General features: G+C 38.3%; 6 protein-coding genes across 6 annotated transcripts; 3 read left to right on the top strand and 3 right to left on the bottom strand.

The window, feature by feature from the left end:
- Positions 1 to 45702: 45702 nt before the first annotated feature.
- Positions 45703 to 47600, top strand: MAP1LC3C (microtubule associated protein 1 light chain 3 gamma). Its single transcript, XM_035562437.2, has 4 exons — positions 45703 to 45846; positions 45927 to 45982; positions 46100 to 46206; positions 47061 to 47600. The coding sequence occupies exons 1-4, from the start codon at positions 45789 to 45791 to the stop codon at positions 47266 to 47268; spliced, it is 429 nt and encodes a 142-aa protein (XP_035418330.1). The 5' UTR covers positions 45703 to 45788; the 3' UTR covers positions 47269 to 47600.
- A 32753-nt stretch (positions 47601 to 80353) lies between these two features.
- Positions 80354 to 98738, bottom strand: EXO1 (exonuclease 1). The gene is given in 14 exon segments (XM_035558823.2): positions 80354 to 80691; positions 81821 to 82014; positions 85975 to 86079; positions 86511 to 86846; positions 86848 to 86986; positions 88296 to 88551; positions 89518 to 89734; positions 91467 to 91563; positions 92340 to 92527; positions 94111 to 94323; positions 94555 to 94692; positions 95365 to 95488; positions 96341 to 96460; positions 98354 to 98738. Coding segments are annotated over 14 exon segments (2430 nt in total). The 5' UTR covers positions 98515 to 98738; the 3' UTR covers positions 80354 to 80549.
- Positions 98739 to 109136: 10398 nt separating this feature from the next.
- Positions 109137 to 181540, bottom strand: WDR64 (WD repeat domain 64). The gene is given in 27 exon segments (XM_050709826.1): positions 109137 to 109231; positions 110159 to 110337; positions 114201 to 114389; positions 115188 to 115297; positions 115701 to 115760; positions 117175 to 117262; positions 119289 to 119381; positions 122342 to 122472; positions 124465 to 124641; positions 127023 to 127192; positions 128324 to 128447; positions 129841 to 129989; positions 131864 to 131990; positions 139887 to 140026; positions 146308 to 146387; positions 149099 to 149194; positions 149196 to 149228; positions 149755 to 149969; positions 151329 to 151436; positions 160193 to 160222; positions 163774 to 163877; positions 164433 to 164535; positions 170423 to 170522; positions 170524 to 170545; positions 171253 to 171401; positions 171704 to 171846; positions 181415 to 181540. Coding segments are annotated over 27 exon segments (3141 nt in total).
- Positions 181541 to 181783: 243 nt separating this feature from the next.
- Positions 181784 to 201107, top strand: OPN3 (opsin 3). Its single transcript, XM_035560208.1, has 4 exons — positions 181784 to 182135; positions 194968 to 195287; positions 196319 to 196570; positions 200628 to 201107. Exons 1-4 carry the CDS (start codon positions 181784 to 181786, stop codon positions 200889 to 200891), a joined length of 1188 nt encoding a protein of 395 aa, XP_035416101.1. The 3' UTR covers positions 200892 to 201107.
- A 45397-nt stretch (positions 201108 to 246504) lies between these two features.
- PIGM (phosphatidylinositol glycan anchor biosynthesis class M) lies at positions 246505 to 248509 on the bottom strand. The gene has a single exon (XM_035558522.2). It carries the CDS (start codon positions 248412 to 248414, stop codon positions 247143 to 247145), a length of 1272 nt encoding a protein of 423 aa, XP_035414415.1. The 5' UTR covers positions 248415 to 248509; the 3' UTR covers positions 246505 to 247142.
- A 58-nt stretch (positions 248510 to 248567) lies between these two features.
- On the top strand, positions 248568 to 557492 carry RGS7 (regulator of G protein signaling 7). Its single transcript, XM_035558119.2, has 20 exons — positions 248568 to 248754; positions 249142 to 249225; positions 249632 to 249766; positions 272864 to 273115; positions 291218 to 291325; positions 399331 to 399427; positions 444588 to 444638; positions 470934 to 471040; positions 481625 to 481676; positions 495604 to 495668; positions 497523 to 497599; positions 497743 to 497824; positions 513613 to 513687; positions 514611 to 514709; positions 515503 to 515564; positions 517087 to 517197; positions 517685 to 517810; positions 525944 to 526130; positions 529487 to 529576; positions 557202 to 557492. The coding sequence occupies exons 4-20, from the start codon at positions 273080 to 273082 to the stop codon at positions 557361 to 557363; spliced, it is 1587 nt and encodes a 528-aa protein (XP_035414012.1). The 5' UTR covers positions 248568 to 248754; positions 249142 to 249225; positions 249632 to 249766; positions 272864 to 273079; the 3' UTR covers positions 557364 to 557492.
- The last annotated feature ends 19224 nt before the right edge of the window (positions 557493 to 576716 follow it).

Genomic DNA, 576716 nt, shown 5'->3' with positions numbered 1-576716 from the left:
ATTCACTGCTGCATTGCTGAGCGTTAACACCAGACTTGGTTCCCTGTTTCTGCTTTCATGTGGCTGGTGAACAATGCCACTCATTCAGTCAGGCCTAACCAGTCAAGACAGCTGCTTGTAACTGGATATGTCTGCAGATCACCTCACCAAGAGAAACATCCTCCTTGCTCAAAAAATATTCAGTATTGGAGATTATCCGTCTACACGTACTACATCAACAGAAAAAAAAAAAGTGTATTTACAATACAATAAAAGATGAAGTAAACACTTAAATTTTTAATAAGGATGAAACACTTCATAGATACTTTTTAAATGGTGAAATGTAAGGATCAGAATAGTCACAAAGAAACATGCTTTACAGGAAAATCTTTTAAAATGGACTGTTGCTCTTCTGAACTAAACGCAAAAAGATGTTAGAACAATCTAAAAATAAAACATAACGAGGAATAAAATAGCAAAATTATGATCTTTAGTATTAAAGTCCATGTTGTCAGGAATGAGTGTTGCTGCCTTTGGCATACTGCAGCCAGACAAATGACATTAATAAACGCCAGAACTAGCAGTTCAAGCAAGATGGAACTTGTTCTGCTGCCATTTTCATAAGGAAGAAAGAGAAAAGCCAGCTCTCACAAGCTTTATTTATGTACCCTGTAATACTGCTTATATGCAATTCCACCAACTTTCATTACCCTGTTTTGAATTTGTTTACATGAGTAATGTGCAAGAGAGGTTTACTATCATTATGGCTTCTGGAACATGTACAGGAATTGAGCAGGAATTAATAGTTAAGAAATTAATGGGGTAATCAGGAGGTCCCATCTGGAAGTGAGAAGCCTTAAAAAGATACTGTCCAAGTGATCCCTCTGGGTTTTCTCCCCAGCTGATACTGTACGCCTGCTATGTACATAAGTGTCTCCTTAAAAACAAAGGTAGATTTTCTAACAAACACAACACCTGAGAAGTGTTCAGAGTACGCCCCCAACACTGACTGGTGTTTCCACAGGACCCATAAATGCTTACAAGCTACAAGGACCACAAAGGTTTCACTTGCCAGAGGCAGATGGTACAGTACAGTTCTGGATGGGTGCTTAACCCCTCAGGGCTAAGTATGGTAACAAAGAGAAAAAATCTTCATAAATCCTCCTGCAAAGTTTTCACACCAGGGAGCTCTCAAGAGAAGTAGTAGTAGCAATATGGTAATGAAGACCTGTTCTGACTCAAGACATTTTCTGATCACATTTACCGTATTATGGAAGGCTTCCAAGCTGATTTGACTACATATATACACACTACAAAAGAAAAAAATAAGGATGAAAAGTAGTGCACATGCCATCAGTCCTTGGGCTTTTCCTGCTTCCATGAAAGGGCTTAATCATCTCACTTGATTCCAACTCACCAAAAAAAATCTAGATGAGGAGCCAATCTCACAAAATGATCATGGAATCGTGTCCCTGTAAAACAAAGACCAATATCTAGGTCTCAGTTTCTCAACAAATTCTCTGAACATTGTGCAAAACATGGCAACTTTTAATTTGCATTGCAGCCTCCCCTCGTACAGCTTACTTAAGGTTCTCCCCTATTTTCTAATGTACAACAATCAACAAGGGCAGCAGAGAAGTAACCCGGAATCAGAGGTAGCACAATACTCTACTACAAAAGTAAAGCAACATAGGCAACTGAGAAAAATGAGATTTTCAATTTCCCACCACAGAGCAGCATCTCCACTGCGTGGGAGCCACATTCCTACCACATCATGAGCTTCCAGGAAGGTGATCTGTGCTATTAAAAAAGCAACCACATTTCTACCTTTGCAGAAAATTCACCTCACATCCGCAATTACTTACTCACTTTATATTCACAGAGACACTTGATTCTCCTACTTAACTTAAATTGCTAAACACTACGTAGAAACATGGCTAAGGGCAGGATAATTGTTCTGTTCTAGTTTCATACATAAATGTACTGCTTTCTGGACATCAGCAATACATTCTAAATCCTCTGTTATCAACCACAAGGGCAAAAGGACAGGTGATGTTGCTCTAAGGCAATGACAAAAGAATACAAAATAACTTGCAATACTAATAAACTAAGACCAAGATATTCATTTAGCCACTGACGAGATCATGACCACTGGATCCTAGTGCTGCCTGTGAAGAGAGCAGCACAAGTACTTACCCCTGGAAAGTCACATGGGTTTCAACATTGCTGCTCTGCTGAGTCCGTAACCACCATAAATACAGCAAAATAATCACAAGCACCACATTGAAGCTTGGCAACGGACACTTCGGCTTGTTGTTTTGCAAAGACCAGTTACTGGCTCAAAGACAAAGACTGATCCAGTTTTTTGCTTCTAAAATGGAAGTGTTAAGTTGGTTCAATGTCTGCAAAACCACCACATTGACAAAATGGAGGAAGCAAAACCAGTTAAACTGGAAGTCAACTCAGTTACGGGACATCAGGAGCCTGCAGGGCCTAATTTAATGGATCCAGTATTTTTTAGTTAAAGCAATCTTCGTTTCTAGCACAAGTTAGGCCAATAAAAATCTAAAATACCCCTGAAATTATTTTCTGCACTGAATGATCTCCCACTGTATCACCTCTACTACAACAAGGACACTAAGAATATTAAACCCACTGCTTTAGGAAGCAAACATCTCTCCCCTAAGGTTTTGCCTGATTACCAACAGCTGTACAAAACAAACACAAATCATCCACGCCCCAAGCAAACAAAAGCCCCAAGCCCGCCACCTCACCTGTACCTGCTGGCAGACAGCCAAAAGCTCCCCCTCAGATGTCTGCTGCCTCTACCACGCAGCCTGGACAATGAACTGCCACCAGCAACCGGAGCAGAGGCGGCACGCACCGCCTGGCCAAAGCCGTCCCGTCGGCACTCTCGAAGCTTCTGCGGCCGCGCCACTATGGGGTGGGAGCGGCTCCACCTCCCCTCACGGTCAGCAGCGCGGCCAGCCGCCATTTTGTGTGGCCTGCCCTAGCATTGCCCAGCAGGTGGGCTCTGAAATGGCGGCCAGCGCGTCTGGCTGTGTCTTCATCGCATTCTGGAACTGTTCAGTCACAGCTATAGAGTCCTGGGAGGGAGAGCGAGGAATGCTTTGTTTTGGCTTTTTTTATCAATGTCCAAAAATGAAAGTCCTCAGTGCAGTGCTGCTGAAGCTAGAATAAAAAATGGGCTGATCTCACCTTCTTCTGGCTGTTGCTTCCTCTGTCAAGATACTGAAAAATGGCTTTTCTAGCAAAAACGTAGTGTAGAAAAAGAATAGCTTATCTTACAGTGTGGTTATTTGCCCTGCACAGGGCGGTACGTGTAATCTGCCAGACCAGGTACGCCTGTCTCTGTAATATATCCATGCAATGAAAAAGCTTGGGTTCTGAATTACAATGGTAAACAAAGCAGAAAAATAAACCTGACCTTCAAAGCTGCAGAAATGGCAGCAGTGCTTTCTGTTTGATTTCGTAGGGAAAATGGTAATGGTCATTTGCCTTTAACACCCCTTTTGTGCTTACCTAGGAAGCACAAAGCAAGGTACAGCCATGTTGCCTTTCATGCCAAGCTCTCCTGCAGTCTGAAGCAGCATTTGGGTCCTCTGCTGTCCCTTTCACAAGGCACAGCAGCAACAATTTCTCTACAGGACAGATTCCTTTGTTTCTGGCAAGGATACACTCGTATTTTGTTTCTCTGGAAAAGAACAAAGGTGGCTTCTCTGCAGGGATTTAATTTCAGATCTCTTTTCAGTCCCCAGACATGTTCAGGCTATAGCTCTGGGCAACAGATTAATCCATAGGAAATAAACTGTAATGAAAAGCTGATATTGGTGAGGGCTGTTGCAACAAGCAGGAGGCTCTGGAGGAGCACAGTGAAAGGTGAACAAAGCACAGGAAAAACACTTAAGGGAAAAATCCTTTCTTGGCTAAGATAATATCGTATATCATTTGCAACTAAACATCTGTGGCCTGCATTCAGCCCCATTGCTATTAGGAATAAAATCATATTAAGTCTGGAAGAATACTTAACAAGTTATCTAGAATATGCTTCTCCTACATATGATCAAAAGCAAGTCCCTGTAATTCACATATGCAGGGTCAAAACTCATTACCCCTTCTTTTACCACAACAGTAACCATGTTAATCTCAATTTATTCACATCCCTCAGAGCCTTGATTGAGGCAATCTGAAAAATTTGATAGAAACTGAAGTGTATTTGTTTCATTAAGCAATTGTGGAAAGTTCAGCCTGAGTTGGTAAACCCCTTTAATGACACGAATCACCTCCTTGTTCCTGCCTCTGTTGACTCAAGTGTCATGGCTCTACTTAAATGCACAGAGTGCTTTACTTCTAGGTGAAATTAAAGTCTGCACAGTGCATTCCTCAAGGCAGAGAACAAGGGCTGCCAAAAATTAGGAATCCTTACACATTGATACTGACTACTAGGTACAACCTTCTTATCATATTTATCCCAGCCATCTGAGTATAGTTGTGGGATGGGAGTCTCAATGGCAGGTCTGTACTATGAAAAAACCTATGCTGAGCTGAATGCCCTCTTTGCTGTCTTAAGAGGGAAGTCCAGAAGCCCCAAATGTTTTTTTTCTGGGTATATGCCTTGTTCTGCCTTCAAAATAACTACATGTTTTCATATTTGGAGAATTAAACTTGAGATTGTGCCATTTCTTTATTTTAGATCAAAATTATCTCAGACACCCAGTAGACACATATTTCATCCTCCTCAAGCAACTGAAATGGCCTTTCAGTTTGGGATGTATGCATATCCTGTAGAGGGCAAAACAAGACTTTCTACCATTATGCAATTTTGAGAGGGACTTAACACATTTAAAAGAAGAAAGCTGTTCAAAAGAATTAGGAGGTTTCACTTGGCAATGGATCTTTTCATTTAACCTTTTGGGTTTTATACAGCGCTTCTGTTCACACAGATGCAGGGAGATCCACAGATGGCCGCAGAGCTGCTGTGATGCAAGCCACCGCCAACAGAAAAATGAGTTTTCGGAGAGGGTTCACAGCAAACCTGTGCTATGTGAAACATTCAGCAAATGATCCTAATAGTCATGGAAATGAGTTCCACTTGGCATGAATCATAGGAGCTGCTAACTGAGGGCCTCTAAAATAGGCCTGTTAGGGAAGACAGAAATAATGAGCTGTTGTACTCTCTTTTTTAAAGCTCATTAAAGTGGGACAGCTGTTGTTTAACAGTTAACTGCAAGAAATGAACGCCAACAGTAACAGATACTGCAGTTAAAGCTGACTACCTGCCCTTTATCTGAGCAATCTGCATATCATACCTAAAGCATCATAAAATCAAAAGTTGATATTTTTCCATGCTGTCTCCTAAAGACAGGTATAACTGCTACTAAGAAGGTAGCAAACGCATCATACTATGGGCCCCCCAAAATTTCCAGAATTTGAGAAAATTTCCATTCCAGGCGGGCCCAGTACAAGTAAGGTAGCATGCCATGTGACATTTCAAACTCAATATAATCACCATGGCTGGAACCTCTAGAATAGCAGTCCCTAAATCACGTGCAATGTAATGCCCATAATCCCTTCTCAGATTGCCCAGGGCCACAGGAAGTTTCTGCTGCAGCAGGACAACCACTGTTGGCATTTTTCATTGTGCCTTCTTGCTTTTGAAAAGTTTTTTTTTTGTTGTTTTGTTTTTGTCAAGTCTGGGGGCTGTAGGGGTTGCCTCCTTCCCCACCTCAGTGAAGAATGAACACAAACCTGATGGTAACATATCAACTTGGAAATCCAGCTGTAGCTGGAAGTCAAGAACTCTGATTTGAATCTTCACAAGCAACGATTTAAAGGAACTAAGTCTAGATCTCCTCTATTGCTAGTGCTCTGGACAACAAGCTCTTAATTACTGTGTGAGGGAGGGAGGTAGCATTACCCTTCCAGCCCATCGTTAACAAAAGCAGCAAGAACTGTGTTCTACATGAAGCCATGTGTGCTTGGTGCAATCTGAGCACCCTTTTTAGGTCAAACTTCTAAGGAGGAGGAATACCTAGTTTGAGATGTGTATTAATGACTAAACTATGCCTCCCTAACAAAACCTGGGAGCTTGAGGCACAAGAAATCCAAGAAAACTTCCTAGGTGTTTTCAGAGTGGGTATGCGAGACACTTTGAGGATCTTATTCTTACAGCAAACTGTTTCTGCAATGAAAAAATTATATGGGTTGTAAAACCTTTGTGCGTTCAGCCTCAACAGTGCCCTAGTGACTATACATGAACTGTTTCAGGGCATATATTAAACAGCTCAGCTCAAACCCTGCTATTTTAATAGTTGACAAACAATAAGAAATAGCTCAGGGGTATGACTTATTTCTAAGCTTCTAGAATTACTTCTGACAACACGTAATTTGCACTCATATCCAACTTTTTCCCACCTGTGTCCTTTCATAGATCTTATCCCACTACTTCCCAGTACTGCCTAAATGAACTGAGAGCTAAAGACCTCAGAAAAACAATAATGTTCCCAAATACTGGAAAAAGGTGTTCTCTAGTTTAGAGGGAGACACCTGTATATTAGGACCTTTTTATGGCCACTCATGATACTTGACAGTAGGATTAAAACAACATTGTTTAAGGAAAAATCTCCAAGGTTCTTTGCTAGGACTTGGAAACCTTCACTAGTTTGGAAATTAACACTGATAAATGCAGTCTTGCACAGTGTCACATGTTAACACTGACTGTTAGCTGAAGATATGCCAAGTAAATGTCATCTATTAGTCACTTCGTCTCTGCACGGCCACAAACCAGAAGTGAGCAAGGTATAAGTTCATCATGTACTATGACCAAAAAAAAGGGGAGCATTCCAAATAAGTAATCCCCTCTATCAGTGTTTTAGCATACTCAAAACATTTCTATCTAGGCAGGAACAAGGTGTATAGCAGATACCAAAGATCTTGGGGTATAAATGTTTCAGAGCAAAAAAAAAAACTGTTTTATTCCCTTAAGTACGTTAAGTCTTCATTCATGAGCCACGTGTAGTCACGCCTCCAGTTATCTTACACTGAATACTGTTAAGGGTTAAACAGTATTTTGGATCAGTTCAACATCAGATCTCCAGAATTAATTTCAGCAGGTCTCTTAATTTAACGTTTGTGAGGATGGAAGGATTTAAAAGCACTTATAGGGACAACGTAACCATGTCACAGAAATGTAGATGGTCCAAACAAGTTGCCAAGGGAGTATTTTCTTTCTTGATCATTTCAACCTCAATAAGGTTATCATCAAGCTACCTATTAGACATCCTGAAACAACAAATCTAATCAACCTGAAGCATTCAGCATGACAAGACACTAAAGCATATTACTTCCCATGGGATTTGCAGGGTACAAAGATCTTTCAGAAGAAGAAAGAAGCACAGTCAACACAAGTTTCTTTTTAAAGAACTATCACCTTCACAGTCAATGGTAACACATCCATTACAAGTCTGAAACAATTTTTTCTTCCAGCACATACTTCATGTAAATGTTACGTACATTGTCAGTATGGTAGGCATCACATGTCAGGAACAGGATTCAAAGCACAGTCTTTGAAAGAGCCTGAAACCTCTACAAGGTGTATTAGACTATTCTCCTTCTGACTCCCAAGGGACACACTAATTTAAAGGAATAAATATTCCAAAATAGGAAAAATAACTTACCATAGAGGTGTTCAAAGAAAGACAATTCCATCCCCAAGGACCATTGTCAGAAAACACTTATCTCAGCATATCCATTACAGTTTCACACCAACTTTGTACACCTCACCACAGCAGGTAGTAAAAAGACAGGAGTAGGACCTGAATGCATGTTTTCAAAGGTACCTGCTACCACAATACATGCAACAAAACTTAAGTTGCCAGACAACACATGTTCATGTAAAAGCAGGAAAGAGACTAGTCAGACAGTTAAAGCTTGTCTTTCCAAACTGCTGTTCTCAAACAAGATGCAGCACAATGTACTCATTGCAGAGAGATTTCCAGCCTATACCTCCCTGTGTAAGTAGCACATACAAGGAATGGGGCACAAACCAAGCCTCAAAGGAAACAGAGACACAGTGGCATAAACCAGTCAGCCAACTTGGAACAGTTGGGCACTCAGAAAAATACCAGAAACCTGAACATCCAGGTTGCCTAATGCCATGCATCCCCATGGACAAAAAATAAAAATAAATAAAAATAATAATAAAAAAATAGAAAAATACCATAACACATGCATTTAAGGTTTTTCTTCCCAGCTTGCTATCATAAAACACAGTCTATGTGAACAAACCTCTATGAGGTTCCTCAGGACCTCAAAAAACAAACCTCAGGGAAATTCCCAGTTCTGCATATGTCCATATACTACTACATGGTCGTCACATGTTAGGATAGGATTTGAACCCAAACAAGACTGGCACAACCACCTCATTCTTCTGATCATGGAAGTGGTCTCAACTCAATCAGCAAACCCAGATCACAAACAAACATGCCCCCAAAATCATACCTGTGGGGAAATCCTACGTGCCAGTCAGAACATTGATTTCACAGCAAACCCATTATCTTCACCACTCTCTCCACGGCAGAAATGACACAGGAATGACAAATACACTGTTCAGGGTGTCCTTGGCTTACAAGTGACATACCAGTGAACCCAGCATCTGACCCAGACTTAACCTAAGGTTTTGGGAGCCTTGCAGTTCCCTGGCATTTCACACAATTTAATGCAGCCATACTTGCAGAATACATTGTAATCCCCTTCTTTGACTGTATTTGCTCAGGTGTAAGGTATAGGTATAAGAGGAGAGTTGGCAGCACTCACTATAAATGACTAGGTAAATGCCAATTCTAACCAATGAGACAAGGGTGGAGCTACACTTTTCTCCTAGGTATACTAATTTGTATGAGACAGCCCTGAGATTCATGAGTTAAGTCAAAATCTTACACTAATTCCTACTTTTAGCATGCAAGCTAACCTGAAGATGACTTGAGCTAGCTCTTGTACTTCCTAGCTTTTCCTGAGCATCTCAAGTGCTCTGACAAGGTAGACAGCCAACCCCAAAGAGCACATGCCACTCTCCACACATAGGAGTACAGAAGAATCACCACAATATGTCCATTGTCTTGTTCTGGGATGGCATCAGCAGCAGCAAAGCCACATGCCCGTTCATTTTCCTGTGTGACAAGCAGCCTTTGCATTCAAGAAACAATCCTGAATGCAGGTGATAGGGTCTCTTTCTATTTTTGACTCTGTTAGTCCTTGGGGAAGCAGGTTGTTAGGCAACCTGCAGCACTTGCAGAACTTGATGAACGATCACTCTGCAAGTTTCATTTGCCCTGTCATGACAAAACAGCTTCAGTTTTTTAACTCCAGAGGGAAAAGCTTACAGCAGTAATAGCCAGCGTGAACATAGTGTAGGATGTAGGCTGTCATACTCAATGACAATGTATTAGGCAGCAAGGAGTGAAAAATCTCTAAAAATTGCTTCTATTCCATACAAACATTGCTGCTAGCTGAAAATGTGATTGTATTCAGTCTGTGCTAACACGGCTGTGAGGCAGCATGTCTTCTAGCCCTGTGGACTCATTTATCCCAAATTTATTTTAACTACCTCATCTGTTAATAGCAAGTCCCAGCAGATGGCATTATGTTACAACAAAACATTACCCCACTGCCTGTTGCCTTCCCTGCAGCTCTACAAGTTCAGAGGTGACTTGAACCTCTTTGTGCTTGGGCATAACCTTACCTTCTTCTTGCTCCTGTGTTTTTTCCCTGCAATCATACAGTCATTGCATTTCAGCTGGGTGGAAGTACGGCGGAGCAAAGCCAGAAAGAGATAGCAAAGCTTTATGTGGCTTTTATCTTCATTTGTGTAGCTCCATTTTGGAATCGCTTACCTCCCTGTGCCCCTGAGGCCAGAATAATCTTGACGTCAGCACTGGCACTGTATACGACAGGCTGATAATAACTGCTCGTCTCTCCTGTTATGCTGTAGTCTGTCTTTTCTTGGAGCCAGATGCTCAGGCAAGAATAGATTCAGTGCTGAAATACCTCTAAATTCATTTACAAGTGATATATAAAAAGTTTAAGCACATGTATGTGAACGTAGTTGTCTGTAGCTCATTGAGAAATGATTTAGAGCAACAGAGCCAGACTTGTTTAATAATGAGAGCCAGGGGTCGCATGTACAGCAGCCCCACAGAACTGTAACCACTGCTAGCACTGGCCCATCCACAGCTGCCCTGCCCTCACTTTTCCCAATCGCCTCCCCGTCCAGCTCTTCTTTATCTTGAGGACTTGTGGATGGATGGCTCTGTTCATGAGATTGGAGACTGTGGAGGTGCAGATGGAGCAAAGCCCTGCTGTGTGACAGGCTACAGGGGAGCTTACAGCAGCAGTCCCTAGCTCAGTCAGTGCTCTCATATGCTGCTGCATCATGCCGTACTATTGTGCCCAAGTGTAAGAAGCTGCACTTTACTACAAAAATTTACTACAAAAATTTACTACAACAAGTGGGAAACAATGCCTGTGACCAGGTAGTTCAGGGCCATACACAGACCTGAAGATCTACCAATATGAGTGGTATTTGATCATCTTTAGTGCAGAGCTGCTGACCAGGAAATACCTAGCTCCCTAGAATGCCTGTAGCAGGTAAAATTGGTTAGGAACAGGCATCAGTGAAGAACTGGAATAAGAAGAACCACTTAAAAAGGGAGCTACTTGGATGTAATCAATCCAAAATTTGAATGTAATCAATCCTTTGAGCTGTGGAAAATGTATAGAATCAATGAGATTAAGTTAAATCTGCTTCACTAGACAGAACTACAGCCTCTGCTTTGCTTGGTACCGTTAGGTTGTATGCACAGCTGTGTTAATACACTTAGACATTTAAGAGCCCTTCTTTGATATGTCACTGTTTCCTGTTTAATTACCAGAAGGGTGCCTTTTTTGTGTATGTGATCCTGGATATTGATAATACCTCTCTCTGACACGAGAAAGAGTTCCTCTGTCACTCTACTGCTCCAAAGAGAGCTGGCATTTCAATACCATTTCCTTTGCATCTCCTATTACCCAGACACCACCTGATTCATATTTAGTCTTTTGTTGTTGTTGTTGTTTGTGTGTGTGTGTGTTTGTAAAGAAGCATTACTACAGTGACATAGGAAAGCTGGAATAGCTTTCTTCTCTGTGGAGTACACACTTTGTGACAATATTAAGCAGAAGCTAGCCAGACATTTTAAGAAAGAAGTCCATTTCATGCTAGTCGGCAGAGGCAGACCGTTAAGTATCTTGTGCCACCTGCTGGCACCACTGCAAATTACCGCTCCCCGAGAACGGCGACAAACTTCTGACCCCAGTGTGGAGCTCAGATGCCTAGGGTAATGGAAAAATCCTGATAGCACAGATACAGAAGAATGTGCTGAGACAGCTGGGCTGTGCAAGGCAGCTTAATTCCAGCAGCGCTGACATCCAACAGAGCTTACTCACCCCAGTGTCTGCCCTGTGCTCTGCAGCACTCTGGCAGGCCATAGTTGATGAAACACTACAAAAAACAGTTTACTGAGGCCTGTGCAGACTTTGGCTAATTCCTCACAGGCCCCTGATCATGTCTCTGCTGTGCTCCCCAGTGCTTTTTGTTTAGGGGCATCAGGGTGTGCTCTCTTGGGCTATACAGTTGGTAGAGCTGTGCTTGCCTGGTAGCATTCAGAGGGAGCACTGTGGTACTTTGGCTAACAAAACCTCCTTGGCTGTCAGCTGCGCCTGTCAGATGGTTAATCTGCTAACTGCACGTGCACTCACAGATTACTGGGAGCCAACTGTATCTACCTTAAGAACCTGGTGTCCTGGTTTCAGCTAGGACAGAGTTAATTTTCCTCCTAGTAGCTGGTACGGTACTCTGTTTTGGATTAGGATGAGAAGAGCGCTGATAACATGCTGATGTTTTAATTGTTGCAGAGCAGCGCTTACACCAAGCCAAGGACTTTTCAGCTTCTCGCTCTGTCCTGCCAGCGGGCAGGCTGGGGGTGCAGCAGGAGCTGGGAGGGGACAGACCCAGGACAGCTGACCCAAACTGGCCAAAGGGGTATTCCATACCATCTGACGTCATGCTGAACAATATATAGGGGTGGCTAGCCGGGGTGGGGGGCGGCTGCTCGGGGATAGGCTGGGCATCGGTCAGCGGGTGGTGAGCAATTGCATTGTGCATCACTTGTTTCGTACACATTATTATTAGTAATACTATTATCATTTTATTATTTTCTTGTCTTAATAAACTGTCTCTACCTCAATCCACAGGCTTCATTTTCCTATTTCTCTCCCCCATCCCAGAGAGGGAAGGAGGAGGGTGAGCAAATGGCTGTGTGGTGCTTAGCTGCCGGCCAGGTTAAACCACAACACCTGGGTTGATGCAAAATGCTCCTATTAATTTGCCAGGTCAAGAGCTGAAGGAGGATCATGCCACAGGAAGGAAACTTCACTACTGAATTGAGGAGTAGCCTGAAAAGGACTCTTCCTATGACAAAACTCCTATGTCCTCAAAAGCTGCTGCTTTCAGCCCCTCTTTGATTGTGTATATATATATATGTATGAGCTAGGAGGCCTATGTTCCTGTTTTTCCCATCTTTCAGTTTTCCCCTTTGAGGCTATGTGTCACTCCCAGACAGGACTTATCACAAGCTGTAACAAGCCACCTCTTTTCAAAATCTATGCAGTGTATCCTATTTATATGTCACAGATCAGCATCTGCAACAGATAAATAAATATGGGTTTATTATTAGCAAGTGCTTGATATGCTAGGACTTGGTCCAGAACCCACTGGAATTGGAATCTTTCCCTAGGCATTTAAACAAAACACTTGTGCAGACAAAAAAAAAATTATCAAGATTAAGTCTAACATCTACTCAGTGTCTGTGACATGCTCTATCACTGAACTATTTCCTAATGGATTAGCAAGTTCCCAACTCAGTGTGAAAAAGGCAGATAGAGGGTTGCTAATGAAACCTCCTCTCTCTCCAAGCTGTGAGCTGGTAAGGAGCACAGGCTTCTGGTTTGCAGCCTTCTTACAAGATGGACAGAGTTATGGGAACTCATCAGAGAAAACTTGGATGTTTGCTACCTTCCTCTTACAGTCATTTTCTGGCAAAAACATAAGGTCATGACTGATTACAAGGGGATAGGTACCAATTGCTGCAGGCAAGGAGGGTGGATCCATCAGGCAAGATTATACCAAGAAGCAATTTCTAAATGTTAGAGGCAACTCCCCAGCCAACCTCTTGCCATGTCTCCGTTTCTGATGTATGACTGACAGGACTGAGCTTTAAGTAGTACCAGAAGACAAAATTCACAGATGTAAGAAAAGGCAATGCCAGAGAAAGGGCACTGGGTTTCTACTAACACAAACTAAAGGAATGTGCACAATCTGAGAGGTAGGGGAAGTTCTGATATAGTGAAGAGCCAAGCTACTCTTTTTTAAAAAGGGATTATCTACTGAAAATTTTGTCTCACATTACTTCTTCCCTCCTATACACACACACACATGCATATACATAGTCTGAACACTCACTGCCCCTGATATCCCCAGTTAGATGTCACTAGCTGAGGTTACATCTTTGTATCCTTCTCTCCCTGCGTCAGGCTGCACCACATCTCCTATCTTCCCAAAATAATTCTTAGGCTTTGAAAACTGTAGGTGGGCACATCACAGTCAGCCAGAGTGCTCTTCTTCCTTTACTTTAATAGTCTTCCAGCTCACACAAAGAAGCAGGTAGAAAAGAGGAGGTGAGAGGGAAGAGCAAAATGGTCAGTGAATCCCTTTGCTCTTTACCTTGTCCTTCAGCTCATCTCTTGCCTTCCTTTCCATCTTCTCTCTCACCGCATCTGCTGATAGGCACAAAGTGGCTCAAATTGAATACCTTGTCACACTCAGAGACAATACTGAAGGTCAGGGTCATTCTTGGGCTTGCCTACATTAAAGCAGTTACGTGTGCTAGATCCAGTATGTCTCTTTATGCTCCTTACTCTTGCCTGTATCACAACAGGGCATCGTTTCAGAAAAACTCTGTAGGTCAGCAGGAACAGGGGAAAAGGTCCTTATTCTCTCTGAAGTTTCTGCTTCATAAGCTTACTGGGACAAGGACTATCTTTTTTCTTACCTGACTGGGAGTGGTGTTGATTTCTGAGGCATCCGTAAACACTAACACTAAAACTTACAGCTATGGGCAGCCAGAGGCAGATGGTGTTCACCTCACATGGCAGTCCTGAAACGTGTCCTCTGACTAAATGTGAAAATCCCCATCAGGTTGTGGCTGACAGTGAACCATCCCAGGAAATTCATGTATCAGGTTGATTTTAACCTAATGACTGCTGGAGAAATTCAGTGAAGGTGGACAGAGTTTCCAAGATGGAGTACCATGGTTATCTTCATGATGCATCTCACCAGATACTTTATATCTCTATTTGGTATCTCTCTAGCTTTATTTCACTGATTAGAGCAAAATAGAATGTCTTACTCTGCTCTGAGCAGAGATTTCTAAGAGGAGCTGCTAACCGGACAGGAACAATAAAGTGGCCACCACCAATGTCACCCACTAAACCATGTCCCTTAGCACTGAGTCCAACCTTTTCTTAAACACCCTCAGAGACAGTGACTCCACCACCTCCTTGGGCAACACATTCCAATGCCTGACTACTCTTTCTGAGAAGAAATTTCTCCACCAAAAAGAAATTTCCAACCTGAACCTCCCCTGGTGCAACTTGAGGCCATTCCCTCTAGTCCTGTCACTAGTTACCTGTGAGAAGAGGCTGACCCCCAGCCCCCATACCTTCCTTTCAGGCAGTTGTAGAGCGCAATAAGGTCTCCCCGATCCTTCTCTTCTCCAGACTAAACAACCCCAGTTCCCTCAGCTGCTCCTCACAGGACTTGTGTTCCAGACTTACATGGGTTGCGGGCATTAAGTCAATCAGAAATCTAGCTGTGTCTCTCATCCAGATTCATGCTGCAACATATCGCTCCCAGGTGATGTGCCATGTCCCGCTGTTGTCAGCCACGTGAAGCTGTTGGATCAAGGTTCAGGGTTATGGTCTACTTATTACTGTGAGGTTAGCATGAGGCCAGGGGAGCCACCCTCACACAGGCAGGATAGCGATGTGGTGTGCAAGGCCAGTGAGCCCCAGGGAACACCCTACGCACTGGGGCCCCCTGTGCTGTGGCCCTGTGGAGGCCAAATGCACCCTGGTACCAGGGTGCTGTGGTCACAAATATTTGTGTGGACCTACAAATCACATGGCACACGCTGTGGTGCAGCAGGGAGAGAAGGTGGGCACAGGAGGAGGGCCAGCTGGGCTGGTGGGGCAGGCACAGCGCCAAGGACCAATGTCCTGGGGCCGGGCCGGGTGGGATGGTACCTGCATGTCTCTGCCCCGTGCCCTGGATCTCACAGAGTGACCAGGGGGAGCAGCAGTTGGGGCTGAGGGCCCCCGGTGCTGAAGTGGCCATTAAAACTCCATGGCACCCAGCAGTGGTTGGTCTCCAGCACCGGTGCTCTGGAAGGTTCTCCACAGGCAGCAGGTTCCACAGCAGTCGACTGTTACTCCTCTGGCATTGTGCTGCTCCTATAAAGGTAACCACACCACACACCCTCACACCATCTCCGGCCTGGCCAGGCCTGGCCTGGCCCACTGCAGCTGCTGAGCTTGACTGGGAGGGCTAGAGTTTGTCCTAGGAATTCAGAGTTTGTCCTCAAAACTGTGGGCTTGAGGAAGTTTCATGGCTGCACGGGACCCAGCTGGGCACTGAGGTGAGGCAGAAGCTGCCGTGGATGTGGGAGGTGTTGGGCAGCAGGGCATGGTGCTAGGAGCAAATCCACAGAGAAATTGCCAGTGGCTCAGGAAGGCCCTGTCTGTTGGAGGTGAGGGATATTGAAGAAAGGATCACCATGTGCATGTCCTGCTCATTAATTCTGGCAGAGCATCCACTTCTGGCTACAGTCACGAACTGTGCTAGAAGGGCCCCTGACTCCCCCAGTGTGTAATTAGCCCTCTATGCCAGGACTGGTGCAAGGCAGTGAACTGCAGCAGGGTGGTGCGTTTGATGAGGTGATTATTTACCTCTTGTAAACACTCACAAGCACTGCTGAGCTGCAAGTAAATCATATTTGATGTTTTCACACCATACGTGCTCCTGCTATAAAGCTTAATACAACTTTCTGTGCCAGAGTTGTAGCCTTGCTTAAAGAGCCAGCAAGGGGAACCCCAGCTGCAAAAGCGTAAACAGTTGGGCAGCGGAGTTGTGGGAGACACATAAACCATGAAAGAGAGTCCTCACAGCCTTCTGAGGTAGGGCAGAAGGCCAGTTTAGGCTTTCACTCACTGGATGTTTTCCATTATGATTTACATACATCATTAAAGCTCAGTTCCTGGCAGAGGGATTGCTAGCAGCAAAATGTGCTCCCTTTATAGGTTGCTAACCTGAAAACTAACACTTGTTTCTCAGAAAACAGTACTCCGCCTAAACAGTTTGCCCATAATGTGAGAAACTGTCAGGGAACTGTTAAAACAGTGGCCTTACACCAAAACATTTTTCCATTTTAGTAACTCCTGAAACTGCTCTCTCCCTGAACATTACAGCATTTTTGATAGCCTAAGTGTGGGTCAGCTGTTGAGAAAGGGAAGGAATTATGTGTGTTGAACCATGTTGCAGATCTAGCGATCTGCATTGTACCTGTATTTTGTAACATACATCATGAAGTCCTGGAGACTTTATAGGCCTATGTGACCCTTCCATGTAGAACTGCTGTTCAAATAAGGGTACTTAACTAAGCAGATGCTATGTTTTAAGAGGCTTCAGATGTAGCATCTGAAATGCAGTTTGCATAGACTTTAGACTGAGTCCAGGCAAAAACAGGCCATGCTATGGCAGCAGCCGTCATGCCTATATTTCAGGAAATCCACATTTTCTCAGGGATAGCCTTGGAATCCTCCCTGAACTATGATAAGAAACTTTCATCAGACTTTGTAACTAAACTAAGATACCAAGCCAAAGTTTTGCAAATGAAAATCTAATTAGAACACAAGCATTTTCATAAATTCATAGTTGCAATATTCATATGAACATTTTAATCAAAAATAAGGACAAAATATTTGAGGGTTTTAATATTTTTGTAAACATAAACTCTTAAGACTCTTGCTGTCTTCATCTCTGATGAAGCCAGGGCAGTGGTGAACCACAGTCATAAAATTTACACTGTAAAATCATTTCAGATGGAAAAGATTTGTATACATAAGCTAGAAATAATAAGGGAATCTGTGCTGCTTGTTTCCTAAGTCTGAGGCTCTGCTTTGCAGTTAGCTGGTTTAAAGATGGAGAAAGAAAGGAAGTTTTTGTTTACATACTTCTTGTGTGTGTAAAGAAGGACATTTTAAGGTATGTGAATATAGTCATTCTTTTTTTTAAAAGGTGTTGAGGATCTAGGGTTTGTCAGTGCGAATGGTCATCTCTTGAACTAAAGGAATAACAAAATTATACAACTGTGGTCACTGTTGTACAATAAGGTGGACACTGACAAAACTGTAAGGTACAATACATTTTTCATCAGTGTGATTTACTACTATTTAAAGTCAATAAAATGCTGGAACTGAGACTCCTTTGTTCTTCCAGTACTGATAGATAAGGAGAGTCTACTGATTGCTGTGCATAGCAGAGAGTTAGGACTGAAGACATTATTCATTTGCATAATACTTATATTAACACAGTTTTCAGTCATGTGGGATTGCTAGATTGGGCTGGTTTTAGATTCATCATAGTCAAGTACCTATGCTTTTGCTTTTTAATTCTGAGGGACAGCATAGTGAATCAATGCCCACATTTTCTGGCCAAACAAGAGATACAGCATCTTCCAAGGGCAAAGGATGTGCCCCAAGATGACTTAAAAATTGGTGTGTACAGACATGCTTAGATAAGACATTCCTATGACTAGCAGGCTTACTTCACATTCAGTGCATACTGTATATATATTCACATACCTTGGAGTTCTCCTGAATTTTCCTGGGAAGATGGTGCCTAGGACTGTGCTGCTGTTAACAAACATTTTTACCTGACATGCCTCTCGCTCCTGCATGGTTCGCTGGAATGAACACACCAGGAGAAGGTTATAGCCCAAAATAATTGCTCTGGTGAGCCACGCTTAGCCCACAGTCCACACGTCATACCTTCAGTACAGAGGAGGTTCATCGGAGATCTAGATTACAACCCCTGCTCTTCCAGATGCAGTCTGTAAAGTGCTCTTGGCACTTCTTGCAGTGATGAACACTGCAAAACTATATATGCGCTGCACTGTTCAGTACTTGTCTGTGCCCGCTGGCAAGTAAAAGCTGAACCACTTTATCAGTGCTGATAGTCACAAAGCTTTTGGACACCTGCAAGAACAGGGCAGACCACACCTCTCTGAGCCTCCTTGACAGCCTGTGAGCTGAGAGGCTTTCCTGCAATGCTGACACAACAGGTGAGATTTATAAAGCAAACGTTGTTTACTTTTTTGTGCTTTTAGTGGGATTTGTTTGGCAATGACTGTTAGCTAGAAAGTCTTTAAATGGCACACAGGATGCCAGAGAGCAAAATCTAAGAGTGTGACAATGAGCCTTATCACTACATCAATCAGTAGAGTCATGGCTTTTGGGAATCGAGAAGTCTTTTTCTTCTGCAGCACTATCTTTTTTCTTTTCAGCTGGTTTCACAGCTAACCAGGATTTCTCTGTGTCAAAACCACGAGCCTTTCTTCTTTCCTTTTTGATACCAGTTGAATTGCTGTGTCTGAGTTTCCAAGGATGTTTACGCGTCAGCAATTCATGTTCTTAGGATTTTTGTTTGTTTGATTATTTTTGTTTAGGGATATTGGGGAAGATCTCCTATTGATGGAAAGTTAGTAATAAATTTCTTATTACTGAGGAATCAGTGAAGCTGTGTTTGCATGCCAGAAGATGAATATTTAATGGAACAGCATTAAGGGCCAGTGAAAAGAGTGAGAAGGCAAATGCAGAGGCCAATATCAGATTTCTGGGGCAGGAGACTTGTCATAACTCAATCACATCATAATTCTGAACATAGATAGAATCCCTAAATCCAGAAGTGAAAAAGGGGGAGGAAACAAAGGAAAAAATAGGACTTACATCCTGCTTTTACAGAGGGCCTCACTCATCTTTAAGTACTAGCTGAAGCTTATCTGACCTGTAGAATTTTTCTGCAGAAAAATCTGTCACCAGAAATAGAAATACACACTCTATGTTGTTCTAGGAAGACCACAGTGTCTCATTACATGTAGTGCTATTTTCACTCATGTGCAATCAATTATTCAAATAATTTGTTGACAATTAATATAATTATTTCTAATCATTCCTGATTAGACTTGTAGAATTATGTGATTACATCAAGATCTATGCATCACAAATGCAGGAGGCACAGCCTAGAAGAAGAGGAAACTTCATTTTATTTTTCAGTTTATTCAGTTTTACTAGTTAAAAGGACTCAGAAAAGTTAATTTATGCAATCCCTAAAAGGATTACAGAACACATAAGAGTGAAATTACTGCCTTTATTAGACTTCTTTTTGTCAGTTAGGTAGTAGGATTTCTTCAGTTATAGAGAGGAGAATTCAATGGCTTTTTTGATAATCAGGAAGGATAAGAAACATCTGGTTTGTGTGATTGACATGCAAATAATGTGAATGTTTATGTTTACTTTCTACAAAATCAAGTCTGTAGTGCTAAGATAAGTAGGTTATTCCTGAGAGAACATAACCACTGAAATACAATGAGCTAATTCAAAACTAATTTGTTTTTAATCCACCTGAGGATCTTTGCCTTTCTCATGATACAAATTTACATTTCTTGTTTCCTTCTACAGTAGACTCATTTAGGTACTTGTAGTTGTTTAGAATCTTACTCTTATACCTGTGGTTTGAAGGTGTTGAGATGTATTTGATAAGCATCTGAACATGGTTTCAAAATAGATCCTGTCAAACAGCAGTTTGCACTATGGGGTAAAATCTAACTCTTACTGAAGCCAGCAGAAACTCACTGCCGATTTAATTCAATATTGGAAGTATCTCACAAGGAGTGATTATTGCAGAAAAATCATACTGGCTAGATGAGCTTTAGTTAATACTTAAATCACAAATACATTTCTTTTTAAACTTTATTTTAGGATGACATTTCATATGACAACCGTCTAGAAAAAAAATCACTATTTCTGTACATTTACAAATATATAATCACATTTTAATTTATATTAACTTTTATTTTAAGTTCGTCAGACTGCATAGGTGTAGCCCTTCAGGAAAGAAATGAAGATATATGAGACCTACTGAAACTGCTTCTACTTTGTTTTTCCTTGGGAAGCCTTGCTAATGTGTACCACTACCTGCACATGGTAACTCATCTGTCTACGCAGAATACGTTTTCAAAACCATAATGCTTTTATGATGCCAGGAACCAGTAGTACGTCTGCTCTGGTGCTACAGTATCAGCAAATGAAGAGTGAGGAATATTTCTCTACCAGAAGTTTCAACACGCTAGAAAATGTTGGCATGACTTCTGCTGACAGAGGAAAGTTCTCCTCAAAGGTTTTTAATACTCAGAGTAATGAAACTTCAGCTAAAGAGCTCTCTCTGGGAAGATGCCCCTTACTAACTCATACTGACCGAGAGGACAAAGCACCAGTTTCAGGAATCTGTGAACATCTTAAGGTTACCGAAGAATCTGAAGCTGAGATTTTAAAGTATGATTTAGAGATACCACCTGAAGCCAAAGTCTTATCAGTACCACTTTCTTATTTCCCACCTGTGATGCAGCAACTGATGTCAGCCAGAACTAAAAATGACCCTGAAGTAAGGGAGGCTACAGAAATACCAACTGTTACTTATATTTGGCCAGTAATAAAGATGGAAGAGGCTTCCAAACCCTTTTGGGACAATTTTCCAAAGTCCTTAATTCCAACTAGCACAAATTTAGCAAGACCTTGTTCTAGTCCTGATACAGTAACTGAAGATGTGAAAAGTTCCCAGATAACCCCAGTGAAACAGTTTGCAGGAGAAAAGCTAGTCAGCAAGACAGCAAGATCATATCCTCTTATTGTAAAGTCATCTAACAGCGTTGTTTCAGGAATTTTAAGGTCATTGACCGATATCAAGTATAAGGATTATAAAAATGTTTTACCACTTTCATCTGTCAGCCCTGCTGAAGAGAAAATGAAAATTCCAATCCTTAGGGAAAATGCTGTGATGATTCATAATGGGAAAGTCTGCCTCCTGTATGTAAAGAGTCACGAAGTTTTGCCACTAAAAATAGAAATACAAAGACGAAATACGTTGCTTAGGAAGACCACAATTTGTTTCATTCCTTGCAGAGCTATCCATGACATAACTACCAAAGCTTCAGATACACTCCTGTCAAGACAGTGTGTTGCAAAACAGAACATAAAATGTCTTCCAACCCTTGCTACCCACCGAGATGAAATTTCAAAGGTAACACATTTCTTTTCACACAGGATGACTACCATGTCTCAGCCCAAGCAGTGCTGTCCTCTAAGTGGGAAAGGACAACAGGCAGTAAGTAACCTGTGATGATCAGTTGAATGTATATGTAAGGACAGTAAATTAGTCTCCTCTTAGATATAGTCAAATGCAATCAAAGTGCATTATTCAGCAGATTTATAACAGAAAAAATGCTGTGAAAGACAAATGTCCTGACTGTGATTTCAATTTTTTGGAGAAATCAAACACAACTCCAGTGGAGACAAATCACTGTAGAGTAAATCAAAGTAAGGTTTGCAGGTCTTTGAGACTTTGAGACAGTTCAAAAAAAAAGTATAATTAGGTAGTGCTGAGAAAAAAAATATCCATATGTTTCTAAAGACAGGTGATGAGTGCCATCAGGATCACATTTTAAAATAACACTGAAATTAAAGATTAGAGAGAAAGGGCTGGCTGGCAACAAATGAATTGAATTGACTGAATCCTGAATTTAATTAATCCCACCCCATGGCACTGAGGTAGGAAAGAATGTAGAAATGAGTCATGAAAGAAACGGGTGGGAGGAAGACTGCTACCCAACACTGAATTTCAGGTAGTAAACTTCTTCTCTCTTGTTTCAGTTACTCAACAAGACTGATTTCCCATCCGAAGAAGACTTGCAACCAAGAAATTGGAAAGAAGTACGTAAGGAAGAAGACAATGAACTAAGGAAGGAATTTGGTATTCTTAAAGATGTAAGAGTCCATCTCACAAGGATAAGTACCAGTGAACTTACAAAGGATTCTGACAAAGCTTCTACATTTAAATGGAAGGTAACCACCAGGACAGAGAAATAGAAAAAAGTGTCAAAGGACACTTTTGTCCATATACATAGGACACCTAATTGTCCATATACAAACATAAACCATTCATCACCTTGATGTGATCATTACACATCATTAGTACACTCTTCAAAACATTTGAGCCCTTGTCATAAAACATTTTCCATTTGGGAGCCTCACTCTCTCTTTGCAGATTACATTCTTTTGTTATATTCTGCCATTTTTGGCAAACTTTGACTAAACACTGTGGAAGGAATAGCAGATCAGGCCAAAGGTAACTTTTATCATAAGAGTTAAGATTTCAAGTGGGAAAGAACTTCTTCATACAGGGAATGGGAGGTCTCTGCTGTCTTAATCTGTAAATCACATCTCCAGTTGCACCATGCCCAAATGAAGTGTGTCTTTTTCATATGTACGTATAAAATTATTTCTGATAACTATTTAATAACATTTGTCATAAATTCTGCATAAATACTCCGAAATAACACACATTTACTTCATGACATCCTAAATATACCAGTACATCGGAATCTGTATATCTCTCTTAAATGCAGTTGTATCCCTTTCAACAGCACACGAGAGTAATCACAATAGAAACTAATATATGCATTTACATTTTCCCCAAATATGAAACTAGTCAAACCACAGGATGCCTGCCCAGATCTGTTTTTACTAACATTTAGTTAACCTATATGTTTAGCAAAGACACTGATTTTGGAATTTATCTTAAAAACTCAAACTCGGTTATGCTGTCCAGATTTGCCTAGATTAGATCATTTTATTCAGTTAATAAAAACTGTCATGTTAGGAGTCATCAGCATCAATTGAAGTAAAATCAATGTATGTATATTGGATCCTTTTTGTTCAGCATTACACTCTGCCACTTGAACCGGTTTTGGCAAAAAGAAGAAAAATAGCTAAAGCAATGGGAATAATCTCAACTCAGAAGAAGGAGAAAGTGCATTCAACCCAGAGATGCAGCACAACACAGAACAAGAAAAAGAGGGAAAAAAAATCTATGCAGTCAGTGTGTAAATCTAAAGAACACCACACATGCTGCCAGATCCTCTTTTGGGAAGGGCACTTGAAAAAACCCTGTGCGTTCAAGATGATGCAAATGAATTTTCCAAAAAGTAAAACTTGACTTTCTGGTTCGTGAAAGGATATTTTCTCTGCAGATGTACCAGTTGTAAAGGAAGCATCAAGAGAAAGAAGAAATGTAATCAATCTTTAAAAATCCTTAAAGAATAAGAAATAGCAGTAAACAGCAGTATAAGCAAAGTATAAGAAAAAGCAGCAGACATGAAAAATGGTTCTCCCTGCTCTTGAACTACAAAACTTCAAATTGGTGTTTGGAGAGGATTGCTTGTTGTGTTTTCTAGTCTGCTTCTATTCATTTCTTTCTTTCTTTTTTTTAAGATTATCTCAGCCTTTACTTTCATATATAATATCTTGAAAACACATTGATCATTCCTTCTCTCAGAATCTCTTCTGCTGAGCGGTTTCATTATTATAGCCTGAATGTGTTCTCTCTTCCCCTAGTGGAAAAGTGATGTAGTTAACAGGCTTCCAGAGCTGTGGGAGGACCATCACATACTTACAGAGAAACAGGCTTCCAGTACTCAGAGCTGTTGATGTCTACAGAAGACCACTAACCAGAATTCATTACACAGATTGCTCTAGATTACTTGTTGAATTAAATGCCATTATAGCTTGTTACGTGTGATCTTGTAATTTCAGAAAGTTGACTTTAAATGGCAGTCATTTTGACAAAGTTAACCTTTTTTTTTTTTTTACTGCAACTAATAAAATACCAATATTATGAAGAACTACACCTATTAATATATTTTTCAAGGGTTTCACCTCCAATATTCAAATCCTGTGGCACAGTGAAGAAATTGGCATATAATTAAAATCTGACCTCCTAAGAGGCTGTGCTGTCAATGGACAGAGGGACAGCCCAGGGCAGCTCACTCCTCCTTTGGTGGGAGTATGGAGACTGAGGACCACTCAATAGGAAAATTACAGCAGGGAGAGAAAACACAGAGTTAAGCTTGCCATTCCACTGGACAGCCTCAATCTGGAATTGAAATATATTCAACTAGCAACCCTTTGCGTACAAAAGACTGACGAGCACTAAATCAGTAGTACTCACTAGAGTATTTTGTCTGAATGCCTGGGCTGCAAAATAGGCAATTGCTAATCTGTTATTCTGAGTTTCTTTCCTACCTGGCTATGGCCCCAGATTGCTTACTGCTACTAATATGCTACATGTCCTTAGGGACAGACATGTCCTAAAGTTTGCTTTAACACTCAAATAGGCATTCTTATGTAACATAGTAAGGAAAAGACCCAGTCTTATTTCTCTTTAAACAATGGAGGAACCATAACTGCATCCAACACCAACTTAAACTGACAGAAAACCTTTAAGAGCAACAATAGCATATGGTAGTGTACAATGCATAAATCCAGACAGACCATTTCAGACTTTCTGTATATACTACTGGTACTGGTATTATAGCATCCCCTTGGCCTGCCTGTCTGTGCCATTATCTTGAAGCTGATGGTTTTGCTGCATTGAACCCTGGCAATTTAAGGTTATTACACACTCTCGCTTTGACAAAGTGGGAGCTGTCTGTTCTTTAACAAAATATACTCCTTCATTTCTACCTGAATTACTTCAAAAGGTACTGAACTTCATTATATTCACTGGTTTGAGTATTATTCCTGGGTAAGTAGCCTGCAGGAAGGCAGCCAAAGCTGCTTAACAAATGCCTTTTTCCTCAGTGAACAGTACATTGCCTGCAGACAGGCTGAGTAGCCATTAGAGGAGCCTGAAAAGAGGTTATTTCTCTGCTGACATCACCTGACAAAATGCAGCAAGGCACGATGTGGTATTCATAAGAACTGTGTGGATCTTTTACTCAGTAATCCAATAACACTACCCGAATGACTGGGAGCTCAGGCTTTAATTTTACTAAACAGCCTAACACTGTAAACGTCAATATAACCGTGTTGGCCTACGACCCAAGCATCTTAGGGCTTATACCTTTTGCACTTAACCTGATATGCTGTTTGCAATGTTTTCTGGTTTTCTTATGAAACTACAGTACAAGAAAAGCACATGCTCTCTATTCTGAATGTGTCTACTAAAAGCCAAGCACTACACAGCCGCTAGCTGTGCACAGATGTAGATACATCTCATTGCCATGTTCTCATTTCCTGAAAGCAAAATAAGATTGGAAGTGACATGAACTCAACTGAGTAGAGTGCTAGGGTACTTTATCCAGCAAGTATAAATTGCTCCACTGTTTGGTGTTTATTTCTTACTCTATTTAGTGTCTCTTTTACACAGTGTAATAAATTTGACAAGATGTTCTATTTGTATTAGCTAATGTAGGAGTGTATTTTAGAAAAGGTCTTGAAGGTTTTGGGTGGCTCTTCTCTATTAACAGGCAAAAAGGGAATATTTTATTAGAATGACAGAAAACCAGATACCATTTACCAACTTACAGGTTCCTCTACCCATCAGGTGATTTAGATCTTTACTGACAGCAAATACCTTGTAATAAAGAAGTGGCTTCCTGCTCACACACACACACACAAATGCCTTTTTAAAGTACAGTGCGAAACAAAGAAATGTGTAAAGTGTGAGCCTTATCCCACTAACCTTCCAACCGTGTATTTTCTTCTGTCCTGGGTAGCCCTCATTGCAGCCTTGCTCCAAGCAAGAAATCTGCACATATGGGCCCCACAGACCCAGTTCATCTTTGTGAAGCTGAGTTCCCATCTATAACTATCCCACAAACACACCACTTCTGGCAAATACAAGCTATATAATACAAACAAAATAGGCATTTCTCTCCCATTATTCAAGTCTAGAAATATCCCTCAAACGTCAGGTTTCCAGCACTGTGCCAAAACCAACACAACATAAATAATCAGATCTTCTAAAAAGTGAGGCCTAACTCTGTTTTCATTCTTCCTTCTAGTTACCAACATTTTTATAATTTTGTTTGGAGTCTTGATCAAACCCATCTGAAATTGCCAAACCAGCCACAAATAACAGCGTACTATCTAGGAAGAATGACAAGGTTTTCATATTTGACAATTTTTGTTAAATAGTCCTTTTTTTAGTATTTTTCTTTTTTTTTTTTCCATTTTATTGCTGTAATCAATGATACAAACACTTTCCCCAAACAATTTTTGAGGTAGAAATCCTTATCTTTAGTTTTAAGCCCCAGAAGAAACAGGAATAACTCTGAATTATCCATCAGTGTTCATGTTTCAGATGATTCTTGAAATTAGGTTCTATACAGTTAGAATTACTCAAGAGATAAAATGACTCTATCTTCTTTAAATTTAAAGAATTTATTTCTGTCTTATTTATGTATCTGTCTTTATCTCATCTCATGAAAATTAAGCTTATGTAGAGGTTACAACAGCATGATTAAGCCCCAGTCTTTCTGGAAAAACTTTTGACATGCAAGTGTGGCTTGACAAAGAGGACACCTGTGCAAAATATTTCTTTTCATATGCAAGACATGATTTATAAGCAGGGATAATACCAGTCACCAGTGTAACTAGAATATTTAGAAAAATTCCTTCATGCACTGAAGTAGGGAAGAATGTAGAAACAAGCCGTGAAATAAACTGGGGGGGGAGGAAAACTGCTATCCAACACTCACTTTCTACTCTTTCTTGTTTCAGTTCCTCAGCAAGGCTGCCTTCCCATCCAAAGAAGACTTGCAAAAAACAAGAGGGAAAGAAGCATGTCAGGAAGAAGACAATGAACTAAAAAAACTATTTGGCATTATTGAAGATGGCAAGAGTCTATTTCAAGAGGACAGCAATTTAATATAACTCCCTTGTTCAAGTTCTTAATCTGCAGCGAAGTCAGTTATCAATAACAAATCAGTATTTCTTTTAGATCTATTATCTCTTGTTCAATCTGTACCATTAAACTTACATTTTGTCAGCTGGATTTTAAACCAACAACTCCTGCTCCTTCCAAGATCTCTGAGAATGATCTGCTCTTAGTGTCTCACATAATATCAAAATGTGCCCCAGAAATCAATCTGCCATTTCTTTGAAGATTATATTCAATTTGTTACATTTTGTCATTTTCTGCTGACTTTATAGTCAGTAGTTCTTTGTAGTTCGTTACTGAAGTAATAAAAAGATGCTTTACCTCCTTTAAACTGTTCCTTCTTTCTTTCTGTTTTGTGTTCCTTTCATGAAAATTAATTTTATGTAGAGGTTGCAATACTGGATTAACCCACTTTTTTTTTTTTTTTTGAGTCTTTTTGAAGCATGTTTCACATGCAAGTACCCCTTTCTAAAGGGGACAGGGTAACTAGAATATTCAGGAAAATAGACAAGCACCATATTTTAGCATTAAATGCGAAGTGAGAACAATTTCTAAGCATATAATTAGGTATGTGTTACCTAGACAATCCAACAATCCAAAATAAAAAAAATAGTTGGTTTACATACAGTGAAGGGGTTGCTCATGCAAGGAAAGCATGGTAAGTAGGTTATTTACAGACAGAGTGACAGATATTGGAAGACTGTGAAAGGTAGAGATTGCGGAGTGGGGATTATGATGCATCACAAATGGCACATACAAATGAAGATCCAGAAATTATAATGCAACACAAAAGCAATGCCTACATTTTTCACCTGATTTTTGGTATCAAGTATGATTATTAATTTTAGCTACTGGTAGTGTATTTCATCAAATCTGTAGGCGTAGGTGCAGTTTTAGAATACATAGGAGCTGATGGCAAATGCAGTCATGTAGCTTTCTTGGGAGCTCCAGCAAGCATCCTGGGGACACAAGTCCTTAATTTTCACTCACATGATGGTAAAGCTGAAAATACTGTCAGAAAAAGTAATTAGGGGAAAAAAAAAAAAAAAAAGGATGTTTTAAGACTGTGAAGTTTTTTTTTCTTATTTTTTTATTTTTATTTTGGAGAGGCTTGAAATGTTATGCAAATTATCCTGACACCACAACTTTGAAATAATTTGTAGTAAAGAAAAAGTGCTTGGAGTTTGTCAGTTTGGGAGAAGAAGAGCGTTCAAAACATTATGAGTAATATAGAAAAAAAATAGCATGGAAAAAAAATCACATACATGACAGAGGAAGGTCATGAGATCACTGACTTCTCATGTACTATGTGTACTATGCTCAGTATTTGACCTTTCACATAAGGTAGAGCAGTGGCAGAGGGACCACCATCAGGGATTTCTTTGCTTCCATTCGACAAAGACCAACACTCACCCTTCTGTACTCTCTTCTGCCTCTCAGAGGCTTCCAGTTAAAGAGCCTTTTCTACTACACTATGTCTTGTTGGCTTTCAAATAAGATGTTGTATACATCAGTGGAAGGCTTTATAATTAAAAGACAGAATTACAAGAGAGAGAAGCAAAAATAAGGAGTTAGGGATAGTAATTTGCTATCTTTGAACAGGCAAGAACCAAGGGAATAATTTTGCCAAGTATATTGATAATGCAGAGCCTCTGCTTCTGAAAGGGAACTAACAGGATAGAAAAAAAAAGTTAAAGGAAGCTTTCTAAAATTTTATGTTGACAACTTATGTTTCCCAGAAAGTACATAATAAATGAAGCATTTACACTGCATAAAATCAAGATTAACTCTGGGATTTTCTTAAATCAAGTTGGTGTTAATTTGTAATATACCACAGTAAGGTCTCATATATCTGCTTTAATATATTGGCTTGTGTTTGTGAATACAGTCACAAGTAACCCCAAGGCTAAAAGCATGTGAATCACTCCCAAGACCTCCACATTCAGGGAGTTACCAATGGTTCCAAATGAGACATGAAGTAAGTTCTTCCATGTAGACAGTCACCTCTGATTAGGCGCCCAGTTATTGCTGCTGATGTTGACCACTTCTGAGTGCCAACTTGCTCACATTTTGCTGCTTTATGACACGACAGCTCGCTTCTCTACAGCCTGCCTCCAGCACAACAGCATGCCATGGATCAGCAGAAGTGCTGAGACATGTCAATTGTATTACTTGATGAGGACAAAATGGCCAATAATTTGTGAGAACATAAACAGGGATAGGATTTGAAGGGACAACACAGTCAAAAACTTACAATATCAGTAATGGTTGAATAGAAATATGTTGGTAATGGGGAAGATTCAATACAACCAGCAAGATGCCGTTTGTCTTATGGATCAAAAGTTCCATCTGGGGTTTAAAACATGGAAAACCTAACCACCATGATCTAACTAGTAAGGCAAGCGCAATGTCTGCCAGCCTGGACAATGCTACCTGTAGCTAACTGCCCCACCTTTTCCTCACAGCCTGACCTGGGTATAGCAGTCATCACAGCTTCTGAAGCTCCCCTCCTGGCTTGGGGCCAAGCTGCTTCCTCCTGCAACTGCTCCAGCCTTGCTGCGTGGAAATCCTCTGTCCTCTCCCACAGGAGCTACCATCCTCACCATTTTCCAAGATCCTCCTGCTCTGAGAACTGCTGATGTGACATCAAGGAGAATTAAGATCTGCTATCTGAGCTGCTGAGCATCTTGAAAGAGCCAAGGAACATCTTAGGACCACAGTTTTGGTCATGGGCTTGTGTGCATTGAAAGGGGGATGGAGAAGACAGTTTCTGATGCAGACAGATATTCTGAGGAAGATTTCTTGACTCATAGCCCAAAGGGAGTTCACTTTAAAGCCATGCTCTCCCTTGTGGTCAGACTTTTGATATAAGAAATCCTAATTCCACCAGAAGGCTCACTCACCCCTCCTACATCCCACCCCAAAGCCATACATGAAACAGCAGCACCCTTACCTGAGCTGGGGATCAGGATTGCTGGCACAGAAAGCTGTTGACACTGGCCGTGGTAGACACCAAGCTAGAAAGAAGGATATAACTCTGTCTGGGGTCTTCTGCACAGTGCGGAGTGGGTATTGGGGGAATAAGTCTCCTCTGGATTTTCCTATATGGGATCCAAACACTTTGGGTACAAAAGCCCAGCGTGAAAATTAGTAGCATCCAGACAGTAAAAAGCTTTATACCAAATATTATTGATACCAATTTATCATTTTTTGTTCTCAAATTTGTGCTAATGTGGTAAACGTTGATGAGAAACTATGCTAAAGATACCACTTCATCATTCATTTAACAGACCCAACAGAACAGAGTTGTAAGCTAGTTACAAACCTTGGGATCAATTACTATTGCAAACTCAGCCATGTGCAGAACAGCAGCTGACAGCCAGACTGAAGTTCAGAGGTGGAAGAGAAAACCCTTTAATATCCTTATTAGCAGTGCTTGAAAGAATGAAGGAGTTTCCTTTGAAACTTGCACTGTCTGATTTTCCACTGTATTCTCAATGTTGACGACATTTGAAACCTGCACATTGTATAATAAACAAGAAGACCTGAATGGTGTGGTGAGGGAGAAGACAGACCTGAGAAGCTACCTGATAATATGATAGAATTTGCTGTCACTTAAAATGAGGCTAAACACAGGAAGAAATCAAGTGAAAATCTATGGCTTATATTACACCTAATGTTAGACTGAAAGATCTAACCTTTCCTTCTGGCCCACACATTGTATAAATCTATGCCACTGCCACATACATTTTACTGGCCTAAAACGTATCTAGGCTTTGATAGTGTAAATTCCCTTCCAACCACAGTAGCCAGATTGTTTGTTTCTGGAACTACATAACACCACCTATTAAAATCTAGTCTGACTTTCCCAGTGATTTAGAGAGAAAGAGTGTTAGGAGACACATTAATAGCTTGAATGCAAATAATTCCCTTCTGCACTTCCCGTTAACATTAATCATTATAATCAACTGTCTTTACATATCTGGTAGTTTCAGTACACAAGGAAGTCAAGAAGCACAGACATCCTGGGTTTAGATGAGAAGGTCCAAGTTAGAATGGAGGACAGCCAGGAAAGAGGGTTTCTGCTAACAGGAATCATCACCTTTTTTCCAAATTGAGTTTCAGTTTGAATTAGATGAAGTCTTTTTTCTTCCCAACCCTCCACTCAGCAGGAAGCTGCCCACTAAGCTGCCTCTACCCGAATACTAGCAGCAAAGCCAGGTGTCAGTGTCACCAAGGGCTGGAGGCTCCCAGACTGCCTGGCTCAGTGGCCAGTCTCCCAGGGACCGCTGTGGGCTGACGTCTGTGGGAGATGGGGTGACCTCAGGACTCCACTTTGGAGGTGCTGCAGAAGTTCATCGAGTGCAAGAAATTTCAGTCTCTAAATCCTGGAATCTGCCAAATAAAATTTGTCACATCAGCAAACTTTAAACCTAATCTCTTTGTCTGGAAGCTCTGCCTAAGGCACCAGTTTTCACACCAGAAAGGAGAAAGACAGTGGATGCAGGACCACAAGTCATGCAGTGAATCACACTGACAACAATGGGAATTAAGATTTGCTTTCAATTTACAGAAACTCCCCTAGCATAAATGAGTATCGAGAACCTCTTTCTGGCCTCTCTTCAGGTGCAGTGCCTATAGAGTGGCTGAGCTTTGGCTGGCTGCACTCCTCTCTCCTACTGCCCAAAGACATCTCTTTTGCCCCCTTACCCACCCAAATCCTTGCCCAGGATTCCCCTGCTCAGGCTGGGGACTCATAGCAAGATCCTCCTATTGAACAGTGTGTGTACAGCACCCAGCACAAGAGGGCTCTCCAGAGCTCAGCCACCACAAGCAAGAAGAAAATACCAATAATAAACCTCCCATTAAAACCATTATCAAATTATATAATTCTCTGACAGTGGATATTCAGCTATATTATTTTTGGAGCTGTAAAGGACTCTTTGTTTAATTAGCAGTCCAGCTGCTAATATATAATAGTAATAATATTATCCTAAGAATATCCTAGATTATTGCTAAGAATATCATCCTTCAACAAAAGAATCAAGTCCTATAGATTGCTGACTTCCCTTTTAAAAAGAAATGAAGCCAGGGAAAGCCAAAGGTTTTCATTACCTTGCTACAGGTGCTCAGAAATGGTGCAGGAAGATGCTCACGTTGCTAGTGCTGTTGGACCTTCTAGCATGCTCTGCAAAGGGACAGCAACCCCACTGGGCAATTATCCTAAAGAAACCCCGCCTGAACATTAGGCTGTAGCACACTCATCTTGGATTGTTTCAGCTTGCAGCTGACATGCTTATTGAGCAAAAATTGCTTGGAGCTATGTCTCTCAGAGTTTCATATAATCCTCTGCTAGGCAGACCTTTTACAGCCCTAATTTCTACTGTCAGCTAGAGTAAAAAAAATATGACTTGTTGCATGCTTGGAGCCCAGATCAGTCTGGAGCACATTCGCATTTTTTCCTATCTTTTTGGAGGTGCAATGACCACAGTGAATTAACTCCCAGTCTCTACATGGTCTTCTGCCTTTGAGCCAAACAATCAAATGTTCCCTGGAGGTTTGACAGTGCAAGACTTTCTGCACAGAGCCAGAGGCTGACTGAAGTTTTTGGAGCTTTCATTCCAGTCTGTCACAGTGTGGTTATAGTGAGAAAACAGTTTATATGAAAAACTACACCTTCTCCTTCTGCAGATGTGCTCCTTGTATGTCTGAGTCAGAGCTGCTAATGTTATGGTCACATCCACACCACCCACCACCCTTTTTTAAGAAAAAAACCCACAACCCTGAAGTCTAATCAAAGAGTGGATATAAATCTTTTTCTTTTTTTTTTTTTTTCCCACTCAATTTAGAAAACACCTGATACCTAAATCAACTGTCTTACCTGAAAGCTGCAGAGGGCATGCTGTGAAAAGGCAGCCAGCCTCCTTCTTGCTGTTTAATTTGCTCATCCGAGATAGGTAATAATAGTTTTAATTTGCATTGCTTAAAGCTAGAATCAGTGTTTTGTTTTCACATTGAAGGAACATTTATAAAGATGAGTGCTATGTCAGACTGGATGATGTGAGGATGATTGTTCTTTCCGTCAGTGGAGGACTGAAGGATCATCACTGAGGATCATTCCTCAGAGGAGGAATGGAGGATCATCATGAAACTACCAACAGCCAGAAGGTTCAGAACAAACAAATGGAGGTGGTTCCTCACACCACGTGTAGCTAAGCTGTAGAAATCCTTGCTAGCATGTTGTTGCAGATGTTTAGGTTGATATCAACATCAATTCAAAAGGCTACTGAACAGACTCATGGAAGAAAGTGGATCTGTCCCTAGCTCAGGAAAACGCTGCACTTCAAATGGCAGGCATGCTGGCCACCACCGTACACAGAGTATGGGCGGTGGACTGACCCTCCAGCCTAGCTGCACAAACACTGTGGCTGCTGCCAGCAGCAACGCCTCGGCAGGAGAAGGGGGAGAGGGACATGAGCCTGCCATCTGCGTGGAGCTGACCCCAGGCAGCCAGCAGCACTGCCAGGGTTTGCAGTTCACACATTGGTTCTCATATCAGGGTGAAAGACCCTCTGACCTACAGGGATGTAAGTGAAACATCGGGTGGAAACACGAAAAGCACCACACTGTAAGCCTGTAACTTGGTGAATTTGGCTCTTGCATCTTTACTGGGCATCTGAACAGATTTCAGTCTCCTTGAATTTATTAATTAATGAAAACAATCTGACAAAAACTATCCGTGTTTGTGAATTGAAAGTACAAGTCACCATGTACAATTCTGTTTTTTAATGCAGAAACAGCCTTATCAAAATCAGTTTGCTATACAGGATATTCATAGGATATCCCCAATTTTAGGAACAGTATGTGATAGTATCTACTTCTTTGCTCTCTGAATTTCAAGATATCCAATGTATTCCAAATGAGAAGAAAGTTGTACTTTGTGCAGGGATTAGAAAAATACTAACACAGAATTTGGCATCTCTTTCCCAAAGTTAGGTTGAAATCCCCACCAGGAGAGAAAGATGCTCTGAAGGCACCCTGAGTTCCATTGCTGAGCCTTGACACAAGGCAAACCCTTCCTGGAGTAGTTCTCCATTGGTAGAAGTATTTTATGGTAATCATTGCTGCGTGGTGCCAGCACGCTCTAGGCAGCTCACAGACAGGGGGCCGGGGGGGCATCCAGGCTGGTTAACAGTAATTTCAGTTCTGGGAAAAAATAATAATAAAAAAAAAGAGCCACACAAAAGTGGCAAGGTGCCAGTTCTACAGGGTTTAATGGCAAGAATATTTTCACCAGCAGTCACCAAAATGTACCACATTGGAGGCTGTGTTGGCATGAGAGAGGAGAGAAGGTTTCACCTATCTGTATCCTAATGAGTGGGACTTAGCTATGCACAGGGCACTGAAGCTCATGTCACCAAAAATAATAAAGGATGAAAGCCTTCTGCTTTCATTCAGCTGGGCTGAGGTTGGCTCCAGGACCTTGTACATCCCAGACCAAGGGCTCTACCACCGCTCCAATGCCCTGCCTCAGCTAGACCCACCCTGCCATTTGATTTTCCCAACCCACGGCTGTTTTCATTTAAGCTTTCAACAAGTTTTGATTATGCTCCCATTCAGGAAAAAAATCTCAAAAGTTGTTCTGCTTGATCAAGACCTTCTCGGAGAAGGGATTTAAAGCTTTATGGAAGAAGAGGATCCAGACCGGGCAGCTGGCTCACTAGCTCTTCTTCTGTGAGTTCAGCTCAAGTCATTTTTCATTAGTGACTCTCACCCCATTTCCTTTACTTTGTGACATTAACATGATGCTAGACACTAACTCACCACTCCGGAGACATATGTTAGAAAGGCAAAATATCTAGTCATCTTTAGGCGGCTTGCCACTATCCATCACCAAACCCGTTTCAGAGACAAATGCAGAGAGCTGGATCCGAAAGTAGATTGCAAACCACATTACACATGGGAAACAAATACTATCCAGGAAACCTTTTTACAGGTCTAAATTATAAATCACTCCTTGGAAGAATTTTTATTTTGGAGAAGCATTTGGTGAAATGCTGTATTTGACCACAGACAGCTGGGCTACTTAATCATTTTGTATCATTTACATCCATAGCAACTTATTTAATTATTCAATCCACAGTGCATATGACTACAAACCTTCAGAGAAAAAGAATAACATATATATATGCCTCGATGTATAAGTATATATTTGTATATACTAACATAAATATATGTATATTTGTGAGTACGCATACACACACTGCAGTATCTGATGTGATACTACATCTCATCTTACATTAAAGAAACTACAAGAACAGGATTTTTTTTTAACTCAGTTCACTGAGGACTCTGAAATTTCAAAGGCAAGAAAAGTTCTTATGTTAATAAACATTTCTTTTCAGCTGTAGCAGTTAACAGTTGCATGGAGCTAATGCTACATCAGGAACAAGTCTGACTAATTTGTCTGCACTAAAATGATCATACAAACAAATGCCTCAGCTGTTACAAAGCTAACTTAGTTTCCCAATGAGCTCTTAGTGAAATATGCAAATACACTTCTATATGTATTTCAGTAATTTAATATTCAACATAGCATGATACTGCTTACATAAATACAAGTAAGCCAGTACATGAAGAAGCAAAGGAAAAGGTAAAGGTATTTGCAGGAGTTAATGTTATAATTTAGAAAAGCACCCGATGAAATGTGTAAGGGTATATTGAACCAGAAGAAGAATAAGGAGAAAACTCTGGCTTTTTTTTTTTTTTTCTAATTGTTCAGTGTGTCCTTCTAGAGACTGATCACAGCCTTCTTGGAGCAGTTTGGTTTGAAGGAAAAAATCGTGACCTGCAAGCAGAGTCAGTTTTACAGATGAACATGAACACAACTCTGGCTAGTGAACTCCAGAGACTGCAAGTCTTCTGGGTAGCAGCACAAAACATCCATCACACTGGTGCAAAGAGCCAGGTGTGCACATCAGGGGAGAGGATTTACATTCACAAAAAGGCTCCATGGATATAATGTTAACTTTGTCCACAACCACTAACAGGAACCTCCAGTGATCCCCTTTTACAATTTAGGATAAGCTTGTCTCCTGTGAAGGACCACCACTTTTTAAGTGTGGTTCAACCTTATATTTGAGAAATCCTCTTTAAAACAGAGGAAAATTTACACTTGATAATTGCCCTCTTATCAAAAATTATGCTACTTAGGGAGAACTGCACAGTAGAAACCAAAGTGGCACTATCCTATATATTTATTCCAGTAGCCTTCATCAGAGAAAAATTGCCTAAAGTTATTGACAATAAGCAAGATCCATATCAAGAACCTAGTAGTGAGCAGCCCTCATGCCAATGCCATGCGTTATATGCTAATTATGTAGGTTACCAACAGGAGCCATTCAATACAGCACAGTTGCCATCTATCATATCTATTCCATTTATCTGTGTGTATATTTGGGTGGGATTTTCTCCAGTTCTCAGATCTGCTTTACTTCAGCTATTGTTTAAAACATAGAAAAATCCTCTTGATTTCCTGAGCAGGACGGTGATGGGAGTCTCACCTTACAACCACAGGGGCATCTGGGCAAAGACCATGCTCTCTCACTGGCATCCGCTGTATGGCTACAATCACTGACAGCAGCACCTGTAGATCTAGCCCTGCCTTCAGCTCTTGTCCGCTACAGTGTGAAACGAGCATTGTGGTGCTCTTCAAGAAACTGAAAGAAGATAGGCAACCTGAAAGCAAATAGGTGAAGAAAGCTTTCTGCTTTCCAAAGCAGCTAGGTCTGTTCAAGATGACAAAAGGCAAGACACTGGCACGTGTTTTACATAGTTAACAGCCCCCTCGTTTGCATCATATTCCATCTGCAGTTTAAGAACAATTCATCCCTTTGTAAAGATTGCCCACTGCAGACACACTACTGCAGAGGTCGGGAAGAACTGGCTTATCTACTACCTGTGTGTTAGTCACACAAACTAACGCCTACGGATTGAGCAACCAGCTGTTTTGCACTTTGGGGTTCACAAGTCTGCCCTCTATTAAGCATCCCCCATCCTGCCTATATCTTACCCATACTCTTCCTCAGTGCTTCAAGTCTGTTTCCCATAGACAGAAAGTGGTACAAGGCTGTCTTTTTTGTCTAAGCTACAGGCACACTCTGTATAACTGAGTTTTAAAAAATACTCAGTTCAAAGATGCAACATAAATAGGCTGGGTGACATTGGTATAAGCTATTTTGACAGTTTCATATCATAGCACTAAGGAAATGAGCAAGCCTGCATGTTATTAAGCAAAGAAAATTCTGCTGAAAATGATCACAGCAGAATTCAAGCCCGCTCCTAAGAGGCTGAGCTCTTTGGAGTATTCACAGTACCTGCTGCAGGTACTCAAATGCTCAGCATGGCCAGTGGAAAGGGAGGGACTCCTGCAGAAGACAGTTCAGAGCACATACACTGCATGGATCCTCTGCAAGAGCTTTTCTCTGTCTGGCCACTGACTGTATGCAGACCCTGGGAAGACTGGGCTCTGGATTTAATCATCTTCAGTTAGATTCCTCACATAGACAGGTCTGAATATCTGCTAACGCATACATTTGTGCTGTGATTCTCAGCAATCCCCTATCAGTCCAAACCACTGTCAGCATTTTCACATTCAATAAATTCTTGGCATTTCTGTTGAATTTTGTTCGTGGCACATGCACATTAGCTGAGCTCCACAACACATCTGTTGTGCAGCTAAGTAGATGATACAGCCCAGGGGCTTGGCCACACTTCCAGGACTTGTTTAAAATGACACAGTCCAGTAGAGACACTGGGAATAATAACCTAGGGGTCCCCTTTCTCAAATTGTAAAGCAACTTCCCTCTCTCTTCCAACCAGTATTTTGGGTATTTTTCCTAACATCTCACAAAACTTCCTTAAAAAGGACCTCTAGGACAACAAGACAGGGTTGAATTTGTAAAGCAGGAACTCATTGTTTCCTTTATAAAGTTTTTGTGTTTTTTTTTTTTTTTTCTTTTCCCTATAGTTTTGGGGTTTGGACCTAAACCTTAGATGTTTCAAATCCAGAGATCCACAATTTCTGAGTACCCCATGTGGTCATCTCAAAGAGTCCAGATTTTCGTTAAGTGCAGAGCACTTTCCTAGTAGGGATTTGACCTCGTTAACACACACCTGAAAAGGGAGGTGTACAAAGGTTGTGGCCACTCTTGGAGACGCTGTGCACTGCTCTCCCAGTGAGGCATGCTCTCCGCCACCCCAAAAGAGAGCTGGGCTCTCTTGACCCTCATGTCAGGCATTCCAGACGAGCAACAAGAAAGCTGCCAGCTTCACAGGGACATGCTAAAGATATTTTTAAAATCCTCTGCTCTCTGTCAGTTATAACACCCTTTCTGAAGGTTAAAATAGTAACCAGTTTCCAGCATCCACAAACCAAACCCCAATAGCTACTTTTGGCACCATCTGACACATTCTTGGCAGTCTCAGCGGGGAGGCCAGGCACAGGCTGGATGCAAAGCCACTGACATCCCGTCTAGAAACAACTCAGCCATACTGGAGAAAATGCTTTAAAACACTGTATGCAAGGAAAACATCTTCAAACAAGATTATCATCTTATATGGACAAAGCACAACTTTGAAATCCATTTTTGCAAAACATGGCAGGCTGTTCTCTCTCACCAAGGCACAAGTGCCGAGATCTGTACTCATAGTAGTAGCACTGCTAAAACCAGCATGACAGAATGCAAACGTGCTCCCAAGTCAAACAGAAGACACATCACTAGAAGAGGGAAATCATGTTCCCAGAATTCCAGCCTACAATAGATGTCCAAAAAATCAGATTAATTCAAACAGATGCTCAGTAAATTCTAACTGGAGCAAAATGTGGAGCGTTTCCCCTTTTATCACACTTTTCCATCAACTGTTGCTGTTATGCATGTGAAGTACCAGCAGTCCCTTGTGATGAGCAAATACGCACAACCTCCTAAAAAAGCCCATGCTTCAGCAACAGCACTCATTAAACAGGCCCTGGCCCACAGAAGGGCCTTGTTATCAAGAACCCCTGAGCAGCATTATTCAATGTGCTCCTTTGTCACAAGCTACAAAGCAGCAGTGACTACAGAAGGTTACGATGATCTCTTACAAAGGGAAATCCATTAACTGAAGTGCCTTACCTCAAAGGAAAGCTAGGGTCTTGTCCATGCAGAAGAGCACTTCTTCAGTTTTCCAAGGAGAGGGAGGACCAAGAAAATCAGTTAGCGAGAACATCATTTCTGTTTCTTCTGTACAAGGAAAACATAATTCATTCCTTCTCAGCAACGAAAATGAGAGGGCATGCAGTAGGAAAGGAGGATTCAATGATGTTTTTGCCTTGGTAGCATCATCCTAGAACTTTGAGCTCAGCCCCTGCAGGAGAACACGAGAAACAGAAAATCAGAGAGGTACTTGCAAGGGACCTTAACCAACAGCTTGCCAGCTTATGCCAGCTTTCCTTAAAATAAGTCACTGCTTTATTTTACATCTAGTTAAAAATCTTCGTTTTGAGCAATTCTTGACGAAAGTCACTGAGAAGGTCTCAAATTCAAAATGCTAAAACAGAAGGATTTGCCATGTGGAATTACTTAAAGATGGAGGATTCCTCACTGTAACTCAGCCTGCTCAATTCTCTTAACATGGTTGAGAATTTAACAAGTTAATGCTGAGAAAGGTCTCAAAAACTTTCAGTGGAGGATACAACATTTAAGAAAAGCAAGCTTAATGGTACCCTTGAAATCAAAAACTAGCATAAAGAAACTACTCCATCAAAATACTGCTTAAATTTTGCCATCTCTAGGGTGCTGCACATACATTACATGCAGCACAGACAACAGCATTTTAACCTTATGACAACAATAAACCAGGAGAGAAATGGACTCCAGCTCGGGACAGGTAAAGGTAAGAAAGAGAGAACAGATTAAATGAGTTTAGCTGAAGTTTCTTTCACAGAAGAGACATTTGAAGCTTTCAATCCCAAGCTCTGACACAAAACAGCTGTGTGGTCTCTCACTTGGAAGTAACAGAGCTCATTTCTGACCTTTGGGGCTATACCAAAAAGCCAGAGAGATCTGACCTAGGTTCACTATAAGGGTTAAAAAGATCAGGAGACAATGGAAAAGAACCCAAAGCACATATAACCACTAGCCAATCAACCCAGTAATACCACTTGTGACTTTTAAACTTATCTCAGCATTTTGAGAAGAGCTCAGTTCATGACCTGAGCCTCATTAACAGATGAGTTTGGACCATAAATCTGAGATACAGGACTAAGCATCTCTTAAGCCAGAAGAATACTCCAACTAACTTGGCATAAAGGCTCATGAATTTGGAGAGAAAGTTAGTTGCTGTCACACAACTACTTCAAGCTTATAAGAAGCAGAGTGTAGGTTTGCTTCTGTGTCACAGGAAGAGAAATAGGCAAGTTCAGAGCTGCAGAAGGGAAGAAGGAGGCAAAAGATTCCCTGTCTGTAACTAGTGATGCTGAGGGGCATGCAAATATTCAGGACAGCTCTTGTAAGAGCTGTTAAACTGGCTGGCTGTTCCCTAGCGCATGAGGGCTTTCCAAACCCCTCTCGACTTGAATATTTTATTGTCACTTATAGACAGCCCTCATGAAAGCACGTATTTAAGATAACTATGCATAATACTGTAAACCTTCAGACTTTCACAGTGCGACAAATAAGCCTTCCTTGTGCCAACTCACATTTTTTCCCTAGAACATCATGCTGCATTTTCTCTTCCCATTCAGTTAGGCTGCTTAAATAAATAAATCCTCGTCCCTCTAGTGCTGCATCACTCACATTTATATGGTTAGTCTACACATAACTGTTTTGTGCTTTCTGCACTTAGTCCCTCAGCCTCTTGCTTACATATCAGCTTGTGTTCAGGATTATTCAATACTGGATGGAATTTATAGCCAGAGCAATGCCCTGTTTGTCATCCAAGTTTTGCTACACTGGAATTAACTCACCAGCACCTGCACAGTGACTTATGAAGAAAAGCTAATCTCGGTTTATGGTGTGCTGGGATGCTTTTTGCATGTAACAGTGGAGTGAATAATTTCCACTGAAACACAAATCACTTCTAAGGCAGTCCACATTTTTCCATCTATCAAGTTTCTCTCTCGATTCTTGATTCTGGCCCTTGGGTTTGCCTTCATTAGGCATCGTACTGTTCAGCAAGCTTAGCAGAACAGGCTAGCAGGATGCAGTCTGACTTCAGGCTCAGAGCCATGACTCCTGAGCCTGGGTAGGGGTGGTCAGCTTTAAACCACAACTTAAATTCCCCGTGCTCAGCAGCTGGAGCTCTCCAATCACTCCCACTCCTTAAACCTCACAGGGCTTTCAGCCACAGTGATACCCAAGCACTAGAGAGCACTGTGGAGGCTTCCGAAGTGGGAAAGCCATGTGGTTAAAGAAGGGAATTTTAGCTGGATGCTCCCTACAGCTGGCGAAATCGTGGCTAGAGCCTCTCAGTACTTATGTGCTACTGGAGCATACTGAGTGGAGATTCGCAGTCCTCTGGTTAGCAGGGGCAGCTCTTGGTCTGCAGCTCCACAAAAGCTCACAGATCCACCTGGAAGCAGCACTGTTGTTGATGTGAATGCCTGACTCCCAACTTGTCCTTGTGCCTCTGCGACACATCTGGGGATTCAAAAGCACTTGCAGAGGGGAGGCAGAGGTTCCACTACAATGCTGCAAAAACCTCAGCATCTTTTATGTCTCTTCTGTTGTTGTTACAGAGCTTATTACAACCCACCTACAGCCATAGTGGATCACAGCTAGCATCGTTCAAACTTTCATACATGCTACAGAAATATAATTCAGAGCTTTTGCTTCAGAGCAGAAAAGAACAGAGGAGCATTCACAAAGCTCAGGGAGAATTCCTCACTCAGAGAAGTGGTTAGCATTTCCCTCTAGGGAAATACTAAGTTACAGACCCACTAGATAGCAACTGATTGTACACACAGACACGCTCAACAGGTTAACGTTATGGTGTTATCTAGTCTTTGTGATGTGTCAGGGCTAAACCCCTTCAGAAGCAGCCTGTCTCTCTCTGCTAAACCTGTCTGTACAATATATTTCTTTTTTCTTCTTACAGCTATTACTGGAAAGCTTAGGAAGTGTGATTTCACATGCAGCATTCAACTGTGTAAAGGCAGCTGGTCAGGGATTTGATAGTTTGTGATAGTTTGTAATGCAATCACATGTAAAATCTTGATGTTTGCCTTTTTTTGTTGTTGTTTTTTGTTTTTTGTGTGTGAATTCCCTAAGAGGCAGGGTGGTCCTATGATCAATTCGATGCATTTCTGCTCCAGCACTGTGGAAGCTGTTACCAGCTGTACCAGTCTTCCCCTTGAAATTGTGTTAAAACTATTGCACACATTCTTTGCGTCTTGGAATTTTGCAGCTGTTGTAATTATTTCTACCTCATTTTATCTTGTCTGGGAAATTCAGATTTCAAGTTCTTTGGGGCAGGCTTCTTTTTTTCGGAGCTGCTTATATTTGCTTTAGCACAGGGAGTCTTGCATATCCATAGGGACCTCTATGATTTGAATGACAAGTAACTACTGAACAAGAACAATTTGGAGAAATGTGCTTTCTCTAGTTCTTCAGGCCTTTCCTCTAACACAGATAAAGACCTTTCTCTGAGCAGCTTCAGCATGAATGGAGCAGCACAGTCTAAGAAAAAGGCCTTGCATTAGAGCCCGTTCATCACTCTCGCCCTGATTCCATGGGGAAAAAAAAAAAAAAAAAGAAAAAAAAAGCAGGAATTGGGGATGAAAAAGTTCAAGAAGCAAGGTAAGCAGTGCAAACTCCTGAAAATGTAAAATGAACTGGCAGGCAAAGCAGTCAAATTTTACAATAGAAAACTTGCATATGCTAGAAAGTCTATGACAGAAGCACCCTCACACCGGATCAGGAGGCGAAGCCCTCAAGCATTTGCTCAGTCATGAGCTGACTCACTTCCTCCCTCCGGCAGTATCATGTATTCAGACTTCAGCAACACTTCTAGGACAAACCAAATTTTATCCTTTCCCAGAAATCTCCTACTAGCTTATTTCAGGCTCTCTTCATGAACCACAATTTTGTCTGTCACAGGAGCTCCCTGGTTCCCACCGAAACAGAGTCCTCGCATTTCTGACACCCTGCACCCTCCCCTCACAGGGAAGGAAATTCACTAAAACCCCTTGCTGCTATGAGACAAGTATTTTAATGTCTTCAGTTGGAATGGGACAATGTGAAGGACATGATATTCCTTTGCTGCATTTAAGATAACTTCTCCTGAGCCAGACTCTGTGTATGATTAGACCTATGAAGCTGGGATCACTTTATTATAGGGATGATGGATAGACCAACATTCAGTTATACAGCTGCAAACCTGGGACTCTGGAAAAGGCTATAAACATGGCAATGAAACTGGACTAGATAAGATAGGCAACTCTAAGCTTTTGCTGTAATGTTTATGGACTTAGAGTACTCCTATGAGTGTAGTCTCTGGGCATTCAAACAGGATAAAATAGAATAACAATTTGCTTTGATCCTTCTCTTTCTGGTTCACTGTGGCCCTGAGTTCTCTGTTCTCTATACAAAATTGCTTTACCAGTTCAGTAATTATGTGCAAGTGAGAAAAACTTCCAACGCAAAGGGGAGAAGGAATAAATTCCATATTTAAGTCCAGAACTGGATAACCATGCAAGAGCGAGTGCAGATGCCGTGCAGACACACACAAGACCTCCCATTCTCTCTGCCTCCAGACAATGCAACTTAGGGCACATGCAAACTAGGCCTGAGTCCGTGCTTGCTCTTAGCTGCCATAGAAGTTGGAGCCCTAACTGTGAATTTCACTGGAAATTCTCTTCTTTGGCCCCCCCTTCTCATGAGGTGCTCAGTTCCCCCACAAGCAGCTGCTGTGGGAGCTCACATTTAAGGAAGGAAATTGCCCCTCTGGAGGCAAGGCCGCTGATGCCTGTGTGGAACCAGGCCCTTGTGCTTCCCCCACACGCGGTGAGAGGTGGCACAGGGAGCAGGGCGCCAATTTGAGACCCAGCTCTGCCGGCCGCCCCCAGAGCTCACCTGCAGTGCTGCAGAGGCCTGCCCGTCAGGAGGAGCTCCTTGAGGAGCGGCGTCTACACCACTCCAGCCTTGGCTCAGGTCCTCTGCAGGTTTGGAGCTCTCACTCAGGGACTCCTCACAGCAAAAGATCTCGCCCTCTCCATACAACTCCGCTCGTGGTGCCACACGGGGGAGCTTGTGCTGTGACTGAAGCCCTCCACTTCCAGCCGACTTCCACTCCTGACTTGAGGCACTGGACACGGAGCTCTGCGAGGGCTGGCTGAAAGTCACGGCCTACATGTACCCAGTGCGCACAGGCTTTGATAAAGATGTGCCTTTTCAAAATGATCTTCCAGTTGCTGAGTCTTCAGGGCATATTCAGTGCTACACAGCACTTTTAATGGAGACTATGAGGTTACAAACTTAATTTTATTTTTAAATGAGAGCTCATTCTCCTTTGATTGGAAAAGTTTAGGGGAAAAAAATAGCCTTGCTACACATATTGCAAGACTGACAATAAAAGCACAAGTGATATTGATTTTGTCTTGAAGACAGCAGCCAAGTCCATCACTCATAAACCTTCACTCAAAAACTAGCAGCTTCCAGTCATCTTTGGTCTGGTAGATTGAATAAAATGAAAACTACTGTATTTTAGAGGTTTAAACAAAGCAAGCTGAGTAATAGGGATCAATTCCAGCCATCCACTGAGATGACTTACATGGACAACAACCAGCCTCCAGTTAGCCTCACTCCTTGCTGAGCCATGCCTGGCTGTGAAGCCACTTTGACAGCTGAAGTAAAAGCAAGTAAACAGGCAACCCTGAGGGCTGGGAATCTGTCTCATCATATTCAGCAGACAGACGGACCTGAAGTCTGCTTGGAAACCACTGAAATCACAATCAGGCCTTAGAGATGAAACAGGGTTAAAAGTCACCACCCAGGTTGTTCAGTAAATAAACAGTGTGGTATCTCAGAATGGTTTGGGTTGGAAGGGACCTTACAGATCACCTGATTCCACCCCCCACCATGGGCAGGGACACCTCCCACCAGACCAGGTTGCCCAGGGCCTCATCCAGCCTGGCCTTGAGCACTTCCAGGGATGGGGCATCCACAGCTTCTCTGGGCAACCTCTGCCAGTGTCAGTGCCTTGACACCTGAGTGGTAGCCTGAGGATATAGCATGAATAGGATATAGCCGACCTAGCATGGCCCCAGCCGTCTGAAAAGGGAAGAGGGCTGCAGGCGGGCTGGACGCAGACGGGCTGCACCCTTTGCCCGCTCTGGGGGGGTCCCCAAAGACCCCCAGGCGGCACAGGAGCTGCGAGGCCGGCGGGCAGGCTGCCCGCAGCCGGCCTCGGCGCGGAGGCCGCCCCTCGGGGCGGGGCCCCCGGCAGCCCGCCAGGGGTCGGGGCCGGGCCCGGACCCGCGGCCCCATAAGAGGCTTAGGGGGGCAGTGGTAGCACCAGGAGGAGCAGCAGCAGCAGCGGAGGCAGGATGCAGGCGGCCCCCGGAGCGCAGGCGGCGCGGCCCTTCAAGCTGAGGAAGAGTTTCGGTAGGGGCGGCGGGGCCGCGGAGCGCAGCAGGGGCGGCGGGCTGCGCGCACGGGTAACGCTTGTCCTCTCTCCCGCGCAGCCACCAGGCTGGAAGAAGTAGCCGGCATCAGGGCCAAGTTCCCGACGAAAATCCCGGTAAGGCTCTGCTTTTGTCGCCGTGCTCGGGGGAGGCTCCCGGCGCCTTTTTCTTTGAAGTTCGGGAGTGGGGGACGGGATGCCTTTATGGCTTCTAAGCGGCTCTGATTAAAACAGGTGATTGTTGAGAGATACCAGAAGGAAAAATACCTTCCTCTCCTGGACAAAACCAAGTTTCTTGTTCCCGAGGAGCTGACCATGACCCAGTTCATAACCATCATCAGGTGGGCAGTGGGACCGGGGTGGGCTCTGGCCGCGGCCCCCTTCCCCCGCGGGGAGAGGCGTTTGCTCGGGTGCTTTGGGGAAAGGAGGTGCCTCCTGCTTTCTGGACCTGTGAAGCCTCCTCTCTTCCCTGCTAAGGGCAGTGTGCAAGGACTGCTCTAAACTCCGGCTCTGCTTTCCTCCTGCTTGCTGAAGCTGGTGCTGCGGCTCTGTTCTCCTAGCTCTTGCTGTGTCTTGCTCAAGTTTATAGCAACTCCTAGGTGTGAGCTGTGAGAAGCATGCTTCTAAGTTATTCCTTACAAAAGCGCTGTAGCAGAGAAGTCTCCCAAAGTACTTAGTGCATTCTCTGCCAAAGCATTGGGAAATAGCAAGGCTTTCAGACTCCTAGAAGTGCATTGAGGAGATCTTCCTGGCTATTCATTCCTGTAGGAGATGCTTTTGTGTCTTGCACAGCTGATGTGTATGTTATGTCTCTGAGAACTCTTCTTTTGAAGGTAGGCTTACTTACTAACTGACTATTCTGTAATCACTTACTGTAGCTGTACAGCAGGAGCTTTTGGTTTCTGCTTAGCACTTCTCCCCAGCAACTGAGAACTCAAAGCTCAGACTCAGTAGCCCTTGTGGTCTAGAAATTTAAGCCTTTTCTTGGAACACAAGCCTCCTGGCTTTCAAGCACACGGTTAGCTTCCTGCTGATGAAGACGTTAAACCGCATAATGACTTTACACGTTTCTTTTACATAGTTCCCTAATAAGCTACTGTTCTCCTTTGTGTATTTCATGGACTAATGTTGATGCCTTCTTAAATTTGCTAATGCTTAATCCTCTTATTACCTTTCCCCTCCCCTCTTCAATTAGAAGCAGGATGGCTCTAACAGCTACACAAGCTTTCTACCTGCTGGTGAACAACAAGAGCCTAGCCAGTATGTCCTTGACAATGGCAGAAGTGTACAGGGACTACAAAGATGAAGATGGCTTTGTGTACATGACATATGCTTCCCAGGAGATGTTTGGATGCTTCTTACTCACTCAAGGGAAAACTATGGAATGTCTTCAGAAAACCTAAGGCTGGGGTCTGCGTGCTGCAGTGACACAGTTGTGCTGTGAGTCATGCCTGTGACGTGAAGCTCGGAGATGCTCCTTCCAATATGAGTTCATGAGCTCTGTACTGGGGAGTCATGACCCAGAAGCTGGCAGGACCAGCTCAAGGCAGAAATGGTGGTACACTTTTCCTGGATAATAACTTAGATATCTATTTTTATACCTGAAGACACTATGGGTTTTTTTTGGAACTGCACTTCCACTTTTTTTTTTTGCAATACCAATCTTTGATGTAACTGCTTTTTAAGGTGTCCTTAAAGTCTAAATCTAAGAGTAAAATAAAGAAGCTTTTAAGTATTGGGTTGAACATTAGTTTTAATCTGGGGAAAGACTATCTTGGTGAAGGTCCTAGAACAATTCTGGGAATCTGAGCCTAATGTCTCTTAAATGAAGCATTGCTTGCATAGCCACTCCTTAACTTCTGAATGAGATAACAAAGTTCTGGGTCTGCTCCATCGTGAGTGACTTTACCTATAAACAACTTGTTAAGCTAGGTACCTGAGCTGCAAGACTGCAGTAGTGTTAGAACAGGATTCAGTGCAGTGTAGTTTTAGCACCTGAATAAACTCCTGTCAGCTGTTACAGAAAATGCTGTGAATGCCTATGATAGACAACAATTTGTTCAAATAAGCAATACTGACTACTAGCCAGCATAACATAAACGCAAATGATATGACTTGAACTGTAACTTGAGTGTTCAAGATCTGTCTAGTCCAGCCTCTCTAGGAAAGATGCTCACATCCTTCCCCTACAAGCACCTGCATGTCCCTTCTGCAGGAGGGCTTCAGTAAGTCTTCTCTCAAGGGTGGGTATCTGTGTTGTACCTTACAGTGAAGAGGTATGACAATGTCTAAAACTCCCTAAATATAAGTTATAGGACCTCCTGACAGGAGGCTCCGTCTGAAGCTAGCCTTCCTGGCTTCCTCACATCTGAGGAATGTATCAGGGAAGCTGTAAATGTTCTGAGAATGCATAATGAGCTTAAAACACCAAGTCATTTAAAAATCTGTTGCAGCATGCAGTTAATCAACCTTAGGCAGCCTCAGCTTAGGATGGTCAAATTGTTACATTATGATGCAATTGTTTTGTTCAGTACTGAACTGATTTGCAGGATGATTAATGTAGGAATTGCTAGACTGAAGGAAGAAGTGTTGACAGTATTTAAATTATGCATAAGGAAAGAATGTGTATGTATGAGCTTTTTGCAGTGGTTCTCTTGAATTTAAAGTTCTGAGGAGATTTGGGCTCAAGTCTCTAAACCTAAAGTCTGCTGTATTGCCTGTTAATGGGTACCTGCATCACTGAAGGTGTTATTTACCAGCTCATAAAACAAGGCAGGTTGGGAGGGTGCAGGCACAAAGAAATCATTGACCTGCCCAACTCGGTAGAAAGGGGCAGGCTGTGTCAGAGCATGGGTTATGAAAACAGGCAGGCTTTGGGATCCCAGAATCTGTTGCTTGGATCAAGTTCACTTTTCATGGAAACAGTTTCCATTCCACAAATCAAATGCAAATAGCCATTTGTTATGAGCCCTCAGGGAGGCAAAGACACCTGTTTGGCAGGCACAGGGCAGGGCAATGTTGGACAGCTGTGGGAACCCCAGGGTGGGGGTAGCAAGGGGAAGTCTTGCTGTGTTCTAGCACTTTTTGACAGCCCAAGAGCTCAGTTAATATTTTGCTTCGTTGGCTCCTCTGTTTGTCTTCCTGTCTTGTGTGATATTTGGTGCGTGAAGAGAAAAGCACTACAGATTCTTGGCTGGAGCAGTTCTGTCTGACGGCCAACTTTCTTTAGTTTGTAATGTAGTGGCTGAGGTGTAAGTGTTGATCCTTCCAGCTCATATTGACATTAGACTGTGTGCTGTCTAACAGGCTCAATTGCAGATCCAGCCAAAAAGTTACCGCAGAAGAAGGTCAGTTGCAGGTGAAGAACATCTTTATAAACCTATTCAAACTGCCCTGTTGAACCCAGAGAGAAGTCTCATGAGCTGGTGAAGCTCCATCATTGGGTAATAGTGATAGACATGCCCTTCTACCAGGTGTCAGAGCAAGTAAGATTAACCATCAAAGACAGTCTTCAAAGAGTCTTAAAGTAATAAGCTAGGAGTTAGATGCCCAAATAAGTCAGTTATCCTGCTAGTGTGACTGGATGAAACCTATTGTCCCTTCAACTGCAGGGAACAACTAAAAAAGAAGCAAACAGAAGAGCTTTGCTCTGATGACTGACATAAGCAACTGAGATAACCACAGCTGCCTCCAATGAGCTGCTGTTTGAAGAGCTAATATTTGCTTTAGCTATTACCCATTGATTACAGACATACATAGTTTTTGCAATGAAGGACACCACTGGAAGCCAGTGATAAGTAAACTCTATAGTGTTTTCCTATGTACTACCAATCTAAAAAGAGAAGATAGAGATGCTACCAATGTTTGTTAAAGTGTATTCATTTCTGAATTAAGATATGGACATGGTTCTTTAATATCCAAAACCTCCACCAGAGAAAAGAAAACATAAGGATACTTTTGTTTCTGCCATAGACTACCTGCTAAATCCTGGAAGGTGTTTGGTGCTCTGGCTACAAAGCTCTTGGGTATGTACGTGCTCTGCTGAAGTCACTTGTTAGGTTGGGTCCGCAGCCCTTGAACCCTAGCAAAATCAAGCATTACGTCTCATCTTCAAATCAATATAATTAAAAGGACACTGAATTTAGGTGTGGGATGAAGACTAAAATTGCCCTTGCTGCCTTGCTTTTTTTTTTTTTTTTTTTTTTAAGTGAGGACTGTGTAAAATAGAGTACTGGATGAGTTGTGACTTCAACATAGCTGAGTGGAATTACACAGAAATAACACCTGGGGGAGGAAAACGTAGTCTGCTTTCCTTACCTTCACTTAGAAAGCTCTAGTTTTAATAACCACAGATGCTGCTAGTGTCATTAAAAGGGAAAAACAAAAGCACCTAAAATTGCTGGTGCCATCTTTGCTGCACAAAATGATATTTTAATAAAACATGCCATTTGTGTAATGTATGCCTGCACAGTGACTGCTGTGGAAACAGGATTAAGTTTTCTTGTTCTCAAAAGACCTGAGCAAGCTGCATGTACTCTGAACACTCATCAGGACAATGGGAAGAGACCACAGCAGCAATTCAGGAAGAACAACCATCTCTGAGCTCTGGGTTTTGTTCAGAAATAGAAAAGGGGGGGGAAAAATGTACTTGAATTCCAAGTGGTAGAAGTCTTTTTTTTCTTTTCTGTGCCTGTTAAGACTAGAGATCCAGTTGTCTGTACTCTCCTTGCCACCACTGACATCCTACGGCCATCGGCAAACACAGCTTTAAAATGCATACAATGCTTTATGGAGTGTGAATTGTCACTTGCTGCAAGGCAAACATGATAATGTCAGTTAGGGCTTTCGTGCAATAAGCAACAATAGGACCTTTCCAAACTGTTAGAATTTTAAAATTATTTAAGATTGTAGGGGTAGAATAAATGAATTAATAGGGATACTAATCTTCTCTCTTAAGTAATGCAGACAAGTCTTGTGAATTTAGCAGGTAAAAGCAATAAAAAGCCCATCTAACTGTTTCCAGACAGTGTTAGCTTTGCAGTAAAAATAATAATAAAAACCTACAAAACCCACAACTGTTAAACATGCTAAGTGACAGACTTGATCTGTCTCCTCCCCTTCAAATTCTTTTTTTCACTTATGTATGAAAGTAAATTGGGAAAGTCAAATGAAATAACAGGACAGAACATAACCTTCAGCATCAAATTGTACTACTGCATTCCCATTAAGAAAGCCTCTATAGAAACTAGGGATAAAACCAAAGGGCCTGACCGGGAGAGGAAACTATTTTTAGAACACTGTGTTTTTAATGTATGGGCTGTGAGGTGGAGGGGGAGAGAAGGAAGGTTTCTTTGGAAAACTTCCACGGGGTCTCTGAAAGGTGATCGAGAAATAGTTCATATATTACAGTAAAACATATGTACAATTTTTTTAATGGCCTCCATATACCCCCCAAGATTTGTTGTTACAGAAAGACGTCTAGACGACTCTCCTGTACATAAACATATTTCATTCGTTTCATAGACTTTTGTATCACCCTATCATATTTTAGACTAGCAAAAATAATCAAATTCTACCTGTAGAAATATGCTTAGTTTCTTTTTTTTTTCTAAGATACTTCTTAATGGTTGCTGTACACAACTCTTTCCACTGATGTTTTTAGGTTGCTCTTTAAGAGCACAAGTTTCTTAGCTATCTGCTACTTGTTCTTACATGTGAAGGCAGATAGGTTCTATGATAAATAACAGTCTGGCCCTAGTTTAGAGGAACAGTTTAAATGAAGGTGGCTACCTTAGGACTCTCCTCTTACAGTCATAATTGTGTCACTCCCTGCCTCTTGTTTTCTAGCAGGTGTGTGTCTTGCACTTTGACTGTAACGTTCCTATGGCATGTAACTGTTTAGTAGCAGCATAGTGCAGATGGGTTTTGAAGAGCACATAGCAAGTATCAAAGCTAGAGTCCGCAAAGCAGCACTGCCCCTTCCCTGCAGGCAGACCCTCAGGAGGGAGGGAGTGTGCCCTGCCCTGTGCACAGTTTCCAGAGCAGGCAGGAGGGGGGCCAGGAGGGGCTGTTTGGGCCGCTCAACACTTACATCATGTCCGGCAGGGACTGTAAAGGACCTTTATGAGGCTGCTCGTGATTTGTTGCAGGGTGGGCTTGGCCAGCGGTGTTTATTTTTGCAAATACTCCATGATCCTGGGTTCACTTTCTGTGTAACAGCATGGTCTGGATCCTAATCAGGCCTTCAGCCTAAACCCTGCTATGTGTCAGAAAGGTGGGAAAGCTGTCAATTTCACAGTACTTGAGATGATGTAAAAGGGAAACAAAACAGAAACACAGGTTCATCTGCCGTTGATCGAGGTCCTTGGTAGACCTGGAGCTTATTTCCAGTTCTCAAGAACTGAGCCAAGACTTTACAGCCTGCCAGATGGATTTGCAGGGAAATCTTTAGGTCAGCCAAACAGTGGGTGAGGAGAGGGGACAGACTGGGGAGAGGGGCTAAGGATGTGTATCAGCGCTTCCATCCAGAGCAGCTGCAGCCTTGTATTCTTCCCAAGTCTGCCTGTGACTGAATGGAAAGGCTGAGTCTCAGCGTGACATCACTCAGGCAACCACTACAGCCATTAGCTCACAAAGAGAAGTTATGAGAAAAAACACACATGCTTTCAGATGGAGGGTGGATATAGCCTTTTCCTGAGTAAAGTGAACTCTGTCAATGGAAAAAAACACACAGGAGGGTGCTGAAAGGAAGACATGGTGTAAAAGAAATTCTCTTCTTAGTGCTGGCAGTACTTCACAAGGAGACTTGGCCTTTACTCTGGGAACTTAAAAACTTAATATCAGGTGATGGATACAAGTATGGTCTCTGTCTGACCTTCCTCCCCTAAAAAGCTGCATCTGTGGTCAAAAATTAAAAGTCAAATAGCGATATGAGCTGCATATTTGAATGCTGACTGGATGAGGAAGAGTAACTCATTTTCCAGCCTCTTGATGCATTAGTCATCAACAAAATAAAACAGCCATCAATAAGAAAAACAGCTGCTGTGCTACAGGTGAGGATCACCGACTTAGTGCAGACATCTGTGGTGTCTAGACCATCTGGGTAACCCAATCACTAAAGGGGTTAGGAAGATAATTTCACTATTCCAAGTTATATTGGCTCTGTTATCAATCTGTCAAAACTGTCGAGAGAGGCCTCAGGAGAAATACTGCATTTGCCTAGGAGGCAGCTGTATTTGGTTTAGCCCTCAGCTCTTCCCAGCCATCCTCATGCTCACTGACTTTCGTTCCCATTCTTTTTTTTGGAAAGGAACCAGGCCTTCTGTGTTTGCAGAACCTGGGTACAGATCCCAAGATTGCTGAAAACTATAAATAATATGCCCTCCGTTGCCATGTAACAAACTTGTATGAGAATTCACAGTTGTTCTGTTATTGTAATTCAGCCTGTGTTGGAGCCTCGGGTGGCGCCTGTGTTGATATGCCTTGGTCTCTCTCAGGCTCCTAAGCCTCTGTCAGATCTGGAGCAGGAGTTCAAATGGCCTGACTGAGGCTGTTACTGCCGTTTAGGTAGTTCCCCCACCTTCCAGCAAACTTGGTTGAGATAGAAAAAACATCCAATCCATTCTTGATCAGCTGAAGAACAGCTGTGTGTTTTAGTGTTGCTCATTTATGTGAACTGTTTTAGCTTCAGGCCCAAGGTAGGTTACCGCAGTAGGTTTACTTCATGTCCCAGCTTATCCAGCTGATTTTGCCACAAAAGGAGGATGCCTCACATGAGCTCTTCCAGCAGCAGACTGCTGGGAGGTGGCAATCTTCAGGAAGGGGCTGCTGCAGAGGGAGCATGTTACAAGAAACTGAGGGGGGGAGGGAAAGGCTGGTGTGGGGAACTGCTGCTGGTACAGGTGGCTTTTGAAGGGTTTGCACTCTGGGCTACGCCAGGACCCTAACAGAAGGTATCCTCTGGCTCTGTCATCCAAAGCAGCTAGCCCAGTAGGCAACTGTTGAGCATGATCACTGTGTCACTTGCCTCACATAGGAGCATGCTTTATAACTCAATGGAAAAATCATTTATCTAAAGTGGGGGATACTTCACTAGGATTGCCCCTTCTGCCTGAAGAGCCTGAGCCACACACGCCACACCGTGTACCCTGGTTAGTGCCTGGACCCAGCACAGAAAATGCTTGTGCTGCAGCAAGAAGGTAGGTCCCTTGCAGGTAGGGCTCAGGGTGACAGTGGAGGCGTGCAGCCCAGGGGATTGAACCCAGCTTCCACACTAGACCTCTAGTCTACCTTCTCTTTTTGAAAATTATCCAACAAAGATGTGTGAAAGGCTTTGGTTTTACTAGTGGAAAGTTTAGGCTGTTTTGAACGGCCTGATCCAAAACCCTATAAAGTAAATGAAGTGATTCCAGTAGAAGCTAGAGCATGCACTGAAAGTACTGCCTGGAGCCATAAGGGCTGCAGAGCTAGAGCTACCATGTTACAATACATGGGAGGAAGCACTTAAGCATGGGAGGTGGAGACGAGAAGGAAAGGTCAAACTCTGTAGCAGACATGAAAGGTTTTTATGTTTAATTTGCTGGAAAGTTTTTCTTCAAAATATGCTTTTGCCAAGTATCTTGTTTCCCCATTCAGACTGCTGTATTTTTCCCCCATCTGATTAATTTTATTTCTGCTCATTTGTCAGGAGGGAAAATCTAAATCTCAACCTATTTTTATATGAGGGGAAAAGATGAATGAAAGAAAATCCTAGTTGGCTGTACAGTTACACATGTGACTGCAGCAAAAAAAAATGCGGTATATATGGGAACAGGTACTTGGGTAACGCTGAAAAGCAAAAACAGGTTATTTTATTCTACATGTCTCCTCATTTAAAAATGAGGTGGGGTTTTCTGGTCATTCTCAACATAGTAAGGTATTATGGAGGCGTGTGGAAGAGTTTTTGTGTTTTAGTTACATATAACTGAGAACCACACACTTTTGGTCACACTATGTTTTACGGATGCTTTCTAGTAAATAATTTGTTACCTGCCGTACTGCAGAAAAAGCCACAGTGGAGTACTTGTGTCATGCTACAAAAAAACAAAGCATGAAAGTGCAGCAGAGAGCACAGTTTGCCAGCACATGGAGCAAGTAAGTCTGTAATAATTCATACTATTCTGCATGAATAAGATCCAGAGCTGGCCGAGTCATTTGCAAAGCGGACACCATACACGTATTTTCATCAAGCAGAACAAGAAGTGAGAAACTGAAGGTGAGCAGTTACAAAAGATGTACTTCATCAAAACCTCTCTCCAAAAGTGCTGTAAACTAGTCAGCAGAGCTCCTGCAGGTTGAGGTTGCAATGCCTTTTTCAGAGACTTCTCTACTTGGAGGCAAGATATATAAAGCATGTCTTGAAATAGTAGTGGCTTTAGCATTCCGGTTTAGTGCTCACAAAGAACTGAGAATGTATGCTTGGGTTCTCTTTTTGAGGAATAAGTTATTTTTAAAGTTAGTCTTGACTTCCTGCATTTCCTGGTTAAATCATCTATTGAGTGATTAGATGATTACCTCATTGATGATTCAAGAAAAACTCTGGAAGGAGATTGTAGCAATAAGCTGCACTTCTATGCCAGGCTCCTTCCACAACTGTTTCCAAAGCACTTTGTCTACAAAACATACAAATCCTACGTGTAGATGCACTATATAATGCTGAAACACAGCTTCAGTTGAGGAAGGCAAGATGGATAGCCAAAAGTACATGGTTTCAAAAACAAAGGGAGAAAGAGAGAAGAAAGTTATATATGGCCATGTAGCGAGGCTCTTGTTATCGAAAGTGTCATAAGTGCATTTCAAGGTATTCTTCAAAGCGTGGTATCATGAGGTGGGACTGAGGAGAATGAAACTGAATGGCTGATACACAGTTGCAAAAAATGTACCTGCAGCAGAAACCACGCAACTTGTCTGCTTGTTGACAATTATTTTCTTGATGCACCAAAGTCTACAATTTGGTAGCTAAATCAAAGACTTCTTTAACAACTCTTAGTCTCCTTGTACTTACGCAGATAGATGAACTATGCTCAACCCCATCTTTTCTATGTAAGTAGAACCAAAGTTTAAATTGCAGAATTAGGAAAGGGTTGAATCATTTCTCTGAAAGTACTTTGCGAAGTGCAAACTAGGGAAAGACAAGAAACCAGGCAATTAGCCAATTTTTTAGATTTATAAAAGTTTTCAGATTAATTTGATCATCAGTGCATTTATCTGTGAATCTCAGTAGAATTTCACTGAAGTATGAAAAACCGAAATCAATCTTACCTTCAGTATGTTTGTAAACAGAGCAGGAAGAATGCAACATAACTTGTCTATGCATGGACTGCAAAGCTTAGTAGGTTATTGTTTGTAAACTCTTTAGAGGATGTTAGAGGCAAGCTGAAGTTTAGAGAGACAGATATGCTGCAAACTGAGTCTTTTAGGCTGTGCGTGTATCTTTTCATTTTGATACAAGTCATACCCTTCTGGAAATCTGTGAAATGTTTGTGTCATTAATATTAGAAGGAGTACAGATAGCTGGGACAGCACCTGTCTTTGCGACGTTTGAGAATCAAATCCTTTGGACAGGCCAGGATGTTCCTCTATATTTGTATTGTCTGAGTCTTACTGACTAGGCCCACAAGTACTGTTTGTTTTACTTATGCAGTTATCAAAGTTAGTGTTATACTGAAGTCTGCAACACAACCTTAATCGATAACTGTCTGAGATTTTTTGAGCAATGCTGGATTATGCAAACAATAAAAATAGGTGCTTCAAAGTTATTCTTGGTCTAGTTCTGGGACATTAGAGGAAATAAATAAGATTAATAAAAAACCATATACAGCAGGCCAGCAATCAAGGCTCAGACAGATCTCAGTCCTCAAAAGAGTCTTTCCAGTTAAGGAATCTGGCCCATTCTCTGATTTACTAATTTTAAACAGAGACTTGCTGAACAGTGATTCAAAAATGTAGTACATGTAGAAGTAAAGTTAAAACAAGTCCTGGTACTTCAAGGGGATTTGAAGTGAACATGCTAAATCTAATTAATCTATCATCTTATATCGTAGTTACTGCTACAGCTGAATACTTCTTACATCTACCAGTAAAATAATTAGTGATATTAAAAAATGTGCGTAGAATCACACTTGATACTTCTATTTATACACATATTCTTATTTCTATCATACTCTTGGGAGCATTGAGCACCAGCTTTGGCTCCAAAGTAAATTGTTGAGGATCTGCTTATTTAATTTTGGTTAAGCGTGAGCTGAGCACTTTATAAACTTATTTTTATAAGATACTGGAAAGAGATGTTTTCTTCATAACTAACTCCTTGCACCAAAAGTTATGATTGCATTGGAAGAGAACACAGAGGAAATCTATATAAGATGGAAACCTTTTTTCTTGACTAAAATTTTATTCATCTGCTTGATGTCATGAAACTTTACAAAGGTTTAATCAATGTCAGCTTTTACCTTTTTCTTCTTAATCTTGTTAGCTTCACATCTGGGCTTAATCTCTGGTTAAACAAATCAGAATTTATGGAGTTTTCCACACAAATTGAGGAGTTTCTTCTCTCATGTCATTGTCTGCATACTAAGTATTTGCTAATAGAGTTGACGCTCATCTAACATCCTTATTCCCTGTGACCTCTAAAAAAAAGGAAAGACAAATCCAAAGAATAGCTAGTCCTGTGTGTATTGTGGATTTTGCAATAAGAAACACAAAAAATGTTGGCAAAGATTTTACAGGAAGGGTGAAGAAGGCTCCCATTCTAGCCTGGTCAAATGAATACAAAATACTTCATTTGGACAGGAATAATCAGCAGCACAAATACAGGATGAAAAACAACTGGCTGGTGGCATTTCTTCTAAAAAGGGTCCATGGGATAGACTGAATCACAAGCTAAGCATGAGTCAACACTATCGAGCTATTGTGAAAAAAGCAAACACCATATTGGGATTTCTGAACAGGAGTAGAGCCTGCAAGATGTGTGAAATAAGCCTTCTGCTGTACTCAACAATGATAGGGTTTTAGCTGAAATACTGTGCCTCATCTAGGCACTCAGTTGAAGAATAATATGAACTAGCAGAGAATTCAGAGAGTAATGACAATAAGCAGAGGTTTAGACAATGCCTATGACAAAGGATGGAAGAAGTGGGGTGGTTTAGCAGAAAAGGCTGGAAAAGGGACATGCTATTCCTCATGAACAGAAGGCTCTTGCTAAAGGAGAGGGAAGCATTTTTTTTCTTGTTTATGTCGGCTACTATGACAGGTATTGGGTCTTAAATTGCAGCAAGAAAAAAAAGCTAGGAAAGCTTTCTAATGAAAAAGGTGGTACAGAACTGGAATATTTGTCCGGGAAGTTGTGGAATGTCCACAATGGAGGATGAGTCTAAATTAATCCTACAAGGCAGTGGGAAGATTTCTGGATGTCCTGGTTTCCTCTGATTCTATGTTTTCCATTAAAACATCTTTATTTCTTAAGCATCAGGGTGTGTTTTTTTTTTTTAATGAGAGTTCTCAAATTACACTGCTGTACTGTGTACTGTAACCGCACACACTTGTGTAATCATAATAAAGGGATGAAGAACTATAGAGGGCATATGGGTCCTTACAGTGAGGAAAAAGGTTAAGTTCACCAGAATACCTTAGCACAAGAGAAAAATTTTTTCCAAAAGAGCTTCTCGAATACTGACAGGCATCGATCAACCCCCACCAAGCTGTGCCTTTGATGCTGGGGTTTAGCTGGTCTAGCTCCACTGCTTCTCTTCCTGTATCTTCATTTCACTGGCATAACCACGTGCAGCTGTACTATAGTTTTCACCTATAACAGTGCCCCAACCCAGTTTGCAACTCAAATACTTCTGCATGTGTGTATGAGTGGACGAAATGTTGAGGGGAGTATCCAAGAAAAAGTTAATGACACCATGGTCTAAACTCTTACTGTGATGTCCAGCCCCTCTATACCAAACTGAGGAAAGAACTTTTAAACACAATGCCAACATGCCAGAGATTACTTACACATTAGCAAGGGGCTTCCAATTCCCTTCCCACGTACCCTGTACTTCAACTGAAACATGGAACCCTGTTTATCTGGATTCTAAGAAGTATTTAGAAAGAAACACAACTACATTCAGAACAATGACTGAGATGTACCAGACAACAATTTACAGGACAATAGAGAGGCAGTGACTTCAAGAGCACCGAAGATATCTAAACTGTTTTCATAGCTTCCATCAAAAACTCAGCCTCCCAAGTTCCTCCCCTCCCCCAGACACTCGCGCCCCTTTCTCTGGTACCTGGTTTGGTTCCAGCCCCTTACCATGACCACATCATACATCATAACATTTTTTTCTGCTTTTCTATTACTAAGTGGATTTTCATCTTCTGTTACTTGTTATAAAGTGGAGACACTGTGAATCAAGTTTTACTGCCATGTGTGTTTGCCTATGTGTGCGTTTATATGATGTATAAAATCTCTTTACAATCACTAGGCTCAAAACATGCAGGTTAACCCAAAGCAGTTTTTCATGTCACCTACTTGCCACACACAAAAGATGTGCAGGCTACCTTACTTTCATGCAGTTACTTTCAGAAGTTTCCTTTCACAAAGTTTATACTGATGCAGGCATATGGGTGTGGATTCTAAACACCATGAGGTGATTTAAATTCATACTGCTGCTGAAAGTGTTAATGCTTGAAACTAACCTGACAAAATCCAGCTCCATGATCCAGATGGTCCCATGGGTTCAGCAGAGCCCCTACACCTTGGATCACTTAGCTACTTCTGCAAGCGAATCCTATGATTAAGGCAAGTATTATTTCCATTATTACAGAAGAAAAGATTAAGAATAATGGTACGCTATGACTTTCCTAGAATCAAATGGCAATTACCGTTGCTGAACCATAAAGAGTCATTGCTGATATCACTTCAGGCACTTGAAAATGCAGAGGATTAACAGAAAGCTAATACTGTGACAGTATTTTGAAAGACTAAACAAATTAGCAAAGGCAAACACAAACCTTCCAGCTTGACATCAATAATTGTAGGGCATATCAAGGACTTGATTAACTGAGAGTTTAAAGACAGATCAATATTGATGCTAATATGTGCTTACTGAAAATATAACTTGTCTAGCCAGATTTTTCAATAAGATTGTAGTTTATGATTAAACAAATATTGGTACTAACATGTTAAGACTTTCACTTTATCTGCCAGCTGTCTTCCTTGGTATCATACAACACTTTGACTAAAGGAGCTAGAAAAATAGAGTAGCCTATAAGCAGATCTCCAAAAACACTTGGAAATAGGGAAGTCATCACCAAATAATTGTACTTCTAATTCAGTCCTATAATAGCCATGTTTCTGTGCCTGTGCTGTTCTCAGTGCAGCATTTCAATCAATAATTTAGAAGAAAACCAAATCAACCATAAATTTATCACTGATAAAGCCTGCATATGCCTCAAAGTACAGGGATAAAAAATGAAAGGCAGGTCACTTGGACTGTGTAATGTGGAGTTGAGCACTTGCAGTAGTAACAGAAGAGCTACGTATGAAGTCAGACTAGAGCTAGAATCAGAGGAGATGATACAGGGCCTTGTCTTGCAGAAGAACATGATAATTATTATATTATGGTAGCTACCATGTGTCGCCACTGATCAGAAAAGGCTAATAGAATCATCGGACACATGGACAGGCAAGAGAATTTCAGTCTTAGTTCTGCACCTGGCACTGGAATGACTACTGCTACATTCAAGCTAATGTGTACAATCCAGGATTGATGTTGCAACTTGGAGAAAGTTCTGAGAATTGCCAAGAGAATGATTCAAATCCTGGGAAGAAAAATAACCTGTAATGAGAGAGATTCCAGGAGCTCAGCTTATTTACCTTACCTAGGGCATGGATAATGGATGACTAAAACAGTCTTAAAATTCTTAATAATGGCAGGAAGCATTGATAATTGGCCCTTCAGTCCACTAGATAAATGAATGACAAAGGTCCAGTAGGTTGGCATTGGAACTAAATAAAGCAAAACTAGACATACAGATTTTTTGTTTGGTGAAGTTAACAAACACAGGAACAATTTATTTTAATTAATACAATTTTTTCCCTCTCTTTAGCATTTTAAAAATCAAGATTGGATGTTTTTTGAAAAGTGATCTTTGGTTCAAACCCTCAGTGTTAACGAAATCTTGCAGCTGTAAGATGGTGAGCTAACATGACTGGAGAAGACCTTTTATAATGTTTACCTCTATGTGAAAACTAGCAAGAAGAAAATGGAAATAGGACAAGATAGAAAAAAAGGAAAGAATGAAAATGAGGACAGTGTTTCATTGCATTTATTTAGATTCTTGAATTGCTTGTTTTGATAAAGGACTTTCTGTCCCTTGCAATTTTAATGGTTTGTTTCATTCTCTTTCTTAAAAGAATGTGTGACGCTATTATACAATGTCAAAAAGCTGAAAGGGTTCACAGAGCTAGGTGCATGTGATGACTCCACCATTTGCGTCATGTTGGTATAATCTGAGGTAAGGCTTGGTATTCTCTTCCAGTCATGGCCCCAGAAGAAAACTATTTTCCTCCTACTGCCCAGATACACTCACATTTGAAAGCTGAGAGAGAAAACAAAGACCATTTTCTCCTCATGTTTGAAGATGACCCTTGGGGTCATCCAGAACTGGGGCATATGTGATTTGACATTTCTGTTTTCTCATCTCAGCTCGAGTCTGGGACTGACATGGCATAGAAAAATACCTATCAATATCACAGCCTTATGTGGTCCCTTTGATAAACCTAACAGACCTCTATTTACACAGTTGGACAGACATATTGAAGGAAGAAGTTGTGTTTTCCCTACTTACTAGCCAGTGTCTGCTCAAATGTAAAAGGTGGTACAGGTGTTGATTTCATACAAAAAGCAAACAAAACATTACTTTTGTGTAAAGTGAGTTCTCTTTTGGACAAAAATAGCAAATATAACCTGTCCAAGGGAAAATGTAGTCTTTCCCAATTCATGATACTCCTGGCTCTACAGTCTTCTCACTGCCATGCTCCTTAGAACCTTTTAGACATACAAGTCCAGAGTCATTGCCCTACGCTCAATTCTTTTTTCTCTGCCAGTCAGTTTCAGCATGGCTATCTTACAGTTGCTTTGTCTGAACTCCTCACAAGTTGCAGCACCATCAGCTAAAGCAAAGAAGCATTAAGCTCATCCTTTCACAGGACGAAAACTAACAAAAGGGATTAAAAGACAAGTACTGTGTTTTGATATTCGTTATGCAAGAGTGTCTCTTGCATCCCTAGACCATTCAAACTAATCTGGTTATCTCACAGGTAGTGTGGTATAGAAGTACAAGGTGGAGTACAGTAAGGAGAATTTTCAGCTTCAACAAGTAGAACCAGAAAACAATTTGTCTCTGAAACAGCTTCTCCCATGAAGTTCTGGTCCACCACTCTCATAGCTGTAAGTTCTTGTTAACTACAGTTGCAGTTCCTGACATGTTCACCTGAACATCTGTTCCATTCCCACCTACAAATTTCTCTCTATAATATTCTTGCTACTTTTAAACACATATCTTTCTCTCATAGCATCAGATTCCCCCACATGGACAAAACGCACGAAAGCTTAGACTTGTAGTGGAACAAACACTCTTCTCACCTGTTCTGACTTCCAACTTAAGCCCCAGAAATAAATCAGCAGAATAGATTGAAATAAATCAGCAGCTCCTCCCTGACATCTTTCCTCTTTTCTGAATCTTCCAGATAACTCCCAGCTGTCTCTGCCTACACACAGAAACTTTGTCCTACTTATAAAGCAAAATGTTTTAACAGAGCCATGGTAGAAAAGACAAGTCAATTTTAACCTAAATGTAGTAAATTGGGTTGTAGTCCTGTATTTTTAACTTGAGTCTGTAAGCTCGAAGATTCTTGGAGATTAAAGTTTGCTTTGGTTTGCCCTCTATCAAATCTCACTATACTGTATTAGCAACAGCTGCTATTCCTGGCTTTATTCCACTCTCAAAATGTTTTTGGTCTTGAACCGTATGTTTCACACACAGTTATTTAAAGAGTTTCACTAGATAAGCCTGTTGAGATGAATCATCCCTCCTACAAAGGTGCCATGGGATATACAACAGGGTAATAAGAACATTGACTTGGTTACATAGCATAAATAAAATCACACATGTCAGGAGTGCCTTGCTGTGATAGAAAAAGTGACTCAAATTTAAAAAATATATCCTAACTGATGTGGAATGAACTTTTCCAGACTAGGTTACAAAGAGAATTAGGATGATTTTGTGTGTAAATTACAGGGTTAGTATCAAACACATCCCGATTTAACTGCTGACCTTTCTTTGACCTACTTTTGTTTCTCTTCCTGCTTGAATACCAATTTTGCTGGTGTAGAGGGGAATAATCATTAAAACTTTATCTCAGTCCCTCCCCAAGGTAGCCATCTGGTTTTCCTTCAGACATCTTATGGAGTTTAAATGTTATCCAACTAGAATTTTAAAATGTCTCAGGTACAGTTTGCAGTAAGGAAACATTTATGCATGCTTGGCCTTTGCTAGTGTGAGCCTAAATAGGTTTCAGTTTTCTTCATATCTACTGTTCATTCTTGCTCTCTTTACATCCTATTTAATGTAAAACATGTAAACTTTATAATGGAGCAGAACTGCAGCCTCTCTTTCCAGGTAAGCACCCAAGCAAGCTGACAATAGCATCAGCATCATGCTCCTTCTCACACCCAGCTATCTGTACCAGGCTATCTGGAATTCCTTCCTTTACAGAGTTATTGCACCTTCAGCCACAATGGAAGGACTTGCCTACATCAGCTTCAGGATGGTGTGTGGTCTGGTGGCAAAAGAACTTCCAACAACAGTGGCAGATGTGTATCATGATCGATATCTTTTGTGGGTGCTCTGATTACTGATGTACCACGTATAGCAGGTATCCATTTCCATCTTTAACTGTGAAATTTTCAGAGATCACATGCAATCTTCCTGCAGAGCTTGGGATTTATGATAGTTCCTCCCATTCCCTGATTAGGTTGTCTCTCTTCATCTCTGCATGCTATATGCACTGAATCCCTAGAAGCTTGGTTACAGCATTACTTTAGTTCGGCATAAATCTGTAATGCTCTCTACAGGGGCAGACCTAGCCATCCTTGGGCAATCATTCCTGCTGCCTGTTATGAGCATTAACATTTTTTGTTTGTTTCCTTGATATTAGGTTTCAGACAGATGATGTTCTCTGGCCTGATTCAAAGGATTGCTGTATCTACACTAGAAAAGCAGCAGGAAAAAGGATTACTGGAAAAGAGAAAGGGGTAGAAGTTGTGGCAGTCTGAAGTTCCTAGTGACTGGAAGAAGGGAACCAGGGAACCATGACCCTCATTTTTTAAAAGGGAAAAAAGGAAGACCCAGTGAACTACAGGCCACTAGGTCTGACCTCTGTACCTGGTGATGATCAGAGAGCTGGAGCACCACTTCTGTGAAGACAGGCTGAGGGAGCTGGGGTTATTCAGCCTGAAGAAGAGAAGGCTCCGGGGAGACCTCATTGGAGCCTTCCAGTACATGATGGGAGCCTACAGGAAAGCTGGGGAGGGACTCTTTGTCAGGGGATGTAGTAATAGGACAAGGGATAATGGCTTTAAACTAAAAAGGGGAGGGGGGGCTAGATTAGATGTTAGGAGGAAATTCTTTACTCTGAGGATGGTGAGGCACTGGCACAGGTTGCCCAGAGAAACTGTGGATGCCCCATCCCTGGAGGTGTTCAAGGCCAGGCTGGATGGGGCTTTGGGCAACCTGGTCTGGTGGGAGGTGTTCTTGCCCATGGCAGGTGGGTGGAACCAGGTGATCTTCCAAAGTCTCTTCCAACTCAAACCACTCAGTGGTTCTGTGATTACTGAACAGGAAAAAAAAAAAAATCGATCTCTTCTGGCAGCAGTGCAGGCATCTCCTTGATTAAAGTGACCACATAAAAAAGACTAACCTAGAATTCTGAATTAACGAGGCCAGATATTACAAACTTCTTTATTCAAGAGTTGAATAAAGAAACTCTTTCCTAAACATTTTTGAAATGCCCAGCTTTAATATTATTTGTTCAAAGTTTCTTGTGAAGTTCAAGCATGGAACAATTAAAAATACAGTTTTGTTTGAAAAAAAATGTAATCACTAAGAAAAAAATGAAAATAAGATGTGTTTCTAACTGAAATTTCCCAGATTTAACTGTTTTCCAGTAAAAAGGATCCCCTTGTAAACCACATGAATACAAATAAGACAGACCAGCAAATAATCAAATATTCTTACTATGCTTTCCAGAGGTTATTTTACCTGACAATAGCAGTGAGAGACTTTCTGAGCCAGGTTCTCTGGTCCAGTCCAGCCTGGTTCAAGACAAGGCTGATAGGAAAAGCTAAGGTAGCTTTGAACAACATTAAAAGTCTCCAGTTCCTGCAGCTGCTCAGGATACAGGCCAGTCCTTGTATTAAAGGGGAACAGCTGGCCACTCTGATGCCTGGCTTCCCACAGTCCTGAAGTCCAAACATTTTGTCTGTACTAAAAAAAAAAAAAAAAGTATTTTTCAAAAGAAATCTATGGTAAGTAATGGATTCTCCTGCAGCACAACTGGCATAAACCTCTCAATGCACAATGTCACATTATTTTTGGAAAAGCAGCAAATGGAGCCAACTGAGTGATCTCACTGGCTAGTCATTTCTTTGAAATAGTTTATCATGTACATGAAAATACACTGCATTACATCCCTTCAGAAGTCATCTTTGTTTTCTTTATAATTATGTTATAGTGTTTTTCTTGATGCTTAAAATTCATTACGTATGACTTAGGTGGCATTATAGAATCCACTGAAAATCAACTCATCTTGTGCGTACATATCTATGTCATTGTCCAAGAATGGAATACAGGCAAAATTAATTATACATAAGCATATCTAGAGGTTGATCCACAGGTATTTATGAATTATAGTCTAAGGTTATTTCAACCTCTCCATCTCCAACACAGTGACAGACATACACATTCACAGCTGAAATCCATATCAAGTATGGGAGATGGAAATTTTCCACATTTCATTTGCTGGCATTTAGAAAAGACACCCACAAAACCAAATAAAGTATTAATGCTGATTGCTAGAGTGTGCCAGCATTTCACAACAGATATAAATGTAGAAGAATTAACATTTTTGTGTTCATTCTCCTGCAGGCACAGCTGAGGAATGTTGAGATATTTTCAACCACAGCCATATTAGGATAGTATTAGGTATGCATCTCATGTGTAGAAGCAGTTTTGTAAGTTATACTCTGGATGATGTAGGCTTAGACATATAACTCACAGGACTGATGCATTCTTGTGCATCGTCCATTCATTTAGTATTGTACAGAATAAAAGTGCATCTTTGCTTTCTTGCTGAAATGCATCTGTTTTCCAAGAATATTGTTTTATGACCCAGTTATATACAGGCAAAATTGTCAAGGCCAGGAGAGAAGGATAATGTGATGACTGTTTATTCCTGGACTTAGGAATGGGTGTGTGGTGAGTTATTCTAATTGGATGGACACCCTCTTTGCTTCCTTTTACACATACTATTATTTGATTCCCCTAATTTTAGCTTTTCTGGTGTACAACCTAAAATACATTAAGAGACAATGGCTTTCCTAGATCTCCTAAAAGGTGAGTAATGGTAAGTTTATAGTTATCCTTATGAAGAAAAGTTTTTGGACACTTATGTTTATACGATTCCTTTCTGACTCTGTGACCCATTGCAGAGTGACCCATAATTGTGCTGTAGCCAGGTTTCATTGTTTATATAATTGCCAAGGTGTCTAGGAGCACTGTGAAAAGGAAAGCTCAGCTTGTTCATCTTCTCTGAGAAGGATGTATTTGTGAATCACAGGTAAATAGTCTCTTCCTAGATAGTGGGTCTCTAAAAGCATAAATAAAATAAATGTGAGTAATATAAATACTCCTTTCCACATAGGAAGGAGAAAGTTCGACTGTTTCAGTTTAGAAGTCTAAAGCATCCTTTAATCTCTTCTTTCCTAGTATATACAGTTTATCAGATTTTGCTTATCTACACATATCTTAGATTGCTGATAGGTTAGCTTATAGCTACAACAGATATTTTGAATGGCTCGCGTTGGAAGGGACCTCAAAGATCATCTAGTTCCAACTCCCCACCATAGGCAGGGATGCCACCCACTAAATCAGGTTGCTTAGGGTATGATCTATTGCTCAGGCATGATCTATTGCAGAAGCTTGTTTAATATAAAATCAAGAGATCCTAGTGAGTTTATTGGTAAGTTTTTAGAATGGACTTAGAAGTTAGAATTTATGTACAGAGCTTACATGTGCTTCACAACTTTAAATATTAAATACAAATATCTGCCAAACTTAAAAACAAATTTAGCCAGAAAATTTTACTAAACCCTTAACTAATCTATCAAAGGATAGTTACTTTTAGTGATAACATTCAGTTTCCTCTGATGCCTTTTTTTTTTTTCCATTTTTTCTTTTTGCTATCTATGGTTTATGGTTTCTGCTTTGCAGTAACACACTTCACAGTTATAGACTGTCATCCCATCTTTCTTCAGTTTTCTCCTCTCTAGACTAAACAATGCCAATTCCTTCCATCCTCCCTCCTGCTCCCTCCAGACTGTTGCTCATTCTTCTTACTCCATTCTGGATTGTCTCCAGTAAGTCTACAATTTTCTTGAATTATGGTGCCCAAAACAGTACTCCAAGCCTTACCAGTGTCAAGGGCAGTGGAAGAATTACTTTACACATACTGTAGAGAACATTTGTGCTCCAGGATCACTTAGTTTTGTTTAAACATGGTAATACTCGGTAAGTAGTCACACGTTTTCCAGGGATGTATGGTGACATTTTGTTTTGTTAAAACAACAACACATTACCTAATCGGATTTCTAGACGCAGGTAATGAAATGGATTTGAGATTTTTGCCTACAAAGAACATGAGAGCTCTGATGCCTTCTAAGATATGCACACTGCTACAAAGTATAAAGTGTTCAGTTACCTTTATCCACCTTTAAGTTGAAACACTGGTTTTATTAAAGTACTTTAAGTTATCATTAACTTGGATTTCACCAACTCTACGATTATATGGGAAGCAAGTTTTTTTTTTTTTTTTTTAAACTATTGATAGGAGGTCTGGCAGAGCAATCTTACTGAATGCAGTGTAAATATTTATTTTAATAATTGATAGGCTTACTTCATTGTATTGCCTTACACTGTACTGTATTTTACCAAGAGGATTTTTGGAAAACTTCAATATTTTTTGCTACCAATTTTTTGTTTTGTTTCACTTTATAGAAGATCAGAAAGCACATAATTTTTTCCTGGTGTGAGAGAAGGTAGTGTCCTAATCTTCGATGACTTACTGCTTATTCTTCCACAGATTTCTCGCATGTCGTGAGCAAATGACTTAACTGTCTTGTATTCCCTTGTCTTTCAGCAGCTATTTCAGAAAAATGTTCTTGTTTTGCTTCCAAACCAAACTTATTTCTTCTTGTTTGTTGTTGGATGAATTTCTGCTTGACAATAGAGAAAGACCAAGAGTCAGTTAGCTTCATGTTAAAGTAGATTATACCACTGATTTTGAGACATTAGCTTCAGGGATGCAATAAAATTATCTTCCTCTGTTCTGATCAGCTTTCTCAAGTCAAGTTTCAATTGGTTTTAAGGAAAAAAATTAAATTTAGAAGCACACCTAGCGTCAGTGTTTAGCTGAATCAATAAAAATGCAGATAAACCCCACCATATTTATAACAGTTCGACCTTCACATACTCTCAGAAGAGCAATTTTTGTTAAACAACTGCATAACACACACAAAAGCTTTAGGTAACATAGATAAGTTGTGGTGGCCAAAGTTTTAAAACAAGTATAGATAAAATATTTTACAATTTGGCTGCCATCCAGTATTTCCTTAGCAGGAAAAACACAAAGCTGCTGTATAGGTTTCCCTTCTTTGCCCTAGCCCCATTTTAATTTATGTATAAATTAAAACATCAAATTTTCTTTTGCTTCTATCTACCTCTTAAACTAGCAGTGACAAGTGGTGAAAAACAATTCACAAAATTGTCTTGAAGAGTAACCCATGTCTGTAATCTTAATAGCAATATCTCTGAAGCGAATAGTTGTTTGGTATTCCTTTGATACAGTCCACAGAAGATTTCTGTAATTCCCCAGGGTACAGATTTTTATTCTAATCTTACTGACCCAGAATTGAAGTTAGTTTGCTGACTATATTATTTATTATCTATGCAAAAAAACACTACTATTGAACTTACATTAATTTCCATTTTCATCACTTCTCTTTCAAGATGTAGGCTTGTTTAGCATTATTAGTATAGAGTGAAACAATCATTTTAAGAATACTTATTCAAGCTTTCCTCTACTGTAGTGAAGAAGGATTTCACTTGCAGTCCCACTTTTCTTTTGTCATCTAAAGTTACGCACATTTAAAGTTATGTGTATGATAGTGGGCTTTCAATAATGGAACATCAGCTAATTAAGACCAAAATAGTAAATGAACCAGAGAAATTACACCAATTTAGCTAGTTACTCCTGGGTTTGGAGCCTGCCTCTCTAAGCCAAGCATTATTGCACTCTCCCCACACCAGAGCACAATTTTTATTTATTTTTAACAGCAGTTTACTTACATCATAAATTAAATACCTCTAGACATTGAATTACACAAGTTATGTGAAGCAGTAAATTCCATATAGTTTGAGTCTTCCTAGAAGACTGTTGGTTGTGGTAGAACATGTTAGCAGAAGACACACAGTAGAATCTTCAGTCTAGTCATGCAGCTCTGACCACATGATCCATAAGTTAAGATTCTTTATTAGAGCCACCACATTCATCTCCCCTGCAATTCCAGCAGCAGTACCTGCCTGGAATATACACATAATTCAGTCTCCTGGCTACAATCCTTCCCCCTGGGAAAAGTGGTCACAAGAGCCCTGTTCCATTCAAATTCTTTTCTCATTGTGATATGGCCCTAGTTGACTTTAGAGCGGTGAAAAATGCAGAGAATGTAGCTCATTTACCCTGTAATACAGAAAATAAAGAGAAAACTACTCAGCTATTACAATGGGTAAATCAAATAAGCAAACAAAATCCAACAATGCATTCTGAAACACAATTCAAGTGCTTTTAGAGATAGTACTGTATTTTGAATCAGAAACAGTTCTCCCCAAACCCAACCCCGTGCCAAAATGTCTCTCTCAGAAATAGAAATTATTGTTGTTCCATTTATGGCTTCATATTGTTTAAGCCTTACTGACATTGACAAGGGATGCTCCTTGGTTGTAACAGCAGATTTCCTAAAGAAAGAGGATTAGGGTTTAAGAAATAAATAGAAATCAGTCCACAAGGTAGTGTTACACTGCTGTGAAAAATAATGTAGTTTAAAGTGAACTGAGATTATGTGGCATTAAAGTATGCAAAAATTGAACTAAACCCCATGAAAATCAATTTAATAAATATTAGATAATAAGAGAAGGTTGGAGTGCTATTAAGGTCTGACACAATCTTTGTGAAGAATCCTGTTCATCTGGGGGGAAAATTAGCTTCATATCCACAGACATCTGGTTTTCTAAAACTGCAAAAAAATCTGCATTTTCTTCCACAGACTAGTCTCTCCTCAGTGGTGGTGTTTGGTGCTTTCTTTCACATCATATTTCCCACCTATCCAACTGGACCACTAGAGATAATCTGAATAGCAGTCCAAAAGGAAATGAGTTGTGCTGTCATTGTAGGGATTGTGTTCTCACCCACTGAAGTTATTCCTGTCTTGTTTTTCCTTCCTGCATCTTAACAATGCTTAAGAAGTCAGAAGACAGACATCTATTGAGTTGCTGGTAATGAAGTTGCCTGGATCAGAAAGACTGAAGATGACAGCTTAATGAAGGAGTCAGATCCACATTGTTATCTGCTATCCTGGAGGTTTAGAATACAAAATATTTTTTTAAAAAGCTCTTTTTCTTGAATGTAGTTACTGTGCAGTGAACTAGGTAGGGGAAAACAAGTCAGGCTGTACCTATCCTTTCAACAGTGTTGGGCTGCTCTGATAGTCCCTAAAAGGTAAAATACTCGATTGTAATTCTTCCTCCCCACCAACCATACCCTTGTTTATCTGTTACTTTCATGAAATTTACATTACTTAGTTCCAACGTACTAGATGTAAGCGTACCCAACTGCAATCCAAGAATCCGTGAATACAAACCACTTACTGGGACATTTCTGAAAAAGACTGAAAATGCCCTCTTTACATTTCAGTTTAATACAAACTTCCCTCTGTATTAAAGACTGAAGTTATAATCATTCCATCATGACCAAGTTCCACACTCAGATCTGTGAGTCTGTCAGAAAGTGGTAAAAGAGCAGACTTCAGCTTCACATGAGCACAGACCTTCCAATGGCAATTTACGGGTGATACCACTTCACAACTCTGGCATTGGCAAAATGTGCATGCCAGACACAGGAAACCAAGAGAAAATTAGGCCAACCACAGAAACCTCCAAAATTATATCATTTTTATAGTTTAGCAAGAAGATGGATGTTCTCACTGTAACTGACCTCCAAGAACTAGGTTTTTAAGCCAAAACAAATATTAGCTTATTTTTTGAAGTCCCTGAACATTCATATAATATTAGACAGGACAATCCAGCTTAGTTTTGATTAGCTTTTTAGACCAGTAACTAATCCCTGCTTTGCTTAGCAACTCTAGATCAGGAGACCAGTATTTGTTTTTTATTTTTAAACCAAACAAAAAGCACTACTAAACAAAAAATGTTTCTTGCAGATAGCAATCAATCTCAGAAGTTAGTGTTGTCTATATTAACTCTAGAAATAATTTAGAAATCAATGCTGATGTTTAATTCTAACTAGACAGTTTTAAAAGGTGTCCACTTCAATCCAAGTGAACATTGAAAATGATTGCATTTGCTAATAAAACTATTGATATACTAAAATTAGCATAAACTGATATAAAATGGTCTTGATTGGAGAAAAAAGGTGAGATGGGAACTAACCAAAGTTGTATTTGTTTCTCTCTCAGACAATGGCATTCATTTATTACAATGACTTCGTTTTTCTAAAAAAGGTTTGCTAAAAAATTATGTTCATGGTATAAACTTGGATGCTAATTGATCTCAATCTCTGCATTCATCTAAGACAGTGAATACAAGTGCACGATTATCAGCTGAGAGCTGATTTGCCAACTATACTACTTAAATCATATGTCATATGAATGGTTTCTGTGACAGGCCTTTTTCGCAACTGGTTCTTAAATTCTAAATGAGAAGAATAAACAAGACAGCTATGGTCTGGATTTTCACTAACCTTACCTTTTGTCTTAAAATTCAACGCTGTTTTTAGCTGCTATTTCTAGCCCATATATAACAACAACTTCATCATTTCCACATATGATAACAATAAATAAACTAACTAAACTTAACTAAATTAAGAGGTTTTTAGGGCGTTCTTGATTCCTAGAATCTTCCAAAATCAAAGCATTACAATTCTACCTGTAGCAAGTGTATTTATTCAGGTTCAGTGAAGTTCCGTCTACATCTGATGCATGGTAGAAGTATCACTATAAGAAAAAAAATAAATGCAATAATTAATTAATTACTACATAAGTGAATGTGTGATCTCCAACTGAATTAATTGCAAAAAAATTGATGTTAGAAGATGTTGAGCCTCCCTGAGATGTTGGTTCTTGGTTTTCTCTGAGCAGCACTATCGCAAATTACTTATGTTTGAGCACTTGCATGCAGAAGCAATTAGGAGAATTAACCATGTCAATCCAAATACAATAGCACAAGTCTATCACTTGAATTTACACCAATATAATACTGGTTATGTAGGAAATATCGTCATCGGCCAAAACAAGCATTTCAGCAATTCTTTAACAACTGTATAAATGCCATGCTAACAAAAGGTTCCATATTTCAGTTTTTATTAAAAATAAAAATCTGATTATTACTTTACTATAAGATTAATACTTCCTTTAATGAAAAAGTGGCAGCCCTAAACAAGAGGGTGCTCAACTCACGACCTGATGAGAAGGAAAAAGTAGCAGGAAAAAGTCATTCTTGTCCCAAGATTTCTGGTAAATAATAGGGCCTCTTGAAATATGGGCCTTCCCATTAAAGGATCACAATGAGCTGTCTTACATTCCACTGTATTGTAGATGATATATGTATTAGTTCTCTGTATACTATAAAAGAACTCATAGCAGCATATAATCATACAACCAAATGTATTACATTTTCCTTCGCATCAGTCTTGAACTCTCAGTTGCATGATTGAGCATTTTGTACATTTAATATTTATCCTAATCCTTGCAGCTTCTATTTGAGCTAGATTAATCAGGATAATCCTGTGTACAATGACAATTCCACTTCCATATTTGCATCCTTTCAACTCAATTACTTCTAGCAAAAACAAATGATAACCTTCCTACCAAGATAACTCTTCATTGCAGTTCAAATCCATCTCACTTTTGGGTAACACATTTGGGCTCCATATTATAAACAGTTGCAAACAAGTAACTGCCTAAGCAATCAGGTTAAGATTTGAAATATGCCTGAAATTCTTTTTCTCTAGATAAAGACCTTTCAAATCTCTGCAGACATCCTTAAGCAGCAGGATTGGAACATTTCTTTTTCTTGTTACAGTCCACAAACTAAAGTGTGGGAAATGAACTGGTTTGCCCAAGTCATTTATGTGACCGCAGCAAAGCGGGAAGTCAGATGCTTCCCACATTCTACAGACATATGAGCAAATTAAATATGCTGGTAGAAGAAAACATTCCAATTTATCCAGCTTAAAGAGGAGCAGTAAACATCTGCATAAATGCAGTTGAAAAATGGCCCAAATAATCCAGTAAATAACAACTTGGTTAACCAATTATGAAATACTGTTAAGAGGTATTTATTTACTGTTTTCTACCTGCAATTCGCTCAGTTTAGGATAAAAGAAAAATACTCTTAAACACCTTCTCTAACAACAGAATTAGAGAAAAGGCTTTCTAAGCACAAGAAAGATGCAGAGTAATTGATTATTGAAAAATTAAAAGTAAAAAACACTACCATAATGCTGTAACAGTTATCTGTAAGGACTAAAGGAAAGAAAAATATATCACCTGGATTTTTAGGTTTCTAGAAAACGTTCTGATTAGCTTTTTTTTTTAAACCAGAGATTTTTGATTTAACACATCACATATGTATTCATGTACAACCCAACTCTTTCCTTTCAGTTGAAAATATTTCAGAATTGTTTGGAGAGTGCTATAAGAACACGATAAGAATTAAGCTAAATCTTCCTTTTTTAAAAAAGAGGAAGTAAGAACTTTTTTGCTGATGACAGCTAAGAAGTTTAGTGGCCTATGTAAAATTGATTTATTAATCTCATGCTTACCCAGCTCTGAATTAGGATAAATATGTTTACAGTGGAGGCAGAATACACAAGTTTATTTTGTTACTACCAAGAACAGTAGTTGTCTGCTTTAAAGAAGCAAAAATCAACCAATTAAAATCACAAATTATTTTAAGATCCAAGCCTTGTTTCTTCTTGCTACTACTGACGTACTGACACCTTCTGGCAGTAACTGAGGTGGCCAAGCAAGAGTCTCTGATCCACTTACATCCACCTGTAAAGGACTGCCAAAACTAAAATTCATTTGGCTTCAGAGTGGTAAGTTCTGAGTGAGAGAGATTCCAGAAATACACTAGGGTAATATTGAGTTCTGCTGAGGAGTAACAGAAATTATTAATGAGGAAAAATAATCTTATTTCAGAAGAGTCAATTATATTAAATTCAATTATTGATTGCAGTAGAAGAAATGCATCTAGTCTTTTTTTCCTTTTAAATGAGATAAATGTTGCAGAATTGACCTCCTTTAATACAGCAGATAAGTATAACTCAAACCAACGGATGAAAGACAAGCTAGACTTAAAAACCTAAACAGCAAATTCATCATTTGAGCACTTCTGCTATTGCCAAGTGTTGCAATGATTTCTCCTTCACTGCAAGTACTTAAAGTAACATTTTCTAAAAGGGAAACTCTGGTTCTCCTTGAGATACTGCACTAGAAATAAACTAAAAGAAATCCTACAGTCTACATCAAACAGGAACGTAGAGTAGTGCAACTCAGATTTTTCTGTCTTATAGACACACACTGTATCTCAAACCATTTAGCGTGCCCTTGCTCCAGGACATAGGTGTATTTGTAACACTACACACAGTAAGGTAGAAGCTATTAAAGAAACCTCCCCAGAACAGAACCTCACACAGGTACGTACCATGTTCCACCTCCAAAGTTTTATATGTTAAAAGTAAAATCATGAATCAAAATCATGAATCATGGGAGCCTGGAGAGAACGAGTCCTGCTGGAATAGAAAATAATCCTTCACAAAAGGTATGTGTCCATGACAAGCATTTTTATTTGCTGACCTAGTATTTCCTCAAGCCTCCTACATGAAGTTTGTTTCTCACTTTCTACAGAGAAGGACAGGAGGTCACCAGTACTCTGAGATCATGCACTTTGGAACACATATGCCAAACCCAACAATGAAACAAGGGAGAAGTTACTATTCCAGGTAGTATAGTAACCTATGTTATTCACCACAGAAAATTATACTTCAGTCTCCAGTGAAGGTGACAAGTTAGTTTTAATGATCACAGATGATCAAGAGTCATAATAGAAATGAGACTCATACACAAAGCACCAGATTTTAGACTGACAGAATTGTCTATTTTACTGAACTACATATACTGCAGGGCACAGTAGAGATGTCCCAGTCTTGTTTTTTTTTTTTTTCCTTTTACTGGAGTTATTACATCAAATTTAACCAATATTCTTGTAAAATCTGATAAAATTCTCTCCATATCTAGAATATGGATTCTACAGACAGTAAAAAGATGTAAATTTTAAACATGTGCCTTAAGCATTGAACTCCTCTGTCTCTAGCAGAACATTCTTGGAGTAGGAAGGCTATTACACAAGGTTTGTAATATTAGGAAAAATACCTATTTACTACTTTTTTTTCAGTAGTACCAGAAGAATTCCATCTATATTCAATACCTTGTGTTTTTTTTTTTTCTCCAAAAGAGGCAACCCTTTCTCAATTATCCTTCATTCAAAGCAAATATTATCAGGCCGACCAGAAAGAATCAGAAGAATTAAGCCTCCAAATATTTCTGAAGTTAGTTTTTTGCCTGAGCTTGAAGGGATACAATTTTAAATATGCACATAAATGTGTACATTCCTCAAGCACAGGTAACTCTTGCTGCAAATACTCTACACCTCTTCTGATTTCAAATGCCACCTCAATCCCATTCCATAGAACAACTTTGCTTTGTTATTAACTCTCCCTGCTGCTTTTTCCTTTTCATGCCAACTTCTTCCTTGTCACCTTTAAGTTTTCATCCTCCAACACAACATCTGTGCAGAATTCATTCCATTTCTAGCACAGTACAAATGCATACTCTGCACAGTCATATTCCCTACCTGCTGTATTTTATGTATTTGAAAGACTGTGCTGTATATACTATCCCGAGATAAAGAATCTTGTATGATTTGACAAGAACGACCAAGAAAAATAGATGAAGTCCTCATCAGACTCAGTGCTTCATCATCTAGAGCCCTTTCTAATAGCTTTGGTAAGGATTATGGATGGCAAAAACAAATCTTAAGACTTGATATCAGTATTTTACAGAGACAACTGATGCCTTTAGTTCTGAAGGTTATTATTTAGCTGCAGCACATAGCTCTAAGTACCCTTAAAAACAGTAATTCAAGAGTAGTTCATCCTATAACTATATATCACTTTGGAGCCAACAAACTGAGGAATTGTTTTAAACCTTGCTGTCTGCCATCAACCCCACATCTGCTCTTGAAACTACATTACCTGGTTTCTGTATTACCTACACAGCTGGCACAACTGTTCCAACACCCTCTTATTTCACTGCCAAATTCAAAGGTACATAACAGAAGAGAGCCACAGGAGAGCAACAAATAGGCTCATTTATAGACAATTACAGTCAAGTCCTAGGTTACTGCAGCCAGATTCAGGTCTCTTACCAGTGTGAAGTGACCTCTACTGTTCAGAAAGGGATTTCCCTTCTTTTCTTTCCTATGTCAAGAATTTTAATTTGGTACTATATTATTCCCATTCCAAGGCATTGTTGGAACCATCATCATACACACACGAAAAGACAAATCCAGAGAAATAAAACCAGATAAAGCATACCAATTATGCCTCGTAATGAAGAAGGAGCTGGTAGGTATTCTTTAAAGCAAATAGTAAGAGCAAAGAAAAGTCTTTTAGCAACAACACCTAGGTAAAAAAAAAATCACAATTCTGAAAAAGTTAAACATTAATTGCTACTTAAAAACAGGAATACTGTGGACATCTAATACTTTATGCAGTATCAGTATCTGTTAATAATAAACAGAAAGTGCCACAATATTGTAAATTCCATTAGAATACTATAACAACTTAGTTTTTACAAATGTCGTAAAGACCTAGTCTTTAAATATTCCTCCATCCTGTAAAAATGATTCTATTACATCAATTCATGAAAGAGAATATTTTATTTTAAAATTCTTATTCATGAGAATAACAACTGCTGTAGCTAGAACAAAGATTTAAAACAGACTCAGTTTAATCTGGAAGAGTCACCTATACTTTAAAGAACATTACTTGACTTGATTTTGGATGCTGTCATATTAATTCACAATAGTACTGAATATTTGCACTTCATATCACCTTTCTGATGAAGGAACGGGTAGTCAGCACTTTCAGAAACGATGCTTGATTAGACTACCATCAGTTCATTTAGCCTTTATAGTCCAAATTCACTCTTTTCATAGGACATACAAATGTTATCCACTTCATAAGACTTCTTTGAAACCCTGCAGATAAAACTAGATAAATTATGTAGAACTAAATAAGTAAAAAGTATGTTAAAAGTAAGCAAACAAAAAACCCTACCAACACGCACATTTGATGGGTGCTATCTGCTCTCACTTCCTCCGCATCTGAATCATTTTCCAGCCACCCTCATATCCTCGAACTTTCCAATGCGTATCTTTTTCTATTTTTTAAAACCAAAATCTCCCTTTCTTTCCAAGTTTTTTTTTTCTTCTTCTCATGGGTACATTTTATTCCCCTCCCCCCCCCCCCCCCTCACCTGTAACAATTTCTCCCACTTTGAAACTGAATGTTATTTTACTATGGAATATTACCTTGAGTCAGTTTGAACTCATGAATAGTCATGCACAAATTACTTTACATGTATGTTATGTGCATCTTTCATAGAACAGACTGAGTACTCTGCATTTAACTATAAACCTTATACATTATTACATGTAGTATATGCTTACATATAACATAAGAGGCTTCTAACTCTATTGGAGAGATGTCTTCTGAAGAAGAACCCCCCTATAATGGGAAAAGAAGTCAGAACCCAAGACATCCAAAGCACAAAACACAAGAGTTAAACATAAACAATTTTAACATGTCTACTTTAAGAACATAAAATATACTCAAGAAGCACTCTTGCGTGAATAATTTCCTTAATACCTACCATTGAAATAACACTCCAGAAAGCTTTTACATGCCCCGTGGCTTTTAAGGCATCGGTTACATATATATTTTTTTTACTCTCCTGTCCAGATGAAAATACACTAGACAACAATGGGGCACCTGTTTATGACAAAGAAGTATCAACATACGTATACATATAACGCTTGTTATATTTCCTCTGATTTTCTCTTCAAAGAAGCTGGAGCAGAACAATTGGAGGCGCTTTCAATAAGTAAACTACAAGAACAGGTAGGGCTGTACTAGCAGATAAGTTTAAAACAGCAGTATTGTTCTCACATGTAGATTTCATAGCAGATGTCCTATATTCCCTTAGAAGTACCTGTCCTTGACACTGGTAGTTTGTTTCTTCTGATGATCCACTAACGCAGGAACATGCAGCTCTGAGTGAAGGCTATAGTCAACAGGCAAGAATAAACTGTACAAAGTAACCTTACTTTTCCCACACTGATAAATAAGCAATGGAGAACAATCAATTATTTTTACATTTTCCCTTCAAAAAAAATATTTACCATTGTGAACATATTTGTAGCTTGTAGCAACACAGAAAAATTAATTCTTGCCAACAGTTCTAATGGCTGGGAAGAGAAACATTTATCACTAGCCTTTATTCATCACATCATCCAAGAAATGAAAACTCAATGTTAAGAAACTGTCTTTCAGGAGCAGGGATTTTCTAGTGGTACATGTGAGAAGTTGCTTTACAGCATCATTGTTTCAATTCCTTGTAGACCATGACTTCTACACAAATGTAGAAATAAAAGGACCATTTGCACAAAGGTACACAAAACCTACTTATGTAAGCAGCTTCTTTAGTCCCCGTAATTTTATGGATGCAAGTTTTCTTAAACAGTAAAAAAGTAGACAGCATAAAAAACTTAACAACTGTCTTTCATAGGCCAATCTCAAACTATCTTTTTGAAAAAAGGCTCAAAGATGGAGAATAAAGTATTTATGTCAAGAATGGAAAGCATACATTTCAGAGGTTAAGATATTCTTTTGTACCTTCATCTGCTGCAGAGAAAGATATTACTATTTCCTAAAACGATAACAGAAACAAACAAGAAAACTTTTAGATATATCTTTGAACAGACTCAAATCCTGATTTTTAAAAGGTAAAAATTTGAAAAGCCATCACACGCTTTCATGAGCAGTTAGTCACCCAAAACAAGAACCCTCCTGGTTTCTTTCCCTTCAGCTACTCAGATGTTGAAGACTGAAGCTGAGTTTGTTTCGAGGACAATATTCATTTGTAAGCCTCAGCCCTGAGGACTGATATTTTGCCTGTGTTCTTGGACAAGAAAACAAACACGGAAAGAGCAGGTGAAACAGAGGAACACTAACTTTTTTCAGAAATCATTCTGTTGATAGTAATATTTGGGTACAAAAATATAAACATTTATGAAAATATTTGTGATGTCCCCTTTCTGCAGTTCAAGTTATTCCCACCCTAAACATGTATGTCTGCATCATATGGTAAGTACAGAAAGCTAACCATTAAGAGAACAAATCTTACCTTACAGCAAAGGAAACATTATCCGAGTACCGGAAGCATAGTGATGACAGTGAATACTGAACTGTAGTTTTACTCCTGTCTTGGAGACAAAGTAGGTTCAAGAGAGAAGGAAGGGGCAAGAAAATAATCATCCTAAAATGATCTTAAAAGTTAAGACAAACATTTTCTGCTGTTTTCTGCAGAGGCAAAGCCATAACTGTTGTAGGAAGTTGTATCATATCTATGTGATCTACATCAAACACTCAGAAGCAGCTGAAAATGATTTGGACAAAAGTTTAGTATTAAGCTTTGAACAAGATAACAGAGACAATGAAGGCTTTATTCCAGTCTGTATAAAACTGTACATTTCAACTTGCTTTTATAAAAAGAGATGACAAATCAAGTCAGACTAAAACATACAGTTGATTTTCAAACATCTTGTTGATATTGACAAGATCCAGAAGATAAATTTTGACAATGATTAAAAATGAATTCTACTATGCACAGCATACAATTCATTGGAATATAGCTCTCTGAACATGACTATGTTCAAGATGATTAAAGATTTCTTCTTCTGTTTCTGGAGTGAGCTGGATGTTATCTTTGATTGGAGACAACGGATCTGACTTTTTACAAGAAGGAAGTTTTTCATAATCTCTGTGCAAAAAAGAGACAAAACAAAACCCAGCAATGTTATGACATTATATGTTTCTAACGACACACCTGTAAGAACATTTGGGTTGATTCAAAACAAGACCCCTCACCCAACTACCCACTGATCCACAAGTATGACCAGAACAAAAGTCTATGATAGAAAGTTTTAGGTCCAATTTCACTACTGCTGAACAATTTCACTAAAGTTATTTAAATGGTTTCAGATAGCCTGTAAATAAAGTAATTACTAGCTTTGCATTTGAAGCACAGTATGTGTAACCCACAGTAGAATATGGCGCATGCTTCCTTAACATCTAGTCTTCTGAAGAACTGTAGTATCTTATCTATCCCGTGAATCTTGAGGTCAGGACAAAACATTTTAGTGTCCCACATGATATTTGCCATCAAAAAAATATATTTGTCCTAAGACATAAGACTAATTTCAAAACACTTAAAATCTGCAAAAGCAATAAATAAAACATTCAGATCCAAGTAAGTCCTGTCAGCAGTGAAAATATTTTGAGAAACAAGAAAAAACATCCCCTAAAAGCTAATAAACGGCTATTTTAACTACATAAAATTAAGTAGTAGGTAAAAAATATGTATATCTTCAGTTTATCCAGAAGAACACTCCATCAATTCTCTATCACTTTGAAAGCAGAACAGAACTGATGATCAGCCATCCCAAAATGTGAGAGGCATACAAAGTTAAATAATAACAACCTTGCTTTCAGTTAAGTCTGACAGTTTTTAACGCAGCTTTTGCATCTAGGCTAAGAAACGCCTTTCAGTATTTGATGTCAAACCTAATAGCAATATCTTTCATATAAATTATGTTATACTAAGTGCACTACCTCAATAATGGATTTTAGTCGAGAGCTCTTGCTGGTTAGAAAAAATTAATTAGAAGAGCATATTTACCAGAAATCATACTTCATGGTTATATTGAATAATGAATAAGTGAATTGGCTTAGGAAATTAAGAACTGTATGTAGAAGATATCTATCATAAGCTGTTATCTTTATTGAATTGTTTGGAGCAAACATGTATAGAGTCTGCTTTGAAATTTTTTCCTGTGGAAAAAATTCTAAAAACTTCACAGGCTGCTGACTAAAGGGTTAAAGCAACTTACCTTTTAAACTGGAAATTTTTCCATAGTTCACTAATGGTGGCTTGCAGTCCCAGCTTATTTTCAGCATCACAGTGATTTCTCTTCTGCACAGGTGACAGTTTCTTTCTTAATCCACTTACTTTAGCTGGTATCAATGGCTTGAGTTTTGTCACAATACGTGACCCTACTGAACTGGATTTGTGTAAGCCAGGAACCTGTGAGATTTTTAATATTAAATTATAAATGGTTAAAATGAAAACCTATAACGTTGTATCAGAAAAATAGATGCTTATAATCAGAAAAATAGAAGAGCTTTACATTGCGTTGAGATAATGCAATCTGATTAGCCCCAACAACATATATTTGCATAGCTTCTCTAATTGAAAATGATTTGTGCCACACAGAGATAATGCAGCTCTGAGAACTGGCAAAACAGCATTTGTAGGTCCTTGCATTTTAAGGAGTTGCAAAAGCACATTTCTTTGAAACGCAGTTTTTAAAGTCTACTGTATTTTCCCCCCCCCCCCACAAGAACACCACAAAAAATTTTCAAGTCCACCTTCAGAATTTTAAGAGAAGCCACCCTCTGGTATCACTCTGAAAAGTATCAGTACCCCAAGGATTACTATACCTCCAGCTGGACTTTTCTCTGTACCTGGAATTCAAAGCAGTTGTGCTTGGCTAGAACACACATCTCAAAGGAAACCAGTCAGAAGTTTGAAGACCTCAACTAAAGCAAAATGCTTCGCTTCAGCAGATAATTTATTCTAGCGATGAGATATCCTTTTTGTTAAAAAATGCATATCTTGTTTTCAATTCTCTTACCAGTTTTCAAGCACCGAATCTGTTCCTTGATATTTACAAGCACATAACTGATTTTGACAAGACCTAATTCCTGCAAATGTTAGTGTAATTTTTTACATTTTATGCTATCATCCCTAACCACAATTACTTATAGTCCTGTCAAATGCTACTTTCACCCTTTCGAATACTGATAGGTTATTGATTTTTTCTCCTCTTCTGCAGTTTCATTCACAAAGAGTAGTGAGTTTATTTTAACAATAAAAGAAATACCCTTCAGCCTGATCAGCTGGACTTTTTTTCCTACTTTTGTGTAGCTTACCACATTTCATAAGTTAAAGATTATACCGATGGTTATCTATTTCACCTCTTCTTATTTGTGCTATAAGTATATAACAATAATTCAATGAATGTAATGCACTCCTAGAAAAAGTTAGCTTCCTCTGCCAGAGAAGTTCACAAATGGCCCATTCACATTATCTAACATTTTTTGTCTTACATATTCTTGTAGTTTTCCTCAGTTTTTGGGGAAGTAGCTAATTTGAAGCACTAGAACAACATTTTACTGTCTGATCCATTCTACTACCTAACTGTAGAATACCTACTCCTCAAAATTACTAGCTTCAAAGTGATCATTCACTTCCAGTCTGTTATTTTGTGTTTGTAATGATGAAGATCAAAATAATTATTAAAATATAATACAACAGCTGCAGAGGAAACTGAATGTCCGTAGTTTTAAAAATTTCTTATTATACATAAAGTCTGCTACGTAAGATTAGCGTTTAGGACACATACATTTTAACTAATGCCAATAATTTTCCCATTTGGACATTAAGAATGAAACATTTTGCTCTAAATTAATCAACATCTGTTTTGCTGGACCATCTAAAGAAGGCAGGCACAGCTCTGCCTACCTCAGGTGCTTCAGAAAATGCGAATGGTTGTATGAGGGGGAGCTATTGACCGACTTTTATTTTATTTTTAATATATCATAGATGTTAAAAGTCTTCTTCAAAGACCTCATATGTCAGTTCTTTCCAAAATAACATTTCATTTTGTCCCATCCTCTCACCACATACTTGGTATATAGTTTTCTGTTAACTGAAGTGACATTATTTCTACCTGAATAAACTATGCAGATCTTGGAATTCCAAACAGATTTGAAATATATTTAAAATGCATACTAAGAAGTTAGGAGAGTACTGGGAGGAATAGAAATAAATCCTAAAAACCTTGCTTTACAATTTTTTGCTGCTTATCACCTCAGCCATTTTGCAAAATGTGTACACTTGCCCATAACACTTCGTTTCTTTTTGTGGTTCTGAAGCACATCAGACCTGTAAGCTAAATTAACCAATCCCAAAGGAGGCAGAGCTGCAGGTTCAGTACCCATTAAAAACTTTAAACCAGAGTAGATTGTTTTCTTTTCGTCAATATTAGCCTCTTTGTTGAGATCACAATTTATGGGGCAATAATGAGCAGTAAAAAACACAGCTGGAATGCTACCACAGAATTGACTACAAGGTCCTAGAGAACTCATTATTTTATAGGCACTGATTAGAGAAAAGCTTCTGTTAGCTTTAACATTAGAATTCAGAGGCTAGGCACTTTGCATTCTAGATTGGAACCAGAGCAAAAGCTGACAGCTTCCCCACACCACCTCCCTTGATTATTAGATTTCGCTAAAGATCAGCCATGTTATTTAGATCACCAAAATCAGAATAATTTATGTTTTAAGTGATCATCCGCTTCTTTGCTAAATCCAGAACTCACTATTCCCTTCATTATCTTCTTGGGTACTTAGTACCAGTAAAGATTTTCCTTGTTTTACACTTCTAGTTAGCAAGCCTAAGGGAAAATTGAGGCAGAAGGGGTGCTTCTCATATCCATTCCATGCCTTCAATTCTGGCTACTTGTTCCAGTGGTCTCAGTGGTACTACAACCCACAAGAGCTTGTGGGTATGGGCGAGCCAAAGTTCCACAACTAACCTTTTGGTTGTTGTTGTCAAGTGACATTTCAGTCAGGTAATTTTTCCAATCCAGCTGATTTTAAGTATTATTGCTAGCACATAAAGGTAGCAGAGAGAATGCACGGCCAAGAAGCCTGGTTTAAAATAACCTTACTGTCATGATGGATTTTCAGCTGATTTATATTGCCTGAACAGCTCCAAGCATCCTGAAAATATGATTAGATTATATTTACATTACCTCAGTACCTTAATACCATGTATTGCCCAATATTTAATATATTCCTTCTCTCAATATACCTTTAATGCAAGTAATGACTATTTAAGCAAAACAGATTAAACACGTTATTGAAAGCAAAGTCATACAACTTTCAGTCTCAGGATAATTTCATTTCATTGCTTAGTCTTGCTGAAGAGAAGCAGACAAAATGTTATTCTAATGAAAAAGCATCAGTTTTGTAAATAGGTGTTTCAGAATGGAGAAGATGCAAGTCCTAGCTTAACACAGAAATTAATAAAGTAACCACAAGGTGCCACTATTGCATAAAACAGTACTCTTTTGCAAAAAGATTGTGATTTTTAATCTATGAGAAAGAAGCTAGTAGGGGTATATTCAAAAGGATGGAAGTGTCTTTTGATTTAACAATCTTTTGGCCAATTCTAAAGACAACATCTAAGGAACTAGAACACTCTCAGATGTTAAGGTTTTAAAAGTTTTGTAATCTAGATAGATGGGTAAAGCTCTTACAAATGCCTTGAAGACAGGGAATGCAAATTCATTGTTAGGCATTTAAGAAACCCCAGAGAAAGAACATTAAGGGTGCCCAACAGGAAATGTAACTAATTAAGGGTGCCCAACAGGAAACTTAACTAAAGCATTGACTGTGAAGGAAAAAGTGTAGACTCAACGTGAAAGGAGAGTCAAATGTCAAACAATGGCTATAACTAAAGCAACTAAACAAGGATGCTTCATTAAAACCTTTCCAGGTTTTTAAATTTAAGCATGCTTTTTCTAGCCAAAGAACAGGAGACTGCTGAACCAGTAGATTCATAAGATAATCCTATTTGACTATTTGTATGGATGACTTTACCTGAACACAACTGCAATTTGCATCATAAAACTTAAATATTTAACATGCCAGAGGAAAACTAAGAAGAATTTTTCTATATCTTGACTACTTAATTTATGCTGAAGTATTTAAAACCCCCAAAGTTGCAGCCACATCAGTCATAGGGGGCCTGGTTATATTTCATCTCAGCTCTGATACAGATGAGTAAGAAAACAATTTTCTTTTGCTAACAGGCACATTGTTAAATATTCATTCTAGAACTTTTAGTGAAAGAACTAGCAAGAGACTACTTCTACTGAACATTGAAAATCAATGGTAAAATTAAAGGAATTCTCACCTTGATCTTTACTACCATATTCTTTCTGTCAGTTTGAACAGCAGAAGTTACTGGAGGCCTCTGAGTACATCGATTATCAGCCAGTTTTGAAGTAGAGCTAAATTCCTTCAAAGAAAAAGTCATTTGGCTTTAAAACACCTTTTTACATTGTGCATGTTTTTATATCCACACATCTATAAGTTATAATGCACGTTTTCAGTAATTCTAAGAACTTACACAAAATCCTGAGCATACTTTTAGTAAGAAACACTATGCTGACACACAAGGTGACAGGACTTCTTCAACAATTACAGAAACAGAATAAAAGCATGCCAACCACTGCAATGTCACACAATGGAGAGACTAAAAACAAATGTAAAGAACAGACTTGATTTAAGTTAGTAAGTCAATCTATACTACGCAAGTGTAATAAACACCAAAAAGTTGTGGGAGCAGGAGTTACATAATCTGCAGAGTATCAATTAAAGAGAATTCACAGCCTAATTTCTTCCTTAATGAAAAGTAAAAGCTAATGCTGAGAAGTCTTGTTTTCTTACTTCTGTTTCTGAATTGTTGTTACACACTGGGGGTGTCTTTGGAGACTCCAAATTACATTCTGATGGCTCACAAGACCCTTGAGACTGCGAGGAACAGTTCAGTTCTGTTAAGGGGGAGGATTCCTCATCCGATTCACACACCACCCCACTCTCTGCTTGTACTCCATTAATGTCATCTGCCTGGGATGCCACACAGTTGCTTCTCTGTTGGTCAAAGTGCTGTGAAGATACAATATGAGATAGACAAGGATTTCCTGAATTATTTCCAAGGCTGCTAAACCACCGGAAGCAACTTTTCTGTGTTTCTCCAGGAAGCGATGAGGTAGTCCTTGTTTTTTTCAGTTCCTGAAAACAGAGAAGCATCTTCTGCTACATGTTTTGCCTCCTGTTTCTTGCAATCCCCCTCAACATCTTGAATTTGATCACTGTCATCCTTTGCTCTACAATCAAGCTCATCTGCTTCATTGCAGAAAAACCTAAAGGGAAAAAAAAAGAAATTAAATACAATACTGGTGAAGGCAACAAAGAAGAAAGTCACTGCAAATGAGTATTTCATCTCCAAAATCCAACAGTTACCTCTACATATCCATTGGATTTTTGGATTGCACTTGCAGACAGATTATTTTGACCATGGGCAAGTCACTATGGTCTTAATCTTCTAGTCCTTCCTGACAGCATTTAAGAGACATGTAAAGTCATGTTGTCATTTTATGTTTCACTAGAAAAAGCATCTGTAAATGCAGTGTTCATTGACTAAAGATACTAGTAAGTTCTTCAGCTGAAAAAGAAAGGATCTAGGAATCCTACAAAATTTAAGGGTATATTCATTAATCGTTATAAAGCTAAGTAGTGATGAAATTCTTCAGTGCTTCTTCTTATTGAGGAATCTCGAATCTGTTCTCATTCTATGGCAGCAGCTCTGAAATGCAAGTACTAGTCGGGTTTGTTTGTTTTTGTTTTTTTTTTAAGCAAACTGGGCATTTATTTGGAGAAAAAGCTACCACCACTAGCAATTCTTAATCTTTGATGCAATGTAACAAATCTCTGAGCTCAGGAGGGTGCAAGTTAGAAAACGTCAGTATGAGATTATTTTACAAAGACATCTTTGAAGCATGCAAATCTTTAGATTATTTAAGGTAAAAATCACAGTAAGATAGTAAGACAGAATTGTGATAATCATTTGTAAAAAAAATTCAACAAATATACAACAAATAGTTGTAGTCAAACACAACCAACCAAAAACCAGAGAAACACAAAGTTCCTCTTCTCAAAGTGCTGGTGCAGAAATAAGGAGCATCATCTGAATGGGATTGGGTAAAAAGAGTTGTCAGACAGTGTGACCAGGTACAGCTTTGAAACAAAAAAACGTAAAGATGTCAATACACAAGTAGCTGCTTTTTTATGTGGCACAAAGAAGCTACATTTCTTATTATTAAAAAATATGGTTATCACGTGACCTGTAATAGCATGGCCAATTCCTAGCTAACTGATATCCAGAAACTAGACCGTATTGAATCTAGACTGTATTGAATTGCTTCACAGCCCTCATTACTACAGTAAAAAAAAGTTGATATTCTTTACTTATGTATCTATTTATGATATCTTTACTTATATATCTCACATACTTCATGTCTAGCACAAGGGGTTCTCCATCTCAGCTCAAGACTACAGGTGCAGAAAAAAAATGAAGTACTGTTTTTCTCTTTTTCAGTATTCAAGTTATTTCAGCAACCAGGATATCAAATCGTATCTTGCTACTTACTGAAACATGTGATGCAAGCATACCTGCTTCTTGTTCCTGGAACAACTACAGCATCCCTCTGCTTGTTTTTCCTTTGCAGAAAGGAAGCAAATGTATTTCTAACTCTGGGCAGGGAGTTAGAGTTTTCTTTAGTGGCAGAATTCCCTGAAGAATCACTGCTTCGTATTGCAGAGACGTTATTTTGTGGCTGAGCATTTTCATCACTTTCCTCCTTGAATTTTTTCGCTTTTGAAAATGAATACTGGTTCAACAGATCTCCATCCGAGAGTTCTTCCAAATCTAAAGACAATTTAAGAATCACTGTAGAAGCTTGTTCTAGAATTAAATGGTTATGAAAAGACTGAACATCACATTATTTAACCTCACAGGCTTAAAAGTATTCTTGACAATACAGTTCAGAAGTCTTTAAACACTGTTATTTTCTAGTACATAGGCTTAAAGTAACTTTGAAAAGGTAGGTGGAGCAAAGGCATAACAGCTGAGATTAAAAAGAGTGCACATTATAATTCAAATTTAAATTTCCTTTAAAAATACTAAGCTAAAAGCATGTGGCTATTGAACTAGTTAATTTTGATAAACCAAGGAATAGGAAAATACCAGGAGTAACAAAGGCAAAGAAGAAACCCTAGTAGCATCAACAGAAAGAAGGATGCAGATGAAGAGAAAATACTCAACCTATCAAGTGAAGTACAATGGGAGCAGAGAGCTCTTTTTATAAATAGACAGATTATTTCAGCCCATATAACTTAGGTGTCCATATAACTTGTCTTAGGTATATAAGACAAGGTAGCACAGATCTACAACTTCAGAAAACTGGAGCAAAGGGTACCAAGGCAACAGAACTAGGCAGCACAGTGTTAGAAGAGTACAGAAAACTAAGTTTTCTATGCAGCTAAATCTCATCTCTATGAAAGATAACCATTTTTATTTCTTTGCATACTATTAAAAGATAGAAATTAAACCCAAAATAGCTAAAAAATTGAGCAAATTGTATTAAAAAAATTGCAGTCGAGGACAAAAATTTTATAATAAATCACAGCAAAAATAAACTGCTGCAGAAAGTTTGCCGCCAAACTTGATTGTTACTAAGGCTTTTATATTATTTTTTCCAGTCTTGCAGATTGTTAAAAACAGCACACAAACAACAAAAGTTAGTTTTATACCTCCAAAATCTCATGCCATCATGTCAAAGATAGAATCCTTTCTTTTCTACTACCTTCTATTATTTATTAAATAAGAACATACCACTTCTTCGCCTTTTTGCTAAGAGCTCTTTGCCCGGAAGTTTTAACCCTTTGATACTGATTTTCTTCTCAGTGCCTTTGGTTGTTGATTTCTCAGGTAAATGAGTTATATGAGGAACAGTATCTGTACTAGGGCCAAGCTTGTAGTCTCTGCTCCAAATGCTATTTATATGATTAGCATGTCTGTCATTCCAGTCACGACTTCTCTGCTGCATAGGCTACAAAAAAAATTGTAAGTCAGACATAGGCTTATAAATTTGCCTTCTAAATAAGACTTCCTGATTTGGCATAAGGGCATTTTGACATTTGCACAACCATTGCTGACATGGCTACTCTACACAAACATTTTCTTTTTGTTCCCACATTTCTTACACTTTCTTTTTACTCTGTGCTGTCATGACTTCTTTATTCCTAAACGCCACAAGTGACTAACTGCTCTTCTCAAAGTTAGAGGTTTACTTCTACTCCAAAAGCCTAATTTGGGAAAATACTATCCTCATAATAATATATACTTGGAAGAAATATGCACCCCTAATCACCTTGAGAGTTTTCTTTTTAAATTAGTTACTTCTGTAAACAGGATTAAGGACTTACTAAAAATGTCTGAAAGTAAAACAAAGTCAAATGCCTTAAGGAATATCAATTTACTTGTACAGAGAATGAGATCTAAGGATTTTGTAAGCCACCGGTCACCTGATTTATGGTCATCTTCTCTGGATGCCCCAATACAAACATTTAGCTAATTTAATCGAGATCAAGTCTTCTACTGTAAATGCATACAGTCAAGACAGAAGAGGAAACAAAAATCCCAAGTCTCACATATCTCACAAAGTTCTCCATTAAAAGCTTTCCATGCCCTGGATTTTTATTTATTTTTTTATATATTTTTTTAAGGTAAGAATAGAAGAATGTAGGCAGTTATTCAAAGAAGATTTCAAAGTATTTTATTGTTCCTATTGTTGTCCATACTTTGCTTACTAACATGTCCATTAAGGAGGTTTAAAAAAGATTTAATTGTGCAAAGGTGCAGTCTAGGCTGCACAATTATTTACTTACATAAACTTTCTCATCTTAGATCAGAAGAAAGTATTACATGACAAGAATCCATTCAGGATTATTCTGCATGTAATCAAATCATTTCTCCTGACCACTTACTTTCCTAGATATTTAAGGTGCTCAAGGACCATTTAGATCAGAATATTTATCAGCCTACTTTTTTCAGAAACTTTAAAGCAAAATGAAAAACTACACAAAACTAGGAAAAGAACATGATGGCAAATACATTTTGCCACTGTCAAAATAAGCAGAGTGACCCAAGAACTAACAATTAAAACAAAGGAATAGTCAGAAAATTAAAAAGCAGGCGTTATCAGAACAGCAATCAGTCATAAAACAATGGCTCTTAAAGTCACGCCCTTGTATTTACATTTTCCAGCATCTTCTAGATGACATACTAAGATTTTACTGGTTATAACTATTAAAAATGTAAATTTCATTTTTCAAGTGGCATACAAACAGCTCATTTTGTGTGAGAGTTTGCAAAACTGCCAGAATGCATCAGCATCTGGCATTACCTTGTGGACTCTTTAGTGACTAGATGAGTTGTAAAGTCAACAGTAACTGCTGTTAGTGTTTTCAGTAATTACTATTAAGAGGTTTTTGAAGATGCTGAAAAGTTTCGTAGGCTAGGTGTCTCTTCAAAGAGACTTTTGTATCTGGAAATATGAATATGCTACTCATAATCTGAAATTAAAAAAGTGAAACTTTTATGTTGGATTGTTCTTTGAATCATACTTAGTATGCTTGTTGAAAAATACTATTTCATTAGTAACAGAACAGCTTTCACTGCCAAGTCAGTTGCGGATAACATTCAACTGTATTTTTCCATGAATGTTCATGTTCAAACCCATGTCATTATCTTAGTATATAGCTTTAGAACAAAGGTATTACCTGTGCAGTATCAGGGTTATAGTTGTCGATGCATTCCATTGTATCAATATCAATATTGCCAATGGCAATTTGAAAAGCAGTTGTATCACCAAAGTGTCTGTCCCCATTGCATTAAAGGAAAATATCTGAATATTACAACAAATTTCAAGAAATGTAGCATTAATGTCAGAACAGCTGCTTTCAGTTTTGTGTTAAAAAAGTATTGATAGAATATTATCCACAAGCGTTATTACTACTAGCCTATTTAATCTGATGCAACAGCAATCATAGTAGATCTGCAATGCTCAGCAAACCTGTAAAGTTGAAAGGAAAGCCTTCAATCATTAACAGAAAAGTTGCCATCCTTCTTCTTCCTAGCCTCTGGAAACACCAGAGATTAATCAGCTTGAAAAACATACACAACTAGTAATTACTTAACTGGTCTCCTCTTTCTTCTTTTTCCATGAGGAAATTTCTGACACAAGTGGTGAAATGCTACTTGTTTTGTAGGAAGGCTATCTGGTCAAACAGTGAACGCATAGATTAGGTGCTTACAGCAAGAATTAGAGTGGCAGAGGTAACGCACAACACAGGCACAAACTAAAAACAGTCACAAAGAACTTAAACCGCTGAAATATAACCTGTGTTTAAGAAATTGCAGTCTACATTTAGAAAAAGACATAGCTTCCACTTAAAGTGATAGGTCATTTCTTAATATTCAGTTAACCACTGTGCTTAAAAAAAAAAAGACCAGAGCAAAAGAGAAGGAAAAACAACCTTTATAAGACTGCATGCAGGCTTTAGCCAATAGCAGAGATGCAATGGAAAACAATGTAAGACACCATAACTGTTCCCACCTATTTTGCCCCCACTATTTCATTACAGAAAGGATACCGTCCTGCATAAATTAGTGTTTCTGGATCAATATCATCAGCATACACATTCAGAGGAACTAATTTTCTGTTGACAGGATCAAAAACTAACTGATAAAGGAATGTATTATTGGCACGTGTAAAACCCTGTATGTATTCTTCTGATACGGTTATATTCATCTTCAAGTAATGCCCCATTTTCTTAATAACCTGTCCAAAAAAAAAATCTGCTTAACCGCTGCATTTAAACAAATAAATTCCCATAGTTATCTTTAAAAATATTATTCCAAGACCTTCAGAGTTTTAAAGAGAATTTCAATTTTAGCACATAATAGAAGCATTATGTGAAGACAAATACAGTTCTCAAGAAACTCAACATCCACAAAAGCGTAATTACGCTTCAATTACTAGATAACTTTGCTTGCCGTTAAATGTATGTGTCCCATAGCAAAAAAACGACTTAAACTAGATAGGGGATGAGAAGAGGGGTAAGGAGGAAGTCTTGTTTTGCCACTTTAAGTGGTTTACCATCACAGAAATAACACAACCCAAGTAATAAAGTCTTCTTGTCCAAGAAATAAATATGAAATCTGAATAGGAATACAGAACGTCTCCTCAAGGTATATTTGTTAAGATTAATGGACATCAAATTTTATAATTCATATTACCAAAAAATGAAAGCAGTATATGGATGCTTTTATTGTAGGAAAAAGCTGAACTAATCACATTTTTCCCCCATTACTGGCCATAAAAATACAGATTTATTCAGTAGTTCCTCCTATACATTGTTACCGAACCACACTACAATAAGTTCCTAATAATTCACTGACCATTGCATTTTTCAGTTCCACTGAAGGCAAATTATATTGTTTTGAAGATCAATTCTGTCTTACTGCCAAAGACAAGAATCTTTCATCCTCCCCAGATAAAAAAACAGGTGTATTTGGTCACGTATCCTAAATACAGACCATTTACTAATCTTAGTAAGAGATACCAATTCTGATGGGCACTGTTGGACTACTTTGCATCTTTTGACTTTCCAAAAAACACTGTTGGAAAACAGTAGTGAGGAGTCACGTGACAATTTACTAGGTGAAAAGCTTTTCAAGTGAAATACTGCCATTGTGCTCACAAAAAAGCAGAAGTACATTAGCTTAAAGGAAATCATTATTGGAATGGGAAAAGCTCAGTTTCTTTTCTACTTCCACAATTAATTTGATGCATGCTTTACATGAAAAAACATTTTAAAACTGAAAACAGTTATTTGCGTACAGCATGCAAGAGAGAAAACACTGAAGCATACATGTAACTTAAGATGATAACGCAGAAAGTTAGACTGCATACGAAAGTACTTTTTTGGATTAGATTTACCTGCCTCCAGGACAGGCATGGAAAGTACTTTTCTTAATAGCTTTTAAACTCTTCTCCATTACTGTCTAGACAGAAGTTATTCCCACTCTTAGCATCTGTAATTCCTAATATTAGAATTGCTTTCATTACATAGGAAAAAAGTTACCTTATTTTGCACTATACCATTTTTTATATACTAGAGACATTATGGAAAAAAAAATGTCTATGTCTATATATATAATTAAACACAAAAATGGAATAAAATAAAATTCTCTGTCCTACCCCTCCTCCAAAGAAATAAGAGTGTACTTTAGGTACTGGAAGGTCATGTTCTTCTCAAAACAGAGAAAGCCAAGAACCACACATTTTCAATTCAGTGTTAACATCAGAAACGCAGATACAGACCCCCAAATACCCAACACAGAGTGCTAAAGCAAGATTACCTTTATAATATCTGGATTGTTAGCAAGTTTTAGCAACTTGCATGCTTTAACTAACCCAATTCCATGGATTGATGGGAGGTAGTCACAACCAGAAAGAATACACATGTAGCGGAATTTCTCTTCTGTGAAAAGATTTCCAAGCTGCTTGCAGTTTCCTAATCGAGCTTGATCTATTTCTAGTCCATTTCCAAACTTGTCAATTTTCAAAAACACCTGGAAATTAAGAGGAAGTGAAAACAATGATTTTCACCTGTACAAGCTCAGTGTTCCATTTGTACATACGCTAGTTTGTCGCACTTGATGGAAATAACAGAGGTGCTATTCTTATCTCTTCAGTTTCCATGAATTATTGTAATGGAGTAAAGTCAAACATATTTAGCAACTTTGAACTCTGTTTTTAACATAGCAGTGAGAGGTAAGGGCTCTTAATGTTTTCTTCCATACCTTTTTACATCCAAAAGCTAAAAGATCAGAATCTTCTGTAATTATAGCTTGAACCAAGCCAGCCTTATTAAGATAAGCCAACTGAGCATCAGCTTCATAAGGAGCCACAATACAATCAACTCCATGGGCTCGTGCAGCCTGTACATAAACAGGAAACATACAAGCATTTAACAGCAATTTTCAGCAATCATCTTAGACACCTAGAAACAAAAGAACTCCTACTTCAAAGAACTGAAATATTGATTTTTATTTTTTAATCACCCCTCACATCCTCTGCCAATTAAAGCCCTATTTTTCACATTTAAAATCCAAGTTTCAAGGAGTTCAGACCTATACAGACTGGTCTACAAAAACAGCCTTTCCTGCATTGGTCTGTAACATTGCACATACTGACCACAGCTGCAAGCTTCAAACTCATGCACGTTATAGTTTAATTTTATCTCAGGAACTATCCTAAGATGGGTGTTTAAGGAGTTTCGTATCTTTCATGGCAGAAAGAAAATTCTAGATGTTATCAAAGGCAGTTTATGGCTTTAAGAAGAGATGTATTTTAACTGACAAGTCACTACTATTTCGAAAACTGGGCATGATAAATCTGAAGCAAAGTTAAATTTAACTACACCTAGCATAACCTAGTATATGCAGTACAGTTACAGACTAAGAGACAGGAGGTGTGGGGAATATCTTTCCTGCCTATGGAGATGCAGTAGTGGTGCAACCATATAAGAGCAGAGTAAGACATCCTACTAATTGTATAGATTGTTTTTTTTTTTTTTTAAACTGTTGATCGCAACAGCACCAGCAACTTACTTTAATGACTTCATGAGCCATAGCATGGGTAACATTTACACTGCGTGCAAAACATTCCCTAGCTTCTGAAAGTTTCCCTTCCCGCAACAACTGCTTCCCCTTCAGAAGACCAGCTTGACGCTTCCTGAAAGACAAGTAAAAATATCCACCAACATCTGATTGTTTTTCACTTAGTCCTCCATAATAACTGTTCTTCTAAGAGATACTGATAGGAAAGGGGGAACAATTGTTTTGCAGCTGAGCACTTCCCCAGTCTATTCTACTGTGTAACATTTGAAGAGTAACTGCAAGTCATTGTATCACAAAGAATGCTTAGATTGGCATGTTGAAATACATAGTGAGAAAACGGTGACAACTGAAATCAGCAATGAAGAGTTGCACCCATCCTTAGGATGCAATAAAATAAATCTTGGGAGTATCTGATGTCAGATACTCACTGGTTTGGAGGAGGGAAGACATTATTTTGTTTCAAACACTGGAAATTGTTTGCTCCACGCTGAAGGAAACATATGCCCAGAAGAACTGATAAGTAAAATTCTCACAGCTTCAGTGAGATGTCCTGATAGATAGGGACAAACCTGAATCCAAACTAGAAACCAGTTTGTCTGATGATTTGTAGAGAACAAGGAAGATGGTATCTATTTTAGATAAAATTGTATCGGGAATAAATATTTTTGACCAGAGAGATCATAACAGTGGATTCAACTGAAAGCTTTTAACGCATTACAGGAAGTAATGCTCAGAGATTTGCTTCCTTCCTCTATAAAAGTGCTTTCATTTATAAAGTGCATTTCTATTTTTGGAATAAAACCTCTAAGAAGAGGCTTGTATGATTTTAAACGTAAATTAAGCGAAGTAACACTATATTGCAGAAAAGTTTACCAAAGATTACTACCTAACGAGTCTGAAGTTTTTCCAGCTATGAAAATGAACTGTAGTGTTAAACATGCTACTTTACTTGCAAATCAATACTTACTCTCGTCTGGCCTTTTCCACTTCCTTTTTAGAAGGTAGGGTGCATCCATCAAATACCAAAATTGGTTTAATTCCAAATGAGAGGAGCATATCAACAAGTTTCATACAGAAAGCTACATAACTGCATCAACAACAAGAGTAAGAGAAGAAAAATAAACTTTATTGTTCAGAGATTTTAATTGGAAACATATTTCCCTAGCACCACATAAAGAATAAGAACACACAAATGCCTTTTTAAGAAATTCATGCTTTATCTCCCAGCTCAAAACTGGACTGACTGCTGCTATTATGGAAAATACCATAAGAACTCAAGCAGCATTCAATTTGATTTTGCTACAGTAGGATGCACACTACCAAAGTTTGCAAGTTTCAACATGGGTCATTTCAGTTTTAGCAACTCAGTCCATAATGGGCAGGGAAACAGGCAGCAGATAAGCACAGAACGTTGTCTTTCCCTGAAGCCTTTTGAAAGGCACAGTAAATGAACTTTTGTGGAGTGGAGAAGTGATGAGGTACGAAACCTCTCTTCATGGAACTATCTGCTTCTTGCTCAGGTGGTGGATATGTGCTATGGACAGAAAAATCTGTACAAGATCGTTTCATCAGTAACTAAAGTCAACAGCAGCCGTAAGCAGTAAGTGCATTACAAACTACGATGATCAATGAAAAAGGTTTTTCACGTTTCTGTCTTTCAAAGACAGTTTAAAACAGCAACAGCAGCCTTTCTACCACTAAGGGGGCAGGGAGGGGAAGAAAGGGGACGCAGGAGCATTTATTCTGAGAATATGAGCATGGAAAAAGCTGGATTTAGAGCTACAAAACAAACCCAAAAATAATAATGATTTTTAAAAGACAAGGGTGAATAAGTTTGTAGCTATATAATAACCCAATTCAGATGAAATTTAAAGTGTGGAAGGGATTTCCACGCTACTGTTGAAGTGCCAGTCCAAGATCAGTGATTACAGGCACATGGAAAAATATATATTTTTAATTAAATACATTTAGTTATGTTCAATCACTTCACAGTTTTCTATGATTATACCTTTTTTTTTTTCTGCCTGTCAATTTCTTTTAACTGAAATATATTATTCTCAGAACTCCAAGGGATTTCCACTATCTTCAAAGGCAGGTAGCAGAGTTGTATGAAACTCTACCGTTCTTCTAATCAACAGACATAAGAATTAAAGATTTTAATCAATTTGTGAGCTATCAACTCTCTCATCTCCAACCAGACATTTAATAAAAATATCATAGATGAAGCCTAGTCCAGACTAACTACTGTTGTTTAATTTCTGAAGAGATAAAGATTCATCTTCTTTAAAAATAATTTTTCCATCTAAAACATCTAAAACCTAGTTTTCCAAAGAGATGGCAAGAACATATGCAAATCTGACCCAGGCTCCAAAGCTGGACTTGAATCATGGCCACGGTTTTTATTCATTTCCTTCCTTAAAGGTATGGTAATGTAAGTGAAAAATCCATGTTACAGTAGAAGAGCTACTGATACTAAAAATACAATGTTAAGCAAAAAGCTAAAAATCAGTGCAGGGTACTTTATATGGAGCACAACACACCTATCAGAACGCCTTGGTATTGTTACAAGGCTTCATCACACAGCAGTATTTATAGTCACTTTGTTCAAATAAGGTTCCTGGAAATAATACTGTATTTGAGACATGATTTATATCTACAGAACCTACGAGTGATTAGATTTTTGGGACATGCTGGGGGGCGGAGGGGGGGGGAAGATGACACGACCCAAAAGCTTAGCTTATCTGTGTTTGTATCTTAAAATATTTTAGCATATATTCTGCCACCCAGTATTTACTGGGATATTTGTTTTGCCCAGCTGAAGCTGAAAAGCTATTTACTTACAGCCAGCATTTCCACTTCCAAAAATCACTACTGGGAGCGAGCACTCAGAAGCCAGAGGAGATTTTATCTCAAAAAAAATCAAGTTAACAAGCCTTTAGCTTGTATAAAGGCCAAGGGTGAAGCGTTAACAGCGACTTACTGATCCGTCGGCTCCCCCTTGGCCAGCTTCTCGGCGCAGGCATAGGCGCCTTTGTGCATCCAGCAGTAGGTGTCCACAGCCACCGCCTGCCCCCGGTACTTCTTCACGTGCGCGGGCTCGGCGGCCTCCTTGAGAAACTGCAGCAAGCCCTGGATCCCCATGGCGCTGCCCACACCGGACCGGGGAAGCCCGAAGCGTTTGCTGGATCCCCAGCCCCACCGAGCCCGATGCCCCCCAAATACCCGGGCGGCGGTCCCGGCTCCCAGCCGCTGCCCGGGAGGGGACGAAACGGCCCCACAACCGCCGCCGGCCCCGCGCGCCGCTGCCTCGCTGCAGGGGAAAAAGCGAGGCCCAGGCGCTGCCCGCGCGGCGGCCGTCCGGGGCTTTCAAGCAGCGCGCGCTCAGCCCTTCGCCCCGCCCTCCCCGCGGCGGACTACAGCCCCCGGCATGCCCCGCGAGGCGTTAGGGCGGGAATGAGCCCCCCCCCCGCTTCGGAATGGGCGCCATTGCGGAGGTCGGGGGCGGTCCCTCTCAGGGGACTGTGGGGTGGGAGTGGGCGTTCCGTTCCGTTCCGGCAGCGCGCGGTAATGATGCTTGTCGGCGCCTGGAGGAGCGTATGGGCAACGTCCCGCAACCGTCGGGCCGTTGCAGTGCTCAGCATTTGTTCTCTGTTCTTTTTATCCCGGCTGTCTGGTCATGGGTGTACCCTGGGATGTAGAAATTTTTTTCTGATAGTGAGAAGTTAAAATAAAAAAAAATGCAGAAAAAACAAGTGTAATGTATTTGTGTCTGTTGCCTCCTTAAAATACCTACACGTAAAGAACCTAAACACTAAAAAAGCTAAAAACTTAAGGAGATCTAAACAGAGCTGAATAAGGCACTAAGGTACAGTAACGGTCAGGCCTATACTGTTGCTGTAAGTGGTTTTCCAAGGGAGCCATGAGATGCCAGTCATGCTGAACAAACCGCTTCTGCCAGTGTTCCTCACAGCGATTACTCCAGATCAGCTCAATTACAGCAGAGGATCCGTGACCTGCAGTTGAAGGCAGCGTATGCATAACAGCAAACATGAAAACTACAAACACCAAATATACTGGAGCCAAAAGGCAGCACAGAGTTTTGCAGGATGCGACGAGGACTTAGCCCCGCAACTAACCCAGTGAAGGGGGGGAGAGAGTGGAAGTAGGTCACTGACTACAAGGGGAGAGGCCAGGGACAGATGTTACTGCAGCGAAACCTTGGGGTTACTGTAAGGATTGGTGCTTAAAGTTAGAAATTTAAATCTGTATATGCATACTACTGTAACTGCTTTCATTAAAAACAAAGCCTGGAACATCCATATCCCATACTGAAATTTGAAGTGGTTCACAGAGGAATTTTACAAGGATAGTCAAACTACACAAATAAAAAAAGGCGTGAAAGAAACGTTTTTATTTCAGAGATCAAGTTAATGTTTTGGGACATCTCATGCATGGGATTGACTTCCTATTTAAACATCTGCTACAATTCAGCTGCAGTATCTCAGTCTGCCTATTTGACACATTAAACACAGTCAAATGTAGTTTGATAGCCAACATGTGGTCTGCACATGCCACAGACTAGGACAACAAGGCACTCTACAGTGCCAGCCTTAAATTCTCCCTACTGGCAACACTGCTGGAACCTAAAACAGTCTCAGATTGATTTTATTCATGATTTTTCCTATCTTCAGGAAATACGTCTTCATATCTTTGCTAATGAGAGCAAGTGCAGTCTAGAAACAGTAAAGAAGGGGGAGAAGATTAGAACCAAAGAAAGGCTATGCACACAATACTTAATTATGCAAATTTTCTCTGCACTCTTAAGAAAACCTTCATTTGTTGAGTTAGCTCTCATAAAATGGAAACAAATACAGGAGCTTGTGCATATTTCCAGCTGTGTGCAATGAGATAACTCGGCCGCAAGTCTTGCCAGCACTCTAGAAAGTAGCACTGCATTGGAATAGTCTTTTTTTTTTTTTTTAATTGATTTTCTGATTTTTTAATTTTTTTTAAGCATTATGTTTAATTACTTCATTAAGCTGCCCTTAGTAGAGGTCTCTGAGGTTGGTGATTAAATCCTGGCTAGAGGACATGTCTGCATGTGGAAAGGGTTTGAAAAATCATGATATCGTCTTGGTACAAAGGAAAATAGTGATAGGGATGAAGAGGAATTAAATGCAGTACTTTGCCTGAAATTTCACAGAATTTGACTGTCTGGTCCACTTGTAATTACAAACAGGAAATGAATTATTTCTATATTTCTATTCCCAGGCCTCATGGGACAGCATAAATACAATAAATAGCATAAATAAATAAATATTGCATAAATACAGTAAATAGTATAAACACAGTAGCATAAAGTTGCTTTAAAGTACCTGGAAGGGCATTCTTGTTTTAATCTGTTTCCCGTACAGGTGGGAACTATCAGATGGACTCACCTTTGTGTGATGTGTCTGATGTGTCCTGATGAGATCCTGCTCTCACTCCAGTGGGCTGGCCAGAGCTCGCCATTACATTTCCCACGTCAGGGCCAGAGCCAGTCACGTAAAGCAGACCACAAGCCATCCTGAGATGTTAGTGCTGCAGTTCCACTGCAATAATTTCAAGGTGGAAGAGAGAAATACAATGTCTGGAGTAAAGTGATCGACAACTGACCAGTTTTAAGTCTGAAATAGATAATAACAGTTCTTTTCCTATTCCTTTTCCTTTCCCTCTTTTTTTCTTGTTAGTTTAACCTAAAGGTATGCTTACTTAAATTAAAATAAAATTTGCAGTGAGAAATATGTCTAAACTGATACCTACCAGGTAAATTTGCTTTACTGCTTGCCATTTTGAAGTCTGTAGAGCTCTTTTGGAATATTGACTGTGACTTAGTCACCAGGGCGAAAAAGCAATGTTTCCAGACAGTGGACCGCAAGGCTTAAATTCAATACATCTGAATTAAAACTCAAGTATATTGTGCGTGCATTAAGAAATGCATAGAAATATGTTGGCCATAAGATGTTTTAAAGCTGAAAATACTGATTGAATTCCTCTTTACTTTTTTTTTTTTCTTTTTTCACCCCATGATTCTGTCTATATCTAGCGTGCTCCAGTACCTTTAAATTCAATTGCAATTTGGATTCTTGATTGCTTCTCTTAAAAATATGTTCTTATATCAGTTCTGACATGTTTTTTTTTTTTTTCCTTAAACTGTTCTGCTCATGAGAAGAACAATAATCAGGGTAGGCAATACAATATATCCACATCATTTAAAATGCTATGTGTAATTTGATTTAATCTACTTTTGTCTATTTTCTGTAGATTACATTAAAAATAGTCATAAGATGAGCCTTGGAGTCAGAAACACTGGAGCCAAGGAACTTTTGCTGAAGAAAGCCAGGAGCACAAAATTCCTGCCCAACTCATATTTTACTCTTTTTTTCCCCCAGGACTGATCACTCTCTTTCTGGAATTTCATTTACAATCCCTCTTTCCAAATTAATAATGGCCAAAGGGAGGGAGCGGGTAGGAGGCTCCTCTCTTGGCTCCCCCACCTGTGCTCCCTACCATAAAATACAAGGTCTCCAGCCATCCCGGTGACTCTACAATGGCTTCTAACATAGTGTGATGCAAAATGAAAAGTCACTGCACCCAAGGGGGCAGAGGCATTGAGGGGAACACACTCTTTTCTAATTTAGTCTCCACTTGTTTCTTAAAAGTTAATGCATTTGGGACTTGTTTTTTTTAGCCTGATCTTCTAAAGAAAGAAGACATACATGCTCATGCCACTTGCCTGAATGTGTATTTGCAATAAACGTTGAGCCCATGGATTTATTTTCATGTAATCTGACAAAGGGCTAGAAGTAGAAATACCCATTTCATGAAAATGTGTAGAGGAGGGAAATGTTAAGCATGCAGAAGTTAACAATTGGTCCACATAGCTTAACATTTGGTCCATGCCACAGAGTGCTCTAGGGTCTTGCTGCCCTGATAATGCAGACACGTATGGTTCATCATTTACAAATCCCAATCAGTACAGGGTTTCCTTTGCATGAAAGCTGCAGAAGGGGGGTGAGCTTGGGGCGCTCTCTGGTCTCCTCTATTCATGAGGTTGAATGCAGGCAGGGGATACACCTAGACCTGGAAAATCTTGTTTTTGGAAGTAGTTTTTTGTCTACCTTTCCCCCACTGAAGGAAAAGCTAATGGTCTCCCTCATTTGGAAATCAGGAAAATTGAGGGAGGGGGCCAGGAAGTGAGGCTTCATTAACTCTGTTGCTAACAGAACTACTTTCCTCCTGCCCCAACTTGCCTGTTACATCAGTGCATTTTTCCCTCCAGTGGTACTTTCTATCTGAAGCTGCAACCTGTGATTAAATCAAACTGTGCCCAGTAAAGAACAGCCTTGTAGACCTCTAATGGAAACTCAGGTGCTCTTAGATGCAGCATTCAGTAAGCAGCAGTCCTTTTGCCTGCTTACTAATCAACTGATACATAACCTGAATTAAGAGAGTGTCATTCTCATATCCAGATACCATTTTTTTTTTTATGGTGGAAGCATATTTTTTTTTATGGTGGAAGCATTGGCCTGAACAGATTCCAAGTGGAATAATGGCAGTGTGACTAGTTACGCTTTACCTTCTGGTCTCCTTTTAGGAGGAAGTAAAGATATAAGTGGTGGCAAGAAAAGAGTTTGTGAAAGAATCACATACTTCTATCTTTATTGATCACATTAATTGTTCTGAGATTACCTTTGGTGTGGCTGTGGTGCTTGTGGCAAGTTTTTGTTGATCTCTAAAAAGGCACGTCATTATAGAGAACAAAAAAATGCTAAGCTTGTAATATACTAGTGTGTGTGTATATATATATATATTTGCCTTTTGTAGTTCTGAGTTGTGAAATGATAAATACAGGTGCAGATGAAGTCTCTGTGCTACGTTGCTACATAACTCAGCCTGGCCTCTAGGGACCTGCTTGGACAGAGAGCCCCAAGTGAAACAAGTGCAATGCTCAGTTCAGTTTCGCTTTTGAAGGCACGGAGTCAGGAACAGCTCTCTCTCCCTTTCTTTGTAGGTAAATCTTCAAAGTAATCCTACAGTGATTACTGCCAGTTTAAAATATTGAGGATTTTTTAAACCTCACAATAATGTAAGTTTACCTACAATAAACAGGTATCTTGAAGCCTACTTCGGAGTTTAATTATTTCTTATTTACACGAACCTCCCCGTTATGGAGAAGATGACAAACAGGTAAATTTTCTAGCTTCCTCCTAAATTTTCTAACTTCCTCCTCACTCTCCAAGCTTGCCCAGAGCATGAACTGTGCCTGGGTGACTTTCTTCCCATTTGGGAACCAAACAAAGCTGTGTCTCCAGATATTTTTAAAATGGGATCTAATGGTGTTAACAGTCTGATTCAATCATTAACAAGAAAATGTAAAAAGACAAGTGAATTACTGCAAGTGACAACAAATTTCTGGGCCGGTAGTGGGAAATGAACAGCTGTGTCATCATCATTGTATTTAAGCTGAGAGCCTGAGGCAAAGGAAAGCTGAATCCTAAAGCAGGTGAGCGGCATCTGTGAGTTGTTGCTGTTGATTTATTTAACTCGTTGCTGGGGCCCACTGTACCTGAGGTAAGTTACTCCTAGACTTACATGGGTGACTTGTGCTGTATTTTATCTATAGTCTGTTTCTTGGATAAAAGGGATTTTGAGTAATGCTTGAAAATATTTTCTCTGCGTTTCTGATAATGCAAATGGTGAACTAACTGGTGAAGGTCTGTGTCTCAGGGAAACTTAGGTAACCATAAACAATGGAGGATAAAAGCTTGTTTTAAGCTGAAAGCTCAGGTAAAAGGGCTGAAGATCCTTTGTAAGAGGGGAAAAAAAAACAACAACAAGCAAAAAACCCACATAACTATGTGAGCTTTTGATTGTGCTCTGAAGGAAAGCTCAAGATTAACTTCCCAGGGATCAGATTCTAGCTCATGGACTGTTCATGGACTTTCATCCTAGAAAGAAGACAGTTGCTTTTCATGCACAGGCACCTCAATGTGTACCAGACCAGCAGGCAGAGGAGGTTGTTTCTAAAAAGCCAGCAAGGATACTGACAGCTGACTTCATAGTGGGGAAAGAACATTTTGCTGTGTCATCTGTGTGAAATTGCTCTCTGCTTCTCTTAAGTGTGAAAAGCTGGTGGGAGGGCACATCCATACCGATGGGAGCTGCATGGGTTGTAGGAGACTGTGCAGAAGTTACAGCAGGGAGTAGAGATACTCTGCTCTGTCTTTATGGCAGCATGAAAAGGGTAGGGTGTAGGATGCCTCCTTTGCTAGTTACTGCTCCTTCAGATGTGAAGACAAATGCATCACATCGTAGTGGAAGGAAGCCCTAGACCGGTCAGTGGGTGCAGACTGCTTGGGGAAATGAAAGTTATGGGAACCTTAGTGCTTCCCTTTTCAGTATTACTGGCTGTTGTAATACATGCGCTCCAGCCAGGCTTGGTGGACAGATTATTGCAGATCTTCAGCTCTCTTACTTAGCTGACCCTCTACGCCTCTGCATTTCTACAGTTGATGTAATGGTAAAGGCAATACAGACAACAGCACAGCCTGCCTCATCTGTTAGTGCACCCATTTAATACACACATATTCTTCACCTGGACTGTGTTACGTGAAGCTTATGTTTAATTAATGGAAGTAAAAGTATCCTTTCTTATTCTGCTCTTCACTGACTTCACTCATTCATTTCACAGCCGTCTAACAGTTACACTCAATTGATTTTCTTAGAGATGTAATACCTTCAAACCAGTAAGCACTGTTAGCATCTTGCTGAATTACAGCTTTCCAAAAAATGTCAATCAGTGAGGGCTTAAAAATATCTTAGCTGTGTTGAAGAGAAAGGAAACTTGAAAACCAAAGAGGAGAGAGTCACTCCATAATGCACTCACTGATATCTATCTATGATGCTATCAAATTAACTCAGCCTGAAGAGCAGCTAGAGATAGAGCTTGGTAGCACTCAATTTTTATCAGTCTGTTTATTTTAGATAAACCCAGTGATGGTCTGAGCTAAAATAATCTCTAATTTTTGTAAGTGTGTGGATAATGGAAAGACATGTCACTCAGGTCAATGAGATACAGATGTTCTATCAAATTTTGGTAGAATTTTCTTCAAACTTCAGAGATGAAAAACGAAAGGTTAGGTGGGAAAATGTCTACTTTAAATATTTTGCTGAGATCTGACAATTCACTGGGATCAGATAAGATGAACAAATAATCAATCCTCCTGCTTTCTTGGGGAATGAAGGCAGCCCAGTAACCTACCATTTCCTTTGTCCTGTTATTCTGTGAGAATCCTCTCAGTTATGTCTAGCCACACTAAGTGCTTTGTTCGTTGTTGTTTCTCTTGTAAGTGCTTTTCTTCTTTGCGCTACTTGGAATTAAATTAAAATAGGTTAACCAGTAACTAATTATTCCAGCAGCATTTGAACACTCATGTGCTTCCAGCTGTAAAAAAAAAAAAAAAAAATCTAAAATCTGTCTTTTGCTTTTATGTAGGTACTGCCATATTCCTTATTGCCAAGTCTTCCAGCAGCAAATAAAAATCATGCATCTGTTCCTCCTTTCCATTTTATCTTTGCTATTGAAACGCACTGGCAGCGGAGAAGTTATATTTGGTCATAATCATTTCACAGAATATCAAGTGGGCAACATGAACGTGATCCTCTCTGTCCCACATGGTGGGTCAATGGAACCTGAAGACATCCCTGATCGAGAGGCTGGCTGTTGGGATGCAGAGATATCTTCTTGTATTTTCTCTCATGACTGTCCTCCTGGAAGCATTCAAGACTATAAGAAGTGCAAAGTGTCTACCAACCAAGACAGGTATACCATAGAAGTGGCTCAGGTTCTTGCTGAAGAAATCAACAAGATTACTGATGGCTTCTTCCCACATATCGTTATAAACCACCTACAGAGGTTCAAGATGGATGCTAACAGGGAAAAGGAAGAAGCCTCCTTTGGAATTCCCCAAGCAGAACAGGCCTGGGAGGATTATATGGGATTTTTGACCACTGCAAAATCACAGATGGCAAGGGGCCTGATTCTAGATATCCATGGACAAGCACATCCTGAACAGTGGATAGAACTAGGCTATACACTTTCAAAAACTTCCCTTAACTCAGGTGTCTTTTCTGCGTCATGTTCCTTCATTAGGTATCTGGCCAATCAGCTAGTTAGTGTGTCTTTTGAGACTCTGCTTGCAGGGAACAGAAGTTTGGGTAAATATATTGAAGAACAAAATAACAGTTATGTTTGTGTGCCTTCTCCATCCAATCCTAGCCCCAATAATGGGAGCTATTATAGTGGTGGATACATAACAAAGACTTTTGGCTCCCGTGATTCTGGTGCTGTTGATGCCATTCAGATTGAGCTACCCCAGTGGGTTAGGGCACCTGAAGAGCGCCTCAGATTCTGTAAAGCATTAGCAAGAGCTGTAATGAAATTTTGGCAAACTAATTACTGAGCCAGTCCAACCATGAGTTTCTGCCATGCTGAAAGAGGCTCTCTTAAGATACCTTTCCATACTATAGTAATGATCTGGAACAACAAAACAACTCATACACCTGTAACTCTTAAACCTCCAATATAATTCTGGATGCTGGAGGAGAGACACTAACCTCCAAAGACAGACATTACCAGAGAAAATTCACAGATAATACCCAACAAATCAGTTAACAAACAGCTTTGTACTAGATCCAGCATTGAAAAGACTGCTTGAAGGGTATCTTTGGAAGTATCACTTGTCTGCTATGCTTTTCTGTTCTTAGCTTCTTCCCAGCAGTGTCCTCTCTCCTCTAAGATACAATAAACAACTATTCTTCTAAATAATTCCTTGTAGTACAGTGTCTTAGTAGATTATCTGTTCAAAGAAATGGAGTGTCTTTGCTTTTCTTGCAACACTTAAAACAACAACAACTGAATAATACCATTGTTTAAAATGTCTGGGGCCAGGACTAATTTCCGTTTGGTGTCTTTAAAGCATTAGGAGTTGGAACTCACGTAAACTAATGCTGCGCAGTGACATACAGTCTGAACTACTTCAGGTTTTATGTAATGAATTGAGAAAAAAGAGAGCATTAATATATAGTGCTGTAGTTTTGTCACGATTTAAATAGCACAGCAATAAGGTAGTAATTGGATGGAAGGCTGCTAAAGACAACATGTACACGTCATGCATTTTAGACAGTTTTCTTTACTGCATGGTTCCCTCCTGAGCGATGGTCTATTGACTTCATTCAGCATAGGATTAAATATTTAATTGTTACGGGAAATAATATTGCATTATGGAGGGACTGTTCTGCACAATGGAGAATATGGAGACATGACTAGACATAAGTAAAAATCATCTCTTGGATAACACAGGAAATTAAAAAGGAAACCAAAGGGAGCAGCTAGCAAGACTGAAAAAAATTCAAACATTAAGAGCCTAAGAAGAAATGTAGTAAGTAGTCAGTTCTGAGGAAGAACCAAGGAAGAATGGTGACCCTGCTTGAGCAGGGGGTTTGGACTAGATGATCTCTGGAGGTCCCTTCCAACCTCAACCATTCAGTGATTCTCTGAAGAAGTATTTAATAAGCTAGAAAGAAGAGGGATATCTGCATCTTACAACCAGAGTTAAATACTTAAGTTTCAACTAGAAATAGGGAAAATGCCAAAGGGAAAACCTTACATAATTATAAAATGATGCATTTTTAAGAGCATGTAAAGAAATGGGTATGCAGCTCTCTGAATCTGTTAATTTCTATTAATCTCTGAAGATGAAGTAATTTTCAATAGCTGGAAGAGAGCTGATGTGGCTGTCTTTCAAAGGCAAATAGGACTTGGAATTGTAGCGGTGTTAGCTTTCATACACTAATGGCTAAGTACTCACGATGTTGCTTGCTCATTTCCCCAAGTGGGATGGGGAAGAGAAGTGGAAGAGCAAAAGCAAGAAAATGTGTGGGTTGAGATAAAGACAGTCTAATAGGTGAAACAAAGCTGCATGTGCAAGCAAGCAAAATAAGAACTTAATTTACTACTTCCCATCAGCAGGCTGATGTTTATCCCATTCCTGGGAAGCAGAGCCTCAGCACACATCATGGTTACTTGGGCAGATGAACACTGTAACCATAACCATCTCATCTTCCTCCTCCTTTTCCCAACATTTTATCGCTGAGTAGGACGTTATATGGTATTGAATATCTCTGGTCAGCTTATGTCAGCTGTCCCAGCTGTGGTCATTCCCAGCTTCTTGTGCACCCACATCCTACTCACTGGGGGTGGGGAAAACACCTTGACACAGTGCAGGCAATGCTCAGCAATAGCTACACCCGTTGTTGAGCTGTTACCATGCTCTTATAGTCACAAATCTAAAACACAGTAATCATATGGGCTGCTATGAAGAAAATTAGTTCCATCCCAGATATTTTTTATTCTTCAGAGACATCTGTATGGGTAGCGACACAAGCATTTTTGCAGATATATGGCCCTTAATCTTTAAAGCAGTTAATCATAAGAAGTTGCTTTTCATTGTTATCAACCATCAAGAAGTAGAGTGAGATGGACTTTTCTGTATCTTGTTAATAGTCATACACTGGCATTATTAGAATTTTTTTCCCTGCATGAAGGACTGGGGCAGATTTGATTTCTATATGTTCTTTAATAATGAAATGGATATAAGTATAATAGAAAATAACTGAAAAAAAATAAGGAACCTGCTAATCCACTTGTCTTAAGATGGACATTATGTTTGTTTGTCTTGATCTTGTTCTCCACTGAGCTCTGTCTCCACCGTCCATCTAGATGGACTGGACATCTCAGCTTTGTTCCACTGAAGACCTTTAAAAATAAATTGCGTAATTTCAAGAGCTAATGAATATGTTCATGTAAATAGGTCACTTTATAGTGTTTTGTAGCAGCACAGGCAAAAAATAAAATTATATATCTATATACATATTTGTTGTACATGTAGCTCACAAAAAGTCTGATGTCATTTTACCGTAAATCTACTGCAGTGCCATTGGCTTCAGTTTAATTGCTCCTTAACTTGCCAAGACACGAGACCCTCTGAATTTTATCTTCTTCTTGAAGAAAATAAAACATAGATTTCCAAGGCACATTAATGGTCAGAAAAAAGTAGCACATGTGCAAGCTATTTGAACACTATGCATCAGCTCGAGTTCATTTTCATTGGGTTAGTATGGATGAGATACTATGTAAAGCTGCTTTTGCAAACATTGTCATATATATTTGAATACTCTATTCACCCCACCTAACCAGCCGTTTAAATGTTAGGAGTCTTAACCAAGCTAGTTCTCTAGGTTCCCTCTATAGAGAGAAATCAGCACCTCTGCACAAGGTGATTCTTTCCATCCTACAATAGGTGAGATGGATGGAGCTGTGGAAGTTCTGGGCTCTCTCCGTATAAGGAACAACCGAGGAAGCCTTGTTAGACAGCTTATAATAAATCTAATTAATATTACCCACAAAACAGTATTAAAGCAGCCAAAGCTTTGTGCAGATAAGAAACAGTAGTTTTTGGGCTGGCTAAAATAAAGATTCTGAAAGAAGTTAATGACATGAAGTTGAACAAGAAAAATAAATGTCTGGACTACTCACTGTGTTGCATGCTCTCTTCAATTGGCTTCCCAAGCTTCCTCAAATGGAGATTGGAGTTGAGTTGGTAGTAATGCAAACCATGTGAGAAAATTAAATTGAGAAGCATTTAAAAATAAAATGTCCAAGTATGTGATTGTAACCATTTACTAGTGCTAATGGCTTCTGCTGCATTAATGTCACTGCAAAAGGTGGAAAAGAAAACACTTGTGCTTACCTCATATATGGGAAGAGACCCAAATACTGCACCAGCTTCTCTGTTTCCTGACTCAAAAATTTCCAAAGGTTGTCTGTGGATCTGATCAAGGGAAACCAAAGTCAGTGCATTACTAGCTCAAGACAAAAGGTAATAAAGAAATGCTGTTGCATATTACTTTTGTTATTGAACAGCATAGTAACATTCATGTTATCTGAAGTAAGGAATGCAATTACTGTGTAGAGAGATTGTGTTTTATGCACAAGTTTTGAACATTTCTAAATTAGGAAGAGATCCTTCTGCTATGGAAAAGGCACAACTAGCAAGATTCCAGCTTCCCCTGGGACAACAAATCAAGACGGTTAATAGCAAAATGTTTTTTTATCACCTAAACTAAAGCTAGTTTTAAATACTTATGTAGTTACATCACCTATTAACATCTTGGATAAGTTCAATACAGGAATAATTTTCAGGTTACTTGTCAGGTTTGTTGGATGTATGCTATTAGAGGACAATGGAAGTCTAGCCAAAGGGTAATGCAGTAAGAACTCTCTCCCAGATGATAGCTTCATCTCAGGACTGTCACTCTGGCTGTCTCTGTTGGGCTGTACAAATCCCAAACACTTCAGCAACCGGTTAGGAAAGATGCAGGTGAACAAAAGGGCATTACTGCTGTAAACTGTAGGAAGCTCTGAATTACTGAAAATACATCAAGTACCTTTATAGTTCATCCACGCTCACCTGAATCCTGATACTTACCTAGGTATTATACTTAAAGACAGGGCAGGAAATTTAACTGTTCTTACACAATATAGCAGTGATTTCACCCTAGGAGAGCAACTTATGGTCCTCCAATGAGGAAAAAAAAAGTATAGCTAAACCTTGAAATAGTTGAAAACATGAGTTTAATTCAAACTGGTACAATGTACAGATATTTTCTACTTACGTTTTTTTCTAGTCTGAAGTAAAAACTGAAGTCCACCGTTTTGTTCATCTCTAAGGCTAATAAAAGGAAATCAAACCTTTTTTCTCATCAAAATCCCAGTCACAAGGGTACTCCAGTGCTAATGTTTTTGAACATGAAAGTATCTTACATGTTCTATCAGCCTTCTTTTCAGATGACTAAGTAAAAGCCAATGTGGAGCCCAGCTCTATTGACTTGTCCCACCATGTTCTCAGCCACTGACTCTGCTACATTAAAATTCATGTTTTATACCCAGCATCAACTTTTTTTTTTTTTTCTCCCTGCTAACACTGTTCTCTCTTATTATACATCGCTGTCTACAGCTGTTGAACAACAGTGTATGCTCCTACAGCACAAACAGCTCCAGCAGTTTCCCCGTGATTTAAACACAGGCCACTTCAGAGACTGTGCAGCGTCCATGACTGGTATAACTGTTACTTAAGGGAGCTTGTCAACTTGTTGCTTCTTTGGGGTGAAATGACAGAATGTCTCAAAACTGTGTGCTTGGCTACCTTTACCTAGCAGCAAGTAATCCACTAGCTCCAACTAGTCAAATCATCCGTATGAGATAAGAACTGATCCTTGGTGTCCCAGGAAACAAGAGAAAGGAGGTGGCAAGACAGGGCAATAAGCAACAGAGAAGTATCTTCCACTCACCTTGTCATCATTTCACCCAAGATACACCGAGAGAAATGGTCACATGGAGTAATGTCTTTTACTGACTACTGTTTGAATCTTAGCTGGCCACATTAGGATTACAGATTGTGGTACATAGGAGACCCACAGTACCACAGATTTTAGGAGAGGGTGTTAAGAGTTCATACCCCTCACTATTTGATGCTCCTATCTAAATGGCAATTTTGAATTTGACATTCTTAATTGCTTCAAAATAAAATTATTTTGACGTATAAATTATTCCATATCATCAAAATATGATTTATATTGGGAGCTTCAAAGGTGCCACGAAGTGCTTCATCTACACTTTGTCAATCCAGACACTGGTTTGTCATCTTTAGGAGGCTAGATAAATTGATATATAAAACACTAGTTAGCAAAACTGAGTGCAGACTCATTGTCTGGTAGTGGCTTTTCATCATTTCTCTCAGTTCTTACTACAATTCCTCTGTGCCACTGTAATAACAAAGAGGGTTTCCTCTGGTCATATATCTGGTTTCCAAAGTTAATCACAAGAAGAAATAATCTAGATTAGAATATCTATTAGTGCAGATTAACACAGTTTAACTTTATAATCAAAAAAATGTAATAACACACAAGCTAAGGAATCGTAAACTACAGAGAGAAACTGATACAATTTTTCTTTATGGGTCTGTCTTCCTGCTGACATTTTTCTGTATGTCACCTGAGACACTCATTTAAACTGTGAGCACCTATGCTATTCAGCTGGGTTTGTACCTTTTCATATATATGCACATTTAGGGAATATCTGTTAATACCATTTATAATGTGAATTATCATTTAAAATTCTAAAATATTATCTTGGTGAATTATATGACAGCTATCCAATAAGGTAATAGTATTAACATCAGGAAGATAAATGGACTTAACCCAAGAGAAGCTCCTATACCCTGTGAAGAGCAAAGCCTAGCATATGTAAGTAACACAGACTCTTGGGTAAGTATTAGCTAGCAAAAGTAGGCTACCTATCCGTTATACTATTTGGTACAATTAATCCAGAGAATCGAGCTACTCTTGAGGTGGCAGCATACAGATCATATAGAATGATAAGACTGAAACTTTCTGTTGCACAGTATGTGACTGCCTTTTTTTTTTTTTTTTTTTCCAGTTTTTGCACGGTTAAATAGGCTTCTCATTTTCTTCCAGCCTAATTATTGTGTTTTAAATGTATGCTACCTGTTCTCCTTTACTGAAATATTTGAAGGGTCCTTAAAAAAGTAGTCGTGTTTGACACAGGCATGTCATTTATGCAAAGTTTCTTTAAGGTTAGCTGACTTTAATTATAGTATCTTTGATTCCAGAGGTTTCAGACTGGTTGCTGCCTGTTCAAAAGGACTATAGGGAATAGTCCTTCAAACACAGCCAAGAACTTCTCTTCACTGATGAATTACTATTCTGACTTCAGTGGCACTACTCACATTAGTAAGAACTCTATGTAATAATAAGTGCTTCCAGGATACTGGCCTAGATGGGCTAACACTAAAGTATCTTTGAGCTTTCCCATTTTCCCAAAGTGCTTTGGTTAAAAGGCAGCCTAAAAAGTGCACACGATACACGAAACCTTAACATTAAAGCCTGCGTGATTTTCTTAAGCTGTGAAATGATTTTTCCTAGGCTTGGATTGCCTTGTCACTAAAGACCATGTGCATGTTGCTTCTGCATTTGCTTAACCCAATGATTAATAAAACAGGGATCTCCAGAACTAGAAATATGACTTCCTACAGCCTTAGCTAAAGGGCCAAGTATTACTGGCTTGACTTGTAGCCAATCCACATCCCTTGAGAACTCTACCTAGAATTAAAGAGGTCCAACACTGCTATTGAACATACAACATGCCTGTGTCAGACTGTTATGGTCTGAAGTATGTGAATATGTCTACAACATCCCAGCAAACTTAATAAGACCATTTTTTAAACTGAAAGATTGTTTCTGGGATGAAGCTATTCACATTAAGCTTTTTCAATAAAGGTTTGGGGATCCCAGAAGTATATCAGCTTGTGGAATTGGAAGAGAAACAGGCTGCTAACCTGAACATTGTACATAACAAACAGACTCTAAATAAGGCTAAAATCTGAAGCAATTATGTAGTCATCACTATTACTCAATTCAAATCCTGACCATCACCTAATCCTAACAGTCACCTAGTTATAACATTTAAGAGATTCATTCATGGTTTGTAAAACCACATTAATTAAAAAAAAAAAAAGGATTATACTGAATACCTCATAGGAATTATTTTTATTTTTATGACCTTCAGTCAAAAGATGCTTTGTAAGTATAATATTTTCAGAACTGTTCCCCAAGTCATACATGTATATAAATGTTTAAGATCCTACCTGTCCCTGTCCGGCATTAGAGGATATTCAAATTTCTTTTTATTTTCCATATGCTTGCTTTCCTCTTTAATTATAATAGGAAAGCTATTAACATCACAAGGCAAAATCAACCGACTGATATCTGATAATTCAAACTTCCCGGGCTGTCCGAAGTAACCAAGATAGCATCCATTCGTGGCATGCCAGAGTCTATAGACATAGAAGTGTTGCCAAAGGACAGAAAGGAAAAATGGATCATTTTAGAAGTGGAGCAAACATGAATAATGTTTGTATACATGATCAGGTTCTGCAGCATTGCACTAGAGTGCAGTGTGTAAGTCATTAAAAAAAAAAAAACACGATATTAAAGATCAGTTTATCATTTAAGTAACTTGAGAAAAAAAAATCTCAGAAGGATGTTGGAAAAATCAGAAAACAATCAAACAGTTCATTTTTATACGTAAGAAATAGAGGAGTAAAGGCACCAATATCCTGAACTGCTCTAACTGTAAGGTACTGCCACCACAGTAGGATCTACACAAAAATTCCTCAGCGATTCTCCCCCCAAAAATAAACATAAAATTAAAAAAAACCACCACCAACAAACAAACAAACAAACAAAAACTTCAAATGTACTTACTAGCCAAGAAAGAATTATGCAGTTGTCTGTAAAAAGGCTTGAGACTGAAATGGTTTAATTTGCTACGTTGTGATGTTAACAACCCATGTTAACTTAGAAAGTACTGAAAGTTAAAATGGAATGGGAACAGGAGGTCATATGGGGATGTTACCCATGCATTCAAGGTCACCTTGTTGGTAGAAAATGACAGTCTGTAAAAGGTATGACTTCATGGGAAAAGCAGAAGTGTTACATTAAAAAATTCGTTCTTGCAGGTGCAGAACAGAAAATGCACCTATTAGCCTATATGCAAGTCCAGCAAGAAGAAGACCTTTGGAGACTGTTCAACTGACTGGCCATAGAATTAAGAAGTGTTAGTCATTTTGTACCTGACTGAACCATCAACAGATGCTGTCACTACCACGTTTTTCTCCTCTTCATGAAATAAGCCAACCACTTCAGTAGAACGTGCCCTCCAGCAGAGCTCCTCCTTTATTTGCTGAGGGAAAAAAGCAACATAACCACATTTCAGGCAGTTCTGTATGCCACCATGGTTACTGGCTTACTGGGTTCATCAGTATGGCTGTCTGAAAATTAAGAGGTGAAATATTATTCCCTCCAACAAACAGGCTGCAAATGGCACATGGTAGAAACACTCAGGGGACAGGGATAAATGAATTCTTAACGTAACCTCTTTGAACACACTAGAATAATGCTGGCAGAATTTTACTTATGTTTTCTCTTGTTTTTCACAGCATCAAGTTATTATTGAAAGCAAAAGACGTGATCTTTATGTGCAGGAAACAGTTTTAGTCCCTGTAGAGGTCTGAATCCATTTTTCTCTATTTGTCTTACCCTCTTATACTGTTCAGGTTAAGAAACTATGCCAGATTTTTCCTTACTCTTTTACTATTTTGTGGATCTTCTAAGAATGACAGAATGCTCCAGCGCATAATACGTCCCTCTGTTTAAAAAAGAAAAAAGCAAAACATAAATACGTTTCATTATTGCCACACATTTGCTTGTTGCTACCATATGCTCTTGGTAAACCCTGGGCAGAATGATGAAAAGATTTCAGGTCATTGTCAAGCATACAAAGTAGAAAATAATATACCATTTATTAATATGCAAAGAAATACATAAACTATTTGTGAGTAATGTATCTTTGAATAGATTTGAAATGGAAAGAATGTAAAGTTGTTTTTTTCCTTGAACGACAAGAGTAAAAAATAAGATTCATCTTGTCCAGACAGTTATCTATTGCACAAGCTAGGTCTTAGAGTTTTCTAGGGATTGAACTATATTTCAATCCTGGTAAAATGGATAGTGTTTGCTGATATGCATACATAATGAAAGCTTAATGTTTTATAACCTCCCAGTGCACTCATGTGAAACTAGAATCAAAGAACCATTTTCCTTATGACCCATTACTGCTTAGTTTCCTGAGAAGGCTCCCTCTTTCCTGATGTGGTTGCTTCTTATCTCCTTCGTTTCTACTACTAGACAGGAGTCTTTTCTGTAATTCCAGCCTTCATACTGATCACATCTGGTTTCTAGGACTGTACATTTGCAAGCAAGCAAGGAGGCTGATAGAGTAGCTGACCTTCTAAAAAGGAAAATCTATAATGGGAACAAGAATTTAGTAGTAGCACTGCAGATAAAAGAGAAGGGTGCAGAAGTCATGAGAAGTATATCTGCTCAGTGGCACAACCACAAAAGGACAAAGGGAGAGTATCAGATGAATAGGTAATAGGGTGTTACTTTTCCATAAATAAACAAAATCTTGCTCAGTGCATGCTGCCTTCCTGAACTCACGTGCAGATTTGAATCAATGGGGAGTGGAAAATCCTCTTCATTTTCAACACCAGCTTCAAACTCTTGCTCAGTTTTGAAACAAATTAAAAAACAACAACAACAACAACAAAAACAAAAACCAAACCTTGATTCATCCAAATTCTGACAGCATAAGAGCAGCAAACTATAAGAAACTGTTCTAATAGGCATTTGAGAAGAAAAGTGACACATTAAAGGACAAAAATCTCATATGACAGATGCAGAAGAGGAAAATGGCCAGGGTGAGTATAGAGATTTGGAGGAGAGTCAGACAGCAGATAAACTCTGATTGCCTGACAGATGAAAGCCAGGTCTGGTGTGAAATTAAAAGTCTAACAATGAGCTGCTAGCACAGGTCACAATTGCTTTCTTTCCTTCTATAGCTGTGTACTGATGAGGCCATTGCTTTGCACTCCATATTAGTGTCTGAATCATGGTTCTTGGTACAGCCACAGCAGCATCTGTTTGTTGTCATTTTGTTTTAGTTGTGTTACTTCAGACATTAAATTCAGGGTACTGAATCCCTGAAGCCACTGTACCTACCTTATTTAGGTTCAATCTGTCTTTGTGCTCTGGAATGGCATTGATATCTGTACTCGCAGCAGTAGTAGAGGACAGAAAACAAACTTTCCTGTGTGAAAGAAAATAACTGGATAGAGATGGCTTAAAATATGAAATACATTATTAGAGATCACTGACAATCTTGAACATACTGTTTGTTATCTGGAAGTCAACACGATCCTGTGTAGTACAGTGTAATGAAATGGTGCCTGAAATGATTAGATTGATTAGACTAAGAATTGCTGGTGTTTTAGAAATGTACCCAAGTAAATCAGCAAGGTTTACATATTACACAGCCAAACTTTCTTGTCAAGACTTTTGAGCAAGTTAAATCCATATTAAGTCAAAATGAACACTGATGTTCATCCTCCAGCGAAGAGAAGAGGAAAAATTCAGTACATGCCAATGGCTTGTCTGCTTTCATTTTACACAGTGCTTTTCTCTACAAATAGTTTTCAATTAATTATAGAAACTAACCTTCAATTTATTAAGATAATGCTCAGAAATGGGATTGTGTGGAAGAAACTCAGGAAAAACATGGATGTATTCTTTAGTTTTTGTTTCTGAGCCAAGAAAAGTTCTGACTCTTAATGAAAGGTTCTTGCACCATAATTTACACTGATGTCGTGACTGCTGTGTTTTTGATAAGAGTATCTAAATATCTGGGACAAAGTAAAAGCCATACAGAAAGTGTGTAGCTGGGATAGCACACTAAAATTTTCACAGGTGACTGTGACTTTGTAATTTTTCAGACTTTGAATTTATAAACTTGCTTCCATTCTTTAACATCCTGTGTGTATATGTGGCCATAGCCAAATTCATCCAGGTACCTTCACAGTACATACAGTACATCCTAAGCCTGTATTATTCAAAGTCATAGTAGGGTCCTCCTGCTTAAACATAATCAGAAATTGTCTTGATTTACAAAAAATTCTACTTAAGAATTGTAATCACCACACTTTAGTTTAGTTAGGATTTTTTAGATTAAGTTATAACACCAAATAGAAAACTCAGGTTGAATTAAGTGGCAATTGCATATTCAAGGGTATAGTAAATGCATGAGCAGCTTGAAGGTTTTAAAGCAATGTAAGATCATAAAATATCTTCATGATTCAGGAGAGCACAAAAAGCTGCCTAATTGCATAAGACCTTAAAACTACGTAACCATTTAAACCATACTGAGTCCTTTTGCCAACCATTGCCTTTGTATGTCCACTGGAAGACAAAAACTTTTGAAGTTATGTATGTTTTGAAGTTATGCAAAGCCTTTCTCTCAAAATGGGCAAAAATTATGGTCTGCTTGCAACACTACCAACCTATGCCAGCTTCTAGTATGTTTTAAGAGGAGACCTGAAGCTGCAAACTTCAATGAGCTTGCCTCTCTGTTCGCTGAGAGTATCTAATGCCTTGAAGATTGTATTAGACTCAAAAAAAAAAAAAAAAAAGGCCCCTGTAGCAGGGGCCTCACACAATCATCTCACAGAAATAAGTTACAATACACAGGAGAACTGATTCTTGACAAAAACTGACTTCTGTTGAATTCTTCAACAGAACTGAAACTTAGAAAGTCATGTAGAGGACAACAGGATAGCTTAGTGGAGTGGTAAAAAAAATAAAAAAAACACATTATCACAGAATCACAGAAAGGTTGAGGTTGGAAGGGACCTCTGAAGGTCGTCTGTTTCAACATCCTGCTCAAGCAGGACCACCTAGAACAGGCTTTCGAGGACCATGTCCAGGTGGCTTCTGAAGATCTCCAGGGAGGGAGACCCCACAGCCTCTCTGGGCAACCTGTGCCAGTGCTTCATTACTCTCAGAGTAAAGAAGTGCTTCCTGATGTTCAGACAGAACATCCTGTGTTTCAGTTTGTGCCCATTGACTTTTGTTAGGCACCACTGAAAAGAGCCTGGAAGGACTAATATCAATATGGATTGATAAACATCATTAAATTTTGTTAACTGTTTGAACTTCATTAAATACAAAGAAAAATCCCAGTTTAAATATGCTGTCTTGGATAAAAAATTACATCAGTTTAATACAACAGAATTCCAAATGACCACACCTGTCATGGTGGAAGATACAAGGCACACAGTTACCTGGAAGAGGAAGCACTACGTATAAGGAATAACATGGCATTGACTCCAGATGCTTGAGGAATTGAAGCTTGGCTATTCTCATTAATTTTACACCTGAAAATGAAGATGTTTGTACCAGATAATATCAGATAAGTTGTGTATTGTTCCCAGAAAAGGTTGTAGACTTTATTCAAAATCTAAAAATTTAAACATTTTATTTCCCCAAATGTATGTCACCTAAAAGTTTTAGACATAGTTTTTCAAAATCAGTTCATCAGTTATGATGCATTAATGACAGTGAAGAGTAGGTAAAGAATGTGCCTGCGCAAGGAAAAACAGAAACCCAGTGCAATGATGTACATTTCATTCAGCCAAGTATTTTCTTGAGAATTAGTATTTAAGAGAAAAGTGAAGTAACTTATGTCAAAGTTAACCAGCTACATTAATGTTAGAAAAGTACATTGTTCCTGGCATTCAAGCCAGTCATGTGTATGAACTGTGGGTACTTACAAAGCAATGATTTTCCCCCCTCATACATGAGGAGGTAAAAAAAAAAAAAAAAAAGGAAGAGACAAAGCCAGAACAGAAGTTGTTGTTACTACCTGTGCTACAAAAAGACTTCAGCTCTGACCTGGGTGCACAGATCATTCTTATCATGTGGTTCCCTACACAGTTAAGAATACAATGCAAACTGGAATTGCCCTAAGAGAAACAAGAAAGATTCCCCTTTGCCTTTTGTGCTGCAGTATATCCTGTAGCATAATATTTGAAAAACCCTTGTGGGACCTGTAGGTTCAAAACCATCTAGACAGAAATAGGAATTGAGTCCATGTCTCCAATGTACTGAGGCATACCATGGGCTTATTGAGTGAAGAGGATTTTCAACAGAGGATTTTTTTTTTCTGTGAAACAAAGCTTTTCATTTCCACTTTCTTCCAAGTATCTGAGAGCTAAGCATTTCAAGTTGAAATGAGCATTTTCTCCAGATCAATCTTTGTACTCTGAACTGAAGAAAATGAAAGAAGTTTTCAACTCATGCCAATCCAAAACACACCTTCACCCCTCAGTTTAATGCCAAAAAAACCTACCACAAAATAAGCAACAAGTATTTTTGAATTATTACTACTGATCTGTTAAATTGTTTGCTAGAACAAACAACATTGATTAGTGACACTCAAAAATACTTGATACGGTATCTCGTCTGGGCAGCTAGGCAGCTGGAATCACAAAAGCATTTCAACAAAATGCTGCTACTCCCTAGTGAGTAGGAGAAGAGAAAGTATGGAAAACATTTCTTGGAGTTGTACAGCCTTAGGAATTTTTTTTTTTCATCTTTCACCTCAAATTGCCTAACTTTCTGTAAATATTCTATATGGAAGAATAGATATTTCAAAAGGAGAGTATCTTCATCAGACTTGAAGATAAGACTAAGATATTTAAAACCAAAAAGAACAAAGAGAGGCACTACCACAAACATAGGCGAAGAGGGGAAATACTGAATTAGAAATAGGTAGCTATTAGAACAGTACAAAGGTTAATAAAAGACCAGAGGATAATTGAAAAAAAAAAAAAGTGTAACAAAACCCCTAGCTGTTGCCAAAACAGTACTTTAATTCTCCTCTCCAAATGGATATATTTCACTTAAGCCAAAAACAGTTGTATAATTTTTTACTGGTTATGTCTCTTTTCTTGTTACTTATTGAATCACTCCTTTTTCTCCATTGAGACTTTATCCCTTTCCAAGCAAGCAGGGATGTCTGTCCTTCATCTTCACCTCTTGGAATGGAATATCTTTCCATTCTTCTACCTTTGTCATCAACATCACTGTTTAATCCCTCAATCTCAGGTCAACAGACTGTGACATGCTTGTTTCTGTCACTCATTTTTAATGATTAGTTTGGTAATGCTATATAACCACCCAAAAAAACAAGACTAAAGGATCTTTTAACTGAAGGACAGCCATATTCCCCTTCTGAAAGTACATCATAATGTAATTAAATCCCAATCTGAAGTACAGAAACATTGCCTACTGGGCATTTCTATTTCCCTTTTCAGTGAATGACTGGAACTCTGGTACACAGCTGTGAAAGGCATCTCCTTGCTAGTGAGAGAAAGATTTTGACTACTCTGTCCAACTAAACATGCCTATCTACTGCAACATTTGTTCTCAAGAAACACCTTAAGATAAAAAGGAAGCATGCAAAGCCTTTGAAAATGACATTTAAGAGCCTAGACTGAGGCTGCTTGCCCATTCCTACCTTGTGCCAGAAATTTTCATATGAATGTTGAAAAGCATCTCAAAAATTGCTTATGTCGAAGCAAGACAACATTTACACCTTTTTGAGGTGAATTCCTTTCCAAAAGAAATATGAAGAAATAAGATAAAAAAAGACCAGAACTACTATCACATCAATCAGCGATAATGTAGCACACCTGCCATAATCTGCTGAAATAGTATTATTTCCAGATGTTCTCTCAAACACAAAACTTCCAAAATAAGGATGGCTCTACAGCTCCGTACAGCTCAGTAACCAGGGACAAAGTGACATAAAGTTTCCTTCAGTGGCAGTTTAGTGACATGTTAAAACACTATTCTTGATTAGAATCATAGAATCACAGAATCATAAAGGTTGGAAAAGACCTCCAGGATCATCTGGTCCAACCATTCCCCTACCAGCAATGTCACCCACTAAACCATGTCCCTAAGCACCAGGTCCAACCTTTCCTTGAACACCCCAAGGGATGGTGACTCCAACACCTCCCTGGGCAACCCGTTCTAATGCCTGACTAGACTTTCTGAGAGGAAATGTCTCCTAATTTCCAACCTAAGCCTCCCCTGGCATGGTTATTTATTTTGAACACCTGATCAACATCATTCCTTCTACAAATGGCTCTCGTAATTACCTCTCCTGCAATGTGAGGACTAAATAGCACAGTAATTTGAAGTGGGAGGGAGGGGGCGCAGATAAATTTCTATTTTAAATCCTGCTTTGAACTTGTGTATCCACTATTCTCTTTGAATTGTTTGTATGAAGTACTGGAGATCAAAATGACTCCATGAAAGCAATACTTACATACATCTGACAGAAGCAGATTCAAAATCCCACAAAATTATTGCACCATTTGCACTTCCTGTAGTTATCAAACTGCATCCTTCTACTTTTAAAACATCGAAGCACTTCATTTCCACAGAAGGTACAAAACACTACAAAGAAAAACAAAAAAGAATGTTAGTAGGAGCAATGTGGACACTAGAAAGTGAACTGCTTTAACTGTTAATTTAAAAAGATGCCTAAATCAAATGTGTATACAACAACTGCATATTCAATGTTATTCTAATACTATTGTGTTTGAGTTACACAGAGGCAGGGAGTGATAGCAGGGGGAAACTCCCTGCTGCAGAAGATGGGGGTCTTCATCTACCTGTCCTGATATCTGGGGACGAAGGGAGAGCAAGAGGAGAGGGGCAGAGCAGGACAAGGGGACTGGTAAAGAGCAGGATGAGATCTTTGGAGGTGCCTCCCTGCAGAGAGAGGAATGACTTAGGCCTGGATGTAGCCTGAGGTGCTTATGTGAGCCAAAATAGCCCCTTCACAGGCCTGGATGTAGCCTGAGGTGCTACAATGGGCCAAAATAGGCCCTTCATAGGCCTGGATATAGCCTGGGGTGCTAACGTGGGCCAAAATAGCCCTTTCACAGGCCTGGATGTTGCCTGAGGTGCTAACGTGAGCCAAAATAGCCCCTTCATAGGCCTGGATGTTGCCTGGGGTGATAATGTGAGCCAAAATAGCCTTTTCATAGGCCTGGATGTAGCCTGAGGTACTAACATGTGCCAAAATAGCCCCTTCAAGTTCCTGCTCCTCAACAGCTCTGGGCTGAAGTCTTCCCTAGCATGAGACCAGTGCCTGCAGGGAGCAATTTGCCTCCTTTGGAGCTAGACAGCTGAAAGAAGAGAGCTAAATGCCCGTGAATGCCTGGCCTGCTGCAATCCTGTGGGAATCCTGGGCTTGGACTTCAACATCCCAGCACTGGGATGGTGGGGCCAAGGAGTGGGGCTGGTTGGAAGTGGTCTTAGGGGTCTCATGGTTTGGGGACAGCCTTCAACAGCACCACTAAAAGCTCTTCCAGAAACCACGGTCCCTGCTTGGAGGCTTGTTGGGTTTCATAGGCCTCTAGAAACAGCCCTCATGGAAATATTTGTCACCTTTCTGCTCACCATACAAATTCTTTTCTCCTCTATTTTACCTACTCACAGCAAAAAGCTGCATCTCTCTTGCCTCCTCCTGGCAGTCTGGGAGCTCCCAGCTCCTTACTGGGAGCTCAGACTTGGGATACTGTGAAGAGGCTGCTGGCCCTTGTCTGGCTCTCAGACTATTTAGTACACCCTGCTGCTCTGGATGGGAACCAGCGGTCTTGCCAGGGGAGATGTGGGGTGTAAAATACTGGCTGCATAGCCAATGCTGCATTTTCTCTGCACCCAGTCAAGGTAAAGAAGGGTTCAGTGCATCAACTTCAGTAACCTTCTTCATACTTATTGTGAAGCAGAAAGAAAAGAGCTCACAAAAGAATTAGGTTTGCAGATGATCTGCCGTTAACCAGAAGCAATTATTATCTGGAACTCACTGTGGAATTTTAAGCTGCAAAAATGACTAGAAGCACTTTTTAAATAAACTAAAAGAAAAGCAGGATTCTACAGCTGTCTGCAGCACTAGTAACAGTCACCATGGAAAAAAAAATTGTTCTAAGAAGAGAGACTTGACAAGGGTATATAAATATTATTTGAAATGGGGAAAACTTCTCACTAGTTACACACAGGGTTAGGAATCACACTAGGAATCACCCAGCCTGATCTTTATGTGCCACTATTACTGAAAGTCAGTCTATCTCTAATAATGAAGCACCTTTCATTTCTAGAAGATATCTCATACAAGGACCTCAACTTATATTTTGTACAGGAATGTGAAGCGTATGTTCTGAGTTGCTTAACCATGCTAACAACTGTGCATTGCATTATTAAGCAGGTCTATCTCATAAAAACAATTGCCCTTTTATGTGATTTATTTTAGACTTTCGGTGTACTGGAAAGTTTGGAATACTTATTTGGTTCTCATCCTCTTGTTAAAAATCCTCAAGGGCACAATAAACCTTTTACTTTCTAATCTTCCGTAAATGTTGCGGAACTTCAAATGTTTCTCACCTCTGTATCATTGCTCAGAGTACTGGTGTCAGACGGCAGCTGAATATTCAGAAAAAAATCATGTTTTTGTAAGGTGTCAGGCTTCAGTGACAGAAACTCAACTGGATTCCTTTGTAGAAACAACACTGCCTCAGGAAGCACCCATGTAACTTCTAGACACATTTTAATTTCATTACCCTGTTAAAAAAAATGACTTAATGAGAGAGGGAGGAAAATATTTCTCTATTCATAAGGAAATGGTCAGCAAGTGTGTTCCAAATCTTGTTTTCTGTGCCAAACTACAAAACAACAACAGAACAATAACAAACCAAACCAAACCAAACAAAAAAAACCAACACAACCAAACATTGCAAACTTCATCTGGCATACACAGTTTGATTTCCCACTTAAAAGTAAGTTGTTTCTTCAGTTATAGCTGCTCATTTTATTAACTTGGTAGTCTCCAGTCTCCATACCAGCAAAACTGACAGTTGCCGCAATTGTGTGAGAAAAACAGGCCATAGTTCCACCACTGCTCTGAGTCATCGATCCCTCCCCATTGTGCCTAGAGCTATTGCAAGTTACCTTCCCAGTCTTTCCAACTATAGCAAATTCACCTCAGTATCTTGTTTCTGTATTAACCTTGATATTTCTGTCTGTTTAGGAAACTGAAATCAGCTTCTTAGATTTTCTTGTGTTCTCATAGATGTCTTGAACTCCAGAATGAGGCAATGATTAAGATTTTAGTAAATCTTATGATTTTAATTGTATCAGACAGGAAACACCTTGGGGGAAGGTCTAAAATTTGAAAGAGAGTATGAGAGACTCTTTCAAAGAGTAAACTGGTTTTGGGGTGCTACTCAAGTTTACCTTCCTAACTACCGTATTAAGAGCCTCTTTAAAAGCTAATCATAATAACCTATAGTTCTCATTATTCAACTGAAACATTTGTATAAAAAAAGTAGTTCTGCAATTATATACAACAATATTAATGTATTTAAATACACACAGACTTGCAGGAGATTCAACTCTTTGCCAACCTGTTGTCAAGGGACACATTTACATTGCATGAATGATTTAACAATTCCAATACTAACACTGAAGGCCAATCGGTATGATATAGTGTTTCAGAAATAATATAAAAAGTAAAGCCTAAATAAAACAGCTATATATTAACAGGAGGATCAAAAGTAGTATATTGTTTACCAAGATAACTCTTGTATGTTGTTTTTTTTTTTTTTTTCTCTAAATATATAATCTGTATAACAAAACTTAATATTTCTGCCTACAAAACTTTGTTCCCTTGTACACAGTGGATTTAAAGTTTCATAAGGGGAATTTTGTCTCATAGAAAACATTCCAGTCTGAGGAAGAAAATTCTAGAGGAACATGGTTCGTCTAAAAGATGAGATCCCAATTATTAGCTCCAAATGCATGCTGTTAAGTTTTAGCTGAAGGGAACACAGAGTAGACTCTCAAAATAAAGCCAGGCAAGCCAATCTGATTTATTATTGTCTTGTCTCTTTGTATAAGTTCTTAATGCAGCCACTGTCTTAATCTAGTAATTTTAGGTGATAACTAACTAACTAACTAAATCCTTTAACAAAAATCTTCCCTGATACCAAGTTTTCTTGCAGGATAATACCATGGTCACCTATTCTCCACAGAGGGAAAATAAACCAAGAGGGATATTAGGGTACAGTTGGAGAGCTTCACAATGATATAAATGTATAGGCTTGAGGCCTTTGAGGCTTCTGAAACTGAAATCTGAGTCACGGGAGTTTCCTATTAATAAACTTTAAATGGTGCCTCTATGGCATACAAAAGACTGGGATGGGATGGCAATATCTGAGTCTCAGGGCTCAGTTGCTGAATTTGGACAGTTATCTCTACACATTTATTATTATTTAATCTACATTTATTCTAGATTCTCTTGTTTAAAAGCTAAAGGATATCAGGACTGAAAGTTATAGAATTTCAGCACATGATGAAGCCTCAGAGTTGCTCTGCAAATTTTGTGTCAATGATTCAGGTCATTGTAGTCCCCTTTACATCAATAAGTCAGAGGAGAGCATCTCAGCCTCAACTGTTAATTTGTGAAGGAGAGAAATTAAACAGTTTTCAGTTGCTGAACCAGATTCCACAACCATGCATAACTTCACTTATCTGAATATTTCCCTTTACATTAAGGAGTAATGTTATCTGCATACACAAGTGCATAAGATCTGGTTCTTCTCCAGCAAACACAGATTAATTTGATAACAGTGACAGTCTTATTAGGAAACTGAATCACAAAGCCTCAATCACAAACAGAAAAAACATTAATGTTCCATTGTAGTGAGTGCATGAAAAGAAATGATCAGAATGCTGAAAAACAGCAGTGGACTAATGAACATATTAACACTTAGAAAGGCAGAAAGCTAACTTGATGCAGGAAGTGGACTGTTTCTTGATAGTTTCTTAAAGTTTATCTACTGATTCATGAGAAAGTCTTGTTTTGCCTTGAAAATTAGAAGCTAATGAATGAAATAAATAACAGCAACAACAAAAATGTATGTATATAAGTATAGATTAAAAACCTGAATGATTTTCATCTTCCCACTCTGCTCTAAAACAAGAATTGCATGTTGACTCTCACTAGCCTTCAGATAAACTAGCTTCAGCAGACCATGCTCATCTTTGCTGTGCTGGGCCAAAGGCAAGGCTTTAACTTTCTGTCCACTTCCAATATCCCAGATTTTCACAGTTCCTAGACAAGAATGAGAAATGTACACAAAAGTGAATGGACTCTCTACAACAACCTGTGCTTCATACTCAGGAACTTGAACAGACAGGGAAAGGAGAAGAAAAGAAGAAAATCCAACTGCAGGTTCAGAGCTAAGTCACTCATCTTTAAGAAGTTGTAACTGTGTATGTGTTTCTTGGCTATGTGGTTCTGAGCTACATTAAGGAGCAGAGTGAGCTGGTTGCTGGACTTGTCTCACACAACTAGTGGGGAGAAGGAGCTAGAGTATTAGCTTAAGTGAAGCAGTTGTTACACGACACCAATTGTGTGGCACTTGATAGCGTTCACCTTTTGTCATGCTCTTAAAATCCATAATGGGTTTTAGTCCCTGTAGCCAAGTACAAATAATAAACATGGAAAAATGTCATTTCCTCTTTCATATTTTTCTTTGGAAAGAAAAGGAAGCTTTCATATTTTTCATGTTTTAATACTTCAGGTGTGCACTCATGAATATTTGAATGTGAGAAGAATTATTCTGCCATGTTAACAGATCACAAAATTATTAAAGTTTGTTGCAGAATTCAGTGTAGCACTTGTGAATATATTGGAGAGGTCTTGTCACATCATCTATAACTGATGTATGCTAAATAACACAAGGGAAAAAATCAGGAAACACAGAGAGATATATATTCTGGTGTTCACCACAAAATTGAGCTTAGACACTATAAAATAATAATTAAAAAAAAAAACAACAACACTACCATTCATTTGGAGCCATTTACTTACACCGCTATAAAGATCTAGGCCCTAAGACCTATGAGGAAACACCTTTTCAGACCAACAGCTTTGCAGATAGCCTTCCATAGACCAATAGGCAAGCAAAGTAACAGAGCCCCAGCAGCCAAATATCAGCTTTCTGTGAATCACCAATCAAATAAAATCCCACCAAGAACCTCCTTCCCCCAACTCCCCCCCCAAAAAAAGAAAAAAAAAAAAGTGTATTCCTTTCTTTGCATACTTCCTCCCACCCTGGAAGAAAGACAAAAATCATTGTCACTGAGACAGATGGTTCAAGGCAAAGAGTTCTGATCGCTCATGTCATTTGTCATTTTACATAAACATAATAAAAAGGTAATAATTATTTAATTGCTTTACCATCACATGCCCCAGTAGCAAGATAAAAACCATTTATTTCAGTGGCTGCACAGGTCACTTCAATATTCAGCCCATGTGCATCTTCAATCTGGTATATTTGATATCTTGTTTCTAGGTCCCAGACCTAAAAAAAAAATAAAAAAAAAATGTAAAATTAAATTAATTATTTGTAGTACATCCTTTAAAACTCCTCACACAATTTGTTCTTGGTGTTGTAGCCATCATGACCTAAAGAAGGTGGGGATTTACAATGAGAAATAACATCTTTATTGAGTGTACAATATAGACAAACCTTTACACAAACAAGCAAAGGAATGGCATGCATCACCAACTGGCCCAATAAGAGAAGCTACTTCACCCTATAAATCTTGCCACTTAACCCCATCAGCAATGAACGAAAACTGCAGATCCTCAGCACACCTGTAATGATTCATTATATTTGCCTATGGATTTTCTTACGCTTGCATGGTGACTATTTTTAGTGGTTCAAATATAAATGGTAAAATTAACAAACAAATGTAATCTTTTCATTACAGTTTCAACACATATAACGCTGTGATAAAAAGCAACAAATGAGAGACATCTCTTTCACTTTATTTTTCTTGTTAACTGGCTATTATATTCAATGCTTCTCCCTCACTGTATGACTTGAAATCCTTAAGGCTCAGAACAACATGTTCTAGGAAATTTGTTAAAAGAGAAAAGGATCTACGGAAGTCAGCAAATTGTCTCCAGAATTGCTAATCAAAAAGAATCAGATTCAGAAAAACAGAACAACAAGAACAGCAGGAGAATAAAAGGATAAAAAATGAGGTTCTGTAGTTTAGCCACATTGTATGTACCAGAGGAACTTTTCAGTTTTAGAATTCAAGAATCTTTTTATCCAAGAGTAGTATCTTTTACCCAGTACTGTTTTTACAAAGTGCCTTTCTTTATGTTTTATACCAATCCATAGAACATCTAAAGTACTTTTACATCCCACTAAGCTGTCTGGGACTTGAGCACTTCCTAAATTTGAGGAGATGCTCGTCAGATATGCCTTCTGAATAATGTGTAATTGTGTTTGCATGAATTATGAATTGGATGCACATTTTGACATAGTGGCATTTTAAATTTTCCTTTAGAGCTACTAAATGGCCAATGGACTTTCACTACTGTTGACACTCTGTCCATCACAGAACAGGTGAATCAAAATGTGGCCAAAGGAAATAAATCCTAACTAAATCCAGAGCCTCCGAAACCTTGCTCAATCTGCCTGGCACTTGCAGTGCGGTCAGTGAAGTAGTTTTCTGACAAAAGAATGCTGTTGAACTGAATATAGCCTGTTTATCATGGCTACTACTTCCAAGAAGAATCTGAGCATAAAAATAGTCACAAAACAAACACTTCGAATAATAAACACTAATCACTTAGATAAGTGCCCAATCACTTATTTGTAATAAACAAACAAGCAAACAACAACCTGAGACTATTTCAGTTGATAGCCGAGACTATTTCAGATGACAACTTACACTCACCTTCAGTATTGACTGAGAGCAGATAGTGATGATTTGGTGAAAAGCCCTGTTGTAAGCCAGAACATTGATGCTTTTCTCATGTGTCTGTGGAACCTGTTTCGTATCTTGTATCATGTGAGTTAGGGGACAAATATCAATGACAGTTGAACCTGCACATGGTGAGACAAGTGAGAATATATACATTTTATAGAAAGGTTTCATTTAAGACATGGTGTTCTTCTGAGTTTTCTGAAGGGCATAAGGAATCTTGTCTGTTTCTTGAGAATATCTGTTCCTGAAAAGAGAAAACATTCACCCATGCTCCCCACAAGACATCAGTTAAACAACAGCTAAGTATTTCCCTGCCTTAAACAACCACCTGCCTACCTTTTACAGGATTGATACCCTGAATCCAAGATCATTAGGAGTGGTAAATCCCCCTGGACCACAGTGGGTTGGAATGGAACCCAAATAAATGAAATATGAACTGGCAAGTATATCACTAAAATTCTGGTAACCACTTCCTTAGAGATAAGGCAATTCTAGCTGCAGCCAATAAGGTCTTCCCAGCACCTTCTTTTATACAGCACTGCAGGTCTGAATGGCATTGCACTTTCCAGTGCCCTCTGATCTGAAGGGCTGCATAAACAGAAAGGCAGATGGGGAAGACAAGACAAAGGAAAGGACAAGGTTTTTACAAGGCAGGCTCACAATCCAGCCTCTAATTTCAATTCCAGATTTGCTCCTCTACCAGCAGAGGAGCAGCAGTCAGCAGTGAGCATGCAGTAAAGAGCAGAATTGCCTAATACTTGGCATGAGCCCAAGCACACAGGCCGGCAGCTTGGAACGGGCACAGAAGGAAAGCTGTGGCAATATTCAAATGAAGCATGAAGGTGAGCCGTGATTTATGGATGTTAGTGAACCAATAACTGAAAATCTCCTCTGTAAAGTCAGGTAGATAGCAATAAGGATTAATTTGCTCACATATAACCTCAGTCTCTTGCCCTGTTCAGGGGCAAGGGGACATTCACTTAACCTTTTAATGGAATCATTAACAGAATCCAGGGCCAGATTTTTACAGATATTTAGGCACTGCTCCAATCATTGTTTATAAGGGCAAAGCCACCTCATTTTCACAAGGGCTTAGCTATGTAAAATCACTATATTACTAAACCTTGAAAATCTCACTAACTTAAATTTGAACTGAAGATCCCATCTGTACGTTTTAGTAATGAAATATCTTTAAAAAGTATTCTTATTAGTATTCGGATCATTTTTAAAATAAGACCTAGAATATAAAGTTTCTTAAGCTTTGCAATGCTTAGCCAATTCCAAAATACATGCAACCATTTGTGGACTCTCGTCCAATGTATATATTTAGGCTTCTAAAACAGGTTTATTGACACAAATATTCAGCAGAAACTGCCGGGTCACTGAAAATAAGAAATTTCATGTTCATCTCAGATTTGACAAGCTTTGTGCCTTGTTCTTGGTGCAAGGACAGAAAAAGCTGTCCCCAAAGACAATTATTTCCCTGATAATCCTCAGGTGTCTATAGCCCCAGGACAGGTTCAAAGCTGAGGACTCCAGGATTTCAGAGACCACGTCTCTGGGGCAGACAAAGCTGCTGGTTTCCAGGTTCTCTGCCCTAAATAAAGAAGGCTAAAATCCTTAGGGACACCTGCAAATCTCTGGGCCTTCAGAGGTTCCAGGCTCCTTGCTATGGAGTCAAGAAACTACATGTAGCTTAATTTTTCTAAAAAAGGTTCACCTTGCTTTCAGAGAAGTCTTCCTCATTTCCTCTGGTTCCTGCTGTTAATTCCAATGCTGCATATTTTCATACATATTTCCATATTGAAATTAGCACCACGTATAACAAGACATACTTCAAGATGGTCTTAATGTACAAATACCCTGAATGCACAGTATTCTATACATCTCATACAACTTATTCCTGCATTCAACTTCATTAGTATGCAATCATAAGGGAAACCACATTCTAGAAGGGGGATGATGCTCTCACACTTTAATTACAGTAACATACCTGTGATCAGCGTGCCACGATCATTGTCAAATACCATGGCAAGGGTCTCCAACTCTCCAGGAATCCCTTGATTATCATGAAAGACCTGAAGCATTGAAAGGATCTGTATATCCCACACTCGAACAATCTTGAGAGAAGAGTGGGGGAGAAAACCTAATACTGTATCATGATTGGATTTTCAACTACTCTTCATTTGCATGACAAAATACTATACCCTCTAATGCAAATCATGTTGTTAATAGTTACATCCCAAAATAAGCAACACAAACACTGAAGACATCTTTATTGTCATTTTACTAAAAGGCACAGAAAGGCTGAGTCTTGAAATATTGACCTGAGAAGTCCACGGGAGAACCAGATCTCCCGAGAATCAATTCTACTCCTTAATAACAAGATGACTCCATTGTGTCATGCTTTTCAGTCAAGTACAGACAAATGCCAATAGTTTAAAAGCTTGTATTCTGGACTGGACTATCAAATGGTGTCAAATAATACAAAGATAAATTTCAGAGGGTTCCACATCAGGAATTCCTGAAATCTTTTACTGACAGCAGATGTTGGAAGGAAATCGGGATCAGGACATCCTGTAGATGTATCATTTTTATGCACATACAATTCTTGTGCTCTGTATACGCAGCTGCTACTGACCACAGTCACATTACCAACCTCTAAGGAACAGTAGATATACCAGATACAGTATATAGTTCTTTCAGTTTCAACAGACAACACGGCATTTGCTTTAGGCTCTAGAATTACGAGTTAGTAATATGTTGGCAACATTCATTCATCCTGCCTTGATCAAACCCATGTTGTACTTGTTGCTATCCCATGCAAACTGCTATTAATTCTGCAAGAAATCATGATGTAGGTTCTCAGACCCTGTGGTTTTTAGTGTGGTGTATTTCCCAGCAAAATAGACTTACCGTGTTATCAAAAGTTATTTTGTCACCACCTCTGCATGTAATTCTCATTCAGCTGACAAATCTGTAGTTTTATGTAGGCATTTGTGCAAGGTATTTATATTCATGTGTTATTAAAAGGTAGTGCTGCATTTTAAATTGGGATTTTTAACACAAATGTTCCCATCAATACTTGGAGTGTTGCGGACTTTGACAAAGGGCTTTGAATCTTTGGATGAAATGCTCCATAGAATGTTAGCCTATAAAACACATAAGCACAAACCCATGAAATATTCACCTGAATTTGATAACTGAACTGCATCTCAGGCAGAAAGTAATATCACATGAATAATTCTGCTTCCTGGACTACAGTCCCTGGATGTTTTCTTCTCTCAGCTGTTCCTTATTCTTAGCCTTGAAACTCAATGGAGATCTCTATGGGTTTCCTCAGATGATCTTGATGCAATCACTCAACTTCTAATTTCATAGCTTTGGCCAGTAAACAAGAAGCAACCAGACAGCCATGACTGGGGCTGGAGTGCTATTTATCTACAAGAGCAATAATTTTGGAGATCTGGTAATCTTGAAAAAAAATCCTAGGAAAAATCTTACGGGATTGTAATGTACATCCATTTTTTGATTCTTCCCAGAATCTGCTATATGGTGAAAAACATTATGGTAAAGGTAGTTACAACTCCAAACATATCTGCATGTTGGGGGCGGATTCTTGCATTTTTATTCCTGAGAACCTACTTAATTTACCCACAGCTAAAAGCAGCCTTCTTGCTACCCTAGCTTGCCTACTGTGTAGACGGTCCAGTAAGCCTCATGAAACTGTCCTGATCAGATGCCATAACCCAACAAGAAAAGATGCAAGTGTAATTAGAGCACCAGTCACTGGACAGTGAGACGGGAAGTTTATTTAAAAATGACTTGTTTTATTTCTGATTGATATATTAGATAGTACAACAGCTGGCACCTTAGAAAAAAATGAAAGAGATTAGACAGAAAAAAGAATATAGAATTCTGTTCATCACTTCCATAAAATTTCATAAATGTTTTAATGACATAACGTACTTACTGAGGCCATTAAGAAGTTATGCCATTAACAGGAAATGTCTCATAAGGAACAGTCTCATAACAGAAATGCCAAGAAACACTATTTGATGTATAATTTAAATTGACCACTGTAAGGGTGCCACTGACCTAGAAATGTTGGTGACTTGTAGAAAAAATTGTATTAAATTATTGTTAAAGTCATATTGATTTACAAAGTAATTGCTTTTAGCTCATATTGCCTAATACCGACATAGAAATCTGACAGGAAGAACTCTGAGGAAGAAACAAGAACACGACATCTGTCAACCTTATAACAAAACCGGCTACAATCAAAATCAGCTTTCATTGCTGAAAATTAAAAAAAAAAAAACAGTTCCACAATGTAAATCCCTATGTAATACAAAGACATTTGAAAACAAAACAAAAAAATCCTTAAGAAATAAATACTTTCTCTGCAAATTTGGGATCAGATAAATTTTGAAAATATTAGGGATTTCGGCAGAATACCACTTATATTTGGTCTGTTTGATCACATAAAAACTTAAACATTTCTGTGATTTTTTTTGATATAATTAATTCATGAAAAAAAAATCATTTTACAACTATAAACAGAGAAAGTAAGTGTTTCCCAAAAGACATACAGCAAGTTACAATCTGAAACATAACCCACAAGTTTAGACTTTTTCAGCTTTCCTCATTATATCCTATTCCCTTCTTCATTTGGAATTCTGTTTATTTTTCTGTTGAACATAGTGTGTGTCTATTATAATCCACAGGCAGTATGCCCTGTCCTTAAATATGCTTTTGATAATTAAGAAGACTTCACGTGTGCTTACATTAATGGTATGAAAAGTTCAATGCAATTCCCAGGAATTATTTCTTCAGAAGACATACACTATACAATTAAGAATGGAAGTTCATTACTTTGTATGTTGTAAAATGTTGAAGTATCTCTCTTTTCACTTAAAATAGCCACTCAGCATAGAAAAAAAAAAAAAAAAAGAAAAAGCTGCTAAAGAAACAAAATGGAAGACTGTTCGCTGTTTGTAAAATAAAAATAAGGGAAAGAGTAATGGATGGAAATTATTCAGGGTTATGCAATGTCAAGAAAGGAGATAAATACAAAGCTTTAGAGATTATTGGAATTTCCATCCATAACCTAATTTTAAAGGAAGTTACAGAAGATCCGGCAAAACTTTGAAATAGAAGGGAAAAAAATAAACAGATACACCAGTGTTTAAATAAATCACTTCTGGCAACAGAGAGAAATTCATACATGAGTGTTTCTGAATTTTGAGTACAAAGAAAATTTCTCCTGATTATCTTGTTTGTTGCAGGGAAAATGCAAAAGGAAAAGGCTCTAAAGAGCTTCTGAGATTAATTTTTCTCTGAGACCATATTGCTTCAGAAAAACCATGCCCATCAAATTCTTCTACTAGATTTTTGACCACATTTCAGAAATTTATTCAGACATTCTCTGAAGCTTACAAAAGGAAAGAGCTTCATGGAAAAATAGGCAGTGAGAATGGCTCTGAAAAAGGAAATCCAGTTGAATAGAAAAATGAAGAAACTGTTTATCTGCCTAAAATAAGTAGACCAGCAGAAATAGAAATAGAAAAAATAAAAAGTTAAGAAAGTAAGGGTAGATCTCCAAGATCATTTCTGGCACAGTCACAATTAGAAGGTGTAAAAATAGCTTTAAGAACTGAAGATTTATCACAAGTACGTATCATAGAGATACTCTACTCAGGAGAAAAGAATAAGTCACTGAACAAAGACATAATAACCTTTCCAGAGACATCATCCAGACCCTTTACAAAGTAGAATTAGACAAAACAAAATTGAAGACACACAATTTTAACAATCTAATGGCTTTTTCAAGTAAACAACGATCAAGACATAAGCTTGACGTCTTATTTCATCAAAGCAATGAGAAAATTATTTTACAGCACAAGTGAATATCAGAGCCTCTTGTGCCCTTTCTTGCTCTTTGTTCAGTTACTAATGCCAATACTGCATTAAGAATACGTAGTCACTTGAAGTGACAGCAAAAACCTGGGTCCCTCACAGCATTCACAAATCTCTTCCCTTCCTTCAGGCCTTCTTCCTTTTCTAGCCGGGGGCACAGGATGGGGACATTATGTAAGCCACTGTTTCACATGAGTAACTTTAACACAAGGAATCGCCAGCACGGCCGTGAGATATAGTGTCACTGCTGTTCATCTGCATCAGCACACATAACTGCATGAATACATATGCAAAGAGTGGAAATGAAAGGCATGCTTAGTTTGACTGCGGGAGTTGCCTTAGGAATGTTTTGTTAAAACACTGCTGTTCTGTGTATTTATTAAAGAATTTCCACATCAGCCTGACAAATGCCAGGAATCACTGAAGCCCTGTGAAAACATACTCTTTATGGCAATACTCTTTATGGTATACTCTTTATGGCAAAATGCTTCTTGACTACATCTTCTGAAATCACACACAGACTTGCAAACAAAACACATTAGAGAGGAGGTGGAGCATCAAATGCTTTTGAAAATGACTTCTTTTCTTTTTCCTGCTGTTTCCACCTTACAGGAAAAGCTGAGCTGTGTCTACAACGCTGTCTTACATTAATGAAAAAAATTGTTGGTTCAGTTTGTGTACTAGGAGAATTGGCATTGACCCACAGACATACCTTTTGAATATGGATGTTGTGTCGTGTGGGATGCAGGGTTTCTTGCCTGTGTTCCCTCATTGTGGCCAGCTTCCATCACACAGTAGGTAGCAGGCACAGAGGGGCATTCCAGGAATGCACGTTGTCTTTCTCTCCTGTATTTGCTGCAACAGCTTTAACAAGCTAGTCTGCTATCCTTTCCAGGACTGCAGCCTGGATCACTCCCCTCTTTTCTCAGGTGCTCTTCTTGTATCATTCATCTTTCAACCCAATGGCAAAACCCTATAGTTACAGACGGATTTTTCACAGACACAGAGAAAAATTGGGAACCAAATCCCTCCAGAATTCAAAGTGAGTTCTTGCCAAAGCTTTCTGACACCCCTTAACATTTTTAAATGTGTATATTTACATACATAAACACTTTTCTCTCAAGTACCACTTTGTCAATCCCCAAATATCAGAACACGCTAAAAAGCCTGAACTATCTTTTCCATCTGGTCTAAAGTCTATGTTTTGAGAGCATATAAAGACCAGCAACACCTTTCTCTTCTATTTTTAACACACACACACACAAAGCACAAGACTCATCTTCTAAAGAGGAGAGATTTAGACTAGACATTAGGAGGAAATTCTTCACTCAGAGGGTGATGAGGCACTGGAACAGGTTGCCAAGAGAAGTTGTGGATGCCCCACCCCTGGAGGTGTTCAATGCCAGGCTGGATGGAGCCTTGGCCAACCCGATGTAGTTGGTGGCATCCCTGCCTATGGCGAGGGGGGGTTGGAATTGGATAATCTTTAAGGTTCCTTCCAACACAAGCCATTCTGTGATTCTATGATTCTATGATCTTACCAACTAAAATGGTAACAGAAGACGGAGTTAGAAAAAAGTTGGGAAATAAGACAAAATTGTTAAAAAAATATTTTACATGCTCTCCATATGATAAAGTTCAGGCTCAGGAACACTGTCTTGCTGGGTTATCATGAGGAGGCTGTTGTGGAAGGCTGAAGTGAAAAAGTTACAAATTCACACAGAAAGTCTGAGCCCTCAAAGACAAAAGTCACCAGGCATGAAGCAGAGGTCAAACTGCAGTTCTGTTGCCGTGTTATTTAATAGAGTGAGTTACCTGCAGAGAGTGCAGCTGTGTGTCCTATGATCCCTGAAGGTGATCCTGCAAAGTACTACAACTCCCTGTAGTTATTAGAAGACTTAGGAGCAAACTGATGTCAACGGGATTACATGTGAGGCTAAGGGAAGAAGGATGTAGCTCTGAGCATATTATTATAACCACAAACCTGTTAATATATAAGGTTACTTTCTTTTTCTCAGTTATGGTGCAATGATGGAAAGAAATTAAAGTGGGTAGTATGGAACAGTGAGTCTAATTGTAAACTAATGAGCCTGCAGGCGATTTACCGGGTGCTATACAATGGCTGAGACTGTGTAAAGGCTCTGCGTTTTTGTCTCTTTATTGTCTGCTCAGTGTGCTGACAAGAGAGCTACCTGAGCCCTAATGCAAAGATGAAATAACCATGTAAGTCATCTATATATTGTAATTTTTTTTTGTGACAGAGTGATCACAACTTTATCTGTAAAGTCCTTTAGACTCCTCTGTGAAAGATTCCTTCTTTTTTGATATAGCTTTCAACTATGACCACAAGGTTTATCTGGCTTTTAAAAGTCTAGGAATTTCTCTTTATTTCTTTTTACTTCTGAGGAGAAGTGTAACTTCTAATTCACAGCACAATTTAAAGACACATAGTTACTTTTTAATTAGAATATACTTTCACATATTCATGTACAAATGATTTTACTGATGTCATTGACACAACTCAAGTATGTTTAGTTAAGATCAGGTATAAAAGTCCACATACTTGGAGTCTTGTAAAATAGATTTTGTTTCTCTCCAAAGTTATTGTATTGAATCATAGAAAGGCCCAGAAAGTACCTTAAGAGATCTCCTAGTTATTTACTGCCTGAGGTACTTCACTCCCTTTTGTTTCCCCTATATATATCTTCATGTACATTCATTCCCCTTAAGTCTTGTTTTATGTCTTATTCTGTTTTTCCTACATGCATATCTTGCAGGCTATCCGTCAAAACCTTCCTTAGTTCAGCAGTGGTGCATGCCTGCAGCAAATGTACAGTTACCTACAGAAAAGACAAGTATAGATCTATAGAAGTGAGGAAGAAGGAATGGCTATGGTTCAAGGATTATTTGAAAATGACATATTTCTGATTACTTAATTTAAGCTAATAGCACATTCAGAAGAGTATAGGTTATTTTAAGAATAGGATTAAAGACGTGAAAACATAGTATTTACCCCACCTCAATGAGCAGTGGTAAGCAATTGTGGCAGAGGAGCAGCATGGACAGACGAAACAGAGAGATTTGTAATATTTCCTACATAACACATCAAAAAGCTGGATATCTCAGTTGACTACCTATATTTGGTCCTTATTACTTTATAGGACACAACCGACTTTTGCCACAGATCATACCTTCAATTTTAATGCCCATTCGGTACTCTAATATTTCTGCCCATGGCCTGCAACCCTTATTCAGCCTGAGGCAATTGGTTAATCTAGCATCCATACTTGCTATTCCATCTTTACAGATGTTAATGAAAATACTGATTACAGAATATTGAAAATATTGCATAGGACTATACTTGAAAGAGCTCCATAGCCTTTTATGGAGCAACTACCACTTCAGTAGCTTTTCATTTATTTTTGCACAGGTTTTTAGAAGTTTTTATTTTCTCCTGAACAGTCTTAACTTGACAAAATAAGATAAAGCACTGATGCCCTGATTCCACCAATAATTTAAATGAAACCCACCAATTTCCAGCCAAGTCTTACAGTATATGGCTAAAGAAGTTTTACTATTGATGCTATTTGTATTTCTGTCATGAACAATATTTTGGAGCAGTGTCTTGTAATTCAGACACCATTCAGAAAGAGGATGATATCTGAACACGGTGTATGGAGTGGCCAATGTAAGAAAACATCCACCTACAGATTTAGCAGGCTGACAGGCAGAGAGGGGTAAATGAAGCTGTAGGAAGTTGTTGCAGATGATCATGACTTAATGAAGCATTCAGATAGCAGTTATGTTATTATTCTGGCAGCTGCCAAAGTGATGCAGAATATATCAGAACATTAATATCTACTATCGTAAATACTATTTTTGCACATACAGAAAAGTCAAATACTTCTATTTTAGTCTTGCTCCTCAATATAAAATAATTTGGAAATATTAAGCTAAAACGCTACCTTTAAATTAAAATAAATTAACTGACAAGCAATGAAATTTGGACTAGATGCTACCAGAGATACTTACTCAAAAACACATTGCTACTTGCGTTTATAGCATTGATTTCCATGAAGTTAAGGAAACAATTTTACCTTTGCAGAAGAAAGGCTGATAACGTACTGATCTTTTTCATTTGTCACAATTTCCACAACACTATGTCGGTGTCCTGATAGCTTCCCTGTAGGCCTGCTATTAATACAAGGATGCCACAAACGAAGGAATTTGTCATGACCTGACAGAAAAGAATTCATATATTCAGAAAGACTGAATAGTCACAAACACTGTAAGTGAGTTTCTTAATGAAGGGATTAATATTCATAAGTCTCTGTTTTTACTGTGTAGGCAACTCCCACATAAGGGTGCTAACTTTTCCTTCTAAGAGCTGGATTCCAGCTTATGTTTTGATATGTTTTCAGTATTTGTCCCCATACTTGCATTAAAACCACATAACTGATTGGCATTTCAAAGGCTTTTTATTTTCTTAGAGGAATGTTAGACGCACTGGCTATGACCACGTGGTAGTGCCATGAAAGTAGAATACTAATTTAAAAATTGAATTGGGGCTCAGATTTTTTTCTTTCAAAGATCTGATTGAGGAAAAGAACAAAACAATAATTATTTCCATTTAGCCCAGTAGTGAAGGGATGACTACCTCTATGGAAAGGGATGATCCTGCATAACGGGAAGAGGAGCAGATATGAAAGTTGAGGGCGAATGGGAAATAATAACAGCTGATAAGTGATTTTTTTTCTTAATGTAAATGAGAATTAAGTTTTTTTTCCTTTTATTTGTATGTTCAAACATTAAAATTACCTGCAATTAGGTTATCATCATTGACTGCATTATAGATAAATCTTTTGGTACTGTTTTCATAATAGTTTCCATAAACATTTCAAAACACAAGGATGTTGTTAAAAACATATTAGTAAGCTCCTGGGTTTACATACTGATGCAAACACAACTGTAGCCATTTAAAAGAAATTGTATTTTTTACAGGAGTTTGAAGAGGACAGGAGCCCAGTTTAAATTTGATACTAATTTGTTTATATTTTTACTTTCAATTCCTGGCAAATATTGCAATTGTACGCACTGTATACAATTAGCTGAACAGCCTATTTTAATATACAATAAATGAACCAATCACATTTTATCTAGATTTCAATCTGAGTTTTAATTTTCTCTCAGCTTAGTGACGTGCAGAAAGCCAAAAAAGCATACACGAGCAAGTACATAGCCTGAAAGATTAACCCAACCTCCAGACTGTGAAACTTGGCTTAGTTCTGTTTACAAAGAGGACAGTTAAAGGTCATCTCTTTCAGTATGCTTTCCAAGTATCTTCCTGAAGCTCTTTCAACCTCTTGTCATTGGTCAGTCCCTCTACCTCTCTCCACAGAGATTTATTCATTTTCTTCTTATTACAGCAATATGTGATTCTTTTAGGAGCACCCCATCTCCTTTTTCTTGCATTAAGCTTTATGGCCCTCTCGGTTAAATTGATTCCACAGTTTAGGTAGCCTCTCTCTGAATGACACTGAAAAAATGATCTACTCCTAGAATAGCTACAACAAAAAATAATTTTGTTTTATGCAAGATCATTTCAAAGGTATGACTGAGAAAGAGACCATGCAAACAGCTGCAGTGGTGCAATGGGGGCATAACTTCTGCATAAGATAGGGGAGCTGTGCTCTGTTCTCTATGTTCCTGAGGTGATGGCAGATGAACAGAGAGCAGGCACTCCATTAAGTGACCCTTAATTATGGTACAGTTTCTTTTAACAATAGAATCACTAACACATGTTATTTATTCAAGATATTAACAGGAAGAAAAAGTCTCATTCAGAAAGAAAACCTTTCCCTACATTAAAAATATAGTTTTCTTCCTATGTGAAATAGTGGATTAGTTTTAGTTTGTTTTACTGATGTTGAGATAATGGTAGAAGTAGTTACAGTAGATGTGTTCTCTCCCCTATTTCTGGACTAATGCCAGACTGGCCCTGTTACTGCAAAGCTATATGCTCATCCTGCCCGAACAGCAGTTAGGGCAGACATTCACTGCTTCACTGGAACATTTGCTGGAACACTTATTCTCTTCTGTGATCCAAATATGCCTCCTGGATTCAGAATCCGGACACAGAAGGCATGGGTACAAAACACATTCAAGAAAAGCTTGAAGAGAATGAATTACCTGTCTAAATATCAGAAAAAAAGTTAAGATTCTTTGAAATCAATACTTTGAATCATAATGGGGTCACTTCTGTGTTTTCTCTTCCAAGAAAAATAAATACAAAAACGTGTTTATGTTTTTATTGTTGGTATATATTTTTTTTTAAGTCAGACTCTATGACCACAGATCTACTCTAGCTAGATGTTATGGATTTCAAGACCTTCTTTGAAAGTTTTATGCTTTATCAAACTGTCTCCCTTGCTTATACAAGTTTGCAGTTTATGTGGTATTCCAAGATGTCTGCTGAGTTGTCTGCATTTCAGTGGTGTTGAAACTCTATAGAGAACAATAGCATTTTTGAACAAACACTAGGCTTAGCTTGTTCTCCACTAAAAAAATAGAAATGTAAAATATAATTTCTGGTTTCTTTCCATATTACTCCTGTCCCACAGAAAGACCTCCTATTCTTTAAAGCAACTTCACTGTCATTTTCTCAAGCCAGCCTTTTAAAAGACTAAAATCCTAAATTATGATGTCTGCAAAATCTCTTCACAACACTGAGACATCAAGTAAATTAAGACAAGTTTATAGGTTGATCATATTAACCAATGTCTCTCTTTTCTCTTTGTGCTGCCTTGTCTGTCTTCATATGTTATTAAAAATAGACTGCATCACAGAAAATACTCTCTTATACTTGTGAGGGCCAGTATTTTTGGAGTTCTGGGATATCATTTCTATAACTATGATCCCAGGAATTCCTGAAAATGTCAATACCAATGCATAGTGCCTTTAGAAAAAAAAAACAAATCAAGATACAAGATGTTACCAGTTACTTCACTTCTGCCAGGAATGCAAAAAGGCTATTGAACAAGCACAGAAGACTTCCTTTTAAACAGTCTTATGCTGCTACTGCTAGATTTAGAAATAACCAATAGTTTTGATTCTACTTTATTGCTCACAAGAGAACAGTAGCTGGATTTGAAAAACTAATAAGGTTAGAAGTTGATGTATCATATAATTTAAAACTGATCATCTCCAGCTTTTATATGGATATATGATTTGCTTTTAAGTGTAGCTATTCCCTGAAGTTATGACTAAGACATAGTTAGAATTGAAATAGATCCTGAGTAAGAGGAAAACCATATCATTTTAACATTCAACATAATAATGCAAAATGTTACACAGAAAAGTTACTCTGAGCTACTGTGGGATCCATCTTTCAGGCCACTAATGGGCTTGTATCATTTTACTGGCTAAAGAAGTCTAGTTTTTAGCATGAAAAGTGAACTCTGTACCAGGTTTGCTTGTATCTTTCTTCTTATTATAAATGTCAAATGCCTGGAAGACAAAATTAGGTTGCATCACCATGCTAACAGAAACTCATGAGAGTATTCAAATGCAACTAAATATATAATAGAAGAGTAAGGGTGTTAAAACATATGTCTTTAAATAGACACTTCCCGGTGTAAAAATACATTGTAGGATCCAGTACTTTGCAAACCATTTGTGCTGAATAACAGTAGATCGAGGCTCAGTAAAGTCATTAACAAATTATCCTCACTAATTACTTCAAAAGCTATCTTACAATCAATGGCTGTTTTTTTTCTTTTTTTTTTTTTTTACATTTTTTTTCTCTTTTTATTGCTGAATATGATATAGAAACATTTTTTAGAAATGTTTACACATCACGAATAAATCTACATATGATGATTACTGAATTATTTACCTTCCCTGGTTATTGATCGTTAGGGTACATTACAGGTAAAATTATAGGCTTTCTAGTCAACAAGATTTTACTACCTCACGTGCCTATGTTCATTTGAATCTGTTCATTTCATTAACCATGTCTCATGTGTTTCTCAGCCAGATAAGAAAGAGTAATGTTTTTTAATATATAGAGACAAAATTAGTGTGCTCTAGTCCCGCTGACTGCTGAGCCACTGGAACAGTATATTTTATTAATTGAGAACTGAATTATAAAGCTCAACTTCCAAAGAACTTAGTAGATTGATCTCTCAAAGGCTGAAGGACTAGATTCTTAATTCTGGGTGCAGCTTCACAGTAGCCCCATCTGATCTAAAATTTACAGTAAATTTGAAAGGTACGATGCCATCTTGTCATGGATTTGGCCATGCATTCCCACTTTTCCTGTGACTATTAGTAATCCAGATCAGGAATAATTTCCTTCCAAGCAAAAGCAGCAGTTCAAGGAAAGCAGCAGGACTAAGCACTGGGAATGAAGGTGAGGCAGAAGAAAGCCTTCCAACATCAAGATGAAGGTCAATGGGTGAACAAGCTAGAAAGGATTCCAAATCAAGGATATGTAAATGTTATGAGCCAGGAATAAGCTTGAAGATTGTTACTGGCAAGCACAATTCTTACAGTTTTTCAAAGTCATCATTGCAGAATCATTCTTGAACACAATATTATTAATCTTTTGTCATGTAGTCCATACTCTCTGTACTTTTGTGCAGCGAAACTCAAGACAAATTAAAATGTATTGGTGAGAAAGCTCATCTCCTTATAATATTTTCTCATTACATAGCTGTTTAGAGAGCTGTTTAGAAGTCCTACAATCCAAGCCTAGTCTCCAACCCTCACAGTCATATATGTTATCTATACTTTTCAAAAATTTCAAGCTCCATTTTAAATGAAAGATGATATTTCTTTCTTCTACTGCCACTATACTGTGGTACACAAGTACCTAGGCAAGTATTGCTACAGGATTGCTCCATTTCTATACTCTGCCTGAGGTGTCTATTGCTGGTTATTGTCAGTGAGGGTAGAGTAGGCCAGGCAGACTTTTGGTCTGGAATTTTCTTAGGAATTTTATCCAGATTTTTCTCCTCCCTTGCTATTTCTATATGAAGAATTTTCAGTCTGTAACAGGAACTGTTATTAGTTCCTGTGTACATGATCTTCTGTCCTGGTCTTCACCCTGTTTTTATTACTACAGTAAAGTCCTCTAGTTCTACCTGCGGGAAATACTAATCATATTCCACTTTATAGTGCCTCCCTACTTTATGGCATCAAGAAATTTCTGCAGACTACTTTTTTTCTTTTTTTGTGTGTGTGTCAAAGTAATCAATGTAAATAAGATCTCTCAGAAGGCTGAATGCCAATTTTTTCACTAACAACTTTCCTATTGTACTATTGCTTTCCCTTTAAAATTTGTGTCTAGAAAATCAATAGAACTTCTGAAATACACATCTCATCTGATATTGTTTGCGATATCTGTCTCAGTTTTCCCTTTGGTAAACTTTTACACTTCAACTTGAATTGTATTATTTCCCATGTTTAGTTGTGTTTTTTTTTTTTTTTTTTTCACCATATTTATTTTACTCTCTTGCATGAGTTGTCAGGCATTGGGAAGGGTTGCCCAGGGAAGTGGTGGAGTCACTGTCCCTGTAGGTGTTCAAGTAAAGGTAGGACGTGGTGCTTAGGGACATGGTGTAGTGGGTGACATTGGTAGTAGGGTGATGGTTGGACCAGATGATCTTCAAGGTCTTTTCCAAACTTGATGATTCTGTGATTCTTGGCTATTTTTTTTATTTCCTTATTATTAAATGTAAACCCAAGAACTGTTATGTGATACGTGTATTCAGAACAATTTTTAACTAAGTTTTAAGCAGAACTGTGGTACTGAAGACTTTGAGATAGGAAGCATCAATGTAGTCACTTCAAGGCACCACCACATCAGACAGAATACACAAACAAGACTGCTGCCATGCTCCAGCCACATTTCTGCAGCATGAAATATGACCACTTCAATAGAAAAGCTCATAAAGATATTAGATTACAGGAAGAAATGGATATGAGAGTGCTATTTCTGCAGTCTGCACTGGGAGAAAGAAAGAACAGTAAAGCTTTTTAGAAACATGATCAGAGAGAAGAGCAATAAAATTATTAAGGTGAGCCAATGTGACTGCTTATGACAAGAAAGAAGGCCAAAGAGTAATAGGAAGGGATGGGGCCCATGCTGATACTGCAAGGAATAATCTCTAAAACCTCACCAAGACAGTTGCCACTGTGGGTTGGAAAGGTGTGTTAGAGTAGTTCATCCTACTCTTTCTCCTGTTCTATTAAATAAATGACAAGACTCTTGAATCAAACACAGACTGAGCCCTTCTTAGATTTCTATTGGAATATTTATCTCTTCAGAGCATTGCTCCCAGCAATTATAAGCAAGAGAATTTGTTTCCTGTCATTTAAGACAGAAGCCACTATTTAAATTCATAAGATACTAATACAGCTTTTATTTCATCTTATTTAATTGGGAAAAAAAATCACAACAAAATGATCTCTTGGATAACCTACTCTCTTCATACATTATGTAAGCCCAATACTAACCTCCAGTGACAATGACTTTTGCTTTTCCACAATATGTGAAGGCATTCACCCCTCTAGGGACTGAAAATTCCTTTACAGGTCTGTAATCATCAATAAAACAGTTAATCATGTACGAGTACAGGAAAATACAGTCTACAGTCATTCCACTTTACTCTTCTGTAATATATAGAATAGATGTTTGCATAATGTATACGATATCTTGTTAAAAGCAAATTGATTTATAAGTGACTTAGATAGTAACGTCAATAAAACTGGGACAAGGTGCACTTTCCAGTAAAATAATAGATCTCTGATTTGAACAGCTGAATTCTTTACCAGTCATACTCCAAACAGAATCCTAAAATGGTAACTGTTGCCAAAGGTAGCCCTTATACATCTGCATGCTTAAAGTTCTTCACTGAACAAAAGTATCAACCCTTCTGCCTTTGCCTGTTTCAGCAATAGAGGTCTATTGTGACTACTATTTTGCATAAACCAAGTGCAACTAGTTTTGTGCTGCTTCTGTATAATAATATTGTATAATAGTCACTATTTTACCTACTTTGTGTAAAAACATGAAGAGACTGCAAGTTTCTAAAACTCATTTTTACAGATTTATTCTGTTGTGTTCACTAAAAGAAACACAGGCATTCAAACAGCCAACACAGACTGATTGACTCTGTGACCCTTTTCCTACATCAAAAGCTAAGCCTATCCTTTGAACAACCTCTGCTTCTCTCAACATGTTTCATACTTTACTACTAATGAGTGAGTATTTTCTTGAATTTTGGATTCAGCAACAACACACCTAACATCCATTTCTGCCAGGAAATGATGACTGTCAGTGTAGTTGGGCTATACAGACTGAAATGAGTACTCATTCAAAGACACATTTTTTCTCTGAAATCCAGACAGGTAGGTAGTTCATTTATTCTGAGCTAGAGAGTAACCATGGCTCTTGCAAACCATAACTGTGGATGGTGTAAATTTGCCAAAAGACTCTGGACTCTGGAAACTTTTGGGATTAGTGAAGGAGCCTGTTCTTTCTTGGCAGGTCTAAGTAAAAGGTTCTTCACTCCCCATCACCTAATGGAAGAAAAGCTTTCTTTTCAGAGCCCTAACAGAGGAGTCTGAATTCTCTTAATAGTGTAAAAGAGCAAGTATTTGCTTTAAATGTGTGACTGGCAAATGACTTCACAATTTCTCATCTTTCCCCTTTAATTCTTAAATTTAATACTTCTGTATAACTCTCTATTGGCTCCTTAATGAACAGTTTTGATTCTCTTCCAATATTAGTGTGAATAAGGGGTTCCAGCAGTGTGAGGTCCTGTTCAAGTCATGGCCTTGTAACAGAAGCACTCTGTGATCCCAGCCACACGTCCCTTTTTAGATGCTTTACAAGAAAACGTTATAACTGTTCATCAGCCATTATCCACCAAAAAAACTTAACAGACATGTAGGAGACAAGATACATTGCATCCCTTTTCAAGAACAATAACAATTGCTTGCTGGAAACTTAATTACAGAAATTTATTTTGTTAGCACCGGTAAATCATATAATTGAACCACAATTACTTATGGAAAGGGCATTTCAATGTGATTTGATGCATAGACTATTTCAACAATGTAATTACTCAGTTGACTAAATATAATTTCATTTAGCTGCTGAATGAAACTGCTTAAAGAAAGATAATGATTGTGATTGCAAGCACAATTATAGTCAGTGTTAACTGAAAAAGACCTACCAACACATTTGCAGTTAACATTCTGTATAAAAAGGAGTGCATAGCTGTAGCATTTACTCTTTTGACTATACTTCTGATTCTCCAGCCTTTGTTTTCTTTCTCCTCAAATTAACTGTTTTTCCAAAACTCTAGCAAAACCAAATAGGAACTTCCCAGCTTTTCTGACGTTGTATATGACCTTAAACAAGCTATGATTATTTTATATTTCACATTCCTCAAACACAACAAATATACAATATTCATAAAACCTAAAGTTATTGGATTGATGCAAGAACTACTACGTAAAAATTTATGGCTTTTGTTATAGAAGATTATCATAATTGTTGCCACTAGCCTTAAAATCTATTAATCTCTGGATATACCTCACAGTAATTGTGAACCTTATCTAATGTTTACAACGCTTTGAGATATTTGAATAAAAAGTTCTATATAGATGTCATTTATAGTTCCTTTTTGCATCAAATTATGTTTACCTATATTATTTATTTTTAGCTGGACTATAAACTCTTCTACATTCACAAACTGGGACAGCTTGGAATAAGCAAGAGGACTGGTGGATCATATGAATGATATGGCACAAATAAGGAAGACACAGCTGTTTTCCTGCTGCAAAGCAAATCCACTTTGCAGCCTTCAGAATACATTGTTCTCTTGGTTTAAGCTAGTGTAACAGAACTTGTGAAACCGAAACTGTAAATGAAACACACTTGAATATATATATGTATATATAGTGGATATAAAGTTCAAATGAATAGATACATGATATACAAGTAACAAAGCAATCTATTTTATAACTAAAATTTGCCTGCTGAGAAGTTAAAGCAGATAATATTGCCAGTGTAACTTATTTTAAGGGTGGTAAATAATAAATACATAAGGACAGTCCTACATTAAAAGCCAGAAAACAAAAACATTCAAGTACTTAAATAGTTGTATTTTCATTTGTATTATCAATGCTTTGGATAAGGATACTTTCAATACAACATGACAGCATCTTGCATAGCACAGATCTCATGCAGAGTTCTAAGGCAAGAAGTCTATCTTTTTGGAAGATGTCATATACTTACAAGCTATCCTCTAGTCCCTTTATGTCATCCAAAACAAATGAATGAATACTGTCTGAGGAGCAGGATCCAAAACAATTTAGGTCAGAAATATACTTTCACAACCCAGTCATCATGTAGCTTGCGTTTAACACTAGGGATATAAATTGAGATGTTATTAGGATATAATAGCATCTACTGTAACATGCCCATTGCTGAATAGTTTTGTGAATGAGATTATATGCAGCAAATGCTAGTGTTTAATATCCAGGCCAGATCCAGAACCACTCTTCCAGCTGAAAAGCAAGCAGATCTTAAAGCAGAACTAAGGTTAGGGTTGAATCATGCACTTCTCTAGTAGCAATTATGCTTCTATCTAATCAGGACCAATAAGGCTGTCCCTATGTCTGGATAAAAGCAATTGTGAATTCTTCCCTGGACATTTGCTTGCTCTGTTGCCTTGCTGCTGTAAGATCTCCTGCTGAAAATTATAGTATTTCCTTCACACAATGAAAAGCAAATTACACTTATTACACTTCCTGCAGTTGTTTGTTTTTTTTTTTTTTTCTTTTCAGGTGGGGTTAATTTACACATAGAAGCTAATCCTCCATCCAGACCAGAGAACACCCAAATTCAACAAATATTGCCAAACTGATAATATTTTATCATAAGTAACTTACATGTTAAAAATTTTGGAATCCAAAATCTGAACCTGTGATTCCTTTTTGCCTTTACATTGCTTCAATCCGAAGTGATCACCGGTCACTTTAAGCAGGTGAACATAACCCTTATCATCTCCCATTATGATATTATCATCAGCCAGGTGATCTGACATAGTCACCGTGCAAACACAGAGCAGACCATTTTCCATTGGTTTGATGATAAAGCAATTATTCTGTGAAATTCAGTAAACAGTTAATTGGGATGGTGTATTTGCTACAATCATAAATTGTTTTCCTGTTGAAAAAGAAGGTGCCATCTAAAAGAAAATGTGAAATGGTCAGCTTACAGAATTATTCAAACCATAAAATGCAGCAGTAGCACTCACAGCCTAGGAGTTATTAATACAGCCTAAGAGTACCAAGTGTACTTACATGGGCAGGTTTCTGAATTTTTAGGAATTGAGACAGTAGCAATGAATACAGTGGCAAGCCATTGTGGTATTTTGCTAGACTGAGAAGACCCGGGAATGAGATTTTGGGTCATCTACATTATACTGTTTATTGGTTCTACTGTCTGACTCCATCTGTTATTTGATTAAAGCATCCTTGCCAACATAAACTGGCAACGGTTCATATGCCATAGGAATTAACCACTTTATGGTTCTCTGTGTAGCACAGGAGTTATGTCTCACTGAAGAGACATAACACAGATACAGACTGTCTGGATATTATTCCTGGGATCTCAGAAAAGAACTGTTCCTATTCATCCAAGACAGTTTCAAGTCTCACTGATGTAATGACTGGAGGAAAGCTCTATGAGAATATATGTTTGAGCATTCCTTCCCAGGAGTCCAACTGAATTGGCAGAATGACTTAGATTGACTTAGCTGAGCTTCAGAACAGACCTTTAAATATTAAGAGAACAAATGAAAAATCCTAAGGCTTGATCTTACTCTAAAAATATTTACTTTACTTCATCTCATCTTCTCAGCCAACTCAGAACTGCTGTGAAAAGACCCTGGAACTAAAGAAAAAACCTAAGAAATGGATTAGAAATCCTTGCAAAACTTATATTTTGTAATAAGGCATTCAAGAAGACTTTAACTGCTTGAACATACAGTATCAACATCAAGATGCTTTTGCTCTTGAAAAATCCTGAAAATGTAGTATTTGAAGAAAGGTTTTCTTTAAATCAGGAAGCTACCTCAAAGGACTCTATGCTGAATTCCTTTGGAAGACCTGTCCCTTTGTTCTTTAAATAGAGTTCAAGATAAACATGCATATACATCAGATATAAATGTGAACATATACACATTAGATATACACAGAAAACTAAACTGCTTTGGTGGTCTGTCTGCAACATAGGACAAGATTTTCCTCTTTCTTGCAAGTTTTTAAGACAGTCTAAAAAGCCTGTTTGGTGTGGAAAGGGTATTCCTTCTTTAGTATTCCACCATTTCACTGAGTTCCTACAAAGACAAAAGTTAATGCCTTCATCCTGTTAGACAAAAAGATATATGGATGTACATTGAAAACAAAGACTAATCTTTTTCAGACCTCCTTTTTAACATTTGCCTGATCCAGCATACTACCTGACTTCCTTTTGATTTATAGTCCCAGACGATGATTGTCCTTTCAGTTACAGCCCCAACATATTCCATCTGAGTTAGGAAATCACATCCAGTGATCCAAGCAGTATCCTGATGAAAAGGGTAGCTAAAGAAGGATTTCCTCTGTGAATTTATAACCTCGCCTGTTGTTTAAATACATATTTTAAACCATCTCTGCATAAATTCCATATACTCAGCACTAAATCCAACCCCAGGTAATGGGACTGAGTTCTCCAGAACAGCTCTTAAATGAAGTTGCCAGGTTCAACCTCTGTTATCGCTAACTCATATCAGATGCAGAGGAGCATTTCAGAAATCTTATTCCATGGTTTATTATAGAGACTTTTATATTTATGTTACTTCTGCATTAATTTAATGTGCTGAAATACAAAGTGTTTTCTGCTATGCCTGTGATGGCATATCTGAGTTACAGATTTGTCAATTTGTTTATTAAGCCTCATCAACACCTTAGGCTTAAAAAGAAAAAAAGATGGTCAACAGTCCATCAGAAGCCTGAATGAATAAGTACATCTTTGCTCAGCTTCAGTTTTGGCATAGGAACAGTTCAGAATACCTTAATGAGGTTACTGAGTTGAAAGCCAATGAATGACTGCTCACAAAGGATTCAAGCACTTCAGTTCTGAGGACTTAAGAGGTTTCCTTTCATTTCTGAATAACCATCTTACGAATCCCTTCTAGAAGATATTGTTGACTAACCCAACAAACTAACCAGTAGGAAAAAGAAAAAAGATTTTACGTAATGACATGAAAAGTTCTCACCAACTTTTCTGGCAACAATTCCAGCATTCATGGAAGCATGTCTTTTCATGAGAAAACGGTTTTCATTAACAAAGACAGATATGTGATTTTGTGCAAATAACAAAGTATACACGACAGGGAGACTGCAATTAGGAGAAGAATTTATGAAGGAGTTTTTCTGGTAAAAGCTTAAATCTAGCTATTGTTAGTTGATACATTTGTACTACTTACCCTTCTCTGAAGATGACAGAAAAAGATGGCATTAGGAGTGCATTTATTTTTGCTATGTCCCTGCTCACTCTATGCTGAAATTCCTAAATAAACTTTTTCTGTAATTCTTAAAAGGTAAGTATACTACTTAGAACAAAAGAGGAAACTGTTTTGTTCAGATTTAACTCAAAAGCATGAAGTAGAAACGTTTAATTTTCCAGCATCTCCCAATTTCAAACTTCATAAACGTGTGCAGGCACTGTTGACAAATGCTTTCTTTCAAACAACGTCATGAATATGACAACTGTTCTCTACTGTTTCCCCATGCCTCTTTACTAACTGGTAGAGACACTGAGTCATTTAGAGCTTTCTAAGAGGATCTTACTTATGTAGCAACAATTTATACCTGTATGAAGTTACAAATTCAGGCCAGCTTGCAGATAACTGACAACCTATTTTTCTTTAAAGAAGAGATACTGACATCACACAGCACTCTTAATTTTTATTGCCTTTACAGCAACATTTCTACTGTAAATGGTTCAGAAATAAAGGCCTGGTTTAAAGGAGCATTGATTTGAGTGGACCAGAAGTGCATTGAGAAGGGAAGTGCTTTCACAGCTGGAAATCAACAAATATTTACACTTGATTTGCTGCCTTGAATTTCAGCAACACCTGCTAATCTCTTCAAAAACATTTAAAATCTGATATAGAACAAATCTTTACATATTTCTCAGCAGGAAAAAAAAAACAAACACACACAAACACACACACACACAAAGGTAATCAATTCAGATTGTTATTGCCTGCCTGAAAATTTATCTCAGGCTGCAGTCTTTAGATAAACATTACAGAAAAAGATTGGATTGAACCTCTTCTGTTTTATCTACTGAAAGCAAGGGGAAAACTAACAGTAGCTGCATCTGGAAGGGAACTCAACTGACCTATAATGAAAGGAAAGTCCATAGTATGCTTTAATAAAATTCTTTCATGGAACTGGTCTGTGGAAACTGGAATAAAAGGATGAAAGAAATTACTGAAAAAACAATTTCTTTGCTCCTGCAAGCAATATTCAATCTGTACAAGGAATCTAGTGGAAGTGATTAAGTATAGTTGCAGGTGGCTACAGCTTTATAAAATACTTTGATCATTTGCAGATTTTTCAATAACATGCAACTGTCAAGGGCATAAAGACTTTGGAAAAATATAATAAAATAGCCCATTGTAACAGGCATAGATAAATTGGCAGAACTATAGAATTACTCGATATTCTTCTTCGTCGTAAACTATATTCAGAAAGGAAGACTGAATGTTGCAGGAAAATAAAATAATAATAACAATAAAATCATTAACTGGGATCCAACCTACACTGACTGAGGTTATCAGAGAAGTACTACAACCATACTTGTTCTCAGACACTAGCACAAAGTGCTACTAGGATATTCAGAAGTTCTGCATCATTAATTAAGAAGAATGAGAGGGTCAGGCTGGAAAATCCAGATTAATGGTGAATGTAATGGGATGGTATATGTAATTGCATGGCAGATATTATATGAGCTATAAGGATACCGTGCTGGTTCTAGTTATCAAGTGGTATTACAGTTATCATGTTAACTAGAGTTAGCATGATAATCTCATATCACTTAGCATTTATTATTTTTTTGATGAATTAGTCCTCATTTATTTTTGAAGGCACTAATGTTGACTGAGGTCTGGACAGTCTAGACTAGGTATGAATTCTGATTTTTGATAACTCCATGGCTTGAAAAATCAGCTGGTAGCCCAGTGAGGTGAAAAATGTTCTTTGTTCAGGAGGAGATAAAATATGGCGAAGTAGTGTCTAAGAAATAAGAAAAGTGAGAGATAAACCGTATTAGTCATTACAAAAAGAAGAAAATTACCTCTAGTGTTATTCTGTAAATGGAAAATAAGTGGGACCAAGCAAGAGGTACAGACTAGATTATACAGGAGCTCCGAGTAACTTGCAATAAACTCAAAATGTAGGCCATGCAAAAAGACATTTTGTGTCTTACTTCAAAGACTATTTTTCTCAGCTGACCGTTTATAGAGTGATCTCTCTTTTGTAGGAGAATTCTCAAACTGACATTTTAACACCAACACTACAGGTAGAGGCAGAAGTGACAGAGTCATATTCTTCTATGATTCTGTGTTTCAGTCTAAAAATGATGGCAGGCAGTTCGATACAGGCTTTATGAAAAGCCAACAGAGAAATGAAAATGGAAAATGATACTAACTAAATGATACTAACTAAATGATACTAACTCAGTTACAGTACTTTTCTTCCATCTTTCTAACTGGTTTGTGTTACAAGGGAAAACAAAGCAAACAAGCAAAAAAAAACACCAAACAAACAAAATGTAATTATCTCTGTATAAACATACCATTAACAGCTAAGCACCATGTTTGCAAAAACCTTAGGTGAACATAAATCCATAGCATCACTTAACTACTTATCTGTCTATCTATCTACCTACCCATTATTCAAATCCAGAAAGAACTGTTGCTAAGAAATTAAACTGAAAATGAAATTAATAAGACTTTTTTTTTTACAGCTAAAACATTTTTTTTACAAGTTTAACACTTAAAATTTTTCAGAAACAAGAATGCAAAATCTTGTCATAAGTGATTTATGAATGATTTTTTTCTCCAATTTCCCCTTTGAAAATTTGATATAGCCACTGGAGTCAAATAATTTATTTTAGATTTTCATATGCACAGGTAAATGAAATTCAGCCTTTCACTACATTTAACTTTCTACAGCTTTCTACAACTAAGCAATTAAACTTTGCAATAAGTTAGCCTTGTAATCACACTGGAACCCATATATTGACACTCTACAAGGCCTTAATAGTCTATTTTCCCCAGCAGTCTACAGAGTAACTTTGGTTCCAAATTTATCAGGCAATTCTGGATACCAGGTTCTCCTGCACAGTTCCCTTCTTGTAGCTAATGATGGTAAGCCACCAAACAGGCTCTGAGCATGAGTTTCACCCTCCCTCTCTTGCTGCAGCGTCTGTGACTAGAAAATCACACTATCAGATGGGAACTTGGCAGCAGTTGGTCTTTATGCAAATGAAACAAGGAATACACTTCCATTCATTGCTATGTGAAGGTACCTTAATGCTCAGATTGTTCTCAGTGAAAATCCTAGGGTCATTGAATATTACTCCCCTAAAGAATTAGAAGCTGAAAGGAAAGCTAACATTGGAATAGCATGTGCCTTCTGCTCTGCTTTTACTACAAATAGGAACAGTTGTATGCTCTAATTCATTGTGGGAAAGGACTGCTTGTAGCTAAGTAAACATCTAAAGAACAGTCAAGTAAAACTGAGCTTCTCTCTTCTTTTACAGTGTACCAGCATAGCTGCTGTATTGTAGCATTCACTGGCTTAGAGAAATGATTATCATTAAGACACTATTTCACTAAAAACTAGTGAAAACTGTCAGAAAAGACAACCTAAGAAGCATTTAAACCACTTCTGGTTTGAAGAGTAAATTAGAGTGTGTGTTCATACGAAGGTTTTATGCAAGATCTGTACAAAGGCTAGATACATCAATTTACATCTGATATGCATACATATAAAATCACGTGGTGTACACTTTCATATTTTCCTTACAGCATTTGCACTGTGAGGAACTTTGAGTGAAAGGAGGTAGACAAGGACAGAGGAGCAATGAACACTCCAACAGCAGAAAAATGTTAACCAATGACTTCAAGCAAAACAGAATTTCTCATATTGAATAGAATTTCTTCCCTCTACAGAAGATATATATTTCTAATTACTGACTGGCAGCCTAAAACAGTATCTAAAAAAAAAAATCAGGTTGCAACATATGGCGTGCTATCTCTATATCCAGGAAAAAGCAAGACGTAGTAAAATATATTCTGGATTTATTCTCTTCTTTGCTTTTGCATTATTTGTAGCCACAGTCTTATCTGATAATACAGTAGCAAAAGTAGGAAAGAAAGATGTTTATTGCACCAGTTTATTAGAAGTTGTGAGTCAGGAAAAGATCCAGCATAGCTAAATTGAAGTTTCCTGGAACAGGCAGCAACAGAAGTGTTTTCATGCATGTAAGATTCACATCTCAAGTTGCACTAAATTTGTCTTTAATAATTTCAGTGAAATTACTTAAATTACATCAAAGACCCTATAAAGGCTATAAAAGGCTGGAGAGACCACTATAATAACTGAGTTTGGCTTTCTGCATAGCATGCTCCAGAGAGTGTCAACTCAGAAGTTAGAGCCTGACAGAGATGGAGAGACTGTTCAAGTTGGACAGCACTGCCTGCCAGGCTAGTTCTGTGTTCAAGGACCTTAGCCTGAGGAATGAACAGGCTGTGCAAATAGCAGAGCATGGTGCTCTGTCCTAAAGATCCACAATGAAAGCGAAATGAGCTCCTAGTAGGACTTGAGACTGCTCAGAAATTAGTAGTACGAAGTCCTGAAGAGAGCAATGAGCAAACTAACAGATCAGCTTGATGCACTGAGAAGTGGCTGATAGAAGAGAAAGGTCCGCCAGAGACAAACAGCAAAACGTGCTGCCTAATTCCAGCTTTAGAGCTAAGACGTTAAGTGCTTCTCCTATTCTTAGCACTACAGTACTTGACAGACAAGCCAGGCAGCTGCACCAGGTTTCGCTATTTCTTTCTTCCATTCTGTCACTCCAGGGCTCTATCTTCATTCTTTCATATCCAATACAATTTCTCATTTTGGCTTGCCTGGCCCTAGCTTCCATCCACTGGGTCTGTGTATGCTTTTCTGTGTTATATTTAAAGGACATTTCATCTCTATTCTTCAAGAGAAGCAACTTGTTCACTACCAATATTCCCATTCAATGATATTTCCATGCTGAGTAATATTTTTGGCATCTGTCATTTGGACAGTCCTTAATCGATTTAACATGCACTTTAGTGTTTTTTTTGCAGTGGTCATATTTTAAAACAGAAAGTCATATGGTACTAAGTCAAATACAGTACAGCTCTAAGTGTGTTATCTTTATGCCTCTTCTCTTTTAACTCAGCTACATAACCTCATCAAGGAATGAAACCAGGTTTGGTTGAAGTGATCTGTTCTCCATAAAATATTTGGAACAAAATCGTAAATGATTTTGTACACATAGCTCACATTCTGTATATACAGTCATGATGTTTGGAAAGTTCTGATGGCTGCAATCTACTAGATTTTATTCCTAGAACTACTGTGTTTTGCAGCCTTTCTACTCAACATCCTCAAGGCCAAGATCTCTGTCAGTGACTAAATTTCTGTTCTGTTACACCTTTAGAATAAGAACACTAATGGAAGAAGGTAGAGGAACATAAGGATTGTTCTGCAAATTGTTAGCCACCATAGATGGAAGGTTTGGAGTCTAGTAATTTATCTCTGAATTCAGTGCCTTATTTCATTTGCATAAGGATGCATACAAATACACAGCTTGATCAATTAGCTAATGCCAGTACTGAAGATGGCATTAAATCAGATGAAAATGGCACAGCAATTACAGTTAGAAAAGAAAGGACTTATTTCTGCAGATCTGAAGATGAGAAATATAAGCCCTGCAAGGCAGAGGCAGCTTTCTCTCTCCAGCTATTGAGAAATTAAACATGAGGAATTGTTCATAGTTCTACATTATAACATTTATAAGACCATTACAGGTCTTCCACTAGTATAGTTCACTGTATCTTTAATAAGTCCACTGTGGGTGATGACTTACACTCATAAGACACTGGCATTTGATTTTTAATAATTGTTTAGATAAAAGTTATTGAAATGACAACATTCAATTTTAATAAGCTTATTTTGAAATAATTAAAATAATCATAACCGAATTCTAGAGATATATCTCTCAAAGAATATCCAAGTTAATACATTTAGTAGCATCATACATTTCAACTGCATTGGAAGTGGAATTTATTCTCTCAAAACAATCCAGAATTTTATTTCACTGCAATTTGGGGTAAGGATATAAAATTCCAAAGTTAAGAACAGAATAGATTAAAACATTATGTTCTGTAAACATCAAAATCTTTTAACAACCAACAAAAAGTTCAAGCCAGTAATAGCCATTTTAATTCTATTTTCACTGCTGTAGTTAGAAGAAGGATGAGAGGAAACTGTATAAGCTAAGGAGATGACTGTTCAGTGCAAACACTCAAATTAATATTGTTAATTTAAGATTGCCCTTTCCTTTAGACAAAGCAGAGAAGGAAGCAGAAGAGGGGCATTTTTAACTAGAGTACCTGAAATGTTCACAATTCTGATACCAAAAAAGTGAATATAACAACAGCTAATCTTTCAGACAGCGGGCCAGAAGGATTGCATAGTGTTTTGTGCAACAATGATACCCACTAATCCACTGACACCCAGCAGCAATGATTCTCCATCCCAAGGGGGAGGGATCCAAACCATTTCTATCCTCCTTTTTCCTTTCCCTAGGGAAGCATGCAGAAGTGGAAGCATCTCAGGTGGAAAAGCATGAGAGGGTGGCACATAACAAAAGAGACATCAAATTAGGCTAGGTCACACAGATCTGGTGCAGAGCTGAACAGATCTTTGCGCTTACAGATACTAAAAAAATGTACCAGTTTTGGAACTGTGTCCATTTGGAATTACAGTCCTAATAATTATGGTTATTCTCTAACACTGAGAGGTACCATTATATTAAACACATCCTTCTTTCACACTTTTTATGGCACAGATGTTCTTGAACAGTGCCTAATTCTGCCATGTCTTCCAAATATCTTCCTTCTGCCAAAGTAAAATGCCATGCACCTCTCCTGATGACACATTATAATATTAGTGTTTAGTGCCCAGATGAAGAAGAGGACCATGCAGCCACAGACTGCCCACCGTAGCACCAGGCTGATGTTCCAGCTTCTTCCCCTTGGCATCTCCAGGGACAAACACCAAATGCTGTTCTGATGTGATCCTACCTTTATATATTTGGACTGGGGAAATTGTTCTTATAAGCAAATCAGAAGCATGCTATTAAAATTCACTCCTGTAACACAGTGGTAGGAGAAGCTCTAAGCTGATCCTAGTCTAAGTTTCCAGAAGTCAACAGGTCCCAAGAATGTTTCTTATGGTTTAACTCTCCACATTAATTCCACAGGTCAGATTAGCCTTGCAACAAATTAAATGCAGTCCAAGCACTGAGGTTTTGTTTGTTTGTTTGTTTGCTTTTTGAAGTTGGAGTAGCTGTACCTGTACTCTGGAGTTGTTTTTTTTTTTTTTTCTTTTTTCCTTTTTGGAGCATTCACAATATGTGAGAGAATCAACAAAAAAGCACTGCCCAATAGCACAAAATACTTACAGAGACTTTTAAGGCAAGGGATCATGCCATTTTGTTAAGACAAATTGCAGCTCTCATCTGCAGGTTAACTGAAGGAAACTCATTATCTAAAATCTGCAGTGACACTCCCAGGGTAAAAATGAGCTTTAAAAATATATACCATGTAGCCAACCAATCTAATTAGTAAGATGTAGAACTGTTTTCCACTAACGAACTTATACTTTTTCTCATTTAAATTTTACACTGACAAATGAAGTGTTGGAGCTTAAAAGAAAAATTCCTGGAAAGCTAATGGCTATAAATTCAACTGATAGACAATTTGGTAGAAAATGCAGCATTTTTCTCAGGTTTCTTTTTATAAGAGGAAAGAAATCAAATTACCTAAATGTTTGTGTAATTGAAAGGAACAGATTGAACATTTGACCTGTGGTACACTATGCCAGATTATGAAGAAGTTTTGAGGTCAGAAGTTGCATCAGAAAAATGCACAGTTTCTATTTGTTTCACTTTAGTATCTATTGATTTTTAATTCAAATGATTTAAAAAGAAGGAGAAAAATGAACTTACTTCAACATTGGTGGTTGCCAGAACCCTCATCTGAAAAACAAAAATATGCTATCACAATAACTAGATAGCAATTAAATTAAAACTCTAAAAAGAGCTCTGCTGTATCACAGGCAAAACAGAAAAATAATAGCCAAGAGAAAGACTTTGCAGTTAAGGTCTTTCTGAGAAACATCTCTAGATTGTCTGTCTGTTCTCCTACATGTAAAGCGAGGAACTTACACCCTCTTTTTCTCTCACTGGTTCACTTTTTTTTTTTTTTTTAACTTTTTAACTTTCTTTTTTTAAATTGAGATGTTTGATTGAGCAAAATTAGTAAAAAAAAAAAAAATAAATTTACAACGGAGTACAGATCAGCTCTTCATCTGATGAAATTATGCTTCTAATGGTCCTTCACACCTAGAACAGCTTTGGATCCTACGAGAGGTAGGATGTGGGATACGGAAACAAGTTAATGCTGGCCCAGATGACATGTTAACTAGTGCCAGCAAAATACCAGGTAGAGATATCACCTTACATTGCAAATTGGATTATGCATATTGGTACAGCATCTTTCAACAAAATTAACTATTGGCCGACAGCATAGCATGTGCCTTGAAAACTAAAGTCACAGGGAGGTAGGCATATCCGGCACAATCATACAGCAAAGACAGAGTCACCTTCTTTGTCCTCTAACCAAACTAAAGTTCAGTTTTCAAAATCAGTTTTAATCATTCCCTCCTGAAACATCCATAGCTGCTTTTTCACCTCCTCTTGCCTGTGTCCATTACCAGTAATAAATCAGTAGTGCCTCATTCCCATCCCAGCAATTCCTCAGTTTGTAAATGGAGAAGCTGAGATCAAAGTCTTTCTTCCCATAAAGGCATGATGCCCAGAGTCATCATGGACAGTTTTTGAGCAGAATTTAACAGGACTGTTAAACAACTGTTTCATATCCACTCACTGTATCAGATTTGACTTTATGTACAATAACAAACTAGAGCCTACACAGAGATTTTTCCAGCTGCCTACCTATACAGCTCTTCTGTGCTGCCTGAGGCAGTGTCCAGGCCTGAGATTCATAGGAGGGTACCTATCTGGTTTATGTTCTAGAGGAAGCAGGAGATGGCTGATAATGCAGTGCTGCATACAGGTTTTGTAGTGTATTAGGTCCTTATCTGTTGCAGACAGCAATGCTTAGCCCTCAGATAAAGAACACGCTAGCCTACAAATAAGTAATTGTTTCTTTGCCTTCCCTTCAATTTCCAGTAGCTGCAGATATGTGAGAGAACATAGGATTTCTTATCACAGTAATCAGGGTTTAGAAAAGCCTCCAAGCCCTCTTTTAGACAATAATTAGATTAACTGGGAATTTATGTGGTGAATGGTGGAAGACTGTTACTGGTGAAACAGGAGATGATCTTGAAAGCTATCTTGATGTATACTGTCTAAATTAAGCACTCTTAATGCCATCTAACATGACTGGTACTAATTATTTGCTGGAAAAAAATCTGATCAATTCTTATTTAACTGAAGCTTAACACATTCACAAGCTGCGTGATGTTTTGCTACCTCTTTGTTATTCCTGTTCCTATTTGTTGATTTTCTTTTGGCAGTTTTAAACTATTCTCAGTTTTTACCCAGTATCAAATAAAAACTCTAGATTGTCAGCTGACATGACTCCAATGATATAAAGCAATCATTAAGGAAACTGTCAAGTTGTATTTGCTTTCCAAAGAGCAGAGAGAATAATACTAAATTGATCTTGTGGAAAGCTTGGTTACACATCAATTTACATCAGTGCGAATGAATAGAATATGGCCCTGTCTCTTTCTGCATATATATGTTTCTTAGCAGTCAAACATCTCAGAAGTGGCACAGTTAAAATATATATTATTTAGATTCACTGATTATATCAGACCAAATATTACTCATTCATGTACATGGAACACACTGACTTATGTGGGATATATGTTTATCCAAGAAGACCGCATGTGTAATCACCTCTACTTTAAAAATGCAGCAAATATACACAAAATAAGACTCCACGTTTGTCAATGCACTGCTCATGAACTCATATTTTTGCCCCTCTAGCCAGAGCACAAGTCCCACCAAGCAGCGACGTCAGGGCAAGAATCTTCGTAGTTCCTTATCAATAGGCTACAAAACCAGACTAGCCAAAACAAGTCACTAGCTGAGACTAAGGCCAGTTCTCTTTAAATTCTTGGCCTTTGGGTGAAGAAAAATGATGTAAAAGTTGTTAACTTTATATTTGGCTTTGTGATATGAAGTCATATTCTAATAACAGGATTCAGGTGACTGCATTGCTAAAGAGCAAGATTTTATTCTTGCTTGCATCAAGATGTATCAGAGCAATTTTAATGAAGTCAAAGGTCATTTGCTCAGATCAACTGAGATCAGAGATAATATCATGAGTGCTGACTGCTATCATAATGCCTTAGTCATTTTCAGAATGTACAGTCTTGTAAATGGGATTTGAGGTCCCCAATTCACTGCATTAAGCAGCTGCATGGAAAATTATTTACATGGCAGTCACTGATGTCAGTGACATCAGTCCAGACTATGAGGAAGCAGCAATTCTGAACTTCAAAACAGCATGTGAAGGTGGGGGTAGGGAAGAGATCTATTTTTAACATTATACTTTGTGAAATTATTTCTCCTAGGTACGTAAGAGGGATAATGCTCTGGAGGACAAAGAACTGGGCTTTCAAATAAATTAGTTTATAATTTACCAAAACTGCAGTATTGCTTTGTTATTTAATCATCCACAGGAGTATGTTCTTGCTTTACACACTTCTGTCATAAGCGGAAATTAGCTGAAACCTCTAGAAAATATTATTGATGCTTTAAAAATTTACTGCATTGTTTTAAACAGCTTTTAATAAATTGGTTGTATTAAAGTTGTACAATGTATAGTGTCAATGAGCATAGATGTGTGATGTACCTCACAACATTTAGAATTATATACGTTTAAATAGTAGTATTATCTGGGAGACTCATTTACTAAATACAATTTAACAGTATCTTGAGCCTGAACTTCTACTTAAAATGATACAGATCTCCTTATGGTTTGCTGACAAGGGGAATGAAGCAGTGTCATGCAGACTGCCAGAAAATTCAAGACTTTCGAGCTTCAAGACCTTGCTGTATTGAGTAACTGTTCTTTGCAGATTGAAAAATGTTTTTTCTGTTCTGAATATTCCCAGTAGCTGTAGCAAATTGTTAATACTCTGGTTTCCACTGTATATGCAAAAGTTAATTCCAATAGGATATTTTGTATTAAATAAAACTTTTTAGAAAAAGAAACACATATTATTTTATACTAAAATGACTTCTATTAGGATTTTGTTTTACAACCATCTCTACTTACTATCAACTTTTATGGACTCTTGAGTAGGTTTATAATTCGAAATAGCAATGTATATTTCCCGCTGTACTTAAAGGTATAGAAAACAGTTAACTTTATTAAAAAGAAAAAGATAACTAGCTTTTTTTTATGGGTAAGTTTGCACTTTAGATCACAGCTCACTCAGTTCATGCATACAGTGTCTAGTAGAAAAATGAAAAGTTTGAGTCAGAATTACCTGGTTCTTAAAAATAGTTAGCACTCCTTTCTGAGACGATGTCACTGTGAAATCCAGATGGGGCACCTTCACTATGCTTTTAATCACATCTCGTCTCTTGACAACTGTTAATGACACAATATCACTCTTCACCTCACAGGCACAGAAAAGTCTACATACATTTGAAAACATAATACTAAACAAATAAAACCATAAAACCAAGAACATTCTCTCTTCCTGAAATACATATCGGCACCAATTCCAAGGCAGTAATACATCATGTCATAGATTATCCTATACCTGATTTAAATAATCATGTTGCATTTTAAAATATTGTTAATGAATTATGGATATGCTAATTCTATTTTTTTTGAAAGATACAGAAAGGCAAAGAATAACTGCATAAATAAATAGTCTGACTTAGACAATGTTGTAATTTAAAAATAATTGAGGAAAATGGTGAGAGAACTGGGCAGGGCAGCAGTTTACTAAGAAACAAACATAACTTTGAGGCAGTTTACTAAGAAACATAAATTCTGGAACACACAAGAAGCATGAATAGTAAACAAAGGCAGCCATGAGATCTTACACCTGTAATTTCAATAATGTGCAACACAGAGCAATGAACTGTGATTTTGTTGTTGTTGCTGTTGTTTTGAACTCGAGATGAAATAGGTCACCTGGATGAGTAATCTGCTGTTTTTCAGATACAAGGAAAACTATGTTTTCTTCTTGAACCTGGGAAGACACGGCACCACTTTCTCCTATGAAATAGCCCAAAATCTAAATGAAACAAAATAAAAGAAAACAAACAATATGCATAAAAACTACTTCTGGAATACATGTTTATAAGCATAAAGTCTAATGTTTACCTGACATTTTTCTATCACTTCATATTTTTGAATAAGGTGTTGTTTCCCTTAATCATTAGCCATCAACGTGACTCTAGATTACAGAGATCTGCTGGTCAGGCATGATCTTTCTTCAGTGTTTGGAAAGAAGTCAGCATACCAGGGGTCCTGGTAATAAAAAACATATAGTTGATAAAGCTATTAGTACATCTTTGGTTTGTTATGATTTTTTGTAAACAATCACCTTCAATTTCCTTTTCCCAGTTTTACCTACTTGTCCTTCCTGAGCTAGACCTCAACTAGAATTAAAAACAGTAAGAGACCTATCAAGCAGATTTCACTATATTTGTAAACTGATTCAAAATAGCAAAGCTGTTAGACTACACAGAAGAGCTTTTCCATGAGGATACATAGATTCCTGTTTGGCTGAAAAAAACCCCAACAAATAAAGGCCATTTAAAAAAATTATTTTCAACCATTTCCCTCACCCTGCCAACATTTCATTTGTACTGATGATGATCAAGATCCCCAGACATCATATTCAGGTGGGTAGCTCATTTCTCCCAGGGTGGGAAATACTTCAGCTGAAATGCTCTCCAAACCTCAGTCTCTGTACCCAAGTGTAGGCCAGTCATTTCCTCAGGAAATGAGGCCAGCCTCTCTCAGCTGTGCAGATACTTTTTCTTCTCTTTTCACATATTATGGACATCATATATAGTCACTTTTTTCATGAGTTCTAAAACCAAAGCCCATTTGTATGCAAGACAAAATTTTGCACTCTTTTCTAGTTCAACATTTTTGATGTTATACAACAGAGATCCCTTTTTTCTTCTCTGAGCAATTCAGACGTACAACTTTCAACAAAAATATTGTGCATATTCTTACACAATGTTAGTCTTCATGTTTCAATCCGTAGCTTCCTCCTTACCATGTACACAATCATCCATCACAAATCACTATCTATTATGCCTCTAAAATTTCTCCTTTTAGTTTCTTGTGACATCACCTTACTTTTCCATCTTGTACCCAAACAAAAATCTGAATTTTAGATTCATGTCTGAATGCAACTCTGCAACAAGCACACAACTGGAACTCCCATCATCCATGTCATTTCTTAAGATATTAAATAGTATTGGCCCCAGTATTGACCCCTGGCATACACCACTACTGACTTGCCTTCAACTGGATTTTCTGCAGCTGAGGGGTTCAGCCAGTATTCTTTTTGCCTCACTACCCACTGAACTAACCCACATTTTGTCAGCGCGTCTAAGAATATGTTATAGGAGACAATGTCAAAACCCTTACTAAAGTCACGGTAAATGTCATCCACTGCTCTCCCCTTACAGATAGTCATGTCACTGTAGAAAGCCATCAGGTTGGTTAAGCATGATTTCCCCTTTGTAAACCAATGCTGACTACTCCCAGTCACCTTCTTGTCCTTTATGCGTTTGGAAATGTTTTCCAGAATTAGTTGCTCTGTCATCTTTACCAGAGATTAAGGTGAGGCTAAACATCCTGTAGTTCCCTTGAGCCTTCTTGAAAGATAGGAGTGCCCTTTTTCTTTTAAGCAGATATTCCTATTTTTTTTTTCAGGCAAGGGAGAACAAGCCCTCCACCTTTCCAGGGAATAAGTTTTTGGTGGGAGTAGTTTTTTTTTTTAATGATAACCTTTTTTAAAATGATAACCTTGTATCAGGTCACTGCTGAGTCCACTGTCACTGCCCAGCAGGCAGAACATTGCTTAAAAAAAGTACATCTTAGAAATCCCTTACAGCAGCAAAAATGGCTTCTGCTGACATGGAGAAAGGGATCCCAATAAACCCAATCCCATACCAGAGGTTGACAGAGAGAATAAAATATGATGCAAATTACAATTTACATATCTTTCATTATTGACACTAAAAATGGAGCTTTCAAAGTGTCAGCTACCTTTGGAGAAGGAATGCAGAGGTCAGTTTTTCAAGTCAGCTGACAACTGATAAATGACACACGTTAGGCCACCTAGGTCTTCGAAATTTTGGAGACAGTGAATGACTAAAAGTAGACTCTAATGTGATTAAAGAGAAGATTTAAAAATACACTTTTTTTTTTTTTGGTAATAAAAAAGTGTTGAGTATGGGCATGCTGTTGTGGAGTTCAGGGAACTTAGGACACCCTTGAAAATGGAAATACTCGAAAAAGAGAAACATCAAAAAGATAAAGGAGTAGAAATAGTCACACTCCATGATCTTTTAGGTCACAGAAACACATCCTGCAGATTTTGTCAAGCTAAAGAGAGGCCAGATATGGAGAAGCAAATTTGAAAAGTTTGTATATGTGAGAGCAGGAAAAGAGGAACAAAGGGTCAGGGACAGAGTTCTGGGAAGGAAGAGAGAGACAGAGATGATAAAAAGAGAAATATCAAAGGAACAAAGTGACATGTATGCCTCTTCCTTGACTTTCAAGATAAATGAAATGCTCAGCAGTGCCAAAAGCAGCAGGGGAATTCAGGAGAACAGGGATGAAATATAGTCCTTGTAGAAAAAATTTGAGAATTGGAGCATAGATGGCAGAAGACACGATGGCTATTTAGAATGTTACAGAAAGTAACCATTATTGATGATTCATTTGAAAAAATAAGTGATAAAAAGGAAGCTACTTCCATTTTTCACAGAGGGTAATTAATAGTATGTCTAAATTGCAGGTTATAAATGTGAGTTGTCTAACATAACTAGTAGGTTAATGAAGATTATAAGAATGAATATATCAATTAAGGGAGACATATCTATTTCACCATCTCTCTAAAACAGCAGCCGGTTTAAAGTAGAATACCCGGAATAGTTTCCAGTCTCTTAAAAGGCCAATTACTATTTCAATAGTTCTTTAATCATGCAAGACAGAAATTGTCTTCTTTTTTTCCTGAAAAAGTTTCACTTGAAAGAAAAGCCTAAGGAGGATGAGAAAAGCAAATGGGACTTAGGCTGTTCAAGTGTTAAATAGAGTAAACTTTAGAAAAGTAAAATAAAAAAGAGGAGGGACTACAAATATGGGTGGAAGAAAAAAAAAATCTATTGTCCTTACCACTATGTAATTATGCACATCTTTAAATGTTAAGAAGTGAAAAAGACTAGAGCTTGAAGGAGACCTTTTACTGAAGGAGATCAATTAACGTTGATCCTTTTGCTATCTTAAACATGGTTTGGCTGATGAAGAAACTTTGTATGACATTTCCAGGTTTCTTCGGTTCTTTAGTTCCTTCATTAATAAAGATGTTGAGTGCATCAGTTGTTATCAATTCTTGTGCTTAATGTGCTAAAAATTCTGTACCTCGAATCATATTTCCCTCCTTTTTCTGAATATCTTCACCAACATTATTTAAGCATATGATCAATTTAGCCAACGGCTCCAGGAATTGAAAGTAATTATGTAACCTAGGTAATTAGCCTGACTGTACTGGAAACTCAAGTAAGAATCTGCAGTAAAAGACACTACTCTATTAAAGGAGCAGATCTTTCTTCAGTTATCTTATTAGGTAAAGGGCCTGAACATAATTTGCTACTGCTCTGCTCTCCTAAACAAAGGGTTGGCTCAGCCTGACAGTCAGCATGAATTCAGAATTAGTTTTCTCAGCTGGTCTCCACTTCATGCCATAGAGCATATCATACTCTTTATAGTATATATGTCTAGCTTGTCACCTCTACACAAGAGATTGTCACCTCTCTCTTCTCTCCCACACAAGGAGAAGCAACGAGTTTGAAATGAAGTAGAGGATTTTGAATCATATGAGAATTTGACTAGGGCTGTAATGAAGCATTACCTCATGTCTGATGGCAGCTGGCTATTTCAAGAACTCAGCTTCTACAACATGTACCAGCAAATCTGCAAATTTCTTTCCTTTTTTTTCTTTTTTTTTCTTTCCCTATTCTTTTAGTGAGTTTCAAAGAAATGCTGAGCAAAGCCAGGACTTCATCTTTAAGTATCCTCTTGTGTTTAGAGAGGAAGTAAGGAAGAAGTAAGAAGAGTAAGTAAGGGTGACATGAAAGTACATGACATGCAAAGAAAAAGATTTCAAATTTACATCTCACAAGGTGAATTAGTAAAAGAGGAAATGGATGTGGCCCAAAGTTTTGTCTGATAAAGAGAGCTTACAGTCAAATTCACTAGAAGGCAGTTACATGATATCTGATGTCCTCTACAGATAATGATTCCATAAATTTTCCTCAGGCTCTCCTTGAAGAAAAATTTTAATGCCTGACATAAGCAAAGTTTGTGAGTTAGGTGACATTGCAAGTAAGAACAATGTTAAGAGAGGAATTAACCAGAAATCTTCTCATAAAGAAGCTTATTAAACAGAAAAGACCAAACACATTGTTTTTAGGACGGTGTTAGGAAACTATTTCATAGCAGTTGTTAATAAAATGCAAAGAACAGGTGTTGGGTATCTTCAACATTCACAAAAATAATGTGATGTTCCACTGTAATGTAAAACGGAAATATGCTCATGAATTAATCACTCAGTAATACCTTGCCTTCTGGCTTTAAGACCAGCAAGGACTTGTCACCTATGCTGTCACAGGATAGTTACTGTGTGCTAGAACTTATGTCCCAACTGCCCATCTTCAGGCAGAAAACAAAACAAAAAATCTTGTCTTAGCATTTGATCATGGATGCTCTTGATACAGATTGGCTCTAACAATGTCAAAATAATATATATATATATATTTCTTTGTACAACAGTTGCTTGGAACTCTATCCATGGTAAACATCTTATTAAGATACTTCACTAGAGCAAGCATTCATAATTTCTCAGAACTCTCTGAAAAATAGACCACCACGTTTAAAAGAAATGAGAAAAAGTATTTTTCATAAAATATATAAAAATGTGGATGCTATGAAGCATCCTTTTTTGATGGATTCAAAAGTAATTTACAGACAGATAGATGAAAAGTCCATCAAGGGATATTAAGCACAGACTGCATCTGCAAGTCTGCTGCAGAAAATGCTTAAGCTATATGCTGTCAGAAGCTGAGAGGGGTAAACCAGATCTACTTAACTAATTATTACACTCTTTTTGCCAGGATTTGCTGTTTACCACTATTAGGGACAGAAAAATGGATTATCTCACTCACAGACTTCAATAATTTTCCGGTTACAAAAATCTCTACTAAAATGGTGGCATAGCTCTAATGCTTCCCATCTAAAGTAAGGGGCAGATTTATCCCTGAGAAAAGAAGAAGGAGAGGAAGGAGAGGAAAGATTTGCGACACAAGCTAGAAAGAGCTAAATTAGTGTTATCTCCATCATCTCTCAAGTCATTGATAAAAGTGTATCGGGTTACAGAATAGGTATTACCACTCATATTTCACAAGAAAAATTCCTAAGGATAGATTTACCCTCCTATCTTCAAATGTCTTCCCTGGAATCTTGCATTTAATCAACAAATAAGTACAAGTTTCTAAACTGTTTACTAATAGAGTAAAAATAAACATGGAGCCTCTTTCTCAGCTTGTTGAAATTAAACATCACTTCTTGAACACGATAACGAAGCCACAAATGAGGTACACCAAGACAGTCCTTCAATTTTGTTTTTGCCTAGATCAACCCACACAATACATTTTATCTATTTTTTTAGCTTCAAAGGCACATCTATATTCCAAGTTATTTCTCTCTTTATTTTTTTTTAGCAACTGAACGATGGCCAGAATAAATAATAACGAGACTGCTCTTATTGTGACATAGACAAAAGACTCATGTATGACATGTAATCAACAGGTAAATATTGCTACCTTTTATGATTCCAGTTAGTTGCATATATTTAATAAAGTATTAAAAATCCTTACCTCACACCATTCTGTTCTTGCATCAAGGTTGTTGCTAATCTTCCTGAAAAAGGCTTTAACATTATGATCCTTAACTTCTGGGCTAAAAAGTGTCTGTGTGGAACTTATCATAGTCTATCTCATCTGGATAGGAAAAATAATATCCACAGAGTCAAAAATTGGCAAGTTACAGCTTCTGTCCTCTACCTCCTGTTTTATTTCTCCTTCAAAATCAAAAATGTGCAAATCTCATCTTCTCACACTGTATTCATTAAAGCATTTTGCAAAAAAAATAAAAAAAATAAAAAAAAATTTTCAGTCTTACATTTTAAAACCATGTGATTTGCAACACATGACAGGGAACAGATAAAAGAATATCTGAAAAATTCTCAGCTCTTCTTTTCTTCCCTTACTTCCATAACACAATTCTGGTTTGTTGAAATGAACCTGAAAGGTGCGCTGGGAAAAAGTTTATCCTTTCATGCAATAATAGCCACTAGAACTGAAAAAAACAAACCTTTGCCCTGATTATTTACCATCAAGAAATCGGATTTACGTAATTCATCATTTTTGTGCTTTTACAGATCACTAGAAACATCACAGAAATGATGACTTGTAGATGTGGCAACTCTGCCAATTATACTTTGTGAACAATTACCACAGCATTGTAATTTGTCCAAAAGTCCTACAAGGAAGTGAAAAGCACTCTCCCGCAGCAATCTACCTGTTTCCTGTAACAGTCAAGAAGTCATAGTTTGAACGTTAATTTGATGTCTTTCCTACAGTTTTGTTGCTGACAGATATTCTCAATAAGAAAAGTACACTTTTAAATCAGAAAGAGTATCTCTTACCATCATCTTTAATATACAAGCCTAATCTTTCCTCTGTCTTCTGTGTTACTGTTTTTTCAACTAGTTTCTGGAACTCCTTCAAAGCATTCTTGAAATCTGGCACATTAAGAGCAGAGCAACTCTCGTTATCACAATCCTTTTCAGACATCCTTTATTAAGAGAAGGCAACATGGTAGGAAGAAGGACTCTTCTTACAGCGTGGTTCACATGAGTTCATATGAGATGTAGCTGCATGACTGGCATATATAACAAGAAAGAGGTGACTGGTTTAGCATCTCAAGCTGGCAAACATGCTAGTGAACTGTTGGTGTCACAACCTCCCATTACATCACAGAACTCTACTCACTGAGCAACCCTATGCCACATACCATTATCAGTAATAATCTGGCAAGTGAGATTAGTTACTGGAGTCTGGTGCAATTGGTGACTGAACATGCGTGATCTTTCTCACCTCAAGAGCCAGGCAAGGATCTCATAAGGGTTCAGTTCTGCTACAGCTGGCAATGATTTAGCAATAGAAGATATCATTCTCTGGTAAGAATATACCTTTGAAACTAACTGTTGCAAGTTCATACTATCTTTCATAATTTTGTACTGAGTGAGGAGGAAGGAAGATTATACCACCTTTCTATGCTTTGGATTATCTTCAAGACTTTGCCAAAAGCTGCACACCAACTCTCGCAATTAGGAACAGCTGCTATTGTGGAGTTCCTTGGATCCACACATTATTTGGTGAAGAATGATGGAGCCAGCACTCTTTTTATATTTGCTTGGTGACAGGAGAACTGAGAGTAGACTGGTGATATTCTGGCATGTTCTACTCTTTGTAAGGCCTGGCCAGAGATCTCAATTAGGTGGGGGTGCCTGGTTTTCCAGTAATAAAAGCATTTTATCAGGGATGTTATGTTTTGAAATTATTCACGTAATACAAAGAGGACAACTCAAGTTGAAAAGAACTAGAAAAGCACTTTTTGACAGCCAGTACTTGGGAGTGACATTAAATATTTGCTTCATTAGTACATCTCTCTCCATTTCTTCAATATATGCTTTGTCATTGGTTTTATTATATTAAAAATCCCTACTCAGGAAAATAGAACTTCCAGTGGATCTACCCAGAAACCCAATTACTCTGCAGGAAACCTTTATTTATTTATTTATTGCATATGTCATTATGATTAAGACTGAAGAAATCACTTGATGGACTGGTGGAGTTTTAGTATTTTCAGCTCTCCAATTTCCTCTTCCTTAAGCTCTGACAGCCATTTACACTAACTTCCTTTGCTTGTTAGAAGCTACACGTACTTTTGTTTACTGTCTCCTATTAGTTTTGTTAGATTACTTTATACGCTGGAAAAGCTCCTGGAAAATGCAAGCCAGAACAATGTCTTCTATAAATATTTTCATCTGTTTTTATTTTTTCTGTGCAACACACAAGGGGGAAAAAACTACCCAGTCCAAGCCAATCCATCTACTAGTGTCACCATTTCAGATTTAGTGCAACATGTATTTACAAAGGGCAACGCACCCATTACTCTTGTGTCAGTTGAGAATCTTGTTACCTGTCAGCACCCTGCATCCATCAATGGGCCTTACCTGACCGAACAGCCTCACCTGGGACCTCTCACCGCCCTTTGGCCTATGAGCTTTATTTAAGCCCTTACATAGCTATGCTGCAAGTAGGTTTCTTCCAACTAAGCCTAGTTTGTTGATGGTGCTTGCTGACTTGATTTTGGCCCTGTCTTGTCACTGCATTGTTCTGGACTGTTGATTGTGGTTGCTACCAACAGAGCTGCTCTGCTTGCCTTGCTTAGGTGCCATGGTACTGCACCCATACCAGTGAAAACAACCCTGCTTCTAATCCTTGGCTTGTCTTCCTTTCCTATTCTCACTGCTCTTGGGCACTACATATCTTGAGTGTTTATTTCCTGATGATTTTCCTATATTGTAAAATTCTTTCAAGTCTTTGTTGAGCACTACCTAGATTTTTTATTTTTATTTTTTTCCAATCAACCCTCTTATCTCCTTCCTTAACTTCCAGTTAAGTTATTGTTTCTTTCTTTCTCCTAACACACAAATAATGATCACAGAGATTAAGTGCTGGCTATTAGCATGCGTCTCGCCAAAATTCAGCAATATGTATTAGATGGTTCCTGTTTTGAAAAGGGTCCACATTTAACTTGTGCCTAGGTTCAGTCAGGACCTTAAAGTCAGATATTCCTATACCGCAGTGACCCAAGAACTTCTGTCTGTTTGCAGTTGTCAAAGCAACTTAAAAGCAGGATGGGGCTGTTCAGAAAACAAAATTGCAGCTACCAATTTCTTTGAAAAGTGACAGCCCAGAGCACTCACTGACCAATCAAAATCATTGTGAAAGCACCAAAACCTGTGTTATATTTGCATTGTCTTTCCATCCCACCACATCTTAAATTCTTTACTGAATAGTGAAACCCTAGGGTATCCTACTGGAGTGCTGGAAAAGTTAATTTATTTTTCCTCTGGCTGAAAGAGAATCAAATCTAAATCTTGTCTCCTGAATGAGTATCACAGTGACTACTGAATAAAGGATGAGTACCACTTCTTGTGGGAATATTCTAAAGAATCAAGCTTCATTCATTCTTTGGAAAGTAATGATGTAAACAGCTGTCTTAAAAGAATGGTTCAGAATGAAGTAGAAAGAATGATGTTAAAAGCTTTCCTCAAAGAATAGTATCTATTGACTAGACAGTTTTAAAAAAAAATGGCTTTAGATACCAATAATTAGTATGTTAATTGCTTTGGATCTTGTTATAATTGTAGGTTCTGTGCATATGGAAGCTAGTTATCTTTCTCAGGGTTCTGCATTACAACTCAGATGATCAGCTTTCAGTCTCTGTGAACTTTTAGTGAATCTGACCCCTTATGCTCGATAACATTTTGTAAATTGTAGAGGCTTACCATTTCTAACACTGTCAAGTGAAGGCAGTATGTACTAATTCCAAGTCGGATGAACATTTCTGTCTTGTTAACTTTATCAGGTTGCTAAAATTTGCCTGTAAAACAGGAACAACATCCCAACCCAGAATTACTTGTTTTAAAGTATTACAAATCCTCATAATTAATGTCCACACTTTAAAACGTGTGCAATATCTGCAGCCCATTTTATAACACTACACTCTGCTGACATTAAATTCTGCCATGTCTCTGATTATCACACTACTCCCACATCCACTGTAGATTTACAGGAATGCCATTGGCATAACAAATGTAAATGAACTATAATTGAAGGTGAGCAAAATAGTTCATGGCATTTGCCATGCTTAAGCAAATTTCACATTTGTTCATTGATCTAATTCACATTCATTAATGCAATTACATATTTTCATGATCAACAGAACTCCAAGGTACTTCAGAGAAGCACATTAGTGATAATGAATAGAAACTGGTATCTTCTGTCATTCAAAAAAAAAAAAAATAGAACAAAGTTGTATGAAGCTGGAAAAGTTGTCCCTCTTTTTATTCCCCTCATCCAGGTAATTTACAAAATCCTAGATTTTTATTTTTTATTTTTTTCTTAATACCAGTGAAGATGTAACTGCTTTACTAAGCAGATGATTGATCTTTTGGATGAGAAAATCTGATTAGAATAGGCAGGCCAAAATATCCGTTGACCTTCATTAGCATTCTTGCTCCCGAATTTAAGGAAGGCACCATGAATTCATAACATTTAAATCCAGAAGGGAGGATTAGATCTTCTACTTTCACTCCCCCTGTATGTTTTGTATGTCCCCAACAATGTTTTTCTAGAGCGTAACTTGCAGAAAGGTATCCAGCTTTCAGATGTGGACACCAAGACATGGAGAATCCATCACGTTTGTTCCAAAGGTTAATTGCTCATACTGTTAAACTTTAAAACTCTCATTTGAATTTGTGTGGCTTCAGCTTCCACTAGACAGTTTTTGTAATGTCTTCAGTGATTTAGAGAAATAGTTGGTATATTCTCCTACCAGGAGCCCTTATACCTGAATTACTTCTCCATTTTTCTCTTGTTAATTAAAATACATTGAATTCTGTACCTCCTGCTCCAACATTTTCCTTCAGGTCTCAAAATAATGTTTGTGATTCTTTTCTGCATTTTTCAGCTTTTCAGTTTCTTAAAAAAAAAGCTGAAACCATGTTGCTATGCAATACAACATTAAGCAAATTGGCACTCTGTTCAAACAATAAACTTCAGTCTATTCATTAGATCCACTTTTTACTAGACTATATTGATCAATTTCTTTGTATTGTTCTTTGGCTATTTATCTCCACATCACCTTTTCTATTACTTCACCCAAGGTGGATGACAGGCTCATTGCTCAAGGCTTGCTTGAATTGCTGCACGTGGAATTTCTGCTCTGTGGATATTCTGTGGTTGAAAGGAAAGGAGGAATTATATTGTATATATTTTGTGTCTATCTAAAGGATCGACCGTGATCAGACATGTTTCAAGGATAACAAAACCACTTCTTCAAAAACAGAGAAAGACCATAGTCATCACACACAGCTGGAAAAAATCATGTGAACAGCAGTGAACAAAAGTAAATTTGATATTGGATGAAGTTACTGGAAATAATGCATGTAAGTCTCTGCATGAAATATATAGTTCTTTGGGGAAAGTGGTGTTTCAAGATATGCTGTCTAACTTATTACATGGATAACTCAACTGGTTGAAATTCTATCTTTTCCACTGGGAAGAGGACAAAAGTTGCTGGGTATTCCTGCTCGACCACAGTGAGTACATCTTTTGTTTATAATAAGGAAGAGAATTGTGCAGAGAAAAGCAGCACTGACTCCTGGTAAAAGGAGGGATAGCTTGAGGATGCATTTTTGCTAGTTCCTACAGCAATTCTCCAGCCATTATAAAGGAAAACGTTTCACTTGTATGTCAAGACACTTGGTGGTTGGTTGGATACTGTATCTTGGCTAGAGATATGGTGTATTCCTTATGGAGCTTCAAGTTGAACCCTTGTTATGCAGTGTGTCCTATTGACTAATTTCTCCATTCTGAGTCATCTAAGCTTGTATGACATGACATTATATTCTCATTTCTCAATTAACAGAATGGAAAGGTTAAGAACAGAAAACTGTATTTTGTTCTCTTGCAACCATGGGATTTCTTGTTATACAGCACAATCTAAATATGTGGAAATCCCAAATAAAGCACCATTGTTTTCAGTACCGGCTAATGCTGTTGTCTTCAATGCTTAAACTCCAAAAAATGTACAGCACAATTTTCAAATAAGATGTGATGACTGAATGGACTGACAAACAAAAGTAGAGAAGAGAGGAACTACATTAGAAGATAAGCTAAGTCTAAGAGGCAAATTCAATATTAAATTGATGAGTAACAGGAAGTCCTTGCATTAGTAAGTCTACAGTAGCATTAAATGAATAAAAAGCATTTTCTTTCCTGTCTCCCTTACTGATACTGTGAAAAGCATTGGATATGGAATATGGTAGAGTTAACATACATTCAGAAGTCAAACCTCCCAACTCTCCCGTTCTTACTATGCAGTCAGATTGCTCTCGATTGGTAAATTCTCAGATCAGTACAAAGTTAATGATAGTTTGTACAGCAGGCACAAAGAACAGCTACAGCCAACTCATTGCTGGATTGGCAGCTCATTAGAAAAATCAATCATTTTCAATCTGATCTCAAGAACTATCAGAATTCTATGAAAATGTAAGCTAGTTTTAAAATTCTGACCATGTACCTTGCCGGTTCAAAACAAATAACCCTAAGCTACTGAAGAAGACAAACCAGCAAAAAGTGACAGATCTCATTCCCTGCCTGCTACCAGGTTGCCAGTCATCTTTTCTGATAGTCTAACTTAAAGACAGATCGTCACCAAGTAAAATGACAGTCCAAAAGAAAACACAATAGCTCTAAAATGACCTGAGTTGTCCTTAAAGAGGCTCTGGGCTCTGGCATGTGGGGGACTTGGGTTCAGTCTCTGGTTGTGGTCTAGATCAACCCCAGCCACAAAAAAATAACAACAATTAAAAAAAAAAATCCCCACAAACCTGTCTGTGTTTGCAGGCAAGTCAGGGTTCAGTTGCTTGAGTTCAGAGCAACTGATCTCCTCCCTGACCAGTAGGGAGTTTGAAAAATCAACTCTTCATAGAGAAAAAATAAAAGTTCTCCCCTGAAACAGTGTTGAAGGGGTGCTATCAAGTTCATATTTACATTAGCTCACTCTCTTTTCTACTGACTTCACTTTTCACTTTGTCTTAGCCATATTATTGCCACAGAAGCAATATCACACTACTTGCTGCAAAATATGTTTGGTCTGCTGTGTCACTAACACCAGCTTGAGATGATAATTTAAAAAATCATATTTCTTATGCAATATTTATGATTTACATGTTGGATTCTGGTAAATGAAAACAGGACAGTGAGTTTGTAACCTCTTTCACTGCCTGTTTATCATATTAATGAGAAGCTGCAGCATAGAAATAAACTCCTCTGGAAAGTCATTCCTTTAAAATAAGCATTTTATATCACAGCTGAATTTCACAGGGTTATTGCTGCAAAATGTGATGCTACTGGTCTGATTCGGCTTTACAATGTTAGTGGTTAGGGTTCAAGCTGCCCTAGGAGCTGTGTTTATACATCCAGGGCAGGTATGTGAAGGTATATATCACCACTATATATCACCACTTATTTTAATCTACATAGCAAGAAACAGGCACAAAGGAGGCATCAGTACGCATCTGCCACCTGAGCACATACTGCAGTACCACACAGGTTTGTACTACCAAGATGAAGTTCATCTCACCTAACTTAGGCATCTAAAGTAACCCGATAAGCCAGTCATTAGTGAAAAAAATAAACACTCTAAGACAATGATTCATCTTACTGGCTTTAAGTGTTTAACTTTTAAATATGTAATTCAGGTGAGAGGAATTGCACCTGCAGCTAGTACAGCAATTTGTACACCTGCCAGGTATACTAGAGCTCAGAGGTCACTGTACATGCTGCAGTGAACTTCCAGATGCAGCACAGGTGCTCCAACAGCACCTCATCACCTTCCAGGATTACCCATTTGGGTCATGTCCCTGCTGCAAGCACTTGCACTTGCTTCAGTGAACTGTATTTGAGCCAACCTCTTTTCCCAGTTCAGAGTATTCTCAGTTTCTTGCAACTTTTCTGCCCAGCCTGTTCTATGATTTAAAGTTCATATCCCAATACAGACTAGATTGTATAGCTAAGATTACAAATTCTGTAGGATCAAGGCCTAATTTTGAACTTTAGCCATTAGGCTTGCACATTTTTTTTTCTCATATATTGCATTATCAGCAGATGTAGAGCTAAAATAAAGCCCTTATTAAATGCCAAGTGGTTGTGAACAGATAAAAGGTTTCTGTCCATAAACTCTTCCTTGTGCTATAGATACGTGTTGCAGCTATATGTAGATCCAGTGAATAATCATTTGATTTTTATCTGCCTTTAAAGCTAAAGAATGGCAAAGAGAATATATAAGAAATCAAATACCAGCAGAAGGCTGTAAAAATCCTAGTTAAAAAGCTGAAGACTGGTAGCCATTTATTTACTTAGTTTCTTTCAGAAACTGCAGTCTAGCTGTCTAACATACTCTTTGAAACAATAAGTTTTAGAGAGTTCAAAACAAGAAACAAAATCCCAGCACCATTTGATTCCTGAAACAAATGTATTGAGTATGGACAAAAGCCTCTCTTCTCACACTGCTTGTCACAAAAGATGGGAAACAGCCTGTGAATTGAAAGACATGCTAGCAGAAAATAAAGGAGAAATAATAAAGAAAATGAGTGAAAGCAAAATATAAGGTAATGAACAAATGGGAAATTAAAGATGTCTCAAGTTGCTTAAAACACTTGTCTTCCACCACCCAGTGTTCTCATTTTTTGAAAATATCTCATTGATATTTTTGAAGGTATAGTTAGGACTGGGAGTCATGGTCAGTACGACAGGGTTTGTATTTCTACTCCTACACAAGGTTAGAGAGCACTCTGCTTCATTCTTGACCTCTAATGTGACTGACGCTCAATGCTCTGATGTCCTGAAACATTTCAATGTCTAAATACAGCCAAGTCAGGGAACTTCTAAAGTCAGACCCAGATAACTATGAACTTTTTAATTTTGAAGCATTATTTCAATAGCTAGCTTTTATTTTTATTTTTTCTTATACATATGTAAGCATATATCTACACATATATATGCTGGTCATCTGAAAATCTACATCCAATGGATTCTACCATTCCATGTACATTGTACATAATGGACAACACATTAAAAGAACTAATGCAGAAGTGATCTAGGAGCACCTAGGGATTTGCAAGGACTTTTTTTTTTTTTTTTTTTAATAAGTCAGGACTCTTTTTTTCTTATTTTCTAGAAATCTCGAAGTCAAATAAGAGTGAGTACTTTTGTCAGGTGCTATAGTTGAAAAACTACTTAGAAACCCTGAGTATATGATGGAATCTGCTGATGAGCAGTACATTGTCTAAAATTCATTTATTTCCTCACTAAATTTCTACCCTGTGCCTCACCAGATTTTTTCTCTTTTCATTTTATGCAGCAAAAATAAGATACACACTCAATGTAAGACTTTCTTTTAAGGGCAGAAGATAGAGATTTCTTCTTAATAATGTGTATCATTAATTTGGCTCAGCCATGTCTTATTATTATTGTGAGACTTTTACCATGCAGCAGCTGGTTATAAAACAACCCATAATATGGTATTTTTGCACATGGTCTGTTTATGCACAGGTAATTCCCTTTTACTGATAAAGAAAGCTAAAGAGTTATGCCTCTCCTAAAGCACATGCTGAGGTACCACAGGTCAGTTACTGGAAGTTTTGGAAGGAAGTCATGTGTTCTATTAATCTATCTCTTGGGGGCGGGGAATGTGTGTATGGGGGAAATATAATTAATTTGAGAAAGGCAGCTGCTCCTACTGCTTTTGTAAACAGGAAAGACAGACGACCAGTGATCAAGAAATAGACAAATACGTTTTAAAAGTAGGGTTCAGTTATTGATTACGTCATATTTGATGAATTTGAAAATATTGTAAATAAAGTTTATATTGTTAAGAATGGTTACTTCAATGAGTGTTTTACTTTTCTGACCCATTGCATTACAGCACTAGTTTGTCATATAAAATTGCCACTGCAAGCCCATAATTTGTATTCAAGTAAGCATCTTGAAAGACATCAAAACTACCTCAACTACCAGTGTTTTCAGTCTCAGTCCACAAGGAATCGTATTCTCCTATCATCCCTCTTAACACCACTATTTGTGTTCAGAGGGAAAACACAAACAAACAAACAAACAAAAAAACACAAAACAAGCAGGTGTTATTTGTTTGCCAGGCCACATTTCTATGAAAATTCTATTGCTTTCATAGCTGACATACCTGATTTTTTTTTTTTTTAATAATCTGAACTAAGAAGCGATCAGCGATCTAAATCTAAAGTTTTGTCTGATCCCAGTGAAGGCTGGCCCCCATTGGTGTTCTCAATGCACCTACCTTCCAACAAGAATGTGTGTGGGTCAGCAAACAAACTGAAGGCCTTCCTGTGGGGAAGACTGATGTTTCATCTGGCAAGGTATGTTAGGCCTAAAGCGTGGCTGAGCAAAAATTACAGCCATACATATTCAGGGACAAAAGCTCAATTTGGAGACAGTACAGCTAACCTAGCACAGCTGGGGGTTACTTCAACTCTCTGACTGCTACCAGCTACAGTTGTAGGAAGGCAGGTCTTCTACACCATTTTCACACAACACACACTGGAAACAAAGATGCAAAAATAGGTGACTTCATAGTGTTAGCTTCAGTACCTGACATGACTTACTTGCCTCATGTCTGACAAAAAAAAAAAAAGTCTTCACTTACATAAGTTTACCTGTGGGCAAAAATAATGCTGCCAGTTGCTTTGTGAAGATGCAGCTGCTACAGCCACCTCAGAAGGCTGTGGGGAAGCACCTTCCTCCTCTGCTGCTCCTCCTAGACGCATAAGCAAAGACCGCTAACTCAGACTCGCTAGGGAAAAAAAAATAATAAAAAAGCCAGTCTTAATAGAAAATACGTCCACAAAGGGGAAGGAGAGGGTAGTGTCACTGGTGAAACATCTGGAGTCTAAATAGCGGCTCAGCAGTTTCTACCTCTTCCTGAAGCACGGCGTAAAGCCGGACTGCCCCACACAGAGCTACCTGGCTGGAAGCGCTCAGGAAAGCAGCTTCAGGGAGCCGAAACACACGGAACACTTCACGTTGGGGCAGGAGCCCCATCCCGGTCACGACCAGGCTGCTCACCGACAGGCAGGGCTGAGAAGCAGCCGCTGAGGGCCTCCCGTCGGCAGCACCTCAGGCCGGGCAACGGCTCCGCCGCCTGAGGACTCGCCCTCCGTGGGCGGGAAAGCGGAGAGGGCTCCTCCTCCTCCTCCTCCTGCCCTCGTTACCGGGCTGCCAGAGTGCTGGGGAGCTCAGAGGGGATGAACGCCGCTGCGGCTGGGCCCTGGCAGCCTGTGAGCCATGCCCTGGGGGAACGGCTCGGTCGCCACTAGCCGCCTGGAGCCCCCGGCGGCGGAGCAGGAGGCGCCGGGCGAGCGGCCCCCCTTCAGCGCCGGCACCTACGAGCTGCTGGCGCTGCTCATCGCCACCATCGGCGTGCTGGGCTTGTGCAACAACTTGCTGGTGCTGGTGCTCTACTACAAGTTCAAGCGGCTCCGCACGCCCACCAACCTCTTCCTCGTCAACATCAGCCTCAGCGACCTGCTGGTGTCCGTCTTCGGCGTGAGCCTCACCTTCATGTCCTGCCTGAGGAGCCGCTGGGTCTGGGACGCCGCCGGCTGCGTCTGGGACGGCTTCAGCAACAGCCTCTTCGGTGGGTGCCGCCTTTCCCTTCCCCTCCCCGCCTGCCACCAACCGCCCCCTTAGCCCCAACCGTCCCGTCCCTCAGCCCCAGCCCAGTCCGATGGATGGACTTGGTACGAACGGTTGTGTTTTCTGTTGGAAATACCTTAGCCTCTGAATAAGGAACGTGCGCAGCTTCAGCAGTGGGACTGATAGAAAACTGATGGCTTACTCTAAACGTGCCCTTTTACAGCAGGAGGGGTGCAGCTTCCCCAGTGTTTGGACTTCTCTGTCTCTAAAATTATCCCAAACATGGCAGCACCTTGATTTTTTTTTTTTAATCCCTCTGTGAAACTCAAGTATTATCTTTCAGTTGTAACAGCGTCAGAGTGCTATTTGCAGAATCACTGCTTCCTGTGAAAAAGGGATTTTTAGCACTGTAGGAGTACTTCCACTAGTTTCATCCAAACAAACCCACTGAAACAAACAAACAAACCAAACCACAAAAACCCCCACACGTAACATGTCTGTGTTCTTTTCTGAGATTCATACTTTACCTTTACAGAAGTAGGATGTAGTCCAGCGGTGTATTTAACAGACATGCAGCCTGTTCAAAGGAATATAGATATTCATTCATTTACTGATAGGGGATGATGTAAATAACAGGATTGTATTTATAATGGTGAAGGCAAGTGCTAGTCAGGAGCAAAAAGTTCGTTTTAAAGTTCTTTTTCTTTCTAGCAGAGGTGTACAAATGAGAGGTGGATTACTGCATGTGCTCACACAATGTGTGTTCACTGAAAATTGGATTTATTAAGATAAACTAATGTCTCTTGTAAGGATTGCAGCTTTCCTGCCTAATCTTTGTTTCATGGGACGCTCAAGTGTGCTTTTGTTCGGCTGCTCGAATGAAGGTGTGTGGTTCCTCGTGATTCATTTGACTGCTGCTGCATAGAGTAGCAAAAATCTTGGATCTTGGGAGTCAGGGTGGATTCAGGCTGTAGTTAGACCTTTGTGCAGGCTTTGGTGTTGCATAATGATTTTAATGGTGCACAGCTCTTAGACATTTGTTTCCTAGTGTTAGGAGGGGAAATACTAGAGGACCTAGCTAACATAAGGCTGTCCATATCAGTCAGACCATTCAAATACTTGAGAAACTTGGGCATTTGCCATTTGGTTCAGCGAGGCAGTTGAACATTAAGCTTACACAGGAGAATTTAAGTATCTTTCTGTTACTATCTTTATACCTTATGTGTTGTACTTACAATTTTTGATGAAGGCATTTTGTATATAGATCAAAAAATAAGAGGTATAGTAAGGGTAATGGAGAAAAAAAAAAAAAAAAAAACACCATAGTAATCATCTCTTATCTTCCAAAGATGGAATAAATAGAAATAATGAGATATAAATTGGGAAGCAAAATGCTTGATCATATGTGTCTTCTCGTTTTTGGTTTTTAGTGTCATATTTGGTCACTATAACTATATTTTATGTTGATGCTTTCCCGCATTGCTTTCTTATATAAAATTTATTTACAAAGAAAAGTAGGCAAACTCACGGGTCTTAATTACAGAATGATCCGAGTAGCATTTTGGTTTGCAAAACCACATCTGCCTGTACTTGGTCATGTTATTTTCCTCTCACACAGTGTGATTCAGTGAGAAGAATTTTTTATGATGTATTAGAAAAGCACATGTTTGTGTGTGGAGTCTTTCCCATGGAAGTGGAGAGTAAATGCACCACTTAAACTCAGGTGTCAGATATTCCTGAGTTGGTTCAGCTGCCATGTAAAGTAATAGAAAATATTTCACTCGAATATTATAATTCGTCAGTAGCACAATGAAGTTACTTCTAGTCTTAAGGTTTCCTTTTATACATACCAATGCTTCCATATTCTCAGCTGGAAATACAAAGATCTCTCTTTTCTGATAGTGAAGATACGTAGCTCCCCAGCTAACTGAGTTGGAGAGCAGAGGCATGTCAATACTGAAAAAACAATGATGCCCTGCGGGTAGCATCACATTTCTCTGTTTATCATCTAGACTACTGCCACCACAGCTTCTATTTTCAATATTTAATATGTCTATGAAGAGAGCAATGCCTTGAAGGTGTTTTCTTTTTTGGTGGTGGTGGTGAAGAGACCTATTGGGGATTTCATTCAGAGTAACCAGGTATTATAAATACACTTCTCTTGAATATAAAAGCACAAGTCAGCTATTTTCTTGGAGTAAGGGTTGACAGAGGGAAAGGTAAGGTAATGAACTCTTGTATGCATAGTAACTAGTAATGATTATTAAAGTGTAACTCTCTTTTGAGAACTTTTGGCAACAAAGAGTAAGCTCACTGATCGGAAAACATGAAATCAACAGTTTTAAATTGACATTTAAAAGTAATGGCTTCACTAACTAAGCAAGATAGTTGCAGCTTTGTAGCTTTCAACTTCAGTAAACCAGAGTGACCTAATAAAGACGTTTCTAGAACAAAGGCGGGGTAGTTCTGATACCATGGCTGTGAAGTCCATTAAATCATAATAACAAATACCGTGAGGTTACTTCACTGATGTGTCTGCTACTTCACTGATTTGTCTGCTGGGTTTGGACACAGTCCAGCTGCTTCACGTGGAATGACCAAAGCCTGTTTATTTACTGTAAAGTGATTACATTCTTGTGCATGAGCTTGTACTTTGTTGTATGAACTTTTCTGTACACTTCCAGTCCAAAGGCTGTTCAGTTTTGATTTTATTTTTCTTGGGAGAGCAGCCGATATTCTAAGCTGTCTTCCGTGGTTGATAGAATAGTTCAGTGGGAAGGGACCTATGAAGATTGAGTCCACTGCCTGACCTCTTTAGGGCTAACCAAAAGTTAAAGGGCATTGCTCAAATGCTTCTTGAACACTGATAAGCATGAGCCATCAACTGCCTCGCTGGAAAACCTCTTCTAGTGTTTGACCACCCTCACAGTGAAGAAATTTTTCCTGAAGTCCATTCTGAAGCTCCCCTGGTGCAGCTTTGTGCTGTTCCTGTGCATCCTGTCATTGCTGACCAGGGAGCAGAGATCAGCACCTCCCTCTGCGTATCCCCTCCTTTGGCGGCTGCAGTGAGACTGCCTCTTGGCCTTCTTTTTCCAAGCTAGACAAACCAAGTATCCTCAGCCTCTGCTCACAGGACATGCCTTCCAGAAATAGTTCTATAGTTTATAGATGATCTGTAAATGACAGCTTGAAGGAAAGCTTTTGAATTTGAGATGTATAAGGTTGAATAGCACCACCCCTTCTACTCGTATATTGCAGCTTATGCTAAGAACTTGATATCCTGACCCTGGCCTACCTCTGCGTTTGGCTACTTCTGGTGACAAAAGTATTTGTCATGAACTCAAACAGCCTCCATGTAGAAGATGAATGGAAACAATTTTAAATAGTGGCATTATATTCACCATTGAGTTTATAGCGCTTTGGTCTTGAGCAAGATAGGTTTGCAGTGATTTAAGCTACAATTTTCCCTAATAGTGAACAAGTTTACGACGCATGATTAAAACTACTTTAAAACAATTGTGACTTTCATTTTAAACTCAGGGATATTTCTCAACAAGTTTTGAAAATCACATTCTTTCCAATTACTGTAGCTAATAATACAGATTCAGAATTCACTTTGAAAATTGTGATCATGCAGCTGTATTTATAATTTTTACATGTATTCTTATAGGTGGAGGATGTGCTTAAAATGAACTGGTAACATCTGCGTTTTCAGAAGTCTTTGTTATGTCATGATGGCAACTTTTTTCCAAAAAAAAAAAAAATCACAGCAAAGAGAGCTCTCTCTACACTTCTAGGAATTTTGTGTCAGATAATCTGAATATTTCATTTGCAAAAGTGCTTCTCATTTTACCAGTCAGTCTAGCCGATTGGAGGCACTTGAGATCCAGAACTTATGCGCTGTAAGCAAATTTGCATGTTTCAAAGCTTTTCAGTTGAGAAGAAAGTAATATAACTTCAGGTTGATTGTCTGTCTAGGGATAAACAGCTATTTTTATGTTCCTTGCAATTGTCTACATTTGCATTACCATAACATTATAATTAGGCAAGCCCATGTAGCAATTTCTGCTTCTTGTGCAGATTGGGGCTTACCGTTGGTGTTACTGCTGGATGTTTTTTTTCTGGGACTTGAACTTCGATTTAGGCTTTACAGTGTACAGATGCTGGGGACAGAGTGGAGACAATCTGCTTGCCAGAGTGCAAAACTGTCATCATTTTGACTGCTGAACTTCTTTCCTTGTCACACAAATAACAGCCTCAATTTTTATTTTCTCATTAGATTCAGAAGTCAAGCTGTAGTGTAGGTGCTGATGTCCTCACAATAGAGGCCACAAAAAGAGCTTCCATGTGCCACTGCAGAGCCGTTCTCAGCACTCCGTGTACTAGTGTGGGGAAAATGGCAGAGATCAAATGAGTACTGACAAGTATAAGTTTGGATGGCATGGTTGTATGTCTTGGACAGTAATCCCATCTGAGTTCTGATTTTTAACAGTTGTGCTGTCCCGATGGAATGAAATAGTTACTTCAGTTAAATGATGTATTAAAGCTGTGAGGGTCACCTTTCCGTAGAGTTGTGCAGTCAACTCTGTGTTGGTCCCGCTGAGCCTGCCAACCCTTCTTTACATAAAACCTTATAACTCTTTTCCTGTCTGTAGTAGTCAACCAAGCTGCAAGTAGTAGAGATCTGGGTAATCCCTAAATCTGGTTTAGTTACACAACTCATACCTAGAAGGTTTTCTGTTATCATTCATTGAGAGTGTAGGTTTTGGGTATAAGAGCTAGAGAAGACGCTTGACAGTTAAATACACCCAAATGTCTCTCTTAACAGAGAAGTTTACCTGAAGTAACTATTTAGTTTACCTTTTCCTGAAGTAACTATTTGTTTAATTATAGAGTAACACACTAGGGGTGTAATAATCTTTATGTGCATTTGCTGTCCTTTCACAGACAAATAGGACATTAAAATGACAGTAACTGTTGCAGAACTTGATGTGTGCGTCCACAGGTTTATCTAAGGCTCCTTCTACATGCTGTGAAAGACTGATACCCTGTACCCCCATCTCACATTACCAATACACGTTATATGCACTGATTTAATATCACTAAAAGCATTTTCTATTACTCGGCAGGCGGTTTTAGGGTCTTGCGTTACAGACAGCTGGAGACTTGATCAGCATGCTTTCAGCTTTAGCAATTTGTTTGAAGTGAATTAATCACTTACAGTGTTGAACATGGAGGAGGTGATTAATTCTACGTTATTTTCATAGTAGAGGTGTATATAAAATATACTTGGAAATTTGTTCTGTTCAGGAGAAGTGATTTTTTTCACCTATCTAGATTAGACCGTGGATGCTAAAATTAGCTGAAAAATAAGCAATGATACATAGTTGTCACTGAAAATATACTCTAAAACTTAATTGCTGAATTCAGATAGATTTGGTTATGTATTAAGTAATACAAAACAGAGTGTAGTAATGCCTTGTCTTGCCATGGACAATACGTTGTTTCAACTGAATAGATAGTATTTAGCTGTTCAGTTGTGAAGGAGGTGAGGAGGGCTTGCAGAAGAGGGGCTTTCTCCTCTGATAAGATATGCAAAATAGTTATTCAGCACTTAGATGCAGGTCAAGTCTTAACTGATATGAAAAATAATATGCTCTTTGACAGAAGCCTTGGTCTGTCTCAAAAGTGAATCTTCTTTGCTGTACTATGGAGTCACAGAATGCTACCAATTCCACTCTCCCTCCCGTAGGCAGGGACACCTCCCACCAGACCAGGTTGCCCAAAGCCTCATCCAACATGGCCTTTAACACCTCCAGGGACGGGGCATCCACAGCTTCTCTAGTTAACCTATTCCAGGGCTTCACCACCATCTGAGTGAAGAATTTCTTCCTTGTATCTAATCTAAATCTACCCCTTTTTGGTTTAAAGACATTAATCCTTGTCCTATCACTATGCTCCCTGACAAAGAGTCCATTTCCTATAGAATCATAGAAAATATTGTAGTTGCTTTGCAGAGTTGCTCAGTCGTCAGGAATGTGTATCTGATACCCACTCTGTCTGCATCACAAGCCATGTTTTGGTGGGCAGCATGGCAAACAGAATCCAAGTAAGTTATATATTGCAGAGAGAAGGCAGGAGCAACTGTGGGTGTTGTTAGATGAAACTAACACATCTGTTTCTGAAGTGTTGCGATATTGCTTTCTAATTAAGGTTTATAAAGTCAGAATACACATGCACTGTATGGGATGATACACTGCAGCTGTGTTTTTCACTCTTCTCCACGATGACCTACACTGTGTAGCTTAAAGTATTTCATGATGTATCAAGAATAATATCACTTCAGGAAAAACCCAGGGTACAGAAGAAATAGAAAGTTACATGTGAGATGTGATGAAACCTACACCAAGTGCAGTATTTCAGCAGGAAAACAATAAAACTAGCAAAAAAAAAAAAAAGTTCTGTGGATTTTTTTTTTTAATACGAAATAGCATACCATCCATTTCTAATTCTCAGTGGCTTGCTACTGGAGAAGAGTACAAACTGCAACATAGAAATTGTATGCTACTGGCTTAAACAAGAATACGCTTCTGTTCTGCTATGTTTAACTTACACAGTTTAAATGAGAATGACCCTACTCATGTGGATGCGATTGCCCAGGCTTAAATCAGAGTTTAAATAGCATCTATAGTTCCTTAACACAGTGCTTATATTCAGTGCTTGAGGAAAGGAGTATTCTGAGATGAAAATCTGTGGATCAGACAAGCATTATCTATAAGTATTGGTCAGTCAAGTCTTTCAGAAAGAGTTTGAAAGTCTCTGACTTACTAATAAATCAATCTTCAGGGTCTTGGGCCTTAGTCTTGAATCGTACTACGTAGATCTCAAGAATAAATGGCTTCAGGTAAAAACATTTTGAAATGCGTATTTTTGTTACAGGAGTCAAAGTAATGAATTCTCACATATGGCTCCTTTGATTGAAAAAAAAAAAAGTGCAGGTTTGCATACCAGGGGCTAATATGCAAATAATAACCATAATGGCTTTCTGTAATACTTTGTTTTTTTAATCAGCACATAGTTCATCATATTAAAATGTGTAACTCATCCTGGATGAAATCTACATCATTTCCAGAAAAGCTGCTTAGAAAACAAAAAAATATGTAAAATTCAGTGTGTTCCTGTGTACTGGGCCACAAAATTTGATTTGTCTATGGAAAATGAATGGAGCCTTGCACGTATGTAGATCTTGCAAAAGGTGGCTGGAAGCAGTGCAAGAAAACAGATGATGTGTGTATATCCCAGGCTAAAAAAGGCAAGGCTCTTCTAGGTGAGAACTGCCACTGTTGATTCCAATCAAAGTATGGCATTACATAAAGCACTGTGTTTCTGTGGGGACAACACAAGAAGCCTTGCATCTCTGTGCTCTTGACAAATCCCTGCCAGGATTTGGCTTAACTTGAGGAACACCTTTAAATTCAGTGATTATGACAGACAATGTAGCCTGCTGTTTACCAGCCAACCAAAATTGATTGAAAGTTCACATATTTTGATTTTCTGATGGGGAAGAAAGGAAGATGGATGGAGTCCTCTAACTTAAATAGCTTGAAACCAAAGATTTGTGGGTGCTTCATAGGGGCTGTTTTAGACTAATTTATTGACAGGACTGACAGCAGAATGTGGCATGTAGAAGTAGTGACAGGTATCTCAATCAGAGTAACGAAACTTGAAGCAGCTAATACATATCTTTGGAGAAATGGGCTATTTTCTCACTTCTTTAATGGCAAATGTGACCTGAAATCCTTTGTGGTCATGGATTTGTCTTTCAGTTTGATTTTTGAGTATGCAAAGAAAAATCAGTAGGTGTTTTTGCTGCTGCCATGTATTTATACCCTTTCCCACTAAAATGTGTAATATGCAAGATATTAATTGGCAGCAAGACTGAAACAAAAATAACAAAGGTGGGAAATATAGAAGATGGACCAGGTATGTGTGTGTAACTGTGAGACATGAAAGGGGTATCTCTGAAAACAGATTTCAGAGAATCTTTGAGAAAATGAGAAGTGTTCTACTTGCACGAGATTTTTTTTTTTTTTTCCTGTGTGTGCCTATTCTAGGTAGAGCTGCATAGAGTTTCTTTCTTTCCTGCATTATCAGCTGAAAATTTTAGGAGTCAGCTGACAGCTCCTGCTGTTCCACTTGAGTATTGTTCCACTCAAACTGCCAGCTCAGCACTAGGGGGGCATTGTGGCATCTGGAGAGACACATTATATATCTGAAGAATATTCCATTTATTTGACATGTAAAATTCCCTGGATCTAGCCTTGCGAAGAAATCATCCATACTAGAGTGTTGCGTATGAAAGAGGATCTGCACAGACTTTCACTAGCCAATGTAAAGCCAAATACCAGATGCCTGCAGCCATTCACAAGATAATATTGAAGACAACATACAACGACTTCTCCCTGTCCCCCAAGCCCCAGGAAACCTCAACCTCACAGAATATAGAGTCTCATAAAATGCTTATGATACATTCAATACTAAGGATAATTTCCACAGTGTCACCAGGTACGTGCTTGCCAGCGTCTGTGGTTCAGCATATGGGTAGTTAAAGGACATTTACCTTCTACCTATTCTTTAGTGTTCAGCTCCTGGAATCTTTCTGAAACTTGACAGCTAGTTTCAAGAAAGAGAAGTCAATATTAAGAGTTAGTCAATGCTGGGGGGGGGGAGGAGGGACAAAACAAAACAAAACCCCTGTGTTTTGCTATGGGATCCACAACAAGGTTATTTTTTCACTCACGTTAGAAAAGTTGTTTTCAACCCTTTGCTTGTCTGTAGAGGGGAATTGTGGCTGGTAATACAAGTTTAAACCTTGATTTTACTCCTATTTTAATCTGAATTAGATGAGATTAGCATTCTGGATTTATTTATTTATTTACAGTAGAACCTAACTTTTAAGTCTCCTTTCAATTTTGGATCTGAATATAGAAGAAAAGAAATTATAGCAGAGAAATTAATGAGATACCACTACTGCTCCAATTTGCCTGAAAGTTTAATGAGTAGAAAGGTACAGAAATTAAGGCCATATTTTCTCAGATTTAGAAATGAATCTGTCATCCAAACTGTATTATGATTTTTATGGTGTCCTGCATATTGTTAGAAAATTAAGGTGGCTACAGGTATGTGTTACTCCTAATTGTTTTAAACTATCGGTTATGCAGAGAAGGCTTAATGACCACAGAAGAAGCAAAGAGTCTTTAATGCCCAGCATAGATATCCCATCAGATCCATTAAATCGACTGTTAATAGATGGTTCAACCAGTTCAGCATCATATTTAACATATATTTATTATCAGGACGAATTTAATAGTCTTCTCTGAACTGCAAATAACTGATGCTTTTTATTGCTTTGTATACAATCCTACATTTAAGTTCTTTAACTTTGATCTTCCACCCACTCCCTTCACCCTTCCTGACATGAGGTTATAGTGTTAATGCTGGGCAAAGACACAGAACTGTGAAGAGGCTGTAAAGAATGATCGCTTAGGATGTAAAATAAATGTTCTAGTATATCAATGTTTTAAAAGAAGAAATCTTTCACATTAGAAAGGCCATTAAAAGACAGTGAAGTGAAGCCTAATATAGAAAAAGATTCAGAAAGAAATAATTCTGAAAGATTTGAGTTAAGATCTAAAGAGGAGAATGGATGAAGTCCTTAGGTACAGAGGCCCCATTAATGTTTATTATTAATTTTGCTTGAGTGAAGGCTGCAGGATTCACTTATGAACTCTTTGCAGTCAAACATAATAAACTTCATTCGGCCTCTCTAGAGCTCATTTGACATTTGTTGGGAAAAACCTGGGTGTATAACAATGAAATAAACACTACATATAACAAAATATGAATGCAAAGGTGAAGTTTTATATATCTGTTTCTAGTTTTTAGCTTTGTATCTAAAACCACCAGATAGTAATCTTGCAGAACAAAAACCCATCAAATCTAGAGGATTAGCTTTTATAGAAGTTGTTTTGATATAACAGCTTTGGCTTCGAGGGCAAACAGATGTGTGTGTACGTGGCAAGCTTATTTGATAGTTATTATTGATTCCCAAACTGTTTTCTCTAAAGTTCTTTGATTAAAGACTGACTACTAGACTTCTGCAAATAAGTCTGTCAGGGATAGGAGTTTATTAGAAGCAGGTATGAAAACTTTAAGAAAATGAGCTCTTAAATCCATTTGGGGATGCTTTCAAAATGAATGTTTTCTTATTGAGCCCTTTGAACTATGTAACTAGATAGTTCTTGTGAAAAAGCTTTTTTACTTCATTAACACTATTACTTTGTGTGCATATATATACACACATATAACAATTATTCTTTAGCTGTATCTTAGATGTCATTTTTTTCTAATCTTGCTAGTGGCATTAATAGGCACATAGAATATATTTAATTGAATCTTGCACTACAACAGGAAAAAAAGTAACTAACTTAAAGTAAGTTCAAAAGGATGTGCATCTCCTTCATTTGTTAATTATAACTGTGAGCTGTAAAATTCCAGAAGTATTGCATAGGTTGCTGAATATATCACAACTGCTGCTTGAAATCATCCCTTGACATCAAAGCTAAAATCTCCAATTGAATTAAACTTCACCTACTGAAATGTATAAATTCTCCCTTCCCCACTTCAATTTAATTATAATTTGCTCATTTGAGAAGTTTCCCATCTGCAGGATAAGTGCAGCAGAGGTGCAGGCAGTTACCTAAGTAAGATAGAGGTAACTCACTGAAGATTTTTTGTGTTGTGTAGAAATTTGGTTGTAACTCAAAAGTGTTATTAGTATATGGAAAAAACTGTACACTGTCAAAGTGCGTGTTGCACATGGACCATGGCAGGTCAGGCTTGAACAGATATTTTTAAGATTTCTGCCACTGTATTTTGTTTGCATCACTAAGTGTGGAGGTGGCAAGCACATCCCAGCCCTTGGTACTTAGAGCTGTATGAGGCCCTTGGGCATTTTTCTGCTTTTACAGCTTTGCAGCTTCATAATGGAATTTGTTGCCACAAAGTGCATACCCAAATAGCTGGAATTCCCAATAGGTAAGAAACTGAAATAGCATACAAGGTTTCCAGTCTTTGCTCCAGATTATTCACAGATATAAAACCTGGTTCATTTCCCATTTTAATGGTTTATCCATGAGGCTATTTTAGAATTACTTGAGCTAATCAATGCTTCTTAATCAATGCTTCTTTCTCAAAGATGTTGCTGAAATTGTCAAACATGCTTTGGATACACATTGATGCAGAATGGAAAAGATGTATAATGAAATGACAAAAATGCATCACTTTCCTGTTAATCAAGAAAGCTTTCTGAACTCATGAACTTAAAAATAAATAAATTAAAAATCCTCTGATAGTTGCAGGACAAAGCAGCTTTCTTACAGATATCTTAAAGCATAACCTTCTGTGAGGTACTCAGTTAGTAGTGGTATGCTGATTTTGTGGATTAATATAGTGACACAGAGGTTAAGCGTTTCCCTAGATTTTGTTATTCTTAGTTGTCTTCCTAAAATTCATGTTGCTGGTGCTCAAATTGTTAATTTGTATTCCTTAATGCTTATGCTTTTTCAAAGTGAGATGAGACATTTGTGATATCCTTTGAAGGTTTCTGACTGCTAAAATGGTTCTTTTCTTTCCAGCAGCAAGATCTGCACATTTAACCTTCTCCCACCTGTATAAATGAATATTGTGATTAATATGTACGTACTTGAAAAAATGAAACACCGTGGGAATCTGTGATAAATACCCATGCTGCTTATTAGATAAAATGTATACAGACACAAGTATTCATACACAGAGTGCTGTAAAACCCTTTTGTGTTCAGGTTGTGTTGTTTAAAAGGCTGCATATATGAGCTTGAAGTCTGGATCTTAACAGAGATTTCAGTTGACTGGTATATGCATGATGGGCAGATATTGTTCTTGATTATTAAATTTCACAGACCATTGAAACTGAAATCCTTATGTCCTACTCAGGACAGAATTACCTTGACTTTGTTAAAGTGTCTGGATAGAATAAAGCTGAGAGCTGAAAATAACAGCATTTCTGTCTTGACACAGTAAGTGTGTAGTGTGGTTGAGGTGGACAGAAAAGGAAGAGAATGCAGAAATAATTGAAATGAGGACTATGGTATTTTTATGGTAGCAGGGAGATAGGAAAGGACACTCAAATGGATCTCTTCCAGAGAGGACTCCTTTAACTATGTAACACTTTGCTTTATCAGTTATTTTTTTTGCCCTCTTTTTTTTTTTTTTTTGAACAGGAAGACTTGCATGAAATCTTGATAAAAGTTAGAATTTTCTTGAAGGCTTTCCTTGACTTCAGTCTCAGCTCTGAATTCTCTAGATTCGTAATAGATTGTTATTGTTTATTATCACATTTTTATATGGCAGCTTTTTCTTAAAAGAAAGGAAGGAAAAAAAAAATCACCAGAACCAAACAAAAAACCTTGGAGCATGATCCGTCACTTACTGAAGTAACGTTTAGGAAAAAGTATTAGTTCAGTCGTCCTTTTTGTTTGTCCTACTTTCTGTCCACCATACACCACGTGGCAGATTGTAATACCCTATTCTGAGTAGTTCTGAAATTAGTAGTACTGTTTGAGTTAGATAATGATTACTGAGGTGTCACCTAAAAAGCTTATTGGTGTTACTCATAATACGAGCTAGCTAATTTTGAGTTAAATGTTTCCTTTGCCACCAGGTTATCAAGAGGACATCAGTCCATTTTACAATGTTTGTGAATGATTTAATTGCTTTTCTTTACTTTTCTTACAGGAATTGTTTCAATTATGACTCTCACTGTTCTCGCCTATGAACGCTACATTCGAGTAGTCCATGCAAAAGTGATTGACTTCTCCTGGTCTTGGCGGGCTATCACATACATCTGGCTCTATTCATTGGCCTGGACTGGAGCACCTCTTTTGGGCTGGAACAGATACACACTGGAAATTCATGGATTAGGTTGCTCAGTGGACTGGAAGTCAAAAGACCCCAATGACACCTCCTTTGTGCTCTTTTTTTTTCTTGGCTGTCTGGTTGTACCTGTTGTGATCATGGCCTATTGCTATGGACATATTCTATATGCAGTAAGAATGGTAAGTTGGTGGAAATAAGACTTCTTTTAATGAAGTATTTTCAGTTAGAAATGCTGGTACCACATATTAAACTTGGATCAGAGCCTAAATTTTCACTCTCACTTCCTGTTCAAACTTCAGGACCTTAATATTCAGCCATGTCAGGGACCACTAGAAAGGGTGTACGGTTGAAGGAGAACCAGCCTAGAGCTACCAAGATTTATTTGTTGAGTAGTTTGTGAGTTACAAATAAAAGGCAGATTAGGGAACTGTTCCCGCCCACTGATGGACAGTAGATCCTTCCTTAAAACAGAAGGGAAAAATCTTTGGTCGCAGTTCTTATTATTAAATAAATCTCTCTCTCCTCTTCATTGCTCTTGAGAGGATAACCCTGTAAAACTCTTCCAAGAGGAGACTAAGCTCTGTTAAACCAGTTTTCCATGTTCAGGCAACCCATTTTAATTTAGGCTGGATCTTCAGGGTCAGGAATTGATAATGTTTCATATTCTGTGGGTAATCAGTCTGACAGACCCATTCAAGTTTGTGGTCAACAGTATCAGCACAACTGACAGCTATTGCCAAGGACATTCACGTACATGTCCCATCATTTCTGCATTTTATCAGATTCACACAGATGACATTGGGAACCTGCCACCTAGTATTCTGATTAAAGTAGAAATTTTATAACTTCAGGGTAACAAACTAAGTGGCAGAGCAGTATAGAGAAATCTATTTATCAAATTGTCATCAACTATCTTCAGAGGGAAGAAACAAATTTACAGGGTTGTCTAAGTTTTCAGACTAAGGACTGCTAAATGTAATCTGAACTTGCTTATGTTAATGGATGAAGGTAAGTTAGTTTTCTAAAGTTTTTACATTATTTAATGTATACAGTAAGTCTGGGAAGCATGATGCAAACTTGCAGAAGAACTGTAGTTGATAAAATGAGTGTATAACATCTGTACCTAAAACTGTTAGTGAATTAGTTATTTGTAAATTAAAGTAGAAGTATTCAATGCTTTTACTTTACCATTTTCCTTTTTCTTCTATAGCTTCGCTGTGTGGAAGATTTTCAGACTGTTCAAGTGATCAGACTTCTAAAATACGAAAAGAAGGTGGCTAAGATGTGTTTCTTAATGATCTCTACCTTCCTTATTTGTTGGATGCCCTATGCAGTGGTCTCCCTTCTAGTAACATATGGCTATGGCAACCTTGTAACTCCAACAGTAGCTATCATCCCATCGTTCTTTGCCAAGTCAAGCACTGCTTATAATCCAGTCATCTATATTTTCATGAGTAGAAAGGTAGGTACATGAAAAATTTTCTTATTTGAATAATCAGTATCCTATGCCACAGTTGTGGAGTTTATATCTGATTTACTTTTGTCTGTAATGACCAGATTTTTTGATTCGAACAGCAAGGATAAATAGCCAAAAATCTAGTGAATTAAAAACACAGACTGTGCTTAAAGTAGTAGCTTATGAAAAATTGGATTTTATACGTCTGAATTATACAGGTGAGCATTCATATGAAACAGGGGAAGGAGCATTAAACTGTAAGCATCTGTTTTTGACAATTTACCCCCAAAATGGGCTAGACCTAGAAAATCCTATCTGAATCACTCCCTTACCACAGTAGAAGTCCATCAGACAAAATTCAGAACATCCAATGTCTGTTTTCAGGAAAAAAAGACCATTGCTTCTCTGACACTTCCATTATGGTAACACAAAGATTGAACAACTCAACATAGTGTTTCAAATATGTATGCTCACAAAAACATGAGAGACTGCCTGTTTACAATTTGACATCAGGGTTTTGCAAAGCGAGTATTAAATGGGGCGTTTCAATAATGTTAAAATACCAGGAAATGAGAACATTATCTGTATTCCAGTACTGCTTAAGCCTAGAAAACTTTTAGGAACACACATTCCTAATATATTACTTCTCAGGGGCTCAACCATGAAAAACATAAAACACTGAATGCAAAAGTAAGTATTCAGTTGGTACCTGGAAGAAAGATGGGGGAGGGGGTGGAAGACTCTGAAATTTTGTTTAACTTTTTTGTCACTATTTGAGATTATAACTTTTTATGAATTTAAAAGCTTTTAAGTTTACAGTATTAAAAAGGTAATTTTAAAGTAGAAAAATGAAACACTTTTCTTAAAATGTTTTTATTAATTCTTTAAATGAACATTTTATGAAATCTGACAGACTGTCTTGGATCATTTCAGTCTTGATGAATTTGCAATTTTGGTGAAAAAATATACTACACCAATAACATTTCTCAGAGCTTTATTTTACTCAAAGCCAGAATTTCCCATGGATGACAGTCAAGTGCATTTTGGAGATAAATTTTACATTGTTAAGAAGGTGTATTTATCTATGAGAAAAATAACTTTCCATCTACTTTTGTAGTCTTCATTATGAAAAGCAGACTGCCGATTTAATGGTGGAAACCAGCTTATTTCGCTGCTTTACAGAGCAGAGAAAGAGTGAAAGTGTTTGGACTTATCAGTAACTTGTAAAAGATGTGGAACTAGGTAATTTACTTCTTTCTGTAAATCATCAATACTATAAAGATAACCACTGAATGTAGCTGAGCAGAGCTGGTGAATTTGTTTAGACATTAAAATAGCTTCACTATAAACCAGAATGTTAACTGGAAATGTAACTTCACACTCTAAACCTCAGAAATCAAGGGTATATATTTAAAGATATCTGGAATTTAAGTATAGTAGAATCACTTGACAAAGGGTTAAAAAGAAACAAAACATATGATTGCTAGAAGGACTTCCCTGGGTTTTCATTACCTTTAGCTTATTATAGAGGTGGAATTTTCTGTGACTTCCTTCACTGGTGTAAAATTACCAGGGAACAGCCAGGGCCAGCCAGCAGTCCAGAGACAAGGCAGACAAGGCAGTGGGTCCAATCAGCCCGATGGATGGCCAGGCAAAGCCATAGCTGCAGTGCGGCTCAGGCCAGGACCAAGGGCAAAGCTGAGCATCAGTGCGGCTCCTGAGTGGAGGCAGGAGGCCCCCAGTGTTGCATCTCACAGCTCTTCCCACACTGCTCTTTTCACGGCAGGCTGATTCAGTGTTACACAGCTGCATGGTATCAGAGCCAGCCCTGGATATGGAGAGCTAAACCCTGGAGGTGAAGAGGGAGGAAAGGGGCTGCAGAACCTCAGAGCCTCGCTTAGGACCCCAGCAAGAGTCATGCTTCAAAAGAATATTTTCAACTGAGTCATTTTAATATGGTGGCTCTGACTTTGTACCTGGATGTCAGATTGATTAGTTTAATCTGAAAAAGATTTTGTAGGTTCTGATGCCAGGAAGCAAGTCAAACCAATACCAGGCACAATGCCAGTAAAGTCATAGGCACAAAGAGGGTGATTCAGCTAAACATATTGGAGATGCATCATGAAGTGCTTTTCACTCACCTCTAATTCCAGATTAAGACCAAAGTGGTAAGATTTTTGCTCATCTTCAGGGTTATTTTAGGAATAATAAACCAATTCTTCGCTATTATATTCTTCATATATCTGACCTATGCTAACATGCTTGTGCCTTCTCACATCCATGCTGCTCAGAGGTACCACATTACCTCTGAAAACTTCAGGGCTTCCACATGACCATTCTGTTGTGTTTTTACATAACACAGGAACACTTTTCTCCATCTTTCTAGGCTCCCTTCCCAACAGGACCTACTGACTCTCCTGTGTCAGAGTAGATTAATTTCCTATACCAAAACTTTGTTTCATACCGGCATGCCAGTGAGCTTCTTGTGTGATAGCTAGACAAAGTCAGGGACCATGCAGAATCATATAGAGTAATAGTTAAAACAGCTAAGTGGCAGACATTTGAGAAAGATGTCCTACTGTTTTTTTTTTTTTTTAAGTGCTTTCCAAGTATTCCAGGCATGTCTCATTATGGGTTATTTAATAACTTTTATACGCTTTTTGTAAAACCAGAGTGTTTCCCCAAATACTTGAGCTTTAGATGTGCACAGATGTGGACTACTGAATGAGTGCATCTTCTAGCCCTTGTAGTTGAATGCTTTGCTTTGTGAAGGGGAGGCCACCATTGGAGCATTTAGAACAATGCTACTACTGGAATTGTCCTCTTATTTACTGATGAGAGCTTTCACTGAATACCTTGTGTATTTAGTCTCAAGGTAGAATAGACTGACTGTATCATAAGTGGCTTCTAGTTAGCTGAAAGGCTTCCATTCCTTCCCTATTCAAAGGGAACATTTTAGTTTTGTGTTACCAACTTTTGAAATTTTATTTTACATCTGTATTATTAAATGCTTTGGTTAAAATTTCAGTCTCTGGAGTTGTATAAATGGAAAACTTCACTTTCATTGTACCTCCCCTGCCCCCCCTTGTTCCTTCCCTGTACATCCTCCTGCAAAGTGCTTTTGAGAACGTTCTTCCCCTGCTAGATCAAATTGCGATCTTTGAATACTCAGAGAACATACCTATGATGTGTTCTGGGGCTGATTCTTGTTCTTTGTTGGCTGAAGAGCTTGCTAGTTGTTGTTGTGGTTTAGCCCGGCCGGCAGCTAAACACCACACAGCCGTTTGCTCACCCTCCCCCCTTCCTCTCTGGGATGGGGGAGAGAAACGGGAAAGTGAAGCCTGTGAGTTGAGATGAAGACAGTTTATTAAGACAAGAAAATAATAATAACAATAATAATAATGATACTAGTATTACTAATAGTAATGTGTACGGAACAAGTGATGCACAATGCAATTGCTCACCACCTGCTGACCAATGCCCAGCCTGTCCCCGAGCAGCCGCCCCCCACCCCGGCTAGCCACCCCTATATATTGTTCAGCATGACGTCAGATGGTATGGAATACCCCTTTGGCCAGTTTGGGTCAGCTGTCCTGGGTCTGTCCCCTCCCAGCTCCTGCTGCACCCCCAGCCTGCCCGCTGGCAGGACAGAGCGAGAAGCTGAAAAGTCCTTGGCTTGGTGTAAGCACTGCTCTGCAACAATTAAAACATCAGCATGTTATCAGCGCTCTTCTCATCCTAATCCAAAACAGAGTACCCTACCAGCTACTAGGAGGAAAATTAACTCTGTCCTAACTGAAACCAGGACAGTGGTAAAATATTAAATTGAAGTTCAGTGCCCTCTACTGGCCACGTTATCCTATTGAGCTCTTTGGAGTGTGTATGGGAAAAAGTGCCCACTAAAAAGCCAGTTGGTTATGGCACTGGAACCAACTCAGAACAAGTTGGAGATGCAGAAATAGGTTATTTTGAGTTATTTACTGTATTGCTGTCTTCACTGGATCATACATGATAGTGAACTCTTAAGAAGTTGCAGTTTCATTCTGTTTATTTTCTCTTACAGTTTCGACAATGCCTTTTGCAACTCCTGTGCTTTCGCTTGATGAGATTCCAGAGGACTGCGAAAGAGACCCCAGGAGAAGGGAATGACAAACCAATACGACCAATAGTAATGTCTCAAAAAGGAGGGGACAGGCCAAAGAAGAAAGTGACGTTTAGCTCTTCCTCTATCATTTTTATTATCACCAGTGATGACACTCAGCAAATAGATGATAACAGTAAACACAATGGAACAAAAGTAAACGTCATCCAAGTAAAGCCACTATAGCTGAAGAGTCACTGGAAACTGATGGACTGTTTCAGCTGGAGACTGGCTTCAGTGATAGTGCCAGTGGGCTGCCAAGCAAGCCATATTCATCTGTGAAATACTGAGGTAATTCTGCATCTGAAGCTCTGCAGACAGTTGGGTTTTGGTCACAACACAGACATCTCTGCATCTGTGCTGAACTTGTGGATGGATGTTTTTACTCTGAATTTTCTTAAAGAGTATCATAGCGTTTAGTGGGTTTTACTCTACCTAGAGGCCAGTAACAAGTGGAGTCCTGCAGGGGTCTGTCTTGGGACCCATCCATCTTTATCAATGACCTGGAGGACGTGACAAGTGCACTCTTGTTGATTTTGAAGATAACTTCAAGCTGGGCAGGAGCAGTCTGTAGGCTCAAGGACAGGACTTCCATTCTGAAGATCTTGGTCAGGTTGGAGGAATGGTCTGACAGAAGTGTTAGAGAACTCAGAAAGATTAAATGCAGAGTCCTGCACCTGGTGAGGAAGAACCATGCGTAGCACAACAGGCCAGGCCCTGGCTGCCTGGGATGCAGCTCTGTGGAAAACGGCTGGTAGGCGGGCTGAAGTGATTATGCCTCTCGACTCAGCACTCATTAGACCATGTCTAGATACTGCATCCAATTTTGGAACCTCTGATAGAAGAAAGGCACCTGTAAACTGGAGTAAACTCAGTGGGGTACATCAAGATTGTCAGGGTTTGGAGCACTTGGCCTGTGAGAGAGACTGGTGGATCTGCATTTGATCAGGCTGGAGAAAAGAAATCTTCAGGGAACCCTAATAGCAACCTTCCAATAGCAATGAAGAGGTTTTCTAGAAGATGGAACCATGATGTTCAGGGTGATGCATGCTGAAAGGACGAGAGTTGAGCGTCAACTGAAATAAGAGATTCAAACAGGATATAAGGAAAAAGTTTTCAAATCTGTAGACAGCCAAGCAATGGAAGAGGTTAGACTAGAGACTTCCCAAGGCTTCTGCAGCCTGAGTTATCCTATAATTCCTTGAATTGCCAGCACTCCCACTGCACAGAGCTCTTAGGAAAGAGGGATTTTTGAGGTTGGCTGGGGTTTAGTTTGTCTGACTTGGTGGTTTGCAGGGAAGAAAAAAAAAAAGTGGTATCCACAGTGACTGGGGCTGTGGTTAAACCAACAGCCACCAGAAGGCTGCCCATGTGTACTCAGCAAGCCATTTTCTCCATGCTATCTGGTGGGATTCCTGAGCTGTGTGGTGAGAAAAATCATACAGATCAAAGCACCAGGCACTGATAAAGGAGAATGTTTGTGTTTTATTAACATATGTACTTTAGGCATCTTTATCCTGCATACAAGTTATACATGGAGCAGGAGCCTCAGCCTATATTAATGCTTAACCTGCTCTGGCACTTTGGCAAAAGTAACAGTTAAAGAAGAGCAGGGGAACCTCTGCCTAAGTTGCAGTGTGAGTAATGACTGCCCTACTTAGAGGTCAGCAAAGAGAGCAGATAGAGATTTTTCTCACCTTTGTAAATGTTGCTGGTACCAAATGATGACAGGATTCTGTTCTGGACATGGCTGCCTGTCACGTTGGATAAAGAAGATAGAGAAATAATTTTCTAGTAATGGTGCTGATTCTCTACCACATCCATTACATTGGTAAGCACTTGGTAAAAGCTGTGTGAAAAAAACATTAAGAAATGACTTGATTCCTCTGGGGGTAAGTCTTTGAGAGGTATATGGGCAACATGCAGAATGACTGCCAGCACCATCAGATATTGATCTCATGGTAAAGAACAAAACTTTAAATAAAACAAAATCAGACCCCAAATGCAGAAGCTATCAGCTAGTTTCTGGGGGTAGGGAGCAGTGACCTCAACTCGAAACAAGGGACGGCCATGTTTGTGCCCGTGCCTTTGAAGAGACAAATTCCTTATTCTTGTACCCTTCTGGAGTATCAGAACTAGTAATCTGGCTCCAAAAAGTACATCTAGAGTCCACTCTGTTCTCTAGATTAAACCATAATCCAAGAGAAAACAGATGATATATACTTGTCTTTGTTTTTGTTATTTTTGTTTTTATGTTATTTTTGTTTTGCTATAAATGCATAGATAAATTGTCTTATGATGTCAAAGGTCTGCCCTTACAAAAGCATGTTTGTTTCAATATTGAAAATTTCATTTTCAGCCAAGGATCACTACATCTATGCACTTTTATATTTACAAAAGGAGAAAGATGTACATTAGTTCCATAAAATGATTCCATCCTTTTAATAAAATGTTTGATATTTTAGTGTTTTCTGTATATCAAGCCTTCAATACACAATTAAATTTATTTTATTTATATTAATGTGTTCTCAGTGAAATATTTTTTTCCATTGAGAAGGAGTTGGTTTGACATCCCTGCCTCTTGGAGATAGCGTGAAGGGTATCATTAGGCACTGAGAAAACAATAACACTCCAAGATTGCAATTGATTTTTATTTATTTATTTATTTTTCTGGTAGAACAACTACAGGGTGAATTTAGTAAAGAGAAACTATCCATTGTTCAGACTTCTGAAGGTAATTCAAATAATTAAGAATAACAGTATATGCATTTTTTTTTTTAATAATTCATGTAAGACATGGTATTTACTGCTACAATACACAGAACAACTACAATTATATAACACTATAGGAAAACTAAACAGTAAGAACTATCATAAATTTGCTATTTTGGCTACTTTATGTAAATGGATGGCCTAAAATGATACAATTTGTAAACCATTTAGAGTGACTTGTTGCAGCTCTGTAAAGTGCCACTAGCTCTGGAAATGTGGCCACGTGCAGTTAACATGCTGCTGTCTCATTTGCTCATCTTTTAACTGCAACAATTTTCTGTGGCTAACTGCAACACTGATGCAAAATTCACACCCTGCTATAGAACTTAAGTATTGTAACATTCAGTCTTGAGAGTATCACCAGGTTATTTACAGATCTGTCATTGTTTTTTAATTTTAAGTCTGTCTGTCTTCTATTCTGGAGATGAACCATAACTGGCTAGTTTATTCCAATGGAGATGCAGAGATTTATATGGGTCCTTTCTCTCCCATTACAGGGAATGGAAGAGGAAGATGCTTAGCATTCACATTTGGACCATTTACTGTTCCTAAAGTAACAGAAATTCAGAAAGAGGAAAAAAGAGGAAAGAAAGAGGAAAAAAAGGAGAAAGCATGAAGGGCAAAAGAATGAGAAGAGATGACAAGGGTACACAATTAATGCAAGTTTTACATAAACTAGTTGAGAATTTTAATGATCCCATCATGCAAAGGGAAGCAGCAGGTGTGGTGAGTACCATGATAGCCTCAGAGTCAATCATTTCTTTTAACAAAGTTTCACTGAAACTATGGGATGTATGATGCAGATCTGCTCTGCAGCCTTATAACCATCCTTTTTCAGCTCCCAAAATAAGCTAGATTTATGCTGAATGTAACTGACTTCATGCAGAAAAGTTGGGTTTTACAGTACTAAGACATTATCTTTTATCACAGTGATTAAATCAGTCAGGAAATCAGTATTCACAAGCATTATATTTTGTGCTCCTATTCTTTGCATACCAGCAGTAGCAGAGGATGCCATTTTCTGCTAAAATACTGCAGCAATAGCTGAGTCAAATGGATATTCAAGTATAGTATTTTGCTAAACTATCCAGAAAAAACAACCTTTAACGATATATTTATCCTTAGCTTATATCAACAGCCTGCAGCTCAAGAACAAAATTCAACTATATAATATTCAGATGTAAAGGAGAAAAAAAATAATCTAGTGCTGGTGGCAAAAGATTTCACAAATTGATATTTGACCCACATATATATAAACAGCTCTGTATGAAAGTATCTGTTAGGTAATTAAGTATCTCTTTCAAGGAGTACAAGACCTGCAGAAGCTCAACGGGTGCTGCAACCTGCATTTCTAGACACAAAAGCAGTACCAAGGCAAGATGTAACAAAATGTGAAGTTTTTGGAGACAAAGAATTGGGAAATCCAGTTTGGGAAGATTGGGCAGAGAAGGGATAGGAATATAAAACTGGCTTTGCAGCTGGGGGGACTCAGCCAGCACTGGAAAGTGCTGATGCCTCTATCTTCTATGATACAAACATCCAATAATTTCATCAACAATAGTATCCATTGCTGCTGATGTGCTTTGGAAAGCCACTTCTATAAAATCTAAAGACAGTAAATCCAGGTATTAGATGAAAATAATTTGAAAAATCAAGAATCGAAGATCTGTGAAGTTATTTTGGGAAGCTACTACAGGCTGGAAGCCTGGAAAACAATCAGCAAGTCTTTGTCTTTTCAGACCTCAGTGAATAAAAGTGGCAATGGATGAGGCAATAAATACTATAGAGCTTTTTATATGACTTTTTTTGGGCAAATTTTGAAAACAAAAGTGTTTGTACTAGAAAAGCAAAACATCTTAATGGAAAAGGTTTGAGAACAAAAGCATAGAAGAGCAACAGATTTGGAGGCCTAGAAGATGTGCATGGAAGAACACCAAAGGATGCAGATGTGTTTCTGAGCAGCAAAAATGTATGTAGCAGCTTCAAACCAGAAAACAAGGGAGAGGGAGGGCTTGGGCAAAACAATTTGCGTTACTGGCATTATATGGCATTTAATGTGAACTATACTGAGAAGTAATGTCTGTTTTACCACAGTTATTTCTTGACTCTTGTAAAGGAATTGGGAGGAGGGTGTGAGGTTGGAACAGTCCCAGAGGGTGGGGATGAACGTTCTTGCCGCTATTAAGGTTGCTGGTAGCTTCTGAGTTGGACTGGTACTTCCATGCACCCCAGTCCCTCCCTCAGTGACAGCAATGGCAGGATCAAAAGCAGGAGGGAGACTCAGCCGTTTGAATTACAGAAGCTGATCTTCCTTTTTTTTTCTGGCACAGGCAGTCTGTGCAGCCTTTTAGTCCCAGCTGCCTCACACCCAAGGCCTCTTTGCTGCTGTTCTGACCTGGCTATGTGTATAGGTTATCCACCTAAAGCTGAATGTTATGAATGCCTTTCTCTCTCTCTGCCTCTTTACCAGATTAGTATTGAGGATTTACTTTCAAGGAATTAAAGCTGAAGAGGAAATTAAATTGATTTTCACTACAAATTAGAATGCGGGTTATTAGCTGCAGGCTCAGCATCGAACACTTCCTGGACCCGGCTCTTCTGCACTTGGTTCGTTGCATTTTCGTCAGTGTTTGTGCTCCCTCTTGTGGTTAAGTCAGCATTTACTAATAGAACAAAGAGCCCGGCTGCCTAAAGTCTATTTTCATTACGCGTTAATGTTGCTGGAGCAGTACGTGTAAATCCACTTCTTGCCTTGCCGAAACTTTCTCCAGCTGAAAGCAGAATTCCAGCTGGTACTTTGTAAAGCAGCCTGATGTCTGCTCTGATGAAGAACTGTTAGCCATGTTAGGCTAATCAGGCTTTCTTTATAGAGAGGTGATTGAGACTGAGGCCAGAATATGGTGTAGACTTATTAAACCTTATTTAACAGCCCTAGTAGGTAACAGAAGTTATGCCTGCTGCAACCCTCATCATTATATTGACTAAAATTCTATTATATTAATGAGTTTCTAGGTGTAACTGAAATGGAATTTTGTCTCTATTGTGAATGGATCTGATACCAAAAATGAGAAAACACTCTTTGTCTTTACATGCCGTGTTGTCTTCATGATTTATCTAATCAGCTAGTATCAGTTGAAACTCAATACAGTGTGCCTTTGATTTAGTTTGCCATGCTGGTGTGAGTGGTGTAGTGAGCACATGGGCAAGGCCACAACTGATATCTTGAATTGTGTTTGTTCAAATTCCACCTGCAATTGCCTTTTACTAAGGCATACTGAAGCCTTCAGAAAGAGACACTTCGAAAATCAGACAATATTTTATTTCTTTTTGCTAAATGTGCAAGAAATACATTGCCTGGATTGTAAAATTTATTTTTCAAAGTTTTAGTAACATTTGTCTATGTGTTGGGTCTGAGGAAAGCTTAAGTATGTTTCATGGGCTGTTGAATGTGAATTCTAATTATCTTCCTTGAGGTAAAATATAGAAGAGGTTTTTGTCCACTTCTGAACCTTCTTTCATTACTGAGCTTCTATGATCTTTTGGATAGATAGTACAACATCTACATACATGACACATACCACAAGTCTAAACCTTCATTTCACATGCCATCTTCTATTAATCATGAATCACTCATTTGTAGAGAGAATTGTAAAAGAAATTATTTCTTTGAACCCCTCAGAAAACAATGAAGCTGTACAAATCATGGAAATATGTATGGGTTTCAGTTGCATGAAAAGTTTTTAAATGAGAGGATAGTAGGACAGGAGAAGGCAAAGAAGGTGTAGCATGTAGGAAGGCATTCTTTTCTTTTCATAAATATTGGAACAATGCCTGATGTTTCTTCTAATGTGAGGGATAAGATGGCAGCCATATGCCTAGTACACATTTAGGATGTTTAAGTGTATAAAGCAGCATATAAAGATGGTCACTAAATAAATAGTTAAATTAATGTAGCTATTTATGGCTATACAAAAAATAGTCTACCTCATGAATATTAGATGTAGTTAAAATTTTAAATAAAAGCTTAGATATAGCTGTCTTCCTCCTGCCCTGAAGCTACTTCTAGTAAAGTTAATGGCATGTCTGGTTTCCAGAGAATTGCTATGAAATGGACTGACAGTGGGAAACATTTGCTTCACTAACTGTATTGAAATAGCTTATTGGTTTCTATTGTTGGAATAATGTGTGATAGAATAATAATCATATTTACTTTGAGCTTTCTCTAACTACATTTTATATGTCCAGGTCAGGCTACTGTTGTAAAAGACACTCAGCTTTTAAAAGGAATTTGGGAGAACATACGCTGCCAATTTCCAAGGTGAAATGAGAAATCAGTGATTAGAAATAGACACGTTGCTGCCTGAAGCGGACAGAACGTTTCCCAAGAACAGTATGTCCCGGGCCTTACCTTTCAAACATCATCTCATAATAACTGGTCCTTGAGACATTACAAAGAGGCATATAAATAATCATGTCTTTCTCGGAAAGATAAAGAATGACAAAAGAAAATATGTTCTAAATTGGCAAATAAAGGAGAAGTTGGTAACCCTGTCTTCCTTTCTTCTTCCTTTCTTTATATACTCATTTATTCTTCTTTGATTTTTTAGACTAACAAGGCATTGCTTTTTTTCTGATTGAAGGACTTTCTATGTTCCTATTTTTCTTTTTTCAACCAGTTGCAACGTTATTTCACTGACTTCATTCTTTTCTAACAGAAAGTCTCAAATGTGGGGTCTGGTGAGTAAAGAGGGAAGTACAACGTACTTGATATCTCCACCTTATTACAAGGAGGAATGTGAAAATAGCACCAGCTTGGCAGTGGGGAAGGGGACTGAACTGATGTATACAGAAATTTTAAGAGGATGGTGTAAAGCGAGATAGCACTGGCAAGTACTTTAACGTGTCCATGTAGCTTGAGAAGTGCATTGGTTACGTACAAGACCATTTTTATCTGAATAATGTTTCACCCTGCAGAGGGAGCCATTGGGTTATCAAGCCAAGCATAACTATGGTATTTTTATTGCTGGAGTTTGACTTGTTTCTGTGTTCTTGGCAGATTTTTTCCCCTTTATATAGGGGAAAAAATATATACATATATATATATATACACACACACACTTTTTTCTCCTTTATTCCCATATATATATATATATATATATATATATATATTCCCCTATATATCCCCCTTTATATATACATACATACATTATATATATGTATACAGACATATACTGTCAGTATTTGAATGAATATTTATGGATTTAGTTTTCTTCAGGCTTTGCTATGTTTCGGACAAGTTCTTCCTTGGGGTGACAGTTACATGCTTAATGCTTTCTCTTCAAATGAAACAAGATAGGAAAAAAAGTCCATCCTGTTCTACAGTGGCAAGGGCAATGCTTAAGTTATATAAAATGCAGCAGATCTCACCAGGATACAAGTTGTCTTAACATAATATCAGGGTATACAGTGCTCTGTGCAAATGGGAGCAGCATTCTGCCATGACAGAGAAAAGGAGGAATGAGGTGCTTTCATGGGAAAGAAGATGCTGACCGCCAGGGACAGTCTAATGTAACATGCACAGGGAAGAGCAGGGCATTACTGAACAGATTTTTATTAGTTGCTACTTTTAATTTTAATTATATTGTACCCCAGCTTGTTAGACTTCCCCAAAACTGGAAGGCTGCTATCCTGGATGTTCTTTGCTGGTCTGCTGGGGTGACAAAAGCCTATTCTAAGAGATCTTTAAATGCAAGCAGAGCTTCAAGAGATATTTCTGTGCTAGGGAGTCATGCTACTTGTAAGCGAATGTGCTACCTCTTACTGTCAGAAATTCTCTGTTCAGTTAAGGTAGTTACTTTGCTTTCTTCTTGAGTAAATGTGCCACCAAATTAGGAACTCCGCTTATTTCAGAGCAGTACAAGTCTGAAGAAGATAAGTAATTCTCACCAGGCCATGTAAGTCCACTTCCCAGTGTCCATGATGGTTTTCCATTGATTTTGGAGCCACTTTCCCAAATATAATTTGCTTAAAATTAAGGACAAGGATTGTTAATATTTTCTCAAGCTGGAGAATATACATCCAAGTTATGGAAAATATGCTAGGTGGGAGAAAGTATCAGTGGGATAGGGAGGCCAGGAAGTGGGTGCTGCAAACTGCTCTCTCTATTCTCCTCTCAACCTGCAAAACACATGCTTTTCCTGCCTCCCACTTTTCCTCTGGGTCACTTTGTGTCCAAGTTAAGATGAATAACTCATAAAGGCAGAGTAAACCCTTTTCTACATCCCTAATGGATTCAGTGTAGAACATGTTTCTTTTACTGTACTTCAGTTTGCTTGTAAACATGGACATCTTTCACAGTAGTTTCATACTTCTGTAAAACTTGGTGCAAGCTCTTATTTTGGATTTTGGCTTTTTTTTCCCAAGTCCTCATATGTTTTTGTAGCTTAGACATCTCTGCTACTGTGAATGGCCTTGGACAAGATACGGTCAAGCAAGATTAGTCTGTTGTCTTGGGTGTTTTCATATGAGTCTATTAATGATATTGCTTTCCACTGCATATGTGGAAGTCCTGAAGGCTGAGAAATATTCTTCTGATAGATCTGACAGACAGAAACAGTTCATAGCATTCCTGATTTGAGCAATGTTATTCTATTGCTCAGGCAAACATATGTGGTACAATCATTTTACTCAATCTGTTGTTGCCCTGGAGGCTGGCAGCAAGAATCCACAAAGCTCTGCTGGCGCTTAGCTCCTATCCGAAGACTTAGGTATTGACCATCTACACAGTATTGATGCCTTTTAAGAAGCATTTAGTATTTACAAAATGCTAAACGGAAGTATTGTTTCTACAATGTACTCCTTAAAACAACAAAACCACCACCACCAAAACCTAATCCTCTCTAAAATTGCATCCACTGCAATGACAGTACAACATACTCTTGATTCCTCAGTTGCAAAGGTGATCTCTGTGGTACAACATCACCAGAGACCAGACAGCCAGGAAGACCTGTCCTGCTCTTTGTGGTTGTTACCAGGTTTCAGAGCTTTCTTTGAAGCAACTGAAAGACAAGCTCATGACTTTTGCCAAGTAAAGCAGTCATCCTCTCTACAGGTTAGGCACTGTCAGGATTCAATGGCACATTCTGCAACATGCTACAGATTGATTTGTTTATTTATTTTGGGTGGTCATTTGGGAACCCAGGAATTGGACTCAATGATCCTTGTGGATCCTTCCAACTCAGATATTCTATGATTTAGTATTATTTAGTGTGATGTGTGTAGCATGAGTGTCTGAAATACACTGACCAAGCACTGAGTTCAGGTTTTACACTGACCTCTGTAGACCTTTCTCTGGTCTTTTCCAGACAAATGGGTAGATACAGATGGTATAGGTGTAGATAACGTTCATACTACATTTTCCCACTTACTTATCTTCTTGTCATACCAGAGTTACTGCAGGATAAATGATGAGCTGCATTTGATTGGTCTTCGCTCTTTTTTACCTTGTTATTTTACTTTGTTGTCTGTATGTGTTTTCATATATATATATATATATATTTATGTATATATAGGTTTTCACTGAGATTACCAAGGGCAGCTATCCTTAGTCACTTGCAAGGCACAATTAAGGTTGCTGAATGAACATTCACCCTTTTTTTCTGACATAGAAGGTTAAAGCTATGATCTCCACATTTCACTAAAATGTGCACAGAGTGACACAAAGTAAAAAAGTATTGGAATGACTGGTAGGAACCAGATTGCTGGTTAGGCAATTCCCAAACAAACCAGAGCTCCACAATCTATGAATAATGCCATGAGAAAGATGCAGCAAGCATGAGATGGGCTCAAGGCCTTTGATGGAGGAGACTCAGGCTAGATGTGGCAACTTGAGTGCAGGTTGTAAAGAAAAGAGTCACTAAGACCTGAGCTTGTGAAGCTGAGTGGGGCTTGTGAAGCTGAGTGAGCCAGGAGAACAGCCTGTTGTTCAAGAGTAGTCTGTGAATAAGGGATCAGTGCTGCTGAGTCCTGAAACACTGTCCAGGGAGTGTGAAACTAGCATCTGTCTAACCCCTTGGGATGGACTGCCTGGAGTGAATGTCATTGGTTGTAAACTGGGAGAAGCCTGTTTTTGTGATGTTGTATGAAGCTAGCCACAGAAAGCAAGAGGGAAGAAGTTGTTACCCTTTCCTACCCATCAGTATCCCTGCAGGTATGAGTTCCAACTTTGGAGCACTGGAGCTCCATGGTAACAGGTCTGAATTCTTTTGTGGGTGTTGGGAGCAATGTCCAAGGGCTTGGTTACATGTGAGCTTGTACAGAGCCTTTGGATCTTATAACTTTTTAAAGTGTAAGAGTGAAAGTAGATCTATGCTCACTTCCTTCACCAAAATCAAGAACTATAACTATGGAATTACCTAAAAATGGAGAACAAGAATAGTTTGGGAGCCTGCCTGCCTTCCTGTCTTGAGCATAATACTATGAACTTCACCTGGACAGCTTAGTTCCATGGCAGCTAATCACCTAGCAGCCAGGCTGTCAGATGTAATAATGCTGTATCCAGATGCATGATCTGGCCCCATTCTTTATGATTATGTCGAGTGGCTCGCAGTTTGAGGCAAGCTGTTGTCTGGACTGTGCTCAGTGTGTGCATCATGATCATTGCTAATTTTTTTTTTTATGACTTTGACACCAATGAACACAATTCCACTGAATGGTGTGATTTTCTTGAAATCATGTTTTCTGGCTGAAAATCATTTCACTGAATTATTTTTGGCTAGCACTACTTGGTAAGAATCAGACAAAGGTTTTTCAGTCTTTTCTATAAATAAAAAGTGCTTGTCCTTTGATGTGTTTATATCATCCTAAATCTGTAGGGGTTTTTGTCGTTTCAAACTGAGCAGCTGCTGAAGTATTATGGGGTTGAACCAGCAATAGTTAATGCTGCTATAAATGTAGCAGAAGAGATATAGGGAAGCTGATGAAAATATTACCCCTGAAAACCACGTTCTAATTTGAATAGCTTTCCTTGGGAGCAGATCATTAACCTGAAAAAGACAGTTCTGACTTCTCCATAAAGATTAATGCACTGTCAATTGACAAATTTACTTTTCCTGGGAATCTTTGAAGTCCAATGTTTTTAGTTCCTATAAACTTGTAGTCGTGATCTGAATCTAAAATAGTTTTCAACTTGTTTTTTTCATGTCATTGGCAACCAGAGGAATGGAGATGCTGCCAAATCAAGATGGCAGGGATTTCCATACATTTAGCATTTTGGGGAGAAAAACTGCACGGGATGCAAGGCAAAAGGGACCCAAAAGATAAAGCTCCAATAGAACCTACGTGAGTCCTGAAGCAGTGGGTATCTCCATATTGGCTCCTCCATCACTGTATGGCCTGACCGCCCCAAATTATTCTCACATTGCTCTGCAGTGGGATAGTAGTAGATCTCATCCAAGTAACCAAGCTACAGAAAGGTCACACAGGAAAGTCTGTGGCAGCAGGAGGAATGCTTTCCCGTAGTTTGGTGCTCACTGGGCTGTCCTACTCCTGAACAGACAACCTCTCCAACAGAGATTTGAACCACTTTTCTTGCCGGGCAAGAAGATACATTTACTGCTGCTAACAAGGAAGGAAAAGAAAGCAGGTCCTGCACAGAGAGCCACAGGGGGGTGATTTGTCTGATGGTGAAAGTAATTGTCATTCATTAAATACCTTGCAATCTCAACCTTCAACACTGCCTTCCTTAACAGTTATTTTGGGATTCAAGAACATTTGAAAGTTACATTTAATTCCAGTGTCTAATTATTTTTTTTAATCTTCATTTTAAAAAGTTGTTGAAATAAAGGTCACAAAATGCTAACCATAAATTTCCCAGGCCACTGTCTTTCAGTGGCTGTTGCCAGAGTGAGCAAAAGTGTTATGATTATAATATGGATTAAATATCTTAAAATATGTTTTCACTCCTGCTATCCTAGCAAACATGAGCATCACAAGGCATAATGATTTAGTAGACATTTTTCCATGGCTTAGTATGACCATCAAGTTGATATAAGAATCTCTTTTAAATACTGTTGTTAGTAGTAATAGCACTGCTGGACATTTCTTTTTATCCACTAATGACTTAGTTTCAGGGTACACTGGTAGACATTGTGGCTGTCTGTTTTCCATAGTGCAGCATAAAGTAAGTCATCAGAAGTTTAAATCTTTAAAATGCTGAACAGACAAAAGCTAACTTTGCCTGTCTTGGAGACAGACATTCCCTTAATTTTGTGAAAACAGAGCTCAGAGGTTTAGAGCCTTCCCAGCTTGGAGTCTCAGTCAGACTTCATCATCTGTCAAATTTCCCTACAGTCATTCTCATAGTTGGCTCTCAGTATTATACTGCACCCCTAGCAGCAGTAAAATTTAGTAAATTATTAACAATATAACAAAAGTAAGTTGTTCAGGGCTGAACTTTTTGCTTTGTTTTCATATTGTGCCTGTCCTGGTCAATATTAACTTTAAGTATTTGGCAGCCTACTTTGCAATTTGTGGTGTCTCATATGGAAAGAAACAGTGTTAACATTCTCATTATCTCCTATGCAAGAAATCTAGCTGGAGGAAATTTTATCATGTGCAGTTGTAGCTCCAAATGGACAAGAGAGATCATTGTTGTGGAGACTGTTCAGAGAGCCTAGGATTGAGTTTAGATAATAAAATAATTGTATGTGTAATGTTCACGGACATAAACTTCGTCGTGGAATGCCTTGGCAATACCAGGAGCAGTGGTAGGACCCATGTAGGGTGGATAAGCAACCATGTAGTTAACCAGGAAAATAAGTGCAGCCTGAAACAAAGCATCGCTAGCGCTTGGATGAAGCAACACTTAGAAGAGGATGAGAGAACAAAATCTGTTTGTAGCTGTAAAGAGGGGTTTGGCCTAGGCCAAGCCACTGATTGGCAGTGAATTATGAAGCATCAGACCCATTGCGAGGGCAGGGCAAAAAGCACACAGCAGTAAAGGTGCCGCCCAGGATGTGGGGAGGCAGATCTCTGACAGGGATCTGTACAGGAGGTGAGAGCAGAGGCCACTTCAAGAAGCTGGTAGAAATCTGATAGCCATAGTAATAGCTATCTTCTCCCTCAGGCTATCCTTCTGAAAACAGGATAGCTGCTTATAGTGTAGCTCTTTTGTTGGTGATATACAGAAACTGCATTTTAGCAGCTGATTTTCCAAAGATGTCACTCAGAAAAAGCCTCCCAAATCTGTACCAAAAATAAATAAGAAACTCCATTTAACATGGGCTGGATGACAAATGGTTGTTACAGCTGAGTTTGCTGAGTCAGAGGATACATCTCCGAGGTCAGCTGGTTGCTATCAGCTGTGCTTGCTCTCTGCAGAAGAGGTTACATTCAGTGGGAGATGGGTGTAGGCAGTGCTCTTCAGAGTTAAACACAATAATTTAACAGATGAAATTGCCTTTATTATCTGAGGATTTTTTTTTAAGTGAGGCTATTCCATTCCTCCTCCCTCTCTTTGCATTGGTGTTGAGAGCTGCTATTGTTTACAGGAAGCATTGAGAGAGAAGCTAAGCTGCAGACCCAGCAGAGCTCCTCAAGGTCAGCTCTTGTGTAGCAGTTGTCTATAAACAGCATTGTGCACACACCGTCAAGGTCCGTGGGCTTTTCATTCCCGGCAGCTGCCATTTTCTGTTAGCGGTAATTGGGAGGCAAATCAGGGCCTCATGATATATCAAGCCACTGATTCAGAGCTTCACTTCTCCTACTCCCTTTGGTCTGCACAAGCACTGAGAAGCCATTAGCAGGAGTTTCAGGTTAGTATTTGAGGATGCTTGGATATCACAAAGGAGCACTGGAATTCAAGGGCAGCAAAACTATACTGCAGGCAAAGAAACACATGTGCTTTAGGGCTTTAAATACAACAGTGAAACCCAATAAGATACAGCTATGTGAAATACATGGGGCTGTCTGTGACTCTCTCAGCAGAACAAATTAAACTAGGATTAAATTCCTTCAGGCCAACTGTAACAGCAAGCTCTGACCCATATTGGTAGTACTTTGCATTAACATTAAGGAGAAATAGGCAGCTCCCCAGCTGCTCTTTTCTATTCCCTCTAGTGCTGAACAGATCTGGGCACAGGGCAACCCCAGGCCTAACTTTGATGCCACAATGACACTTGGAAATGTTAAATTGGTGGCAGATTATGATGACGCATGAGACAGAAGAAAAGCTGCAAGCATAAACAGGTTTCCATCTGTGTGGGTCTCTAAGCATCCTCAGCAGGGTGTGCAATTCTCCCACAAGGAAATGCTAAAGTATCAAAGTATCAGTGCTCCATGTTAGCTTCTGGCTCTGTACGTAGGCATTTTGTTTCCTATCCTGTCATGATCATACTCTTTAGGCAATACTAAGTACTCCCCCCCCCGCCTTTTTTTTTTCTTATCCAGAAACTGTTTCCAAACATTTTTGTGTTTTGACTTGTACAGTTTTACACCTTGCTCTTTCTTCCTTGGTCCACAACTCCATGTTGCATCTGATTTTACTCTATATGGTATGGTGCCATTTACAAAAGCTAGGTGCTATTTCTTTTTTCCGTTAGCCCCTAAAACAAGTTTTGTCCAGCTACAGGTCTGAACTTCTCTCATTGACTACTGTTTATAGCTGTAGGCTCCTAGGTCAGCCTGTGGCCTGCCTCTGTTCATCCCATGCCTGCACTCCTCTGCACTGCATCTGGTGCAGCCACTGCTCAAGTCTTCTCCCGTCAGACTGGGCCTCTGTTTCTTTATGCTACATCATTATGGTAGAGCTGTAAAGATCTCATTCTATAGGAAATGTTAATTTTTACTTATTGCTATTGTCTATGGAAAAAAAAAGTGGTTATTACAGTACAAAGAAAAGTAAAAGTAAAGCAAAATAGCCACAGTTGCCTGGTCATTGGAAAAATCCATGTTACAGCCAAACCAAGTGAAATGAAAGCCACAGGCAGGTCAAGATGAGTCCAGACAGAGCAAGCTGACAATCTGACAATCTTCGGTCATGAGGACTTGCAAATGCACCACAAAGCCTGCCACTTGTGACTAGCAATGGCAACACTTTTCTGGCAGCTGCTGTTTGTAACACATAAGGAAAGATGTATGTTTGGGTTGTGGGTGCAGTGCTGTTATGGCATCCCCCCAGATCAATCCAGAACCTCCATTCTTGTTCGCATTTATATCTGTGACAACGCTTCCTCTATTGCCCTAGGGGCAGTGTATTTCTTTCTCAAGCTGCAAAATGTCACAGGGGACTTCACTTTCAAGCTGTAGTTACCTTGGGCAGTGACAAAGCATGGAAGCTTTAAGCTGAAAAAGAGGATACGATGAGTAAGGAGTGTCTCCAGTTAGGAAACTTAAATAATGTTCTGCAATCTTGATTGCCTTGCTACCTGCAAAAGCCATAATGAAACATCTTGTCTTTAAAGCCAGATTTGCTTTCTGAACTCCTGCTGGGTGTTCAGGCTGTTATATATGAGAATGTATTCTTCCAAGTGGAATACGGGGGCTGACTGCAGAAGCAAAAATTGGGGCAGGCTTATACCTGATGTCATTCTTTAAAGACACATCAGTGCTGAACCCTGTGTTAAAAAAAAATGTCTGCTGTAAGATCAGTCGATATATTGGATTCTTCATGTCTGAGGGAATGATGTGTTCTCAAAGTCAGTTTACAGTCACCCTACACTGTGCTCTGTTAGAGTCATCTTAGGCTACAAAAGACTAATGAGGATGCCATCCGTTTGTTGCTAGAGATGCACCCTTCAGTTCCAGTGACAAAACAGCTGGAATTTTAACTGCTTTCTTCATTACCGACCGTAGAAGTGTCCTGTGGGGAGAAAGCACTGCCAGACTCAGGGCTACAGTATTGAGAAACTGTGTTATGTTTTGTTTTTTTTTTCACTTTTTAATGCCTTAAATCTGAGATAGAGTGTAATTCCCTCAACTCTTTCCTGTCAAGCAGCTGTGGCAGCTGAACCAAGGTGAATGGCTTGTCAGCTGTCAGTAGAGAGATGTTATAAAGCCTTCACAGGTAGCATTTTGCTGTCAGCTGCTTCAGAGGTGTCATGAATTGAAGCGGCCTGCAGAGTGAGTTTTCCTCACTGTACTAACTTGGTGCTGCTCAGCAGCATGGCTAAAAACAAATTTTGAAATCCTAAGCATGAAAAAATGTAAGCAGAGACCTATTTGCTCAAGTCATGAGAAGAGAACGTGGTAGTAGAAGGGACAGAGGTAGGATCCAGAGCCAGAGGAAGGATGTGGGGGAACCACTTTTCCTCTCCTGCTGCTGCTGGGTGATCAGGAGGTGTGTGTCAGCAGCAACTGGTGTGTCTTGGGTTCCCTCTGTTTCTTCTCCACATCCTCCTTTTCCCAGTCATCTCACCATCTTCCTTCTGCTCCTCTAATATATTTCCAATCCTACATCACCTGTTAGTAGCAAGAGGTACGTGCCCTTGGTTGCTTTTCAGGACTTCAGTGAGGCAAAATAGGCACAAGGACCACAAACACATCAGAGCCCCCAGGCAGTTTTGCCATTCTCCACGTTGCCTCATGCCTCAGCACAGAGCTGTGTGGTTGTTGGGGGGGGGGGGATGGGGAGGAACTGTTTGCAGCATTGGTGATGCCTTGATGATGCAAAGGTTTACTCAGAAATGTCATCCTGGGAGTAGAGCCACTAAGCTTATTGCAATCAGGTCAGAACTCCAGTCATTTTGTGGGGCTGGGGTAACTTAAGCCCACCTGAGACCTGTAGTGAAAGGATCCCACTTCATTAATGACTTCTGAGCTAAAAGAGAGCTAGTGTAATCTTGAGGGCATTGGAAGTCCCCAGTCCCCCAGGACCACCCTCCATTTAATAACATTTGCAAACATTTCAGAGTGTGGCTCCTCAGGCACCTCCACGCTTCCCCGTCTTCTTCCCCCTGAATGAGAAGCAAGTTCCACAAAAGCTGCTTTTATGGCCTTCACTTTTGTGAATTATCCTGGCTTGTCAGGCAGGAAAAAACAAAGAAAAAAAGGGCTAGAAAAAGAGAGGTTTTGAACTTCCACGTTTGTCCTCTGTAATTAAGTGTGCTGGGAGGCACAGAGCTGTCAAGGACATGAGAGGTAGATTTCAGTGACAGATTTGAAAGGTTTGTCTTAGTGTAAAAACTTCCTGTTTAATTACCAAAAAAAAGCTCCTCCTCTTAGAAATACTAACCGGTGATCACTGCAAGCTCACAAGTGCAAGGGAGAGGAAGGGGAGAAGAGGAAATGTCGCTTGAAGGTTTCATTAATGTGCAGGGCTGTTTAATAAGTCCGTGCTCGTATCTATTTATCAGCCTGACAGCTGCTTCCCTCCTCTCCATCCCACTGTTTGGTGACATCATGTTTGCTTCTCCATTTCTGAGAATTTAATGTTAATGCAGCAAAACTGGTGTAAAAAGTGCCTGGTGTGGGGAATAACGGAGCTAGTGGAAATGAAATCTTTCATTGATTTTTCTTGAAAGGAAAGGTGACCCTACACTGCGTGAAGCTGTAACCATGGCAGCAGATCTAGTCATGGGGAAAAAAAATGATGCTGCTTTTACAGTAGGAGGTGGAAATGGACACTCTGAGCTGAATGTTTTCAAGCCCGTGATTGGAAGCCCGAGACATTTTCATTTAATAAGCTTTGACTTTGGAGATGGATTGTGCAGCTGTATTCCTCACAGAAGAGACACCTGTGGGAAGAGAACATATTCGGTAATTGGGCCACAGCAACACCAAGAAGCCGAGGGACACTTGTGCTAGAAGAAAGCTGAATCTCTGATGTTTACAGCTATAACAGGTGTCAGGGATACAACAGGGTGTCCCAGATATGCAGGGACCAACTGTTATTTAGATAAAGGACCATTATTTACATCACTGGCTGCAGAAAGGGGCCTTGAAGCATTAAAAAGGGCTAAGATATAACCAGGAATTCAGGCCATAATGTTTTTGGGGCACTTAAAGTCTCTCAAGTACTTTAGAAATAGCTAATCCTCATTATTGTCTGGGAAAGAGGGCAGCACGGATACAGAAGTGGCAAGGTCAGCTTGCTTGCCTAAAGCCAGAGAGAAAATCTATGTCAGAGCTAGCACTAGAAAGCATGATTTGCAATCCCACGCTCAGTGCATCCCGATCCTGCACCAGTTGCCCCCACAGCTGCCTACAGAGCCAAGCAGGCTGTGGTTGCTGGTGCATGTTGTCCTAAAACACATGAAGCTTCTTTTTGGATGCTGGAGAGACTCCCACATGTGGGGACCGCTGAGGGGCCCTGTTCAGCAGCTGGGTGCTCACCCCAGTTTGTGCCACAGGTGAGCACAGTGTTTCATCTACTTGGCACTGTGTGCTTCATTTAGGATGCCAGTTCCTCCTTGTAATTTGATCAAGAAAAGTCGATGAACTTCAGAAACAGAGAGCTTGTTTTGAAGCAGCATTTTGTTTCTAAAAGCAATTTTATAATCCCTGCTGTGCTAAGTAACCACTATAAAATTGAAAACACTCGTCCTTGCAATGCCAGGTAAAAAAAAAAAAAAGTGGCAAATGTAAAAGCTGGTGCTTCTGCTTGTTTTAGATGGAGGTTACCCTGCAGAAGTAATCTCTGCAGTAATGCACATCCAGCTAAAATGCACAGGAAATAAGAGAAAGCAATGTGCAACTTCAAGTGGAGCCTTCAAATATAGCAATACCAGGAATCTTGCTAACTGTGACAGCTGGGCATGCTGCATGCTTTCCCTAGAGGGTTAGATGCTTTTAGGATGTAATATCAAACGTTCCGCTTTTAAATCCAGGCATCTGATCTCAATATTTCTAACTGGTTTTACTAAAGATTCTGGCCTTTTTTGTGCATCCCGGAGAGAGGACTGGTGGAAGACTCGCTGCAGAGAGGCCAGCCGCATTGCCAGTGGAGCCATTAAGAAGCCTGTGGCGCAGCAGGTTGAGCAGCCCTTGTTGCTAACCCATCCATGCTCCAACAAAGACATCCATTGGTATTTATATCTATGGTGCCATCACCTGGTGTAGCACAAGCTATTGACTGCAATGACAGTGCGGTACCCTCACCTGATTTAGCCTGCCCTGGTTTCAGAAACCACACACACGCTGTTTGACCACACATGTGGTCCCTTCCGTACAGTCCCTGGAGGGGAGTTGAGCTTACTGCAGTGAGCAGCAGTTGTACCAGGCCCTTGAAGGAGCTTCAGGTGTGCTGTCTGAATCTCCTTCCTCGCTCTGTGGGAAATTGACTTTCAGTGGGCAATGGGGGGGGAAGGGAATTTGTTTCAGTAGGCACTGAGGAGTGAAAGAGTCCTCAAAAAGATTGATTTGAGGATAACAATAAAAGGAGAGAAGCAGAGGTCAGAGAAAAGGGCAAGTGTAAATGCTAGAGAATCAGAGGATGAGAGAAAGGGAAATCAAAAAAATATGGCTAACACTTTAATGATCTTGCTTGTGGATTTCAAAGGAGGAGAAGGATCAGACTTCCTTCAGTTCTGGGTCATTGCTGGAAGACTTCACTCAGATCCTCAGGAGATGCATTTTCCGTCTTGACAACTAACAGTGTTTGTGCAGGCTGACTGGTAAATCTTTTTTTCAGTAGACTAATCTGCTGTTGGGATTTTTCTGGCACCATTTTTTTTTTTTTGAGAAGAAATTGGAATAGAAATAGAAAGAGACAATAAGGCAGATCTCTCTGCTTTACCCACTTCTCTTTCACATGAAACCCTGTTCTTCCCACCACATAAGTAATTCTGGATCTGGGTAGAGAATATATGTAACTGTGATAGCAAATAGGAATGAAGAAAGGGAGAACCAGTCACATAAGGACAGGAAAATAGAAAAGAAAAGAACACAGCATTCAATGGGAGGAGAGTATGCAGACAATAGAGGACATGAGGTAAAAAACTGAAGCAATGTGATTTTTAAGGGAAAATTTTGATGCAGATGGACAGATTTAGGATATAAAACAGCAGATAAAGATACAAGCAGTAAAGGGATATATGAGGTTAAGGAAGATTTTGTTCCCAAATTGTATTCAGGCAGTAGGTAATACTTCCAATGCTGTTTCAGTTTTATCAAATTGTTTTAAAAAATAAATGAAAAGAACAACAACAACAAAGCCTAACAAATGCCTTTCATCTGAAAGTTTTAATAAACCTGTAAAGGTTGGTTTTGCATAACCTAAGCAGAACTAACATGGCATATTTCTAAATGACTAAAGTAGCTTGTTAGAAGCCTTTGGCAAGACTAACTTTGTGTGAGTCAGGTCAGCATATTGAAACGGCATAATAATATTCCCAACAGGAAACGAAAATATCCAGTTTTTCAGAAATCTGATTTTTGCTGTGTTGTGATCAGCTGCATTTTGTTGCCACATTGTGCTAGAAGTTTATTAATTGTGAAGCCACATAATGCATAAATGCCTTCTAGTGACATCCATAGCCTGAAAAATCTTCCATTTGCTTAGAAAAGGTAATGCTAATGGCATGCTCATGAAATATATTTATTCTGAGAGCTCAGAATGGTCCACAAAATGCCGTAATGCGTGCTGATCTGGATAACCATACTATTAAGAAGTTCTTTAGGCTTTGCTACGGCTCAGTTTCAAAGTGTATGGTAAATATCAGTGAATATGTGCATATGAATGTGTGTATGTATATGTGAAGAAAAAAAAAGGAAAAATGCGTACACACAAAGGGCAAAGGGATGGTGTAGAACATTCACCTTATCATGGAGCTGTGTCTGTACTACATTATATATTTTATATAAGAATTTAGTTTTGGATCCTGGAAATGCTAATCACTGCTTCTAATAAACACATGTTCTTTAGATCAAAAATGCATTAAACTCCTAAAACCTTTTAGGAGATGCCTGCATCTCCCTCACTGACAGCTGTGTGGTCATAATCTAAGCCAACAGGGGATCAACAAACTAATGAGAAAGTCTTTAGATGGAGGTGACAGAGCTGAACGCCCACGTCGGCAAAAGCCTCAGGCAGGTGCCTGTTAGTCTGAGCATACAGAACGCAGCTACTTCAAAAACAAGGCATACAGTGATTGAGCTAAGTCATAAATTACTTCAAAACTGGCCTTTGTTACCAACAATTTTTCTCTCCTCCTTTCTCCTTCTGTCCTCCCCTCCCCCCTGCGTTGTATTTATTTGGATAGAGGATTCACATCAGTACATGACCAGTGATTAGTTCCACCATATTAAAAAAGAAGTTAGATCACAAAGGGAATGGCAATGTTTTTTGCTTGTCTAATTACCAGGCTAACTGCTTCCCTGCTTGTGATTCATGTTGAAGATATCAAATGCTGACACAGTACAAAAAAACAAATCCTGCTCCATACAAACTAGAGAGTGAAGAATGCCATCAGCTTGGCTAGGAGCTTATATGAAGAGAGCTGGGGATCCAGCCTCTGGGCGGTGTGAGCCACCTATTCACTGGTTAGGCTAAGGGAATTAGAGGAACACTAAATTACACCTGTTGGGATAATGAGTAACATTGCATATCAAAATCATGTAGGTCATTGTTTTGCTTTTTTATTAGATAACTGCTTGTTCTTCCATACAACTCAGTTAGGGTGCTCTTTCCCAAGTTTGTATTGTATCAAATACTCTGTTGCACTCATCATTTTGGCTTATGAACAGTAATTCCCCAAGCAAACCTTTTTTCCATCACCACCTTGCTTGCATGAACATGTGGCTTGAATGCTGAACACCCTTTCCTGTCCAGGTACCTTTATTCCTGTTCCAATTAGAATTGCAGGCAAATGTCAAAGACATAAAAGTGTTTCCAAATAAGAAGCTGAGCACTGAGTATTGTTCAGGGCCCACTGGTTTCCTTCAGCAATGTCCTTCACCTGGCAGTGAACTAAGGTCTTCCACAGACAGAGGGCTGCTCTGAGAGATGTCATGCAAAGGAAGAGGAAGACTTTACTTCATGATGGGGTGGGGATAAAAATAACCACTTGACATACTTCAACCTGTATTTTTAAAGTGCCGGGGAGGTCTAGATCATGTTTTCTTATGCTCTATAATTCCTGCCTGCAGACTGCTCCGTTACTTGGAACGTAAATACTACTGTATCATTAGGAAGCATATCAAGCATTGCACTGGCACTAGATCTGACAGTAATGATGCCCTTTGTTTAGTATAATCTTGGAAAGTGAATTGTGCAGTTTTTCAGTATTCCTCTTCTGAGAGTGTGGCTTCAGTTTCTTGCTCTCAGGCTACATAACCAATTGTATTTTATTGTTTCATGGGGGCAAGAAGAGGATGTAATTAAATAAATACTCTTAGACTAAGATTTGTGCCCATCAGGATGTATGAGAATTACACGGTTATGGTAAGCCTGTACCTGTGTGTGTGTGGAGTGCTCAACCCTTGCCTACCCTTCTGGCCAGTGGCCACCATCCTCTCTGGCTGCAGATGGCAAGCCAGAGGAGTACCTCGGGGCAAGGGGGACAGAAAAGCTCGAGAAGAGGGCTGCAGGACACTCTGTTACTGGTTTTCTGTTCTTGTGTCTTCTTCAGTAGCCCATTCAGTTTATGTATACATGAGTTTACTTTAAATTCCAGTCCCAGAGGAAAGAAATTTGGGAATAACCTTCATGAGGAAAGAGCTTCACTGTGTCCAGCTCCTTCGGATTTCTCTCTAAATTCAGTTCTTTTGAACCTCTGAACCAGAGGGCATGAAAGCCACACAGACAGGAGAGTTACTTACTGCTCTCTTTGAGAAGATCAGTGCAGCTGAAAATCTGTCTTCTCCTTCCTTAATCCTGTCTCCCCTTTTCTTTCATGGTTCAGTGTCAGGGAATCAAAATGCCAGGCAGAATATTCAGCAGCCAATAGGTGAAAGGATCAGCAAAATAAAATAACTAGGATCAGTGGGAGAAAGTTAACCTTATTCTGTGAGGAAACATGTGAGTGGATGTATTAGTAGACAAAATAATGTTTGGCTTTGGATTAGGTGTACTGCCCTGAACTCACTGCAATCATTTAGGTGGAAAACAGTACAGGATTTTAAAAACAAGCCAGTGTCAGGAGGAAGATCGTGTTTTCTCCCAGGACAGACTAGAAACTTCACATGTACCTGCCTATATACAGTTCCCCTTCTGTTACTGGGAAAGCAGCCAAATGAAAATGTTTTCTTGGCAAGTATGATTAGAAAAAAAAAAAAAGCTTTCTACCTGACTAAGTCTCACCAGATGCCAGTGGGCAACAATGGATATCAATCAACAAAAATAACTTGTTCAAAGAAAATCATAAATTAACTAGGTAATTCTACGTATATATGTGATTCTTGATCAAATGAATACATACCTCAAGATGTCCAGGCTGAAAAGTGGCAGTCAAAAAAAAAAACAACATGATTTCACTACATAACCTTAGGATCCATTTTAGGAGGCAAATAAGAAGTCAACAATCTCATGAATCTCCTTTTGAAGTAAATATATATTTCAAAAATAAAATTGGAATAAAAAATGTGCATAGATTATTTCTAATGCAATCAATGAAATTATGAAGGTCTGAAAGAAAAGAAGAACTGCTGTTCCCTTGGACAGAAATCTCTACTTCTGTTGGCCCAGAAGGGCTGTTTACTTTCAAAAATGCTGTTCAGTGAGACAAACGTGCTGTTTTATAAAGAAAGGGGACTGTCACAGATGATTACACAACCAGTCTGAGACTACTGAACCCCTCTGTTTCTGCCGTACAGGACAATTACAGATTTTTTCAAAGGGGAGGCTCCAGAACTGAGAGGGAGGAAAGCCAGGCAGGAATGGAGTGAAGGCTCTGGCACAGCATCTGGCACAGGGCCTCCAGGTTCATCATCGTGCTGCTGGAAGCCAAACAACAAGAGCCCACACCTTCTCACTCGAGAGACGAAGATGAAGAATAAGCTCTTTGGAAGAGTCTAAACATTAGTGTTTCTACGCAGCACCGCACTGTGGGAATACCCAAATTATCACAAGGATGGGATGTAGTTAAGCCATATGTCTGGGGGCCTACCTGCATCTGGCCTCCTAAATCAGCCAAGATAGAGGGCCACAGTGTATAAATAGTTATTCCCCCAGTCTCTGAAAAAGCTTGGAATCTCTAGACGGTGATACACATTGGGATGCGATGGAGAAGCCCAACAGGTGGTTTGGGAAACTTCAAGCCAATTCTCAAAAGTAGCTTAAGAATTGAGGGACTGCTGGGATTTGGGTTTACCTGGGAAATGGGATTTTAAGTCTCCTGAATTATCACACTGCTTCCAAATGTTTGCCTTGAATCTAGTTCTGTCAAGGACACCAGGGTGAGCTAAAAAACATTAACTGTGTAGGTGTAATACCATTTCCAGAAAGTACAGCTACTTAGTTTACTGGGGAAGATGCTGTATGTTTGACTATTTGCTTTGTAAATAAATCTTATGGATCTGAAGTCAACTACAGAATTTTGAGGTCAGAGCTACTGAACCAGATACTCAGAGGGGCTTAGATTTGTAAAGACATTGCAAAGCAAGTTAATTTGGCAAAGAAAAGTCTTAGAAGAATATCTGCAGATTATTCTGAAAATGCGTTGGCTGGAACGCAGATTACTTTTATCTGAGTTTTATTTCCATCCACAAAGCTAGGAAGATCAGTATACTGGCAGAGGACATGAAAAAGAACTTTGAAGAAGCAAAGGTGGGATCTACCCTGTTCAAAGTAAACCAGCTAAAACACAAAGCTGACAGTGGTTAGCTGTTTTTGAGCTGAGGACAGGGTAAATGCTATGCGGGGCTCCTTGACACGAATGAAGAGCCATTACAGGCTTTTCAACACACAGGCAAACCTGTCTGAAAATGACACAGGGGCAGTGGTACCCTGCTGCTGACATCCCAGCCAGGGGAACGATGCTGAGGACACACAGCTGGGGGGCTGTTGTTGCTACTAAGCAGGAGGAAGAGGCAGCTTGTGCTAGGCCACTGTTCTGGGTATCCCCAAGGAAATGCTGCTGCTGGGGGTGAAAAGTAAGTCCTGAGTTCATGTGGCTGAGGCTGTACAGGTCAGGGATCTGATGTAAGTCAGATAAGCCTGATTCATCTTCACATCCTGGAATAGAAGCACTTTAATTTTGAGCAGAACTTGTGCCTACAGCAAAGAGCCTTGCTTGGGTGTTGACCTCACATTAATAAAACAATAGTCTGGAGGACACAAAGATAGGTAGCCTGAAGTATTATCAGCAAGAAGCTTCCTTGAATCACACTAAGCTTTTCTGTAAATTATTAAGCATTAAAGAAGCATAAACCCCTCACTACTATGAATCTAGGCAATACAAATCAATGAAAGGAGTTCTCACATTCCATTACTGCTGGTTATACTGCACCTGAAAACAGTTGTGACTGATTATAATTTGCAGGTGAGCACTTTTACATAGGATAAAGGGACCTTAAAGGGCGTCATATACATTCACACGCACTTCAGGGCCCTTCATATTGCCAGAGTGCCAAAGAGAGCAATGACATACAGCCTCCATTAAGGTGGAGCTCAGGCATGGTTACTCTAAAAAGGAACATCATTTGGGCAGATCTGGATCCGGTTAGTGTTGGGGGAGGGAAAGGCACTTGGACAGCCAAGGATAAGAACAAGAAGTGCCATATAAAGCTATGTCCATGAGGCTATGTATTTTAGCACACACCCTTCACTTCTTTCCCTCTTTCCTCTCCTGTTCATGCATCTGTTGCAGCACAAATCTTTCCTCTAAATAACAGAAAGAGAGGGAGGAAAAATGATTTCATCATGATTTCATGTGATTCCCTGGGTAGGTAAAAATAAAGTTGTTAAACCAGTGACCATGCATAAATCTCACAGAAGTGGCAGCACCAGCTCCTCTGTGCTTTTCCTATATAGCAGAGCTAAAAATAGCTGATATGATGTTGGCCTGAGATTTTATCTGACTATGTCAATGATCTCTTGATGACAATGAAACACCCTGGCAACAAACGTGCAAATGTCAAATCAGGGTATGACATGGAAGACATTATATCAGGAATATCTGTATATAATATAATAGGGAGCTTTTCAATAAAATCTTCTGAGGTGAAGATTTCACTGGGGAGGGCAGGTGACTGGTGGGATATGTCTTGGAGTGATTAGGGTGAGGCTAGGAACAGGAGGAGATGGTAAGCAATCGATGTCCCATGGTGAAAGCAAGCATGTCCCCTTCTTCCCTCCCATATGTAAGAGCCAAGTTATATTTCTGCCTGAATTCTGAATCTGATATCCAAAAGAATTCTCTTGTTTTGAGGTCAACGAATATCCTGAGATAACACTAATGATTACTCTAAATATCTCATCTGCCTTTCTTCTTTCTTCTTCCTCCAGTACTCCAAATGTATATCCACACTTTTTTTTTTTTTTTTTTTTTTTTTTTTTAGTTTCCCTCTAGGATCAAAACCTCTGCATTTATCTTGAAACTGAATATCAATACTCATGCTAATGCTAGTGAGAACAAAAATGTGGTGAATGAAAGATCTGTGTAACCTCGTGTATGTCCGAGAATAACTGTGTAAGATTATTTTTCAAAGTAATTCAATAGTGGAAGGGCTAAGGGAGGTAATAAAAACAGTTCTCTCTCTCTCTCTCTCTCTCTCTCTCTCTTTTTAAGTCAAGAAAGAAAGAGCTCCTCTCTGAAAAGAATCACATCTCTGCACCCTTTTTGCCTTCAGAAGAGTTTCTTCACAAGAGTAGCTGAGAGAAGACTTGGCTCAAGTGGACTTTCAAACAGAGGTTAACAGAAGAGTCTAATAGATTGATCATGCAAAAGCAGTTCGCTATTGCTATTGCTTTTCTAGCCCACAGTCATGAGTAATCCCTCGTTTCCTTCCTTCTTTCTTCCACAGGATATTACAAGGCAGACCAGATTGCCAAGAGAGCAAATGAAGGGATGTCACCAAAAGCAGCTGTCAAGTTTGGATTCCTTAGATAGGAACAGTCTGATCAGCAGCAAAGCCCAAAGAAATATTTGGCTTTGAATCATTTTCTCAAGCACCATGGGGAACAGAAAATGGAAAGGAGAGATCAGTGATGGAGAGCTATAGATGATTTTGCTGCCTGTTTAATTTTCCTATGTAGAGCAATCTATTTAATTGTGAAGAGGTTTTCATGTACTCATGAATGAGTTGCACAGTATGAGAAACACAAATCAGGTATTTACTAAATGCCCAAAGGATATTGCTTACATTGAGAATACTGCTACCTCAAAACCAAGGGGATCTTTTATAGTTTGAATGTATATCTCTGAAAAGGAGAGTTATTCCCATACTAGATGAAAGCAGGGCCATGCAAAGGCTCGACTGGCTTATTTGTTATGAAAATGTTACTACTTAGTTCAGGACTGGACTTCCTAATTTATAGGGGCGACCTTCAACTTTATGATTTGTTCATTCCTTTCCATTTTTATCTTTGATTTCTGGTTTGCATTTTCTAAAGGGTTTCAAAGGATTAGTGTGATCTCATTGTTTAAGGTCTGGGTGGACTTCTACAGAGTTAAAAACAGACAAAAAAGATGCTTTCAATGATCTTTTAACAGCAATATAAGTTGTTTCAATGCTTGTATGACACTAGGCGTGTGGAGTGGCAAGTTTCCAGTTTTTGCAAGATTTGGCAGCTAGTAAAGCTCCTTAATAAAACAGCAACATATTTTTCTTTCAGATTTGCAGTTTCTAAATGTCACTCTTTTATTGTTGATTTATAAAGTCCTTTTCTTGCCAGACCCAACCAAAGCAATATATATACATGAAATAGATACTCTATATTTCAAAAGTAATGTCTTTTCCCTTGATTGAATCAAAAATTATGGTGAAACATTGTAAATTATATTTGTTTTACACCGTTTTATTAAGTAAATCAAATGGTTGGATCTCTCTGAAAGAGAAATCTTCTAATATTATGCAGAAGATGGCACAGTGCACTAAAGAATAAGGATGGATGGCTGCTTATTTACAGAAACTCTTGACCATATATTTAATTTCTGTAAAAGATTGTCATCTCACAGTCTAATTTGATAAATTTGAATAAATAATGCATCTGTGCTGTTTACTGAAAGGTATGTTTCAGTATTACCTTCTGACATTTAACTTGAACAGTTTAATACCTCAAGAAATTGCATAAAGTGAAAAAATATCTAGTAATAACAGTACTGCAAATAAGATTTTAATTGAACAGAGCCAGGAAAGACAGTCAAATAGCAGTCTTACCCCTGCTGTTTCTCCTGAAGACAGACAGTATTTGGCGGTCACCTTGAAAAAGTCAGTTTTTGAGAGAGAGGAACAAAGGTAAAATTTAAGGAAACACAGTATTGTGTTTTCTCTTTATTTAGAACAGAAGTGGACCCTCATGTTGGTACAAATTTCAGGGAGTTTTGGAGTTTTCCCAGGGTCCTGGGCTGCAGGTGAGAAACCTCCAAGGCTGCATGAGTCACTGTGGTCAGTCATGCAATTAGCACTGGGCTCTGTTATAAATAACTCCTGCTTCTCTAGTCTGCCTGTGCAGTTAAAATAGCTGCCAGTGATGCTCAGCAGATTTGTAGGTTTCATGATTTTTCAGGTCCTAATTGAGCTGACAGCTTCACCTTTGCCTCAGCAGACACCAACACTATCTATTTTTCCAGATGGAAGAATGCTGCAGTTGCATCATCCATCCATGCCTTGCCTGCATGCAGAGTTTCAGCCTTCCAGTGTCTGGGAATAGGGAGGGTTAGTTTGTTGCAGCTTGCTTTCTGCTGCCTCCTGCTTTCTGGTATGTGGAAAATGAAAAAATGAATACTCCTTCCTTCAGGTGTAACGGATGAGCTTTGAGAATTGCAGCAGCATCGGAACTTTGCCTCCTTGATGCATGCCCAGAAAGGCTGCCTGATTTCTGGGGGAGTGATAAGCATTTGGGAAGCTCTGGCATGTTCTGGGGGGAGCCATTTCCTGGCATATTGTCACTATGTGGCTGAATATGTTTTAAAGAAGAATTCTTTGTACAACCATGCTGCTCACTTATAGGGAGAGTACCAAAGAACAATCTCTAAATTGAGCTCTGTAAATACATGTTTTTAACCATGCACATTACATCCATTAAAAAAAAAAAAAAAAGGTGGGGAGGAGAGGAGGGGAGAGGGACATAAGAGAGATGACAGCTACTTAAAACATATCAGCTAAAGGTAATTTCATGCTTCAGGCATAGTCAGTCCAAAAGCTAGCCCAGAGTATGAAGGGACCTGAAAGAGTGTACATACAATAATCAGCATTTTCCAATTCCTTCCTTCCTTCCTTCCTTCCTTCCTTCCTTCCTTTTTCAAAGAAGGCAGACATTATATAGGACTGAAATTTGAGGAAGGAGGTAAGATACTTGCTAGCATCCCTCAGAGAGTTTTAAGCTGCTATAGATGGAGTTTTTATATTTATATCATGTAAGTTATGTCTTGAGAATCATACAGAGGGACATGGTGAGAAGATGAAAACCTGCCGGTTTAACCAGCGTTACAAAGGTGATCATTTTTTGCTGAAGTAAAAGTATAGAGCCCGTAGCCTGCTTTAGAAGTAGATTTACACCCTGTACAGATGTGCTGCAGCAGAGATGCTCTGAGCAGGATGACGCTGTTACCTAACAGGGATAACAGACCTGCACACAGGCTGTTTGGTCATCCACATACTGTGCCTAGAAATAACCCACATGTAGTGGGCTGTAGTTTGAGTTGACCTTTAGCTAAGTAAAAAGAATTCTTTGTGCAAAGCTTTTGCTTGTCTCACCAAACAAAGTTGTTTTTCCCTGTATTGAAGAAGAGGTTTCAGTTTTTCAGAGGAGACTCATGTTGAAATGGGACTGAAATTGCTCAGCTTGGCTCAGTTTTTTTGCATCGTTACAGGCATCAGCTATTTGTCTTAATGTGGTGTGTGCTCATCCTCTGCAGAGCAGCCTTGAGTAGAAGCAGAGAAAATGGCCGTGAGGACATCTGTGACCTTGGACTGTTCCACAGACATAGATCTTGTCCACAGCTGCACCTGACTAATTTTCAAACAAGCAACCTGAAGAAGACAGAGGTATGACCCCCTCCCCATGGATCACTCTGTGACTTGGTCTGGTTCCACACCCTACACCTGTGCACATTGGGAGGGCAGAGACAAGGTTTTATTTAAGTGCACCCTCTCCCTTTACCCTGCCTATCTGCGCACAAATGTAAGGGATTCCCTTGGGGTTTGTGCTAGCATTGTGGCTAGCACTTGCTCAAACATCAGGCTGTGTTGGCAGTGTGCCATGCTGGGGCCAGGAGACCCAGGAGACCTCCCACACATTTGCTTGGATGGAGGCAGAAAGAAAGAGCATTATGCTGGTGGTGCCACACTGATCTTCTTGGCTGGGATGGTCTACAGAGTAATCCAGACTTCTTCATGAGAATAACCACTTGCTGTGTGCTTTGCCAGGATCACAGCACCCATGTCCCCGTGCCCAGACATCACTGTTAAAGCTTCGTGTTTGCTAGTGCTTTGCTGACAGTCTACCCCTACCTCCTATTGCTTAATAGATGATCAGGTTTTGGCAGTCATCGGGATGGATATTGAGGTTCTGTATGGCAAATATTAAATATATAATTGAGCTCAGCTGTAGGCTTATTTGACACAGCCTCCCAAGTGTCCACAGCTGACTTTATGCACAGCTGTTTGGCATTCTTGCCTCACAGCCCCTGCATTACAGGGAATTACAGATATTGCTGTCAGTCCACCAGGCCACTGTAGCCCTGTCAGCATTGCTAACAAAACAACACTGCGTGTACAGTCAGTGAATACCTCTTCATGTCTCCTTGCCCTGATTCAGGCTGGCGCTGCCTTCCCTGGGACCACATTAGTGTCAGTCCATGCTGTGGCCAGACCACGTCGCTCTGTTTTAGCAGAGTCAGGCGTCCTTGCCTGAACAGTACTTTAGGGAGACTTTTGAACTCAGCAATTGTAGGCATCCTACAGGCATTCTTCAAGCAATTTTACCTGCATGGATATTTTGCATGGCTGCGTAGACAGTGTCACAGGTGAAACCTATAGTAGTGATACAGGTTAAATATATAGTAGTGACACATGAAGTGTCACAGGTGAAACATATAATAAGATTACATGTGAAACACACCCTAAAACCTTTGAAACCAGTGGAATGGGATCCAGCAGGGCAAAACATGTCAAGCATGCTACTTTCTGCAGAATGTCTCCTGGCAAAGGACTAGCAAATGAGGCTTTCATAGAGGGAATATATGGTAAATACACAAGCTATTCAGGTGAAGTTTAAATACAATATATTAAATGGCTTTGCAAGGCCAAACAAATATATTTTTTTACAAGTATAATATATTTGAGACACAATTCAGAGGACTGAACAACTCTTAGATAAAATTCTGTACATGGTACTGAAGTTTCACAATAATCTGAATTAAAGAAAGCAGAATGACTGCTGAGAGGCCAAAGATTCAGATGCAGAGCTTAGACTCAGTACAAGGTTGAATTTAAAGATGTAAACAGATTAATTGCCAATGTGAAATAGAACCATATATAATAGTTGGGTATGATAATTTAAGATGTACTTTTGGATAATAAGTGTGTTTTCAGAAGAACAGAACAGCAGTGAATGTCTTTCCACTCTGGTGCACCACAATGCTATTATCATTTCCTGCAGTTTTTTAATGAAGTTCAACTGCATTATCTACAGTAACTATTTCTGTGTGTTTGATTAAATTTATAAATAGACTATAGGAAAATAAAATTACAGGAAATAATGGGGAACACAGCAAAAATGAAGGTATGAAGGACTTCCTAGGATGACTAAGGATACCCTAAGTGGGTAAAATAAAAATAAAGTGAAAATGAGGAATTGGTAAAACTCTTCTTCAGAGGCACTTGCTTAACAATTTATTTGCTGCATGGCTGCTGAGAAAAAAAGAACAAGTAGTGGGTCTGCTATATCATAGTTGTTTTTCCGCTGTATTCTGGTTAGTTGTAATGCTTGCAATCATACTTATTGTTGAAATAACTACATTGTGTGCTTTTTCATACAGGAGCTTCTGTTAGTAACGTGGCTAACTGACAGCATGAGTACAGACATGACTACTGTACCGTGGTAATCACGAAGGTGAGCTAATAACTAGTAAAAAATTGTTCAGTTCCCAATCCCTTCATGAGACTGTTTATTGCTTGTGTGGGTTTTAATTAGGGCACCCAAGTAGGAAGCCCTGAAACTTCTCCAAAATGTGAATAAGATGTAGCTCTGCAAAGAACTGAAAACCTGTTATCTAATTAAAGGAAAGAAAGGTTACTCGCTAAGATTATCAGAAGCAGATCAGATCAGACATTTGTGTTTTACTTCAGAAAAAGAAGAGTAAGAAGATTGTTTGCTTTTTTACGTTTGATGTTTTTCTTGCATATTTTTTTTCTTATGTTGAATGGCCAAAGCAATCCAAAACTGGAAAGAAAAGGGAAAAAAACAAACAAACAAACAAATAAAAAACAACTCGGACAACATGTTTTGTTTCAAGAAGGAAAAAAGATTTGAGACTTTGGACTGATGGTTTTCAGAATGACTCTGTCTACAATTGATTTTATTTTGTTTCATTTTTTTTTAATAGATGAAAATCTAGAGATCCTGTCTTTACGCTGCTTAATTCAGGCTCTATTCTTGCAGTGATAGATTTTCATCTGGAAATATTATTGCCTTTGGTCTAGACTTGAATTGTCATGCTCCCAGCTACTGGGAGAAAGGAAGTTCCCTTTTGCACTGAGACACATCAAAAACATCCTGAAAAAGCTCCAATGTAATTGCCAAATTCTGCCCTAAATTACCCTTCTGTACTTGCGCTGATTTCCAGAGGGACTGGAAAGCCTGTGTTCCGCATGCTGAAATGTTCATGTACATTTTTTTTGTTCAATTAAATGGAATGTATACCCACGGATTTTTCACAAATTAAAATGTTTTCAGTCACTTCAGGCTACACCACCGTTAGCAAATAGTGCAGTGTGATAAGAACAGAGCAGAAGGCTGGAGCGGCTGGAGCTGAGGCCCTGAACACATTTAGGGGGGTTACTGCAGAGTGGCGTTGGTGTTGCCCCCCTGTGTGGCATTACTACAGTCTGTGTGGGGCAGAAGGCATCTGAAGGGAAGCCGAAGAGACTGCCAGTGCCAGCAAGAGAGATCGTGGCTGGAAAGAGAGGGACAGTGAAAGAAAGAAGAGTGATAGAGGGAAGCCTTTTGGAAGAGTTCGTCAACACAGAGGTGGCAACAGAACAGAAAGAAGGGAGAAGATATGAATGAGGGGATGCCTCTGGAAGAAACACGAGCTGTTCTCACGGAGTTGAGGGCTGGCAGCAAATGTGAAGGTGCAGATGCCTTTACGCAGTAAAAGGAGGGTTCAGGGTTATCACAAGATAGCTCAATTTGATTAAAGAGCACTGTACTGGTGGATGTGTATTCCACACATGCCAGAAAATTTCACAGCACTGTGTTCACTCATTGGTTTGGAGGCTCTGATTCCCACAAGGGCTTGGTGCTCATTAGGTGGGCTTCTGGAGCAGGTCTTCATCCACAAGAACCTAAGATTACATATACTGGCAGCACACTGCCATGTAACCAGCACATGGCCAGTGGGGACAGCTGGGAGAATTCATTGCGCTACTGCTTGAGCTAAGACACAAATGTAGACACACTTTAAAAACTTGACTGAGGTCTGTTCAGGCTTTATTATAGAATTGCTATGGGAGCTTTTTCTGGAAGCAAATGTTCCCCTTTTTTAGGAGACAAATGACAAATACAGCACTTATCTTGTATATGTGATACCCTTTGTTGCTATCAGTGCTTTCTCACCTACTCTAGCAATGTATAGGATATTTATTTTAAGTGTCCATAATGCTTTTGGAAGGTGTTTGGTTGGCAATGCTAGTGACTGGGTTTTTCTGCCTTCCAGGAAGGTTTGCAAAATACACATTATTGAAGAGTCCCTGAACATCTAAGGAATTAGAAAAGGAATTATTCACTTTGCTGCTGCATCATGTTTTTACACCTATATCAGTACTTCACAAGAACAAGTATCATTTATTTCAGGGATCTTACTATATATATATTTATATTTGGGAAATAAATACACATATTATCTGTATTTTATATGAACTATTGAAAAGCCTTTAGATTAAAATCACTTTCTGTCCCATACAACTGACTGCTTCTGATGATCTAGGTGGGACAGCTTCTAGATACCAACCTCTTTGCCATCTGGTTTCTCAGAAAAGCAAAAACTCAGCATTTGCTTTGAAAGCAGTTCTACCATATGGTAGCATAGTACCCATCTAAACTCTCAAGGCTGGCAGTTTTCATGGAAGTTCTTGAAACTGCTTTACAGAAATCTACATTGGATGAGCATCCATACTGCCCATCTAAATGAGAGCCACAGGCTTCTTTTGCAACATTCTGATCCTCTTCTTCTCTAACAGATACTTTCTTCATATTCATTTGCCAAACATACATAAGATTACGTGTTCTCGTGAATATATTTGATATTTAAGATGCTGAACAATATGCATGTTCAGTGACTAATGCAGCATGATTCCTTTGTAAACAGTGTTTTGAATTGGCCTGCAGTCAAAGCACCTGAAATACTTCTAACACCTTGGCTTGACAGGAGGATGTAATTATATTAGTTTCTCAGTTTTTGCAAATATGCTTTTATTTAGGTCCAAATAATGATCAAATTCCAAGCAGCTAAATCCCCAGCTGAGACCTTCTGTATCATCTTGAGGATTAATTTTAGACAAAATGTCAGCTACTAATCAACACTAAGGATCAAATTAATTGTAGTTTTTCCAGACTGCTAAATTAATATGGTGTTAGCCATATGATGAATTGCAATGAAAATGCAGTTTTGTAGGGTACTGTAAATTGCCTGTAATGCCTCTGTAACAAAAGTTCACTTCTCTTTCTGTAGAAGCGTAATCAAAGCCAAACCAAAGGAAAAAAAATAAAGCTTGCAAGTGTGAAGTGAAGAGACAAAGTACAGCAAATGTCACTGATGACTGGTGGCTTTAAAGAAGACATTTTTGAACATCATGTGAGCAAGAATATTTACCTTTGATGCCTCTTGCTGGGCTTCTAACCTGCTTACACAGGACCTAGGACAAGGCAGCTCTTAGAAGTGCAGAACAACCTCTGCTCCTGGTGGGATGAAAGAATCAAGAGTGGCACCCGTATGCTGTTAGAATTAGCCTGCCTGCAAAGTAATGCTGGAAAATGTGCTGGTATGAGAATAATTAAATGGACAACTCTGATTTAGACAAAGCAGCAACTTTTCTAACACAAATCTATTCCAGATTGCAACTAAGCTTTCAATAGCTTTCGCCTTCTTTGAATTCTCTGTGGACCATCATAACATCAGTATCAATGGATGATAGGAGCATTTTTCACGCTGGATTAACATTAGCAGACAGATTCAAAGACCTCAGGACCAGAATTATGTGGCACCATCAGATGCAAGATGTCTCTGTGCGCCTGACGGCACAGAACTAAGGAATTGTAGCACTGGTACAAAACTGTTTCAGTCACACCTTAGCCCTGTAATACATGAGCAGTTCGGAGCTTTATCATACGCAGTGAGCTTTCTTTTTACCCCTACCTTTAAAACACTGGAAAAGTGAGGGAATTCCTTTGTACAAAGTAATATTTCAATGGCATTCCCCTCAGGATGTCTGAGTGGCTCTGACAGGGAGCCAAGATTTGCCGGCTGCTTTCCACCTGAGAGCACAGGTGATGTGCCAGAGGTGGGCAGAGAAAGGGAGCGCAGGGCATGGGCACCTCGCCTGGGGAAGGGTCCCTTCAAGGAGCCTGGGAGCAGCAAGGAAGGCTGAGGTGAGCCCAGGTGTAACGAGACCTCCAGCCGCTCCAACACAACAGCCACTTTCCATCTGGCACAGATTTCAGAGGTAAATCATCCCTCAGAGTGGGTCCCTTGAGGTCATTGAGCACTGGCTATACCTCAAACATTGCTAATTTCACTATACTTATATAGTATTTTGGACAAATGCTTTAACCTTATGCTCTGTTAACTGTAGCAGTGTGTAGAAAGTATTTCTATTCTGATAGATCACACATTTTCTGTAGGCATCACTGTTTTTCTTACCTATACATTAAGTTAATCATCATAAACAGCAATATGTATCATCCAAGGCTAAAGGTAAACTATTATTAAAATGGAAAACTTTAGCAAGTATATTTTTGGCTAACGGATGGATCTTTATTGTATTTCATACTGACGGAAGCCATTAGTACAGGCGACTGGAGTTGTGCCAAAGTATCTGTTGTTTTTTTTTTCCCTCCTCTTCCTTTCCCCCATCTCAACATGAACATGTGCAGTTGCATTAGCAAGCCATGGGTGACTTTTGGGAGTGAAGACAGCCAAGCTCCAGGCACTTGGTATGCTTGAATTAACTTGGCCTAATAAAATGTCTGAATGTACCTATTTTTTAATTGCCTAGCCAGCTAAAAACACCTCTCTTTGATCAAACAGATCTGTTTTGTCAGCTTTGATTTCTCTTTTCTCACCTTCTCACCTATCAATCTGTCACCAGCTGCTAACTGTCATCTGTGAAATGCCGATGAAACAAGTCATAGTTGTGGTTTGCTGGCACATTTTGGTAGCATCCACACTGGAAAATCAGCAAGAAGGTGCACTGGCCCAGAACTGAGGCAGCACCTGACGCACTTGTACTTGGAGTACAAGGAGGACACAACCCAACACGCGTGGCTATGAGGAGACTCTGCTGGGGACCTTTTTTGGTTCAGAACCTAGGAACAACTGTAATGGTTGGGAGCAAATGCTCTCTGAAACCAGAATCCTTCTCCAAATCTGACCAGGAAAAGATGCAGAGGAAAACTAAACATATGGGAGAGATTTGCCCAGAAAATCTTCCTCAGTTTGCCATGACTTGCAGCTCAGTGAATTCCTGAAGCCAGAGAATTTGCTTTTGTGTTTAGAAGCCCTTGACAAATTTTTCTTCTATGTATTTGTCCAGCTGTTTTGGTAGCCATGTAACTTAGCATCTTCAGTGTCCCACATCTCCGAAATTGAGACAGGAAAGGTATCTAAGGAATCTACAAAGGCCCTGTCTCTTTAGGGGAGAGCTTAGGGCTTTTCTACCTTCTTCCAGAGGGAGTTCAATCCAAAGAACTCAAGCCTTCGCCTGATGTAAAAATGCTTCTCAGTGTAATGAACTGCAAAAAATAATATCTGTGTGAGCTTTTTCTCTGAACATACATAACAATGAAAACGGGTTGGTGTCAAAGTTACTTCTCACTGCAGGATCATTCAGCCTTTACATCAGTTTTCTCTACTGACACCTAGTTCTAGACTTGCTAACCTTCTGGACCTGACTTCAGAACTATAATGAAAATGACTTTTTGCTCTGAGACATACATGTTTGCAAGCTTCTCATTTTGCATACTCCTGCCTTCACAACTAAAAAGCGACTGGAGTTCCTTAGTGTACAGTGACACATCAGTGGCAGTCATCAGCCATTTTGTGGCAAATGTAGCCCTCCACTCTCAGGCTATGGATATGTTCTGGTAAAGGGCCCGACATGGCCCTGTAACCCTAAAAGGACCTCTTAATATCCTTAACAAATGCTTATTCAGTTGGGTGGGCATAAAGTTCCTGAATTTGTTGTACTACTGCAGCTGAGGATATATATAGCTACATAGGATATATACACATATCTTACATATTAAGACAGATAACATATGAGGATATATATAGCTATTGTAGTGTAGTTAAGGCAACATCTGGTTGTCCTAAGAACCATGGAAAACTATTTTGGGCATGCTATGGTGAAGTTTGCATCTAGGCATTCTCACCACCTACGGCCTCCAGCACTGAGAATACATTTGTTCTGGTAGCTTAGAAGGATGAAGAAGATTTAGAGCTCCCCGTAACTGTTCCTGGCACAGCACATCTGGTCTGGTTTTCATTTTGGTAGTCTGCATTTTTTAATGAAACCTTTGGGAAAAGACTAAAGTGAAAGAATACATTGTTTCACCTGTATCTTAAAACAGAATGAAAATTTGCATTCACAGTGCAGCACAACTACCAACTTTTGCTTAGAAAACAGCTGAATGTATAGGGTGTTTTATGAATACACAGAAATACTTCTTCAGGTGCTGTCTCACATCTGAGGCAATAGTAACTATTTGCACCAAGTGCAGAGCTGTCTGTGGTTTCATTTCCCTAATACATTTTCAATAACAACTATTTATTTCAATAACTATTTTATATCCAGTACAATCTAAGCAGACTGCTAATAATAAAATTTTATTTACTTGTAGTATCAACTACCTTTCAATTTTTATAAATGATTTTTCTTTATTGTTTAGCTTTTTACCATGAGTGCTGTTAATCTGCCTCCAGATCTTCATTTAGCTTCAGCACTAGTCCACCCTCTCCTACAAATGCAATGCTGGAATGCATTTGAGAAATTAACACATCCCACAGAAAAATGAAATCCTATTAAAAAAATGAAAAAATAATTTCATGATTTATGAAAAAAAAAAGGTTATTTATTATTATTACTATTTAAACCACAGTATCTTTAGGTAAGCATTCACAATTTACTGATGAACAGGCTCACAGCTGTTGCAAACAGGACTGCAATCACTTCATGGCAGTGTGTTACAGGAATGGATTTGGGGACAGGTTATGGCTAGAATAAGTTATTTAAATGGGTCAAGCAATCAAAAGCAGCAGAGGAAAACAGGACAGCAAGCTGAAATCATTTGTTAATGATAAATTAGTGGCAGAGGCAATACAATAGTCAAAGCCTTCTGGGCCTCACTTTTGTCCTTGTTTCTTGATCACTTTGCTCCATCCTGCACATGTAAATTTTGGCCCTAGACATGCTGTATTTCTTTCCAGTGAACAAATAACGTTTGGTTCACTTCCAGCAAGAAACTTTCTTATACTTAATCAACCAGTTTATTAGAGCATGAAGGAAAATTGGTCATAACTTCAGTTCCTGTACTGCCTGAATTAACAAGCTGACTGTTACCAATGCTAAACTTGGAAGTGCTAATGATAATTAAAATCTATTTTCAAATACATCTCACAGTTTTAAGGTAGAGAAGTACTTGCTACTCATGTGAATCTTCAGACTGTGTATATATACATATATATACATAAAGTGCTACTTTCTTCAGGAAGTTGTTAGCTGTGGGAAAGAGATCATAATTAATGAATTATTAATGCTGTGTGATATGTTATTTGTTCTCCTTTATTGAGTTTATAGCTATTTACGTCCTCCAAAATCTTTGGGTAAGACATGCTTGAAACTAGAATTTATAAGCATTGCTAATTTGGGTTAACTTTTTGTTGTTGTTGTTGTTTTATTGTTGTTATAACAGCAAAATATGGAAAAATAGTGCTAATATTGAAGCTGACAGACTATCAGTAGCTTTACTATCATTTGGCAAAAGTCCATGTAGCTCAATTTTCCTTCAGTTGCATATGGGTAAAATATCTTAACAAAGTACTCTAACCCCAAGCTCAAGAGGCACCATGTTCCAAAAGGTAATCTTCTTAATTATTCAGCATATTCACACTACAGAGTGAAGAAAATAAAAGAAAGATAATCATACTTTGTTTTCCACTTCATTTTCTAAGCCTGCTTCCTGGCTAATTCAATCTATTGGATCAGTGGGAGGGACAAGGGATAGATTAAAAAAATGTTGACTGTCAGATCAACAGGGGATTTGAATTAATGTTCTTTTGCACAGACTGGAAGCATATGGGCTGCAGGGTGCAGCTCTCCTTGGAAAATTACTGCCAAAACAGTACCATCTCTATTAACACAGCTGATGGCTTGTGAAGCAAAAATCAGTTTTTACTTGGGTTAACTTTCAAAAAACACTTTCAGAGCAACTGCCCACTAATACCCTGTCTCTTGCTACACCAACAATATTGCCTATTAACACCCTATTACAAGTCATGCCTGTACGACTCCACAAGTGTTACTGTAGGATGTAGGATGTAATATCCTACAGACCCCCCCCCCCCCCCCCCCCCCCCTTATGATACTGTGAAGGAATCAAAGTTTTGTTCATTCGGCCTGACAGTTGTTACCAAGATCTCATTTTCCTCCTGTAAAAAAGGAAAGCACACTTTGATAGAACACCTTTCATATAAATGCTGTCGGTTCCTCAGTACAGGTTTACTCCTCAATTTGACTGCATTTCAGCTGATTTCCAAGGCAAAAGTTCTGTCTTCTTATATAATCAGATACAGACATTTCCTTTAGGTATTTCTTCCACAGATGTTCTAGTTTGCTCCCCTGCTGTTTTCCATAGGAAGTAGCAATGATCTCTTATCTGTCATTTCTTTACTTGCAAGCTATAAAGTGTTTTATTTGAAATGAATGTTAAAGATTCAAAGTTCAGCTCCAAGAATAAGAAAATGCTAAAGTTAAAGCTTTATCTATGCATTAAGTAGGATTGTCTCCAATAAACAAGCTCGTGTTCCTGTAAAAGCCTGTGCCTCACTCAGCATGTGCGAGAAAGGAGTCTTGTCACTAGGGCTCTGTAGTGGAAATCAAAGATTTAGGGCTTTCTGTTACTGCCTGTGCTACCATTTTCTGTATTGTCATCTTATATAAATTTCGTAATCTTTCTGTGCTTCATGTCTCTTGCTGTAAAATAATGATGACACACACTATTTCCCCTTTAGATGATAAATTGTGGGTGCATCCATAACTTCTGAGCAGTTGAACAATCTGGTGATGGAAGCTACAACAAGTTTAGAGACTTGTTATTGCCAAGAGGTTAGTAGGAGTCTGCACTGACTGAAGAGATGGTCATGAGGACTTCTGCTGAAACAAGGTGCTATTGACTTACACTGTTAAAAAAGGACAGATACACAAATTCTTTGTATATACTGGACAGTATCCAATGAAAAAGAGGTTTAAAAGGTATTAATAAATGCATATTTCAATTTTTAAGTTAATGGATATATTAAATTCCCTTCAGAAAAGTAATGTAAAATTAAACAACAAAAAAATTGCAATGGCACTAATTCATCAAATTTTCACCTTTGTGAGACTTTTACGTACACTGAATGTAGCTCTCTGACCTTGTTTATCATGTACAATGATTGAAGCAAGACTCCTACACAAGTAATGTGACCAATACAGATTGTTGTAATGAACATCAGGATACTGGTGAATTGGTTAAAACTCAAGACCCATATTGCATACGCTTTTACCTTCCATCAACATTTATGTGATTCAAGTTTTAGAGTCACCAGAGATTTTGTGTACAGAATATAAAAACCCTTTAAGAACCCTGTTTTACAGAGAGCAACTCTGAAAAATCATGTTATTTAAAGGTGTCTTGACTGGGAATTCTCATTGTGCCTGTGTACGTGCAGGTCAATGTTTAGATCTGTGCACATGGATAAGCCACTGAGCAAGAAAGGGGCATCAGTGTTTGGATTTCAGTGTGAGCAAAGGGTTTGTCCTCAGTTCAGAACATTGTTTTATCCCATAATGCTGCTAACACTGGGACATACACTCTGAAACTGTCCTAGGGAATGGTATGAAGAACATAGTTTTGAGTTCCATGTGTTCACTGTTCATTTAAGCAGCACTTTTAAAATAATTGCATCATTCTTCTCATCTAAAAAAACAACCAACCAGACAAAAAAACAGGAACAATTTTCTCATGACTTATTGTCCTCAGCATTTACTTCTCTATAAAACCTTAGGAAAAATGTTGGAATTTCCTCTTGCTGTTAAATATAAAAGCTTCAAGGTTCCTTTGAAAAAGACAACAGATGGGCTCAGTTTAGAGCACAAAATTACTGCCTTTACTGTTACAGGAATCAATACAATGCTAGTAACACTGACAGGGCAGTTACATAGTAGGACTAATACATGGTTATTGTGTCAAATAGGCTAATTTAGCAGCTTATCCTAAAACTTAATGAACCATTTGCTATTATATTTTTGTTTACCTTGTTATTTTAGTAATTCCATTCATAAAATTTTGCAGAAAATCAAAGTTAAATTCTGAAGTTTTGGCTAAAGACACCCGTGAATCCACCATTAGCATTTGACTACAGGCTACGATGTAAAAGGCAAAGCAAAAATGGTATTTGTCTTGATATCTCTTGTCTTCTTTTCTCTTTCTCTTTCACATCCTGCCCTTTGAACTTCAGGGCTGTTTTTGGTGCAATATGTAAAATTTGTGCAAATGAGACACATCAGATCTGTTGGGCACTTCTACCATTAAAAAAAAAAAAAAGCACTCCAATTTTGCAACACATGGAAGGGAATGAAAGCTAGCATTAGCATTCAGACACTTCAGTTGCCAATTACTAGAAGGTAAATGGACATACAATCATTAAGCAAAAAATAAAAAAAAAAATAAAAAAATTGAACACTAGCAATGAATTTGGTAAATTTTGAGGACATTATAATTAATCACCTTGACTTGTTCATGAATTATAACTTGCTCTGCACTTGGCTACAATTAGTTTGATTTAGTGCTTATCAGTGAATGAAGTTATTCAATTCTGCTTATCTATCAGAAGTGATTTGCACAACACAAACTCAAATATCAGATGTTCATCTCTTTCAGTTCATTTCTCCCATCCAGCTTTTTATGAGTCACTGAGTTATTTCTAAATCCCAAACACATTTGGGTGACTAGCTTACTTAAAAAACAATTGTAGAAGGAGGGATATGTATTGGATTATTAAATTGATGACTGTAAATCTAAGTTTCTATAAAAGCCTTCTTTATAATTTATTTATGCACGACTTTCTCTGATCATCACTGAAGGGCTGGTATTGACCTGCTACTGAAAGGTCCTCTTAGTCTCTCTTGCCATAGAACTTTTCTGAAGGCCTCAAAATGGTTTGACTATTAATGAATCAAGAATGTATTTCTCATAAGGAAATTAGTTCTTACCTAACATGAACAGTTAATGTCATGAACAGAGCAACTCAAAATGCCATTGTTTTGCTGAAAGGATTTTGAAGCTGAGATTTCCTTTTGGTTTTCATTTGCTTTCTTTGCTGACAGGAGGGTAAAATAGGGAAGGGAAAGGTGTTTAAACAAAGCAAAAATAGGTCTGTTAAAGGCATATGAACCATTGCTTTGGAGGAAGAAAACTACTTTCAACGGGAAAATATATAACAGGTTAAAGAAGATCAGCTGTAAGGGAAAACGAGCTATCACATGTACCTCGGGATGGGGGGAATAGATAGCATCAGCACAGAAGGGTCTCTTCAGTCTTCTGGTGAAACCCTAACTGGGCTTGTCAAACTTGACCTCACAAAATAAAGCTACACAGGATGCTTTCTGTCCACACAGTTATAGCACACACAGAATGTGTTGGTGATTAGTATAAAACTGAACTGTATGTGAACGCAGCTTGTGCCACCAGTCTTTTTACTGATAAACCTCTTTGTGTTTGATGTAGACAAGCTGGTGCTAGAAGTCTTTTTTCCTTCATCCTAGGCAAATTCAGGGGAAGAAAATCCAATGCCACATCTGTAAGACCTGCCCAAAAAATCAAGACAGTTTGTCAAAAGAATTTGCCTCATCAGACTTCTGGATTTAAAAAAAGAGGCTGGCACGATCTTCATGACGTGAAAGTGAGTGTGCGTGAGATTGGCAAGAAGAATCAAATCCTTTTGCAGTCTGGGAGCAGAAACCAGTGCAAGTGGGCAAATCATCCTTACTCCTAACATAACATCAGAATGGCTGAACCAGGCCAGAGCAGCGCAAGGATATTTCACATCTGGTAGCACACCCTTTGGTGCTGGGAGCACAGGGGCTTCCTTCAGCTTTCATGTAACTGACTGAGTTCACACAATCCCCTGCAACCCAGCCCTGAGAGGTAGCCAGGACAGAAAAACCTGTTGGTAAGCAAGCTGGGGAGCCACTGCAACCCTGGGGAAGCAGGGCTGCCCCAGGAGACCTCAGGATTCAAAGGCAAGAGTCAAGCAGGAAGCTGAAAAGCAAACTTGCTTTACCACATTCTTCCCCACTGATAGCACTAGGAATTGCACTGGCTGGGATTATTTTGCCTTGCCTCTGCTCTGCATGACTCACTACTCATTTCTTTCCTGTAGGGTTAGGTAGGACATAACGAAAAGCTGAGCCAAATATGAAAACTCTTAAATTTGGCATATGCCTGTGTAAACTGAAGATTGTATTTAAAAAGCACATGGTGAGTTTCTTGCTCTGTCAAAAGCTACAGACCTCTCATAGGACATTCTTGAGGTGAGTATTGGCTCCAAAATGGCTCTGAACTCCTCTCACTACCAGTCACATCTTCTCCCACCTCACCTGGGAATAAATACCTCATTTTGACAGGTTGCAGCGCTTGTTATTTTAAAGCTTTCCTTTTCTTCTGGCAACTGCTCTACTTCCTCATCTCTTTTCCTTTCCTTTTTCATTCATTTTTAATAGCAGAGATATTGAACTACTAAGAAACTGTATTTTCAATTTCTCTTTGGTATAAACTCTAGTGCTTGTGGGACACAGGTGCCATTCTAGCTGTACTTTGACTCTGCATTTGCTTCTGTTAGCATCCACAATAATTGCCAATAAACTGCAGTTTCAAGCAGTGGCATTTTTTTAGATTGTGGCAGCAAGAACACAAATATTTTTGCTCTGTATGTTTCTGTCATCCAAGACAGGTATTTGGAGCGTTCTTCCCCAATGCCAAGAGAAGGCAATAAGTCTGTCTGTTCAAAAATTCAAACACTGAAGGGGGGGGGGAGAAAGCAGAGTGAAAAAAGAGTGGACAACTTTGAATTCTAAAATAAATTTAGAGTTTCAAAGAGATAGTGAATTATACAAAACAACCACTTTTTTCTTACTTCACTGAAGAAAGACCAGGTACAGGCCACAAAAAGTACATTGCTAAAATGTCTAAAATGTTACTGTGGAAAGAAAAACAGAAACTCCAGTGTCCATATTAAGTGATTTCTTTATTCAAATAGATTCACCCTTGCAAAAGAAAAACAAAAGAAAACCAAGAAACCACCACCCACTTACTGGAATGTACAAGACTGCTGAACTCTCAACATCCTTTTATCATTTTCTGTGTTCTGCTAGCCAAAGGCCACAGGCCTCTACAAGGACAGAGCAAACTAAGTAGAAAAACTCCATGGGAAGGTACGAGCCAGGAGCTGAGGGTGCTCCAGAACAGCCACTCCCTCACTGACTGGGGTACAGCCCCACTGTGTCTGCAAACAGCAGGTGGAGATGGTGCAGGCAACAGAGTCCATCCACAGCCCCAGATGTGGCAAGTGATGAACCAGGTCCAGGGTCCTTCCAGCAAGTCCAGTCAGGAGCAGCAGCAGGAGACATAGCCGGAGACAAGCCTACAGAACAGTTTCAAGGTCCATGCAGCACAAGTACCCTTGCAGACACCGCTCCAGACAAGACGGAGGTAGCTCTGGACAACTATTGGTGCCCTCAGAGCCTTGACGAAGTACTGCTTACAAACAACACACATTAGTACAATGTACCCATATTTGTTTAACAAAGTGCTGGTGGTCTGAAAAGCCTTGTTACTGGCAGCCCTGCTGTTTCTGTATTCTGGCCTATTTACTACCGCTGTTTGAGTTTTTTGGCAACTTGTGTTTCTTTCTGATAATGTGAAATAATTTGAACGAGTATGAAGCTATTAATAAAAAGGAAAAGCAAGCCAGCCAACCATATAAGTAAAAAAGTGTTATAACCTCTAAACTCCAGAAAGTATGCAGGAGCAAGCCACAGGCCTTGTCCAACAAACCACAGAAAGAGCAGCAGCACACTGCGATGCCATGACATCTTAATATTAGGTAGTATAAGGGGCAAAAGGCAGAGATACCAGACAAAATACTGGGATGTGCATACTTTGTTAAAACTGACAAAAATGGCAGTGTGTAGGAAACAACAGAAAGCAAGGTCTCTGTAAAACGCTAAGGACACAACCAGGAGCAGGAGCAGCTGGGGCAGGAAAGCTGCGAGCCCAAGGGCAAAACTCCACTTGCTCTCTGCAGTTAAGTACAACATGTAGAAATAGGGAGAGAAGTTGTGACGGATATCCCTCCTGGTCAGGTGGTACAGGTAGGCATGCTCCAAAAACTCCCAGCCATACAGGTGATAAAAGGCAACGGTCAAGGCGGCCAGCACAGCTCCAGTGACCGTTCCAAAAAGCAGCACGTCACGGTTCAGCATCTTTACCACCAGCTGCTGGAGGCACCCCATGGTCCTAAATTTTGCTAGTTTGTCACACCCCGCACCCGCTGCCCGTTCCCCGCTGCACCGCTTGCCCAGCAGGTGCAGCGCGATGGGCAGCGCGTATGTCAGTGGGTATATCTTGAGGTGCACGGCCAGCCCGTAGCACGCGGCGGCCCTCCCCACGCTGCCCTCCTGCAGCAGGTGCAGGGTGGCCAGCACCAGGAGCGCCACCAGGGCCTCCGCGTTGCCGCGGCTGGACACGGCCATGGGCAGCGGGTTGAAGAGCCAGGCGGCGGCGCAGCACCCGCAGGCCTGCCCGGCGGGCACCCCCCGGCCCCGCAGCGCCCGGTAGGCCACGCCGGCGGCTGCCAGGTCTCCGGCCACGAAGAGCAGCTTCCCGAACACCTCGGCGAGGTACACGTTGGGCGTCAGCAGCCAGGCCAGCAGCGGCGTGTAGCGGTAGGTGGCCCGCCCGTAGGGCGACCGCCCCTGGGTCACCAGCCGCGCCGCGTCCGTGAACACCCGGTAGTCGACGTCGGTGTAGCGCAGCCGCATGGCGCCGTCCTGGTGCAGGCCGTACAGCACCAGGCCCAGCCGCCACAGCAGCGCCGCGGACAGCGCCGTCCCCAGCCCCGGCCCCTGCCGTCCCTCCGCCATGGCGGCGCTCCGGGGCCGCGGAGTTTCCGCCGATGCGCGGCTACGGGAGGCGGCGCCGACCGTTGCCTGGCGGCCGTTGGGCGGCCGCGCGTGCGTAGTGTGGAGCTCAAGCCGTCGCTCTGGCTGAGGCGGGGCGGGGCGAGCCCGCTCTGCGCAGGACGGGGTTGTGGCAGCCGCTGAGGGTAGGGAGTCGCTCGGCTGCCTGGAGCCCTGTGGGCAGGGGGGGAGCGTAGCCAATGTTAGTTAGGAAAGAGAAAGAAGGGAAAATAAAGTCAGTTATTTACCTTCTGCTAATGGCTGTGTTGTGCCTAGGTGTACAGGGTCCCTCTAAAACACCTAGGTGAGCTTCCTTCCACGCGTTTCTCATTTACATCAGAAACAATACCACACGAGTCAGAACCTAGAAAGACGTACTTACAACAAAGAAATTCCTCTGTGTTTTGGACTTTATTGCATATTTTAAAAATCACTTTCCTGACTAGATCTTTGCCCTATATTTTCTCACATTTGATCTGTGGCTGACTGGAAAATGTGTTTACTGCTTTTCAGTTTTTTTTTTTTTTTTTTCTCCTCAGAGACACTTTATTCATCCAAAAATGTGCATTTGTTTAACAGTTAATTAAAGTGCCCTCTTTTTGCTGAATGGTTACACCTGGGAACACTTCTGGAGCTGCAGGGCTCTTGGCTCACACCCCTCACAGAAACTAATCTCGTTTCCCTGTTTTAGGGCCGATCATCGGAAAACCAGCAGCAGATTTTTCATATTTGGCACAGAAATCCTGGAGGGTGTCCTGACTCATAGTCTATTCAGGTGACAAGATATTTCTGTTTGTATTCACACACTTAATCACTTTTTTTTTTTCTTTGTAAGACCGTTTTGCCTTGCACAATGTTGCAAAAGCATATAGGCTGAGGTGTCTGGTGGGAGAAACATACTGACTGACTTGGAGAATCAATATTTCTCTCTCTGCAGAGTTCACCACATATTTCCATTATTACATATTAAATTTGACACTTTGAATAGGAAACACCAAGAGATTTCTCCAGTAACTTCCCATATGCCCTCATTAAGTCCTAAAACTGGTGGTTAGGGTACTTCTAGCATGGGGCGTGAGGTTAGTTGTTGCTCCTTTATAAATAATTGCTTACTCACTACTGCTCTTCTACTTCAGTACAGGAAAGACTGGTAACATTTTATCTCCTTTCTCATTTTATAGATCTTGTGCCATAATGACTGGGTTATGTCAACTTATCCTTTTCCTGTGGAAATCTAGGAAATGACAGAAATCATTTACAGAATCACTGGGACTGAAATCCCTTGATACTGTGTGGAACTACAAGTCTAAGAAAAGGTGTGTCTGTAGATACTCATTTCTAAGTTTTAGTTTCAGGAAGATTATTGTTCACAAAGAACACTTCTTGCCATCTCCCTGTTTTCTCCCTGGATTGTTTATGATTCTTCTGTTACTTCTTTTAAAGAAGTGTGTTTTATTAGTTCAGATACTACGAGGAAGCTCTCTGTTATCAGAAGAGAATTCATTGCAGTTCATTTGCTGATGTGTCTAAGTTAAATCATACTGTTTAAATAATACTAGCCTAATAAATAAACATCCATTTGCAGGTCACTCAGATGCTTTTTTGTATGCTTCTGACAGTCTGTTTTCAGAAAAATATTTTATTCTTCTCTGAAGTTAGTAGAAGTTGTGAGGCTGTCCCTCGTGACTGTTTATCTGGATTTTAAAGAAGAAAATGTAGGTAACGTGTTCTAAAGTTAATAAAATAGTAAAACTACCTTAGCTATTGTTGTATATAATATGGCTGTATGACATTGCCCAAGCTGGAAAAAGAATTGGTATTCCTTATCAATAATTTAACATCTTGAAAATAAGCTTGAAGCTCTTCAGAGAATTAAGGTCTGACTCAAAAAAGTGTTTGGCTTCAGATTTGATACCAGCTTGCTTAACCTGATTTGTCACGTACTGTAGACTCTAATGCAGGAAGGAGGGCTGTCTTATTAAAGTTGTAAATCTGTTGTTCCTGTAAAATGCTGCTTTTATTTATACAAACCACGAGGAGACACTTTTAGAAAATGCTAGGGGATAAAAACTGATAGAACCTCTGGGACTGAAGCTGATTGATTCTCGTGCACAGAAAGATAGAAACAGTATGAAGAAAAATGTGGAGTCAAGCATTGTCATGTATAAAATATGAACTAAATAGAAATACATACATGCATATATAATTACCTATTTAGTTCATATATATATGCACATATAGAAACATTTTCTTTTTTCCATCACCCCTTGTTCATTTTGTTTACACATTCTCAAAGGTGGTACCATCAGATATTTTATAAACTAGAGTTACATCTATATGTGCATCTGTTGCATGTACATGAGAGGAGATGATAAACTTGATCTCAAATGTTACTTTTCACATTTTCATCTTTTGTGGTAGAGACTACTTCAGCAACACTGGGATCAGTTCTCCAGAAACTACCTCAAAGACCCTGTTGTCATTTGAAATTTACATTTCAGTGAGACTGTGAAACTTGGGCCTTGTTTTGCAAGATGCCTTATTGCTCAATAGAAGTTTTTATCACCTGGAAAACAAGGTACAGCTGTGGGTGACAGAGAGAGTGAGAATCTGGTTCCTGGTCAGTAAGGAGCAGTCATCACACTTGGTTGTGTACTTGCCTATCAGTGGTTTACTATTCACACTATGGTAGAAGGTTAGTTTTGGGGAAGGATAAGCTGATGCTGATTTCATTTACTAAACAAAGATGTTAAAAACTAGATCTGATGGATATGATAAGACTAAATATTGGTGGGATTGAAAGGTTAATCTTGAGAAGTTGGAGGAGAATAAGGAGGCTACTGAAGTGATGTGAATAAGTCAACAAAGAATTCAAGGGTGAGTCTGGCAGCTTTGAAGTAACGTAAGGGAGTCATGCTGGTTGGTGGCAGTGCAAGGAAACAGAGAACAAGTGTTGGGTTGCACTTTGCTGAGAGCCTTGCTAAGTTTGAGGTGGCCTGGAAGGCTGACCAAAGTTAAATACCTGAAAAGTTCCGGAGGAAAGAACAGTAAGGGGCTTCACCTGAAGAAAGCAGTCAGAGGATCCTTTCACATACTGTATTTCAGCTCATTCTACTGAGATTTTGGGTGAGGCACTTCTCATGCAGGTCTCTTCTACAATTATCTGATGTTAATGGTTAACCATACTTTTACTTTTACTACATACCAAGATTTTATTGTTGAGTTAATAGTTCAAATTTGATCGTAAAGACCAATAACAATATTTATGGACTGTCTAATTGTATGTGTATTGCAACCTAAGTGTGTATGTGTATAAGGTCATAGGGAAGCTGGGTATTTAAGGTATATAGGGAGGAAGATCTTGGACAGTAGCTGATACGTCATCTTCAGAATTCTGAAAGGGAGGCTACTGTGCTGTGATTTACTAGGTTCTCTTTCAGTTTTCTTGATTTTTGAACTGAGAATATTTCCTTAGTTGAGGAGTACTCCAGTGTAATATATTTATCAACTCACAATACATTATTGTTAAGGTGATTAGTTTCTTGCAGCACATAACATTTGATAGAAAAAGCAAGTAACGTGCTAGATATTTTGGGCTTGATAAAATAAATTGGTTTTGCAAACATAATTGATGCCTTTCAAATATTTCTGTTGTGTTGAACTTCAGGTATTATTGGCAAAAAGAAGGTATGGCTAAGATTATGTAATGATGTGTTCACTTCTGCTTTAATACTGGAATGAATAATACAGTAGTTTTTGCAAAAATAAGATGAAAAACATTAGATCTCTTCATAGAAAAAAATCAAATACAAGGTCACCACATTTTGCCTAAGCTTTTTCTGTTAATGTATTTACTTAATGCTGCTGGAAAAAATCTATACCCTTATTTACATGTTATGCTAAAAATGTGGCTAGCCAGAGAATGTGATCTGACTTGTAAAGGATTTTTTTTCACCGCATTATGGTTTTGCGCAATGTGCTCTAAGTGGCGTTTGCAGAGTTGTGCTTGCAGTGGTTATGTCGATTGTATACTAGAGGACTAGGTTAAATGCTAGCACTTCAGGAAAAATAAATACGTGATAAAAATTAGTTTGTGGGAAGACCTTATAAAAAATTACTATTTCAGAAAAAGAGACTGCCACTGAGAAAACATGTGGCAGGTTTGTCAGCAAGAGTAAGTCTACTGAAGTATGATGCTGGCCTAGGGAGAGATTCCAAAAAATATGACCCATTTTGATTTAAGGCTGAAGTGTTGCTGAAGTGTGAAATAGTAAAAAAGAGTTATCTGCTTCTACGCTGGGCAATGCCCAGTTTGCTCACTGCCTAACTTGAAATGCCAACATAAATGCTTAAGCACTTCTAAATTTACTGCTATTGCACTAGCAGGCAGGCAGAGCAGTGGATTAGGATTCCAGAGGTGGGAATGTATAATGAAGAAATGAGTTGAAGTTCTGCTTTTTGCCTATTTACTCCAGCTAACAAAATGATGCATAGAGAGAACAGGTGAGAGCCCAAGGAGGAGAGAAACCAGGGTCAAATGACAAGTTAAGGATTTAGGAGATACTTGGGAGATGGACAGTTTCTGGCACAAGACTGCTGATTCTGACCATTGCGTAGAGCACAGTGACACACCCAGAAACTGTTGGTTTCTAACACCTGCAAAAGGTTAAACCTAATTGTGCTGGGCATTGTTTTGTGCCAGTTTTTGAAGGGTAAGTGAAACGATGGGTGTTAAGAACTGGTGAAGTCTCTGTTAGATGGTTTTATATACTTGTATATAGATGATTTTATATACATGTATATGTGTATGTATGTAGTGTTAATATATTAACAATGCATATTTGCAATACATACACATATAAAACATTTGTTATATATATATGTGTGTGTGTATGCACACATGCTTAAGGAGTATGCATGCTTAAGGAGTAATAGTCTTGTCTTTCTGAGTGTCTGTATTTTGAATCCTTTTAGGTACCTCTGTATCTCTGTCTGAAATGTGCAGTAGCGGAGCTTGAGAATGTGAGATGTATGGGATCCAGCCTCTGTTCAAGCAATAATGTTTGTGACCCTTTATAAGTGAGGAAATTAGATTTTGTATCTCAGCATCTGAGATGCCCTCGGCTGAAGAGCCGTTACCCATCAGTGCAGCCAGCTATAACTGTCCTGGGAAACATTGTGTATTTTGAGTTTATAACCATTTAATTCAATGTTTTTCAGTTCTTCAGAGGAAGAAAAGAGATCAAACTTTGAATGCATCTGTTTCACTCTTCTCATACAATTCTTCTTTTATCAAATATAAGGGATAGCCTGAAGTTATAGGAGGAAAAATGTCTCTTGACCACCAACTTCTGCATCAGTGAGACCTTTGCTAAGACCCAGTTCCCGAGGTCATATTGAAATAGATGAAAAAGGCACAAAACCGTATTTTGGTCCTCTGGTCTTATTTTTTAGGTTGACAAGTAAACATCAAATATAGAAAGAAAATCAAGCTCTGCTACTAAGTTTGTTATTCTTCTGACACTGCTTTCAGAACAGATGAGACAGACATGAAAAGGCAAGAGAGGTGATCATCGATAATTTGTTTGGGAATAGATCTGGATGATTTCTTAGACTCAGTGGCTGAAGTAATAAACAAGCTCTTTAAGTGCAGAATTCTGGGCTGTAATTCAGATGTTACAGGAGCTGTGGTTGAGGCGAGAACATCAATATCATCCTTTGAAACAGCACATGCTAGCACTGGAATGCAAACCAAGTACTTTCACGGGTAGCTTAAATACGGACACTTGGAAACGACCTTTTCTAGCTTGTGTGACAACTGGACTCAGTGGGACCCAAGAACATACGAGTTTTGATCAAACCTTTTCTTGAGGAAGAAAGTCATAGCTTCTCTTAGTCTTTCCCTTCCCCTCCTTGGATTTTGTTTTCTAGTTAAGTTACTGTTTGTGCTGCTGCTTCCCCTTCAGTAGGGGAATTCTACTTTACCCGACAGCCTATTTTCATAAAGTTAGTGGGAATTTAATCTCTGAGTATTGCTCAGTATTAGGCTAGTGCATTAGAGGTGGGGAGACGATCCCAGATTGTACAGTCTTATTATGCCCAAAGCACACGGAAACAGTTCTGATGAACAAGGTTTTTAATATCTGTCAGAGGGCTGTAACCTGCCATGAAGGAAGAATTACGGGTGGGAGAAGAATGATGGGTGGAAACCTCTCACCTGATGGTTTGATCCAAAACACTTTTTTTTCTTACTTTATTAGAGGAAGATAAAAATTGTTTGTGCAATTACATTCAGTAATCAGTGGAAATTCTGCATGGAGACTTGCTGGAGAAGTAGATCTCAAGTGCTCCTGCAAGTTTTGGGAGAAAGCTGACTGACTCTATTCTGTTAGTGCTCCTGCGAGACAAAGGACTGCAGCAGGAATTCAAAACACCAGGGAAGAAATGTTACCCTGAGCATCTCTCCTAAGTGTCCTGGTCAGAAATTACCCCTTCTTCCAGAAGGTGCTAATGTCCAGCCATGTTACACAGAGCTGTTGAATACCAGGATTTGCTGTTCTATGGCTATGTTCATATTTGCAGTTGCTCATTGAGGTAGGAACAAATAATTCTACTTACAGATGTAGTTTCAAACTAAACTGCACAGTGTTGGCTGAGATGAAGTGTAGGGATAATCCTCACCCCAAGTATTTCTCATACTTCTGTGCATCAAATGGAATTCCAAGGATATGCTGGCACTTTTTTCCCCAGTAGATAAAGAGGTGAGTTTTAAGTCTTTACCATAGATAAAGTACTTATCTTATGTCTCACTAAAAGGTTTCTAAAATTACTTAATAAAGTCTATGATGTGGTTTCCTGCTCTTGTCTGTGGTCAAAACTAATCGATGTATCAGATAAGCTAATATCTTAATTTCCTTTATGTTGTGTGACCAAAAAAAAACCTTATGAAGAGCTGCCTTTCCTTCTCAACAGTAAACATCTTAATGTTCTTCTGGCAATAATCCTGACAGCATTGTTGCACCTAATTTCAACGCTGGGTACGAACACTGAGGGGGAAAAAAAGTCTCTTAGCATTTTATCTTTCATGTTTCCCGATATCATTTTGCTCTGGTCACAGTGAAAACAAAGGGAAGATGGGGCATAGTTCAGAAAGGGCATGGGATCAGCGGAGGGACGTACTTCCCTGTGAATGATTTTAGCTTTCTTGGGGAAATCTCACAGTGCTTGGGTGAGGGGTTCTTGTCCTACTACCTAGGGTTTTTATGCTGACCTGTCTAGGAGAGCTGTTCGCAGAAATAAAAAAGATGACTGAAGCTGGATGTTATGAGAAAGTTTTAAAGAAATTCAGGCCTGTAAACACTGTATTGGACAATATATATGAGCAAAACTAGATAGCTTTTGGGTTATTATGGGGCTTCTTATTACCCCATGGTGCAGCCTAAGTATTTTCCCAGCTGTGGCTGTTCTGCTGATTAGAAGCAGCTGTTACAGTGCCTACCTGCTAGGGCTAACTCTGCAGGAAGGGCTCCAGGGCTCCTGTTTATCAGGGAGCTGCAAAAAGTAATAGTGTGCGTGTTCATGGAGAATGTGGAAGTGGCAGAAGAGAAGAGGGAATAATTCTGTGGTGTTTGGTTTTCTGTTCTTGAGTGGGGAAGTGCAGATGGGGCTTCCTAGCTCCTGCTTGCGTGGAAGGAAGTAACAGCCTGAGGGTGAGAGGAGCAGGTGTTAAGGAGCTTTACTCTTGTGGAAACACGGGTAATAATTCAGACTTTCCCAAAGCTTGTTTTGAACTTTGCTTCCAAGCTATATCTACCTGAGTAGGAAATGTCTGGGTGGGGGGAAAAAAAAATAATCTTATCTTGGCTTTGCTTATAAAAGACTGCTCTGGATAATGGTTGGTAGTGCTAGCTGGGTATACAGTGTGTGAGGAAAATATGTAAATTAACATTACTTGGAATTCCACGTCCAAAAGATTTACAAAAAACAAGTGTTCTCTGATGCATGAAACTTCAGATACTCCCTCTGGTAAGGGAATGAAGTGTTCTTTTAGCTACCTGCAGTACTTTTGGCCTTGAATAATAAAGGGCTTCCCTGTCTTATGGCATGAATGTTTTGCAGGTGATTAAATAACTTGTTAAATATCTTCTGAAATTAAGCAGTGTATTACTGCTACTGTTACTAAACACTTTTTCCCATCTCTTTTCTAGGGATGGCATAACCTTCTAAATACTTTTGGGTAAATAATCCTCAATTTTCCAAAAAGGTTTTAAATGCTTTTTATAGGAAAATATGCACATGTATTTTTTATTTTATTTTTTAAGTTAGTCATGTAGATGTCCCTGAGTAGTAATTCCTTTTGTGGTATCCTGTTCTGTTGTGCATAGTGGCTAAGGTGCTGTTGTACTCGGTACTATGCAACTATAAGCTAGAGACTTGTCATAGAGACTTAGATGTAGAGACTGTATCCTTCCATAGTTGTATGTGGAAATTCACTTTTTTTGGTGACTAAATAGTATTTTCCATCTCCTGAATACATAGCTGTGCTTGACTCAAATGCTCTCTGACAGTTATTTGGGTGGATTAGTTGCTTATGAACACTTTCTGTCTGAGCACTACCTCTTGGCATATTACAGACTCAGAAGGCAATACTTATACAGAGTATAATTACATGGTAGCAGAGTTTATATGGTTAAATATCTTCTTTGGTGCTGTCTTTGGCAGTTACAGTTCTGTCTCTACCTCTTTCACCTCCTTGTTATATAAGATGACATTATTTGTAAACTTATGTACATGTCTCTTAACTCAGTCTTCTGAGTTTGTTGATCGTAAGTGACATCTGTGACATCAATCTGTCAGTTTTCTCCCATTTGGTAGAGTGTGCACTCCCTCACATGCACGCTTGAGGACGCTGTATGGCCCTTATGCAGGTGACACCTGGATCAAAAGGTAAAGGCAGACTCCATTGTTACGAACGCTTGGTGTTTTGGTGGTAAAAATCCTAATGTAGGAAGGTAAAACCATAGTGGTGAATTCAGGCAAGCTGTGTTCATAGTTGTCAAACAATTCATGTGTCATGTTCTATGTCTGCAGTCTATGATGTAACTAGCAACAGGCATGTCACTTGTTTCAGTACTGTTTAGCTTTCTTCATTCTGATTATTGTTGAATTTCAATATTTGTCTTTGCTGACTGCCACATTGCTGATTTTGACAGGTTGTTGCCAGATTTTGAGTCTACTGATGTAAACTTTGCATGTGTGTAAGCAGATATTCAACCAATGATTATCCTGTGTCAGAGCAGATCCTGCTTTGTTTGTGTATAGTAAGAGATTAGGAAAGACTGCCTTTTGAGAGAAAGAGGACAGCTATATCTGATTTTTAGTTCATGAATCTTTCAAAGAGCTGATTGTACTAAAAATACAGCACAAAAATATCCCCCAGACAAGGTGTACCTTAGGTTGAAATATTGATTCAATGAAAACTAAAGTAGGTTTCCTTATTTAGACTACTTTGTACAAACTGTAAGGTAATTATTTCTGTAAAAAACAAACAAACAAAAAAACAAAACAAAAACAAAAAAAAAACAAAAACAAGTCAGCAGTTGACACCAAGGAGCTATGCTATTTTAGGATGATAGAAATCTTCAGAGTTCCCTGAACAGCCTAGACAGGAATGGTGCAAAATTATCATTGTGTTGAACTGTGTGCCATACTTCTACAAAATATATGAATTATTTGCTGTGGATCTTACTTTTAAATGCTTAGCTGCAAAGGACTTTCTGGAATAAACTCAGAAAAATGTATTTTCTGAGAATCAGAAGAAACGCTTTTCTACTTCCATATAAATCGCTTTGTAGTCATTTTTTATATAGCACAAAATAGAAGCAGTTGAAAAATTAAACTGCATCGGTGACCCTGTGGACTTCTTCAGGAGGACTGCTATGTCAGGTTTTAATTCTTGCTAAAATGTTTGTCAGTATCTTTAAAAGATGCAACAGTTCTTTATGTGAAATAGCTAGAAAAATCCAGAACATTGTTTCTGGTTTTATTTTGCTTTTGTTGAGTTGCTGGCTGCTTTACAATTGATGTATAAAGACAGTTTTCCTTTCTGAGAGCCAGGTTGTCCATAGAATTGTCTAGAAAAAAACTGAGCAGCACTTGTCCAGGGAATATGGCTGCAATCTTCCCTTAGCACGATCAACACCAGAAAGATTCATTTATTCAGTATCCCCTTTGATGTTCCTCTGAATTTGAAACTTCAGTCTTCTATGAAGTGAGAGTACCTCAAGTGAAAAGAGATACCATGTTGAGATTTAAGTTCCACATATATCCTTTGATGTCCTATGAAGGCAAAAAGATCAAGTTCTTGTGTGTTTTCTAATGGAAATAAATCAGCCTTTCTACCTGACCCCTTGGAGAACTCTTAAGAGCTTCACAAATGCATGACAGGAAGTAATCTTTAAGCTTAAGTCCAAACCATTTCATCTGTTTCTCCTTATACTTCACAGAATTGCCATAGTTATGGCTTTGCATGTGGGAATCACAACAGCCTCGTGCATTTCTGTGAGAATGCTTTTAAAAAAAGAAAACTAAATCAGATATCATATAAGCTAGTGAAATTTCTAATAGGTAATTCTAATCTAGGTTTTTGGATTTAATTTGTAAGGCAAATATTAACACATTCTGTTTCTCCAACTTTAGGTCCTTACAAACGTGACCTGGTGAAACAAAAGCTAAAAGAAATTTCTATCACTAGAGTGATCAAAATTGACAGGTTTTTGTTGGCCTTTAAAGCTGAGGGGAGCATAGCAAGTTTTCCTAGATATTCTTCAAAACAAACCTTTTATTAATGTTGGAATCATGGCAGCCCTCTCTGTGGGTTGAGCAATACTCTGTCACTGAGGTTTTGACTTCCGTGGAGATATTTGAAAAAATAACAGATACTGCCATCAGAATGGGAGTCATGGTACAGGTGGATAAGCATGAAGCTTGAGCGTTTTAAGCACTGTTATTCTACCCTGCTAAGAACAGGTTCACTCCCTTACTGTTTTTTGTGGGCCTGGGATATCTGTCCTCATTATAGATCTCACTGCTCTGGAGAGAGAGGTGGGTAGGAAAGAGAGCTGCTGAAAAGAGATACCTGCAGGTGGTGGTGAAGCTTAGTATTTTGCAGGGTTATGTTTCATGCTTGTAATAGTGGTTGGTACCAAGAGGATCGGACACCATGTGGATTTGTCAGGTGGCTTGAGAAAAAACATTGCACTGTATATGCAAGTAGGAACGTGCTTACAGTAGCATCTGTAATAGTCCTAGGAGCAGGTCTATACGTGTGTTCTCACTTGGTCTTCAGGGTGCTGTCTTGGGATTAACAAAAAACAAGGGAGAAGATAACAGAATAAGCCATTTCATATCAAATGTTTTTATATCCAAGTTTTGAACTGAAATGTGTTCTGTTTCTTCAAATTTATTTATTTATTTTTTTTAATATTACTGTATTTGGGCTTAATTTATTTAAAGTGGGTTGTGCATGTGATAGATTTCCTCACTAGAGCATTCTTGTCCACTTCTGATTTTTCTAGATATCATAGAATCCTAGAATGGTTTGGGTTGGAAGGGACCTTAAAGACCATCAAATTCCAATCCCCTTTGCCATGGGCAAGAACACCTCCCACCAGACCAGGTTGCCCAAAGCCCCATCCAGCCTGGCCTTGAACACCTCCAGGGTTTGGGATGAAGAAATCCAGGGATTGTAGTGATAGGACAAGGAATAATGGCTTTAAACTGAAACAAAGTAGATTTAGATTCGATACAAGGAAGAAATTCTTTACTCTGAGAGTGATGAGGCACTGGAATAGGTTGCCCAGAGAAGAGGTGGATGCCCCGTCACTGTAAGCATTCAAGGCCAGGTTGGATGGGGCATTGAGCAATCTGGTCTGGTGGGAGGTGTCTCTGCTTCTGTCAGGGAGGTTGGAACCAGGTGATCTTTAAGGTACTTTCCAACACAAATCATTCCATGATTCTGTAAAATACAATCAGTACATTTGTGTGAGATGTTTACTTTGAGATATATATTTGTATGGGGGAGCACAATCCTCTGTTGTACAATGAAAGCACACCCAGTAAGCTGGCTCTGAAGAGTTCTTTATTTTCTAAAGGTAAATGCTCTAAAAGTAAATGTATGTTGGTGAAGGGAAAGAAGGATGAATTTACAGAAGTCAAATGTGAGCAATTATGTGAGGCAAAATGTTGATTATCAATCTACCCAACAGTTTCTGATTGCATTGATTTTATTTTTTTTTTAAACTGCTCTGTGTACGTCATAACCTATCTTTGATTACATATCAGCATACGTGGTGATGATGTTACTGTAAATCTCTGGAAGTCCAATGAACAATTATGACATGAATTACTCAGTTTTTCCATAGTGCTTTTTGCTTAAATGCAGAGGCATATTAAGTGGAAGGAAATCCAATTAAACTTGGCAGGCAGTTGCTGGTTTAAATTTGTTCAAAGGAAAGGAATGAAAAGAAAATTCAAAAACTAGTCTTCAGTAATGTTAGAAGTCTTTCCTATTTCTCTAAAGTTAGCGTAAAAAGACTTTGGGACAGCATTAACAATTCCATGTGAGAATCAGTTTGATTTGAATGTTTTTGAAGATTGTTTCCAAAAGGCTTGGATGAGTCTGTTTGAAGGTGATACTGAGTTAAAGATTAATAGCAATAAAGAGGGAAACACAGAGTGGTGGTAGGGGAAAATGTCTTATGGGCTAGAATTACTAGCTTTTAGAGGTTAATTTGTAACAATTTTATGAAATGTTGAGTTTCATGGACTACTAAACTTTGTTTGCAAATTTTAAGCCTTCATTCTTTCCGCCTTTGCAGAATACCTCTAAAAGTTCAAATCTATATAGGTGAAGAAATGCTTAAAAAAAAAAAAAAAAAACTTTTTTTTTTTCTTTTGGTTCATCAGCACAGTATGGTTCAGCACAGTAATATTTTTGTTTTCTTTTTAGAACAAGATAACAAAGTGTATCAAGGTTTTGGGTGTGTGGATAGTCTCTAACGATGCTTAAGTCAATAGTGCAGAACTGTACCAGATGACCTTATGAAGATTTGAGAAGTGACTTGCTTTCAGCATACTCTTGCTGTAGGAATGGCCTAGAAATATTTATAAAGTATAGAACTGAAAGAAAGTGGCCTGTGTTCATCCTATGTAATCTTAGCTTTCTAAAAGTTTGACATCTAGCCCAAGCTGTTAAGCTCCATCTCTCTAGGTTCCCTCTTTAATTAATGGAAACAGGTTGGAACCTCCAGGTAGCTGGAACAGATAAGTCCACCAAAATGTGACAGAGGGAAAAAGGTAGGTGACAGAAATGCTTTGTTTCTTTGCTCTCCTGAGCTCTTACAGTGAATCATTAGGTGTGAAAAATCCCTTCCTTGTATCTTGCAGGACATGGTATTGATAATTCTGTTCCACTAACATGTAAGATCGCAGTACCTATCACCTCTCTTTCTTACTGCATTTAAAATGTATTTATAGGTAGCGTGGATGTTTTTAGTAACAAATCTCACTGAAATCAGGAATGCCACTTTATAAATTAGATCTTAGCTGTGATCTGTAATCTTAGCTGAAAGACAGTAATGAAATCATAATAAAAAAGGCAACTCTAATTTCTGTGGCAAATCTCATGTAGAATGGTAGAGGCATGTAAAGAATTATATGCAGGAGTAGTAGGAGGAAGGATGTAGCAATTGCTTATTGTCTTTTACAGAACCATTCCTGAACTAACAGTGTTCAGCTTATGAAGTAATAGTATGAACTAAATTTACTCCTTTATGAAAACTGAGTCTAAAGAGAAAAAGATCTTAACACAAGCTTAGCGTGCTGTTAGGTTCTGTTCCAAAGTTTTACTTCCTGAAAGCCTTGTGTTTTAGGTGTTTTACTTAGGAAGAACAAAATGTTGGTATGCATTTCTAGCTTAGTCTGGTATTCCTCATTGAATACCCAATGTTTTCTCTTCCATCCCCCAACCCACTTTTTTTTTTTCTTATTTAAAATTAATTTAATTTTGTGGCTAGTTCTGAATATGTGTAGAGAAGGTACAAGTAATCCTTAACCAGTACATCATTTGATATTAGGTCCCAGCCAAAATTTTTGAATAGCAAAGTCTGTCTGATGTGTTTTGACTGTGTGTGTGAGTACCTCTAAGACTTTTTGAGACTTTGTTTTAATTTTTACTTCAATGATATATTGTGGTATATAATAGAACAGCTTTTCCTGTTCAGAGAGGGAAGGTAGCTTTTGCCTGTATTTTACTATTAACTTTCTTTCCTGCCTCATGATGGAAAGTTTCTTAGAAGGCAGCTTCCCTCTCTTCACTCAGTTGACCAAAATTAGCTGTGGTTAAATTGGAATGTTTAGTTTTGTTGTGGATCTTGGATGCTAATGTGTATGAGATGAAGAAATGCTGACCTGTAATCATGAATATTAACATTGCAGACACTTATAATGCTAAATGACTGTCTCAGCAGCTGAAATCAAATATTTTTTTTCCAATATTTGTCCTTGCTTGAAGCAATAGCCTTCTTCCCTCCTCCTCCCTGCCCCCCCCCCCCCCCCAAAAAAAAAAGGGGGGGGGGGGCAAAATACCCCCACAACCAAGCCAAACAACAAATCCAAAAATAATGAGGATGATGAATTTGTAAATATCTAAGTGTTTCAAAATTCAGGGAGGGTTTACATGGGCTTTTTAAAGATGTCTACACACAATTTCTTCAGACTGGAGTGGAAGCTAAGTATCCAGGCTCCTTTTTTTTTTTTTTTTTTTTTTTTTTTTGGAAATTCACATAGAAACTTAGCTGTACCTTTGGAACAGCTTTCACTGTTATTTTTTTTGTGGCAGTTGGGGGTAGAGACATTTTTTTGGGGACTTGAACCAAATATCTCTTCATTTGAACACTGTACAGTACAGAAATTTTACGTGAGCTGAATATCTAAATTGGAGAAGAGATTTTTAAAAATTGTTTTCCAAATCTATGTCATTGACTTCATATGCAAAGCTAATTCTGCCGATACCTTCAATTAAACTTACGTGACTTTACGGTTTCTGTCCATCTGTGGAAGTATTTTGCTCCCATTTAGTTCAAGCATGTTTATTGCTTTCTCTATTCTCCATGTCATCTTGTCTGCACCCATTTATGCCAGGTTTCAGCAGCTTTAAATGGAAATGTTGAAATTCAAAACTAGTAAGATGCTAGCTTTCTTAATTAACGTATTTTGGGGAGGGGTGAGTGCGGTGGAGAGGCATGGGGGTTTGTGGTACAATTTTTGTCAATTCCATGAAGAAGTTATTTCTTCTTCCTCAGCTACTTTGCTTTGTTTTATTCCCTTATTCATTTTTTCCTGTCTTTCATCCTTTCCAGCTTGTGAGATGGGAAATGTGAGATACCATCCTCCACCAAAATACTCTGGAAGGGCTTGTAGGAGTCTGTAACTGGCTGAAGACATTGCTTTTCATCTCAGACAATTCAGGGATGTTGAAAGTCACCCTTCTGTCTGTCTTGTTCTTAGACTTGTCATATTTTTTCCATCTGCTTAAATTGATTGTACAGCTGAGAAAGGTACCTTTTGTGGACAAGTGACTCCAGAATTACTCAGCAGCCTAAATAGGTATATGTCCTCCTTCAGATCCATGCGCAATCTGTCTCTCTGCCTACGCACCAGCTCTCACTGTCCTTCTAGCTTCTTTCCATGTTCCAGTGTCTACTGCCTTTTATTCTCAGTTCATGTCCTTTTGTTAAGAGCAGAGGGTTTTAGTATTGCTTTTCACTTAAAACTCCCCCATGTTTGAGTTGGCCTTTCCAGGAGGAAAGTCTTTCTTTGCTCTTCATACGAATCTGTTCCTCTTCATCTCTTGTAGTATCTTCATATGAAGTGCAGTTTCCTTCTCCCAAAGAGACAGTGGTTCAAAATGTAGAATATCTGACCTCCAACTTGACTTATAACTGTACAAAACAATGAAAGTAGGGAAAGGCTCGATTGTGACACCCTTCATCTTGGTGAAGACTTCAGCAAAATTCAGCCTAGAAACAGCACCTTCAATGGAAATAAATTTAGCCCAAGAGTTTTAAGCTACTTCAACAGTATTTAAGAGAAATGTTAGCCACCTTTAATTGGTGATGTCACCTTTATAGCCTTGTCGTATGCTTTCTCAAGCATGCACATAATTATGCTTATTGTTGCATGTTTTACTTTGGCAAATGAATTTTGTCCTTAGCATGCTGTAAAAGTTGGGAGGTTTGCCAGCACATTAGATTTTAACCAAAACAGCACTGTGAATTCATGGAAAAGAGAAATTGTAGCATGGGACAAATAATTCCTGCAGCAAGAACAAACAAGAACTAATTTTACAAGACATTGAGCATGTATGCTTTGAGAGCCAAGGCCTTCTCACCATGACAGCGCTTGCCATACAATCAGTAGGAGGGATACCTGCCTAAATTTGGCAATGAGATACAGTATCTGTGCTAAACACATTATTTTAAGTTTATAGCCCTTTCCCTTGTGATTTTTCAGTACTGGATGTGTTATTTTCACAAACTGTTCAAGTTTAGCTTTTTTTCTCCCCCTATCTTTTTTAAGGCAGTGGGAAGGGTTCACACATCTTTAACGCATCTTTGGTATGATAGTCTGAAAATAATTCTAAGTAAAGAAGAATATTCACAGTAACTACAACGAATAAAGTAGCTGTTATCTTAAACTTTGTTACTTTTTTACTGATACTTCACAAGATATGGTATAACTGTCTCTCAGGGAGAACTCAGAAAAAGTTGAGCAAGCAGTCTTTTTTTCAAAAGACCTTCCTTATAGGACCACTTTTTCAGGCAACCCCATGTGAAGTGATTATGTCTGTCATTTTGCACTAGCTGAAATAGGGATGGGGGATGGAAAGATAATCAATTTAGGCCTTAAGACTATATCTTTGTTAGGAAACTTGGCAGGGCTGGGAGATGTGTTTCAGCACTGTCCAGTGATTTCACATTCAGTGAATTTCCTGGAATGTTTTTCACGTATGGTAATTATCACTCTGACAATGCCTTAACGTGGATAGCGTAGGCTTGTGACCACTTCATGTAAGCAGCAGGGAAGAAGTTCCTGCCTTGTTCTGAGGGAAGGCAGGTTAGCCATATGGATGCAAACTGCTGTGCCATGCTTTCTCACAGTAAGAGAGACCCATAGACCCATGTGTTTCCCATAGAAACACAATTCCACAGCCCAGTAAGACAAGAACTTGGTTTTAGCAGTGAGCTGTAAAAGAATGCAATTATGACAAATTTAGATCGTTTTCGACAACTGAAGCCTCAGTCGTAGCATCTCAGAGGAGATGGCTGGTACTTGGAGTCTGTAACAGTATCTAAATGCTGTAGGAAACAAATACGATTGGAGTCTGGGTTCTCCCATAATAATAATAATAAAATAGGCTTTTTTATAAATTAAAAAAAGCTAAGTGGTCTGCAAATAGAGAACGGAATGTTGTCTGCAGCATTTGAATAAAGCACAACATAGTCAATGGCAATTGTGCCTGAAGTTGCTGAATCACAGAATCGTCTAGGTTGGAAGAGACCTCCAAGATCACCTAGTCCAACCTCTGACCTAACACTAACAAGTCCTCCACTAAACCATATCATGAAACTCTATATCTAAATGTCTTTTAAAGTCCGCAGATCTGGTCCGCAGATCTTGTCCCCAGGAAAGCGTCTGGATGAAGGCAGTGTGACTTAACACACAAGACGGGGAACATTTTGCAGGAACTTTAAAAGTCAGGTTGCCACCGACGACCTAATTCCTAAGCAAGGTGTCTTACGGGGACCAATCTGGTCCCCAGATCTGGTCCCCAGGAAAACATCTGGATGAAGGCAGTGTGACTTAGCACACAAGACGGGGAATATTTTGGGGGAAACTTTTCAAGTCAGTTCGCCACCGACGACCTAATTCCTAAGCAAGGTGTCTTATGGGGACCGAGTTTGATGGTGCCCAGCATATCCTAAGCCACAGCTGGGATCTCAAGCTGTCATCTCAGCTAGACTGGCTCCTAACTTTGGAAGTATGCAGAAGAATGTTAAACCATGCGTTCTACCCTTTTTCGCCCTAATGTCTAATCTGTGGTGGTTTGCAAAAGAGTTTTTGTCCTGGCAGGAATACCTTATAGTAGTTTTGTGGCAATGCAATGTATTTCTGGGAGTTGTCTTGCCCTTTTATATATCTGCAACCTGCTCCCTTCATTGAGAGGAGACATTAGGAAGTCTGAAGCTACAAATCTCTTATGCAGAATATGAGCCACACAAAGTAATGGTAGCTGTTCGTCTTGGAGGGGGTACGTTTGAATCCAAAACTCATCTTTAGGACCGAAGCAAGACACTAAGCTCCTTATGTTAACAGGAACGTCAGTTTGTCCGCCTGGAACGCGATTCAACAGAGCAGTCAACCATTTCTTTAGCTTTGAAGATGCTGAAATGGACCCTGGGTTAAAAAGAACCAGTTCCCAGCCTGTCTCTAAAAAGAGTTGCTTAGGGCTAAAATCTGAGTCTCCTTTCTGTTACATGAAGGTCCGGAGAGACTCATCCTCCCTTCTCAGTTGAGTTTGGTGCTGCCTAGTCTTAAGATTTTCAGTACTCAGTAGTGTACCTCAGACTGTCATATTTTGAGAGGGATTGCACTCCCCTTAAATAATATGGGGATCCCATTTTTCTGTTTCAGGGGGGAATGGTGTAAGGCTATCTTGCTACTTCAAATTCAGTGATGCTACCTGAGTTTCCATTAATTCACTTTCAAGGATTCAACCAATTTAAAGCTTTTCAACAATGACAATTATTTGAAAACATTCCTACGGGTTTATTTTCTTCATTTACACTTGTTTGCTATCTCCATCTTATTCAAAGCAGACAGGACTGGTTTGCTTCTCACTTTTCTGGAAACTTGCACTAGGAACCATTGTTAGAATCAGAATCCTGATCTAAGAGCATGATGAAAAATGTTGCACTCCAAGTTGGAAATTGGAGGGGAAAATGTTCATGTATACATCAGAATTGCACTCAAACAGCTGATTACACCTTTTCTTACACCTTAACAGATGCTTACACCTTTTGAGGGAGAAGTTTAAACCTGAGAAGCAACAGGTAGTTTCTACGTTTCCCTTGGGGATAGCATCCTCTTCTGTAGTTTGCTTCTATACAAACAGTTCAAAATTTTAAAGTCATTTCGTCAGTCATACAACCAAGCAACCTTGCATGGCATTGCATGTTTTCCCCCAGACAGATCAAGCCCTGAATGCAAGACCAGACAAGTAAATAATGCCAACATGTACAACTAACTTGTAAATACCTTACTTTGTGGCAGTTTTTTTGGCACTTTGTGGGCCTTAACTGTACTTCAGTGAGAAGAATGTCTTCTGGTGTGAACTGAAATTATACCTCTATGCCACAATGGCCACAATGCCTTTTTTTTTCTTGGGGGGGGGAGGGGGAGGGGGAGTGGAGGGCATAATTCCTTGTGGACACCTGAAGGAGTTGCAAAATAATAAAAATCCGGTGAAGGAAAAGTTCCTTCTCTTAATTTTTGTTGTTTTTTTTCCATACGGTCTTAAAAGGAAGGTCACATTTTCTGGCCTTTGGCAGATTGTAAGCATGCTGGAATGCTTCACATTACGTAGACCACATTTGTCTGAAATGGTAATATCATACCTATAGTCTGTTTCAGGCTCAAAAGCAGCCTATGCCTCAGGTACTGTTTTATGCCTTTGCTTTTGTTACTACATCCTTGTAAGTCTTCAAAAGGGAAATGAAATTATCCTATACAGAAGAAACACCATCCAGAGGAAACTTCAGCTGTTAGGGCCTGAATTTTGACTGAAACCAAAGGCAGGTATCTTACTGACTTGAGGAAAGGGGCTTTAATCTATCCTGGTTTGTTTACTAATGAAGGAGCATGAAAGAGACACATGTCCTTGCCTCTGAATCACAGAATCATTTAGGTTGGAAGAGACCTCCAAGATCACCTAGTCCAACCTCTGACCTAACACTAACAAGTCCTCCACTAAACCATATCCCTAAGCTCTACATCTAAATGTCTTTTAAAGACCTCCAGGGATGGTGATTGAACCACTTCCCTGGGCAGCCTATTCCAATGCCTAACAACCCTTTCAGTAAAGACGTTCTTCCTAATATCCAACCTAAACCTCCCCTGGCGCAACTTCAGCCTATTCCCCCTCGTCCTGTCACCAGACACGTGGGAGAACAGACCAACCCCCACCTCGCTACAGCCTCCTTTAAGGTAACTGTGGAGAGCGATGAGGTCGCCCCTGAGCCTCCTCTTCTCCAGACTGAACAATCCCAGCTCCCTCAGCCGCTCCTCGTAACACTTGTTCTCCAGACCCCTCACCAGCTTGGTCGCCCTTCTCTGGACTCGCTCGAACACCTCCATGTCCTTCTTGTAGCGAGGGGCCCAAAACTGAACACAGTACTCGAGGTGCAGCCTCACCAGAGCCAAGTACAGGGGGACAATCACTTCCCTAGCCCTGCTGGCCACACTGTTTCTTATGCAAGCCAGGATGCTGTTGGCCTTCTTGGCCACCTGAGCACACTGCTGGCTCATATTCAGCCGACTATCAACCAATACTCCCAGGTCCTTCTCTGCCAGGCAGCTTTCTAACCACTCATCTCACAGCCTGTAGCGCTGCTTGGCGTTGTTGTGCCCCAGGTGCAGGACCCGGCACTTGGCCTTGTTGAACCTCATACAGTTGACCTCAGCCCATCGGTCCAGCCTATCCAGATCCTCCTGCAGAGCCTTCCTACCCTTAAGCAGATCGACACACGCACCTAACTTGGTGTCATCTGCAAACTTACTGAGGGTGCACTCGATCCCCTCATCCAGATCATCAATAAAGATATTAAAGAGAACTGGCCCCAGTACTGAGCCCTGGGGGACTCCACTAGTGACCGGCCTCCACCTGGATTTAACTCCATTTGCCACAACTCTTTGGGCCCGGCTACCCAGCCAGTTTCTAACCCAACGAAGCGTACGCCAGTCCAAGCCAAGAGCAGCCAGTTTCTTGAGGAGAATGCTGTGGGAAATGGTGTCAAAAGCCTTACTGAAGTCAAGGCAGACCACATCCACAGCCCTTCCCTTATCCACCAAGCGCGTCACGTTGTCATAGAAGGAGATCAGGTTTGTCAAGCAAGACCCGCCTTTCATAAACCCATGCTGACTGGGCCTGATCGCCTGCTTGCCCTGCAAGTGCTGCGTGATGACACCCAAGATAATGTGCTCCATGGGCTTCCCTGGCACTGAGGTCAAACTAACAGGCCTATAGTTCCCCGGGTCAACCTTCTGGCCCTTCTTGTAGATGGGCGTCACATTGGCTAGCCGCCAGTTGACTGGGACCTCCCCTGATAGCCAGGACTGGTGATAAATGACGGAAAGCGGCTTGGCCAGCTCTTCCGCCAGTTCTCTCAGTACCCTCGGGTGGATCCCATCCGGCCCCATCGACTTGCATACATCTAAGTGCTGTAGCAGGTTGCCAACCATTTCCTCATGGATTGTGAGGGCCACATTCTGCTCCCCATGCCCTTGCACCAGCTCAGGGTACTGGGTATCCAGAGAACAACTGGTTTTGCTGCTAAAGACTGAGGCAAAGAAGGCATTAAGCACCTCAGCCTTTTCCTCATCTCTCGTCACTAAGTTTCCCCCCGCATCCAGTAAAGGATGGAGATTCTCCTTAGCCCTCCTTTTCGTGTTAATGTATTTATAAAAACTTTTTCTGTTATTTTTAACAGCAGTAGCCAGACTGAGCTCCAGATGAGTTTTGGCCTTTCTAATTTTGTCCCTACACATCCTTACAACATCCTTATAATCCTTCTGAGTGGCCTGCCCTCTTTTCCAAAGATCATAGACCCTCTATTTTTTCCTAAGCTCTAGCCACAACTCTCTGTTCAGCCAGGCCGGTCTTCTTCCACGCTGGCTCATCTTTGGGCATGTGGATACAGACCGCTCCTGAGCCATTAAGATTTCCTTCTTGAGGAGTGCCCAGCCTTCCTGGACTCCTCTGCCCTTCAGGACTGCCTCCCAAGGGAACCTGCCAGCCAGTATCCTGAACAGCTCAAAGACTGCTCTCCAGAAGTCAAGAGGAGTTGAAGGAACAGCTAGTGCAAGGAACACAAAAATCAGTTGCACCAGACTAATATGTGGTTGTATCCGAGCTTGGAGACTGCAACACAGAATCACAGAATCATTTAGGTTGGAAGAGACCTCCAAGATCACCTAGTCCAACCTCTGACCTAATACTAACAAGCCCTCCACTAAACCATATCCCTAAGCTCTACGTGTAAACGTCTTTTAAAGACCTCCAGGGATGGTGATTGAACCACTTCTCTGGGCAGCCCATTCCAATGCCTAACAACCCTTTCAGTAAAGACGTTCTTCCTAATATCCAACCTAAACCTCCCCTGGCGCAACTTCAGCCCATTCCCTCTCGTCCTGTCACCGGGCACGTGGGAGAATAGACCAACCCCCACCTCGCTACAGCCTCCTTTAAGGTACTTATAGAACGCGATAAGGTTGCCCCTGAGCCTCCTCTTCTCCAGACTGAACAATCCCAGCTCCCTCAGCTGCTCCTCGTAACACTTGTTCTCCAGACCCCTCACCAGCTTCGTTGCCCTTCTCTGGACTTGCTCGAACCCCTTGATATCCTTCTTGTAGCTAGGGGCCCAAAACTGAACACAGTACTCGAGGTGCGACCTCACCAGAGCCGAGTACAGGGGGACAATCACTTCCCTAGCCCTGCTGGCCACACTGTTTCTTATGCAAGCCAGGATGCTGTTGGCCTTCTTGGCCACCTGAGCACACTGCTGGCTCATTCAGCCGACTATCCACCAACACTCCCAGGTCCTTCTCTGCCAGGCAGCTTTCTAACCGCTCAGACCACTCAGATGGCTTTTCCAACCATTTTCCAACTTCCAGATCTAGAGGAACACTTTGGCTGCAGCCTAAAAGCCATGTGTACATAAAAAGCCATGTGTACAGCTGCCCCAAGCCAGCCAATCTTCTTCCCATGACCTGCCAGAAAACAGCAGTGTAGGCATGTAACCAAATTAAAGCCAAAACTCTCAGCCCAGTGCTTGACCTGAATAGTGAGAGAGGATCCGGATCTGGCATTTATACGTGATGGTTTATACACAGCCGAACTGAATACTGTAGTCAGAGGTCATGGGGCTAGATTTTGAAAAGTCCTGCATAAAGAAGAGATCTCAGAAAAGCAAATTTAAATAACATTAATGTCAAGAAAAGGAATTCTGATTGCTACATTCTTTATCTGTCATGACTAGACAGATGAAAATCTATGATGGCAATTTTGCCTTTAAAGTCATTTTCTTTTTTCTTTTATTTATTTATTTTATTTATCGTTATTCATTTTTTTAACAGGCTCTGTACTAATTTTCCTCACAGAATAACTAACAGAAATATGACCCTTGTGCACCTTTTGTAGTTAATTCATTAGGTCAACTCTAACCACTAAGCCCCTTGTCAGGTTATTTCTACCAGTGATAGGGAGCAATTGACCTTAAAACATTGGAGCCGGGTAGATGAACCTATTCCACAAGGTCTCTCGGCTCCACCCTTGTTAAGTGAAATCTGCCAGGTGTGGATCATTTGACCTTTGCTATATAGGAAGCATGAGGAGCTGGGGGGAAGTGCCTCTGCAGGGGAGTTTGAGGCTTGGGTTGTCTAGGGTGCTTTTCTCTTGTGGTGAAATGGACTCAGTGTTCCTCAGTAGGCTGCTTTTTCTTCATGTTTTCTACCATCTCTGTGAAATAGTTTTAGAGGCTCTATGAGCTAGTTATGTTGGTGCTGCCTTCTCAGTACAGTAAAGCCCTGGTGGTACTACTTCACTATGAAGCAGTTTGGAAGTGACTCAAGTTCAGAAGCCAGCAGGTAAGTGTTCCTGGGTTCTACAGTTGCTCAATGTTGAGGAGTTTGAGTACTTCCTTCACCTTGTCTGTTTTCAGTCAAATTACTTACATGGGTTTTAAGCTCCCTTCCTAGCCCCCCAAAAAAAACAAACAAATGATTAAAAAAACAAAACAGCCAACAACCTCAGAAGCTCGAGTGCATCCAGGTAAGCCTGACTTTGAAGAATGTTCTTAAGTATTTGTTAAGACTGAACAACAGGCTGTGTGAAAAATGTGCCTTAACGTGAATTCGAATTTTGCCTTGTGGTAAGAAGAAACAGATTTGGATAGATATTGGTGTCATGATCATTACTTTCACTAAGTGGAAACTGTGAGAATGTGCTGTTCATAAAAGAAATGCTGTTTTCACAGTATGCAGGTCAAAAGCAGTAAAGTCTGTCCTCTTCCCTACAGGCCTGCATCTCGGCTGTGGAGAAACTTTCTGAAGTGGTCCACCACCTTAAAGAGAACTGATCTTCCTCCCCACCTGTACAAACCAGTGTCTCAGCTATCAGGGGTCTATCAGGTCCCTCGTCTATCCTTCTGTGCAACAAAGATGACAGAGGGGTACACAGGCTGGGTGATGTTGTGGTTATACCTATGTGACCATGGAGATGACATTAAAAAGGGATGGAAAACTTACCAGGACACCACAGGCATGGAGATGTGAGTGGCAAGGAAAAAAAAAAAAAAGGGAAAAAGAGGTTTTCTGGGGAACTTCGTGCTCCAAGTTCCCCACCAGATCTGGTCCCCCTTATGATGGGGTTTGTTTTGAACACTGTTTCTTGAAAAGCAAGCACTATTTCCTCCAAAAGTAACATTTTCCTGACGGCCTACAGAAAATTCAGGTCTAAATAGCTTGTAGAATGTGTCAAAGCTTTACCTTTGGCATGTCTCAAAATATAATGCAAATACAATTCCTTGCTTCAAAAGCTATGTATTTTCTGTTTGAAATAGGTCATGTTTTCCTATATTTGTTTGTCTTAAAAAAAAAAACACCTCTTTTTTCTAGTTTCTCTCTCTTATGCCAAACATACTTCTGTGATTCTAGGAATACCCCACCAGGCAGTTTTGAAAGATGGGATGCCCTCAGACATAAAAGCCTTTCTGCTTGCTAAGGCTGTTTTCTTTCTCTGTGTCCTTTAGTGTACTCCAAGTAGCTGCAGTTTCTGCGGTCTTTGCCATGAAAACCGGAGTTTGGAAACTTGAGAATTACCAGGCCTATTCAAGCTTCCCAGGCATTCTGCTGTAAATGTCTGGTAGTTGTAGTTGTCCTGAGAAAGGCTCCTGAATTTTAACATGTTCTGGGAAGGTGTATCCTGCTTAGGGCCATGTGTGGATACTTTGAGTGCTCCTGTGCTACTGCCTGGCTGGGCAGTCTGGAGAAATTGGCTGGTTTGGCAGAAGGCCCCAGCTTAAACAATGTTTGTGGATAACTTGAAGTAGCAGTTATGGTATACCTCCTCTAACGGCACTCTCCCGTCAGCTGGGCTGCAATGGTCTCCACCAGGCACGGTGCTTTCTCTAGGAAGTCAGTACACACCCAGACCGACTGCCCGTCCAAACATGCGGCAGTTCAGGTCTCCGGATGCGAGGAGTGTCTGAGCCTCTTGCTGCCATCGGCGGGAGGCAGAGGGACTGCTTGCGTGAGGTGTGAGCAGGTGGACGACCTGGTCCGCATGGTGGCGGAACTCAAGGAGGAGGTGCAGAGGTTGAGGGATATCAGGGAGTGCGAGCGGGAGATAGACTGGTGGAGTAACTCCCTGCAGGACCGGAGGGAGAGGGACCAGGGTGAGACGCCCCAAAGGGGGGGTGGACCCCCTGCCCTGTTGCCATCAGGCAGAGGGAGGGGACCTGCGAGTTGAGGAGGAATGGAGGCAGGTCCCTTCTTGACCTCGCAGGAGATGCCCTCCCCTTCCGGCGCCGCCTTCCCAGGTGCCCTTGAACAATAGGTTTGAGGCCCTGGAGCTTGAGAGACCGGTGGGTGAGGACGAGGTAGGAAGCCTACCCAGGAGGATGCCTGAGGTGAGGAAGTTGACTCCACGCCTCAGGACTGCCTCCACCAAGAAAGAAAGAAGGGTGATTGTTGTGGGCGACTCCCTCCTCAGGGGAACGGAGGGCCCTATTTGTCGGCCTGACCCCACACATAGGGAAGTCTGCTGCCTCCCTGGGGCCAGGGTCAGAGACGTTACCAGGAAGCTTCCAAACCTGGTTTGCCCCTCTGACTATTACCCGCTTTTGATAGTCCAGGCTGGCAGTGATGATCTTGAAAAGAGAAGCCTCAAGGCTATCAAACGGGACTATAGGGGGCTGGGAAGATTGGTGGAGGGAGCGGGAGTGCAGGTGGTGTTTTTGTCTATCCCTACGGGGGAAGGGAGAGGCACGGAGAGGACACGGAAAGCTCACGTGGTTAATAGGTGGCTCAGAGGCTGGTGCCAGCACAGAAATTTTGGTTTTTTTCACCATGGGGAGCTTTACTCGGCACCCGGCCTGATGGCCCCAGACGGGTCCCTATCTCCAAGGGGAAAACGGATCCTAGGCCAGGAGCTGGCTGGGCTCATAGAGAGAGCTTTAAACTAGGCAAGAAGGGGGACGGGGCTCAAACAAGGCTTGTTGGAGCTGTGCCGGGGAAAACAATGGCTAGGCTGGGGAAGAAGGCGATGGCCCAGCTGAAGTGCATCTACACTAATGCACACAGCATGGGTAACAAACAGGAGGAGCTGGAAGCCATCGTGCAGCAGGAAGGCTACGACTTGGTTGCCATCACGGAGACGTGGTGGGACCGCTCCCATGACTGGAGTGCTGCAATGCCTGGCTATCGGCTCTTCAGGAGGGACAGGCAGCACAGAGGGGGTGGTGGCGTGGCTCTCTACGTTAGAGAATCTTTTGATGTTGTGGAACTCCAGGCTGGGAATGATAAGGTTGAATCCCTGTGGGTTAGGATCCGCGGGAAGGCCGGCAAGGCTAGCATCCTGGTCGGGGTCTGTTATAGACCGCCGAACCAGGATGAGGAGACGGATGAGGAGTTTTATAGGCAACTGACAGAAGTTGCAAAACCGTCAGCACTTGTCCTCGTGGGGGACTTCAACTTCCCGGATATATCCTGGAAACACTACACGGCACGGAGAAAGCAGTCTAGGAGGTTTCTGGAGAGCGTGGGAGATAGCTTCCTGACGCAGCTGGTCAGTGAACCTACCAGGGGTGGTGCCCCGCTAGACCTTCTCTTCACAAACAGAGAAGGACTGGTGGGAGATGTGGTGGTCGGAAGCTGTCTTGGACAGAGTGACCACGAAATGGTAGAGTTCTCTATTCTTGGCGAGGCCAGGAAGGGGACCAGTAAAACTGCTGTCTTGGACTTCCGGAGGGCTGACTTTGAGCTGCTCAGGACGCTGGTTGGCCGAGTCCCTTGGGAGGCGGTTCTGAAGGGCAGAGGAGTCCAGGAAGGCTGGGCGCTCCTCAAGAAGGGAATCTTAACGGCACAGGAGCGGTCCGTCCCCACGTGCCCAAAGACGAGCCGGCGTGGAAGAAGACCGGCCTGGCTCAACAGAGAGTTGCGGCTTGTGCTTAGCAGAAATAAGAGGGTTTATAATCTTTGGAAAAAAGGGCGGGCCACTGAGGAGGACTACAAGGATGTAGCGAGGCTGTGCAGGGAGAAAATTAGAAAGGCCAAAGCTCATCTGGAGCTCAACCTGGCTACTGTCGTTAAAGACAACAAAAAATCCTTTTACAAATATATCAACACGAAACGGAGGACTAAGGAGAATCTCCATCCTTTACTGGATGCGAGGGGAAACCTAGTTACTAAGGATGAGGAAAAGGCTGAGGTGCTTAATGCCGCCTTTGCCTCAGTCTTTAGCAGCAATACCGGTTGTTCTCTGGATACCCAGTGCCCTGAGCTGGCGGAAGGGGATGGGGAGCAGGATGTGGCCTTCGCTATCCATGAGGAAATGGTTGGCGACCTGCTAAGGAGCTTGGATGTGCGCAAGTCGATGGGGCCGGATGGGATGCACCCGAGGGTACTGAAAGAACTGGCGGCGGAGCTGGCTGAGCTGCTTTCCATCATTTATCGGCAGTCCTGGCTATCGGGGGAGGTCCCAGTTGACTGGCGGCTAGCCAATGTGACGCCCATCTATAAGATGGGCCGGAGGGCAGACCCGGGAAACTATAGGCCTGTTAGTTTGACCTCAGTGCCAGGAAAGCTCATGGAGCAGATTATCTTGAGGGTCATCACGCGGCACTTGCAGGGCGAGCAGGCGATCAGGCCCAGTCAGCATGGGTTTATGAAAGGCAGGTCCTGCTTGACGAACCTGATCTCCTTCTATGGCAAAGTGACGCGCTTGGTGGATGAGGGAAGGGCTGTGGATGTGGTTTACCTTGACCTCAGTAAGGCTTTTGACACCGTTCCCCACAACATTCTCCTCAAGAAACTGGCTGCTCGGGGCTTGGACTGGCATACGCTTCGCTGGGTTAGAAACTGGCTGGATAGCCGGGCCCAGAGAGTTGTGGTGAATGGAGTCAAATCTGGCTGGAGGCTGGTCACAAGTGGTGTCCCCCAGGGCTCGGTACTGGGGCCAGTCCTCTTCAATATCTTTATCGATGATCTGGATGAGGGCGTCCGGTGCACCCTCAGTAAGTTTGCAGATGACACCAAGCTAAGTGCGTGTGTCGATCTGCTCGAGGGCAGGAAGGCTCTGCAGGAGGATCTGGATAGGCTGGACCGATGGGCTGAGGTCAACTGTATGAAGTTCAACAAGGCCAAGTGCCAGGTCCTGCACCTGGGGCGCAACAACCCCAAGCAGAGCTACAGGCTGTGAGATGAGTGGCTGGAAAGCTGCCTGGCAGAGAAGGACCTGGGAGTATTGGTTGATAGTCGGCTGAATATGAGCCAGCAGTGTGCTCAGGTGGCCAAGAAGGCCAACAGCATCCTGGCCTGTATAAGAAGCAGTGTGGCCAGCAGGTCTAGGGAAGTGATTGTCCCCTTGTACTCGGCTCTGGTGAGGCCGCACCTCGAGTACTGTGTTCAGTTTTGGGCCCCTAGCTACAAGAAGGTCATGGAGGTGTTCGAGCGAGTCCAGAGAAGGGCGACCAAGCTGGTGAGGGGTCTGGAGAACAAGTGTTACGAGGAGCGGCTGAGGGAGCTGGGCTTGTTCAGTCTGGAGAAGAGGAGGCTCAGGGGCGACCTTATTGCTCTCTACAGTTACCTTAAAGGAGGCTGTAGTGAGGTGGGGGTTGGTCTGTTCTCCCACGTGCCTGGTGACAGGACAAGAGGGAATGGGCGAAAGTTGCGACAGGGGAGTTTTAGGTTGGATGTTAGGAAGTACTTCTTTACCGAAAGGGTTATTAAGCATTGGAACGGGCTGCCCAGGGAGGTGGTGGAGTCACCATCCCTGGAGGTCTTTAAAAGACGTTTAGATGTAGAGCTTAGCGATATGGTTTAGTGGAGTACTTAGTGTTAGGTCGGAGGTTGGACTCGATGATCTTGAGGTCTCTTCCAACCTAGAAATCTGTGTCTGTGTCTATACACTATGAATATTTGAATGCAGTTTTTCAAATGTTCAATTTAAATGAAGGCAAAATAAGACATCTTCATCTAGACCAGGGCAAAGCAATTTTGAAAGCTGTTTTTTTTTGTGTGCACTGAGTGAGCTGCAGATGCAGATATGATGGTAGACTTGGTTATTTCCCTGCCCTAAATCTAGCTCAGTAGTTTGGGCCATTTTCTCTGTGTGCACTTATAGAGAAACAAAACAGAAAAGCCAAACACATTGCATTGATTGACCAGCACTTTGATTTTTAATTTTTCAAAGGCAGTATCTATAGATACATAAAGCATTCTGCTTGGTTTTTAGTTATATATCTTTTAAAGATTGATTTTTCTTTAAACATGATTACATCTTTGGCAAGGAAGGAGGCTACTTGTCTAGCTTCCTTTTTCAGTGCCTATGAAGGTTGTTGAAAATGCAGTGGTTTGACATGCTATGCATTCCTTGTGGTATATGATCCAGGGTAAGTTCAGAAAAAAAAACAAACACGTTGTCTTGGAAGTCAATGCCTTTACTATATCCATTTAGCTTCTATCTCAGCCTTCCTCCCCGTATGAGCTATAGTAATAAAATTGAACAGAAAAATGCCTACTGGAGAGATGTGCTGTTTTAATGCACGCCTTTCATTGTTATGTTTCTGTTTCAGTTAGCTTACTATGCTTGTAAGTAAAGTAGGAAAAAAATGCAGGAATGAGAGAAAGAAAACTGAGCAGAGAAAGAAAAAGATTGTCACTGTCTCAGTACTGGAACACTCTGTAGCTGAAGGGTGAAATTCAGGCCCCACTGAGCAGGTTGGACTTTGAATTCACTAAACAAGAAATGAGTTTTTCCAGGTCAGTTACTGTCTCGCTTTTTGAAGCCAGTGTGTTCCTAACGAGGGAAAACAACACAGGAAAAGAAGAGGATAGTTTCTCAGCAACCCAGAACTGATTCATGCTGCTGGAATCATAACTTGGAGTTAGAGCCCTTCAAGCTCTGTAATGGAGGTGTTTCTCTGATAAGCATGACTACTTTCAATCTTTTCCCCATCTATTTGAGAAATAAATCAGGCAGATATTATAGTTTATCTGCTTGTCCTGCATATAACTTAGTTGCAGTACATCAAGGCAAATGAAAAAGAATTCCTTCCTGTTTTGCTTTCCTTGAAGAGATTTTGTATTTGTTTTTTCCTTAGTCTGGTAATTCCAGAAAGTGAAACCCTTTGTTTAAAACAGAACCAGAAGAGATGAACAAGCCAAAACCCTGCATCCAAACCCTCGTGTGGCATAGATGCAGATAATAAGAGCAATATAAGGTTTATGCCTAAAGGTGAATGCAATAAATTGCTTGCTTATCAAATGAATGGGGGAGAGTTGATTTTTTTCAAAAATAATTTAATTTACATAGGTGAAATACTAATGCAGCATGGTTAAAACTGGTAGTAATTACAAATACAAAGCACTTGCTGACCAAAGTAACTTGGTTGCATATGACTAATGTAGATTCATTTCTTTTATTTAGACACAAATTTAAAAAGTTAGATATGCAAAAAAGAAAAGCATTATGTCAGATTTTTGATACCTGAGAAAGCTCCTTTTCCCCACTCCCTTTTTCTTCTTCGCATGTTTAATTGTAATTTTATAGATCCTGTTCTAAGAAAATCAGCAAAAAAAAAACCTTTACCACAATTAAGTGAAAGTAGCTGGACTTTACCACACGCTCAGGTTCCTTTATTTGTAGGGGTTATCAGGTTTGGACATCAGTGTTGGATTTAAGAGTTTAATTTTTTGAAAAATATTATTTTTAGAGGGAAGAGAGATCACCTTTAAAGTGGCCTAACTGAAGTTTTTAAGGTGATACCTGATGTTTTGTCTCTTACTAATCATGCTATTTTTTTCTGAAGATAGTTTCTGTGAGACTGGTTTAGAGAGGCTTTAGCACTACTTGGCTTTCTGCATGAAAATAAGTTAATTTCATTGTGGCGAGACAAGTTGGCGAAGAGGGATTTTAGAATATTGCAGAAAAGACAGTATGTTGAAATTGTAGAACTCCTCACTTCCTCACACTGACAGATGAAGCCACCGGTATTTGATATCACTAAATACTGTGATAGCATTCTTGCATTTGGGCTGTGAGACAGTGATGGTTTGAGGAGGAAGGAAGAGTATGTGAGGTGGGCCCCTGTGTTACTTTACTAAGCTTCTCCTGCAGCTTTATCTCAGGAATAACTTCCCTGAAGCTGTAGGACTTCTGAAGGATTTTTATCCCAGAATGAAGACTGCAGTAAGTTTGTAACTGTAAGTTTGGATGCTTTGATGCATGGAATCCTTGCTTCAGAGCAACCTGCTCCTCGGCACCCACAGACTGCACTACTGAGTGGCAATTCATTAGTCTTTTGCAAACTGTTGGAAGCTGAAAATTATTCTTGTGTACAAGAATTGTGTAGTGTTGTGTTTGTTTCCCTCTGAACTGCTGGCATGGAGAGGTTATGCAGGTAACACTGCCCAAGTGTTGGGGAGTGAAATGAAGAGAGGCCAGTGGGAAGAGGGCTATTGTTGGTGCTGCACTAGTAGCCTGTGATGACAGTGTTACAAGTTGGTAACCTTTAGAATTGAAACACTGTCATGCTACTGTTGAAGTGCTCATCAGTAATCCAAGCTCATGACTTTATTCCTGTTCATATTAATGAATGGTGACTTTCCATTGCTACAAGTGTGGGTGTACAAATTACAGGTACATTGTGTGTACCCTCAGAGATAAGGTGGGGAAGGACAAGTAATTGGAAGCTGTGTTGTGAATGGTAAAGTGATATAGGCATTTATAATGTTAGCAGTGATCTACTGGAACATGCTTCACCAAATTCAAGTGATGTTTAGTTGACTAAAGTGGTTAGGCAGGGACATATACCTACAAATCCAAATGTGCAACTTGCTTCCCAGATGTAAGTCTCATGCCTGATGAATCCAGCTTTGAAAGTGACGGTTGCTTAGCAAGATGCTACCAGTCTAGATTGCAGGGTTGGTTCCATGTTTCAAGGTTTTTCCTTAAAATGTGTTTGCAAAGTTTGGTGATGTTTTAGGTGAATGAGAAATACTTAAGAGGTCTGAAATCGTAATATGGCCATGGAAGTCATCTCCAAACAACTCGAAATGGAACACGAAGTCAGCTGATAAAAGCTGTGGCTGAATCTGTGGACCTTACCAGCAGTCACTTCTGAACTTCTGTTGCATGTCAAAGGCAGTTTCTGCAATGCAGCTTTTTCACTAGGCAAGCTTTTGGTCTAAGGTGAACTAGATGAGCTAAAGCCAGATTTCACTTCTGTTTATTCTTCCTTTATTAAATTATTTGAAACAATCTGAGCCAATATGAAGCCAGTTTCTGTGACAAATGTGTGCTAGATGTAACTGCATTATAGTGACAAAAAAATATCTATTGCATTTATTACATAACCACAGTCATGGATGTAGAACAGGTAGTATTGTTAGGTCAAACATGCAAGCTGGGTAACCTCTGCTTTAGCATGCTGTAGCATTATCAGACAAGTAAATGTTGTGCAGGAGAGAGAGAGTTTGGAATGCATGTTGCTATGAGTTCATGACCTTAAATTTCAGCCCCCTCTGTCACACAAAGGTTATAAAAGTTAACCAAATGTCATCCTTAAACATTTTGCATTACCTATTGTGGCTTTTTGTGCCAAGTGTCTTTAGAGAAATCCCTGAGAACTACTGTGGCTCAGACAAATTATTATTATTATTCATTTTGCAGCCAGCCTGGCTCCTTATTAGCTACACTTTTTCCTAGGTACAAACTCATGCTCTCCCTGTCTGAAACTTGCTCAGACCTTGATTCCTCTTTATTTGTAGTCAGGAAGTAGATGGCACCAATTAATTTTAAGGACAGTCTGTCCTTGCCCAGTAAGAGCTGACACTTCTTTTTAAAAAACCCTGCTCTGTAACCTGCAGTGCCCTTTGCTCTTTTGTCCAGTCCCCAAAGTATTTTGGTTTCCTATGAATCCCTGAACCTTACCCTTTTCTCTTCATCATTCATTCTCTTATCATTTCTGAGGTGAACAACCAAGTGCATTCTTCTTTCTATACTGCTTAGCTTTTTTCCCCTGTATATCCTTGGATTTACTTTCATTTCCTTAATTTTATCCTGATAATCTAACCAATTTGCAGAGAAAATGGGATTAATCCTTGCTTTCTGAATTATCCTCCTTGCTCCCTTTCTCTCATCCTAGCCCATCTTCTTCCTTCACTGTTGACAGCTGCACAATTTTCATTTGGCATACAGAGTCATTGCGATTGTGGAGTCTGATTTCAGTCTGCTTCCTTATTAAATAAGTAGTACTGTCCTCCCCCACTGGGAAACATTTTTCTGTCTGGATGTATTCATGCTGCCTCCCTGCCTTGACTATCATGACCTCTTTTTTTCACTTGTCTCCATCTCTTTCTCTTTCGTTACCAAAGGCCTGTGACTAAACATCTTTCACCCAATGCAAAACAAGACTATATCCTGAAAATCTCCTGCTGGTTGCCTGATTCCCTTGCATAAAATTTTAGTTCCCTATCTAGGCGCACCAAAGTGCTGCTTTTGTTAACCCCAGTTGACTTTACTGCTGCTTTCTGTCTCTATTTTCTTGCAAAACATAAGGTTTGGGACATTGCTATATTAGGGAGAAAGATATATATATTTTTAATGCTAAATGTTTTATCTGTGGGGTACCTTATCAGGCTTCACTGTTTGCTTCTAGTACTGAAGTAGCAGAAGCCAACTGTATATATCTTGTGTTTAGCTGTTCTTTACATGAACTAGGGAATGGTACTGTGTAGTGTCACAAAGATAGACATGCTGGCATTTGGGAAAGAGTACACAAAATTAGATTTGTTTTTCTGTCTTGCATCTTTTAATTTCCTTTTCCCTCTTGTTTTACCTCACTGCCTGGCTAATTCAGGCTGTGAGCTGTAGTCAGGGTGACTTGAATTTCCTCTCTTGCAAAGTGCCTTGATACTACAGTGAAGCTTAAGTAAAGAAGTGTATTTTACTTATTGACTCCCAAATATTGGAAGCTGAGACAAGTCTTACTAAGACTTTTCTTGACTATCCAAACTGTTGTCACTGACTACTTTGAACTTGTAGGTTTATTGTTTTTTGAATTCTTTTCCTAAACTTCCTTATGATTTTAGAGAGAATACAACCAAGGTGTTTTCACAAACAACTTTCTTTGCCAGCCAATTGTTTTGAGCTACAGATTGTTCTCAGAGCTGCAGTTTGGGGTTTTAAGGAAGTTTCCTTTAATATTTGAGGAATTGTATAAAAGTTGAATATCTGCTAATAATCTTGTAATCTGAAGGGAAAATCTTTGTAATATGGGGTGAGTTCTGTGAGGGACTTGAATTTATGCTATGGTTTGAAAAACAAAACCAAACCACCCTAGTTTATGGTTGTATTATGTTTTATAAATAGGAATCTTCAGCTGACATAGAAACCTGCTTATATGCTTTGTGGTTTTTATTTTTTTTAGTCCCTTGAGTTTATGCAGAACTTGATTTAAAAAGCTGTCATTTCAGCCTGAATGTTATGTGGAGTTTTACAAGAATGAAAACCCCATTTATTTCTGTGAGGGAATTACTATATATTTATTGTGTGTACTTGGATATAAATGGAGAAAGATTGGTTTAGTTTGTGATGCACAATCAGCAAATTGACTGGCTGATTTAAACCTTCAGAAAAACAAAATGACCTTGGGGGGGAAAGACTGTTTGATTAGATTATCTGTGGATGTAAGGCAGGGAATTCATGAATGATAGAGGGAGCTTCAAAATGAAATGTAGGGGAAGGAAGGAAAATGATGAACGAAACCTGTTAAACTGCTGAGCTCTCTTTTTCTCCAGTGCATTCAGCTCAGTGAATTAATTAGATTAAGTCACATCAGCCCTCATTGCTGGAAGAGTTCAGCAGGGAAGGGAATTTCAGTGGTAGCATGCATAGCTGAGCTTAGCACTTGTGGGCTGCCTATGATGGTGTGGTGCTACCAGCTAAAGCCATTTACTGATTCGATAGCTGCCACAATTTTTATTTTTTTGTGATATGTGGAAACTTAGCTTACAGTTGGAAAGGTATGTTGGAGAAAAGTTTATTTTTCTTCTTTAAGAGAAACCACCTGGGGCAGCTTGGAGAAAGACAAAACAAAATAACATTTTACCATTTCTCTACTTGGTGAAAGTTTCTAGAAGTTCTCTTTATATTAACAGGGTAAGAGGTACAGTACACTAAGGAAAAAATTTATTCTCTTCAAAATTTCTCAGTTTTCCCTAATCTCACCTCATGAACTTCTTAAGTACATCTTCCACTTCCCCCAAAGCCATTTCAACAGCTTGTAAGAACCACCCACTGCTAACCATGACCAAGTCCTTTGTTTCATTCTCTGCTTTCCACTTTCTCTTCTGAGCTTTTTTTCACCCCTTTCTTCTGCTGGACTATTTTTATTTAGCAGCTCATTTTTTTTGCCACACAAATTATTCCTTCAGCCAGTTCTCAGTGACCCCCTTTAATTCTCTTATGATGCCTTTCAACAATTAAGCTGTACTGGTCTGTAACCATGGCATTCTCATACATGGTACACTTTTTCCCTCCTGATATAGAGTCCTCCTTTCTCTAGTCTTTCATGCTAAAGGATTCTAAATCTGTGACTTATTCCTAATTAATCCTTAATAAGGGGCTTACTCTATTCTGATCTGAGCAAATGCAGCCCGGTGAATCAGGCTTGAGAGATTTTTCTTGAGGAGTAAAGGGAGAGAGCTAGTTACTTGGTTTGATGGAGTTTTGTTATTGTTTTAGCCACAAGAACAAACAAAACCCCAAACCAGATCCAAAAGAGTATCTTTTTCTTTAAACCTGAAACTAATGTCAGGTTGAATTAAGCTAATAGCTCAGGCTAAAAGAATTATAGCTAAATTTACGAGATCACATTCACTGTTTTCTTTTCTTACTTCATATAAAGTAGCTCAGTAGTTAGGGTGCTGTTTTGTGAGGTATGCAACACTTCTGAAGATTTCTATATTAACCTGTAAATCTTCCTTTTTTTTTTCCCCTCCCTGGAGAATGTTGTAAGCAGCAAGTAATGAGATGTTGAGAGCAATAGACCCTTATTTAAAGTATTTTGGCTGAAGCATAGATCAGATGTCTTATTTTCCACACTCCAGGTTCATCCTGTCAATAATGTCTTGATTGAAAAATGAAAAAGTCTCTCCAAGAGCTGTTTTGGGACTTGGGAGACCAGGATTTTGAACCTTGCTTGAGTGAGAGAGGATGCTGGTAACATAAGACCCAAACTTGACTAAATGATTAGCTGTATTACTATATATTTAACTTATTTCTCAAGTTAGTGATTTAGACTTAAGAGTAAAAAGAGTAATTGATCTTGAGAGTTCCAGGAAATTTTTAAGGAATATACTGTAATATTTCACGTTTCAGTAAACACTCACTTTTCAAGGAAATGAGGGTGTATAGCTGATTAATAGTTCTTTGTCTGGAAAGAAAACTAATGTTGATGCATATTTCTTGTATATCAGATATCTAATTTAACCTGTTTCTCTTTGAGAAAGACTGCCCTCTTTTGGATGTATCTAAAACTGGTTTAATTGTGAAGACTACAACTACTTGACGTTGATCTGCTTTGACTGTGTAAGCAGTTGAAGTTCCATGGATAGCTGTGGTAGACACCATATTGATATAAAATTCTATGTAGCTGTGGTTATCTATGACAGTAATAGTCGACATCTTCAGTAGGATATGAAGTTAGTTGCATTTAAGTTTCATATATATGTGAATCTCACTGTGTGATATACGTGGTGTATATATATATATACACACACCATACTTTAAAAAAAAAAAAGGAATTGTGGGCTTTCCTTATTTCTAATAGTTTCCTAGTCATGTGAAATTATGCCTCCCCATAACTCTAGCATTTTTTGTTGTTAGTTTATCAGTCCTATTTTTTTCTCATTAAATCTAGAGTGCTATTTAGTTATTTTCTCCTTTTTCCTTTTAAAAAGTCCACTTTTTGTTGTCTTGACCTCTTGCCCTATAAAACAGATGACATACAATTTTATCTTTTTCATCATAAATTGATAAAGGTAGTTAACCTTTCAATAGAGTTGGCAGGTGGATGACAAAACAGATGCATAGGTATTGGAAAAAAAAAATGAAAGAAATAATAGTTTGTAAATCAATCAACCCACGGTACATTTCTAGCAAATATATACTGTAACTTGTAATCATTGATGACCTACATTAAATGGATTGATTGCAATTCATTCACGAAGGAGCAGCTGTTCAAATCAGGCTGAGGATTCAGTCTGGGATCTCTACCTATCAATTCAGAGCATGGCACTGAAAGACTTGCAGTTTTGTAGGATCACAAGTGTCTGTTCAATTAAAGTAGAAGGGCCATCTCCATGCTTATCTGGGCTAGCAGAAAAAGAAAATCTGTGTTTGCTACTTGAAGGTAGCACAGTAACACCTCATGTCAATACTTAGTGTTTAGAGCCTAGCTGTCTAGAAGGTTTGCATTATTTTTGTACGTTTGAATATGATTGCTTATAATGCAGTAATGTTTTAAAGTCTTGGTCATAGAACAAGATCATGCTGTTCTAAGAGGTTGCACAGCAAGTCTTTACTCCAAGGAACATTCAGTCTAGGTATAAGACAAGAGATAATTAACGGATATGGGCAGCATGCTGCCATAATGTTACAGATCAGTAGGACAGCCAGAAAAAAATCCTGATCTCCTTCATATCCAGATAGATGATGTCCTGACATAATATTCTGACTTAAAAATGGCTGTTATGTGTACCATCTGCATATGACGTTACTAGAATACTTGAGTTTTATTGACAATGCCAACTAAACACAGAAAATGTAGTTACCACCTTGCTAAATCATGTGTACTTTATTGCCTTGTTAGATAAATCTGCCCCTTGGCAGCCTTTCCTATCATCTTTGTTTTATTAATGAGTAGTTTTGCTTTGCATTTTGAAAGAGGACATTCCTCTTCTGGCAGACCATGCTTTCTGGAGATACTAACGCTAGCTGTGGGTGAGATAAGTGATGACTTCCAACATGAGAAGATGTGTAAGTAATTTATGAATTAAAGCCTTTTATTGAGCAAGTACATCCAACTGTTAGAATGAGATTATCCAGTTAGGTATTTTGAAAATAAATTAATTTCTTTTGACTTGCATTTATGAAGCTATCCATTCCAGAGTCTGTTTCACCACAAAATGGTGACCTAAATAAATAAATAAAATCTGTTGGATTATGTCTTTCTCTTCTGTTTTGCCCTTTCAAAGGTTAGAGCTTCTTTTTCATTTTGGCAGTGGACATGTTGGTGAAATGGAAAACTTTTTTTTGGTGTGCTTCAGTGTAGCTAGTCTGTAGTTATGAGATACATAACAGTGACTGTGTTACTCCTTTTGGTTCCAAGGACAAGATTAAATACTGTATGTGAAATATATTTCCTTTTGATATTAGTGGACAAATGTATATTGACTTCTGCAGATCCAGATTGTTGCTCTGTCTACATACTTGAATGATTTTTCTTTAGAATATAACTTATGGTAATGAAATTTGTTTCAAAGAAAATATATAAACCCCAACCAACTAGTATAATATTTATTTTTCTTTATTTGTGAAATTAATCAGTGTGTTTAAAGCAAAAGCAAAATTGGAGGCAGAATTGCCAAAACTCTAACTTAGTTGGGCATACCTCTGCCTTTATTTTTGAAGAGGTTCTCAGATAGTAAAAGCTTGGAAATGTTGTTGCCTAGATTTAGTCAGCTTTGTTGGGGAGTTTTTCAAAGACTCATTACTCCTGCCAAAATCTACTTGCTGAATGGTTTATAGGAATTAGGTGGATTAAAGACACACTGTAAACAAACTTGTGTATGTTGTCCAAGAATTGCAATACAAAAGAGCTTTGTTTTCTCTATTTTTTTCACTTGGATTGGTAGTAAGATGAGGCAGAGTAAGAAAACAAGCATGTGACTTTATTGGAAATCTGCTAATGTTCGAATTTTTTAATCTCCTTTTACACAAATTCTTTACTAAATGTTGGCTGGCAGAGCAAATGGAAGGAGTATGCATAAATCAATATTTTTAGTGATTTTTTCCCCTATTTTATGGTAAAATTGCATTTGAAGCATATTTTATGCAGTTCCCATTTTTACTCAGAAATTTGGACAACAGTCTGATAAATAAGAATGTGAGTTTACTGCTATTCAACTTTTTAAACAGATTTTGGAAGACTTCTCCCTTGACATCAAGTACACCTATCAGTCTTACACAGTCAAATCTGTGGTATCTGAACTACTGCAACACTGCTCACCTGGGACGTGTATGTGATGGCTAGAAAAATTGTAGATTGAGATCTCTATTGTTGGTATTCATTTCTCAACAGTGGACTGGACTTAATCACAGGGTCTGTTGAAAGATTAGAATTTTGAGGTTTCATTGCTTAGGTTCCTCAAGATGCTACTGTACATCAAGAGGATTTTTAATGGGAAATGAGCCTTTTTCCAGTTCTGTTTATTTTTTAGTTTCATATTTTTCTCTGCCACTCTTTTCACCCTTTGTAATTCTTTTCCTTTACTTTCCTCTTTTGCTATCAAATTCTCTCACTTGTATTGATCTCTCTTCCATTTCAAAACTCCAAATTTCTCTTTAATCCAAACCATTTTTTTCCTCAGTGCCTTTTTCTTGTGACATACTAAATTATTCTTCTGTGGAAAAGTCTAGACATGCTGTCTGCTACAGAGCTCCTCTCCTACCCAGTATGTCCCACTGAGCTGTGTTATTGATTCTTAATCTCTGTTGGGTCACTTCACCTTTTACTTCTACTCTCCACGAAGACCATTCCAACTCATGTTTGAGGTCAGCTGTCTTTACTCCAGTGCTCGTTATAGGACCATTATTAAATCTATCTTCCTTTCTTCCACTTCCCAAGAAGTCCAAATCTTCTTTGTTTTGTACTGAACAATGTGACTTGCTATCAATGTCTTAGCTAATTTGTCACTTTCTCTTTTAAAGGACTTGAAGGCATCTGTAAAACTCGAAAGAGTAGTTAAGACTAGTTATCAGTAGTTACTAATAGCTAACTTCTAACAGGATATTGTTGATTTGAGTCTCTTTGGGATGTGAGGAAGGTAGAAAGACTGAGGATGACAGTATGTATAGAAACCTCTGTGCGTGTATTGTGGGATTCCACCAGTGCACACTCCACAAGGTGCAGTGCACAGTAGATTTATTTTTTTCCAAGATCATCCTTGAAATTTGAGTTCTTGTTTCCAGACAAGATGCTTTCAAATGGGAATATCCCAAAGCTAACCACTTTATCTTCTGTTCTTGTGGATGTTGCGTACAGGGTGTTTCAGCACTTGGAAAACAAAAGCATTCTTATCCATGTGATGTGGAAAAATGTGACCTACAGACCTTATTTTTAATTTTATCATGGTCAACTCTATATGCCTTTGCAAACGAGGGACAAACTGGACATAATAAAATAGCCCTGAGGATGTCCTGAGGTGTCCTCAGGGCTCCTTCCCATCAGGTTGGCACAGACTTGCTGTCTCCTGCTACTTGGTGGTCTGCAGTGCCAACGAGGCACGAGCTCCCCACGGATTTTTTTCAGCAAGAACGAGGGGGTGCCCAGCACAGGGCCGAGGATCAGGCAGAGCCGATCACCCTGCTGCTGCTGGTGAAGGTGTAGGAAGGAGATAGTTGGGAGCAGGTGTTGCCTAGCGCCTCTTGCACCACCTTCCCTTCGTCCTTCCCCATCCCATTAGCCCACATTTCTCTTCCTGCCCAGCCCTCCGGCGCTGCCTAATCTCATTTCCAGGGGCCGCTGCCAGCTCTGCAGCAGCTGCAGTTCCTTGGCCGCCGCTTTCGGCGAGGAGAGGCGAGGCGGAGGCGGCGGCGGAGGCAGCAGCAGCAGCACCTTTGACGTGCCCGTCCCCCACGTGACGGCCGCTCCACTGCGGGGCGGGCGCTGCGCTGCCGCTGCTCCGGCAGAGCAGAGAGAGAGAGAGCCGCAGCCCCGGCTGTGTGTGCGTGCGTGAGTGTGTGTGTGTGTGTGAGCGCGTGTGTGTGTGCCCGCGTGTGATGAACGAGCGCCGCCGCGTCCCCCCGCCCGCTGCCGGCTGACGCCGCCCGCGCGGGGCGCGCCCGGAGCCGCAGGAGTGACCTTGGCCCGCCAGGTGAGGCGAGCGCGGCCGCTGTCCGCGGTACTGAGCGCGGGGCCGCCGCTGTCCGCGGTGCCGAGCGAGCCGCCGCCGCTCTCCGCGGGGCTGCCGCTGCTCGCGGTGCTGAGCCAGCACCCGCCGCTCTCAGCGGTGCTGAGCGCGCCGCCGCCGGGCTGCCGGCCATTTGCTGCGCCCGGGCGGCGGAGAGGGCTTCGGAGGGGGGTGCTTGGGGTAGGGCTCAGCCCGCCGGGCTCCCTGCGGCCGCCGGCGCGGTCTGTAGATGGAGCACGTTCTCACACCTGCGTGCAAAGCCAGAGCGCTGGCTTGGTGCAGCTCCCGTGTGGCTGGGGGGAGGGAGGGAGGGCAGGAGACGGGGCTGGTGGCCGAGCCGGTGGTTTGTGGTGAAGTGCGAGGAAAGTAGGTGAAAGCAACCGGGAAGGTTTTTTGCCTTCTTTCTTATCCACCCCCTCCTCCAATCCTCCCCGCGACCTGCTTCCCTCCACCGGCACATTACATGGTAAATTGCGGGGAAGTTGAAAGTGGGTGGGTGGCTTTTTGTGTGTTTGTGTGCTGTGAAAGTTGCTTTGGCCCAAACGGTGAGGAAAGGGCAGTGCTGCACGTGCAGTCATGGCCCCAGTCAGTGCCCCCTAAACTGTGGTCTTAGGTGCAGAACACCCCTCACTGAAGCTGCATAGAGGAGGGAGGAGGGCTTTGAGAGGAGGCACCCACATGATATGGTGGCTGGTGGTGTGTCAGGAAGCTATTCGGAGTGACAATTCATTACGGGCTAAATTAAATTAACGTATTACATTCATTACTTACAGGCAAAAGAGAGTAATGACAGTAAAAGGTGAATTAACTGCTTTACTTTGGTGTAAATATCTGTTGGAGTTAAGGGCATCCACTGATTCTGATATTGTGTTGGTAAAAATTCAGGTCTGTTAATCATCGAGAAAGGAAGGAGACCTGAGGCAGTGGCTTAATGAGACCACTTTTACCTTTTACAGCACAACAAAAGCAGATCAAATCTGTGGGACATGGCACAAGGAAATAATTATGGGCAAAGCAGCAACGGGGTGGCTGATGAATCCCCAAACATGCTGGTGTACAGAAAGGTAAGCCTTTATGTTTTTCAAAAGCTGAGGAAGGTACTTCAGGAAATGGTGACGTCCTGAACTCTTTTGCCTAGCAAGTGAGGCCATCATTTTTACTGTTTCTCTCCACTGTACTAATAGAAGCTACTGCTGTGCTTTGCTGTGAATGAAGCAGAATGATTTCTGAATACAATCACCTGACATGGACTTGGAGTCTTTTTTTATCTGTTGACATTTATGCTGCCTAATGCAGATCAAATGGCATGTGAAAAGTAGATCTATATTCCAGGTACTGCTAGTGACTCCTATGTTACGAAGTGACTGGATTTGTTGTTTTGAATGGTAAAACATACATGCATGTGTCAGCTTTGCATCATGTTCAGGATCAGTTGGTTTTGATTTGAAATACTTGATATATTTAATTCACTTTATGCGTAGAAACATATGGTATGTGGTGGTGGTGATGTGCCAGAGACTGGAAGATATTTTGAGTTCAAGTGTTCATTTGTAAAACCTATTAGTAAAATGAATTCATATATTTTAAAGCAAAATATTAACTACATAATATATTATTTTGTATTGCTCTCTCTGGGCGAAAATTCTTAAAGTGTAGGAAAGTCAGAACCATTAACTTATATGAGGAGAAAACTGATTAAAGATATTACTTATCTGCAGTCATTAGAACTTAAAAACAAAAGAAACTGAAACAAAACAAAAAACACAACAAAACAAACATACACTCCAGGGATCCTCTCTGGGAAGGATTTCTAATGTAGTTATTCTAATAGCATCAATATACAAATTTCCAGACACTGAACTCCAGGAGTGGGGGTTATTTAACTACTATGCTTTCATTTATGTGACAGTAGATGCTTGGGGATTTTGAAATGGTTGATACGCTATTATTTTTTATTTTAAACTTGGCAATTGTGTTTATTTTAATAAATCTTTAATTGCATTTTTCAAGAGAGAATAGCAATTTCTAATAATGGAGAAAAATAGCTGCTCTTGCACACTGAAATACATAATTACATAACTACTTGTTTATTCCTAGAATGCAGTGCTTTCTAACTTGTCATTGTTTTTATCAGGTGGAAAAATCAATATATTTTTAGAGGCACTGACTTTTCTTTTTGTAAGTTAACTGTAACAAAATATCCAATACATACGCAGTTTAGTCTTTGAGGTGAAATGAGGTATCAACAGTAAGTTATCTTTTCCCAGAAATTATAAAATAGTCTCAAAATTAAGATGGATACATGGTTTATTTTTCTTTCCTATTTTCGAATACATTGCTGATTTCAGTGGGTTCTAGTGGTATTTGCTCTTTTGAAAGATTAGATTTTTTTCAAAAGTGAATGAATTTATGAATTTAACCTTAGTTATACGTCTCTGTAAGATTGCACATCTAGAAAAATACAGGGTTACCTTACAATTGACATCACAAGTGTTTCGAAATGAAATCGTGTGCATGAGTTTATATGTAAAGATGTTCTGCATATATTAAAAGCAACGTACTAAAGCTTATATTATGAGCTTTCATAGGGTTTTGATCTTTCTGGACAGAATCTTTCCATATTTGTCATGTACTCTATGCTGAGAAAGAAGTCTTTTCTCTGCTTACTTAGTACACAGAGAAGAAACACAGGGAAACTGTCTTCTCCCTTGGTGTCTTTGTCTTAGTAACTGTCCAAGCTTGTGATCTATTATATTTAGTGTGACCTCATGCCACAATTTAACGTAGCCCCTGAGCAGCCTCCAGATTCAAAGGAAACTTCTGAAGCAGGTGACAAGAATCCTGGTGATGCAGGGAAAATTTGAAAATGGGGAGTGAGAATAGGACATAAAACCTCGGTTACGTGTTCAGCATCAAATACATTTTCAGTTCTCTGTAAATCAAAGGTATGAGGATAGTATCGGTTTGTCTTCTAGTATAGCAATGGTCCTTCTCTTGTTATCGTTAAAGTGTAAGTGGTGCATCAAGTATTAAACTTCCCAAACCACTGATCTTCTACAGTATTACATGCCATATCTATTTTTATAGCATTTTTGTAGCATGGTGAATCAAAAGTGTCGTTTAAGATTGTTAGAGTAGAGAGAAAACTAAGAATAGTCTTCCCTTTGGCAATATTTAAGGAATAGGTGACAAAATAATTTTTTTTTAAAAAATCCCCTACCTTTTTCTACAGTAAGTTATTGGTTGTAGTCAAATGTGTTATAATTTCTATGCCTAGAACATAAGAGAAGGATAGTTAAGTAGAAATCGTTTCATTTCAGAATATATTGTCTCTGAATATCATTTTTTAATAGCAACAACTAAATCACAGGATTCCTTGTAATACATTTGAAAATACAATACTTCTCTGCCTGTCATTGTGTTGGAAATGAAAGCGTTGTGCAGAGTGAACAAAGAGCTTGATCTGCCAGCTTCATGAAGGACTCTTTTTTGGCCAACTGAAAAAAATATTAATAGTTATTAGGGGGAAAAAAAAGTAGAAGTGCAATTGGCTGGCTTCAGAAGGAAAATGAATTTGAAGTCTTGTAATTTGAATAACACTGCTGGAATACTTTTCAGTAGTTTATACAATGTCAACACACGGAGTAGCATACATTTTCTGATATGTGCCTGCAAGGAATAGCTGGGACATCTTTTCTTGTGATAATAACTAAAATTTGGCCATGCTATGTGAAGACGACAACTTTGTCTATAAAACCATAATTACATAACCTGATAATTCTTGCTAGTCTAACTTCCAGACAGTCTGAACTAAATATATTCTAAACTATGAGGACTTTCAGCCCTGGGTTTCCTAAATCCTGATTATGTCAGGAGCATTTTGCAGGAAATATAAAGAGCGTTCTTTAGAGAATGAAGTTCTGGTGTTTACAAATTGAATATTTAAAGCTTGAATCGTTATAGTGTCGTCATTGCTCTTTAAGTATGTTGCGAACTCTTGACATGGAAGTTTTTCTTTCTTTTTTGATTTTTTTGATCTTTGGTTTGTGTTTAGTTACTCATCTGAGGGGTTGAAGAAAGACTATCGAAATGCAGTATAAAGTAATACTGAGTGTAGATACCATATTTTTCTTATAGTAGCTTGTATTCACAGAGTTTTATTGCATTTTGCTTTCAGATATGAAAAATTTGGGGAAAAAAACTGTAGAATATTTTGCTTCAATATTCCATGCATAAATAATTCTAAAATGACTTATTTGAATCTGTGATGGAAAAGGCAGTAACATGAATGAATAGTTCCTTATATCATTTTTAGGCTGCCTCTTAAGATGCTTGTGTGTCAGTGGTTTTACGCCTTGGGGAATGCTTTTTATTTTAATAGAATGTCAGTTGCATTATTCCTTTTGGCTATCAGCCTAATTATAAAGTAATGACATGTGACACATCATTGGTACTGACATACCTTGGAAAAATTCCTGAGTTTTTGTCAGTAGCCTTAGGCAAACATGAAAAATGTAAAAAAAAAAAAAAAAATCCTGCTTTTACTTCCTCTCCAACAGAGTTCATTTTAGTCAGCAATTAAAAGACATAAGACACTAGAAACCTTACCTTTTGCTCATACAGAAATCTTGGATTTCTTTAATGCTAGTTTACTGCTAGAAGTTAGGTCTTAAAGAAGATGCTTAAGATGTAATATAAGGTCTATGTATTGTGCAGTTTCCCCTAGTTTCAGAGCCTAACTTATCCTGTTTTATCCGGTGTGTGGCACAAATGATTCAAAAATAAAGAGTTGTCTTTGAAGAATTTCCATTTTAGACCTCCTGCTGGTCCTACTGAACCGTTTATCTTTATGGTCTGTTCTTTGTTTACTTTTTTAGTCAAGCATATGCTGCAAGGATTAGAAGTTTAATGGTTATTGTATTGCTGTCTGAACTAGCTTCATTTGAGAGATGATAGTCTTATTTTGTAACAGTAAGATTAACCTTGTCTGAATAGTAATATTCTTGTGACTGAGGCTTTGATTCTCCATCTTCCTCACTGCCCCAAATGTTAAAATAGCTTTTTCCAAAGCTGATTAGAATTGCTAACGGTTGGGGCTTTCAGTGCTGTAATAAAGTGAGTGATATGTTTGTTCTGTTCTTGTGTCAATTGTTGAAGGTCATATACACCAGTACCCATGTATAGAAAAGGCTGAATTTATAATCTCAAGCTAGTTCTTAGTTTACCATTTTCTGATATTATTTGTAGAAGCTATGACTCGCAGGTGTGATACTTTAAAAAATATTGTAAAAGCATTAGAAAATAGTGAGCACCATCTTCCAATAACCATTCTTCTAACCTCTGCTTGTACCAGAGGTGACTTTCAATGTTGAGTGCATATAATACTGTGTTCTCATGTGGCTTTTATGTAGTGTTCACCTGAAGATTGTTGGAAAAAAATATCAGTAACTCTATTCCATAGAGCCTGTGAGGGTAAGGGAGGGTGTAGTAGGTGGCATTTTTCTAAGTGTTGTTGCTCACTCAGATAAGAGAAGAATTCGTTTGATACTATGCGTTTCTGAATACACTGTCACAACCTATTTGTGCATCTTGCTCCCAGTGAAAACTGCAGAGTTTGTTACTCCATTGTACATGCAAATGCCAGGGTGGTACCTGAATTTACGTTTTTGGGAATTAAATTACAGTAAACCTGTACAATATGATGATGATTCTTCAGAGCAGAATGGTGATGCTGTTGCAGTTTGTGCAAGGTGTGAATGCTGTTCTTGGTTTTATTCTGACACTCCTATGTATAGAATTGACTGAGATCAATCCACAATTATGGGCCTTGGGAATTCTAACTGTAAGATGTGAACAGAATTTTCCTCCCTCTCCAGCACGAACATCATGAGGATGTTGTTCATAGTTCTGGAGTAGTTGGTTGCTGTTAAAGTAAGCTAGGTGATAGTTAGGGGGCAGGAACTTAATACTGAAGGACAGAATAGTTGCTAGATTCTGTGGAGTGCCTATGTTTTGCAGTATGCTCTCACCCCTTCTTCTTACTTAGTTTATGTTGTATCTACCTGCAGTGCAGTTGTTCTTTTTTATGCTGTATCCACTCCTGGAATGGTTATTGTCAACACTAGGTAGAGAATATATGCTTTGGCATCATTTGTGATAAGAGCAGTATAAAGGATTTGACTGTCTTGCAACTATACAGAACCACTGAAAATGCAACCCAAAGAAACCTGATTTAAAAAACTGTCTGCTGGAGTCAGCAGGTGGCTAGATCTGCAGATGTGAGAGTTGCACCTGCCCTGTGTGTTTGCTTTGGTGATTCCTGCTGATATTTTCCTTTCTTTCTATTCTCCTTTTCCTTCCACTAGGTGTAGAAATGTATCAAGTGATTTCACAGCGAGAGGTTTACTGCTTCTTACTGTTGTTCTAAGCTTGATGTGCTCAGATCACTAGCATTACTGTCAAATACAAAAACACCACAGAATTCTGTGCCACCATGTTACTTCCTTTCTCCATCCCACGTGTCATATGAAAACTGTATGTGCCTGTTTTGATTGTGCAGTCATTTTTAGTTTCTCTCCGTTTTTCCTTTGAAGCAGTCTACATTTGTAACTATGGAAACAATGATGCTATTGATAATGACGTGCAATATGGAGTCAGAAGCTGTTTGTTTTGGAGTTTTTGTATTTTTTCTTTTACTTCAGACTTTCAACATGGTTTGTGGAGTGCAGGATTTTCTAGTAGTAACCTGTATCAGATGATAATATTTGAAATATTCCCACCAAAGCTGATATGAATAAGACTGCGTTAAAAAATGTGCATGTAAATAAAACTTGTTAAAATATGGCTATTTTTCCAATTCAGCAATAACAAACAACTGAAGATTATTTGTAGTTTTAAGTATAGGAAGCACCACAGCAGCTTCTTCAGATCAATCTGTAAAAGCTGCTGAAACAGAAGAAACTTGGTTTATGAAGTCCATCTACAGTCTAAATCCCTGGTGGAACCTAGAAGAAACAATGTCATCAGCAGAATATATCTGGTGCTTTCATGCTATAAAACTTTTCATGCAAAGTGGTGGGAAGGGTTAAGACTGCAGATCTGTTAAAATACAGTGTGAATGTAGTTAGTTTTCAACTATATCTTAAAAAAATTACAAAAGAGTTGCATATAATTATTGTCTGTGTTACCAATGGGTAAGCTGAGGCATGTCACAGCAGTGGAAAAGCTAGAAGTCCCTTTTTGATGAAGTAGAACAAGGTATTTTCTACAGAGAAGGGAGCTATCAGGGCCGAGCTTGCAAAATACTGCCTGGACTGGCTTCGATACATTCCATTATTATTACTATTCAATGAATTGCAGCAGTAGGGGGAAGGAATTGATAATGTAGGAGGATAACTTCTGTGGATTTTGATCAAGGCAAGAAAAGTCTGGATTTTAATGGTGGTAATGTAAACCTTAGGCAAATGAATGAGGGGGAAAATTTTGAGAGTGGGGATAGTAGTCGGAAGAGACTGAACCACTTGAGTAAAAATCTTCAAATGGAACTTTCAGATGTTGCAGTGAAGAAAAAGTGGGAAACAACACCTACAGTTTTCCGCAACAAAGGGATCAGCTGGGAATTTTGATTTTGGCTTTGATTCCCATGAGCTATAAAAAAGTTGGAGGTAAAGAGGTTGAGCTGGTTATAAGAGTACATGTCAGTTATAAGAATAACTGGAATATATATGACAGGAATAATGTTGCCTGGTAAACCAAACATTAGTCCTTGGAGCTGAACTGTCTGAGAACGGGAGTTTGGAGCCGTAGCTTTATCTGGAGTGGGAGAGCTGATTGGGGTTTGTGCAGGAAAGCAAGCTGGCCAAGAAACTGAGCTGTAGGAACAGGAATAGAAGCACCTCATAAAGCTGTCATAACTGCCAGTGAAGCTCTTACTAGATAACATACAAACATATTCACTGACAGGGATGGAAGCTTGGCATTAAGAAACAAAACCAAAAAACATAGGGGAGAGGAACTCAAACTGCAGAATTTAAACATCTGTATAATGCAGTCTGTTAAATTGTTCAAAAATTGGTTTATATAATAAGGAAAAAAATGTTCAAATCAAGTATGTATTTCAATTAAAACCCCAAATGGTTTTTAAATGGTGGGAGTCCAGAACTAACTATACTTTTTCTTGCTTATGGGAGCAGACTTTAGATTATTTTCCTTTTGGATTTTCACTGAACTCCCCAAAATAAGGAGTTGGTCCATATCATGAGCATTCGGTTATTCTTTGAGTAGTTCCATCATACCTTTTCTTTTTTTCGTTGTGGTCTTGGTCATCTTCCCTAAGCCTAAACCAGCCTGTGCTTAGTTTATGTGATACCCTACTGTGGTAGCCAGTTTATAATCTTTGTATTATCCTCATACAACTGGGACCTGTTTTTTATGCATGTGTCTGTTTGAAAGCTTCCTTTGTCAGATGCTGCTATGAGTTTCCTTCAATTTATCTGTAATGCTCTGTCCATCTCTGAGAAGATAGCTTTGTCGGCTGAGCTTCAGTGAAGCTGCTTTGTCTGTGGAAGTGAACAGGGCGTTGCTCTTTTTTTACCTGCTTTTCCCTCAAAGATACTTCAGGTTAAAAGTTTACTGTTGATAAATTAAGAACTGGAGAAATGACACCATAATGTATATTTTATACATCTTTTTCATTGCAGATGTGTAACTCAGTTGCCTATTTTTCAAGTATTTTACAATTATTTTGCTATTTCTACTCAGGGACATCTTTGATAGCCACTGAATGGAATCTGAAGTATTAGATCCACGGTGTCATTTGTATCAAAAATCCTTTTTGGGGAGATGTCTAAGGATTTATCATGTTGCGTTCATACAAAAAACGTGGTGATTTCATTCTAAAAAACCTTAAGCAAGTGTTGAAGAGATCCCCGAGGACCAGACAGATAGAAATCTATCCATGGCAGTTGGTGGAAAAAAAAGTTGTCATTTTCCCATAATTCTTCTTACAGATTTATGAAAGGATACTCCTGAGAAGTGCATTTCAGGTAAAATGGGAAACTTGAAAATATTAATTCTTCTGCAACGCTGCTGCTGCAGTCTGTGACTGTTTTCAGTAGTATTTCAGTAGTCTAATCTGACAAAGATTAGTGATTATAAATATCCTCAGAGCAATGCAGAGTCCTGCTGCTGTGAGACAAACTGTGACGGTGGGGTGGGCCAGTTCTTGTGATGTAGTCTTGTGAGGTCAGGAATCTTACTGGCATGTTGCTTTTGTGACAGTTACATTTTTTTGTGCATGTTTTTTATTGATTAAATAACAAGTCACATTTAAACAAAAAAAAGGCTTTCAACATGCATGGAAATTATTTTGGAGGGAATATTACAGCAGCCAAACCCTCTCTTATTGAGTCATAATTGCATATACATGAACAGAAAGCTTGTTCTAGAGGTACATGAATATATAATGGTCTTTGACAGTATGTCATATATATGATATAGCAGTATTGTACCTTTCCTACCATGTTGTAAAAATGAACTGCATGTATTTGTCTATATGATTCATTCCTCTTGTATATGCAGTGCAGCTAAAATAAATCTGAATTTCTGTCTTTGAGGTTCTGTTTGCAGTACTGAAGTATTTTGAATAGATGTTATTTAAAAATGCCCTAAATTCTGGTGGAGAAACACAGTTTTCCTGATCTACTTTTATATCAGGATGAATAAGCAGTTTACTGAATGCTTTTTAAAAGAAAGACACATTAGGGCCTCTTAACACCTACACTTCTCTGAACTCCAGACTGTAAGAGGTATAAATCTGAGCTAGGTTCTGCCCTCAGGTGTAGATTCATGGCAGTGAATATATATCAGTGGGAGCTATACAATTACATTTAATACAAAATCTGTATCAAAAAGAAAAATGGTAAAGCTTAATCAAAACAAAATAAAAAAACACACAACCTTGAGGTAGATATTTTTACAAGAACTCTCATTGTGTTGTATGCTTCAGTCTTTATGGAGTGCATATAGGACATTTTGCATGTGTACCACAAAGTCCTTGCTGTTGGCATGTTTAGTGATATAGGCATGTAAGTGTGATCTGAAGAACAAACTTGAAATTGTGAAACAGGATGGCTTCTTAGTAGTGAATGTAAAACTTAGTGTATGAATAATGCTATCGTACAGGGCTATGCTAAGATTTCTCTATGGCTGGAATAGCTTATTTTAGTTGTCATCTCTAAAATAGATGATACACAGTATAATTAAACTCAATCAAATTCTATAAAGATTAACCATTTACCTTGATAAATATAAGGTACTCTGTACAAAGTACTACCTGGAATGTGGTAATGTACTGTGATTGTAGGAATTCTCCTTTAGCCAGATAGAACACACTAAAGAACAAGAGTTCTACCCAGCTGCTCACAGTATTACTAGATTTCAGATGTCTCAGCTTTTTTTCAGAGTTACTAAGCAACCACAAATCTCATTCAAGTCACTAGGAGCTAAAGATTTTTAGTACCTTTTCACAAATCATGCCTATGACTAGGGTATCATCACACTACCTGAATGAAAGGGGGGGGGAGGGGGGAACAAAGTGAGATTCTGGCCCCTGTAGTCTGGAGTGGACACCAGTGTCCATCAGAGGAGAAGAACTATACAAATACTCATAATGCTATGCATTAATTTCTTTTCCTAAAGAGAAGAGAAATGCCTTTGGCTTGTATGAAACAGGAATAAATATTATAGTGCTTTATCTGCACTCATTTCTTCAAGTGACATTCATTTCTTAAAACAAAAACCCACCAAAAATGTAGTAAGAGAATGGTACCTTTGCTATAGGAAAATCATAATGGAATCATAGAATGGTTTAGGTTGGAAGGGATCTTAAAGGTCACCTGGTTCCAACCCCCTGCCATGGGCAGGGACACCTCCCAGCAGACAAGGTTGCCCAAAGCCCTGTCCAACATGGCCTTGAACACTTCCAGGGATGGAGCACCCACAGGTTCTTTTGGCAACCTGTTCCAGTGCCTCACCACCCTCATAGTAAAGAATTTCCTCCTAATGTCTAATCTAAATCTACTCTCTTTTTGTTTAAAACTATTACCGTTTGTCTTGTCACTACGCTCCCAGATGAAGAGTCTCTCCCCGTGTTTCCTGTAGGCCCCCTTTAAAGTTTCCTGTAGGCCCCCTTTAAATACTGGAATTTTTCAAAGTTGTCCTGGTTTCAGGTAGGACAGAGTTAGTTTTCCTCCTAGGGAAACCCCCGCCAGCCGGGGTGCCCACTGCCTTCCTGTCCAGCAGGCACCTGCTGACATGAGGGGATAGGCTGGGCATCGGTCAACGGGTGGTGAGCAATTGCATTGTGCATCACTTATTTCGTACACATTATTACTATTAATACTATTATTATTATTATTATTGTTATTATTTTTCCTGTCTTAATAAACTGTCTTTATCTCAACTCACAGGCTTCACTTTCCCATTTCTCTCCCCCATCCCGGAGAGGGAGGGGGGAGGGTGAGCGAACGGCTGTGTGGTGTTTGGCTGCCAGCCTGGCTAAACCACAACAAAAGTTTAGGCAACTGTTCTGTTCTACAGACATTTGTGACCTGAACTACTTTGTTTAATTTATTATGGACGAAAATGTTGCTGATCTTGCTTTCTCTTTGCCATCAACTCCACTTGTGTTAGAACTACTTTCGGTTGTTTAAGTGCATATTCAGTTGTTCATTAAACATGTGGTGTTCTCATATTGAGGTATTTTGGTCTCATTTTGATATAGAACACCTCCACAGTTTTTGTCAGTTTATCTGTTTATTTAGTTTCATTTGTATTTATCTGCAGTGACGCATCCGTAACTGTCACCACGTTAACTTATTAACAGAAACTTAAGTACGCAGTTGATCAGGCAGGCCATAGCCAATGCTATTGTCTCTGGGATTCTTATATGCTTTTCTCTCTGGAAATTGAGGCATACCTTTGACTGCAAGACCACCAGACTTACCTGTCCTTTCTAATTCTCTATTCCATTGTTCAGAAGCTCTTATTTTAAGCTATGAAAATAATATGTTATGAAGGTATAAAAATGTACGTATGCTTCTGAAGCTTATACCTTTCTTTCCAAGTCACTGATGTTTATTATATAAAATAAAGATAACCACGGATGCTGAGATGTCACTTTGTTATCTGAAAGGGTATTAGCACACAACAGTGTATCAATTTTAAATTCCTTTGACTTGCCATCCATCCTTTTTAAAAAAAAAAGTATTGAGGAACTACAATTCTTGCTCTCTTCAAATAGGAATTCTACCATTTTTTCTCATGTGAAATGGTTTATTTAACTAGATTATTTTATGGGGCTTATTCTTGGTTGCTCTCAGCAATATTGAAAGACATGGAATAAGTTCAAGGAGAAAATGCTGCAAGTGAGGCACTGAAGGAAAAATAATTAGCATTACTTCATTTTATCACTTGCAATGTGTTTAACTTCGAGTCATACCATCAATTGGTCTGGTGAAGATAAACAGGGTCAAACGAGGCCAGCACGAATCTGCAGGTGTTTCTGGAAATAGTGCTGAGATTCACTAGGTGGTGCTCTTCTCCCTGGGTAGCGGACAAACACAGTGATGCTGAGAGGGTTTATGTTGAGGAAGAAAGGAATACTGGTCTCATAAATAGCGTCTTCCATGCTGGGTGTCGATGTTGGCGTCCTAGTCAAATAATTAAGTCTTTTATAGTGGTTTTAATTCGTTGATACCCATTCTGCAGTTTTCAGGGTGGGAAGCCTCTACTGTCATCATATGTTTGTCAGCGAGCCTAAACACTGCTGTTTGTTGCCTGCACTTGTTGCCTGCAGGAGACTGTTGGGCTTAGCATTCTATTGACAAACTGAAAAGAATTTCTGTGCACAAAATTCTGTAAGTATAAAAAAAGTGGGTAAGTGATTTGGGGAGACTACTCAAAAGAGGCTGAGACCAGGTAATTTCCATATATATATATATATATATATATTTTTGTGCATGGAATGGTCTGTACATCACCTCCAGAATAGTAGTTGAGGATCACCAAAATGGAAGTGGAGCTTGCTATAAATTCATTATTCACATGAATTGATCCAAATGTCAGTGGTTTTGTTTTTTGTTATCTTGGCAGGCTTTAGCAAGAACAAAAAGGTTTCTGTGAGTTCTCACCTTTCTCCATTATCTCACCTTTTTGACTTTCATATAATCCATATAGACATAGTAAATGTACTTTAGACGAGTATTCCAAATCTAACATGAATATGTTAGCATCTATTTAAGTTTTAGCCATACTGTTGGCTACATCTAAATATTTTTGTCCTATTCTTTTTGCAAGCTATATTGGACAGAGGAAATACTTAAGTCTAACCGGTTAATAAATAAGCATTTAAGTGTTAAATAGAAACACTCAGTGTGCTGGGTGTTTGTTTTGTTAGCTATCCTTGGGACAGAAACTTCCTTAAACATAGAGCATTTTAAAACATCTGATAGATGCAGTTAAGGGGGGAAATTTTCCCTCCTAAGTTTTTTTTTTCTTATTATTTATTTTCCTATTTACTTTACAGTTGCAGAGGTGGAATTTCACTTTGTGTGTCCCCAAGTATGGAATAATTGTTGTCCTCACTCAGATTATTAAGGTTAATTCATTGAAAATTACTGTATGGTCTCTGAGCAGGTGAAATGCTACAGAAGTTGTTATGCAGTGGTGTTCTGGTGGTAACATGCTAGGAGTGTGAGGAGCAGGCTTTTCACACTGAAGTAGGCTATAACGTAGAATGACTTAGATGAAATCTTATGTTTTGTTTATATTTTCAATATTCCCTTCAAAGTAAGTGTCATGATCGCTTTTGAAAGAATTTCCTTTCTACAAGCCAAGTAAGTTTTCATAATTGACATATCAATTGTAACATTAACTATTAAGACAGTGAATGATTTCTGACAAGCAAGAATAAATTAGATAATAGTCATTAGCCAGTGTAACTCCTTTTTCATGAATGAAGAGATGAATGATGTCTTGAGAATGTAGTCTGCATTAGAACATAGTGGGAAAAACTGGCAGATAGAATGTTGCACTGAAATGCAATAGTAGTCACACTTTTTGCTAGAATGGTTTGTGATGAACGGTCCGTTGTATCACTCTTCTAATCTGTCAGATCTTAGCCTATTGCCTCCCTATAGAGATTCACTGTGATCATACAGTAGGAGATTCTAAGCATGGGAGAACTGGGTTAAGTCTAGGTTGTGCTGCTTGATGGTTTTTGAACAAATCACTCTATATCAAGGAAGGTGAAAAGCTTACAGGCTCTTTGTGCTTAGCTGTTTAGGATGCAGGTAAGTAAGAGGTAGGTATTATTTTATATGGTAGATGAAACAGGATTGATCTTAAAAGTAAACAACCCCTAACCCATCTTTTTTGAGAAAGAAGATTGGAACCATAGAAATTCTTTATTTGTGCAGTGCTGCAAAAATGGCTCGTGAATTCTTGTGATATCACAAGAATGCAATTTGCAAAAGAGCAAGAAGTGTCTAAAATCAAGTATTTTATTTAGAATATAGGGCAGTGGGAATATGGATGTAATTCATTGTTCTGCTTTCCTGTTTGATAAAATTGTAGCAATTTTGTTTCCCATTTGTAAGTTGGAGATAATGCAGCTGGACTTTAAAGAGACACTGAGGATAAAATTAATTATATTTTTGGATAGTGGATAGCATGGTGATGGCAGTATCACAGTAATGAATATTGCCTTTTTTTCCCTGATAGAACTTTTTCCCAGTTGATTTTTCAGAATTCCGCTGTAATGATGTGATTCATTACAGATCTAACCTTTGACTTTCTGACTAATAGATTCTGTATCATTTTTGAGTGAAGTTTCACTAGCCTGGAAAACTTTGACTCCCAGTGGAGTGTTAAGCAGAGATACAGTGGTCAAATCACTGCATGGTGTGCTGATAGTATATTTCCTAGAGCCATTGTTTCTGTTTCCGTACCTGCTTCAAATTCTTCTGTGAGTGATGACAGAGGGAAAAGATGTACATGACCTACAGTACTGGCCCATCTGTGAAGACCAGATGGCATCTGTAACAATTTTTTCCTTCCATTTCTTGTAAATTGTCTAGGGGAAACTCATGTGCTGAAACAAGAATAGTGGGAGTACTGACTTTTATTGAGAGTGGCATTTTGTGTTTTGTAACCACTGCAGCCCAACTATGTAATGCCTATGAATACCATGTTTGAAATAATATGAAATTCTATGGAACCCAAATTTAGGGCTTTTTCATGCCACTAAAAGAACAGAGAGGATATCTAACTAAAGCAATGTGTAGGAGCCATGTTTGTGAGACTTTGCTTTCCAGCAGTTTAAAACTAATCAGAATACTGAATAAATATTATGGCAAGTGTAAGTAAAGGGGCGTTAATTCACACTGTATTTTCCCCAAGCTTTATTTTTTGTAATCCATATAGTAATTGTACCTCTCAGCAATATATCCTAACTTTGTAATATTCACTATGCTGAAGCATAAAGTCCAGTCTGTCAATCTTCATCCAAACGGATAGCTTGGGTTTAATATGAATAGCAAAGATTTGTAGGAGCCTATGCAGTTTCATACACAGTATTCCTGTGAAATATGAGTAGACTTGCAAGGCAACAGGCTTACCTGTTTCTCCTTAGTAGTTGTACACTAAGGTTGATATTACTGACGTCTGTGTTACTGCCAGCAGAATTTATTTCTCCAAACTGTGTGTGCATATGTGTACATACGTTTGCAGCTGGGATTTTAGCTGTGACTAAATTTTTTTCCACCCAGCTTATATAGTTACATGCTTTTATGAGTGTGGTCCTTTCTTTTATGATTACATATTACATCTGTACATGGAAGTGTTTTGCCTTTGAGCAAAGGGAGAAAATCATCTAGAGGAAAGACTATGCTATTAAAAGTGCATGCTCTGTACAGAACTACAGATCAGCAAGTTTGGGCATTTCATAACTATTATTATTCAGTCAGGTCATTTTGTAATATCCATGCAATATTTTGTTGAAAACATTCAAATATATTCAAGTGTTTAGCAAGTACTGCTTCTCAGGTAGCAAGTCATGTATCCCCTCTTAACTTGTACAGCAGATACTGTAATTTCTTTATGAAAGTCTCTTCATTTACCTCTTCTAGTCATAAAACCATTGCTCTGGAATGATTAGTTCTGCTAATGATAAATATTTTTCCCACTTTGGGTTAGTGTCCAGTTTCTCTTTCACTTTTCATAAAATTTTATCAAGTAAAATTAAGAGTGCCTTTGTATGTCACTTCTAAAGCAATTTATTTGCCAAAAGCATCTTTACTTTTCAGATGTGACTTTTTTTCCCCAATTATAATAACTATGCAGTCCAAACACTAGCATCAATATCACTTTAAATTGTTAGAATCTTGTTGGCTGCTAATGAGGCTGAGTCATGATCTCAGTGCATGATTTTGAATCTGATATGTTGGGTTTTGTGCTATTTCTGGTTGTGTCCGAGGTTGGGTGATTTTAAGCCTGATGATATGTTGGGTTTTGTAATGTTTCTGGTTGTGTCTGAAACAGGCACATGAGAAATTACAAATTCAGACCAATTAAGACGTTCCTTCTGCAATCACAAACTTTTTTTGTGAGCTATCATACATTAATTTTTGCATTTTTAGCTCACTTTTCACGGATTCAGTTCAGTACAGAAATCCTAATAAGAAAGCTTTTATAAGCATAATTTTATTGCGTTGAAATTTCAGACAAGTCCCCAGACCAAGGAACCAAACCAAACACCCCATGCAGTATATATGGACTAAAGAAATGCACATTATGTGGAGAGCAAAGAATTTTTTCTCAATCTCGTTTTTGTTGAAGTATTAGCAATCTAATCATAGTTGCTCTTAGTCCAGTTATAATACTCCACACTCACACACAACCCTAATTATCCAATTATTACCAAAGCCAAATAATAGTATGGTTAAAGCTGACACAAACTGTTTAGTATCTACTTCTTTCTCTGGTGTTACACTGAATTTTTCTCTGTTCCTTAGGGTCACTGATGCTAAGTTTCCTTCTAGAAGGATGGTGAAACATTACAGTAACTCATCTGCATCCTGGTGGACAGAGCATGGTGTTGATAATGAGTACTTCTTCCTCCTTGCTCTTGAGTCTGCTTGGATTTATTTTTAAGCATTTGCCAACACCATTATCTTGCTTGTTCTTTCTTTATTGCTCCCCAAATTCCATTTTACATCTGAGTTTTATTATATATGGTGGGCTTTACCCAGCTCTCACGGCTGCATTCCTTTACCAGGAAGCTGATGGTTTGCATTTGTAGACCTGAATCCATGGTATGATCCTGTGCCAGTGCTGTCATCTACCACTTGATGTTTTGGGGGCTTCTGTTACCGATCCCTATCTTTTTTCAGCAACCTTCAAACTTCTTTATAACATAAGTAATATTTTGTTAGCCCAGACTCATTGCATTTTCTTAGGGTCATCGTTCAAAAGCAATGATCCATTAGCAGATCTGTGTATTGATAGATACAATGTTTTGGTATTATTTGTTGTTAAAAACTATTAGTTACTAGAATGTCGATGGTATGTTAACATTACTTTATAACATAATAAAGGACAAATTAATCTAGTTGTAGATATGAAGGACATTGTTTATTTAAGCTTCTGATTCTTGCCTTTTCTGAAACAACAGGAAAGCCAAGAGATTTATCTTATAAATATTCCATAATCTAAGATCTGTGCACCAGAAGACACTAGTAAAATAGAGTAATAGTAAATGTAATGGGTGAGACCTGTTGTGGAAGGAAATCCTGTCCATGGCTACTATCCAAAAATAGTCACTTGTACAGAATGAGACTGCTGGTGACTGTAATCTAAGAGGCCCCATTAAAAACCATGACCTTTCTCAAACAAGTGATTATTACTCCTGCCTTCCACTCAAATCTTTGTAACTGATGCCTGACTTTGCCCAGTTTGAATTTTGCAATCAACTTAAATGAATGCAGGTGAAAGACCTTATTAAATAAAAAGCAGAAACAGAATGATTTTGGACATAATTTGAACATCCTCTTGGAATAATGGCATTTGCAGTATTTACCTCAGACCCTAAATTCACAACTGTTGCACAGAATAGTTGAAGCATCTCAGCTGACAGCACTGATGCTCTTGAATTGTGATACATGTGAAAGGCGTTTTACTTGCACATAACTTTTCTTCTGTTTCCAATTCCATTGTGAGAGTGCAGAAGTATATATTTTTGATACTAGCAAAGCTTTATTATTGAGAATGCTGCAATTCAGTAAATCAGCTAACAGTTGGAAGTGGTATTTGTAGAAGTTCTGTTGGAACCAAACATCCTCTTAACCACTGCAAACAATTACTTCTCTTCGCTGCTTTTAGGTAATAGAAATTCTAAACAAGAAAACTCCTCCCAGCTTATTGTAATAATAATCTACAAGGGCCTTCTTTGGTTTTGACTATCTGTATTTTTTTCAGCCTACTACTACTGTTCACCAGACCTTGCAGTTAGATGAACACAGTGATTGTCTGTGCTTCACTAAGAAGACAAGAGAAAAAAATGCATTTCATCTCATGGAGTGACAAATTGATTTTTATTTTTATTTTTTTCTGCAGAGTATTGCTGAATCTTAAAGCTTGAAAGTGGTTTGTTAAGTCCCAGATCTATTTCCATTCACTGTTCCTCAAACAGAATTTGCAGTTTCTGAATTTTGTCTGTTTTGGAATCTTTTTGAAAGACAGACTTATTTTTCTTTTTTTTAATTCACAAAATTAAGGGCAATATTGGGTATATTGTTTCATGACTAACTTCTACCACACTTCCCCAAAAGGAAAGTGTATTTATTATTTTTTTGTTTGTGAATTACTGTGAATTTCAGTTTTAGAATGGAGTTGCAGTATTACATTGAGTTTTGAAATGGTTGCCATTGCTTTAGTACATTATTTTTTGGATTTTTTTATTATTTTAGAGGAAATATGCAAATACATAGATGACTGAAAACTAAGCTTTACATTCTTGCTTTTGTTTTGAAATACATGCTCAAATGTGCTCATCAGTACAGATGTCTTCAAAAAATTATGTGAATTTTGTAAACACTAATCTGATGGATGAATTTATGCGTTTACATGGGTAGGTTAGATCATTTCAAACAGCAAGAAAAACTTTGTTTTTGCAAGTTAAGACAACTGTCTTATTATCATATTTTATTATCCCAAATTATCTTGTTGGGGAAAAAACAAACAAACATGTTTGGGGAATTAAATTACCAGAAAAACTTTGGCTTTTGTATTGCAGATTTGAGAGATCAAATATATGAACTGGTTATTATTCTTATCTGCAGTTGACCTAAAAAATTTGACTTCTGTTCTACTTCAGAGACTCTTAAGTTTCAAAATTATATTGTCTCTTGTGTGATTCTATATAACAATTTTCAATCACTATTTCAATTTCTGGTCATAATAAACCTTAAAATATTGTAAACACTGACCTTAGGTACTTGTCCGAGCAAGCATTTTTGCAGTTCTGCAAGTGACTAACAGGTCACTGTAAATACACAGTCCAGTCTATGCTTGAAGGAAATCTACTGTTTCTGAGCCATACCGGTTTCAGAATAAAATTTAAAACAACTTTATATTTAAATAATGTTAGTACAAAAGCACAAGATGCAGCGGTCAAGTCTTAAAACTGCTAGAAAATGCTTGGCACTTTACATATAGAGAGTATTCTAAGCCACAGTTTTTCTGCCTGCATAGCCATGACTATTGGAAGTTTGGTAAATATAAGTACCATTGTATTGGCTGGAGTAAGTCATCTGAAGGTTTTATTTATTTTTAAGAAAGATGGTTGGTTCTCTGAGCTATTGCTGGAGACAGACTTCAGTGTTGCAGAGCATTTATGATGCCAAAACACCGTGACAAACCCATCTCCTAGTAAGACTACATGGCTACATATTTTCAGAACCTCTCGGTAATTTAGTAAAGGCAAACTGTATGTAATTTGACTTTAATGCAGCAGCTAGTGGATGCAATTTACAGTACTGTTGATGTGACTTCTGGCATGATCTGGTATTATACCTCTTCTTGTACTTGAGAACATTATTCTTAGGAGCAAAACATATGTAGAAAGGTTTTCTAGTTGAGGAATGCAGGCATTAAACTAGTGGGTACAACAGCTGAGGGCATGTATTTGGATATGATTAGAATCATGGAATCATTAAGGTTGGAAAAGACCTTCAAGATCCATCTGGTCCAACCATCACCCTACTACCAATGTCACCTGCTAAACCATATCCCTAAGCACCAGGTCCAACCTTTCCTTAAACATCCCCTTCTGGAATTTTTAGCATTCAAATAGGTGCTGAAATTGAGTGTCCCAGCAGCAGATGTTTTCTATTGATTTAAGAAAGTACAACGAATTTCTCATGAAATTTACTGAAAAGCTTTTAAGAAATAATTCCCTTTATTTTTATTTTTTATTTTACCAAGGTAGGTTCATCATGCACCTGCCTAACTCTGTAATCAAATCTCTTCCTATTTTTTCCAGCTATTAATTGTCTGTGTTTTGTAGGCTAAAGAATACAAATGGAACTCTGATTTTTTTCCAAATTGCCTTTTTAAAGGAATTTTAATATAATTGCACTTAGCTTATTTGATACAAAACCATTTTGTTGATAATGATTTTCATTAATGCTACTTTGCATATGGTAGCATTTGCCATTGATGACTTTCTTGCAGGTGACAAAATTAGTGGTTGATAACATTCTAATTTGTCAGTATACTGATCTTAGGCTGTCTTGTGTTTATATATAAACTACTTGCTTTGCCATTGATAAGTATCTATTGGCTTGACTGCTTACCTGTACATTACTCTACTGATCTCTCTGCTTATCTTGCATCCTCTACTCTTGTATCGGAGTCAATTTATTCCAAGGACACAGTACTTTTCAAGTCATTTAAACACATAGCAGGAAGATTATCCAGATGATAGGTTTATCATTGATTTTTACAAAAGTTTGTGAGGTACGTAATTAAAATCTAGCTGCATATGAAGACATGTATTTGAAAAGATGAGCTTTATAGTTGAAGTGATGAAAAACAGCTTTTATCCCGTTTCTGAAAACATCTCTGGGTATTTTTTTAAGCAGCAAATGATTATGAGAACAGTTCTTTTTGGGTACTGCTTTTGGATCATGGAGAATGACTAAGTTTTCTAGGCTTGTAGGCTCTCAATGTGTAGTCTGTTTCATGACATGTCAAGTAGAGCTGAAAACCTGTGCCCTTCCAAAATTGAAGTTGTTCTCTATGGTGCCTTACCTTTACATACAATATTTAGAGGGCTTATGTGGGAGCTACCCTCATCCTTTGGTTTACTGTATAGTAGTTATTCTATACTTGCAATGTTGTGCAACCTCATCTGTATCATTCTCTCACTTATCATTTCTTCAAAATTTGATTTTCTGTTTCATAGTAACTTGTCAAACTGTTTTGCACCTTGTTCAGTCATACAGCCATGATCCTATATAGCAAAGCTGAATGAGCTCCTCAAAAGCTGCTGAAACTTTGTGGAAATTTGAAGGCATTAGGTATCTGTGTTAGGTAGGGGGTATATTGCTGGAGAGCTGATGGTGCCATTTTAAAAACTTGGAATTAATTTTTCAGCAAACCTGTCTGCACTGATGCAAGAGGACTAGATGACTTATTTTGCATACCTCTAGATAACATACAACTTCAATTTTTGTGATGCTACTGGAAAAGTTCTGGTAGTAAGTTACTGCTAAATTTCTGGGAAGTGACACTCTTTGTCTTCTAATCACTTCCTGTGAAGCCTAAGGTCTGTAAGACCTCTGGTATCTTGGACCTTCTTAGCATGCAAAGCCTTATGTCTGAATTTCTCAGTATGTGAGTATTGTTCTTCTAAATCAACTGGTAAATAGTAACGTACTCTAAGCCTCTTGGGAATAGCTTTTCATCTTGGGAATAGCTTTTCATCAGGAGTTTATGCTTTCCTTGTCTGCATGTGCAGAACTGGAGAACAGATAACCTTCCTAAAATGTGAAAGTGGCTGCAGCCACAAAGTGACTTCATAAGAATGCTGTGAGAGGATAGGATGTACAGATGGTTGATTGCAACTGTATCAATTAAAGTGCGCCATTTGACATCAACACACTAATACAGGGGTGGAAGATGCTAAAAATTTCCATAGTCCTCTCCACCTGTTTCCATTTGTCATTGAAATTGCTTTCAAAACATATTTTGAAGAGGAAAAATGAAATGCACTAGATGCACTAGAAATAGAGAAAATATGGAACTGGAAAGGCCCTTATCTTGAAACTATAGTCCAGATTTATATTTAAAATTATGAGATTACTGTTTGTGTAGAAAAAGCCAATGTGATTTCTTTCAGTACAGCCTTATGAAGTAGGTGACCTAACCTTCCAAGATAAAGGAAGGCTTGCAGTGATGTTAATGCTGGTGCTCCACAATATCATTTTTCTGATGGGTCAAGCATTATTCTTACTGATGTTCACTGGGATGTTCAATGACCTGGTTCTCAAAAGCAATAAAACAACTAGATAGATAACCAAAGCTTCAGTGAATATCTTAGTTGTGCTTAATGGGTCTTGAGATTTCCAAAGCATTTTATCACAAGATTGATGTCTGCTATTTTCTGCAAAAGACAGACTTTGCATTTCAGCACTTCTGCTTGTAATTGCAGGATCATGGAAATGTTGTTTGGAAAAAACAAAAACCAACCAACCAAAAAAAACCCACCAAACTCTCAAGATCATCTAGTTTAGTCTTCAGCTCAAAATGATTGTTGCCTAAATCAGGTCAGCTGTATTTGTCACCAGTTCTTCCCTGTTTGTGAACTGCAAGAGAGAATCACAGAGGAGTTGAGAACTGTAGAAACGGAAAAGCAAGAGTAGTGTTATGAACAGATTTTTGTGAGGTTTCTGTGAAATGTTTGGGTAACATTGACTCTTGTTTAAAATCTTTTAATATAAGGAGATATAGAATGGCTTTTTTTCCCCACAATGTTTGAACATTTGGATGCTTTAGCAGAAGATATTTATTTATTCAATCAGCGTGTTGAAATTCTATTGGGAGGCACATGCAGTAGTGCTAACTTGCAATGACTGAAATTAAATCCATCTGATAGATAATTCAGATAGAAAAATGTGTGTTAATACTGATTATATAAGACACCTTTTATTTCTGGCAAGGACCTCTAAGAAAATCCCTTGTAATGCAGAGTAGAAAGGTATGCTTGTAGCTCAAACTATGAGAGATTCGGGGATATTTGCTTGTTCTGAAAGGTCTTTCTATTTAAGCTTGGAAAATGTATCAGTTTGTCTTAGATTCTCCACCAGTAAAACAGAAGTAATAAGATGTGTTTACCATTCTACTGTCTTATTACACTGTAAAATGTTTAGACACTACTGTGTTGGAATAACTATATACATGAAAATGATAACATTTCCATTTCAAATATCTATCATGTAAAACTGAAGGAAAGCAGCTACCAATTTTGCAATATCAGGATGATTGATTTGAAAGACCGGCTTGGATCCCCTTGTGTAACATACACACTGATACTACATTCCTCTTAAAATCAGTCTGTAAATTCAAATATGTCTAACTTGTAAAGCCTAATTTTAGTTATTACTGAAGTGTCTGTGTCTTCACATAATCGTGAATTATGTTAGTTGCAAATATGGATTACTATTGGTACAAGTTGAATTACTTTCTTTCCCTTCTTAACATTGCTTAAAGTAGTCTGAAATAAGTTATGTTTAACAGCTTCCTTCTTCCAGTTATTCATGAGAGTGGATGAAATGGTTGGTTAAGCATCTGTGCCTTGCAAATCTGCTGTTTTCTTTAAAAAAAAAAAAGGCATAATGCACTGTGTCGTCTGCTTAGTGAAGTGAGAAGCTCCATCCAGACTAAGTTCATTTTGAGCCACCACAGTTACATCTGCATAACCTAATGGAAGATGAAGCTTCTTTTACTAACTCTCTTCTCTCCATTTCTTGCGTGACACAAGAAAGAATCTTTCAGATTCAGAGCTCCACAATAACCGATTGTCCACTGTCAGAACAAAAGATTGCTAGTATAGAACTTCCTCTTTTGCCACCAGCTTAATTTTTGACAAGAAATAAAAGTAGTAGACCTCCTACACTCTCTAAATATAAATTATATCCAAAACTTGCAGAGGTAATAGGAAAAACTGTGGCCGGTTACTTTCTTATAAAATGAACCTACACTGTAGACAACCTCTGAAACTCATAATCTATCTCCTTTTAAGGGATACAAACATTAATTTATTGTATCTTTGATTAATATTCTATTGCAAAACCTCTTCTTTGCTTTGTAGAGACAATTTATGTATGCTTCAGCTGGTGGAACTGTTGTTGATATGCATCCTGTGGAATACACTTTAAAGGGTGCTGCTGCACTACATGTAGATTAACCATGCGGTTAATTTTTTGGCACATTCTCTACTTTGCAATAAAAATTTGGCAAATCTTGTCTGACTTATTCGCTGGGTGTTTTATATTGGTGAAAGGAAATTTAATGTAATGCCAAATGTTTCATAGGCTCAGCAACTTCCTGCAACATTTCTTGTCTTGTACAAAGAAGTATGAGGCTGCTGTACCCTCAGGGTGCCTCTGATGTATTTGCTTTCAGCACTACTATCGGGACCCATCTGTGGAAGGCAGGTGTAAAGTGTGCTAGTCACTTCTTAGTGCTCTAGTAAGGGAAGCTGTGTGGATGTGGTGGTAAAGCACTTCCCTTGGCGACACCAACTGTGCTTTCTTCTTATCCATTAGTGGAAAGGGGCTATCACTTTCAGAACACCCTGCAACAGAAACTTTTTAAGTCTGAGCTCAGTATGCCGTGAAACTTTTGCTGAGTTCTCCCATCACCATAGTGCCTTCACTTTGAAGGTATTGGCGGTGTTCTAAGTTGATGAACTCTCTTAACTCTTATTAGTTTCTATCTTATCAGCTAATGTTTTGAATTAATTTAGGTATAGTGGAGCACTGAATTTAAAACAAATGAACAAACAAACACAACCAGGTTCTATAAACAACTCTGAAATATAATCTCTTAGCCAAGTCATACACAGTATACTAAATACTTATTAAGGATAAGCTGTTTCTACTTTTAGAACAAACATTAAATGGCAGATGCCCACAATTCTAATACCAGATGCCAGTGATGGAAAGGATTTGTGACGTAAATACTCCTGAACAATTTCTTCCCTAAATGCACATTCACAGTGGCACAAGGATTAACTAATCTAGGTAACTGGAGTTGTCTCTGTTTCTGCTCATGCTTGGACAGATACATTGACAAGGTGCTGTTGATACTGTTCTGTTTAACTAGAAAATGCTTTTTATTTCCAGAAGAAAAAAGTGTAATAGTTATGAGGTTACTCTGTTTAGTGAAATCAGTGAAAACTCTCTTAAACTTCAGTGTGGATGCCTTGAAACCAATGCTTTAATGAAGATCTGAAAGTACTGTAGAAAATTATGTTGCCCGTCTTCTCCAAAGATGGATCTCTTCTCAGGTATATTAGGTTCCTTCCTATTTTATAGTGAAAGGGATCCTACCCATGCTGATTCATGTAGAAAGATTAGATTCTTTGGGAGAGGGAGAGGTTTTGAAGACAAGGAAAGGTGCAGGAGGCTTTTTTTCCTTTCCAACACAACTAGAAGTCCTAAGCTTGCTGCAAAATTAGTTAGAGGAGGTTCTTTAGTACTATGTTCAGTACTATGTTCAGATTTGACTGCCATAATGGTCTCTAGGAGCTTTCTGTTAAAACTGTCAAAGAAAAAACATGCTTTCTCTTGTTCTAAGACCTAGGTTATCCAAGGTGGAGAAGATTCCTTTTGTTTCTGAATGACTTGGCTTTGCCAGGGCAACAACATTTTTCCCCCCTTTCTTTTTTTAATTTAAAGAGAAACAAATATTTTCTAACAGTCCTTATTTTTCCCTGCCTGGGGCTTTATGTGCCTAGAAATGGCACTTGAGACAGTGACCAAGAGGTACATATCTATGGTGGACCATTGTTTTAAAGACTAGTGATAGTTGACTTTAGTTGGTGAAATGACTGTGCACTTGTCTGTGGTCATTGTGACCCACATCTTTTTAATCTCCCTTTTCTCTTTTCCAGGAATATCATGTTTATATATTTTACGATTAGTTAAACGAAATGTAAGTGAATTTTTGTCTTGAAAGTTACTTTTGGCTTATGCAGAATTTTTAACATTGAGCTTATACACCTCACTATTTGTACCAGCTCTTGAACTATTTGTACCAGCTCTTGAAGGTGTTATAGGGGGACAGATGAGAAATGTGGGTAGCTCTTTCATTGCATTTCTAGCTAACCCAGGTGAATATTGTAAAGACTATCCTAGCACAATAGGGTTTTTTTCAATAGTATTGGTTTACACTAGTGCTACAGCAGGTGAACAAACACTGGTATGGCTGTTTTTGGAGTTGTGAGTACACACACAAATATTACTTTTTAGAATAAATATAAAAGACTGAGTGATGTAATAATGGATTTGAGGAGAACAGTTACGTTATTACTGCAAACATTCACACCTTGAAAGGAATGGAGAATATCTTTGACATAATACATTTGGTGATAAGCAGGCAAGTGAGTCTATACTGATTTGCATGGATGTAGTTGCCATAACTGTCTAGGAACCAGACCTGTCACTGCTCATTTACGTAAAGTACAAATGATGGAATAAGAGCAATGAAGGCATACATATGGAAATTCAGCTCTCATCAGCATAGCAAATAAGGAAGAATTCTAACATACGGTATATTGTAACCGACATTTTGAGAAACTGTTACAATTTCTTGACATTTACAATTGAAAGATTTATAACAACATGCTTCTCCGATCCTTTCTATAACTATTTTGCAATAAGAATATGGCTATTTTTTGTGCTTGAGGGAAAATAAAACTCCAAAAACAAACAAAAAAACACAACACCTCTTCATGCTGGAAGCTTACTGTGAAGCTTAGGGAGATTTTAGCCAAATCCTTCTGACAGGATTTGGTTCTAACCTGTAAAGACGGCTTGAGCTCAGTGGGGTTTACAGCTAGTGAAAAAGTGCTCCCTTCACACAAAGCTTTCTCTTCAAAAAAGAAAAAAGTCTTCCTCCCTTCTCCAGTGATGACCACAATACTTGGCTTGGTCTCCACTTTTCATTTCAAGTATAAATGTTTTGTCTTCAAGGATAGTGATGGCAGAAATCTTTGTGTGTCTGTTCTGTATTCAATGATGGGTCATGTGTATGTGTGCATTGTACAAATATAATTTGTTCATGTACATATGAAGTAATGTGGCTTTTTTGTTTTCTATTATGTTTTTGATTTGACCCTGATATTCATATTTTCTTAAGAGATGTATTTTGTATTGTTCTCCTGCTATTAGTTAACGAACTAAAAGGCTTGTACAGCATGGGAGAATTAATTAAATAATTATTCCCTCTTACTCCTCTTTAGAATCTAGTTCCTGCACAATCACAAACTTCTTGAAAGGAATGTATGAATGAGTGATAGTCTTAACAGCTAGCAAAATGAGCAAATGAGAATGGGTGCTCTGCTGGACCTCATACTCACAAACAAGGAGGGGCTTGCTGCAGATGTGAAGGTCGAAGGCAACTTTGGCTTCAGTGACTGTGAGATGATGGTGTTTAGGATCCTGAGAGGAGGGAGTGGGGCAAAAAGCAAAATCACAGTGCTGGTCTTCAGGAGTGTGCACCCTTTGGTCTTCAAAGATCTGCTTGGCTGGACCAAGTGACCTCCAGAGGTCCCTTCCCACCTCAACCATTCTGTGATTCTTTCATTGGAATTCTAAAGATGTCTGTACTGCGTATATTGGAATACATATATGGAACAATATATGGAAAAATATATTAAAAAGGGCATAGAATTCAAAAGTTGTCTATTATTAAAATAATCTGTTAAATAGCTTACCCTTTGAGTTTTCAATTAGGTAATGAAAGCAGAAAATTTCAAAAAGGATTACTTCACTGATCTAGGTATCTGCAGTCACTGAAACACCTCTTTTGGAAAGGCTGATCCAACATTGCTTTTTTTTTGTAAATGAGACCTGTATTTCTCTAAGGCTCTATTTCAAGCTTTATGCCTCAAAGCACGGTGTCATCTTGTTCTTTCATTAAACTAAGTAAACCTAACTTGTAGACTGGTTTTCAGTCTATAATATTGTACATGGTGTAGCATTCAGTGGATAAAGTGTTGTAGCTGTGAAGTTGTTCATGAATGTTAGTTAATTTTATCACAAAAGTACAGTAAAAGCTCCAAAACTATTAAAACTATTCAAGGTAAGTACTGATTTATAGAGATTCCTGTGTATTGATAAACAGATGGGAAACATACAAACTAATTTGTCAATTGAAAAAAAGTCATGAACCTTATTTCTTCTCCCACTTCCCATCTTCCTGCCAACTCTGCCTCTTTCACAAGCGACTGAGTATGCTGTGGTACTCACTTTAAATTATTGCCTAAATAACTCTATGGTAGCAACTGCTGCTGCTGGCGTTTACGTGCACTCCAGTGAGATTTACAGACTAGTCATTGAAAATGGTCAAGTTTGTCAGTGTTTTCATAGCCCACCCACAAAGCAGTTCCTTATCCATCTCTTTGCTAGAAACCAGAAGATCTGTTATAACTGGCACAGCTAGAAATGCAACAGAGGAGAAAGAAAGGCCCAATTTGTCTAGTATAGTGTCTTGGCACTTTTTTTTTTAAACTAGCAAAAAAACCCACAACCTTGCAGGTCCTCATTTGCTCCTGTACAGGAAGAAGGCCTCAGTTTATTTTTCACCATCAAATGATTAAGTACAATGCTATTTTGTGATTTTCACATGCAAACTGAAACTGAGCTCTTTGGGAAAACAACTTTTTTAAAATATTAAGTCTATCCTAGCACACTAATTTTTTATATCACATGACATTGCTTTTGAAAGCATTACAAGATTACTAACATTGTACCTTGAGACATGCTAGCTAGAGGGAAACTCAAGCATTGTCATATTTACTTCATATCTCCTAGTGTTTTTGTATATAAACTGAAGGCAATATGACTAGCTGAGGAGGCTAGAATCCAAGCTTAGTTTGAAGTGGGAGCTATCCTAAAAGTTGTTTTACCCTAATATCAAAAAAGCTTCTAGGATGAATTATCAGTTTGTTTTACTGTGACAAAGAATATTGTCTCTCTTAATGCACTGCTGACTAAAGTTTTTAAAAAAACTTTTGAGTTTCTGATCCTTTTGGCTGTTCTATCTACGCTCTTTCAGAGCTTGGCAAGGGCCTTAAAAGACAGTGCAGTAATATTTAGGGTTACTCTTCACCATTCTTGCCCTCAGAGTACCTCTGTTAAAGATATTATCTATCCCATTTTTTTCCTTTCAGTTCAGCTGAAAGAGTCCCACATATAGTAATAATAACTGTATGAATAAAGACACAGCTTTTTTTGTTTTGCTTTCAGTACATGTTCTATGTATGTTTAATAAAGATTTCAAAGCCTATTCCATTTGCTGTGCAGATTAAAAGACTTTTTGCCAAGCTGAAATGGTCCCTGAAGTAGAAATTCTGCTATAACAAATAGGTGTGCTACTGTTGAAATAGTTTCCTCCTATTTCCAGATGTTTATTATGTGTGGCAGGTTTTTCGAAGTTCAAAGGGAAGGGTTAGGTAGGGCAAATATCACACTGGCAAATTAAAGTACTGAGGACTCTGTGCAAATACTGACTAATGTTTCTAGCCTTTTCCAGAACAAACTTATTATTCTTAAAGCCCTTTAAGTAGAACTGAGATCTTGAAAAAAAAATCTTGCTTCAGTATTCAGAAAGGCTTCTTGGGCATCTTGCCTTCTCTCTATGTTACTGACACACAGCAGGGTAATTGTCTTCTGGGTTATCAGCAATGGCTGTGGGTGTCTAAGTAGTATCATCAGGTCTGAAGGAATGATGAGGGATGTTTTGGGAATGAAGTGTTCTTCATTGGAGGAGTTTGATGGCATTCTGTGTAGTTTATGTCCAGGGGAAACAATCTCATGTGGAGATGTTGACTTAGACTTTTACCTAAACTGCAGTGCAATGCTGAACAGAGGACAGTTCAGTAATAGTGATACTATTGGTGATACTATTAGTGATACTAGTGATAGTTCAGTGATAGTGATACTTCCTGGTCTTTTATTTATTTTCAGTCCTCACAGTAGCAATTGCAGTGCTATCAATATTAAGAACATATGCTTTTATTTTGTTAGACAAAACAGTAGTGGCACATCTAGATGAAAACAAGTGACCAAATTCTCTTCTGTCTTCTGTCACAGATTTGTCTCCTTCACTGCTTATGCATTTCAATGCCATTTTATGACAACTTGATAATGGCATAGTGATTTTTTTTTTTACTCTTTTCCAGAGATATGACAGACAATCCTTGCAGGGAACTAAAGAGATGCAGGTTTGTCTTTGGCACCTTGAATGTGGGAAGCTCTATGGAGCTAAGAGGTCGCCGTTGTCTCATAAAAATATATTCTTTTTATATGTCCACCTTGGAAATGCAGAGGATATAGTTCTGAAGCTGGGCTGTCAATCCAGATCTATTTCAGAGAAAGCTATGCTTTTCTTCACTGCTGATGGAAAGAAGGATTGGAAGAGAGAAATGTTACCATTCTTAGTAAATTTGGAAAACCTGATTACAGACTTCTGAAGTGTTTTGAACTGAAAATTTTGGTCACATGCAAAGACTTGTCATTTTAAATACCTTTACATGAGGAGACTGATTTTATTAAGTATCTTACCATATGCCTTCTCTTTTTTTTTTTAAACTTACTAGTGTTAAACAAACAACCACCCCTAAAGAGTCATGCATAGTTCATAGTAATTCTGTAGTTAGGTGAGACCTTTGCAGAATTTTAAATTGTAAGAAATGTAGAAATATTGCTGGTTGTAGTTACAAGAAGAAATGTATTTCTGGGAAGGATAGTTTCCTTTTTTGCTGGGCACAGTTAGCTTTCTTTTTGTGTCATAAAATCATCCTGAAAATTCCAAAGACTCTGAAGTTCTCTGCTATTCCTTACTCAAATCAAGATGATGATAGCAATTGGAGAAATTTGGTGGTGGTAGGTTACTAAGTAGACTTTCTTTCATTTGTAGCTTATAGAGTTGAAACCACGTATGTTAAGTCACATGTAGTTCAGTTGAAGTCACTGAAAAGCTAATGAAATATATTCCTTATTGAAATAAGCTTGTCTTTTTTTATATTAAAAATTAGAAGGCTTCATACGTTCAAATGGCAACTTGCCTTGCCATTCTCATAAAATTTTTTTAGCTGAATTTTGCTGACTTCAAAGTCAGCTGTTCTTGTTGATCTTTGAGAATTACATATCCTTGAATGCTGTAAGGCAGAGCAGCTTTCTGAGACAGAAGACTGGAATGGAGCCACAGCACACCAGAGCAAATAGGCCAGATACTAAATATTTTACTGAATATTCTTAGTGCTTCAGCCTTCTTGTCCTGAAACAAGTATTTCTTCTTTCTCTGCTATCCATTAATTTCATGGATATAAATGGCCTCATGTCCTTATCATTAATCTGTTTAGAGTAAGCTTGCAGTGTACGATCCTGTCAGTGCCCAAAATTCTGTGCAACGCAACCCTTCTGCAGTCATTATAAGTCTGAATAACAACATAAGGTAAATTTGGCCTGAGGTTACATACAACAGTCTGCATAGGAAGTAACTGATTTAAAAGATTTGATCCTGTCCAGAGGATGTAACATTATGAAATCCCATATCAAACCAGACTTTTTTTTGACAATTCTACGTCTGTGAAGTCTTTTTATACACTAAGGACAGACACTAGAAAAACAAGGAGACTGGCAACTTCAATAACATTCAACAAAATGACAAAAGCATTTTCTTTGATGAAATGGAAGAAGGGAAATGAAAGGATGTCTTAAACAGTGAAGTGGACTTAGAAATTATATATATATTTTTTTTTCTGGATATATGAATTTCCATGCTGTGGTGGTTTTACCAAGCTGGGCAGATGATCTCTACCATAACTGCTCTCTCACTCCTCCTCATCAAAGGAAAAGGGCTCAAATGAAAAGGGCTCAAAGGTTGAGATAAGGACAGGGAGATCACTTACCAATTACCATCATGGGCGGAATATACGGAAATTATAATTTATTTCTTATCACTAGCAGACTAGAACAATGAGAAACTAAAAGCAAACTGAAAACACCTTCCCCCCATCCACCCTCTTCTACCTCCTCTCCCTGCACCTGAGTGGTGCAGGGGAATGGAGGCTGTGGTCAGTCTCCAATGCTTAATCTCCACTGCTCTTTCAGAGTCATGCCCTGCCCCTGCTCCATGTGGGGTCCCTTCCACGGGCTGCCGTCCTTCCCAAACTGATCCTGCATGGGCTTTCCACAGGGCAGCAGCTCTTCAACAACTACTCCAACATGGGCCTGTACCCATGGGGTCCATCTGTCAGGAGCACACTGCTCCAGCATGGGTCCCCCATGGGCAGCAGCTCTGCCCAGATCCCCTGCTCCTGCATCTCTGGTCCGGGGCCTGCTCTTGTGGGGGCTCTCCATGGGCTACAGCCACCTTCAGGCCCCATCCACCTGCTCCACTGGGGGCTTCTCCACGGGCTGCAGTGTGGAGATCTGCTCTGCCGTGGGGCCCACGGGCTGCAGGGGGACAGCCTGCTCTACCAGGGGCCTCTCCACAGGCTGCAGGGGAACTTCTGCTCTGTGCCTGGAACATTTCCTGCCCTCCTTCTACGCATACCTTGGTGCCTGCAAGGCTGTTTCTCATTTCTCTGTCTATGCTGTTGCGCAGCAGTGTTTTTCCCCTTTCTTAAATCTGCTCTCACTGAGGTTCAAACAACATTCCTTATTGACTCAGCTGAGCCCAGAGGTGGGTCCCTTTGGAGCTGGCTCAAACTGGCTCTGATCTGACATGGGACAGTTTCTGGGCTCTTCTCACAGAGGCCACCTCTGTAGCCCCCTGCTACCAAAATCTTGCCATGCAAACCCAATACACGTGCTTACCATGTGTAATGATATGTTGAGGGCAAGACAAATGGCAAACGGCTCAGAATGTGATGATGATAGCAAACAAAGCTAAAGATAAGAAGTGATCCATTCCAGAAAATCCTACTTTTTATTATAAAAGCAGAGAGAAGCTGTGATTACACTCTTGCCTAAGCTATAGATGACCCAGTTAAAGCTTTGTTCGTAACAGAAGATGTAACTTTAATCAAGCCTGACTATAAAATCTAATCATATATGTCAATGTGTATGTAAGATTGGGAATATATTTGTGCTTAGCTAGGGACAGCAAGTTGCAAATTCCTTTATACAATTGTATTTGTACTTTTTAAGGGACATAAGAATGAATTTCTGTTTGCTTTGTATTATAATTGATTAAAAATATGTAAGTGTTCATGTATTTCATTTTGTCATATACACTTTTTAGCATCTTCCTTTGTGCAAACAACTAAATTTTTTTATTTATATTTTTATTTTTATTATTTTTTATATTTATTTATTAAGAAAGGCAGCCTGGTGCTCACTGTAGCTTGTTTTGGTTTTCAAAACAAGGATTTCTTATTATTAGAAAGTAAATAGGTGCAGAAGAAGCTTTATATCTAAATAACTTTTAAATATCTGTAAATAGTTTTGTTATCTGTATTGTTTCAGTGGAGAAGGGACCAGAGAAGTAGTAATAGTTATTTGAAAATAAAATATCTAAAGACTTTAAAAGAATTGATCTATAATTGGTCTATAAAACAATATAAAAAAAGAACATTCAGAGTAAAATGTTTAAACATTGCCTTGCAGTAAAGTAAATTTAGTAATGTTATGGAAATAACTATCCTGAAATAAAAAATATCAGTTTATTAGACTCCTTGGTCATGATCTTGGTCCTTTCCTACTAACTTCGTGGCGCAGTGTCACACATTCCTCATATTTGCCTTCCAAGGAACAAAACTGATGTTATATGTCAGATTAAATACAATTGGCACAACAACCATCTACTTACTGGCGGTAAACATACAAAATAGTGGAACTTCTGAATCAACCAGAAAGCTGAATCAAGTGGAGACTCAAAACAAAACAGAAAATAGCACCCTTCTTTCCTTTTCTCCACCCCTCCTACCCAAGGCATATTTTGATTAGTGAAAATTTTGTTTCTATGAAAGTGTCAAAGATTAGAGGAGACAAAACAGTAAAGGGCTGGAAACAGTCATTAAAGCAGAGAAATATTAGTGTTTGCGAGTGAGCAAAGAAACTATCTTTTTCTTTCTTTCCTTTTTTTCATCTTCAATTCAGAAGAATTTAATTATTTAATTCTTTTAAGCAGGACTCTAACCATGATTCGTAGGTCTAATATTTTTTCCTATATCAAGCAATTTTTCAGTGTCTGCAACAAGTTTTAAGAGTCCATACTTTAGATAGCTGATCAGGTGACAGATAAGACAGCACACTTGTCTCTGCAAGTAAGTCCTAATTCTGATGTAAACAGTTTCCTTTCCATAACAGCTAATTTTTTTTTTTTTGGCATTTTTTTGTTTGTTTGTTGAGGGAGAACCCTGCTATAAATGAGGCTGTGCTTCTTGCATGTTCTCCAGGTGAAGGACCTGACTGGAAAAGGGATGGGTGATGACAGTTCTCAGTGTGTGCTGTGGGTGTCTCATTTGTGGCCTATGTATTGTGATTGGCAAAATGAAGAAGATCCTTAAATCTGCTCTTAATCATAGAATTTAAATTGAAATGCTTTAAATTGTCCTTCAGTGCAGTTCCTGATTTGAGGAGAATAATAGGTGTTGGATATCCGTTGTCATGCATGTTTTTCTCATCTGTAGAGATCTACGTCAAGAATCTAGCTGAAATTATTGCATAGTTCTGACTTGCACCTTTGCAGAGTAGAGAAAAGAGATGTACTAATCATGGTGACATTCTTCAAATTAGTTATTACATTTATTAAAAGTGATTCCTTTCATCTATGATGATGGTTTGCAGTTTGTTTTTTTCCAAAGATGCCTAAAAGTCAAGTATTAAAGTTAAGGCATTGAGATTTGCTGCTGTTATTACACCATTTAACATCGTGTATTACTACATTTCAAAATGTTTTTTAATCTTTATTTTTTTTTTCCAAAAGAAATGAGCAGGAATGTGATAAACAAAAAATGCTTGGTGAATAAGCATTCATTATTTATTATTTATATGAATATAGAAATACAGATGGGAAGGAGATTTAAGAATCCTTGTCCTTATTCAAACACAGAGTTTTCTAGTGTTTCTGGAGTTTCAAGATTTTGATGGTCCCAAAACAGATCTGTACAGAGACTGGTCCAAACTATGAATGTTTCACATTTGAATGTGAACAGAACTGTTGCCCATCTTGTGGGTAGATATTCTGGTTCAAATTCGTAAACGTTCTTAATGTAATTCTCCAGCTGTGGTTATGAACAGGTGTGTCCAATACAGCCAACTGAATTTAGGGGTAAAATGCCCTGTTGCTATTGGCCAAGTTTCAGACCTCTACTTTAAGATATCGTAGGAATTATTTTAATATGGAGAGAATGTTTTTACTTTTGATTCTTGGAAACAAAACAGCTACATTGGTTTGTCTGAAATCTGTTTAAAAATCCTGGTCTTTAGCACATATCAGGCACTTGGTCCTTCTGTCTCATTGGTTTATTTTGTAATGTTTTACGAACAGCTGGAAAAAGTTTCCTATTATGGGAAATATTCATCTGCAAAAATAAGCAGTGCTCTTACCCCATCCTCTGTTGGTCAGGTTATATTGTTGGACACTGTCCACTCTTGGACACAGTGGAAATACCTTTCCATTTGACTAAGTAAAGTTCCATTTCTTGTGGACCGTCAAAGCTATGGAAGTTGCCTTTGTCCTCAGTGTGATACCACTGCCAATTCATTTTATTGTAGTAAGCTGGGCAGACCTTATTAAGTCCCCCTCTTGCACTGTTAGGCAAGTTTTACTGTAGGATACAGGGAAATATCTTAGAAGAATAGAACTTGTGCCCTGAGGTGATATTTTTGGTATCTTAATATATTTTTTTCTAATGTGGTCATAAGTGGCTGTTGCTTTACACATGTAGAGTTTTTCTGTGTATCTTCAGAGCTGTGCTGAAGCAGAGACAACACAGCTCTGGAGACAAACACTCTAGGCATATAATGACAATAAACTCTTTTGATTGCTTTCTCCAGTTTTTCTGTCTTCCCCATATCCTCTTTGCAGTCAGTCAGCATTATTTCCCCTTATGTGGCAGAATGCTTTTCATTTTCAATACAAATGGGATAATACCTTGCTAAAAGGGATGAAAGTCACTGCAAAGTCACTCTGGCTCTCAATTTTATTGTTAATTAGGTGAAACTTTTCAGAATGTCGTGACCTGCTTTAAGCTTCTCATACTATTTCTGGACTTTCATCATAATGACATCTGAAGTCAGATTGTTCTTTTCAGTTTTCAACACATTCAACTAATAGTTAAGCTTCGTAATTTTGTTACCTTGTGGCAATTAATCTTTGAAAATGCTGCTAACTTGAATCTCATTATCACCCTAAAGTTGTGTACTTATCTTTGCCGCACCTTCTATAATCAAACCTGCTCATCTCTTTGAAGCTGTGTGTGAATGGTGTAGCCCTGAAGCTGCTCTCTGTTTCTCAAGGGAAATATTTTTCTTGACTCAGTAAAGTTCCATCTCTTGTGGACTGTCAAAGATACGAAATTTCTGTTTCTCCATGATTTGATACTACAGCAAATTCATTTTGTCATAATAACATGTGAACTCAGGTTTGTGTACAAGAAGTAAAAGCCTAGAGCCCCTTAGAGATTCCCCTTAGTTCATTAGATGCTGTAGAATCTTACTCTGTGGAGTGCAAAATCATATAACTCTGACTGGACTTCCAGAAAAATCAGCAGAACTAGTTCAGGGATTAATCTGTCTCTAAGCTTCTATTATCCATGATATAAAGTTCGTATTGTACGTAGCCCATTTGTAACTTCAGCCTGTAGGTTACCTGGTATCTACAAGTTGTCTACTTACAGCAAATGTTAAAAAAAAAAAATCCATTGTAAAAGAAGGGATCATGACTATAGTTGAAGAGACCTCTAGTCTTTAGACTTGCTTTACTTTTTTTTTTTTTTTTTTTTTTTTTTTTTTAGTAGAACTCTCCTTCAGTTTTGAGAGAGTTTGCATGCATTAGGTATGTAAAATTTGGTCCTTAGTTCCTAGCATGCTTAGGAGAACACAAACTGGCATCTCTGCCTTCCCACAGATCTTGTTGTTGACATGAGATCCAGAGATTTTTTACTTTAGATTTATCCTCTATACCAACAGCCAAGTAAATAGAGAAGTATGAATGTTCTTATTCATACAGAGTTGAATTTAAAGCATATGTTCTGCTTTCTGGATTTTCTTTTAAAATTCTTTTTAGGAATTACTTTGATTTCTGGCATCAGTGAGGCATTTGAGCAAGCATGGTGCACATCTACCTTGAGAGCCTTGTAGAATAATGGTGAGATAACTTTAAACTTAAAGACCAAGCTTATGTTTGTTTGAAGATTAAATTCAAAGTGATTTGCAATGAGTACAAATGTAAAGTTCCTGCCAAATTCGCCTCAGTTCTCCAATCATTTTTAACACCAACTCCAATATGATTTAGAGTCAAAATTATATTTGTTCTGCATCCATACTGACTAACATTGCAATAGGTATGTAAGGCTCTTCCGAATTTGGCCAAGCCTGCTACGTGGCTGCTGTCACCAGTTTGTCAGGGATTATGGCATGTTTTTTAAAGTTGTTTTGAAAATTTTGAATTGCAGTTGGGAAACAAGAAGCTTTTTTAAAATGATACATATCTGAAAAAATATACATTGTGAGAGCATGTTGTCTTGAATACTGAGAATGAAGACTTATGTATTCATTGGAAAATGGTAAGTTCTGCAGCTGGAGGTATCTTCATAGATATCAGCTCAAAAGATAAAATTGAGATCTGTACTAAAAGTTTCAACTATGAAAGTAAATAGTGTGATATCATTTCCTTGATGATAAAATTTTGTCAAGGCAAATCTGTGTAATGGCTTAGAGTTTGAAATAACTGAGGCTTATTCTATGCAAAAAAGATGTAGGAGACATTTTGGTTTGTCTGAAAAGTGTGTTTAACCACAAAATGAAAAACGGTGATGCTGAAAAGAAAATTCAGAAAACATAATTCAGAGCTCTGATGTCAGGCTTTCTGCAAATTCAGGCAAATGTGACTTCGACAGCTTAATTACAGTTTTTGTTTTTGGGTTTTATTTCCTACCAAAGAACTACACTGGAATCACTTTTCTTATGCTACAGAAGGGGGGGTGGTTCTGAAGGGCAGAGGAGTCTAGGAGTCCAGGAAGGCTGGGCACTCCTCAAGAAGGAAATCTTAATGGCTCAGGAGCGGTCTGTATCCACATGCCCAAAGACAAGCCGGCGCAGAAGACCAGCCTGGCTGAACAGAGAATTGTGGCTTGAGCTTAGGAGAAAAAAGAGGGTTTATAATCTTTGGAAAAGAGGGCGGGCCACTCAAGAGGACTATAAGGATGTTGTAAGGATGTGTAGGGACAAAATTAGAAAGGCCAAAGCTCATCTGGAGCTCAATCGGGCTACTGCCATTAAAGATAATAAATATGTTTTTATAAATACATTAACACGAAAAGGAGGGCTAAGGAGAATCTCCATCCTTTACTGGATGCGGGGGGAAACTTAGTGACGAGAGGTGAGGAAAAGGCTGAGGTGCTTAATGCCTTCTTTGCCTCAGTCTTTAGCAGCAAAACCAGTTGTTCTCTGGATACCCAGTACCCTGAGCTGGTGCAAGGGGATGGGGAGCAGAATGTGGCCCTCACAATCCATGAGGAAATGGTTGGCAACCTGCTACAGCACTTAGATGTATGCAAGTCGATGGGGCCGGATGGGATCCACCCGAGGGTACTGAGAGAACTGGCGGAAGAGCTGGCCAAGCCGCTTTCCGTCATTTATCACCAGTCCTGGCTATCAGGGGAGGTCCCAGTCAACTGGCGGCTAGCCAATGTGACGCCCATCTACAAGAAGGGCCAGAAGGTTGACCCGGGAAACTATAGGCCTGTTAGTTTGACCTCAGTGCCAGGGAAGCTCATGGAGCACATTATCTTGGGTGTCATCACGCAGCACTTGCAGGGCAAGCAGGCGATCAGGCCCAGTCAGCATGGGTTTATGAAAGGCAGGTCTTGCTTGACAAACCTGATCTCTTTCTATGACAACGTGACGCGCTTGGTGGATGAGGGAAACGCTGTGGATGTGGTCTGCCTTGACTTCAGTAAGGCTTTTGACACCATTTCCCACAGCATTCTCCTCAAGAAACTGGCTGCTCTTGACTTGGACTGGCATACGCTTTGTTGGGTTAGAAACTGGCTGGGTAGCCGGGCCCAAAGAGTCGTGGCGAATGGAGTTAAATCCAGGTGGAGGCCGGTCACTAGTGGAGTCCCCCAGGGCTCAGTACTGGGGCCAGTCCTCTTCAATATCATTATCGATGATCTGGTTATGGGGATCGAGTGCACCCTCAGTAAGTTTCCAGATGACACCAAGTTAGGTGCATGTCTCGATGTGCTCGAGGGGTAGGAAGGCTCTGCAGGAGGATCTGGATAGGCTGGACCGATGGGCTGAGGCCAACTGTATGAAGTTCAACAAGGCCAAGTGCTGGGTCCTGCACCTGGGGCGCAACAACCCCAAGCAGCGCTACAGGCTGTGAGATGAGTGGTTAGAAAGCTGCCTGGCAGAGAAGGACCTGGGAGTATTGGTTGATAGTCGGCTGAATATGAGCCAGCAGTGTGCTCAGGTGGCCAAGAAGGCCAACAGCATCCTGGCTTGCATAAGAAGCAGTGTGGCCAGCAGGTCTAGGGAAGTGATTGTCCACCTGTACTTGGCTCTGGTGAGGCCGCACCTCGAGTACTGTGTTCAGTTTTGGGCCCCTAGCTACAGGAAGGACATGGACGTGCTCGAGCGAGTCCAGAGAAGGGCGACCAAGCTGGTGAGGGGTCTGGAGAACAAGTGTTACGAGGAGTGGCTGAGGGAGCTGGGATTGTTCAGCCTAGAAAAGAGGAGGCTCAGGGGCGACCTTATCGCTCTCTACAGTTACCTTAAAGGAGGCTGTAGCGAGGTGGGGATTGGTCTATTCTCCCATGTGCCTGGTGACAGGACGAGGGGGAATGGGCTGAAGTTGCGCTAGGGGAGGTTTAGGTTGGATATTAGGAAGAACTTCTTTACTGAAAGGGTTGTTAGGCATTGGAATCGGCTGCCCAGGGAAGTGGTCGAGTCACCGTCCCTGGAGGTCTTTAAAAGACATTTAGATGTAGAGCTTAGCGATATGGTTTAGTGGAGGACTTGTTAGTGTTAGGTCAGAGGTTGGACTAGGTGATCTTGGAGGTCTCTTCCAACCTAGATGATTCTGTGATTCTGAGAATCTTGAATTTCCACAGAAATTGTGTGGCAAACTCTGCAGCTGCAGAATTAAAAAACATAGAGATTATGGGAGGGTTATTCAATTCTGGTAGTTTACTAATTAGACCTGTACTCTCTTTTAAAAGGTTTGCAATACGTTCTTCAGGAAAGTGTGTGTTATTTCTTTTACCATGTTTTGGAGATAATAAGCTGTCTTTTTTTTTTCTTTGTAGTTTTTATATAAAAATTTTCAGCTGTCTTGTCCTTGACTACAGATGTAATCATGTGAGTCTAGTTGCACAGAATGAATTCTACCCCTCTTATGCCCAGCTTCTCATAATGTCATAACTATTTATGTATTAAGTCTGGTACGTGAAGGCTGCATACATCCTGATAGATAATTGGGAGTCTTAACACAATTTCCATATAATTTTACCTATGTCAAACCCTTCTTACCCCTTTGAATGTGTGACATAGCTTATCTTCCATAACGGATGAGTGCCTGTAAGCAGGGACAAATGTTTGAAATTGGTGAATCTGTTCATCAGAATTGTTTCTTGTATGATTTGTCTCCAACTGCCCTAAGCAGAAAATACCATATTCTTTCTACCCTGACTTGAAATGAACATCATGTATATAGGCACTGGTGAGTCAGAGTAAATAGAAACATGAATTCACGTTTGATAATGGAACAGGTCTTTAAGACCTGTAAAGTATGCTGAGTTTTAATTGAGATATAATAGGGGCTGCCAACTTCTGCTCCCAAGTATTACTGTCAGGTGTGGCTTTCTGCAAAGAGACAGCTAGAAATGAGTTGTAGAAATGTGGATTTTTATGTTTTATCTTTAGCATAACTGTGAACTTAAAAATAGAAGAATTACTGAGTGAAATTGTCTCTGAAATAGTGATAGAATCAGGCATTTCACTTTAGGCTCAAGTGCAGTCCAGCAAATCAGCAACACCATGCTGACCAGCAGCTAATGTGTTCCTTAGGAAATATTAGTTGGTCTAGATGCTAGTGTTACGCATTGTATAGAGGTAGGAGGATTTGCTATGTCACTTTGTGGGGCTTAGCTGAGCAGAGGGTTTGCATCACCATGAGAATTTGGTTTTGGTTTGAACCCATTTTTAATTTTTACTGATGATAGGATTAGAAATAATCATCTGAGTCATCACGGGGCCATCTCCCAGTTCTCAGAAGGTAACTTCATGGTAGGTATCTAGCTCAGATGAGCTCATGAAACAGTTCTCCCCACACCACAGAACACATCCCAGCACTTCAGAATAAACTGCATATGCTGCCAGATGGTAAAAATGCAAAGCTTCTTCAAATGCGTAGTTTGAAATGTATGCAGTCTCTTTTCTCCCTTAGTTTTCTCCTCCCCTCAGGTTCTTGCTCACTTCTTTCCCACACCTTCCCCCATACTTTCATGACTTTACTCTCCAGCACCAATTCTTTTCCCACCCCTTCACCCAGCTGCTTCCATCTCTCCTCCAGCTCTTTAATTGCATTCTCTGCTTTTTTCTTTGGCTTTATATCACTCTCCTAATTGTAAAGCTTTAAATTACTTCCTAGATTTTTAATCTGACAGTTGAACCCTTTTTCCAGTTTGTCTCTATAATCTTCTTTGTGGACGGTTTGGAGAGAAACTTCTTTTTGTTGGTTTGGAGAGAAACTTGAGATGTGCAGTTAACACTTGATACCTCTCAATTTTGTGTGTCCACAGTGGCATTTAAATCACAACAGAAATTAATCAGTTTTGCTTTCTGCTTATGTAAGACAATATAATATATTTACTGCTAAAATCAAAGCTGTTCTGAACCTTAACATGGATAGTGGAAGCAGTTTTCAGGAACACCTCTATTGTCTGATTCTCTATGGTGTAATGGATCTTTTACTTGTTTAGAGAATAACTTTCTTCCTCTACCTCTAAACTGTCATTTTTTTCAGCTCCACATTTGTAGAACTCAGAGTAGTTTAACCAACAGAGGTTCTCTCTCATCAATGATAAGGAGTGAGAGCAGGAATCTTTCTGTATCCTTTCATCTCAAGATGGCAGTGACTTCAGGCCTCTGCCATACAAAGCAATAGATACTGTAACTGAAATCTAAAGTAGCTTTAAATGCATCACTGGCCTTTGGAGTTAGATGGACATGTTTTGAGATTCATTTTTCTGTGAAAGTTCTTAACCATTTATAAATTATAACTGAAGACATTATTTCGTTTCAGCTCATTCAAATAGTTCAAAATTGTTGAATATCCCAGCACAGCACCTGAAAGTATAGGTTGAAGTTTTTTTCTTTGGTTTTATATTTTAAAGATGACTTAAGTAAAACAAAAATACTTAAGTCATTTTCCAAAATGCTTTCATATTTCTGCATAACAGAGATTTGAAGTGTTTATCCTCCAATATTAGGATTGAAAATATATTTCAAATCTTCTCTTTCTTCATGAGACAGAAAACATATTTGTCTAGCTCTAGCAGCGATGGCCTGATTTTCTGTTTAACTTTATGGCATATATAAGAGCTGGGTTTTGTATGTAAGCTTGTATAGGTGCTGGGATGTTTTAGTGCAGATGAAAAGGACTAGGCACCTGATTGTCCTTGTTTCTATATTCATGTCTAGTGTCCCATATCCCTTGTCCGAATGAAGTCAATATGAAGAAGCCCTTCTTCAAACCAGATGTTGTTTGGAGCATATTGTAACTTGCGGAAGGACAGGCAGATGGATCTGTTGTTGAGTGAAGCTTATGTAAAAGCAGTTTCCTGGGGATCCACTTACTATATAGACTTGGTGAGTCCTTCATCTGCACTCAGGATTATCCTGGATTTGCTGGAATGCTATAGAACAGGGCTGGGACTCACGGTTGATCTAGTCCCCTCAGTTTCTTTTTGTTGTCAGTGAGGATAAATAGATACTTTGTGGGTTTTGATTTTTCTGACCAAATATAGATGCTCTGTTTAGAATAGGGAAGTCGCACTCTAGAGAAGACTGTTTGTCTAAAAAGAGAGCTTTGAAGTATTAGCTTGGAAGCAGATGTCTGCAATGCCTGATGAATTCTATTCAGAAGTCTCAGCTAAATGTACTTCTTCAAACAGCTCTCCTGAGAAGGGGCCAAAAACTTCACAGTCCTTTCATCCCCCTACTGCATTTCCCAGGTCCAGCCCTAAACCCTGTTTTGTCCTGTCACTGTAACTCTACGTGTTGAAGGCAGGAAATCATGTGCCAAGAGCCTGAGGAGGAGCTGGAGCCAGAAAAATACATTAGTTCTCAGACTCAGTTGTGTTTCATCCGTGAGAGAGATATTTCACAGCTGTTCACAGAGTTGAATAAACCACATTTACTGGTTAATAACCAGTCTTTAATCACATGGTATAAGAAATACAGAAAACGATAGAAAAAATGGGTTGAATAAAGCCACATGAGCACCACAGTCTAGAACGGCACCCTTGCAAAGAACTACAAGAGCTGCTGTCTCAGTTGAGGAACAGTTTACCGTAAGAGTCAGTTTACTATTGCTACCGAAGAAAAAGTTTAAATGATTTGGAGTTTTTAGATCCTATCTGGAGTTTTGTTACAAGGAGCTTCTGGGTAGGAAGGGATATCTGTATAGCTTGATTCCTTCAGTCAGTGACTGGTTGCATAGAGATGTATGAGGTTTTTGAAGGTTGCCTTGGCTTGTAACTGAGACATGATGCTAACTATGTAGCAGTGGTCTACCGTATCCTTATAGTTTCATAAGGAATTGGGTCTCATCAAGTAAATTGTATTTGGATTCATCCATTAGTTTTCCTTCTTCAAAGAAGCTACCTTAAGAAAAAAGGCAGCCTTTCTAGCAAAAGGGTCGTTATCAATTTATCTGTTAAAAACCTATATTAAAGATGTATTTTTCTGGAAATAGAAATATGGCTGGTATATTCATTATGCATTGCAGCATCAAAGCATTTTCCTAACTAAAGAGCATCAGAGTAGCCTGCAGAGCCATAGAATTACTTGCTGACTTCTATAAGGTGAGCTGATGCTGATTATTCCATCCCTTTATCTCTTTTTAGCTGTGCTGTCTCCCACTGGTGTGGTATTAAAAAACAAACAAACAAACAAAAACACACCTAAGTGCCGTGATGGACTTTATGTGGGCTGTGTCTTATAATTGGAATTCTTACGTGTGTAGAAAAGTGCATTTTTCATCTGTTCTATCCGTTTTATTTGGCTAAGGGAACACTTTTGCTTCTGGTGACTCCATGTAAGTGACATTTCTGTCGGCCCTTGTTAACTTATGATTGTTAGCAGAAGTTGTACAGCTAAGCATTGAGATTTTTAAAAGCTAGTGGAATTTCATACATGAAAAATAGATTTCTTCTGCCCTTATTTCTAAGAAATACTGAAAAACCTTGGGGCTTTTTCTGTAATATGGAATAAAGAGGAAACAAAATCCCAAACAGAGTTTCTTTTATAGATGATACTCCTCGGGGAATCAAAGCTCCTTCTGAGCAGTTTGTTTTGTGAGATTTTTAAAGCAAGGTGTAACAAGATTTATTTATTTATTTATTTATTTTATTTTTATTTTTTTTAAAGAGTTTCAAAGTATACAAACCCTGTTTGATTTTGGAGAAATGAAATCAAAAATGCTACTGAAGTAAACTTGGTTATACTCTAAACACTACAGATAATGGGCAGCTAGCCTACTCATGCTGTAGTTTATTTTTGTCTTGTCAGTGTTGTACCGGATGGCACAGTGTCATTTGAAGATTTGCAGTGTGGGCTTTGGGGAATTTCCTGGTGACAGGAAAAAGTAAAATAATCAAGTTTTTGTTGTAGTTTTGTTTTGTAATTCAAATTATGCTTCTTGCTATGAAGGATCAGAAACAAACAAACAAAATACTCTTTCTGAGATTCTGAACACCTGTAGTCATTTCTTTTTCAATCATGTCAAATTCTGTCTTCTGAAAACTTGTTTGCAATGAAATTTGCTGGGTTATATTTATCCCTCTCATACTTCTGGGGAGAACATTGGCCTTTGAGTTTAATTACACTCAAAAATTGAACCAATTTGTTTATACTTTTTGTGTTGGTTTTATAAAGCTGAAGAATAGCATTATCATGGGAGGAGGGCTGTGACGTTATTGTAAGGCAGTTTTATTTAACTAACATTACAGGTAATAATTATACCACTTTTTATAACTAATAGGTTTAGTCTAAACACTATTATTACTATTCCAACAGTAGGAATTCCCAGTATTCTTAAACTGCTGCTAGAATCTGAACACATCCTCTGCTATTTACTTGAAAAAGCTAGGCCATATTGCAGTGCTGTCATTTGACAGTCATTTATTCTCCTAACAATATTTATTTATTTATATTAACGTTTCTTTTCCTTCTGTGGCATTAAACAGTAACTGTCAAATCACAGAATGTTCTTTATGTATGAGTAAATCCTTTCAGTACGTTTATGTATGAATTTTGTCCTTCTAGTTGCTTTTAGTTTGATTGCTACATGAGCACTAACTGTAGAAGGACTTAGACTGTCTGGACAGCCTTGTTTTCTAGGGTAAGCAGTGCTGGTCCCATGGGAGCAGCCCCCAAGGTCCCTGTGGGACCACATGGAGTGCAGCTTGAAACTTGATTCCAGGAGTCCATTCCTTTTCTTGGCCAGGGATAAGAAAAGCTCTGAATGACTCAAGATCTCCACACAGGGTAGTAGAAATCAGTGGGAACAGATCTGTGGAATGAAAATGTTGGTGTGGTCCACACCTTTTAGAGGGATTATTTCAGCATATCTCTCGTCTGGTCCCATGGTACCATTAGTGGTTAGGAGCATATTTTCTGGTTTACCTTAGTGTGAATGGAATCCAGTTGGTGTCCTCTGGGTCTTCTCCATAATGTGAACCAAAGCATAGCTAAGTGAAAACTTGCCTTAGAAGTGTATTCATCATTTGAATTGAAGTGCTAATGTAGATGAGCCCACAGGGAGCCTAGTTATCCTGTTTGGAAATGCCACCAAGAAGTGCTTCACTCCAGATATCTGAGTCAAGTCCTGAAGTTCAGATTTTTGGCATCCTAACGTACTGTTCCAGTTTTGCTACTACAAATTTCCAGCTAACAAATAATACTAAGTAGTATTTTGTAATTTAATGTAATTTATTTTTTGAATTTATAGAACCTTATTATATTTTTGCTAGTAATGGTATTTTATTCTTCTAAAGAATAGAAATCATTCTCGTGTCTGTAGTCCACCTGAGAATGGTACTTGGAATTACTTTAGTATAACCATACTTCATAGGATGCTTTCTGGGAAAAAAAAAAAAAAAGTTTCTTTTTGGGGGGATTCTGAAATTTTGAGCATTTCTGCTGAGGAAGCTTTTTCTGGCATCACATTGAAAAAGAATTAAAAAAAAAAACAAAACTATGAATAACTCTAAATGGATTTCATAAATTACTACATTAAAATCATGAAAGATTCATTAATCAGGGTATTTTTTTAAAAAAACATTTTTTGTGATGAGTGCTGTTGCTGGACAGGAAGATCGTGTGTTTGATCCTGTTGTCTTTTTGTTTTCTGGTATTTCCTTTTCATTTCTCCACCATAAGCTATCTTTGGGCATTTGCAACTGTGAATTGTCTTGGTAAATTTCGCTGTTAAGTTTTTCTTGTACTTGATTCTAATGGAAGATTAGACTCTGTGTGTGTGTGTGTGTGTTGTATCTATAGCTGCTTGAGTAATGGTTTACTTAAGTTCTAAATTTTCCATCAAGTTTTAATATTAGGAACTAATGTCTATAAACTTAAGTAGGTTAAGACAGTTTTGTACTTGGAGAATGCTCTTTCATTGAGAAATGGCAATATTTTTCTCAACTGTAAAGTTTTATCTTCTGTCTGCTTCTGCTGGGTAATAGCCGTGTTCTCTCCTCGCTCCCCATGCAGCTTCCCCAATCAGGATGGCTCTCTGAGCTCTGTCTGTCTGCAAGGTGAAACTTTCAATGAGCTGCAGATGGTTAGTAACATATCGGGTGGAAAATGCTGCTTTGGGAGGCCATGATCAGTGGTGGTTTAATTGCCATGTTTTGGAATTGTTTATTTTCTATAATAGATTTATCTTTCTTTTTGATTATATTGTATTTGAAATAGATGAGAAAGACAAAAACCCTGCTGTTGTGAGTCATCTTTGGTGGAGAACAAATGTCATTTATATTAACTTCTACCCATTAAGTTCTGCCAGGTATTAATCTACCTTCATGGGAAGTCTCTCTCAGATGTCTAAAAATGCTTCCACTACTTAGAAGTAGTTTGAGTTGGTTTAAGTCATGCTGAGGTAATTGGGATGTAGAAGATTGTTCCACTGTCAAATAGACTAGGCAGTAAGAAAATGGTGTTTACTTTCCATTTATTCTCTCAGGATAATGTGTTTTCTAGAAAGAAGCAGAAATTGAGAATGAAGAAGGGCTCATACAAGGCTACCAAAAGCATTTCAGTCAGAGCACTGAGGTCACTAGAAAAAGAGCATGACATATTTTAGGAAAGTCTGGAAGCAACTTATAGAATGTGTTTAAGATGTATATTTAATATGTGGTCTTTTCTATGAATGGTCATCTTAATGCACACCTGATTCTGTCTATTTGGATACTGTGGCTGCATTTTAGGTGAAAATGGAAATCAGGTGGCTCCTTCTTTTTTTTCCAGTGTGTAATTGAATATCCAATGTAATGAAATGTAAGAAAACAAGGGACAAGATCTTTTACTGCAAGTATAAGGTAAACTTGATTGGGTTTCTGTGTTTCTACCTAGAATTGAATGGAGGCTGATAGAAAGGACTGTCAAACCAGCAGTGAATGCATAGCGTGGGCATCTAAAAGAATAATGTTGCAAATCTTTGAAGTCTATATTACAGACTTCATGTGCCCAATCTGCCTCTAACTAGGTCAATGGTTTCTGATAACTGAATGATTTATTTTGATGCCAGTGTGAAAATGCAAGTGTCTTATTCCTGGATACAAGCGGTGAGTACAGATGCCAAAACTATAGTGTTTTTCATCCATAAGAAATTGTGTTTTTCATTATTTTGGGCTGGTTTGGTCATAAATAGCCAATACTATTTTTTAATTACTCTGTAGCCAATGATTTTTCTTTTCTCTTTCCTAGAAACTCTGAAGTGCAATGTTTCTAAATTTTAGCATTTTCCTTGTGTGCTACAGTTGTTCAGTGAAATTGTCAAGATAGCAGCCAAGGGTTCCTGAGGTTTTGAGTCACAGCTCTGCTGTAGGGTGCCAAAATCCTTACTAGACTTCCTAGCATGCCTGATTGCAAGCTGAGGTTCCCAGGACTTTTAGACTGCCAGGTGTGTAACATAAGTTCTGGCATAACTTTCTTTCCAGTATCTGACAAACACTGTGTCCTCCATTAGACACACCTGACACACTTCTCCACAACCCCACATTTCAGTTTTCAATACCCCTTCCATGAACAGTCTTCCTGACATATATGCCCTATCTCTACAGGCTTTTTCTTTTCACTTCTGATCTTCTGTATTTGATGAGAATTTTGCAGAGTCCGGAGTATATTGGAGGAGGTCTTCTGGCAGGGTGAGGCTCTCTTCTATGTCCTTTTTCTTCTGCAGGTGACACTAGGTTTTAGAAAGTACTCTTTAATGTGTTTTTCAGGATGCCAGATACCTTTTGAATTACATAGTTAAATCATAAAACACTGTTCTTGGAATTGTACAAGAACTTTTACACAAATATATTCTAACAAATTGGAACTAAGATGAGGATTTTCAGAAACAAAATCAGAATAAAGTGCTTGTGAATATCAATTTCATGCCTGCCTACCTTTTGTCCTTTGAAAAATTCCCCCTAAAAACAATGGTAACTGATTAATGCATGTGTTATTAAAATATCAAATACTAGGAAGTAAATACATACAATCAGAATCTGGAAATCTGGATTCCTAGGTGTTTGCCGTAAGCAGCATATTTAGAGTCTGCATTTAGAGTCTTCTTTCTAATGAAATACATGAATTCATAACATATGTAAGTGTGAGTTTGTGCATTTCTACAGTTCAGTGGACCTTATAACTTGTTATTTTTACTTGTTTAAAAATACACTGAGTTCTCCATAGATCTCTGCTTTTTGCCCAATATCTCAGTGGGGTTTCTAGTATCACAAGGCAGTTAGGTAATTTATGCTGGAGATGTCAAAAGATAGACAATAAAATAGAGCAGATGAATTTGATTCATGTGGTTTATTGAATTGCTAATTTGAAATGTTTAATTGTATCTGATTGCTATACTGCATAGAAATACGGAATAGGAGGATTCTTTCTGTATGTCTGGAGAGCACCTACTGCCTTGATAACAAACTACTTGGAACAGATGGTGTTCACCCAGGAGTGCTACAGGAACTCAGGAAGGAAATAGCTGTATTACTCTTGGTGATGTGTAACTTTTCACTTAGAATTGTCTTGGCAACTAGGATTAGAGGATGGCAAATATGATGCCAATTTTTAGGAAGAACTTGATGTGAAATCTAAAGAACTACATGCTTGTAAGTCTGTCTACTGCATAAAGTAATAAAAAATTAGATTAGACTTTGTGGGCAAGTGGATAAGTATAATACAGATGCAGTAGATATACTTGAGAATAGTCAGCATGGCTTTTGTGAAAGGAATTATTGCATAACAGTCCTTTCAGAGTTCTCTGAAGGAATTGGCACACCTTATTGATTAGGTAACCCAAATGATGTGCTGTACTTGGACATCCCAACATCTAAAGACAATGTCTCTTACCAGAGGCTTTTATGAAAACAAAGCAGCCAAGACCTGAGAGGGAACATCTTTCTTTTGATATATAATTAGTTGAAAGGCAAAAACTGTGGGTAGTAGTAAATTATTTGGTTTTGTAATGGAGGGAGGAAAGACTATGGGGGTTGGTCCGAGATCTAAACTATTCAGTATATTCCCAGATGATACAGAAGTTTTGCTGATAACTGTAAGTTATGACAGGGAACAGGGCTACAGATGACTGTGAAGAATGGCACTGTCTGAAGGGCGACAAATTGGCAGATGAAATTCTCAACTTAATGTTAAATAGCAGCCAAAAAAGGAAATAAAATGTTAAGATGCATAAGGAAAGGAATGGAAAACAAAACAGAACACCATCGCACTGTTGCAGAAATCTGTGATTTGTGAGTATTTTGAATATTGTGCGTGTTTCTGGTGCCTTCTCTTGAGAAGATCCAAAAAGAGTAATTATAGCAGCAGAATCATTTTCTTATCAGGAGGGTATTGCTTATGTGTTCAAGAAGACCAAACTGCAAAATTTCACCCAGTTTTTAGTCCCTTACAGATAGGAGTTTAAACTACAAGTCCCTAAGCATGCCAAATTTGATTGAAATGCCAGTATGAATCCATTTAATGACATAATACTTTCCAAGCAGTTTTTCAACATGCACCTGATTCAGAGCTTAATGAAATCAGTTGGACAGGTTCCCATAAACTGCAGTAGACCTGGAATCAGGCATCTCAGATCAAATGAAGAACCTGCTGTTAGAATTTGATGAACAGAATTGCACTAGAACCTGACTGAAGCTGTATTTTTTCTAGTTTTTGTAAGAAAACATGAAGCATCTGCAAATACAGAAAAGAGATGTTATTGAATGTCATTTGATTGCATTAAACCAATGCTTGCTGCAATAAATATTTTTGCAAATCTCACCTACTCTGCAGGTAGTAATTTGCAGATATGATAGTTTCTCCATTTTTTTCTAAGGTTTGTGATTTAAACTTGTACTTCAATTACTGGCAGGAGAGGTTATTTTTAATAAGTACAAGCAGATGTCTTCTCTTGCTTTTGGCAACTTTAATCTGAAAAAAAAAAAAAAAAGATTTGCTAATTAATTTTTGCCTGTTGAGGCTCCTTACCTTAAGTAAGCTCAGTTTGTCACAGTTGCATTGCAAGATTTTTGTCCTGAGGACTAATTGGCAGGTTAGACGGTCTGTGACATTCAAAAAACGTGGAACAGTATTCAAGAAAGGAGAATGTAGCCAGAATTTCAGACACTTCTGTGCATTTAAAATGAGATATTCTCAATGCTTTTTTCCCACTTTTTACAGCTTCTTCTGAATATTTTATATTTCAATGAATTGGGCAGCTTTTTTTTTTTTTTTTTCTTCCCTCTGTTCAGAGAATAGACATCTGGATTAAAACCCAAACATATCTTCTGGAAATTACGCCTGTTTTTTTTAGTTGATGTTGTAATGATGGAGAATCAGTTGTGGCATCAGCATACCCCACCTTGAAGATTGTAGTTCATTTTGGATGGGTTTTTATTCCTCTTTCTTTAGACTGCTGAGATGTTTTATCATCAACTGTTATAGGAATGTATCACTGTAACAAGTTCCTGTTACTTTAAATGATTTTCAGAGTAAGTTCTTGAGGAAACTTTATTGGCGCAGTTAGTTTTCAAAAATCATCAATACATTCCTGTCTAGTTTTGAGGCTATGATTTGAAGCTGCCCTTACTCTCAATCCACCTAACTGAAAGTCAGATGTAACTAATATTATAAACAGTTGATCCCACTGAATCCATTGTGACTGCTGACACCATACAAAAGATTTGAAACATTTAATACTTACTTAGAACTGTGCATTTCTTTTGCTTTAGAGTGTCATGTTTCTCCTGACACTCTTTTTCCCTCTTCTCTATCATAGGTGCTCAGTACAGGAAATACCAGATGCATTTTTACAATGCAACAGTATGTCTTTTGTGACCTCGGTGCTTGGAAAGAATTCCTTCTATGTATTCTTGTGAATTTGTCCAACTGATTCTGAAATGAATGTCCAGAGATTCAAGTGTATGAAAATTCGAATGAAAATACAGAGAAATGTGCATAAAGGTTGGGACTCAGTCCAGATAACTGGACTGAGGTAAGAATTGTGATACATGTTGGCAGAGGAGGGTCTGACAGGAATCTGGTCTCTTCCATTGACTGAATCTCCTATAGTATCAGTCTTCTCCATAGCTTCTTCCTTTCCACCACATGTAGCACTTTAGAGGGTGAGGATTATACACCATTGATAGTTTTGTCCCACTGTAAAAAAGGTAATGCTGAGGAAACTTTAGCAAGAAATATTTGGAACAAAATACTCATTTAATTTTTGATAGTATTTTCACATACTATGCTTTTAAATTAAATTCACTTTTTTGCTTACTGTTTTTAATGGAAGAAAGTAGGAATAATGGTAATTTATTATCTAAGAATTATCTAATTGATTTCAGTAACAATTAGAAATCAGTTAAGAAAAGTAAGAGTACTTCGCAAATGAATCACAGAATCACAGGATCGAAGGGGTTGGAAGGGACCTCGGAAGATCATTGGGTCCAACCTCCCTGCCAAAGCAGGTTCCTTAGAGCAGGCTGCCCAGGTAGCTGTCCAGATGGGCCTTGAATATCTCCAGAGAAGGAGACTCCACAACCTCCCTTGGCAGCCTGTTCCAGTGCTCCATCACCCTCACTGTGAAGAAGTTCTTTCGCATGTTGGTGCGGAACTTCCTGTGCTCTGTCTTGTGGCCATTACCCCTTATCCTATCCCCACAAACCACTGAAAAGAGGTTGGCCAAATCCCTCTGTCTCCCACACCTCAGGTATTTATACACATTGATGAGATCCCCTCTCAGTCTTCTTTTCTCCAGGCTGAACAGACCCAGGTCTCTCAGCCTTTCCCCATAGGGAAGATGCTCCAGGCCCCGTATCATCTTTGTGGCCCTCCGCTGGACTCTTTCCAGGAGATCCCTGTCTTTTTTGTACCGGGGAGCCCAGAACTGGACACAGTACTCCAGGTGAGGCCTGACCAGGGCAGAGTAGAGGGGGAGGATCACCTCCCTTGACCTGCTGGCTATGCTCTTTTTAATACACACCAGGATCCCATTGGCCCTCTTGGCCACAAGGGCACCCTGCTGGCTTATGTTCAACCTGTCATCCACCAGGATGCCCAGGTCCTTCTCCTCAGAGCTCCTCTCCAGCAGGTCGTCCCCCAGCCTGTATTGATATGTCCGATTGTTCCTTCCCAGGTGCAGGACTCTACACTTGCTCTTATTAAACATAATTTGGTTTCTTCCTGTCCATCTCTCCAGCTGGTCCAGGTCTCGCTGAATGGCAGCACAGCCTTCTGGCATGTCAGCCACTCCTCCCAGCTTTGTGTCATCGGCATACTTGCTGAGGGCAGACACTATTCCCTCATCAAGGTCGTCGATGAAGATGTTGAACAAGACTGGACCCAGCACCAACCCCTGGGGAACGCCGCTAGTCACAGGTCTCCAGCCGGACTCTGCGCCACCGATCACCACCCTCTGAGCTCGGCCAGTCAGCCAGTTCTCAATGCACCTTACTGTCCACTCCTCTATCCCACACTTTCTCAGCTTTGCTATCAGGATGTCATGGGAGACAGTATCGAAAGCCTTCCTAAGTCAAGGTAGATGACATCCACTGCTCTGCCCCCGTGTACCCAGCTGGTGATGCCATCATAGAAGGCAACAAGGTTGGTCGAGCATGACTTTCCCTTGGTGAATCCATGCTGACTACTCATAACATTCTTCTCTTCCAATTGCTTGGAGATGACATCCAGAACAAGCTGTTCCAACACCTTTCCAGGGACAGAGGTGAAATCTGAATCAAAAGAGTTTGACGAATCAAAAGAGTTTGTAATTATTCAGTCGAAGTAAATTGCTGTGCATCCATCTCTAAGCATGCAAATTAACTCTTCCTCCAACCTTTCAAAAATAACTTTACACTGTTCTTGACAATTTTATATTAGCAGTAGGAGCCACCTTACATTCACTTTGTTTTCCCTTCTGAAGTTCTTTGTGGGAAACTCTGTATAATGTATTAAAACTGTAGCAGAGAATATAGTTCTCCTCTATTAAATGTTGTTATTAGGAAACACATTTTGTCCGACAGATTTAATTGTAATTGATTTTAGATAGTGTAGCTCATGGATATTTCATTCTAAACTAATCTTCAATAGAGGAACTAAATTTTTGTGGCTGTTAAATGTGTGTCTATTTTTTTGTAGTACTGCTAGCTAGTCATTGAGGTAAGCCCAGTTGTTAGAAAAACAACTGCAGTGAGGAAGCAGGTATCTGAAGCAAGGATTTGTAAAAGAAGAGCTGTGGAGAATGTAAATGTTATCTTTTTGGAGAGAATACAAAAACACATGCTTTTATGGTCCTGTCACATCTTCCCCAAGACTTGGCAATAGATAAGGCCATATTCAGCTACAGAAAAAACAAAAACAAACAAACAAACAAAAACTCCCAACAACAACAACAACAACAAAACACATTGTCAAGCAATTATAAGACAACATTTTGTTTAACTACATTACATCTTACATTGCAGAAAATCGTGATCTGAAAGTAAGTTGGTAAATAAGTTTCTCCTTTTCTGAGAAACTTTTGGCAAGCCATGAATGGAGAAATGATAATCTACTCATTTGGGGCATGGCCATTTAATCACTTTTTCTGTTTTCTATTTCTTTCAGAACACTAGTGAATGCAGTGAAAAGAATCTTCATCTGCAGTATGATTGCTAGTTGATGCACTGATCAGTGTAAAACTAGCTAATAAAAGCATAGCCATACTTCCTGTTTGCTTTTTCATAGTCTGTTGGCATGTTTTGTTAAAGTATAATCACTCCTTTTTATACACAGATGCTAGTGCATTCAGTATTTATAGTAATTAGAGTACAAGTCTTTAAATTTACCTCATCAGTGTCAAATAAAATTGAGTACCTATTGAGCTTTTAACATTATATCTGTGAAACCTGCAATTGACTTTTTAAAGCAAATATACAGGTTTTACTGTTTCTAAAAATTGTGATTTGATCCTTGCTTAGAGTCACTCGTGAATAGTTACACTGAATGAAAAATTAAAATAATTTAAATCATGAATAGACTTGCCTCAGTCGAAACATTTTTTTTAATTGTGTAAAATATTTGTTTAACATTTGGAACATAGGTGAGATATTTACTAAAAGAGCACAATTTGGTGCTTATTAAAGTGACAGATTTTTCAATTGTTTTTTAATACATGAAATTCTAGTTGTATAATTCATGTGTAAAATTTTATTTGTGGAACTGTTGTTTAATCAGCTATTATTTTTTGTTGCTTTGAAAACTAAGTGCAACATTAACACAAATTTTACCAGTATACTTACTATAACTGCCTTATTTAGCATGAATAACTAATATCTTATTCTGCATCTGTGATTTCTTGAATAAAAACAAACAGGTGCTCAAAAGGATATCACTCACATTAGACAGAAGTGCATTAGAAGTGGACCAAATTTAAGAAGCTTCCTTAAGTTTATATCTTCTCAAAATAGTATTTCTAAATATTATGGGACCCTATCATACCTCAAATGCCCATGTGCTTCAGCATCTGAAGTACATGTGATTAAACAAAGCTTTGATCACTGTCTTTGTCTTCATGTCCTGTGATACACTTGCATGTGTCTACAAATTGCGCATGTAGCTTTGTTTCTTTTAGATTTTGTGCTACAGTCTTGTCTGTAACAGGGATTGCAATTGGACTCTTTACAGATTTGTGGACACAATTTAAATTTTCTTGACTGTGTAAGGTTAGCTCTTTTCCAGCTCTGTTATCATACTTTAATTTTCACATTCCTTCTTCAGTCAATTTTCAGTCTGTTCTTATAGCACCACAATGAACAAAAATTGTGATGTATTTTGTGAAATAATGTCAGTGACCTTCAGGTTGACCTGGATGAAAGATATGTGTGCATTAGTGGCAAATGAATATACTGCCATGTACTGTTTAAATCCCCCAAATGTCCCCCCCTCCCCCCTTTTTTTTATTAATTGGGAAATATGAAACAATGTTTTTTTTTCAAGGTCTTAAGTTATTCCAAGAGGATATTAAATTCAAAGAGTATAATAAAGTGTATATTAAAACAACAAAAAAAATATTTTTCCCCCTCATCTATGGATTTTGAATTGTACACATTTGAAAATATAATGGAACTTAGCAAAATCCACTGCAGACAATGGAAGCATCCATTGACAGGTTCAGTGGCTTTTTGATCAGGCCCCTTGGATACTTACTGTTTGTAAGGCATGTCAGTTTGAGTAAGATGAACAGAAGTTGTACACGCAACCTATGATTGTGATGCATTTTGCTTTATTATCTTGGGTGTCAATTAGAAAGCGTGGAGTCCAAAAAAGTAGACAGACATGATATTTGATGGATGTAAGACTCTTTTTAAACAGTAATCTAGTGTAGTTGAAGACAAGGGGGCTAATGGTTGGATTAATAATAATAATGTAAGTGTAGAAATTCATTAAAAAAAAACCACAAATGTTTAGGAATATACACTTACTGGATTCATGCCAAAAATCTTTGGTTTAGGGAAATAAAACCCTGTGTTTTATATGTTCTTTAGTAACTACTACAATTAGCCTAGATTATGGAATATATTTTATCCTTATATTTACTTAACATTTTAATTAATTGAAATAAGGGGTAATATATTAATTTATCTGTACTTGTACCTTGGTAGGAAATGTTTGAGATGACTCCTTCCTTCTGTTTTATTCCTTTCCCCCTTTAACACAATATCTTCCCTTACGATAGGAAAGAAATGCCTTTTATTAATTCCTTATTTTACTGCTAAAGTTTAACAGGGCTGTCTTGGATAAGTTCTTTTCCCTCATTTGTCTTCAGTTTCCTTGGGAAATAATGAAACTGCTAAGGGCTTGCACTGATTCAGAATGCCATATGGATGAAAAAATCCACTGTGCAATTTTTTTCTGGGAAGACTTTTTATAGAACTAGAAGATCATATATTTTACAGTATATGTAAAAGACTGATATAGAGAACTTAATATATTCATAGAATCACAGAATGGTTTGGGTTGTAAGGGACCTTAAAAATCACCAGGTTCCACACCCCTGCAAAGGGCAGGGACACCTTCCACCAGACCAGGTTGCCCAAAGCCCCATCCAACCTGGCCTTGAACACTTCCAAGGATGGGCCATCCACAGCTTCTCTGGGCAACCTCCTAAATTCTAATCTACTCTCTTTCAGTTTAGAGTTATTACCCTTTTTCCTGGGGTATCACTACATGCCTTTGTAAAAAGTCCCTCTTCAGCTTTCTTGTAGGCCCCCTTTAGGGTAATCTCTCAAAAAGTACTTCGACTATCTCTGTGCAGTTTCAGTACATTCTAACTGAAAGTTATATTTAATACTATAGCATTTTCAGTGTCATTTAGAACATTAATAAATTTTGAAACTGTACCAATTTCTTCCCAGAAATTGTAAAACTGCTCTTTCAGTTGCAGATTCCAATTATATAATTGTCTGAGACTAAATGTCAGTATTTATGGATAATAAACCTGGTAAGAGGTAGCTTAAGTGGGTAAATGCGAGGAATAATGACATGCTGCTAGAAATAAATGAATTTATGAAAATAGTTTTACAAGAACACCTTGTTGCAGATTGAAAATTTGGAGTCATTCAAACAATAAAACTCTTACTAGATATGGTAACAGGCATTTTTTCTAGATTTTTTTCTGCAACAGACAGATGGCGTTTGATAACTACAATGGCAGGAGTGACTACTCCCCCCCCCCTTTTTTTTTTTATAGACCATTTTTTCCTGAAACCTTGCAGTATTTTTGTTAGATTATTTGTTTCATTTTGTTGCCAGGAAATTTGAAATCATATGAATGTTTGATTGGAGTAATTCTTTTTAAACCTTTCCCTTCTGCATTCTGTGTTTGTGTCTTGAGGGTTTCTTCCCTTTGCAAAGTGTAGCACTTTGCTTTTGTCATCGTTGAATTCAGCGTGATATATTTTAGATTTTTTTTTTGAAATGAGCTAGATATATTAGAGAATTATGTTCTTTGAAGGGCTTGCTCTGAGTTTCGTTATCTGCAAAAGCATCTATATTTTCTTCATCATCCTTTATACTGAAATACTGGAATAATATTTTCTAATATAGTAGACTCATCTGCAGTAGGATCCCAGGAAGACTTCCAGCTAGGTGAGGAATAACTTTCTTGAATGTTTAGCATAGTTGTATATCTTTTCTTCAGTAATTTAATTGTGGTTTCTCTAGTGGTTTTGAAAACCATTTATGTTATGGTGTCATAGAAATAGAAACATAAAGGGAATTCAGGAGATCATCTAGTCCCTCCCAAGTTGTAGAGGCAAGATCAGATATAATCCGTCCCTGATCAAAATCTTTTTGTTGCTAAAACCAATGCTCTGTTCCAATGCTTAACTATTCTTTCCTAACTCTTATTATTATACCTAATCATATCCTAAACTGTTACTCTCTGAATATCGAAGCACAGTTGCATTAGCAGCATCAAAAACTTTGCAAAACCTGATAATATCTATTGTTCCCACAGTTGTTTTAGGTACCTCTAAAGTAGTTTAACGTTGCCCAATATTTCTCTGAGTGTCAAAATCTGATGGTCTATCCTGTAAGTCTGTAGGTTGCTCTCTCTGACTTTAAACGAAAGTATTATGTGTTTACATTTCACAGACCCTTTGGATTTTATCAGTCTTCCTTGAACTATCAGAGATTGATTTAGCTGGCTCTAGAAATATGGTAGCTGACTTCATTAGTCATGCTGACTGTAATATACTTCTTTAAATATATTTAGCTTCCTTGTTCTGACCTATGTTCCTGAAGGTAACAGTTGTGTTCTTTGTCATAAGGAAGTTCTTGGGAATACACAGGGAAAAAACAAAACTCAGTTGCAGAGTTGGAGCGGTGAAGTGCTTGCCCCGTGGTCTGCAGCACGAGTGGCTGTTTTGACTGATGTTCTTCACCTAAACTGAGGGCAAGATAAAACAACCTTTCATTGAGATTTGTGAGATGGAGCAGAATGGCTCAAAATCTTGTAGTTATACATTATGGATTAAGATTTAGTAATTTGTTTTGACTGTCTCCAGGAAGGTTTAAGTCCCTGTGCAATACAGCAATTATGTTTCACTGGAATAAGAAGAAATATATAGGGCAAATTTTAATCCAAATTGATTGTGATAATGACTCTATTTTAAAAATAACCCCATACAATCATGAAGCTGTAGTACCAATAGTATAAAGCTCAAAATAGAGAAGTAGTCATAGGGCTGACTACTCAGTTTTTGTCCGGAGCACTGCTGCTACTTCCATCCAAGAATTACATGCATTTTCTGAAGTAATCAACAGTGAAAGAATTAATAAATAATTGCTATTTTTTAAACTAAATACATTGTCACACCCAGAAGATTGGGAAAAACATTTCACACTCCTTAGGATGTGGACCTTCATTTAAAGATAAAACCTCAAATATTTTAAAAAACTTGCACATTATGGTTGACTGTAATTCTTGGATTTACACTTGGTTCTCTTTCTGGATGCTCATTCTGTGACTGTATGGGCTAGAAACATCTGCTCATGTTTTTGACAACATAGATTCTCTAGTAATAATGATGTGTAACCCTGAAACACATCCTAAAACTGAGACTAACAGGGGGTGTAGACTCCCATGTTTTGCATGTTCAAATGTAATCTACTATATGGTCTAAATTGTTATATCTTCAGATAAATACACGGTTTATCTAAAACATGAATATCGTCTGCAGTTTTATTCCCTTATTTCAGAAAGGTTATATTTAGAGCTGGAAAAGGTTCAGAGAAAGATGGCAAGTTTGCTTAAAGGTATGGAATGAATTTCTTGTTATCAGCCCACTGTTAAATTCTGCCAAGGCTGTTTACCAAGGCTTCTTTGTCGTGGTGAAAATTTTTGCTCATGAAATACAAATTAGCAGAGCTTATTGGTTATAGCAGCTACGGATCAAATGCTAGCATTTTGTTTTCATTGCTCAGACTGTGCTGTCAAAGTGCATGATATTAGTAGCAGTAATCTTTCCACGCTGTGAGTCTTGACTTTCTCTGGGCCCCAGATGAGAAATACAAGCTTCTTCATTTCTTGGACTTAAAAATAATAATAATAATAAAAAAATAGTGTTTAAAGTACAATTTCTAGAATGCTGGTGTTGTGAACAATCCACTGTACCCATCTTCCTAGAATGCATCTCTTGCTTACTTTAGAATAAGAAAGAAATTCAGAATAAGCTCTCATCTACTCTTTTCTCTTGGAAATTTGCTTTACTTTCATTTACTGATTGGAATAACATCATGTAAGGGCTTTATTTATTTTTTTTCTCCTCTGAAAAAAATACTATCGATTTTATAGATTTGATTCAAGATATTTTTATTCATTACTTTGCTCAAAGAGCTTCGCAAGTCAACAGAGATTTAGAGAAGTACTTGCACATTTCCATTATTAGAATTAAACTGTAGTGTATCATAGATGCATATTTTATTTGAAAACTCCATAAGTGGCAGCAGAACGAAAATACAGTTTTATGGGAAAGAAATAGCAGTATAAATAACAATTTTATAGAGAGAATTTGAAATAATATTCATTTTCACATGGGAAATACAAAGATTCAGTGGCAATGACATGTTTCACGAGACATTATGTAGCAGGAAAATATGTTCTCAGAACTAAGAAGCACGTGAAAATGCTTTGGGCTGTGTTTATACTGGGGTAAATGCCTCATTTTAAAATTGCAGTAGTAAACATGTTTGATTATGTGTTAAAATTGTTCTCTACTTTGTGTGTTACATCAAAAATACAATTGATTTATGTAGGCTGCAGCTGTACTGAACTATTATTTGAATACCAACCTGTACTCAGGTATGGTGAGCATTGGGGGTTGTGAAGCAAGGCCTTAACATAAACCAAAGTACATGCCCACAAGCAAGATGGGCAGGGTGAGCATATCAGGTGCACCTTGTCACTGCCACGTCTGGCCTTATGCAAGCTGTAGCCATTTCCCTGACTTGTCCCCTGAAGGCACAGTATGGATATGTCTGCCCAGATTCTCAGTCTGCTGTATTACTCCAAGGAAACCTTCAGTGTGTCTTGATTCCATAGGCAAGTGCTTCCAGCTTGAATAAAACAGGCATTCTACACTTGAGCTTGTCACTGCTACAGAGGCCCAGTCCTCACTTATCTGTATCTTGCCATTCTTCATCATACTGTATGATATAACAAGTAATTAATATTTGATCCTACAGGAGAATTAAACCTTAAATGTGCCTGCAGAAAAGTCCTGAAGTTGTGTAAACAAGCACGCTGATTCTTCAAAATTTTTTAAAGTATCAAAACTATTAACTTTGCTTTGATAGACATTGCCAGTCTTTACATTTGCCTTTCCATTTATTGATAACTTATTCCTCTCAATAGGAGACTCTATAAAAGGAAAAGTTACTGACTTTCCAATTTTTATTTCCACTGTTAGGTTTTGTCACTACTGAATAACTACTTGCTGTGTAGGTGTGTCTAATGTGCTGGGGGCTGTGTGAGGTGACTATAGGTTTAGAATGGAAGCCAGGTGGTAAGAATTACATGTGTATCAGGTTTCTGAGGATACAGATTACAAATCTTAGGTCCCTACCTATTTTTTTTTCTTTAAATTAACTAAAATCTCAAAATGGAAATTTCTGTGTTGGGTACCAAATCATGTGGCAGGGTGATGAATGCTCAAAATATCTAGCAAATAGTAGACTGAAATTCATTTTCAAACTATTACTTGTAAAATAAGCAAGAAAATGCTCTTTGGTTATTCATCAACAGAAGAGAGAATTAAATTAGATAATGTAGTAGACTTTAAGAATTACTTCTGTCTTCCTGACTGCAATGAGGAAAAATAAAAATAAACTGTTGAGGATCGATTTAGAATGTGTGTGAACTACTCCAGTAGAGTTTGTATAACAAAGGCACATACACTGTCTGATATGTGAAACTGCTTTTGAAGTGAGTGCTGTAGAGTGGCTGGCCATTGATAAATTGAAATCACTTTTTCTTTATGCAATTTAATACCTCCCCTGTTGGATATAAGAAATTTATCCAATAACAGCATCTTAAAAGATTATGTTCAAAAGGAAATATAATTTGCACACGAATACTCAACTTTCCTAACAGATGTTTACTGGATGAAAAAAGATGCTAGCTATGTGACAGAATAATTTGCACAATACTAATTGGAGGCTTGATTTTGCCAAGCAGACAAAAGGATGATCAGAAAATGTGTAGTAAGTTAGATCTGAGGGACAGCTGTGCTCACATGTTGGAAGAATCTTCACAGATGTGGATTTATGAAACTGAGTTTTATGGCAGCAAACCAAAGATGCTATGACTCACTCAAATTGAAAGCTTCTTTACTTATTCATTACTTTTTTTTTTTTTGACATATGCACTAGTTAACAAAGACATAGGACGTTATCTAGTTACAGTGCGTTACTGTAGCTTTTCCTGAAAAAAATGTTGCCTATTTTGACGTAGAAATACAATACGTAAATACAAATGTGGGTTACGTAAATAAATTTAAAAAAAATCTGTAGAATATCAGGAAAGGTCTTTATGAGTAATTACTTTTCATAATGCAGTGTGAAGAATTTTTCAATATCAAGGACCAGCTTGGAAAATACTGTATTAGTATATACTCACGTTTTCCATCTGCATATTCTGATGATTAATTATTATATAAATGGTGCATGCTACCCTTAGATTGTCCAAAAAATCTCAGAAATTTCATTAAGGCTTTAAATATGTTTATTTATACTCACAGTTACATTGGAAAGTGTTTGAAAATGCTATGTGAAAGGAAGAGTTCCATTTATGAGTTCCGTTTACATAAGATATTTTAGACTTGCTAAGTTTCCACCTAAATTTTAAGGTGTTTTACTCTTAGATAATAGTATTCCTGTTGGGAGTCTGCAATAATACTTCAAGTCTTTTCTTACCAAAATTTTAGCAGAGAAAGAGCACATCCCCCAGATTTGTATGACATACAATATTACTTACGGACATCTACAGAAAATTTGTGATATTAAATAACTTTACTGATCTATAAACCAGGTTATCTCAGTAAAAATGGATTGTTTTTATTGGGCAGTGGTTGAATTCCAGCAAGCTTTTCTAGTTTCTAACTTTTCACAGAGTATTTTTTTCATGCTTTAACTATATTGTTTTCATTTAAACTTGTTGAGAATATTTGTGCATATTCTGTTCATGTATGTGTATAAGGCACTGCCACATCTCAGTCCTGTCATATTCAGGGCTCTCAGTTCTTGTAAAGATTACGTATAAGTTTTACCTCTCAGAGTAAGAACTGTAATTCACATGAATATTCTCAATCAAATCAGTGGTTTAGACATCCAGAAACAGAAGTAAGCCAAATATGTAACTTCTTTTATAATAATTTATTCTTTTGGTTTCCTCAAATAATAATTTAGTAGACTGTAAAAAATACAGTCTGTATTTTAATTATGAAGAGAAAGAAGTAAGTTATGGTCTTGTTATGATCAGTCTTGTGACAGATCAAGGTTAGGATGAGCTTTTAGGCAATGCTTCTTAACTCTATATTTAGTTGAGCTTATGTTCTTAAGATAAAAGTATGCACATAAAATACAAGATAATATCATCAGAGCCAAAAACAATCAGTGGTTTCCAAACAGTTTTCAATAGACTGTTTTTTTTTTTTCCCCAGCTTTGAAATTATTTTTGTTTGCTTCCTTTAAAAACAATTTTGAAACAGTCCTAGCCATAATCTATGCAGATAATGGCATTCTCTGAAAAATGGAATTTGAGGTTCTTTATCTATCTACACTAGATACCTTCTATTTCATCTTGTGGCAGGTGCACAGGGGCACAGGTATTTTTTGAATGTACAGGAGAAGTCCTCCACTAGTACTAGGAAAAATGAATGGTGTCTCATCCATCAAGGAATGACTTAAAAGCTTAGAGATATAAATGGAATAGGTAAAATTCCCTGGAGCAATTTAGTACAAGAATATAGATACATTCACTTTAATGCCAGGGATACTTGGGTTATAACCTCTTCTGGAGCTGACCACATACAGCCAGCAGTAGTCCCAGTGAGAATTTACCTTTTTGTACCCATTTGCTTGGTTTCTACATAGGTCCCTGCTGCATAGCCGTCTGCTAGATTTGTCGCTTTACCTATTGTCAGCAGCAAGCTGCTTGCCAGCCCTTTCTCCTCTCCAGCCAGCTGTCATTCTGCTGTCTTTACTGCCTGCTTTCTCCTTAATAAGTGTTCTGACTTCGTGCTAATCAGTTCTTTTTCATGGATAGAGGTGGACCTGAGCTGACTTGTGGCAGAGAATTGCAGCACTTCGCATTATGCCTCATGAAAAAAAATAATAATACAGTTTTAGATGTATTCCTACACGTGCAGTTATTAGAGGTATGCACCAGACAAGGAATGTATCTCATTAAAGTTCTCAATCCAAATATCTTCAAAATCTGATATAGTTATGATTTGGGCTTGATTGTAGTTCCAGTAAACTCTGAAGAAACAGCTCCTATTTCATTTATATGTACTTATATTCCACGTAAAAGCTAAACAATATGAATTGCTTCTATTTATAAAATTATTACAAGGTTCAAGGTTAAATAAGTTATCATCCTGGCATTCTGAATGCCAAACAAACATAAATTAAGAATAGTATTTATTATATGGGCTTCTCTTTATTGATTTTTTTTCTCCTAATTTTGAACTCAGACTTTCCTGATCTTTCCCTTGCCCATGGTGAAGGATCAGTTCTGTTTAGTTTGTTCTTACCAGTGGTCAAAGAAATGAACTTGCGTGGTTATTGAGCAGTACATATATAAGCATATTCTGTTCAAATGGTATCCAGAGAAAAACAATGCAGGTACTGCCACCCCCCATGCTTATGCAACACTGGGATGGATCTCCATATATAATATCTCCATAGCTAGATAACCTACATATTCAGCTGCAAACTTAACTAGCAAACAAATTTGTCTCCTAAACCTCTTTTTTAATTTTATTGGTTGCTGAAGACCTCAGGCTGATAAATACATACATCTTGAATTCAGAATATGAGTTAATCTGACCTGTCTTCTGGAACAATATTTCTTTTGTAATTTTTCCTTTCCAGACATGCAGCATTAATTCAGACTTTGTCAAATTATTTTAGTTATTGAAACAGTTTCTCTTCTGCTGTAGGAAGGTGCAAGCTAGTTGCACTGGTATCACTCAAATAGTTCCATAGGGATCATTTCTTTAATCTACCTGTTGCTGTAAATTTGTCTGTTTTATTTATTTTTTTAATCTTCCTCTCACAGCATAAGTTCCTCAAATGCTTTGCATGAAAACCATTTTGTCTCCAAGTTTCAAAAACAGTTTATATTACAGTCCTTCATTCACAGCAAGGTATTGCAACATTGCTCTGGCTGGATAGTAGTGATACATCTTGTTCCATGTTTGATTAATTTCAAAATGAGCATTTGCTTGGAAGAACTTGTTTCGTGCTCATTTAGCATTGGGAAGGTCAGCTTCCCAGTATCCTCTTTTGCTTTTTACGCTCTGTTTTGCCTATATTCATACAGTCTTCATATAATACCAGTATCTTCCTTCAATGCAGTTTCATTGTGTCTTTTTTCCTTGGATAATATCTCAAAACTGCCATGGTTCTGTAATTCTGTCTCACCTAGAGAGTGCACTTTGAAGTACATGCTGATATATTCATCATTTCATACTCTTTATTCCAACTATGTTTTGAACACTAGATTGTCTAATCATTAATAGTTTTACAAGAACAAATACTAATTGAGGAAGAATGTCATATCACAGGCTTTCTTGAGTAGTAGATCTAATCATTTAACTAGAAGCAGAAAGTATCACTCAAAGTATTCAAAAAAGTATTCATCTCTATGTCACACAAGTTGTCTTATATCTGATTATTTATTTATTTATTTATTTTGTGGTGATTTGTTTTCTGCCTAACCACCAATACCTGGATGAGAACAGGAATAATGTGTATCCCAAATGGTGGATTTTGTGTTCACAAAAATGCTAAATATAGAGATTCTTGGCAAGTAAGACATGTATTTTCCAGATCAATAGCTGTATTTAGAGATAGATAACATAAAATATTCAGGTGAGTGTAAATATAAACATGATTGAGTACAACAGTTACACATTGCCACAATCTAATTCCTGACTGTGGCCCTTTGTAGACAGGCTGCTCTCCTACAACTTTATTTAATTAAGGTAAGGTGAAAAGATAGCATTCCAGACACAACAGCATTCTAGATAGGAAAGAGAAAGAAATAAAAGAAAATCTATTTCTTGACAAGAAACTGAAAATGGAAGACACAGCAGTTGTCAGTCTTCTTGCTGACAGAAGAAAAAATGAATGGTTTGTTCAGGCAAGGGCTACAGTACTGTTGCACAGAATTCTATTTTTTTAGTCACACCTTTTCAAAGCCACCAGCCAGAATATTGGCAAAGCCTCATGTTAAAATCAGGACTACAGAGTTGATGAAGATGTGTGAACTTGAGTTTAGTTAAACCTAAAACAATTGACTGGCCTATTGTCTCCTTATTGTCTCCTCTTTCTCATGAATGATCTAGATGTGAACAGACAACATTGTGTTTATATTAAAAGAGGCTTTTGTTCTTCTACCATACTTTCATATTCACAGTAGTATGTAAGCCTCCTGGAATCCTATTTCCTCTAGTCAACTGATGGAAGTAGTTAATAATGTTGTCATTACAGCACTGATGAAAACAGAATTAAGAAGTTAGTGTAGAAGTTTCTCCATAGGTGATAGTGACTGAATTTGGAGAGACCTATTCTTTTGGAAAAGATAATTTGTGATTGAAAATGACTAGTAGCACAAAGAAAAACTGTGTAGAGATACAGGTGACACAGTGTGCAATCCCAGACTAAGAACTTCTGATTTGTTGCCTGAGTGTGTAGATCCACATCCATAGACCCTAATACTTTTCATGCATGTTGTCAGACTTCAAGAGTTGATGGAGCTTAAATCTGCTGAAATGCTGTACAAAGATCTGCAATGTAGCAGTGTATGCTAGTTACTGCTGGCTTTGCTTGTGGAATATATTCTGCAAATTGATATAAGCTCTATGTCTCATAGAAAGTGAAATTTGAGTTCTTAACAAATAGCTGTGAGGAGACAGCATCAGTGTGCTTTTCATAGCCAATCAATGCTTTTTTTCCCTTAGGCTTCAAGAGATTGAAAAGAAAATTTCTGTAATTACCAAAGCAACAAAGAGTTGCAAAGTCTCAAGCAAACTGCAAGAAAGAGATCAGGAGTCTTTACTAAATATGTAGAAAAAGTAAACAACAAATAAATTATCAGCATTTTGTATGCATTAAATTTTCTCAGTCAACTGGATTTCTTTTATGTGAAGTACTTGCAGAACTGGAACTCAAATGAATGCATTGATTTTTTTCTCCCTAGGCTTTCTTGAAGTAAATTCCAGCTTTGCCTGCCTGAAGGAATACTTCCTAATTGACATATTACAAATTTTCCACTTGATGTCATTTTACTCTAGTCAAGTTCTGGTGGTAACTTTCCCAGAGTTGTCAAGTGGAACAGCGGCAAGATTGAGCTAAAATCAGGGAAACAAATATATATAAATATATATATATATATATATATATAAAAATGTTAGCAGTACGATTTGCATTACCTTTATTATATAGAACCAGTGACCAGTGCATTAGTTCTGGACAGGTTCTGGGAACTGGCTGTGGACAGAAATGAAAACAAATATCAGCAACACTTAATATAATTTTGAAGTTCAAAGTGATTTTTTGGGGGGAAAAAGAAAAAGGATTCTTTTAATGATAAACCTCTGTTCAACAGGTATTAATTATTTTTCTAAGTCGAAGTGTGATTTTTTTCAGAGCTGCAGCTCTTACAGGCATGAAACCAAAGCTATCTCCTGTTCTTTAACATCTGTTTTGTTTTGTTACTTAGTGTTCATTGGTATCTGTATTTTTCACTTGATTAAGTGTTTTTAGAGTGTTTACCTTTGTTTAATTAAGTTTTTCTTTCATCAGTGATACAGGTAAAAACTGAAATTCTGTGTTGTACTTATGCCGTAGCACATCCCTCTAATAAAAAGTAACTGTAATATAAACCAAACAAAACTATTTGCTAGTTATAAAATGTCTTTAGCTTTTTTTTTTTTTTTTCTGAAGAAATGTAACAGTTTTAATTGTAAGTTCATTATGCTCCAGTATGTAATAATGCAAATCTAATGGTAATAATGCACTTGGAGGTACAACATAAGGATTTTGGTCATTAGTTTTAGACAACATCACAAAATTTGTATAGCTACTACTTTGAAATGCCCTAAAATTACTGAATAGACCACCAGTCAGCAACCTGACTCTGAACTGTTTGCATTTAATTGTAATTTAGCTGACCCAATTGAGCAGGTGGTTGGACATAGATGATCTTCAGAAGTCCCTTCCAATCTCAGTGATTCTGATTCTATGACATCATATAGTAAGTGACAACCATGTGAAAGTGTTTGAAGGATGATGTGGATATTTACTGGAAGTCAAGCAGGAGTTGGCATGGGAGGAATCTGTTAGGATAACAGTAGTGATGTTACTTTATTTTGAACCTATTTCCTCTCCCTTGAGCCTAACCTCGTGTTTCATAGCATATTATATCTAACCTGATTCAGGCTGAATGTTTGTAGAGCAGAAGTCTTTGCCTCTGTGTTCCGAAAAGTGCTCCTTGTGTAAGTAACACTCCTATTAAAGTTAACAGATACTTTTTTTTGTGAATTCCGTCCTGAGTAACGTGTTAATCACAGAAGTTTCTGAAGTCTGTATCTTTAAATTGTTAGTTTGCTTTAGCACCTACTTATTATTGCACAAAATTCTTGGTTAATCTAACACCCCTGGGCAACTAGTATTATACAAGTGTTGCAGGTTCCTTCAGAAATACTTTCTAGTGAAAACTTATAAGAATGGAAGTCTTCACACTTTAAAGGAAAGTCTAATGAATATATAACAGGCAAGAAATAGCACATAGTTATTTTCTCCAATTGAAACAGAAACAAGATATGTCTGCCATCAAGATGATGGACTGCTCAGTTATCTGCTCCCTTTTGTTCAGAATGTCACACCTGAGTTTATTTAGAACATAATCTTTCACTTTGCTGACATGGGTTTAATGTATGCATCTTTTATTTTTTTATTTTTTAATACCTAACTTCAGTTCTTAGAGCTACCCAGCATGGGCTTTTGACCCTTTGACCATGATTAATTAACTAGTACTTGCAAAAAAGAAATGTATTGCCTTTGCTTTTAGAACTGTTCATCTAACTGTAATCCCTGCTACTTACACTATTCTATTGTTTTTCTTAAAATGGCCATGGATATTAGCATTTCTTCTGAAATCATCCTTGCGTTCTTTCATGGTGTAAAAAGCAAACAAACAAACATGAGCTGGTGACAAAATAGCATTTCCTTTCATTCTAAGTAAAATGATCGCATGCTATTAGAGGTCTATGTTTTCTTTTTTTCTTGGATTTCAAACATACTGTTTGTTTATGTTACAGAACTGCTACTGAAGAGAAAAAGGCGGTAGGTAGTTCAGAGAATCTCTTTTCAACCCATTAAGTTTCTACTGCATTAGTATTTTATAAGAAGCTAACAAAGAAAAAAAAAACAAACAAACACCCTTTCCTTGGTTATTTTTTTCTTCTTTGTGTACTTGCTTAGAAAAGCTCATAAATAAAGGTAGCAAAGAGAATGTTTAATGAGACTGAAAGATGGATGTGTTATCTGAATCTTGTCATTCTTTTCCTATTGTAACTATTTTTCTAATTTGCATCACTTCCATTACAAGACTGCAGCTGTTAAAATTCACAAGGCATTTAGATCTGCGTAGCAAGTTTATGAGGTGTTCCAATTTGTGCATTTGAAACGCCTTTTTCAATGTTCTTGTTCATCATCCCATGCTGTTTATTCCTGTGGATCATTGCCCTTCCAAGACACACCAGATATTTTTCCCATTTGTTCTTGTTGAAAGTAAAGCTTTCCTGATTTTTTTTTTTTTTTATTACGTATATATATTTTTTTAAGGTTTAGGTTTGTTTCTTTAAGATGGGGGAGGGTTTTGCAATGATTTCTAATTGGATATTGCCATGTAATTAGCCAGCTCAGACTTCCTAGCTGTGCTATGCTGGGGCAGGTGTTTATAGAAAGCTTTAGCAATTCATCGTTTTTATCCCATGAGGAAGACCTGTAAAGAGGAGTGTTGTTTTTTTTTTTTTTTTTAAATGATAACAAAATGCTGCTTGGGTTATTGCTAGGCCTGCAGTAGAAAGCAGTGAACTCTTAAGGTCCTTAAGAAAGGTGATATGATTCATGAAGATAGTGATTGATTAGAGCTGGGTGACAGACCATATATGAGTACTGCTCAAGCTACCTCCAGATTCAAGTTTGTTTTGCTGTGTTTGCACTGCCTGTATTGCTGTGCTAAGTCAACTTTCTGAAAACTTTACAGCAGAACTAGGGGAGTTGCACTTTTTTGACACAGGAAGTCCTCATGTTTGGGTTGAAAATCATGGGAAAAAATATAAGTAGGGGGTGGCACCTCGTGACCCCCAGTGACAGTTACAGCTGCTTCGGGTGTTTTTGCTAGTTGGCTAGCAGTGCTTGCTCTCATCACTCGCAAGGAAGAGTATAATGAAAGAAATAGCTTGTGAATGCCTCTGTCAATGTGCTATGAGTCAATGGCAGCTTGGACTGCTTAGATAAATGCTTTTGTAGCAGTTTTATCACCAAAACTTCTTCATAGGGGTATTGTTTGTGCTTGGTGAAACAGAGAAACTTGAGTCCCAAGATTTCCTTCTAAAGTAATTGTAAAATTTGTGTCCCTAATTTATATCTGAGACTAACATAAATCCAAGTGGCAAATTCTATCTACAATGCTCGATTTGTTGGTAAGGGTTAATGATAGCTGCTTTTAATAATAATAATAATAATAATAATAATAAACTAGTAACAGTTGAAAGCAAAGGGGAATATGGAAATACTACAAGAGAACGTTGGGAGATTTGGTATGCATCTTGTGAGAACATTTCTAAGCTTTGCTTTTCCTCATACATCTTTGTGTAAACAAGGAATTCATATTGAATTCTCCTTGCAGAAGCAAAAGGGAGGGGAAAAGCAAAAGGTTAGAAGAAACAAATCATATTTTCAGAGCAATGGTAAGTAAAAACAAACAGACAAAACCTAAAATTATCCATTTTATGATGATCTTAACATGAAGATCACAGTGAATTCTAAAATGTCTTAATGTTTTTCAATAACTCCAGAAGAATACTGAGAACATAAAGTACTTCTGTCCGCACATTTTTTTTTCTTTGGCTATAGGCAGTTCTGCATAATTATGTGAAGAAAGCCTCAGCCTTTGTATCACAATTTCCTGATACTTCTGCAGTAATGAAAATGGTAATTCTGGTAGGTAGAATACATTAGCATTTTGTTTGTTGTTTCATGTAACACACCTTGCTGTGGTAGCCGTTGTAGATTTCAGCTGAAAAACAACACCCAAAATTTGGTCTCAAATTTGCTTATATCACAAACCATTCTGTTAAGTACAAATAGTAAACTTGACAGTTATATGAGACACTTTATATCAAGGTAATTTTATTGTAGTGATTAAACGTTACATTTGCATTGCTGCTATAGAATCACAGTACTCTCCAAGCCTGACCTTACAAGTATCATAAAGGATTTTGTGAAGAAACAAAACTTGGGACTGTCTTTGTATGGCACTATGATAATATATTGTAATTACCCTGCTGTAAGCGTTTTACAATTTTTTATGGCTTTATAGCCCCCACAAACCATACATCCTTTTATATATCAAAGTTACATCATTATATGTGCCATCATACTTTTACTGCTTTAATACCAATTAGCAAACTCTTAATTAGGTAGGCCTCCAAGGAGCCTGCTTTGTTTCTGTTTTTATGTTTACAACAGCAAACAGACAACTGCCCTCAGTCATTGATGAAGGCAGTGCTCATTAGCAGCTGCCTGTGCATCTCCTGTCTCATGCAATTTCCACTTTTGGCAAGACCATGCAGGTAAATGTTAGGTTAAGTGCTTTGGATGCATTTCCAAACTGTGGCAGCAGAAGTTACCTGTTTTTTCCACAGGAAGAATATCTGAAAGATCTTACTGGGTAGAAGGGCATGTTTCTGTACTGTAAACAGATTTGCATTAAGCAGGTCAACTGCAAAGTTTCTCATAACCGCTTTCTTTTCTGTGCAGTGGGAGAAGAACCTACCTTCTATTCCACCAAACCAGTATCTAATCCAAAGTGACTGTTACACTAAATGATGATCAATAGCCAGTAGAAACTGGCAGCATGGCTTTTCTCTGTAAGAGAGCAAGCTTATTGACAAAAGTTGTTCTTGAGTGATGGGAGATGGCAAATCCATGTGGTGTTCTTTAGATTTAGTATCATTTTTGCTGAGTTTTCATTTGGGTTTTATTTAAACAAGTAACCACAAATAAAATGGTCTAGTAAATGACTAAGAACTAGATAGCCTAATATGTGTAAGCGTTTGATTTGAAATGATAAATGTAAGGAAATCAAGCAGATTTTTTTTCTCTAATGCATTTTGTATTTGGAAATTTATAATAGCCATGGAAAATTGTTCTTTTAGCTTCATATTCAAAAGTTTCAAGAAACTTTTGTCAGGTGTTGAGACCTGCTTGATTTGTGTTCAAGATTGGACAGACTTAATTACTTTATCTGTAGTCAGACTTCTGCCTTCTCTAGGATTTACTGAAGACTATGACTACACCTAAGAGTACTGCAGATTTTGTTTAATAGCAACAACAGCAAAAGCAGATATATATTAATTCTTAGGTTTCTGTATATGAACAATAATCTGTAAAAGTAGAGCTGAATGAAAAAACTGTTTTTTTCTTTCCCTATCAAAAAATCTATTCCATTCTTATAATACACTCATGTTATTTCATTTTGATTTGTGTAATCTTGCCATTTATGACTGTGTTGTCCAAACTTGTGAAAAATTGAAGACACATTCTGATTATAAAAGTTGATTCTGACTCCACTTTGAAAAGCTCTTGAATTCATTGTTAAAAAATGGTGTTTAGCTGGATTCCTAAACATTGGTGTTGGTCAAAAACTCAGTAGAGTACTACCAAAAACTGTAGACTACAAGAAACGTATGGAGTTGTCAGCTATGCCGAAGTGTTTTCAGTTCGTCTCTCTTCAAAACATGAAAAACTAAGATAGCACACTTGTGTTTGTGTCAGAAATGGAGAGAATCAGGGCAGCTCAGTAGAGCTATGCATACAACCCTAATTATGTTTTTTTTTTTCCTGTTTTTTGCAATGCTTGAATAACAATCTAAGTAATTGTTTTTTAACATTTTAATACATATATAATGTTAGTACATATGTTTGTATAGTAACCACAATTAGATGAAAACTAAAAAATAATAAATGCCTTATCTGGGAAAGAAATCACAGTCCTGTTATAATCTGCACTAGTGAATAACTTTATACTTTGCGTAGCCTAAGAATTTTTTAGATTTTCATTATTTGTATTTTAAATGATCCTTTATATTTTTGAGAGGTGAACATTGTGTTTCTGAATCTTTCTGAATCCTCAACATTAGAATTCTTCCAAAGAAACTGAAAAGCAAATTGGACAATTTATAATCTCATATGTAAATACTGGTGTCTTCCAGATGGCAATATAATCTGGAAGAAGTTAGATGTATTTTATTTATTTGAAATGTGTTTTGGCAAGTGACATTTAATAGTCATTCACAAAGAGACCATTTGCTGAAGAAAGCATTTTTTTGCATAATAAGAATGAACATCTTTAGAATATTAAGATGAGAAAATCGAGTTCTCAATAGAATTTAAATACTAACTTCCAACATGGCATTTTCTGTTTCTATCACTTAAAGTCTGCAGTATTTCATGCACAGCTTCTGTATTAATGGAGTACATATATTAAGCTTAACGCATAGCATAATACTAAAACCATAGTATCTGCTACTTTGTAGTGCTGAAGAACAGTAATTACCCCTTCAACCCTTGAATTGCTGGTAGAAATGCAAAGTTACTGTGTCTTTTTAATATTTTGCTTTATATTTGCTAAGACAATTCCATATGAAAACATGATGATATTCTAAATTAGCTAAATTAGACTGGGTTTAAAATAGTGAAGAAACTGTAGAGATGAAACAGTAGAGAACAGTATAAATATCTAAAGATTTGTCACAATACTTGGAATACTCCAAATTACATCATCTTTGCTTTGTCACTGAGATGATGGGATTAGTAGGCAAATCACATTAAATCAAAATGCCTTCAAAGCTGTTTTTCAAAAGTCAAACTAAAATTTCTGATTCAAATAAATAACAGCACTATTTATATTTGTAGATCAGGTTCTGCTCTGCTCTAACCTCTGACTAAACACTGTTTCAGTCTTACTTTATAGAATGTCACCCCTGGGGAAACATTGGACCTGAAAAGTATAAGACAGGAAGAGGAAGGATTTTTAAATGGGTACTCTGCTGCTGAGTCCTATCTTTGGAGAGAAATGGTATTTCTGTGAATGGTTTTCTAGACTGTTCAGTCATGCAAGGGAAAGGAAGGAGCAAAGAGAAGAGGGAAAAGGCTGGATATCTGGTTTTGTCTGTTCTGAATGAGTTTTATTACGAGCAGTAGTTTTTATCCTTGGAGCCAGCTGGAACCGGCCTTGTTCAGCACAGGGCAGCCCAGGCCCCGCCTCACAGAGGCCTGGCAGCCCCTTGCTGGCATCAGGGCACCTGGAGCCAATTCACTGGTGATCTTATAGCAGCTAAAAACATCTGTTCATATAATATTCTGTGATTCTTCTTAAAAAAAAAAAAAAAAAAAAAAACACAACCCACAGTGCTGAAAAAGGAATGGGACATTTCAGTCATGGCAACTGTGGGTTGGAAATCACAGTGGTGGCAGCTGAAGGTGTGAGGTATACTTACTCTCCAGTTTGGCTGCATTTGCTGCACCTGACAAGGCTTCTACCAGGTTTTGTATCACACATTTGCGGCTGAGTGATACTGAAAGAAACATTTCAGAGTTGAAACAGAGGTCAGAAGAGCATAGGTACTCTCACTGAGAGCTCAGAGAGAATGGAGCTGCGAGTGCTCTGGTGCCTGAGGAGAAGATGGCTCCTGGCTGCTGCAGGCTCTTAGTGACGCAGGCACCCCGCTCTGCACTCTCAAACGCTGTTCAGAAACTGGGCCGACTTTGGCCTGAGCATCTACAGCAACCTGTGTTTTTTAATGCACACGTGCCTATGGTACCAGGTAATTGTTTCTTGACATTGAGACGGATTTATAAAGGGTGAAGTAACTTTTCTAACAGAGCACCAGAGAGAAAAACACTCTTTTCAGCATTTGTAGAATTCATACCTCACTGATTAAATGACCTTGGAAAGCCTTGAAAAACAAGACTTCCATACCTAGTGTTTTTAGTGTCTTATTTGACAGACTGATGACTCATTTATCTGTCACTCAAACTGCAGCATCTTAAACTCTGAAGAAAAAGAAAAGTCCCTATGAATTACCATGCTTTGTTATGTCTGTTACTAAGAAGGTAGAAATGTTTCCCAGTTGCAATGTTAAAGCAAAGTCTGTTTTCAGTTATAACTTACTGAAGCTTTGTTCTTTGTAATTTTGTAAAACTTGTGACTAGACTTGGGTAAAAAGCTGTGGCACAGTTGACCCAGTTTGAGATCAGGGCTGAGGTCTTGGATTGAAAGGCTTCTGGTGGTGAGATAGGGACCAAGAAGGTTAGAATTTCAGCTTGGGAAAATGAGCTGTATAGTAAAAGTTTAAAAGTAGATTGAGTATGCATGTAGGGTCCTTGCTTGAGAAATTAGCAGATGAAATTTTTTACCTTTTCACGTCACTTGTTCTTATACACACAACATTAGTCTGAGTTCAAGAATTAAGTCTGGATCCAGAAAAGCAGAATTAATGGTAAGGAGAGAAAAAAAAAACTTTGTTAAGCCTAAGTATCAGCAGGTAACTATTTTGACCCCTGTTCTACTGTGAAAGATTTAAACAAAACAAACCAACCAAACAATATGCAGGCATAGGCTCTACCACTTAACAGTAAGTGCAAAGGTATTATGAATTATTCCCCTTGAATATGGGTTAACCAACTTGGAATGGCTGAAACGCACATGTGTGCTGCAGTGTCTGTCTCATATCTTTATGCTGTCAGTATTGGCACCTATAAAGTTTCACACTCCTCCCCTCCTCCAGGATTATTAATGTCACGTCATTAATTTTTCAAATACTTTTCTTTTGGATCATAAATTTAGCACGCTTGCTTTCAAATTAGTTGTGGCTTTTGAAAAATTCTTGAACTTTTGAAAATGAGTTAGGATTTTTTTTATTAATATAACTTTACTTGGAGCAACTATTGTGGCTTGGTAATTTATGATAAAAGCCTGGAATTTTTCAGAGAGGCTGTTTATGAATATTCTTTTAGAGACCTAGTGAAAAGAGATCATTGTTTATTAAAAATATTCTGAAAGCTTTCCTAACTTTTTATGCTTAGACTTGTGGAAACAACTTTGCAATCTTTTAGGATTCTGCCTTCTCATTATCTGTATATACCTTGGGAAGTTTGAAAGGGAGTGCTTTGTCTTTATACTAATTCATCAGAGGAAAGACTTCAGATGTTATTTTAATGCAGCAAGAATTCCTACCACATTGATAGCTTAACAAAGAGCTTAACACTGACATTTTTTCACTTGCCTCTCCGTGTTTAAAAATGTAAGAAATCTGTGTATATTGATAAACTACAGTAATGCTAAGTATATAAGAGGAAAATCTCAAAAGTCAAGTCATTGCTAAATTGCCTACGCAGGATGGATATGTGCATCATTATAGGACCTTTAACTATGAGCTCATCTACTCTTTTTCTCATGGGAACCTGGCTCATTCAGAGCATACTAAGTGAAGACTGTGTGGAATAATTGATATAGTCGTACATGAGTTTAGAAATCAGGATGTATAATATGGCTCCAAAAAGAAATAAATTTGTATGCCATATTTAGAGCAGGTATCTGTTTTTGCTTTAACTAATACTGAAGAAGAGTAGTTATCTTTTCTCATATTGGAAATTTCATATTCTTTAACAGAAGCAAAGCAGTCTCTTCCTGTTTCACTCATGTGTAAGCTGGGTTTGAAAGGACTGCCATGTTTCCCTTATATTATTATAGTTAGTATTGCAATGGACATTATAAAATACCTCTGTTATTATTTCATGGTGTACATAAACATATAACAAAACCTTAGTTATGGTGAGTAAACTGTATTGATATAAATTTGAATGTGTATGTAGATGTCAACAGTTAATTTTCAAATATGCAGTAATAAGATCTTTGAATATAGACAAGATGCCATGGTATCGCCACTGGCTCACAGTGTAAGTCTTTTTGTCACCCTTTGATTATAACAACTCCTATTTTCTTCAGGTTTTTTTTTTGCATAGAAAATGCAAGTGTACTAATAAAAGGCTTGCTACAGGATAAGGGGAGCGGTTGTGGGAATTCCAAGAAGAGATTGCCTTTGTAAGTTTCTATTCTCGTAGCCGTAGCAAGGTGTTCTGCAGTACCATCTGTTCTTCTGAGAGCTTGACACTGAAAGATTTATCAGACATTAGATTACAAATGACACTATGCTTTGGATTTTCTTTAGTAGATTATGAAAGGACTGATATCTAGATATAGCCCACTCTCACTGAATCTGCTCTTACTTTCGAGATTTTTCCTGTAGGTAGGAAACTGAAGATAAAAGCTGATAGCCTTACAACAGAAAAAAAAAAAAAAAAAAAAAAAAAAAAACAAAAACGAAAAAACATGTTCTGGGTCTTTTAGGTGAGTTAGAGGCATAGGGAAAAAAATAAAAATAAAATTCAGAATTACAAACAGAAGCAAAATAATATTTCTGGTCTTGTTTCTGCTGCTGGATTCTCTTGCTATCATCAAATAACTAGCTTGGATAGAATCAATAGCTTAAATGCATTAGATGCTAGCCCTATGTACAGTATCTATCTGTTGAGGACACAGTCTTGAATAGGAACACAAGGTTTTCCCCCTTTTCCCCAAAAACGTCAAAGAGAGTTTGCAACAGTCAGGTTTTCAGTATGAAGATTTCTTCACAGAACTTCTTGTCTTGCTGTACACATTTTACAAGTATTTTACTCTTGATGTGGAGACACTGTATTGCTGTATAAAAGTTGCAAATGACCGTTGTCATATTAACTCATTGAGACTGGTTGAAGTTCAGAATTCCATGATGCAATTTTACCATTCCAAACCAAAACTAGACTTGAAAGAAAAAACTGTCGTCTCCCATCTCTGTAACTCTGAATTAAACTAAGGGAAACATATATTGTCAATTTTTAAGGTATATAAAGTATTTAATATTTTATAGTTATATTGGGGACTGGTTATTTACTTTAAATACAATATAATTCAAAATTAAAAATATTAAAATTATAATAGAGGTTTAAAAAACAAACAAAAAGGAACCTGTTTTCAGTGGAAGGAACAGGAAAGGGGAAATGTGTAGTAACAGTAGGTTCTTAGATCTATATAAGCATTAGTATTCATTGAGATCCATGTTTGTGAAAAATCATTGCCTAGTAACTGGAGTGTGATTTTAAAGGCGGGCTTCTTTGATAGTATGTACGATGCATATCTATCTGATGCTAGAAAAATCTCTATACATTTTGATAAATTGTTTTGTGAGCTCATCATTAAAATACCACATGCTTCTACTATTTTAACCTTTTGATAAGGTCACTGCTCTTAATGTGATTCTTCTGTAATTGAGCACAAACTATCTGAAGGTAATTTGATTATATTATTAACAGTTTTGGTGAAATGTACTAAATGCATGATTTTTCATCCAACAGTACCAACAGTCTCCCTGTCCTTTCTGCTCCTCTTTCTTTTAAAGTTAGTCTCTTTAATAATCTGGATAGAAGAAGCTGGTGGCATGGTTCAGTTGTGGAAGAAGCAAGCGGCAGCAATGTTTTCAAGCATTTATAAAGTGGTCTGATTAATGGGTTGCCCAAGGAAATGGTGGAGTCACAGTCCCTGGATGTGTTCAAGGAAAGGTTGGACCTGGTGCTTAGGGACATGGTTTAGCGGGTGACATTGGTAGTAGGGTCATGGTTGGACCAGATGATCTTGGAGGTCTTTTAAAACCTTAATGATTCTATGATTCTATTTAAAGCAAAGAAAAAGGAAAACTTCTAGCTTGAGGGCTGAACTGAGATGTTGGTCTCCTGAGAAGATTCATCAGCAGTACTAGTATTCCCTCTCCCCACTGTTTGTCCTCCTGTGTATGCCAGCACAGTTCTCTGTAACAGTGCGCTGAAGTCCAATTTTGCAATCAGCATGGCCTTCCCACACATCCCAGGCACCGTTTTTCATTGTTCTTTGTACTTAGGAGTGAAGAAACTGAGGTTGATTTGTTTAACAGAGTTATTTCTTTAATAGCTTCATTCCATTTAATAGTTCTAGCTGCTTCACTGCCTGATCCACAGTTGCGTAACCTTGAAGTGCAGAAGGGAGAAACTCCTGGTGAATGTGGAGGGGTTGGTTTATTTTCTTATAGCGGGACCAGCTCCCACTGCTGTAAACTCATTTCCGGTCAGACAACTTATGTACAGCATCCACACTGTCCTTCATGAAAGGGCATCACTGTACGTAGCAGTTTGGGTCTCACTCTGGTTGTCCTGTTTGGTACTATTTGGTTTTATAGTATTTTCTGAGTATGTCTCAAGTATGTCTTAATATTAATTTTTATTTCAGTCCCCTGAAAACTTTTAGTGTTAGGAAGAACTAAACTTATGCTTTCTTTTTGGAATGCAAATGGCTACTAGCAGATGTTTAGAGAAAGTGTGCAAGAGACAGGACAAAATGAAGTAATCCTTCCTCAATGGATCTTGTTCAGATTGTCCGTGCTATTTTTTTTTTTTAGTTTTATCAGGGGAATAAAAAGAGCCCTATGTTAATCAAATAAAACTCTAAAACTTGTAATGCTATTTTAATCAGGCAGGTTTTTCTTCTCATTCTGAAGCAGTACATCCTGCACTGCAAGAACTCCACAGTGTTCATTATCTGTCTTATCTGTCAATAATAGCCTTCTTTTTCCAGACACCTAAAAGAAACTGCAGAAATCAATCTACATAACTTGACTACAAAATCATAAATAATTGAGCTGGAATAGTGCTCGACCATCTGTCTACTGAATTAGATTACTGGATTTCAAGATGGTGCTTTGAAGTTACTTATGTATAGTTTACAAACAATTCATTGTAGTGGATCAGAGGATGTCAGTTGCAGGGTATCCTTGAGCATGGGGGGAGACTTCCTATATCTGGGAGCTTGGCAGGGTTATGATCTGAATTCTGAATGGCAGAGCTGAGTTGTGTTTTCTGTTACTTTGGCTCTAAAACACTGGGATCTCGGCTAGGTTCAGGGATGTATACCAGCAGCTAGAAGGCAAATAGTGTAATGAGGGAATAATAAAAGCAATAAAAAGGAGAATAGCTTATGTCTGAGAAGGAAAAGCAAAGACAAAGAAAAAATTTGCCAAAGTTGATGCTCAGGACAGATTATGGCACACTTTTGATTAGACATTATTGAGAAAACTAGGTATAAATGGTATTAGGGTTTGATGGTATTAGGCAAGACAGGATCCAGCATGCAGCTAATAAATGAAAGATGTGAAATGAAATTAAAAAACCTGCAAGGACTGCTATATAGTATGTCAAGAATTGAACCTCATTTGACTTCCTAACAGAGCAATCATTTCTGTACTGCTATCATTCTTATGTATTGCTTGGTTAATTTGCCCTTAATAAATTAAAACAGTTGTCTATAAACCCAAATGTTTTTTTTTTTTTTTAAAGAAATTTGCATGCTTTTAAGGGAGAGGCTCTGAAGCCACTTTTCTACGTAGGAAAGAATCTATGAATTTTTAAGCCTTTAAATGCCATGGGAATAATTCCTTATTAAAACTGAATTAAAAGCGAATTCCATGATAACATGTGTTGCAGTATAAGCAAACAATTTCTGAGTGGGTTTTATTTCATTCTTTACAATGTTATTTAACAATGTCAGTTTTTCATATAGCTTACCTAATGTGCTGAAGAATAAGCCTCAAAATAAGAGATATAAGCTTTTCAGCTGTTAATCTACAAGCACAATATATGGAGAAAAAAACATTATTCAACTAAAATCAAATTTGGAGATTCAAGACTGAGGCAAATGGCAGAAAACTAGCAGCAGTTACTCAAGGATTTTACAGGGGAGTTTCACTATCTTACAACTTTAAACAAATAACAGCAAAGGAATTCTTAGAGAGTGGACTCAAGGTAATCAAGTACAAATGTTGGTGGAGTTCATATAAAGCATCATTGTGTAGTTTATGGATGAACTATTTCTTATAGGGCATAATTTTGTCCCTCAAATACTGTTTTGCAAATAGACTTTCAACATGGAATATCAGTGAAGAGTTGATATCTTAAAAAAAAAAAAAAAAAAAAAAGAGACAGGGAGAGAGAAATAGACAAATGGAAAATAAGTAAAGGAGAATAACATCAAGTTCTGGGATCTGCTTCAAGAGGAGCAATAAGGCAGACCAAAGATTTCAAACGATGCCTTTGACATATATGTAATAATGCTTGATTGTCAACTAGAAAATAATTTCCCTTTAATGAGAATATTCTTCACGTGCAATTTATTTCACTTGTTCTGTTGTAATGATCTGGTCTTCAGATACTATAGGATATATGGCTTCAACAGGAACAGAGTGATAGCCATGGGCAGCTGAATCATCACACATATCAGTATCTTATTTTCATTACAGCTGAAATTATATTCATTAATCCTGAAAAGTGATTTAAAGGATTTAATCACAGCAACACTGCAAACAGAATTCACAAAATATTGTACTGTAATTTTGTACCTTTGCCCACAAATCCATGATCCTATTCATAATTAAACTACTGATCATTTGGTGGCCTGGGGCTCTTTATTCCTGAAAATTGGGGTAGCAGTTAGAATCAATTCCAAATGGAGTCCTTATGGAGTCCTTTTTTTTTTTTTTTTTCTTTTAATGTGACATTTGTGTTAATGTCTTGGGAGAAGGGTCATTAAATTTTAAAAAGACCTTCTGACACTTCAGCTATTGAGGTTGATGTTGAATATACCTCTTGTCCAGTTAGGAATGAAAGAATGATGAGAAACATAAATAGCAGACACAGTTTCTACTTTTTTTTTTGATTATTCCTTGTCTTTTAATTTCTGGCAGAACATTTTAGAATTTTAGTTCATTGTCCCCATCTTTGAAGTGAATGTGCCCTGGGCTAACAGTTGCAAATTGCTTCAACATACAGAGTAAGATAACGGAAACCAGTATTGGCGCCACAAAAAGGAAAGGTGGTTGATTTGCTTGTAGTCTGTCCTTCTGAGCTGTGGGTTGAATTTATTGCTCTTCTGTGTTTATTTCATGATATTTGGCAAGTCATTAATAGCACAGCTGCATTGTCCTTTGTGAATGTGAGTTGTGTCTGTGCAGCCTGGAGACTCTGCACTAGGCAGACCTAATCACGTGATGGAAAAGCTGGGAGTCTGGCTGTATCGTGCTCGTGTGGCTAACTGGCTTCTAGTTAGTGCAGAGCACAAGCATGGCCTGCCTGGGTTTGCAGGTGTAAGTATGCATAGAGACACGCTCTCTCTTCAGTGGCCTATATGTGAAATGAATATATCCTTTTTCCATAAAAGGGTACTGTGGGGAATGAGAAAGTCCATGTTATGAGGTAATCAGGTATTCTTACATTTGTCCTGAAAACACATGAGAGACAGTATCAGGATTAAATAATACAGCTGAAGCATATCTTAAACCTAAGGAATGGAGAGGGGGTGTCTTCACTGTCAGGCTGATGGTGCTTTTCAAAATGCTTCCCATTCATATGTTGTTTTCTCACTTTTTCAGCCTTAAACTTGAAATGAAATATACATGAACTCATGAACTTTGAATCAAAGAGGCTGATGGGAAGGGAAATTTTTATTTTCTTTGGGAAACCTTTTCCCTCAGGAACAAATCCAAACTGATCAGTGATAGAATGAGCACAAAGCAGTAAAAAAATAAGTGCATCAGTGCACTGATGAAACCCATTGTGTAGCTAAGACATCAATGCATGAAATAAAATAGTCTGAACAGATCTTTTCAGGTATTATCTGACTGGCTTTTATCTTTCAATCAGATTCCCCTTTTATACTACTGCTAATTATTATTATTATTATTTTTTTAAAGTTTCATCGCTGTACTTGAGTTTTGAGACTACATAGATTATGGAACCACAGAATAATACAATGGTTTGGATTGCAAGGGACCTTAGAGGTCATCTAATCCTACTCCCCCCCCCCCCCCCCCCGCCATGGGCAGGGACACCTCCCACCAGACCTTGTTGCCTAAAGCCCAGTCCAGCCTGGCCTTGAACATTTCCAGGGATGGGACATCCACAGCTTCTCTGGGCAACCTGTTCCAGTGCCTCACCACCCTCTGAGTGAAGACCTACCATCTTTTAGTTTAAAGCCATTACTCCTCATCCTATCACTACGCTCCCTGATAAAGAGTCTGGGTTCATTATTGGCTTTGATTTTTTTGGTGCTTATTAGGGCTGAAAAAATAATATTGCTACTAGAAAGACCTTTTCTTTCTGTCAAAACATTTTAAAATACTCATTAAATAAGAATTTAAAAAAAGCCTGTGCACAGTGTCCAAACAAGTTGCATACCTTTTATTTGTGCATGAAATATTTTCTTGCTGATTACACTAACAGAACAATCTGAATAAATTTTCCATTCTGTGCATTAAAATATAATCAAAGTCATTCATTAATTGCTGAAAAGCTTTCATCTCTTAGTTGCTTGAAAGCCTTCATTTTTGTCAACAGGGAAACCAAGCAGCTAAATGCTGAGCACCTTTATCATCTCAGAGAGACTGAAAGATGAAGGCACTTACCATTTTGCAGAATTTGGAGCCCACCTTTCATAAAAGCTTTTATCCAGAGAGGAGTAAGCTTCTCTTCAGGCATTGTTGATCCCTTAGCTCTCATTTTCTTGCCATTCCTTGACATCTGCAGGTATTTCATTCAGAAGTATCTGCTAGCAAAAAAAGGGAATTGTATGTGATGCTGTAAGAGTGTCATTCAGGTTCTTGAACCATCAAAAAAGGTTCAATGGCAAAGCTGGGTTTTTATACAATATCTTTCTACTGCCCTATATAATGAATATAATAAATGAGGGAGTTGAAGTTTCTCTATTGTCTGTTATGCATTTTTTGTGATCAAAATAAAAATGAATGAGATAAAAATTGCAGCAGTAAAACAGAAATTTTACATGTAGCATTGTATCCTAGGCTGCTTATGTATCTTCATGCTTTAGATGACAATAGGATTATTATTCAGTAGTAGCCTAACCAAATGCCTGCTGAAATCACAGAACACTTGAGGCTGGAAGAGACCTCTGGAGATCATCTAGTTTAACCACACTGCTCAAAGCAATGTTGAAGTTGAGTTAACTTGAGCTGGCTACTTAAGGTCATGCCAGGATGGGTTTTGAATATATCCAAGGATGGAGAATCTACAAGCTCCGTGTTCCAGTGCTCAATGACAATAAAGGATAAAAAAAGTTTTTTTTTTTTTTTTTTTTTTTTCTGGGACTCCTTCCTGGTGCAGACTGAGGCAAAGAAAGCATTGAGAACCTTGGGTGCTTTGGTCTTTTGCCACTAGGTCCCTTCCTCTTTCATCAGCAGGCTCATTTTTTTCCTACTCTTCTTTTTGTGCTGAAATACCTGTAGAAGCCCTTGTTGCCTTCCACATTCCTTGCCAGATTCAATTCCGTATAAACTTACTAACCCAGTCCATACCTGCATGCTTGGACGTATGCTCTATATTCCTCCTGTGTGACCTGACTCTTCTTCCACCACTTGTATGCAGCCAAGGCTGGCCTCAACCTTAACATCCTGGATCAGTTTCCCACTGAGGAGATGTGGGGTCCAGCAAGGCATTTTCCCTCATCAGCTCTTCAGGCATCTTTGTCAGGAAGTTACCAATGTGCTCCAGAACCTCCTGGACTGCTTCCAACCTCCCCTTCCTAAAGAGCCCATATCCACCCATAGCAGCACTCCTGCTGTGTGAGCTATCACATCAGGTCTCGATCATCCTAATGAGGTCATAGCCCTGCAAGTGCAAGCAGATCTCTGATTCCTTCTGCTTGTTCCCCGTGCTGCATGGTGCCTTGGCGTACAGGCACTTCAGAGAGGCAACCAGTTGTGTTGATTTCCCAGGATAGATATGAGTCCTTCCCCACAATGCTCTCCTGTGGACACGTCTTTATTTATGTGCATACACTTGGGATAGGCTCCTTTTATTCCTGTTTGGTTGCTTATGAGGTCTCTTGTGGCTAGAGCACCCCATATCTTTTGTCAACCTGGTGTACCACCTCCTCACTTGTTTTTTGATCATTTTCTCTCTCCACTGTTGGTCCCAGTTTAAAGCAAAGATGATTTTTTTCACATGTTGTCAGAAAAAATATAAAAGAATGGTATCGTCTGTGTCTGTAAAAAATATGAACAAAAGATTTGCAACTAAAATATGTTTGTTTTTTAAGAAAGATTTTCAGTTTTAGTAATTTAAAATTGAATTACTTGATAAAGATTTAAATAAGGTAAGTTTTGACAATAAGTAGAGTTACGTAAAATTGTTTTGTATATCAGCTAATCTGATTAGCAGAGATTTTGCTGGGAAGGTTGGCAGAAAGATAAGAATACAGAAAACTTACAGGAAACAAATATTAAAAAATATTTTGTCTGTGTGAACATCTATGTGCTAGCATACACAGCTCTGTAGGTTCCTTTGAACAAAAAAAAAAAAAGGAAACTTTTTTTTTGATTCACTTTGTTATGATTTGAATTTAGCATAAAGCCACAACTTCATTTACTTCATTTTCTTCCTTTCTTCATGTTGAAATGTTTTCAGTTGTGTGCACAAATATATATATATATATATAAACACTCTTCTTACATCATCCTAGTTGAGGTATTAAATGATTATCAAGGCTCTCAGAAGAAAACTGTCAGTCTCACCCTGCCATCCTATTTCCAGTGAAGTTTTGAAGATACCTAGGCAGAGGAAGCATGGCTTGAATTTGAGTAATGCATTTAAAGGTAGTATAATGTTGATTATATGTCTTTTAAAACTGTTGCTAAGGTTCTTGTAACAGCAATGCTGTGCTTTTCACCCAATATGACTGGCATATACCTCAGTTAAATTTTAAAGTCTCTGATGTGCTGCAAAAGCTCAAATACCCATCAATTTTTATTTAGCTAAATTGAAGTTGTGAGTCTCACAACCTATTTATGTATACATTTATTTCTTTGTCTTAAACTTTTTGCCTAACTAATACAATTTAATTTGATCTCCTTAGCTCATGTGTCATGAGAAATATTAATTCTCCCATATGCTCTTTTTCTGCCTTTCATGTCTTCCACATCACCATTTGGTCATCACTGTTCTGAATTTTTGAGTCCAGATATTTAGTCACTTGCTGCGTAAAGCCTATTTCATTCCTTTTTCTCTTTCTTGCCCATCCTTCACTTTTCCTTCAGTACACTTCTAACCATAAATATTAATTCTTACTGTCTTCTGTGTATTCAGAAGAAAGGAAGTTACTGTTCATTATAATTTGCCTTATAACAGTTAAATTTAAGAATCCAGAGAAGGTGAATGTTTTATGTGCTGTCAGGTTTTTAGTCAATGTAACAAAACAGGTGTGAATCTTTTGAGTCTCTAAGCCTTGCTATCTGTCCGAAGTTCTAAAGTAAATTTCAAGTTGAGCACCTATTAATTATGTTAATTTGAATTTTAGTTGTGTAGTCAGGTATTTGACAACTCCTTAAATGTTGCCTACATGAGTGGTGCAGAGGGACCAAGGTAGGACAATCCCTGTGCTGGACCCTTCACAGAGGGGTCTCAGCCCTGCATTACAATTTTTAAAAATGTGACCAGGAGGAGCACTATGGCTTAGATGTTGTGCACTTATTTAGACTTGACATGTTGTTCAAGAATCTCACATTCTCCTGTGGTGAATTCAGGGAAACAATATGTATTTTTGAAAATTTTGCCCTTTTTACCATTTTATCATTTACCTCACTCAAACCTCTCTGCCTCATCTAAAGCTTATTTAAACAGCTGTAGAAATAATAGCCATGCAAACAATAAATAATGTAGAGGATTGCTTAGTTTGTAAATACCTTGAAATACTATGTTATTATTTAGCCTTATTTATTTGCTTTGTTAAAGCACCATAGTGAGATGATGGTAAGAACAAGATATTTTGATTTATGATTTTCTGACATAGTTTCTGTAGTGGATAGTTAATAGGAAGTGACCAAGCCATGGTAACAACCTAATTAGGCTGTTAGGTTGTTGTTATTTTAGAATAAAAACAACATGGAGAATGAGTTTGAAGGTAGGAAGTTTGCATCTCAGAACTTTACCTTTTTCATATCTGTATGTTGTAACCTAAATGCAGTGGTTCACAGTTCACAGTCAAATAATTGACTAGTATTCTGTTGAATTGGTGCTCATATTCACTTCACTGCGTGGTCATCTGGACACTTGTAAACATATAGCTTGAGAAAACAGGAATTACACAAAACAGAAATTTGGTTATGGCAGCTTTACCGCTCAAAAAACAAAAACAAAAACCACCACACGACTCACAAACAGTTGTTTGTATTCCCAATGTCATATGCACAAACATTGCTTTCACCTTCAGAGTCTGTTGGTTGATTCAAAATAACTCTGTGCTGTGAGAAGGTTTTATTTTGTATGCAAAAAAAAAAAAAAAAAAAAAAAAAAAGCAGAACCTCCATAGTAACACAGTGGTAGTTCTTTTATTTGCCCACTTATATTTGATCATATTTCATATTTAACTGATGCATTTATCACAATGTTCTACTAATTTATTGGTCCTTCCACTGGATGAAACCATTGTGATGCAAATTAATGATGCCCAGAAATTTGCTTTTCTTCATCCCAGTAATTTCTTCTGGTTTGATCCAAACTTACAATTTTGTTTCCATGAAAAAAAAAATATAAAAAAGGCTACATTCACAGAACTGGTACCTTTTTTAGCCAACTTTGGGGTAAAGGAAAAGCAAAATGCATATACTCTACTGAAAAGCTGCCCTATAACACATAAACCTATGCTAGTTGGTGCTAGTGTGCTTTTGAATTGTTCTCTTGATGTTCTTCTACTAGCTGTATGTGCTTCTAAATACCCCAATGTGAGGGTCTGAGTCATCCTTTGGTGCCAGTCTTCCTTTCTGATTAATAAAGCGTTTCATATGTGCCACGAACATGAGTAAACAATGCCTCAGGGCAGACCTGGTGAATGGAACACTACCCTGATAGCTCATGGTATTGGAAAAGTTGTGTAAATTGGACAGGTTTCTGCATTTTGGGATTGATTCCTAAGCACTAGCTCACCAAGGGCATTACTTTCTCTCTAGTTTCATAAAGGTAGCTCTTCATTTCCACTGTCTATTTTCTTTATGTTTTGATTTTACTTCAGTGATTTGTTTAGTAGCCAAAACAGAAAAAAAGTAATTTAGCTGCAAGTTCTGACTGTATATCAGCAGTTTGACTGCTTTCAGTTTCTATTACTCCACCTCTGCTTTTTCTCCCCTTCACCTCTCCTCTTTTTTTTTTTTTTTTTTTTTAGTGACCTCTTGTAACAATTTCCTATTATATTTGGGGAAGAAGAATCATTTGGGAGATTATATGTATAAAAATATATTGTAGTGCATAACTGAGGGAAAACCAACAGGCTAGATCTTATTAAAACTTTATTGCATACCAAAATGTTTGCTAGTATTATGAATTTTAGCCCAGTGAATAGAAGAAGTGAAAAGAAAGAGAGTGATGAAGAACCATACTGTTGTCAGCTGTCCTCAACTCTCTGAACTGTTTGTTAAGCATGTGGGACTACTTACAGCATTTACATGCTAGAAGAAATACTAGAAGGCAGTCATTTTAAATTTTAATATTGATTAGAAATCACAGTGTTGATCCAGGTCTTTAAAACTCGTAATTCTCAGCTGTAGTTGGAATAAAAGTTTTCCATCCTGGAGATGGGAAAAAACATTACTATTTGTGGGAGAAGGATGAGGTGAGGGGAGGAAAGTGGAGGTTTATTTCCAATGCTTTGTAACCTGAAGATAAATAACAGAACCCAGAATGTAATTAAGCTTGAACATTCTGTGCGTGCTAGGTACTCACGTTATTTTAAAATTATTGAGAAATAAGATATTCATAGAAATGCATGACTGCTCAGCTATGAAAGGCAATAAAATAGAGCTTGAACAAAAAATTTGTAGAACTTTATAATTGAGATGGTTTCTGTTTCCATTTCTCTTCACTGTTACACGCCAATATATGGCATAAATATGGAGATACATGAGATACCCCAGAAAAACAGGACAGAAACTCCTACTTAAACTGAATTTGAAACCTAAGGAGAATGCAGTCTAGATGGTTTACCTACATGTCTGTGGTATCAACACTGTGTAGTCCTGGATGCTGTGCATGCCCAGTGTGCTTCTTGGCTGCTGCTGATCCTGCAGCAGGTAGTGACGTTCTGCTGGTAACACATTTAACGTGTTTTATTTTTGAGACCTACTGTCACCCTACTGTTACACAGTCTGGAATTGTCAGGACTCCGGTTCATTAGATTTGGATTTATTAGAAATTAATCGTAGTTCTCTGAACAAAATGTAGCCTTAGAGGGAAAAAAACTGACCAAACAACAACAACAACAAAAAACCTGCAGACAAATAATATGAAAAAAATAAAAAGATATTTTAACTGCAGAGATTCCATTTTTCAATATGATTACATTTCAGAATGTTGTTTGAATAGTATCATCTCAAAATGACAAGAAACTGTAGTTTTAATGTAAGAAGAAATGACACTTTAAATGTATTTAATCTTTATTTTTAAGTCGATAATGAACATGAAATCTTTTAAAAGATTTTTTAAAGCAATACAGATCTGCATGAAAATGCAAGAATTATTCAGAAATGTCAGTGTTTTCCAAAATTTCTTCTATGATCTTATCAGCTTTTTGGGAAAAATAAGCCCAAGGACAGTCTGTAGCTTTTTTCAAATGTTAATTCTAACTTAATTTCATTTGAGTATCTGTCCTCTTCTATTTGCAATTTTTCATCTGCAATAGTTAACCATTCTTCTGTCTCCTTCAGTAATCTGTGTCCTTTTAAGTTTTCCTGCATCCCTACTTAGGTGTATGTTTCTTCTATGCCTTTACTGATTACACTTAGTCTATTTCATTATTGCTTCTTGTTCCAGTGCTGCTACTTGAAAGTGCCTGCCCATATCTATCACAACTGTTCAGTAAAGCATCAAATCTCACAGCTGTTAAATATTGAATATTAATTTCTCTAACCAGTTGAAGTATTTACCTGATTGTACCTACAAAACAAGGTGGTTTTTCAAGGCAGGGATTCCTTTCTTTATGCATTATGTCACTGATGATGTGCATTTCAGTATTAGAATTTAACTCGATGATGGTGTATTGGCTAGTGTTTAACAGTGTTGCTGTACTTTACCAGCACAATGAATAATTTGCTTTGGAAAATTTGGGGATGGAGGGGTGTTTCCAGAATTACTGGTTTGGGGAAAACAGTATTTGTTAGTAACAAACTCTGGAAATTATCACACATTCTTCTTCCTGCTGGCATCTGGTTTAACTTTTTAGTTTCTGTTTCTCCAAGGGCTGTCAAAGGACGTGCAGTGTGCTACCCTTAAACCGTTGGTTGGAAATTAATTTTATGATCATAGAATCACAGAATGGTTTGGGTTGGAAAGAACCTTAAGATCACCTGGTTCCAACCTCCCTGCCATGGGCAGGGACACCTCCCACCAGACCAGGGTGCCTAAAGCCCCATCCAGCCTGGCCTTGAACACCTCCAGGGATGGGACATCCACAGCTTCTCTAGGCAACCTGAGAACTGCCTCACCACCCTCAGAGTGAAGAATTTCTTCATTATATCTAATATAAACCTACCCTCTTTTAGTTTAAAACCATTACCCCTTGTCCTATCCCTACACCCCCTGACAAAGAGTCCCTCCCCATTTTTCCTGTAGGCTCCCTTCAGGTACTGGAAGGCAACTCTAAGGTCTCCCTGGAGCTTTCTCTTCTCCAGCCTGAACAACCCTAACTCCCTCAGCCTGTTTTTGGAGGAGAGGTGATTCGGCCCTCTGATCATCTTCATGGCCCTCCTCTGGGCTCACTCCAACATGTCCCTGACCTTCTTGTGCTGGGGGTCTGAGAGCTGCACGCAGTGCTTCAGGTGGGGTCTCACAAGAGCAGAGCAGAGGGGGAGAATCCCTTCCCTCGCCCTGCTGGCCACGCTGCTTTTGATGCAGCCCAGGACATGGTTGACATTCTGGGCTGCAGGAGCACATTGCTGGCTCATGTCGAGCTTCTCATCAACCAGCACCCCTAGGTCCTTCTCAGGGCTGCTTTCAGTTCAATCTCTGCTCAGCCTGTATTTGTGCTTGGAATTGCCCCTGCCCAGATGCAGGACCTTACACTTGGCCTTGCTGAACCTCATGAGGTTCTCACAGGCCCATCTGTCAAGCCTGTCCTGGTCCCCCTGTTCGGCATCCCTTCCCTCTAGTGTGTCAACTGCACACCACAGCTTGGTGTCATCGACAAACTTGCTAAGTGTGCACTTGATTCCACTATCCATGTCACCAACAAAGATGTTAAACAGCGCTGGCTTGGAATATTGAGTCATTGGAACAACTAGGTCCAGTCCTGGGAAAGTCAACTCCAGTTGTGGTAAGCTGTCAGTTGGTGTCATTTCCCCGTACTTAATGTTACACTTCTTTAGGAGGAAGTGTAATTGTGTGGCTTCTGGCTGTTGAATAGCAAACCCCATGACTTACAGTTATTGGAGATGATAGGATTCACCTTTGTTTCAGACAGAATGTACCTTTGGTTTTTTATATCGAGGATTTTTACATCTGAACTAGCTCCCTAGAGTAAAATGTATATCCTGAAACTAGAAACTATTGTTAATGCTGGCTCCTTGGTAGTAGTAACTCATTTCACTATGTATGCTGTTGAACAAATTCTGATTCACAGTTTCCAGTTGGTTGTTACAAATTCTTCAGACACTTTAGAGTACACAGTGGGAATACTCTGACTGGGTAGTAAGACTTACTGGCATAACAAAGAAAAGGAAATAAAGCAAACCATCACTGTCTTGATTTTGAGACAAGGCGCAAATTGATCTCTTGCTTATTTCTGATGAGCCTTCTGCATCTGCTCATTTCTTTCATGTTGTGTCTGGAAAGTATAGTTAAATGCGCAAGTGATTACTGCATGAATTCATAAATATAACCTAAAATTGAGAAAGTCAAGCAGATATTTTAATAAGAAGTCTACAATAATATTACAGCATCCTCAAGTAAGCACTTTTGAATCAAATTTTATAAATACAGATTTTTTTTGTAGTACAGAATAAAAATTACATATAGCTTTGTTTGTGTACACACATATATATGTATAAATATAGGTATATGTATAAAAATACCAGGATACAAGTCTACTCTGCAAAATTAGGGCCACAATTTGGTTCTACGTAAAGAGATTGCACAAAATTAATGATATGTAGAGAGTAGAATTCAGTGCAAAGTTTTCTGAATGGAAAAATTTGGTTATGCTTTCTGTGCAGAAGACTTATACTGGTCCAAAAGACACAGTGCTTCATAAACTCTAATGACGCATTCATTAGGATCTTCGGGATGAATCCACAGCTAGTAGGGTATAGAGAGTGGACTACTGTATGGAGAGTGGACTACTGCTTTAGTATGAATGTCAGAATTAAAGTACTGTGGGAACACCTAATGTGAAAAATGGTGCTGTTGTTTCTTTAAAATAAATGAAGCCAAGCTATTGATATAACATGTTTAACCAGCTTCAAAATTATTAAAAAAACAGAGTGTAATGCAGACCTGTAGTCCCAAACTCATCCATCCTCCATGCATGTGATTTAGTGCTGAGCAATGCTGGCAAACAGTACCTGAGCACATTCTTTTGGGCAGAGGCTGGGCAGTCGTACAGGAGGGTTTGAGAGAAAACTTTACATGAAAGGGAAATTATTTACAATTCATTGCAATTGTCCTTACATGTAGTTTGTCAAATGGTACTTGTTGAAATTTGATTTGACAAAGGGACCTTTAGTTACGTTGTAACAAAATCAGTGATATGTCTCAGATTAACATGGCTAACGTTACTAATTATTTCAGAACAATCACCCAGGAATACCATAAAGATTTATGAGTGTAGGAAGACAAGTAAACATCCTGTCTTCTCTTTTAAGTTTATGTCTTTTAATTCACTTTCACTTATGTTTTAGAACTAATTTCTTATACCCCGTGAAGGTTTAAGATCAGTTTCTGGGAGTTTACATACGTTTCTAGGGATGAGATCAACTCAAAATGAAACCTGATCCTATCCTGGAGTAAAAGTCTCTTTGGTTCAATTTACATTAGGCTGGATTCAAGAAGTGTATGTTAGGTAGTAAAGTGTGTTCCCGATCAGAGTGAATCTTGGATGTCCTCATATCTTGACTGCCTATGATAGATAATAGCATTCAGCAGTTATTCCAGTTAATGATATTGTTATGACTTTCACTCATTTATACTAAGTTAAAAATTGCTGCTGTGCTCTGTACAATCTCAGCAGATTTACTCTAAATTTCCAGAGTCTGCAGTCTCTTTTTATGTCTCCAGATTTTTTTTATGTTGTCTGAACTTGAAAAAATAGTTCTTATGAGAAAAAATATATAAAAAATCTTCTAGATAATAGTAAAAGCATGGTGGTCAGTATATGGTGGAAACTGCTTTGGAACAAGAAATGATTGAAAGGTAATGGCTGTGTTTGCTGGAATTTGTCATTTTTTTGTAATAAAAATCAGGTGTGGGATTTTGACAAAGTGGTACTCCAATTTAGAAGGCTCCTCTAGATACCACTTTTAGAGCTCATCCCCAAAGGGCATATATATATATATATGTATATTAATCTTTAAATAAATATTTACTTTTCAAGAAGCAGCATTTAAGCTAGGTTTCAAGTATACAGTACTGTTACTTGACCTGTCTAGTAAGGATGTAGAATTTGGGGAGGTGTTGCTGAAAGATACATGAAAGTGAGTGTTTTTATCACTGTGTTTTCAGTACTAGATCTTGAAGATTTTAGCTTAATTATTTAAGCAGGAAGTACCGAGAAATAAATTCTACTAAGAGTGTAAATGATGACCATAAGATAAAATGCAAATCTACACTGAATGGGATTGCATTTTTAAGTGTTGAAAGAAATTAAAAGATACTGAAGATGGATCTTTCCCTTATACTCCTCACTGCATCCCCTTTCAGCTTTCTTGAACACATAAAATAATGTTTGAAAGCCATTTAAAGCTGTTTCACTGTATGAGTTCATCACAACGTTTTCTTAAAACACAATGTAGTACAGCTAGATGTGGTAAAATAAAGAGGAACCAAGAGGCATACGTAAACAAGCATGTCTCTAAACATGCTTTTTCAGAATAATGAAATTCTCGGTCATGGTTAGTAAAGCATTCAAAACATCTAACATGCAAGATATTAGTTGTCAGGTAGAACCATACAGAAATGACTCGATGTCATGGACTTGTAGATGGGATTCAGCCTCTTCAGTTTAAATTATGGGACTTTATAAATAGTTCATCTTTTGGTAAGAAAAGAGGAGGTGTCAATACCTCTGACAGACAGGAGGTACTTAACATTTAGAAACCTCATTCCTAGAGATTTAAGGATTTGTTCCCAAAATATCAAAGGCAATGCCTTTGCTGTTGGCTTTGATTTCATGCCTATGGTGACAGGAGAGATAATGTGAAAGAGCATGACTCTGAAGCTTTCTGGAACTGAAAGAAATTCCAGTCTGTTAAAAATCTGAATACTTTAATTTTATATTGCTTTACAATGCCCCAACACATCAAAATTATTTAGGAAGTCTTTTAGTTAATGGTGGTTTCTGTAGCTGTGTCTGAGGAACCTGAGAGACAGGAGGCAACTCACAAGAGGCCTCTTAGTTAAAGTGAAGAAGAAAATCAAGGATTCCCAAATCCTGGTCAAGTGCTTCATCTGCTAAATGAAACTTTTTGCTCTATTCCCAAATTCTGGTGGGATCTTATCACTGTTTATGTTTTTAGTTTTTTTACTTTTTTTCTTTCAAGTTTGAAACAGAATCATATTGTACTGTTTCTATACATATCATCTGCAGCCCCTTAATTTTGCCTGAGTAAAGACTAGCTGTGCAATGTATTTACTTTGTTCATCCAGAAGTAGGAATCTGCATTGTTTTTTGCTTGCAGACTACCTCTAATTATTGTGTTTTAATTTATTAGTGTAGATTTCTCTGGTAGGGTAGTTACTCTGTGTAGGGACATATAGTTTCTCCAGTAAGTATCCCATTTCTTCTAGCAGTTATTCATCTCTAATTTATTTGGAGTGTGAGATAGTTCCTGATGAATGTTCCCATGCACTGGTTCAGAACGATCTGAAGTAGAGTAGGCCTTATGTTGTTAACCTCATTACATCTCATTCTTTAAACTGGTAAAACAGTTAAACTGGTGATGGAGAAAATGTACTTTAAAAACATTTGGGATTTTTTGAGTAAGAGAGGATGTTACTAAGCTTCTGTTTTGAGGGTAATCTTATCTGAAACTTGGGTCCCAAAGTTTCTAAGACCCACATTCAAGCTACTGGTTTGATCCAACTGGATTTAGTAGAGACTCCCACTCAGTCCAGTTTCATTTGTATTGTGATGACAGGTTAATATGCCCACTCCGGTGGAGGCAAACCACAGAAATATTTTTACAGGCAGATTATTTATCCTGAGGTCAAACTTGTCTTAGTTAAATACTCTATGAAGTTGTTTTACTGTTACAGATTTAATTAGGCTTTCTGACCCCATAGAAAAGACAAGTAAGGCTGGCATGAAAGTTGTCCAAACTTATAGTTAGGTTGGTAAATACAGGAATTACCACAAGTAATTCTTTTGTTTTGTCAAAACAGAAGTAAAAGGTTGTTACTTATCTGTTTACTTTCTTACTTGTATGAAGGATGGGTAGTGCTTGCCAGAAACATATTGCTAATGAGCCTGAAGGAGGGTTACATGGATTCTTACTGAGTCTACTGCAGTGTTGGCAACTGATTAACTCACCTTGGTATACAGAATGTGTAGCTGGCAAACTAGGAAAATAGTGTTATCTAGGATGCACTCTCGGTATGCTGAAGGGAAAAATGCAAGAGAAGAAAGATCTTAGAAGAAAAAAAAATAAAAATCCAAGAAATAAGAAATTCAGAAATAGCAACAAAGTGACTTGGACTTCAGTAAGTGTAAACAAGCTGCAAGCTAGATAGAAGCAAATTCTATTCCGCTTACGTGGATGGATTTGTAATGAGATATTTGTTTTTCACAGGTTTAATTGCTGTACTAGATTATGAAGTTATCCTGGTATTTGCTGTACTTTAAATATTTTCAGAACATGCAAATGCCACATGAGGCCTTCTGAGGTCATGGCAATGAATTGAAGCACTAGAGGTTCTTACTCTGTCAGTTAGGTCACTCAAAGCTGTAAATCCCATTCCTTCAGCTAACTGGTAACACCCCTCTTGGCACAATCACAGTCAGCTAATGCATCCTGGCTCTCACTTGTCTTTAGTGGGATGAGCAGTGTTAGATATTGTGCAAGAACTACTAAATGTTAGATTATACTGATTACATGAAAGAAGGCAACAATTTTAAATGTGTTAGATTCATTTGAAATGCTGCTGTCTGGAAGACTGAACAAAGGGTAAAGAAGAGAAACTCTTCAGGTTAAGTAAGTACACATCAGTTTGAGGTATTATGTCTTGTCCAACCCTATGGCTGATTTAGTGATAGAAAGGTGTGTGTGGTGTACGTACTTCCATTATGCACTCACCGTGCCCAGAGTATCCTTAACATTATAGGTTTATGTCAAACCCCCATTTACTGTTTACCCCTTTGAGCCTTAATCTGAGCCTTAATCCACAAGTTTCTTCTTGACCTATTTGACACAGTAAAGCAGTTGCCTGATGTTACTTTCTCATTTGGCTTGTTTGCACAGAAAATCTAAGGTGCAGGACTGCAGGTTTGCTGAAAGAGGACAAGCAATGTCTCTCCTATCTTCGGGTGACGGAGTCCTTCCTGACAGTGTGGAGTCATCCCTGTACTGGAAAATCACTGTTGTGGGAAATGTATTTTGATACTCTTTGAAGTGGACATTCAGAGCACTCCATCGATTGGGTTCAATATATATGCTATCTATTTGTGGGGCTAGATAATTCTGTAAGATGAGTGTTACTTAATTTTGTGATACTCATCATCCAGCCCTGTTTCTCATTGGTTGTTCTCTTGGTTATTTTAGCAGCTGTGATTCCACAAGCTTGTACTGTGTTGAGAGAGGAAAGTATTCAAGATACCAACTAGAATATTTTTGTGTATCATTTGCAACGGCAAAAGCAGCACTTTAGTCATATGTTCTGCTCATCATAGTTAATACCTAGAATGAGTCTGTACTTCTGGCAAAACAAAATCTGTCTCAAAAATAGCATTCCTCACTTAATTCTTTAATGCAGTGTTTTGCCTAAAATCCTAATCTTTCCATAGCAAAAATAAATGCACAAATGATTAGGTGTGCTTTAATCCTGAAATTATTTTGTTTGAAATCCGTTTTGGGTTATAAATTACAGTGTGTCTGATTTTAATATTATTCTCATCTCGTTGTATACACAGAGAGAGTATAATAGTATGTGAGTACTGGAATTGGTTTCTAACAAAAGAATATATCCTTTCCTAGTTGTGTACCCTGTAGACTAAACAAAAGGTTATATAGCCATCATTCACAATTCTCAGAGCTCACGTATTTCAAATCTGTTAATGAGTGCTGCTCTACTTTCTTTTGTGGTGCAAACATAATTTGACAATAAAGACAATATTTCTAATCAGAAGGAATATGACTGCAAAGAAAAATAAAATGTAGATACAGTAAATGTCAAACTGACTAAATTGGACAAGTACAGAACGTTCAAACCTGATTTGCTTTCAAGTGTCAAAATTATGAGAATTCAGAAGCTATTGTTTTGATGGTAAAATATCCTCTTTTTAAAAAAATGATATTAATTCCATTAATTCCTTTTTTTTTTTTCCTGAGGCAATTAAAGTATGGTTGGATTTTCTGTAACAGCATATCATGAACTTGTAAGGGGAGGTTTTTTTTTTTTTTTTTTTTGTAAAAACAGAGAAAAATTAAGCATGACAGAAGGGGATAGTTAATTTTTATCTCTTTAATTCCTTTAGAACAACTAATAGAGTCCTAGAGCTGATGTGATCATTACAAACGTTGAAAGGAAGTTATCACAAAATGTGTTCTCCTTTTAATTATACTGCAACCAGACAAACTCTGATATAGAAAATGTCACATTGGAATGGGTTTCTGTTTCACAAAGCACTGGAACGTACTCTTAGCTACATCACCCACTGTCTTTTGATATGTCAGTCCACTGTCTTTTCAGGTGAATTAGGTGTAGATACTTTCATTTTCTTTGGAAGTTCCAGACTTAAAGTTTACCAAGTATTTAAGTGCTTTGGTGAATAAAGGTTTGTTGAAATAGCTCCTGAACACAGCAGAGGATCCTGGAGAAAATAGGGCAATGTAGAATGGGAGTGAGAGAAAAAGTCTGAGTATGTGTATGAGTTAAATGGCAGGAATTTGTATATATCATGAAACATATACTCAGTCACAGGATAATTGGATTTTGAATTCACCTTAGAATTAGGCAGATATAGAGTCCTATACTGGAAAAATTCTGGGAATGTTGAGAAATTATAAATTAAATGGTGGCAAGTTTGGCATTCTTTGCAAAATACCTGTGATAGTTTTAGTTACTCTTTTATTTAAGTATACTCTTGTTTAATAAATAGCAGAAATATTTTTTTCAAAAGAAAAAAAGATTTGACCAGACTTGACCAGACAAGATTTGACTTGTTTGCCTATTTTTTTCTTAGCAAATACATTTTTTTCCCATTCAGATTGAAATAAATTTCAAAACCATAAAACCTTTTGCAAAACAAGAGCTTGTAGCCTCCACATAGGTCCCCTCAGGATTTTTTACAAAAAATGCATGCAGAACTTCTCCTTGCTGAATAAGAACACCTATGAACTGTGTTACTCTTAAATTTTGTCATGTTCTGATAAGAAGCTTTACTAATTTGTATAATTAATGAAAGATGAAAAAATGCTGCGTGACACGGAGAAATACCTCATTTTGCCTCTGAAGAGTAGGCTAATTCTTGTATGTTTTGCTTATATAAACCTGTAGTTTGCACTACAGTTCCCAAATGGCTACTTCATGAGTGGTATCAGGTAGCTTTGACATGACAAATTACTTCTGTGTGTGATCTTCTCAAGAGCAGTGTAAAAGATGAATAGGCTTGAAACTTCTACTGGCTCAAAGGAGATGATAAGATTTTTAATGAAGAGGGAAAACATCCTGGGGTTACTGGAATGTTGGTTGCTAAATTTTTACAGAAAATGGTTTAACTACTTTGTTTCATTTGTTCAGTACACTCCTTAAAATATATATTTTTTCATATAGAATGTACAATGATTTTATTGTCTGTTGACTTTATCCTTTCTCTTTTCTGTAACCTTTGCTTGATTGATCAATAATTCAGCAATTAATTTGTTTTCCTTTCATTTACACTGTTCTTATAATGAAAATGGGTGAATTAGATATGCTTCAAAAACAGACACAGCCAGAATATCCATGACTCTCTAGTTTCTGTCTGTTCAGATTAGGCAAAATAAAATACTGTTTTCAAATAAATTGTGTAACATAAGGTGAACAAAACTATTGTGAAACCAGTCCATCTGTTGTGTAATGCTACACTACTGTATTACATCAGCAGCCCTTCATCAACAAAAAAAATATTAAAGCCAAATGTTATTGATTACTGAAAGCTTACCATACTGTAATACAGTTATTCAGAACAACTTTGTTATGAAAATATAGATCTAAAAGTTACTGCTAAAATTCTGTTTTGGTGATAGCAATTGTATTTCTGTATTTAATGGAGTTTAATGTCTCATAACAATTTAAAGACCAGGAGAGATAAACATTTAGTTTTTAAGCAGTATCTCAATTCCCTAGATGATGAAATGTTAGAAGTCCAGCTTGTCTTCTTCAGTTTTCCATCACCCCAGGGTAGATAGCAGTGCAGAAATCACCAAACAAGTTAGGCTTCATCTTCTAAAGTGTTCTTCTTGCAGTTTCATTGTGAATGGAGGAGTAATCATGTGCTTTGATCAGCATCATCATCAGCTCTTCTCCAGAGCAGGCCTCAAAATCCTCAAAATATACACAGGCTCATTTTTTAAATTGGTATTCCATTTTCTTGTCATTTTTTGCCCTGAAATGTTATTACTCACAAAATGTTTTTTTTTTTTTTTTTGTAATTGTCAATTACTTCTAAGAATAATGATATATGTATTTTTTAAAATAAAATTCTCCTTCTTGCTTGGCAACAGCTAATTCTAAAACGATATGCTGTTGTGATGCAGCTTTGTTGTGTTTTGGATCATCTGACAAGCCATGAAAAAGGTTTCCAACCACACAAATTTGGACTTAAAACCATTAATAATAGATGACATAAGAAAGCTATACCAACTTAGAAAACATCTGTTTTGTGTACTTCAAGATTGAGTGACAATATTTTGGAATAAAATAATTGTTTTCCTGGGAAATGCCTCTTTGTTTAGGTAGCTTAATATATTGTGACTGCTATATCCTACAGCTAATAGTTTTGTGAATGTTTTTTATGAAGTCACAATTGCTCATTAGCTACCTGTTACATTGCATCCCCAATAAAAATCTGTGTTTGTGTTTTATTCTTTAAAATGTTGGCCTGTACACTGATCAGGGTACCAGTCAGTTCTTTTTTTTTTTTTTTTTTTCTTTTTTTTCCTGTCGAATATTGACATTTTGCTTTTGTTACTCCTTGGAAAAAAACTCAAACCTTTTAAACATTTTTGCAGTATTGTTCTGAAGTGTCCATTTAGGATCACAGAGTTCAGCTTTTCAGTTGAGCTTCCCTAAATCACTGCCTGCAGAATGCAGAACTGTGTGGTATCTTCAAGGTGTTCCATTCAATATTGCATGAATTTATGTTATGGGGATTAACCTTTATCCATTCTTTAATTAGAGGTCACTGACAGTTGTGGCCTTTAAACATGCCACATGATTACAGGTTAATCACAGGAGTTCAAAGTATGCTTTTAGTTTTTCCTTCATCCAGAAAGTACAAAAAAAAAGCTCAACTAAGTTCTGTTTCAGCAGATCATTTATTATTATTTTTCCAGCATTTTCGGTGCAGACACTGTATTTCATACTCAGAAATACTTACTCTCTCCCAGGGAGGAGCACATATTGTAACATAACCTTGTAGAAAATTCTTTGCAATACTGCAGTTGTTGACATCTGAGCTGCCAGTAACTTATCTGATTTTGAATATTCTATGTGGTTTAAGTAAACTTTATATGAAGAGTATGCTTTTTTCCTCTTTAAAAGAACATATCTAGGAAGGGAATTATTTTCATCGGCTTTATTTTTACATAGTTCAGCACTGTTGGCAGGTGGATGTTTTTTCTTTTATAGCAGCCTAGCTGTGTCTCAGTAAGTGCATGTTCATTAATGGTCCCTTGGACTATAAACTTGTCTGGGTAATGCAAGAAACAAGTCCAGGGGGACCATTTGTCTGAATAGGATAAACTCAAGTCTCAATAATACTTGCACAGAACTGGCATTGATTTTTAAGCAAATTCAAAATAATCTTATTTTTAACAAATGGTGAAGGCTTGCCCTGCGCTCATTTGATGTAAGCACATTCCTCTAGTGTATACAGTACCACTCTGGTTTTGAAACCAATCTGGGACATTATATATATGCTGTATCTGACACAGTACAAATAAATAGGATGAATAAATTTGCATCTTAATTAGAAATTCACCACATTTCTACAAATGCAGATGTAAGAGTGAAGATGGGTAACGCCTCAACAGAGAATATTGCACTACATATGAAGCCAGAACTTCTTTGGCCCTCCATGAGTGCCCTGTTTGAGGAGAGAGCACGAACAATTTGCTCACACCAATGACTTCATTCTGCAGTTAGAAATGACCACAAGGCAGAGTTTTCAGTGTCATAGCTATATGTAGTAAATTAAACTCTTTAACTGTCTCCATTACTTCCCTTTAACATGACTGGAAACTCATGTTGATTTGTCATTTGATTTTATGGTGTCAAATATGTACTGCAGGAACAGAGGTTTTGAAGAGGATGGGACCAGTCTAAAAATTTGTATTCTTTTCATTGAATAAGTTATTTTCTAATTTGATGTTTATCAGAGAGTACTTAGGGCAGCTCCCTGCTCCTATACATGTTAGTCATTGCCAGTTTGATTTAGTTAGTCAGTGACAGTTAGTCATTGCCAGGTTAATCTTACATATTTTAAGCCATCTTTCAGTTTTGGACTTTAGACAAAAATTTAAATGTACTTTTCTGTGCTTGTGGATGCTTTAAACTTTGTTTTCATCCCAAGTGGGAAGGAAGAGTTGAAATAACCCAATTCTGCATGAAAGCAAGAATGCTAAAATCTTGGATATAGAGCTGACACACTACTTCATTTCTACATGATTTACAAAAAGAGTTATCATCACTCCTGAACTGATTTGGTTTAGTTTGGTGAGTACCACTGGCAATCAGCTTGCCTGTATCTGTGCTCATCGGTGCAGCCTCCTGGGAGTTGTAGTTCCTGTATTTTGTGCTCTTTTCTTCTCTGTGATACAGCTTGATTAGCTGAACAAAGTCCCCTGGTTCACTGAGTCAGGCAGCTCTCAGGTGGCACTGTGATGATTCAATTAAAGGAGGATATGGCAGTGATTGTTGGCATGTGTAGTCCAGGTAAAGAGTGGCTCACAGGGAAGAAAGAGACTGTGAGGCTCCTAAAGCGTAGCTCTGATGACGTAGTTTAGCCATTCATGTAAACATACAGATTTTTGCCTCTGTGAAGCACAGCAAAAGACATTATTCCAAATTCTCTGTACCCGGCAATTTCAGGCTTTTTACCTGATGGGAGTCTCAACAGAAATTCTTTAGTGGAATTGGCAGCGTGTGAGGGAGCATATACGGTACAATGGACTTTCAATAGAGGATTACTGTTGAAAGCAAGAGCAGATACAGATAATTTATTATCAGTATAATACCAGCAGGGTGATAGTATATAGTTAGTGTGTGTTGGAAAATGGAAGAGCAGCCATTACATTGTAAGGACCCTTGCAGCTTTCTCCCACCCTGCTGGCTTTGCTCAGCCCGTGTTGCTTTGTGTGTGTCTCTCTGCATGCAGGGCCAGCCAGCTGCTGGCCAGCTGCACTGAAAAGCTCTGACTGTCATTTGTTTAAACAAGGAGGGAAAAAAATGTCTAGGGAAACTTCTAAAAATTTTGTCAGCAGTGTTTTTTCCATTGGGTTGTGTCCTGTAAAGATAGCTTTGCTGAAAATAAAATGTAAGAAGTTATTACATGTTGTACCTTGTGCTTTGTTAAAAAGTTTGGATGAGGTCTGTAGTTAGTTCCACTGGGTTACTTTACTCCTTCATTTAGACAGAACAAAGAAGAAAGATTTTAGCAAAGTCAATGGCAAAGTTCCAGTGTGGGTGGACACCAGTTCTAAGGTATGGCAACTGAGAACAAAGTTATGCTTAGTGTTTTTCTTGTGTTGCTTGGTATACTTTTAATTCCCTGGCACTGAAATTCATTTTAAGATATGATCACAGGAAAGAATTGAGATTTCTTTAAATGTGTAAGTAGATCAAGGCTTTGAGCTTTTGAATCTTCTGAGCTTTAGTTAGTTACATTGGCTTCTTTTTCTAGTCTTTAAATCCTCGTATCTGGTTACCATCTGTATGTGAGGTTGATTTAGGCTTGCTTTTAAAGGAAGAAAACAATTTTGTACTGCACTGACAAACTTTTAAAGTTTTGTCTCTGAATTCATACAAAAAAAATGCTTATCAAGCAGTGATGCTGGAGTATGGTGCAAGAGGATAATTTTTGCAAGATGTGGATGCTTAGCAATGAAATTCATACTTAGATTTAGAAATTTAGAGGTCTGGGTCACCCCAAATCACATGTCTTTGAAATCTAGAGCTACAGAAATTCTGCTCTTAGGAGTTGGATTTCACCTAGCTGTAAGTAGCTAACAGATACTAGTCCTGGTTTGTTGTCAAGACTTCCACTGTCAGCAATGGAGAAAGACGAAACACCTTTGGGTAGTGACTGATTAAAGAAAAAGGAGGCAAATTATACCCCATATGTCGGAAACCTCTTGCAATCCTATCAATTAGGAAAATAAGGCAAATAAGCGTAGTCCTTCCAGGGACGTTTAGCAGATCACACAACTGAGAACCATCACCTTTGCTTCCCACTTGGCAACTTTCAATCTATTTCTCCTGCAGGCAGATACTACTGGTGGTAGGCCCCTGGGGTAAGTCAAGTACATCTCCATGCCTAGTTCTCAGTGAGTTTGGATCAGAGTCAGAATTTGTATTAGGTGGCGGCTCCTGCAACCTCTCTATTACAGGATCTCACTATCACCCTTCTTTTTCTTTTGCTTCATATAAGATGCGTTGTCACTGTAGTTGTAGAGTTAGTCTTTGAAATAAAGTTGAGAGAGCCCTTGTATGTCCAGATCAAGATTGCAAATTATCTTCACAAGGAGGCAAGTGAGGTTTTAAATATTAATATTGTGTTTTAAATTTGATCTGAGTTGTCTGTGCAACAGAAAGTGAGTTTTTCCAGGTTTAGAACAGGCTCACTAGTAAAAAAATGGCACATTTTTTGATGTATACAGTTATTTATAAAAGCTCCTGTAGAATCTTTGCTGCATTGTGAACTTTTTTCTAGGTACACTTTCTCTATTAATTCTGTAATGATGACTGAGAAGTGGTAAGAAGTGGGCTTATACAGCTTCCTTTTCTTGTGCACATTTAGCTTTGTTTGCAGGGAGATCAGGAGGCAGCTGTTTGTGCACTCATTTTCTTTGAGTTCTCTGAGAAGGCTTAGGGCTAAAAAAAGAACCACAACATTGCATGGTCAAAGGCAGTCAAACTTAGCCAGGTAAGCATATGACTGGGAAAGCCTGCTTGTAAGGTGAGATGAGGCTGCTTAAGTTTCACTTTTGAGTAACTCGGATGCAAGCAATGATACATCAAGACGGAAAATTACTGTATTAGGCAGAAGCTTGTGTTTCCCAGATTAGACTTCTTAAGCAAAATTAGATGAAGATTTTCTTTTATCATCCTAATTAAACTATTCTGCCCTTTTCATTGTCTTGGGTCACTGTTGATGAATGGCAGCCTTGAGTGCTGCTTCCCAAATATAATTAAAGGAGGACATGTTTTTCTGTGCAAGAGATCATACATTTGCTGCATTTAAATCAACCAAAACTGCGGAAATATGGACTGCATGTAATTGAATTTAAATGGTTGACGTGCACATGCTGGATTAGATATTTTTGAATCTTTAATTGAAGCTTTAAAAAAAAATACATTGCATTTTCTTATTTTTTAAGATTTAAGAAGATCATAAACCACAAATGACCTTTTAGATTTTCTGGTTGAAAAGGGACAAGACAAATAAGAACTTTGTAATCCGACTCACAGACAAGAAAGAATTCCAGGTCAACAATAACTGATTAGGAGTCGTGTGTTGTGTTGTGTTATACCTTGTTTCAGATCATTTCCACTCATTATGCAGTAATCTTTGTACACTGAATTAACCAGGCAGTTGACAACAATGATGTGTGGAGTGTGAACTGCCTTTTTCATAGAGGGTGTTCCCTGCTGACATGGAACAATATTCTGAGCTGGACATGCAGGGGAGGGTGTAATTTTGCAGTACAGTCATACTAAATCTCACTTGGCTAATAAAGTTTTACAAAGTTTAAATCCTGTCCATGAAGCAAGTTCAGGAAAGTATATGTGAATGTCAGTTACCAATTTATTCTATATACCCTCAGAAGATCGACTACTGACAGCATGAGGAATGCTAAGCATTGAATGTTTTGCACTCTTGCACCATTCCTGAGAAAGAAGTTACTGCATATCAGTTTCTGGAATATTATGTTCCAGGATTGAGTCCTACAATTGTAGGAGTACTTATTATAATGCAAATGTATTTTTATCATGTTGCCTTATGTTGCCCACTATAGCATATATTATTATTTAGTCTGCAGTTCTAGCAATATTCCTCTAAGTTTACACTGCATATGCAGAATTTATCATCGAATTTACTTCTGTTCATTTCCATAGAACACCCATACACCTATGGGTATAGTTTTATGTTCTTGCTTAAAGCAAAGATACTAACCTGAATTTGAGCGACTTCTTTTTCATTTAGGAGCTCATTAAAACAGTTTCCCAACTGGATATAGAAAGAGCTGAAACAAGCTTTCACTTATTGTATGGATAATAAATGTAGGGACAGATTCCATTTTGCAGACAACAGTTTGTCTACTTGACAGTTTCTTCAGAACATTATTACTAGCCTTTTTTATTTAAATAATTAAATTCCACATCAGATGAAAGTCCTGAAATGATTTAGTATTTGATTAATCGTTACAAAGAACATTGCTGCCTTTCTTTGGAGTTACATTTGTATATTCTTTAATTGAGAGGAATAGACTCAGTCTTCAACATCTTGCTCTATGCTACGCTAACAATGTCTGCTTCTTTTGGGTGCTTTTTATTTCAGACTAGTCCACTGGATTTGTGTTCCTTGGGTTGTTAATGTGTGATCTGTTAGTTGATGGAGCATATGAACCTCCAGATGCATTCTGTGTAAACAGGTTTTCCATAAGCAGTGGAATTTATTGATTTTTTTTTTCATTTTTGGTATAGATTTTTGTTCTTTTTTCCTAAGTAACTTGTGGCCCCAGCTCCCTCTCTCTTCCCTGACTCTGTACAACATCCCCATTGGGCAAATTAATTCACAGCTGCTAATAATGCTGATTTGCTGCTTGCTGATTTGAGTCATCTGACTTCTGCAGATAAAAAGGGACAATTTGGTATGTTTTTCTCTTTGTCTCAACACCACTCATCCACAAATTTTAATTTTTTTTTTTTTTTTTAGGAACTTACTGGGAAACAGAGTTAAGACAGCATGTTTTTTTAAAGATTTGACTAATAATAAGAAATGCTCAGTCATGCAGAAACCCTTTTTTCATATGGAGTATGTTGGTAATTTAAGGAAGGAGGAGGGATAATTGTAATCGATTTTACCAGAATATTATTTTATATTTTGAGAGGTTAGGTATTCAAAGAAGGAAAGGGAAGAAAGGTGGAAGTTATTTCGTATGTAAACTTAAATTATGAAATGTGCAAGAATAAAACTAGCATTGTTGGCTCTAATATTCTTTGTGTTTTCCAACAAAGGGACTTGTTCATAGTTCACAACAAAGCAGATTTCTGTGTTGAGTTTAAAATACAAAATACACTGGCCAAATTATCCTATAAAATTGAGTTAGAAAAAATCAGTTATCGCATGTGGAAAATATGGAAAAAAATATACATCAAAGTGATTTAAAATAAAGCTGTATCCACTCCATTACCTACTAAAAAAAAAAAAAGAAAATGTTTCTGGCCTCGTTGTCTTCAGGGATGCAAAATTGCATCACGATGTAATTTTTTCCTCTTCTCAAAAGAAAATAGGGAATTTTTGCTTTGAACTTAAAAGCTCTATTTTTGTTTTATAACAGCCTTTTTGACAGCTGTGTCAGTACCATGCAAGGCTGAATGAGTTTATTCTATTAGGTACAATACCAGTAATACAATCAAACGTGAAGTTCTGTATCCAGCAATGGTATTTGACTACCTTTAAATATTTTAACTATATCTCTTTTGCCTTGGTATCTCCTTCTCAAAAAACTTTGAAAACATACATTAATTTATTATCGTCTATGCTAAAGTACTTCCAATACTTTATCCTGATCAATAAAAATACAAACTATAAATTGTAAACTAAAAAAAAAAAAAAGTATTAATAGACCCTTCATTTTCAAAGATTGGTCTAAGATTTCTTGGAGAAGTACTTTTAGGTAATAATTCTGGATTTCTTTATTCTTTCCATTTTTTTTTTTTTTTTTTTACTCTGTTTGCAGATGGAAGATGTCATAGCCCGCATGCAAGATGAGAAAAATGGGATTCCTATTCGTACAGTCAAAAGTTTTCTTTCCAAGATCCCCAGTGTCTTTTCTGGTAAGAGTCAAAGTGAATTTGATATTATTTGAAGTTCCCACCCTATTATGTAAGGGGATGCTCAAATGACAAGTATTTAACTGAGTGCTATGTGAAATACTGTGAGTGCTATTCACAGTCACTTGGTCTGAAGGAGACATTGACTGTCCTTTCAGTACTTTAATAATAGAAATTGTGTATATGTTTCATGTTGGAATGTGCCCTTACAGAGATGATTTTTCCAGTAGACTAGTGAAGGGAATACTTAATTTATCGCAGAAAGTCAATTATCTGAAGATGGCTTTATTTTTATTGCAGTTTTTCTGCATTGACGATCTGATTTTTAACATGTTTTTACGGCAAGTATAGAGAGTTTAGAGTATAGGCCAGTGTACGAAGGTAAGAACTGCCACAACAACAGCACAAAAAGAAAATCATCACAGTATTGTGCGACTGATACTGACTTGTGGCTGTATATATTTCATACAGAGCTTATGATCTGCTTTGGTGGGCTTGGGCTGCCTGTATGCAGGAGGCTAAGAATTAGTTGTCTATGGTGACTTGCAAAATATCTGTAAACTTTATAGTTAATCCAAGTCAGTGTTGTCATATGCACAAAAATCTGTCAATTTATTTTTTAATTAACTAGTAACTAACTTTTCTTTGTTTGTTTACATATATTTGTATACATTTCTTCATTTATGAATGTGCGAATACACCTCCTTTATGCTACCACTGACTATGGAATTCCTTTGAAATAGATGCCATTGTTCAACCTACTTTTTCCATACTGTGGTGAGCTCTGTAAACAGTTGCAGTTATTGAAATGGAAAAGGTAATCCTTGCATATAAAATATCTACAAAAGCTTTTACTCTACAGAGTAGGAAGTGTAGTTCTATAATTTTAAACCTTTGGAATGTTTTTGCTAGTGATTTCGTCTGGTACAAAGAAGGAAAGGTCTTAAGAGTGAACAAAATTTCTTCATGATTTTAAAAGCTGCTCGTACAAAAACTAGGTTCTGAAGAATGGACCTTTATTTCCCATAAGTTAGTACCGCATGATATCCCATTAAATGATCCATGTTATTTTTCTGTGTGTTATTTTCTGTGCTATTGACTTCAACTTAGAGTACCGTAATTTGTCTATCAGGAGGTAGAATTTTATTTTTTTTCTAATTTATTATTTTTATTTTTACTAAAACAGACATCGTACTTTTTAAGGTTGTTTAAGAATTCACTGATACATTCATAGCATGCACTGATATAACGATTTCTGTAAATAATCAGAAGTATTAATTTTGTCAGCTGCAGGGAAGAAAAAGCATAGTAATTCATTTTTTCCCTTTTGAGGTTTTCTACCTCACCACCAGAAAAGCACAGCTGTCATTTGAGTTCCGTTAATATTTACTTTTCTTCAGTTAAAAAAAAAATATATATATATGTATGTCTATATGCTCATATATATATATATATATATATATATATATATCTGTGTATATATATGCAGACAGCTGCACAGAAAACTGTCCCATAAAAACTGGAACTTTACAACTGTTTGTTTGTGGGAAGAAACAAAATGGGTAGGTGTGCCACAGTTAAGTCATGTTCCTGCAAAACATGCTTTTGTTTATGCATTAGATAATACCTGTTAGAGTCCTTTAAGCAACTTAAAATTAAGGACATACATAAATTGTCCGTAGGATTAGATTCTTATGGGCTAGCATTGTGATTATGCCATACTAAAAATAGGAGAGGTATTTTTATTTTTGTTTACTTGTATATCATAGCATTGCTTCTAAAAACAACAGGTGAAAGACTAGTTGAGACAGCAGGCACTCTTTAATGCAGAGTTACTGACCATGTCTATTTGAGGATGAATGTATTAGCAAAATCAGTCTGGGGTATGGTATCTGAATTTGACCTTTTAATATAATGTTGTGATTATAATAAATAGGATGATGTAATTATATTATATAATTTGAGTCATTCCTTAAATGGTTTTACAAGTAAAATATATACACAGAGAAACATTTCAAATACAGATAATTCTCTATAGGCTGTACACATTATTGTGCTCCAGAAGAACATACACATATATGTACACATATAAAGATAAGTTAATTTCACCTCCTGAAATTTTGAAAAAAGGATGAATTATATTGCTTTATATTTCATGTATTTGTAGAGAGCAAATACGTTGCTTAATGTTGATATTTGGTGCATTTTTTCACAAGTGTGTGCAAGCTGCTTAAATTCAAATAAACCATTTTTATTCAATTTATTTCTTGAAATCTTTCAAAAAGAAATAATTTAGTTGAGGTTGCCTGATAAAAATATGCTTGGTTATGAGTTTGCAAGCTATTTGATGAAGAATGCAAACCCATAGATGTGTGGGACTTACTATTCCCATTTTTATCCACATTCAGGGGTGTATCAGATTGACTAAGCAGCAAATGTATCTGTGGCATAAATTCAAAGAGCTGGTGAATTGAAGACTAATTTGGATAACAGCATTCCAGTGACCTGCATCCAGGAGGTGAAATGGATAATGAAAAAAAAAAAAGCAATCCTGGACAGGTCTCCAATATGTCGTGTATGTCAAAATATAAATCTCTGAAAACAAGGGGGTAAATATGGAACACCTCAGAATTATTCTGCACTGTAGCTTCTTGGGTTGATGAACTAATGGTTTCGTCTTTATGGTGTGGGTGACAAATTGCCCAGAGAGGTTGTGGAGTCTCCTTCTCTAGAGATATTTTCAACCTACCTGGGCGTGATGCTGTATAACGTGTTCTGCTCTACGTGGGCATGCTTGAGCTGGACTAGATGATCTCCAGAGGTACCTTCCAACCTCAACCATTCTGTGATTCTGTGATTGCATTCAAAGCTTGTTTTACATCAAGATATGTATAATTCACAGAACAGATATTCTACAGTGTACATGACTAGCTACTTATATATTTATTTTTTTAAAGTTAGTCCAAGCAAATACTATATGTGGCGTTTTCAATATAGGTCTGTATTAATTAAATCTGACATTAACTGCCTTCTGGGGCCGTTGTAACAGTATGCTGTATGCCTGGTATGATTTTGGTCAAAAATATTTTTATAATAGATTCTAGCCCTTACAGAGTCTTGTTGAAGTACCTCATCCAGCTACTGCTTCTGAGGGTTAGTTCAATTAGGTCTTTGAACAGAGAGAACTGAAAATGTGCTATAGCAGATGGTCTTTGTAATGATGGTTCACCTCAGGCTGAGTCATCCACAATGTTATTTGCAACTAGGCTCAGCCTAGATGCAGCAAGTAGATGAATATGCGTGAGGAGCATTGTAGAAAACAGACTAATATACCATGCACCCTAGTACACAACTGGCTGAAAACAGATTTGCTAGGTTGTACTTTAAGTCCTACACTGATCACTTTTAATGGGAATTCTGCTGGAAATTGCTTTATGCAGACAAATAACATTGCAGACAATGTTATCTGTCTGCTTAAACATATATAATGCTATGGTGTAAGCTATCGTTCAAGTAACAGCTTCTTTGAGAGTGGAATAATCTATTTTTATGATGAACAATATAATATGCTTATCACCATTCACATTATTATCTTGAGTGTGAAAATCCATAGCCACACACTTTCTTTGAGCATTTTCGTGCTCATTTTCTCATTGCCTTCTGTATAGTGAATGTTTCTGAGAAAACGGAAGCAGGCTTTCAATTGTAGACCAATATTCCTTTATGAAATGTTCTCCCAGACTTCCGTATGCGTTATTTGTTTTGTCTGTGTCATTTTACTGATTTTTTTAGTAGCTACTAGGTCTCTTGATCATCTTGATCATCAAAAGTGTAGAACATAGACCATGATGAGAATTGAAGAAGAGACTGTGAAAAAGAAGACTCAACAATAACTGATAGCAAAATCTGAATTCAGTGAAGCACATGTGTACATCTCCTTAGAGACAGGTAACATTCAGCAGTGCTAATGGATAAATTAGAGGGAGTGTTTCACATATGAGGTGATGGAAAGACCAGTGAATATAATTTTAAAGGAGCTGTTTTATTTTTATTTTGCAACACAATGCAGATAATAGGTTTTCTTGAATGCTTGGTCCAATTCATTGGAATGTCTAGCATAGAATAGATTATCTCTGTGCTTTGATGTAGTCTTTCACTAGTCACTACGTAAGCTCATAACATTAATGGGGAGTTTAGTGACAATGGGGTTATTAAAATAATTTATTTCAAGATAAGATTTGTGAGCTACTAAGGCTACTATAGGATCTTCCATAGAATCCTACTTATATTATTGGCTTGAAGAAACTAGAAGAAATTGACTGATTTCCAAGTGCAGTTAGGATGCTGTAGGCTGAGTACTGCTCTTCCGCGTAAGTTCAGAATGAGTCCAGTATAAAATGATGGTACATGATAGAAGTTGGCAATGTAAACTAAAAGTTTGTATGGAGGTTGTTTACTCCATAAAGTATTTTGTATAGTGTTATTTAAACTTAAAACTGGTGAGCTGTACAGCTTTTCTTTTTGTTGTTGCTTTGTTTTGTTATAAAAGTGTATAAAAGAGTCAGAACTCTCTCTGAACTGAACTACTGAACTAAATTGGTTGTACATCAGTCTCTTGAGGGAGGGGCTGAGTCAGTTTTCTTGATAGCCTCGAGTATATTGCTACATGTCTGGCATACTTGTCTATAGCCGGGCTTGAAGTTGACACCAAAGTTTTTTCCATGTGGTTCTTGGGGTAAAATTCTAGTTATCAATGTCTGTGGATCTAAGTAATTTTCTGCCATTAACGCTGATGACCACAGTCATGGGAACTCAATGTTCAGAAGGCACATATCTGAAACAGTACTTGATAGCTGGCTACACTACAGTAATGCAGGATGCCCTGTAATTCTACAATCTGTAGTCTCTTGTAGGTGGAGTCATAGTTACGTTATTTATCAGATATATATTGTGGCTTTGATTTGAAACTTTAAAGGCTCCAAGGAGAAAAAATAAGCAGGAGAATTTGCTCTTTCTATGTGATTATGCATTTTGATGAACAAAAGAAGGGCTTGCTGTTGTTGTCTCCATGGTTTTAAAATGTTTTGGAGGAGTGAAGAAAATAGTTTATATAGACGTCTTGACAGTCAACAATAATAATTGCATGAAGATTGCCGTGTGCATTCTTTACTAATACTGATTAGAGCATTAGGAATAAAAAGAAGGCAATTTGCCAGGGACATGGTTCACCATTAGGCCTGGAAATGGATAAAAAACTTGCTTGAAATGATGAATGTAGGGAGTCTGACATATGAATCATAGGGATTAGAAGAAGCTCTAAAATATCATCTTTATTTTTACTAAGAAGAGAGAGCAAGTAAATGCCAATGTTTTGCTGTTCACTTTTGAGTAGAAAGAAGCATTCAGATTATGGATAAAGCAGTGCAGTAGTTGAGCATTTGTTTTGGGGGTCTTTGCAGGGTGCGTGGATTGGTCAGTATTAGTACCGAAAGCTTCATGAGCTAATCAGAACGTGGATATTTTGTTGAGATAAATATAGTGACAGATTGGTATCATATGGTTGTTATAGATCACCAGTGTGATGCTTTATAGGACTTTAAAATGGACGCTACTTGGATGTGCTTGCTGATGAATGTGATGGGGGGAAAAACTGAATAAAATCTGTGGAGAATGTGCCCATTGAGTGGGGTGTAAATGTATATAAAGGACATAGTTTAATGCTCTTGTTGAAGGAGGAGGGTGATATAAGAGAAATGTAAGTTCAATTACAGAATACACACAGAGATGATAAAAAATAGCTAAGGAAAGTATGTTCATACTAGTCGTTCCTGGCTGCTTCTGTTCTGTGGCTCAATACTTTTAGAAAGTAGTCACAGCTTCAACCAACAATGATAAGAGAAGGAGATCAGTAGAATGATGGTTTATAACATCTTAGTCAAAGGGAAAGTGAAAAGGTTCATTTACCTTTCCCAGGAAAATATAATCAATGTGAAGTCTTTTTTTTTTTTTTTTCTCATTCCTAGATTTCTCATTCCTATTCCCTATAGACATTACGTTTTCTGATTTTTAGAAAGTTTATTGCCATCATATGACATTTTTATTCATCATTTTTCCTTATCTTAGAAAATGCTTTTTTCTTTTCTATCTGGGAAATTGTTAAGACAACGAGAGGTTGCATTGAGATTAGCAAATGTATTCACATAATCATTCATTTCCACTCTTTATTTTAGCATTATAGTATGCTTGGTTAAAACAAGGGATTAATGTGTTTAAGCCCTCCTCGACCCAAAAGCAAGCTGGCAGTCTCAATAGTCTGGTCAGAGGTAGTGAGCGAGACCCCAGAATAAAGCAGTGTCATGGTAGCTCATCTCACCCACAAATCATAGGTGGGTGAGCCCCAGGTATGAATCACAGGAGCTGCCTGCAGCAACAGTATTGCTTGTTATATAGAGGCAGGCAGCAAAATATAAAGTGCAGGACAGGGGGAACTGGATGACTCAGGGGACTAATAACAAGAAAGTGAGTGTTTCATCTGTCATTAGTTTTGATCTTACCCAGCTGAGTAATGAGTTGTTAGCATCTGATGACTCTTCAGTGCTGTATGTGAAATGAGTTGATAGGTTTATCCAGTTCAGTACCAAAGATTACCTAACTGAAAAGATAAAAGAGAAAACTCGCTACTTGGATTGACAGGGAAAAAAAAAAACAAACAATAATAATAATAATAATAATAATAATAAAATAATACAATACCTCAATCACCTGGTGTCTTTGAAGCAAAGTAATGTTGCATTATAGGCAAATACAAGGATTTGGGAATTTCCATTTTTTATATCTTTTCCAGAATAAATTAACCATGTGAGAGAAACTAGGATTCCCTTATCCTAAGCCCTTGATTTTATGATTTTATGGACGTTTTTCCCTCTTCAGTGAGTCTCCAGTGTTGGGTTGGTGAGAGGTTCCCACTTTCTTTTTCTCTCCATTCCTTCATCACACTAATCCTTTTCCTGCACTCTCCTACAGGTATAATTTAACAGTAGAGTCATTGCTGGGTACTTTATGCTACATCAGCTCCTGGTTATTTGCAAACAGAACCTTCAGTATTAAGGCTGCAAGCTGGCTGTCTTGGTTAGGTTCAGTCTTAGTAAAAGGTTTGTTGAACAAAAGATCTCTTGTCAGTACAGGAATGACAGAAGATGGCTCATTCCCTCTTGTGCAGGTTCAGAATGGCAGATATGAGTGGGGACTTGCCATCTTTACTGTTTTACCTTTCAAATCAGAACTTTTGAGAATAAAAGTTAATAATCCTCTATCCCCAAACAAGTAGTTGGTTTGAAGTTAAAACACCAGTCATTCTTGTGTGTTGTTTCCATTCATCATTTTGTCAAAGTTACTGATTTGCATTCAAATATTCATAGTCTTTGTGGAGTTGATATGTTTCAGAAGGATTGTTCTCATTCATTTATAGGTTTGTTCTCTTGTTCATTGAATCTTGTTCATGATTTTTAGCAGAAGAAGTAGTAATAGAACAGCTTGACTCAGTGGTGGCATAAGATTGGACATAGAGTCATTTCAGAGTATTGAGATAATTAACTGATGAATGAGTGGTGTTTCCATTTCAGAAAACCTTTACCATTTCAGAAAACCAAAACACATATATGAGTGCTGTCTACATAGCTTCACCTCACAGTTCCTGTTTGTTTGCCTGTCTGTCTTGGTCACATCACTGGGATTGTAAATGGCGATGTGGCACACCGGGGTAGGCTCTGATCAAAAAAAAAGAGCTGAATGCTTGTATTCGCTTTGAATGAGAAGTGAATGAAAGAAGTGAAGAACTGCTTCCAATAACCTTAATGATCAATGATGATTTTGCTCCCTGTTTTCATTTTAAACAAGGCATGTGTTAATATCAATGATAAATCACTGTCAGATTTCAAACCTTTTCAATATGAGAAACTATGTTCATTGGTTATTCTAAACAGAACGGATTCTTATTGGTTATTGTTCCCTCCTAACCAAGAAAAAAAAAGTACTCATGTTTACATTTCTATTCGGTGGTGATTGCCATTGCGAGCATTAGTGAAAAGCTGAAAATATAGTAATGGAAGTCTGAAGCAATTTTGCAAAATTGTTCTAGGAAACTGAAATATACTGAAAAGTCTTTTAAAGTAATCTGTGTGCAAAACAGTCATCATAAATGTCGGTTCCCTTGAAGTCAGTAAATATGAAAAGTTTATTTTCATAAATATTTGCAAAATAAATAGGTCCAAAACTCATGCATTTATGGGCAAAAAATCTTAATAATTGTTCTTTTATTGTGAGATGTGATATCACTGGGAACATTCATCTTTTATTTGTTGTTTGTCCACATGAAGTGCACAGTTTGAATTAGATGATCCCCTGCTTCCCAAATGCTGTATAAAGCCTTACAACTCAGCATGCTTCTAGAAAAATAGCTCTGGGGCTTGTTGATCATAGATAAAAATTTGTTCCTAACTTTTCCTACTATGTTGTTTGGTCATGAAAATTATTCCTTCCCTTTCTTGCACCTTTTTCTTCCTAGCCTCCTTACATGTAAAAGTTTGTCCTTTTTTTTTTTTTTTTTTTTTTTTTGTGGAATGGGATTGCATCTTTGAAGTCAGAGTACTTCTGAGAGGAGTGTGAGAAGACTTCATTATAGCCAAAAATTTACCTACTTTTCTATCTCTTGACATCCAGTTTCTGTATGCTGGGCATGTAACGTTCATGGAAATTGTGCCCAGAAAATGTCCCCTCATCCCCCACCCCTCACACGTACACATGAGCATATATAGCATGCATATGTATACCATATGTATTTGCCCATGGAAGTGGTGCATCATATATGAGCTTAAAAACAAACAAACTTTTAAGCTAGTAGAAGAAGCATCTGTAGAAGTGATTATATTTTTTCTTCATGGATAACTCTTTGAAATCTCTTAGAAAGAAGTACTATTGAAGTTGCATGGCAATGATTATAGTTAGGGAAATAAAGATCAGGGAGAGTTTCCAGGCACCTGTATTTGAAGTAATTGTTTTAAATAGTAAGCGAACCAAAGTATACTAGTTGTCAGTGTATGAGGTACTTCTATGACAACAAAGTTGTTAGCTTAAATCACACTGGAATTTTTTCACAAAGCAATTTTGGTGTACACAGAAAAGAAGTATTTTCTGTAAGGAAGTGCTGATGCTGTGTTTGCTGTCACTGATTTCTCAGACAGCAGGGAAAGTTGTTGCTTATGTTAAGAAAGAGGAGAGGAAGAGTGTAGCTGCAGACAAATGAAGTCCCAGCATGAACTTGAACGTTACTAGTGGTTTTACCACAATATGAATTTGGTTACAGGATGCACTTGATAAATATTCTCTGGAAACTATCCCAGAAATGCACATCCACTTAGAGAAAAACAGAATAAAAACCTAGTCTGATTCTTTTAAGGTCAGAAGTCTCAAGTTTGAGAACTATCCATTGTCCTGCCAAAAAACAAAGCTTTGCGGTAGCACTTAGGGTTTGTAACTGTGATTTCATATGGTTCTAATGTAACCCTAAAGCTAGAAGTACGTTAATAATTTTGGGTCTTGAATATGTGGTCAATTAGAGTTGAGCAGAATAGTTACAAAGAACATCTATGTAAAAGCATGTAGTTACTTAGGTACTGTAATTGGTTTATAAATAGTTTCAATATATATTAATACAATTATATGAGGGAGTACACTGAAAAACATCCAAATTTGTAATTTATGTAGATAAATTATGTTATTTATGTATTTTGTTGTCTGATAGCATGTTTTTGGTTGACTGGTGTATATTTATTATGTGCCTATAGGAAGCAACATAGGCGTTTGATATGTATTGCTTCTACAGATACAACTAGTACATTCTTTAAAGGTATCCTGCTAGTTGTAATACAGTGTTAACATATGCTTTTGTTAAGTACTCGTCCTCTTTTCTTTTTAAGATGATACGAATGTATCTGGGGTAATTTTTCTCTATTGCTCTTAAATGACATCTATCATTGACTTATTTTATGACTTCACAAGATACATAATTTATTTCTGCTTCAGTCTTTCCATTTTAATACAGGAAATTGTATCTTACTATCTTTATGTCTACCATTTTCAAGTGATTTGGAACTGCATGCAAAGAGAAAGTGGTGCTACATTTGTGCACTTCAAGCTGCCATTTCTACAGCCAGATAAATATATATTTGGCAAGTAGTTATAAAATCAAACTACTTAGAATTCCCTGTAGAATATGTCCCTTAAGCAAGAAATCACATTATCAGAGTTTACAATGTGACCTGTGATTTAGCTCCTACTACTGTTTTCAGCCATGAGGAAGAGGACTGTCATTGCGGTTGCATCAGAAGAGTGCAGACTTGTCTTTTCCAAAGGGCAGCAAGGAATAAATTTTAATAGTTGTAATTTTTAGTATCTCTGTATCATTGCTGAAACCAAAAGATGTCCACAAACTAGTTTTGCATGGTGCTGTTATCATGTGCACTCTGTCATAACAGATGTCACCATAACGTTAGCATTTTTTTGTTAGCCGCATGTCAATTGATGACCCCCATATCATTGCAAGTAAGCTGCTCCAAGTCTAACTTTGTTTTACTGGTAGCTCTTGTGCATCTGGATTGTTTGGACTGAAACTAAAATCAAATCTGGACTGCAAATTGATTTATTTTTAGGTTTTAATTTATTATTACTATTATCTAATATAAATAATATTTCACAACTGAGCTAAAAATAAAACCTTTCTTTTTGGAAAACATTGAAAGTTGAACACTTAAAGAATTTTAGCTTCAAGAAACTGGTGTTCTCACCCCTTTGGCACTGAAAAACTCTTGCAAATTCCAGTATTATTTCCTATCGGCTATGTTTGTGACAAAAGGTAAGATACATGAAATTAGAGTCACCCACACAGGAAATAAAGGTAGTTCCATGCAACTTAGTATGATTGGCAATCTGTCACTATGAAAATAAATGGACGGTAGGTATTAATTTGTATTCACAAATTATTTAAAAAAAAAAAAAAAGAATAATAAGATCACGAACAATTTGTTAGTAGGAAATAAGAGCTTCCAAATCTGTGATGAGTGTTTCTTACAGCACTGCAAGCAAAGCCCATTATAGGAAGTTCCCCAGCTTCGCAATAAAGGTCAGAATTTGAATTTATTGTTTAAAAATCTGTTTTCTAGTTGTTGCAGTTGGAGAGTGACCCTTGGTGTTGAAAAAGAGTGCGTAAGCAGACAGGAATTGCTCTGTTTTCCATGATCACAGCCCCACAGATAGAGCAGTCCTGAGACCTGAGGATGCTGGCAGCTTTGAAGGCACAAAGCCCAGTGTTCCTGCTGTGTGGCTTGCCATTTTGCTTCCCACACAGCATTTGACTGTTTTTGCCATTTCTCGGAGCAGGAAGATCTCAGTGGGAATGATCTTGGTGTTCTCATTTCCCTGTTAGGGAAGATCACTGCAGTACATGCAGCTTCCCTGCTATGCTCCATGGACTGAGACAGTAGACTGAATTGTGAAATGGGCAGAGCTGTTGTAGTGGGTACCTGGGAAGTCAGAAGGTGCAGGCTGGTGAGTTTACCATTTGAGGAATGGAGCAGCAGCCCAGGATTCTTCCAGGCAGAAAGTCCTTCCTTACAGTCCTCCCTTACTGGCAGGAAGGAGGACACAGACATCGTCAGAACTTGGACAGGGGAGTCAAACTCCAGTGGAAAAAAAAAAGTGTGTGTGAGTGAGAGAGAGAGAATCAAGGGGAAGAGAAAATAAGTATTAATTCTCACCCACCCCCACCACATTTCATAGCATAATTTAGTTTATGAGGCCTGGTGGTGTTTGAGTGTAGAAGCAGGCAAGTGAGACTGATGGGTATTTGATGAGTGTCTCACTGTTAAAATCATATAATATCAGAAGAATTTGAGCTGAGAATTTGTTATCATATGAAAAACACCAGTTATGGAGTGTTTGCAACAGACAATTCAAACACCTCAGACCTTCCAGAAATATTTTGAAGGATGTTAAAAAAAAAAAAAAAAGGTGCTTTGGGAAAAAACAAAACAAACAAACAAACAAAAAAACACACAACACCATGCTCTTAAAAGCGTGATACATATTTTTACTTGTCAAAGGAAAGGTCTGTAATCTTTTGTACTACAACAGCTATATGTGTAGTTTTCATGCACAAATCACCAGCAAGGCATGTGAATTTCAGGTATTTGAATATACCTGCTTGGATTTCAATTTAGCCATCAATGCATGCAAATACTCCTTTTATGGATTAAATTGTGGTATACTGCATGGGAATTAGCCATTTAAAACTGCTACACAGCTTTCTAACTTGGGGTCAGAATATATAGCAAGCTTGTGGAAAATACTGAGAAGAGTTGTGCAGTATTTAGAAGTGTTAGATCATTTTGTTGCATTTTTTCTTTCTCTGAAGACCCAAATACCAAATTAACATGTTCATGTGGGGTTCTTATGGATGTCAGCACCCCAGGTGCTTTTCTGATGCCAGAATTTTTGCCATTTAACCTTTTTATATCAAATGTGGGATAACTAAAATGTGGAAATACTTTACAGACCTGTAGACCTCTATAGTGTTCACATTTTTGTTAAGACTATCTTAATGTATGTTACAGGCTTACTTATTATGGGAGGAAAGGTTTACAGATCTTAAACAAAATAAGTGTGCAATAAAATGCCCAGTTGTTGCCCAAACTCCTTCACTTATTTTTAGAGCAGGAAATATTGTATGAATGAAGAAAAGACACTGGACCAAACCTCCCTATTAATGGTTTGTTTACATAAATTTCACCTTTGTTTTTTCTTCCCACCTATTTATCCTCTAATCCTTTTTCTAACTGCTTTCATAAGTAACAATTTCAAACTGAGTTCTCCTTGCTTCTATACTCCTCAGTGAAAAAACATCTCCCTCTGTTCTCTATTCACTTGTTTCCTGGGTTAGTAGTATTCTTGTGTTCCTACTATCTGAATTCTAGAAGTGGGTGTTTTTAAACAATTTTATCAATTCTTTCATACTTATAAAGGCATCTATTCAATAGAACAGATCAGAATTATGTTTTAATGAAAGGTGGAGGTGGAGTGACTCATCTCTTTTGTTTTTTTGCCTGGGGTCAAATGCTGTTTTGCAGAAATACACTTGCATGTTACCTACATTTTTTTCACTGTTGATAGATCATGTAAAAAATTACCATAAGTTCTCAATTGGCAAGCCACAAAGACATAGTTGCAATGATCAATATTTGCAGATGGACACTAGCTGCTCTGCTTGTGCTCTGGGCTGGTTGCTCTGAGCTGGAAGTAGGTAGGAAATATGATTGTGCTACAAATGACATCACATTAATTGAGCTGGATTTGGGAATCTAATCTTGATTTTGTGTCATGCTTACCTGGAAGCTACTGGCGCAGGCATGATGTCCTCAAACCCTGGACTACTTAAAGGCCAGTGATTGAGGTTAATATTCCAGAAAATGCCTGAAAATTTGGTCATAGCAACAAATTGCTCTTCGAGCACATTTGTTGAAAGTAAGTAGGAGAATGCAGCTTGTCTCACTTTTTTTTTAATCTCTTTTATCTGTTAAAAATATACTTTGTGTAAAAACAAAACAAAAATACAACAAACAAACAAAACCCCACCAAGATAGATGTCCATTACTCTCCATGTTTTGGTCATAACTCTTTCAACTGGGCTGTTGTGCAAAGGACAATGACCACAGCTTCAGCAAGCAGAAGTGGTATGCTGTTGAAATACTGAGCAGGGACCCTTCAGCAGCTGTTGTCGTGTGCTCTGTCAGATCATCATGAAGGCAACGAATGCATGAGTTTGATGGTACATATTGCTAAATTTCATATGACATAGCTGAGATTTAGCATACTGCTCAGAAAATACCTCTGCAATGGGTTAAGTGAGTTCTATAAACTAATCCTTATTATTAAAACTTTCCTTTTAGAGATGATGTGCTGTGTTTAATTCAGCCAGTCACATAATTGCTTTTGGATTTAGTCTGATATAACTATCCCTTTTTGATGATGCTTAAGACTGTTACTTCTAATTGTCAATGATGGTATGTAAAATAGAAATAAAAAATTTAAAAAGCATCTGAAGAACTTTACACAGAGACATTATTATTAAATTGAAATTGTATATTAGGCAGAAAAAAAACACCTATGTAACAGTTGATGAGCAATGAAATACATGCTATTGTAGCAGGCTAAAAGCTAGAAGTATCCTATTTTAGAGAAATACAAAAGCTGAGAATGAAGTGAACATTGAATAGATTTTAAGTGTATTTTAGTAGAGCCAGGATAGATTGATAAGAGTAATTAATTTAAACTAGCATGGCAACTGGAAAGCACCAACCAAGAAACAGAAGACCACCTGCATTTTAGGAAAGGGAAGGGCCTCATGAGCTCTCAGTTACAAGGAAGGACTGTAACAGATTCCTGAACAAGAAGTGAGTTGGGAAGATGGAAGGCAGAATTAAAACTTTTTAACGAGGGAAGGAAAAGCATTGCTAGGCATTACCAGTGTAAAGGCTCCAAACTGCTTAAAGATACTAGTTTTTTTTGATAAAAGGCATGACGTGTTTAAAAACAAAATCTGTTTGGGAACAGTATTTATTAATTGATTAATCAAAACCTTCCTCAGAGAACATAGATTATTTAATATAGAATGAGAAATGGCTTCTATGGGAGAAGCAAAATTTTGTAGGGAAAGTGCACCTTAATTCCTCAGTGATGTGAGTTTTGAAGGGCTTTGATATTACAGATTAGACCATTTGAATTATGGTCATCCAGGACAAGGTATGCATTTAAACATTATTTGTGTTCATCCTCTGCATTGATCTCATTGATCTTAACTAGACTGTAGGAATGATCCATATCTTCACGTGGCTTTGGAAAACAATCCAAGGCATACATACTGTTATCCATTTACACACATGCTCGTGTTTTAAAACATAATATTCTAAACAATTTCAGCCAAAAAGTCACTGGTTGTCAACTGAAAAAGCTTGAAAAGGGAAATTTCCTTACTATTTTTTTTAAAGTAGGACAAAAATCAAAATAAATATTTAAGTGAGAGAGTGAAATAGCAACTTAGTCCTATATATGTTAGATCTATTTCAAGTAAAATGATAATTGTTATTCTGAGAAGTGGGCCCCCAGTTTAAGGTTTTGTGCCAAATACTCTTGGATCCTTTGTTCTAAAAGGTGAGATAAAATCTGTAATTCAGTGGCTGTGGAATGTTTTAGCACACCTGTGGAGCCTGGCTATTTAGCCCACACTGTCAAACTCAGACATCAATACTTACTGGTCTCCCGTGTTCAGTTTATTACTAGTCAAGCCAAGATAGAAACTGCCTGTACTATTTGTACTCAAGAATGGACTCCTGATGAGGAGGTAGATGTAGTGAAAGATGTGGAAGGGCTAGGAGGAAGACGAGTGTGAAGCTGACTTTCCTGTTAATCATGACTCTTGAATTAACCTGAAACTGTGCTCAGGTTTTTACTCATGTCTCTTCTCTACAATGGTGCTTGATTTACAGCAAGATTGAATAACAAGCTGATGAGCAAAAGTGCAGAGAAAAAGTTAAGTTCTGCACAGTTAAACAGACCTCCTCATCTTCCTTTTCTTCATGCTGTACTCTGCACCCACAAATATTAAGGTGCTTTGTCACAAAGATCAGCAACAAAACTGTTCACATGCCTTGCTAGAATTTTGCCCAGGCTACATTTTCATTGGCGTTTTATTGACATCCTGTCTATTGAAGCCCAAATTTTAAAGTTATCTATCCAACGTTTGGAAAGGGAGAATTAGAAAGAGGGAGTCAAGAGAGATAACCTGTTCGTGAATAATAATTTACAATCTTAATAGGATATTGGTTTGTTTTAAAAACTGAAGTGTCATTTTGGGCTTATTAAGGGAACCACTGAACTTAAATGGATTTTTTTGTAGTAATCTGTCCATCATAAAAAATAATAGAAAGAAAAAGGGGAAATGCACAGATCACAAACAAGAAAACAGGCAGGATATGTAGCAAAAAGAAAAATTGAATATATTAGTTGTTATATTTGCAGGAGATGTCCTCAGTCAGCTGAAACTGCTCAAATCAACATATCTGTCAAATAAAAAGTAGATTATAGCCTTGTATCTTGGATGTAATAAAGATTTGGATCAATATTAGAAACATGTTGGAACTATCTTTTCTATTATTTTGGGAAGTCAAAACATTCTTTGTGCTGAGAATATTTAAAGATAAAAAATCTTTTTGATGTCTAGTAAGTTTTGACTTGGAACGAAAGAACCAGAAACAGAGAAATGCTAAATAAATTGTATTTTTTTTTTTTGTCTTTTCCTCAACTGGGCATGGGTAGTTTGAGTCTGAAATTAAGTATTTTTACCGGACATTATTGTTTCCACTTTTTCTCTGACTAGATGCAACACTAGTTTTCCTCCCGTGAAACAAACACAATTATGGTGCAAACAGAAGGAATAGATTCATTTGAAAGATAAGTATACACACAAATTTTAAATACCTTTCACATGAAGAAAAGCTGTGGTGAAACCAGTACAGATTTAACTAGGTATTTTTTTACCTAGAATCTAATGAAAGCACTGCACTAAATATATGCCTCAGCACTGATGTATGAAGTATGTGTGTCAGCATTGTCGGAAATCTGCTTTTATGATTGCCAGTAAATTGCTTGAAAATATTAATTGATTAAAAAGTGAGACAGCACCCAACAAGGTGAGAGAAAGCCCAGAAGAAAGTCTCCCAACCCTGTCAACAGGTCAGGCTGTGCAGCAGGAGGCAGGCACACTGCATGTTCTCCTGCTGCGGCTGGGGGCTGGCAAACGGGTACTATGTGGAGTGGCCACCTGCTGAAGTGCAGAGCACAGGATCCACAAACTACTTTCATCCAACACTGGACTGTGTGCACTCATATCAAAGACAGAGCCCACGCTGTGGCTGTGTCAGAGACTTCATTAATTGTGTCTAGAATCTGATGAAATGTGCATGCACCCATTAGGATCTGGGATTTCGCCTTGGGTTTCCAAAGGCCTTTTCCCTCTATCTGCCAGGCTCTTCTCTGCGGTTTCCAGCTGAGGAGTTTATTAAGTGTTGAGTTTAGCATCAAAGGGCACAAACTGTCCTTTAATAACCATACATAACTGCAAAATAAAGAAGCCAAGAAGCATTTTTTTTTTTCCAAAACAGTTTCTGTGTAATACATCAGACCGAATGTATATAGCTTTTTGAAAAATGTGGTGGGGATTAAAGTACACAGAAGGAGTAGGCAATCACATACATGTTATATTTTTTTCATGATCTTTATATCTGGCAGATGCTTAGGGTAATATATGTTTATGGCACAACACAGAGAAGTTATCTCTTTTCATTACTCAAGCATTCAGTTTATATTCTCCTTCACCAGTTTAAGAAACGGTACAAAAGCATGGCAAAACAGTGCAATGCCAGTAACTTTTGTGCAAAGTAGAATCCAAATTTTAGAGATTAGGACTGTATCTGAAAACAGATTTAAAAATGACCCTGGAAAATGAGGACTGGTTGATGTAAACTCCGGTTCTATTTCTTCCTAGCAAAGGCTCTGTTTTGAATCAAAATGAGTCAAACATTAAGACTCAAAATGTTGCCTTAAAAAAACAAAGAAGCAAATACAAATCCAGGAACATACATTTTAAAAAGAGTGATACAATTAAGCAGTAAGACACAAGAAAATGTGTCAGTGTGAGATAATATATAGCTCAAGGGCATTGTTACCTAGGAAGCATGTTATCTTGCAATACCAAAACCTTTGGACAGTCTTATTGTGGTTAATAAAATGGCAACCTGCATACAGAAAAGGAGGAAGAATTAGCTATATGATGCAGCTACAAGCAGTCCCTAGCTGAAGCATTTAAGGCAGTACCTCTTAACTGCAAAGGACTAAATTTCTAAGAAGAAAATGAGTTATAGAAGGGCAGAACTTAAAATGAATGCTGTATAATATCAATATTTATTTATTAACTTGCAACATGTGTTAATCCTGGAAGGGTAGCTAAAAAGTTTTTAAGGAAAATGCCTTTTATGTTGCCTTAGCAGGCAATGGTATTCAGTGATATATATAAATGTATATAGGCTGTAATGACAAATATCATTGCTTCATGCTTTGTAGTGCAAATGCAGTGCAAAATTTACTTGCAAATGCTTTCAAGCTACTATTTAAAAGGAAGAAAGCCTAACAACCCCCTTAAAATCTCTTTCCTTTAAGGAAGACATAGGCTAAGACATGATGGATTAAAACCAAACAGAATGCTAAGATTAAAAAATGCACCAAAACCAAAACATTTATCTTATGCCCAGACACCAATGCAAATGATATGAAGGGATTTATATGAAAGAAAATCAAGAAAAAGCCTGATATGCTTAGAAGACCTGCATGAATTCAGCATGCTAAACACTGACCTTTATCTGTATATTTCCCATGTCTTTCATGGCTTTTATAAATAAGTAGACTGAGACTGATTCATTATTAAAGGAATATTTGAGATAGTAAGTTCAGCAGTCTAGAGATTTCTGAGTTATTTAGACCAAATCTTGCCTATGTGAAATAAAATTAAAATTTGCCTGTCATTCTTAAATTTATTTAATATTTTAAACATAGTATTACTCTTCTAACTGCACCAAAAATAAAAAATAAAAAAATAAAAAAGGAGAGAAAAAAGAGAAAAAAAACTTTTTTTTTCTTTTTCAGTTGTGTCTAAGGCATTAGAATATTTTAGGGTTTGTAACTGGGGCCTGGAATTAAGTCTCTTGGATTTTCTTTATTTAATTGGCCATTCTCTGTGGCAACAGGCCTCTTGTGTCACCACTCCCATGTCTATAAAGAGAAGCATGTCTGCATCAGGGTGGTAATGGTGGGCTATTGTTACTAAAGTTCTTTCACATACTGTTGTGCAAATTGTAAATCAAATAAATTACTTTCTGTATCCAAGTAATTCTTTACTGGGCACTTCATAATAAGTTTTATTTCTCTGTGAGATATACTCACTTTAAACGCTGTGTTTTCTGGGACAAGCTGAATATCATAGCCTGTTTCCCCCACTGAAAGGTTTTTTTTAATCAGTGGTCATTCTGATAAATCACATTCTTTGTGTCAAATCCCAGTATCCAGGCTTGGAACAGGTAGCCTTATCAGTCAAAACCACAACAAGAAGACAGCAGCAGGTCCTTGAGAAAGCAAACCCATTGTCCTGCTTCTTTGTACCTACCCACTTTTCTTTCTTTTTTCCCTGTTTTCAGCACAGTTACCTACCAGTCATCTGAGACACTCCTTGCGTGGTGGCCTGGAGACCTGTCCCCATTCAGGTTCCCTGCACACAGACAGGAGAGAGCACAGCCACTTGCACCCAGATAAGCTAGAGAGTTCTGGTTTTATCTGTGCTAGTGACCTGGGGCCCTTTTCCCCTTGGCAGTTGGGAGGCTTCATCTGTAAAAGATGATTTTAGTTATTTTACACTAACTGTTCAAGACTGTTCATGCCACCTTCTCCAGTTCATTTCTGGGCCTAATTTCTCTCCAGAAATTGAACATCTGTTTTACTTGCATGACTTCAATTACAAGCATTTGTCTGGGTTTGCTTGTGAAGGCATCAACTGTATTTCAAACAAAGGAGCCCTTTTGGATGAGGGGTGAGAATGCCATACATTTCTAATGCTTTCTGTAAAGCAAAGGTTTTCCATGTCAAAGTAGCCTGAATGCTTCCTTTTTTTTATGAATAGCAAGAGTTGTGTTGGTGTCCATTTTGGAGCATGGCTGCTTCAGCTCTTATAGCACAGGAAGGTGCATGAGAGGCATTCTGAACACCTTCCTGAATGATACTAAGAATTGAGCATTGTTCTTTGTGTATTTGTTTCAGATGGCTCTGAAAAAAATGAGGTCCATTTATGGAAAAATTAGTGGCTATAAAGACAATTACAGCTTTTACAAACATAGCAAAGGTGCAATTGAGGATAAAACTGTATGGTACTGTATAGTCAAGTTCTTTTTATGTTTGAACTAAAATACCTCTGGATAGTTATTGCTTCAGTACAATTTTGCATGCATGCAGATCTCAGAAAGAATGAAAAAATAGGCTTTAATTTTCTTAAACAACTTAGAATCATAATTTGTTTGCTGTGAATCTCAGCATATGTCATTGCTGAGAGGAATTTGAGATATATTTCATTAATTCTGTTAACCACTTCCTGAAACTGTATTGACTTGAAACACTAGAAGCAGTTATATTGACCATAGCAGAGTTAACATTGCAACTAAGACAGAGAATGGTTTTATGATATCCCTTTGGATTTCACAGTCAATAAGTAGAAATTGTATAAGCATAGCACCAGAATGAAAAATATACATGAAATTAACATTTAAAAGGACAAGAGTTGAAACTACTGGAATACGAAGTTGAATATTACTACTCTTTTCAAGTGAGTGTCTTTAAGAAACTAAATTCTAGAGAGTTTCCAAATGTTTTCATCCTTGCTATACGTAACTCACTCTCTGGAAACAGATAGAGTAGTTACAAGAGCTGTAATTTTATAAATATATTTTACAAACAGTACTTGCCATATGAAATTGCAAAAAGTGGTAGCTTTTCAAGGCTCATCCATTTTCTTTTCTACTCGATGGGAGGAAAGATGAGTAATCACTAAACAGCAAGGCATGATATTAGCTAACCAGAGCTATCACTGCAATAGTTCGTGTTTATGTTGCATGATAAGGATATCTTTGAATTCAGTTGAGGTTACAATGGAAGCAACATATTATTAAAATTATGCAGTAGAAGAAAAAATTGACTCATTCTGGGTAGTTAACCATTGACAAGGTAACATCTTAAGAGAAAAAGGCAGATGAGGTTGACCTTTATTCTCTTTTCATTTTGCCTCCTGCTTCTAAAACTATCAATTTACTTCCCCTGAGTGCTCAGTTTAACAGATCCTAAGGCATTCTCCTCTGGCCTTGTCAAAGAGACAAGACTTTCATAGAATAATGAAGCACATCCATCTTAGTTCCGTTCAGAACTTCTACATCTGTTTAATTTAGAAGAATTATCCTTTAAAGCTTTCTGAAGCTTTACATAGCAAATCAGTTTTCTGCCGGGAAATGTTTCTACAGTCAGACTGTTTCATGAGAATTTTTTTGACGTTGTCATTATCTGGAAGTACTGAAATACTGCATTTTGATTTTATTGTTTTATTATTATACTTCTGTTAAAAGCTGTCTTATGAGTCAGAAAGATGAAGATGAAACATTGTTTGTTTTATACTTAAAAAAGGCTTTGCCCTTGTTGAATTAAACATTTTGATAACATTAAAGGAAAATATTTTGGAATTTTTCAATTTGTACAAAGTTTGATGTTTGGTGTTGGGCCTCCAGTTCAGAACAAAACAAAGTTTCAGAACCTCTGAAGTCACTGCTGGGTGGAAACTCTGCTGTTTAATGAGTTCTACTGTGATTCCTGAAGCATCCTTTTGATGCTAGCTAATCAGCTAGTGCTGTTGGCTGAAGAAGCTCAGAGAATAACAGAGAAGTAGGGGGCTATACTGAGCAACTATGGAATATGATTGACACAGAGAATCTTCATTATCCAGTGAAATCATCACATCAGAAATGCTGATTGTAGGGTCCTTAGACTAGGGACTCACTGTTCCAGTGTTTTTAAATAGCAATTACCATAGGATGTTTCCATACTAAAATTCTTGATTGAACTTTGCAACACCAAACTGCAGAGTAGCTTTTCCTCTGCCAGATCTTCTGCCTTCTGTGATATGCCTGGCATAGTGGTTATCATTGTTATAAATGACTGAGTCCCAAATAGGATTGCAATCAAAGTTTACAATTTATTAATAGAGGCAAGCAAACAGCGCTGGGTGCGCCGGGAGTCTCTGCTCCACCAAGACGCACAGCTGTTACATAAGGTGGCTGGTTTTTATGCTCCTAGGCTAATACATATACATTACTACTTCTAGAAGAGGCAGGGTTATTATAATTGGTTCCCGGAGTCCGAAACCCTCCCAGGGCGCCTGCGTATCAGTCTCTGGTGGTCTCTTGGGGGTTGCTCGGGCTGAAGGCCCGCAGTCTTCCTCGCAGGCTTTGTCCTTCAGTTGTCCTTCAGCTCCCCCTTCCTCCTTATTTGGTAGCCTCTGGGCCGGGTGTCAGAGACTGGCACCACATCCAGTGCAATAGTCAGCAGTTTTCTCTAAAAACCCCTTTGTTCTCTTATCACCTAGACCCGGGCCTCAATGTTAACCCTTCAAATCCCTTATTGACACGAATTGCTGGACCATTCCTTACAATCATCTTTACTAAGATTAGAGTATAGCAAATTTAGGAAGCACTAAAGTATTATTTTCATGTATATATTTGCTTTATTTGTAGCAAGAGTTACTAGTGGGTGCTTCATCTTAAGAACCTGTGCACAGAGCTGTAATTTTCCTCAATGCACACTTGTTCTTTTTTGAAGAAGAGGTTCTCTGTCTGTTAGCTCACTTGCTAAAAGGAAGAAAATGTTAACTAACAACTACATCTCTTATAAGATGAGCTGAATGGTGATTTTAAACACACAATATGGAAAAATTACTGAAGTTTAAAGGTGTGTTGACAAGGTTGAAATCTTTTACTTTCTTTTCTTGGGTGACTGTTTTCTAGATGCACAACTTCAGAGTGGAGCCTCATTACTATTATTACAAATGTGAAAATCGAAGTTTTAAAGTTTCAACTATAAATATTTTTTTAACTTATTCACCTAAATTAATAATCAATCAGTGGCATATAAATAGATTGCAAGAGCTGTTACTTAAAACCATAGAATGTATATGTTCCAGAAACAAAGATGGTCAAAGGCATGTTCTTTGTATAGTCAAAAAGAGATGAAAGTTACTGAATCTGAGCTGAACAAAGACTTCTGACTCTTCCTGTTTGATTTGAGTTGCTTTTGTTTGTGCATTGTGTGACAAACTGACTGTTCGTCTCTTGTTTGGGTGGCATGTTTTACTATCTGTTAATGTTTGGGAACTTGAAACCTGGATAAATGGCTTGATAGGAACCTCATGAAGTTCAGCAGGGCATGCAAGGTCCTGCACAGGGGAAGGAGCAGCTCAAGGCACCAATACAAGCTGGGGGCCACTGGCTGGAAAGCAGCCTGTCAGAAAAGGATCTGGGGTTCTTGGTGGACACCAAGCTGAACATGAGCCAGCAATGTGCCCTTGCTGCAAAGAAGGCCAGTGGTATCCTGGGCTGCATTAGGATCAGTGTTGCCAGCAGGTCAGTGTGGCCTCCCTTGTGCACACCTTCCCCTCTAGTGCACACCAGTGAGGCCACATCTGAAGGACTGTGTCCAGTTCTGGACTCCCCAGTACAATAGAGATGTGGACATGCTGGAGCCTGTCTGATAAAGTCTACAAAAATGATGAAGGGACTGGAGCATCTCTCCCCTGAGAGCTGGGACTTTTTAACCTAGAGAAGAGAAGGCTTGGGGCAAATCTCATCAATGTATATAAGCTAGTGTGCAAAGAGGTCAGAGCCAGGCCCTTTTCCGTGGTGCCCAGTGACAGGACAAGAGGCATTGGGCACAAACTGGAACACAGAAAGTTCTATCTAAACATCAGGAAGCACTTTTTTACTGTGCAGGTGACTGAGCACTGACACAGGTTGTGGATTCTCCTTCCTTTGAGATTTGTAAAACCTGACTGTGCATTGTCCTGGGCAGCCTGCTCTGGGTGGCCTTGCTTGAGCAAGGCTGGGACCAGATGACCTCCATAGGTCCCTTCCAACCTCAACCATTCTGTGATTCTGTAGTGCACTTGACAAAAAAGAAACTGCTCACCTGAGATACGACTCTCCTGTGAGTGTATGGAACTAATTCTGAACCTTAAACTGCTGTATTTCCTGATGCCATCAGCCGAGGGAAACTGCACCATGCAAGTGCGGCTGGGCGGGCTCAGGGCTGACCTGCTGTTAGAGGCTGGTGAGCTCTAAAGAGATGCAGAGCAAATGAGTGACACCATTTGCCAGTCCAAGAATTATATAGAGGAATACTTGTGGCACAGAAAATTATTGCTGTGAATGCTGTCATATCTACAGCTGTGTGCTCAGGTGAGCCAGTGGAAACGATCAAAAATGCCAGTTTGGCAGCTGTAAAGAGAGCAACATAGCAGGTGCGACGAAACAAAGGAAGTCACATGTAAGCAACAGCCTGTATTCCCATCCATTGGAGATTATTTATTGAAAATAGTGCTGTGGCAGGTATTTATTTATCTATTGGTATTTGACAGAAGCTCATTTCTATGTAAGGTCAAGTAGAATTAGCATAACAGAAAGGAGGACTAAATACATCCTGGTTTATACTTGGTTTCTAAGTATAAACCTGCCTAATGCAAAGTAAAGCAGAAACTGGAAGGGGTAATCTACTTAAATATTCTCTTCCTTAGTGACCTGTATTCATCCTCTTTTATATCAAGAAAACATCTTATTAGTCATCTTACCATTACTCCTTTTCCCCTGTATCTTGGAGAGAAGAATGGCTCTGTTCCCAGACTACCAAGCCTTGGGAAATGATCTGCTTACTGCCATCATCAGGCTATTTGCTAGTCCAGACAGAAGTACCCATTGCTATTCTCCATCAATTTATTTTCTGTCAGTAGGGTACCAGGAGAATTACGTTAGTCACAGTTGCCAGATTGAACAGGATATGATTTGTGAAAAAATACTTTACATTTAAAAATTTTTTTTTTTTTGTTGTCTTCTATTTCTTCTTACAGTAGAGGGCTGCTAGCACTTTTTTTTTTTTTTTTAAATCTAATGTTGAGTTCATTTTAGGTCTGTTCGGCATGTAAGAAGATTCAACAAGAACACTTTTTTTTTTTTTTTTTCCCACACCTCTGCTTGCCCCCTCCCTCCCAGCCTTGGGACCATATTGCTTTTAGACAGCAGAGCTCCTTAGTTGACTAACTCGTGTCAGGAGTTGTGTCTGCTTTGACCTTCCACTAATAAACAGCAGTCCTGGTACTGGGTACCTGTTTACTTTATATTTCTTTACTGATTCTGCTTTTATTTTCCCATCCATTCCTGAGTCAGTAATTGATGTTTAGGGAAGAAATGGTGACCATCAACAATTTTAGATAGAATATGTACAGATCTTAAAATATTACATTGAGAGGTAGGCCAAAATATAAATAAAATTGTTTTGTATGGAGGATGGGAAGAAGAGGGACAGAACTGCTGGTTTGGATAGACCTGTAAATAGTTTTGTGTATGTTTCAATAGAAAGTTTTTTTTTTTTTTACCTCTTCCTGCTATTTATTCTTACTCTGACAATGTAAACAGCAAAGATGCAACAGGTGCTAAAAGTAGTATTCACGTCACTGCATACTCCTAGGCAACAGTATGAACTTAATTTTTCTCTGCATTTTGTGAAAAAAGGGGAAAGAAAAAGAGCTTCAGCCTCATCCTCACAAACAGCTTTGGCACTCACAAGATTAAGTTATAAAAGACCCATTTTGTGTTAACAGCAGGACACCATCCATTTTCAGCTCTTTCATCCAAATGAAATTAAACATGGACATGTACAGTAAAATAATATGACAAATAAGGACACACAGTATTATTTATTATACCAATACTTACGGGTCAGTCTTTTCAACACACTTCCATTCCTTCAGCCCCCCAAATCCACAGTGCAGTATGGGGAACTATTATCTTTAATATAGAGATAAATAAAAACCGTCTCACTTGCAAACGGTCACACCACAGGCTAGTGATCCAGCATTGTTGTGAATAATGTCTTTTTTGTTGTTCGTCTACCCGATAACAGATGGCTGAAAATGACTCTCTCCTACCTTCTCACATGAACTTTCAACTACTCCTGCAAGCCTATGGATTAATATATCAAATGGTAGCTCTGCACATAATGAATGTGAAGATAAGGATGGAAGGAGGCAGGAGGTTTTTGCAGCAGTCATTGCTTTGTCCAGACACCAGGAAACATTCCTAAAATGGAGCCATTAGTGATGGCTCTGTGGTCACTGTCAGAAGCTGCTACTGATGGAAAACAAAATGTTTTGCTTCTAAGAGACATTTGGTTAATATGGTACCAAGTTGCTTGTAAAAGCAGAAAGGCTGCCTTTTAATTCATACAAAAATATCATAGACAAAAAAACAATACTAGATACAGGGCTGCAATTAATATCTCACAAATGCTTGTGTGGATGTCCCCATGCGTACAGAGCAGCAAAGGAATGAACTTGTTAAACTAAAATGTAGAGGGTTTTATTTTCTGTAAGTTTTACTTCTCAGTTTGCTAAGTTTATTGTGATTGGAAAGAGCACAGTTTATAAAAAAGGTTGGTATACGTATTCATATATATAAGCATACACCATGCTTCAATTTTCAATTTTAGACAGAAATATCATACTTATTATGGATGGTATGATTAAGTATATTTTAAACCCAAGAGCTGTTGATTGCATATTAAAATGGTAGTTCATGCTTATTTAAATTTTTGATAAATCTCCACTGATGGATAAATAATGTTTGAGAATTTCAGTTGTCAGCACACATTACATTTCAGTGAATATTTGGGAATTATGCTCAAGAGCTAATATATTTTGCCTTCATTGTGACAAAATAGTTGAGATACATGTGTAAAGAACTACCGTGAGAAGAACCATGAGATTTTTATTGCTTTGAGAAAAGTCACATCTACTTCAGACAGTAGAGCAGCACGATTATTGACATTTAGAATAAAATAATTCATAGTCTGAATAGAGATGAAAGACTGCAAATGGAAAATATACTGAATTTGGTGGAAGTATCAAGCTAGAGCAAAGATCAGTTTTATTTCTAACACAGTTCATTCTATGCTATGTGATGTAAATCATTTTTTATTATGCCAAGCACTTGAGCATAATAGTCCTGAAACAATGCCATATTTTGGTAAAAGCTGAATGGGATTGGATTTTCAATCAGACAAATGGTTCAAACTATAGGTACTTACAATCTGAATAACTTCATTTCTTTTCCTTTTGGAAAATGTAGCCCCGCAGCAGATCTTTGAAGTGTAAACTCTGAGACACAGCAGTATTAAAATAGTCATGGATTTGGAGGAAATATCACAAAAACATGCAGCATGGCTTAATCAAAAATAGAAATTCATTTGAACTTTCTATAGTCTATTGAATATTAAAATATTTCATATTTCAAATAGGAAAAAAAAAGAAGCTTTGAGCAAAGTTCTGATCATAGTTAATGACATTTCTGGTGTAACACTTGAATACTAGTATTAAGGATGAAAGTTTCTACTCAGTTTCATCAAACTTTCTCATATCTTATATTTCGTATTTATTTGCTATTATCTGAAAAATAACTGGTCTGTGCTGGAGACCATGGAACATTATGACACAAGTTTTCAAATTAAAAGCACTGAGAAAAAAAAACATATGATCACTTTGGCCAAACAAAGTATTTTTATTCTGCAATTCCTTGGCAGTTTATCATGAAATATGTGTTTTGGGGCTTTCTCTTATAGCTGGCACCCCACATTGGGTGCTATCTTTGTGCAACCATCGTGTTGTAACATCTCTTTTATTAAGAATGAAATTACCCATTGGAGATATTTCTGTAGCTGTGAGAATGGCTGGCTAATGAGCAAATTTTTGGGGAACTTCTGGGTTCTTCATATTTAATTCTTCAGCTTGCATGAGGAGTTTCTGCATAACATCACGTTATGCTGTTGTATTTAGCATCATTAAATCTTTTTGAAGGATGTATTATAGTCAAAATAACCAAGTGAAATGGCTCGGGTTATTCAAGAAATCTGTGATGATCAAAAAGGTTTTTTTGGACATCCGTTTTCAGAGCCTTAAGTGTAGAGAACAGTAAGAGCATGAGTCACTGAAAGAGTATTTTGAAATAGCAGTGTTGGAAAAACCCATTTCCAAACCAGCTGTATAAATTAACTATTATTGTGTAGGAATTCTGTGATGAAGGAAGCATATTGACATTGCTGATGGGCAAATGTCAAAACTGTAAGTTGCTGTCTCCACTGGCTTTCTTCTTAGAGTCAAAATCACAAGTCAAATGGTATATCATTTATATATGTACTCCTATTACTCCTGAATTAGGACTTCAGGATTTTCCTCTGTGGATGTGAAGTGCCTAGTAAAAATTACATTGCTGCCTCACTTCCTTCCATTGACATCTGTGTGTGGGTGTCTTTGGGGGGCAGTACAGCAAGAATTAGAAGAACCATTTCAGAGGGAAAATATCATATTTCTTAAGCATATTGAAGTGAAATATTAAAAAAAAAAGAAAAAAAGAAAAAGAATTGTTTGAAGCAATAGTGTGAAGACTCACAAAGCCTTTTTATTGGAGGCTGTTTGTTTTTACGTTTTATTTTCAAATGGCTGATGTAAGGATAATAATGTAAAGTTGTTTATTGCAGGGGTAATAATATTGTAGAGACTATCAATGTGCACTTGCAGACAGTTACTTATATGCATATGAGAGAAAGAACTCATTTGACTAATAGTGATATGTAATTTGGGAGAAACTGAGAGGCCAGAAGCTGCAGTGGGTGAGGACAACACTACAGAAAGTTAGTAAGTTTGCTTTCGATAGTGCCGCTGATACTTTGATTTTTTTTTTTTTTTTTTTTACAGTTGGCTTTCTTTTCAAGGCATTAGAATTGTGGAATCTGTAAAAACAGTATAAATAAAATCTCCAGTTGGATACAGTGAGCTTTTGCATTCATTCTCAAAAAAATCCCAAATTAGTTAATATGTTTTTACTTTAAGCAGGTATAAACTAAAGTAATTGAGAGTTAAAAACTGTGAATCATAAAATCAGATTTCTTTACTTTTTATGCATGGACACCATTGTCAAGAAGGGCTATAAACTTTGAAGAAATTCTGTTTACAGTGTTTGTTCCTGTCTACATGCACTGCACAAAATGGTGGTGTCTGTTCCTTTCTGGCTGTTTGAACAAATCATCTTTACCCCAATATCAGGTCTGCTCTGCAACTCTGGGGTCTTGCCTTGCAACAAGCATAAATATATTATTTTTACTTCTCCGCAGGCATTACCTGTATTTAGAAATTTAAGCTACTGATGACTTATTGGAAAGCTCAATTTCAGTACTTTCAGTTGCATAGAAATATACTGGATAAAGAAAGACAGAAAAAAGAAAAAAACAGAATGTAGTTTGGTGATGCTTTCCTCTGAGGAGCCTCCACCATAAAACTATCAATAAATCATTACTTATTTACTCTGAAGCTTGCTTGCTAGTTAAGAAAGAAGACTTAGGGGGTGATCAGTGCAATTTTGTGGTATCTTCGTAGCAGTGAACTCCAAAAATTTGTGCTTATCAATTTACCTATTTTCTATACCAAGTTGTCAGCAAGACACAGTGAAACATCTAATAGATTAAAAAAATAAAGACAGATGAACTATTAGCAGTAAACAGCAATTTTTTTTTCTTCAAAAATGTGTTGTTAATTTTCCTGAAGTAATTAACAGATCTTGGTTGAATTTTAGAGTGAGAGTTCAGGGTAGTTGGGCCACAGTGATGTTATTGCTGCCCTTTTACATGTTATTTCATAACTGGAGGTCAAATTCATCCATTTCCTTCTTTACGTCTGAATGCTTTTCTTGAAGGAGTCTGCTCTCATGCTCTCATACTGGTGTGCACCACAGCAGGGTGCTCCACGGAAGCACTTAGATGCTGTTCTACTTTCCATAAACCAGCACTGACTGCAGTAGGGACGGGACTCCAGCTACTAAACTCCCCCCATGGGTATCCTTCCCAACAGGGTGGTAAATTGTATCTATTTGCTCCTGTTATCTTCTAAACTATTTAACACAAAGGCTTCAGTAAAAGGAATTAAAAGGAGCCCTGACAATATTGATTAAAAAACAAGATGGAGACATTCAGGTTCAAATGTCTGGAGTTGACTGTGCCTGAGCAGATTTGGACGAAGGTTACCTCATGCTTTAGGAAACACCATGAACAGTAAGTGGTGGAGACTGTTTTTTCACACAGAGTTTCTTATTCCTTCTATAAAGAAGTTACATTGCCATTGAGAGAGACAGAAAACAAAAAATTGTTGGTGGCTGGGCCCTCACCTGCAAGACAGGGCAGAGTGGTTGCAGTACAGTCTGTTGGTTTATGCAGTACACAACTCTGTTGGGAAGGGCACTGGACAGTTACGTTCTGTGCTGGGAGGGTTCCTGCCCTCCACATGGGGACTGCTCCAAAACGTAGGATGGAATTTAGCTTGAGAGCTCCTAAAGGTATTGGGAGAAGGAGAATATGATGGACTGCTGAATTCTTGACTGTTTCTCTCTTCGTAGTACCTAAATGGGTTTGTGTTTGTAAGGTGGAGAGAGAAACTGGTTGAGAGGAGAAGAGGGATGGGTCATAATGATAAGGAAAACATAAAGTCATTTAGCTTTTAATATTTTACCATTACTTGATATTTTTGGACTAGAAATCAAGGTCTCATTGATAAGCCTCCTGGGCTCCTTGCTTATCTCAGACTTTAGAAGATTTACTTGGAGTATACAGTATATAAAAATGATTTTTTGTTTGTTTGTTTGTTTGTTTCTTTGTCTATTTGGAGATAAAGATTCCTTATAAAAGATTTCTTCCAGGCAACCTTATGGTGTTCATATTTTTACTTATATTTCCTGTGTCCTGATTCTTTTTATTTTTATTTTTTTCCCACAAAGAGCTTTCACATAGAAAAAATTGTGAAGGTCTGTTTCCAAGGAAATGTACAAAAGTGTCTTTATGTGTGTCACCTGAACACTGATATTTCATGATAGCCAAACAAGATCACATGGCTTTACAACATTTTGAAGAAAAACATAAAAATCCCTTTACAAGAGAAAGGCTATGCTGGGTTTTCAGAGCACATAGTTTTTCTAAACAGCATCACTCTTGTCTTGCAAGGGTTTAACATAAAGCAGGGTTCTTCAGTGAGGTGCTAATCTTTAGTGCTTATTATAACAGCCTTGATTACTGGTACATTGCCAATTATGAACAGCTAGTATCATCTGTAAAACAGTCACTTGTGGCTGTTGAGATCTGAGTGGAGGACGTCTTTTGAAAAACTTTAGAGGCAAACGTTGCATGAGCTCCTTTTGCTGGAGAAAGCATTGGCCTGTGTGGATTGGCGCTGTTAGGAGAAAGAGTGGGCACAGATATGCAGCCATGTTTAGTTACCATTTTCGTTTTTTTTTTTTTTTTTTTTTGAATGGGATTTCTGTTTCTGAAGATTGGTTATGAGGCAGGGTGTGACTGCAGAATTTATGTTAATGGAATTTGTTGGTCAGCACTACTGGGTGTTTTTATATAGGTGTGGGAGTTAGGAGAGATTTTTCATATCCTGTATTAGCTCTTGCACAATATGAAAATAAATGAAATTTTCCTCTCTGAAGCAGAGATTCACTAACTTAAAAATATCAAGAAACAAGTTGTTGACAGGGTTATGCTAGCCAGAAGAATGTGTCCTTTCTGTCATTCTAGACTTGAATATTTTTGAGGATTGCTTCGAGATTAGAATGAAAGGGTCCCATTCAAAAGCAATAGGATGATTCATTTGAGGTTTTATTTCCGCAAATTTCTGTGTGCATCTTCACTGAAAAAAAAAAAAGAGAGAAATTCTTGCAGCTTATGTTGCTTTAAAGCTGGAAAACTGTTTATTTTTTGTGCTTGATTAAGTTCATTATGATATTTCAGATATTTCATATCCTCTGTAGAGCTAGCAGTATTTTTAAAATTAGATTTTTAAATCTGTAACTGGCTACAAACTTCCTTGAGGTGTAAGGGCACTACAACAAATGTGTGGGGCACTTTCAGTTGTAATAAGTCACAAGAGTAAGTTTATGCATCTGTTTTCATCAGTAACTTAGAAAAGAAAGTGACAGAAATAAATGTGTGAAAGTTGAGTTGCAAATGTTATTAATCAAACAGCACTTTGATCAATGATGTCTTCCTTCTAAAAGCCAGCACATTTAACCAATAAAGGTCAGTGTGTTAAATATGTAAATGTAATCAGCAACATATTCAAATCACAGATTCAGCTCATTTGCTACTTATGGTAAATGATGATGCTGGTTTAAATCTATGAATTTATTTTCCATTAATCCAAAGGAATAGAGAAATTAAAAAATTGTTAAATGAAAATTCAAGGTGGAAAGCATTTAAATTAATACAAAGAATTCCAGAGTCAGTCATTTACCTTATTTCCTTTTTTCACCATCCGAACATTTTTGATCACCTTACTCATGAAACTGAGAAATGGGCAAATGAAACACCCCTGAATTCACTTTCTATTAGAATGAAATCCATTGTAGTTCAGCACTGACTAGAACCATAGTTTAAGATGAAATAACTCATTGTTCATTCAAGCACAATAGCAAATCCAGCCCCAGATCATCGCTTTTGCCTTGATCTTCATAAGCAAAAGGGAATCTGAAAATAAGCCATATGTGTACAAATATGGAAAAATAGATTTAGATCTTGAAGTGTATCAAAAGTGTTGGTGATGATAGTACAGCCATCGCTTTTTTTTTTCCCCTCAGCCTTTCTGCCACAAAGTTTGTGTGGTACTTGATTTCTTTCATGCATATGCATGTAGAATTCATACAGAAACTATGCTTCTCAGAAAACGGAAATAAACTATAAAACATCTGTGTTTAAATAACTGAGTGACAACCTGTGCTCTGAGATTTGTGACTGTGAAAACTTCAGGGAGAATGTGGATCACCTTACCCCATTCACCAGTGAAAGCCCTTCCTCACAGAGTCCAAATCCATTGGAAAGCAATTTTTGTGAGTGGATGAACCTCAGAGAAAGTGCTGAGAAAGTGATCTACCTGTTAATCTGATCTGTTTTCTGTTTCCAATTTCCGAATCAGTGATGAGGAATGAAATTGCACTTTATTTTTCAGTCATGAACACAGATTTTGAAGTGTGTATCAGTAAATAAATTTAATTTCATGATGTATTTCACCGTGGAGTAGTGTGACAAAGCAAATGGTGTTGAAGAAAGAAGTCAAAATTACACAAGTCCCTCTTCAAATAAAAAAATATATTGGAAATGCAGTGGTGTCACTGTATTAATTTAATAACAGTCATGTTTTCTTATATTTAGAAACTGGTTCTTTGTGTGCAATATTAATCTTTCCCTACAGGGAGTTGTTCTGCACAGAATTCTCCAGCTTCCTGTAAATGGATGCTGAAGCCTTTCAGCACACATGCACTCATCAAACCAACCCAGCCTCCTGGCTCTCAGAGCACAGGAAAAGCACTGCAATGGTTAGATCACCCTTCTGAGGTCAGATGGCAAAAGTCTTGATGAAGATAAAATTTCTCTTGCTATCAGGAGTGTAGGAGAACTTCCCATGTGCTTCATCATCTGTAAATACTCTGAAATCTACAAGTAAAAAAAAGTGAAGAGATGTCAGTTACAATATCTAGATATTAGCAGAAAAAAGAATATTTTTTTTTGCATGATTGAACCTGTCACCTTAAGAAGTGATAGATCATTATAGCTCAGTTAAATTTCTCAGTGGTCTCATGGTTTGTGATTTTCATTAATAAAATGCACTTTGTTACAAATTCAATCTTCAGCTAAAAATGTTTTGATTTTTTAAAATGATAGAGCATTTTGATTTTGATTTTATTTTGCAGATCTCGTTATGCCTTTCTGTTGTCAGATCAGGGTATACATGGCTCATTGCATCTCTGCATAGCAAAAAATGGATCTCTAATTCCCATTAATTTTGTCATAGTTTAGAGTCAACACCTTTTTAAAATGTATTCTGTAGAGACTTGTTTAAAATAAAGGTTTTGTTCTTGAAAGCTATCCTTAGCTTTGCCCTGGACTTTATGACTATGACTTGGAAATTAACATTGCAGACTTCAGAGCACCCATTTTCCTCCAAAAATATTTCTGAAGATATTGTGACAGGTTCAGCAACTGCTATTTTCAAACAATTTCTTTTAAAATTAATCACCAGTTGGCTTTTGAGCAAATGCATTTCATGAAGAACACAGTTGAGAGATTTGTGTTGAATTATGAATGTAAACACTTTTTTTCTGCTTTCTTGAAAAAAAGTTGAAAGTCTTTCATATTTGTGGACTTGGTGAATTTTATTTCCTTTTTCTGGATAGGTGCTGACATTGAAATACTCTCACTATTGTCTCAAAGGCTCTGAATCTAAAAACCTGTTTCTAATGTTTTCTGAGAATGATCACTTTGTTTTGTCCAGTTTTATTTGATACAGGAATTTGCATGACAAGTGAGGGTTCTTCTGGGATTTCAAAATTCAGTTGGTGTCTGTAAGGTCTTCTGCACCTTACAGATCTAACAGCCAGCTTCGCTTTTAGCTACCTCACAAAACCAAAGCAGGGAGACTTTGGGAATTTCACTTGAGAATCTCCTTTGAAAATGTTATTATTAGTGTTTTTGTTATCAAGCATTACCTGTGACTGGCACATTAAACACTGTACAAAATCTGAGGACATTTTAACATGGCAAATTTTTTCTATCTTTTAGGTTGTGGCTTTAAATCTTTCAAATATAGCACTTACAATCTGGATACTTTGCTTCAGAGTACTTTACTTGCAGTTCAAAATGAAGACTCATAATTTCTTTCACTGAACTGATTTTTCTTCTAGTTAAAAAGTCTTATTTGTTTTGATCTAAAACAGTTTTGTCCTGGTTTCAGGTAGGACAGAGTTAATTTTCCTCCTAGTAGCTGGCAGGGTGCTATGTTTTGGATTAGGATGAGAAGAGCGCTGATAACATGCTGATGTTTTAATTGTTGTAGAGCAGTGCTTACACCAAGCCAAGGACTTTTCAGCTTCTCGCTCTGTCCTGCTAGCGAGCAGGCTGGGGGTGCAGCAGGAGCTGGGAGGGGACAGACCCAGGACAGCTGACCCAAACTGGCCAAAGGGGTATTCCATACCATCTGACGTCATGCTGAACAATATATAGGGGTGGCTAGCCGGGGTGGGGGGGCCGGCTGCTCGGGGATAGGCTGGGCATCGGTCAACGGGTGGTGAGCAATTGCATTGTGCATCACTTTGTACACATTATTACTATTATTATTATTATTATTATTATTATTGTTATTATTTTCCCTGTCTTAATAAACTGTCCTTATCTCAACTCACAGGCTTCACTTTCCCGTTTCTCTCCCCCATCCCGGAGAGGGAGGGGGGAGGGTGAGCGAACGGCTGTGTGGTGTTTGGCTGCCAGCCGGGCTAAACCACAACAGTCAATTTGGCGCCCAACGTGGGGCACGAAGGGTTGAGATATCGACAGTTTTGACCCGAGTGTGTTAAACTAAAATTGGTATAAGTATTCGACCTGCTTAATAGTTGCTAGTCACAATGTTGATTGCTTTCATCTCAAGTCTGCTATACCTGTTTCCCAAATTGAGTTTTATAGCAAGTTACTTTCTGTATGTGCTCCCTGTCATGCTGTTTATCCTTTCCGGGCCCTGGTTCAAGATTGTTATCGTACTGTGTGGTGTAACGATGGCTTATGAAATGATGAAATATCTGGTCATGACTCTAACCTGGTATTTGTACTCAGCACTGTCGTCGACTCTATACTTCGGAAACCATATCTCAGAAACTATTAGCAATTACACCTATTGCCTTTTTTCATCAGGGAGTCAATCCCTGGAGGGGACAGGGGAAGATATTTTCTCCTACCTGTTCACTCTCCCTTCCTCCTTCACCACCCTCTTATCCCCCGAGCTAGTTACGGTAGCTCTCCAAGATGTTGAATATCCTTGGGATACTCAGACCAGCATGTTCTTGTTGTTATGTCTCCTGAATGCGCTTCAGGTTTTGTTTAAGGTTAAACAACTACTTAGGAATCTCATCCGGAGATCTGTCTTGAGGCGGGATATTTGCGAGTGGCAGGGAGTGTGGGAGGATATGGGCAGGTTTCTAGGGCAGTGGGCACCTCCAGTGTTTTGGACGTTCACCCCTGAACAACTGCAAAATCCTAAAAAACTGGTAGAATGCTTGAAAAAAAGGTGTCATGACTCCGGCAGTTCCGAAGTGACACAAATCACTGTGGCGTGCTGGGGTCTGGCCTGTGCCTATCGAGCTGCAATTGATGCTACTATCAACCTAGTGACAGCTCCCGCAGCCGTTCCAGCTCCAGCTCCCGCAGCCGTCCCGGTTCCAGCTCCCACAGCCGTTCCAGCTCCCGCAGCCGTTCCAGCTCCAGCTCCCACAGCCGTTCCAGCTCCAGCTCCCGCAGCCGTTCCAGCTCCAGCTCCTGCAGCCGTCCCGGTTCCAGCTCCCACAGCCGTTCCAGCTCCCGCAGCCGTTCCAGCTCCAGCTCCCACAGCCGTTCCAGCTCCCGTAGCCGTTCCAGCTCCAGCTCCCGCAGCCGTCCCGGCACCCACAGCCGTTCCAGCTCCCGCAGCCGTTCCCACTCCTGTGGCTGGGTCAGAGAAACGAACTGTAGCAGTGCAAGTTGCCCCTGCAGAGGGTATTCCAACCCCTGTGGCAGACCCTGTGGCTGGGTCGGAGAGGCGAGCTGTAGCAGTGCAAGTTGCCCCTGTAGAAAAGGTGAAAAAATGGTATAGAGACTCAGGTCGTTTAGAACGCAGAAAGTCTTCTGCTAAGTCTGGGCATGGAGAAGACGAGGCTGGGCCATCAAGTGTGCAGGAGGATGAAGATGAGGATGAGGATGTTGAAAAATCAACAGTAACTACCCGAACCCTATACCAGCGTGAGCTACGAGATGTGCGAAAAGATTTTGGTCGCTGTATAGGTGAACAGCTTGTCACCTGGCTGCTCCGGTGCTGGGACACTGGAGCCAATGGTGTGGAATTAGAGGGCAGGGAAGCCAAGCGGTTGGGATCCCTTGCTAGAGATGCAAGCATTGACAAAGCAATTGGAGATGGAGCACGATCTCACAGCCTCTGGAGGCGTCTCCTGTTAGCTGTGAAGGGAAGGTATCCCTACAAGGAGGAACTTGTATGTCTACCAGTCAAGTGGACCACCATGGAGAAGGGAATCCAGTACCTGAGGGAATTAGCCGTACGGGAAGTAATTTATAAGGACCTAGACGACGCACAAACATCCACAGATCCAGATGACGTCCAGTGTACTCGACCCATATGGCGGAAGTTTGTACATAATGCACCATCAACATGGGCCAGCACATTGGCAATAATATCCTGGAAAGACGGTGAAGATCCCACAGTGGGTGACATGGCTAAACAACTCCGGCAGTACGAAGGAAATCTCTCCTCTTCCCTACAGGCCTGCGTCTCGGCTGTGGAGAAACTCTCTGAAGAGTTCCACCAACTTAAAGAGAATTTATCTTCCCCCCCACCTGAACAAACCAGTGGCCACCAACTAAAAGAGAATACTTTGGAGAAACTTTTTGAAGAGGTCCACCAACTTAAAGAGAATTTATATTCCCCCCCACCTGAACGAACCAGTGGCCACCAACTAAAAGAGAATACTTTGGAGAAACTTTTTGAAGAGGTCCACCAACTTAAAGAGAGTGTATTTTCTTCCCCACCTGTACGAACCAGCGTCTCGGCTATTAGGGGTAAACGCGCATCCGTGCAAAGAAGACAATATGGTGGGTACACACCCCGCGCCACCCTGTGGTTCTACCTACGTGACCATGGAGAGGACATGAGAAAATGGGATGGAAAATCTACTGAGACCCTAGAGGCACGGGTACGTGAGTTACAAAAGAAAACAATCGGGAGAAAGGGGTTCTCTGAAAAGTTTGCTGCTCCAACTTCTAGCAGGCAGTCTTTTAAACACAGAAACGAAGATTCTGACCAGGACTAGAGGGGCCCTGCCTCCAGCCAGGGGGAGGAAAGGGACAACCGAGTTTATTGGACTGTGTGGATTCGATGGCCTGGCACGTCTGACGCACAGAAGTATAAGGCTTTAGTAGACACCGGTGCACAATGTACTCTAATGCCATCAAGCTGTAAAGGGCCAGAGCCCATCTGTATTTATGGCGTGACAGGGGGATCACAGCAGTTAACTGTATTGGAAGCTGAAGTGAGTCTAACTGGAAATGAGTGGCAAAAGCACCGTATTGTGACTGGCCCGGATGCTCCGTGCATCCTTGGCATAGACTATCTTAGAAGAGGATATTTCAAGGACCCAAAAGGGTTCCGCTGGGCTTTTGGCATAGCTGCCTTAGAGACAGAGGACATTAAACAGTTGTCTACCTTGCCCGGTCTCTCAGAGGACCCTTCTGTTGTGGGGCTGCTGAGGGTTGAAGAACAGCAAGTGCCAATCGCTACCACAACTGTGCACCGGCGGCAATATCGCACCAACCGAGACTCCCTGATTCCCATCCACGAGCTAATTCGTCAACTGGAGAGCCAAGGAGTGATCAGCAAGACCCATTCACCTTTTAATAGTCCCATATGGCCAGTGCGAAAGTCTAATGGTGAGTGGAGACTAACAGTGGACTATCGTGGCCTGAACGAAGTCACGCCACCACTGAGTGCTGCAGTGCCGGACATGCTAGAACTCCAGTACGAACTGGAATCAAAGGCAGCCAAGTGGTATGCCACAATTGATATTGCTAATGCATTTTTCTCCATCCCTCTAGCAGCAGAGTGCAGGCCACAGTTTGCTTTCACTTGGAGGGGAGTCCAATATACGTGGAATCGGCTGCCCCAGGGGTGGAAACATAGCCCTACCATTTGCCATGGACTGATCCAGTCTGCGCTGGAGCAGGGGGAGGCTCCTGAACACCTGCAGTACATCGATGACATCATTGTGTGGGGTGACACGGCAGAGGAAGTTTTCGAGAAAGGGAAGAAAATAGTCCAAATCCTTCTGAAGGCCGGTTTTGCCATAAAACAAAATAAAGTCAAAGGACCTGCACGAGAGATCCAGTTTTTAGGAATAAAATGGCAAGATGGACGTCGTCAAATCCCAATGGATGTGATCAACAAAATAACAGCTATGTCTCCACCAACTAGCAAAAAGGAAACACAAACTTTCCTAGGTGTCGTGGGGTTTTGGAGAATGCATATTCCAAATTACAGTCCGATTGTAAACCCGCTCTACCAAGTAACTCGTAAGAAGAATGCTTTTGAATGGGGCCCTGAGCAACGACAAGCCTTTGAACAAATTAAGCAGGAAATAGTTCATGCAGTAGCCCTTGGGCCAGTCCGAACAGGACCAGACGTAAAGAATGTGCTCTACACCGCAGCCGGGGAGAATGGTCCCACCTGGAGCCTCTGGCAGAAAGAACCTGGGGAAACTCGAGGTCGACCCCTGGGGTTTTGGAGTCGGGGATACAGAGGATCTGAGGCCCGCTATACTCCAACCGAAAAGGAGATATTGGCAGCATATGAGGGAGTTCGATCTGCTTCGGAAGTGATCGGTACTGAAGCGCAGCTCCTTCTGGCACCCCGACTGCCGGTACTGGGTTGGATGTTCAAAGGAAGGGTCCCCTCTACACATCATGCAACTGATGCTACATGGAGCAAGTGGGTTGCACTGATTACTCAGCGGGCTCGAATAGGAAACCCCAGTCGCCCAGGAATCCTGGAAGTGATTATGGACTGGCCAGAAGGCAAGTACTTTGGGATATCAGCAGAGGAGGAGGTGGTCCGTGCTGAAGAAGCCCCACTGTACAACAAGCTACCAGAAAATGAGAAGAAATACGCCCTGTTCACTGATGGGTCCTGTCGTATGGTGGGAAAGCATCGGAGATGGAAAGCTGCCGTATGGAGTCCTACACGACGAGTTGCAGAAGCTGCTGAGGGAGAAGGTGAATCGAGTCAGTTTGCAGAAGTGAAAGCTGTTCAGCTGGCCTTAGATATTGCTGAACGAGAAAAGTGGCCAGTTCTCTATCTCTACACTGATTCATGGATGGTAGCAAATGCCCTGTGGGGGTGGCTACAGCAATGGAAGCAGAACAACTGGGAACGCCGGGGCAAACCCATCTGGGCTGCTGCATTGTGGCAAGATATTGCTGCCCGGGTAGAGAACCTGGTTGTAAAGGTACGCCATGTAGATGCTCATGTGCCCAAGAATCGGGCTACTGAAGAACATCAAAACAACCAGCAGGTGGATCAGGCTGCTAAGATTGAAGTGGCTCAGGTGGACCTGGACTGGCAACATAAAGGTGAATTATTTATAGCCCGATGGGCCCATGACACCTCAGGCCATCAAGGTAGAGATGCAACATACAGATGGGCTCGTGACCGAGGGGTGGACCTGACCATGGACACTATAGCACAGGTTATTCATGATTGTGAAACATGTGCTGCAATTAAACAAGCCAAGCGGTCAAAGCCTCTCTGGTATGGAGGACGATGGCTGAAATACAAATATGGAGAGGCCTGGCAGATTGATTACATCACACTCCCCCAAACCCGCAACGGCAAGCGCCACGTACTTACAATGGTGGAAGCAACCACCGGATGGCTGGAAACATATCCTGTGCCCCATGCCACCGCCCGGAACACTATCCTGGGCCTTGAAAAGCAAGTCCTATGGCGACATGGCACCCCAGAAAGAATTGAGTCAGACAATGGGACTCATTTCCGAAACAACCTTATAGACACTTGGGCCAAAGAACATGGTATTGAGTGGGTGTATCACATCCCTTATCATGCACCAGCCTCCAGGAAAGTTGAACGATACAATGGACTGTTAAAGACTACACTGAAAGCGATGGGTGCTGGGACATTCAAAAATTGGGAAACACATTTGGCAAAGGCCACCTGGTTAGTCAATACTAGAGGATCTGCCAACCGAGCTGGACCTGCCCAATCAAACCTGTTACGCACTGTAGAAGGGGATAAAGTTCCTGTAGTGCACGTAAGAAACATGCTGGGTAAGACAGTCTGGGCTACTCCTGCCTCAGGAAAAGGCAAGCCCATTCGTGGGATTGCTTTTGCCCAGGGACCTGGATGCACTTGGTGGGTAATGCAAAAGAATGGGGAGGTTCGGTGTGTACCTCAAGGGGACCTAATACTGGGTGAGAATAGCCCATGAGTTGAATTGTAGTATGTTAATTATCATATAACACTGAATGTCATCACTACCATGGTTGCTATATATCATAGATGAAAATGGTGACTAATTAGAAGGTATTGGAAAAAGTGTAACCTGAGCATGACATAAATGGTATGGAATAAGGGGTGGATATCTGTCCTGGTTTCAGGTAGGACAGAGTTAATTTTCCTCCTAGTAGCTGGCAGGGTGCTATGTTTTGGATTAGGATGAGAAGAGCGCTGATAACATGCCGATGTTTTAATTGTTGTAGAGCAATGCTTACACCAAGCCAAGGACTTTTCAGCTTCTCGCTCTGTCCTGCTAGCGAGCAGGCTGGGGGTGCAGCAGGAGCTGGGAGGGGACAGACCCAGGACAGCTGACCCAAACTGGCCAAAGGGGTATTCCATACCATCTGACGTCATGCTGAACAATATATAGGGGTGGCTAGCCGGGGTGGGGGGGCCGGCTGCTCGGGGATAGGCTGGGCATCGGTCAACGGGTGGTGAGCAATTGCATTGTGCATCACTTTGTACACATTATTACTATTATTATTATTATTATTATTATTATTGTTATTATTTTCCCTGTCTTAATAAACTGTCCTTATCTCAACTCACAGGCTTCACTTTCCCGTTTCTCTCCCCCATCCCGGAGAGGGAGGGGGGAGGGTGAGCGAACGGCTGTGTGGTGTTTGGCTGCCAGCCGGGCTAAACCACAACAAGATCATTCCAAATTATAAAAAGGACATATATTAGCTAGAATTTTAAAAATACTGCATCGTAGGATGACATCATCAGGCATTCAAATTAGTTCCCTCTGAGCCTGGAAACCAAATACTCCTATTTATTTATTTATTTATTTATTTATTTTTCCCCTTTTTGGAAATGTTCGATACCAAGATAGTAGCTTTCATGCTATTTATATCATCCTACTAGCCAGTCATTTTGATAGATTCAGGTTTGAAGGTTAAAGGTGTTTTATCATGTGTTAGCACAGTTACAAATAATGAATTCTGTAACCTTTTTCATCCTAATTCTTGGATCATGATTCTCCTGTAGATGTGAAGCATGGTATATGAAAAATGGCATGTATTTACTGGTCACCAGATTTTCAAAGCTAGGACTCAAAGTCAAAGGATTTGAGTCAAAGGACTCAAATATTGCCTTTCCTGTAAAGCATTCACCTGTTTAGCTGCCTTGTTCTTTTCCTGAGATAAAAAATTATAGCAATGGTCTTGCTTTTAGAAACACATTTGCATAAACAATAAAGCTTAGAAAAGGGCACAGATATGATTGAATGGAATTACATTGTTGATTAGACATATAAAGTAACCACTAAAAAAAAACACACAGCAAGCTATTAAAGATGATACTTTTATTATTATTTTAGGACTACAGTTGCCCACGAGATCTCCCAAAGGAAAATGGACTGATAGATTTCTCACTTGTGATATGACATACTACTTGCAACTTTGTTTTACTTGAATACCCTTCACACTAGAAGGAGAGCATATATGTTAATATTTATTGACCTAAGCTTTTGTCATTGAAGTCATGCAGCTCAAATCATTGGAGTGTTCAAGTGTTACAGCTGGCTTAAACTGCTGTTCAGGCTTTTGGGTATCAGGGGAATAGCTTCATTATAAAATATGAATAGAGTGGTAATGATCTTTCAGAATCAGATGATACAGTTGTCAAGAAATCCCATTTCCCTCTGTTATTTAGAAGACAGTGTAACATATGGAAGTGAAATTTCTGATGTGTAGATTATGTAGGCAAATATGATGCCTGGAGCTGAGGACTGAGAAATATGGTGTGTCACTATGGGAAAGTGTTTGGAAGAGGTAAAGAGGAAAGCATTTGAAGGTGAGATAAAAAAGTAGAAAAATTCTTCCCATGGGGTACCTACAGGATTTGAAGGAAGATAAAGTTAAGAACCAGTTTTAAAAAATCTCATGTTGTTTCTCTAATTACTTTTTTACTCTGACCTTTGAGGGTTTAGGAAAATATTTAGGGCTGACTAATTTCTCTAGTCAGCTAATGGAAAAAATGTGCCTAGGTTTGGAACTGCATTATTGAAGTCTGTGAAGTTTTATCTTACACTAAGCTAAAATTCATCCTTCAGTGTTAGCCTCATTAACTTCTTAAAGACAGAAATTGTATTTATAAAAATTCACAAAAATAGAATATTTTGAGGTAGGAATATCTGCCTGAAACATTTTGTATTCATTCGACAGTAGGAGCATGCAAAATTGCCTCACTTAACAATTCAGTGTAAATACTATGAGAAATTTTGCTGCTGAAGTTTAATATCTGTCAAAATTTATACATGTAAAAAAGTATTGAAAATCTCTTCTCTGGAGATGGTTGTAAAATCTCCACAGTTTTCATTGTTACGTAATCAATTTAGTAATGTGTACACACATGAAAAGCTACATTAAAATAAGCTAGGCTTTGTGAAGTACATGATAAGGCTATTCACTAAGTTTAATAAAAAATGGAAGTAGCAAAATTATTTACAGTTAAGAGAGTAAAAATGGATTTTCTTTCTTCTCTGGAATGCTTTATTAATACACCATATTCATTGTTTTAATAAGATCAAAGGAAATTATGCATAATTAGAAGTACAGGAAGAAATTTGAGTCTTGGGAGTGATGGTGAAATCTGCAGGTTCTAATATTTTATATTATTGCCTATTCATGAGATTTTATTATTTTGATTAGTTTTATATTTGTGTAGACTTTTATTGTCTTTTTGCCTTTTAGATTTAAGGTTTTTAAAAGAATAGTATTATTATGTCTGCCTAGAAATGGATAAGCAACTTAAATACCATTTTTATAAGGAAGTATTATATGACGTCTTTCCATTACGTTGCTTGTCTGAAATGTAGACATTCTGCAACCATCATGAAACACAGAACATGTGCATCACCCCCAGCTTCTGAGTGTGTTTTCCCTTTAGGCCAGTTTTTGTTATTTAAAGTTGTTTAAATCATAAATGCAATTGTCTTTTTGTCTGCAGAACTGCTTCATAATCTGTTTTGTAATCCAATATGTTCACAGTGGTGAAGTCCAACTGCAGCTTGGAGTCTAAAAAATGAGACTTCCTTCAGCTTGTCTTGGCACAAAGAGTGTGAAGTGTGATAGGAAGTGCACAGCCAAGTGCAGCAGAGGGTGGTTAAGAATCAGGAGGTAGGGTTGGAAGGATATGTGTTGCAAAGGGCAGCATGGAGTGTGGTATTGGAGATGTTAAGAGGGGAGGAATAACATGCCCTTAAGATAAGGGCAGGAAATTAAATACAAAGAAAAGGATAGGGAGTAAATGTAGGGATACAGAAGATGTAGAGGATCTGGAGTGGTAAGGAAAGGGCTTCAACCCCAAGAATGAATGAATTCTATCAAAAGCTTAGACATAAGGCAGACCTGTTGTAGTAGTACATGCTTAGGTAATTGATATGCTTTCACTGGTAGGCAGCGGAAAGGGTTGAAAGTCACTACAGCAGAAGATAAAAAATCAGAAGGCAAAGCTGAACGTAAACCGGAGCTCCTAAAAGGAGTTCATAATCGTATGTATTAGTCTCAAGGAGGTTTTTTGTCAGAAATGACCTGGAGCATATACTGTCATATATTGCAAAATCACAACATATGTTGCATTTACCTTTTCTAAGTTTCATTTGCAAGCTAATTTGAAAGGTGAGGAAAATCTTATATTAACTTTAAAAAGAGAGTTTCTTTAATGTAAATTTTCCAATAATGTAATTTTAAAATGTAGGTTATCATACACTTTTCTATTGTGTTTTGTAAGTCTTGGCCTAAAGAAAGGAGTGGTGGCATGTTTCTTTTGCCAAAGCTGTGGAGAAACATATATATGTATATATATGTATATATAAAAAGATATTCTAGTTGATTCTTGACAAACAGAGCAAAAAAAATATAGAGGTCTCTTGCATGTAGAATAATGTTAATAGGTCTAGGGAACTGAAGAATAGGAAGAGAAAACTTACTAATCTAAAAATACCTATTGCTTTGTTCCTAGGTTCAGACATTGTTCAGTGGTTGACGAAGAACTTATCTATAGAAGATCCAGGTAACTTTTCATTTTTGTATGTTTGAAAAAACATGTTGTGATGTGGGTGGCCAGGCAGCATTTGACCAGTGTGATTTCAACAGCAAAACAGACAGCATCAAACCTCAGAAACTTTTGCTAAGAATCTCATGATTTTGGTTATCCATTTTATTGGAGCATGTACCAGGAAACAAGAGGATGTCCAAGAATGAAAATGATAAGTGCTTTAATTAGTGGAAAATTAATTTATGATTTACTCCAAGAGGAATTAACTCATTGTCATACTAAATAGTTTGTTAAGCACAAGCTGTTTTCTTAACAGAATTTTCCCGTAGATTAAAAAATAAATAAAATTAATAAAATATGCTCTTGTACTGATATCAAGAGCTGTGTTTGTATCTTTAAGTTTGGACAGTTTTATAGCATCTTAAATGGAGAGTAAACTGTAAATAAAATCAGTGTGGTGAGGAAGAACTGCTCACTGCTCAGTAAACTGGGTTGGGATGTGGAAATAAAGATTTGGTTCTAAATTCTGCCACAGGTTTCTTATGTGGCAAGCTGCTAATTCAGTTTCTATGGCTTGGTGCATGTCTGATATTTATTTCCCTGATTTACAGGAAAATTTTTACATGATGTGAATTTTTCTGGAAAAGAATGGTTTCTAGTAGAAAATGATGAACGTCAGAAATAAAATTTTGTGGAAGTTCCTATTCTATTTTGGTTGGGGGAAAGATAATCTTCCCACTTAAGAGCATTAAAAAAAAAAATCCTTTCTCTGTTTCAGAGTTTTTGGAATGGAATGTCTATTTTTTGTTTGTTTCTTTTTAAATTTTATTTTATTTTTCTGTCATATTAGATACGAAAGTGGAATCATTGTGGAATTCCAGCAAAAAGTAATATCACTGAGTTTAAGATTATGAGTTGGATAGTTTTATATGTATATTCAATATTTGAAAATATGCAGTTCACAAATTATCTGAATTGTTACATCAGACAGATCACTAATTGCTGCCATTTTAGTATAACTTTAAAGTGAGTGTTGTGTATTTGCTTCCTGAAGCTAATGTTTAGATCACTTGAGACGTGTGATATTGCGTTTCTCAGCTGTCAACTAAAAAACACTCAACTATCTATTTTTATTAGAGTTTGAAAGATTGCCATTCTATGTTTATTTGTTATGGAAGCTTAACCTTTATTTTTAAAACCAGAACTGCAATACTAGAATAGGCTGTTCTTCAGATTATCTTGTTGTTGCAAAATTTGGAATAGCTGAAACCTTAAACTAAATGGTTCCCTATGTTGATACCCAAATAAAATTAAACAAACACACAAACTACTAACATATGTAACAAGAACACCACAGAAATTTAATCTGAGCTGCATTATACCCTCTCAGATTGCATGGGTGGAAAAATTATCCAAAATGGCAAAAACGTCTTATGCATGTCAGTCCTGGTCCAAGGACTGGACAGTCCAAAGTCAGCTATCTGGAGCTGGCTGGATGCAAATCTTCAGAAGGCAAGCCACCCCAAATGTTGCCTTTGGGTGACATTCAGAATTGCCAGAACCTGACAGATGGTGAGCAAGAGCTATTCACAGGACAAAACTTCTGATAGTACTCTGGTTTATAAAATCTTTGAAGATTTTGACTTTATTCCGGTTCTAGACAAGACCATCCAGAATTTCCCATGGAAAAGCCCTAAATTTCTGGGAGCATCATTTGAATTTCCATTACCTTCTGTCCGCTTTTCAACAGCATGCCAGTCTGTCTTTGAAAAAAGACTATGGCTGTCTTTTTAAACTCCCCCTTAGGGTCCTGTTACCAAGCTGTTGTGCAGTTTTGCGATGCATAAATAAATAATCCCTGTGTTTGCACTGGAAGTTATCATCTCTATCTAGTACTGATATCAGTAATATAATGTAGACCTTGGTTCACATATTTTGAGTATATTCCAATATCTCCAGAAAAATTTAAGGACTACTGTACCCCTCATCTGTCAGTGCTGTGAACTATTCATACAAGCAAGGCATGTAAATTGTTATCTAAGGGACAAATAGATAGATTTAACTTACTTAGTATGCAGTACATAAAAACAAAACAACCCCCCCCCCAAAAAAAAAAAAAAACACAAAACAAAACATTTTGTAGTGCTTTTTTTCCTGTGTTTTGCATAGAGCATACAACTCCAATAACATTTAAATGGGAATGAAGAAGGCTGCTTTATGGATAGTGATAGAACAAAAGGCAGGAGATGGTCTGGCAGCAGCATTTGTTTTCACTGTGTTAATAAATGTAAAGCTAGTGTCTGGAAACAGTAATTTTAAGCAAAAAATAGTTACAAGTGTAAATTTCCAGTAAAAAAAAAAATGCACATTTTTCATAAGTGGAAAAACATGTTGTGTGGAAAATTTGAAAGATTTTGGCTTGCTGAGTAAATCTGCATCAAGAACATAAACTAGAGATGATGGGTGGATTCCGCTAAATTATACCGGATTTGAAGTTGTTTCAGTGGAGCAGAGAAGAGTTTGTGCCCAGAATAGCTGGGTGCAATGTACAGTTGCTGTTATGTTGTTTGCTTTTCAGTATGTACTTAAAAAAATGTTTGTGTTTCAGCCTACAACTCATCTGTAAAATTTTAAGGAACAAGAATTATCTAAGTTATTTTTAATGTGGAAGTTTAGTTCGGTCATAAAAATAAGCCTGACCTCAACCCCAAAAGAAGCAATTAACTGAGTTTACAGAATTGTAAGAGCTTGTGGTTTTGCATTTAGACATGTGTTTGTTGAATTGACCATTACAGGGTAAGTGCTGACTCTTCACTGATGGTGCCAATTACTCTTAATGCGGAAAATCTACTGTTTTTCTACATTGTGTTTTTCTTTTTTAAAATGATAATTAGTGCTGTGAAATGTACCAGGTTGACCACACTACAGACTGAAATCCTTTTAGTCCTTAGGAAAAAAACAGAACAAAAAAGGATGATGAGCTGATTTAAAGGTGTCAGCTGAAATCTCCAAGAGAGTGGTTCTGTACTTGGTTCTTGCACTGATTTCTTTGATGCTCTTTGGAAAGACACTTGATTTGTCTGTTCCCTAGCATTACAACATGCTAACAGTAAATCATGCTGTTGTCTTTTAATGAGAGGAACCAGTATCAATTCTTGGTTTAGTGAAGAATAATCAGTATTTTCATAGTTAAATGTGTGCTATATACAAATACGTATTTCATGCTTAACTCAACCCATGAAAAATTTCTACTTATGTGTCTCAGAAAGAGCCTTTAATTTACTGACATCTGTAAAGCCAATGGGAATTACTTGGCTGAAGTCACTTCATTACTGGTTGGTTGCTGTAGAAGAACTGTAGTACTGCAGCCAGCTTCAGGATATGCAGCCCTGAGTTCTGAGTGCCTTAGTCTGGCTCCTTTGGGCTGTCAGTTGAAGGAGTTTGCTACTGCTCTTGGATGACAAGAATTACACTCAGAAGTGTTACTAATCCTTGACGAACATCTCTTCAACAGTTCAGAAAATGCAATGATGATGGTAGCAAAAAGTTAAGCTGCTATGAGAAATTTTAAAGAAAGCCGCTATATATTAAAATGAGCCTATAACAATTCATTTGAAAACACTGTAGTATTTTCTCTATTCTCTCTTCTTAAATATGTTTACAGACATATATATTACTAAATCAAGCTTTCTAAGTTATAAAACAAGACTGTTCCTTGAAATAGACATGCTCACATCTGCAATTCTTTCCAATGACATTCTTTTCATTTAACTTATGTAGCTAATTTGTAACTAGATGCCCACCAGCAGCAGTGTAAACTGTGGTCACTAACCTAGTGCAAGGAAAATGGAGAATTCAGCAGCACAACATCTGTTTCTCTTCTACTTTTCCCTCCTTTTTTTTTTAATATATTTTTTTTTCCAGTTAAATTTTTCTCCAGCAGCAGCTGTATTAATAATGACCTCAAAAATACGCTGTGTTTGCTTTAAGAATTAGAGGAAATATATTAGCGTTTTAATCTGAGTAGATTAAAGTGTATTTGAAAACCTATTTCTGCCCCTTCTTCACATGTGTATGCAGGAAGGCAGCAGCAAACAGCAAACCATTGCAACCTGGGAGACAGTGCCAGACAGCTGCAGGTGAAGGGGAGGTTCCCCTTCCAGAGTTTGCTAAAGGAGAAAATAGCCTCTTATGAAATGGAGGAAGAAGGAAATGAAAAGGTCACGCTTCTGCTTGAAGTCTTTGCATTAATCAAAACTAGTGAAAATAAAGCAAGAGTAGAATGCATTCCTTTTTTTTTCTTTTTTTTTTTTTCCGCTTAACTGGAAAAAAAAAAAAACAACTCACCTGGTAAATTTTATACTGCCTGCACACGTACCATAAGCCTCATATTAGGAAATTGGGATCTACGAGACACTCAGCTTTTTTTTTTGTATGTCTAACAGAAACTTGGGTGCATTTTGTTTGGTGAGGCAAATCTCGTGAACCTTCAGCAAGTCTAATGTAAATAACTCTAACTTTATTCTGCTGGGTGAATTTGATCTGAGCTTGTCAGGTCCTGTAACAATTAAATGAAATAATGTCTGTGATAATAATTTCAGGTGAACAGAAAGAAAGTAAAACTCAAATCCTGCCTGGGAAAATGTCAAAATTGACAGGCACTCCTTTAGTACCGATAGTATTAATGTTGTGATACTCGAACATAATAAAACTGTATGGGGCAGTTTTCCTTTATGTACGTGTAGCATTTATCTGTCTTTGATAATCATTGGACTTCTAGCCACTGCTGGGGTTTCAGGACTGAAATGGTAGATATTCATATGCAGAAGTTATTCTATTTGCCTAAAAGCCTTGGATAGACTTGACAAATGGCAGACAAAGGTGTATTCCTTGTCATATAGTTGTGACAGGATAAATTAGACTTAATGGGTACTGTTTCTTCTTTCATACTTTTTCACTGAAGCTTCTTCCACTTTGTTGTAGTCTGTTACTCTGTGTAGAATGCATGTGTGTTACACTTGTCTCCCAAGGGCACGCAGAACAGCAGGGGTAGCCTGATGTGAGCTTCCCCTCCTCGTACATGCTGATAGCAATTTTTGAGCAGCCTCATTTCCATGTATTAACTCTTGAAGGTGATTAGCGTGTTCCCAAGTTGGCCAGTTGATTTTCTTGCATGCAAATAGGTGGTAGGCTACATCAGTGCATCAGTGCTTAATTCCAATTTCTCTTCAAGGAGTGGTCATTTCTTCTGATAGTGCGGTGTGTTTAGTAGCTGGTTAAAAATGAACATTTTTTTACTCCTGCAGTGAAGAAATGGAGTTTGTGACTAGTACAGATGCAAAGGTATCAGTGACTGATCACTTAACATAAGCAGATAAGTCAAACTATAACACTGTTACATCAGACTAAGCATGGCTAAATAAAATTCCTTCTCCCTGATTGTAATGAGGTGATATTATTTTTCAAGATGCTATATTAAATAGTTTATGTTTTTTCATCCTAATAATAAGCTATATTTGTAGATAATAGGATTTATGTATTATACAACATCATAACTCTGAAAATGCCTTTAGAAATCACTTAATAAACAGTGAAGGATATTTATCAATATAATAGGTTATATTAAGAAGGTAGAAAGTATGTCTAGTCTATTTACTTAATCATATTTATGATCAAATTAATTTTATTAACTTTTTATTGCCTATAAGTATTAATAATTGAAAAATATCTATTTAATTTATAAAGGAAAGTCTATACTGGATCAATGAGTAAAGATCACAGGTATGGAATTTGCCTTCTTCTAGGATAATTTGCTGCATAACAGAAAAAGAAGAATTGATATTTCTGCTATTAGAATTACAAATTGCGTGCACTGTAACTTTGTTTCTGTAACCAACCTATTTGCACTTGTCTATAGAATACTAATTCAAAGTAGATTTATTGTGTTTATAATAAGGAAAATCCTCAAACTCTTCAAATGACTTATAATATATGTACACATATTTAAATAATTTTACCATAACTTAAGTTGTGTCATGTAAGTTTCCTAAGTAAAACAGAACTCTCTTGATATTTGCTTACTTCTGGTTGAAAACAAACCTTCAACTGAGTGCTTAAATTTTTTTTTTTTTTTTGAATACTAACCCTAATTCTATAGTGGTGTCTTCAAAGCTATTTGTTTTTCATAAGAAATAATTTAAGTCTTTAGTATTAAAGTATCAAAATGCTATGCACAATTATTTTCAGTGACAAGTGTAATACCTTCATATGACATCCACTCCTTCATTCTTTATTTTAATCATTGATGGTGAAATTCCAGTTCCACAGAAGGTTGGAGGCTTTCCATTAACTGTAAAAGAGCCAAGGTATAACACAATTCCTTTTAAAATAAGATTAGGTGTAACATGGTCTTTAAGCTATATCTCAGACTAAAATACAAAAACTAGTTTCTAAGAAGAGTCTTATACCCAGTTAGAGTTTTAAAATTGAAACAAACTACCAATGAACAGCATTTTCTTTGGAACTCAGTAGGCAATATGGGCATTATTTCACTGAGGCCTTTTAGAGCCTTGGTGAGTAAAGAGTAAGAAAGAAGTACTAAACAGAATACAAAGTACTGATTAGAAATATTAGTGTAAAGAAGCCTATTCAGGCAAAAAGTTCGTGCTAAAACCATTGCCAGATCCATATACCAGAAACTGAAAAATCAGTAAGCATGAATTTCAAGTAACTTCATTGGAAGGAGCTTCAGATGCTCTGTTGTACCAATTTAAGGAATATATTTCATCCTTTCTGTCACAGAACAAATTAGGGTGTAAGAAATCTAAATTACACAGTTGAAAATCTTTACCCATCAAATTACCTCTGAAGTACACAGCTTCATCATAAAGGTTTATGATGAAGCTATTATTTTATTATATAAAGCTATATGATGATGAGTGATTCAAAACTGGGACTGTGTTTTCCCCAAAGCTCTACAAAACCTAGAAAGTTTTTTTTTTTTTTTAGATAGTTTTCAATGAAAATATTCCACATAGTTCTGAGGAACTGGTTCCTAAACAGTGTATATCTTTCCAGGTATTGTACCCTTCTCTTCATGTCATCACTCAGAATATGGAACCAATATCTCTGAGTAAGAAAATATATCACTAGCCAATGTTAACTTCCTACAAATGCATCAGATTTTCAGAATGACTAGCTTCTGATACCAAATTCTGCTGATTTAAATGTTATGTGTTCCCTGTCTTTTCTGCTTGCTCCTTAACTTTGCACACTTGTAGCTGCCACTTACTGCTTTTTCAGCATGGTCAAAGCCTATTATATTACTGTCACTGCTAAAAATGATAAAACATATTTATTGACTTAAGTCAATAGTACAACAAAAGTACGACTGAAGAATCAAAAGAAAGGTATGTCCTTGTAGGGAGAACTCTGCTATCTTTTAGAAATAAGGCTTATTAATGAATGAGTTAAATAATAATGACAATAATCCCCCTCTATTCTGCTTTTCTCCCCTCTGCTCTGCTCTCATGAGACCCCACCTGGAGCACTGTGTCCAGCTCTGGGGCTCCCAGCACAAGAAGGACAGGGACCTATTAGAGCAGGTACGGAGGAGGGTCGCAAGGATAATCCGAGGATTTAAGCACCTCTCCTATGAAGACAGGCTGAGGGAGTTGTGGTTGTTCAGTCTGGAGAAGAGAAGGCTCCAGGGAGACCTTAGAGCAGTCTTACAGTACTTGAAAGCTGGAGAGGGACTCTTTTTCAGGGAGTGTAGCAATAGGACAAGGGTAATGATTTTATACTAAAAGAAGGTAGACTTATATTAGATATTAGGAAGAAATTCTTCACTCTGAGGGTAGTGAGGCACTGGCACAGGCTGCCCAGAGAAGCTGTGGATGCCCTGTCCCTGGAAGTGTTCAAGGCCAGGTTGGATGGGGCTTTGGGCAACCTGGTCTAGTGGAAGGTGTCCCTGCCCACGGGTGGGGGTGGGGGGGTTGGAACCAGGTGATCTTTAAGGTCCCTTCCAATCGAAACCATTCTATAATTCTATGACATTCTTAATAAATATTTGATCCTGTTTTTACTAAAGTTACTTAGAATTTTTGTGATTTCTTCCTGTTTGTCATTTTCCTTCTGAACCTTTGGGATCATACCGAGTTTTGGAGGTTTAAGAGGAAGAACATTTAGTAAATCCCAATTCATGCTGGCATATTTAATTAAAAGCAGCTAAATAATTGTCTAGAGACTTCATTAGCTTTCTGCTTCCTTGTTTCTGAGAGAACTATGTTATGTAGTAATGGAAAGTGCATGTAGCATTTAATAACTGAATGGTTAATGTAAGGCCCTTTCTTGATTTTGTTACTAATTGTCCTTAAGTGGGTTTTCAGTTTTCGCATGGCACATGTAGAGAAACACAGCTGTTCACCCAGGAGGATAATGAGAGTTCAAGGTTAAGTGACCTGCTGGGAAGTCTAGTTTACTAGGCAAAAGACATTGCTTTCTATGTCATCATGGACAGATAAATATTTCCTTAGCTCTCTCTTGTTCTTCAATATTCCCTTCCCTCATTTCATAGAATATCCCGAGTTGGAAGGAACCCATAAGGATCATCAAGTCCAACTCCTGGCACCGCACAGGTCTGCCCAAAAGTTTAGACTATGTGACTAAGTGCACAGTCCAATCTCTTCTTAAATTCAGACAGGCTTGGTGCAGTGACTACTTCACTGGGGAGCCTGTTCCAGTGTGCGACCACCCTCTCGGTGAAGAACCTCTTCTGATGTCTAGCCTAAACTTCCCGTGCCTCAGCTTAACATCGTTCCCAAGGGTCCTATCACTGGTGATAACGGAGAATAGGTCACCTGCCTCTCCACTCCCCCTCGCGAGGAAGTTGTAGACTGCGATGAGGTCCCCCCTCAGCCTCCTCTTCTCCAGGCTGAACAGGCCCAGTGCCCTCAGCCGCTCCTCATATGTCTTCCCTTCTAGGCCCTTCACTATCTTCGTCACCCTCCTCTGGACACTCTCCAACAGTTTCATGTCCTTTTTGTACTGTGGTGCCCAGAACTGCACACAGTACTCGAGGTGAGGCCGCACCAGTGCAGGGTAGAGCGGGACAATCACTTCCCTCGACCGACTAGCAACACCGTGCTTGATGCATCCCAGGATACGGTTGGCCCTCCTGGCTGCCAGGGCACACTGCTGGCTCATATTCAACTTGCTGTCAACCACAACCCCCAGATCCCTCGCTGCGGGGCTGCTCTCCAGTGTCTCATCACTCAGTCTGTACGTACAGTCAGGGTTGCCCCATCCCAGGTGCAGGACCCGGCACTTGCTTTTGTTAAACTTCATGTGGTTGGTGATCACCCAGCTCTCCAATCTGTCCAGATCTCTCTGCAAGGCCTTTCCATCCTCATCCGAGTCCACAACTCCTCCAAGTTTGGTGTCGTCGGCAAATTTGCTCAAAACACCTTCTAGTCCTACATCCAAATCGTTTATAAAAACATTGAAGAGGACTGGCCCTAAAATGGAGCCTTGAGGGACCCCACTAGTGACCGTCCACCAGCCAGATGTGGCCCCATTTACCACAACCCTTTGAGCCCTGCCTGTCAGCCAATTGCTCACCCATCGTATGATGTTTTTGTTTAGCTGTATGCTGGACATTTTGTCCAGTATGATCCTATGGGAAACCGTGTCAAAAGCTTTGCTGAAGTTCAAAAAGATCACATCAGCTGGTTATCTTATCATAAAAAGAAATCAAATTTGTTAGGCAGGACCTACCCCTCATGAACCCATGTTGCCTGGGACCAATGACTGCATTGTCCCCCAGGTGCGCTTCAATAACTTCAAGGATCATCCTCTCCATAATTTTACAACACAATGACGTGAGACTGACAGGCCTATAATTGCTAGGGTCTTCTTTTTTACCCTTCTTGAAAATTGGCACAACATTTGCCAGCTTCCAGTCCAATGGGACCTCTCCAAATTCCCAAGATCGTTGAAAAATAATTGAGAGAGGTCCCGCGATGACGTCAGCCAGCTCTTTAAGCACCCAGGGACGAATTCCATCCAGACCCATGGACTTGTGTGGATCCAGGTGGAGCAGCAAATCCCGCACACGTTCAGGGTCGGTTGGGAGTTTGTCATTCCCACCGTCATGGTCCTCCAGCTCAGGGTACCCTGGGTCCTGAAGCCCATCATCAGTGTTGAAGACAGAGGCGAAGAAGGCGTTAAACGTCTCTGCTTTGCCTATGTCATGGTCTGTAAGGAGACCTTCCCCATCTAGTAGTGGACCTATGTTTTCTTTGGTTCTCCTTTTTCTGTTCACATATCTAAAAAAAAATTTTTTATTGTCTCCCACAGACATGGCCAGCTTCAACTCTGGTTGGGCTTTGGCCACACGAATTTTCTCCCTACAAACACGAACAGCATCCCTATATTCCTTCCTCGTTGCCTGACCCTCCTTCCAGCAGCCGTACACTTTCTTTTTTCGCCTAAGCTCCAGTAGAAGATCCCTGGTCAGCCAGGCTGGCCTTCTGCCCCGCTTGCCTGACTTCCGATACTTTGGAGTCGCCCGATCCTGTGCTTTTAGGAGGCAGTGCTTAATGACTGACCAGCACTAATGGACGCCAATGCCTTCAAAAGCAATTTCCCAGGGGACCTTGCTGACTAGTTCCCTGAGCAGCCTGAAGTCTGCTTTCCCCATATCCAGGGCTGAAGTTTTGGTGACAGTTTTCCTTCTGTCACCATAAATTCTAAACTCAGCCACTTCATGGTCACTATGACCGAGACGGCCGCCAATTGCCACGTCTCCCACAAGACCCTCTCTGTTCTCCAGCAACAGATCTAGGAGGGCACCTTTTCTAGTTGGCTCTCTTAGCACCTGCACCAAGAAGTTATCATCTAGGTGCTTATGAACCTCCTGGACTTGCTCGTGTCAGCCGTGTGGTGATCCCAGTTGACGTCTGGCAAGTTGAAATCCCCCATTAGGACAAGGGGAGTTTATCTTGAGGCATCTCTTAGTTCTGCAAAGGATAATTCATCGGTGTTGTCGTCCTGGCCAGGTGATCTGTAATAGACTCCCACAACAACATCCACTTTATTTGATCGTCCCTTAATCCTTACCCAGAGGCTTTCAACTTTGCCATCACCAACCTGAAGTTCCACACAGTCCAGCCTATGCTTCACATACATTGCCACCCCACCACCTCGCCTACCCTGCCTGTCCCTCTTGAAGAGCCTGTAACCATCTATTGCAACACACCAGCCACAGGACTCATCCCACCAGATTTCGCTTATACCCATGATGTCGTAGCTGCGGGACTGGGCCAAGACTTCTAGCTCATCCATTTTATTCCTCATACTGCGTGCATTTGTGTAGAAGCACTTCAAATGCACCCCCCCCTACACGCAGCACCTTGTGTAGACGACTGAAGGGCCTCACTAGCACACAGTCCCTCTGATTCTAGCACACCATCCCTTAGCTCATCACCGGCGTGCCTGGTTTTATCCCCTTCCCCCTCTGACTCTAGTTTAAAGCCCTATCTATCAGCCCTGCCAACTCCTGAGCAAAAATCCTCAGCCCTCTCTGAGAGAGGCGCATCCCATCTGGTGCCAGCAGGCCCGGTGTCGCGTAGACCTTCCCATGATCGAAAAACCCGAAATTCTGCTGGTTGCACCAGTCCCGAAGCCACGTGTTAATGTGATGAGTCTGCTTGTCAGCATCGATGCCCCTATCGGAAGGACAGAGGCAAACACAACCTGTGCCCCTGATCCTTTAAGTAGTCGCCCCAAAGCCCTGAAGTCCCTTTTGATCGCTCTCAGACTTCTCGTTGCTACCTCGTCATTACCAGCCTGAAAGACCAGTAGGGGGTACTAGTCGGTGGACCATACCAGGTGCTTGACTTTCTTAGCGAAGTCTCTCACCCAAGCCCAGGGAGGCAACAGACTTCCCTGTGGGTTGTGTCTGGGTGGCATATTGGGCCCTCTGTCCCTTTCAAAAGGGAGTCCCCCATGACAATAGCCCTTCTTTCTTTTTTGACAGTTGATGTAGTAATGCGGGGGATAGGTTGCCTTGCCTTAGGCATCCTCTCCAACTGGGACAGGCTTTCATCTACTTCGTTGTTCTGACTGTCGTGTTCTAGACCCTCATACCTGTTATATAAGGGTAGATGGGAAGGTGAGGTGGGCAGGGACAGGGATCGCCTACCACCCTGAACAGAAACATGCCTCCATTCCCCTCCTTGGCCTAGGTCTCCTCCTACTGCCTGGTGGGATGAGGGAACTTTTGTCTTCTGCATAGCAGGAGACATTTGTGCTGTTGCAGGCTCGTGAGTCTGTCTCAGAGAGGGTAGAGTACACCTCCACCAGTCAATTTCCCTCTCTGACTCCCTGATGCTCCTGAGCCTGCTTACCTCCTCCCTAAGCTCCGCTACCTGGCTGAGCAGCTCTTCAATCTGGGCACACCTGCCACAGGCATACCCCTCGCTGCTGCTGTCAGATACTGACAGAAGACTCGGTCATACATTGCAGCCCAAGACCTGGATGGCTGTGTGTTTCCCCAAGCCCTCTGTCTGAGTAGCCACGTCAGACACTGTGGCAGGAGAGGCCGCAAGAGATGCGGAGTCCATGGTTTTCTGCCTGGTTGATACCATGGCCAGGTTCCTCGCAGGCAGGTTACAGGTAACGAAGGGAAAGACCACTGCAAAAGAGTGGCAAGGGGCCCTCCCTGCGCGCCCTCTCTGCGTGTCCTCCCTGCGCGCCCTGCCGCGCAAGCTGCTGTGCCGCACCCTGCCCTTCTGGCGCACCACACCCTGTTTGCCCGCCCTGTTCGCCATGCTCCTGGTCGCTCACACTCCCTAGGGGCTGCTTTTGAACAGCCGGGGAGGGGATGCTACTGGCTCCGCCTACGCCTCGTCAGCCTCCCTCGCGAGGGCTGCCGGGTCCTGGCGGCTCCTTCGGCTGCTTCGAGTAGCCTTGATGCTGAAAAAAAAGCCCTGCCTGTCTTGATCCCCCGCTCCGCTGCAGAACGCGTTTGCCCTGGAGCCGGTCGCCTCGGCAAGTCTTCCTTTTCTCTCTTATCTTCTAAATTTTTATCTCTGTGGTTAATTCCCTAGTTTTATTGCAGAGTCCTCTAGTTCTTCTAGGGTTATGACTGCTGGTTTGATCTTATTCACATGTTCTTCTCCATTCACATTCTCCCTCTAATCTTTCTCCTTTCCTCTAATTTCACTGGTTGCATTCAGTCACCTTCTCAAATTTCACAGACAGGAAAACAGGCAAATTGAAGCTGAAAAATGAGGAGTTTCACTGTTCCATGTCCATTCTGTTTTTGTAGCTGTAAGACCTCATTTGACTTTGGAATACTTAGATCCACAAAATAAAAATTGCAGTTCTCACTGAAGTTGAAGCTCAAATTAGTTTAAAAGAATCCAAACCATGGAAAATCTTATTTATCTCAGTTATTCATACAGAAACTATAGCAAGGAATTTGTACTTGCTTTTGAAAGTGTGCTTCTTAATTAATGTCTACTTTAAGGAAAAAAAATGTATTAGATAAGCTGGAAAACTTAAACTTTTAAACAGCTTTTAAACTTATTGGGAAACTTACGAAGAACTACAGACGTGGCACATTTGCATCTTAGAATTGTCTAATTACTTACATCTTCAAATGTAGTCACTAGCATAAAAAAGCAAAATACAATTAAAAACTGCTGAATTGTTCTAAATGTGGGATAAATAAAGTTGAAATGTTTTGGTTAAGGTCTTTTGAGGAAATAACAAATGATTGATTTTTTTTTTCTTTATAACATATGTGAAGACTTATTTCATGAGGTAGCTTCACATATTTGTCACTTAACTTGCAGATATTTTAAATAGGCTGGTTTGAAGAAATTAGGGATGGGGATTTACAGTTCCACAGTTAAACCTGACATGAATTTTTAATAATAGTGACTGTCACTATAACTGCATAGTAACTGCAATATAACTGCATGTGTGCAGACAACTATCTTGAGAGTTTTGACTGTAAAATTCCAGGGGTTAAAGTTCATGTTAATGAACTTTTGCAAAATATTTGCTCTCAGCTCTTTGAAGCAGATAGAAACTTATACCTACAAGAAATAGATCAAAGGTAATTTAGCTATCCACAATAACTTTTACCATAGCAATGATGGCTGAGAATGAAGTAGAAATTAAAACATATTTAAGTTCCTGCTAGTGCATTTAGAAGATATTCTGACACGCGAGAATTATGTCCAGGAAGAGCAATTAATTGATAAATATATTGCAATTTCAATTTTAATATGAAAAGAAACTGTGCACTGTGAGGGCATTTAAGCATAATAATGGTTGAAAATAGCTTTTTAAAAGAAATTAATAAGCCAAGAATCTTCTGTACAGCAAGAAAATACATAGCTAATAGTGCCAATTAGTTTATAACCAGTGCACACTCCAGAATGCTAGAAATTAAATGCATTTCATACAACAAAGTCAATATGAATAGACAGGCATTGCTGCAATCAGGTGATCTGAAATGAGCTGTTTCTGGCAGTGGTCAGTCTGAATGCTTAGGAAGAGGCTCTCACAGTATGAGAAAGGTAGTGTAGCAGTCCCTGGCTTTGCCTGCCCTGATCCTGATAGTCCTTAGGGAATTTCCTGACCTGCAGTTTTTTCCATCTTTTTGTTTAGTAGTTTTCAAGTGACATTTTTGCTTTTACAACACCCCATGAAAATTTGTTCCACTAGTTGATCACGTATTAGATATATTTTTTGATTGGAAGGGTGTGCCTAATAATCACATTGGTTGACTCTGCGTTCTTGGATTATTAGAAGCAGCAAAATATTATTCCTTATTTGTTCACCTCCTCTTGACTAGTCACAATTTTACAGCCTGCTCTAATGGTTGTCATCTGCCGTCCACTTTCTGATTTGCAATTTCTCATATTATATGGAAGTTATATTTTTACAATCCTTATCCTCCGTCTTCCTGTGATGTTTAACTTTTCTCTCTCTATATAGTTTGATATGAAATAACCAGAACTCCACGTGGAATTTATGGTGTGGGTGTGTTGTTCTCTATACTAGTGATGTCTTTTGGTTTCTTTTCTATTTCTTTCCTAATAATTCTGTTCTGAGATTTGAGCAAACATTTTCACAGAATCATGTACAGTGATTCTACTTTTTCTTGAGCAGCAGCAGCTAACTTGTAGCCACTTACTGGGTATGTGAACTTGGGAAGGGAGGTTTCATATCTGAAGTAATTAGCAATTACCAAGATTCAGTTCTGTCTGCTGTTGTATTGCCTAGTGAATCACTGCTTATGAAATCCTTCTACACCTCTTCACAACTGACTTTTTACTTACCTCGGTAATGATGTACTGTCAGCAAATTTTGTTATATCATCAGTCACACTCTTCTGCAGATAATTTCTAATGATACTGAACAGTTCAGGATCCACTAAACACAGCTACAGTGGCTACCTCCCTGAACTGTAATAACTGATCTACTGTGACTAACCTTTGTTCCTATCTTTCCACCAATTCCTTTTTTCATTACTTTCTATCTCAGATCCTCTTAGTTCCTTTAAAAAGACATTTGGGGGAGTTACACCAAGATCCCTCAGGAAATCCAAGTTAGTGTGTTTATCAGATCTTGTTGACCTTACATGTTCACTAATTCCACGTAAGAACACTCACAGAATTGTGAGACACTGCGTCCACCAGTAACAGTGTTCTGTCATCCTTCTTCTGTCTCATTTATATTTTTACTTGTTCTACCCTTAATTATGGTTCCTATCATGTTGTCTCTATGGGCTTTTGTTGTATTCACCTTTTTTTCTTCCCCTCAGATTGCCACTGTAGGTCTTTCTAAAACCTGAGGACACATTTTCCAGCTCTTTTTTCTTTACTGCTGAGGGTAATTTAAGTGATAAATTGCACGCTACTACTAACAGTTCAGCAACTTAATATTTGACTTACGTTAAAACACAGAGTGACCATTATGTTGACCCAGGTAGATGCTTTTGTTCATTTTATCAATTTATTTTAAACCCTTTTATATTTTTTGTTGCTGGTGTCCTCAGTGCTATCTTTTCCTTCTACATTCAGATTCTGCCAATAGAGAAAAAATAGGTCATTCACTGAGAACTTTTTTTTTTTTTTTTCCTTGTGGAAAAAAAAAGCCCTGATGGAAGGGTTTTCATTGAGCTTTTTTTGCTAGCTAGTTTCTTTCAGTAGTTCTATATTTTTAATAGCAGAGTTTATCTGGCTGAACTGTCAGTTCTCTACGATTATCTGTGTAAATCTGCTACAACAGAGAGAAGTGAGCCCTGGAAAGGGGGTTGTTATGACAATAGGAACATGTGATTCAGATGGTAAAAATGGAATAAAATGGAGTCTTGCAACATCTTGAAAGTTTACTCTCTCATCCTTCATTTTGATGTAGACAGTGAAATATATATTATTTACCAGTCAAAGGAATTAATTATAAATAATAGATTAAGGGAACTCTCTAGAACTGATTGTGTTTATGGTAACTGCCTTGTTTTTATATGTATTCATTCCAGATAATTGTATCTAATCACTCTGTGAATCACATTCCTATGTTATTCTCTAGAAAGTTATCTCCACACTCTTTGTACTTCCTTTGCCTGAGCTTTGATGGTTATTTTTCCCTGATGACACCATTCCATCTGAATGACACCATTTTACTTATAAAGCTCTTAACTCCTGCCGGACTTTAAATGCACAGCATTCTTCCCATTGAAAGAAATACACTATTTTCAGCTTTTTATGCTCTCAGTTAGCTGGAGGTATGAAAGTTGTTATGAAGAAGATTGTATTCTTCTTTACTGTGTAGAGTTCAGTGAAAGAGGCAGCTATTATTCCAGCTGCTGCTGCTGCATGTTCTTTGTATTATCTGAACTGCCTGGTCATAAGTGGGTGTTCTGTGATTGTGATAGCAATGTATGACAATGATACAAAATTAATGGTTGATATAGTAGCAATTGATATCAAAACAGACTCAGAGACTAAAGAAGTGTCATGATTCATCTTAACCAGCAGTAATCATAGCAAGACTTTAGTGCTACCTATTGCTTAACCTCACCCATCTTAAAAAATATATAAATAAATAAATACATAAATAATCACACATTAGCTGACATCCCTCTGATTCAACAATACTATCTTCTGCTTTTCCTTCGGAAACAAGTATTTCGTGAACTGAAAAAGCCTGCACCTACTCTTGTGCAGTACTGCTGGTGTCGTCCATTGCAGTTACTCAGATGCCTTGAATCTGTCAAGCTTTAAGCATGGGTCTGGGTCTCCTCCCTTGAAACGCCACCCCAGACAGCTCCTGGGCCTGTGATTTCCAAAAACACAGCTGACTGAGAAGGAAGCTGGCATGTGGCTAGCTGTGCCTTGCCTTGAGTGTCACAAAGAAAGGGAGGAGTGGTGACATTGTGTTGCAGCCAGGGAACTGTGCCACCACATAGGGCACCATGTCTGAAGGAACCACGATGTAAAATGTGTTTCCTGGCTGATGCCTGCTTGCACAGTCTCTTGGGTACCATATGCCATGGAGAATCACATACTTCTTCAAATGTTTGCAGCCAAATGACTTGATCACACACCTGCAGTCCCAGCCACTGGAGAAAAAGATAGTTGGAAGATTTGGTATGCTAACAGCAAGCAGTACACAAGAAAATCTGAAATAATAGCATAATGATTCTACTACTGAATAGAAACAGCTTATGCCCAGTATTTTGGGTCTTCTATCGTTGCTTTAAATTGTGGAACAAGTGAGAGAATTCTCAGAAATATGATATTGTCAGTAATGATTTCTTTTTAAGATACTTTTGATTTTGTTGTTAGCTCTTTTGTTCAAAAGTGTATACATACGACTATATACTAGCGTAAAGCTTCATACTGGAGGGGGGAATGAGGGAAGTGTCAGGAAATATCTCATGAAAACAAGTTCAGACTGTCATTAAGGGAAACAAGGTAGTTTTTGATTTTCTGTATTTTGCTCTGAATTAGCATGGGAATCAAAGCTCAAACTAAAAAGTTTTCATTTCAGAGGAAGTGCCAGTGGGAAAAATAGGAAGGCAATGCTTCAAAGGATTCTGGATTTTATCCTTCTATCATTTCAATTTGAAGAGACAAGAGATAATAATAAAAGAAGCAAAAGCGCTGTGATTTCTGCACAATTGATAATATAAAAGCTCAAGAGTGGTACTAGTGAAATTAGAAGAATTTAAATAAATTCAGGTCACTTTCCATCACTGTGTGCTGAATTAACTGGTTATCTAGTGACCAACTTACTCTGTGTTCTGTTTTCACTGGTATTTGGTCTACATAATTCTTGCAGCTTAGATGGATTTCTTCCACCTTGTGTAGCTGCTCATTTCCTGTATGCCAAACAAACACACCAAACAAATCTTTCAGAGGTGAAATTAGAGCCCTGCTCAATTCCAATGCCTCACTACACATTTGTATGCCTCAAGAGACTTCAAATTGCAACTGCTTTTTTTTTTTTTTTAATATATATTAAGAGAATAAATGCAAGCCTTAGTAGTTGCTGGCAACAGTTAATACATGAATCAGCTGAAATTCAGTAGGAAGTAATGACATGAGATACATAACATTGCTTAGAAAGTTTTCAAGAGAGGGGTCTATGTATTGCTAACATTGATGAGTGCCTTCTATTTCAAGGACTATATTCATTTTTTCTCCTCTTTGACAACTCTTTCCTTTCCTTTTTTTTTTTTTTTTTCCCTGTGGTTGAAGAAAGGCCTTTTATTTTTTATTTTATTTATTTTTTATTATTTCCCTTTTCTTCAAGAAGCTGTAGGTCGTCTTCCCCTTTCATTTGGTCTTTCATGGTGGAATGACTTTTGTTGACCTAATCTGGATAAAATCCTCCCAGGGTCATGTCAAACAGTTAGGTCAGTCCAAATTCACCCACATCCTGTTAGCATATAAGGCAAGACTGGTAGCATGTCCCTGATTTGTTTTACTTTGCTAGATATTTATGTAAATAAAGTAGTCATTGTTTCAGGTATGTACATCCTTATCTCTAGACCTGGGATATGTGTGAGACTTATGATGTAGATCAGGTCAGACTGTAAGGGTGTATGTTACCATTCCTTGGGCAGGTAAGGGTCCGTCTCTCATAGGTTTTCCTCCTTACCTGCTGAATATTGTTTACCTCCTGGAGAAGAGCAGACTGATGGTGGATCTTATTAATATATACAAATATCTTAAGAGAGGGTGTCAAGAGGATGGAGACAGGCTCCTTCCAGTGGTGCCCAGTGAGAGGACAAGAGGCAACAGGTACAAAATGAAACGCTGGAAATTCCATCTGAATAGAAGGAAAAACTTCTTTACAGTGATAGTGACAGAGCTGGAACAGGTTGCCCAGAGAGGCTGTGGCATCTCCATCTCTGAAGATACCAAAACCTGCCTGGATGGGATCCTGCGCAATGTGCTCTAGGTGACTGCTTGATCAGAGTTGGACTAGATGATCTACAGAGGTCCTTTCCAACTTCAACCACTCTGTGACTCTGTAACTATTTTCCTACTGATGCCTCTGGGCTGCTGATAGCATCAACAGCCACTGTCTAGCACACAGCACAAGAAAACTCCTCCCTATTTGAGTTAGCTGCTGTGGTGATAGCTAACATGGTTTGTGATGAGTACCTTGGAATCAAGCATGAATCTCATTTTAACTGTGTTTGGGTAAATAGTGCCTCTTCTTCCATCGTCTCTTTTGCTCTCCCTGAAATGATTCCCAGTGACTGCTGCTCTCTTTGCAAATTCCATCCTTCAGATGGGACATAAGAGAGCAGTTTGTAGTGATGTAGGTGTTCAAGAACTCTCCTAGCTGTTTTATTTTCCCCTCTTTAAATGCCACAGTCAGGCCCAGAGAGTGAGGCTCTCCTACACTTTCTGTGAGTGTGAGAAGCAGGTTGTATTTTATTGCTTTAAGTTAAAGTTAATCCTTTGCAGCCTGCGTTCACACTGGCAATGAAATGACAGCAGGAGTGAGGTGAGAGTAAGTGATAATGTCTTGGCATTTGGCACTTCAAATGAATGTGTGCTTGTGAAGTTCTGAGTCATTAATTCTTTTTCCAGGCAGTTGTGTGGCATAGCAATGCACTTGAGTCAAATATCCCAGAATAACAAACACTTTATTGTTTAAGGGAAAGGGAGGCTTTCATTTATTTGACATTGTCATATCAAAAAGTGTATGAAAAAACTTGCGTTTGGGGTTTTTCACTGTTATTTACGTCATATAGCAATCTTAAGGACAGAAAATGCCCCAAACTATGTTCCTTCTAGGAAGTTTTTCTCCTGCATTGAGCTGCAGAGAAGAACATAAAGACTCTGAAAAATACCGTTTTAAAGTGGAGCAAAATCAGCAAACACCTGTTTTTCTTTCCTCTGTCCCTCAGAGATTACTGCAAGCCACTTCAGATGTGATAAGACTGTAACTGTAACAGTGTGATACTATAAAGTGTTTTATTGACTTTAGAGAAAACACAAATATAGCGATCACATCACCTGAAGCCCTAAGATGGATAAGAAGAAGCAGAATCCACACTTATCACTGAAATCATACCCTTTAAGGAGTTTCAAAGCAGAAAAATGTGTTTATTCCAAAGAAAAACAGGGAAGAATCCACCCTCTTTAGTCCTCCCTTGTGGATGATATCATAAAAAAAACAACTTCTTCTACTGATATTACTATAGCCTGCAATTTGAGATGAACAGTCATCCAAGCTGTACAAGAGCTAGTACAGCAAACAGAAAACTGAGCTATGTTTTAAAATAAAATAAATTGAAAACTCAACAACCAGGGTATATTTTTCATTCTTCAGATTTCATCAGGTTTGCATTGTCCCAGAACATTGAAAATGTCTGTCTCTCTCTTATAGCAAAGTATATTAAAAATGACTAGCATTTAATCCATCAAGATCACTCTCCTTGTAATGGCATAGCAGATGGCAGGGCAGTATTACTTCTCACAAATATGATTGCTAATCAATCTATGTACATGTGTTGTTCACTTCACCCACTCAGCTAAATAAAGTTCAACAGCAGAGGGAACCATGAAATTTTAAACTTCTTCTCAGCTTTTAGCCCAGCAATAGCATAAACATTAAAAGTCAAAATGACACCCACAGGAGCATTTTGAATTTTTTTCAAAATATTTCATATCCTGTTGAAATGAATCGGGCTCATAAAGAGGTATTTCTGTCTTTCAGCTAAGGCTTTTCTTTCTGTTAGCTATTATAACTTGCAGCTCCTGCAGTATACTGTCCTTTTTCACCTACTAGTAATTAAAACTGTAGTTCTGGTAATTTTGTTTCTTGAATATGCCTTTCTACTTATCAGCACTATCACTGCTGGGAAAGTATTCCTGGAGCCTTGGTTCAGAGACAATTGATTATCTCCAAAACAGTCAATAACAGAGAAAGCTGAAGTCTATTCTGTTCTACCAGTTGCACATATGTAGGCTTTTTCTCCCTCAAATTTTTGTTTGGTGTCTCTGGTTGCAGTTTTTATTCATTGTTTAGCAGCTGATTGTGGTTTGAATTATGCCTTCTCAGTGAGGCTATCTGGATGTGAGAATGTAGTTTTATATGCAGTGCATATTCTTAGACACAGTGACTAAATATTTGGTAATAATATTGGTGTACATATCCCATTTCTATCTGTGTACACTTGCCATCTAAAAAGCAACATCTTCTTTCATTTAGTTTATGTTCCTCCAATTTTTGGAATTTTAATTCTGAATATATATGAATGAACATTACTCCTACCTCAGAACTTTTATTTTTAAAAGTATTTTTCAGGCTTTTTTTTTTTTTTTAATTAATAATGCACTTCATAGGAGTTTTTAATGTTCCTAATCTCCCTCTGACATTCTTCCAGATGAAAGGTGCTTCTTTAAGTCAAAATCCCCTAACTCCATATGCAGGAAGGGCTGGGGAATACTGAAGCTGTCTGAACTGAACTAGGTATTTAGGCATGTGGGACTAGTCCCCTGCTGGCTACATTTTCTTTTCAAGCTCATGGTTTTCTTTCCTAAATCCTTCTACTTCATTTGTTTTTTGTCTGATTTTAGCAAACTGAGATGTATATCTAAGTGTTACCTTTGTTGTGTCTGTAATACACTGGAAAACTTCTTGCTTGGAGATTAGAAACCTGCAGAGAGCTGAGTTTTCTATATGGAAATTGTACTGCTGCCATGCAGAGAACAGCAAGTCCTCTGCCAGTCTGATGGGAGACAGGGCTGCAGCTTTGTAGACGTTATTCACCAGTTACATTTTTGTGGACATTTTTCACCTGTTTGAGCCATATTTGGTTTATAGGTTATTCAATCTCTGTGCAAAACCTTATTGAAGATGCTTTGACTTTGCAGTTGCCCCGTTTGTCAGATGGTACCAATTGAAAGGATTTTATACTACCAAGTGAATGGTTCTGTTAACATCTTTATTCTTATATCATGTATTTTTTTTTCCTTTAATAACGTAAATGCTGCTCACATTCTCAGGTGTGAGCTACAGTGGATCTTAGGATGCTATTTAAAAAGGTATATTTATTCATTTCTATTTATGCAGTGCTAGAATAAGTTGCTGGATTGATAGTCATAAAAAATGAAAATTGTGTATTATCTGAAAGAAAAAAGAAGAAATATGACAAGTTTATTCATCCTTGTTAGCTCTGTAGAGGGACAGAGAAATACCTTAACACTGAGTTTGTGTAGATTCATCCTCACTGAATGAGATCCTTGAGGTGAGTGTAAAACAGCTTTAGTCTCCATACATAGCAGGAGACATGAGCTGCTATGAGGAATAATTCAGATCTTAGGTGACCTTAATTGGTTGAATTGCCTGGAGAAGGCCAGCTTGCTTTTTCTGTCTTCTGCCACTTCTGTTTCTCTGTAGAGAACCAGTAGTGGCTATGCACTTGGATACAGGATAAGGTACTCAGCAGTAAGTGAGAGAAATATGAACTCTTACTCCTATTGTAACCAACCTTCCCAGGATTATAGGCTGCTCTGTCAGGAGCTTTCAAATAATTTTTTCTCCAACTGTCTCCATCCCTATTTTCTGCTCTTTATTCCATTTCTGCTTGACCCACTTAGAGTCACAGAGCTGTAATGTGATTTAAGTTGAGAAATATCTCAGAAAGACAAGCAGGTTGCCCAGGACTTTAGCTTCTTGGGTCTTGAAACTCTCCAAGGATGCAGACTGTGCAGCCTCTCTGGACAGCCTCTTCTGCTGCTTCTCTGTTCTCAGGGTGAAAATGTTCTCCATATGTCAGGTCAGAACCACCCCTGATTGAGTTTATCACCATTGCCTCTTTCATATTTTTTTCAATTGCCATGCACCTGTATAAAGATCATGGCTCTGTCATTGGAAATCTCTTCTTAGTTATTGGAAGGCTGTTGATAGGTACCCCCCAAAAAAGTTCTGTTTTTCAGTCTGAGCAAGCCCAGCTCCCCCAGTCTCTCTTCACAGGACAGTGCTCCATCCCCAGCCATCTCGGTGACCCTCCATTGGATTCAGTCAAGTTTCTTGATGTCTTTCTTGGTGGTATTCCCACCTGGGCATGGCAATCCAGATGTTGTCTAAAGGTTCATGGGTAAAGGGGAATAATGTGAACTTCTTGTGCTCTTGAAAAATATTACAATTCAGACACCAGGAAAAGCATGAAGCAGATCTGGAGCCTATTTAGTTTCTCCTAAATCTGAAGAGAATGCACTCATCTGCATCATAGCTCCCCGGTCAGCCCTGTCACACTTAATCCATTAAGTCTTTTCTCTAAAAAAAAAAAGTCAACACATATTTTCTTTTGGTTTTGCTATCATTCCACAAGGATGCATAATGCTTGCAAAAAAATAAAGTTTTTAAGTTAGCTATAAGTTGCGGTATGAAGAACAAAGAAAAGCTTAATAAAATTAAAAAGTAGACAAAGTAAACCAAAATGAAAAGAACCTCAGTGACTCACTACAGAATGTGTTGACTTAAATGTCTTATCCAAGGGATAATAGATTTTAGTGGCTTGCAGTAGATGGCTAACAATATATAGCTTAGGCTAATTAGGTTAAAGTTCAGATATGAATTTACACACATCCCAGGTGCTGGGAGAGAGTCAACTGACTTCCTTCAGTTAGGGAGTTTTCTTGCAGACTTGCAGTTTGGAAAAGGTGTGTTAACAGGATTGTGGCATTTTATAGCAGGTCAGAGAGTTCACTTCCAGAGAGAGGGTATTGCATTTTCTTAGATAATGGCTCTGACAGAGGGATGGGAATAAGAGACCACAGACTTTGGCAAACACAGAGATCACAAGGATTATTGGATATTGAATAAACTCTGCTAGGGTTTTGCGCTCACAATGAACTGCTGTCCAGACCCCCTCTCTTGCTCCTTTCATATGCTTGCTGACTTTGGGGTAGCTTGAAAATGCCCCACTCTGCCTCCTGGATTTCCTGTACCACTGAACGTCCCTAGGTGAGCAAATGGGTGAAAGAAGGAATTTTCTAGAATACTGATGAAATTCAGATTTAAAAAAAAAAAAAAAAAGCAGCACATCTGTGTTTCATCCTCATTTCCAAAGTGATAATGGGTGAAGTAGAAATGAATCCCTGGTTCTGTCATCCTCAAAAGGAACACAGGTATGAGGACTCACATTTCTTTCTGCATGACAGTGCTGTGACTGAAATCTCTTTAGATACCACTGTGATGTTTTAAAGAGCTGCATTAGTAGGTTATACTAGGAAATATTTAATGTAACAGCAGAAATTGCTGTGAACGGCTATTTTATGGATATGTAGTGGAGTTGTAACAATGTTGGTAAATAAACATGGTGAAGAATTGGTAGGACTGCAGCAAGAGCATGGCTAACTAATATCATTCTCTTCCTATAAAATGCTGATGTTGTAAGCCAAATAATGACAATATTGAGTAAGAGACTTCAGGGACTGAAAATGCAAGTGTGTGTATAATCCTGGCTGTTACATACTTTGGTTTTGTTCACTAAAGTGAATTGAATTAATGTCATGAAGCTGCAACACAGGAGGTTGGGGTTGGATATCAGGAAAAGGTTCTTTCAGTGAGAGGGTGGTTGGGCACTGGAACAGGCTCACCAGGGCAGTGGTCGCAGCACCAAGCCTGCCGGAGTTCAAGAAACGTTTGGACAACTTTCTCAGGCATCTGGTCTGATTTTTTGGTGGTCCTGTGTGGACCCAGAAGTTGGACTCAGTGGTCCTTTTGGTTCTCTTCCAACTCAGTAAATTCAATGTATTCAACTATGGTGTCCAGTTCTTGGCTCCTCAGTGCAAGATAGGAAACGGCACGTTAGGGAGAGTCCAAAGAGCGGCTACAGAGATGATGAAGAGACTGAAGCATCTCTCCTGTGAGGTAAAGCTGAGAGAGATGTGACTGTTCAGCTTGAAGAAGATAAGGCTCAGAGGCTTATCTCATCAATGGATATAAATACCTGAAGGGAGGGTGTAAAGAAATTGGAGCCAGGCTTTTTTCAGTGTTGCTCAGTGCCTGCCAGGACAAGAGGCAATGGGCGAAAACTGGAACACAGGAGTTTCCATCTAAACATCCAGAAGCACTTTGTTACTGTGTGGGTGAATGAGCACTGGCACGGGTTGCCTGAGAGGTTATGGAGTCTCCCTCTTTGGAGGTCTGCAAAACCTGGGTACATGGTCCTGGGCAGCTTGCTCTATGTGGCTCTGCTTGAGCAAGGCTGGGACCAGATGACTTCCGGAGGTCCCTTCCAACCTCAACCATTCTGTGATCCTTCATTTTTCCAGTAATGAGAAACTTTTAAGGAAATCTGTCCTTAACTATAGTTCTGGTAAAGCTAGTGAGCCTATTATACAGTTGGAACATATTATTATACATTTAGAATCAACTATCTTAATGTCATGTAATCTGAAACTGTTCTGAAGAGGAAAAGCAGGTTATACCATCAGGATAAAAATTCTATCTGTTTTCACCTTCAAAACAAATGTGTGAACGTCACAGAAGCCACCTGCTAATGCTGATGTAAGTAGTGGAACTGCAGCTACAAATGGGACATCTAATAGCTGTTCATTAAGGACAGTAAACATTTTCATTGTATCATTATATTACACAAAAGAAGACAGTGCTTTCACGACGTCAGGTTCTAGAATGAGAGTCAAGTGGCTATCTGCAGAAGGTAGGGTGAATCTGAACAAGAAAACTTAATTGCTTAAAAGAAATTGTTTAAGTTTTTAAATTTCTCTTTCTTTTCTTTTATTCTTCAAACAGTGGAAGCTCTACATTTGGGAACACTGATGGCTGCACATGGCTATTTTTTTCCAATCTCAGACCATGTTCTAACACTAAAGGATGATGGCACCTTTTATCGATTCCAGGTAAGTGTTTTTAATATGTTCTTGACTTGCACAAATGCAGGCTCATTTTAAACAAAGGTTTATAGCAAATTGTAACCATACTTCTATAACCTAGTAAATGGTGGTAATTCCTCTTAAAGTGAAAAATGTAGAAGGATTTTGTTTAGTAAATGAAGACAATAACTTCGGTTAAGATGATAGTGGCCATTTTGATCCCTAGAAAATTGTGCTTGGTAAGCATGATAAGGCTTAATGTGAAAGTATCTCTCACGAAATAAATTCATCTAATATTTTGCAAGTATAGTAAATGAAATCAAATGATCTTATTGACTCTGATTCCTAACATAGCCTTAATTTGTAAAGGGGGAGGTATTTTTCTTATTAAGCATATCGTAGAAATATGTTAAAATAAAGGGTAATACATACATTCTTCCTTATGTGAGGATTTCCTTATAATAACAAAGTAGTGTTGAAGTAGTTTGTGTTCTTTGAACAAGTGCAAACACATTTCTACATTGATGTGTCTGTTCCATCGAATATCACAAGCATATGCAGAGCCTTCAGAACAAGCTGGAAGGAACATTCATTGTATATGTATGTATATGTTCACATCTACCTATACGTATATTATTCACATACCTTTGTAGTTGTATTTTATTGTTAGATTTCAAACTAAGGTCTTGGGGAACTGAAGTGTTGATTTTCTAATAGTGAATAGCAAGCTGGAAATTCACAGACCAACAGCACTTATGACTCAAAAAAAAATTTCTGCACACTGTCTGATTATATATCCTAGAGTAGAAATCAATTTGTTTTGTGTACCATGTGCCACCTTCAATAGGGGTGGTTGTACTCTGTATTGCTCTTAAGTGGTGGTCATGGCAGATATCACCAACAGCTGCTCCAAGGTATTTGCTGCTTTGAAATGATCTGATGGTCTTCACTATGAAATTGATTATACGAATACTACAGTTTGGGAAGCCTGCTCTGATCTGATCAGACAAAATCTTTTGTTTTATAGATATTTAAGTCTATTATTTGTCTTAAAATAAAACAAACAGTTAAATAAGGAGTCATTAAAGAATAAAATAAAACTGAGATTATGATCTTTCAAATGCAGAACAAAACTGAGATACATTGAAGATCAAACATAGTCTAAAATGTTGTATTAGATGAATTGCTGTACAATACTTTCATCAGTATTTTTGCTTGAGCTCTATTCTATAGATCCACATAAAGGAAGAGAAAGCATCATAGCTTTTGATCTAAAAAAAAAATAATCTTAGCGATTATACTAATATCTACAGAACACTCTGGTAAGAAAAAGAACGTTTATTGCATACATGCCTACGATATCACTATATATCTTCGTGTGTAGATCCTGTGTTTCATACAGCGCTAAAAACCCTGCTCTTCAGCAGGACAGTTATAGCAGGACAGTTATATCTGTGTATGGGTAATACAGAAAGAAGTCACTCCACCTCCTTCCCCAGCCACCTTTGATCCTGGAGAGTGGATCTGAAAGAAAAATTTTCACTCCCATGGTGTTTCATCCTCCTTAGTGTTCAGTATAAATAAGAAAGGATGGCACACAGGTGAAGGGGCTCACTGCTGAGGACTTCCTTTAGTAGAGAATAGAACATACCTTTAGGGGTGCTGGTCATTGACTTCTGCACTGCTACTGGCCTGCTGCTATCTCAAACATGGGAAACCAGCACCCCTGCTAGCATGATTATTCTTCTGAAGGAAAGTATAGATGAGAATTAACTGCACAGTAAACAACTGAGAGTACTGCAGCTACCCTGTCACAGGCTTTCCTCAGAGAGGTCTATAGCCTACATTTGGACAAGAAGATTTACTTAGGGTTAGACTGTGAAATGATGTCATTTGATTTATGTAAGTTAAGGATTTAGCACCTATTTAACATATGCATACAAAATAAGATATTTTCATCAAGTGTTGCTTGTTATATACCTGCAGTACTTTGACAGTTTGCTGCTCTGTGGCATTGCATAGCTGTTGCATTGCTATTACTATGCTAACAATGTTAAAACAATGTAATTTTAGCTGTTGATGTATGCCATAAGAAAACAATTTATAGTGGTGTCATACTGTTAACTGGAGTTGTACCAGCCAGATTTGTCATTAAAATTCCATATTCTGTACCAAAATAAGGCTAATATAAAATCTGTTAGTGATGCTGTTAAGTTGGAAGGTGAAGATAACATACCCAATAGGGAAGAAAGGTTTAACTGTAAATGTGTGAATGTTGCTCTAGAATAGTTGTTCAAAGGCTTCAGAAACAGGACCCCTTGAGTAATCGACAGGATTCACAAATATCTAGATATTTTAATAGAAAGAGAAAACAGTGCAGCTGCCAGAAATGAAAACTTCAGAGGCCATCCCTGCAGAGAAATCTTTACCTAGAATACAAAGACCTGACCTACAAAAAACAGGCTAGCTACAATAATGTTCTCCATTTTTTCATGTTCCAAAGGATGACGCATTCCCTTCTGACAGTAAAATTACTTCCAGTTTGTTTTAAACAAGCTGATGTTGTATAGAAATAGCTAAAAGCAGTGGAGATTGTGCTTCCTTTGCACAAATGCCCTTTTACAGGCAAAATTATGCTTTTTCAGTTATTACTGTTGCCATCAGGAGGGATGTAAAATTGTAGTTGTAACTGCTTTTTTAAATAATGTGGCTTTAAAAATAAATAAATAAATAAATAAATAAATAAATAAACCCTTGATCATTCTTTGACTTATTTGAGTGTAAATAGGTCAGTTTCTGCAATAACAATTTAATTCAAAAGGAGGTGGATCTAAGTATTACATTCCTTACTCAGATAGGTGATTTCTTGCTAGTCTTAACAAAGCAAAGCAGAAACTTAGGGTTAGTGGTTAATGATATTTTCTGATCCATCCTAAACAGCCACATTGCCTTTGCCTGGTAATTTAAGCCCTGGGCTAAAGAAGGAGATGAATACCTACTACCTACCCTCCTCTACCCATAGGCACATACGTATGAGGGGCTCAAATAAGAAAAGCAAGATGCACCTCAGAAAGATCTTCCTGGAGCCAGGCATTACTCACTGAGTGCCTTTCATTCATATCCACATAGGTGATAGTATGGCTGACCTTGTGAGGAATGCCTGATTTACCCTTTCATCTGCTAAACTTCTGTAGTAGTCTCCCAGGAAAAGAATAGTGATTTCTTCTACAAATTGCACATTCATCCTAGGCTTCTCAACATTCTTTGTGGAAAATAGTGTTTTCTAACAACTTCTGTCTTTAAACAAAGGATACTTGAGATACTTAAACCTAGGATACTTGAGACTTGTGATAATCACATTCCCCCCCCCCTTTTTTTTTTTTTTTGATGAGATCAACTTACCATTTAATATAAGCTAATTTTCAGAGGTGAAGTTTAGGTTCTGTTGTTTTATGACTTTTAAGTTGGAAGGCACACATAGCTGAGATAAAGTATGGAAATGGGAACAAAATTTCTTGTGGTGAAAACAAGTCTGGTGAAGTTAGCAGCGAAACTCATGGGTTTGACAAGGTGATTTCATCTGTGGTATCTTCTGTTCTTCCATTGGGAACGCTTTCCGGATGAATGCATTTAACCTTTCTGGTCTTGTTTTTCCTATACCTGAAGTGGAAATAAAAATATGTAGCAATCACTATAGGGATCTTTTAACATCTTTGCTGAAAAATAATGTAGAGCAAGAATTCTGGTGGATCCTTCTGTGTTAGGGGTAATTACATTACTTCCAACATCACTTTGAGTCTCCCTGCTCAGCTAACCACTCCTTGGCTCAGTCTTGAGTCTCTGTGACCATTTTGAACCCTTAGGGTGTGTTTGAATATCACAGCTCTCCAGCTACCATCCACAGCTTTGCTGGATCATCTACTGTGTCTTGAGGGAAGGATTTTATTGGAAGATAGGTTTTTGCAATAAAAAAGAAGCAGGTTATCTTACCCAGAATTTGGCAGATTTTATTTGGAAATTGCAGAAACAAGGACTAATTAATTGTCTCTTCAGCTCACGCACTGTATATGCAAGTGCAGTTTAGGTTCCAAAAAGGGAAAACATTTCAAAACCATGTGTTTTCCTGACTGTTTTATCAGTGCCCTTTTTTCTTTTTAAATTCTCTGCTCAGACACACTATCACCTCACTGCCTTCCACACTCATCCCCTTTCCAAGATAGAATAAAACAGTAACAGAGCCAAAATCTTCATTGTTTCCAACTTCCTCAACCTCTTTTTTAATAATTTCAGGGTAACACTGGAGCACTCCTTTCTGTATGGGCTTGATATTGCTAGACCAGTGTTCTTAACCTTTTCCTTTACCAGAAGATTTTTGCATCAACTGTAGTGAATGTAAAGCTGAATGTCTGTGAATTCTGCCATCCATCATACAAGGCATTTAAGGTCGTGTATAACTTATTTTTAGGAAATACTTGATTTCTGCAGTTTGTAAAGACTCCCTGGTGCCTGTGAGAACTGCAGTAATATGCAAAGAAAGGTTTATGTGTGATTTGAATATTCCTCCCCCATCCCAATAATTGGATTTTAAAAGATTTCATGGAGTGGAGCAGCTTCAGAAACAATTCTTTTCTTATTAATATCAACCAGGGGTAGCTGAAAGATGCTTAATGATTTCCCTCTTCAGTAATGCAGTTTAATGCATAGAAATTAATCATGTTTTATAAAAGCTGATAGGCTGATTTTTACCAGTGGCTGTTTCATAAGCTCAGATATTATTATTGATTAATTTAATGGTAGAGCCAAAACAGATCTATTTGTTTTATCACAGGATCACTCACCATGCATAGCAGCCACTGCTCACAATTTGTTTAGTGTGGAGTAGGGGCTATATTGCAGGATTTTGTTTCATGTGACTTTATTAAAAGAAGGTTTATGGATTTCTGTGGTTAGCATCGGTTAACAATATAAGTCTATAATTCAAGAGAAACAGTGTGCATTTGTGAGTTCAAAACCAGTGCTGTCAATGGTCATAATGAGCCTTGTGACAGCCTGTTCTGTTCCGAGTACTTAAGTGGTTCCACGATAGCACATGCCATGCTACGTAAGCCTTATTCCTCTAGCTGCTGACTTGTACTGGCTGCTTATTCAAATTGCAGATGCAGTTAAACAAAGTGCCTTATCAGTGCGTACTGATAAAATCTGGCAGCATTATTTCTGCCTGGGCTGATAAACAGTACTTGACTTTCCCCAAACCTTTCTACCGCCCACCTAGCTTCCGGCTATAAGCGGGATGTCATGGCAAAATGACAAATGTTCTCTCTTAAATACTTGTTCTTGATGAACTGCTTCACATTCTTCTGAGGAAAAGTAAAATTCATTCAGGTTTTCTACATTTCACAAAAGTTCATATTTTCTAATCTTGTCTTAGAAAATGGTTGTGTTGAGTTACAACATTTTATACCATGCCTGAAACTCTCCTAGGGACAATCGTTACCTACGTAGGGTTTCTAGATCATGAAATAAGGCACATAGTTGCATAATGGTTGTATTATAGGAATGTATGATACTGTAAGTGATGTTATAATAACTCTACAGTGTACTCTGGATATATAAGTTGTAAGTAGTTAAACCAAGCTTCGGTAGCATTGTCCAGGTATAGAGTTTATTTGCATGGGCAGAGCCTTCTTGTATTGCTGTGAGAGTGTTTTAATCAGACAAGAGGATCCAGCTTTCTCACTTGCACACTCTTCCTATACTCATTCCTAAACTCATTCCTTGAGACCTGGGATCTTATTATTGGTCTTTTCTTACTTCTTAATCTTTCCTTGTTGAATAAGATAAATCCTTTGTTCCACAGTCTTCATGGATAACCTCTCCAGCAAATTCTTCTGAGGGATTATTAAATATCTTGACTGTGAAATTGTGTGGAGACTTTTGGAACAGAAGAGAAAAGATGTGAACTCAGCACTCACATTATAGAACTGGGAGAGGCAGCCACGTATTTTGTGGCACATGAGTCTTGTAAAATATGTAAGGGTCAAAGAAGTACTCCAGACTTCATCAGCGGGAAAATTGGGGTTTTGGAGTAAAAGATTCCATGGATTTCTGTCTGTCACCTTGTGTAAGGTCACTGTTAGCGTGCCTGATTGGAGTGCTTGGCACTACAAATCTCTGTGCAGGCAGGCAGGAGCCTGTGCAGGCAGGCAGGAGCCTGTGCAGCACCGGGGCTGAGGGGTACTGCAGCTGGGGAGCAGGAGGCTGCTCTGAGGATGGACTCCTGGAGAGCGAAGGCAGCAAGAGGCTGCTTGGTACATGACGGAACCTAGCCAGCTCCTGGGAACATGTTTCCCCCAAAACAGAATGTATCCTTCTAATAACTGAATTGTACTGTTGTGTGAGTCTTGTGATGAGGTTTCTCCCCTGGTCTTTTTTCAGCCGGGAGATTTACTTCTATTACTATAATTTATCAAGTATTCCACTTTATCCAGTGTGTGTGACACATGGTGAGGTAGATTAAAACCGGAACTTTATGACTGTCAATACCAAACAGTTAAGCAAGAAAATGTAGAATACACCCTTGGGAAAACATCAGTCATTTCAACTACACACAGGTTTGTCACTGGATTTTTGCGTAGAATCACCCACCAATGCCATTTCCTGCTTTGAAAGTGAATAATGGTTGCCTTCTCTCTGAATACAACTTTATCAGCAGCTGTAGATGCTTTGGAACACCTGTCTAATTTTGATACCATAGTTCTTTATTTACTAGTAAGAAAGCAATATGGTACTTTGCTTTGGTCAAAATACATTGCATCTACTGTTTATTTCTCATGCAGTAAGGGCTTTACGCCATCAGAGACCTAATATGTTCTTAAGAAATAAAGGTATGTTCTACATTTAGCTTTTGGGAATTCACAAATGCATATTGTATGACAATTGTTCAATCTAGAAACTAGATCTAGAAAGATGTAGAAAGAATCCAGAAAATTTCAGCATTTGCCCCAGTTCTGCAAAAGGTAGATCTTTCCTTTTCTCTAGATTTTTGAGACTCGTCTGCCTTCTGTGTTGGTTTTTTTTTTTTTTTTTTTTTTCAGAATAACTGCTCATGTTTCAGAGGTAATTTGAATGATTTTTTTTTCCAGGCATAACTTACCCTTCAGATAACTTGCACCCCTTTCAAATATCATGCAGATAATCCAGGATTTTTGATAACTCTTACTGTTTCTCCATAGCTATTAGAAAATTAGAGATAGAAGAAAAAGAAGTATCAGAGCAAATTTCCCCTCATAACACACACATGCATGCATCTCAGCGCTGCAGAATCAGGAGTTTTGTTTATTTGGCTTGGTTTTTGTCTTCTACAAATGAACCCACAGCTTACCCACATGAAAATGCACAGTTTTCCTTAAGCATTCTGTGGTGTATTTCATCAGGCCTCTAACTTGAATGTTCTGACGTCATATAAATATTTCGCTCTTGTTTTTTTTTTTTTTTTCCTGTACTTTGCCCTGTAGCCTTATCTTCATGTCAAAAGTAATTTTGGGCATGTTCACGGAGCTGATTGCAAGCAGATTTGAACTTGTTCCCACCAGGAGCTGGCTGGCTGGATGCCAGCCCCAGCCACATTGCAGTGTCTGAGCTGTTGAGCTACACTTCTCAGCAGGTCCCATTAAATGCATCCGAGCACCATGCAGGTAGGGCCACAGCTTGCAGCTGGGAGGCGGCTTGTGCCTGCCCAGGGCAGAGCCTCAGTAAGGAGAGCTCACGCCTGCCTGCAATTCCATGGCAGAAAGACTCTTATCTATCACAGTCTCCCTCCTTTCAGAGACTCAAATAAGGGAGACATCTAATAATCATCTGTACTTATCTATACTGTTACTTGATTCCCTTTCCCATGTTGTAATGTTTTCTTTCTGGTGGGTTTCTTCTTTTGGTTTATCTTATAACACGTTATGAAACCTTTTATTATGGTTTATGTACTTTGCTAATTAAAACTCATGTTCTGTTTTTACTCCTCTGCTTTTATCTCCAGAGGGATGGTGGTGCAGGGATGCTTAGACTTACTAGCATACGTATTCATTTGTGCTTTTTGCCTGATCTCTTTCTGAGTTTAGTTGATTGGAAATTGCCAGTGTGGTTTTACCAGTCTGTCATTATGCTTTTCCTTTAAAGGTAATTTAATATTTAATACGTCTCTTTCAATAACTGTGATCTCCCTTCCATCTCTTCATCCCTTAGTTTACTTTCTTCCCAAGAGACTTTCTCTGCCTGAGAAGACCTTCTCTGCCAAGAGATCTTTTGGCATTGGCTCAAAATCACAAGACAGAATTCATTTTTCAAATCTCATCAGGGTGGGAGTATATCTTATTTCTCAAGAGAAATCTGAAGTATTTATGAGGAATTTTGCAAGTATTCCCACAACCATAAGAACTCTGCCTTTCTACTTCTGGAAAGGCTCTCCCCCTGCACCTTTCTCCAGACGTCCTCTACCACAGCTGCTACTCCCCCACAAGCAACATCTGAGCCCCAGCCAGTTTCAGTTTAGGACCTGCTTGAGTGGATATGGTATATTCGGTATCCCCCCTCACTGGATTCTTCTTCATTAAGCTCAGCTTGAGCCCATGTAAACAGAGGTTAAGATTACTGTTAGCAGGACAGTGATGTAGTTATGCTTTCCTTCTTGGGCCTCTCTAAAGATGCACTTTAAGCCCCTAAGGAAGGACTGCTCTTCCCTCCCAGTTCTGAAAACTTCAATGATGGTAACTTTGTGCTTTATATGATTGGCATGGTTACTTTATTTTATTTTATTTTATTTTATTTAGTTTCTTGCTTCCTTGGGATTTGTTGAGTGTTGCTATTTATTGTTTAGGAGTTTGCTTTCTGTTTACATCTGTGCTTATATCGGTCACTTTGATTTTTGTGGCATGGTGAAAGAGCAGTTGGTAGGAAGAATGACTTATTACCCCTCCATTACAAAGCAAGAAACAACTGGCAAGAAACTTCTTTCAGCCTTTGAAGTTTGCTTGGGATTTTATTTCCCTCCCCTCCCCTCCCCTCCCCTCCCCTCCCCTCCCCTCCCCTCCCCTCCCCTCCCCTCCCCTTCCCTCCCCTTCCCTTCCCTTCCCTTCCCTTCCCTTCCCTTCCCTTCCCTTCCCTTCCCTTCCCTTCCCTTCCCTTCCCTTCCCTTCCCTTCCCTTCCCTTCCCTTCCCTTCCCTTCCCTTCCCTTCCCTTCCCTTCCCTTCCCTTCCCTTCCCTTCCCTTCCCTTCCCTTCCCTTCCCTTCCCTTCCCTTCCCGTCCCTTCCCTTCCCGTCCCTTCCCTTCCATTTCTATTTCTATTTCTATTTCTATTTCTATTTCTATTTCTATTTCTATTTCTATTTCTATTTCTATTTCTATTTCTATTTCTATTTCTATTTCTATTTCTATTTCTATTTCTATTTCTATTCTAATATATATCTTTAACCTGTTAGCTCATTGTTACTTAGTATGTAGCAAGTCCTAAATTGCAGCTGTTTGTGTTGATGGGTCATTGTTACAACAGAGACAGATTTTTCACAATATGTGTTTAACCTGACAGTAGGTATGAATGTGTCACCATTCAGTCCTCTTGACTTCTATATCAACATTAAAACAAATCTGAGGGAAGTGGGCAGCAAGAGAGGTTTCCATTTGTGCACCTGGAAGATGTTTGAGAAAAAACAATAGGAAAAAGAGAGTAAAGCAGAAGGTTTACCTAAGGAGGTACCTGTGGTTTGAAATACTGCACAGACCAGTATGTTTAATTAGATTAATTGAACTTCTCAAATGATATATAATTTTTTGTGTTTGTATTTATATGAATGCACTAGGCATAAAATAATATAACCCTTTAAATTTTTGCAAGAAAGTTAGTATGTTAAAAAGGAAGTTATTGGTGTGAAAAATGCCTAGACTGTCTTATATTCTTTATTTCGTAGATGGGAAATATTTTAACAATGCATTTCACAGTCTTTTAATAAACATAGCATTGAAATAGTTGTTGACGTTTTTCTTGGCTTTCAATTCAGATACCATATTTTAAATGACACTTGATAAATAATTAGGAAAAATGTAGGTTTCCACAAACGAAAACAACTTTGATAACTTTGTGAAAATAGGATGTGTTTATTGGCATTTTTAAACAAATAACTCATAGAAAAGAGTACTGAATATTAATATACCCTGATGAAAACTCTTCAAAATCAAGAACTGAATGTATCCCAAAATATGTTCCATTTTTTCACCTTCTAAAACTGATTCTTTAGGTCATGTGAGAGGTGTGTTGCTAGGGAAGATGAAAAAGAACCTCACTACCTAACCTTGCGTTTTTTGTTCCCTTACCTTTAAAAATAAGAAGAACACTGTTCTTCTTCTTCAATGCCATTCTGAAACTAGTGCAATAAAGGAGTGTATAAAAGTAATTTTCTGTTTTGATGCCTATTTCAAAATTGTCAAGTTAACAATATAATTGATCTACCAAAAATGTAAATTGATTTTGAAAAACAGTATCAACCCAAGAACTGTATGCTTGCATTGTCTAACTTGAGTTCCCTACTTTTTTTTTTTTTTTTTTTTTTTTTTTTGTCTATAGACACCCTATTTTTGGCCATCAAATTGTTGGGAGCCGGAAAACACAGACTATGGTCAGTGTGGAAATCTTTCCTATTTCTCTCGGGATTATGTATTATATGAATGAACACATCATTGTAGTCTGTCTTGTTTAATCATCCCACTATTAAAAACATAATTAATGTCATGTAATTCCTATGCAAAAATTGCTGATATTGAAACAAATGTGTTGTTACCTTTTTCAAAGTTTATTAAAGTGGGAGTCAGATTTGGTATTATTCTTAGAAAAAAAAAAAAAAAAAGAAGCCTCAAAGTGCACCAAAACCTACCTTTCCATTTACATTTTCTGTTTCCTTCAGGAAGTATAATCATTTACAGTGACAAAATCTCAGGGAAGCAGAGGACATTTTATTGATAGCTGTGCAATAGTTATTCTCAGATTCAGACCCAAAGATGTAACTAGTTTAGATCTCTTACTTCTGACAAACAACAGAAAAAAAAAATATTTGTTATGAAAACTAATATGGTTCTAATATGAACTGTATTAGAAAATACCTTATTTATTTCCCTGTTTTGTGGATTTCTATTCACAATTTATACATTATAATTATTTATGTACTTTGGAAATTCTAAACATAATAGGTATTAAAGTATTGCAAAAAGCCTTAGGCTAAGCTTTTCAAAAATGGTAACTAAAATTAGATGCCTCTGTACAGCAAACAATGACCTAATTTTTCAAGAAAAGGAATTATCTATGAACTGTCTCCTGTTCATTCTAGTGCAGACTGTAAGTACTCAGCTCATCTGAAGACCAGGTCACTTATTTAGGGCATAAGCATGTGCATGATAGCTTATCTATACAAAAACTAAAATTTGGAGTGTCTACAGCCTTTTGGAAATTTAGGTTGGTATTCACTTGTAATAAGGATTCAACCTCAGCTCTTGGAAGCTGAAGACTGCAGGGATCAGTGTAAGGGTGGATGGTTCCAATGGACATTTCTTGCTTTTCTGGAGCTGACTTAGTTTGATTTCAAATACGTTGCTAAATAAAACAATTTCATGCTGAGACTTTCAGCAGAGATGAGTGCCTTGAACGTAAAGTTTGCAAAGAGTGCCTCATTCTATAGAATGAGAAAAATGCTCATTCTTCTTATGACATGCTGATAAGTGAAGATGTCCAAGAAGTAGCTATCAAAAGCTACAAAGGAGCAAAGATTCACTCATACTGCATCTGAGTGATTAGCCACTCCATGCAAGGGAATTAATCTCTGAAGGAGAAATGCTTGATTTACCACTTATTGCAATTTTTTTTCTTTCCTTGAAAGTGTTATTTGCTTTCCTCAAAGGGACACTTCAATATAGTCTTCTAATATGTTAAAGATCAGAAAGTAATTTGTGGTGGTTTTAAGAGACATTGAGTTGTTCAGCTCTAGTGTGTATGACATTACTGGGAGAATTTTAATAAATAAGCATGCACTTAACAGGTCTGAACTTGAGATCAGGTTGAGAAAGTTTCTATTAATATCCTTTAATCTAAATCAGGAGAAACTATAACTTTCTAGTCACAGCTAGTCACTGGCTTGGGCAATGAATTATATACATTAGTCAGTCAGTGAACAGAATTCTTACATAATCTATGCATTTTTTTCATGCCAGAAACACAAAATTTAATTTGCTATCAGATTCTTCCCTTTGTTGAGCAGTAAATGTACTGGCTTGAGATCTTTTGAGATTTAATATAAGACCTGTAAAATATGTTCCACTGGTGAATTTAAGTTCTTCTGTTGCAGTTAGGTGAAGGAAGGGAAAATCCCAACCCTGCCATGTCATTTCTCCTTTGGAATTAAGAGCCTATAAGTAACCTACCTACAGCCTACACTAGATCTACTTAAGGCAGCTGTGAATTGCCAGAATTGGCTAAGGCTAGAGCATTCACAGGAAAGTAATTTTTTATAATAACTTTTCAATAGTATTCTTATTGGGTTAGCCTCTTCCCAGTCCCAGAAATTAGCCTTTGCCTTGTGGCCTGAGGATTTTTTTTTTTTTTTTTTCTGATAGCTTTCTCTGCATACAAACAGAAGGAAGATAAGGGAACTAAACAAGCGCCTTGCAAAAAGGATCACATATCTGTTGTAAACAAATGGTCATCACAACAGTAAAGAAAACTCAAATATATAATACTCAAAAATCCAAAGTAAATCTAAAGTAGGATTGAAGCAATTTGATGATATTAAATTCCATCCCAAACACACTCCAAAAAGGTTCTGCAGATTTTCACAGTAATTGTTACTTACTAGAAAGTATAATAAATAGAATTTATGCTATTACAGATACATAAATGCATTTAGTACTTGTCATGTATTATTGTACTGTGCTGTGCTTCTGTTTTAATGGACATATCCAGAACAAGCTTGAATCTCTACCTCCTAAAACAAATGACTGGAAGGCATTAGGAGTCTCGCAAGCAGGCAAGCAAGCAAGAAATAGGCTTCCTCTGTAATCTTCCTTTATCAAAGCTAATAACAAAGCAAACCAGTTTCTTTGCCATTGACCTAATTTTACAAGTCTTTGAAAACACACTAAAATTTTATTTTAATTTAAAAATTACACCCAACCATTTATGATTACTCAAGCATAGCTGGGCTACTGTCCAGAATGTAGAATATAGCCAGAAAAAATAATGAAACTAGAAATTAAATGATCTTGAGGTACTGCATGTGTTAGTTTATTACCAGAGCTAACTAAAAAGGAAATATCCTTATATAATTGTAAAATAAGTTAGTATCTTCTCTAAAATATCATTTCTTGACCCATATTAGACTTTAATATTACATATTTTCATAAAAAAGATTTATCTTAGGAAAATGCAAAGAAAAAAAAAAAAAACAGAATCTTCCATGATTTCAAGAAACTTCAGGATACTTCTCATAATTAAGCCATAGTGCAGCACTGCGTCTTGGTGACAAAAACAGAGTTTGGACTAATTTACTGTACGTCAATGTGGAATTGTATAGCCTTTGGCTATGATTTTAGCTATCAAAACAGTGATCAGATGGTCATTCTGAGGCTACTAAGAAAATGTTAATATTCACAAACTGTGGAAAATCTCCTTTTCCTTCCCTTGAAAATCATGTCATAAAATATGTCAGGATAGATGCCTTATTTTTTTAAAAGTTAGGTTTTTGGTTCTGTCTATTGAAGAACCATTTTAATGCCATATACCTTGAAGTCTACCCATACAAGACATATTGTTCTGTGCAGAACCCCATTGGATTCAGCGGGATTTTATTAATAAAAATATGCACATTTCACTTTTTTAGTATTATTATTTGTTGATTTTTTAAGTATGGTGTAGTTCAAGTCACTTTGCATTTCCTGTTTGTTAAGCCATGTTCCTGAATTAAAATTTGTTTTTGTAACATATAGAATTAGATTTCAGTTCAAAAAACAGGCTCTGGAAATGAATGAAGCAAATGGCTGTGCATGCTATCTACCTATAATCATTTTTCTTTTCTTGTAGATATAATTTTTTTACTAACATATTTTTTTCTCTAGCAGATTAAAAACAGTTAATTTCATTGAGATATAATTAAAGATGGACACTTGTTAAATCCATTTAATCTAAGAATGGGTAAATATAATATCACATATGAAATTATTATTCCATATACATATGGCCTCAGCTCCCATGGGATTAGTCCAAATCTCTTGGAGATGTAGTGAAACACAACTGCTGCAAATGTGATGAGTTTGAATTCTTACTATTCTCTTGTTTGAATGAGATAACTAAGAAATATGAGGGGTTAGGGGAAAATTCCATTCACCACAAAATGCAAATTGTTCTTCAGTTTTAAAATCTCAAGCTTAAGCCTAAGCAAACAAAGGGAAATATTTGTGACAATGTAAGAGAATTAGAGAATAAGAGAATAAGAATTTCAGATGTGTAGGTTCTGAAGGAGAATCTGTAACTTTTATTCATTATTTCTCTAGTCTGCTTTTGTTGATATTTAGACTCAAAAGTGTCTGTAATATACAGTCCTTTTCTTACTCTTGACTATACGTTTAGAAAAAAAAAAAAAAGAAAAAAAGACTCTCAAAGGAGAGTCAGAATAAGATTTTGAAAGTGCCACGATCATTTAAAATGTAGAAGAGTTTTGGACTACTAGAAGACAACATTCAATTGCACCTATATAGTTGCAAGAAGATGCTGTTTCAGCCTTGTAAGTTTTGTGTGTGTCTTTCTCCCAGAGAAGTTAGAAATGGGTGAGTTTTCAGAATTTTAGTAGGTTATGGAGAACACAGTAAATAACTGATACTGCAATGTGAGTTTAAAAGCATGACTTTGTGTTCAATAAACGACAATAAATAATGTATTTTTCTATACATAAAAAGTAAATTCTTAAATTCTGCTGTTCTGAAGAATGACAAATTTTAAATTATGTTTAGTAAATTAGTAATTTATTATTTTTTTTTAGTAAATTTAAGTTTAACTTTAGTAGCCCTCTAGTTAAAGACATGCTGTGAATGCAGTGTTCTAGGAAGTTAGAACACTTGCAAGAGATAATGCCTTTATTAATTACTCCCTTTAAAAGTATATGCTTCTTTTCTGGATAAGAACAAGTGCTGCCTGTAAACTTCTGTGGCAGTTCTATAAACATTCCTATCCAGTCTGATTTACAGTAAAATATAGAAATCATCTACTTCTGTTATATGAAAGTTGTTGTCTCAATGCGATTGTTCTCCAGCCTTTTTGTGAAAGCAAAAGTCCATCCATTTTATTTTTTCGTGATAATTCAACTGACAAGTAAGTCCATACAAAGCTTGCTTCTTAGAGATACTTTCTTATCATATAAATTAAACTGACATAGGCCTCCCTATGCTCAGCCTCTGTTGCTCCCTTCTGAACATGAGCCATAGCACCTGGCTCACTTACTTCTTCTCTGCAAAGCTTGCAGTCATTCTAAAGAGTACATAGTGCCTGTAAAGTAATTGCAATCATGCATAATTTTTTTCATATATTGAAAATTTTTGCATAATTTTCTCTCTAGCGTTTGTTGTTTACTTCTTTTACATACCTACCTTCAAGTTCCTCTCTGAAATGTTGATTATGTTAGGAATTTTCTTTCTTACACATTTTTCTGCACTCTTTTGCTTGGAATAACTGGCAAGAAGGAGGACTTCTATATAGAGGATGCAGAGGAGGCATTATGTCCTTTACCCCAAATGCTCAGGCAGGATTCCCTTGGCAACAGCTTAGCAGTAAGCAGTCTGGATTTGAGAAATATTAAGACCTATTGTGTGCCTGAGCTCTGCTGGAAAACTGCATGTGCTCAGCATCTCTGGAAATTAATCCATAAATATGAGTCAGTAGCTTGGGGCAAAACTGGTAGCAGAGTAGCATTTTGTTCTATATAAATTGTCAGATATGAATAAAAATGTATTTGTCAAAATGTATGCCTTGAGAATTAGGAGAAATTTACCAATATGGTGTAAATAGTTTGTGGATAGCTCTGATATTCTATAATCTTGATTCTGGATGCCAAATATTTATTTTTTCAACAACTTGTGTCAGCAAGAGTATGTCAGCAATGACTCACACAAGAAATTCTCTTAGGTTCTTAATAGATCCCTCTTTTAAGGACCTGCCTCAAAGTATCTCAAAATTTACTCTATTTCCAGGTGTAGTAAGAAACAGACACTTTCCACCAGACTCAACTAATTTACTAATTTTTTTTTTTTTATAAGACTGGGTCATGGCTCTTTAAGTGAGTGGCTTTTCTTTGAGAAACTACATATACAGAATGTGTTGGCTAAGCTCTTGGTGACAGGACTAAGTGAGGACTACAATCTATCAAACAGAATTGTCCCTCAAGAAATGTGGCTGGGTCCAGTGCTTGCTATGCACAAAATTTAATCTGGGCAGAACACAATGAAAAGTACTTTAGGAAAGAGACCTGTGTTAACAGAAAGATGGACTAGGTGACCTACAAGTGTTTTTTTTTTTTTCCGCTCTGGATTTATTCCATTATATTACTCTGTAGAGCTATATCATTTACTCATTAGGAGCTATCTCTGTCATATAAATGATGAAAAGAAAGTCTCACTTCAACAAACATGTCCTGAATTTTGTTCTGAACCTTGCTAATTCTGACATTGACAAACCACCACAGAGAGGGCTCTGTAAGCAGGAGGCATTTCCTGAAAATGCTCTCCAATCAGCTCACAACTTCAGAATTTTTAATTACTCAAATTTTTCTTTCCATGTATGTGTAAATTTCCATAATACGTGTAACATGTAAAATGTGTTTGGCCAAGGCGTTTGTATGCACATTAAAGTATGCACAGCATTACTTTAATAGCTTTATTTAAAAGCATTGACAATCTGCATCTAGGCCCCATATAAATAGAGATATAATCTATCAGAATAAGTTCTGAGATTTATAAACATAACTCATAAAGTTCAGAATTACTTTCAAATCACAGTTTGTGTTTTTTGTTTGTTTTTGTTTTTCTGTTTCATTATTAATATGGAAATTAGAGCTTCAGGCCGTGACAAAAAATGTATTTTTCTGTAGCCTTGCTACTGCCAGCCCTTTGCTGGGTGGGCACTGAGTAACTGACACCTTTGTCAGGTAATGACCGTCTTCTGATGCTGTCCCTGTAGCTGGCTTTTGCAGTTTAGAAGAGAATGCTCTCCATCTTTTGTCTTCTCAGCCTTGTCTTGAATTGCACATGCCCTAAGTGGTTTCTATGCAAAATCAGTGTATTCGGATTTGTTAGAAGTTTTATATCAAATTCATATGAGCCCCTATTAAATGAGAACCTGTGAGGAGATGCAATTTTTTTTTTATTTTATTTTTTATTTTTTTTGTGCCAATGCAGGTGATTAAGTTCTTGAATGCAAATTTGCAAATTGAAAGCATTATGATAATATCAGGAAGCATTAAATAATTCAATGAATACAATTTTAAATAAATTTTTCAATGCAAATTGAAAACATTATGATAATATCAGGAAGCATGAAGTAATTCAATGGATACAATTTTAAATTAGATTTGACAGCAGGATATTCCTTAACTGATCCCATAATTTAGGTGGGTTGGGTGGTCTTTATTCTGAAACCTTTTTTTTTTTTCTTTTTTTTTTTGTCAACCTGCAGAATTTTATCAGGCAACATAATCTGAGGAATTTTCTGTGTAAAAGATGGATTTCTCTTTTCTAGTTCTTGAGCTCTCTGTTTGAAATTGGTTTTCTTTCTTGCCCTTGGTTAATATAAAAATTCGTAATTAATTTGGCTCTACTCTTCCAAATTTATAATCAAATCACATTCCTTAAATGATATAGAACTATTGTGATCAGAGATTAAAAGGTAGGATTATTGGTAGATATTATCGGTATTAAATGGTAGGACTATTCCAGAAATTATGTTTTTGACCATTTGGCAGTTTAGTGCACATAAACTATCACGGTCTTACTTGTATTTAATGTTCTTAGCGTTTACTGAAAAGTGTAGTTCTTGATACATGAGGCTGACCCATTTGTCCACCTAAAAGAAAGTTATCCTTTTTTTTTTTTTTAAAGACTAAGTGAAACTCACTAGCTGTCACAAAGAGAAAAAAAAATACTTTTTTAGAGCTGACCTAAAAATGGCATAAATAGCCCTGGAAATCCTGATGCTTAAATAAGATAGTCGATTTCATTTTTTCTATTCTGTAGTCGTGCTCTGTGCTGATTGTCCTGTAATTCTGCATCTAATGCAGACACTCGTAGATGGAGAACTTCTGTCTGCCCACAGGGCACTTTGAAACCCTTGGAGCTTACAGTATTTCCTTTTTCCTTGCTCTTTAAATACTGACTAGGCAGGTACACACTGACTCTGAAACCAGAATTTTGACTCAAAGAGACTATAAATTTAATCTGGCCTAAGTGAAGAAAATGAGTGTTTGCTGAGAGTTACACCCACCATCTGGGGCTGAATCAAGCTGTAACACTATTGGCACTAGGACAGTTATGTAAGGAGTTTAAGTTAGTGTACATGGTGGTGGATGTGTAGGTGGCATTATCTGTGGTCTTCAGAGGCCCAGTTGTACTTCCATTGAATTTAGCTGAAGCTTTTTCTCTGCTCTGTGGAGCAGAGATTTAGGCCCCTTTTAGAAACAAGTTTAAATTCCCAACTTTAACTGTTGGTTGGAAGCTCTTATTTATTTATTTATTTATTTATTTATTTCCTTTCAGTAAGTGTACATAATACAGTGCATTATCAGTCCAGTTTCTTGATTCTAGAATAAAACCTGTAATTACCAGAAAGAAAGAAAGAAAGAAAGAAAGAAAAAAGAAAAAAAAAAAGGTTTCCGTGAGCTTTCAAGTACAATTGAGCACTCAAGAGCAAGAAACAAAGGTAGTTAACCATGACAATGGATTATTTTGGATATATCAGTTTAAAAACTTACAGGAGAGAAAGCCCAGACACCCTCTTCATGCAGCTATTTGTAGAACACTTCTGATTCTCATTTTAAACTCTCAATTTTTCCAGGTTTTGTGAACACCTGAGCAGAGTTTTCCAAAGTGTGTTTTAGTACTGTTTTGTGGTTCAGATGCCCATTTATATATGTCACTGGCCATCTTTCATTATGAATTGCTGCATATTAATACTGTGTTTAAAATGGCTGGAAAATCAGTTTTCTCATGCTAATCAGTAATTTGTAAAGCATATAGCATCTAATACACAGTTCACTTTAGTGTAGGCAATTATGTTGATTGCAAAATCCATCAGAATACACTGGCACTAAAAATAAGATGGTATGTGGCAGTCCATATATAGTAAATTGAGGTTATTAATCAGACCCTGTTCCCTGCTTATCATTCATCCATATGTTAAGCATTTTTCAGCACCCTTGTCAGAGAATGGCAAAGGCATGCAGCTCTGCAACAGAAGGTAAGCGAGAGCTGTGGCTGTCAACAGTGTAAGCAGGGGCAAAGTCCTCACCGTCAGGGTTGTAAGTGAATGGGAAGGTCCTGGTTTCAACCAGGAAGTCAGAGCAGCACTGGTAAGGTTCAGGGCTGGTTACAGGCATACCTAGTGTAGCTCAAGCAGGGGCCATGGGAAGTAGCTGTGCTTAAATTCAGCTCCTGGGCCAGTGGGTGCCACAGTAGAGGCTCTGGATGGGCTGCCTGGGGCATTTATAGTTCCTTGGAGCACTGAGGGTCCTGAGCAGGGTCCTGGGGGGTCACTTTCAGTAAAGGTGGCCCTTTTATTTGTTGCATGTACTGCAAATGAATGGGCCTCCACCTGTGCTGCTTTAGAGTAGTGTAGGCTCAAAACTAGAACCTGCTTCAGGACTGACCCAAAGAATAGCTGCAGCCCGATCTTCTTGTTCCTAACATAGGCAATTAATAGTACTCTCCTTCATAAAATGGTGATTATTGGCTAAATTTAGATACTTTTCCCTTTCTTTGAAGCCTTTCAAACTTTCTTCATTCTTTCAGCATCCTTGCTTTAAAGCATAAACATTTCTGGCTCGGAAATGCCTTGTGTTCTAATATGGAGCAGTATGACCACAAGAAGATATGTAAGAACAAAAATAGAGTATTTTGACAACTTACTTCCTTCAGGCACAAGAGCAAACTGCAGAATTTTACAGAGTCTGTCAAACTGCCAATACACTACAATTACCAAAGACCATCCAATAATGATGGAGTCTGGTAATTCAATGGAATATGCAGTTCCAAACATCTCTCATTAACAGATCATAAATGAACACTGATGAGCTGAAAATGTCTTCTCCGTTATTGTAATTTCCATGCTACAAATGCAGATGTTCATGTTTTTGGGGAAAAAATGGGAAACACAACACTGGGTATGATGTCATTAACTGCATCATGTTTTTGTGCTAGAAAAGCATATGTGAAGATAAGAGAACTGATAAGCTTTTAGTATCAGAACCTTCCAGCAGATTTTAGTTCCATATCAAGCTGTAAAAACACTGAAAACTCATACAAACCATGGGATTAGAAAAGCAGACACTGTCATTCTCTGAAATGTCAAAGGATCATGACTCTGCTTTGAGACAGGAACAGGAGACTCACTGACATCACTCCCCCCGCCCTGACGCTCAAGGTCAAGTTACATGTTTCGGTGCAGAAAAGGAATGGTACCAGCAAAAGGCAGCAGCATCCATATTTTAGATCTCATTGCTCCAAAAGCTGAAAGAACAAAAACATATTTTTCTGTGTCTTCAAAGGTTCTGGCTGAAAATAATAGATTTTCACGTTCTTCTTGCATTCCAGCCTGTTACTGAATTTTGCTATGGACAAGCTGAGGATTTATGCCAACAAGAGTGTGAACTAGTGAACTCAAATTCCTGAGCTACTGCCACCTTCTCATGTGACTATAATAGTTCTTATATAGATCCTCAAACATGCACTTTTATGATAAGGATGTAATTGTTAGAACATTCTTCAGAACTATTTTCTTCTTCTTCACTAGTAAACACATCATATTTCCCAGATAACTAAATCTTTCTTGGGCATATTCTGGCACCTAGAAATATTTTTGACTTAAAGAATCTAGGCCACTGGTATTATAACCTTTAGATGCCTGAAAGGGAGGGCATCTGGATATTCCAGAGAAAATGTCTGAAGCCTGAACATGATTTTCTGAGTCTTGGCTAAGGTATGGACATAATGAAAAACAAGCATTCTTGTATGGACTATATGCCATGGAACTGGAGCAAATAGGTCATTAAAAAAACGCTGGGGGAAGATACTGCAGTACACTCACACAGTGAAGACAGGGTTTTCTTGGACACAATATCAGGTTAATAGTATGGCAAGCTAATTCCATTCTCACCCTCTCCTGGTGACCTGGTGGTTGTTTTGCCAGTGCTGAGAACTCAAAGATCTGAAGATGCTTCTTTTGTTAAAGCGTGCCCTGACAGAAAGGTGGACAGTCAGCCACCTCTACAGCAGTGACTTTTGTTGGATGTAGCAGGAGATGCTAATCCCAGAATATATCCACTGTGGGACTCAAGGAATTGCTAAACTAATTAGGGGTGCCTCTAACAGGGACCATGACTATAGGGTTTACAAGAGATTAAGCATGCACAGAGAGCAGGGAGATTGTTTTGTTTCTGTTCAGATGAAATTAGGTTGCTTGAAATAGACAAATTTTAACGCTTAGAATTATTAGAACTGTCTACACATGTCTATTAAATATACACTTTATTGCTAATATTTTCAGGGAATTTATGAATGGTTTTCATGTTCAGTAAATAACTGATTTTGAAGGAAAAGAGAGGAAAATGCTTCACTATCAGAGGATCTAAATAACGAATAGCATTTTCGTCCTCAGTATTTTCCTACCACTGTACTTATTGTGGATGAAGCCTAAGTACAAAGGAATTCATCCCCTCACATTTTTGTGGCATTTCAGCATGCATGCCAATGCATTAGCGTAACTGTATCGTATTATTAAAATGCATGGAAACTGAGGCTATAGAAACTCTTTGACTGATGTACTTGTTGTGTGATTAGTGGATTTGTATCTGTATTTATAAATTTTGCAGACATGGAGATTGCAATGGGGGGATATAGGAGTATAACAAACAGAGGAAGTGGCCATGGCTTCTTAAGGGAAAGCAAAAAAAAGAAAAATGTGAAAGAAAATAGATAACGTACAAAATGAGGAAAAAATAGGCAAAAACTGTGTCAAATTATAACTACATTTTGCATCAAGTAACACTTGTAACTGCAGCTGGAGTTACAAGAAGTGCTTGTCATCAGTTCCACTGAAATAGCATCCACCAGTGTGGGTTTCCACCCTCAGCAAGTTTGCGGATGATACAAAGCTTGGCGGAGTGGCTGACACACCAGAGGCCTGTGCAGCCATTCAGAGAGACCTGGACAGGCTGGAGAGTTGGGCGGAGAGGAACCTCATGAGGTTTAGCAAGAGCAGATGCAGGGTCCTGCAGCTGGTGAGGAACAACCCCAGGCACCCATACAGGTTGGGGGCTGACCTGCTGGAGAGCAGCTCTGCAGGGAGGGACCTGGGGGTCGTGGTGGACAAACAAGTTAACCATGAGCCAGCAGTGTGCCCTTGTGGCCAAGAAGGCTAATGGGATCCTAGCCTGCACCACGAGCAGTGTGGACAGCAGGTTGAGAGAGGTGATCTTCCCCCTCTACTCAGTTCTGGTGAGGCCACATCTGGAATAATGTTGTGTGCAGTTCTGGGCTCCCCAGTGCAACAGGGATGTAGAACTTCTAGAGAGGGTCCAGTGTAAAGCCAAGAAGGTGATTAAGGGATTGCAGCATCTGTCCTATGCGGAAAGATTAAGTGAGCTGGGCCTGTTTAGCCTAGAGAAGAGGAGACTGAGAGGGGATCTTATCAACCTGTATAAATACCTGAGGGGACAATGTAAAGAGGGTGGGGCCAAACTTTTTTCAGTGGTGGCCAGTGATAGGACAAGGGGTAATGGGTATAAATTGAACCACAGGAGGTTTCATCGCCATATGAGGAAGAACTTTATGGTTCAGGTGACAGAGCACAGGAACAGGCTGCCCAGAGAGGTTGTGGAGTCTCCTTCTTTGGAGATATTCAAAACCCACCTGGATGCAATCCTGTGTAACATGCTCTAGGTGACCCTGCTTGAGCAGTTTGGAGTGGACTAGATGATCTCTGGAGGTCTTTTTCAACCTCAACCATTCTGTGATTCTGTGATTTGTTAGACATAAAAATATATCTTTGTGTGTAAAATATAACTGGTTTGACTACCTTAAAAAGCAAAGCCAAATATAAGATAAGCAAGTCCTTTTTCCTAGTAATTGCAACAATTATGTTCCTATATGAAGTTATTTCTCTTTGCTTCCATAGTGGACAAGTTAGCAGTTGGGAGGCAGGAGGCATGGCCCATTCCTAGGTAGAAACAGTAAATATCAGCTTGATTTGCTGATCATAGAGACCACAGACAAATTACGGTATTCTTACCTACACTGATCAAAAGATTCCTCCATCTCACACATGAGAAGGTGCTCTCAGGTACTGATACAGGTAAACAATGCTCCCAGACCTTAGCAGAAGGAATTGTGCTTCCCTGCTCATCTTACAGTTGGGAGAAATTAAGCAATATTTGGGGTTCATGTGAAGAATCTGTTGGAAATGTACTTCATTAAAGAATATGAAGAATATAAAGAATAAAGACTTCAGGATCAAGCTTTTAATCTAATGCAAACCAACGTGCTGTATATGTAGCCTTAACTTTCATTTTCATCCCTGCATCCTTTCAGTATTTAGTTCCATTTTTTTAGTTACAGTTCTGTTCAGTCAGGATGAGGTGGAGGCAGAACAGATCTGCTGAAGGATTTTGGATTTAAAATAAATAAAATATTTCTCTTTATCTTTGTATCTAATACAAGGTACTCCTTTTTAATTTTTTTGGTCTCATTATTTTCTATTTTAAATATTAGTTATAGCAGACCATACTGTATGAAACTTAAATCTTCTTTGGAACTAATTTTTAATTAAAAGTTTTTCAGACTGAAATTTAGGGATTTCTAAGTATAAAATATAGAAAAATAAAATTCTGTATACACATTCTTAAAAACCCATTCAGCTTATATAGAATATATGTATGTATGTGTATATATATTGGCATATATCCTAATAAAACTCTTACACTTTATAAGCAACACACACCATTTAAAAATGTTTTTGCCATTTTCTCTTTAACATGTTAGTTCCCTGGCCATGCAACTATCTCATGCATTTTGTATATGCTGTCTGTTGCATAAATTAGATTTTATAATTATTTAATGAATCTCTGTATCTGACCCATCATTTCAGTTACAATACTTGTAGCATTGATCCTGTATTTAAAGCTTTTTAGAATAGAGGGAGAAATTAAAATAAAAGAAGCTAGCAGCCAAATATAGATGAAGCCTCTAGGTCTCTCTTCTGCTGCATCTGTGAGATAGTAGCAAATTCTGTACCACTTTATTCTGTTTCAGCGGTTTATCTCTGCAAGCGGACAATGCAAAACAAAGCAAGGCTAGAGCTAGCAGACTATGAAGCTGTAAGTACCTGGGGAAAAGTAAATTTCTTTGCTGGGCCTAATTAGCATGTAAAATAATGTTAAGCATGAGAACTACAGGCATTCTGTAGTTATCCACCTTTTGCCAGCATGTGGGTCTGATATTGCTCAGAAGTCAGAAATGCTATTTGAGAGACAGTAGTGAAGGCTGGCTAGGCAAGAGTTGAGATTTTGGTCTGTCTCTGATTTTACTCTGCTCAGATCGTCATGCCAGGATCAGAAACAACTGCTCGCAAATCCCACATACCCTTCAAGTGTTTGAAAGCAAATGTACTCTACACCATGTAAGGTTTGAATGAAGGATCTCTAGCAATGTGTTCAAAAGCATTTAGTAGCTGTAGAAGTATAAATCTCATTCTTAAAGGTGATGCTGGCACTTGAGTCTTAGTCCCATCAGTTAGACTAGAGGCAAAGACAGTCAGAGCAGAGGCTCTTCCCACTCTTTGAAAGTCATCCTCTGCCCCAGGCAAGAAGGCAAGATAATTGGGGCCAGGAAGAGCAGGAGAAGGAGAGATTTTGATTAGGTGATGAGGATGGCACTCACCAAGGAGATGTGCTGAATTCCGTCACTGTCTGCCCTTCCCCCCCTCCCCCCCCTCATGTTCCTGAATTTTTCATGAAAAAGTCAACAGAAAATTCGTGCACAGTCCTGGCTCTGCACTGAAAGCTGTCCAGCTGTGTTACTATGACATGATAGCAGGATAGTCAGCCAGACCTCTCAACATGCCAAATACGCCAGCCACAGCATCATGCTGACACACTCTATTGCTTCTTCTGGCACAAACTTGCTTTTCAGTGTACTGCACTGTGGGGTATGCATAATGTTATACTTACATGCCTTAGAAAATTCACCTCCAGTATACTATCCTGAGAGCCTTTACTGGTATTGACAAGATCTCTAGAAAGTCTCCTCTCTCCTCTCTGCAATCTTTATTTTCAGTAAGTATTTCATAGAGATACCTCTGCAATACGTAGAAATACAGTTAAAACAACACATTTTTTTAGGAAGTTTACAGAAAATTCTTCATGTAATCTACATGTAATGTAAAAGCAGTGTACAGAGGTAACTGGGGTCTTTATGGATGAAGTTAAGAACCTCAGCCTTCTTAGTATTGTCATACTGCATACTGCTGCCTTTTAAGCTGGAAAGCACTTAGAAAAACTCCATTGCAGACCATAAAGCTGTTCTAGAAGAAAGATTTTTGATAAGGTTTTGCAAATATTCTTACTGTTATTATTAGTAGGCTATAGCATATATATATTTCCTGTGTAGTAGTGAATAACTATAGTCTGCATTTATTTTAAAGTGGGGATAGCTGTGAATAACTTGGACAATTCCTATATTACCATAATATCCATAGTTTTTTGTTATTATATTTTAGTTAAATTTAGATGTTGCCAACACAAGCCATTTGTATAAACAACTGATGAAAGTTGTCATGGGGATCGTCCAATATGGAAAGTACTGTTGTTACCTCTCACAATTAAGTACTTCTAAAATGAGAATGTGGTTTTGTATTATTACAAAATTACCCAGCCAACACCCAGTACATAAAAATGCTTCAGAAATCCCATGTTCTGCTAGGGGGTTGTATCCACCTTTATCAAATTTTCAAAGCTAAAATAGTCAGGACATCCAAAAGAAGATAGATGTAGTATTCCATCCTGGTTGGTGTCAAACAAACATTTTGTATGACAAGTAAGGTACATTTACATTGGTACACATATTATGGCTTATATTACACCTTTTTTTGGGGGTGGGGTGGGGGATTAGGGAGAGCGGTGGAGGATGGAAAGGTAACAACCTAACCTAATAAAACTGTGATGTGTTTTCAGGAGAGTTTGGCCAGGCTACAGCGAGCATTTGCTCGAAAGTGGGAGTTTATTTTTATGCAAGCTGAAGCACAAGCAAAGTAAGTTGCTTTGAAGATGAGGATTTGGGGTTTGTGCATGTTTTTTGAAGGGAGAAGGGGATGAAAAAGTGATTGGACACCTCTTATGTTTCAAATTGCTGTCATTAACACTGTTTCTTTTAAATATCCTATAACATTGACAGAGTAGACAAGAAGAGAGACAAGATAGAGCGGAAGATTCTTGACAGCCAAGAGCGAGCATTCTGGGACGTGCACCGGCCGGTGGTGAGTGCTGGTGGGGCTGCTCTGCCTATGAGTGGGACCACTGATGAATGTTAGCCTCTGTGGAGTGTTGGGGAAGTTTGGGAACAATTAAAAGGGCTGTAGGCCATGGGTTGGGGAGGATCTATAATTTATATCATTGTACTACTGAAGACTGCATACATGTTTACACTCAGTTTGGGGTTTTCAGTGAATAGATTTGTTGTGTCTGATTTCTTGAATCAAAAGATACCTTTCTTTGACTTTTACAGTCTCAGAGGTTTTGCAAGGTACGAGTCACACTACCAAAATTATCAACATAACTAAAAATAGTTTTAAATAAATCTGAATATTTTAATCTTTTTTTTTTTTTTCTTGCTAAGCCTTCCAACTTCACTGTAGTCATGTTTTCAGGCTATTTTTAATGTACATAAAGGTTAGATATTGTTGGCTTTGAGCTGTGAAAGTCATACACTGACTTAACAAGATTTGTCAGAGCTCCTTGTCACAGTCCATCTGAAATTATAAAAAAATAAAAGTCCTTACAAAATCAACTACCTTAGAGCTAAAACTTTGAGAGAGAACGCCAAATGTCACAACAATTCCAATTAACCTTTGAGAGGTGAATATTCACATCAGTTTGTTTTACTACAGAACTTTACTGCAGTTTCTCTTATGCAGCATTAAGCTTTCAATTTCTATATGCAGTTTGATATCATTACCAATGAAACAGAATATGGACTATGTCTTCCACTGACATTTGAATAGATACGTAACTAAAACTTACTCATTTTTATTCCTCGTTCTTAGATGACTGCAGTTATTACAACAGCTAGTTCTGATTTATATCCAGTAATTGTTTTAAGGGTGTAAGGTTGCGTTGATGATACCTGTAGAAGAGGTAGGCAGAGTTAGAAAGTTTCAAATTAACTTGGACAGGGTCAGCTTGCACTTGTGACTGTGAAATTGGAAAAGTGGTAGAAGAAATGGATTTTTAGGTAGGATTTAAGAACATCAAGTAGAGAAAATCATTTGAAGTGAAAGATTCAAACCGCAGACATTAGATACAAGAAAACTGGAACATTATTATCTAGTCACTGGCATAAAACAAGGAAGGAAGACAGGAAAAACAATCTGCCATCTGATGTTCATGGGAGCTGCCAATAGAATAGACACAGAATGTTTCTATGGACCTGTAAAGTTTGAAAGCAAACAGCATTTATATTAGCTGCAGAAATGGATTTAAGGGTTTTGAATTTGGGAATGAAGTGCTATTTACAGGTTTGGAAGAGAAGATGAATTGATGAAGTTTTGAGTTAAGATGTAGTAGAGAGTAAGAAGTAGAGAATTAAGGGCACCAAGACAAAAGAGGAAAATGAATCTGATTAAGAGCTTTGACTGAACTGTGGATAAAGGTGCCTGGTCCAGCTGATTTTTTTAACCTGGTTGTAGATATACCTAGGAAATACCAGAGACAAAAGATTGGCTTACAGTCAGCAATCTAGGCTCCTGACTTTGAGAGATATAAATAGAAGAATGGAGAGGGAAACACTGATACTTTAGCTGAACAACTCCTCTCACTAGTTACTGAATAACTAGTTTTGAAAATGTTATGAATTTATTCTCACAGAACCTTCTATTAAAAATAATAAACATTAAAAGAGGAGCAGACAAAAGATTCTTAATTTATAATTTTTCATCTTTTGATAAAAATTTAGAGGCTAGGGACTTTTTTTTTTTTTAACTGAAAGTGAATTTGGAGAACCAGATATTTCATTCTTAGCTTTTTTATTTGGATATATAAATAAACATTTTTCAGGATTTTTCATGGGTTTTCTGGTCCCTAGCTGCTTTATTTCTTACCTAACTGGCTACCATGCTGGTACAGAAATTATACATATAAAAAATAGTCTGTGAGTAATCGGAAAATAGATATTTTAAAATGTTGAAAGGGATAGAATAGGGAAGTAATTCATCAGTCCAAAATGACAGTGCAGCAGTGCACTAAAGGAATGGGAGACATGAAAAAAGAATGGCTGTATGACAGTGAAACCAGGCAAGTATAACCCCACAAAAGGAGCATGATCTGAGTATCAGAAGTGTCACTGATATGACTGATAAGTTTAAAATAATGAAAATGAGCCAAAGTTTGATATGTAAAGAGCATTTGCCAAAATAAAAAAAAAAAAAAAAACACATTATTTCATAGGTCCCAAGTCAAGATCAGTCCTGCAGGTGGCTACAGAAGACCCTAGAAGATTTATGCCATACTCAGACAAATATTGTAGGTATTGCAGCCTGCAGAGGCTTCCTGTACAAGTTTTAATCATTCAAGTTCAGATACTAATCACAATAAAACTGTGGAAATACATCTCAGGGAAAGTTGTATAGACTCTCAGGAGATCCCGAGTAGCTGACCTACAATAAAGTCTATGTCATCATTTCTACACTATAGTTAGTACCTAAGATAGGTCTGAGACTAATGGCATTCACATATAGCAGCACATTTCTCTTTTGGAATGGCAGAGTAAACATATCTTAAAAGCCTTCCTTGTCTTTCCATCTGCCTAGAGAGAGCATTTCCTTAATTTTGAGACTTCTATAAATTACAGAGCATGCAACTGAGTGAAAATTGATTAGGAGGATTAGGGCTTCAGTCAAAAAGCAGTGACAAATCAAACTAAAGCAGGGAAGACTGTTCCTTCCAGGCAAAAACAAATTAAGAAGTTGTTCTTGTTTGAAAAGAAATGTCAAACTCCTGGTTAAAGTCTCTATAAAAGAACTCTTAGCTTTCCTGAATTATTATCTCAATTTTAAACCCATAATCTTACATTTTCTAAAAAGGGACAAATGAGTACTGAAACAGAAAATCCCCTGAAACATTCTCAAAGCCACATCAAATACACTAGCTGGAGAGTATCTATGGCTTGTTTTAAAATTAATTATTTTAGGTAGCAAGCAAGGAAAGCTGCTGTCTTGCTGCTACAAACTATTGAATGGACTCTTATTCTTGGGTTACACATTAATGTAATTTAAATGAAATGCATAATAAATGCCTGTGGGGTACTTGCTGAGATTCAAATTAATTCAGAAGATAATGGAGAAAGTATCTTTTTCTCCTGAAATTCATCTGTATACTGTTTCACTACAATAAGTTGAAAAAAAATATTTTCTCCAAAAGGAAAAATAGTATTTGTGTAATTTAATGCAGTAAGGAAAATTATCAACGCTAGTTACATTTGGTATAGGATAGGAGCAATGGTAAGGGCAAATGTGGCTTTAAGACCAATTCACTGTTTCAGAAACACCTCTGATTTATAGATTTGGGGGTTTCATGTCATTGTTTCCTAGTAGCAAAGTAGGAAAAAAGTAACGTTTTCATTTTTTAAAACCTTGTCACCCATCCCACACCTTCATCTTTTCTATTATAACTTTTTATTGGATTCTATCTCCATTAATCTCATGTTACCCGTTTGTATTTTAAAATTGTGTTTTATGTGGTCTGAACACAACCCTCAGCATCTGAGCCAGTAGGTAATAGTACCGGGTGTCTAGGGTCATGCAGCAGATACTTGTGGTTGTTTGTTCTGGGTTTTCTTTTCTTTTCTTTCATTTATTTTGTTTTTAATGACTTTTCCATCCCATTCTTCAAGATCAGCCTCAAAGACTTGGCAAAAGACTGAATTTAACTTGGCCAAGGTGGAGCAATCCTTCATTTCACACTTCATGTGCTACAAATCTTGGACTTTTTTGGGCCAGTTACTTGTTTAGCCTCAGAACCCTGCTGTCTGCTTTATCATAATTTTTCATAGAGTTTTTAAACATCTCTAGGGAACAAACATAAATAATGCCATACTTCTCTAGTGATGTACCTGCATACAGGTTTCATGTCTTCTTTTGTACCCATTTAACCATGTATCTTTACAAGGGAGTTACCTCTCCAGCAGACAGGGTGTGCAGCTGTTGCAGCTATTGGCAGTCTCAGACAACAGTGCTTCTGGTAATGAAATAAAGCTTTGTACAATGCGTTATTTTCACAAAATAGTTATAGTGTTTACGATCCATATTTGCATCTGTTTGAGGCAGATATTTCTAAATCTTATAGTTAGCTTGCAAACTAGGGGCGATATGGAAGAATTTGTACTCTCATTATTTAGAGTTGTTATTTAGTATGATTCTGGAGTAAGGGTGGGACAGATGGGGAAAAAGGAATCTGGCTTCTTTTTCCCCAATAGTGCAACAAACTGAAAATGCTGAAATTAAAACTGAGGTTATGAAGAGGTCAGAAATTGTGAAATAGAACTGATGAGATAATGGAAGGACACAGAAAAATGAGATGATTTGGTTTTTAGTAAGACACAATTCTGGTAGCAACTAGGATAAGTTGAAGTAGTAAGAATAAGGAATGTTCAGAATAAATGCAATGTTTCTGTGTGAATTCAGCTTGCTGCTTTAATCCAATTAATTCTGTCAAGTATATTACAGAGGCAGTTAATCAGTTTCTAAATTTCACTTGAATTCCCCATCATCACTTTCAGACGTGGTTAGACTTTTCTGTTGTCATTTCTTTTCAAGTGAATAACCTAGGTTATTCTGTATGGAATTAGTAAAAACAGCAGGTTGCTTTCTTTGGGGGTGAAAAAAATTGAGAAAGCAATAATGACTCTAAGTATTTAGCATAGGGACAACAAACCAGATGACTTTAACAGGTTTCCTTATGCAGCACTGTTGCAAATACTAGAATCTTCACAAACACAAATATGAGGTTATACAAACAATTGAAATTAATGCTCCTTAGCTTGAATAAATACAATGGATACTATTTCACAGAATCACAGAATCACAGAATGGTTGAGGTTGGAAGGGACCTCTGGAGATCATCTGGCCCAACCCCCCTGCCAAGCAGAGTCACCGAGAGCACATTGTGTAGGATCCTGTCCAAGCAGGTTTTGGTATCTCCAGAGATGGAGACTCCACAGCCTCTCTGGGCAACCTATTCCAGTACTCTGTCACCCTCACTATAAAGAAGTGCTTTTTCGTATTCAGATGGATAGTACAGATTTCTGTACAATAATTTCTGGTTCTGAAAACCTGTCACTACAAACCTAAAATAGTCTATTGTAAATTAAGAATAATCAGAAATTGGATTAGCTTTCAAAAAGAATTAAGCATATCAATTCTGTCAGTAGCATATTCTTTAGTACTGCTTCTGGTTTACTTTTACACGACTTAAGCCTCAAAAAATAAATTTCAACATCCTTTTCATATGAATTTTGTATGCTATGTGTTTCTCTGATACACAAACCACTAAAAGAAATATTTTTAAAGCAATACAATTAAATCTTGTTCTCTTAAGGTGAAAGACCAGCTTTGTACTCGATCCATTTTTAAACAAGTAACGATGTGAGAACATGAGAATACTTGCCAAGATTCGAGGTGCTTTATCTCATATGGATTAATTTTATGGGTTTATTTATTATATTAAATTTCTTGAAAATCTCTGTAAATCTTTTTTTTCTCCTGTTCCAAGCAGATCCTTGCACAGCCATTGGAATTCCTTGTGTGTCTGATTCTACTCAGTAGTATTCAGTATTCTAGGTTGAGAAGGTTCCTTTTTTTTTTTTTTTTTTGGAAATATGCTGAAAATCTTTGAAGCTTTAAGTGATCCTAAGTTCCATGCTGAGTGTGACTTCCCATATCTTACTTTTTAAAACAATGGAGTTTTACCATACTGCAAACATAATTAAAGTTTTGTCAAACTAATTGATCAAATGTCTCTCTTTTTTTTTCTGATGGTCTTGGAACCACATTTTTATTGTCAAAACAAGAAAAACACCTTGACAACTTGTAGTTAAATTTTTATCCATTGATTGCACTCCTTGCCACATTAAGTCAAATCAAAACATAGCAGAGCAGAGCAACAGGGGACCTTCTGCCATTTTCATAGTAGCCAGTGATCTTCAAATAAGTCCTTTAATAAAGCAAATATTGATTTTACTAATTGGTTCAAATGGCAAGTTGTCTCTCCTTTACAAGAGATTGTCTATAGTGGGTTTAACTTATACTTAAATGGTTATGCCTGTATTTGCAGTTTATCAATAATTCATTATTTCTGCATCAGTATATTTCCAGCGGATGACACAAGCAGGTTTATTGGTCATTCATTTCAATTTAATAAATAAGTCTGTAACTTTATGTCTCTGTTCTTTAATAAGTCAAAATAAAATTAGCTAACGAGGACATGTATTGAGCATTTAAATTCATTCTATGCTGCCTATATGGTTCTCTGTTAAAACCTCCAACAGGAGAGAACACTTAATCCTAACAAAGCTTTTATTAATTCTTACCAAGACAATCCTTCCTTTGTAGGAATCGGTTCACTAAAATTTGACATTGAATATTCTTGGACCTGAAACATCTGTTCAATAAATGAATAAGAAAAATAGAAAAGCTATATTTATGTAATTAAAAGCCAACAGGTTGTAAATCTTTATTAGCTGATATAGGCAAGTTTTAGCAGTTAAGCTGTGTAAGGCTAATTTGTTTCCATAATATTACTTGACCGTAGATTTTCTACAACAAATGGTCTGTAGACTGTTTTCAGTGATGGTTACAGCATCTTGTAAGATGTATCACATTTTAAAAATAGATTCAAATTCAGGAATATAACTAAATTTGAGCCTGTTCTATGCAAGTTGTGTTCCAAATTGTATTCACTTATTTCATTGTCACACTGAATCCATAACACTGTAATTATTTATGCTATCTCGTATTCCATAAAGATTGTATTTAATAGCATAATACGCATCCTTTAAAATAAATGATGAAAAGGTTGAAGAAATGAGGGAAAATACCAATACTTCAGTATAGGGTTTTTATAATTGTCCCCTGATGAGGTGCCAAATTTGCGAGACATCTCAGAATGAAATTTGAAATGTGCTTCTACAGAATTTGTACTTGTAAACAATCTTGTGATTTGCTTCCTAATCATTACATATAATTTATAGGTGTTAATTGGATAGTATCACTGTACTTCCCAGATGAGCTAATATGAAACAGGAAAGAGAGTCTATAGGACAAACTAGAAAAAATTATGGCCTGATCCTAGAGATATTTGGTCTGGAGTTCTAGGGAGGTGAAAGAGTTTGATAGTATCCGCATATAAAGTCATCATCAAACATATATAGTTTTTACAATTTCTGTAATTTTCCTATGGCCATAATGGACTTTAATCTGTCTACTGGATTTATTTTTTGACAATTATTTGAGGCTGATTGATGTAATTGTTATAAAGGGAGCTACACTTAAAACAACGTTCAGGTCCCATCAGATAACTGCCAGAAAAACAGTTTTCTGAAAATGTTTTAAAGTGTTGGAAATGTGCAACCCCCCTTTAACTGAACCTTAAGATAACACCTGCTTTTCTAAATCCTGTTAAAAGATCTGACCAATTGTACTCAGCACATTCGAAATGCTTCTCTGAGACTTTCTGTTGCACCATCAAAGTCATTAATAGTGCAGCTCTTTCGCAGCAAAGCCTTTTTACTCATTGACCCTGAAGTGTGTAACACAGTAAAATGAGGTAAAAAACAAAATATCCAAATAATCTTACTTAAACGTCAACCTTTCCTTATAAGCCTTGGCAGATTTTGCACACTCCAATAACTTGCATCTCTGGGAAATGAAAAATTACTGCATTGCAGGAGAATATAGCCTGTGTTTTTCGCTGTGAGAGACTCACTTCTAGGCATTACTGACAACTTGCTCAATAAAGGATTTTAATGTCTCCTCTGATGCTAGACTTTGTCTGAGAAAAATAAACTTTCCCACATAGCCAGAGTCAAACTGGGGTTTCCTCCAGGTAATAACTCATTTGTTTTTCTGTTTGTTTGTTTGTTTTTTGTTTTTGTTTTCAGCTGAGCACCATTGGCTTTTTTTTTCTCCTCACTTCTTTTTCATAATCTTTCATCCTCTTTCCTCCTTTTTCTTACAGATGTTTAACTATGCAAAGTTTAGCTATCTACACAAGTAAACTGGAATATAAAAATGACAGATAAAAATGAACTCTGGTATTCTGCTTATTATTCATTGTCTAATTAACTTTCTTTCCCTCATTTAGAAGTGAGTGATATCAATAGTGACAGCTGAGGGTTATAAGACTCCTTTCCTAGAAAAATGCAAAAAATAAGAACAATGACAAATAGCAGAACAGATTGTCACATAAGGAAACACTAACATTTGAGACTTAGGAAATTTCAAATTTTAAGCTTACTGTATTTATTACAGTCTGCTGTTAAAAATAATATAAAAGATAGTATTCAATCTCTGCCTTGTCTTTACATTTGTGTGTCTGACTTGCTCTGTTCACTATTTTATCTTGTCAAAGTGGATGCCAAGATCTGACATGTTCATATGTATGTCCATTATTTAAATCTGTAGTGTTTAAATTTGGAAAAACTGTAGATCTTGAAATTCATTATTTTTTATTACTCTTAATCAATTAGCCCCTAACTGCAAAACAAAGATCTATTTAAAAGTGAATTGACATTGAAATGTAATGAAATCGTGCAAAATATATGAATCAATCTGCTTAGTATTTACTGCTTTAATGCACCCTGAATTTATGGGTGTGCATATTGAAATGAGGTAATTATTTTAAGTATCACCTATGCTGTTTTAGCTGAAGAGGCTGTGAAATTTAGTTTTCCTTAAATCATCACTATGTTTGTTGTTATGGGTTGAGAACAGAACACAGACTGCAGGATGCCAGAAAGCAGAGGAAGCAAATACCAGTCTTTTCTTTCTGTTCTGCTGCTGAGAGAGGAATAGAGGGTGATGAATTTCACACTGCTGTGAGTACCTGGTTGGAGTGTTCCATAGTGTGGATTATTTGAATTTCAGTCCCTGCAGTTTGGAAAGATCATAGGCTATATCACAAAAATATGTGCTGAGAGGGACCTCTGGAGGTTCTCTAGTCCAACATCCTACTCAAAGCAGTGCTGACTTCTAAGTTGAATAATATTGCCCAGGCCCTTGTTTTCAAAATCACCAAAGATAGAGATTCTGCAGCCTCTCTAAGCTTCTTCCTTCTATTATGAAGAATATTTCCCTTAGAGCCAACTGGAGTTTTTCTTACTTCAGTTTCTGATTGTTGCCTCTTGGCCTTTCGTGGTATACCTGTGGAACAAGTCTAGCTCAGCAAGCCCCCTTTAGGCAGCAGAAGACCACATTTAGCTCTCCTCTTTTGAAAGTCGGAAGAAATCCAATTCCCCCAGCCTTTCTTGGTATGTCAAACATTCAGCATCCTGATCATCTTACAGTTCCTCCACTGGATTTTTCCATTTGAAATATATTTCTGGTATTGCTTCTGGGACCCAACAATGGTCATGGGATTACATATTTGTCCTCAAGATGCTGAGCAAAAGAATTAACCGTTTCCTTTGCCTGCAGGTTGTGCTGTTGCTAATGCAGCTTGGTCTGTGGTTAACCTGCATTGCTGCAAAGACATACTGCTGACTCATGCTCAACTTCTTCTCCCTCAGATCAGCTTCTACAGAGCAGCAACATAGACAGGCAAATCCCAGCCTATTGCAATGCATGAGGTTAATCTCTCCCACATACATGAGCTTATTTGTATTAGATACAAGGAAACTTCTTTTTATTCTGCGTTAAGTAGATTCACAGTTAAATTGACATATTCTTTAAGAAAGTAGATGACATTGGAACTTAAACTGACATCATTATAAACATAATTTGCTTTCCACTGAGGATTTTATACTTACTAGAATTACAAGTAGATCATAGCAAAAGGTTTTGTTACATAAAAAGGTGTTAGTAGCAATTGATTTAGGCTATGTGACCAGGCAATAAGAGGGGCCCTTGGAGTGAGCAACTGTGTAGAGCAAACAAACTTTAAACATTATATATTCTGAACTATTTGAATGAAAATGTACAGTGGCCAAAGCATCCCATTTCCCATTTGATGTATGTAAGGACTACTTCCAAAAAGTTGCTTTCAAAGGTGTCAAAAAATTAATTTCACTGTTAGTGCTATTACAAAGGCTTAATTAATTGATTCACTGTTGCCACTATTATCAGGGAAAGATAATGAATATCAACTGATTTTTTTTTAACTAAACATATCCTCTTCTATTTATTTATTTATTTATTTATTATTTCCAAATGTGGGCTCTAGTCAGATCCAAGCAGATAAAATCTTCCAATGTACCAAGTGAATGATGTAAAGTAAGGAAGGTTTCATCATTCCACTGTGTTTCTTGGTGGAATCCTATGTAGCCTCCTAGACAGCATCAACAGAAAGTAGTGCTGCTAGGGATTCATACAAATGTGATTCTACAATAATTGAAGTAGGAATTAAAAAAAAATCTCGCTATATATATTAAATATTATTTGCATGTGTTTAATTCAACACCGAATTGGGCTGGCAGGTCCTCTGCTGTAAATGAACACACTGACATTTTTATTTCAAGACAAGGAAGTGTTAACTGATGGATAAAAAGAAAATAAGTTTCCTTTGAATATGTGACAATATTTCAGACACTATATTTAATAGCAGATGAGTGCCTAATTCTACCCTGGTTATGATCTTGCTATATGACAATTTCAACAAGGTCATGATATGTTCCTGTTTGTGTGTGGCTTGGGGTGGAGGGGCACTACTGTTTTTACACTGAATATTAGTCCTGAAAGAAATAAGCCCTCTATTTACTCATATAAAAGGGGTTTCAAGTCTTCCAGGAAATGTGTTTGAAAACTATTTACAGTATTGGTATGCAAATTATATACTAAACACTAAATGGGAATCTTGCAGCCGAGCACTTTGACAGGCATCTCGCTATTTGAACTATGGTAGTCTAGTTAAAAAAGCAACACAAAAAGAAAACACAGCTGGATGTAATTGTATCCAAACACATAGTTATTATGTTAATAGGGGCATGCGAATAAAATGAAATGTTGTCCAGCAAAGGTTTTCCCCACAAAGACTTTGAATTATTTTAGCAAGATGATCAAATTATGCAAGCTTTTGTTTTTATTTTAATTGAAAAGATGTTTGGTATTTATTCCTAAATATTAACAGATGAAGTGTGGCAGCACCACAGAAAGAAGAAATACCATCTCGTATCAAGTATCACTTCAATAAATATACTTTAATTGAGAATAAAACACAAAATGTAGCCCCAATTCTTTTAGGTGCTTCCAGTGCTATATATATATATCACTATATCACTATATATATATAGTCTTAAGCCCCTACTGTTAACTGAGGTTGTCATAGTACTTATATGCCCTTTCACTGCCTTCCCCGTTGTACTGAAGCTTCCTGAGTTCCTGTGCCTGTATCTTCCTGCTGCTGCTCCTGCTGTGCCACAGCAGATTTACATCAGCCTGAGAGGCTGCAAACAACCAAGTTTCTGTAAGATTCTGTGAGACACTGTAGAAGTTCAGTACTGGGTTGGGGCTCCTTCCAAAGAGCATAAGCTTTGACCTTCTTTAATTCCTACAAATCTCCCAGAATTTGTTCATACCAATTCAGTGCTTGTGGACTTGAAATCTTTCACAGCAAGAGGCTTCAGATGAGTTTTATGCCTTTTTTTTTTTTTTTTAGGACATATTTCGAAAAAAACATAACTGAAAAATAATTAAAAAACAACAGCAAAACAAAAACAAACAGAACAAACAGGAAAACACAACAGTTTGTATCTTATATAAGTGTGCCAGCTATTCAAATTGCTGCATTCAAGGGCTGTAGATATTGTTAAAAGCCCATGTCTTCTTCACTGCCAGATGCTGATGTAATCCTAAAGTAGATGTGTTGTTTTCTTTTTAACTTTGTATCTCAGTATACTGCCCTGTGAAATTGCTTTCTACTTTTAAATTGGCTGTCATGCAGGGTTTTGTATTTTTCAACCTATCATTGTCTTTGAGAGTTACAAGTTATTTTGAGTTGTAATGCTCAGGAAGGATGAAAGTTAACTTTTGTTGCTAAATGGAAGAAAAGCTATTGTGGTGCAAAAAATATTATGTTTGGCTCTTACATTATTACATGATTAAAAGACAAAAGACACAATTATCTCTGGGTAGAACTGCATTAATCTTTTTTTCCTCCTGAAATAATACCATCCCAACTACAACAGTGTAAATTCAACAGTGGGACATGTTCCATGACAGTTTAATCATCTAACAATACTCACGGGGAGACAAAATATTGTTAAATCACTGTCCTTTCTCATTCTAAAAAGCCACCAGGTGAGCTGTTTCAGTGATAACAACAATCGAAAGCAGTGCAAAAGAATTTATTGTCAATAGATCTGCAGAGAAAAGCAACACTGTAGACAGAATATTGATTGCTGAAGGAAAAAAATATTTCAGATGTACTCTGCATTAGACTTATACAAATCCTCTTATGTAACAGTATAATGTTACATTTTATGGACATTGTATTTTTATGAAAAAATGATCTCTGAATGTATGGGATATTAACGGTCTGTACTGATCTAAAAAAATTGGATACATGTGATATGTTCACTATAGTAACTGTTATAAAACAAAAAGTGCTTTTAGACACTAATCTCTGTATAGGATTCCCCTTTTTCACAAGTAAGCACAAGAAGAATGTAAATATTCTGAAAAGAAAAAAAAATAGGCTTTCCTGGTGCATCACACAAATTTACAAATAGTAGAGGAGAAAAAAAAAGTCAAAGGAGAAAAAAAAAAAAAAGTCAAAGTAGAAAAAAAAAAGTAATCTGACGTTTTTGTTCTCTGTCCTGGAAATAAACGTGATGAAAGAAATTACATGCCTGTACTTGTTCATAAATTACTTCTACTTGATAATGAAATTTCCCATTCAAACCTCTCAGTAATTGTGATTTTGGTGGAGATGTGTTTTCCATAATTTGCATTCAGAGTTACGGTTTACCAGAAATGGCAGATAAAAACATCAACTTTGCAGTGACTGTCACTGGAGACTAACGAAAGTTATTGCTTGAAAAAAAATGAAAGTGCCTGTGCATTTTAAAATATCAACACAATTACAAAGAAAAAGCCATAAGTGAAACAAAAAGTATCAAAAGCATTGCATTTAATATATATATATATTTTTTTTTAGAATAGTGTATTTAACTGACAATCATTGCAAAACCCTTTAGAATTTACAAACGACAACTGCTAACTCTTCTCTAAGGCCCACAGAGAAAACTGTGCAAAAGTAGGTGTCCTCCACTTATCACCATCCTGAGCAAGGACAGACAGATTCTTTCCATTTACTAGCCATTGTTTTCCAGATGTTATTCAGACTTCTGATCTTAAGCTAAGAGACTTTAATAACAACCCTATGATGTACAAATTTCTCTGTCCCCCATGATTAGGCTGTAGTGTCTTTCAATCAGAAGCATTTAAACTGATTTTTTATGTTTGGAGCAAATGGAGCAAATTGGGTACGTCACTAATGATCAGTTGCTGTAATTTAATAGTAACACTCTAGTGAGCAAACAGTATCACCACTCCATAGTTCTGTGTTGCTGTGACAGACCAGTGTAGTCCCACTTACTAAGCTACCTCAAGCTATGTTGCAAGTCAGCTGAAAGAAATGTTAGTTTAAAACTAAGAAAAAAGCACTAAAGGCAATGACCTTAGAAAACGAAGAAGTGAAGAGGTGTAAGTCATATTCTTAGTTACTACCACTGTGTACTCTTCTTAGTGAGATACGTGATATGAACTAAGACAAGGACTTTCTTCATTTTACTATTTTTCATTTGCATGTTTGCTTCTAATTTTTATACACAATCACACAAACAGTGCATCACGCACAGGAGAAAGTCCAGGTTGGATATTGGGAAGAAGATTCCTGGGAGTGTGGTCAGGCACTGGAACAGGCTCCCCAGGTCAGTGGTCACAGCACTGGTCCTGTGTGGAGCCAGTTCAACTCGATGATCCTTGTGGGTCCCTTATGTATAGGTTATTCTATGATTCTGTGATTCTAAAAGCTACCATTTTTATACACAGGCACAAAGCATACCTTCCCAAATCTAGTTCAAGAGGGATGCTGAATGAAGTCTTGAGGATATAATCTCAGTGCCTATTTTTATTCTTAGTAATGAGGAACTATTTATTCCACAAATGTAACATGCATCAGTTTAGTACTTTAAAGTAAATAAATAAATAAATAGATAATACATCCAATAAAAAATCAGGCTGTTATTCAATATATTTTTCCAAAGGCAAAGTACCGTTGTCCCATTTAATGAAATGTATTTGTTTCTTGGCTCTGCCTGTGTAAGAAGGCTTCATTCTATTTATTTATTTATTTTTTTTGCTGTGAATATTTACAGCCACAGTTATCAAGCATTTTACTTTACAATGAGAAGACATAGTTCATGTCATTAGCTTGATAAAAGTCCATTTTTATTGTCTGGCAAACCTAAAATCCAAGTCTAGCTACTCCCACTAGAAATAAAGCAAACAAACCTACTTTCACTAAGAATCTACTCTCACTAGATAGCAGACTTAGTACTTCCCACTCTCAGTGGGATATGTAATCCCTCTAAAATAAACAGGTAAAACTCACCATGGAGGATAACACTTTCTAGTTGTTTCCAGCAATGGATAAAAAACAGATTTCTGCAGGGAGTTTGTACTTAAAGGAAGGTGTCAAAGAAAGATGAATTAGAATAAACTAGAGGACTTGTGTCCTTTGGGGAGCTAAAAGATTTTGAGAATGACTCTTCGAAGGCTACATCAGATGTGTTGAAAGATGTTCTGTTTAGACCGATAGCCTTCTGATGGGACTAATAAAGCCTGTTTTCTCTTTCTTTTTCTTTCTTTCTTTCTTTCTTTCTTTCTTTCTTTCTTTCTTTCTTTCTTTCTTTCTTTCTCTTTCTTTGTCTTTCTTTCTTTCTTTCTTCTTTCTTTTTCTTTTCTCTCTTTCTCTCTCTTTCTCTTTCTTTCTTTCTTTCTTTCTTTCTTTTCTTTCCTTCCTTCCTGCCTTCCTTCCTTCCTTCCTTCCGAAGAGATAAATCCCATTTAGACACTCATTTGTAATTTTATTTTATTTTATTTTATTTAAAATCATTTAAAAAGTGATCTGAAACCAGAAGCTCCTGAAGGGAGCCAGAGGTTCACAGCTTAGGTGGGAGTTGCACAACTCTGCTTATTTTGAAAACCATGCATCTTAGAGGAATATCTAGAATGCACATTGCACGGCTTCCTTGACAAAATCAAAACAGAAACATCTTGAGAGGTTTTTTTGTTGTTGTTTGTTTGTTTTTCAGATTCATGATGTCAGGAGCATATCTTTGGTGTCTCACTCCCAAATTACTAAGTACGACCAACAGCAATTTATTTTGAACTAGTACCTGTCTGTGCTTCAAATGCAGAGAAGCAGAAATAATATAAGAATATAGTATGCATTTGTATATTTTCTGCTTCTCTGTACATTGCTTTCAATACTTTCAGCATAAAGATACACAGTCCTAACTTTGTCCTAACTACCGTCATAGAGTCTAGCAAACCAGGCTGAATAGCAAAATAATATCTCTTACTATAAGCCAGAAAAAATGCTACTTGAGATGCTTCTTTAGGCTCTAGGTCACTCAGGTTTTACTGTCTATTATAGGGAATATTGCAGAAGAACATGAAGTCATAATATGCCTCTAGTTGATTTTTTGTTGTTGTTTTATTGTTATGTTGTTTGTTTGTTTAGCCTTGCAAACTGAAGAGGAGTATCTCAGTGGAAATAGTATGGAGTTATTTCTCAGATTTTATCTTTGTGCTTTCTTTTCTTTATCTGTTAATAGCCTGGATGCGTAAACACTACTGAAGTGGATATAAAAAAGTCTTCAAGAATGAGAAATCCACATAAAACAAGAAAGGTAAGTATTGCTATAACATAAAAAGCCGGAGGTGGAGGTAATTTATAACATGAAGTTCCATAGTTTCTTAAAACATTTTTTCTTGCTGATGCAAGAAATAAATACGTAAATGTATGTTGTTAATTAATAAGCTCTTAAATAAGTTCTGTTAACAAAGGTTCTAATACTAAATAAATGCTATCACATAAGAAAGTGTTTGGAGAAATACAGACTGAGAAAATAAAAATAATTTTTGCTTTTTTTTGGTGTGTTGTTCAGTAGATTGAATAAAGTATGTTAAAATGTTTCTGTCAGTAGTTAAGGAAAAATTAATTAAAAAATGCTGTGTAAGCTATAATAGTAGTGCTTCTTGTGCTGACCTTAATGAAAAGGCTGGCTGTAGTTTACAAATATGCCCCAAATGGATGCACAGAAACTGTGGAGGAAATAACCTTCATCTATATTAAGGTCTAGATATGAACTGCCTAAGCTCTCTAGGGACATACAGATTGCCTAGAACAACATTTTCAATCAAATTCTGTGTATCATAATAATGTAGAATGAGTTCAACTTTAAAGTGTGCACTTTGAGGTACGTTTCAGTGTTTTCAAAAGAAAACTGGATTTAGATTTCTTTGCTGCTGGCCATCCGTATTTCCGGTAATAGCTGCCTTTCAGTGTCATCCCCCATGTTTGATGTGCTGTTAATATAGAGACAAAATAAAAGTCGATCTTGTGTTCTATGGCATTATGAAATTGTGCTTTTTTTGGTAGAATTTATTGTTTAGAAACAAAGTTTTATATGAGTGCATGGCTTATTCAGTTTCTTTTAGAAACCAGTGATCTGGAATAACTTCTTGAGCACAACATACTAAAAGTTACAGTTAGTATATGTAAAAGCCGTTTTCTGAAAGCAACTATCGTTGTTCCATATTTTTTGTGTAGTCTGTCTATGGCTTACAAAATGACATCCGAAGTCACAGCCCTACTCACATGCCAGTACCAGAGACTAAGCCACCCACAGAAGATGAACTACACCAAGAGGTTTGCAAAATAACAACGAGCATATACTTTTAGATAAACTTTTTTTTGAAAGTTGGTATTAAACCAAAAATTACTGTAACTGGGAAGTATGTTCAGAACAGATTGTTTGACAGAATTGTTTAGTAAACCTTTTCCTTGCTACAGGACATATGGATTTTGGTATGTAACCTTTATTAAAATTAATGAGACAAAACCTGACATGTTTTGTATCTTGCACTAAGTAGTTGAAGGCAGTTAGGAACAGTGCAGCTGGTGGTTTCTTTGCATAGCTAAGCCCATTAGCTCCTGTAGAGTAGACTGCTCGCTCACTCTTCCTTTTACCATTTTGATTAGAGATTTGCAGGCACGCTTACAGCTCAGTGCATGCACGTATGGGTTCATACATTTATCTACTGTTAATGTTTTATTAATCTTTCCTTAGGAATGAGAGAAGATAAAAGTCTGAAGAATTAGTGACTTTCTTCAAAAATCTAAAAAAGGCTAATTGGATTTCTTCTAATGAGTCTTTAGGGAAAATTTTATATTGGTTCTTTATTATTTTATTTTATTTTATTTTATTTCTTTTATTTTATTTTATTTGTTTTATTTTGTCTGTTTATAATCTTTTCTATTCAATGGAAAATTCCATTTATTTTAGAACTACACTGGTGAAGTGTAGTTTTAATATAGATATACTTCTATTCTGTGCCCTAGGGTAAATTAAGGTTGAATTACAACCCTAATAAAAAAAAGTTATGGAAATACAGTCAAGCAATGAATTACTCATAACACTCTTTGCTTTACTTTCTTGCAGATTAAGCACTGGCAAATGCAATTAGACAGACATCGATTAAAAATGTCCAAAGTTGCAGAGAGGTAAGTAAATTGTCACATCTTTTTTTCAGTTATACTGATAACTATTGGGAAAATGTCAGTGTGAAATAACTTCAGAGAAAGAGAGACAAGGGAGCTCAGATGTCGTAAAGTTTACTTAAAAAAAGTGTGAGGTATGAAGTTCTTTTATAGTTATAAAGATGTCCCAGATATTCCATGATATGTTAGCTGGATCTTGGTCACTGTAGGAGCCTCTGACCAAGTGGTCAAAAGTTTCCCCTTGCATTGACAGGGCAGATAAATGGAAATAGGTCTGGGGTTACTGTTCTGATATTTCAAAAGGGCAATCACTGCCAAAACAAGGGATCTGGTTGGGTTAGGCAATCTGAGCCTGAGCAAAACGGGTCCGAGCTTACATCAGGTCAGAGCATGTAACAATAATAAGAATCTATCTCTAAATTGGACCAAAATATGTAAGGAAGGAGCTAGAAACCAAATAAAACAAAAAGGCCCTTCAGAAAGACTACCTTCAGCTTAGGCAGAGAAAAGAACTGCGATATCTTACAGATCCAGAAGTAGAGAGTGAAAACTGCAGAAAATTGAGCTGTGTAAGACAAAGCAAAAGAAATAAAACCAAACACAAATGTATCTTCATCCTTTCAAATACATGTGCACGTATGTTTGCTTTACATGTGTACCTATGTATATACATGCAAGAACATATAAATACATACTTATAAAAACAACAGATTAGAAATTTCTGTTTGCTGAACAACAACAACAACAACAACAAAAAAAGAATATAGTCCAAATATAAGCAGGAACAAAAAGAAACAATATTGTCTTCAGTTTTCAATAATTTTCAATAATTATTAGGCAAAAAAAGGTGAGAATAAGTACATGGTAAACGTAAATTACCAGAAAATAAGCAAAGTTTATAGTGTGTTTAAGTGAGTCAGAGTATTTCATAAACACTGAAGACTTTGGAAAAAAGTTGTTTGTGTTTTTTTGGAAAGCACTAAACTTGGGAGTAGTGCCATTTGATTAGAAAATAATAAAAGTATTAACTGTATTTAAAAGAGGAAAAAAGGAGTCCCAGCAGCTGCAGGGCCAATAAATGTGACCTAAATAGCACACAGTATTTTAGAACAGATTTTAAAGGAACTGATAATTAAAACCGTGGGGGTATAAATATGTCTTTTTATGAAAGCAAATGAGCATGGAAAAGGTTGCTTGATTTAATTTTTTAGTGCCTAAAGGAGCCCTAACAGGATCTTTGTGGAAGTATTAGGAAAGTTTGTAGTTTATTTTATTTCAGCTCTTGATAAGAAAGATCTGAAGCTCCCTTCCTTCTTCAGAGGTCCACAGATTCAGGGGTGTTTGAATCACAGGTACTTTTAAAACCGAGCAAACCTATTTTAGCTTGAGCTTGTAGATGACTTCTGAGTGTGTGCACACCTGGTTACCATGGTTTGGCTGATGCATGGTACCTTGTTAACTGGCAAACCTGATCAGGTTTCCTCACCTCCTGACATGACAATGTTTGATGCTTTTGTTTTCCTAGTCTATTAGCTTATACAGAGCAGTATTTGGAGTATGATCCTTTTCTTGTGCCCCCTGATCCCTCAAACCCTTGGATATCAGATGATACCACTTTCTGGGAACTGGAGGCAAGGTATATAATTTTATTTCTTCTTTTGGGGGAAGGATACTTAACAAGCTTTTCTTCAAATGTGAAGCTGTCAGACAGAGGTATTGCAGGAAAGTACTGAAATAGAAGGAAATGCAGTATCCTTTTGGTCTTTCCAGCTTTAGTATCATAATATGGGAAGAGCTGTGGATTAATAAATCTGTGTAAAAAGTTACAGTAACCAGATTACAGTGTTCCAGTGTGGGGGGAAAAAAAACCACACCTTTTTAAAATCTGATAATGTTTCCTAGTTGGAAGTCCTTATTCTTCTGTGAAAGTGTATGCATATCATCTTTATCCTGTGTGAGTACGGACTGCCTGGTTACTCATTGCTGAATGTTGCACAGATATGACTGATCTGAAACGTGATAAATCTCTGGTTGAACTTTAGGACTTTATCTAAATTATATGCACAGAGTATTAGAATACTGAACTATGGCTGATCGTGGGTTTTGTTGTTTTCCCCTATTAGCAAAGAGCCTGGACAGCAGAGGGTGAAGCGATGGGGTTTTGGCATGGATGAAGCTTTGAAAGACCCTGTGGGAAGAGAGCAGTTTCTCAAGTTCCTGGAGTCAGAATTCAGTTCAGAAAATTTAAGGTAAATGAGAGGGACTTTATATTTTAATAACGTCTAAGACACTCTTTATTTATTTATTGTTATTATTTTTATTTTTTATAAACCATTCTTTCTGTTTTTTGTTTGTTTGTTTGTTGGTTTGGTTTGGTTTTTTGACTCCTTTAAAAATTTTCCTATATCTTATCTTTTGGAGTTCATGTAGGTTGCTACCTGATCCAATATTCAGGCTGAGGGAAAAAATTGTATAGTTAGCAGAGACTCACATGAAATATTTTACCATTCATGTCTAACTTTTGGTCAAAATACCGATGTAAAAGGCTTTCTCTCAGCTCATTTTATTTATCTAAGAGTCACAGAATGGTTGAGGTTGGAAGGGACCTCTGGAGATCATCTAGTCCAACTCCCCTGCTCAAGCAGGGTCACCTGGAGCACAGTGCACAGGACTGGGTACAGATGGGTTGTGAATATCTCCAGAGAAGGAGACTCCACAGCCTCTCTGGACAGATTATACAGATTATTATACAGGTTTAAGATACTGACACATTCAAAGCTTTTTCAGTAGCTTTTATTAAGTCTGGTATGATAAGAAAAGTAAAATTTCAAAGAAAAATTGTTTTGAAAAGGGATTTAGAAATAAAAGTCATAAACTTTCATTGTTGGTCAGATTTCTGTGGATTGTTGGTCTTTTGAAAATCTCCACCAAGATAATGAAAAAATTTTGCTACTTGTTGATTAGACAACAAAAGCAGTGTGACAGCTACCTCTCAAATTCCTTACTAATTGCAAAATGCAAAGGTGCTGTTAGTGTATGAATTGTGAATTAAATATATATATATATATGAGCAATATTTTTTTTAAGTGAGGGAGAAATATGATTTGACGGTAGTCCATTTTTGATGGTAGTCCATCCATTGGCTAATAGCATATTTTGTTGTTGCTTTTCTGAGAAAGTTTTATTATGGTAAGGGTTATTCCAAAGGGATAAATAGCAGCATTGCAATAGACAAATCAGACTGTATATAGTACAAAAGCATGTACACTATAGTTTTCTCTTTATTCTACCTTCTTGTTGGATGTCATCTACATCACTTCCCATTCACCAATAGCATAAGGAATATAAAATCCTATTTACACACATTCCAAAACTTAGAAAAATTATGAACCCCTTTTTTCTGTGCTAACTCTTACTCCTAAGTGGTGCAGCATAGCTATTTATAGTAGAGTTACCTTTATGTATCTTCCAAAAAACATTTAGCATTTTGTGGTGTTGATTCCTGAATGCTTAATAATTGCACAGAGCTCCTTGTTTTTAATTTAAGATTGTCCACAGAATAACTGGAGATGGAGTTCTCTAAGTTGCTGGCCACGTTCATGTTCAAACACTAAACTTGCATCACAAATGTATAATAGATACTCTAGACTTTATGATATTTCCCAAATTATTATTTTTTTTTGCCTTTGCCTACATGGAAATATAGCCTGAGCCATATGTGTATATTGATAAATTCATTAGTCACAGATACAGTTTCTTCTTTAATTAACAGGTGAAGTGATAATTTATAAAATCAGAATGATACCAAAAATAAGGAAAGGTTGTTTGTTTGTTTTTTTTTAATTTTTATTTTTATTTGCTAAACATCCTGGCAATTCCTTATGCAGAGCAGCTGTTCAAACATAAATCTATCCAGCCTAGTATATGGTGCAGTTTCTATGCTTTTCTGTGATTAATTTGTCTCTCTGCCAACTAGAGTGTTACTCACATAATCCCTAGCTCTTTTTTCTAATCCTATTTACAACACCAACCACAGGCAAACTGCAAGTGACTGATCCAGAAAAATACCCTAGAGAAATTTGTTCAAGCTGATTTCTTGACATGCCATCTACTCTTCTGCCTAACTCTCTAGATTCTTATATTGGCATTATAAAATATATGATCTAAGCAACAGTGAATATGAGCTTAAAGGATGTCCCTGGGAAGGATCAGGCAGCATATCAAACTGAAAAGGTACTTTCTGTGTTAATTTACTGAAGGAAAACTGTCTCACAATTGCATTTATGAACTTTCAAACTGGGGAAATCATTGCACAGTTAGGCTCAAAAAGTAAAGTCAGGTTAGAAAGCATGAATTTGTAAAGTTTGTTGTGCATAGGAGTCAAAATGTAACAGATCTCAGGAACAGAAATGAAAGGTTTTTGGACATGGTGGTTTCAAGCATTATTGTTAAATAAACCTTAAATTTAAAAGACTGTTTCTTTACTCACCTGTTAACCTCATTATGGCATTTTTTCTTGTTATTTTTTTAATTTTGCATTTGACAGACACCTAAGGCAAAATATTTATTTCCATCTATATCTTCCTACTGCAACAAAGTGAATTCAAGTTGGTAGCTCTTGTCCTTTTGCAGACCTAATCATGATAAAATTTACAATAAGCATCATCAAACCTACTGTGGGGAAGACAGCTGGGACTGTGGATTCAAGCTACCTAATGCAGTACACAGGATATGCAGAAACTGTGTATTCAATATTAGTCGATTAGAAGTATTATACCTCACTTCAGTGAAAAAAATCCCTGAAATGTGAATCAATAATTAAGTCTACCAGATACACTGTTTGTATTCAAGTGTGATTATCTAGGTAGTTAGATGGTCTGGTATTACTGTTTCATTAAATTGAACTGAGAGTGTCTAAGCTGGCTGCGAATCTGAGTCTTAGTGGATATAGATCGTGTTTTAAGAAACAGAACAGGGATAAAGAAACTTGAGTCATGAATTAAAACTGAGAACTGTGCAATCATTAGGTATGCAATCAGGGTTCACTTTCTTACTCTGTATCTCCGTGCTTTTTCTTTGCCTGTAAATTGGGATTAAAAGTATTTCACTTTCTAAAGGGGTGTTGTTTTAAATGGTAGCAAAGGAGTAAAACTTACCTTTCTGCTGGGAGAGGGAACTGAGAAAACTCTAAGCCATCCCCAGTGAATCTAGCCCTGCTTGATCATTTAGCAATGACCTCTTGAAAAGGTCTGATAAGGTCTATCAGTGTGGTAGTTTCACTACAGTGTGATTGCAGTTTGCTAAAAAACAGGTTGGATTCTACATTCAACTAACACAGTCTATATGGCTTGTAATCTTTCTTTACCATGCAGCTTTTATTGGAAGGATTGCTTTGCATACAGGAGAGCAAATAGTTAAAGTACTACACAATTTTGATAATAATTCCCACTGCCCATTACAGATATGGTGACCGTACTTAAAATTCACAATACTTAAGTTTTAGCATGATCCACTGCTACTGAGACCAGTTGCAAGTCTGTCCAAGAATGGAAAAAATTTTCAAAGACAGTGAGCTAGCGAAATGAATCTTACTGCAATGTGGAACCTGGTGACCTAATTTCTTCATCTCTGTAAAAAATCCACATTCCTCTCCATATCCTTTGTCTTTATGCTGCAGAATTCTTTGGAAAGTTGGTATTCATATGCTGACTGTACATTTGCTCCCAGGTGGTTGTTTTGTAGGAACTGCAGCCTGATCTGAAGATTGAAATGGTTTCAGTCCTGCCAATCTGAAAGCCTGTCCAAGTGCATTATGCAGTTTTGTTGTAGATGGAATCTCCAAGGGTGCAAAAGCCTCACAGGTTAATCAGTGGAGGGCAGTGACAGCACATCTTCCATGATGCACAGAAGCAAAAGCCGTTGGACCTGTTGCCCGTTCCTTATTTATTAGCTTCCATATCGTATGAGTAAATTAAGGAAAAGGAGCTTTGGGTTGTAGTTGTCCAGAAAAAGAAGAGATGGACTGAGAAATTAGCTAGATTTAGGTGTGTTCTCTATAAAATTTCTGTGAACAGACTGCGGCAGACTGAGATTTTGTGAAGTGTTTGTTGTGGATTCATGCATGTAAGTTGCTGTAAGAATGTTCTATACTGGAGATAGTTGCTTTAATTATGTTCTGTAGAATTAATAAATTAAAAAGCCACATGCACTACCAAAAACGTGCACTGTTGCCTACAGACTGTTTCAGTCATAGTGTTTAATTGTATGCTTAATTTACTTCAGTTGTTCTGGTTATTCTTTTAATTGCACCATGACAGTGCTTTTACCAAACCACTGACAGAGAGAATGTTGCAAGAGGTAATATTTTTTTTTTTTATCAAATCCAGCCTGTTTCGCTTTCTTCTTTTGTTGTGCTTTGTTACTGATGACCAGTCTTGATGACTTTAAATGCAAAACATTTCTGTCTACAGTAACAGTGGAAGACAGAGTTACAAAGTATGAAGAACAATAAACCATCCTTGATGGTTGCAAGTCTGAACAGAAACATTAGCAATGACACTTTCTCACACAATAGGGGCACTGGTAACATTTATCCCTCATAATGTTGATTATGAGCCCCTGTTCTGAGTGCTAATAGCTTGGCCAAAACTTAATCCTCCAGGCTGAAATTGCCTATGCTTTACTCCAGTGTAATCTTCACGTCTAAAAAATGCTGCCATTTTTGCAGATCAGATCAGAAGAAACTAGCTATAAGATTTAATTTTCTCTGCCATTTTTTGGGAGACTTTCATCACCACTGTGTCTTGAAGCTTGAAGTTGTACTTGTCAAGAAGGTGGATTCCAGGAGTCAAAGTGCAGTACTTCCTGCCCCTAGAATATGTCAGATGATTTTTTTCTATGAAGTTTGTTAAGGTTTTGCTGAAAATGCTGAAGGGTCTGTCCTCTGACCTGTTGTGTTACATACTGAGTGCAAAGCCCACGTAATACCCACTTCACATTTTCCACATTGCCTAAACATCACACATTTGTGGAGAATCAGTGCAGCTTTTCTCTCTCTGTGTTCCCATGCTGTTCTAAATTTAACTGATTAGCTTGATCTGGGATCTGTTGTTGGCTGCTTGAGACATTTAGGTCAGTTAATGGGACAGAAGCTGTGCTGCAGCTGTGCTATTTATCTGGCAAGGCCACCCTCACTTTGAAAGTAATCCAGCTGGAGGACATAATTCCCAGATGTCTTGAAACATGTGTCCTACCATGTCATGTGGCTGGAGGTGCAATTATTGTGTGCCATCCAGTCTTGTTCAGCTATACATCTGGAATGTGACCCAGCATGGGGCAGCCCAAATGCTGGGACAGAAGACAGTGGCAAGGTTTATACTTGTGTGTCTAATCAAATGGTACAGATCATCCTCTAGAGAAGGTCTCCATGGTTGAAGCAAACCTACACCAACAGGACTTCCAGTTTTCTTCTATGGACAGAGAGATTGGACTCTAGATCCTTCCATGAAGTAGCACTTTGTCTGTGTATATCATTGTCCAGAATATGCAGCTGGGTTTCCCTCTCCATTTTCCCCTCTCCTGGCCTTGCATACATTTACTGTTGCAGACTATGCCTCCTTTGCTACAGGAGTCTTCCCTTGCTCTGGCCACAGCCCATGAGGCAGAGAGCTATAAAAGGGAACAGGGAGCTTTTTTGATCTGGGACCAAGTCTTACAGACTCCATTTAATCTGCTTTCAACAATCTGTGCTTTTGTTTGCCATGTGACATTCAGAAATGTTATTTCTGAAAATGCAAGAGGTGGCAGCCTTATTTTTGGCATTTGTTAACTTTGCATATTTGACTTTAACTCTTCTGTGGGAGGAAGGCAGGCATTTTTGCTTGAAAGCTCAGTAAGTAGTTTAAGATGTTGAACTGGTTGTTGGCTGTGAAATAAGCTTCCTAGGCATAACATACTGCAGAAATTTCTTTTTCTGCATTTTCTTCCTACTTTTAAAGAGGTTTCTATATTTAAAGCCTCACATTTTCAATAGGGTGGTTTAGGGTGTTTTTTTGTTTGTTTTTTTTTTGAATGCTAATGTTAGAAGAGTAAAATAAAATTAATTTATTGAAGATCTGGTGTTCAGCCTCTAAGCGTGTATCTATACAACCTTTCTATTCCATACTGGAAGCTGCATGTTTTCTCAAAGTTCCATTTATCTCCCATCTATTTTCCCATAGTTGAGCCTACTATATGGAAACAGTTTACTTGCAAAACAAAATAGCATCCTGAGGCATGTTTGTGGTGACTTCCAGAAATATTGGCAATGATATAAAGCAACAAACAAGAATGTGACAGCTTTGAGCTAGATACTCAAGATGTCTGCAGGGTGATAGAAAATGTGTGTTTACAAAGAACTTCTTTCCCTTTCATTTTTCTATTCCTTACCTGACTTCGATACACATGGGTAATCATTCAGTCCCAGAAGATGCATTTGAAGGGGTAGGCACTGCAGGATATACACTTTTAAATGCAAATACTGAAAGCAGCTTAAGGAAACCAAAGTAGGTTGCCCAAATTTGACAGAGTGAACTGAGTTAGAGTTTGTGCGCTGCGCAGTTTTAAAACATGAATTATGAGGCTTCTATTCTTCCTGCTATGCCATCAGATTCAGGATATGTCCCCAGGCTCTGTGCAGATCTGTGACCAATTCACACTGTAGTTCACAGAGGTATGTGGTAGCACCCAGAATTTTGAAAAAAAAAAAAAAAAAATGTTTCTGTGTTGGCACAGACTCTCTTTGTGACCTTGTTGAAAACACTGTACGTTATTAATATATTTGCAAAACTGGGGCAATATTACTTCACTATCTCTTGGAGAATTTTAAGGGATTGTTAGACTGAAAGATTGTGCTACAGAAAGATACTACAGAAACTGGAGGGTGTAGAAAAACATAAAAATCAGCTCATTAGAGTGAAGCTGACTGTAGTGGCTTGCAAGTGATGAGCATGGGCTCCTTCCATCTGTGCTACAAAGGAGTTTCAAAACAGGACTGTGAAGGATTAATTGCTTCCCAGAAGGTAAATCATCTCAATTGAAGAATGTCTTATAGGAGAAGTACTATAAGGTTTTCTTTGCTGTGCTTTACTTTCCTCTCTTAAGAGTTGGTGCAGTAGCTATATTAGGATTTGGACTGAGGGTACTATCATTTTGCTTTCTTGAGGGCCTGAATACCATTCCATGGTTCCTCTCTCCTAACCATCCCCTATTTAACTAAGCTAGGAGAGCTCAGTTTGATCTCATAGCATAAGCAGGGTTGAGACACATTTTAAAGGTACACCTAAATTAATTGTCAGCTTTGTAAAATCTGAGTTGTTTCACAGTTAACTCACTTCAAGGTTCAGCTGACCTGTTTTGTAGGATCAGCCATGTCAAAACAACACTGAAAAGTTGCAGTGGTATATATTGGATATGTAACATGATAAAAGTCATACTTTAGTTTAGCTCTCTGAGGTGAAAAAAAAATAAATAAAATCTATGTAAGTGGTCTGCACCATGTCTAAGCATGGGATCCTGACTGAGTTTAGAATTGTTTTGCACAGTGAGTTTGAACACCTATGGAAGAGATAACAATAAAGAGCTCATGACAAGCAATTGACAACTGAGTAACAAAGCTCATAGCTAGAGAGCTGTGATCAGTGTGATCAAGCCTTTCTTTTGTGAACCTCCTCCAGACTGTTGGAAGGATACCATGAAATGGCTGGCACTGTACATGGCTGCTTGATGCTGGCTTGCACTGCACCAGAAGAGAAAAAAGAATTGGCACTTCCATTCAGCATTGTAGTAAAAGATATGTATAGAAATGCATTACTGGAGAAATAATTGAAATTATAGCAGGCAAAATAAATGCTTTTCTGGTTTATACGTCATTTATGGAGTATAGGTAACAGAATTACAGATACAGTTATACAGTTTATAGTTTAGCAAGACTCTGATTTATGTAGCTAGCAAGAACATAAGTTCTCATTAGCTTCTGAAGTAATGTCAAAAAGCAATAGGTTTATAAGTGATATAAGCCCTTGTGGCTCAGGTGAAATGAAACCTCAGTTTAATTCCAGTCAGATGGAAACCTTCCTGTAAGCAAGTAACCCATACATAAGTAATGAAGGATTTCTCACCTGTCTCATGAAGGCTTATAATCACTTTTTAAGGCAGCGGGATTGCCTGATGCAGTATGCCAGTTCTGATCCCAGCATAAATGTATAGATTTTGCCTATTTTAGGGCATTTTAGATGAAACCTTCAGTTACTTTTTTATTACTTTTGTTAAGAGAAAAGAAGAGTGTCACTGTTTCATTAGTGATCATACTGAACTGGAAGTCAAGATGCTATATTGTACCATAGGTTCTGGTTAGCGGTAGAAGACCTGAAGAAGAGGCCTATCCGTGAAGTTCCTGCTCGTGTCCAAGAAATCTGGCAAGAATTTCTTGCTCCAGGTGCACCCAGCGCCATCAATCTAGATTCAAAAAGTTATGACAAAACCACGCAGAATGTAAAGGACCCTGGAAGATACACATTTGAAGATGCTCAGGTCAGTTTGCAATCCTGTTTAGGGACATATAAAACAGAATATTTGTTATTGAAATGTATATAGATTAAATAAGATATATTTGGGAATTACAAGGTAATGCTCTGTTTTCTAATATGACATTTTGGAAATTCAAATGAGTAACATGTCTTTGTTTCTTGAGGCCTATAAATTATTAATGCTTTTCATGGAACTTCTTTACCTGAAGTAGAATCTTCAAGCAGTCTTCAAATTGAGCAGAGCATATATTGCTATGAAAATGATATTTTCATGTTCCTGTTTTCTTAATCTTTTTATTCAGTTAGATAAAGAGAAAAGCTTCTGCCCTGTGCACAACAATTTCTAGTTCTCATGATCTGTCTCCAAAGGACTTCCCTTGATACAGGCTCAATGTCTATTCTCTCGATGCATGTCTAAAACTATTGTCATTTATAGTAGTCAGAGGTTACCATCATGAAAAAATATGACCTATGTGAAATAACACTTTGTAATGGCTTGTTCAGAAAAATCACATTCCATGGATGTTGTATTTTCTGTTCATTATTAAACTGTCATTTAAAGAACATCAGGCAAAGGTTCTAAAGATGTATTCTTAAATAAGCAGTATTATAGGAGTAAAGAACAGTCTGTAAACACCTTATTTGCCTTTTGGAATTTTGATTTAGTCATTTTTTGAATATCAGAATATCATAATCAAAAAATACTTTTGGTCAGAGCTAGGTTTGTGAAAGTACTCTTTTTTTTTTTTTTTGAGATGGAAGATAAAGTTAAGAACAAAACAAAACAGTAAAATACAAATCTCAGTTTTTGTCAAGAAACAAACAACAAAAACAAACAAAAAGACAAAAAAAAACAACCCAAGCACTTAAATATTAAATGAGACACTTCATGTGACTCATAACTTAATATTTCATATCTGCAAGCTTCTGAGAAAAGCAATAGAAAACAACTGGATTCACAGTAAAAGTCATAGAACTAGTATCATCAGCAGCCCGGTGATGAAAATTTAATTATTAATGCAAAGTGAAATGGTGTCAAAAGGAGACTGAGATCATATCCCTGCAGAATTTTCTACAGCTTGATTATTAGGACATCATCTTGGGAGTCAGGAGATGCAAGTCCCACAAAGCAGAGAAGGGAATTGAATCTGGCCTTTCTACTTTTTGGGAAAGTGCCTCTGCCCTAAATAGGAGGGGGAATAATTCTACTAATTTAAAAAGAAAGAAAGTAAATCTGTGTGCTCTCATTTTGCTATTATTAGAATAGCAACCTATGATGCAACAATAATATCGTCATTAGACACTATATCATACACACTGTGCATTAAGCCAAACATGATGTTTTTGCTTGCATCCACTAGAGATTTAGGAAAGTAGTGTACAGTAAGGACATGTTGCACAAATAAACAGTCCAGCAAGTTTAAAGGTTGGAAAGAAAATTTGTCTTTGCAGTTGACTCAGTAAAGGAAAATTAAATTATTTACCAGCATCCAATCTTTGTTTCATAAAAATAGGTGTAAAAATAGGTGTAAAATTTGAACACCGTTTTACTTTCAGATCTTCCCCCCCCCCCCCCGTTAATTTATGAAAGAGGTTGAGCATGCGGTCTTTATGCAAGCAGGACTTTTTCCTCCTGTCAGGCTTCTGCATATTTGATCCAGTTCAGTGTACAAATTGAACCAGGAAGCCTCCATCTCACAGAGAAAAGGGAACAGACCATACTCACCACACTCCAACTCAAAGCTTTAGGACTTTTGCACTGTGCCCCACTTGGCGTGCCAGAGTTTTGTCAGGAGCAGGGCTCTGCCTCTTGAGAAAGGGACCACTTACAAGTCATTTGGCAGTCAGTGAGTCATTTAACTGTGCTTTACAATGCTTTAAAAAGTATTTCTGGACTGAAAGATGACACCATGGAACTCCATATCAAATGAGAGTGATACATAAGTAAAAACAGACTGATTGTGCTAAATAATAACCTGCCTCAATTCCTGACTTATTGTACATTAACAATACTAATACAACCTAATTTCTACTTGCTTTTACAGGGTTGATTTTTGAACAGATATAGCATTTTAATGCTCAGCACCACTGATATGTACAACAGTACCAGAGTCCTTTTTGCTCTCAGTTGGCTGAATTGTCAGTTCTCATAGAAACTGAACAGAATTAAAACTCCCCCAAACGCACAAGCCTAAATTCTGAATATATACCAGATTTTCTAAGCTTAGTGTAGAAAATACAATGAAAGGCACTTAGAATTATTCTCGAGAATTTCTAACAAAACAAAGATTAAAAATCAGCTTTAATTTTGCCCTGCCATAATTTTTAATGTGCTTTTTTTATTTATTATTTTTTTATTAATTATATCCAGCGGCAAGCTGAGAAGCGGTATTTACTTTACAGTTTATTTGTTCTTTCCTGATTGCTGTGCTACAAGTTTCTTGTAGGGAAAGGTAGGGCTTAAGTGAAAAATAAATAAATAAATAAATAAACACCTAACACAATCCAGTAGATTTTTTAAAATATCTTTGTGAAAGTATTTCATGTTTAGATTTCTTTTTCTAAAAATCCTTCTTCTAAGATTATAACTAGAACAAGATTATAAAGTGTCTTACATTAAAGATTTTAGTGTTTTTATTTTATTTTAATTTTAATTTTACAGAGATGAGAATGCTCCAAGAAGAAAAGCTCTATAAACTGCTTGTGTCATTTTTTTCCTGGATTAGGGTTTCCAGATTTTAATATGCATCTGAAGAATAAATATCTTGGAAATTAGATTAGCCTGGAACTGCTTTTCAATTTGCATATGCATTTTCCTTTTTATATTATCAGCTGGATAGCAGAATAAACATCTCTCAAATAATGCTTTCAAGAGAAGCCAAGGGACATCCCCTCGTAGGTTAAGCACTTATCTGTTGTGCTAAATTAGAAACCTAGCTCCTTTTCCAGCCTATCAAGTAAGAAAAGCATCTCCAGAAATTAGTTCAGAAAATCTGGTGGGAAAGAAACCAAGGTTCCTGATTTTGTCACTTAACTGGACTGACTAATGTAAGGGAGGTTTGAAACTGGGCCTGAAGCAAGGACTCAGTTGTAAATGCTCAGAGAAGATAATTCTGTAGTGAAAATAGGGACAAGAAGTTAAAGAAATGTGTGCTGTATTCTTGTATATAACAAATAGTTGTGATTTCTGCTTTAGCAACAGTCAGCAACTCAGCCTTAGCTGCAGAATTGCAACCTCCCATCTCATAGGACTTCCCATTCAAAGTAGTGCTAGCTGATATACATTTTGCAGACATGATTGCTTCCCATTTTACTCATATCTTTCTTTATGGGAGTAATACCACCTTCTTTCCCTTTCAGGAGCACATTTACAAACTGATGAAAAGTGATTCTTATCCTCGTTTTATACGATCCAGTGCCTACCAGGAGCTGCTACAGGCCAAGAAAAAGGTATTGGTCCATCTTGCCTTTGTCTTGCCACTGTGCAAAGCAGTGGTTATGTTTGCAACAATACTCAGTCTTCTCTCCCCTGTGCCAGTGCAACTGGATATCTGGTAGGTGACCAACTTGGCGTGTTTGGAGGGTCACATACACACAGGAGTTCAATATACATATATGTGTATATATCCTGCATGTGGGCATGTTTCAATGAGTTAATCTAGCAAAACTTATTTTTATTTTTACATCCCATATTGTACTGTTTTCTCTGTTATGAAGCACCTTAAATTGCAAAGTGCTTTACAAATACATTAAAAAATTAAATAAAATCCCAGAAGAATAGTCTTTCATGTTTGCAAGTTTGCTTATGTAATAATTGTTGTTCTCTTTATTCCACCTGTAAAAACTACAGAATGTGTTTAGAAGCAGTCTCATTCATATGAATAACTTCTAATTTCAACTATAAAAATAGGGGCTTCCTAATTCTGTTTCTTTCCCTATTATTACATGAATAGTTCTGAATAGGCTAGGAATCTGACTTAAAAGACTGATCATGTCACACTTCTGCAAACAGAGGCTCATGTCTTGGTATGTAATATTTGCTTAGAAAATTCCAGATTACGGAATGAGTTCCGAATAGACATAGCCCAGAGTATGTGAAGCAGCTTGTGCAATGCAGATTTCTATAATGATAAATAATTTATTAGTGGGCTCTAAATAATGATATCCTACAGTCATCTGGGAGCCCCGTGCCTACAAAATCAGGGCCCTGTCATTACTGGAATAAGGTAGTTATTAGCACCGTAGCATTCTATTGTTTATAATGACGACCTAAAATTATATGAAAGTACTGTGTGATTTTGTTTTTTGTTCAAACATTGATTTCTGAAGATCCAATATAGAGAGAGATGTTGAAAATACCAGAATGCTACAACTGTCCGTGTGAAGTCCTTAAGTTTGTGATTGTCAGTTCATTAACGCAAGATGTGCACTTCATTATTTCTTTTTATTTTCAGTTTTTCTTTTAAAGCAAACCATTTTGATCCCCATGAAAAATAATTTTTTTGTCGAAAACTATATCTGCTTTGCCCATCCGCTGTTTTGCAGTCACATTACAGCTTCATACCTGTGTTTGCTTCCTGATTTATACAAACTTTGTTTTGCAGTCCATTGTTTCATCAATCCTTTTCTACTCCATTTTTCTTGCTTTTCTTTTTCCCCTTCTTTTTCTTTTTGTTTCCTTTTTTTTATTATTTTATTTTAAATTTAAGTTGGAAAACACACTGGATCGTCGAACATCTTTTGAGAAATTCACACGCAATGTGGTAAGTTTGTTGCCTCGGAAGACTAGTAAACCTGATGGGACATCCTTCTCCCTTCCCCCTCACCGATCCTTCCTTTCCCTTTTTGCTTCTCTAACCTGACAGTTAAAAGTGTACTTATCACAGTTTGTGAATTTTCCTAGGAATGACAGCTTTATAATGTGCTTTCATTGGAACCCCTCCTCCCTAGTCCCTTTTCCACTGACCTCTATAGTCACACATGGAGGAATGGACCTCTGGGAGCCATGCTTTTTGCATAAAGAAGCATGAAATAATTCACTTTTTTGTTTTGTTTTTTTTTAATTGTAGTAAAGAATCTGTGAAAACCTGCTTGATGTTGTTCCTTTTTCTGGTGCCTCCCCCCCCCAAAAATAATAAATAAATAAAAACACAAACAAACAAACAAACAAAACTAATCCTGATACGGTTTGAATACATTGGATTTCATTCCTGTCTCCTTTTTGTTTTACTAAAAAAGAGTTTGTCCCATTTTTGTAATTCGGTACAGCGGAAAATAAACTATAATAATTACCCTATCTTCTTCAATGTTTAGCACAGCTTCTTCAGGACCAAAGAAATGATGCTGATGATGAACAAGGGTTTGAGTGGGATTTTATTTTAATTATGGACTACAGGAACTGATTTTTTTTTTTTAATAATAATTTTGGAAAGATATTTCACCAAGGTAAAAAAAATGAAGGCTGGTGAATTTGCTGTGGGCATTCTGTTGCCACCAGCCAAAAGATCCACTGATTTCCTGAAATGTGGGATTCTTTTTACTTATCCAGTTTCTTTGGATTTTTTTAACATTGTGAAAGTTCCAACTAAAGCATTCAACGCGTTTATTTTTGTAGGGCAGAAACATCCCTATTTTCCCATGCCATAAAAACTGTACACCAACACTGAGGGCGAGCACTAACCTGTTATGAAAAGAGGTAGAAAGATCTTGGATTATACTAAAGTTTGTCTGCATTGTCTGTTGAATTGTGCAGTTGATGCTGCTGTGTGTGCGTGTGCGTCTGTGGCTTTTTCTGTGACCTGGTTAGTGGAGCTGTGTGCGTTGAAATGAAAAATATTAGAGCTTTCAGCAAAGATCATGGTTTTTGTTTTTTAGTTCCTAGGGAAGGAGAAGCAGTTCTCAGGAACTGCGTCCCATATAATGGGGCTTAAGAGTATTTCCTCAAGTATTTAAATTATATATATACTTTTCAGTAATCAGAACAAGAAACGAATGCAGTGAAAGAACAAAGTTTTGTGAGGCTGTTGGAATATCTCACATGTTAAAACAAAACTGTAATCCTTTAACTACTTACTTATAGGTAAAGGCTTCCTGTAATATGCTTTGAATCCACTGTAATCAGGAACAAATTTTAATTCAATGTGACAAAGTCAGTAAAAGACTAAAAAATAAACAGCCACAAAGGAAACTATCCCAACGTTTGAAACAAAAACCCCAATTTTTTGCATGGTGGTGTTGCCATAGCATGTTGCAGTGTGATTTGTGTGTTGTCTAAATAGGTTGATCTATAAAACAACATTATACATGACAACGTTATACATGATAATTCTACTTTCTTCCATGGAGGTGTTTAACAGGAAGTTCCGTAGTAATAATGAGCCTATGTCAATGAAAGAGAGCACAGAAAGTAAAGCAGTACATCTGGGACCTCTGAGAGCCAGGGTTTTCCCAGCCATCATGCGTGGCAAGCTACAATAAGTAGGTTTGGAGTTTAAGGAGCCAACAGACCAGGAATTGGTTATGGTAAAAAGTATGTAAACAGGTGGCTGTTAGGAGAGAAATAGCAAGCTGCAGGCAGATGTAAGGAAAATACAACACACACACACACACACACAAAAAAAGAAAGAAAGAAAAAAAGTGAAGACAGAACAGGAAACACTGAGATTTCTCTTACTAAGTTTGCTCCCTCTCGGAGCAGTGCTGCTGATAAACCAGCAGTTCTGTGCACCAGCACTAGACACCAGCGTTGTGCTCTGCAGGCATGCCTGACGTTCAGCAGCTAATCCCAGGGCAGAAGTACCAGAACAGCAGGATGCCAGAGATGTAAGTCAGGCCCAACAAAGAAGCTGTGAGATAGAGATGGGAATGAAGTTTTCTGAACATGAAGCATTGGTACTTCTTCAGGAGAAGAGGATGATTAATTTTTCATGGTGCAAGCTAGAAAATAAAAACTGTGGGTTTGCTTTTCCTGAAACTGCTACCCTATCAATGTGGGGGGAGTCTGTCAAGTCAGATCAGCTACAAAAGTAAAACATGTCACTGCTAAACATATATTCTTGATTATATCAGCAGCTCTGAGGCTTGCAAATTACTCCAGAATGTCAGGATCCTCAAGTGTAAACCTTTTCCCTGAGAGGACTGAGTTTGCATCCCCCCCCAGCCCAGAACCCCTTGCCACCAGGAATCCTTGTTCTTCCATTCTTGTTCTCAGTTACGATGAATTTGTATGTAATTATGTACCTCAGTACAGTGGTTCCAACATGCAAGAATGAGGGAAACGTTTCTCAGAATATCCTACAACGTACTGATTAACGTGTTCAACTGCAAAGAGAGAGACTGCGGTATAGATTTGTTCTTCTGATCGATACAGAAAATAGATCTGAAACGGGACTTCTACACCCAAGGCCAATGCTGTGCTCTCTGAATGATTTAGAAAGAAGGAAATGTTATTTTCCCTTCTCCTCTGATGTTTTAGAAAATTAAGATTAATTTTCACTGTTATTTTTTCTTAATTACATCCAAGTGACTTTCTATTGATTAAATTAGACCTCGTTTTTTTCAATTTGAAATATTTTACAAACAAACAAACAAAAAACAGCAACAACACAGTAACTTCAGCTGTGTCTAGGGACTGAACCTGAGAGGATGACCTTGTAATTCATAACCTGAGTTGTTAAGCTGGAGACTCCAGGAGATTCCTGAATCTTTCATTCGACAGATCAGTGACTGAAAGTGGATTATACTTGCTACAGAAAACATTTGACAAACTAGCAAGATTATAAACTTTGTAAGGGCAATCCCTCTGTATCATACATTAAATTAAATGGAAATCACCTAGGATAATCAGTCATTATCTTAGTTTGGTGGGGAAAAATTAAAAGTGGAGCTATGTACACATGAAAAACTAGGCTCTACAGTTCTTTGACATTTTGGAGTTTTCTTTCCAGAAAACTTTCAATAATTCAGTGCACTTTATGAAGGCCCTAAATGCACAACTAAGAGCATCAGATATTTAGCTTGCACTGTAAATTTTATAGTGCAAAATTGTTAATGCTTTTGGCAGTCTGCAACAGACTATATGTATAGTGTTAGAAACACACCTGCATGCATGTACAATATAGGTAAAATAATAGCAAACTGGCATTTGCCATATATAACATTTATTACTGAACACTCAGTCTGCCTCTGAGTAGTAAACACGGCTGTTCTTGGTGTGCCTCCTTTATTCATAGTCCCAGGTACGGTGTGATAATATAATGCACACAAACTTCGTGCTGCTGGCATGATGCCATTGGATAGGTGCATAGTCTGGAATACCTTCTGCACCCAGAAGTGTCCCAACAAAGTGAGTGACGGTGTGCCCCAGGCTCCCCACTGGCCTGCTCAGTCCCTTGGCTTTCCATTTGGGAATAACTAAGATCTAGTCACCTGCAGATCCCCGAGGAGGTGAGTAGGAAAGTTAAAGGCATAAGCCAGGGAGCAGGAGAATCTCACTGCTTGCCACAGTACAAGAGAGGGAGAAATCAGCTGTTTCTGTGGCATTTAAAAAATGAAATTTTTTAGAGGACTTTAAATGAGGAAAAAATCAGTATTAAAAAAAAAAGTCAGAAAACTCCCTCTACCTCAAGTAACAGCATCTACACTGCAGAGAAAAACGAGTGAAGGAAGCACTGATAACATTGATGGGAGCAAAGAAGTCCTATAAGGAAGACTTTTGGCTTCAATTTCTCATGTGCACTGGCATTTGTGACATTGGCAGACTGGTAGTCTGAGCAAGCCTGCCTGATGCTTAGCTGTGATCACTGATCTGGAAACCCGAAACAAAGGCATCACATTTACTGAGTAGCCTCACTTAATTGCCACCGCATACACATTTTCTTGTCTCAGCAGTAACCAAGCTAGCAGGGCAAGGTGCAGTCTCCTCCTCAGAGCCTCCTTGGGGGAGATACTCCATCACCATGTGTGGGTATCGCAGCTTCAGATGCCACCGTCAGTGTTAGAGTTTTCATCTGTTGCTGCCTAATTGTAGAGAAGGTGAAGAAATGGGCTTGTTACAAGTTTGTGGTGTTTTATGAAAAATACAGCCAGTGCAAGACTGACCAAACTCAGTTCATATATTAAGTCGGAGAGCCATCAGATGATGATTATCTTCACTCATAACCTCAAAAACAAGACTGTGTTTAATAACACCGAGTTTAAAACCATTATATGTTACATTACCCATGCACTTTCCAGCTGTCCCACTTAGCTGTAAGAACTTACTTACCAGTGTCCTTTGATGTTTTCTCCCTCCAAACCAGTAACATTAGTCCATTTCATGCATGAGATGAGAAATGTGAAGTCTCTTGAACACGGCACATTTTCATAGTGCCTTAGTCCAGTGTCACTTAACATGCCATAGTGAATTATGGTCTAGTGATGGAAATTAAAACTCTCTAAAATAGCTTCCTCGTTTTTTGTCAGTGGGGAATAGACTTTATAGATGCTTAAACTGGTTTAACCTCTTGACATGTTAAAATATGTCCCTTTACTGAGAAACAATGAAGATATCCATTTCACATTAATCAAGAAATGTTTCTTTATGAACAATTAAAACTTGTTGCATACCTGAGAGCTCTACCATGACAGATCAGAAGTCCATGTAGCCCTGAAATCCAAACAAAGGCTATATTTTCTGGAGCATAACATTGTGAACAAACTTTAATGCAATACAATCTGTAAGATCTTATGTTCAATGTGCAATCATGGAAGATTTCCTAATTAGACTATTGAAATTTGCTTACTGGTTATTCCTAAAAATTAAAAAAAAAAAAAGTCAGAAAAAATCACAAAGATTCTTGTTTGAAAAATACTAAACAGTAGTAAAAATAATAAGCACTCATAGGAATGAAGCCTTTTCCCTTTTCAGTTAAGAGATGGCTTATCTAATGTTTGACTAAAAAGAACTGACGTAATAATTGAAATTTTTAGTTTGGACCAATAATTAGTCCAAAAATCTAGTGATAGGCTGTCCTTGAGTAATGATACTCAGCTTAATGAGGAAAATCAACAGGAGCATCTATATGAGATGCCAGTAAATGCTGGCCTCCTTGTCCTGCTCTGCAACGACAAGTGGTGCTGCTCTGCTTTGTCCTGGAAAGCTTTGGGCAGCCATGTGGTACTGGCATGGCCAGCTCTGTCTCTGGTAGGAGCCAGCTATTAGACCAGTGACTGCCATTTCCCAGTTAGCAAACATTTACCTGTGTCCTAAACTACTGCAAGAATGGGAACTGCAGAGTGGTACTGAAATCTGAGGCATCATGCCTAAGACAAACACATACTAAGTATTTGTCCAGTGCATTGGCACCTTGGAAAATGTTAGGTTTTACCCCATCCTTCTAATGTTTTTTCAAGATAAAACTGCCTCATCTGGCAAGAGCTTGTAGGTTAATCACACATGACAGCAGCTCATCAGTAAATTAGTGGGAAAGGAAAAAGAAAGGAAGAGGGAGCATCATCCAGCTTAGAATGAGTAAAATCAGCAATATGCATTTGCTCAGCCAATGCATCTTGTCTACGGTCTGCTCCAAGACAGGGAACAGCCCCAGTGAGAAATGAGGAGAGGACTGCAACTCCACACAGTAAGCAGGAGGATTTTGCACGTACAACCACTTAGCATTGCAGCTGTTGTGAGAAGTCATCCCCTAAATTCAGTAAATGCTACCTTCCTCCTCTTCAGCACCTTTCTGAAAGAGAAATACACCCGTGGGGCTGGGTGAGAGCAGCCTCCCATGCTGCTGTGGTAATTGAAGAAAAATCCCGACCCCATGGGCAACGCTAAAGCCTGGTAGAGAAGTGAGGGCTGGCTAAATAGTGACCTGATTTACAGTTTCTGTTCCTGTGCCTCTCCAGATGTGCTTCTGCCAGAAGCTGTTTATACCAGCTCTGTGCATAGCACTGGGAAAGTCACCTGGGATTTTTGTCTGCTGATGCTGGCTAAGGTGCTGGCACGCTGCAGCTGTGCCGCGTGTGAGTGGATGGGGAATGGTGAGAGCAAGGAGGGTTGATCCAAGCTCAGTGTCTCGTTTTGCTCCTAGAAGGGTTCATGCTGTTCTCCCTTTCCCAGTTGAATGAATGGAGTTCCCTTTCCAGTTCTACCAACATCTGTACTAGGGACCAAAAAGAAACATGAAAAAAGAGCCACTGAGGCTGCTTAGCCGAAAAGAAGAGAATTAGAAAATTAATCTTCTAATCTTCATACGTTTCAGCTCTGTCCCCTGTATAAATTTCACATTGATTTCTTATAAGCCACATATGTATTGGGGTTGTTGCTGACTTGTTTGTCTGATTACTTGAGGTGTTAGTGTCAGTCAGCACATTTGTACGTAGCAGCTCATAAATCATCACATTTTTGGAGTTCCTCCCCTTCCCCCCCCCCGCCCCACCAAGATCTCTAAAAGTACAGTTGGAAGGACAAGTCTGCATTAAAAACATTAATACATTAAGGTAGCGACATGAACACTGAGACCAATTGATTTCGTATTCATCAATGTACTTGTTTACTCCAGCTGCTCTGCTGCCTCCTTGTACTCTGACTCCCTTGTCATGGTATGTGTGCAGGGTTTCATTGATGCTGGTGTATTATAATAAAATTGTTAAATAGTTTCAATTCATTTGGCTAAACTGTACCTATACACGCAAAAATTCTATTCTTCTTTAAAATTTGGGCATATACTTCTACATGTCAATAGCAAGAACATATTAAAATGTTAAATTAATATTAAATTAATATTAAATATGTATCTTCTAATTATTTAGATGAGCATCTACTACTTCTTCTGAACTTGTTTTCAATTTTTCTTTAGCCTTATTAGTACAGGAAACATCTTCCTGTGTGTGATTAGTCATATGCTATACCTCTCAAAACTGGCCTGTTTGATGTAGTTGAACAAATACAAAATTTGGCTTATGGAATGTTATTAACATTGTATCCGAAAGAAATAGTTAGGCTCAACCCTGAAATTATGACTCACAAGAGATGATCCTTACATCAGACTGTAAGCTGCATATCTCTTAGACGTGATAATTATGAAACCCAACCATACAGAGCTAAAGAATCAGGTTTTATTTTAAACGTGTATGCTGGAACAGAGTTTGGAGGCGATTGCCTGTAAACTGGAAATAACAAATGCCTATAGAACTGCAAAAGAAGATGGGACACTTCTCTATTTAGGGCTGCTATGGATTCTATGCCTTTAAAGCTCATTTTTCCAGTCAGAGGACTAAATGGGATTCAGAATAAAAATTGAAGGACATCTCTTAAGGAAGGCATGTTGTCTAAGTTGTCACTTTTCCACCTATAATTTTGAATTATTAATACCTGGAAAAATGTTGTTCAGGTGGATACCTATCTTTTAAGGAGTGTAATATTCTCTGGGCAGAGAAGGGAGATGGAGGAAAGGACCAACCAAATCAGAAATTCTGATCACTGTTGGGCTTAGGGGAAAAGTATCCAAAAACCATCAGCTTACTGTGGCGAGCAATATCCATGGTGGAAGTGATGCAGAATACCTAAAAAAAAAAAAAAAATTGTTATGATATCATTATGTGTCTATAGGGGAAATTTCAATACATTGAATCAGATTATCAAGTCAGGTCAACTAATTAACCAATAGTTTTTTTACCATCTTTTAGATTAAAAACCCCTACTTTATGTAATATCACAGTTCATTCCTGACATGCTAGAATGTGGTTATGGTTCATCTTAAAAGTTCCATGGAATTACAACTCCTAAATAATCAGTTGTTGCAGATAAAAATGTAAAATTAATTCAGAGACTTTATCCCATGATAAAAGCTTGTGCAGCTTTCCAGTGCATCATTGAGTGAATTGCGTTAATAACTAATAGAAACCTCCAGGAAGGGAATTATTAGACAGTTCAGTACTCAATGGAACTCATACATATTTGCAGAAAGTAGCCGAGCTTGTAGGCTAAGAAACTAATATGCCAAGAAACTGAATTTAATGTAGGTAAAAATTCATAGAGGTAGAGCCAGACACAGGGAGCAGACCATGCCAGGAAGGAGACATCTTTCAAAGAAGTAAGTAGTATTATTGTCAGGTGATATGGTGAACTTGATAGATGAGCAGTCTAATCCAACATCGCAGACCATGATTTCCCTTCAAAATTATATTGTAGGGGAAAAATTCATCCTCATTTTTCGACTTTTATTTCAGAGCACAAAGAATAAAATATCTATTCTTCTTTTTGTCAAGACCCATTCTGATATATTGCATTTGAGCAGATGTTCAAAACCAACTTGCATATCCCTTTGAACATAAAATTAATTGGTAAGGAAAATAGATATTAAATTGTGTAATTCCACTGAGTTACAATACAACAGATGACTTAACAACTCATTGATATGGCAGAATAAGTTCATTTACCATTTACTGCAGATGTAGCATCCCTTCACATATTTCTTATGGTAGTCTTGAAGTCAGTTTGATTTTACTGAGTTGTTCACTTAAGATAAACAATACAATAAATGTAAATATTAAATATCCTTTGACTATAATGTTAGACAGAGCCATTTGCTGTTTAATATTTTATTATCTATTTATGGTACACTATCAGGGTATGCCTGTGGTATTTTGAGGAGTGGTGTAAGCTTGCTGAACCAGCTCTGCCTCTGCTGAATTGAAGCCACAGTAGGGTGACCCTAAGAGACACTTATGTGGTTTCATGGCTTTTGTCTGGCTCAGCTAAAGCTCAAATCTGCCTGAAATACACCATGACAACATAACCTATGCTATCCTTTCCACACTGTAGAGCTAACTCTTGTGGGACAGTCATTATACCTCATTAAAAGAACTTGCTAAAAATCTGAAACTGCATGCTTGCAACAGGAGGGTGAGGAAAAAGATAGTGGAAATCCAAACACCTTCTAAGCAGTGATATGTAGTCCCATGTAATATACCTGATCAATGGTCCTTATAAACAGTAAACGCAGTCTCAGCAAATGTATAGCTGAGTTCGTGGAAAAGCTGCTTTCCTGCCTGTATGCAATCTGCCTCTTATTTCCTTACCTGAGCTTTAAAGGAGCTTTTTAACATCTGTGACAGAGCTACTGCAGTGTGCACATTCATCTTTGTAGCATAAGGTACCCTCACTTGTGGTAGCCATCTTGAAGTTCTGGGAGTGACCAACAGCAAAGCCTTCAGCAGTCGTCTCTTAGCAGCCAAACCCAATCTCACTCAAAAATGGCCTTTGAATTTGTGGATTATTCTGTGAAACAACTTGGCTGGCTGGCAGTGCAGGTGTGCAAGCATAAGGGCTTCCTGTGGTTTAAGATTTGACAGACTCCAGTTGGTTCCCCTAGTTATTTGACAGTGATGTGGCAACACTAAGTGGTTGCTGATGAACAGGTTTGCAGTGATCATGCCTCTGTTTTCTGTTTTTGTTTTTTGTTTTTATCTTTTCCTCAGGGGAAATCGCTCACATCAAAGAGGTTAACCAGTCTAGTGCAGTCCTACTAAAAGGATCACCTTGTAGCATGGAAGCAGACTCAAATCATTATACATACTTTGTAGCTCACTGATTGCCTGAATCAGAGGACAGTAGAACAAGATGTTGCATGAGCAAGGACCTGACTTGTTTTCTTTTGTGTATACTAAGGCATTACAGACTCCGAGGGACTCTCTAGCCTTTCGATGCCTCCATTTCGAAAACTGTCTGCTCACTTCCTCCTTCATATCCAGCTGGATCTGTGTCTTTTTATTTTCTGCAAGCTCAAGTACAGTGAAAAAAAAGCTTCTGCTAGGCACAGTTTATTAAAAAAAAATACGTCAATCAAAAACTGGAAGAAATGTAAAAAATGCATATATTAATAAATATACATATGGCATCACATTTATTGCACAACGAATTAGCACAGAAGGTTTCATTTCACTGATGTATTCACATTGAGAAAGAAAGCCTGTGTCTTTGTCTGTTGTCTGTATATTCTCTGTTAATGTTTCTTGCATTTATTTTTATACCATATTTAAAAAAGAACACCTTTTACTCCAGATGTATTAAAGTTGATCCTTTCTCTGTAAATTTGTGTATGTTTATATTGTTGTTTTATCTTTCATTAAAAGATGCAGAATCTCTTTCCTTTGGGAAGTTTGAGATTTTAATATTGAATCTGAAGATTAGTCAAGAGCAAAATCATTCCTAAAAGTTACCTACCTTGTGCTTTCCAAAAAGTGACATGAAATGGCATTTTCTTTCTCTCAGTGACACCTAAACAAACACACTTTATTGATAATCATTTACTCTTTATTTTCTTTTTATCAAGCTAGCTGCAGTGAGACCTTTCCAGCTTGCTCATCATCACATAAGCAAACCTTTCTTTAAGCTAGACCAGGTCTGTAAGAGCGCAGCCTGTACAGTGTACTCAGTGATTCAGTTGCTGCCCAAGAGCAGATGAAGTGAAGTGCATTTTCTTAGGAATGGCCTTGAACAAATTAGCTGAAACCATGAGTGTGTATTTGCTAAATAAGACGCTGTTTCTTTCTCCTTGCTGTCATGTGTCAATGCAACATTTTAAGCTGAAAAGGCAGTGGTTTGGGAGTGCTGAGAATAGAGTGCAAACCTTGGGTAGTAAATGTAGGAACTTGCAATTTTAATTCAGGGTCTCAGTTGAAGTGTGCTGTTGTATGTCTAATACTGAGGTTACTCACAAAGACCTACTCATAGGTTTACAAGAGTGTGTAGCTGTTGTCCTTGAGACAACAGATGTGGGGCCTTCTGAAGCTAAATTGAGCTGGAACCAGAAAACCTGTGCTTGGCAGAAGAAAAGCAGCACTTCTGACTGATACAAATGACGTAAAGATAGTGGCAGAATCTCTGAGCACAAAAGTATGGTGTAAGCTAAGTCAAATTGCAAGTACCTCCAGGGCATTATAGGATGCATAGGACAAACATGATGAAAGAACCTTCTTAGCAGCGCACAGGAGAAACTCAGGACAGCCAGAGCTGGTACCATCTGTGGTACTGACTTTTGTGTGACATTGGAAAGAGGAACCTTGTTTCAAAGGGACTACCAAACCTAAAAATGTCCCCCACCCCCATTCCTGACACGAAGTGGGATAGTCATAGACACAATCGGGAAATAAATTTGAATACATTGGTGCTCGAGTCATCTCAGTTAACACCAGCTGCCTACCTGTGTTGCTGCCACTGGGAACAGGGCTGCTGAGCTGCTGTAACCCTGACTGCAGCATCTCTAGAGGGACGGTCTGAACAAACCGAGAACCAAACACATTGTACATCATCGTGAATGGCTGTTCCCTTGGTTTTTGTTCAGCTGAATTTTCTGGGGAGGTGGGATTTTTTTTTGTTCTTTGTTTGCACATGCTGCTATGTTTCTGTTTTCTAACTAGGATAATAATCGCTGCGTTAAGGTGTCACAGTTTCTGTCAGCATGATTCTTCTGAGCTGAATTTTATCACAGAACACTGGAAATGCCCATGAGAGCTTGATTTTATTAAGAGCTCCATCTAGGTCAAGTCAAAATATTCACAGTCTAGGGAGGCCAGATGAATTCTAATAAATAGCCACACTGAACCCCAGATCTTAAACTCTGAGATTTAATTTTCCTTTACCACAGCAATGTGAGCTCTGGGGCATGAACTTGGGTCCAAGAAATCCACAGAAATTTGAGCTCTGTTTCACTTCTCAGTGCCAAATGGAGATATTTATTTCCAAACTCCTGCTGCCACCAATTGCATCAGCTAGTATATTGCTGCTTTTCCTTAGGATTTAACTAATTAGATACCAGCAGCTGCTTTGAAGAATCATTGCCTTCAAATAAGGAATGTTTCAAATTCATGTGTTAGATAATCATTGAACTTTACCCTAAGGAAATTACTTTTTTTTTTTTTTCTTTTTAAATCACTTTGCAACACTGACTAGCCAATAAAAATATCTGAAGTATTTGTATTCCTGAACCCATTTTGTACTCATTCTAGTTCTTCTTTTGTTTCAATACATACAAAGCCTGTATTGAATGGCTGTCTTTTCCTGTGTTTGTGCAGGATCTAACACAATGTCTGTAAAGTAAAAATGCGTATTACAGTAAGAATTTCAAAGTAGGCAGGGAGCAGTATTAAGGTTTCATTTGAACCTTGTTTCAAGTGATACAATGCCACAGTTACCCAGGAGTGAATCTGGCCCAAACAGACCAAAAAAACCTGCTCTACAGCCAGTTGATTTTTAAAGGGCTTGTCTGCGATCTCTTCATCCCTCCCCTGATCACTGTCATCTGTCAGTGTTGCCACACTGGGAATGGAAGCTCCAAGTAGGCACAAATGTCTCCCCAGAGAAAAGATAGATATTTATAGATGTTTGTTTCCAAATGTATATGAAAAGCCACTTCCACAAATTAAGATTAACTCAGGTTATGGCATATTTATTCTTACTGTGGCAACCACCGAGCAGTTGAAGTACACACTAGGCAGTGCTGTATCTATTAGGAATTTCAGTGAGGTCATATATCTGCTGAGGAAAAAAACAGGACCAAGCAAGGTTTCTTTCCTCCTGTGGAAGAGCCATCAGTCAGCACCTCCTGGTGCTTCCCAGGAAGCTGGAAACACCCTTCACTGGGGAATATTTATTTTAATACGCTTTAAAGGAACCACTCAACCTGAGAACAGCTGAACATTCACCAGATCTTCTGTAAGGTACGATTGAAAACTGTCCACCAACCCTACAACACCAAAAAAAGGAAGGGAAAAGGCTTTAAGTACCGAAGAGAGAATGAGCAAAATGCTGAGCTGAAAGAGCAGTGGAGACTGGCCAGAAATTAATGAGCTGAAGGTGAAGACAGAAGAAAGAAATGAGAATTAATTGCATTGACCAGAACGGAACCGTCAAGGGAGGAGAACTCAGGCGCCGAGCAATTTGGCGCAGGAGAGGCAGCGTGCTGCTGGTGGGATGCCAGTGCTGGGCAGAGCTGGAATCAAAGCGCAGAGAAGCAGTCCGACCAGACCATCTGCGGCTGCCCCTTTAAAGCCCAACAAGGACATTTTTTTTTTTCCTGAAAGAAAGCTCTTAATACCAAATATAGGGAATTTCTTTTTTCAAATTGCACCCCTAATGTCATTTGAAATAATAAATTTCCAGTAGTCCTCCAAGAAATAACAAATGGGAGCAAAAAACTAGTTCCAGAAAATGAGACCTACACGAATGTGTTTAGGATGTTTATTTATTAAAAATATGGAAGAAAGCCAAAGCAGACAACTAAAGTGAGAGAAGACTGTTTTCCTTAAGTAACAGTTGGGAATCACCAACAGTTGGGAATTTTTTTTGTGTGTCTTCCATTTGTTTATCTTTATGATTTTTTTTTTTTTAGTGATTAGCAGCAGCTGTTTGAATTTAGATTTTTAAATTACCATATTTTAATTTCCTTTCTAGCTAGAGATGTCATGCACAGAACCAACACCACTGAACTTTTTGACTTAAGTGCATAAAACACAGAAATTTTGCTAAAAGAAAATTAATAGCTATAGGTACCTGTATAAAATAAGATTTTAATCCCAAGATATTCCAACAAATTACCAACAATTTATTTGTACCTATTCTGTGTCCATAATTCATTTAAGCACATTGCTAAGTAGTTCTGAATAATACATATTTGCCTTTTGATCTGCCTAGGCTAAACAGGTTAATGATTTCATCTCCTGTAAACTGAAGTTATGCTGAAGGAGCCCCAGTATCAAAGACATGGAAGCAGAGGATAATCTGAGGCCAGGCTCCCTGTGGTTGTGCTGTTCTGGACTGTGGAGTCCTCAAGCGAGGTTTGTACAAATAAATGGGTTTTGTTTGTACAGACATTGGCTTGAGGATTGCAGAGTCTCCCCAGACACTCATTATCTCTGCTACTGCAAATTTTTTTTTCCCCTAATATCCAAACTAAATCTTCTTTGCTTCAATTTATCCCTTTAGCCCTTATCAGGCTGCTACATTAACTGTAATAAAATGTCCCCTCCATTTTTGCTCAAATATGTAAATAGCCATTGCAATGTTACAGTGCCCTTTGGTTTCCTTCCTGGTGTTTTCTGAAGTGCGGGTTGACTCTGCTGCTCTCCTGCAGCTTTTGCAGAGGACGGAGCCTGGAGCAGGCTGCAGTGTTCCTGCCTGGGCTTGACTGCTACAATTGCAGTGCAGGCTGTACTTCTGTCTGTAGGCACAAAGGCAAGGCTTGCCCTTTTTGTAGTAGAGGGTCACTGCTGAATCATGTCCTGTGTATGAGGCACTGTGATGCCCAGCTCCTTTGCAATAAAACATAGGTGGTTGTTCCCCTTCGTGTGTATTCCTGGATCAGTGAGGTGTCTTTAGCTGTCTAGTATTGACTAGCATCCAGTTTTTCAGACTGTTCTTCTCTTTTACCAAGGTCATTTTTCTTTTTTTTTTTTAAATCCTAACCTCTGAAGTACTTGCAGACCATTTTCCTTCTGGTATCTCTATGTATGGGTAGGCGTGAGGAATCTGCTGTCCTGTGTCTGTAACACTGATGCATGAATGATAGTGATTATCCTCATCACTATTTGCCATAAGGGATCTGTATGTGCAAATTGTTAAGAGAAATTTCCATGACAATAAACTCTGAGAACCTGCACAAATTCTAGATGATAACCCTTATTTACAAGGGTGGACATGGATAGTAAATATCAAACAATATTAAGACACGATTGTAAATGTTACCTTGTTAGTGGCATTTGCACAATTTTTATTGTATTTTTTCTTCTCTCCCAAAATATATTCTGACGCATTCACCTTCATTGTCTCTTTTTTTTTTTTTTTGATTTAACTAGATTTTGAAACTTTTCAGTAGATTCATCATAGATGTCAACTTTGAAAACAAATGCTATTTACCACCCTTGCTATTAACCTTGTGGCGGCTGCTTCTTCTGTGTCACAGAAATGAAGCTTTTCATAATTCATATAACTCTCCTATCCACTTCTTTATTCCTTTCCGCCTTTCCTTTTTGAAAGATGCATGGCAAGGGCATTTTTAATGTAACTTTTCCACCTTTTTGCTGAATGCATAACTTGAAATCTATGACCTTTTTTTTTGAGTTCATCTCTTTTTATGAGCTGTTCTTTATATGGCTCATCTGTTCTTTTAGATTCTCTTTCTTCTCTTCCCCTCCCCGGCATTAACACCTTTTTAGGATTCACAGTCTTTTATGGTTCTTTTCCTTTGTTCCTCTGATCCTCACTCCGTTGATCCCTCCTGCATGTTCCTACAGTGACCACAAATACTCTTTGCATTTCCCTCCTCTGTTCTGTCTTTCTTGGACTTTAAAGAAATCACAGGAAGAAAAAAAAAAAGAGAGAAAAAACATTAAAGAAAAGGCTGGTCAGCAATTAGGGCCAGGGCTGATGCAGAACATGCCTCTGACCGTGACCTGATCTCCTGGAACCTTCCCTGGTGCCTTCCTTTCCTTTTCCTGCCCTGCTCCCACCAGATCTCCACGCTTCCTCCAGCCACTGCTGCCCCAAACTCCCCGCTTTAGGGGATGGCTGTTCGTGGTGGCACTGTCCCTGTTAAAAATGCCCTCCAGGTCTCTCCATAAAGGCAGGCTCCTGCCCCTTGCTGGGACCCCCATGACTTGTCTGGCTGCTTGCACAGGAGCATGAACCTGCCAAAACAGGAATGGAGATCTGGACCATCTGGACTTTTCTTCCTTCTTTCCCATGTAAACTTAGCTAACGTTGGGAAACAGCCCATAAATGACATGTATGATTGAGGCAGAGGAGGCGTAGGGGCTGGCAGACTGCTGGCGTTGGGGGAGAAGGGCCTGGGGTGATGTCCTGGGGAGGAGGTGTCTGTGTCTGGTGGGGAGGCCTTGCTGCTGACCTTACAGGAGGTAGGAGTGAGATGGGTAATCCTTAGCGTAGGCGCGCTGGTTAGGTCTGGACAAAAGGAAGCTTGGTTGGTTACTCATGTGTTGGGCAGGATGGGGAGCAGGTGCTGAGGTCACTCGCTGCAGGCATTGTGATCTAGAATAAACTGGGAGCTCGAATGTCCCTCAGGGCAACAGAGGGGTGGGGGGCCCAGAGGGTGGCACAGAGCATCCCTGCCTCTTGTCAACGTAAGTGTCTGTGGGAGGTAGGAATGAGGGTTGAAGCCCAAGACTAGAAAATGTTTCTAAGTCCTGATACATACTGGTCTAGGAGGTAGCTCCAGTGAAACTAATGAACAGGGGTATGGAAGCTCATGTTGTAGCTGAAATCACAGGTAGTTTTCTGAGGGAGTGGGCATAAGTGTCAAATTTCATCAAAGGATGGCCTTTCTAAAAATGCTCTGGTGTTTTAAAAGGATACACTAGCAGCAAGTTAGACATATAACGCTTACTTAATGATGGAATCGTTTTCCAGAAACTCTGTTTTAGGGAACAGCTAAATTTGTAATTGTGAGGTCAGTTTGGGTTGCTTCTTTACTTCTTCTTCCATCCCACCTGAATTACTTCATGAACCTTGCTGGGACTTTGGCTAAATCTCTTCTCTTGCTTTCCTTCTCAGTTGTTTTCCTCATCTTTTTTTGTCTCTGTTCCAAACCCCAGACGTGGGACAGTAACTGCAGCTACTGGTGCATTTGTGTGCAGAAGGATTTTAATTTGTATGTTTATTTTCTTCCTCTAATGGGAACACAGTATCAGACTTTCATTTTGTTCCAAAGGGCCTCTTCCCAATGCAATTCCTGTCATAGAGACCCATGTGATCTATTTTTTCTGTGTTCTTGTGTATTTTTGACATTCAGACATTTTATTGGAGGAAAAAAAAAAAAAAGAAAAAAAAAAGAAACAGAACCTGAAAGTTCTGATTTTTAGATATTTCTTCTGGCTACTCCAACTCTATCGCCATGTTAAAACTGCACTTTGGGATTCCCATCTGCAAGGAGAGCTGAGCATCTGCTGATCTTCCAGTGCCTCTGTTGGCATCTCCCACTGCTTCTTCCTCCCCAAACTTCCAACACACTTCCACTGAAACAGAGATGTGACACCTGCGAGACTGACTTCAAGGAGTAATTACCCTTTGCTCAGTAGGCACATTTCTGCTTGCTAGCTAGATGCCAGTTGTGTCACCCCTTTGGTACAATCAGGTGGTGTTTTTTGTTTGCTTGTTTGTTTTTTGTTGTTTGTTTGTTTTGCTTTTCCTTACAAAAGCTATTTTGGACGACAACTCCTCCCACTCCTCTCACCCCAGACCACACCCCATGCTGGGAGTGCACGTATGTCTCTAGGAAGCTTTTGAAGGCAGTGTCATTCCAGCAATGGCACAGACAGGGCAGAGTGCCTTTGATCACTTTGTCTTTTTTATGAACACTAGAAAATAAAAACCCAAGGTTTGAAGACCAGAAGACCTGGAGGAAAAAAAAAAAAGGGAGAGTAAGGAGGGAGGGACAGAGCATAAAAATAACGTCTGGGATATTGAGTCCAAGGCCCATCACCAGCCCTGCATGGTGGCCACTGGCTTCTGTATGCTGAGAGCACCTGTGGGTGGCAGCAGACCTCCTGCTCCACATGTCACCAGCAAAGCATCAAGCATAAGCAGAAGAGGAGAGGGAGGCCGCAGGACATGTATGTGCATGGTGGCACTGCCTGGCACGGAGCTCAGCACTGAGAAGCATAAGGCCGAGGACAGGCCTTGAGAGGATGGGAGGAGCTTGGTCTATGTACCCTTCAAACCACGCTCAGCATGCAGCTTTCATTTTTCATCTAAACAAAGTTTGCATTGTGTAGAAGCAAAGAAGAAAGGAGAAAAAGCTTTACGTACCCAACGTGGTGAAGACTTTTAACATTGCCCTTAGATGTCACATCCTTTTCCAGGCCCTGAAAGCTCCTGTGCCTGGGTGGAGCTCACCGCTCCTCATTACTGAGGCCTCACAGTCTGGTGGCTGCCGTTGTGTTCTTGCTCTGCCAGAGAAAAGCTGTCTGCAGCAGTCAGCATCCAACCTTAATGTAATGCAGAAAGGGTTCCTTTTAACAGCTCTCTCCTGGATACTGTAACGCTCTGTTTATTGGTACTGACATTGTAGCACCGCCACCGCCAGCGTATCAGAACCGATCTGTTATGATACGGCCAAAATTTTAATTCCGCTAAGGAAAAAAACTGTAATCTGAATGGCACTACTTACTTTGACTTGTGTAATGTTTCAAAATACAAATTATGTAAGTTTATTGGATGAGACATTTTTGGTGTTCAGTATAATCTGTCATTTAAGAAATCTAAATAGAGCACAAAATCAAAAACAAAGGAAGCAAGATAAGTCAAAACAATTTTATTTACCGTAGCAAAGCAAATAGTTTGCTGGTGTAAAAGGTGGTGGTATTTATTTTGTGTTTGGGGGTGAGAGGTGGAGGGGGCTTGGTTTGCTTTTTGTCTGGTTGACCGATTTTAGTTGTTTGTTTTATCCCCGGTTGTTCTGCAGTGACCGTCTCCCCCTTCTTTCTATTTGAACTTATTTTCTGTTCAGAGAACCGGTACTGGCAGGGAAGCCAAGATTATTTTCCTAAACCCTCGGCTGTGGTGCTAAGAACAGCCGCCAGCTTTGCTTCCAGCGTTGGCACCCGGCGCACCCGCCGAGCCAGGCGTCACTGGGTGCCCCCAGCACTGGGTGCCCTCAGCCCTGGGTGCCCTCACGCTGGGGCCATGCGGGGCCGTCGCAGCCTGCCGTGGGCAGCTCGTGGGACGCGAGTGACACCTCGTGGGGGCGCGCAGCAGCTGCCGTCGGCAGCCCCACAGCAGGGGGCTCCGCGACCCCGCTGCGCTACACGGGCGGCGGCGCGGGAAGGGGCGTGGGGCAGGAGCAGGGGGAAAGACAAGGGCTAGATCCTGTCCCTTCCCCGTGGGAAAGGCATATCAGCGTTGTCCGACTCCTCCTCAGCTTTCTTCCTGCCGGAAAAGCAGGGCATAGGGGAGAAGGAGAAATGTTCATCTGTGGGGCTCGCCACACTCCGCCCTCCGTGCCTCGCTGAGAAGGAGGAGACACCCCGCATCTAACAGCTGTGCTGGAACCTCCCTGCCTTCCACCTGCGCGGCCGAATGACATGTGTGTGCCGATATGATGCGCACGAATACACGGGTTTCATGTGCACTGATTTGATGCTCCTTTGCCCTCTCTCCAGACCCTAGTGCATGTGTTGGGATTGCTGAGAGACCAGCTCTGTGTATTTCAGCAATTTACATCTAATGTTTTCTTGCGTGTCCAATTCCAGCTTTACCTCACTGTGTGAGGCCAGCTGGCAGGCCAGGGCTGTACACCCCAAAGTCTTCAGACACTGAACCACTTTTGGGAAGCTTTTCTGTGGAAAATCATGTAAGTGGGCAGATACATTTCAGCTTTGAAACTTGAGGGATGAAAGGAATGTTTTTGTTCCATCACAGACATCGGTAATAGACAGCCAATCTTCATTACATAATGTTTAATGAAGAATATATTAGGTACTTATATGTAATATATTTTTGGATGCTCTGTAAAGCAATTGTCCTGGCTTCAAGGGATGGAGAGAAAGTTTGTCTTTGGTTGGATATATAGCACTCCCCTTTGGGATGGTGTCATTTGGTAATCTCTGCCACATGTTCTTATGAGTAGGATGTTTTTGTTTCCTTACTGTGTCTCCCCCCAAGTCCTGCCGGGTAATATTTCAGATGGTCACGGTCAGAAAAAGCGTGTGACAACTTCCAGATGTTCAAGTAATCAAAGTGGCCTGCAGATCCAAGAGAACACACCAACAGACAAATGAAGGATAACTTGAAGGGCCGCGGTCTAAGTGGGGGGTCATGTTCCGAGGCGGCGCAGCAGGCTGAAGGATAACCTTTGAATATCTGGAGGCTTCGCCAAAGTCTGCATCACTTGCTGAAAACAAGACGGCCTGATGATGTGGCTGGGCAGGAGCTGCAAGCCGACTACATGGGCTACAGTTGCGGTTTCCCAGATCTTGCAGCAGCGCTGGCTTCCCAGGGAGCGGAGAGGGCCATGGCTGCACCGGCTGCTGGCTCCTGCCCGCAGGGTGTGGTTGGCCCTGGGGAGCGGGACCATGCCCAGCTGCTGGCCACCCCAGCAGCGTACCTGGTCTGCCTCCACCAGAGGTTGGCAGGCCCTGGGGGGCGGTTGCACTCACCTCTTGAGCAGGTGGCCTGCCTGCCGCTGGCATGGCCCTAGCTGGGCAGTGCTGGCACTTGTGTAGGTGCCAGTAGTGAGTGCACAGCTGGGCTTCGGGAGCTGCCCAGCAGATGTATTCCCAGCTGGTTGTTACTGGTCCATCCTCCTGGCTTTATAGAAATGGACATGGCAATTAAAAAAATTTAAAAAGGTGGGGCATGATATTCCTCTGTGGTAATGTAGACACATTCTTCAGGAAAAAAAAAAAAAAAAAAAAAAAAAAAAAGCTGCTTATATTAACCACTGTCAGCCCAATGCTTGTGGAGGTGAACGAGTGAGGTGGCATGGTGCAGCACACATGGAGCAACACTCCCAGGCAGGGCAGTCTTGTCCCTGGTCTCAGCAGAGATAACACTCCCACCCCATGGCATCCTACAGCAAGACTGATGGTGCCTTTGCGTACGCAAGCATTTCGTTTGGCAGTGCCTCCACTGTGGATGGCATGTCCTTTGAAACAGATGTGCTCTACATCTACCTGCTGTGTGTAAAACCCGCAGAGCACCACTGGAAAACTGGTTTTCAAAGCGACTTGGAGCACTGGTAGGGGGCAAGCATCATTATTATTATTATTACTATTAATTACTGCTACTACTACTAATATTACTACTACTAGTGGATATGGTTCTGAGATGGGAGGTCAGGTTGATGGTTGGATTTGATGATCTTGAAGGTTTTTTCCAAACTTGATGATTCGATGATTCTACTGCTACTACTGCTACTACCAGTAATTTGTGTGGAAATATTGCTGGCTGAAAACCTGTCAGCTGCTGATGGAGAAAAGGAAGATCTGATCACTTCCAAGGAACAGCTGGATTTTTGAAAGTTGCTGTGACTTCTGCAGGCCATTTAGTGACAGAGCTGATGTTTTTGAAGCATTACTGTTTGGGAGATTGCTACCAAATGTTCTTTCCCCTTGGCATCAAGGCTTTATATAACTTTTTATGCAACCCTACATAGTTTTTTTACTACTTGGAAACTAGCGATGTAGGATGCTAGAAAACTGAGATCCATGCTAGGAAAAGAAACAGTTTTGTGACAGTTTGTCTAACAGCAAAGGTGTCTTTCATCAGACAGGCTCTCCTTATTGCATTCTCCAAGAACTTGGAGAATTTCTGGCAAGATTATTATTTGGTTTCATTCTAAGAATTACTGTGTACCTACATAGAGGGCAAAAGAACAATATCTTGCTCACCTGGCACATTGGACAATGTTGTCTGTGTGCATGTATGGGAAGCCTGAACCTGAGAACTACGTTGGTAGTGGTGTAGTGGCTTTAGAGGAGGCTCTCCATGGCAGAGGTAAACAGCCTGGAAAGCATCTGTGGACCCAAAAGTGAGGAGGTGTTGCAGTTCACAAGGACACCAGTACCTGGATATGCTGCAAGAAGGTGTTGGCTGTGAAAAATTGGATCTGGGCAGTACAATGGAAATCTATTGAGATGAGTGATCTCCATCCTAATTCATGTCTGTAAGACAAGGATAAATAGGTCTTTTTATGTTGTACACCATGAAAATTTTTGGAGGCCTATGTTCTTCTGCTAGTTGGAGCATCAACAGCATGTGTCTCCACAATTTATAATGTGGTTGTCAAGACTACCAGCTCTTTTCACACATCCAGAGAAAAAGTTGCAATTACCTAGGTATGGCAAAATAGAAATGGAAACCATTCCCTGCACTGGAAGCTGACTCGGGAAGGACAGATCATCTATGGGGAGACAGGATAAAGAAAATGTACTAACTCAGAAACCAGAAAACTATGGGAGAAAAAAACAATCAGCATTTGTCAGACATCTACCCACCTCTCTGCTATCTGCCTATATGTGTTTTTATTTAGCAAAAGGAGCTCTTCCAATTTATTTATTTATTTATTTTTAGGAAATAAAAATCAAAGAAGATCCAAGGTTACTTTGCCATTGTGACAAACACCAAAATTCATTAAGCACAAATGCATAGGCATGCTCCTTGTAAGCTGGTTGTTCCACTTGCATGCTTGATGTGTTTCAGACCACATGTCTGGTCTCCATTCAAGGCTCCATAGTTTAGAAAGAATTGCAGTTCATTCTTCAGAAGATGTGTCAGCCTCTGTTATGGATTAAGAAAACAAAATATGCCTTCCACATTTACTCTCCCAGCAAGGGATGATTTTTGGAGGATTTGCTAATCACATAATTCCAGTCACATTTCTTAACATGTCTGGATTTCTTTGTGGTTAAACTTAGAGTCTGTCCTTCTTGGATTTTGCAAGGCTTGCTGGGGGTGCATTTACCTGTGCAGTGTTTACCATTTAATTGTCATAATTAATACTTACCCATTGCACTCAGTGTATTCTACTAAAATCATTTTGTCAGGTTAAAAATTGCAAATTAAAATATTCTCACAGTGGGAGGACCCTATATGGAATTTTTGCAATAAAAATTCTCCAATTATTTCCAATTTGATTGGAATTTACAATGAAAGATAAACCTTTCCTGTTAGTAACACCTAGATGTGATCCTCCTGAAGCTTCAGATATGAATAATCTCTCTCTGAGTTTTGCAGCTACTTTAATTTCCCGGCCTACCCTGTGGCTTGAGTAACCATTAAAAAAAAAAAAAAGCAAACAAACAAACAAACAAAACAAACAAACAAAAAACCCACATCTCTATCCAGTATTGTCACTTCTTCTAATTTGCTTTTCCAGTTTTCTTTCAATTTCATTATTTATTTGCAACTTTAGCTCCATTTTTCCTCTTTTCCTTGGGAACTTGGAAAGTTCTCTCTTCTTCCCTTTCTCTGCCTCCTCTTCTTATTCAGAGTCTCTAGTCTCTTTCCCATATTTTAATAACAAGCATTCTGATCTGCTTACTTCAGATCTCAGCCAAATCCTGGTAAAGTCGATGGAAAGGTTTTCCCTGGAATTTTAGACGTGTTTCCTCTGACTCCTTCTGTTGCATTTTTTCTTTCCTCTTTATTCTTATTGCTGCCTGGCTGGCTGATTTAAAAAAATATTTTCAGTACAACTTGTCCTCAGTTGACTAAACTGGTAAATAATGGATAAATATAGTTTTGACTGAGAACAGCTTTCTGGCAAAGATGGAGTACAGAACTAAAGAAGAATTTTTCTCACCTTGAGTCATGAGATCTGGTTGGTTAGATGAAAACCATTTACTTAACTTGCCTGTACTGCACACAAAAATCATAGATGCCCTTGTACTGATACTTTGTGCTGCCACGCTACACTAGCTACAGCACCTGGATCTGGGTAGTAATTTTATCCTGTGAAACAGAAATAGCCTGGGTTTATTTCTTTCTTTCTATCAAAAGTAGCACAAATCACATTTATATATTTAACCAAAAAGTGGCTCAGGTTTATTTTTCCCATTTTTTTTTTTTTTTATTCTCCATCTGGAAAGGAAGTGTTGTTCTGTTGTAAGCTTCAATCGTCAACACATAACAATCATATTATGAATTCCTCAGTGTCCTAAGGCTGGCTACCTACCTCTGTAACTCAGTCCTGCTCTGACAGTACTGTCTTCGTATCAAAATGTACTTACTAAGCCCACAAAAGGGATGTTACTATGTTTGTAGGGGTGAAACTTTGTATATTGCCTAAAAAGCATACAGAAGACTTTTATAAATGTATTCTATGCATCTATTCACACAGAAGGACTAGTAGTAAAAGTATTATAGTGTCCTCAAAATACATAGCAAAAGTAAAAGCCTAACGTGCAACAGTAATATGAATGTCATTGTATTTTGAATTTTTACTGTAATAAATTATAGCAATAGTTCATACAACCCAGCTATTATCTCAGATTGTCTCTCTGCAGAATCACAAAAACAATCTGAGTCATCCTGACTTGATTCATGTTCAGTTCCTGTTTTGGAAGGCTTCTCTCACCATCATATGGGCCGGTAACATTATTTTTGTGTGAAAGCTTAGATTCTGTACAACAGCTCCACAGTCTATGGCAGATTCTGCAGCATGAATCATGGAAAATATGCATCCCTGGTTATTTGTAGATGGTTATTTTTGCAGAAATTAATCTAGAAGAAGAGCCATGGGATTTTTTATTTTTTCCTATGTGATACATGTGGCTTTTTGGCAGACTGATGGGAATTGTTTGATGGACACTTATCAAACATATCAAAAAATGTTCAGCATTTGAAAAAAATATTTGAAAAATATAGAGAGAGTTGACACATAGAGTCAAGACTGAGTATGAACCAGTTTTAGAAAGAAAGAAAATGAATTTGCCTTCATGAGTAAAGCCAAGCACCAGAGGGTTGTTTCCCTTGTTCTCCCAGGGTCCTCTGCATACTCTGTCACTAAATTCTAATGAAACTTTTATTTATCTTTGTTGTGGCTTTAATTTTACCTATGTATAATCTATTATTTCAATTAGTGCATTACCTATGTATAATCTATTATTTCAATTAGTACATTAAGGATATATTTCAATTAGTACATGGAGCTGATTAATTAATAAATGACTTTGGCACCCTCTGCTGAAAAACATGATAGAAATAGAAAAAGTGATTTCTGCTTGCCAAGATTCCTTTCATCACTTGAGAGAGACATCTCTGAGGTGAAAATTCAGCACAGTAACTCTGGATAATACCTTAGACATGAAGTGCATAATAATGTGTGGCTTCAGGAAAATGAAGCTACACAGAATAATGATGTTACAAGCTAATGTTTCTGCAGTGGAACAGTCCAGCAGGGAGCAGCTTTGTTTCTGGTAGTATTCTGCAAAAATATGGTGCTAGTTTTGTTAGTGGTAACAGTAGTATTATTAAGTCTGGCAAGAGAATAAAACCATCACTAAAAACATTGGCATATGTTACAAAGATTAGGGTTATCATATGTAATGAGGATTAAAAGATCTCTAGAAGAGAAAATCTGAAGTGCTTGATCATTTGATGGCAGACAAATGAAAACCAGTCATTTTTACTGCAGGAAAAGATGAGATAAGGCATAGAGAGACACAGAGTACGGGCTGTGCTTGCTGGTGGGACCACTCCCCACCAGGGACCGGAGAGATTAACAGGACACATAGACTTATGTCCAGATCATTGTCTGGACATGAATTCCAAGTGTAAAACTGGTCCCAAACTGCTGTGATTCCTGGGAATATATATTTTTGACTTGTTTCATCAATATGTGTGTTGAGTTCTGAAGCATGCTGTTTGCTTCAGGCACTCCTACAATCTGCCTGAAAAGTGAAGAGGGTGCAGGCAACAGCTCTGAGAGCAACTGAAAGACTGGAAAATACCTTCTAGTAGAAGCTTCAGGAACCCAGTCCTCTAAGCTTAACAAAAAAAAAAAAAAAGGGTTAAAGAGTTACTGATCGCAGGCGGTAAGTACTTCAGGACTAATGCTCTTCCAATCTAGCAAATAAAGATATAAAAAGATCTGATGGCCAGGGCTGGACAAATTCACAGGAAGAAATGGCTACACATTTCATCACTGAAATACTCAGTTATTGGCATGGATTGCAATACGCTATTGTGGCTTTTCTAACATCAGTAATTTTTAAATCGAGAATAGATGTTGTTGGTTTGTTGTTTTTTTTTTAATATAAAAGATGTACTCAAGTTTAAACTGGATCTAGTTCAAGGATGTTCTGTGTCTGAAATGGTGTGGTTAGGTGACCACATGGCGACTTCTGGTTTTATAATCTGAAAATCTTTACTCTGACAAATAAGGCTCGAGGAGCTTTTACTGTGGTTGGGACTTTGCATTCACTGATGCTCGTGTTTACAGGGGTCAGCGCTCACCTTTGTTCCTTCTTCTGATCCAGCTTAGCACTGACTGGTAACTGCTGCAGAGCTGCACTAGGCAGACCTCTCCTGCCTAGGTCAAGGATGCTCCTTTTTCACTTATTTCTCTCCTCCCAGGCTGGAACCCCACATTCATTTTTCCGAGGAGCCAGGAGCCACCTTGAACCGGGGAACTTCTGTAGCGCTTTGAGAGTAACGATTCATAAAGACTTTACAGCTCTGAACTACAGCACGCACAAAGAACACTTTTTTTCTAGTGACTACAAAATGCTTCAATAAGCTCTGCTCAAGTGAAACCTCTATTAGCACTGAGCAGTAGTGAAGCTTTTTATGTTAGCCACTAAGGATTTGACTAGTAGATAATTGTGATTATACGTTCTTCTCAGAACAACCTGCACTATATCAGAAGAAAATCAAGCTTCAATCAAGCTGCTCAGAGATTATGAAATACTCAGATGTAGAATGCCCAGCTTCCCTGTTTTAGCCATAGGGGTACAATGCAAATTACTGCTAAGCAGGCAATAGTCTCAGGATTTATTGCAGCGACTGAACATAGAAATACTGAAAGTTCACAGAAAAGCCTGCTCTTGTGAACTTTCAGCCAGCATTTACAGACTAAGAAGCCATAGGTTATTCATATAATAAATGGATGCATATCTGTCCAAATATTTAATAAAGATAATATATGAGAAGCATGAAACAAGTCATTTTCCTCTGCAGTAAAAATATGTTTCTTCTATTGGATACAGGACAGTGGAAATAGCAGTTTAAACTTTTGAAGCTTTGACATTTGGAAAATGGTATTGTGACAAGAATTATACCAAAAATACAGGTCTTAGAATGGGAATTGTCAGTTCAAATGAGACTAAATTTTTATGAATTAAGGACTTAACTGTCCTTAACTAATATGTAAACCATTTAAATAAGAAATTTGTACCAAAAGGTAAATTGAACCATACAATAAGATCCAGCAAAATCTGTTTTTTAATAAATAGTCTTTGTCCCCAGGAAGACCTGGGGAGATTGTCTTGATGTTAACAACTACAGTGAAAGGTGGTTTGGGAACATTGGGAACTGACATAATGTATGAGTTAGGGATAAGAACAAAAGCTACAGCTCCATTTCCACAAGCACAGCTTTACATGTAAAGCCATCAGCTCCTGTCAGTGGGTGCCCTGATAAGTGACTGCCCTGTAACAGTTATTTGAGATGAGGAGCCCTGTTCACTGGGGGTCTGACTGGTTCTGACTGTGAAAGGGAAGAGAATGCAAACTGGGAGTACTGTGGTGAGTAAATGAACTACTGATGTCTTTCTTTTCCAAATCAGTCATTAGAATGTTGTCTTCGCAAACTTTCTTGCAGTCCTCACAAAACAAGGAAATATTTCTGAGGATACGTAGGGGCAACTCACATCTTGAAGTCTGTGCAAATGACACTACTGATTTTAAAAGGTCAGATCAGCTGTTTCTGGTTGCTTTCACTGTTGGAGTATGCCTGGTCTGAAAAGGTGAATGGTTATTCGGCCCACAGTTTCCATATAACCTGCAATGGCTTGCTCCCCTTGTGTGCTCTCTCTCTCTCCCCTAAAGTACCAAGAAAGGAAACATGAATGTTCCCAAGTAAATAACATGAAGTACATGGTTTTATTTCCTGGATAGTCCCAATAGACTTGAACATGACCTCCAGCTCCAGGCCTACATTTACAGGCATGCTGTGAGCACAAATGTGTCCAGTCTGGTGAGATGAATTGAAAATATTATTTCCTCCCCATCCAGTCATGCCAGTTGCAACTGAAATACATTGAAGAGGTTTTCTATCTGTAGATAGTATGTCTCCACATATTTGCATATCCAATCTTTTTAATTATTGCCAATTCACTTCCATTTTACATCACGCTAAATACTTACACTAACTGTTGATATTTGAACTCAACAACAACAGATGGAAGGGAAGTAAGGAAAAGGGAGAGACTTTAAAATAGGTTATGGGTGTATTAGTAGCAATTATAAGGTTGGCTCCCAGATTCTGGGCCTACTGAATCTTTGGCAGCACACTCTCTGTCTCAAAACTGAAGTGGTGGTTACACATCAACCCTGGAGTTGCCGATGCAGTTCCGAGGATTGGAGTCCGTTCTCTCCCACTGATACTAACTGCATCTGCAGCAAGAGGTCTGCCATTCTGTAAGCACGAATCTGCTCATTTAACTTGCTTAATTCTTTCCACACAAGCATAGACATGCACACCCAAAACAATACTTTTTAACTCTAGCTCTTTCATCCTGAAACGATGCAAAGGTGCACATGCTTCTTGCTGTCAAAGGGCTCCTGAAGGCTTGCATTTTGGGAAGAGGTAAGTGATGGGGGAGATGGACCTGCAAAGGTGAGAAGAAGCATTCTTCCAAGCTAGAAGTTACAGCACATCTCTGGTCAAAATCCAAAGTACCAGCTTCATTTATTGCAAAAAAAAAAAAAAAAAAAAAAAAAAAAAAAAAAAAAAAAGGATCTGTTGTGACAATGATTGCTGCTTTACTACTGCCGTCAATATCAGGCAAGGAGATGCCACAGGCAGCTGCAAGCTGCAGATTTTATTCTGTAGGGCTGTTAGAATAGCAAAAGGCTAAGCAGCTGATGGAAAACAAGTCTGTCAACAGTTTGGTGTGACAGGCAATCCATTCCCATGCTGTCATGTGCTACAGATATCTTCTTTACATTCCCACGCAAATTTTCAAACAATGAAAGGAAGTGGCCAATCCTTTCAAATTTGATAGAACGATGCTGATGTTGAGTTTTGCGGCTGCAGTCATGTGTCAAGAGATTATTTGTGCTGGCATAGTAAGTTCAACACAAGTGTACATACTTGATACTTGAATGTCAAAAACTTCACTAAAAGAGAGGCCAGTAAACTGTTATTTTCTCTAAGCACCAGTTCTCTTTAGATGTAATCATAGTAACAGTGGTCACATTTGTGCTAACACTGGCCAGCAAGGGCTGAAATCTTGGCCCTGTTGATAACCTTCATAAAGTTTTGACTGAAAAGAGAAAATAGGTTTTCACGTAAAAGTAAAAAGACAGAAAAATAAAGTTTAGTGTAATGGTAAATTTTTGTGCTTTTCAACATCCTGGGTGTTAATGCCCTTAAGTTTATAGAAGTTCAAGTTTGTCTGTGCTAAAATGAAACAAAACAAAAAAGAGTTCACTCCTCTAGCCTCATTTCTATGTTTCTTCAAAACAGTAAACCCGGCAGGAATATGTTTCAATGCAAATGTTGCCAAATTCACTGCCAGCTAGGTATCAGGATGATGATATACCAATTGAATTCCTACAGGTGGATTCAGGGATTTTGTTCACATTCTGAAAAGCATGATGCTGAAGTTCCAGTCTGCAGCCCCAGACAATTATTAGAGAAAATTCGTCCTTCAGACAGAAAGCTTGGTCTGTCTGATTTGCTAGATCAGCAAGTCTGACCTAGCAGATGCCTGCTGTAATCAAAGCAAGCCATTCCATTGATGTTAATCAACTTTGGAAGCCAGCTCTGTAAAAAAAATACCTGTAACACCAACTATTTAAGCCATGAAAAACACATAAAATGCATCAGGTCCTTGATCTGTGAGCCACATGAGATTTCTGAGTAAATATTTCTAAAATTTCACTTGATCATAAAGAAATAAAATTAACTGAATTCAGAAGCATGCTTCATCATTTTGGTGAACATAGGAATCACTGTTAGCTCACTGTAAAAAGATTCAAAAATGCTGCCAGATAGTATATGTTAAATGGGATTATTTTGATACAGGGTCTTTCCTTATTTGCATTTAGAAATAGCTTTTATTTATTCATGATGGTTTCTTTGTAGCTGCTTATAGATGCATTGAAAAATATGAGAAAAGTCAGAAGCAGCTGAAACAGCAGATGGCAGCATCAGGCTGCCTTATCTGGGCTATTAAAGCAAACGGATAAAAAATATGAACATAGCTGAACAAAAGTTTCTTAGAGTTTGTTTGATTTCAGATCTCCTTCCTTTCTCCTCTTATTTTGGATTGATTTTTTTTTCCTTTCTCTATTTTTTTTCCCCAATATTGTAAAAAGCACAGCAGAGGAAGAAAATTGCTGTCAGGTCATCCTGTATTGATTTAGTAGAAGATAGTAAGACCTGATGTGACCTGCTGAAAAGATGACATGAGGTTATGGCCTAGCCTACCAGCACTTCACGTCATATTAAACACTCCACAGGGGCAACATCTGGAGGGTTAAACAACTGCTGGGTAATGCAATTTTAAATACCACTTCATCAAAGTAATAGACTCCACAGGACCCTCTTGGGATCTGTAAACTGATGTGTTCCAGGCTTTGTGTGCTGCAGCCCTTTTGTGTAACGCATTAAGGAGAGTCTGATAGCTCTGACTATTGCATAGGGATACAACTGAGGTTTGCAAATTCATCTACAGCACACCACCTTGCTATGAGATCAAACTCAAAGCCTTAAAGTTTTTTGTTTGTTCTTTGTTTTTGTTTTGTTTTGTTTTGTTTTTACTCAAAGCTTGATAGTTTGTATAGCCAAAACTCCTGTTAGTCAAAGAGAAGAAGTTTTTAGAACAGGAGGTTTGCTCTTGAGTGTGTTTTAACAGCAGCGTATGAGCTTCAGAAAGGGATCAGATCCCATGCCCTCTGTATTCCAGAGTAGTTACAAAAGAGAGAGTAAATCTTTGGTGCTCTCTTCCTAACTATCCAAGCCTTCTACCTGAATATCAAGCTGATTCTTTGGGTCCTTACCAGACCTGGCTACTTTTCTGCATTCCACAAATACAACCTAACCAAAGCTCCAGCAATAAGAATCATGAAGAAAATGTTGTCTCTGGTATGGTGGACCATGAAGGCTGGTACAGCCATCTCGCTGCAAATCAGTGTACCTGACAGTTAATAGAATGGTGTGTCATTTTCTGAATTAACCGTTTCTACTATTTTGGCACTGCAAAGCAACAATTAAGAGAAGTCCCATCAAATAATTAATTCCTTTAAGAAAGGACAACCCAAGAACTTTTCCTATTGTCTGCTACCACAACTTTCACTTTCTGAATTCTAAACCAGCAAAAGGGTTAGTCCACACAGATCCCTGCATCTGGGCAGGCAGAACTTGGTAATTATCACCAACTGATCTTCATCACTACCAGAAATAGAAGAACACTTGGCAGCTCCTTTCCAGTGAGAAATATTAAATATTTTTAAGGGTAAGTTTTGCAGCTGAAATGAGCTAGCAGTATTCGGCTGAGGTCAATGGAAAGACTTTCAGTTGTTCCAAGTGAGTATCTGGCCCCCATTGCTTTCCTTGCTCACAGATTGTTCTCTCTGCTTTACTATACCCATTTCAGATCAAAGGGCAGTGGAAAATTTCTTAATTACCTAACACAATTTCTGTTCAGAAATGTCTCTGGATAAGTTTTTGTGTGATGCCTTTCAAAGATGGATGATGACAGAAGTCACAGGCAGAAGGAGGAGGTCTGAAGGTGGCTTTAAACCACCATTGCATTTATTACTGTTACTGGGTACTTGTAAATTCTGAGAGCTTATGGAGAGCCGAGAGTAAAGCATTGTTATACCTCTGCTTCCTATCCATATAAAACAACAGTCAGTCTTCAGCTACCTTTGTGACAGAAAGCACAGACACAAATTGTTCCTAAAGTGCATGTTGCAGCCTCACATGACATCGCCATGCCATTCCTGCTCAAAATGTTTATATTGGGCAGTAGTATTCACAGCCAATCATATTAGGTAAGCTAGTCTTTCTACATGAAATTTTATTATAGCATTAATGAATTATAACATTTATGAATGCTTATATATGAAAGATGCCTCCCCTTCCCTACTCCCAACTAGTTTGTGTCCTACACCTTAGAAGTAAACATATTCAGACTGCAGGCATATTAGCTATTGTAATTGACTTACTGGAATTATTTTCCATTCCTTGTTACTGCTGAGGAGACCATGGCTGCCCTCCATCTGTGTAGAGGTCTTCATAAGAAAATGGGGAGCAGTAGGGAAACAGCATGGATTCTCCAAAGAATGCATTAGCTTATTTATTTATTTCAAATGTCTTTCATGTCTTAGCTTTGTGCATCTTTTCCAAGAAGCAAATGCTTCACAGATGGAAAGAAGCAATTTTCAGTTGTAAAAATTCTAAACAGTTCAGGTGAAATGAAAAACAGAATGTCCTGGAGACAAGCCAATTTTTTTTTTCCAGCCTCACTTTGACTGTGAAAATATTCACCCACCTCCAGAATTTATGGCATGAGAAATGCCCTGCCTGGGTTCTAATCCATGTCTGAGGTACCACTGCCAGGTAGATGAGAAAGGAAGGCTCCTATTTCCACAGACACTACACATCTGCTCTGATTTTCTGCAGGGTAGATCTACAGTGACCCTACTGAAAAAAATTGAGTCTCACATAAACCAAGCTTGTATTGGTATAGCTCCTTTTCTGGAGGGATGTCTGCTATGTTGTTATCAGGCAAAGACACTAATTTGTCCACTGCTACTCTGTTTTCTATCAATTCATATGGCTAGGTAGTGAAATTAGGAAAAAAAAAATCATAGGTGATTTGTGAGAAAGAGCAATGAGCTTATTTTTATATGCCTCCTGCTGATAAAACCTTTTAGGATTTACTGAAGATCAAATTAGCAAGAGCATTCATAATTACCCCGAGAACTTTAAGATACCACACGCTGTCTATGAGGCACTTAAATCTCCCCCCCCACACACATCCCTGCAAGGAGCTTAACTCATCATTCAGGACATCCACATTGGAGCCAGACACCCATAGGCAGACCCCTATATATCTATGACCTGTTGTGTGTGGAGTGAAGCCCAGCAGCAGCCAAAACATTCCCCTGCACTGTAGGTAGAGGGAAAAAAAAAAAATAAATAAAACAAAAAAAACCATAGGGGTCCAGAGATATTTCTGGATAATAGGGAGTTTTGGCTCACTGGGCTCTAAATAGACACTCAGGATCGTAGACTGAGTGTATTATGGAAGAAGGCCCGTAATTATTAGCTGCTGTGGTGTCACCAGGAATGCAGCTCCGGAACACATGCATGAGTATACAATACTCAGTCCTTTGCTCACTTTGGATGTTGCAATGGTATTACAATGTGTATTTGACAGGCATGTCGTGCAGGACTCTAAAGGAAGAGAGAAAAGCATTCATAGTGGGTGCCGAGTCAGGATCTAAATGCATAATCCAAAGTTATTTCCTATAAAGTCTAGCACATTCTCTGAAAAATGTTGAGTCGCGCCGGAAATGTCTGGTTACTTGTGTAAGAGTTTGCAAGATATACAAACTCATCAGGCTCTGACTCCTAAGTCTTATGACAATAATGCATTTTCTTCCAGACTTGTTCAATTGCATATCTGATACACATAATGCTCAGCCAAAATGACTTGTTAGTGATTTATTTTGAATATCCAGCCTTTACCATATGACATCACCTCCTTAACTTGATGAAAAAAAGGTTTAGACTGAATTCTTCCCATTAAAAATAATGGGGCAGTGGTTTCTTGATGCCAATATTTACTGATATCAAAGCAAAATATTGTCTTGGTTATTTGTCTTAATTTAGCCCAAACAGTACACAAAGCACAGTGTACAAAAACAATGTGTTCTTTCTTCTAAACCAGATCATCACTTACTAATTACTATATGATTTAAATGAAAACAGAGACATGATTCAGTGATGCTTTATAGAAATTATCTCAATATATTTAGAGTTTTTTGTTATCCTGCTTGATAGAGAGGTCATATAAGATACATTCCTACAGCGGCTTTCATCCAAAATCTCAGAAAGATTGCTTTTTAATTATTTGTTTTAAATATACAGCGGAATGATACCCAGATTCTTTGCTAAGACATCTAGCAAACAGCTACATTATTATGTAAATGTATATTTATAATAATATACACATTGTGTATGTGTGTGCGTGTGTGTGTAAACAAAAATACACACACATAAACAATTTTCAAAGTTTAATTAAGGCTTACAGATCCCATTGGTGTTTGCACAGACCATGTAATACATCTGAATCCAACACAAAGCCCAAACCTTTATCACAGAAAATTAATGTCAGAACCGATATGCCCAAAATGGATCCTTTGCTTCTGAATGCCGATTTGGACACAGACAGAGATGTGACGGTGGTTTCCATCTCATTTGGAAACTCACACAGAAACTGCAGGGTCACATGCTCAGGTAAATTATCACAGAAAAAGTAATTGAGAACAAGGACTACTGCATGAATACCTAGAAGAACTAGTCTGTTTTCATCATACGAAACAAGATTTGATCCAAAATTTTTGACTAGGACTCTAGGACACAAGTGACTATGGATGAATCTGCCTCTACACCATTCACTTTCTATTGCCCAAGAAATCTTCAGCAGAAGCTAAGAATGCCTCTCCCTCAATCCCTGCTGACTTAACACCCCTTGTTTACACGTATCCCGTGGACCTCTGCTTCCATCCACATCAGGCGCTGTCTCCTCCTGCCTTCTTTCTGACACTTCCTGTATGGGGCTTCATTACCAAGGGCGCTGTGGTCTGATGGGAAGCACATTGGCAGCAGCGAACTAATCAAAGCCAATTCATTGACTTCTTTTGCGCTTCACTAACTGCAAACATGCCCAAACAATGCCAAGCATATCAAACATGGGCTTTTAGCTATACTGCACGCTTTGCAACTTGTGAGCGAAAGGAGCAAAGAGAATTTTGGTCTGATTACCACTAGATGGAGCAAAGCCAAAATAAGAGATTTTAATTCACTTGTGATGGAACACATTCATCTCCTATATTTTTTGACCAAATGACTTTGGTCAAATGATGAAAACAGTTTTCAGGTGGTTAAGCTGAAAACCAAGCCAGTCTGGCTCTAGATGGAGTGAAAGAGCCTTGTTTGGTATGCCACACTGATTTGTAACTAGGGTTCACTCAACATATATATGGCACACAATCTTCCCATTTTGTATGATGAAGAACTAACATCAATTTTTTAAAAGACTGGTTTCCTTGTTTGTCTTCCAGTACCCAATTCAGACGAGTAAATAAGGAGTAATAATGGTAATAAGTAAATAATGGTAAAAAACCATGAAGAGAGTCACAGCCCCCATGCTGTGACTGCATAGATGTTTAGGCTCTTTTATTATGCATCTAGCGTAGATAACTAATATTTGATGGTGCTGACATCCTCGAAAGAGTTTATTGGCAGTCCATCTTCCATCTTTCTCTTCTGCACTGTTAACTGCCCAACTAATTACATACTAATAATATGTGGGGAAATCACTAAATATCTCAGCTTGGAGAGATGCAAATTATCACTTCTACGGTTTTCACAGCACAAGTGATATTTCCAGATGTGTTCAGCATTGCCCTAGTTCAATTTCCAACCAGGGAATTTTCACTATTATCTTAAATGACTGCTGACAATAAGATAACAGTTAAGACTTCTGAAAGTCTACTGCATATAGATGTGTTTTTTGAAAAATAGCATGTAGTTTGAATGGTAAACATATACATGTAATGTGTATTGCACTGTTGGTTTTGTAATTGTCACAACTCTGCATATATCTCTGTAACTGTTGAAATCCCTAAAAGTCCAAAATTACTTTATGAATTGAATTGATTTGTTCACTGAACTGTTTCTATTTCAAATCTGAAAACCCTTATCTCCTATTGCTTATTAATTGGCAGGAAAGTACAAAATTCATTCATATTATTCTTTCAGTCTGAATTATAAGCTAAATTTTACCATTAGTCCTTTTGAAGTGGGAACCATTTCTACTTCACAAGCTTTGAAGATCTTCTACTAACCAGATGAATGCCTTGTAGTTCTCTGCTACCACTAATACTCTTCCAGATGAGGTTGCATGGATGTTATTTCTTTTCCACCAAGTGAGGCTCCTTTTTACTGTGCTCAGTGATGAAATGATTTAAGGCAATAGCTGGTCAGAAGTCCAAATACATCTCATCAAGAACTTTTTAAAAGAAAATGTTGTTGAGGAATGTTTCTGCTTGAAGAAGAATCTTGTATTTTCTCCAGGAAGTTTTAAACAGACTCAGGAGAAAATTAAAACTTTGAAGCAGAATGATGTATCTATTTAAAATGTGCTGCTATAATTTTTTACTTTTTTTTTTAATAAAAGCAATGAAATCGTTATTTACAACAAAACAAGAAATTATACATTTATTTTATAATAATTGACCTTTTGACTCAAAACACCGTTTTATTTGGGATTTTAAAAACTGATTAGTGCAAATTACAGGTCTTCTGGACTGCAAAAATAGTTGCCATTTCAGTGTAGACTACATCAACTCAAAATAAAACCAATGTTTCTACGTGCAAGAATATTTCAAGCTCTTCTACACAGCTCCTCATGCCAAATACTTAGCTGTCCATGTTGTGTCTATACAGTTTATAGTTATCATAATTTAATGATCAGAGATGGCTTGTGAGGTCTTGGTTGTGCAAGCAAACCTGAATTTTGCCACCCCAAAGACAGGATGAGAGCCAGGCCATTCCTCTCATGGGCAGGAGAGGCAGAGTTGAAAAGGAATATAATGATGTTTCTAACCCAGAATGATGGCAGCTTCCCACATGCCAGCTCTTTCTTCAGCAAAACAGTGGAAACACACAGGTTACCTCTGGCAAAGACAGTCTGTGTGTTGCTGTCATTCTCCCCCACTGCCCTCGCGCCAGGGTAGTATCCTGCCAAACCAACTTGCCCATATTTTGAATAATAATTAATTTACTTCATTCACTTCAAGGGTACCATTCCAAAATTTGCAGGGTATTTAGGTCACGTGCAAGTCTTCAGCTACCAAACTCTTCAGCAAACAAATTATTTTCCTTACCAAAGCTGTAAGATGGATAGAGTTGGCTTATCATAACTTTCCAAACAGGAGTTTGACTAGGCTATCCTATATGCTTTTATTTTTTTTTTTTGACACAAAATATGAGGAGTTAATTTACCCTTTTCCAGTAACACATTTATCATTGTATTAATCTCTTACTTCATATCCTTTCTGGAGTACTGGTTTAACATCTTATGGACATCAGGTACTCATATCAGTAGCTCTGACAATTAAGACAGATACATACTCTTACACAAGTCTTCTAACAATTCCTCATCTTGTTTACTTCACAAGATTGGACACCATTGTAGTAAAGATGTACTACAAAGGAGCTGACAATTATTTGGTTCTTTAGTTAAACAGTTTGCATGTAGCCATTAATATCCATATACATTTCCAATCTGAATGGGTGGGGCGATCCATCACTACTACCTAACTTCAGTTTTCTAAAAATTCAACATCAGATAGAAATGATTTCTCTAGGTTTTTTTGTTTGTTTGTTTGTTTTTGATACTTAATCAAGTATCAGGAAGACAGATAGAACTTCTGTAGAGCAAATCATTTATTCTGAAGACGTGTAAGACTATGACATAAATAACTCGCTAGAGATATTTTCTCTCTCTCTACCTAGATGACTAACTTAAAGTAGATAACTAAATTTTGTAAAGCTAGATTTAGGTCAGATAAATCCAAACAGCTATGTCTCAGCTTTAATATCTATTTAAAAAAAAAAAAAAAAGTTTGATATCTAGTGAAAAAAAGATCAACTAAAAAGCTCTATATCAGGAAAGTGCATGATGAAAATGCATGATGCTTATGTATATGTATGTAAATATTAATGACTTTATCTAAAGCCCCATATAGATACAACTACGTTATACTAATTTTCGTGAACTATATCTATTGAAAGGTTTGTTTTCTTTGTGTCTCTTTCCTTCCTGACCTACCTTTCTGTCTCTTCATTATCTGGAAGACATCACTGCCTACATACTTGGTATGTGGTCAGAGTTTTTTTAACCTATTGAAGAAAAACATTTGGAAACATCTCACTCTCTTCATCACATATTGCTTGGAAATATTCTATAGGGCAAAAGTGGTTTTAAAATTGGGTTACTTCCTGTTGCTCAGCTTGTGAACCTCAAGTCTTTATATAATTTTGCAGCTGTGAAATATCATTTCATTCTAAGGGCTGTAAAGAAAATTGTTTCCTTCTCTGTTGTTCAGGCAGGACCACCAAGCAAAGGGGAGAAAGTATCCTGCTAGGCACTGTGCTGGCTGTGCCTGAGGTCACAGCAGAGGAAAGTGAGCCGCTGTGATTCATGTAAACACAGCGCTTGTTCAGAACATGTTTGTGTCTGGGAGCACGGGAGCTGATAGTGTGTGCCAGAGGCAGACACAGCTCTGTCAGTTTACCTCATACTTGTGTCCTTGCAGTTCAAATCTGTTATTCAGCCACCCAAGTGCTGGGCCTGTCCTCAGTCAAGAAAGAAAATTATGCCAATGAAAGTGATTTTTTTTTTGATATGGAAAAACGTCAGAAGGGGCTAGGATAAGATTAGCAAAACAATTTCCATTGCTGACCAAACACAAATTTAAACCCGGGTCACTAAAGGTGAAATGTCACTACACCAAGTTATGTAGTTTTGACTTCCCAGTTAATCCTTACTTCAAGGTAATGTAATTCATTTGTCAGCTGGAATACTGTGTCCAACCCCAGTATCCACACCTTTAAAAGGATTTTGCAAAATTGGAAAGCATTCAGGAAACTGTTTCAGGAATGCTTTGAGAACCCTTTAATCCAGCAGACAAAGGCATAGCAAGATCCAGTATCAGAAAGGTGTGTTTTGAAATATTCATGTTAGAAATAAGGGATATTAGAATCACACAGGCAAGGAGGGACATGTTAGCTTCTTTCTCACTTCCATCTTTAGAATCTAGACTGGTTTATCTTGTAAAAAAGATCATCTTCTGCTTAACCAGAACTATGGATTTGAGGCCAGAATTAGTAAAATTCATCGGATTCCCACTGGGCTTTGTCAAGCTCTGAATCAGTGATAAGTGAGGTAATTTCAAGCATCATGCCTCATGTCTTCTCTTTTTGAGTAGGTACATGAAAATTGGTTCAATAATCTTATACCCAAATGAAAAGCCGAGAAAAGCTGAGCCAAATCCGACAACTAATTATTTTAAACTACATTCTTAGATTCTTATAGTTGGATTATTCTTTTAGTTGCTTCTTCTGATGGTCACATGCTACTGTCCATGCTACCTGAGAGGATGAGTGGTTTAACACATCCAACACAAATACAGGCATATTCATATTCAGATTGAAGTTTGGCATCCACAGAAGATGGTTTGAATGAAACTTAATTACTTAATAGGAAATGAATAGGAGAAAGTGCATTAACAACACCAAAATTATTTAAAATCCTAAAATTATTCTCCAAGTATTTTGCTTCAGTACAATGAAAATTCAGAGGGAAATGGCATGATACACTAGCCATTCCCAATGTCCCCTTCCCTTTTACATGTTATTTCTCCTGGTGGTATGTTGCCCTTTTTATCCATTGCTCTTCCATCTCCTCTTTCAGTGTAACTTTTTAAATGTAAAATTCTTGTATTGTCAGAGCTTCTTCAGATTTTTCCTCATGCCTGTTTCCCTCCCATACTGACCACTCCAGTTCCAGGCTACCCCATACCAACAATGCCTAGGTTAATAGAAGTGTATTATGTGGGAAAACAAGGAGGCATATGTGCAGGTTACCCTGCTGTTGCTGCACTATGAGTTCTGCTCATCTGCAATGCATTTTTCCACTGCAGAAGGCCAGGGTACCTGAATAAAATATGTAGTACTTTATGTACATAGTGCTTCATTACATGAAGCAATAAGGCCATTATGAGTTACCCACAGCACCTCAGGAACTGCAGAAGTTGTAACCCTTATCTCCAAACACTAAGCCCTAAAACTTTGTTTCTGAATTTCCTAATGGTTAGAGAGAATGACACTAAGCCTGTCTTCTTATATAATGTTTAAGGAGATAGTGATAGTATTGAAAGCAGACCTGAAGACGTACTCAAGTATTCAGAAATGTGTTTGTTATTGTTGTTATTGTTGTTTCAGTTCTGTAAATTGGCTTAATATGAGTCAATAGTATGAACAGCACCAGTCCATTACACACAGCCACTCAGCAAGAAAAAGACTCATAAAGTGGATCTAGAAAAGCACGAACTGAGGACTAGAAAAAAGATAAAACAGACTCAGGACTAGAAGAAAGATAGGGGGATCTTGCCTTCCTAGTTTCTAGTATGATTTTAATGGTCTAGTTTCTTTATCGTGCAAATTTCTTCCTATTCCAGTCCAGGCTGATTGTCTTATATAGATAGGTGGATTGTTCAGATTCTGTATAGCATGGCATGAACGGAAGAAAGACGTATGCACAGCAATACTGTCATTTTAAACTTGCCGAAGATTCTCAAGTACTTTGGAGTTGGAGGTATTATAAATACCTGATAGTTAAAATAAATAAATAAATAAAAATCAGTCCCTTGAAGAAAGGATGACACTTTTCCAACTGTACTGTCACACACTCATAAAACCTACAAACTCTGTAAAAATAATAAATGCTCCTATGCTGCACTCACTGATGTATGTTCTGTATGGATGATTCCCTCGTTGTCCCTGAATAATTTAATGTGAATTAAAATATATAGCGTATTTTATTTATTATTGATATGAAAATGGATTTACTGATGCATTCAGGATTGTACATGCATTATGTTTTTATGTGAATCAGTAAGACATCTCATTATCTATAAACTGAGTATTTACTAGCTGTTAGGTATAGCTACCTGAAACACCCAGCCCTTTGATGTTCAACACTCTGACAATAATCCCACTCCATCACTGAGAAATACTCTAAATAGTTTGCTCAAATATTCACAGAATCACAAAATGGTTAAGGTTGGAGGGGACCTCTGGAGGTCATCCGGTCCATACACCCGCTCACGCAGGAATACCTAGACCATGTCCAGATGGCTTCTGAATATCTCCAAGGAGGGAAAATCCACAACCCCTCTAGTAAATCTATTCCAGTGCTCAAATGAATATATATTCATATACATATTAATAAAGGCTAATTTCTTTTTGAAAGTGGACACACATACACATTAATTCAGGTTCCAGCTCAGACTCCTCTGAGGCAGCAAGCTAGTTAGGCGAGCAGCCTGCAGTTCATGTGGAGGACTGAGCAGAAGAACCACACCCTCTGTTCCTGCACTCCATCCAGATGCCTTGCACTGAGTGGGAAGATGGCATGCTTTGCTCTTAGCATTTGTGGCTTTACTTCAAAGTATATGGGGATTTCTCTAGAAGGATGGGAAAGTGACAGAGCTGTTCATATGGAAGATTTGCGCTTGAGACATCTGTTCCTCTCACTTATCATTTGGAACCTTATATTTATACTTTTGGGGAAAAAGACATAGACAGTCAGCTCAAATTCAAGAAATTTTTAGTCTTTCCAAAAAGAGGAAAAGAAATACATTTCTTTTTTTTTTCTTCCTACAAGTCACTGTGTGTAAATAATCTCAATATACAGAAAATAAGTTATTTTTATTGCATAGCACACAGAATTCAGTCATTAAGTGGAAGCTAGTAGAAAAAAAGGAAGAAACTGAAGGACTGAAGAAAAAAAATGCTGTATTACTTAATGGATACATATAGCACAAAGTTGAGCTGTATAATTTAGTCAGAGCTGGGTAGACAATATTATGTGAGCAGAAAGAAGGAAAAAAATACCATATTTACATGGAGTTGATGAATGATGTATTAACTGTGCATAAATTGTATGAAACAGGCCAGGCAGATTGACAAAACTTGGCAAAAATAATTCAATCCGCAGAGTCAAATTACACAATAAAACAAGCTGGTGCTATTCAAACTGGTACATTTCACCCCCCCACCCCCCCCCCACCCCCCCCCCCCCCAAAAAAAAAAAAAAAAGCAGAAATATTCCTAGATTCCTAGCAAATCATAGATTCCACTTGTTTTGGCCAAATCTCAGTCCCTTTCTAGTTCATGCAATAGATGTGAATGTTTTCACAGTGATACAAATTTTGTTGTCATTTGGTTTTCCTGGGCCCTGATCACATCTATTTATTTCCTAGGATTATGATAAATGTGTATTTAAAAATTAATAGCATAAGGGGATGTAGACTGGACAAGAGGCGTCCTGAAGACTGGAATTTCAGGGACAATAATATGTGGCAACTGTTATAAGATATTTTGTACTCTGTCACCTCATTACCTCATTCAGCAGCAGCTTAATATTTCTCCATCACATTTAGCTGCTGTGTTCATAATATTTTTGAAATATTGAAAGAGGATACTATCCTGTTGTTTAAACCAACGATTTCAGTGAAATGCTTGTGTATTTCCCAAAACATCCCCTACCATTATCAAGTGAGATAAATTTAAGTTTAATTAAAATACCTAATGCAATTGCGCCATATGATATTAATATATTTTTCCCTTGTGTGCTGTACATATTAAATTGCTATCATATGTATTCCATACTGAACATAACCCTCACAGGATTCTTGTCACTTAAAATCTGCCCTGCTGTCAGAATGAGCAATCCATCATTTTATTTGTTTGTTTGGAGTATCCTCTGCTGCTTTTGGTGCAGAGTGGGAGGGCTCAGTTTGCTTTGTGCAACTCAAACATCTCCCACAGTCTGCTCCCTCTGTAGTAGCAAGAAAGAAAATGCTCAGATTTGAAGGAGACATGCTCTCAGTCATGGACAGCTGTGGGCTTCCACAAGAGCCATAATGGCCTAAAGTACACAGAGCAAAAGAACTCAAGCTTTCTTAATCAAGTGCAACAGTGATGTAGCAGGTTGAGAACTGTCTGTTCCTCTTTTTCACTGCTGTGATGGGAGATCCACAAAGAAGGGCAAGATGGTGCCTTGGGTGAGTTTTTCATCCTATGGAATGTGCTGCAACTAATTACGTTTCTTCCATCTTAAGGAAGTTTTGCAAGATTTTTCCTCTGAAACACCGGAGAATTGAAACACCTCAGACTAAAGCAAGAAGCCACAGCACTTTATGCAAGGATGCAACATATATATGGCTGGGTTATAGAACATGTTTTGAGAGGAAAACTACTAGGAGATTAGCAACTAAGGAAATGTAAGCAACAAAGAAATGTAAGCTATGCGTCTGTAGAAAATAATACCCCCAAGATTTTTAAACTTCATATTTTACTTTTTTTTCTTTTCCAATTGCATGAACTTGTTCTGTTTAGGAGTAGATGGAGACGTCACACAAAAAGCAACACTTGTAAGAATCTCACTCAACACATTTTCATGAAAGAAATTAACCAGAGACCTAGTTAATTACTCACAGTTCTTGGAAGAAGCTATATTGGCAGCCTTCCTGGTTCCACACATATTGCCTTTATTAGTCGTTATACAGAAAGTGAATCATACATGACAGAGCTGGTCTGGCTCTAATATTTTGAGGTTATCTGGTCCTATTTAGTGATGTTCCCTAGAGATCCAGATGTCCCCACAGCGCCTTACGACAGTGAAGAAGGAAGAGAACTCATCCCAAATGGATTTCTCCTCTCTGCTGCTTGTCTCAATACCATCTTCCTTGGCTAGGTACTCTCTCCATGCAATTGGAGGAAAGAGATGAAGTGGAGTGAGCTGGTCTCATTCATTCATTTCCTCATGGACTGAGGCAGAATCATCTGCTCTTAAACTATGACGGCATCACAAAAACAGGTTAAAAAGGAAGTGTCTAAGGTCAGTCTACAGATAGGGAATGACAGACCTCAGATAGCCTGACATTTGTTTATCCTTGTAATTGTAATTGAAGGTAGATCCAAGCAAAAATCCAGATCTATGTCATATACTGTACGAGACAGAAAATATAGGCCTGAGCAATTGTCATGCTCGGGCATACTAGATCACTGCTTTCACTCTAGATGAGCACTTTTCAAAGGGTTGTAGGTGGCTCAGGGTTCTCAAACTATTTCCAAGAATTCATGGGTTTTGTAAAGTGTTCATGACTTAAGAAATCACAGCTTTAAAATTACCATTGAGAAGGATTTTTCGGTCTACCGTGTACATATTAAAGGAAAGGAGCAGTGAATGTTTACAGACCTATTCTGTCTAAAAAAGGAATGACTGTACTAACATTGCACATGCCAATTTCCCTTATTTTTTTCTATTCTTCACTAGTTACCTGTTTTCTTACCATAAACTCCTTAAAAACAATATGGAAACACGTATCATTAAGCCTCCACTGGGGCAAGTAGAAATCATCCCTAGGCTGGAAAAGAATTCTAGTCAAGGAGAATTTTATTTCAGGCTCTGTTGGGACTATTTTTATTTGTATTTTTATTTTTTAATTTGGTAAACTGAGTTTGTGAGCCTTCTGGAGAGTAGGTACATGAGTCAGGAACAATCATTTCCTCCAAGAAAAAACAGAGGAGAGGAGGAGAGGACAGACCACTTCCAAATACCTAAAGCATAATTTCCTGTGGTGTACAGGTGGGTTCTGGGCATCTGGATAGAGCTTGGCTCAAATTAAATTTTACTGGGAATGAAGAGAAAGAAGATAAGGGTAGAGAGAGGTTTTAGTTCTTTCTTTTCCTTCTAAGGAGTACACAGAACAATTTATGTTTGAAGTCGGAGTCAGGCAAGACTAAGAAAGTTTCATTGATGTCTGCTATGAAATACAAAGATGGCATTTTTGACAGGAATAATTTTATTCCTGTTAATGAAGTTCATTATCAGTGGCTGGGTAAAGTACTTACTCATGTCCAGGGACGGGATGTTGCCCTGACTCAGCTAGAGACATATTTTAGAATCGTTTTCCATAGCAGAGAGAGAGCACTGAAAAAAACAGAATCCAAATTACCACTGTTTAGAGTGCTTTTCTGGCTTGAATCCACAATGTTAGAAAGAACTCCAAATTAAAAAAACAGGTGCACTATGTCCAAAGGCATTTAGGTGCCTAATTGTCTATGAAAACAGTATGAGCTGTTGAAGATCTTGACAAGTGTGATTTATCTTAAGGGGACATGACATTCTCATGCACTCTGATAGATTCTCCTAAACCTTCACCCAATATTGCTGCTACAACCTCTTACAGAGGTGCTGAATTATCATGCAGATAAGCTATAAGCCAAGCTCTCTGCGTCAGCAGTGTGATATCACGCATTGTAATTCCCATTTAGCAAGGTGGCTTTAAGTGGGTGCTATTAAGAAGCCAGAAGTGGGAATACTTACACATGGTGACTGCAGCTGGGGTGGGACCAGCCACTGAGACTGAGGAAACTCAAGATCAGGAGTCAGTCTCCAAGGACAGACCAGCCCAAGGCTCCAGACAGAACGTATGCTCAGGAAAATGGAGAAATCAAGGCTACCCCAAACCAAAGGGCAAATCAAGGGCAAGGTCAGGAAATGAAAGAACTTGCACTAAAAGGCAAAGCTTTGGATAAAGACGAGCTAAGTCTACAAAGAGACAAGGCAGATTAATCAAGAGGCAGGAACAGCATAGAACCAAAGGGGTTGCAAGGCAGTGAAAGCAGCTGTTGGGGTTGCCTCCTGAGCCTGAATCCAGGCTTCTCTGGAGCCCTAGGGCGGCCAGGCTTCTCAGGAGCCTGATCCCCCAGGAGAGTGATTGAGCCTAGTTCCTGGCTATGGTGCTTGGCTGCAGGGCCTGAGAGAGGATG

The sequence above is a fragment of the Cygnus atratus genome, chromosome 3, assembly GCF_013377495.2.
Source record: "Cygnus atratus isolate AKBS03 ecotype Queensland, Australia chromosome 3, CAtr_DNAZoo_HiC_assembly, whole genome shotgun sequence".
In the NCBI taxonomy this organism is placed as follows: Eukaryota; Metazoa; Chordata; class Aves; order Anseriformes; family Anatidae; genus Cygnus; species Cygnus atratus.
This window is presented reverse-complemented; position numbering and strand designations above follow the sequence as displayed.

What these genes read in the sequence shown, in the direction of transcription:
- MAP1LC3C (XM_035562437.2), top strand. Translation starts at nt 45,789, where the DNA reads ATGCAGGCGGCCCCCGGAGCGCAGGCGGCGCGGCCCTTCAAGCTGAGG. An exon ending in CAAGCTGAGGAAGAGTTTCG is followed by an intron (nt 45,847 to 45,926) that starts GTAGGGGCGGCG and finishes TCTCCCGCGCAG; the next exon opens with CCACCAGGCTGGAAGAAGTA. An exon ending in CAGTTCATAACCATCATCAG is followed by an intron (nt 46,207 to 47,060) that starts GTGGGCAGTGGG and finishes CTCTTCAATTAG; the next exon opens with AAGCAGGATGGCTCTAACAG.
- OPN3 (XM_035560208.1), top strand. Translation starts at nt 181,784, where the DNA reads ATGCCCTGGGGGAACGGCTCGGTCGCCACTAGCCGCCTGGAGCCCCCG. An exon ending in CTTCAGCAACAGCCTCTTCG is followed by an intron (nt 182,136 to 194,967) that starts GTGGGTGCCGCC and finishes CTTTTCTTACAG; the next exon opens with GAATTGTTTCAATTATGACT. An exon ending in TTCTATATGCAGTAAGAATG is followed by an intron (nt 195,288 to 196,318) that starts GTAAGTTGGTGG and finishes TTTCTTCTATAG; the next exon opens with CTTCGCTGTGTGGAAGATTT.
- PIGM (XM_035558522.2), bottom strand. Translation starts at nt 248,414, where the DNA reads ATGGCGGAGGGACGGCAGGGGCCGGGGCTGGGGACGGCGCTGTCCGCG.
- RGS7 (XM_035558119.2), top strand. Translation starts at nt 273,080, where the DNA reads ATGGAAAACTTACCAGGACACCACAGGCATGGAGAT. An exon ending in GATCCCCAGTGTCTTTTCTG is followed by an intron (nt 399,428 to 444,587) that starts GTAAGAGTCAAA and finishes CTTTGTTCCTAG; the next exon opens with GTTCAGACATTGTTCAGTGG. An exon ending in TTCAGTTCAGAAAATTTAAG is followed by an intron (nt 517,811 to 525,943) that starts GTAAATGAGAGG and finishes ATTGTACCATAG; the next exon opens with GTTCTGGTTAGCGGTAGAAG.